General features: G+C 42.2%; 4 protein-coding genes, 2 long non-coding RNA genes, 2 other non-coding genes and 2 pseudogenes across 11 annotated transcripts; 5 read left to right on the forward strand and 5 right to left on the reverse strand.

Annotated features, from left to right (window-relative positions):
* Positions 1–15,395: 15,395 nt before the first annotated feature.
* On the reverse strand, positions 15,396–105,841 carry RASSF3 (Ras association domain family member 3). 2 transcript variants are annotated; one of them, XM_034935513.3, is made up of 5 exons: positions 102,115–105,841; positions 28,107–28,214; positions 24,551–24,788; positions 21,420–21,529; positions 15,396–18,267 (listed from the first exon to the last, which is right to left on the reverse strand). In XM_034935513.3, exons 1-5 carry the CDS (start codon positions 102,223–102,225, stop codon positions 18,118–18,120), a joined length of 717 nt encoding a protein of 238 aa, XP_034791404.1. In that variant the 5' UTR covers positions 102,226–105,841; the 3' UTR covers positions 15,396–18,117. The 2 variants fall into 2 exon arrangements, with proteins under 2 accessions (XP_034791404.1, XP_034791405.1); XM_034935514.2 differs by having other exon boundaries at positions 101,931–102,131.
* LOC134728471 (uncharacterized) lies at positions 103,392–113,734 on the forward strand. The gene is made up of 2 exons (XR_010108894.1): positions 103,392–103,513; positions 113,598–113,734. It is a non-coding gene; the product is annotated as an uncharacterized LOC134728471 (long non-coding RNA).
* Positions 113,735–137,024: 23,290 nt separating this feature from the next.
* On the reverse strand, positions 137,025–137,101 carry LOC112436788 (small nucleolar RNA SNORD83). Its single transcript, XR_003025480.1, has one exon. It is a non-coding gene; the product is annotated as a small nucleolar RNA SNORD83 (small nucleolar RNA).
* Positions 137,102–175,665: 38,564 nt separating this feature from the next.
* Positions 175,666–208,318, forward strand: LOC134728472 (uncharacterized). Its single transcript, XR_010108895.1, has 4 exons — positions 175,666–175,945; positions 177,575–177,786; positions 179,246–179,951; positions 203,622–208,318. It is a non-coding gene; the product is annotated as an uncharacterized LOC134728472 (long non-coding RNA).
* A 653-nt stretch (positions 208,319–208,971) lies between these two features.
* On the reverse strand, positions 208,972–259,607 carry TBK1 (TANK binding kinase 1). Its single transcript, XM_034935515.2, has 21 exons — positions 258,537–259,607; positions 255,195–255,312; positions 250,715–250,855; positions 246,605–246,734; positions 243,944–244,125; positions 236,649–236,809; positions 230,935–231,045; positions 229,036–229,215; positions 226,570–226,766; positions 225,557–225,615; positions 225,053–225,144; positions 222,475–222,576; positions 220,947–221,025; positions 215,473–215,594; positions 215,302–215,378; positions 214,674–214,713; positions 214,025–214,126; positions 213,816–213,912; positions 213,312–213,418; positions 213,027–213,098; positions 208,972–209,756 (listed from the first exon to the last, which is right to left on the reverse strand). The coding sequence occupies exons 2-21, from the start codon at positions 255,279–255,281 to the stop codon at positions 209,705–209,707; spliced, it is 2,190 nt and encodes a 729-aa protein (XP_034791406.2). The 5' UTR covers positions 255,282–255,312; positions 258,537–259,607; the 3' UTR covers positions 208,972–209,704.
* Positions 259,608–262,039: 2,432 nt separating this feature from the next.
* XPOT (exportin for tRNA) lies at positions 262,040–306,471 on the reverse strand. 2 transcript variants are annotated; one of them, XM_003824805.4, is made up of 25 exons: positions 305,978–306,471; positions 300,684–300,817; positions 295,808–295,890; positions 294,043–294,099; positions 292,681–292,750; positions 291,707–291,925; positions 290,548–290,732; positions 290,281–290,449; positions 289,331–289,567; positions 287,762–287,800; positions 287,561–287,623; positions 286,084–286,208; positions 285,625–285,769; positions 285,350–285,469; positions 284,898–284,992; positions 282,665–282,734; positions 280,498–280,736; positions 278,967–279,252; positions 277,153–277,342; positions 276,134–276,250; positions 275,848–275,963; positions 275,082–275,129; positions 271,440–271,511; positions 265,606–265,662; positions 262,040–262,619 (listed from the first exon to the last, which is right to left on the reverse strand). In XM_003824805.4, the coding sequence occupies exons 2-25, from the start codon at positions 300,741–300,743 to the stop codon at positions 262,593–262,595; spliced, it is 2,889 nt and encodes a 962-aa protein (XP_003824853.1). In that variant the 5' UTR covers positions 300,744–300,817; positions 305,978–306,471; the 3' UTR covers positions 262,040–262,592. The 2 variants fall into 2 exon arrangements, with proteins under 2 accessions (XP_003824853.1, XP_054952483.1); XM_055096508.1 differs by lacking the exon at positions 271,440–271,511.
* A 398-nt stretch (positions 306,472–306,869) lies between these two features.
* Positions 306,870–319,524, reverse strand: LOC100967609 (small ribosomal subunit protein uS17-like; annotated as a pseudogene).
* A 556-nt stretch (positions 319,525–320,080) lies between these two features.
* C10H12orf56 (chromosome 10 C12orf56 homolog) lies at positions 320,081–439,076 on the forward strand. Of its 2 annotated transcripts, XM_003824806.7 has the most exons (13): positions 320,081–320,526; positions 356,911–357,073; positions 378,843–378,915; positions 390,881–391,289; positions 397,087–397,160; positions 405,996–406,140; positions 417,670–417,776; positions 418,979–419,068; positions 425,913–426,036; positions 428,352–428,426; positions 428,749–428,823; positions 433,013–433,191; positions 436,405–439,076. In XM_003824806.7, the coding sequence occupies exons 1-13, from the start codon at positions 320,275–320,277 to the stop codon at positions 436,508–436,510; spliced, it is 1,872 nt and encodes a 623-aa protein (XP_003824854.2). In that variant the 5' UTR covers positions 320,081–320,274; the 3' UTR covers positions 436,511–439,076. The 2 variants fall into 2 exon arrangements, with proteins under 2 accessions (XP_003824854.2, XP_008976692.2); XM_008978444.5 differs by lacking the exon at positions 428,352–428,426 and having other exon boundaries at positions 320,162–320,526; positions 436,405–437,880.
* Positions 354,098–354,200, forward strand: LOC112436825 (small nucleolar RNA U13). The gene has a single exon (XR_003025512.2). It is a non-coding gene; the product is annotated as a small nucleolar RNA U13 (small nucleolar RNA).
* Positions 371,045–372,538, forward strand: LOC100991219 (V-type proton ATPase subunit E 1-like; annotated as a pseudogene).
* Positions 439,077–451,875: the final 12,799 nt, after the last annotated feature.

Here is a 451,875-nt window from a genome sequence, read left to right on the forward strand (position 1 = left end):
TTTGCCAACCCCAGAGCTTATAGGTTGCCTCATATCTTAGCAGTTCTGAAGACCACATAGAAAACAATGCTAGACACATAAAATTGCCAGATTACTATCAGAAAAACAGGTGATTTGGGCCAGGGGCAATGGTTCACGCCTTTAATCTCGGCATTTTGAGACCCCAGCAGGAGGATCACTCGAGCTCTGGAGTTGGAAGACCAGCCTGGGCAACATAGCGAGATTCTGTCACTATAAAAAATATTTAAATTGTAAAACTGAAAAATAATAGGGGATTTGGATATATCACAATTTTAAGGTCATTTATTAGGGTCTGGGATTTGTACCCTTCTTGCAAGCTAATTAAGTAGGTCTGTTATTTCATGAGACTCCTGGGATAAAGACAAAGGACTGTAGTACAGCACAGCAAGCAGTAAGAGCCTGTCAGTTCACACTTAACAAACACCCAAGTCCTACAGGTATGATGCAAAGGGCCCAGAGGGATGCCTGCACATGCAGTGGGTTTTGTTACAGGAAAAGAACATTAGGCTTGGGGAGGCTTCGTCCAGGCTGGAGTGCAGTGGCGCAGTCTTGGCTCATTGCAACCTCCGCCTCCTGAGTTCAAGCGATTCTCGTGCTTCAGCCTCCTGAGTAGCTGGGATTACAGGCACACACCACCACACCTGGCTAATTTTTGTATTTTAGTAAAGATAGGGTTTTGCCATGTTGGCCAGGCTGATCTCAAACTCCTGACCTCAGGTGATCCGCCCGCCTCGGCCTCCTAAAGTGCTGGGATTACAGGTGTGAGCCACCACACCCAGCTGAGCCTGCTGTTTTATAGCAAGCACTGAGCGAGGCTGCTCTTTGTTCCAGAAGGAGACATTAACTTATCCCTCAAACTGCTCACTACAGACAACCCTGAGGAATGGCCAGCATAAAAAGTGGTCAGCCTGGCCAACATGGTGAAATCTCGTCTCTACTAAAAATACAAAAATTAGCCGGGCGCAGTGATAGGCACCTATAATCCCAGCTACCTGGGAGGCTGAGGCAGGAGAATTTCTTGAACCCGGGAGGCGGAGGTTGCAGTGAGCCAAGATTGCACCACTGCACTTCAGCCTGGGTTACAAGAGTGGAACTCTATCTCAAAAAAACGGTCAGGACCTTGCGTTCTTGGCATATCCAGCAAGGAGGTGCAAGGATGCTTGGGGTTCATAGTGGATTGCCTCTCCCAACAGCTGTCAGCTGTTCAGTAGCAGGGGATCACCTGGCTGGATGTTTCTTCCCCCTCCAGAAGGGCTAGAATGCTAGATCAGGCCAAGAATAGCAATTGCAGACCTAAATGCTTAAGTGAGATTTTTTTTTTTTTTTACCTGGGACCTAAGGCCAAAAGAAACATGGGAAAGAGAAGTGGGTGCTGGCCTTCCATATTTCAAGACAAGACATCAAGACCTTGAAGTGATGAAAAGGGAAAGGATAACAAGGTTTAAGCATCGGGTCAGATTTACTGTTGAGAGCTACCTGGTCTGGCCTTTGTCTAAATACTAGAGAAAGGTGGCAGAGAAAGGAGAGCCCCTGTGATCACTGACCAAATACTAATAGAAACGCAAGATGGTACAGAGCACCCGTAAAGTCACTAAATTACCATCCTAAACATTGGAAATTTGATTGATTACATCACAGTCAAGCCATCAACAAGGAGGAAGAGAATCTTCACTTGCATAGACTTGGAATGAAGATAAATACAGACTCCATTAGATCCTTTTTTTTTTTTTTAACTTATCCCAGCTATTCCCACTGAAACTGGTGCCTGCCCTGTAGAACCAAATTCCCTACAGAAGTAGTGTTTGTTTCATCTTCCTCTACCACCAGTGGATTTATTTCTATTGAGACAGGGTCTCGCTCTGTTGCCCAGGCTCGATGCAGTGGACCTATGTTGGCACACCACAACCTCTGTCTCCCAGGCTCAACTGATCCTCCCATCTCAGCCTCCCAAGTAGCTGAGACTAAAGGCACACACGACCATGCCCAGCTAATTTTTGTATTTCTAATAGAGACGGGGTTTTGCCATGTTGCCCAGGCTGGTCTTGAACGCCTGGGCTCAAGAGAGCCACCTGCCTTGGCCTCCCAAAGTGCTGGGATAATGGACATGAACCACTGCACCCAGCCACCACCAGTGGATATAAAGGGCTGGTCATATGTCTACATGAAAGTCTGTTGAGGCAAGAGCTGACAACCAGAGAGCCCAAAGGATACAAGCTAAAAGCATCGTGCTGAGATCTCTATTGATGGCCTAGAATCACTGAATAAGACAAGATTTAGATGTGGGACATGGGAGCTAGCTCCTGGAGTATGGTAGAGTAGATGACAGTTCTAAATCTTTTTTTTTTTTTTTTTTTTTTTTTTTTTTGAGATGGAGTCTTGCTCTGTCGCCCAGGCTGGATTGCAATGGCGCAATCTCGGCTCACTGCAACCTCCGCCTCCCGGGTTCAAGCGATTCTCCTGCCTCAGCCTCCCGAATAGCTGAGATTACAGGCGCCTGCCACCATGCCAGGCTAATTTTTGTATTTTTAGTAGAGACGGGGTTTCACCATGTTGGCCAGGATGGTCTCCAACTCTTGACCTCGTGATCCGCCCGCCTCGGCCTCCCAAAGTGCTGGGATTACAGGCGTGAGCCACCGCGCCCAGCCTTAACAGTTCTAAATCTTAGTCTTTGAGAGGAAGATTTCATGATCACCTGCTGGTGAGACTGATATCCATATATGTCATCGTAACCTGCACCTCTAACTGATGATGATAGGTTCTCAAAGGATACAGAGATATAAAGATGCTTGTAATTATCATTTTAGGAAGATAAAACAGCTCCATAAGATAGATTTATTTCCCTCAGCTTAATTTATCGAAACTCACAAAGCTAATTCGTCAAAGAAGAGTCAGAATTTCAAAGATGTGGTTTTAAAGCCATCTTTCCATTAACTCTGCTGTCACCATGATCTGTGAGGCTGTGTCCCCACCTCATTATATATGTGAGTGCCTACTCTGCCTGATGGTGAGCTTAGTTACAAAAGGGAATTATTCTGTTCCTCCAGGACATTACTATGTAGACTGAAAAGAGAACTCGTCTCTCATACCTGTACTTACAGGGAAACTATGGTTTCAGACTAAGAGGAGAAGGTGCCACTGCCATTCAAGTGTCTTCTTGTCCTGCACTATAGCCTTGCTGTCAGAAAACAAGTAAAAAGAGGGCTCCTCTCTGTATGCCTCATTTAACTGTTTCCAGCATGGCTGTGGTAGCCAGCCTCCAAGATGGCACCTAATTATCCTTGTGCAGTTTCCTCCCACAATGCATCAGGGTTGGTCGATGTGACCAGTAGAAAAGGGCACCTGTGATGCTGTGTGACTTCCACAACTAGGTCCTAAAAGACATGGCCAGTTCTGCCTTGCTCTCTCTTGGATAACTCTGGGAGAAAACTATTGCCATATCAATGACACCAAAGTAGATCTTTGGTAAGGTCCATGTGGTGAGGATCTGAGGCTTCTTGAAAACAACCAGCCCCAACTTGCCAGGCATGTGAGAGAGCCACCTTGGAAGCAGATCCTCCAAGCCCCAGTCAAGACTTCAGATGACTGCAGCCCTAGCCATCGTCTTAACTGCAGCCTCGTGAGAGACCAAGCAAGGACCATCAAGCTAAGCTGCTACTAGACTCCTGACCCACAGAATATAATAACATGATCTAAAAAATGGTTTTTGTTTTTTGTTGTTTTTTTTTTGAGATGGAGTTTTGCTCTTGTTGGCCAGGCCGGAGTGCAATGGCACGATCTCGGCTCACGACAACCTCTGCCTCCCAGGTTCAAGCAATCCTCCTGCCTCAGCCTCCTAAGTAGCTGGGATTACAGGCATGCACCACCACGCCCGGCTAATTTTGTATTTTTAGTAGATACGGGGTTTCTCCATGTCGAGGCTGGTCTTGAACTCCTGACATCAGGTGATCTGCCCTCCTCGGCCTCCCAAAATCCTGGGATTACAGGCGTGAGCCACTGCGCCCAGCCTAAAAAATGTTTAATGCTGTCGTAAGCTGCTGGTTTGGGGGTAACTTGATATGCAGCAATATATAACTAATATAATGACCGAAGCTGGTTTACTGAGAGAAACTGGGCCAGCCTTTTGCCAAATCTATTAGGCGGGTGCAAAAGTTTTGCCAATGACAAAAAACCGCGATTACTTTTGCACCCACCGCACCCAACTGTAGGTACCTGTAGTGAAACCGTGCCCCAAAAAGTTAAAGAAAAATGACTAAATTCTTGGACTTACAGGATAGCAGATAAGAAAAGAACTTGCTAAAAAACTAAAACTGGCTGGGCATGGTGGCTCATGCCTGTAATACCAGCACTATGGGAGGCCAAGGCAGGTGGATCACCTGAGGTCAGGAGTTCGAGATCAGCCTGGGCAACATGGTGAAACCCCCGTCTCTACTAAAAATACAAAAATTAGCTGGGCGTGGTGGCAGGTACCTGTAATCCCAGCTACTCAGGAGGCTGAGGCAGGAGAATCACTTGAACCCAGGAGGTGGAGGTTGTAGTGAGCCAAGATCGCACCACTGCACTCCAGCCTGGGCAACAAGAGTGAAACTCCATCTCAAAAAAGTAAATAAATAAAAATAAAAAGCTAAAATTAAAATTGTGCCCCCAAAGGATTAAAAAACAGTAACAAAAATTCTTGAATTTACAGGATAGCAGATTTTAAAAGAAAACTAGCTAACTAGATTTTGCATAGAACGAGTCTGCTGACGTCACAGCCTGAATTTCCACTGCATATTTCACATGAACTCCCCAAATTTGCACCTTTGACCCATGAGTTTGCATAAAGAAATAACTACATGCACCCAAGGACTTTCCAGACTTCCCTTTTCCTTCCACCAAGCACCTGCTAATCCCAGTATCCACCCCCAAACTCCTTTATTTTTTTGTAGAGATGGGGCTCTATGTTTTGGGGGTTTTGCAGGGGCAGTTTGAGACATGGGCTTGCTATGTTGCCTAGACTGGAGTACAGTGTTGTGATCATGGCTCACCGCAGCCTCAACCACCCAGCCTCAAGCAATCCTCCTGCCTTAGCCTCCCGAGTCGCTGGGACACAGGCACATGGCACCACACCCAGCTAATTTTTTGTAGAAATGGAATGGGATCTCACTATGTTTCCCATGCTGTTCTTGAACTCCTGGCCTCAAGTGATCCTCCCACCTCAGTCTCCCAAAGTGCTGGGATTACAGGCATGAGCCATGGTGCCCGGCCTAAATCTTTTTTTTTCTTTTTTTGGAGACAGGGTTTCAGTCTGTCACCTAGGCTGGAGTGCAATGGCACCTGTGCTCAAATGATCCTCTTGCCTCAGCCTCCCAAGCAGCTGGGACTACAGGCATGCTACAGGCATGCTCCAGCATGCCTGTCAAATCTTTTCTAAGAAAATTACTGCCTGCCTTAAAGACAGCACAGGGAGAAATATTTGAGCTTGACACTCCTATCTCCTTGTGAGTCGACTTATATATAATATAAAGCTTTTCTCAAAAACAACAAAAAACCCAGTGTCGTGGTATCAGCTTCCGGTGCATCGAGCAGTGAGCCCTTTTTACTACAGGGTAGAGCAGAGCTGTCCAGCGGTAGAGGCCCAGATTGTCTCCAAAGTGGGGGAAAATATGTACATTACATACTGAAATAATAGAAATAAGCACTGGTTCCTAGCTATTGTTACTAAAACCAAGTGGAAGCTTCTTTGTTGGAATGGTTGCTAAAATGTTCTCAGCACATGTTGGAAAATATTTTAATGGACTCTTGGCTGGAAGGCTCCAGTCATGAGTCCAAAGTCTTCTCTCTAGTGGGTCTCTGTAACTTCCAAAAGCTGGTGTGAGGGAGAGTTGCAGCTTGGGGGAGCGGCCCCTCAGCAGCTGCAGCACGCCAAGATTCTGGCTGGGTTTCCGAGGCACCTGTTGTCCAAATCAAGACCATCAGTCACTTCTCCCTTCCTCCTCCCAACGATGGGAAAGTAGCTCAGATGCACAATTGATTCTGTTCCCACTTAAGTCCCTAAGAAAGGGGCTGCTTCGTGTACATTTCCTCCCAGTCTCTTTTACCCAGCGTCTCCCAGATTAGGTGAGCAGCACACTAATTAGGCCTGAGATCAACATGACAACTCGGGTTCTTTCCAGCAGTCTGGAGCAAGTGACTATTCACTTTGTCATCTATCAGGGCAGGCTTCAGCCTAAAGCTCAATGCCCATCAATGCTCCCACAGAGGATGAAGCCCATGATGCCACGTCTGGTCCTCTGCACAGCAGGGGATAACAACACTCTGGCCTGCAATCATCCTGGCCCCTCTCCTTCTTCCTGTAATGCCAACGAAGGTCCTGTTTAAGAGTTCAGCCAAAGATGAACACTGGCTGGATGAGGAGCAGCAGGAAGCTGCAGCTCCGGGTCTCTCTGTAGAGGGCTACCTTCCTGTCTCAAAGCTGCCCAACTGGCTGTTTCCAGACATGTCTATGAAATGTTTAGTCCCACAAATGCTGTGCCCTGCAGCTAGGAGAGATGCAAAGTGAACTGAAGATATGGTCCAGTCTCCAAGGAGATTACTATCTAGGGGAGAATTTACATGCATAAAAACATGGACTAGAAACAAAGGTCAAGGCCCCCGACTGCACCGACACACAGTCGTCTGGTTTGGATCATGCAACACCACTCTGTGCTTTATGTTGATATGAAAACCTGGGCATCCCCAGTCTCAGCTGCTCTGAGCATTTGGGCTCTATCTTGTCAAGGAAGAAAGAACACTTTGTGACTGTATTTTTAGGGAGCACAAGGCAAGGCACTAAACAGTCTGGCCTACCAATCACCCTAAGAATCTTGAATGTTTTGCTTTTAACTCTATTTCCTTCCCTTAGCATGAATTTTTATTTTATCTTATTTTATTTTTTGAGATGGAGTTTCGCTCTTGTTGCCCAGGCTGGAGTCCAATGGCGCAATCTTGGCTCACTGCAACCTCCGCCTTCCAGGTTCAAGCGATTCTCCTGCCTCAGCTTCCCGAGTAGCTGGGATTACAGGTGCTCGCCACCACGCCCAGCTAATTTTTGTATTTTTTTTAGTAGAGATGGGGTTTCACTATGTTGGCCAGGCTGGTCTCAAACTCCTGACCTCAGGCGATCCACCCACCTTGGCCTCCCAAAGTGCTGGGATTACAGGTGTGAGCCACCACGCCCGGCCATGAATTTTTAAAAGAAAACAAAACCCTTTCTGCTTGGAAAAATGTCCATCTTGGAAATTGGCACCTAGGATGCCTCTAGAATGAGAGATAAGCATCTATCATTGGCCCAGAATTGAAACAGCCACATTATTGTAGGAACAAATAGTTGGAAAATAATACCATCTCACGCTATACCAGGAATTACAATGCACAAGATACTTGCACATTCCCAATCTTATTTGGTCCTCACAGCAGCCCTGTGAGGTAGGCAAACAAGTGATATCCTCTCCATTTTACAAGGGGAAAAAATATGTTTGAGCCAGAGCAATTGCCACTGTAAATTTTTCTGGGGGGAGGGCGGGGGGGACAGAGTCCTACTCTGTCACCCAAGCTGGAGTGCAGTGATGCGATCTCAGCTCACAGCAACCTCCATCTCCCTGGTTCAAGCAATTCTCCTGCCTCAGTCTCCCAAGTAGCTGAGAGTTGGGCGCCACCATGCCCAGCTAGGTGCATGCTGGCCAGGCTGGTCTAGAACTCCTGACCTCAGGTGATCCTCCCGCCTCAGCCTCCCAAAGTGCTGGGATTACAGGCGGGAGCCACCGCGCCTGGCCTGCCATTGTTAATTTTAACTCCACCCTTGCCAAAGATGAACTCTTAACATGAGGAGAATTATTTAGGCCTAAAGTTCTTTGCTTATAATATTATAGGTTGGTACAAAAGTAATTGAGGTTTTTGCCATGGGGAGGCGGCGAACCGGCAAGAGTAATCCCGATAAAACACACTGTCAAAAAGAAAGACCTCAGACACCAGTCCCCACCGTGCAGAACATGTTCATGTAAGTTATTCTTCTAGGTAACCCCTCCTCCTCCTCCTCAAGATCTCAGCTCTAAATCACTTTCTCAAGGACGCCTTCTCTGTCCTCCTGTTATACACTCATAGTACACTGAATTTTATCTCTATGACACTTAACAGTTTACACTACACATGGACTCTGATTTTCATAACAGAGTTCATGATGTTCTCACTCATCATAATCTACCCAGTTCTAGTTCTAGGGGGTGGGTCATGGGACCAGGCAGTGCGGACTTGAAAAAATAAAAATAAAAACAGGCCAGGTGTGGCGGCTCATGCCTGTAATCCCAGTACTTTGGGAGGCCGAGGTAGGCAGATCACCTGAGGTCGGGAGTTCGAGATCAGCCTGACCAACATGGAGAAACCCCCATCTCTACTAAAAATACAAAATTAGCCAGGCGTGGTGTTGTATGCCTGTAATCCCAGCTACTTGGGAGGCTGAGACAGGAGAATCACTTGAATGCAGGAGGCGGAGGTTGCAGTGAGCCGAGATGGTGCCATTGCACTCCAGCCTGGGCAAAAAGAGCGAAACTCCATCTCAATTAAAAAATAAATAGGCCGGGATGGTGCCTCACACCTGTAATCCCAGCATTTTGGGAGGCCGAGGCGGGCAGATCACAAGGTCAGGAGATCGAGACCATCCTGGCTAACATAGTGAAACCCTGTCTCTACTAAAAAAATACAAAAAAATTAGCTGGGCGTGGTGGCGGGCGCCTGTAGTCCCAGCTACTCAGGAGGCTGAGGCAAGAGAATGGCATAAACCCAGGAGGCAGAGCTTGCAGTGAGCCAAGATTGTGTCACTGCACTCCAGCCTGGGCGACAGAGCAAGACTCCATCTCAAAAAAAAAAAAAAAAAGAGTACAGATATCACAGGATACAAGGACATTAAATAAGATAGAAAGGAGGGAGGGAAAGAGGGAAAGAAGAGACCACATGTAGACCCGACTGTGTTTCCAATAATGTGGAAGCTTAAATGTTAGGTTAGAATATTATAGATCATATGCATTAAAGCTTCATACTGCAGACACTTGTAAACAGTAAATTCCTGAAAGACCTATGAAGTTGGTTGCAGCAGCAATATCAGCACTTGTCATCTCGCAAGCTTCTTTGAAGCTAGCCAATAGATAATAGAGGTCACTATATACATACATATATATATGTATGTATACATATGCATACATATATATATATATGGAGAGAGAGAGAGAGAACAGAATAAGAGTAACAAGAGTAATTTTTTTTTTTTTTTTTTTTTTTTTTGAGAGGGAGTCCCACTCTGTCACCCAGGCTGGAGTACAGTGACAAAATCTCGGCTCACTGCAACCTCTGCCTCCTAGGTTCAAGAGATTCTCCTGTCTCAGTCTCCCAAGTAGCTGGCCACAAGTTTCGTTATGGCCGGGCACGGTGGCTCATGCATGTAATCCCAGCACTTTGGGAGGCCGAGGCGAGCAGATCACCTGAGGCCAGGAGTTTGAGACCAGGCTGGCCAACATGGCGAAACGCCATCCCTACTAAAAAAAAAAAAAAAAAAGAAATCTGCCAGGTGTGGTGGTGGGCACCTGTAATCTCAGCTAATTGGGAGGGTAAGGCCCAAGAATCACTTGAACCCGGGAGGTGGAGGTGGAGGTGGAGGCTGCAGTGAGCCAAGATCATGCCACTGCACACCAGCCTGGGCAACAGAGCGAGACTCTGTCTCTAAATAAATAAATAAATAAACAAATAAAATTTTGAGAAAATCTAGTTGATCAATGGCCTTTCAGCAGAGGTCTAAGATCCAATTAGCCATGGTCCAGGGGAACAGGGTATATAGAATTGTCCTTTCCAGGGCTAAGTGAGGCAGGTCAGAAAGCCTCTTTGCAGGCTAGTCATTACTCTCAATTTGGAAGTAATTTATTTAAAATTTCAAAACAAGGGGTATGAGGGAAATACTCTTTGCACAATGATGTATCCCTTCAGCCCCAGAAACCCTCTGTAGAGCTCTAGGATTTGCAGTCAGCATTTGAAAAAATAGGGGGCACTTATTAAAATGGCAGATTCTCAGGGGCCAGTACCAGAGATTCAGATTAAGTAGCTTCAGAGTCAGAGAACAGAAAAATCTGCCTTTAAAAAATCAGCCTGGGCAGTGGCTTACACCTATAATCCTAGTGTCTTGAGAGGTCAAGACAAAAAGATCATGAGGCCAGGAATTCAAGACCAGCCTGGGCAACATAGCCAGACCTCATCTCTACAAAAAAATTAAAAAATTTGCTGGGCATGGTGGCATGTCCCTCTAGTCCCAGCTACTTGGGAGGCTGAGGTGGGATGATTGCTTGAGCCTAGAAACTAGAGGCTTCAGTGAGCTATGATCATGCTACTGTGTAACAGAGCAAGACCTACCTCGAAAAAACAAAATTCAGCACCTTCCACAGTTCCGAAGGCAGTCTGTGAAGAAATAGTGTGGTAACCTCATTTTATCTTGAAATATCTTCTGACAGATCCTAAACGTTGCCTTTTCCTAACTACCACCTTCGTAACAAATAACTTTCCATGATAAAGGGGACATTATTTCTGGCCTCCCCAACACCACTACACCCTTAAAGCCCACTTCCTTCCCCAGCACACACAAACTCCTATACAAACTGTATCTAGAGCGATAGAACTGGAAGTTTTCTGATGGCTGGGCACAGTGGCTCACCTCTGTAATCGCAGCACTTTGGGAGGCCGAGGCGGGTGGATCACCTGAAGTTAGCAGTTCAAGACCAGCCTGGCCAACATGGTGAAACCCTGTCTCTACTAAAAATACAAAAATTAGCTGGGCGTGGTGGTGGGTGCCTGTAATCCCAGCTACTCGGGAGGTTGAGTCAGGAGAATTGCTTGAACTTGGGAGGCGCAGGCTGCAGTGAGCCAAGACCGAGCCACTGCACTCCAGCCTGGGCGCCAGAGTGAGACTCTATCTCAGAAAAAAAAAAAAAAAAAAAGAACTGGAAGTTTTCTGAAAGCTGGTCTTTTTGTTCCTGTTTCTATGGTTGGCCTTACCTGCTCAGTCAAGCATCTTTTATTAATAAGGCCTCGAAATGCTCAATCTGACCTAAACAAAATTGACTATGAATGTTTTCCTTGCAAAGATCACATATGCAAGAAAAATATTTGAAATGTTCACCATCTTTAAAAGAATCTGAAGACACCATTTATAGTTCTGAGTAAAAGGTTTGAATTTAAGCTGTTGCCTCCCTGCCTGCAACAGCAGTAATTCAAGAATTCTAAGTTTTGGCAAGGCACTAAAGTTTGCTGCTTCAGAATTTTTAGAATTTAAACAAATTTTATTGCACCTGTAAATGGAAAAACCCTGTAGAGCAGAGCCTCCCTAGAAAGCCACTTCAGAGACAGGAACCACAGAGGGCTTAATGAATCCCACGTGTCCACAAAGCATGGCTCAACAGCCGGCAGTACATATGCCAGCAAACACAAACCAGATAGATGCCCTTAATGACCCAGGCCCATTGTAATCGGAACTCCTCGTTTAGAAAGAGAAAAAAATGAACTCTCCTGATTGAAATAAACAAAGTCCCCAAACAAAGTCTCTCCCTCCCCAAAACAAAGTCAAATCCCAATTTCTTTTGAGGTTTACAAAGAGCCCTGATGTTTTGTTGTTTGTGCGTAAATAATACTTAAAGGTGCTCACATTTCTCAGAAACAAGAAGAAGAGAGGAGCTTTCAGAGTTCACTTGATGCCAAATGCAGCCTCAGCCAGACACGTGAGAACCACAACCATCCTTTGGAAACACTATTTAAGATCAAAGGGGTCTATCCTGTACCCTGCTATTCTCATCTCCTAGAATAGGGAAAGACTTGACAAAAAACAAAACAAAATGAAACCAAAACCAACAGGCAAAAAAACCCCAAAAGACAAAAAACAAAAACCCAAACCCAGATCCAAGCCTGAAGGTGGAATAAATGATTTAGCTTCAGAGTTGTTGGTATATAACCCAGCTAGTCCCCACTCCCTCCTATTCCAGCCTTCACCACACCTGCCCCCCCACCTTTATCCTTATATAAAACTTCTTTCTTGAACATTCAATTAAGCAAGTAGTGATGCACACCACACAAGCGTATGCTTTAGACTTTGAATACTTACCTCCTAGTGTCTCTTGGCAGAGGATGAGCCTTGTTTGGGGGAATGGTTCCATGAGTCAAACCTTCGCACGAGTTTTGTGGCTCCTATAGCACTCTGTAGTACTGAAGCTGTTCTTCTGGTGGTTCCAGGAGAACTGTCTTACCAACTGCAGTGAGACCACTAAGTTTGGTTACCTGCCGTGTTATTTCCCCCATGCAACAGAACCTCTAAATGAAAATACAGGTCTGGGCTGGGCATGGTGGTTGTAATCCCAGCCCTTTAGGAGGCCAAAGCAGGAGGATCACTTAAGCCCAGGAGTTTGAGACCAGCGTGGGTAATATAGCCTGACTCCATCTTTACAAAAATGAAAAAAAATTAGCTGGATGTGGTGGCAGGCACCTGTAGTCCCAGCTACTTGAGAGGCTGAGATGGGAGGATCTCTTAAGCCCAGGAGGTTAAGGCTGCAGTGAGCTGTAATCACGCCACTACACTCCAGCCTGGATGACAAGGTGAAACCCCATCCGAAAAAATAAAAAGAAAGCACAGGTCAGCATTTCATTCTATGTGACTTAGTATAATCACCTAAATGAAATGATAAATGAACCAAAATGGATGAGAACACACTGATATCAACAAACCCCAATGGCACCAAAACAGTTACGCTTCTGGGCGAACTGTCCATTACGGCAATTTAACAGACTTTTGCTCCTTTACTCAATAGGCAATTTAACGGAGAAACTAGAGAGCACTTACAGGAAAAGATGGTAGAGAAACGGGGCAGTGCCCGGCTCTGCCACTCACTCACACAGTGGCCTTGAGCAAGCTGCTAAACCTCAACATGTCCATTTCCACATTTGTGAAAAAAGGGATATGACGAAATAGTGTGATAACGTCACGGGAGAGTCAATGAGTTAATACATATTAAGCATTTCAGAAGAATGCCTAGCACATGGTAAGCACTTTGTTGGCATTGGCTACTATAGTGTAGACCTTCACCACCACCCTCATTTTTTTTTTTTTTTTTTTGAGATAGAGTCTTGCTCTGTTGCCCAGGCTGGAGTACAGTGGCGCAATCATGGCTCACTGCAGTACTCACGGCTCACTGGAGTACAGTGGCGCAATCACGGGGCTTGAACCCCACCTCCCGGGTTCAAGCAATTCTCCTGCCTCAGCCTCTTGAGTAGTTGAGACAGCAGTCGTGTGCCACCACGCCTGGCTAATTTTTATATTTTTAGCAGAGAAGAGGTTTTGCCATGTTGGCCAACCTGGTCTTGAACTCCGGGCCTCAAGAGATCAGCCCGCCTTGGCCTCCCAGAGTGCTGGGATTACAGGCGTAAGCCACTGTGCCTGGCCCCTCTTCTTTTTTTTTTTTTTTTTTTTTTTTTGAGACGGAGTTTCACTTTGTCGCCCAGGCTAAGTGCAATGGGGCGATCTCGGCTCACTGCAACCTCCGCCTCCCTGGCTCAAGCAATTCTCCTGCCTCAGCCTCCTGAGTAGCTGGGATTACAGGTGTGCGCCACCACGCCCAGCTAATTTTTGTATTTTTAGTAGAGACGGGGTTTCACCATGTTTGGTCAGGCTGGTCTCAAACTCCTGACCTCATGATCTGCCCGCCTCGGCCTCCCAAAATGCTGGGATTACAGGCATGAGCCACCGCGCCCAGCCCCCTTCTTTCAATAAAACAAAATACCTAATTAGCGTTATCTGACAGTGTCTCCGAATTTGTCACCAACTGATAACTGTTGTTTCAATAAATATTCATGTGAGCCAGGCACGGTGGCTCACACCTGTAATCCCAGCACTCTGGGAGGCCAAGGCCGGCAGACCACCTGAGGTCAGGAGTTTGAGACCACCTTGGCCAAGAGGGTGAAACCCCATCTTTACTAAAAATACAAAAATTAGCCAGGTGTGGTGGCACACGCCTGTAATCCCATCTACTCTGGAGGCTGAGGCAGGAGAATCGCTTGAACCTAGGAGGTAGAGGTTGCAGTGAGCCCAGATCGTGCCACTGCACTCCAGCCTGGGAGACAGAGTGAAATTCTATCTCAAAAAAAAAAAAAAATTTTTTTTTTAGTAATAAAAATTGACTTAAAAAAAAAAAGTCCTACCTGTAATCCCAGCACTTTGGGAGGCTGAGGTGTGTTGGTCACTTGAGGTCAGGAGTTTGAGACCAGCCTAGCCAACGTGGAGAAACCCCGTCGCTACTAAAAATACAAAAAAAAAATTAGTCGGGTATGGTGGCAGGCACCTGTAATCCCAGCTACTAGGGAGGCTGAGGCAGGAGAATCGCTTGAACCTGGGAGGTGGAGGTTACAGTGAGCCAAGATCATGCCACTGCACTCTAGCCTGGGTGACACATTGAGACTCCATCTCCAAAAAAAATAAAGGATAAAAATATAAAAATTCCCAGATACTCTCCACGCACCTTGGGTAGTAACCCAAGTAGAACCCCCAAACCTGATTCCTCTGAATATTTCAGTAGAAAAGCAAAATTATACAGAGCCATAATTTTCTATTACAGTATTTTTATTTAGGGAGCAGCTATGGTACGTGAAAGGCCTCTACCACCTGGTGCCAGCCTTGCTCCTTTCATCAGCCCCTCCAGGGGGCAGTGTAGTAGTAAAAACACTCCCAACAGCAGGCATGGAAGCTGAAACCATGGCACAAAGCTGAGGTGCAGGTGCGCACAGGGTGGAACTCCATCGTCCCTGTGGTTCCCCAGACACTATCCATCCCATCTGTGTAAGGCAGTCATGGTGACCAAAAAAATACAAATACTCACTTTATGTTGAAGTGGTATGTTTCAGGGGTAGGAGACCTCAGGGCAAGAACAGGGGTGGAGGGAGAGAGTTCTAAAGAACTGACAAGGTTCTATTTTGGTAATGGTCATGGGGTGTCCATTTTATATAATAATCCTTTAAGCTGTTCGCATGCTTTTTTATTTTTATTTTTTCACTCTCGGCCTCGCTCCTCTTTTGCATGCTTTATATATTTTAAATGTGCATATTTCAAAAATTAAAACAATTGTTTTAAATACATTGGAATATGCTGTGTGAGCTTAGGGTTATTTTTCCTCAGAGGATAAGGCAAAGAGAAAATGATATCTGGGAGAACAAATATGACCCACGCAAACCTAGTAAAGTTGTTGCATTCCAGCATGTGTCCCTGTGTATGTGCAAAAGCAGCTCAGCCCACTCCTGTGACCTTTTTAAATCTAGCATATTATCATAAATAAACACGCATAAACAACTAATAACTTCAATTTTTAATAATGGAAACAATTTTGCCATTCTAGAAACTATTTTAGGGGAGAAAAATCTTCCCTACAAAAATAAACTTAAACCCATCAAAATTATAAATATTATAACTTTTTACTTCTGCCATTTAAAATGCTCTCCTGCAATACTACCCCTTCATTTAACATCCTTCCTGTACCATCACATATTGAAGAGAAAACAGTATTACAGCAAAGCTTAGATAGTTTAACATAATGATTTGTACAATGATTCTTAAAAAATCTTTGGCCTTAGTGGCCTTTTTTCTTCACTTACACATTAAAAATGCTGCTGCAGTAACCAGTGTTTGGGAAAGGACATCAGTCTTTAAGAACCATAAACTGACAGAATTTCAATACAGTAGGTTTCCAAATTGCAATTTGTAGTGCACATGACAGTAAGCGAGGTTTCGGGTAAATATAGATGAAGATGCCTATTCAGACAATCTACTTCAAGTAAAAAAAAAAAAAAAAAAAAAATTCACAGATACCCATCAGCTACTACTTTAGGTTCTAACAGTGTCTTAATCTGAGAAACAAATGCTTCACAAAATATAAGTTTACTGGGATGAATAATTAAAAAACCAGGTGGTAATAACAATATACTCAAATCCAGGCCATAGTCTGAATAATAAAACCAGTACAAAAAATCACGAAGGCATTCCCTGAACAATAAAGGTAAAGTGTTGGATGACAATGTCACTAAAACCTCATCAATGTACTAAAGAGAAGTTACATGCAAAATTAAACAAGATGTGCCATACATATTTTATAGCTGCTAATTCTATTTTTTTCAACTTTCCTTAAATGCTTAGGAAGATATGATTGTCTCAGTAAATTGTGTGGCACAGCATAACAACTTAAGTCTGCCTCCAACAAGATGGGTATTCTCCAAAAAGTCAGAAGAGCCACCAAGAGACTAACAGAAATGCAATAAAAGGCACAGTTCACTTGGGCAAAGAACTGAAGCACCTTGGAATTTCAAAAAGAATCCATTAGGTGTCACCAAAGTGTTAACAATTCCTTGGGAATTTATAAACAAAAAATATCTAGACTAAAAATAGAATATAAGGCCCCTCTGGAACCACTGCACACCTTTCCCTCTGTTCTCAGATTAAACTGCTGCATAAAATGAGGTTATTTAGCCTGTTTTTAAGGAAGGCTTCTATTGCACATGCATCTCTTTGGTTGGTAATAACATGTACTTTTGTTAAAATATTTCCATAATGAAGCCCTGTTGTGTGGTTAGCTGGGTGTGGACTTTCCTCCCTTTCTTGGGGGCCCTCCTACTCACAGTCAAGTTGCCCTTTAGAACTAAAGATCTGGTAGGATTGGGTCTTTATTCAATAGCCCTGTTCTCTATTATGTAAGAACAGATTTCAATGTAGAAAAGAAAGAGAGAGGGAGGGAAGGAGGGAGGGAGTGAGGGAGGGAGGGAGTGAGGGAGGGAGGGAGTGAGGGAGGGAGGGAGTGAGGGAGGGAGGGAGTGAGAGAGGGAGGGAGGGAAGGGGGGAGGGAGGAAAAGAACAAGGTAGGGTGGGAGACAGCAGGGAAGGAAAGAAAAAAGGGAAGAAAGGAAAAGGAAAGGAGGAATAAAAGGGAAGAGAGTGATTGTCACCAAAGTTTACTTGATAAATATCCTAGCTAACAATCAAGGGAAAAACAGCTGCCCCTACCCAAATTCCGTCTCAACTTTGAAAACCACCTGTGGGGGGAAAGCTATACACTATGTAACTTAACAAGAGTTAGTGAACGGTCACTGTCCTGCCTATGCAGAGCAGCTACACCAATCAGACCTTCCACTCCAAAAGGGCAGAATTAGAGGGTCGGATCCAGCTGCGTGAGGCCCACCTCTGCCCAGGTCAGTAGGCTACACCTGCCTGATTCTCTGATTGGTCAGCTGCAGAGTTCATGGGTCCCTCCTTTTGGTTTAGCTCCTGCCTCTTGCTCTGTTCCCATATTCTACCCACCAGGAAACCAAGCGATCCTAAAATGGGTTTAACACCTCCACACTGAATGCTTTTAACTCGTTTACAAGCAACTACCCCTTTCTCCACTACCCCTAAGTGAAAAGCCAAGTCACCTTCCATAGCCCGCAGCGCTCGCCACCACCGCACATGCCTTCTTCCAAACTTACACTTTCCTTTCTCTGTCAACCCCCTAACAAAATCCTTCACAATAAATTCCTCAGAGTTCCTAGATTCCTGTGCCTTTCGATTCACATGGATAGATTCCTCTGACATTAAAAAAAGAAAACAAAACCAAACAAAAAACCAGACAGGTAGTTTCAAAATAGGACAAGTATTCAGAAAGATTCCTAGTTAAGCTTTTTAAAAAATCAACTGCATATCCGTAAGCTTAACAGCATCATCACATAATTAAAATAACCAAAAAAAAAAACAAAACACCCCCAGAGTTCATGCTTCCAAGCACCCTCGAATGCTCCTGATGAGGCGACAGGTTCACAGCTTGCCAAGAGGTAACACTGCGGTGCTGAACAACAAGCTTGCAGAGTCCCTTACATGGGACGCTAAGGTGCAGGATGCTGTGTGACCAGGTTTGGGGAACAAAATCTACAGATAGAAAGGCGAAGACCCTAGCATAGTGGGGCAAGACAGCAGCCCTCTGAGAAGAGAGGCACTTGCTGCTGTTTTGTACATCGGTCCTGCACCGGGCCTCACGGGCAGGGAGCCCCGCTTTAATCAGGCTTCCACACCTCACGGAGGGCTTCTTCCAGCTTCTGTCTGTAGGCTGTGTAGCGCCTCTTCAGGTTCTGCAGCTGCTCATCTTCTTCCTTGTCCAAGATGCGCAAGAAATTCTGTAGTTCTGGAAGGCTGAAGGCTTCCCACTGTCAGGAAACACAGAAAGAAAAATGCCAGATGTTTAATACTCAGTTAGACTTAGGAATGCTGACCAGGAGCTCCCAGAGGTGCGGCTGCCCTCCCCTCCCAGCCCCCTGCCGCAGAAGGTGTGGTCTGCAAGAGCTGGGGTGTTGCCAGCCTAAGGGCTCCCTCCACTCCCACTCCCACCTCAGCTCACACCAATCACCTTCCTACCCTCTCCTCCCACTGTTCTTCAAGACGATCTCCCTAAAAGCCAGAGACCTCCATATCCCTAAGTCTATTGGACACTTTCATTCCTTACCTGATTTGACCCCCAACAGCATTAAAAACAATTCGACAGTCCTTTCCTCTTAACCTCGAGTCCTCATTGTAACTGACTTTCTTACCTCGCATAATCAGTCTTATCACCCCCAAACAGTTCTCCATTCAGCCTTTTCTCCCTCGGTACGGCCCCTTGGTGCTAGCTACTATCATCTATTCCTGCATCGCTGGAACAGCTTCCTACCTGGCCTCCTCACTCGGCTCTTATGCTCCCCCATCTGTTCCCCAAACAGAACATCCTTTGTAAAATGCTCATCTGGCCAAGACTCTCCCCTGCTTAGAACCATCCAGTGGCTTCCCTTAGTTGCTGAGGCTGTCTGAAAGACTCTAAACTCTCCGGCCCCATCTCTCTCTCACCGAGCTTCACTCTCTACCCAAGTGGCAGGCATTCTCCCCTCCTCCACTTTGCCTGGCTATGAACTACTCATCCTCCCCATCTCAGCTTAAATGCCACTTTCTCTAAGCAGCTTTCCACAACTTGCTCCCCTCTCTTCCCACCCAAGACTAAGTGTATCAAAAGCCTTCACAGAGCCCCTGATCACAACCAAGATTTTTAAATTACAATTATTTGCTTAATATCTATCTCACCTGCACGTTACCTACACCACAGCTGCCGTACTTCTCGCTATTTGAAGTTTATCTCTTGCCTTGAGGCTCTGAGCCTTATTTCCCTAACAGCTCCTAGTACTTATTTAGCAGGCACAAAATAAGTTTTTAGGCTGGGCATTGTGGCTCATGCCTATAATCCTAGCACTGTGGAATGCTTAGGCAGGAGGATCATTTGAGCCCAGAAGTTCAAGACCAGAAGTTTGAGACCAGCCTGGGCAATATAGTGACACCAGGTCTCTACAAAAAATTTAAAAATTATCTGGCTGTGGCAGTACATTCCTGTAGTCCCAGTTACTTGGGAGGCTGAGGTAGGAGGATTGCTTGAGCCCAGGAGATTGAGGCTGCAGTGAGCCATGATTGCGCCACTGTACTCCAGCCTGGGTGACAGTGCAAGACCTAGTCTCTTTAAAAAGAAAAAAAAAAATTAAAACAGATTTTAAAAAATAGAAGCAGTGAATGTCAAGGAGGGTATCTAGCATCATCTAGGAGGTTTTTTCCAAACACATCCTCCTCTCCCAAAGGGGGCCCTGGATCCTGGTGGAGAACTGCTGTCTGATGGTGTAGAGAAAAGATTCAAGATAACCAAATACAAACAAATAGTGAAAAATAAATAAATCCACCAAATGGGCTCAGTGGTAGAAGAATTCCTGGAGATCAGTTTAGGCTGGTTATTTAAAAAAAAAAAAAAAAAAAAGAGCAACATGGAGTAGGAGAGCAAAACTTCTACGTTAGAATATTCTGTTAATTTTTAAAATTTTAACAGATTATCTTTCACCTATGTTGAAGTCTCCAAAATAAAGACATCATATAAATATCCCTCCCACCCCCTAACAGCTATGGAAATTTCTTCCTCAGTTCAGTTTTCCTTAAATAACTGAGAAATAAGAACACCATACAGAGGTCCAGTACAGCAGTCTGGAACAATAAAACCCAATGTCAAGTCAATTTCAAAACTAAGCTAAGGCCAGGTGCAGTGGCTCATGCCTGTAATCCCAGCACTTTGGGAGGCTGAGGTGGGAGGATTGCTTGAGCCCAGGAGTTTGAGACCAGCTTGGGCAATGTAGTGAGACCCTATCTCTAATTATAATTAAAATACAATAAAATAACCAAGTTAATAAAATTCTTGCCCAATGTAGTTCTAGTTGCTACTTAAAACACTAAGTACAAGAAAAATAAAACACTGAGTAGACTATGCTAATATGTCTGGCTTAAGCTGGCAGAGGGAATGGTCACCAACTGCAAAGCCAAGTCAGATTTCTGCACCCTGCCTTCTCCCCAAAATGAGTCTGAATGTCTTGAAAAGCTTCAAAACACCAGAATCAAAAGAAACTTCAAAAACATCTAAAACCACTGTCTTCCTAAAACTCCCTTCACTTACATGTATACATTTCTAATTGTGACTCAAAGCCCACCTTGTAAAGTGTTTAGTCCCACTTAACAGATTTTAAAACTGAAGGCTAAAAGATTAGAAGATTTATCCAAGGTCATGCTACTAATCTAACAAACAGTAGGAAACAGAGCCGTTTCCTAACTTTTAACCTATAAACCCTATTCTCAATTGCACCATGTAGGACATTTCATACCATTTCCTGTTCCAGACAGAAGACTGGGACAGGAGCTTGGGATTTGCTCAAGTGTCATTTAAAGCTGACACTTGATCTAGAGGGCAGGCTCAAGTGCTTTTTTTCTTCTACTGAACTGGCTAAATACAATCCTCCCTGGAGACAACATGGCAAATGATGCACATGGAAACATAATTTCTTAATCAGTTGACTGGGCAAGGGGGAAAAAAAAGATGCTAGAAAGCTAAATGCCTTCCATGGTAAAGAGATCGAATTTCCTTTTATATCCCTTTAGAAGGGAATTAGCCTGGAGACTTTTGTTAGTAGCAAACACATGGTGAGTGTCAACTTTCAAAGTTCAGCTGGACTGGAGTATTCTGGAGGTGGGAAGGGGTGAAAATGACTCTCTGAATGGAGATCAAGTAAAAAAACTTTATTTTCTCCCACCTCTGAAAATGACAGACTAATAATATAAGGTTGTGAGAGAATGACATCATAGGCTAACTTTGGGTTCATTTCTGACAATTCAAAATCTCTCTCCCTCTCCCTGCCCTCCAACTCTCTTCTCTTCCCATCCCCCATCAATAGCCAAGTCACTAGGCTACTGCAATAAAATAGGGCCAGCTGTTCTGTATAGTTTAAAGCAATAGTGAACAATAACTTACCTCTCCAATTTCATGTTCACGAAGAACAAAACTAAGTGTGTCTGTTCTGGGCCCTGCTACCAAACGCAGGTAGAGTGGATGTTCCCGGTCTGAGAGCTTGCAGGCGTAGACTGGGTAAAGAAACAAGCAGCATGTTACAGAGTATTCAGCCATTCCTGAGACCACTTCCCCATTGTGATCCCCTCCTCCAGATCAAGGTAACCATCCAAGTTACCCCAGCCTCTAAGTCGCCAGTCGGCTCATCTTATTATTTAATACCAGTAGCCCACAGTGGAATAAAATCTATTCTGTTTCTGTTCAAATATAAACTGTGCCTTGATTAAGAAGGAAATTATTTTCAAGAATAAATTTTAATAGGTATTAGTCCCAAAATATGCTTATAGTTAGCTCTGCTCTTCCTTTTAGAAAACAAGGTAAGAGCCAGGCATGGTGGCTCATGCCTGTAATCCCAATACTTTGGGAGGCCGAGGTGGGCGGGTCACCTGAGGCCAGCAGTTTGAGACCAGCCTGGCCAACATGGCGAAACCCTGTCTCTACTAAAAATACAAAAAATCAGCCGGGCGTGGTGGCGGGCACCTGTAATCCCAGCTACTTGGGAGGCTGAGGCAGGAGAATCGCTCGAACCTGGGAGGTGGAGGTTGGAGTAAGCCGAGATCGTGCCATTGCGCTCCTGCCTGGGCAACAAGAGTGAAACTCTGTCTCAAAAAATAAATAAATTTTTTTTAAATGAAAAAAAAAAAAGGCAAGATAAGAAACCTAAAAAAGGGTCCACTACTCCTTTAAAAACAATAAAAATAGGCCAGGCATAGTGGCTCACACCCATAATCCCAACACTTAAAGGCTGAGGCAGGAGGATCACTTGAGGCCTGGAGTTCGAGACCAGCCAGGGCAACATAGCAGGACCCTGGTCTCCAAAAAAAAAATTTTTTTTTCTAACTAGCCAGGCATAATGGTGCCCGCCTATAGTCCTAGCTACTTAGGAGGCTGAGGCAAGAGCATCACTTGAGCCCAGGAGTTCAAGGTTACAATGAGCTATGATCATGCCATGGTACTCCAGCCTAGGTGACAGAGTAAGACGCTGTCTCAAAAACCAAGGCCAGGCGTGGTGGCTCATACCTGTAATCCCAGCACTTTGGGAGGTCGAGACAGGTAGATTGCCTGGGGTCAGGAGTTTGAGACCAGCCTGGCCACCAACATGGTGAAACTCTGTCTCTACTAAAAATACAAAAGTTAGCTGGGCATGGTGGTGGGCACTTGTAATTGCAGCTACTTGGGAGGCTGAGGCAGGAGAATCACTGGAACCCAGGAGGCGGAGGTTGCAGTGAGCCAAGATTGTGCCACTGCACTCTAGCCTGGGCAACAGAGCAAGACTCTGTCTCAAACAAACAAACAAAAAACAAATTTTAAAAAAAATGTATATACCATCCAAAGAACATAAAAACAAGAGTTCTAAAAGCAAATCTCTCTACAGATTAATTAAGAATTAGCGAGGCCAGGCGCGGTGGCTCACACCTGCAATCCCAGCACTTTGGGAGGCTGAGGCGGGCGGATCACAAGGTCAGGAGATCGAGACCATCCTAGCTAACACAGTGAAATCCCGTCTCTACTAAAAATACAAAAAAAATTAGCCAGACGTGGTGGCGGGCGCCTGTAAGTCCCAGCTACTCGGGAGGCTGAGGCAGGAGAATGGCGTAAACCCGGGAGGTGGAGCTTGCAGTGAGCCGAGATTGCGCCACTGCACCTCCAGCCTGGGCGACAGAATGAGACTCCGTCTCAAAAAAAAAAAAAAAAGAATTAGCGAATTAGCAGCTACAAACCAAGCAATCAGAATATAAGCTCCGGTAGCTTCAAGCACAGCTATATATGTCTCATGCTAGACACACACATACAGTGACATTGCCAATCATGTTAAAGGATTTGCCAGCCATGGGGGTAATATTTCAACAAGTCACGATTACTTTCAGATTGTACAGCTAAAGTCCAGGTGAGCAGGCAAAGAAACTGGCAGATAAAAATGCCATCGAGCTTCTCTACATTATTGTGGCACTTCCAGATGCACTGCATCGCAGGTGCCAATTTCCCTATAGATATAAGCCCCCACAATACTAAGCTTGTGACCTCTGAAGGTAGGAACCCTGGCCTGTTCATCTTTGTATTCCACAGGGTCTAGCCCCATGGTTTGTTTTTAAAAAGATGTATGCATACTCAGCAATGAGCTGGGTTTCATCCTGTGTAACTGAAGAACATTACTATCATGTCAAGGTTAATATATTTTCTTCTATAGCTACATTAGGCTTTACCGAGAAAAACCAAAGAAAGCTTAAATAGTTTATTGTACACACACACACACACACACACACACACCCCGATTTCAAATCGCATGTAGTGAGTCACTGAATCACTGCTGTCCACCAATGTTATCAATTTCTGGTCACTGCCTGACCTGGAATATCTCATTCTGTTTCATGCAGTAATTTAATATTTAATGTTCTCTTTCTATCCCCTGAATGTGGATATGAAGTTTTAGTCAGACCCTAGATCAAAATGTTATTCACTCATTTTATGAGCCTCTGGGGGACAGTGTACCAAAATGTCCCGGTGTAACACCAAGTGAGACAAGCTAAGGAAACAGGAGAGCCCAGGGCTGGGCCGTTTCCATCAGTACGCTGAAATGTGCTGTGATGCACATGTGCCTCCCCAGTCGCAAGATCTCAGCACACGTCCACCAAACCACTCCACGTACCGATGCACATCAAATGTGGAATGTGCTATTGAAAACTTCAAACATAGAGGCACTCTTTTGTGTCCTAAAGAAAACTAAAATCAAAGCCACTCCTAACAACCACCAAAAACAGCCCCCGCCCCATCCCCCCACCAACAACACAAAATACTCGTAACTGCCAATCACATATGGATGCTTCCAAGCTCCTCAGACCCTCAACTGTCCAACTCAAAAATATGGACAGCCAGGAAGCACTAAGTGCATGCTAAGATCACCATGGCTTCCAGCATCGGACTCCAGGCTCTGACACAATTGACATGGATGAGACCCACCAGTCTTCCCTCTGCTAATGAGAACAGCAGATGCAAGTAGAAGCACAGACCATTTTCCTTTTAAGCTGGCAGCGTACCTTGGTCTTCCCTGTGACAACGCTTATAAAGTGCAAACTTGGCAGGGCTCTCAGTCACGAGAAACTTTTTGAGCAGGGCCTCGATCACTTCCCCGACAGTGTTTGTGCTGCTGATATGAAGTGTATTCATACAGCCATTGCTACTGGGAGAGAGTTTTCCAGAATTTGGAGAAGTCTGTGGAGGTTTGCAGAGTTCCATCTGTACTTTAATGAAGCCAGTGTAAATCCCATTTGAATTCTGAAGCAGGGAGAGAAGCACACACTTAGCTGGGTGGATGGTGGCACTTTAGGGAAGAAGCATATCAAAACAAAACAGGAAGGTGAAACACTCCTTTGTTCTCTTCTCTTGAGGTTTGTGGCAGAACTTCACTAAAGATTGCCCCCAAAGGAATGACCTCAGAGGGCGGTTAACACACCAGGCAAAGTGCTTCCAGAGGCAAGGTCTGCAGGGCAGATGTGGACACTGAAGAAGCCTCCTGATGCTGTGGCTGACTGCCGGCCCCAGACTCATGCCTCTGAAGCTACTGGCAAAAGGTCAGGGTCCATTTGCGAGGTTACAATCCAACGGAGCAGATGCTAGCCGAACCACAAAACTTATTAAAGCTTGGGGGATATGTCTAGGCTACAGGCTCAAAGGAAACAACATCCTCAACTGGTGACTATTATACACAAAAGGAAGGTCACAATTAGGGCTCTGAAATACTGAAGTCAACAACAAGGGGACAGTAAGAAAACAGGCTATTTTCATTCCTAGTGGCTATATTCATATGCACTGAATTACTAACTCTGCTTAAACTTTTTAATGCAGCATATATGCCATACAGCATAGAATGCATTTCGGGTCTCTTAAGCAGCATTTTTAAAAAAAATTCAATCGCTTGAAACCAGAAGGTGGAGGTTGCAGTGAGCCAAGATCACGCCATTGCACTCCAGCCTGGGCGACAGAGCAAGATTCTGTCTCAAAAAAAAAACAAAAAACAAAAAAAAAACAAAAAAAAAAAATTCAAACCACTATACTTCACAGTACAGATCTTAAAAACAACTACCTTCACTGATGGTAGAATTACTATTTCTTAGTTGCCAAAAACAGTAATAACAGTTTGGTCTTCACTTTTTATTTTTATTTTTGTATTCAGTATATTTGGGGCCAGGCGCAGTGGCTCATGTCTGTAATCTCAGCACTTTGGGAGGCCGAGGCGAGCAGACCACTGGAGGTCAGGAGTTCGAGACCAGCCTGGCCAACAGGGTGAAATCCCGTCTCTACTAAAAATACAAAAAAAAAAAAAAATTAGCTGGGTGTGGTGGCAGGTGCCTATAATCCCAGCTACTCGGGAGGCTGAGGCAGGAGAATCTCTTGAACCCAGAGGTGGAGGTTGCAGTGAGCCGAGATTACGCCATTACACTTCAGCCTGGGCGACAGAGACTGCATCTCAAAAACAAACAAAAACAGTATATTTAGAAAAGATTTATTGTACTGTTTTATTAAAACAAACTGTCAAGTGTTACATATAAATGCCACAGTTAAAGTAGAACATTTAAAACTATCTTTATGGTGTGTTATTTTTCTTCCTTCCCACAAGATCAATTTTCAATCCTAATTCTCTAGTTTGTTCTTTTTTGAGACAGGGTCCCACTCTCTCACCCAGGCTGGAGTGCAGTGGCACGAACACAGCTCACTGCAGCCTCAACTTCCTGAGTTCAAGTGATCCTCCTGCCTCAGCCTCCTGAGTAGCTGGGACTGCAGGCACCCGCCACCATGCCTGGCTAATTTTTCTATTTTTAGGAGAGATGGGGTTTTGCCATGTTGACTAGGCTGGCCTTGAACTCTTTTTTTTGAGATGGAGTCTTGCTCTGTCGCCTAGGCTGGAGTGCAGTGGCACGATCTTGGCTCACTGCAAGCTCTGCCTCCTGGGTTCACGCCATTCTTCTGCCTCAGCCTCCTGCGTAGCTGGGACTACAGGCGCCCGCCACCACGCCTGGCTAATTTTTGTATTTTTAGTAGAGACAGGGTTTCACTGTGTTAGCCAGGATGGTCTCGATCTCCTGACCTCGTGATCTGCCCACCTCGGCCTCCCAAAGTGCTGGGATTACAGGCGTGAGCCATCGTTGAACTCTTGACTTCAAGTGATCCACCCGCCTCAGCCTCCCAAAATGCTGAGATTACAGGTGTGAGCCACTGTGCCCAGCCTAAAATTTTTATCTTTAAAATGACATGGATAATTTGTATCTGTTTTAGTCTCTATCAGGAAAGGAAAAAAAAAAACATAGCAAGTGGATTTCTCCTTTGATGAAAAAAATGTGTTTGAAAAAGAAATCTTGCTGCTGGAATGATGAAGAGTTATCTTGGGATTCCCTGCTCCTCTCCCCTCTTTTTGGAGGAGTTCTACCAGGGAGGGGTCCTTTACCACAAGGGTTTCTATCTGAAAGCTCCTCCCCAAGAATCACCGATTCGGTAGGGCCTGTTTTAAACCAATCACCTTGTCCTTTACCAAACTCTGTCAGTTCACAGTAAACAGACTGAGAGACGGGGATCCAAGTGCCCTGGAAACTGGCGCCAAGGGCTGACAAGTGCCATGAAGAAGGCGGGCCACCCAATGGGTAGGCGAGACCTAGATGCCAGCTAAGTTTAGAGGAACATGAATACTCTAGCTCCGCTGTCAGCTCGTTTCCCTGTCACCAGGCCCTGAGGCTTCTCCCTCCTGTACGCCGACTCCCTGCATGCTTCAAACAGTGTGGTACAATGCTGTGGAAGCCTGCGACAGCGACGTGGAAGAAACTGAGTATTAATTACCTTGTCTTACACTAACGACCGGCAGAGAAAACTATCCTATTATATACCTCTATATTCCAATCCATGGGCTCAAAATCCTTTCCCTGACACTTCCATATTTATTTTGTACAAGACAAAAACTTAGGGGCTTCTGATACCTGTAATCCCAGCACTTTGGGAGGCCAAGCTAGGCAGATCCCTTGAGCCAAGGAATTTGAGATGAGCCTGGGTGATATGGCAAAACCCCGTCTCTACAAAAAATACAAAAATTAGCTGGGCATGGTGGCAAGCACCTGTGGTCCCAGCTACTCGGGAGGCTGAGGTGGGAGGATTACTTGAGCCCGGAGGTCGAGGCTGCAGTGAACGGTGATCGTGCCACTGCTCTCCAGCCCAGATGACAGAGCAAAACCTTGTTTCAAAACAAAACAAAACAAAAAACCTTACCTGAGGTCTTCTTAGAATCTGAGTCACCATTTCTGTGTGTTAGGCAATGATGCTAAAAATCCTTTGAGGAGGGAGGGGTGGGTCACAAAATCTTTTAAAATAAAATTATAAGTGTTTCACTTTTTTAAGGTTAACCCAGCAACTGATTTTTGAGACAAAGCTACTTCACAATACAGATTTAAATGGAAAGCCACAGAAATATTCCACTTTCCTGTTCTGTATACCTTGACTACTACACTTCTACAAATGTTATTCAGATATTTAGAACTATAGATTGTAGTACCAACAATTTATATTTGTCTTTTGACAGGTGTCAACCTAAATAGTATTTTGAGTACTTACCAAGGTCATCTTCAACTTGTCTGTGACTGCTAAGTTGTATTTATGAACTTTCTCTTTGATCTCCTCTTTGCTGAGGTAACTGTGGGTTTCCTTCTCTTTCTCAACATCCTAGAAGAAAAACAAGACATGTCACATGTGAGCAATCATAAAAAAAAGTGCGGATAGGCCGGGCGCAGTGGCTCACACCTGTAATCCCAGCACTTTGGGAGGCTGAGGTGGGCGGATCACCTGAGGTTGGGAGTTCAATACCACCCTGACCAAAATGGAGAAACCCTGTCTCTACTAAAAATACGAAATTAGCTGGGCATGGTGGTGCACGCTTGTAAACCCAGCTACTTGGGAGGCTGAGGCAGGAGAATCACTTTGAAAGTGAGAGGCAGAGGTTGTGGTAAGCTGAGATCACGCCATTGCACTCCAGCCTGGGCAACAAGAGCAAAACTCTGTCTCAAAAAAAAAACAAAAACAAAAACAAAAAACGGATAAGTCGGGATTTTTTTAAAATTCCACACAAGGGCCGGGCGCGGTGGCGGAAGCCTGCAATCCCAGGACTTTGAGAGGCCAAGGACGGCAGAGCTTAAGCCCTGGAGATTGTGACCAGGCTGGGCAACATGAGGAAACTCTCTCTCTACAAAAAATACAAATATTAGCTGGGCGCAGTGGTGCACACCTGTAGTCGCAGCTAGTTAGGAGGCTGAGGTGGGAGGATCACCTCAGCCCAGAGGTCGAGGCTGTAGTGAGCCATAATTATGCCACTATGCTCTAGCCTGGGTGACAGAGTGCGACCCTGTCTCAAAAAAAAAAAAATTACAACCACACAAGAAGAACCTTATTGTTCTTGCATGTTACCTTGAAACACACACACACACACACACACACACACACACTCTGTCTCTCTCTCCTTCTCTCCCTCGCTGCTTCTCTTTCTCTCTTACCTTCAAACTCTCCAGGCTCATCCACCAATTACGGTTCTCATTCTTTCATACTACAGTCTTCCTAGGGGATATATTTTTTAAGAAAACTAATTTGTCAGCAGCTACAAGTAACACTTCATTACCAATATATTCTGCAAAACTGTCATTGCTAAATTTCCCTTCTGCGAAAACATCATTTCCTCAGCATGCCTGCTAGATTGGCCATTTCTATTTTAAACAACATTTAAAGACATTTACCACAAGTTTCTCTTTAGCAACTTGTATTAACTCTGTTGTCTTTATAGCTTTACAATATTTATTGGCAAAAAGTACAGCAGTTAATCAGTATTAACTGGCACTATTCACGGACTCATACTAATCACTGACCTGTAAACTGTACACAACTACCAGAGGATAATTCATCTTCCAAACAAATCCCCAGGCCAAGATACAAGTAGCCAGACTTCTCCTTCCCACCCTTCCAGTCTCACCCACTTCTCTACCTCCCCACACTCTAGAGGGAGAAATATCGGTTAAATCCTCTTCTCACTGTGAAGAATTTACCAATAATTAGCTGTCTAAAGAGTCCCACCAGTGCGTGACATTATGCAGTAGCAGACATGATCACAAATGACCAAATGACAGCATTTTGTCACCCTGATGAAGTATACCAGGCACCAAACTTGTATCGCCTTTACTTCTCCCAACAACCTCATCAAGGAGGCATTATTATGCCAGTTTCAGTAAATTAAACTGCTGAAAAAAAATGTGGAAGCAAATGAAAGCCTGCTAATCCTCCCTAACTCCAACCTTTACTGGGAGCTCTAAGTACTTCCACAGGGGTGTTCTCATTTAATCCTCCCAACAATGAGCTAATTAATGCTAATTAGCACCCCTACGTTACAGATAAGGACAGAAGATTTACAGAGGTCAAGCAGTTTTTCCAAGGACAACCCATCTAGTTGAGAGACCAAGTTCCACTTTAATCCAGGTCTTCTAGGGTGCTCCCACTATATCCAATCAGTCCCCAAAGGTCTGGTGTGGGTAAACATTTAAAAACTTACAGAAAAGCTGCATAATCAGATTCAACACAAAGAGAGGAAGAACAGTTAAAATCCAATGATTTACGCCTGCAAAATAAAGCCTTTGTAAGCACGCCTCTTTCTGCCAGACACATCACACCATTCTCACAGCTGGATAGTCTCCAGGCAGGCACTGGTTTCCATCTGCCCACTGGAAGCTAGTGTCGTAAATACACCAGGAGGGGCTACTACAGAACTTGCGTCAATACCACGTAGAGTAAGAAAAGGCTCTTGATCCATTGAAGCCTCAAGATCTTTGACTTTAGACCCTAAGAGGGGTGTGCTGACTACAAATTATCTCGGTGACTTTTCTTTTTTTTTTTTTTTTTTGAGATGGAGTCTTGCTCTGTCATCCAGGCTGGAGTGCAGTGGCCGGATCTGGGCTCACTGCAACCTCCGCCTCCTGGGTTCACGCCATTCTCCTGCCTCAGCCTCCCGAGTAGCTGGGACTACAGGCACCCGCCACCACGCTCGGCTAATTTTTTGTATTTTTAGTAGAGACGGGGTTTCACCGTGTTAGCCAGGATGGTCTCGATTGCCTGACCTCATGATCCGCCCACCTGGGCCTCCCAAAGTGCTGGGATTACAGGTGTGAGCCACCTATCTCGTGGCGCCCGGCCTATCTCCGTGACTTTTCAATGTCAGCACCATCCTGGTGAAGTCTAATGGGTCAGTATATTGGGTAATACTGGATAAATACCAGCACAAGATAATGTGTTCATTCCCTAGCTTCAGGGGTAGGCTTCAAAGTCCCTTGGGAGCATCCTATTTGCCAAGGTAAAACCCCAAAGTAATCTTATTTTTGCTATTAGTGTTTGGTGGGGGAAAAGCTGTGGATTAAAATAAACTTTCAAAAGCTCCAGTGACTACTTCCAAGAAAGTGTTTTGTTTTGTTTGAGACAGGGTCTCACTTTATCACCCAGGCTAGTGTTTAGGGGCGTGATCACGGCTCACTGCAGCCTTGACTTCCTGAGTTCAAACATTCCTCCCACCTCAGTCTCCTGAATAGCTGGGACTACAGACAAGCACCACTGCGCCTAGCTAATTTTTTGTACAGATGAGGTCTGGCTATGTTGCCCAGGCTGCTCTCGAACTCCTGGGCTCAAGCAGTCCTCCCACCTTAGTCTCCTAAAGTGCTGAGATTACAGGTATGAGCCACTGCACTGAGCCCCAATGAAGTTTTAAACATGTATCATATCTCTGATTGTCTTGCTCTTACCAATCCACAATTAGCTGGGTACCAGTCATAGCTGAAGAAGAAAATGAGGTAGTCTTGGCTTGTACATTCAGTTTTAACTGTCCAAAGACTCTTCAAAGCATATACTAAAAAGTGTACAATAAGGGACTTAAAATCTCATGGATGTGGGATGGGAAGTTGGCAGGGCAAAGGGGTGTTGCAGAAAGTGCACCACACCTGCAAGACTTGGGCTCCAGTCCTGGGTCTGTCACCAACTAACCCTGTGCCTTGGGCTTAACCTTTCTGAGCCTGTTCCCTCATTTTCTACCAAACAAGGAACTAGAGTCAATCACCTCCTCTAAGGTGCTTCCTGGCCTAGGCTGATCTGATTGCAAAGATGTGGAGGTGCTTTCACAAGTGTGACCAAGGGCAAAAGGGTTCCATGTGAGGAATCACCAAAGGTTCACCATTAAATACACAGGAAATGGCTAAGCACATACACAGCAGCATACATACATCCTAGGGGCTTACTACCACTCACGTGAGAATTCTAAGAATGAGGAGAAGGAAAAGGGGTAATGGGAGTTAAGTAAAGCTGGTTAACCCTAAATTACAGGTTTTGCTCATGCTATGGGACTTAACACCCAGCCTTAGGCCCCTTCGCACAGGCAGACTGAGAAGCTTGAGGAAAATCCAAAGAGTAAGCCAGTCTGGAAAGAGAAATTTTCCCTGGATCATCCACACATAGATAACTGAGACATCCTTATGTAACAATTATCTTTCCTTCTCAGAGATTAAAAACTAAGGAAACTGGCTGGGCTTGGTGGCTCACACCTGTAATCCCAGCACTTTGGGAGGCCGAGGTGGGCGGATCACCTGAGGTCAGGAGTTTGAGACCAGCCTGGCCAACATGGTGGCCCTGTCTCTACTAAAAATACAAAAATTAGCTGGGCATGGCGGCAAACACCTGTAGTCCCAGCTACTTGGGAGGCTGAGGTAGGAGAATCGCTTGAAACCGGGAGGCGGAGGTTGCAGTAAGCCGAGATCACGCCATTGCACTCCAGCCTGGGCGACAGAGCGAGACTCTGTCTCAAAAACAAAAAAAAAAAAAACAAAGATCAGCTGGAAAGTATATCCCAGAAAAGCAGGTAAAACCCAAAGGGCCCTGATGCTGTACTTTTTAAGCCAAAAATGTAGCAATCATACACCAAGGCCTCATCATTCAGCAAATATTTGCTGAGCTTCTGCCATGTGCCAGGTACTTGCCTAAGTGTGGGGCAGTCAGGCTCAGCAGCAGACACCACGCCCGTCCTCACGGGGCGTGGTGTCTGCACAAGTGGAGTGGGGAAGGTCAAAGGACAAACTGCTTCCAAAATGGCCACCAAGCACTGTTTCTCTGGGTCTCATAGCAAAGAAGACACAAGCTCAGGCCTTGGAACAGAGGACAGTGGTTTCATTTAGCATCAGAGAAAGACCCTTAACTCTAAAAACTTCCCAGTTGTTTACCCCTTTAAAAAAGACCCTCCCGTCCCCTCACAGAGTAGAATCCTGCCCCTTCCTCCACATACACTGATTATGAATCAGAACCACAATTTCTAGGAACGCAGCTGTATGCCCAGGAAAAAGGAAGAGAAGAAAACGAAACCCAGGAGGGGCATAGTAGCTCCAACAGGTAAAGGGGTGAGAGCAAGAAAGAAGGGTTAAAAGAAAATGGTGCAGCGGACGTGGAATAGATACAATATCAAGTGTCAACCCTGGTCTTTCATTGTGATGGCAGGAGAGCAAATGGCATGGGGCGCAGCCGTCTGTGGATAATGTGTCAGTTATTGTTCTTGGCAGCCAGTGAGGGCATCATGCCACGCCTGAGAGCGTCTGCTTGGTGAGTTACAAGTCATCTTTTCATAAGTCAGTTTTGTTTTGTATTCCCCAAACCCTCCAGCAGTTTCTCAGAGGAAGAGTTCTTCCACAAAAAAATATTTCATAAATCCTAGACTCTTCCCTCATTGTTTCCAGCCAGCAAGCCCTGGAGAGCTGCTCTCAGGCTCACTTCAGTTCCTGGGTGGGGTTACGTCACTGTTTTTCAGCAGCGAACTTTCTCAGATGGGACACACCCAACCTCACAGGCACCCAGGAGTTCTCGGGTAGCATGACCCAGGCTCTACTCAAGAAGTGCGGCCCAATCCCACAGGCTCGCAACTCAGACTTTCTAAGAATATGTCCCAACAAATCTCAGTAAAGGGTCTGAGAATTGTTTATACTCTTTTGGTTAATTTTTCTATAACTGTGTAATTATATCAAAATTAAAAACATAAAAACATAACAAAATGCCCAAATAAACAGTGCAATTAAGAGTGACTGTTCAGGCTGGGAGCGGTGGCTCACGCCCGTAATCCCAACACTTTGGGAGGCCAAGGTGGGTGGATCACGAGGTCAGGAGTTCGAGACCAACCTGGCCAACATGGTGAAACCCCATCTCTACAAAAAATACAAAAATTAGCTGGGTGTGGTGGCACACCTGTAATCCTAGCTACTCAGCAGGCTGAGGCAGGAGAATCACTTGAACCTGGGAGGCAGAGGTTGCAGTGAGCTGAGATCGTGCCATTGCGCTCCAGTCTGGACAACACAGCAACTCTGTCCCCACCCCCGCTTCAAAAAACAAGTGACTGTTCAAAAGAGAGAAAGTGAATGTGGCCCTATCATTTCCTCTACTTTAGCTTAGTGACGGCCTGTGGACTATGATTTAGACATACTTAGGTCTAAAATCACACAGCTCTGCCACATTCTAGCTGTGTGACCAGAGGCAAGTTACTTAACCTCTCTGGGCCTCAGTTTTCTCATTACTGTAAAATGTGCAAAAGAATATCTACACAACTGTTATGAAGATATAATATAAGCCATTATTCAACAACTATTTATTGAGTGCCTATTGGTGCCAAGCACTTAAAGCTGTGAGAGACAGTTGTGGACCCCACCTTTCTGCCTTTGCTTGGCTGACAGCCTAGTTTACCTTACTCCCCACCCCAGCCCCACAAGAGGTTTTTGGGTTTTTGTTTGTTTTTTGTTTTGTTTTGTTTTGTTTTGTTTTGGTATTACGGATCTCTTTAAAAAATAAAGACCTTTTACCAAAAACAAACAAACAAACAAAAAAGAGCAAATATTAATAGCACAGATGCTCTGATTGAGTGGGGGACAATATATGCACAGTGCCTGATGCCAGTGGCATGACACTCAGTAAGTGGTACCATCACACTGCCACTAGGAGGTCCCAGAGCTCTCACAGGTGCTCTGACACCTGGTCAGGTGTGGGGTCCAGCCTGTGTCAGCAGAAAAGGGTGAACTTCCCAGGCCAACAGGTGCTTTCTCCAAGTGAGGCTAGATTCTGAAATCATGAATTCCTACTTTTCATCTCATCGTATCTTTTGGCAATAGGCAGTCACCTGCTGATGACCAACAGACTGCAATACCCAGTGCAATAACAGACAGAACAGGTTCTAGCCTAGGAATTGCATAGAGCAAAACATCAAGCACCTTTCACATGTAAAACATCACATTTATTGGAGCAGTGGGCCCATCCCATGTTGCAAATGGAATTCAAGCCTAGCTCAAACTGAACTGAGTCTAGGTCTTGACTCCTCTAGATGTCTTCTAATAAGGACATCAAATAAAGTACCATGGACCAGACCTAAAGAGAAAAACATTCTCTGGGAGAGACATTTCCACTGAATTCATGGAGGGACTTATAAGCAAACCAAAGCAGGTTTGCAATGAAGCATGGTATGAAGTAAGTGATTTCCATGAGCTACAGAGCAAGCAGTGTGGGGGTTTCAAAGGAAATTTCAAAAGAAAATTTCAGCATGTGAAGTTAGATGCTCCTAAACTAGATTTTAAAGTATGACTAATAGGGAAAAATACTGTTCTCAGAAGTCTTTTAGGTATACAAAGTGGAGACCGCCCTGTGATGAATACAAAGAGAACTGTCACACAGAGCTAAACCTACAAAGCCCTAGGAGGGTCTTCCAGGTGGGGAGCATGTCCTGCTCAACCCTAGTGAAATGTATGAGAAGAGCCACCTGGGACAGTTTTGTATTTACGTTTGATGTCTGTCCAATGTTCTTCACTTTCAGTACCAAAACTTCTAAGATATTAAAGTAGGCAGAGTCACCAAGCATGGTGTCTCATGCCTATAATCCCAGCACTTTGGGAAGCTGAGGCGGAAGGGTCACCTGAGCCCAGGAGTTCAAGGCCAGCCTGGGCAACACAGCACACCCTGTCTCTAAAAAAAACAAACAAAAAAAATAGAAATAGCTGGGTATGGTGGTATGCACCTACAAAAAATTGTTTTAAAATAATAAAGTAGGCAGAGGTATTAAGGGAGCCCAGAAAGTTTTCTCAAATAATGATCAGCATTGTTGATATACATCAGGGCTATCCAGCAGTATTTTCTGCAGTGGAGGAAATGTCCTGTGACCGTGCTGTCCATCAGAGCAGCCATGAGCAACATGTGGCTTCTGAGCCCTGGAAATGAGAACTGAATTTTAAGCTCCATCTAATTACTGTAGTAAACACTGCAAATACAGACTATAATAGACAGAGGTGTAAATGAAGAATGAGGAAGGAAAAACCCCACATAAAACGATGTGAAACAGGATGTTCTAGAGCAATACTCCAGGCCAGGCACAGTGGCTCATTCCTGTAATCCCAGCACTTTAGGAGGCCAAGGCAGGTGGATCCTTCAAGCCCAGGAGTTCAATACCAGCCTGGGCAACACAGGGAGACCTCGTCTCTACTAAAAATAGAAAATTAGCTGGGCATCGTGGTGTGCGCTTGTAGTCCCAGCTACTCGGGAGGCTGAGGCAGGAGGATCACTTGAGCCCAGGAGATGGAGGTTACAGTGAGCCAAGATCGTGCCACTGCACTCCAGCCTGGGCAACACAGCAAGACCCTGTCTAAAAAAAAAAAAAGTGGCCAGGCGCAATGGCTCACGCCTGTAATCCCAGCATTTTGGGAGCCCAAGGTGGATAGATCACCTGCAGTCAGGAGTTTGAGACCAGCCTGGCCAACATGGTGAAACCCCATCTCTATTGAAAATACAAAATTAGCCAGGTGTGGTGACGCGAGCCTGTAATCCTAGCTACTTGTGAGTCTGAGGCAGGAGAATCACTTGAACCCAGGAGGCAGAGGTTGCAGTGAGCCAAAATTGTGCCACTGCACTCAAGCCTGGGCGACAGAGCAAGATTCCATCAAAAAAAAAAAAAAAAGCTGGGCACAGTGGCTGACACCTGTAATCTCAGCACTTTGGGAGGCCAAGGCAGGTGGATCACCTGAGGTCAAGAGTTCAAGACCAGCCTGACCAACATGGAGAAACCCTGTTTCTACTGAAAATACAAAAAATTAGCCCGGTGTGGTGGCACATGCCTGTAGTCCCTCAGACCTGTAAGCTACTCAGGAGGCTGAGGCAGGAGAATCGCTTGAACCCTGGAGGTGGAGGTTACGCCACTGCACTCCAGCCTGGGCAACAAGAGCGAAACTCCGTCTCAAAAAAAAAAAAAAAATTCTACTCCTGAAGGAAAGAATCAGAACAGTTGTTTTTGGGGTGTTTGGTGCTGCTGTTCTTGTCCTTAGAAGTACAGTGTGCTGCTTGCTGCAGTGTTCTCACGGCACCAGTGTTGATAATCTGCCATGGTGCCACATCTAGAGACTCAATGCTTATCTTGGTGTATGGCCCTGGCATGCTGATTCATCCTGGCCACTCTAGGGCTGGGATTTTTTTCCCCCTGCCAGATGAGAGGATTTTTTTTTTTTTTTAATGGCAGGATACAGGGTGGGGCTCTATTTCCGTTTATGTGAGGATTCAGGAGTTCATCTTGCCTGAATTCAGCTTGTAAGCAGGCAACTTTTTTAGTGCAGCCATATAAGATGTTCACTTTGTTCATGCTTTGAACAGCAGGAAAAGGTTAGAGAGGGACTTAACAGCCTCTCCCCATCCCCTAATCCTCCTTGTAGCAATAGATGCATCACTGTTATCTCAGGGTAGGAAAAGTAAGTGGAAAAACAGAGGGCAACTGGAATGAACAAGGGCAAGGCACACAGCTTTGCAGAACAGCGGGGGGCCATGCTTTCCAAAGAGTGTTCCATGGAACACCAATCCTCCAAAATGTGCTGTGGACAGAAAAGGCCCTCCTGTTCTTCCTCCTCCTTCATTCCTCTTAGAGATTCCCAGTGTTCCTTAGAAAGTTAAAGACTCTAAGAAATCCTGCAGTTAAGAAACCAGGCCGGGCACAGTGGCTCATGCCTGTAATCCTAGCACTTTGGGAGGCCGAGATGGGAGGATCGCTTGAGCCCAGGAGTTCGAGACCAACCTGGGCAACATTGCGAAACCCCATCTCTATTTAAAATTTTAAAAATTAAAAAATAAACCAGTTAAAGGACATAGCAAGAAAACCTTAAGCGACTTTTAATCTTATGTGATATTCATTAACTATGAGCAAATGAGTACATTATAAAGGAACAAATATTTCTTTTTTCTTATTTTTCATTGAAGTGAGCAGATTCTATTCATTAGAGGATTATTAGCACACGCAATCCCCATTTGTTGAACTTGAAACTTTAACCTCTTTCTTGGTCCTTGAGGTTACTTGTTAAGCAAGAAGCAGGGGGGAGTCTAGGTGGGTATTTTAGACAACTTCTAACACATGGTCTAGAAAAATAAAATGAAGCGGCAACCTTACAAGGCTGGAGTACTATACTAGCCTTCCTTAAACATATTTGTAAGAAAGAAAAACAAGAGAGCAAGAGAGAAAGAGTGCACACAGAAAACCGAAGTGTACCACCCGCTGCTACTATACTCCCCCAACTTTACCTCTCACTACGTACTGCCCTACCCAGTCAGCACAAGCTAAGAGCACCACTTGCACCCCATCCTGCTCCTCACCTGCGTTCAAGGCCCACCCCACCCAGGAAGCCGTCCTAACCACAACAGCCCTCAGTTACCTCCCTGCCCTCAGAACCCCCATGCTACCCTCATCAATTCAGGTTTAGGATCCACAACACCTATGCCTTGTTGTTTCCTGTGCATACTTTTGCTTCCCAAATACACAACAGTGCTTTTACACTTTTGTTTGTTTGAGACAGGGTCTCACTCTGTCGCCCAGGCTGAGGTGCAGTGGGGCCACATCGGCTCACTGCAACCTCCGCCTCCCAGGCTCAAGCGATCCTCCTACCTCGGCCTCCCAAAGTGTTGGGATTACAGGCATAAGCCACTGTGCCTGGCTGCTTTTTTACATCTTTCACTCCCAGAATACTGTGCTGCAACTACCTTAGTGTTGGATATAGAAGAGGGCTCCATTCCTGTTCAGCTGATTCTGATCTGGTCATAGAGCTCACTGCTGCAAGACTGCATTTGCAATCCACCCTCTTTTGTACATCTTATCAGTTGGCATGAAGCTTTTTGCTCTCTTCTCAAAACTGAATGAATCTACAGAGGCACACAAAAGCCCTTTTAATGCCAGATACAAAGTCTGATGTACTTCTGTTATCCATGTGCATCATCAAAGAACAAGAATCCTTCAAAGCATGCCCCCTAAATACTCTCACACACCCGGGGCAGCGAAAGCAGGAACAGGCCCAGCATGTTAATAAGATTAATTGCAGTTGTGATACACATTAAAAGAGCTTCATCTGGGCCTTCCATGACCTCACTTTTTAAACCCCCTGGTTACCAGCCCTCCATACCCTATATGGTTGTACTTTTAAAACTGGGTAGTGTGCCAACAGTCAAACAGCCACTCATTTGTTTGGAGCCAGAAAACAAACTTGGAGGTGGACCAGTCTCCTCTGAGTGCCCCAGCATGAGGTCCCCACCTCAAGGCATACCAGATTACACTCAGAAATCCCAGTTTGATGTGTTTTCAAAGGGAATCAATTAAGATGCTGTTCATTTCTGAAACGTGATATATTTCACAACTGGTTTAATTTTCTTCAAATTCTAGGTGAGCTATGTAAGAAAGGAAAGATTATTAGAGGCCTCCGAGCCACGCACATCCAAATCCACTAATCAGCTTTGACAATTAGAAAAGGAATGCGGCTGCATGGGAGTCAGCACTCTTGCTGCAGCCGTCCTCTCGGAGATCTCTGTGGGGTCTGTCTCAACAGAAAAAGCAGTGGATTCTTAGGTTTTCAAAGGCAGGCGTGTCTTCATGGACTCAGTTTTCCCTGATTATTAAAAGAGGCCACTGGACTACGGTCCCTTTCAACAGTAAGTTTTCAAATATTAATACCATCTACAACACTACCCCAAACAATAAATACAAAGTTCACTGGATAGTAAGAAAATTGAAAACATTAATAAAGACGATTGCCAAGAAGCCAGGAGGGAAGTGAGACTGACAACATAATTCCGAGTGGTGACACAAGCACCACCCCAAATTCAAGATTATATATAACATCTCACTGTTCAAGGCGTCACCCAGCAGCCATACATCTCCTTCAGCTAACAGCAATTAAAAGCCATAGTCCACTCATTCAGGTTGGCTGGGTTTAAAAAACCAGTTTTTATTAAGGTCAAAGTTTGGAGGTCAAGTCTCAAGACTGCCATATCCTTTATGGAACTTTTGAACCTCAGTGATAAGGACAGTTTCCGGAGAAAGGAAATGAACAGGCTCATTTGGAGGCGAGCCAGACAGGAAGCACGAAGCAATGAATGCTGCAGCAACCGAGGAGGAGGCAGGTGGAGCCCATCTGGGAAACTCAGCCGGCTCCACCAGCAGCAGGAATCTGAACATCAAGGGCAGAGGCTTGCAAACAAATGGAGTAGCCACTCTGCCAGATGAAACCTAATTTGAAGGGAGAACAAAGTCTGAAGAAAATTAGACATTTCTGTAGACCAGGCTAGCCATAGTGGTTCATACCTGTAATCTCAGCACTTTGGAAGGCGGAGGGAGGAGGATCGCTTGAGCCCAGGAGTTCAGGATCAGCTTGGGCAACACAGCAAGAGCCTCCCCACCGTCTGAACAAAAAATAAAAATATTAGCCAGGAGTGGCGGCTGTGCACCTGTGGTTCCAGCTACTTGGGAAGCTGAGGTGGGAGGATTGCCTGAGCCCAGAAGGTAGAGTATACAGTGAGCATGACTCAGCCTGGGCAACAGAGCAAGATCCTATCTCTCAAAAATAAATAATAGGCTGGGTGCGATAGCTCACACCTGTAATCCCAGCACTTTGGGAGGCCGAGGTGGGTGGATCATCTGAGGTTAGGAGTTCAAGATCAGCCTGGCCAACATGGTGAAACCCCATTTCTACTAAAAATACAATAATTAGCTGGGCATGGTGGCACCGGCCTGTAATCCCAGCTACACAGGAGGCTGAGGCAGGAGAATCGCTTGAACTCAGGAGGCGGGGGTTCCAGTGAGCTGAGATCGTGCCACTGCACTCCAGCCCAGGTGACAGAGCAAGACTCTGTCTCAAAATAAATAAATAAATAAATAAATAAGATAATAAAGTAACTAAAAGAATATATATGGATTGTTTGTAATACAAATGATAAATGCTTGGGGTGATATTACTCTGATATGATTATTATATTATATGCCTGTATCAAAAAATCTTATGTACCCCATAAATATATACACCTACGTACCCACAAAAGTTAAAAATTTTTAAATAAATAAAAATAGACAAATGTAAAAGTCTGAAGAGGGCCACAGGGGGTTAAACTGTTTTATATCACTCTTGTTCCCATTAATTCCATCCACTTTCTTGTCCTGTATTCTCCCTTCCGCCCTACAGGCCACTCAAGATGGCTCTTTGATAACTCTGTTCACAGCCCTTAAAAGGCATGGCTGAAATCCCAAGTGTACAAGTATTCATTCTGCCTCAGGCAATAAATGATGAAGAATGAAGAAAGATACCCCTCTGCTGCCGTCAATTCAGGACGCTGGTACAGGCACGGCATGGGCCCATGGAGAACACCTACACATCCAGCCCTACCTGAGCAGCAATTTCCTTCAGAAGTGCAGCTTTAGGTTTTGGTTTTATCTGAGGAATCACCTTCCTCCTCCTGCCAAGGAAGTAAAAAGTCCTCCGGAGTTATTAAATGATAAGTCAGAGCAATTCAAATAAAAGTTAGGTGATTAGCACCTCAAAGAACCTCACAAAAGCAATTTCTAGAGGTACTCTTTGCTGCAGAAGTCCGCTCCGTCCTCCTGCTTGGTTGCAGATAGGGTGTGAAACACTTACATCACCAAAAGAATGCCAGGAACACAGGCTGGTCAGAGTCAGAAGGCTCAGAGTGAGTAAGGAGTGAACATGCAAAGAAGATCACAAGAGGCGAGGCCAGGGAGGCAGATCCCCCTGCAGGGAGAAAGCCGAGGGTCCAGTGCCCCTGGCCCACTTCACTGAACCCTGCTGGGGTGACCCAGGACCAGCCCCGATCAGTCTTCGAGGGTTCACGTACTGCCTGAAACAAATACTTGCAGAGGGAAAAAGAAGGTTTTTCTCAAAAACACCTCCCCTATCCTGCCTCCCTTTCTTTCCTGGTCCCTCATCCAAAACCAGACAGGGCAGGATTAGCCAACCCAAATTCTTGGGATGGGGCAAAGGGAGAGTCCCCAGCACAGAGGTGGCAGCAGCTCCCCTTAGGGAACTGTATCATCACCCATTCCAGACACCATGCCACACCCTTCACAACTTGCCTCTGAATTCTTACAATAACCCTGGAATTGGGTAATACTACCATCCCTATTTTGCATATAGGAAATAGAGGCTTAGGGAGATTTATTTTGCCGGAGGACACAAAGTTAGTGGAGGGGCTAGGTGAGGTTCCTACCCGGGTCTATCTGATTCAAAGCCAATGAAGCCAAGCAAGTGAAAGAAAGGAGGAAAGCTGAGACCCTAACGTTTGCCCACTGCTGGTTTCTGACGACTTAGCCATTTTGATACAGAAGGTCAATATGGATTTTGGAGGGTGGGGTACTAGCACAACTGGCAACTTAGTAGGGAATTAGTAATCTGGCCAGGGCCACTGACAATTTAAAAAGAAGAAAACTACATGTGCAGCACTCCAGAAATGGCGAAACACCTTCATCTCCTAAGGACCATGCAAGTGCTGTTAAGATACCTACAGAAGAGTTTTTTAATGAAAAGATCCCCCCCACAAAAAAAAAAAAAGAGAGAGAGAAACCGTATCCAGTATGACAAATAGTTTCTGCCTGATTGGTGAGATTTGGGATGGGCCCCCACTTTGTTTCTCTTTCTGCATAAAAATTTCAACATTTTTACAAAATTTTCAAAAACTTCTCCTCAGTCTGTACATCTTTGTTAATCAGGAAAAAAAAACAGTAAAATCTAGGAGGGAAAAAGGCTTTCATGTGTAAAAAATAAAATAACCTTGGAAATAAAAATAAACACAATGCAATTCAGCACTTGGCCAGCATAACTGAACACCACTTTGATGTGCTGCTCCTGGGGCAGCCACCCCCAAATAAATAGCTTTAGACACAAAACAGAGGCACCAACGCCACAAGGCTGTCCGTCCTCCTTAATGCAGGCACCAACTGCACATACAGAGATGACACGTGGAAGCTGCTAGATAGAGCGAACCTGAGCTCCCTCAGGTAAAGATATGCAGTTATAATCTGTAAAATAAAAAAGCTTCTCTATCCATTAAAAAAAAAAAACTGATACTGCCAAGAAGTGCCAGAAGTAAAGGTGGTTTTTAAACATTACTCAATCAGCTGACCAATGTATAAATAAAAGCTACCCTCCATCTGCCCTGGAAAGCAGATTGCCAGCAATTTTTTTTTTTTTTTTGTGGTAATTTACAGCAATTTACATTTTCTTTGTTGCATAGAAGTGCTGCTTGTATAACCTGAGGGTTCACACGCCCTCCAGCTCCTTTTCCTCCTCAGTGGCTTGCACAGGAAGCCCGAGGCTGGGAGGAAAGGGCCTCCCGCTCCACCTTTCCTCAGCACTGCGGTCAGTGGCCCAGCCGGACTCCCAACCCTGGCCGTGGTCTGCTGCTTGCAAAGGGACAGGTCAAGGAGAACAGCAGCCCAGCTACCAAGGCTGGACTGGAAACCTGCTAAAGTACAAGGCTGATGTGAAGCAGAGAAAAGAAAAAGAGAAACTAAATTTAACATAATGAACGCCTTAGCATTACAAGTCTAGGACTTCACAGCTGTACTTCACTCAAAACTAAAGACCTAGGCAGGAAACAAGTGGCAGACACTGTAAAAGAAGAGTCAACACAGTCTTAAACACAGGATATGCCCTGCCTAGAGCCACATCCTTATCTCCACGTGTGACAGGGGGAACTGTTTCATCCAGAACATCTGAGGAAAAAACGAAGCCAAGAAGGACTACATCAAATTTCACACATTCTGGGACAATCCCTTACACAATAATGTGAAGGTTTCACCTTTTTCACCCTTTCATCTAAGTCACCAATTTCCTCCCCTAGGAACTTGTTCATATAGAGTCCTCTAATGTGCCTAACAAAACAGAAACTTAAACAAGCACCTAAAGAATGTCCCAGAGAAGAAATGAGAATGTTTAGAATGGAAAGCCATTTGCTCCTCGAGGTTAAACAGGACACATAGTTCAACGCCCTACTTCAAAATCAATCCCAGGTGTAACCCAAGTTTTTCTAGGGTGTGTGTAATATATGAAAGTCTTTCAATTTAGGACTTGACTTCCTTAGGAACAATTTTTTTTCCTCCTAAAAAATCAAAATTGGGCTGGGTGCGGTAGCTCACACCTGTAATCTCAGCACTTTGGGAGGCCGAGGCGGGCAGATCACGAGGTCAGGAGATCGAGACCATGGTGAAACCCCATCTCTACTAAAAATACAAAAAATTAGCTGGGTGCGGTGGCAGGCGCCTGTAGTCCCAGCTACTCACAAGGCTGAGGCAGGAGAATGGCGTGAACCCGGAAGGCAGAGCTTGCAGTGAGCCGAGATCGCGCCACTGCACTCCAGCCGGGGCGACAGAGCGAGACTCTGTTTCAAAAAAAAAAAAAAAAATCAAAATTAAAACAGTCAACATCCAAGTCCCACCCTGCTGAAAGCTAAACTCCAATCACTATGTTTTCTGAGGTGCCAAGCCAGGGTGATTAAAAGAAAGAACGAGGCTGGACATGGTGGCTCACACCTGTAATCCCAGCATTTTCGAAGCCTAAGTCAGGCAGATCGCTTTGAGCTCAGGAGTTTGAGACCAGCCTAGGCAACATGGTGAAAACCCATCTCTACAAAAAATACAAAAACTAGCCAGGTGTGATGGCACGTGCCTATAGCTACTTGGAGGCTAAGGCTGGAGAATTGATTGAGCCTGTGAAGTGGAGGCTACAGTGAACGGAGATTGTGCCACATTCCACCTCAGCCAGGGCAAGACAGTGAGACCCTGTTTCAATTGAAGAAAAAAAAAAAAAGAAGAAGAAGAAGAAGAAAAGGATTGGTAAGGTTTGATAGAGGAAAGTGCCCCAGGCTGGCTGAGTGATATTTACATTGCTGATTCTGAGTGCAAAGCACTGGTTCAGGTCATTCAACAGTTACACCTTATGTAACCCTCCCAGGAATCCCGAGGGTAGAAATTTTAACCCCATGGTATAGATGCAGAAATGAAAGCTAAGAGCACAGAAGCAGAATGTGGTGAACACAAGGCCTGGCCAACCCCATAACCATGCCCTTTCTACTCAGACCAAAGGCCTCTAGAGCCCAGGAGAAAAACCTGTTGCCAGCTATCTGTGTGACCTTGGGAAAGTACATCTTTCCAGGTGTTACTTTCTTACCTCTTAATTCGGAAGGAAAACAGGCTCAGTGAATCTAGAAGAAGGGAGTGAGCATGCATGCGTAGCCAGTCCTGCCCTCTGTCCTCTTTTGAGGGCAACATTCTGCTGCACAGCTCTGGAGATGAGCCTCAGGAAGGCCACTTGCCCGCAGAGATAAGCCATGTACTGCATAGCAGCTCTAACCCTGATCAGCATAAAGGTAAATTTTGGTCTCCAACAATTGAAGACTGGCTGAATTGAAGACCACCTTACTCCTGTCTTTCTTCTCAGCTGATTCCAGGACACAGGCAGGGAAAGAGGATGAAATTTGGTCCTCTTTGAACACTTGTAAAATGGGAAAATTTCTAAGACAGAACTTCTGTTCATTTAGAATAGGAGCTACGACCATCTTTCCCGCAAGGGACTTGTAATAGAAAGAAAATAGGCCGGGCGCAGTGGCTCACACCTGTAATCCCAGTACTTTGGGAGGCTGAGGCGGGAGAATCGCTTGAACCTGGGAGGCAGAGGCTACAGTAAGCCGAGATGGCGCCACTGCACTCCAGCCTGGGCGACAGAGCGAGACTCTGTCTCAAAAAGAAAGAAAGAAAGAAAATACACACACACATTCCAAGTAACCAAAACACTATTCCAGAAATTAATAAATGCAAACTATTAACTAGGTACACCTACTTTCACAAAATAAATGTGTTCCCCTTGCAGCAGAGAAACCATATTTTTGAAAGTACAGATATTGTTTTAAAAACAAAAACACACCTTAGAAATTCCCAGTGCAGAGAAAAACTCTGGTAACGGCTGGTAACCTTCTCCACACCCCCCCATTTCTTGCAGACCTGCCCCCAGCCCAGCTGAGCCTCCGTATCTGGCTCCCCTACCCATTAACGGGCTTCTACCACACCCTGCACTGGTCAACATTCCTGAGCCACTGTGGATCTCAATTACTTTTGCTCCCACTTTCTTGCTTTTCTGTCCCCACTTCTCAATTTTCATGGGAAAAGACAAATCTCTTTGCAGACACTGCCAACAAAAAATATTTTCCTTTCTTTCTGCTTAGTAAATGAACCAATTTTGGCATTCAATAAATATTTGTTCAGCACCTAAATACTGTGCAAATAGTTGTGTCAGGCACTAGAATACAACAGTGAACAGAGCACAGGTTCTGCCCTTCAAGGCCTAGGTGGGACATGTGGGACAGTGGCGGGATAAGGAAGGGAGCACTGCCAAGGAAACACCTTGGGAAGGTTCCCTGTAGGAGGAAGTATCTAAGCTGGAAACTGCTTTGTAAAGTATTCTGTTAGAAAGTAAAGCCATTCCTGGCTTTACCTTTTAACACCCATCAAACATGTTATCCAGAAAGATAACAAAGTACACCAGAATAAGAAGTCACCTAATGGAAGGCTTTGGAAAACAAGAGTACACTGCTCAAATCTGCTCAAATCTGCTAATTTTAGACAAACAGAAAATACTTCAGTGAGCATGCTACCAAAGGGTATTTTTAGAGTCTGTTTCAGTTAACCACTCTGAACTCCTCAGTAGGTCAAACAAAAAAAAAAGCAAAAGAAAGAAAACTATTTCAAATCTATAGCAAGTAAAAAATTATCTTCCTTCTTCATGCCTAATTTCTTTCATCCTACATAGAAAATAAACAATCAGCATTCCATAGCTAATTCCATTCTACACCTAACCACCTTATTTATTTAGTACTTGGGGAAGAAAGTTGACTACAGCTGTTACTTCTCATTGCTTATCTTGAGAAAACACTGAACAATGTAAAACACATATGAGCAATAGGCAATAAATTAAGCACAAAAAAGCATGGCTCCATAAAAAAGTGATCATTTAACTAACTTTTTCCTTTCATTACTTTCTAAATCTCAGTCTCATTAAGCCTCAGTTTCTTGTCAGCAAAAAGAACATAAAAATACCTGCCCTTTGAGGGCCCTTGTTCAGAGTAACTGAGATAACACATAGAACACTTCACTATATCTGGCTGGCTACCATCATCATTACTATTACTACTGCTATTGATGAAGGGCAGGCAAGCTCCCAAACTGGGGCTCAGCCCAGGAAGATTCTCAACTGCACTTAGGAAAGAGCTGAAGAGCGACCCTGCGGTAGAAGGAAACTGCTTTACTGACATGGCAGTGTTAAGCTCTGTGACTGCTCCATAACAGCAGCTCAAGGGCAGTTCTGCAGTCATATTTATGCCCATTTTTAATTACATGCAAATTAAGGGGGCAGGTTAATCAGAAACCTCTAGAAAAAGGGTAGTAACTTCCAGGTTGTTGCCATGGAAAGGGGTGGTAATTTCCAGGTGTTACCATGGCAATGGTAAACTGACATGGCACTGGTGGGCGTGTCTTATGGAGAGGTGCTTTCACCTCTTCCCTGTTTCAGTCAGTCTTCAATCTGGTCTGGAGTCAAGTTCCACCTCCTACCTCACTAATAGTATTTATTATCAAACTTGGTGTTTAATAATAAGTTAAAAATCTAACAGTAAAAATTAATGTGTATCAATTAAGCAATATGACTGGAGACTTTCAAAATCAATATTAAAAGTGAATAAACTCTGACTGGTGCCAAGTCAACCATTTAATTTTAGCATCTACATTATGTTAGACACACATACTAATCCACTTTGTCACATGAACCTTGCAAAATAATAATTATTTCACAAAAGAGAAAATGGAAATGGAGGGACTAATCTGCCCACATTTTAAACAATTGGTTGTAAGAGGCACTGAGATTCTAACCCAGATCCATGCAACTCCTAGAACCTTCCACTGCGCTGTCTTTCTGATTTTAGACAATGATTTAGCCCACAAAATACTATGACCAACAGAGGACTTCATACCTTTTCATCCTGAACTGACTTTTTAGAGGTGGAAGGGTACAATTCTAATATTTTTCAACAGAGACCTATTATTTAAATGACTTAGTAAGCACTATTAAACTGAGGTACGAATACTATATAGAGAACTGAAATAATTAGTAATAGCCTTCAATAGTTTTAGAAGTATAATTTTTAATACCAATAACAGGATCCATATTCCTTAAACTAAAAAGCAAGGCTAGCAGCCAAAGACCAATGCTTGTACTGAGGCAACCAGAGATGACCCCCCAAAATCAGAGCTGTCTTCTATAACTATTGAGTAATTTTGTGATTTGGCTTCATTTTTGTTTTTTGGAAAGTGCCGGTGCTTGGTCTTATACATTTAAATTTAATTTTTTAAACAAAAAAAGCCAGGTGGTGGGGGAAGGGGAGATTGGGAAAGAATTTCCCTTTTTACTTTGTGAGCCCTGAAACTGATTTTATTTTTCATAACTGAGAGATTGCTTCTGTAGTACACAATAACATGATGTTGAAACAGAAACTATGAGACTTAAGGAGAACTGGTTGACTTAAAACATATACCAGGGCCAGGCGTGGTGGCTCACGCCTGTAATCCCAGCACTTAGGGAGGCCGAGATGGGTGGCCTATGCAGGTGTAAACTGCATAGAATAAGCTTGCATCCCTGATATGTATATTTTTCCCAAACTCAAATTTTGTCACTAACCTAGAAGTATTTATGGTACGCTTTCTTAAAAATTATTAGGGTAAATACTTCTGAAATGCAGCATTTTTTTAAGCTTTGTTATTTCTATTATGATTTTTCATGGTGAAATTTTGGTACTGAGATGGGCATTCTCTGTACCTTGACAGTACCACTCCAAAGGCAAAGAACCATGATTGACAACAGTCAAGTTGTGGATGAAATGACCAGGAACGGAGAATGAAGTATGTAAATCCCAGCTTCACAGGAACTCTTCTCATATTGCTTTTCTGACTAAAATTGCTGTTTACCAGGTCTCTGAATGTTAATGCCTGACTAATTAAGTCATTGCCCAAATCAGCTTTCCCTTTGCCCCATCAATATGTTCTCTTGCATATATTGGCGTGCTGCCATAGAAAGTAAAAATTTGGAGATATTCTATATTTTATATATAGGTTTATGTATTGTTGGGATGTTTTTGTTGTGCTCTTTTGGACATAATAAAGAATTCTCTGTTGAGGCCAAAAAAAAAAAAAAAAAGCAAGGCTAAAACGTAGTAAGAAATTGCAGGATGGCCGGGGGCGGTGGCTCACACCTGTAATCCCAGCACTTTGAGAGGCCGAGGTGGGCAGATCACCTGAGGTCAGGAGTTCAAGGCCAGCCTGGCTAACATGGTGAAACCCCATCTCTAGTAAAAATACAAAAATTAGCCGGGCATGGTGGCATGTGCCTGTAGTCCCAGCTACTCGGGAGGCTGAGGTGGGAGGATCACTGGAACCTGGGAAGCGGAGATTACACCACTGCACTCCAGCCTGGGTGACAGAGCGAGACTTCATCTCAAAAAAAAAAAATAACAATTGCAGGTGTAAACTGCATAGAATAAGCTTGCATCCCTGATATGTATATTTTTCCCAAACTCAAATTTTGTCACCAACCTAGATATGGTCAGAGTTTGGGAAATCATTATATTATTTTTTTGTCTTCCCCATCAATTAGCATGCACCACACCTTTACTAGATTTCTTACCCTTTTCCCCCTTATCTAAGTACATTTTAAGGAATCTGACCATGCTTTGAGAATGTGTTTCTTCCTTTTGCCTACTGATCCACTAGACAGTAACACAAGAAGGCCTTTGTTACGTAACACATCCAAGGTTCCCGCCTTAAAATGTATTCCTCCAAAATGGCCTAAGGGAATGAAAGGGTGAGGGGTAGAGAGAGATCAACATTATGTGCATGCTCCAAATTTGGCACTTACATAATTATTAATACATAATTACTGCTTCTAACACTGAACATTTTTTCCAAGAACGTGGCCCTTCTAGTTTCTATTTAAAGCTCTGCGTTTTATAACAAAAGGCACAGTACATTATATGTGTTAATATAATAGCTAAAATTTATTGAATGCTTAGCACTATTCTAAGCACTCTTCATGTATATCCAAAGACATCTCCCCCTGAGCCCCTTAAAACACACACACTCTTTCCCCTTCAAACCCTAAGCCTTGCTGCTGGAGCCCTCATTCCCAGCCAGGCAAGATCCAGAATACACCTTCTTCCACAGACACCGTGCCCCAGAAACAACCAGGGAGTCCCATTTCAACACGGGATAGGGTCTGGCCCCCAGCAGGAGCTTAAAGACACATTTCACACGGAAACAAGATGCAGCTACAATCACTCATTATTCCCAATATTCCTTCTCAACACACATACACACACGCAGAGACCATGGAAGCTTTATTTACTTCTTGGCACTGACCACTAATCTAACGTATATCTAGGCATTTATCTTGTTTTTGTTTCTTTGTTTGAGACAGGGTATCAATCTGTCACCCAGGCTGGAGTGCAATGGTACAATCACAGCTCACAGCAGCCTCAACCTCTTAGGCTCAAATGATCCTCCCACCTTACCCTCCTGAGTAGCTGGGACTACAGGCAAGCGCCACCACACCTGGCTAATTTTTTTTTTTTTTTTTTTTTTTTTGTAGATACGGGGTTTCACCATGTTGCCCAGGCTGGTCTCAAATTCCTAGACTCAAGAAATCCATCTGCCTCTGCCTCCCAAAGTGCCAGGATTACAGGTGTTAGCCACCACACCCAGCATTTATCTTATTACCTACTTCCCCAACAAGAATCTGAGCTCCACAAAGGCAGGGATTTTTTTCTCTCTCTCTCTCCATTTTTGTCTCCAGCATCTAGAGCAAGGCTTGGCACACAGCTGGTGCTTAATACACTTTTTTTTTTTTTAAGAGATGGGGGCTGGGCATGGTGGCTCATGCCTGTAATTCCAGTACTTTGGGAGGCCGAGGTGGGCAGATCACCTGAGGTCAAGAGTTCGAGACCAGCCTGGCCAACAGGGTGAAGCCCTATCTCTACTAAAAATATAAAAATTAGCCAGGCGTGGTGGTAGCACCTGTAATCCCAGCAACTCAGGAGGCTGAGGCAGGAAAATTGTTTGAACCCAGGAGGTGGAGGCTGCAGTGGGCCAAGATCAAGCCACTGCACTCCAGCCTGAGCAACACATGAGACCCTGTCTCAAAAAAAAAAAAGAAAAAAGAAAAAGAAAAAGAAAAAGAGAGATGGGGTCTTGTTATGTTACCCAGGCTGCACTTAAACACCTGGGTTCAAATGATCCTCCCATCTCAGCCTCCCAAGCAGCTAGCTAGGACTTCAATATACATTTTTGAATGAAAGGAACAAACAGGGTTGTGTGAGCATCACATTCATGGAAAGAAGCCCCCGCGCCCCTTTTTTTTTAGAGACAGGGTCTCACTTTGTCGCCCAAGCTGGAGTGCAGTGGCAATCACAGCTTATAGCTGCCTCAAATTCCTGGGCTCAAGTGATCCTCCCATCTCAGCCTCCTGAATAGCTAGGACTACAGGCGCCACACTGTGCCCAGCTAGTTTTTTAATTTTTTGTAGAGACAGCCTGGTCTCAAACTTTTGGGCTCAAGTGATCCTCCCGCCTTGGCCTCCCAAAGTACTGGGATTACAGGCATCAGCCACCATGCCCAGCCCAAGAACCTGCTATGTACCAGGTAAATCAGATCATTGTATCTAAGCATTGTTATTACCACTTACATACGAGCAAGCCGAGTTTAACTTACTCACGGCTACGGCTACCATTTGACTGAGGCCAGGATCTGAACCCAATGCCTCCGGCACTAGGGCTCTTTCCTTCCACAAAACACCTTCTGACGTGTCAAGCCTCAACTTGGAAACAAACCCTGAGAGCACACGTTCACAAGAAAGGGGTGTTCTATTATATTAACATGAACCACTGAGCTCAAGTCTCACAGATTCGGAGGAAAGCTCGCGTGCTCCAGTGGGAAGATGGGAAGTTGATGGGGAGAGAGGGCCATGTGACTCCCCGCCAAATCCTCCAAATTCAAGGGATCACAAGAGGAGGCAGGAAAGGACTACTAAGCACGAGACAAGTCAGCAGAACAAAGCTTGCTTCTGACTCAAAGCAAAACCAACAGTCATCCTGAAAGAAATTTTTTTTCAAAAGCTCCTCCATTTTTTCCAATTTCCAAGTCTTCTGCATTGAGTATACATTATTTTAGCCATTGGGAAAAAATATGTTAAAAAGAAATGTCCCTGCTTTTACAGAGAAAAAGCAAATGATAGTCACTACCTTTTTTTAAAGAAAGATTTTGTGACCTTCTCCTTAAAGGCCAAGAAATTAGAACTATGTCAAAGTATTAATCTTCCTTATGAAACACAAAGTTGTATTTGTCCCTCATAGCACCAAGCCAGGTGCAAGCAGCAGCTTTCTCATAAATACTGGGCAATACAGACTTCTCAGTGTACACACCCTTACATACAATGAGACAGCTCTTTAAAGGTGCCTTTAGAGTGCCTAGTATAGTGGCTCCTGAATGTAAATGGTTAATGATGATGGAATTGTGAGAAAGTAAAAAGAAATACCACTTTCAGTACCATTATTATCTACTTTTTCTCTTCTTGAAAAAACAAAGAATTTGTTTCCAGCAACATTAGGTTAATAATTATTAGCATTTAGGATGGGCACAGTAGCTCACACTTGTAATCCTAGCACTTTTTGAGGCAGAGGCAGGCGGATCACTTGAGCCCATGAGTTTGAGATCAGCCTGGGCAACATAGTGCGTGCCATATGTGTGTGTGTGTGTATATATACATACATACACACACACATATATATATACATACACACACATATATATACATACACACACATATATATACACATACACACACACATATATATACACGCACACATATATATACACATACACACACACACACATATTAGATGAAGTCTCGCTTTGTCACCCAGGCTGGAGTGTAGTGGCGCAATCTCAGCTCACTGCAACCTCCGCTTCCCAGGTTCGAGTGATTCTCCTGCCTCAGCCTCCCGACTAGCTGGGATTACAGGCATGCACCACCACATCCAGCTAATTTTTGTATTATTAGTAGAGATGGGGTTTCACCATGTTGGCCAGGATGGTCTCAAACTCCTGATCTCAAGAGATCTGCCCACCTCGGCCTCCCAAAGTGCTGGGATTACAGGCATGAGCCACCATGCCCAGCAATATTATTATTATTAGCATTTGATTTTTCTACATTTCCTTTCAAATTATGCTATATTCTATTAATAGACTGTTGCAAACCTCCCCCTCCCCTCCCTCAGCAATAGGAAAACAAAGACTCTGATTTATTGTAAAATTCACAGACAACCCTTGAACCAAAATTAAGCAGTCCACAAAAATGGACCCCTCTGTATCCTAAAGCCAACTTTTTGGAGTATGCTCAGACCGCCTCGGAATTCACCACCAGGGCTAGGAACCCTGTTCTTCCAGGTTTGTCGGTTTGCTCTGACCTTGTCATTAGTAAGAGAATGAGGACAGTACAGGTTCCATTTAGGAGAATAATCATCTTATCAGGAAATTACTTTATATCTCAAACTGTGCTAAAAATATCACATCCTTATCCCCACACTTCACCTCTGACTCCACCTCTCTCTCACCTCCTCCCACCAAGTAAAGAATTTATTTAACAGATGAAGGCTGCCTCTGAGAATGATCTGTCTAAAAACCCAGGCAGGACCATGGAATGTGTATGTTTGAAACTAGAGTCTCTGGGCTCTTGGTCACTGACCCACTGGACTTTAACACGTCTCTTCCACAATTTGTTCTTTTTTCTGTTGCTCAGGCTGGAGTGCAGTGGCACAATCATGGTTCACTGCAGCCTTAATAAACTCTTGGGCTCAAGATATCCTCCTGCCTCTGCTTCCTGAGTAGCTGGGACTACAGGTGTACATCACCATGCCTGGCTAATTTTTTATTTTCTGTAGAGACAGGGGTCTCGCTATGTTGCCCAAGCTGGTCTTAAATTCCTTGAGCTCAAGTGATCCTCCTGCCTCAGCCTCCCAAAGTGTTGGGATTACAGGCGTGAGCCATCATGCCCAGCATAATTCATTCTTCTTTTTGAGATAGAGTTTCACTTTCAGTTCACTGCAACCTCCACTTCCTGGGTTCAAGCAATTCCCATGCCTCAGCCTCCCAAGTGGCTAGGGCTACAGGTGTATGCCACCACACTTGGATAATTTTGTATTTTTAGTAGAGACAGGGTTTCACTATGTTGTCCAGGCTGGTCTTGAACTCTCAGCCTCAAGCGATCCGCCCGCCTGAGCCTTCCAAAGTGCTGGGGTTACAGGCATGAGCCACTGTGCCTGCCGTAATTCCTTCTTATTAAATTTACTTTCACTAGTTTAGACAGTGCTCCATAAGCATGCTTACAAAGCACAAAAACATTGTGTTTGTATTTGAGTCTCTTCCATGGCTGGCCCATCAATTCCTTAAGGCCTTGACTATGTCTCTTAAGTTGCCTTGGGAAACCGTAGTCAGCAGAAAACCTCATGCTGATGGGCTCCTCACCAAAAGCACACAGTTCCTTTGGCACCAGGAGGATCTTCATTCCATGAAGAATTTTTAGGCTATAAACAAGTCTCATTCTTTTAGAGACACTCTGGCTTTAAAAAAAAAAATATGTCTGTGGGTATCAAGTCTCACCCACGTGTTGATTTTACTACTTTAAATTAGGTTTCCAGACATCTGACGGGCACTCTCCAAGTACTACCTAAATAACACCACCCACACTTCTACCACAGGGGAGCATAACGCAACCTGACAATTTATTTATTTTTTAGAGACAGGGTCTCGCTCTGTCACCCAGGCTGGAGTGCAGTGGCACAATCAACGCTCACTGCAGCCTCAACTTCCTGGGCTAAAATGATCCTCCCACCTCAGCCGGCACCACCATGTCTGGCTAATTTTTTTTGAAGTTTTGTAGAGATGAGGTCTCGCCCAGGCTGGTCTTGAACTCGTTGAGCTCAAGTGATCCTCCTGCCTCAGCCTCCCAAAGTACTGGGAAGTGCTAGGATTACAGGTGTGAACCAACACACCCGGCCCTGACAATATTTTTCAAGCAAATGTATCTTTGCCAACCTTCCTCTGGATTAAAAGTGCCTTGGGGGCATAGTTTTATCCTGCTCCTGTGCCAAGGCACTGGCATTTCTGAAACACAAGAGATGCTCCATGGGTGACTGGTGGAAGGACCAGAACAAAGGGAGCAGGCAGAGACCTGCCCTGGGCATCCTCATCATCCTCCTCACACTCAGAAGGCAGGCACAGAGGCAAGACCACTGAAAAGGGTGCCTGGCCTGGTAGACAATCCAAATACCGTGGTCCCACCCTTTCTTTTCATCAAAGTGATTTTACTACTCTTACTTTTTAAAAATTTACTTTATTGTGATTAAACACAACATAAAATTTACCATTTGAATCATTTTTCAGTATATAGTTCTTTGACACTGAGTTCATTCACAATATTGTGGAACCATCACTACCATCCATCTCCAGAACTTTTTCACCTTCCCCAGCTGAAACTCTGTATCGCCCAGCATGGTGGCTCACCCCTGTAATCCCAGCACTTTGCGGGTGGGCAGATCACTTGAGGTCAGGAGTTCGAGACCATCCTGGCCCACATGGCGAAACCCCAACTCTACTAAGAATACAAAAATTAGCCAGACGTGGTGGCGTGGGCCTGTAGTCCCAGCTACAAGGGAGGTTGAGGCAGGAGAAAATCGCTTGAACCTGGTTGATGGAGGCTGTAGTGAGCCAAGATAGCACCACTGCACTCCAGCCTGGGCGACAGAGTAAGACTCTGTCTGAAAAAAAAAAAAAAAGAAACTATACTATTAAACACTGACTCCCTATTTCCCTGTGACTACCTTTCTACTTTGTCTCTATGAATGTGGCTACTCTAGGCACTTCATGCAATTGTGATCATACAATATTTGTCCTTTTAGTGACTGGCTTATTTCATGTAATGTCCTCAAGATTCATCCACATTATTACATGTCAGAATTTTTCTCTTACTTTAGACTGCTACTTTAATGACAGCCTAAAATGGTCCACAAATTAAGGGACCAACATCAGGAAATCCCAGATATTCCATCAGACGAGCAGGCCCATTTCTCTGGTAGGTTTTTGCCTGATGGGGCTTCGGCCTGGTGTGATTTTTTTTATCTCTGAGTTTATAGACTCAGGCTTGTGTAAACAACTTTCACTGCACAAAGTCAGGGCCACTCAGCATTTCCCCACCACCAGAAGATAAGAGTGTTTGATGTTCTTTATCTTTCACTGCAACTGCTTTGGGAGATCTGGAGAACAGAAAAAGGTAGAGAATCACAACTTTGGAATCTTTTCAGCACTGCAAATTCATTAACAGCATTTTTTAAGCATCACTGAGATATAACTCACATAACATAAAATTCACCCATAAGTATACAATTAGATGGTTTTACTATATTCACAAAGTTGCACAACCATCTCTATTTTCATCAACCCACAAAGAAACCCCAGGCCCACTAGTAGTCACAGCCCCATAGCCCACTCCTGCCCAATAATATGATTTTAAGCTTTATAATCTAGCTGACAAATATTCATATACTCCTACATGTCCCACAGTACATAGCAAGTACTTAAGAGTCCAATAAACACATCCACTACTATCAAATGCATATATACATATATCACAAATAATCTAAAAAATAATTCTTTCTAGTAAACCTCATGTTCAGAAATTTTGTTATTAGGCATATCCCAATTAACCTGAGATCCAAGTTAGGGGAAAAAAAAGGATTTATAATTTTTTTTTTTTTTTTTTTTCTGAGACAAAGTCTCACTCTGTTGCCCAAGCTGGAGTACAGTGGCACTGTGTCAGCTCACTGCAACCTCCATCTCCTGGGTTTAAACAATTTTCCTGCCTTAGCCTCCCAGGTAGCCAGGATTACAGGCACCCACCATCACGCCCGGCTAATTTTCATATTTTTAGTAAAGACAGGGTTTCACCATGTTAGCCAGGCTGGTCTCCAACTCCTGACCTCACGTGATCCGCCCCCCTCGGCCTCCCAAAGTGCTGGAATTACAGGCGTGAGCTACCGCATCCGGCCCAAATTTATGATATTTTTAAGACTAGATGTATGCTCCTGAAATGGTAGCATTTTTTTTGTTTGTTTTGGTTTTTATCTTATACAATTAAAACAATTTAAAAGAAGTAACAGTGACTAAGACATGCATTTCAAGACCAGGCATGGTGGTTCACACCTGTAATCCCAATAATTTGGGAGGCCGAGGCAGGAGGATCACTTAAGGCCAGGAGTTTGAGACAGCCTGGGCAACATACTGAGACCCTATCTCTATTTTTTGAAAAAAAGGAAAAAATATATATATATATATATGATATGCATTTCAGGAGAGGGCTCTCCTTTAGGACATCAGGGCTCTTCTTGCTGTCTCGTGGGCAAACTATGTCTGTACACCTGCTTTACGCAGATTCCTGCCTCTCTCTTATCAAAGAAACCATGTACAGACAATTACACAACACTTCGTTATGTGTATTTTTGAAAATCCTGATGTTGCATCCTCTTAAATGAAGCAATGAAGACACAGTATATCACAGGCCTTCAAAAAGGTAAATTATTTACTTACCATCACAGACAGCTAAATACTAAACTAAAAACTGATGAGCATTACATGGATGTGAAAACCTCTACAGATCTATAACAGTGCAGCTTAGAAGAAAACCTGTACTTCCTCCATAAAGCAGTTTTGAATTAAAGCTCTCCCCTTGCACTCACTCCACTTTGGAGCTGATTTGTCTTGGGATACGTACTGGTGTAATGAGTTCTTGATAGTCAGTAAATCACAGCATACATGCAAGGAACAAAGGAGAAAATGAAATCATTTACTTGGAGATGAGAGAAGTCAACTTTATCAGTGAATTCATTCTATTTTATTTTATTTTACATTTTATTTTATTTTATTTATTTTATTTATTTTATTTTGACAGAGTCTCGTTCCGTCAACCCAGGATGGAGTGCAGTGGCGTGATCTCGGCTCACTGCAACTTCTGCCTCCCAGGTTCAAGGGATCCTCATGCCAAGGCCTCCTGAGTAGCTGGGATTACAGGTGTGTGCCACCACATGTGGCTAATTTTTGTATTTTTAGTAGAGATGAGGTTTCACCATGTTGGCCAGGCTGGCTTTTTTTCCCCCCCCAAAGAAACACGGTCTCACTATATTGCCCAAGCTGGTCTCAAACCCCTGGGTTCAAGCGATCCACCCACCTCAGCCTCCCAAAATGCTGAGATTACAGGCAGAAGCCACCGTGCCCAGCCACGGTGAATTAGTTCTAAGTGGAATACAGAGTTTTAACTAAAATTTGTCAGATTATGGGGCCGGGGCAGTGGTTCATGCCTTTAATCCTAGCACTTTGGGAGGCCAAGGCGGGCGGATCACTTGAGGTCAGGAGTTCGAGACCAGCCTGGACAACATGGCGAAACCCCGTCTGTACTAAAAATAGCAACAACAAAAAAAATTAGCTGGGCGTGGTGGTGCATGCCTGTAATCCCAGCTACTCAGGAGGCTGAGGCAGAAGAATCACTTGAACCTAGGAGACAGAGGTTGCAGTGAGCCGAGATCGCACCACTGCATTCCAGCCTGGGTGACACAGCGAGACTCTGTCTCAAAAAAATAAAAATAAAAATTAGTCAGATTATGGGCAAGATTACTGTGCCAAAGTAGAAATGACTCTTCTCAGTGCTACCAAATTAATTCTAGTCAGAATCAGAGTGGGGAGAACAGAGGAAAAACTGGCAAACTGACACTGAAGCAACATCATCCTTTTCCAAACCGGACTTGCCTGTGCCCCATGGAGAAGGGGATCCACTAACAGCCCACCACCAACCCGGTGATTCTTGAGGGCCAGCCTCCAAGCTGGGACCCATGGTCACCATCCCGCAGGCAGTGCTCTCTAGATACACTACTGGAGAGCTGTTAAAGACACCGTTAAGGGCTGAGCGCAGTGGCCCACGCTGTAATCCCAGCACTTTGGGAGGCCAAGGCAGGAGAATTGCTAAAGCCCAAGAATTCAAGACCAGCCTAAGCAACACGGTAAGATTCCATCTCTACAGAAAATTTTAATTGACATGGGAGTGCCAGCTACTAGGGAAGCTGAGGCAGGAGGATCACTTGGGCCCAGGAGGTCGAGGCTGCTCCAATGAGCCATGTTTGCGCCAATGCACTCCAGCCTGGGTAACAAGGCAAGACTCGGTCTCAAAAAAAAAAAAAAAATACTGCTGAATATTGATTTGTGTCCTCCCAAAAATCATATGTTGAAGTCCTAACTCCCAATAACTCAGAATGTGACCTTCTCTGGAGACAGGGTCTTTATAGAGGTCATCAAGTTAAAATGTTAAGGCTATCAGCACGGTTCCTAATGCAATATAACTGATGTCCCTATGAAAAGGGGAAATTAGGCCGGGTGTGATGGGTCGGTCATGCCTGTAATCCCAGCATTTTGGGAGGCTGAAGTGGGAGGATTACTTGAGGTCAGGAATTTGAGACCAGCCAGGGCAATACAGTGAGATCCCCATCTCCACAAAAATTTTAAAACATAAAAAAATTAGCAAGGCCTGGTGGCACATGCCTATAGTCCCAGCTACCTCAGGAGGCTGAGGCAGGAAGATCAGTTGAGCCTGGAAGATCAAGGCTGCAACGATTCATGATCACACCACTGTACTCCAACCTGGGTGACACAGTGAGACCCTATCTCAAAAGAGAAGGGGAAATTTGGACACAGACATGTACAGAGAGAAGATGACGTAAAGATACTGGGTGAAGACAATCATGTATAAACCAGTGAGAGAGGCCTGGGACAGATCCTTCCCTCCTAGCCCTCAGAACGAAGCCACCCTGCCAACATCTTAATCCAGAACTTCTAGCCCCCAGAGCTGTGAGACAATACATTTCTGTTGTTTAAGCCGCCTTGTTTGTGGTGCTTTGTCAAGGCAGCCAAGGCAAACTAATACAGACAAGACTTTACATGTAAATAGAATTATACTGCAAATCATATACTGAAACAAAATCAACATTTCCCAAGTTCCACATAATTAGAAAATAATAAGAGTGTGATTACTGCAGTAACCACTACATAATTCCATCATATATTCAAGGAACTCTCTTAGAAGCAAGATGAAGCAAAAAACAACACTGAATTAAGAGCAAGAATCCTCATTCATCTCTGGATTGGACACTCCCAGAGTGTGCTCAAGCACCAGCTGAACAATTAAATTAACCCATCTGTTTCCTCTACAGGATGGAAACAATGTCTACAAAATCACAGTCCTTGAGCCAAGCCTGGTCCAAGCTACTCAGGAGGCTGAGGCATGAGGCTCTCTGGAGTTTGAGGTCAGCCTGGACAACAACAGTCTAAGTAAGAAAGAGGAGGGGGGAGGGGGAGGGGGAGAAAAAAACACCTTTGCAGTCCTCAGACGTGTTTAAAAAAAAAGCCCAAACACCTGTGATGGCCATGAAGAAAGCACTGTGCTACAGAACACACTGAAAGATACAGAAAGTTTATCAATGAACATTGTCTTTCAAGCAAAATTAAGTATAATATCTATTAAGAAGATTACATTATTCAAGCAATGTAAAACTACAATGTTAATTTTGCCATTAGAACCTCAGCCCTCTAATTTAGAGCCAAAATACCATCCTTCCTCATCTCTATTCAACAAGGAAATAACCAATATATTGCAAAATATGGTAATCTATTATAATACCTTAACACCAACCAGTCTGTTGTAAATTTCAAAATTATTGCCTTAGCACGTCTAATAATTCCAAATAAGAATATCTAGTAATTAATACATAAGAGTCACCAAGCCTACAATTAAACATTAAATGGAGCTGGGCGAGGTGGCTCATGTCTGTTATCCCAGCACTTTGGGAGGCCAAGGCAGGAGGACTGCTTGAGCCCAGTCTGAGAACAGCCTGGGCAACATGGTGAAACCCCATGTCTACAGAAAAATGCAAGAATTAGCCAGGTGTGGTGGCGTGCACCTGTGGTCCCAGCTACTCAGGAGATTAAGGGTGAAGGATCACCTGAGCCTGGGAAGTCGAGGTTGCAGTGAGCTGTGACTGCACCCCTGCACTCCATCCTGGGTAACAGTGAGACCATGTCTCAACAAACAAAAACAACAACAACCAGCCAGGCACGGTGGCTTATGCCTGTAATCCCAGCACTCTGGGAGGCCGAGGAGGGTGAATCACTTGAGGTCAGGAGTTCAAGACCAGCCTGGCCAACATGGCGAAACACTGCCTCTACTAAAAATTCAAAAATCACCCGGGTGTGGTGGCAGGCGCCTGCCTGTAATCCCAGCTACATGGGAGGCTGAGGCAAGAGAATCACTTGAACCCGGGAGGTTGGAGGTTGCAGTGAGCCAGTATCAAGCCACTGCACTCCAGTCTGGGCAACAGAGTGAGACTTCATCTCAAAAATAAAAACAAAAACATTAAGTGGGCAACCTTAAAAATAACTTCTTAACATATGTTAACATACGCATCTCCAGGCACCATGGTCATTATCATTTTTATTGTCTCTCCACATATCTTGGGCCTTAAACTAGGTAAGCTACAAAATTTCCTGACATTTAGTTGTAACTAAATTTTTTTTTAAAAGAGGGGACACGAGAGAGGCACAGCCCATTAAGACACTGATTTTTCTATTACTAGATGTGTCTGAAATGCAATGACATATCCTTAGTAAGTCAGCTCTGTATATGATCATATGGCACTTTCAAACACTAATCTCAAATCTATTTATATCAAATGCAGCAAAGCACACACAGCAAACAGATCTTGGAAACCACTTTACAAGCCTGTAAGAAATCAGTGTTAGTCACAGTAGAGGCAAAAGGCAAAGAGCCAGCCATACAATCGCACATGCACAAGTCATAAAGTTTACAGCAAAGTGTGACTAAAAGTAAATACTCGGTGCAAGGGTTTTCCAATGAGGATGATATAGCTTAAGCAAAAATGTGTAAGATTCAACACGAAACATCTAAGACAGCAATTCCCTTTAGTGAAACCATTGTTTAAGGTACAGGAAAAGACTTTTTTTAAGACTCCTAAAAATCCTTTAGAAATAAACAACTCGGCCAGGTGCGGTGGCTCACGCCTGTAATCCCAGCATTTTGGAAGGCCAAGGCGGGCAGATCACAAGGTCAGGAGTTCGAGACCAGTCTGGCCAACATAGTGAAACCCCGTCTCTACTAAAAATACAAAAAATTAGCTGGGTGTGGTGGCGCGCACCTGTAATCCCAGCTACTCAGAAGGCTGAGGCAGAAGAATCCCGTGAACCTGGGAGACAGAGGTTGCAGTGAGCCCAGACTTGCACCATTGCACTCCAGCCCAGGTAACAGTGCAAGACTCTGTCTCAAAAAAAAAAAAAAAAAAAAAAGAAAGAAAGAAAAAAAAAGAAACACCTCCTGGCTGAGGACAACTATCACTGAGGTCATCACTGAGCACAGCACAAAGGTCCTATCAAGGACCTGTCAAGGTCCTGTCATGGCAGCGCTGCTTCAGGCTTGCCTTGAGGCACTGCTTCCTCTTTGGCATGGAGATAATCGAATTTGTTTATCAAATTGGCCAATGACATCTGGGAGGGTAAGCCAGATCACAGGCTCAAATAGGGTGAATCCAAGATAGAATTAAAGGCACATTTAAAGTTTATACTGGGGATCCCCTGTCCCTGCCCCTGCAAATACATGCGTGTATCATCTACATGACAAGGGAGAAATAAATGGTCCCACTAAACAATGCTGGTGCGTAAATTTGGGGTTGCCTTATTTGAAAAGCAATACTGGCAAAGAGCAACAGTTCAGAGGGAATCATAACAAAGGCTCTGAAAACTACACAAGAGCATACTGGGGATGTTAGTGTGGGAAAAAGGAAAACTGGGAGAAACAGTAAAAAGTGTCTTTATAATCGTAAAGAATATCATGTATAGGGTGGGCTGGCCTTGTGCTCCCTGCAAGGCCCACACTGTGAAAGCTATTCAGGGAGACCGTTTAGTTTATTTCACCAAAGAGCTTTTCTGATCCTCAAAATTGCCCACAAATGGCTTGCCCAAAGAAGTTGGCACACTCTTTGTTTTGGAAGTGTTAAGCATGACGACTTTGGAAACAAGATCTTTTCGAGACATTTGACACTGATAACTTGGCTATCGAGATGGCATGATTTTTCCTGAGTTCCCTGAGAACTCAGAGATATGACTATGTCCTAACCGGGTACCCTAGGACCATTTTCCTCACTGCTTCTTACCTGCAGAGCGGGCAGAGAATATGCACTAGAAGCCAAGGTGCTTTTAAAAATCCAGATGGCTGGCCAGGCGCAGTGGCTCATGCCTGTAATGCCAACACTTTCGGAGGCCAAGGCAGACGGATCACAAGGTCAGGAGATTGAGACCATCCTGGCTAACACGGTGAAACCCTGTCTCTACTAAAAATACGAAAAATTAGCCGGGTGTGGTGGCGGGCACCTGTAGTCCCAGCTACTCCAGAGGCTGAGGCAGGAGAATGGAGTGAACCCGGGAGGCGGAGCTTGCAGTGAGCCGAGATCGCGCCACTGCACTCCAGCCTGGGCGACAGAGCAAGACTCCATCCCAAAAAAAGAAAAAAAAAAACCCAGATGGCTGCTGAGACCCCAAGAACACCAATTAGAAGCTCCAGGGTCAGACCAAGCCAGAGGGTTTTCAAGAGCTGTATGAGTAGCTGGACTCATTCCTTTACTTTAATCCCAGCACCCTGAGAGGCCAAGGCAGGAGGATCGCTTGAGGCCATGAGTTTGAGACCAGCTGGGCAACATAATGAGACCCTGTCTCTACAAAACATTTTTTAAATCATTAGCCGGGCATGGTGGCACACACCTATAGTCCTAGCTACTCAGTAGGCTGAGGGGTGAGGATCACCTGAGTCCAGAAGTTGGAGGTTACAGTAAGCCAACTGTAACCTGTGTACTACTGCACTCCAGCCTGGGTAACAGATTGAGCCCCTATCTCTAAAAAAAAAAAAAAAAAAAAAAAAATTCAATGTAAAAACAAGAAGCTTGGCCGGGCGTGGTGGCTCATCCTTGTAATCCCAGCACTTTGGGAGGTCGAGGCAGGCGGATCACAAGGTCAAGAGATCGAGACCATCCTGGCTAACATGATGAAACCCCGTCTCTACTAAAAATACAAAAATTAGCTGGGCGTTGTGGTGCATGCCTGTAGTCCCAGCTACTTGGGAGGCTGAGGCAGGAGAATCGCTTGAACCCGGGAGGTGGAGGTTGCAGTGAGCCAGGAACGTGCTCCATCTCAAAAAAAAAAAAAGCTTTATGAGTGATTCTGACACCACACCCACCGCTGGTTAACCCACTATGCCCTAGAGCTCTAGCCGGGAGACTCTGTCTATTCCCATAGCTCCTACAACCAGTTTTGTGAGTCCCATGTCCATTTTCTCCAGCCCAGATCTACCTCCCAGCTAGCCTTCAGTTCCACATGATGGACATCCTACTGCAAGTTCTCCATCAGCCTCTCCACCTCCACATGCTGCCACACCACTGCCCAACTAATCGTCCAGCGGGAAATGCCTCAAAAGGCCACAAGGCCTGACATTCAAGAGTCTCCCTGACCTGGTCCAAATCTGGGGCCACCTACTCACTAAGTTTATGCCTGTCACACATGCACCCACCAAACAGAAGTATCTGCAATTTGAGGCACAAATTCTATCTCCACCCACTGGCCCAACTCCTAGTGTTCACATGTCTATGATCCAGCCACTTTGCAAAGCACAGCTCAAATATCTTCTGCTACACAAAGGCTGGTACCACCAACAGCCCCAGCACTTCCTCAGAACCTGTCCTCTGTACTTTCCATAGATGTCATGGCTGAACATATGCATTTCTAATCTTGGGTGCTATACACAGTGCTCTTGAAGGTTGGACCTATTTCTCATTTATTCTATTTTATTCGCCTCAAAGGGCCTAAAAACAACCTTGGGAGGCTGGGGACAGTGGCTCATGCCTGTAACCCCAGCACTTTGGGAGGCTGAGATGGGAGGACTGCTTGAGCCCAGGAGTTGGAGACCATCCTGGGCAACAGGGCAAAACCCTGTCTCTATAAAAAAAAAATACAAGGCCGGGGCCGGGCGCGGTGGTTCATGCCTGTAATCCCAGCACTTTGGGAGGCCGAGGCGGGCAAATCATGAGGTCAGGAATTCGAGACCAGCCTGGCCACCATGGTGAAACCCCGTCTCTACTAAAAAATACAAAAAATTAGCCAGGTGTGGTGGCGGATGCCTGTAATCCCAGCTACTCTGGAGACTGAGACAGGAGAATCACTTGAAATGGGGAGGCGGAGGTTGCAGTGAGCCAAGATCATGCCATTGCACTCCAGCCTGGGCAACATGCAAGACCCCGTCTCACCAAAAAAAAACAAGAAAAAAGAATTAGCCGAGCATGGTGGTGTGTGCCTGCAATCCCAGCTGCTCAGGAAGATCACTTGAGCCTGGGAGGCTGAGCCTGCAGTGAGCCATGATCGTGCCACGGCACTCCAGTCTTGGTGACAGAGTGAGGCTCTGTCTTAAAAAAAAAATAAATAAATAAATAAATAAATAAAACCCTTGCTGAGAAAAACAACTATGGGTTTCATTTATCTTTTACCAGAACCGGGGTGCCAGGAGGTGGAGGGATTCTCAGTTTAAAAGATAAAAGAAATCGGGTTAGTAAATCCTAACTACATAGAGATCATTTTTATTAATAATCATAAGAAAGGGGCCTAATTCCATCCTTTGTAGTTAGACAGACCTAGATTAAAATTCTAGCTTCTGCACTTACTAGCTAGATAAACTTGGGCAAATTACTTAACCTCTCAAAGCTTTAGCTTCTTCATCTATAAAATGGGGATAGCAAAGATACATATACTTTATTGGGTCATGATAGAAAGTAAATGAACTAAGGAATACAAATCACTTCTCACAGAGCCTGACCCAGAGGAGGCCCTCAGTAACCGCTACAGTTGTTATTATTACCAGATCTGCAAAATGTACACACAGGCATATTCTTCCTGGGTCTTTCACTCTATTTCAACAGAAAAAAAAAAAAAATGGAGAGAGAAACCAAACACTGATCCCTTTTGAAGTATGAGGTTTTCCATAGGAATTTGCAGTGATTTTTTAATATTTCAGCATGAATATAAGAGGGGAGAAGAAGAACATAAGCATAATTAGACTAGAATTTGGACAATGTTAACTTACAGTAGATGGGTAGGGAGGGTCCATTCAGAAATTCTTTTTGGTTGTCATTGAAATAAATACTACATCTGAATAAGATGCTGAGCAAAGCTTTAGGCTATGTATTGGTTATTCATCTTCATCCCACCCAACTTGCACTAATCAGAAACTTCCTTGGGAGTTCCTTTCTCCTGTAAGTGAGGGTGCTTCCTACTTGAAGACACAATTAAAAATGGAACAACTAAAGAGACTGTTAGCAAGGATGTGGAGAAGACAGAACTCTCATCCATTGCTAGTGGGCATGTACGTCAGTCTAACACAGTTAGAAAACTGGTAATATCTACTAAAGCCAATGATACACCTACTCTACAATGCAGTAATTCCACTCTTAGGTATATATATATATAGCCAAGAAAAATGAAGGGTTATGTCCACCAAAGGACACGTTCTACAAGAATGATCAAAGCAGCTGATCAACAATCCAAATGTTCATCAAGAGAATGGATAAATAATGATATATTCAAACAATGTAATATTTTACAACAATGAAGAATTACTGATATATGCAATAACATGGATGAATCTCAATGTGTGGCACTGACTTGGGCAAAAGATGTCAGCTGCAAAAGAGTGCATACTGCATGATTTTACTTATATGAAGTTCAAGATGCGGCAACATTAACTCAGGGTGATAAAAGTCAGACTAGTGGTTCTAGCCAAGGGCTGGGGAGATTACTGATTGTGAACAGTCACATAGGAACCTTCCTGGGTAACAGAAATGTACTGCATTTCTACATCTGGGTGGTAGTTAAACATAGAGACTCATTAGATTGTACAATTAAGATTTGTGCATTTTATTGTATATAAGTGATACCCCAATTTTTAAAAATTCAAATAAATATCTACACAAATAAACATTGATACAACATGCCCCATTCTTAACCTCAGGAGTAAAACTATTTTTCTTTTTCTCTTTTTTTGGTAAGGATGGGAAGACAGGACAGAAGGCTAGTAATACAAAGTTTGGCTTAATGAAACAGAATATACACCTAAAGCACACAAACTTCTCAAAATAAAAAAAAATTCTTTATTTTTAAAATTTTATAATTTAAAAAGATAGAGACGGGGTCTCACTATGTTGCCCAGGCTGGTCTCAAACTCATGGCTTCAAACCATCCTCCCACCTCAGCCTCCCAAAGTGCCATGCCTCGCCAAAATGAAAATATGAGCTGCCATGCCTCACCAAAGTGAAAATATTTCTTAAGGATAAATTCATCTCTCATGTACTTTATCCTATAAATGAGGGTGATAATAGAACCTCCCTCATAGAGTTACTGTGATGATACACATATTCAATACATATTCATCACTTAATACATTAATTAATGAATACAATACATATTCATTACTTAATAATGGTTTGCCAAAATTATTTGTTCATTTCCTTCAGTCCTTTTGATCCACTCCACAAAAATTCACAACCTGGCAGGTGTTCAATATTTGTTGAAAAAATTCAGAAAATCTCTCTCAGCATGCAAACCATAAATAATTCCCACCTTAATCCATAAGAAAGTCCTCAGGCTGTCACCAAGGCTGGAGTGCAGTGGCGTGATCATGGCTCACTGCAGCCTCAACCTCCCAGGCTCAAGTGATTCTCCACAGTAGCTGGGACTACTGGCACACGGCACCATGCTAAGCTAATTTTTTTATTTTTTATTTTGTAGAGACAGGTTTTGCTGTCTCTACACAAAAATGTGTTAAGGCTTCTCACACTAACATAGACACAAACCTCTGGGTATTCCCAGGTATCCTGGAAGTAACAGGATAAACATGGCATACGTATCTGAGGAAATCCTACTTAAAAATTGACAGGAAAACCACACATATACAAACATATTATATATATTTTTGTTTGTTTGTTCGTTTTTGGTTGGAGACAGGGTCTCTGCTGCCCAGGCTGGAGTGTAGTGATGCAAACACAGCTCACTGCAGCCTCAACCTCCTGGGCTCAGGTGATCTTCCCACCTTAGCCTCCTGTAGCCTCCTTAGCTGGAACTACAGGCATGTGCAACCACGCCCAGCTAATTTTTGTATTTTTTTGCGGAGATGGGGTTTCTCCATGTTGCCCAGGCTGGTCTCCAACTCCTGGGCTTAAGTGATCTGCCCGTCTCGGCCTCCTAAAGTTCTGGGATTATAGGCATGAGCCACCCTGCCTGGCCAGAAAACATATTGATAAGTAAACAGATACTATTAAGAAGACTACAAATTTGCCTAAGATAATACAGGACACTCCAGAGAAACCTCTGCTGCTCAATTCAAGCTACGCTCTAGGCCATCACTCTTCCTGAGCTCCTCAGGTACTCTTTCCCTCTCTATATATTTCAGGAACAGTTTTGACAGGTTAGGCATAGGATATTTAGAATATTTCTGGTTCTCTACCTTAAACAACTCTAATCAATGTGCTTCAGGTTTTTTAATGCAATTTAAACTGATGACAAAGTTTAAGCTATTTCCTCAAATTATAAATACCACTCCATCTGGCTTACTATCCCTGCAAAGCAAAATATTTATTTTCAGCAATGTTGACATGCAAAAGCAAAAGAACAGGAAACTGTGTTTAAGAAAAACAAAATACCACAATAAGATTAACAATCTACATACAAGTTTACACTTACCTTTAGGAAGTTGTCTTTGTATGAAAAGTATATTTTCGATTCAATTGCATACACACAACAATGAAGCTTTACTTTGTTAAAATAATTAGTCAATCACTGGGAAACAAATGAAACTCTGAGATAAAGTGAAAAAAACAAATTGCCCTTTTTAGAATTAACCTGCCAGTAATCTCTAGGTGCTTTTACCCAAAGACCCCAGTCTAAAATTCAGATGCAAAACATTTTTTTCAGTTATAAAACAGAAGAGTTGTAGGAGAGAAAAAACACAGAAGCCAAAAGAGATTGTCCTATCACCCAGAGTAGATCATTCCAGTTTTTTTTTTCCTATTCTTATATTTAATGATACATTATACATGCTGTTTTGTTGGGGTTTTTGGTTTATTTTTGTTTTGGGGTTTTATTTTTTTTAAGAGACGGGGTCTCACTAGGTTGCCCAGGTTGGAATGCAGTGGCTATTCACAAGAACAATCATCCCATACTACAGCCCCAAACTCCTTCCTTGGCTCAAGCGGTCGTTCTGCCTTAGTCTCCCATGCAGCTGGACTACAGGTGCTTGCCACCTCACCGGCTTCTATACATGCTGTTTTAAAAATTCTTTTCCATTTGAAAAATGTTGTGAGTATCTGTGCATCTAACACTTTAACAGTAACAATAGCTAAATCTTTATGGAGCTTTACTATGGACCAGACATGTTCTAAGCATTTTACAAGGTATTAATAACTTCTTTCATACTCAAAATAATCCAAGGACAGCTGTTAAGCTACAATTAACAATTGCATTAAGAAACTTGCCCGGGCCAGGCGTGATGGCTCACACCTGTAATCCCAGCACTTTGGGAGGGTGAGGCGGGGGGGGGTGGTGGGGGGAATCACCTGAGCTCAGGAGTTCAAGACCACCCTGGGCAACATGGTGAAGCCCTGTCTCTACTAAAATACATTAGCCAGGTGTGGTGCCATGTGCCTGTAGTCCCAGCTGAGGCTGAGGCTGAGGCACGAGAATCACTTGAACCCCAGAGGCGGAGGTTGCAGTGAGCTGAGATCGTACCACTGCATTCCAGCTTGGGCAACAGAGTGAGACTCCATCTCAAGAAAAAAAAAAAAAGAAAGAAAGAAACTTGCCCAAAGTCATAAAGTTCTAAGTGGCAGCACAACTATCAGAATTCACTTAGTCTGAATCCAGAAGCTATACTTTTAAACCACTGCACTCTACAAATAATTTTAAATAATTGAATATCTACTGTTTCCAAACTTCTCACTATTACAAAGTTAAAACTTTGTATTAATTACAAAACTTTGTATTAATTTGTATTAATTAACTTTGTATTAATTAATTACAAAACTCTGTATTAATTACAAAGTTTTGATGAATCTTTTTTTTTTTTTTTTTTTGAGATGGAGTCTCGTTCTGTCGCCCAGGCTGGAGTGCAGTGGCATGATCTTGGCTTACTGCAACCTCTGCTTCCAGGATTCAAGCGATTCTCCTGCCTCAGCCTCCTGAGTAGCTGAGACTACAGGCACCCGCCACCATGCCCAGCTAATTTCTGTATTTTTAGTAGAGACAGGGTTTCACCATTTTGGCCAGGCTTGTCTTGAACTCCTGACCTTAGGTGATCTGCCTGCCTCGGCCTCCCAAAGTGCTGGGATTACAGGCATGAGAAACCGGGCCCGGCCCTTGATGAACCTTCTCATAAGAAATATTTGCATACATCCTTGACTTTTTTCCTTAAGATAATTTTTTAGAAGTACGATTGCTAAGCCAGAAGATAAAGCAAACAATTTAAATAACCAGGTGAGCTGTCAACCAGAACATTTTAATCAGCCCATAAGGAAACTTAATGCAGTAGAAAAGATAATTTGCAACAAATAATTATAATTAGATGGCTCCATATATAGAAATAAGAATCACAGGCCGAGCACGGTGGCTCACGCCTGTAATCTCAGCACTTTGGGAGGCCAAGATAGGCGGATCACCTGAGGTCAGGAGTTCGAGACCAGCCTGACCAACATGGAGAAACCCCGTCTCTACTAAAGATACAAAATTAGCCGGGCGTGGTGGCACATGCCTGTTATCCCAGCTACTCGGGAGGCTGAGGCAAAAGAATCACTTGAACCCGGGAGGCAGAGGTTGCAGTGAGCCGAGATCACACCACTGCACTCTAGCCTGGGCAACAAGGGCGAAACTCCATCCAAAAAAAAAAAATCACTAGGTACTTTAAAGTCACAAGGGAGGTGCTAAATAGCTAAAGAAATGCTGATATTCAACCGCTTAAACGCCCCCTAGGAGTCAGTAACTTAAAAAAAAAAAAAAAAAAGAGAGAGATGGGGTCTCACCATATTGCCTGGCTGGTCTCAAACTCCTGAGCTCAAGTAATCCTCCTGGCCTTGGCCCCCCAAAGTGCTGGGATTACAGGCATGAGCCACCACACCCAGCTGGAGTCAGTTACTTTCTCAAAACCAGGCTTGACAACTGTACAGGTCTAGTCCCCCACGTCCATAGGGTTTCCCATTTGTTTTCAACGCGTGTGTGTGTGTGTGTGTGTGTGTGTGTGTGTGTGCGCGTGCCTGTGAGATGGGGTCTCACTCTGTCACCCAGGCTGGAAGGCAGTGGTACGGTCTCGGCTCACTGCAACCTCCGCCTCTTGGGCTCAAGAGATCCTCCCACCTCAGCCTCCTGAGTTGCTGCGATTACAGGCACACACCACCACGCCCAGCTAGTTTTTGTATCTTTAGTGGAGACAGGGTTTCATCATGTTGCCCAGGCTGGTCTCCAACTCCTGAGCTCAAGGGATCTGCCTCCCTCAGCCTCCCAAAGTGCTGGGATTACAGGCCTTTATTTTCAACTGTAACATCACCTGTTTTAAAGCTCTAAGTCACATGGAAACAATCCAAACGATGATTGACGTTAAATAAGTATATCTTATTTAATGTCATGAAATAAGACTATTAAAAATGCAATGTATATATACATTAGAATATTATTTCACCTTTAAAAAGAAAATCCTAGGCTGAGTGAGGGAGTGAGGCTCATCCTAGGCTGGGAGTGAGACCTCCCAGCACTTTGGGAGGTCGAGGCGGGAGGACTGCTTGAACCCAGGAGTTCGAGACCAGCCTGAGCAACATAGTGAGGACCCTGTCTCTACAAATAATAATAATTAGCTGGGAATAGTGGCACATGCCTCTAGTCCCAGCTATTCAGGAGGCTGAGGTGGGAGGATCAGTTGGGCCCGGGAGGTTGAGGCTGCAGTGAGCCATGACTGCACCACTGCACTCCAGCATGGGTAACAGAGTGAGACCCTGTCTCAAAAAATAAAGTAAAATGAAAAGGAAATCCTACCATTTGCAACAACATGGATGAACCTTGAGGACAATATTCTAAGTGAAATAAATCAGTCACAGAAGGACAAATACTGCATAATTCTACTTTTATGTGGTTTATCTAAAATAATCCAACTTATAAAAGCTGAAAATAGAAAGGTAGTTGCCAGGGGATAGGTAGAGAGGGAAATGAGAAGTTGTTTAATGGGAATAAAGTTATAGTTACACAAGATGAATAAGCCCTCGAGATCTGTGTACAACATAACGCCTATAGTTAATGATATAGTACTGTACACTTTTGTGTTGAGAGGGTCAATCTCATGTTAAGTGTTCTTACCACAAAAAAAAGTGACACAGGAAAATTTGGAGGCAATAGATGTTTATGACCTTGAGTGTGGTGATATCACTGGTGTGTACATATGTCCAAACTCATCAAACTGTATATATTAAATATGTACAGGTTTCTGGTATATCAATTATACTCAATAAAGCCTTAAAAAAATCAACTGATTAAAATACAAGTAACATGGTCCACTGGGGAGAAAAGGTTTGACTTAGGTCAAACTAGCTGGAAAGTAGAGAATATAAAAGACCTTCTGAGGCCTCACATGAATTAAACAGGTCAGTTATCTACCTACATTAAATCTGCATAAATGCAGTTTACCTTTAATTTCTTCATCATAGAATGTCAAGATCTTTCATGTTGCATTTCCTCAAAAGATCTCTGCAATATAACGACACATCACAGACCTTGTGGCCAAGATCCACCAGAAGTGGCTCTCTTATTGATTCCTCCCAGTAGGTAGAGTAAGTGTTTGGAGAAGCAACTATACCATAATAGGAAAATTGTTTTAGAGCCTTATTGAAGAATGCAGTTACATAAAATTTCTAAAAACAATGTGAAAAAAATATGAAGGAACCAATATTATCAGCCTAAAGCCAGTCCAACAGGTATCTTGGAAACCACAAACTACACCTGGGCAACTTGAGCAGGAAGAATACGATAAGAAAACAGAACCTTCTTTCACCCAAAGGGAGCATTCCAGGTGACTTCAAAAAGACCTTGTCATGATTTATGCCATTCTTCGTAATTAAGGCACCTGATCCTTTCTACTTGATCACTTTGAGACATGATGGTTTAAAAAGAGTTTCAAATAAATTATAGAAATTTTAAAGGCCACACAAAAATGTTATCACCTGTTCAAAAGTCTCCCCTGCCCAACTAAGCCACATTCACTGTAAGTCAAATTACAGGTGGGCACAGATATACAAAAAAAAAAAAAATACAGTTTAGGAATTTCTTTTTTACAGAGTCTCTCATTGTGGTCCTAGGTATTACTATGCAGCCAGTATTATTATTTATTATTTAAATTAGATGGAACTTTACATAAGTCACAAGTTATGAACCATTAACACAGTAAATATTTCCTATTGTGTATATTCCATTTACCCCCTAAACCACAAGTATGCAAAGCGCCATTACAGCTTCAAAAAAAATCAGCATACAGGTTTAAAAAAATAATTTCTTAATCCTCAGAGCTTCCCATTTCAAAGAGAGAACTGAAGAATCTGCGTATGGCAGTAGCCTATGAACATGAAGACACAGCCCCTTCCCTATGACTAAGCAGTTCCAGGCCTTGGATTATAACTACACAATGTCTCTCACACATGCAAAAGGAGATCCATAAAGATGTTTATTGCAGTATCATTCACAATAGAGAAAAATGGGAGGAAAGAACAATTAAATGTCCATCAACAGTAAAATGGGCACACTATGGCGTGTTCAGCAGCTCAGAAGAAGGAACTAGAACAAAAGTCAATCTCAAAATCAAGGTTCAACAACAGAAACAACCTATAGAAGAAAACACACAATATGACACCACACATCCTTAATAAAAGTATAAAGTAGATGGATGGCAATGATCAAAATGAACTGGGGGAAACGACAGGGAAAAGAACAAATGGGGCCAGCAATTGAGACCCAAGGGCTTCAACTATGATGCAATGTTTTCTTTTAAACTGGATGGTGACTAAAAGGTATTCATATTACTTTTTTTTTTTTTTTTTTGAGACGGAGTCTCACTCTGTCGCCCAGGCTGTAGTGCAGTGGCGCGATCTCGGCTCACCGCAAGCTCCGCCTCCTGGGTTCACACCATTCTCCTGCCTCAGCCTCCCGAGTAGCTGGGACTACAAGTGCCCGCCACCACGCCCGGCTAATTGTTTGTATTTTTAGTAGAGACGGGGTTTCACCGTATTAGCCAAGATGGTCTCGATCTCCTGACCTTGTGATCCGCCCGCCTCGGCCTCCCGAAGTGCTGGGATTACAGGCATGAGCCACGGCGCCCGGCCCATACTACTTTTATAGAATTACCGTATGCCTGAATTACTTTAATAGTAAAAAGAATCCTTTCCTAGCATTTGACCTACTTCAATAAATTAATATTTATAACATAATAGTTCAAAAATAATTCCTTTCTATTATAATCTTGCATTCTTCAGTAGAGATATATGATAACTAGGCTGGGGGCGTAGGCTCATGCCTATAATCCCAACACTTTGGGCGGCTGAGGTGGGCAGATCACGAGGTCAAGAGATGGAGACCATCCTGGCCAACATGGTGAAACCTCATCTCTACTAAAAATACAAAAATTAGCTGGGCGTGGTGGCACATGCCTGTAATCCCAGCTACTCCGGAGGCTGAGGCAGGAGAATCACTTGAACCCAGGAGGCGGAGGTTGCAGTCAGCCGAGATTGTGACACTGCACTCCAGCCTGGCGACAGAGCAAGACTGTCTTTAAAAAAAAAAAAAAAATCTGATAACTATAGAAAAAGGGCACAAAGCAACGTCCTAATTTTAGAACCAGCCCAGTCACATATACACACTTTGGAGTGTTTCTAGAAAGGAACTACTCAAGGGGCTGGGCATGGTGGCTCATGTCTGTAATCCCAGCACTTTGGGAGGCTGAGGTGGGTGGATCGCTTGAGGCCAGCAGCTCAAGACCAGCCTGGCCAACAAGGTGAAACCCTGTCTCCACTAAAAATATAAAAACTAGCCAGGCATGGTGGCACACGCCTGCCATCCCAGCCACTCGGGAGGCTGAGGCATGAGAATTGCTGGAACCCAGCAGTCAGAGGTTGCAGTGAGCCGAGATCACGCCACTGCACTCCAGCCTGGGCCTGGGCAACAGAGCAAGAATCTGTCTCAAAAAAAAAAAAAAAAAAAAAGAAAGAAACTACTCATACTACCCACCTATCTCTGGAGACAATCCCTAGAAGTCTATAAAACTATATGCTTTTGAGACAATCTAAACTTTTCAAACACACACCAATGCTTTTTCTACAGAAAAATAAAAGACACCCACTCAGTCAGTTTGAACTTCTATCATTTCAAAACCCAAATCCAAGCTTCTCCTACCTTCAGGAGGTATGCCCTTTTCTATTCAGCCCCCAAGGCGCCTGCTGCTCAACAACAGTTGCACAAAAGAATAAATCAAGGTATCACTGTGGGCCTCCTTAAATGTATTTATTTTAACCTCTTCTGGATTGCTCTATACTCATTTACACAGCTGTTACTGTTTGCAAATTGCATCATATTATATTGGTCTCCCCATATAAACTTAGGAATATATGTAGGGAGGAAGCAAGACTCTCATGGAATAACCTAACTGTATCTAGTACAAAGTTCTGTGCATTGTCCATACTCAATAATACTGCAAGCATTTAAGGAATCCCAGTGTGCCAGTAAGGGTGTGTGTAACTTACTTTTTTTTTTTCTTTTTTTTTTTTTGAGACGGAGTTTTGCTGTTGTTGCCCAAGCTGGAGTGCAATGGCGCGATTTCGCTCACTGCAACCTCCACCTCCCAGGTTCAAATGATTCTCCTGCCTCACCCTCCCAAGTGGCTGGGATTACAGGCATGCACCACCATGCCCGGCTAATTTTGTATTTTTAGTAGAGACAGGGGTTTCGCCATGTTGGCCAGGATGGTTTCGAACCCCTGACCTCAGGTGATCCACCCACCTCGGCCTCCCAAAGTACTGGGATTACAGGCGTGAGCCACCGCGCCCGCTACTTTAATTTTTGGAACTCACCCAGGTCCTTTACATTTTCTTTGTGATCTGAGAGGAAAACAAGCATGCAGCAATATACAACCACTTTCTAGAACTCCTTCCTTACCACTCCCTGAAACAAATTTCCGAAGCCTACTAATAACAGACTGCTTTTTAAATTATAATAAACTGGCCAGGTGCAGTGGCTCATGCCTGTAATCCCAGCACTTTGGGAGGCCAAGGTGGACAGATAGCCTGAGGTCGGGAATCCAAGACCAGCCTGGCAACATGGCAAAACCCTGTCTCTAATAAAAATATAAAAATTAGCCAGGCATGGTGGTGCATGCTTGCAATGGGAGCCTTGGGAGGCTGAGCGGGGAGGATTGCTTGAACCTGGCAAGCAGGGGTTGAAGTGAGCAGAGATCGCACCACTGCACTCTAACCTGGGCAACAGAGTGAGACTCCATATCAGAAAAAAAAAAAACCGTAAGTTATAATAAACCCACAGAAACCCCCAACTTCTTTGGAATTGTGAGCCACTCTCATTACAATCATTATCATTTCCACCCATATTGTACATGCATATTTTTAAATAACAATGAATGTAATCAGTATGTTCATAAGAAATATAGTTTCGGAATTTCAGGGTAACACTTGACATAAAAAAGAGATACTGCCTATTTTCATAATCTGGTTCCCATCCCCCTCTCTATCCTCACCTTCTACTATTTGACTTCAAACTAGTCCGTCTAGGCTTACTTTAACCATAACCTTTTAATGTCCCTTCCCATTGTCCCTTGACCCTCACAGCCCAGGCTCCACACACATGCACAAAGTCCTCATCCCCTCATGTTCAATAACACAACAGTCACCCTAACTAGGTTGCAGCTTCCCCTCTTCTTACCACTTTTTAAAAGCCTGTGCTCTCGCACCAGACCACCCAGTTTCTAATGTTGGTTAATCTAATTACCAGCTACTATTTAACCTCTCTGTGCCTCTTCTAATAACTGTACCACATCACAGAGTTGGTGTGAGAATGAGATGAATCAGTATGGGTAAAAGGTATTGCAAGTGTACCATAAATGTGAGCCATCCTTATCAACAGCAGCGTGCTCTTCACTGCCCTTACACAGACATTGACAGTAGTCATTAAATGGCTCTTAATGACTTTCCACTAGCCCATGTGCTAGAAGGCAGAGCTACTAGCTTACTCCTCTTTGAATTCCCAGAGAAAACCACAGCAATGGGTATTAGACAGGCACATAATAAATGTGTGATACTATAAAACAGGAATACAGATACGAGGGGTCATCAAAAATTTCAAGGAAAATGAATATTATGAAAAAACTATGGCCAGGCATGGTGGCTCATGCCTGTAATCCCAGCATTTTGGGAGGCTGAAGCAGATGGATTGCTTGAACTCAGGAGCTTGAGACCAGCCTTGGAAACATGTCAAAACCCTATCTCTCCAAAAAATACAAAAATTAGCCAGGTGTAGTGGTATGTACCTGTAGTCCTAGCTACTCAGGAGGCTGAGGTGGGAAAAGGGTGACAGAGGTTGCAGTGAGCCAAGACTGCACCACTGTATTTCAGCCTGGATGACAGAGATAGACCTTGTCTCAAAAAAAAAAAAAAAAGAAAAGAAAAGAAAAAGAAGAAACTATGCATGGATTTGAAAAATTTTTTGCACCAAAATAAACTTGTACTAACTTGTCATAACATGTCTGAGCAAAACCTAGTTTGAGGCACTAAGAAGGATAAACATCAGTTTGAAAAGAGCCCCTATCAGAGCAACATAAATTCATAAATTCTGCTAATTTTTTTTTTTTTTTTTTTTTTTTTTTTTTTTTTAATGAGATGGTGTCTTGCTGTGTCGTGCAGGCTGGAGTGCAATGGTGCCATCTCGGCTCACTGCAACCTTTGCCTGCCAAATTCAAGCGATTCTCATGCTTCAGCCTCCGGAGTAGCCGAGAATACAGGTGCCTGTCACCACGCAGGGCTAGAATTCTGCTAAAATTGAAGCAAAAACAAACATCAAATTTATGGTGAAGCTTGGGCAGAATGGTGAAATCACTGTTGCTTTTTGAAAAGTTTATGGGGACAATGCCCCCCAAAAATCAGCAGTTTTCAAGTGGATAACCCTTCAAGAAGTGCCGGGTACAGTGGCTCACACATGTAATCCCAGTTGGGAGGCTGAGGAGGATCACTTGAGCTCAGGAGTTCAAGACCAGCCTGGATAACATAGTAAGAACTCATTTCTATGAAAAAATGAATTTTTTTTTCAAAGTAGGAAAAAAAAAAGGACAAGACGATGTTGAAGATAAAGCTCACAGCAGCAGACCCTCTGTGTCAATTTGCAAGAAAAAGGTTAACCTTGTTCATCTCCTAGTTTAAGAGGACTAATGATTAACAGCAGAAACAATAGCCAACACCATAGACATCTCAACTAGTTGAGTTCACACAATTCTTGTTTGTTTGCTTGATACAGGGTCTGGCTGTCACCCAGGCTGGAGTGCAGTGACTCATACTGGCTCACTGCAAACTCTGCCTCCCAGGCTCAAGCCATCTTCCCACCTCAGCCTCCCCAGTAGCTGGGACTACAGGCACATGTCACCATGCCCAGCTAATTTTTGTATTTTTTGTAGAGATACAGTTTTGCCACATTGTCCAGGGTGGTCTCAAACTCCTGAGCTCAAGCAATCCTCCCACCTCAGCCTCCCAAAGTGCTGACTACAGGCGTGAGCCACCCCACTTGGTCCATATTTCTATCAGCATTTTGGTCAAATTTAATCAGTCTCTAAGAAGTTCCAAAACTTTCCCTTGTCTTCCTGTGTTCTTCTGACCCCTCCAAACTCTTCTAATCTCTGCCTATTACCCAGTTCCAAAGCCAGTTCCACATTTTCAGGTATCTTTATTGCGATGCCCCTCTCCTGGTACCAATTTTCTGTGTTTGTCTTTTCTTCATTGCTATAAAGGAGTATCTGAGGCTAGGTAATTTATAAAGAAAAGAGGTTTATTTTGGCTCACAGTTCTATCGGCTGCGCAGGAAACATGGCACCAGCATCTGCTCCTGGTGAGGACCTCAGGAGGCTTCCAATCATGTTGAAAGGAAAAGGGGAAGCAGGTGTGTCACATGTCAGGAGAGGGAACAAGAGAGAGAGGAGGAGGTGCCAGGCTCTTTTTAAACAACCAGCTCTCACATGAACAGAGTAAGAACTCACATATCACCAAGGAGGTGGTACTAAGCCATTCATGAGGGATCCATCCCCATAATCCAATACCTCCCACTAGGCCCCAACTCCAACATTGTGGATCACGTTTCAACATAAGATTTGAAGGCAACACACATCCAAACCGTATCAGTATCCACTGGTGTCAAAACCAGAGAATAATTAATGCAATGTCACCACACTCAAAACATATGTTTCATCTTCAAAGACTTTTCAAAAACATAACCAGCTAGTCCCTGTCAGTCCTCTGAAGTCTCTTATCAAAAGGAATAAACAAAATGATTGAAGAAACAGATTTTAACCTGATAGGAAAAAAAACAAATAGAGCCAGATCAAGATAACAGCATTTCTATTGAAACTGCTTAGATTTATTTTCTAGTTTATTCTAGATGTGCTAATTTTGAGCTATTTGTGGAGCACCACCACATTCTGGTCTTCAAAGACTTTTTTTCTAAGAAAGTTAAAAATACACTCAAACGGTCTGTGAAGTTTACTCTTCCAGTCCATATCCACATCAAGATTTATTTTTCTCTTGTTATTTCAAATAAATCTCAACCACTTCCAATTCAAGGATGATGATCTCATGCTTCCATGAGATCTGAGGTCTGTCCTGAGCTTCAGACCCCTAATTCTGGCTTCAGCTGGATGCTACACAAATGTTGCGTATAGGCCCTAAAACCGAGTTGTTCCCCTACCTCACTAAACCTGTTCCTCTTCCTCCCATGCTCCCCGTTCCACAGTGGCATGGCCATCCTCCCACCCAGCCACCTTCCATACCTCCTTCTTTTCTCTCGTCTCCTTCCTTGCCTCCCCTCACCCTGGTCGATCAGGTGCCAAAGTGACAACTCAACTTCTGGAGTCCTTCTCTCTCCCACTGCAACTATCCTATTTCTAGCCCTAATTACCTTCACCCAGGTTACCGCAATCACCTTCCAAACAATATCCCTACCTCTCTTGCCCTCTAAACTCTGCTGTCAGTTTTAAAATCATAGGTCTGACCACTTTATTTCTCCCTAAGTGGCTCCTCCTTACTCACAAAATATTCAATCTTCAGGCTGGCAAGCACGGCCTTTCAGAGCCTGCCAACGCTCCCTCCTTTCCAGCTTAGTTTTTCACCACACCTTTGGCGTGGCAACCTTTGCTGCAGCCATACCACCAGTTGGTCCCAAATACCCCAGCACTCCCCTCTTCTGGCCCGGTGCCTGCCTGTGTGGGCTTCTCTTCATGCACCACTCCCACATGTGCATACCCACCTCCTCCATCAATATCCACCTGCCACCAACTGAAAGGCCTAGTCACCTCCTCTTGTATTATATACACATTTCTAGATTGAACTTCTCCTCCACTCAACCATGGGAGAGACATCTTCTTTCTAAGCAGCCTTCTACTTAGAATCCAAATATCATCCTTTCCAGTGCGAAGGTAGGCATCTCTTTCAATGATCCTCACTCCCCTGACACTCAGTCTTCTTTCCATTCAAGTCCTCTCATCTAAAAATAAATAAAAAACAGGCCGGGTATGGTGGCTCTCCCCTGTAATCCCAGCACTTTGGGAGGCCGAGGTGGGCGGATAACCTGAGGTCAGGAGGTTGAGACGAGACCAGCCTGGCCAACATGGCAAAACTCCATCTCTACTAAAAATACAAAAATTAACTGGGTGTGGTAGCAGGCGCCTGTAATCCCAGCTACTTGGGAGGCTGAGGCAGGAGAATCTTGAACCCGGGAGACAGAGGTTGCAGTGAGCAGAGATTGCACCACTGCACTCCAGCCTGGGCGACAGAGCAAGACTATGTCTCAAAATACATACATACATACATACATACATACATTACATACGATGACAACACCCTTACCACTTCCCTCGCCCTTGTGGGCTCCTCATTTTACTACACCATCCTCTCCTTGCCAGACAAGCCTCACGGAAGAGCACCTCCACTCACTCTCCTGCTTCCTCTGCAAATTCACTCACCACCCACTGCAGTGTGACTGTGCGCCTCCAGTTCACTGGAGTGGCTCTCCTCAAGGTCTCCAGAGACTGCCACACAGTTCCACCCCAGGCCTTCTTGGCTTTTCTGCAGCACTTGTCCCATGGCCAAGCCCTTGTTCTTGAGGTGGTCCCAACCTCCGATCCCAGGACAACCACCCTTTTCTTTTTCTCCAGCTTCTCTGACCACTCCTTGGTTCCTCCATGGACATGCCCTTCTCTGCCCACTTCTTACCTGCTGGTGCCCCCATGCTTCTGTGGTATCCTCCATGCTTCTGTCTAAAGACACCTTTTTTGCTTTACACACATAGTTCATCTAAGCCCATGACTTCAACAAATCCTGAAGCTCTCTCTGCAGACCAGGTCTACCTTCTTGATAAGAAACTCCAGAAACTTTGATAGCCCACAGACATCTCAAAACACACATGCCCAGATTTACTCACTCAAAATTTATTGACTGCCTGGTGTATGCCATATATTGATTGCCTGAATGTGTCTTCCCTCCTAAACCTGATCTTTCTTCTTACTTCATTTCTTGGTGAGTGGCTGCTTGCTAGCACCATCTTCCAAGGCTCCCAAACCAGAAACCTACAACTCTTCCTTGACTCCTCTTTCTCACCACCTCTCTGCCCACATTCAGTGTTACTAATGCCTCCCAATTAACCAGTATCTCCAACCCAGCCCCTCCTCTACTTCATCCCCACATTCATGCCTTCATTCCATTTTAATAACCAAACATCTACTGAGAACTAGCTATAACTTACTCCTGAGTAGGCATATGATCACATGTCCTGGGAGTAAAAAGAACAGTTCAGGATTTCTAAGCACCCTTTTTTTTAATTTCGTTTTGTTTTTGAGATAGGGTCTGTCTCTGTCATTCAGGCTACAGTGCAGTGGTGTGACCATAGCTCACTGCAGCCTCAAACTGCTAAGCTCAAGCAAACCTCTTGCCTCAGCCTCCCAAATAGCCGGGACTACAGGCACAAACCACCATATTTGGATAATTTCTCTTTTTTCAGTAAAGACAATGTCTCGCTCTGTTGCCCAGTCTGGTCTCAAACTCCTGGGCTTAAACAATCCTCCTGCCTCAGCCTCCCAAAGTGCTGGGATTACAGGCATGACCCACCATGGCCTGGCTAATTTTTAACTTTATATCTCTTTTTTGGATGACAAAAATTATACATATGGCAGCCCACATTTTCCCTTTTGATGAATGAAAAATCTTAAAATCAATGAGTGCTTACATGAGTGGAATGCCTATGTGTAAATTCAGAGGTACTTCAAATATTTCATAACTGAAACATTTAGGATCTGGGAATTTGGTGCTGTTATTTGCCACAAAATGCAAACAACCTTTTAGTTCACATAAACCATTTTTCTTTCTTGTTCTTTTTTTTTTTTTTGAGATGGAGTCTTGCTCTGTCACCCAGGCTGGAGTAGTGGCACGATCTCAGCTCACTGCAACCTCCACCTCCCAGGTTCAAGTGATTCTCCTGCCTCAGCCACCCGAGTAGCTGGGATTACAGGTGCACACACCATGCCCAGCTAATTTTTGTATTTTTAGTAGAGATGGGGTTTCATCACGTTGGCCAGGCTGGTCTCAAACTCCTGACCTCAGGTGATCCACCCACCTCGGCCTCCCAAAGTGCTGGGATTACAGGCATGAGCCACCGCGCCTGGTCCACATAAACCATTTTTATACAACACTCATTTTTATACGCCAACTTTTCCAATTAAAACAAACATAATATGTGAGCAGCTACCAAAATCAGCTATTTCTTCATATTATCACATTACATATAAAAATCCACCACAGAATTTCAGGAATACTAGGATCTGTTTAATGAAAAGGGCAGGAGTTGCTAGAAAAATAATTTTTTATGATTTTCATAACAAATCAAAAGGTTGTATAATTATGCATTTAAGTATAGTCCTTCTAGCTGGAAGAATAGCAGGGGGACGGGCGCAGTGGCTCATGCCTATAATCCCAGCACTTTGGGAGGTCAAGGCAGACAGATGGCTTGAGCCCAGGAGTTTGAGACCAGCCTGGGCAATGCTGTGAAACCCCATCTCTACAAAAAAAAAATACGAAAAATTAGCTGGATGTGGTGGCAAGTACCTGTAGTCCTAGCTACTCGGGAGGCTGAGGTGGGAGGATTGCTTGAACCCATAGGCAGAGGTTGCAGTGAGCCAAAGTCACGCCACTGTACTCCAGCCTGGACGACAGAGTGAGACCTTGTCTTAAAAAAAAAAAAAGAAAATTAGCCGGGTGTGGTGGTCTGCACCTGTGATCCCAGCTACTAAGGAGGCTGAACTGGAACGATCACTTGAGCCTGGGAGGTGAAGGCTGTGGTGAGCTGTGTTCACGCCACTGCACTCCAGCCTGGGTGACAAAGCAAGACCCTGTCTCAAAAAAATAATAATAATAAAATAAAATAAAAAGTAGACAACTGACTCTGGCATTTTATAATAGGATTTAACTTGCTGAAAGTTTCCTAGGAATATTTACCTCTATGTGTAGGCTGGAATAAAGGAGACACTTGAAGCAAGTAAAAGAAATTAATCAGGCCAGGTGTAGTGGCTCACACCTGTAATCCCAGCACTTTGGGAGGCCAAGGCAGGCGGATCACCTTAGGTCACGAGTTCAAGACCAGCATGGCCAACATGGCAGAACCCCATCTTTACTAATAATACAAAAATTAGGCGAGTGTGGTGGTGCATGCCTGTAATCCCAGCTACTCGGGAGGCTGAGGCAGGCAGAATTGCTTGAACCTGGGAGGTGGAGGTTGCAGTGAGCCAAGATCGTGCCACTGCACTCCAGCCTGGGCGACAGAGCGAGACTCCATGTCAAAAAAAAGGAAAAAATTAATCTTCCAAAGGAAATGAACATACTCCTTCAATCCCAAAAAGCTACAGCAACCCTCAAGTACTGATTCTTCCAGGAAGTATAGTGGCTAAACTATCCCTTCTGTCCTACCATTCTCAGTAAGAAGATGATTCCATACATTCATCCTGTCCTGGTTTTGAGGAACGTGGAACTGCTGGTGGGCTCTTATTAAATAGTTCTTGATATTATATTTATAACTCCTGCAATATATAGAAGTTCAGAACAATCAAGTGTTCTTTTGGCTTACATGAAATCCATTCTTAGAAAAAAGAAAAGAAAGAAACAAACTTGTTCTTGTTGGCACTAGATAGGGGATGAATCAAAGATATCACCCAGGTTCCCTTTGATTTCTTTCCCAAGACATTCCCTCTTTTGGAAAAGAAATAATTCTACATATTCTATTCATTTCTCAAACACCCATGACTCAACTCACTTGGGTTCTCCCTATCCAAGCAGATATGACCTAATATAGCTGTTTCTAAACTAATTCATTTGGCATCTCAAAACATTTGTGAAGCCCTCTCAAGTCCTATTGCTGTTACTTTCCCTCCAATCAGTAATTCTGCTCCAGAATAAACTAACCATTTGCCACACAGCTGGACAGGGCCTTTGAGGAAGAAACTGAAGCCAAAAATGGTTAAGTAACTCTCCCAAAGTTATCTCTGCTATTTAATAAAGGACCAGTCCTAGGAGCTAGATCTCCATACCCCTGGCCCAATGTACTTTTCACCTAAATGTCCTATTTCCACATGAATACATAAGCTATTACTGTTGTTTTATTATTACTCCCTCTGAAACCAAAGAAACTCATTTTAGTGCCTTTGCCCAACTTTTCCTTGATTATAATTCTGACACAAGTCTGATCAGATGAAAACCAGGTGGTCAATTAACAAATATAATTGGGACTCCCTCTGTCCTCTGTGCCAGGCACCAAGATAGCACTGAAAATATCATGGTGAAAACTAGAGATGTGGTCTGCCCTTGTGAAGCTCATAGGCAGGATAATCTGGAAGGCTTAAAGCTAAATTAACTCAAGTTCCCTGATGCATCCAACAGTAAGCTAAAATGTCATCTTCCCCCAAATCACCAGTGCTTCATAAACACAATCATCAATTCATAAAGCAATTTAAAGTTCATGCTTAGCTTTCAATTGTTCAAGTCCCCAAACACAAATCACGACTTTGCAGATAAAAACAGACAGAGAAGAGATGGAGAATAAATTCATTTTCAAAAACTGTTTATCAAGTGTCAATACTACAGTCGACTGAGAATGTGTCATTAATTTACATCAGACAAGATTAAAAGTAAGAGAAAACCATTTTTTAGTAGTCTCTAAACACACCTGTGATTGCTACCACACTTACAATTATGTAATAATCTATAATCTAGGAATACATTCCACATACATTATCTGATTTAACCCCTCTATAATGTTTTAAAGATCAAGAAACTGTTACTCAAGGAACTTAAGTAAGGAACCTGCTCAAGCTCCCAGAGCTAGTAAATAACAGATCCAAAATTAAAATAGTCTCCCAATTCTGGATCCCCAAACCTTTCTACTGAACATACTGCCTTCATAAAATCTCCTACCAAATTATTTTAATTAAGAATGCTGGATGAGCATGGTGGCATACACCTGTAATCCTAACACTTTGGGAGGCCAAGGCAGGAGGATCACTTGAGCCCAGGAGTTCCAGACCAGCCTGGGCAACACAGCAAGACCCCATTTCTACAAAAACATTTTTTAAAATTAGCCAGGCATGGTAGAATGCACCTCTAGTCCCAGCTACTCAGGAGGTTGAGGTGGGAGGATCACTTGAGTCCAGGAGTTCAAGGCTAGCTACAGTGAGGCATGATCCCACCACTGCACTCCAGCCTGGGTGACACAGCGAGACCCTGTCTCAAAAACAAAAAATAAAATAAAACAATTCTAATACCATTAGAAATACTGTTAATCTTTTTCTTTTTTTTCTTTTTTTTCTTTTTTTTGAGACAAGAGTCTCACTCTGTTGCCCAGGCTGGAGTGCAGTGATATGATGTCGGCTCACTGCAACCTCCGCCTCCTAAGTTCAAGCAAGCACATCAGGCTAATTTTTGTATTTTTAGTAAAGACAGGGTTTCACCATGTTGGCCCAGGTTGGTCTCAAACTCCTGACCTCAAGTGATCTGCCCGCCTCGGCCTCCCAAAGTGTTGGGATTACAGGCGTGAGCCACCACACCCGGCAGAAATAAGTTAATCTTTACTAAACATGTACTTATATGCCAGGTATAGTTCCAAGCCCTTTATATGAATTAACTTGTTAATAATAACATTTATACAAAAATATATCAATAACACTACAGCTCAGCCAATTAAAAATTTTAAAGGCTATTAAAAATCTTCACAGTGGCATTTGGAATTATTACAAAGCCAGTTTCCAACAACCAATTCATTGTGAGAAACATACAACCAAAGGAAGGGGAGGTTGGGGGTGGAAAGATAATATGAAAACTCAGAAGGCGCATCCGGCCTGTAGGACTAGGAAGAGGTTTCCCACCGGGTTCCAAGACTCATACTAATTTTACTGAGTACAAACGAACTCTGAAGAGTCGGCCAAGCAGATCACATGACTCATTGAGCTTTAATGCCTGCACTGGAGCATAAGCAGGCCTATTTCCTAAATGTGGAAGCATCCAGTATCGCTGAAACCCTCAGAGCCGAGACAGTCACTCTGTGGAGAGAGAACAGAGGGCTGGGAACCCAGCCACGGCCAGGGAACTGGACTCTAAGGACAGCAGCAGAGTCTGCCTTTGCAGCACGTTATACAGTTTGCACGTATTACCTTATTTGATTTGATCTCATGAAAACCAGAAAGACGACAGTGACTAAGTTCCTAAACCATGAGCACAAGACTTTCTGGAGGAAAAAGGAAAGCCCCAGGAAGAAGCGGAATTTGTCACCAGGTCAAGCGAGCTGCCCTGAGCAAAACTAACCAGGATCCCGTGATCAGAGGCAGATAAGAGAGAAAGAGGACATTTAAAAAAAAAAAAAAAGTGTACAATGTGTTAACTTATACATAAACTCTTGGGCAAACAAAACCACACTTTCATATGTCTAATCATTCTCTTTCAACTGGAGTGGCTTGCTTTAAAGGAAAAAGAAGTTGGGAAAGACTTCTGATTAGGTGCCCCCAGGCTTGGTCAGCAGGCAACAGCTCCATTCCAAAAACAAAGGCACCACAGTGATATGGTATGCAGCTAAAAAATAATAATAATAATAATAATAAATTAATCCTCCAGGAATGACTGGAGCTCCTTCCTGATCAATTACATTGAGATTCCCAATTCATTTTGGTTAATAAAGCCAATGAGACAGACCTAATTCCCAATTTCCTGCCATTTTTCGCTCTTTGGCTGGACTATTAGTTCCCTTCAAATCTCTCAACCACTGTCAGTTCTCCATATGGTCTACTACCCTCAAATGAAAAGGGGCATATAATCACATGTAGGAGGATCTTTTAAAAATAACTATTGCTGGCCAGGCGAGGTGGCTCACGCCTGTAATCCCAGCACTTTGGGAGGCCGAGGCGGGCAGATCACGAAGTCAGGAGATCGAGACCATCCTGGCTAACACAGTCAAACCCCATCTCTACTAAAAATACAAAAAAAAAAAAAAAAAAATTACCCTGGGGTGGTGGCAGGCGCCTGTAGTTCCAGCTACTCGGGATGCTGAGGCAGGAGAATGGCATAACCCAGGAGGCAGAGCTTGCAGTGAGCCTAGATCGCGCCACTGCACTCCAGCCTGGGCGACAGAGCAAGACTCCGTCTCAAGAAATAATAACTATTGCTAACATTTATTAATGCTTATGAACTTCCAGGCATCCTACTAGTTTACACATGAGGAAACTGAGGCTCAAAGAGGTACAACGATTTGCCAGGCGTGATGGCCCATACCTGTAATACCAGCGCTTTGGGAGGCCAAGGCAGGAGGATCACTTGAGCCCAGGAGTTCAAGACCAATCTGAGCAACATAGTGAGACCCTGTCTCTTAAAAATGTAAAAAATAAAAATAAATTAAAAAAACAAAGAGGTACAATGACTTGCTCAAGATAATACAGCTAGCACTGATTTAAACACAGGGTGCCCTACATAGCTGCTTGCAATTAATCAATTAATAACACACACCCTTTTAGCCTATAGTTCTCCCTCTTTTTCATTACTGAGTTTTAAGCCCTCACCTCAAACAAGCAAGATGCATTGTAATGTTAATTTTAAAACTGTAACAGAGCTTCCTCCTTTAGGAATGGATTGTAAGTGGATTTGTTGATATCGGTGCTAGGTTTGCCTTTATGAAACGTACTCGTTCCGCTACACAATAAGCCCAAATTCTCTTCCCCCAAATTTCACAAATACTAATTTGGATACAGAGACCATCAACATGACAGCCAAGGATCAAACCCCTGCATGGCAGCAGCACCTCATTCATGCTAATTGACAGTTTCACGTGACCAAATCTGGTCAGAGGAAAAGCAAGAAAGCAATTCTAAAACAGAAATATGGCCGGACATGGTGGCTCACCCCTGTAATCCCAACACTTTGGGAGGCAGAGGCGGGCAGATCGGTTGAGGCCACAAGTTTGAGGCCAGTCTGGCCAACACGGTGAAACTCTCTCTCTACTAAAAAAATAAAAATAAAAATTAGCCAGGCATGGTGGCGGGTGCTGGCAATCCCAGCTACTCGGGAAGCTGAGGCATGAGAATTTCTTGAACCTGGGAAGCAGAAGCTGCAGTGAGCCGAGATCGTGCCACTGCACTCCAGCCTGGGTGACAGAGTGAGACTCCATCTCAAAAAAATAAAAGAAAATAAAATTCTGAAATATCTGAAAGGGCTGTACCTTCCACCTAAAGGAACACTGGCAAGAAAAGCAATCCACAAGCCTGTCTGAACAAACAGAAACAGACCTTAAATGGACAAACGTAATATTGTTTCTTTATACCATCTACATAATATTTACATTTTCCCATAGCTGGGAAATTACTCACTACAGTCAAGTACCCCTAAATTTACCTCTGGCACGTCATGAAACCTGCATCTGCTTAAGGCCTAAATGGATAAACGTGCTAGTTAAATTTCTCATCTCAGAGTTCCTCTGAAATTAAAGTCCAATAAAATCAACTGAATTTTAATTCCCTTGGAATGCTCTGTTAACTGTAAAACACTAAGAAATGCTAAAGTTAATTTTGATACTGGTACTTTTCCTCCTACGTGATATATTTAACTATGTTGTTTTCTATTTTCATTTAAAAAAATTTTGCTCCTATGACTTTGCTGGCAAAATATCAAAAAAGATTCCTCGAAACAAGCATTTGTAGAAAATTTTCACAGTGGCCGGGCGCGGTGGCTCATGCTTGTAATCTCAGCACTCAGGGAGGCCGAGGCAGGCGGATCACCTGAGGTCAGGGGTTCGAGACCAGCCTGACCAACATGGTGAAACCCCGTCTCTACTAAAAATACAAAAATTAGCTGGGCATGGTGGTATGCGCCTGTATTCCCAGCTACTGGGGAGGCTGAGACTGAAGAATCACTTGAACTCAGGAGATGGAGGTTGCAGTGAGCCAAGATCGTGCCACTGTACTACAGCCTGGGAAACAGAGCAAGACTCCATCTCAAAAAAAAAAAGAAAGAAAAAAGAAAATTTTCACAGTAAGCTTGTTTGAATTAAGAAATTGGGGATTAAGGAGGGCTCATAATCTATCAATCATAAAGTCAGAAGTAACTCTTCACATCTTTTTAAAAGATTCACTTGATAAAAAGATTCTGAAAGAAGAAAAAATTTAAAGTAGGAGTTAATCAGAATAAAAGAGATTAAGCAACAATTTTCTACTTAGGCTTCAACAAGCCTGAAAGTATTAAGTTGGTGCAAAAGTAATTGAGATTTTTGCTACTGAAAGTAATGGCAAAAACCGCAATTACTTTTGCACCAACCTAATAGATGCCAATGCCGATTCCTTTCTCATCGCAATTTTTCAACAAAAGACAGTAAGCCTATAAGTAAACAGTATAAATTATCTTTGGTGGTAAGGTTTCCAGCAGTTTGTCCTACCATCCTTTTTTCAATACCGAGTATACTTACAAAATAAGTTAGGACTGGCCAGGCACGGTGGCTCACACCTGTAATCCCAACACTTTGGGAGGCCGAGGCAGGCGGATAACGAGCTCAGGAGTTTGACACCAGCCTGACCAACATGGTGAAACCCTGACTCTACTAAAAATACAAAAAAAAAAAAAAAATAGCTGGACATGGTGGTGCATGCCTGTAATCCCAGCTACTCAGGAGGCTGAGGCAGGAAAATAGCTTGAACCTGGGAGGCAGAGATTGCAGTGAGCCAAGATCACGCCACTGCACTCCAGCCTGGTGACAGAGCAAGACTGTCAAAAAGATAAAAATAAATAAGTTAGGTTCTTCTAAATTCTACCAGAGTGGTTGGAAAACAAGCCCTAAATTTATTGAAATTCAAAGATAAACAGGAACTTCTAGTCACCCTTTTAAAACACATGGTTAGTAGAAAACACATCACCCAACTCCCCACCTCTGAATCCCACGGGTTTATTTATGGTGATGCTTTCTTAGCAATGCCTTTCCCATGTTGTAACTACAGGAGTAATAAGTATTTTTCTGAGTTTCAGTGATGTCAGCCTGAAACACATTCTGAAGTATTTCAAAATGCCTGGGCCGGGCACGGTGGCTCACGCCTATAATCCCAGCACTTTGGGAGGCCCAGGCGGGTAGATTACCGGAGATCAGGAGTTCGAGACCATCCAGCCTGATCAATCCTGTCTCTACTAAAAATACAAAAATTAGCCGCACATAGTGGCTCATGCCCATAATCCCAGCTACTTGGGAGGATGAAGCAGGAGAATCACTTGAACCTGGGAGGCGGAGGTTGCAGTGAGCCAAGTTCACACCATTGCTCTCCAGCCTGGGCAACATGACCGAAACTCCATCTTAAAAAAATGAAAGCCTGAATATGTAATATCCTTTTGGTACAAACAGTGTAAGTCAAAAAAAACCCTGAAGTTCAGCTGACCTCAAAAAAGCAGAACCATCTACCAAGCTAAAAATGCACAGACTCAAGCAGTGCTCTCTCAAGATTTTGCCTACCTAATAGACAAATGGGCAAAGGTCATGCATGGACAATTCTCACACAAGGGAGATTTACTCAGAAGTATTTAAAAAGTATTAAATTCACAGTTAATTAAAGGAATGTGCCGGGCGCAGTGCCTCACGTCTGTAATCTCAGCACTTTGGGAGGCTGAGGTGGGTGGATCACCTGAGGTCAGGAGTTCGAGACCAGCCTGGCCAACATGGTGAAACCCATCTCTACTAAAAATACAAAAATTAGCAGGGCGTAGTGGCGGGCGCCTGTAATCCCAGCTACTTGGGAGGCTGAGGCAGGAGAATCTCTTGAACCTGGGAGGCGGAGGTTGCAGTAAGCCAAGATCGCGCCATTACACTCCAGCCTGGGTGACGAGTAAAACTCCGCCTCAAAAAATAATAATTTAAAAAATAATAATAAAGGAATGTAAATTAAATAGCAATAAGGTGCCTTTAGTTATTGAAGTTTTTTTCTCTATTTTAATGACTATATCCAATGGAAGTAAGGGTGTAATGAAACTTAAAAATAGACATAAATTGGCAATATATAACTAGAATCATAAAAAGTCACACCCTCATAATCAGTAAAATTCCATTTTTGTACAACTATCCTATAAAATTAATCCATAATGGAAAAGGTTTCATGCTCAAGGTATTTATTAGTGCTATTTACAGTAGCAAAAATTAGAAACCTCCACATTTTCCAATATTTGGGAATAATGCCAATTCAATAAAATACAATGTAGACAACAAAATGACAGCTGAAATCAAGCAGCAGTATTCCATAATCCTGGGTTTAAATAAGGATTCAAATTTGTCAGTATAGTATTCCTCAAAAAATTAAAAACAGAATTACCATATGATTCTACAGCAACTGTTACTTATGGGTATATATCGCAAAAAGTTTTAAGAGGGGTCTTTAAGAGATATTTGTACACCCCTGTTCACAGCATCATTATTCACAAGAGCCAAAAGGTGGAAGCAATCCTAATGTCTACGGAAGAATCAATGGATAAACAAAAAGTGATATATACATACAATGGATATATTATTCAGCCTTTAAAAGGAAGGAAATTCTGACACATACTCCAACATGAATAAATCTTGAGGACATCAAGCTAAGTAAACTAAGCCAGTTACAAAAAAACAATTACTACACAAATTCACTTATCTAGACTAGTCAGACGAACCTATATACGCCCCCCATGAAGGCAGGTTTCAATCTGTTTCGTTCACCACCAAATCTCTAGCACTTAGTCTAGCATCATTGTGAATATTCAATACTTGAAAAATGAATTTAGAAAACTACACACACACACACACACACACACACACACAGTCAACCTGCACTAATTTCTTTTTTTTTTTTTTTTTTTTTGATATAAAGTCTCACTCTGTTGCCCAAGCTGGAGTGCAGTGGCGCAATTTCGGCTCACCACAACCTCCACCTCCCAGGTTCAAGCGATTCTCCTGTCTCAGCCTACCGAGTAGCTGGGAGTACAGGCATGCACCACCATGCCTGCCTAATTTTTGTATTTTTAGTAGAGACGGGGTTTCACTATATTGGCCAGGCTAGTCTTGAACTCCCGACCTCGTGATCCGCCCGCCTTGGCCTCCCAATGTGCTGGGATTACAGGCATGAGCCACCACGCCTGGCAACCTGCACTAATTTTAAGTGAACTCTTTGCTGACTATATTCTAAGTCTGTTAACTCCAAGATCTTCTAAATCTATCCTTCTGGTCTCCAATTCCCAAACTCACCCTTCTTCCTCCTCTAATTATCTCACTTTGTTTAGCATCTGGAAAAAGAACCGAGTGAGGCAATATATAATTAGTAAATTATTCTTAGCTGACTGAATCATGTAGCAGCAGTTAGCAATTACAGTCCACAAAATGCAAAATATTAAGCTTGCTCCTTTAATACTCTATGAAACATGAGCCCTCTTCTCTCCTTAAACTGAAGGCAGAGTTGCACCGAGAATGCCATTAGGTCAGTTTTATCTTATTGGCTCATGTGGAAAAAAAAAAGGGAAGTTCCCCACACAAAAGTTTCACAACCCCAAAATGCTGGTATGTGTGTCCCTGGATAGGCTGAGAAGAAACTATCCCCAACAGTAAAGGGCAAGTTCCCCTTCACAAAGAAAAATCTTCCCAACACACCAGGCTGGTACCCCCACATCCATCCATCTGCAGCCACCAAGACAATGGAGATTCAAACCTCTGGCAAGGGCTGCCAGCCCTGCTTCAGCAAACAGCATTGTTCAACAAAAATATCATGCGAGCCACATGCATAATTTTAAGTTTTCCGTAGCCATGCTAAAAAATAAGTAACATTAAATTTACTTAACTCAAATATTATCGAATATTATCATTTCAACATGTAATTGCAATTTTTTAATTATCATAATATATTTTACATTCTTTCTTTTTTTTTATTATTATACTTTAAGTTTTAGGGTACATTTCTAATCTTCAAAATCCAGTGTGTATTTTTCACAGCAATCTCAATTCAGACTAGCCATGTTTCGAGTGCTCAAAAACTACATGTAGCTAGTGACTACTGTATTGTACAGCACAGTTTTAGAATGGTCACTTCTATCTCAGAATATATTTTCTGATTTGTTACTTAAGTTTTTACATATATTTCAAATACTCATCATTTTTTATGGGTTCTGACATCCTTCCTAGAGCATTATCTGGCCCTCTCCATTTAAAAAAAAAACAAAAACAAAAACAAAAGGCCAGGTGTGGTGGCTCACGCCTGTAATCCCAGCACTTTGGGAGGCCAAGGAGGGCAGATCATGAGGTCAGGAGTTTGAGACCAGTCTGGCCAACATGGTATAACCCCGTCTCTACTTTAAAAATACAAAAATTAGCCGGGGATGGTGGCATGCCCCTGTAATCCCAGCTACTTGGGAGGCTGAGGCAGGAGAATTGCTTGAACCCAGGAGGTGGAGGTTGCAGTGAGCCGAGATCACGCCACTGCACTCCAGCCTGGGCAACAGATCAAGACTTGTCTCAAAAAAAATAAAAATAGAATTAAGCAAACAAAAGCTATTTGACAACACTACTGATAGCCAAACCAGAACTACCTGTTTAAACTATTAAGAAAAACCTGGAATACTCAGGAGGCTAAGGCAGGAGGATCATGTGGGCCCAGGAGTTAGAGGCTATAGGGCACTATTATCATGCCTGTGAATAACAATTGCATTTTAGCTTGGGCAACATAGCAAGATCCCATCTCTTTAAAAATGAAAAAAGAAAAGAAAAAAAAGACCTGGAAAATAAACCAAATTTGGTTGATTTATTTGGTTAATTTTGGTTAACATTTTGGTGAATTAACCAGTTTGGTTAACTCTGGTTGAAGTTATTTTAAAAACATTTTCTAACCTTGAAGATGATTACGTTTCTGTTGGAAGACAGTCATCAATAAGGAAATGTGATTGTTTTACACAGGGACGTAAAACAGGAAGTGATACACTTCCACGTCAACATTCCCATCTAAACAGATGTATAGGGCCGGGCACGGTAGCTCATTCCTGTAATCCCAGCACTTTGGGAGGCCGAGGCGGGCAGATCACAAGGTCAGGAGTTCAAGACCAGCCTGGCCAATATGGTGAAACCCCATCCCTACTAAAAATATAAAAAATTAGCCGCATGTGGTGGCACGCACCTGTAATCCCAGCTACTGGGGAGGCTGAGGCAGGGGAATTGCTTGAACCCAGGAGGCAGAGGTTGCGGTGAGTGGAGATCGCATCATTGTACTCCAGCCTGGGTGACAGAGCAAGACTCCGTCTCAACCAATCAATCAATCAATGTATAGCTTTACCACACTACAAAATAGGTGTGTTCCTGAAAAACTACATTTCAAAGTTTCCTCAAATACACTAAAGGAGCAAGCTCTTTAGGGAAAAATTAGAGAGATATTTTCATTTGCCTATTGGGTAAGTTAAAAACATTGCCAAAAGAGGCCAGGGACTGTGTATTGTTCACCACCCTAACCCCAGAGGTTAGAACAGTATCTGGCACATAGTAGGCACACAATAAATTGTCAACTAAATATATTAATGAATAAATGATGAGTTTTCTTAAAACAAGGGGAAAGTATATAAAGTGAGTTATGCCTAACCAGTAATCACAGATATTACCAATATCATCCTATTTTAAATCACTACTACCTGTAAGATACTGTGAAGGCTTATGGTCTAGTTTGGAATGGGGGAGACATTGTGTACATTTGTGTATAAAGGAAAACTAACAGTACCAAATACTGGGACATCCATCCAAAATGAGCAGGCTTTCATTTGTTCAAGCACCTTAAGTGCCAAGCATTTATATTATGTAGTAGGTAAAAAATGCTAGTCTCTGTCCTCATTAAACAAAATATAATGACAAATTATAATTTTTGCTATGAAGGGAAAGAACAGAGGGCTTTAAGACTTTTCTGAGTCGACATGTTAAGGAGAATGGAGGGCGGCAACTCCAGGCCATGGTTCCGAGATGGCGATGGGGCCTGAAAGGAATTAAAGAGAAGGCTAATATTGCTAGAGTCCTAAAAGCTCTTACATCACAGGGTGAACAATAAGCGGGGCCTTGTAATAGAGGTAATGCCTGCTTGCCATGAGAATAAAAACTTCCTACAAGGCAAATGTGTGTAGCTCTTCAAACAGAGGAAGATGCAAAGAGGCTAAGTTAGCCAAGACTTGTCATATAGAAGAGAAGCTCCTTTGCATGCATTTATCATATATCCTACTGTCTTTTCACCATCCCCTCTGAAGAGGGACTGCTAGCCAATGGCCTTTGGCCAAATTAGGAGTGAAATACACGTTTCAAACTGGGGCCTTTATTGAAAGACAGCTACTTATGCTTGGAGACTTGGGGGTGGAAAATGCGAGGGCTAATGCCCAGGGCTAAGAGTTGGTGATCAGGCCACACTAGAAAGTATTTGGTCAGACTCAGTTTTTTTTTCTCCCAGAAAAAGAATGTTAACAGTATGACATGCACTGACTGCCAAAGGAAGTCTAAAAAGAATAACCACATTATTGGATATTTTTAGCCTTTCTTTTCAAAAATGTTTTGTGTCACTGCTTTCCAAATAATTCCAAATCTTGTGAGTTGGCCAGAAGAAGAAATGGGATAAGGAGTATACTACTCAAATATGAGGCTTTATAGGACTGGAAACTTTTTCTTTTGAAATTCATTTAAAGGAATATGCCTTTGTGAATCTTGCTCACACAAACACAAAATTCCAATGGATTAATATCGTGTAAGAACAGAACATATCAGACATGCAGAAAAGATGTGTAAATCACCTTGCCCTAGGCAAAATGTCTGGTGAAAATGTTTATGCCCCATAATACGGGAATGAAAAATTAGCATTTAAAAAGCTAGTATAGGCCAGGAGTGGTGGCTCACACCTGTAATCCTAGCACTGTGGGAGGCCGAGGTGGGTGGATCACCTGAGGTCAGGAGTTTGAGACCAGTTTGCCCAACATGGTGAAAGCCCGTCTCTACTAAAAATACAAAAAATTAGCCGGGCATTGTGGCGGGAGCCTGTAATCCCAGCTACTCAGGAGGCTGAGGCAGGAGAATCATTTGAACCCAGGAGGCAGATGTTGCAGAGCCGAGATCACACCACTGCACTCCAGCCTGGGTGACAAAAGCGAAACTCCGTCTCAAAAAAAAAAAAGAAAAAGGCTAGTGGAGTCAAAATACCTATTATGTCATAAACCACTATTCTTTTACCCCAGTGATCTAGCTCTAAAACTTCTAATGGAAACACTAATAAAAGAGTGCAGCTCATTACTGTTGATTCTAGCAATAAGACACAACCAAATAATTGAGGCACAAAAATATTTGAATAAGAAAGAGAAAACCGAAAGGGTGAAGTTGAGGCCTGCTATGTGGAGTCTAATAGGCTTACTTACTGAAGTAAAATTCTTCAGCGCAATTTTTTTTAAAGTGTGGGTTGTTCAGAAGACAATTTCACGTTTCTCAAGACTTCTTGACTACCCTACTTCTAAAGCAAAAATACTGTCTCATTTCTTTATTCCCATGAACTACCAAAGGCTCAGGAGGAGAGGTAGCTTAGCTAAGAGGTAAGACACACTCCGACAGATTATAACTTTAGACCATTTCTATTCTTTGGAAATCTGAATGTGTCCTGTATTTACAGGTAGTTTGATTTTGGTGGGAAATCAAGAAGGCAAATAATAAATTACACAACTGTCCACATTTTTGGTTTTGCTGAAAACAATGATTAGGTGGATCCTTTGAAACACAGCGAATCCACAAATACGTGAATCCACAAATACAAATTATAAACACTGTCATGACTATATGCAGGTCAGGGAGTTGAAATTTTAAGAAACAGCCAGGCGCGGTGGCTCATGCCTATAATCCCAGCACTTTGGGAGGCCGAGGAGGGCAGATCACTTAAGGTCAGAAGTTCAAGACCAGCCTGGCCAACATGGCAAAACCCCATCTAGACTAAAATACAAAAAAAAAAGCCAGGCCTGGCAGCGGGTGCCTGTAATCCCAACTACTCAGGAGGCTGAGGTATGAGAATCAATTGATCCTGGGAGATGGAGGTTGCAGTGAGCCAAGATCCTGCCACTGCACTCCAGCCTGGGTGACACAGTAAGAATCTATCTCAAAAAAAAAAGAAAAGAGATTTTAAGAAACTCTTAAATTTTAGGTGTCCTTATTTGCAAAGGGACTATGGAACTGTAAAATTATTTTTATAGCTAAAAAGTAACAAAACAGAGAGTGTAATTTGAGTCAGAAAACCTGAGTTCCAGCCTTCTTGCTATCTAGGTGTGGGCCTTATACAATCACTAAATAATACCTCCCCCTTTCATTAAGTTAATGTTTCATACAGTTTTTGGGAGCACCATAAGATACAGTACATTTGAAAATGGTAAAGATCAGGGGCCAGGTGCGGTGGCTCACGCCTGTAATCCCAGCACTTTGGGAGGCCGAGGCGGGCAGATCACCTGAGGTCAGGAATTCAAGACCAGCCTGGCCAACATGGTGAGACCCCGTCTCTACTACAAAATTTAGCTGGATATGGTGGCAGGTGCCTGTGATCCCAGCTACTCGGGAGGCTGAGGCAGGAGAATCGTTTGCACGCGGGAGACGGAGGTTGCAGTGAGCCGAGATCACGCCATTGCACTCCAGCCTGGGCAACAAGAGTGAAACTCCATCTCAAAAAAAAAAAAAAAGAAATGGTAAAGACCCAGTTATTATCAAATCAGGAAAACATTCATTCATTCAGCTTGCATTCACTGAGCAACTACTGTATATCAGGTACTGATCCAGACCCTGGGGATACAATAAACATGACATTCAAACTGCCACAAAACGTCATATGTTCGTTCCCTTTATATCTTTTAGACAGTTTTGTTTTTGAGACAGGGTCTCGCTCTGTTGCCCAGGCTGGAGTGCAGTGGTGCGATCACAGCTCACTGCAACCTCTGCCTCCCGGCCTTAAGCAATGCTCCCACCTCAGTCTCCCGAGTAGCTGGGACTACAGGCGGGCACCACTATGCCTGACTAATTTTTGCATTTTTTTTGTAGAGACAGGGTTTCACCATGTTGTCCAGGCTGGTCTCAAACTCCTGGGCTCAAGCAATCCTCCCATCTCAGCCTCCCAAAGTGCTGGAATTACAGGCATGAGCTACCACACGTGGCCTAGACAGGTTTTTTAACCCTTTTCCATTTTTGTTGCTGTTCTTGTTGTTAAGAATGGGGTTTAAAGTAAGAAAAAAAATGAAAACATTTTCTTTATAAGGTTTTTGTTACTGTTGGGGATAGAAAGAAGTTGCACTATGTTCCCTTGCCTGGCAAGAGAAGAAAGAAATTTCCAGTCCACCCGCTCCCTCACCCCTTTCTCCCCATTCTGCATTTACCACAAACATCTTGTTTTCTCCGGATATTTTCAAGAAATCTAGAAACCTCATTTTTCTCACTTTTCCACCAGGTGGTACAGCATCCAAAAAAAAAAAAAAAATCACTGTATCTCTAATAGATCCTTCTAGCAATACCTCTCTTTCCATCTCTCTAGAGAAAGGATAAATTTCACTACTATGATGTATGTCAGAAGTGCTTATCTTATTCTTATAATCATCAGCATGAAAATGAAGAAAAAGGCTTATCTAACCTTAGATAAAAGAAACGTTCTACATTAAGAGGGCTTCGCTTTATATTTATGATGTTTTACTTCCCTAATTCACCAATCTTACCAGGAATTTAAAACATTCATATCACTTCTTTAAATAAACCACAATGCTCACTAAAATTCGTAGTTTAGAACACTTTCTCTGCCTGGCAAATAACTTCTACAACTCAGCACCTTACATGTGTTATGTTAGAAGGGAAAAATATGCAGGCAATAAAGCTTCAAATACACATATGAAGCTCTTCAACCACGAACTATGTCTTCCTGTCCTGATTTCCAACACGATATTTCAAAATACATATTAATGTTAGACTAATTCTAAATGCTAAATAATACTACCCTGAGTATAATATATATGCTAGATGATACATAAATGATTGCATACAACATAGAAACAATAAATGTGCCGGGGGCGGTGGCTCACATCTGTAATCCCTGCACTTTGGGAGGCCAAGGCGGGCAGATTACCTGAGGCCAGGAGTTCGAGACCAGCCTGGCCAACATGGTTAAATCCCATCTTTACTAAAAATACAAAAATTAGCCAGATGTGGTGGTGCATGCCTGTAATCTCAGCTACTCAGGAAGCTGAGGCAAGGGAATCGCTTGAACCAGGGAAGCTGAGGTTGCAGTGAGATCACACGACTGCACTCCAGCCTGGGTAACACAGTGAGACTCCATCTCAAAAAAAAAAAAAAAGAAACGCTAAATGCATATAAACCTAGAAAAAAACTGATGTCTTTACTCTTTAAAGCACTAAAGGATTCTCATACAATTCAAACCTGAATACTTTGGCCCTTGTGGCATCTCACCCCTGGAGAATCCAAGAACCAGCCAGTTTTCAGATTAGCAGACACCTCTGGAATAAACTTCAAATTACCATGAGTTCCTTTTCATGTCAAGTGGTGAAAGCAACATAAATGAAAGGAGAAAATGCAAAACGGAGAAGGGGAAGAGAGAGGCCAAGAAAGAGAAAGCAAAAATGGAAAAAGCATAAGCAAATGCAATTTTTCTATAACCCAGGGAGGGTGGGCATGGGGGAGGAGAGGGCGTTTCCAACTTCCAAACTTCACAGCAATCTCATGCTCTCAGAACACACTCTGCTGAAAGTAAGAGATCCCACTCAAAGTGACTCGTAAATAGTGGGGCCTTAAGCCTTAGAAACAATACAAGACGGACAACTATGGCACCGGGACTTGAGATTAACTGCGGTTACTGAATAAGGGCACTTGACTTCAGCTTACCCTTCACCGTCTCCTCTCCTCCTCCTGGTTTGGGACTTAAGAGCCTGAAAAGACTAGAACTTCCGAATTTTAGAAAGAATTTTACTTCAGAAAGTGGCTAAACTTAAGAGGTCTGGCAAGACCACCCTGACAGATTGCACCCTCCCACATCCATCAAAAGAAGTTATCATCCGGCCCCTGAACGATTCTTCTTGCTTCTAGTCTCTAGGTCTCAGTCCGGTATTAATAGAAATGTTTGGCGAACGCCTGTTTTCTAAAAGCAACAAATTTGTGCCATTACAATCTTCTGTAATCTGATGTGAGCGTGGCCGGGTTGGCCCGGCTCCCCTGGTGCGGCTCCTAGTGCCAGGAGGCCGCGGGTTCTAGCACCGGGCTCCTCAGTCCAGCCGACGTGCCCCGTTTCGGGAAGGCCTCCCAAAAAACACGGCTACGGCTGGCGAAACTGGCACAAGTTCCCTTCCCATCTTTTCCCAACTCGTGCTTCCCACGGCGTGCTGCCTCCAAAAAAGGAAGAAACCGGCGAAAAGGTTAGCTGTCGCTGGCTAGTATTTAGCATAGGAGCTTGTTTGCAAAACATCTGGGCACCAAAAAACCTAGCTTTACAGAAAACGCACAACCCTGAGTCCCGCAACCGAGATTTAGTGAGCGCCTATGGTGGCGAGGCCCACGGTGCCCTTGGACCCCCACTCCACCAGGGCGCCCGGGCCAGGAAGAGGGGAGGTCAGGTTACCCGGCCACCCCTAGCTATTACACGTTGACCCAAGCCACTCTGGGGGCCACAGATGAGTAAGCTGACTAACAGGAAGGACAGGCGCGCGAACCGGACCGTCGACCCAGCGGGGACGCGAAGGGGAAACATGGGGGAGTGGCCCGGGGACGCCTGCTGGCTCCGGGGCTGCTCCCCGCAGGCGGCAGCCCGAGGCGGAGCTGCAGAGGCCATCTGGCGCGGAAGGCAGAAGCCGGCCCTCAGCCTCCCCGCCCTTCCTCCGCCTTCCCTCGCCTACATGCACAAGCTCCAGGCACGTTCCCGGGATCCGAAAAGGCAGAAGCCACCACTCGGCCCGCTCCTCCTTCCCGGCGAGCATCCCCCGAGCGCCCCGCAGAGACACGTGGAGTCAGGGGGCGCGGGCTGGCGGGTTCCCCGGAACTCTGGGGCGCGGGCTGCAGCGCCCGCCGCGCGCCACTCACTTGCTGGCCGGAGCGGGGCTTGCCCTGGGGCACTCTCCTAAAGAAGGAGGTCCTGGCGGTGAAGAAGAAGTCCTCGGCGTCCTCCTCCAGGCTGCTGTAGCCGCTGCTCATGCTGCCGGTCCCGTCGCGCGCGGGCGGCCTCCCCGGGGCGCAGGCGGCCAGGGAGGGGGTGCGGCGCCCGCCAGCCCCGCGAGGTTCCCGGCGCGCGGCCCCGGGCAGTCCTTATGCAGCTGCGGCCGCCGCTCAATCAGGCTGTCCCGGCCCCTCCTGCCGCCTCCCCGCCAGGCTCCAGGCGCGGCTCGGCCCCGGTGCGCCCGCGACCCCGCCTCCCTGGGCCCCGCCCCGGACGGGCGACAGGCCGAGCCCCACCCCGCGCGGCCGCGACCCTCCCCGCCCGCCCGCAGGTGGGGGGAGCCCGGCCCGCCCCTTCCAGGCGCGCGGGTTTCTCCCGACAGCGTCGCGGAACCCGGAAAGCCGGGCGTTAGAGCTGCGTCTGCTGGGGCTGTGCTCGGGTCGCTTCCTCAACCTCCCGGAAACTGCAAATTCCTCTGCGAGCCGTCCGCCCGCCCCCAGCCTCGCTGGCTCGAGTTTCGGAGTGGGCGGGAGCAGAGCGGGGAACTTTCTCTGCGTCCACTCCCTGCTCGCCCCCGCACCAGGGTCCTGTAGGGGTGGGTGGGGGTTGCCCGGCCGAGGGACCCCCCAGGTCCCACGGCTTCCAGCAGCCGCAACGCCCAGTCCTGAACCCCAGCAGCTCGCCCCTCCAGGAGGATTTCAAGTTGGCAGAGATGGGTGGGGAGGTCAACAACTGGGTTGAGTTTATTCGAATGAAAACATCCTTTCTGGTCATTCATTTGAGCTTCGGTCTTACCCTTTTCCCCTTCTTTCTAGCGAGGGCTCACTTCCAAATAAGATCGTTATCTTAGGCGCACTCAGTGCAACTGAAAGGTGAACTAGTTCTATAGTTACAGAACAATCGAGTGCTTATTAATTAAATGTGCTTTGTAAATGTCCCCGCCACAATCAGCCTTCCACGGTCACCCACAAGGCATGGTTTAAGTGGTGGGGATAAGGAGATCAGGGAATTCCATCCATCCACGTACAAAAAAAGTTTCCATGTTTTCTAAAACTCTTCAGTCAGCTAATCCTCTTAAAGCCACCAGTGGGTAACAGTCTTTTACACCTTGGTGTTACTGCACTGATTTAAATCATACTAATTTCAAGATCTTGACTGAAAGGTTCTTTTGAAGCTGCAAGCCCTGCTATAGTTAGCGAGCTTCAGAAGAGGTTTCATTAGGAGGGGAAGAGAGACGTTAGAAAAGAGAAAATGTCCATCCATCATAGCCAAACTAGCCAAACTCTCTTACATTATCTCCTTCAATACTCCGAGCAACTCTGCAAGGTACGTAGTGCTATTTTATGCCGGTTTTACACCTAGAGCAGCAGCTGAGGCTTAAAGAAAGGAAAGTGGCTGTAGGAGGCAGTACTCGGACCGTTCTGCTTTGCGTTCTGTTGATCTGAACGTGGTCACATACCCTACTGGGTTCTCTGCTTGGTCTCGGTCAGCCGTGCTCTTTTGTGGACTACAGGAGGAAGAGTTGGACCCGAAATGACGGGAAGGAGAGAAGAATTGACTCATGAGTCATCCTACTGTCCCTAGGCTGAAAGAAGGCTTGCAAACCTGCTCCACCTTCGGGCATACACATCCATCTTGTAAACTAGTTTATATTACCCCACGTGATTCACAACAACTCCAGAAGGAGGGCCTTTGAGTTACAGCCCATTTTAAAGGTCCTACAACATTAAAGTCTTCTTCTCGGCCACACAGCTACGGAATGATAGGAAGCCAGGAATTCTAACTCCATATAGTTTCACCCAGCTTAAGCTGGTCCGTGTGTGTGCCATGCACATAATCTAATGTAGGAGAATAGGGCTTTATGACAAATTTTTCTTATTTGGTTTCTCTTATTTCATTATTCAGATATAATATTAGCGCAGCTCTTATTAAATATTCCAAGGTAAGAATAATGTGTAGGTTAAGGACTTAAATTACTCATTTTATTGTGGGTAGAAAGGGGAAAATAATTTTACCTAGAACAAGTTGAAGTTTATGAATACTTTGAGGAAAAATGCATTAAAATGCTTTATTGGCCGGGCGCGATGGCTCACGCCTGAGGAGGCAGAGGCGGGTGGATCACTTGAGGTCAGGAGTTGGAAACCAGCCTGGCCAACGTGGTGAAACCCCGCCTCTACTAAAACTACAAAAATTAGTTGGGCGTGGTAGCGTGCGCCAGCTACTCGGGAGGCTGAGGCAGGAGAATCGCTTGAACCCGGAGTGGCGTAGGTTGCAGTGACCCGAGGTGGCGCCATTGCACTCCAGTCTGGGCGACAAGAGCAAAACTTCGTCTCAATAAATAAATAAACTTTATGATGCACCACACCATAAAAATGATTTTTTTCATTGTATTATTTTTAAGCTCCAAAGGACTGGATTAATTTGTATATCTGTCAGCATACCATCAGAATCAGTTATAATAAAAAGGCATGATTGAGTGGGGCACAGGGGGAAACTGAGGTGGAGGATCACTTGAACTCAGGAGTTCCTATCCAGCCTGACCAACATAGTGAGACCTTTTCTCTAAAAAAAAATGATTTTTTTATAAAGGCATGATTGGGCCAGGCATGGTGGTTTACGCCTGTAATCCCAGCACTTTGGAAGGCCGAGGTGGGAGGATTGCTTGAAGCCAGGAGTTCAAGACCAGCCTAGGCAACAAAATGAGACCCTGTCTCTACAAAAACAAAAACAAAAAACAAAAAAAAATTAGCCAATGTGGTGTCACATGCTAGTGGTCCCAGCTACTCAGGAGGCTAGGTGGAAGGATCACTTGAGCCCAGAAGTTTGAGGCTGTAATGAACTATGATCTTACCACTGCACTCTAGCCTGGGTAACAGAGTAAGAGTCTGTCTCTTAAAAAAATAAATAAATAAAATAATTTTAAAAGCCATGATCAAATAATGAAATGGAAGCACTGCTTTTAAGCAACAAAAAAAACATAAATAAAGGAAAGGGCCGAGTGAGGTGGCTCACGCCTGTAATGCCAGCATTTTGGGAGGCTGAGGCCAGCAGATCACTTGAGGTCAGGAGTTCAAGACCAGCCTGACCAACATGGTGAAACCCCCATCTCTACTGAAAATATATAAAAAATTAGCTGGGCATGATGGCACATGCCTGTTGTCCCAGCTATTCGGGAGGCTGAGGCAGGACAGTCACCTGAACCCTGGAGGCAGAGGTTGCAGTGAGCCAAGATCACGCCACTGCACTCTATCCTGGGCGACACAGGGAGACTCTGCCTCAGAAAATAAATAAATAAATAAATAAAGGAAGGAAGAATTGTGATTTTGTTTCCTAAAAGCAGCATAATGATATTTGTATATTTTTCTGGTAGCTTTTTTTTTTTTGAGACAGGGTCTCACTTTGTTGCTGGAGTGCAGTGGTGCCATGTTGGCTCACTGCAGCCTCGACCTCCCAAGCTCAAGCAATCCTCCCACCTCAGCCTCCCGAGTAGCTGGGACTACAGGCATATGCCACCAGGCCTGGCTAATTTTTATATTTTTTTTTTTGTAGAGACAAGATCTCACTATGTTGCCCAGGCTGGTCTTGATGAACTCTTAGGCTCAAGTGATCCTCCCACCTTGGCCTCCAAAAAGGCTGGGATTACAGGTGTGAGCCACCATGCCTAGCCTGGTAGCATTTTTAATTAAAATATTGTGAATTTAAAATTTAGCTCATGAAAATTGTATCTGTAAAAATTCAAAATGTCATGTTAAGCAACTAGACATTTTTAACATTTCAAATGCAGGGAAGGGGGTGGAATAAATAAAATTAAATGTATGCAACCAAGTTCAAGTTTTGTTTTGTTTTTTTGAGACACAGTCTCACTCTGTCACCCAGGCTGGAGTGCAGTGCTACAATCTCAGCTCACTGCAACCTCTGCCTCCCGGGTTCAAGCAATCCTCCCGCCTCAGCCTCCTGAGTAGCTAGGATTACAGGCACGCACCACCTCACCCGGCCAATTTTTGTATTTTTAGTAGAGACAGGGTTTCACCATGTTGGCCAGGCTGGTCTCAAACTCCTGACCTCAGGTGATCTGCCTGCCTTGGCTATCACTGACTCTTATGTGACCTTTAACAATTTAATTAACTTCTCTATGCCTCAGGTTCATCGGCAGCAAAATGGGGATGACAATGTCCTCATTTTATTTTCTTTGGTTTACTGTAAGGATTAAGTGAAAGAATCCAGGCAAAGTCCTTGGCATAGAATAGGATCAAGCAAATATTCATCTTTCTTGCCCCAAATATTAGACCTTATTGCATACTTAACATTCATCACTCACTTCTTTCTTGTTAACTAAACAAGGACTTTAATTCAAGAATCCCCTCAGGAAAAGAAGTCCAATCTCAGCTCAGGGGTAAGGCCTGACGTGCAGAGTCAGTCGTGGTGGTCCCATTCCCCTTGCCAGGGATTGCTTTAGGCATGGACAGGTCTCACAGACCTGACCACTGAGACCAGAAGGAAAGCTGGCTTGGTGCCTTTTAGGAAGATGTTCCTCACTTTTAAAAGAAACCTACAAAAAAAGACTATGTCTTCTTCCTCTGGATCTTGCATGCTTGCATATGGTACCTAGGAATTCTGTACCCATATTGTGGACAAAACAGACACCATGTTAAAGCAGAACAATACAAAGACTTCATAGCTCTTTGATTAACCAGGTTTGACGCCACCCTAATTAGGACTTCTTGTTATGTGACATAAGATATTATCTCGCTGCTTTTTTTTTTTTTTTTTCGAGACGGAGTTTCGCTCTTTTTGCCAGGCTGGAGTGCAATGGTGCAATCTCGGCTCACCGCAACCTCCACCTCCCGGGTTCAAGCGATTCTCCTGCCTCAGCCTCCCGAGTAGCTAGGATTACAGGCATGCGCCACTACCCTGGCTAATTTTGTATTTTTAGTAGAGATGGGGTTTCTCCATGTTGGTCAGGCTGGTCTTGAACTCCCAACCTCAGTTGATCCACCCGCCTCAGCCTCCCAAAGTGCTGGAATTACAGGCGTGAGCCACCACGCCCGGCCTAGATACTGCCTTGTTTAAGCCAGTTGAGTTGACCTGTTATCATCCTATATTCCCATCATTTTGTTCCTGCTGGAATAGTCATATCTCTCATAATATTTCTGCCACGTTCTGTTCTCCTCCATCGACATTGGTAGAATCAGTAGAGACAGATAGAAAAAGAAGTAAGAGTTTTTAAATGATTGCTAAGTTGTTCCCCTGAAGATAATTTAGAAAGTTCATTTTCTTACCTTAAAAAAAAAAGCAACCCATAGCAGAGGTATTTAAATTGGCTTTAAAAAGGAAAAAAATATGTTCTAAAATTTCTCTCAAAAATTCTGACAGGCTGGGTGTTGTGGCTCACACCTGTAATCCCAGCACTTTGGGAGGCTGAGGCAGGCAGATCAACTGAGGTCAGGAGTTCAAGACCAGCCCGGCCAACATGGTGATACCCCATCTCTACTAAAAAAATACAAAAATTAGCTGAATGTGGTGGGTGCCTGCAATCCCAGCTACTCAGGAGGCTGAGGCAGAAGAATCACTTGAACCAGGGAAGTGGAGGTTGCAGTGAGCCGAGATGGCACCACTGTACTACAGCCTGGGCAACAGAGCAAGGCTCTGCCTAAAAAAAAAATAAAAATAAAATTAAATTAAATTAAAAAAAATATATGACAAACTCAAAGATGATAAGAGTTGGTTACATGGCCAGGCACGGTGGCTCACGCCTGTAATCCCGGCACTTGGGGAGGCCGAGGCAGGCGGATCACGAGGTCAGGAGATCGAGACCACGGTGAAACCCCATCTGTACTAAAAATACAAAAAATTAGCTGGGCACGGTGGCGGGCGCCTGTAGTCCCAGCTACTCGGGAGGCTGAGGCAGGAGAATGACGTGAACCCGGGAGGCGGAGCTTGCAGTGAGCCGAGATCGCGCCACTGCACTCCAGCCTGGGCGACACAGCAAGACTCCATCTCAAAAAAAAAAAAAAAAAAAGAGTTGGTTACATCAGCCTGGTAGCTGGAGGACAGGCTCTTAATAGTTGAACCGATACAATCAGCGGCTGTTCTCTTTGGTCAGTGCCTATTGGCTGCAACTATCACCCTGGTTGCTTCCATTTTGTTCATGGCAATGACAGGAATAAATGGTATAATAACTGAAAGGCAATGTGTTTGGTTGTTAAGTATGTGGGGTGAGAAATCAGCCTGGGCTGGGCACAGTGGCTCACACCTGTAATCCTACCATTTGGAGAGGCTGAGGCAGGCAGATAGCTTGAACGCAGGAGTTGGAGACCAGCCTGGACAACATCACGAAACCCTGTCTCTACAAAAGATACAAAAATTAGCCGGGCATGGTGGTGTATGCCTGTAGTCCCAGCTACTCAAGAGGCTGAGGTGGGAGGATTGCTTGAGCCTGGGAGGTCAAGGCTACAGTGAGCCATGATCAGGCCACTGCACTCCAGCCCGGGCAACGGAGTCAAACCCTGTCTAAAAAAAAAGAAAACCTGTAATCCGAGCACTTTGGGAGGCTGAGGTGGGCAGATCATGAGGTCAGGAGATCGAGACCATCCTGGCCCACATGGTGAAACCCCATCTCTACTAAAAATACAAAAATGAGCTGGGCGTGGTGGCGTATGCCTATAGTCCCAGCTACTCGGGAGGCTGAGGCAGGAGAATCGCTTGAACCCAGGAGGCAGACATTGCAGTGAGCCAAGATTGTGCCACTGCACTCCAGCCTGGCGACAGAGCAAGACTCCATCTCAAAAAAGAAAAAGAAAAAGAAAAGGAAATCAGACTGCCTGTGTTCAAATGTGGGCTCAGATGGTGTGACCCACTGCATATTATCTAAACTGGTTAAACCTCAGTTCTACATCTGGAAAGGGAGGGTAATAAAATCTTACCTTATAGGATTCTTAAAGGGATTAAGTAAACTAAGACATGCAAAACATTGTGCCTGGCACATAATAAAAGCTCATGATGTTAGCTAATATGATTACGTATAAGGATAGTATTTCCATGTTTGGGCACATCCTCAATAATCAAGGAAAGGATGTGTTACCTGTGAGCCTGGAGGTAACCCCGGTTTATAGGACAAGGTGGGGGAGAAAAGCAAATGGCTTTTCCATCACTAGATTTGTCCATCCAACATATCTAGGACCTAATGAGCTGAAATATTTTGTGCAAAGGGCACTACCTGGTACGAGGACTGCAAGATAAACCCCATAGTTTGGTATCTGTGTCCAAGTGAATTTCATCATAGGCTTCTGCATTTCCTCATTACTGTGATAAGAACTGGCCAAGGGAAAGCATATACCTGATGAAAAAATCCTTGATCATCATAATCATGTTACCTTGTATCTCAGCCCCTCAAAGCCCTTGACATTAATGCTTACTCTGACCAAGTCATAATTACCTTTCTCCTTTGAAAGATAAAGAAACAAACAACAACAACAAAAAAAAAAGTTAAAGAAACCAAACAGATAAATTGAAGAGCTACACTCCCAACTCTTTTTTTTTCTTTTTTTTTGAGACAGAGTTTTGCTCTGTCACCCAGACTGAAGTGCAGCAGTACGATCTCAGTCCACTGCAACCTCCGCCTCCCAGGTTCAAGCGATTCTCCTGCCTCAGCTTCCCAAGTAGCTGGGATTACAGGTGCCTGCCACCACGCCCAGCTAATTTTTGTATTTTTAGTAGAGATGTGGTTTCACCATGTTGGCGAGGCTGGTCTCAAACTCCTGACCTTGTGATCCACCCACCTTGGCCTCCCAAGTGCTGGGATTACAGGTGTGAGCCACCACGCCTGGCCTACACCCTGAATTTGGGAGAGTAAAGAGTATAGGGAGAAATCCTTCTTTAGTTGTGAGGCTTTCTGTTTTCTCTTTCTTTCTTTCTTTTTTTCATTTTTAGAGATTGGATCTCACTATGCTGCCCAGGCTGGCCTCGAACTCCTGGGCTCAGCGTGGTGTATAGCTGGGACCACAGATCGTGTGTGCCACTGCTCCAAGCTGACTTTTTTTTCCTTTTTTTTTTTTTTTTGAGATGGAGTCTTGCTCTGGCACCAGGCTGGAGTGTAGTGGCGTGATCTTAGCTCACTGCAACCTCCGCCTCCCGGGTTCAAGCGATTCCCCTGTCTCAGCCTCCAGAGTAGCTGGGACTACAGGTGTGCACCACCATGCCCAGCTAATTTTTTTTGTATTTTAGTAGAGATGGGGTTTCACCATGTTGGCCAGGATGGTCTCGATCTCCTGACCTCATGATTCACCCGCCTCAGCCTCCCAAAGTGCTGGGATTACAGGCGTGAGCCACCACGCCTGGCCCTGTTATAATATTTAAAAAAAAAAAATAGAGATGAGGTCTCACTATGTTGCCCAGGCTAGTCTCAAACTCCTGAGCTCAACCAATCCTCCCACCTCGACCTCCCAAAGTGCCAGGATTATAGACGTGAGCCACCACACCTGGCCTATGCATGGAATATTTCTTAATTTTTTTTTTTTTTTTTTTTTCTGAGACGAAGTCACTGTCACCCAGGCTGGAGTGCAGTGACATGATCTCGGCTCACTGCAAGCTCTGACTCCCAGGTTCACGCCATTCTCCTGCCTCAGCCTCCCGAGTAGTTGGGACCACAGGCGCCCGCCACCACGCCCGGCTAATTTTTTGTATTTTTAGTAGAGACGGGGTTTCACCTTGTTAGCCAGGATGGTCTTGATCTCCTGACCTCGTGATCTGCCCGCCTCGGCCTCCCAAAGTGCGGGGATTACAGGCAGGAGCCACTGCGCCCGGCCTTATATTTCTTAATTATTTTTAAGAGACGGAGTCTTGCTCTCTTGCCCAGGCTGGAGTGCAATGGCCTGATCACAGCTCACTGAAGCTTCCCCCTCCCAGGGTCAAGCGATCTTCCCACCTCGGCCTCCTGAGTAGCTGGGACTACAGGCACGCACCATCACGCCAGCTAATTTTTTGTAGAGACGGGGTCCCTCCATGTTGCCCAGGCTGGTCTCAAATTCCTGGGCTCTAGCAATCCACCCACCTCAGCCTCCCATAGTGCTGGGGTTACAGGCCAAGCCCAGTCATATTCTTAATTTTATAGTAAAATAAACTGAAAGGCAGATGGTAATTGAAATTTTTTAAACAACTACATTTTAATACTATGAGGATCTTCATCCATAGATGATGGCGTTAGAGCAGGGCCTCAGACCTAAAACTTCTGAAAACTTAAGTCATGGTAGTAAAGCAGACTCTCACGAACAATTTTGTGGAAAATATTTTGTTTTGAAATAGCAATAACTACTAGAATGGTTTCTATTTTTTAAATTTTTTATTACATATTTTTAAAGACAAGGTCTCACTCTGTCACCTAGGCTGAGTGCAGTGGCAGGATCACGGCTCACTATAGCTTCAACCTCCCAGGTTCAATTGATCCTTCTGCTTCAGCCTCCCGAGTAGCTGGGACTACAGGCGTGTGTCACCATGCCCAGCTGATTTATTTATTTATTTATTGAGGCATGGTCTGCCTGTGTTGCCCAGGCTGGTCTCAAGCTACTGAGTTCCAGCAGTCCTCCTACTGTGGCCTCCCAAAGTGTTTGGAGTACAGACATGAGCCACTGCACCCAGCCTAAAATAGTTTAAATAAGGCCTAGATGGATAAAAATAGAATATGACCCTGTTTTGGGCACTATGGAAGGTTACAATGGCATTAAGAGAAGACTGAAGAAAGGAGAAAGCAGTATAGCACCTCTATATCTAAAAATTGATTTCCCATAGTAATCGAAACAGAAAAAGACAGAAATCAATTTAAGCCTGAGAAACCAAATATAGTAACAATGTTTTAAAACTTTAAGTTATAGCTTCATAAATAAAAAATTCTAAAACCACACAAAACCACTGGGGTCTAAGATGTCTGTTGGTAATTTCCACTTACTATTATTACGTACATATAGGTCACAGTTAAAAATTTTTGTTAATTCTTTCAGTCACGCTACAAAGATGATGCATATATGGTGAATGGAAGCAGTGGAGAATTCTAGCTTCCCTCAAATGAGAAAGAAAAAAAACAAAATCCAAACTTCAACATTTGGATCTTTTTGGCAAAGATATAGGACTCCCAAAGGGCATTTGAAACTAAAAATTAATTAGGCAGGTTGTTCCTCAAATAGTTGGGAAATTTACCGAGTAAACACACATACTGTTTGCTCAGTATGTTTAATGAGTTTGCTCATTAAAGTACGAGTTTATTCATGTCCAATGAAAGAAAGCCCACAGGGGGGACAAAAACCTGAAGAGCAGTTGGTGGTGATGTGTGTGCGTATGTCTGTGTGTGTTTGTGTGTGTTTTGAGATGGATTTCCCATGCTGCCCAGCCTGGTCTGGAACTCCTGGACTTAAGCAATCCTGCCTCTACCTCCAAAGGTGCTGGGATTACAGATGCATGCCACTGTGCCTGGCTAGTTGTTTGTTTGTTTGTTTTTTTAACTTCTGAGATATTTTTTCTAGAAAAGACCCCTCAGATAAGGAAAAAAGATTAATTCATTGAACATTTTTTGACCTCTTACTGTGTATCAGGCACTATTCTTTTTTTTTTTTTTTTTGAGATGGAGTCTCTCTCTCTCTCTCGCCCAGGCTGGGGTGCAGTGGCGCGATCTTGGCTCACCGCAAGCTCCGCCTCCTGGGTTCACGCCATTCGCCTTCCTCAGCCTCCCGAGGAGCTGGGACTACAGGCGCCCGCCACCACGCCCTGCTAATTTTTTGTATTTTTAGTAGAGACGGGGTTTCACCGTGTTAGCCAGGATGGTCTCGATCTCCTGACCTCCTGATTCACCCGCCTCAGCCTCCCAAAGTGCTGGGATTACAGGCGTGAGCCACCGTGCCCGGCTTATCAGGCAGTATTTTGAGCGCTCCTAAACTCATTTAATCCTCCTAACACTTCTCATCTTCCCCTGGAAGCGTGGCATAGACTTTACAACGGCAAGCGGCAAGGCAGCCTGAGCTCCCACGTTCACCCTCCTGATCACTACACTACACAACCTTCGGGCTCAGCCAACCTAGGGTGAGAGGAGTGTCAGACAGCTTCAGAGGAAACCACAAGGGTTTCCAGCCACAAATGATTTGCAGTGAATTGATTTGAAATGTGTTATTAGAGAGTGTCTTTGTGTGACAGAGATTGTATTCGAGGTTTTTAAATGAGAGAAAAGATTATTTTTATTCAATTGTCTGGGACATTGATTTTGATCAGTCCTTGCAATTAATTTCTGTTCCCTACCCCCACGCTTCTGCTAAGGGCTTTTAGCCATCTATCCCTTAGTTTGAATACAGGTAGGGAGATCCTGAACTTTTTTTGCCATGAGGCATTGACCATGATTATGACCCATCCATAGTGATATTATGTCTTACAGGGGCTTCTAGAAGCAGAGCTAAGGCTGGGAGATTAATGCTGTCCTCAAAGTGAAGAGTCACCACTACTTGTCAAGTCATGTCATCTCTGCAGCCACGTGCATTTGGTCAACTGGGAAGAATAAACAGACATTTCTGACATTTTTGCTTGAGATTTAACCTCAGCGCGTCAAGAGATAGAGAGGGGAACAGAAATAAATAAAATGTGGCTAAATAGGGACTGTTTATCACAAACACAAGGCAGAGATCTGGTGACCATATCTGACTTTGAAATCTGTGTCTCCAGGAAGGGGAACATCACACACCAGGGCCTGTTGTGGGGTGGGGGGAGGGGGGAGGGATAGCATTAGGAGATATACCTAATGTAAATGACGAGTTAATGGGTGCAGCACACCAACATGGTACATGTATACATATGTAACAAACCTGCACGTTGTGCACATGTACCCTAGAACTTAAAGTATAATTAAAAAAAAAAAAAGAAATCTGTGTCTCATGACAACAGCTTTAGGAAAATAGAAATGCTTTTTTGTTCAAGAAAGGCATTCCAGGGAGAAATTGAGCCTTCTTAATAAATACAAATAAGAGACCTAACAGTGCCCTCAGAATTTCTGTGGAGGCCTTAGTGGTAGCCTAAGCTGGGCTGCATAAATTGTCCATATCAAAGGAAAATTGCTGATGGAGATAATTCCGCAATTGTTCTCCCTTGTTCCCTGCTGTGCTATATCCGTGCCATAGCTATAGCTACATCCACTCTTTCACTACCTTAAGTACTGAGATCTTATTATATGCATAGCACCATGGAAACTGGGTAAGACATAAAAGAAGAGTTAGATAGATTTCTGGCCTTCAAAACCTTATAAACTAGTTAATGAAAAAAAATATTCCCATAGAACAATTATGTAATGATAACAGACTGATTACCCAATCAATAAACCTGTGAAGAATGTGTCAAAATATAAGACAAAGGTCAGAAGAATGTGATAAGATTTGGTCAAGGGCCGGGCAAGGTGGCTCACGCCTATAATCCCAGCACTTTGAGAGGCCAAAGTGGGCAAGTCACTTGAGGTCAGGAGTTCTAGGTCAGCTTGGCCAACATGGTGAAACCCCATCTCTACTAAAAATACAAAAAAATTAGCTGGGCATGGTGGCTTGTGCCTGTAATCCCAGCTACTCGGGAGGTGTGGAAGGAGAATTGCTTGAACCCGGGAGGCAGAGGTTGCAGTAAACTGAGATTGCACCACTGCACTCCAGCCTGGGTGACAGAGTGAGACTCTGTCTCAAAACAAAATAAATAAAAGATTTGGTCAGGAAGCCTTCAAAGGAGGTGGGATTTAGTTTGATTCTTAAAGGAGAAGGATACGTAAGAGGAATAGAATAGGAAGTTCAGGGAGAAGACCGGTCACTAGCAAAAACTTAAGCACAATCTAGTTGCCTGCTGAATCAAACACTCAAAATAGGCTAGGTGTGGTTGGCGCATGCCTGTAATCCCGGCACTTTGGGAGGCTAAGGTGGGTGGATCACCTGAGGTCAGGAGTTCGAGACCAGCCTGGCCAACATGGTGAAACCCCATCTCTACTAAAAATACAAAAATTAGCCAGGCGTGGTGGTGCACGACTGTAAATCCCAGCTACTAGGAAGACTGAGGCAGGAGAATCACTTGAACCTGGGAGGGAAAGGTTGCAGTAAGCTGAGATTGTGACACTGCACTCCAGCCTGGGCAATAGAGCGAGACTCTGTCTCAAAATAAAAATAAAAATAAAAATAAAATAAATAAATAAAATAGGCCGGGTGCCATGGCTCATGCCTGTAATCCCAACAACATTTTGGGAGAGTGAGGCGGGTGGATCACGAGGTCAGGAAATCGAGACCAGCCTGGCCAACATGGTGAAACTCTGTCTCTACTAAAAATACAAAAATTAGCTGGGTACGGTGGCGCATGCCTGCAATCCCAGCTACTCGAGGGGCTGAGGAAGGAGAACTGCTTGAACCCAGGAGGTGGAGGTTGCAGTGAGCGAAGATCGAGCCACTGCACTCCAGTCTGGGCGACAGAGCAAGGCTCCATCTCAGGAAAAAAATTAAAAAATAAAATAAAATGGAGAAAAATTGACCAGATATGTGAAGGCCAACGTGTTAAAAAAAAATACACTGAGGCCGGGTGCGGTGGCTCACGCTTGTAATCCTAGCATTGTAGGAGGCCGAGGTGGGCGGATCACCTGAGGTTGAGAGTTCGAGATCAGCCTGACCAACATGGAGAAAACCCATCTCTACTAAAAATACAAAATTAACCGGGTGTGGTGGCACATGCCTGTAATCCCAGCTACTTGGGAGGCTGAAGCAGGAGAATCACTTGAGCCTGGGAGGTAGAGGTTGCGGTGAGCTGAGATCACGCCATTGCACTCCAGCCTGGGCAACAAGAGCAAAACTCCGTCTCAAAAAAATATATATATATACTGAAGAGTTAAAATTTTATCTGCAGGGAATTTGGGAACTAGTGGAGTCAGGGCATGACATGAAGAAAAGAGTGTTGGGGCATGGGGTGAGGGTGGAGGGCTGTGTTGTAACACCAACTGGGAAGGATCAGACAAACAAGCTCTGACCATAGTTTGTGAAACTTCCTGTCATCTAGTGAGGGACACATGCAGTGCACAGGATGAGCACTTGTTGGGCACTGGGAAATTTAACTCCAAATCCTTGAACATCACTGGTGCCATGCTTGTACAGCCTGCAGAACTGTGAGCCAAATAAACCTCTTTTCTTTACAAATTTTGCAATTTCAGGTTTCCTTTATAGCAACACAAAACAGACTAACACAGGAGCCAAGGGAGAGCTTTCCCCTTGTCCCTCTGAAGGTTTGCCAAAAAATCAACTAGCATAAGGTAGATTAACTGAAGAAAAGGCAAACAAATTTATTTAACGTGTATACACGAGAGCCTTCAGAATGAAGACTCAAAAGTACAGGGGAAAATGTCCATTTTATGCTTGGGTTCAACAAAGCACAGAGAGCCATGTAAAAATATAATTGGACAAAAAGGGTCTGATCAAATGCTAGTAGACTGAGTGGGGAAACCCAGCAAGGCCTGTCTGCCTAGATTCTTCCTGGCCTCTCTGAGCATGCATTCCTTCCTTCTGGGTTTGGGGCAGGACCCTTGTTGACCTACAGTCAAACAAGTTAGGTCAGGTGATTTCTTTATGGATAGCTTTTACAAAGAAAGGGGGAGGGAAAGTCTGGGTAATATTTTTAGGTTTTATGGCTGGCTTTGGAGAAAAGGGGTTCTGGTTTCTATGACCTGCCTTGGGGAAGAGAGATTCTAGTTTCGATGACTAGACTTGAGGGAGAGTGGGATTGAGAGAAAGGAGGACAGGAAAAGGTCAGAGAAAAACTTTTGCTTCTTAGGCTGCTTCTGAAACCCTCATTTTGGGGTATTGTTTTATGAGCCCTAATAGTTCAAAAACAATCAAACAAATTTCAGTCTTCCACTAAGCTTGCAAGGTTCCTGTGATGTGGGTAGTGTAGAAGAAGAAACTTTTCCCTGCATCCTCTTAGGTTCTGTACATGGAGGCCTACAAATTAGATTGACAAAAAACAAATTAACAGGAGAAAAAGATGTATTACATACGCATATGGGAACTTCACAGAAAAAGGAATGAAAGCACAAAGATGCAAATATTCCCCAGGGTTTATATATCATTTAATAAGTCCTGGAGAAGGTGATTTTGGACTTCCAGGTGCAGCGGGAAGTAGGTTTGGGGAAGATGACTAGGAAATGTGTGGTGTATAAGAGTTGTTTTGTAAGATTTGTTATGAAGAAGCTGGGTGCAGTGACTCATGCCTGTAATCCCAGCACTTTGGGAGGCCGAGGCGGGCTGATCACTTGAGGTCAGGACTTCGAGACCAGCCTGGCCAACATGGTGAAACCCCTTCTCTACTAAAAATACAAAAATTAGCCTGGCGTGGTGGCACACAACTATAGTCCTAGCTACTCAGGAGGCTGAGGCAGGAGAATCACTTGAACTGGGGAGGCGGAAGTAGCTGTGAGCCAAGACTGCACCACTGCACCCCAGCCTGGGCGACAGAGCAAGACTGTCTCAAAAAAAAAAAAAAAAAAAAGATTTCATATGAAAAGTCATCTCAGATGGTAAGAGTTGTGTTGGTGTGTATGTAGTGTGCATGTGTGTGTGTGTCTGTGTGTGTGTCTGTGTCTTTGGAGTCATTCTCCTCTTCCTGGTAGAGAAGAGGACATCTTCACAAACAGAAATTTCTGCCAAACACGGTGGTACCTGCCTATAGTCCCAGCTAATTGGGAGGCTAAGGTGGGATGATCGTTTGAGCCCAAGAGTTCAAGACCGGAAGACCAGCTTGGGTAACATAGCAAAACCCACCACCGTACCACCCCCAGCTCAAAAAAAGAAAGAAATTTCCTTTACAAATGTAAATTTTCTTTGCAAAAGGGAAGGGTATGCTGTGTTTTTAGAGTTTTCCCTGAGTCTGCTGTTTCTCTATTGCCTTCAGCGCAAAATAATCGCTATACCAAAGTGGCATATTTTGGAGTGGTATATTTTGATTTCCTTATAGCAGCATGTTGGAAATAGCAAGAGTATCAAAAGTCTTTTGAGGCTACCTCAAAATTACCTAATTGCTTTCATTACCTTTTAAGTAAAGGTTATACATTCAAATTTATAAAAATAAATTTATAGTAATAAAACATTGTTTTTGTTTATTCAGTGAGATTCCACACAAGATTAAAAACTTTATTGATGGGAGGAGAGGAAAGGGTTCTGCTAAAAAGGTTTGAAAGTACTAGGCTACTACATGCCCCACACCCCACCCCTTTTTTTTCTGAGACAGAATCTTGCTCTGTCACCCAGGCTGGAGTGCAGGGGTGCAATCATAGCTCACTGCAGCCTTGACCTCCTGGGCTCAAGCAATCCTTCCACCTCAGCTTCCTGAGTAGCTGGGACTACAGGTGCATGCCACCATGCCTGGCTAATTTTAAAAATTTTTTGTAGAGATGGGGTCTCACTACATTGCCCAGGCTGGTTTTGAACTCCTGGGCTTGAACAATCCTCCCACCTCGGCCTCCCAAAGTGTTATGATCACAGGTGTGAGCTACCACGCCCAGCCATGGCCCTCCCCTGCTTTTTTTTTTTTTTTTTTTTTTTTTTTTTGAGACAGAGTCTAACCCTGTCGCCCAGGCTGGAGTGCTGTAGTGTGATCTAGGCTCACTGCAACTTCTGTCTCCCGGGTTCAAGTGATTCTCCTGCCTCAGCCTCCTGAGTAGCTGGGATTACAGGCACCTGACACCACACCTGACTAATTTTTGTATTTTTAGTAGAGATGGGCTTTCACCATGTTGGCCAGGCTGGTCTTGAACTCCTGACCTCAGGTGATCTGCCTGCGTGCCCCATGACCCTTCAAATAAAAAGGAGCAATCCTATTCAGCTTTGCTACAGGATTTCAAAATTTTATCTTAGAGGTTCCTTTAACAGAAAGAAGTTAATTTATACTAGTTATAATAATGTGTCCTCATATCCCCAGCTAGAATATACATTAGGCCTATATAATCTGTTTGTTTAAAACACAGAAGAGAATTATGAGATATTTGTTGAAAGAACCTGTTTACATTAAGTCATGGATGTAGCAGCTAAAAAAACACAACTTCAGGCAGGCACGGCTCATGCCTGTAATCCCAGCACTTTGGGAGGCTGAGGTGGGCAGATAATTTCAGGCCAGGAGTTCAAGACCAGCTGGGCAACATGGCAAAACCCTGTCTCTACTAAAAATACAAAAATTAGCCAGGCATGGTGTTATGTATCTATAGTCCCAGCTACTTGGGAGGCTGAGGCAGGAGAATTGCTTGAACCCCAGAAGCGGAGGTTGCAGTGAGCTGAGATAGCTCCACTGCACTCCAGTCTGGGTAACAGAGTGTGAGACTCTGTCTCCAAAGCAAAGCACAACTTCATGGCAAAATAGAATGCAATAAGCAGAGTCCAAAGGCAAATGACAGGAACTAATCTTGACTGTGGTCATGGTGGGTTACACAATTATATACATATACTTCTTGCACTGTGCTCTAAAAAGTGTGAATGTAATGTGTTTGTAAATTATACTTCTACCTTAATTTTTTTAATGAGGTAATTCTAATTAACAAATGAGGAAAAGGTACTTGCAAATTTTTTCATAAACAGCAAATATCTATAATCTGTAGAACATTCCCAAACATCAAGAAGAGCAAACGCCAGTCGTGCACAGTGGCTCATGCCTGTAATCTCACTACTTTGGGAGGAGGAAGGAGGATCACTTGAAGCCAGGAGTTCAATACTGGCAAGACCTTGTCTCTACAAAAAAATTAAAATAAAATAAAATAAGATAAAAATTAGCCAGACATCTTGGCATGCACCTGTAGTCCTAGTTATTTGAAAGGCTAAGGCAGGAGAATCCCTTGAGCCCAGGAGTTCAAGGCTGCAGTGAGCTATGATTGTACCACTGTACTTCAGCCTGGGCAACAGAGCAAGACCCTATCTCAAAACAGAAAAAACTTGGTAAAAATACAAAAGTTAGACAACTTCCTTACTAAGGTTGCAGAAAAACAGGCATTCTCACATACAGTTGTTTGGAATGCAAAATGGTACAATTCCAAGACAGGCTAATCCCATAGTATCCAGCAAAATTACATATGCATTTCCTCTTGTAGGAAACAATATCAAAGACACACTGAAAAAAATATAAATGCCTCATTGTCAAAGTTAAGACTGTACCATTATTTATAGTAACAAAAAAAGGAAACAACCTAAATATCCATCAATTAGGCAAATTGGCTAATGGAATATTATGTAGCTATTAAAAAGAAATCAGGACTCTCTCAGTACACTGATATGGAATAACCTCCAGGATAAATCATTTAAAAAGAATAGTGCAGAACAGTGTTCATAGTATGCTGGCTATTTAGAAAATATTTTTTTAAAAGAAGCAACAGAATAGCTGATGCGGTGGCTCATGCCTGTAATGCCAGCACTTTGGGAAACTAAGGTGGGCAAATCACTTGAGCCTAGGAGTTCAAGACCAGCCTGGGCAACATGGTGAAACCTCCTCTTTACAAAAATTAGCCAGGCATGTGGCATACGCCTGTAGTCCCAGCTACTCAGGAGGCTGAGGTGGGAGGATCTCTTGGGTCTGGGAAACAGAGGTTGCAATGAGCCAAGATCGTGCCACTGCACTCTAGCCTAGGGGACACAGTAAAACCCTGTCTCAAAAAAAAAAAAAAACAGCAACCGAAGGAATAATAAAAATTAGTTATTTGTAGGGGGATAGAGGGAAACAGATGAGAACACATAATGGAAGCACAACTGATGTGACTATATCTAGGTTTATAGTTCTGATTTTGAAATTCTATGAATGTTTACATAACTAAAAATCTAAGTTTAACCAAAAGTGGGAAAAAGCAACTCCTAAATTGAAAACAAAATAAATGAACCTACTGAATATTTAGAGGCACGCACACAAAAATTGCTCAAAAATAAAAAAGGAAATATATCTTGAAATATGTATTGATGAAATGACATGATGTCTGGGGTTTGCTTGAGTAAAAGGAAGAAAAAAAGAATGGACAAAACAAGTGTGGCAAAATCTTGACAACTGCTAAATGCACATGATTGGTTTGTGGGGGTTTGTTATATCATTCTCTCTCAGGTTGACTTTTTTTTTTTTTTAGATGGAGTCTCATGCTGTGGCCCAGGCCTGGAGTGCAGTGGCGGGATCTCGGCTCACTGCAACCTCTGCCTCCCAGGTTCATGCAATTCTCCTGCCTCAGCCTCCTGAGTAGCTGGGATTACTGGTGCACACCACCACATCTGGCTAATTTTTTGTATTTTTAGTAGAGATGGCGTTTCACTATGTTGGCCAGACTGGTCTCAAACTCCTGACCTTGTGATCCGCCTGCCTTGGCCTCCCAAAGTGCTGGGATTACAGGTGTGAGCCACTGCGCCCGGCCAGGTTGACTTCTATAATAAGAGGTTTTAAAAGAAGCAGCTGCCCACTTTTAATAACTCCACCAGAACACAATCACCATCCCTCATATCATTTAGCACAAAATCAGGTGGGACCAGAATTAATGTGAAGAAACCTCTTAGCATCCTTTCATCTTCAAAGCTCTACAAAAACTCTCAAAGATAAGGTTTCGCTGTGTCATTGAGAGGTATTTCAGTTAATAGCTGTATTTCTACATGGAGAAATTAGATAACCGGAGTACAATAATAATAGTTTGCTGTGTCTTGGTTGATGCTCTTTTAAATGCTCACAGCACTTTCTCACCTAGTTATCCCACTGTTACCTAAAGGGTCTGTAATTACTGCCACTTCACAGATGAGAAACTGAGTCTTGGTGAAGTTAAGTGATGGGTCCATGCTCACAGCTGACCTACTACTGAGACCAGGGTTTCCTATCAGCCAACTGGCTATCAGGTACTAGTGGATAGTTGGTAGTCAGCTACCAACTATCATATACAGACCACAGAGGAAGTTAACATCAAGAGATGAGATTAGAATTCATATTTTAGCTTTTACTCCAGCACTCTGGTTAAATAGTAGACATATTAGAAAGATCACCTTTAAACCCTAAATTTCACATGTAATAAATAGTCTAAAACTACTTAAAAATGTTTGCGTGCACATATGTGTGCTGTGTGTATATGTGTTCATCTCTCTCCCTTGTCAACACTACAATAAAATGAAGGGTGTCTCTTCCCCTTTATTTGAAAGTCAGGTTCATGGGCTCATGTCTACAAAGTAAACATGGTAGAACACAGTGGTTATTGAATGTTTTTACTGTTTACTGTCTTGGCCTCATTCCTTCCTATAGAGAAGGATTGAGCTTATAAGTTAATGTTCATTTAATAGTTACAGAACACATTGTTACAGGGCAAGCCTAAGTCTTGAACACCATTTTTTTTTTTTTGACAGGGTCTTTTGTCACCCAGGCCAGAGTGCAGTGGCTCCATCTCAGCTCATTACAGCCTTGACCTCCCAGGCTCAAGCGATCCTCCTACCTGAACCTCCAGAATAGCTGAGACTACAGGTGCACACCATCATACTTGGCTAATTTTTTTTTTTTTTTTTTTTTTTGAGATAAGAGTTCTGCCACTTTGCTCATGCTGGTCTCAGACTCTTTTTTTTTTTTTCTGAGACTGGGTCTTGCTCTGTCACCCAGGCTGGAGTACAGTGGCATGATCTTGGCTCACTGCAACCTCCATCTTCTGGGTTCAAGCCATTCTTCTGCCTCAGCATCCCCAGTAGCTGGGGTTACAGGCACGTGCCACCATGCTCAGCTAATTTTAGTATTTTAGTAGAGATGGGGTTTCACCATGTTGGCCAGGCTGGTCTCAAACTCCTGACCTCAAGTGATCCACTCATCTTGGCCTCCCAAAGTGCTAGGATTACAGGCATGAGCTACCACACCCAGCCAGGTCTCAAACTCAAGCTCAAGTGATCTTCCTGCCTTGGCCTCAAAGGTACTGGGATTACAGGTATGAGCCACTGCACTTGGCCAAACACCTTTTCTTTATGGAAAAAAAAAAAAGTTGTTGATTTTGAACAGCACAGCTAAGTGCTTTAAAATTATGCTCAAGCTTGTGGAAGCAATACTGGCATGTGGAGGGCTATCTTTAGTCTTTAATTGTGGATTGTCATCTTTAACTATTTGATTATGCTGACATTTTTATCTTATTTTATTTTATTTTTTGAGACAGGGTCTCACTCTGTTGCCCAGGCTGGAGTGCGGTGGCACAATCTTGGCTCACTGCAGCCTCCGCCTCTGAATTTCAAGCAGTTCTCCTGCCTCAGCCTCCCCAGTAGCTGGGATTACAGGCATGTGCCACCACACCCGGCTAATTTTTGTATTTTTAGTAGAGATGGGGTTTCACCATGTTGGCCAGACTGGTCTCGAACTCCTGACCTCAAGTAATCTACCCGCCTCAGCCTCCCAAAGTGCTGGGATTACAGGCGTGAGCCACTGCGCCTGGCCTATGCTGACATTTTTTTCTTATGCTGACATTTTTAATGTGAAAAAGAGAGTTGGCTTCCACATTAAATTCCCAGGTGGCTCTTGTTCTTTGATTTATGTAGCATATTTGGTGTTATTTGAATACTTTGTTTTATTTTTCAAAAGGCAGTGTTTCCTTCAGGTTTTCTTATAATTTGGGTCATGACAGCTTTTGCGAATCAGAAACAAAAAGAAGTCACGTGAAAAATTATAGGAATTAGAAGATATGCATTTTGACTCCGTTAAAAAGATTCAATCACATTAAAAGTTACATAAAGAGGGTCTTTATGTGTTTCTATTATATAGACATTAAAGTCATCTTTAAAAAAAATTCCCACTCAAATGGATGGAAAAAGTCATCTTACTTAAAACCACGGAGAAATGCTCATTATTTAATATTAAGTCAAAAAGTAGAATATAAAACTAAATATACAGAGTGATTCCAATTTTATTTAAAGATAACTAATGCAAAGAGAAAAGGCCAGATGGAAATATACCATATTGTTTATGAATATAATTTTAGCCTAGTGGGAGTATGTGTTGTTTAAACATTTAAAAAATGCTTTCCTACATTTAATGAATTTTTAATAATAGATATATTTTATTTATTATATACATTTATCATAAGAAAAAAGATATCTTTTTTTTTCCTTTTTGTGCAGAACAAAGTCTTGCTATATTCCCCAGGTGGGTCTGGCTTAAGCTATCCTCCTGCTTCTGCCTCTGTAAATGCTGGGATTACAGGCGTGAGCCACCACGCCCAGCAGAAAAAAAGGTATTTTAAAGGCTTCTATGCCAGTTTTTAATCTGTAATAATGAATATTATTAATAGTGTTTTTGTATAGCCCTCAGCAATTCTGTATCATGCAGAAATGGCCTACAAAATGTACAGTTGACTAGACAATTCAAGAATTCACTTTTCTAATCTTTCATTCATCCCCACAGCAAAAGGCAAAATGTATTACTCAGGAGGCTGAGGTGGGAGGATGGCTTAAGCCAAGTAGGTGGAGATTGCAATGAGCTGAGATGGTGCCACTGCACTCCAGCCTGGGTGACAGAGACCATGTCTCAAAAAAAAAGGTTGTGGGGGGATGTAAAGAATGATTCCCTATGATACTATTCCTTCTTATTCTCAGTAACCATTTGAGCGAAACTTGGAATAACTCGCTCTTTCCTGATAAACTAACTTAGTACATAAATGTACTTTGGTAAATATAGAAACTTAAAGATGCAGCTGGGGGGTGGTGTTCATTTAGTTAATACCATGGAACTACCAAATGGTATAATCTTGGAAAAAATCGTGGGTTGAGATATCATTGTCTGTGTTGCAGTATTTTAAACTAGGACAAAAATAGAAGTCCTACAGTTTCTATTTTCTTCAAACAGTTACTCGCTGGAAGTGGTGGGAATCATAAAAAACAACCAGGACCTTGCATCCTAGTATAGAAGCCACAACTGTGGAAGCTTAACAGCCGGGCAAATGCCCACAAAACACCACCCTCTGCATTGGACGCATATGTCCCTGACCTCGCAAGTGAAAAAGAGAGGAAGACGGCGACACCTCCAGGCTTCAGACTCATTAATCCTGTAAATCGTGACTCACTCTTAAAACCAAGGTCTTTTAAATTAAATGATGTATTTTACATTCCACTTGGAAATACTCTGGCCAGGCAGCATAACAGTCTTGTAGATGAAACAGCCAAATTAGGTTGTTCTCAAACTCTTAGCTTTTTTTCTTAGGGAAAAGAAAAATTTAAGAACCACATACACATGCAACTACTACCACTTCACAAATTAAAAAGTGAGGAGAGGAGGCCGGGCACGGTGGCTCACGCCTGTAATCCCAGCACTTTGGGAGGCTGAGGCAGGTGGATTGCCTGAGGTTGGGAGTTCAAGACCAGCCTGACCAACATGGAGAAACTCTGTCTCTATTTCAAAAATACAAAAATTAGCCGGGCATGGTGGTGCATGCCTGTAATCCCAGCTACTCGGGAGGCTGAGACAGGAGAATCGCTTGAACCCAGGAGGAGGAGGTTGCAGTGAGCCAAGATCGCACCATTGCACTCCAGCCTGGGCAACAAGAGCGAAACTCTGTCTCAAAAAAAAAAAAAAAAAAAAAGTGAGGCGAGGAATATGGAAAATAGATTTTAAAGAACATATCAACTTGGAGATAGAGCATTTGACTTATGAGCTGAGTAGTTTGGGGTAAATTATTTTACTTTTCTTTTTTCTTTTTTTTGAGATGGAGTTTTGCTCTGTTGCCCAAGCTGGAGTGCAGTGCCATGATCTCCGCTTACTGCAACCTCCACCTCCCGGGTTCAAGCGATTCTCCTGCCTCAGCCTCCCAAGTAGCTGAGATTACAGGCACATGCCACCACATCCAGCTAAATTTTGTATTTTTAGTAGGGAAGGGGTTTCACCATGTTGGCCAGGCTGGTCTTGTACTCCTGACCTCAAGTGATCTGCCTGCCTCGGCCTCCCAAAGTGCTGGGATTACAGGCGTGAGCCATAATGCCTGGCCTATTTTACTTTTCTTGATCTTACTTTTCTCATCTGCAAAATGAGGATAATAATAATAATACTTGCAATATAAATCAGTGACTATCTCTGGAGAATGAATTTATGGGAGATTTTTACTTTTTAGTCTTTTTTTTTTTTTTTTTCTGAGAAGGAGTCTTGCTCTGTTGCTTGGGCTGGAGTGCAGTGGCACAATCTCAGTTCACTGCAACCTCTGCCTCCCAGGTTTAAGCGATTCTCGTGTGTCAACCTCCTGAGTAGCTGGGACTACGGGTGCATACCACCATGCCCAGCTAATTTTTTTTTTTTTTTTTTTTTGACACAGAGTCTCACACTGTCGCCCAGGCTGGAGTGCAGAGGTGCAATCTCGGCTCACTGCCGCCTCCGCCTCCTGGGTTCAAGCAATTCTCCTGCCTCAGCCTCCCAAGTAGCTGGGATTACAGGCGCCCGCCACCATGCCCAGCTAATTTTTGTATTTTTAGTGAGACAGGGTTTCGCCATGTTGGCCAGGCTGGTCTCAAACTCCTGACTTCAGGTGATCCACCCGCCTCCCCCTCCCAAAGTGCTGGGATTACAGGCGTGAGCCACTGTGCCTGGCCCACCACGCATGGTCTCCTTTCTAGTTTTTTAAGAGAATGAAAATGCTTAGTTCAGGAGATTCTAAAGAGAACCAAGTGACACTATGAATGTAAATGTTTTTGTAGAGACTCTCTACTATAACAATTGTTAAAAGACTTGGCCAGGTGCACCGGCTCATGCATATAATCCCAGTACTTTGGGAGGCTGAGGCGGGAGGATCGCTTGAGCCCAGGAGTTTGACACCAGCCTGGACAACGTGGTGAGACCTTGTCTCTACAAAAAAATTAAACAATTAACCAGGCTTGCTGGCACATGCCTATAGTCCCAGCAACTTGGGAAGCTGAGGTAGGAGGATTGTGTGAGCCTGGGAGATCAAGGCTGGAATGAGCCGTGATTATGCCACTGCACTGTAGCCTGGGTGACAGAACAAGACCCTGTCTCAAAAAAAAAAAAAAAAAAAAAAAAAGGACTTGCCTAGCAAAATGCAGTAAGAGTGTAGATGAACCAGTGGGGAAAGAAACTTCTCATTTTCCCCCCTCTTCACTCATTGGCATCTGAGTTAGGAGCTATTGTGTCAAATCATAGTGCTGGAAACAATGTACTATATTCCCAAAGTTCTCTCCCTAGCCTGGTGCCCAGTCAGGGAGAGAAATCTTTATGGTCTTGGATTTTTCAATGATTGCCCAAGAAATCCCCTTTGGTGTCCCTAGGTCGTCAGCCTCCCTCCTGCTGGAGAGTCTCAGTTCCAAGAATCCTTCTGGGCCAGGTGTGGTGGCTAGATCGTGAGGGCCTTCTAAGGCTTGGTAAAGCATGTGGATTTTATTTTAGGGAAGTAGGGATTTTAACATCAGATGTAATCTGGTTCACATTTAAGAAAATATTCTGGCCGGGTGCGGTGGCTCATGCCTGTAATCCCAGCACTCTGGGAGGCCGAGGCAGGCAGATCATGAGGTCAAGAGATTGAGACCATCCTGGCCAACATGGTGAAACCCTGTCTCTACTAAAAATACAAATATTAGCCGGGTGAAACATCTGTAGTCCCAGCTACTCAGGAGGCTGAGGCAGGAGAATCACTTGAACCTGGGAGGTGGATGTTGCAGTGAGCCAAGATCATGCCACGGCACTCCAGCCTGGTGACAGAGCAAAAAACTCTGTCTCAAAAAAAAAAAAAAAAAAAGAATCCTTCTGTGCTTTTCCAGGGTGATCCTGAGAACAACACTGAACAGGTATAATGTGAGTTGCTGCACTTCAGCCAATCAAACCTCCCTCTCCCCCGAAATTTGCTAAGGGTTGGATGCTTCCCATCAGAAATCTATTCTCTGTGAGGCCTCTCCCTAACCACTCCTCACCTCCACCTCCTAAGGGTGACCGTTATGTCTTTCTTAGACACTTTGGCTGAATGTATTTGTTTGCGTGCATTTCCTTTGGGATTCCTAGGAAAGGACACAGTCATGAAGATGTAGGATATCTGAAGGGAGAGAAAGGAGATCAGAAATAGAGGAGTTCAGAAATAGAGCACTGACTTTCTTTAGCTTTTTTTTTTTTTTTTTTTTTTTTTTTCTTAGCCTGGACCTCTTTTGTAGAAGGCAGCAAGACCTTTAAGGGTATAAAAAGTGGATGAGAGAGACAAAGAGGGAGGTATGGAAAACAAGGGTGATAGGAGATCTCCAGGACAAACTACCTCATTGTTTTGCCTGACTCTGGCTCCGTAAATGAAAGGTCCCTCTTCCCCTCTGGGCAAAAGAGAGAATCAGCATAATTAAATGTTCAAGGTTTGTTAGATGTTAGGTGCCTGCATTTCAGCTGAGGAAGGAGCTGTTCCATAAAGTGGAGATTTCTCTGTTTAGAACTGCCCTGCAGAAATCAAGCTGGCATCAAAGCCTGGTCTTTTTAATTCTGTTTCTTTCTGAGTTTTGCTGCAGCTCATAAGTTATAATCAGAGGAAGGAAACGCCTGAGAGATCTGAAGGTTTTAATTGTTGTTGAGTGCAGATGGTTTGGATTACCGCACAGGAATGGAGCTCAAGGTCAGTGTCTGTAATCAGCTGCCTGAATGTATGATTTTAGTTGGACGGCACCATTTCTGGGTAAGAGCTGTGCAGCTACATTTAAGCAGCATTAGTGCCTGGAACACTGGCTGACAGATTAAAATGTACGTTTATCAGAAATTGATAGCACAGATAAACCGAACATATTTGTCACGTAAAATAAGATCTTGTCAGTGAGCTTTAAAAGAAAACAGGAAGTGGACGTGATTGGAGGACAAGAAGTCAAGCAACTTCCACCACCAAGATCCTTGGTTTCTTTTAGTTGAATACAGTAAGGATTGTTAGGGTGGAGGAGTTGGATGGAAACCGAGGCAGAGAGGTTGCAATGTGTGCCTGGTGCCAGCAAAAATCATGTGGATGACTGAAACGCTGGTGTTTTGTTTTGTTTTGTTTTGTTTTGTTTTTGAGACGGAGTCTCACTCTGTCATCCAGGCTGGAGTGCAATGGCGCAATCTTGGCTCACTATAACCTCTGCCTCCCGGGTTCAAGCAATTCTCCTGCCTTAGCCTCCCAAGTAGCTGGAACTACAGGCGCACGCTACCATGCCTGGCTAATTTTTGTATTTTTAGTAGAGATGGAGTTTTACCATGTTGGCCAGGCTGGTCTCCAACTCCTGATTTCAGGTGATCCACCCCCATTGGCCTCCCAAAGTGCTGGGATTGCAGGCGTGAGCCACTGACTTTGCTTTTGTATGAAACACAAATCTGATTTCCCCTGTGTGACATGGAACACTTGAGCTTTTCACCCCATTAACAGTGAGTAAAAAGGGAGATTCTTTTTAATTTCAGAAAGAGCCTAAACAAAGCAGCTGCATTAACTGCCTCAGAGGGTAGAGATCATTTTGTTCCTATTCTGGAACACAGACTCAGTACTTTGTGTCATGTGAAGGGTCCTCAGGTACCTCCCATTGCCTTGAGTAGAAAGTGGGGCGGAGGTGGGGTAGAGGAGATCTCTCCGGGGGAGAGAACTGCTTGTCTTGCAAGAGAACAAAAGGTACAGGGCTCTCTTTGAAATATGCACTTCCAGGTCCAGGGTTTATGCTGCTATGCACAAAGATTGATCAAGCACTTCAAAATGAGTAAGTAGTGTCTCGAAGATCTTTCTACACTTCCAGCCTGCTCATGTGAGAAATGAGAAAATAAATGGACATACACGCTGGCCAAAAGTGTGGGAAAATCAATAGTAGTGCCAAATCAGAAGGCTGGCTCAACCTTCAGTGTCTTTCTTGAAGTAGAAAGCCCCAAACAGTTAGAAGCTATGAAAGACTCCAGGTCTGATTCTTCCCTCTAAGAAGCACACCGCAGGGTACTTGTTCCTAAGCCAGCTCAAGGGTGGGTGTTGAGAGGGAGATGGCTTCAGAATGAATCTTTTTCTAACTCCACAACTTCTTTCCTTCATTCTGAGGTGCACTCCTCACCTACCCCTCAAAGTCCCATATCCAGGAATCTCTGTGCCAAAATGGATTGTAACTGACGAGACTTTGTTTCCAATCTGAATGTCTTGAAGACAGAAAAAGATTCAGTTACCTAAAGTGTCCTTCAGGCTCTAAATTATCGTCTATGAAGAAAATAGTAAAGCTTTTCAAAGTAAAATAGGCACAATGATTTATGAAATTACCTAAAGAAAAATGAGTGTAGTTAATCTTTTTGGCAGGAGGCATTTTCACTAGCTGAGCAGGCTGGTGCTGTCAGCAAAGTTTCTGAGTAGACAAGGAAAACTTGGCACATTTCAGAGAGCTGGGCAGGGTGGTGGCAACGTGCTGAAAGATCTACAAGGGAAAGCGTTCATGATTTTACAATAGACCCTAATCTTTTGGTTAGGGGATCTTTGACCTAGTTCATTTTTCTGTCTCCTACAATAAAAAATGTCATCGTCAGCTGGGCACAGTGGCTCTCTCCTGTAATCCCAGAACTTTGGGAGGCCGAGGCGAGAGGATCACTTGTGCCCAGGAATTTGAGACCCCCACCTGGACAACTGCATCTCTATAAAAAATACAAAAATTGGCCGAGTGTGGTGGGGCATGCCTGTAGTCCCAGCTACTCAGGAGACTGAGGTGGAAGGATCTGTTTGAGCCTGGAAGGTCAAGGCTGAAGGGAGCCAAGATCGTGCCACTGCACTCCAGCCTGAACACCAGAGCGAGACCTTGTCTCAAAAAATGAAAAGAAAAACAAAAAAAAAGGTCAATCTCTTTTGAAAGGTTTTCAGATTTAAAAAGAAGAAACATCCTTCTTTGGGCTTTGGCAATGAGGTCTTCATTATATGTAACCCCTCAAATTTGCCTATAACTTTAAAAACATTCTAATTTTCATCACTACTTTTTCCCCAGGCTCAAGCAAACCTCCCACCTCATCCTCCCTAGTAGCTGGAACCACAGGCATACACCACCATACCTGGCTAATTTTTATTTCTTTTTATTTTTTTGTAGAGACGGGGTTTCACCATTTTACCCAATCTGGTCTCAAACTCCTGGCTCAAGTGAGCTGCCTGCCTTGGCCTCCCAAAGGGCTGGGCTTACAGGCTTGAATAGCATGACTACTTTCAAGTTGTATTATATTTTGTTTCAAAAGAGCACTTTACCTGTAACCACTGCTGCTAAAAACTAACCTGATGTTTTAAGTCGCTCAGCTAGGTCCCTTATAAGCTGCATATAGAGTTCTAATAAATTCTTCTCTGATAGCCCTGCCAACAGTCAGAATTGTCCAAACCCTGGGGAATCTACAGAGATAGTCACCTGTCAGTGGGCTCAGTGTAGGCAGAACTACTATCGTCAAGTTATTACCAAAAGAAATGAAGAACTGGATGAGTGCTTAGCTTAAATCAGTGTTTATAAGCTCTCTCTCTCTTTTTTTTTACCACAGTAATATTAAACACATTTTTGCACTGTGATTCAATACATAGGTTTTACATATATATGTAAATATATATGATGTATAAATGTGTAAGTAGATACATGGAAATATATATATATATATATATATATGTTACAGGTTGAATGAGTTGAATCCCTACCCCCAAAAGATATGAAGTCTTAACCCCTGGTACCTGTGGTTGTGACTTATTTGGAAACAGGATCTTTGCAGATATAAACAAGTTAAGATGAGGTCAGTAGGATGGACTCTAATCTAGTACAACTGATATCCTTATAGGAATAGGGAAGTTTGGACACAGACACACACAGACAAGAGAATACCATGTGACAAAGGCAGAGATTGGAATGATACAGCTGCAAGCCAGGGATGCCAAGGATTGCAGGTGAAGAGTCAAGGAAGGATTCTACCCAGAGTTGCACGGCCTTATTGACACCTTGATTTGGGCTTCTAGACTCCAGAATCATGACAGAATAAATTTATCTGTGTGGATGTGTGTGCGTGTGTGTGTGTGTTTTCCTAAAAAAGAGACAAGGTCTCATTGTATTCCCCAGGATGGAGTGCAGTGTCATGATCATAGCTCACTGCAGCCTCGATCTCCTGGACTCAAAGCATCTTCCCACCCCAGCCTCCCAGGAAGCTGGGACTACAGGTGTGAACCACTGTGCTGGCTCTGTTGATTTAAGCCACTGAGTTTGTGGAACTTTGTTATGGCAGTTCTAGAAAATGAATATAATAATTAAAACGAAAGTTTTGCTAACTGCTACCTTTACATTTACCATGTGCAATTTTATTTTATTCTTTTTTTAAGCTTCTTATAACTCAGTTCACTGGTTTCATAATCTACTAATGGGTTGTAATCCAAAGTGTGAATAATATACCAGAAATACCCTTGAAAGTTCTTTCCAAACTTGAGAGTTTGTGATTCTATGGGACCTAAGTGGGGCACAGATCAGAAGAATCAAAACACAAAAAAGGCTGCGCGCAGTGGCTCATGCCTATAATCCCAGCGCTTCAGGAGGCCAAGGTGGGCAGATCACTTGAAGTCAGGAGTTCAAGACCAGCCTGGCCAACATGGTGAAACCCCATCTCTACTGAAAAAACAAAAATTAGCCAGGCATGGTGGCGCATGCCTGTAATCCCAGCTACTAGGGAGGCTGAGGCAGGAGAATCTCTTGAACCCAGAAGGCAGAGGTTGCAGTGAGCCAAGATTGTGCCACTGCATTCCACTCCAGCCTGGGCAACAGAGCGATACTCTGTCTTAAAAAAAAAACAAAAAAACAAAAAAACACCTAGTTTTGTACCCTACTCAGCATAGTCAATCTTCACCCTATAATCTCTTATAGTTTCTGGAAAAAGACAGAAATATTTTAATATTAGACAACACAAAGCAATAGCATTAATAAAAAGTTGTTTATTAAAGAATTTGGCTATTGCTGGCCGGGTGCGGTGGCTCACGCCTGTAATCCCAGCACTTTGGGAGGCCAAGGCAGGCGGATCACAAGGTCAGGAGATTGAGACCATCCTGGCTAATACGGTGAAACCCAGTCTCTACTAAAAATACAAAAAAATAGCCAGGCGTGTTGGCAGGCACCTGTAGCCCCAACTACTGGAGAAACTGAGGCAGGAGAATTGCTTGAACCAGGAGGCGGAGGTGGCAGTGAGCTGAGATCGCGCCACTGCACTCCAGCCTGGGCGACAGACAGAGAGAGACTCCATCTCAAAAAAAAAAAAAAAAAAAAAAAAGAACTTGGCTATTGCTAATAATTCCCTTCCCCCAAATAATAGATATTAAAACATTTAATTATAACTTAAATATGATTATTTCCATGCCTTGATTACTTGACAATTCCCACTCTATTAGAAACTCTTTTGAAGCTGAAAAAAGGTGCAGATTTTCTAACACGGTTGTGTCATTAGTAGGTTCAGCTGGTACCCCATCAAAAAGGCATTTTTTTTTTTTTTTTTTGAGACAGAGTTTTGCTCTTGTTGCCCAGGCTGGAGTGCAATGGCTCAATCTCGGCTCACTGCAACCTCTGCCTCCTGGGTTCAAGCGATTCTCCTGCCTCAGCCTCCCAAGTAGCTGGGATTACAGGCATGCGCCACCACACCCAGCTAATTTTTTTGTATTTAGTAGAGACAAGGTTTCACCTTGTTGGTCAGGCCATGCTGGAACTCCTGACCTCAGGTGATCCACCCACCTCGGCTTCCTAAAGTGCTGGGATTACAGGCATGAGCCACCACGCCCAGCCAAAAAGGCATGATTTTATAGAGTTTATGAATTGCAAGCTGGCTGACGGAGGCAGTTGCTTCCCAGTGTGGCTGATGCCTGGGCAGCAGTGTAGGCGAGTAGTCAAGAGCATTGGCTTTCCTGCCAGGCAGCCCTTCAGGGTCAGGTGGATTTAGTTTCACAACCTTGGGTATTTATTTAGCCTCTCTTGCCATCAATTTAATTATCTATTGCTCTCTTTTTTTCTTTTTTTTGTAAAGACAGGGATCTCACTATGTTGCCTGGGCTGGTCTCAAACTCTTGGCCTCAAGCAATCCTCCCACCTCAGTGTCCAGAGGAGCAGGGACTCCAGGCTTGCCCTATCATGCCTGACTAAATTAATTTTTTCATTTTTTGTAGAGACAGGGTCTTGCTATATTGCTTAGGCTGGTCTTGAACTCCTGGCCTCAAGCAGTCCTCCCGCCTTGGCCTTCCAAAGCACTAGGATTACAGGCAGGAGCCACCACACCTGGCCTAATTATCTCTTAAAATGATAACAATAACCTCTGCCTCCCTGGGGGTGTCGTTGGAATTAAATAAATTAACTTACATAAAGCATTTAGCATAGTTCCTGTCACATTGTAAACCCTCAGTAAATTTTAGGTTTTTGTTTTTTTTTCTTTGTGATGGAGTCTCACTCTGTTGCCCAGGCTGGAGTGCAGTGGTGTGATCTTGGCTCACTGCAACCTTTGCCTCCCAGGTTCAAGTTATTCTCCTGCCTCAGCCTCCCGAGTAGCTGGGACGGATTACAGGCATCCGTCACCATGCCCAGCTAATTTTTGTATTTTTAGTAGAGATGGGGTTTCACCAAGTTGGCCAGGCTGGTCTCAAACTCCTGACCTCAAGTAATCTGCCCACCTCGGCCTCCCAAAGTGCTGGGATTACAGGCATGAGCCATCACACCTGGCAATTTTAGGTATTTTTATCATTACCCTACTGTAAGTTCCTTGAAGGCAGAAACCATGATTGAGACATCTTCGCATATAATCATAACTCTGAAAAAGTCTCTTGTCCACAACAGGTGCCCAATAACAAATGTTGGTTGCAGGAATTCAATGTCTGACAACATAACAGCACTCCTACTGTTTTTTGTTTTTGTTTTTGATTTTGTTTTGAGACAGAGTCTTGCTCTGTTACCCAGGCTGAAGTGCAGTGCCGTGATCTTGGCTCGCTGCCACCCCTGCCTCCTGGGTTCAAGAGATTCTTGTGCCTCAGCCTCCTCAGTAGTTGAGACTAGAGGAGCCTGCCACTACACCCAGCTAATTTTTGTATTTCTAGTAGAGACGGGGATTCCCCCATGTTGGCCAGGCTGGTCTCCAACTCCTGACCCCAGGTGATCCACCTGCCTTGGCCTACCAAAGTGCTGGGATTATAGGCATGAGCCACCAAACCCAACCACTCCTACTGTTTATCTTCTTCACAGACAACACTGATTTCTCAAGGAAAGCCAATCACCTGAACATCCTGGGCTGTAAATGCACCTCATTAATTTTTAAAACATTGTAGCGCTAAATGGCAGCAGCAAGTGGAATTTCTCCCTGCCTCAAAGATGGGGAAAGCTTAAAGGGCATGCATGAGTTTCATCATCAGTCTGTCAACAGGGCTAGAAATAGAAGCCAGAATTCCTGCCATCACAACCCTTATGGGGCAGGCTAATCTTTTAAGAACCTCAGCCGAGTAGCGTTTAACAACCTGTAATACATTTTTGGAAAAAATAGGATTTCTCAAAGAAAAGAAAGTCATTCCCTTCTTTCTTAGTTTATCATTCATAGAAAGACTATGCAACAATTTTGGGAATCATTTTGAGAAAACTTGCTACCCTAGACAACTATTTTTTATTTTTTGCAAAACACCCTTTGGTCCTTGGCCTGATGCACTCATATTTTCCATAGTTGTTATTATAGCATGCATGCCACTGTGCCTCCTGCTTCCTTTACTTTGTATAATATCATACTCTTCCATGTTCCCATACTTCATCATCAAGTTTTTTTTTTTTTTTTTTGAGACAGGGTCTCACTCCATTGCCCAGGCTGGAGTGCAGTGGCCCAGTCATGGCTCACTACAGCCTCAACCTCCCAGGCTCAGGCTCCCATCCCACCTCAGCCTCCTGGGTAGCTGGGCCTACAGGCATGTGCCACCATACCCTGATAATTTTTGTATTTTTTGAAGGGCAACAGTTCTCCACATTGCCCAGGCTGGTCTCAAACTCCTGGGCTCAACTGACCTGCCCTCCTCGGCTGCCCAAAGTGCTGGGATAACAAAAACAGGTGGCCAGATTTGACCTGAGGGCTGTAGTTTGCCAATCCCTGGTCTATGTATCAGTTACTTCCTTTGTAATTAGTGGTTTTTGTGTCCTGTTTAATAAATCTTTTCCTACCCCCAAGATCTTAGAGATATTCTCTTGTGATATCCTCTAGAATCTTTATTGTTTTAGTTTTCACATTTAGATTTACATATAATTCAATTGGAGTTGATTTTTTATGTATACAGTAAGATAAGGGTCAAGATTCTTCCTTCCTTCCATAGATATTCAACCGTTCCAGAAGGATTTATTAAAAAGACCATTCAAGGGCACCACGTTTGTCATAAATTAAGCATCCATAAATGTGTCAGTCTGTTTCTAGGCCCTCAGTTCTGTTCCTTTGGTTTATTTGTTTATTTTTGAGCCAAAATCACAGTCTTAATTATACTGGTTTAATTTTTCTGTGAAAAAAATCCTCCCATTTTTGTCTTCTCCAAGATTGCTTTAACTATTCTTGCTTTAACATGGAGAAACCCTGTCTCTACTAAAAATATAAAATTAGCCGGGCATGGTGGTGCATGCCTGCAATCCCAGCTACTCGGGAGGCTGAGGTAGGAGAATTGCTTGAACCTGGGAGGGGGAGGTTGTGGTGAGCCGAGATCGCGCTATTGCACTCTAGCCTGGGCAACAAGAGCAAAACTCCGTCTCAAAAAGAAAAAAAAAAAAAAAAATCTGTCGAGAATTTTCAGAATGTACCAAGGAGATAAATTTGGGGACAATTGACATATTTACAATTCACAATCGAATATTGACATATGGAGTCTTCCAATCAGGAATATGATGTAACTCCTGTTTTTTTTTTCTTTTTCCAAGGCCATCAATCATGAGTGACAGATTATAAATCATCCTTACACTGAAGTGCACCAGAGTCAAATAAGCATCATTTGGCTTTCTCTCTCTTTTAAAAAAATCTTTAGTTTTTCATAATAGTCTTCTATATGGAGATGTTAAAAATCTTTCATTTGTTTTATTCCTAGATATTTGATTGAAAAAACAAACAGAGGTGAGGTTGCCCGGGCTGGAGTGCAGTGGCCATCCTCAGGCACGCTTATACTGCATTACAGCCTTGAACTCCTGGTGTTAAGTGATCCTCCTACCTCAGCCTCCCGAGTAGCTGGGACTACAGGTGTCCACCACCACGCCTGGCTAATTTTTTGTATTTTTAGTAGAGACGGGGTTTGACTGTGTTAGCCAGGATGGTTTCAATCTGACCTCGTGATCTGCCTGCCTTGGCCTCCCAAAGCGCTGGGATTATAGGCATGAGCCACCACGCCCAGCCAGACGTTATATTTTAAACATTTCAGTTTACAATTATTTTTGTTACTGGTATATAGAACATACAATTGGTTTATGTGTGTTGATTTGAATTCAGTGACCTAGATAAAATTCCAAAACTTGATCTGAAGGTTCTTTAGGATTTGCTATGTACATAAATGACAGCTTTCTTTCTTTTTTTATCCTTATTTCTGTTATTTCTTTTTCTTGCCTTATTGCATTGGCTAAGGTATCCATTCAAGGTCAAATAGAAGTGGTAGCAGGCAAACTTAGCAAGTTTCCAGTTTCAGAGGAAAGCTTTTAGCATTTCATCATTAAGTTGATACTTGCTGAGGTATTTTTGTAGATAACCTGTATCAATTAGCTTTTGTTGGATAACAAAAGAACCACAAAGCCAGTGATATATAACAATAGATACTTATGTCTTACACATATGTGGCAATCAGGTGATCTGGGCTATGCTTAGCTAGATCACTCTGCTGGTCTTGGCTGAGCTCATGCATGCATCTGCAGCTCAGCTAGGAGCTCTGTTCTCAGCTGGGCTTGACTGAGTACCTTAGCTGGAGAACTCATGTTCTACACACTTCATATCTTCTTCCTGGAACCAGAAGGAGCAGCTTAGGCAGGTTCTTTTCATGGTAAAGAGTAGAAGAACAAAAAAGCAAACCCCAGTAGGCAAGCTCATTTCAAATTTTTACTTGCATCACATCTGCCAATATCCCACTGGCCAAAGCAAGTCATATGCCTGAGTCCAGAGTCAAGGGTAACTTTGCCCATGATTGAGGGCATTGCAAAATTATATAGCAAAAGGTGTGAAACAGGAGGGGCAAAGAAGTGCAATCTACTATATGTTATTTTATATCTTATTTCCAGAATAAGAACAATTGCTCCCATTTCTAGTTTGCTAAGGATTTTTATCATCAGTGGATATTAAATTTTATCAAATTTTTTTTTTTTTTTTTTTTTTTAAGACAGAGTCTCGCTCTGTCGCCCAGGCTGGAGTGCAACAGCATAATCTTGGCTCACTGCAACCTCCGTCTCCCAGGTTCAAGCCATTCTCCTGCCTCAGGCTCCCGAGTAGCTGGGACTACAAGCCCCAGCCATCACACCCGGCTAATTTTTGTATTTTTTTTTTTTTAGTAGAGGCAGGCTTTCACCATGTTGGCCAGGTTGGTCTTGAACTCCTGACCTCAAGTGATCCGCCCACCTTGGCCTCCCAAACTGCTAGGATTACAGGAGTAAGCCACTGTGCCTGGCCCAAATATTTTTTTAATCTATTGAGGTGATCATATTTTTCTCCTTTGTACTATTAATATGACACATTACATAGATTGATTTTGAATTATTAAAGTAACCTTGCTGTGGTGGGCAGCCTGTGGGGTGATCTGTGATCCCTGACTCCTGCTGTTGACACCCTGTCTAATCCTTACTTTTGAGTGGAGGCTGGATCTAGTGACTTGCTTCTAATGAATAGAAAATGGCCATGGTGATATGAAAAGTCATTGCTGAGGTTAGGTTACAAAGATTTAAACTTCAATCTTTCTCAGCCCTTCCTCCAGGGAAAGCAAGCTGCCATGTTGTGAAGGCTGCTTTGGAGAGGCCCAAATAGCAAGGAACTGTCTCTGTCCATCAGCCAATGGGACCTGAGTCCAATAAATACACATGACTGAGTTTGGAAGTGAATCCTTCCCTAGTCAAGCCTGGGGCATTAAATGAATTTATAAATGGAGGTAAAACATGTAGAACAATTGTGGCACCTAGTAAAAGCTTAATACAATTTAGCAACACTACCTCTGAGTTTGCCTTTCCATATTTGTTAAATGGGGATAATATGATCTATTCCATTGGATTGTTGTAAACATGAAATAAAATATTAGTAAGCACTTAATGAATAATCACTACTGTTTATCTTAACTGCCTAAACTGCTGTTTAGATGAAAGGTGTTTTTGTTTGTTTGTTTTTAAGACAGGGTCTCACTCTGTCACCCAGGCTGGAGTGCAGTGGTGTGATAACAGCTCACTGCAGCCTTGACCTCCCAGGCTCTAGTGATCCTCCCACCTCAGCCTCAACTAGGACTACAGAGGCATGACACCATGCCCAGCAACTGGGTCTCACTAAGTTGCTCAAACTGGTCTCAAGTGATCCTCCCACCTCATCCTTCCAAAGTGGTAAAATTACAGGCACGAGCCACCATACCTGGCAAGAAGAAAGCTTTTTAAAAATAGGAATTGCATTTTGGGCTGGGTGCAGTGGTTCATGCTTATAATCCCAGTGCTTTGGGAGGCCGAGGCAAGAGGATCACTTGAGGTCAGGAGTTTGAGACCAGCCTAGGTGACAGAAGGAAACACTGTCCCTTGAAAAAATTTTAAAAAGAAATTGCATTTTATCGACCTTTGAATTCTCTAACATAACAAAAATAGATGTTCAATTAATGGTTTGGAATTGACACATTCAATCTGTCTTTATATATGTGAAACAAAAAAACAAGCTTCATAGACTTGGACAAGTTGGAAATGTAACCTCTGTTTCTTCATCTATTAAGTGAAGACACTAGACTTACTTTCTGTGATTTCTTCAAGCTTCGTTCATACATTTATTCACTCTTTCATTCATTTAGTAAATATTTATTGGGCCCTATCATATGCCGAGCTCTGTGCTTGGTGCTGGGGTTCAGTGATGTGCAGAACAGATGTGGCTTGTGTTCTCATAAAGTTTACTGTCTGTATTCATCTGCTCAGGCTGCCATAACAAAATACCATACACTGGTGGCTTAAACAACAGAAAGTTATTGTCTCCCAGCTCTGTAGGCTGAAAGTCCAAGATCAGGGTACCAGCATGGTCAAGTTCTGGTGAGGACTTTCCTCCTGGCTTGCAGAAGGCTACCTTCTCACTGTGTCTTTATATGGCAGACAAAGAGGGAGACAGAGCATGCCAGTGACAGCAAGCTCTCTGGTGTCTCATCTTACAAGGGCACTAATCCTATCATGAAGGTCCCCAGCCTCATGGGCTCATCTGAATCGAATTGTCTCCCAAAGATTTATCTCCCGAATTATCTACATTAGGTGTTAGGGTTTCAACATATAAATTTTGGGGGAACACGATTCAGCTCATAGCATAGTCTAATAAGAAGACATAAATAATCACACACACACACACAAGTCTACAATTACAAACTGTGATCAGTGCCATGAAGGCAAAGTTCATGAAGCCATGGGAGGAATTAACCAGGTAACTAGGTCTAATCCCAGGTAAGGAGTAGCTTATGAATGTCATAACCTATGAATTCTAGGATTGGTGGAAGGCCCTTTGTCCTCCAGCTATCAGAAAGAAGAGAATAAAGCAAGTGATTCTGGCACCAGCAGAATCCCAAAATCACTGCTTGTCCCCACTGTCTATACCAGCAAGCCTTACTTTGTGTATGCAGCAACTCATAGCTGGGCATGGCCAAGCACTTGGGAACCTGGGAAGAGAGAGGAGACACCATATGGACAGAATTTGTTCCCCATTTAAATGTATGCATTGGAACAGCACAAAAAAAAAGTGTCACGAATCTCTCTGCAGAACTTTTACGATAGGGAGATAATTGCTGGAAATTACTGTATGGTGCTGTTAACACCAGATCAGAAGAGGCTGCCAAGCTTGGCTTCCTCCCACCCCCATGGAAGCCAAAAAACACAGGTGTCTTAAAGAAAAAAAAGTACAAAGGAGAATGCTGAATGATCAGGAAGCTTATGTGTGCTGAAGCCTCAGCCCAGCCCAGCACATCTCCAGACAGATGTCACTGAACCCACTTTCTCCTTTGCTGCCGGGTCATAACAAGGCTTCCTGATTGTGCTCACTGGTGTGGGTTTGAGGATCATGTTCTCGTTTCCTGTGGCCAGGTAGCCTCATGATTCTCTGAAGTCCATGTCCTGAAAAAGCGACAGCCCGTCTTCTTTGTCTAAGGATCGCAGGGCCTGGCATCTGCAGTGTGTCATTATAATGCACCAACCTGGGCAAGCTTGGAGACAAACTATCATTCTTTTATTTTTGTTTTTATTTTTATTTTTATTTTTTTGAGATGGAGTTTTGCTCTTGTTGCCCAGGTTGGAGTGCAATGGCACGATCTCAGCTCTCTGTAACCTCCACCTCCCAAGCAATTCTCCTGCCTCAGCCTCCCAAGTAGCTGGATTACAAGCGCCCGCGACCACACCCGGCTGATTTTTGTATTTTTAGTAGAGATGGGGTTTCACCCTGTTGGCCAGGCTAGTCTTGAACTCCTGACCTCAGGTGGTCCACCCATCTCGGCCTCCCAAAGTTCTAGGCATGAGCCACTGCGTCTGGCCTCTAGACACTTTTTATCAAAAAATCTGGCTTGCCAGATGACTTGAGTCCCCCAAGGTTAAGAAGTGTCTCCAGTTCGTCCTCTGGAGCAGGGTAGGACACTTCACGGAGCCACGCTGAGATGACAGAACCCTCACGTTTTCAGTGCTACCCAAAAAGCTCGTGAGAAATGCTGCAACTGACATTAATCCAAAAGCAGCTTCGATTCTTGTGGGTATTGTTCATATACGATAGGAGGGATGGGGTGGGGGAAACGCAGGCAGCTAAACAGCTCTTAGAAAGACAATTTTTCCCTTTGTTTTTGGCTGCTGGATAGAAGTATATTTCAATTTTCTAGTCAGCAAGTTAAGCCAGCTGCACACACAGTGGCTTGACAAAGAAGGAGGCTAGTATGAAAAAATATTAAAATGCAAAACACATTTCAGAGGCAGCCTTCTCCTCAAACTGCGTGGTCACAGGGAGAATTCATAAATCAGAAATGAGGTCAAGTGTTGGTGTTGAGTTCAGCTCTGTTTGTCCCTTGATATTATTATTATGATGCCCAGATGAGAAATATAAAGGAGAGAAGGCCAAGCGAAAACATCTGTCCTCCTAATCCATCAGCTGCAAAACATCAGTTTTAGGACAGCACCAAAATAAGCATTCCAAGAGAAGAAATCTGTATAATCAGCATCGGCCCATTTTTTAATTAAATCAGTCATTTACAAAGACACACCCTTGGTTTGGGGTTCAGGTTTCAAAAGAAAATAGTACATCCAGAAATCTATGCTCTAAAGCTTGTGAACTTTATAGGCCAAAGTCTGAGTGAGCCAAGGTCAAATCTGAAACAGCCAAGGCGGAAGGTAGAGTGAGCCACAGTTGTTCACAAGCTTAAGGGGTGAGGAGAAGAAAGTCAAATACATTATAGGCAGACCCGATATTTTTAGCGGGCTGTTTGTCCCCTAAAGATGTTTTTGTTGTTGTTGTTGTTTTGAGACAGAGTTTCACTCTTGCTGCCCAGGCTGGAGTGCAGTGGCACGGTCTCGGCTCACTGCAATCTCCGCCTCCCCGGTTCAAGCAATTCTCCTGCCTCAGCCTCCCAAGTAGCTGGGATTACAGGCATGCGCCACCATGCCTGGCTAATTTTGTATTTTTAGTAGAAACAGGGTTTCTTCATGTTGGTCAGGCTGATCTTGAACTCCCAATCTCAGGTGATCTGCCCGCCCCGGCCTCCCAAAGTGCTGGGATTACAGGCGTGAGCCACTGCGCCCAGCCTAAAGATGTATTTTTAAGTTGCTTACTTGAAAACACCTAGGAATACATTTCCTCATAAGAACAATGACTTTAAGATACTTGTATTCTTGGATCAGCCCACAGAATTCCATTAGGGACAGTGTAACTAAAAATCACCTCTGGTCACCCTAACATCCCCAAGGGCGACAGTGATGAGATGGAGCTGGGAGGAACTGGTTGTAACTCATGGCAACGTTCGGGAGAGATTTTAGCAGCCAGCTGGGAAGGGGCCAACACCACAGGTGTGGAGTTTGTGCACTGCACAAAGCAGCTGGCTGGAGGCCAAGAAGAGGCTGAAATCCAGCCTGCCCTCTACCAGCCAAGCTGAGGCTGCAGTGTAGGGCTGTGTCAGCTGGAGCAGGGGCTTTTTTCTAACTTGTGCAAAGAGCTCTGGCCCAGATAAGCTCTAGAGGTTCCAATAGTTACAGCAAAGCATGGCTTTTCTAGAAGAGAGTATCAGTCCGGGAGAGGCAAGAGAGAAGCTGCCATTTACACACACATTTGTATGTCTGGGTCACTGAGCACTTGAGTGGGTTTACACTTGGCCCAGCCAAAACCTCTTCTTGCAGCCAAGCTTAGTCCTCTCCAAATTTTCTCATACTACTTTGAGACTCCCTAGTTGACCTGGCTACTTCAGTGAGAGGATGGCAATTAAAAGTGAACTCATGGCTGGGCACAGTGGCTCACGCCTGTAATCCCAACACTTTGGGAGGCCGAGGCAGGTGGATCACAAGGTCAGGAGTTCGAGACCAGCCTGGCTAACATGGTGAAACCCTGTCTCTACTAAAATAATACAAAAATTAGCTGGGCATGATGGCTTGTGCCTGTAATCTCTGTTACTTGGGAGGCTGAGGCAGGAGAATTGCTTGAACCAGGGAGGCGGAGGTTGCAGTGAGCCAAGATCATGCCACTGCACTCTAGCCTGGGTGACAGAGCGAGACTCTGTCTCAAAAAAAAAAAAAAAAAAAAGGGAACTCAGAAAAGGCTTATTACACCTTAGGGCTGGGGTTGGTGGGTGAATGAGAAGAAGATACCTCTGGAAATTTTCAGTAGAACTGAACCCCACCAAACAGACTGGGGAGTGCCTGACTGCAGCTCCTGCTATGGTGGAATCCAGAAACTGTTCGGAGACAGAGGAAGGGGAAGAAGGAATTGCCGCCACATGGTGTGTTGGGGCCGTGAGGAAAGGGAGCTGCAGGAAATGGCCCCACCCAACTTGAATGAGGATGAATGATCCATATCAAGGCCTCTGTTGTAATAGAAGAAAGGCAAGCAAATGGTTCAAATAAACAATTTTCTGATATATATATGTTTTACCACACACTCTCACAAGTTTAAAAAACCAAACAAGCGGCCAGGCATGATGGCTCACGCCTGTAATCCCATCTCTTTGGGAGGCCAAGGCAGGTGGATCATCTGAGGTCAGGAGTTCAAGACTAGCCTGGCCAACATGGTGAAACCCATGTCTCTACTAAAAATACAAAAATTAGCTGGGTATGGTGGCCCACGCCTGTAATCCCAGCTTCTCAGGAGGCTGAGGCGGGAAAATCACTTGAAGCCAGGAGGCAGAGGTTGCAGTGAGCCAAGATCGTGCCACTGCACTCCAGCCTGGGCAACAGAGCGAGACTCCATCTCAAAAAAACAAAAAACAAACAAATAAAAACCAAACAAGCAAACACAGACACCACGGACACATGCATGCCTCAGGATGTGAGGAGAAAGATGTGGGGGTCTATGTAAACACTCTCTTCTATCCAGCCTCCAACTCGAGTTAGAGCAAGAGCAGTAGCTTCACCCTGCCCGATGGAAAGGCTGTGTCTCCCATTACGCCTGCCTGGGCAGCAGGGACAGATGTGGACACCCCACAGCCCAGCAGTGCACGCTCTGCAGAGGCAGCTCTGGTGTGTGGAGCCACATCTCCCAGGCCAGTAGCTCCATCAGTGCGACTTGTGAGACTCTATCAGGGAACAGGACGTTAGCAGTTGCAGTTCCAAAGTGTATTATTCAGGGCATGTCAACTGTTGTAGGGAATCCCAAAATCCTAGTCTTCATGCTGTAGCCCACAGTGGCTGAGCCGTCACTCAGGGCCAGGCTCCTTCCACCTCATGGCTGTGTCACTGTTAGTTTCCCAAAGATGTCTCTGTTCGGTCAGGGGAGAGGAGAGAGAATAACGATTGTGCACGAGAGGTTTGAGGGGCCAGGGCTGAGAGTGGCCAGCAGCATTTCCACTCACATTTCATTGGCTGGAACACAGTTACTGGCCACACTTAACACAAGGGAGGCTGGGGAAGAGAATGTAGCTGTGTGCCCAGGAACCAGAGGAGATGATGGGTATGGTATTTGTTTGTGATCCCCAGGTAGGAGATTCCTTCCATTTCTTTGTATCTGCACTTGTTCAGGTAAGAGAGTTGCTGCTGTGACTGTGACTGATAAAGGCAGGGCCAGGAACCAGGGTGTAACTATCATCCTCTTATGTTCAGGCAAAATGTCACCCAGGGCCTCCCATGGGGCATTGGTGTGGTCACCCACGCCTTTGTCTCCCAGCCTGGCTCCTGCAACAGGTTTCCTCTAACCAGGCCTCTTTTGAAATTGATCTGCCCCAACAGTTGCAAACCCCAGCTGCTCCTTTACTTCCTCCACCAGTAGCAAGAGAATCAATTATCCCTGCCCTCAGTGAACCACCGCCGTTTGCTGATCTGCCAAAGGATAGGATTCAAGGTCTCAGCCTTGCCCATAAAGCTATACTTAATCTGGACCTAATCGCTTCAACAATTGTTTTTTGCCCTTGGTCCCCACCTGGCAACAACAAAAACACCACCTCAGAGTTTTAGGAATCTAGAAACCCTACCCCTCAGGGGAGACAGGGACAGGCATGCATAATAACTTCCATTTGTGTAGAATGGTGAGGAAAGTAAATGCTCACCATCTTTAAGGCTGAGTCTCACTGTGGGCTTCTCACAGTGATAGCCTGTGGTTGCTTCGTCTCTAGCTATGAAAATTCCCGAGCATCTCTGTGTGGAGCCCTCAGTTCATATTCATTTTAGACTTCTCAGTGTTGCCATTTTAGGATTTATTCATTACCGTCTCTATCCTCTACTTTTTCACCTCTACTCTTGGTAATTTTGACAATGAGCCTCATGACTGAGCAGAACTGAGGCTCTGTCTCTCCTTTCAGGACCTTTTCAGGCATCCAGGTCTGTTTGATATACTTGCCGAGTTCCTACCAGGTGCAAGGCCCGACTGGACACTAAATTTTGAGGCCAGTGGCCTTGCTTCCAATGAGTTCTGCTTTGGAATGTGTTTTTCAAATGCTTTGTAACAGTGCCATGTAAATGGATTCAATGGTAAAATTAAAAAATGTAAAACAAGATGGTTTGCATTCCTTGGTGAATAAAAGCAGAAATGTCTAGGATGGCAAGCATTCTTAGAAAACCTTCTCTCCTCTCTTATTCTAAATAGAGTTCTGTCAGCAAGACTTTTTTTTGAGACAGAGTCTCACTCTGTCTCCCAGGCTGGGGTGCAGTGGCACAATCTCGGCTCACTGCAACCTCTGCCTCCCGGGTCCAAACGATTCTCCTGCCTCAGTTTCTGAGTAGCTGGGACTATAGGTGCCTGCCACCACACCCAGCTCATTTTTGTATTTTTAGTAGAGATGGTGTTTCACCATGTTGGCCAGGCTGGTCTCGAACTCCCAAACTCAGGTGATCCACCCACCTTGGCTTCCCAAAGTGCTGTGATTATAGGCGTGAGCCACCACGCCCGGCTGCAAGACTCTTCTATCCTTTTTTGGTTTTGTTTTTTTTTTTTGAGACGAAGTCTCGCTCTGTTGCCCAGGCTGGAGGGCAGTGGCGAGATCTCGCTTCAGTGCAACCTCCGCCTCCAGGTAAAAGCAGTTCTCCTGCCTCAGCACCCCCTAGTAGCTGGGATTATAGGCTCATGCCACCACATCCAGCTAATTGTTTTTGTTTGTTTTTTTGAGATGGAGTCTTGCTCTTGTCCCCCAGGCTGGAGTGCAATGGCGTGATCTTGGCTCACTGCAACCTCCGCCTCCCAGGTTCAGCAATTTTTCTGCCTCAGAAACCCCTAGTAGCTGGGATTACAGGCGCACGCCACTGCAGCCCTCTAATTTTTTTATTTTTAGTAGAGACGGGGTTTCGCCATGTTGGCCGGGCTAGTCTCAAACTCCTGACCTCAGGTGATCCACCTCCCTCGGTCTCCCAAAGTGCTGGGATTACAGGCATGAGCCACCGCACCTGGCCTAATTTTTGTATTTTTAGTAGAGATGAGTTTTTGCCCTGTTGGCAAGCCTGGTCTTGAACTCCTGATCTCAGGTGATACACCCGCCTCAGCCTCTCTAAGTGCTGGGATTACAGGCATGAGCCACCACGCCTGGCCAGCTCTTTTATCCTTTAGGTATCAGTAATTGGTGCAAAAAGACACCCTCCCCTCAGTGCCCTCCTAACAGTCTCCAAGTCGGACAGAAATTTTTCTCTATTCATGGACCAGGCTTTTTTTTTTTTTCTGATTCTCAAGATATTTGTAGTTTACCTTCTACTACTTAAGTGTGCCAGTTTAGTTTGAGGTTGTTAAAAATATACCCAAAAAGTAGGCCAGGTGTGGTGGCTCACACCTGTAATCTTAGCATTTTGGGAGGCTGAGGCAGGCAGATCACCTGAGGTCAGGAGTTCGAGACCATCCTGGCCAACATGGTAAAACCCTGTCTGTACTAAAAATACAAACACTAGCTGGGCATGGTGATGCATGCCTGTTGTCCCAGCTACTTGGGAGGCTAAGGCAGGAGAATCACTTGAACCCAGGAGCTGGAGGTTGCAGTGAGCCGAGATTGCACCATTGCACTCCAGCCTGGGCAACAGAGCGAGACTCCCTCTCAAAAAACAAAAACAAAAACAAAAAACACCTAAAAAGTGTTGAGCTATAACTACATTGTTGTCTTCAATAACGCTTTTCTCTGTTGGAGATGGCAGCTTGTAGAAATGTGTTAGGGAGGGCTGGGCGCAGTGGCTCACGCCTGTAATCCCAGTGCTTTGGGAGGCCAAGGCAGGCAGATCACCTGAGGTCAGAAGTTTGAGACCAGCCTGACCAACATGGAGGAACCCCGTCTCTACTAAAAATACAAAATTAGCCGGGCATGGTGGCGCATACCTGTAATCCCAGCTACTTGGAAGGCTGAGGCAGGAGAATAGCTTGAACCTGGGAGGCGGAGGTTGTGGTGAGCTGAGATCATGCCATTGCACTCCAGCCTGGACAACAAGAGTGAAACTCCATTTCAAAAAAAAAAAGAAAGAAAAGAAATGTGTTAGGGAGAAGAGGCCTTTACTGAATTTAGGGGGCTAACAAAGAAGAATCAGTCCCCAATCCAATAAAGTTAGTACAGTAGTTTTCAGAGGGCAAGGGCCCCTTGGCTTCTTGTTTATAAAGATTCTCTTTAGAAATTATGCAGACTCCATTGTCAAACAGCAAATATTGTCTGTCAGTTGACAGTTGAAGTCAATACTTACAACTGACAGTGTACAGAACAACAAACCCCAACATTTGGGATACTGTATATTGAAAGCCAAAAGATTGATGTCAATGATCAAAATCCGCAATGACATTAGCTATAAGGGGACCATGTACATCAAAGGTACTATTCATTCATGTAACACACACGTTGTTGAGAACCCACTCCATGCCCAGCTGGGGTGGGTGCTAGGGATGCAGCCATGAGCAAAACAGACAGAGCCCCTTCGCTGATGAAACTTACATTCTAGATGGGGGAGAGAAGAAATAAATAGAATGATGTTGCATAGTGGTAAGTCGTATGAAGAAACTAACAGAGTATGTAATATGTTAGAGGATGTGGTAGTGTGGAGGCTGCTTTAGTTTGGGTGGTCAAGGAAGGCCTCATTGAGAGATGACATTTGAACTGAGACCTGAATCAAGGAGCCAGTTGAGAGAGGATGTGAGAGAATATTCCAGGCAGAATGAACAGCAATGGACCTCAGGACTGAGCTTGGTGTATATGGACAGAGCAAGAGTCAGCAGAGCTGGCGGTGTATAGTGATTGAGCAGGGCAGGGGCATGAGCCAAGATCAGCAAGGTAGGCAGGGGCTAGATCATGAGGGCCTTCTAAGGCTTGGTAAAGCATGTGGATTTTACTTTAGGGAAGTAGGGATTTTAACATCAGATGTAATCTGATTTACATTTAAGAAAATATTCTGGCCAGGTGGCCATATTACAGGTGGCTCATGCCTGTAATCCCAGCACTTTGGGAAGCTGAGGTGGGCGGATCACCTGAGGTCAGGAGATCGAGACCAGCCTGGCCATCATGGTGAAACCCCATCTCTACTACAAATACAAAAAAATTTAGCCGGGCCTGGTGGCAGGGGCCTGTAATCCCAGCTACTTGGGAGGCTGAGGCAGGATAATCGCTTGAACCTGGGAGGCGGAGGTTGTAGTAAGCCGAGATCACGCAATTGCACTCCAGCCTGGGCAACAAGAACGAAGCTCCATCTCAAAAAAATAAAATAAAATAAAAATAAATAAAAGACAGAAAAAAAGAAAAAAATATTATGTGGCTGCTATATTGTAAAGGAAGCAGAGAACAAAGATAGGAGTCTGTTATATTGGTATGAGTGAGATGATGGTGGCTTTGACATGCAGTAGCTGTGGGCATAGAGAGAAGTAGACGGACATTGGTTAGATTTTGGAGACAGAGACAATTGAATTTGCTCATGGATTGGATTTGGGGTGTAAGAAAAAGAGAAGAATTGGGTTGAGCACAGTGGCTCATGCCTATAATCCCAGCACTTTGTGAGGCAAGGGTAGGAGGATCACTTGAGCCCAGGAGTTCAAGACCAGCATGGGGAACAAAGTGAGACCCTGTCTCTACAAAATATATTTTTAAAAAACTTTAGCCAGGTGTGGTGGCATACACCTGTAGTCCTAGCTACTTGGGAGGCTGATGTGGGGGGATGACTTGAGCCCAGGAGGTCGAGGCTGCAGTGAGCCCGTGATCAAGCCATTGCACTCCAGCCTGAGCAACAGAGAAAGACCCTGCCTCAAAAATAAAATAAAATAAAATAAATAAAATTTAAACACCCAGGAGAATAGAGGAAGTTTCCCCAGTTTTTAGCTTGAACAACTAGCTGCAGAGGAGCATCATTTATTTAGAAGAGAAAGATGGGGGTAGAGACATGGAAGAGCAGTTTCGGAAAGGATGGAAAAGCAATGGTTTGATGCTGAAGTGCATTTCATTCACTCATATGAAGATACTAGGAAGGCAATTTGAACTATGACCAAATTGCCTACCATGGGTCTCCTAACCAGGATGTCTAAGGAGCTTATATATGCAAGATAAATGCTGTGGGTACTCAGGTGCAGTGCCTCACACCTGTAATCCCAGCACTTTGGGAGGCCGAGGCGGGCGGATAACTTGAGGTCAGGAGTTTGAGACCAGGCTGGCCAACATGGCGAAACTCTGTCTCTACCAAAAATACTAAAATTAGCCGGGTGCGGTGGTGCACGCCTGTAGTCCCAGCTACCCAGGAGGCTGAGGCAGAAGAATCTCTTGAACCAGGGAGGCAGAGGTTGCAGTGAGTCAAGATCGCACCACTGCATTCCAGCCTGGGCAACCACTGCATTCCAGCCTGGGCAACAGAGCAAGACTCTGTCTCAAAACAAACAAAAATAAATAAATAAATAAATAAATACTATGGGCCATGCACAGTGGCTCATGCCTGTAATCCCAGCAATTTGGGAGGCTGAGGTGGGTGGATCACTCGAGGTCAAGACTTTGAGACCAACCTGGCCAACATTATATTTGTATACAAATACAAAAATTAGCCAGGCGTGGTGGTGCTCGCCTGTAATCCCAGCTACTCGGGAGGCTGAGACACAAGAATCGTTTGAACCCAGGAGGTGGAGGTTGCGGTGAGCTGAGATCATGACGTAGTGAGACTCCATCTCAAAAAAAAAAAAAAGATAAATGCTAAAGAGGTGCAGAGTACCCTCTGAAGCAGGAATGATTGTGACTCCCTGAGGCATTTTTTGTTTTAGTGGCTCTCTTGATGTTATGGAAGTGCATTATACAGGGGTCTTGTTTGGATATTCATTTTGACTCTGAGATCAATGAGCTGTTCAGTGGTACTACTTGGGAATTTATTGCCTCCAGGGAGCTTTTAGAAATGAGGTGGTGGGGGAGCAATTTTGTTTGTCATGATGCAGGAGGTCAGGGAGAATACTGGCATCTAGTCCCTGGGGCCAGAAATGCCAAATGTGTGGCAATGCGTGGAATATCTTCACACAAAATAAAATGGTCCAATCTGAAATGCATGTGCCTTGGGAAAGTTTATTTTAAATTTTAAAGTTTCTCTTCTTTCATCATTAAAATGAAGACATCACGTGAAATCATCTCTGAGGTTAGATCTGGCTTCCTTATACTATGACTCACAAGATACACAAACAATAGTGATATAAGTAGCCTTCAAGGGACCTGGTGGGAGGCTGTGGCCATGAAAATGCATCCCTCAGCTCTCCGGCTGCAGGGAGCATAATTGACTAATGGCCACAGCTGCAGACCTCTGGACCCACCCCCATCTCATTTACAGAACGCCCTTTCTACAAGCTGCTGCTAGGCAATGACTGAGCAAGCAGGGCACAACTAATACAGACTCATTCTGTACTAATACAGACTCATTCTTTACTAATACAGACTCATTCTTTACTAATACAGACTCATTCTTTACTAATACAGACTCATTCTTTACTAATACAGACTCATTCTTTACTAATACAGACTCTTTTCATGATGGACTTTGGCTCAAGGATGCCCCATCAACCAGGCTGAGCAGCTTTTGTGACTGCAGCCTGAGAGTCTCCTATCAGATCCTCCTTCCTTCCCCGTCTCTCACAGAGGTCAGACCTGCTTTGCGTCTGAAGGCTCTTCTTGCCTATTTCCGCTCCTGTCCTTTATCCCGCACAAGTATTCCCTAAGGAGTTTCCTGCACATCCAATCCCATCTTAGCTTCTGCTTCTCAAAGAACTCAGACTAACCCAAGTAATGTCAGCAGTGGTCTGAGAAAACAAGAGTAAGATGGGGTTTGGAGACTGGCTCCCTCATTGCCCAGTAGGCTAAGAGGATGCTACCCTGAATGATATATGGGGCGTGGATAGTTCCTCGCACAAGGTGGTGGTGCAACTGCTAAAGATTTCATCAGTGGTGATTTGGGAAGATGTCCTGGTGGAGGAGAATGCAGCGCAGGTGCAGAGATCCAGGCATTGGAGAGCTATGGTTGTGGGGGAACGATAGCTACAGGGAGAGCAGAGTTGACTGATTACTGCTAAGTTGTATTGACATCTGACCAAGTGATAACAAGCAATAGAGACTGTGAGAGCTAGAGAACCTGTTTGGTAGCTTAAAAAAGGGTCCTCCTCTCCTGCAGTGGAACAACTGCCACAGCTGAGCAACAGACTGAGGCTCTGATAGTCCTAGAGCTCTAGAGATGCCTAAATGCTCAGCTAAAGCAAGTCAGTTAAGCTAAGGTCAGGGCCCTGTTTGGAGGAATCTGGGACTCTGAAACATGGGATGGGGGCATCTGAATGCATGCCTCTCAGGATGTTGACTTGGCAGAGCCCTCTGAACCCTCCAGGTCTGCCGGGCTGGCCCATCATTTCATAGTAAGAACTACCACTTTCACAGGCTGGCTTCAGGAGACCTGGTGGGAGGTTGTGGCCATGAAAATGCATCCCTCTCCAGCAAGGCAACAGGTTGCCCTCTCAGGAGCTGCCCCCAATTCCTCTACTGTCTCCCAAGCCAATAAACAAATGCAGTATAATCAAGACAGGGAAGGGCTGGGCCTGATAGGGAAAAAAGAGATTATATATCAAAGGACCTATAAGAATTAGCGAGCAGGAACCAGTGGAAAACTTTGGAATCAGATTTGGGAGTACTTGTTCAAGGAGACTAGAAAATAAGACTAGAAAAGCAAGACTTCCTTGACTAGGGGACAATTTTGGGGGGGACACAGGCCCCTGATAAGGACCCCAGAGGATGAGTGAAACTCACTGCTAAAGTGGCTCTTAGAAGCCTGCTGCAATATTAGGCCATGCTGAGCAAAGCGGAAATGCTTGAGTTGCCCTGGCAGGTGGCAGAGAAAAGAATAAAGAAGCTAAGGAAAATGGACCCACAAGGGGCCAGGCGCGGTGGCTCACACCTGTAATCCCAGCACTTTGGGAGGCCGAGGTGGGCAGATCACGAGGTCAGGAGATCGAGACCATCCTAGCTAACACGGTGAAACCCCATCTCTACTAAAAATACAACAACAACAACAACAACAACAACAAAAAACAATTAGCCAGGTTTGGTGGCAGGCACCTGTAGTCCCAGCTACTCGGGAGGCTGAGGCAGGAGAATGGCATGAACCCGGGAGGTGGAGGTTGCAGTGAACCGAGATTGCGCCACTGCACTCCAGCCTGGACGACAGTGTGAGACTCCGCCTCAAAAAAAGAAAAAAAAAAGAAAAAAAGAAGAAAAGAAAATAGACCCACAGGACCCAGAGGACACGCCGTTCACCAGTGCCTTCAGGACTTGAGAGGGGCACCAGTATCACTAAGCAGTGGTGGCCCTCCTCTGCAGGTCAGCACCGATGGCAGAAGTGACAGTAGCAGAGCTGGACTCATTAATATCCATGGGAATATGAGGCTCCAGAGTGTCAGGAGCCAGGCAGCCACAATCACCAGTATGACTAGCAAGGTCAGGCTGCAGCCAGAGGGCTGGACCTGAAGGGAGCTGTGAGACAGTAGAGCACGGTGTCCCTAGGGGTAAAAGTGATGGGGAGCCAAGAGGGTGCAGCATCATGTTGACACTAGAAAAAGGCAGGAAAGGAGGGGCAGGAGGCTGAGGGAGATCACTCCAGTCAGAAGCCACATCCCTTCAACGTTCCCACACTTGATCCAGTTTTCAGATCTGCAACCCATTGACTGAAGGGGTGGCCGGGTCCCTAGGGAGAAGGAGCCTGCCATACCACAGCAAATATCTACTGTAATAATCCTTACAGCCACTCCTCAGAAAGACCTCTGGCCATTTACTCAGGTGATTATAAAATAGAGAAAGGGGAATCCTCAGTCATTTCAAGGATTATTGGACATAGGGTTTAAATTGACTTGATTCCTTGAGTTACGCCAGCCCTTTTCTCACATTTTACCGGGCTCTGATAAAGAGAATGCTTGACTATGGTTATAAGTAACCACACCCCCAGAACTGCCCACTATGAACTGGCTTCTGTCAGATCCACCAAGGCATAAAGTAGGAATAGAGGCATGTGGCTGGACATATAGGAATGGCCATGGAGTATGAAAATTTTTGTGTCACATATTAACAACCACAAGAAAGCATCTCCCATGGAAAAGGTACCGATCAACCAAGTAGGCAAAATGACTTATCCAGGTGACATAGCTAATCTTCATCATCAGCCACTCCACAACAGGCACCATGGGCACATGAATGGAGCAGCTATGGTGGCGTAAATGGAGCCCAGGCATCATCCCAATGCGTGAACTCTCACATATCAAGGCTGATTTAGCTACTGCTGACTTTGAATGTCCAACTGTCAGCAAAACAGACTAACAACAGGCCCTCAGTATGGCACTATTCCTTGAGCAAGAGAACTGGTCACTTTTTGGCAAGCCTACTATATTGGGCACCCTCCATCCTGGAGGGCCAGTGGTTGATCCTTAAAGGGATAGATATATATTCTGAGTATGTGTTTGGTTTTCTGCCCAAAAAGCCTCAGCGAGCATGACTGTCTGGGGTCTTATACAATGCCTGATCCATAGGTATGAAATCACTTATGACGTAGCATCTGACCAGGGGACCCAATTATAATACAGGAGGTGCAGGAGTGGACCCATGACCATGGGATCCACTGGTCATATCGTGCATTATACCATCCAGAAGCAGCTGGATGCAATAGCATGGCTTCTAAAGATAACTAAAGTACCAGCTCAGAGGCAACACCATGCAAATATCGAGTGCCATCTTCAGGATGAGGAATATGCATTAAATCAGAGATGTCTCTGTGGTGCTGTGTTCCCCATAGAAAGAATAAATGGATCTGGGAACCAAGGGATGGAAGCAGGAGCAGCCTTACCTACCATCACTCCCAGTGACCCACTGGGAGACTCCGTGCTTCCCATCCCTACAACTCTAGGCTCTGCAGAATTGGAGGTCCAAAGGGGGTACACTTTTGCCAGGGAACACTGAATTGCAAGCTGCAGTTATTGCCAGGGTACTATGAACTCCTGTGAGACCAGCAGGTGAGAAGAGTCACCATTGTGGCAGGAGTAATTGACTCTAGTCAATTACCAGCAGGAAGAGGTAGGGCTGTGCTTATACATGGGGTCAGGGAAGAATTTATGTGGAACCCATGTGACCCAGTTGGGCACCTCCCGGTACTTCCTTGCCCCACTGTAACTGTGTATGGTCATACAGAGCAACCCCCAGTCTCAAAACAGCATGATTGCCAGGAACTCAGGCTCTTAGGAGTGACAGTTTGGGTCACATAACAAGGTAAGCACTGAGAACTGCCAAGGTGAGAGCCTAAGGTTAAGGGAATTTAAGATGGGCGGGGAAAGCTGGGCACGGTGGCTCATACCTGTAATCCTAGCACTTTGGGAGGCCGAGGTGGGCGGATCACCTGAGGTCAGGAGGTCGAGATCAGCCTGGCCAACATGGGGAAACCCTGTCTGTACTAAAAATACAAAAATTAGCCAGGCATGGTGGTGCACGCCTGTAATCCCAGCTACTTGGGAGGCTGAGGCAGGAGAATCGCTTGAACCCAGGAAGCAGAGGTTGCAGTGAGCTGAGATGGCACCACTGCACTTCAGCCTGGGCGACGGAGCAAGACTTGTCTCAAAAAAAAAAAAAAAAAAGGGGGTAGGGGGCAGGGATGGAAGGAAGAAATGAATACCAATTGTGCCCCTGAGACCAACTGCAGCTATAGGGCTTTCCCCTCGGGAAGAGAAGAGGAGCTGCTCCCCAATCTGCACGGAAAAGTAGATCTGGGATACAGGGGTGAACTGTGGTAGCTGTGAGTCCCCACTGCTCAGCTCTTCTGCTGTGGCGAGCATAACTGACTGATGGCCCCGGCTGCAGACCCCTGGACTCATTTTCTTGAAGACCACACTTCCTACAGGCTGCCCCCAGCCTGACGGAGCAAGGAGAAGGTACTCACGTAGGCCGATTCCTGCAAAAGGCAGGACTCCTTTAACAGGCAGGGGCAGGCTCTTTTATAGAAGAACTCCCCACTTGGCCAGATGCAGGATTACACCCCTGTAATCCCAGCACTTTGAGAGGCCAAGGTGGGAGGATCTCTTGAGCCCAGGAATTCGAGACCAGCCTGGGCAACATGGCAAGACCCCAACTCTACAAAAAAAATACCAAAAAATTAGCTGGGTGTGGTGTGCATGCCTGCAGTCCCAGGTACTGAAGAGGCTGAGGTGGGACCTGAGCACCAGAGGCTGAGGCTGCAGTGAGCCATGATCACGGCCACTGCACTCCAGCCTGGGTGACAGAGTGAGATCCTTTCCACTCCCCACTCAAGGACTTTTTAGAACTGTGCTGCACCCTCAGACTCTTCCCACCCAATCTCTCACCTTCCCCTCTCTCTTCACAGGTGTCAGCTGTGTGTTGCTGTGGGAAGGCTTTTCTCTTTCTCTGGCTCCCTCCCCTTTATCCATCACAGACATTCCCACGGTAAATCTCTCTCATGTGCAATCCCATCTTGGCTTCTGCTTCTTTGATGACCCAACCTATGCAGAGGTGTATCCTGAAGCCTCATTAATCTATTTTAAGGGGGAGACTTTTTCTTTTTCTTTTTTTTTAATAGATCTCTTTATGTTGCCCAGGCTGGTCTCAAACTCCTGCTTCAAGTGATCCTCCTACCTTGGCCTCCCAAAGTTCTAGGATTACAGGCATGAGCCATGACACCTGGCCAAGGTAGAGGCTTTTTTTTTTTTTTGAGATAGAGTCTTGCTCTGTTGCCCAGGCTGGAGTGCAGTGGTGCGATCTCAGCTCACTGCAAGCTCCGCCTCCTGGCTTTACACCATTCTCCTGCCTCAGCCTCCCGAGTAGCTGGGACTATAAGCGCCCACCACCATACCTGGCTAATTTTTTGCATTTTTAGTAGAGACAGGGTTTCACCGTGTTAGCCAGGATGGTCTCGATCTCCTGACCTCATGATCCGCCTGCCTCGGCCTCCCAAAGTCCTGGGATTACAGGCGTGAGCCACCGTGCCCGGCCGGTAGAGGCTTTCTATGGTAAAACAAAAATACTGTTCCATCAGAGTTTCTTAAGAGGTATACATTTCTTGTTTAAGACATTAAGATTCTAGCTGGGCACAGTGGTGTATACCCATAGTCATAACTACTCAGAAGGCTGGGGTGAGAGGATCCCTTAAGCCCAGGAGTTCAAGTCCAGCCTGGACAACATAGCAAGACTACCTTTCTAGAATCAAATTTTTTTTTTTGACAGAGTCTGACTCTGTCACCCACTGGAGTGCAGTGGTGCGATCTTGGCTCACTGTAACCTCCGTCTCCCGGGTTCAAGCGATTCCCCCACCTCAGCCTCCCGAGTAGCTGGGATTACAGGTGTGCACCACCACACCCGGCTGGTTTTTGTATTTTTATTAAGGACGGGGTTTCACCATGTTGGCCAGGCTGGTCTTGGACTCCTGACCTCAGGTGATCCGCCCACCTTGGCCTCCCAAAGTGCTGGGATTACAGGCATGAGCCACCATAAGTGGCCTAAAAAAATTTTTTTCAAACAATAAAACTGTAAGATCCAGAATCTTCCAGTTTTCAAAATGCATTATTCATTTATCCAACAAATATTAATTGAGCCTCCACTATGTGCCAGGGACTGAGAATACAATGGTGAAGGCGGCAAAGTCCTGCTGCCAGAGCTTATATTCTAGTGGGAGAAGATAGACAATAAACAAGTAAAAAATACACAAAAGTAATTTCAAACATGTTGTAATTGTCTTGGGAGTTGGGTTCACTGTCATCCCATTTCTAGTTCCCCTTGGGAGCAAAATTCCTTGAAAGAATTGTCTGTACTCTCAGTCTCTGATTCTTTTCCCCTTTCTATTTAAAACACATTTTGGGCCAGGCACCGTGGCTCATGCCTGTAATCCCAGCAGTTTAGGAAGCCAAGGTGGGTGGATCACCTGAGTTCAGGAGTTCGAGACCAGCCTGGCCAACATGGCGAAACCCTGTCTCTACTAAAAATACAAAAATTAGCCAGGCGTGGTGGTGCGTGCTTATGATCCCAGCTACTCAGGAGGCTGACGCAGGAGAATCTCTTGAACCTAGGAGGCAAAGGTTGCAGTGAGCCAAGATCGCGCCACTGCACTCCAGCCTGGGCGACAAGAGTGAAACTCCATCTCAAAAACAAACAAATGAAAAAACCACACACACATTTCAATCTACTGAATTTGCTCTTGTCAGGATTAATCCCTCCATTTGCTAAGCCCAGTGCTCATCTGAATTTCGACAGCATTGACCCTGAACCTTTGCTTTCGTCACATTTTATGAGGGACAGTGACCCAGAGAAGAGAAAGATAGTCATAGGTCTGAAAAGAGAAGAATGTGTTCTGTTGTGTTCTTCAAATCAGAAACTGGGCCAATGGGGTAAAACTACAGGGAGACAAATGCATTCTTAATCCAAAAGTGCATAGTCCTAACCATGCCCCAGACAACTTTTTTTTTTTTTTTTTGAGACAAGATCTCACTCTGTCACCCAGGCTGGAATGCAGTAGCGTAATCACAGCTCACTTCAGCCTTGGCCTCCCGGGCTCAGGGAATCCTCCCACCTCAGCCTCTCAAGTTGCTAAGATTACAAGTACATGCCACCATGCCTGGCTAATTTTTGTATTTCTTGTAGAGACAGGTTTTTGCCATGTTGGCCAGGTTGGTCTTGAACTCCTGGGCTCAAGTGATTCACCCACCTCCACCTCCCAAAGTGCTGGGATTACAGGTGTGAGCCACTGCACTCAGTCCAGACAACTTCTTAAATTAAGAAACTTCCCTTCTGGAGAAATGCTTACGTAGAGGCTGGATGGTCACCTGTTGGATTATAAGCCTGATTGGAAAGGAAGTCAGGTTGCCTGACATCCAAGGTCTCGTCTCCTTCTGAGATTTGGTGATTTCTGTGACCTGGACAGAGCATCAGATGTTTTTTGACCCCATATGGCATACTTCTCTTTGCAAATGACATATTATCCTGAAGCATCTATCTTCTTATAATTCTTAATAACACTTCCAAATTTCTTTGCGGTAGTTTACCAGTACCACAATTGGCAAACTTTCAACTCTCCCTGGCCCAATGTCAGGAATATTTAACCCCCCGGTCCACCCTCACTTGTCAGCAGTTCTGCACTTAGACATATAGCTGTTTGCTTCCTATTTAAACTGAACCTAGTGTAATTATTGAACTGGATTTCTAATAATGATATTAACAAAGTTACCGAAAAGGAAAAGCTAACAACTTGCAGACCTCTAAAGTTGGTACTGAGCATATAAAATATCATGTGATATCAAAAAGAGATTGTGTGGAAAGTGCTGCAGGATGAGGGCAGACAGAAAACGTTTATAGACTCACAGGCCTTTGGTGTGTGGCACCACACCCGGCTAATTTTTGTATTTTTAGTGGAGATGGGGTTTTGCCATGTCGGCCAGGCTGGTCTCGATCTCCTGACCTCGTGATCCACCCACCTTGGCCTCCCAAAGTACTGGGATTATAGGTGTGAGCCACCGAGCCCGGCCCCAAGTTGCTATTTTTGAAAATAAGGACGGAGGCCGGTGAGCAGAGATTGCGCCATTGCACTCCAGCCTGGGTAACAAGAGCGAAACTCCATCTCAAAAAAAAGAAAGAAAAAGAAAATGAGGATGGAATCAACCCAAATGCCCACCAATGATAGACTGGATAAAGGAAATGTGGTACATACACACTATGGAATACTATGCAGCCATATAAAGGAACGAGATCATGTCCTTTGCAGGGACATGGATGGAGCTGGAAGTCATTTTTCTCAGCAAACTAACTCGGGAACAGAAAACCAAACACCACATGTTCTCACTTATAAGTGGGAGCTGAACAATGAGAACACATGGACACAGGGAGGGGAAAAACACACACTGGGGCCTGTCAGGAGGTGGGGTAGCGGGAGGGAGAGCCTTAGGAAAAATAGTTAGTGGATGTTGGGCTTAATACCTAGGTGATGGGTTGATAGGTGCAGCAAACTGCCATGGCACACATCTACCTACGTAACAAATCTGCACGTCCTGCACATGTACCCCAGAACTAAAAATAAAAATTAAATTTATCCTGCACATGTACCCCAGAACTAAAAATAAAATTAAAAAAAAGAAAATAAGGGCAGTGGAACCCAGGGTTCAAATCTCTTGCCCGAGTTCTCCTGGGTCTCAGGTCTCAGCTTTCCTTCTACCCTTTCCTTTCTCTCTTTCCTCCTTCCCTTTCTAGCCAAGCGCCCTGGCTCCCCAAAGTAAATTTTCCCATGTCCTTAAAAAACAAAGCACAAAGAAAATGTTGCTTGCTCAGAGTCACATTACAATATTTAAATAAAACTAACTCTAAGGCCCCCCTAAATTTAGGGTCTGGGTGTGACTGCATTGTTTCTGTTCTTGGACCAACAAACCCCAGGGGTTTTCTGATGGCTGTTGGAAAGCTGTTTGCTCTTGTGTAAGGCGGGTGGACGTTGCTGTGCACATCTCGTAACCTATTTGAAGATAATATCTCTCAGTCTCACAGAAAAACTGAAAATATTTTGGAAAACATTTCATAGTTGTAAAACTAGCTGTGGACCTTTGGCAAGTTGGTTCGCCTCTCTTTAATTGAAGACTGCTGTTAACCACAAACACGCTTACAAACCATGTGTCTATGCCAAGTTCTAGGCTAAATGGACAAATACGATTGTTGTGAGTATTAAAGAAAACAATAATATTAGTTAACATTAATTGAAGTTTCCCACCAAACACCAGGCTAAGTACTTTTCTATGCATTGCCTAATTAAATCTCCACAGCAATGCTAAGTAGTAGACGTGATTACATTTACTACATGCATATTTTTTTTGAGACAGGGTCTTACTCTGTCTCCCAGATTGGAGTGCAGTGGCATGATCATGGCTCACTGCAGCCTCAACCTCCCAGGTTCAAGTGATCGTCCCACCTCAGCCTCCTAAGTAGCTGGGACTACAGGCGCGCACCACCATGCCCGGCTAATTTTTGGCATTTTTTGTAGAGCCAGGGTTTTGCCATGTTGCCCAGCCTGGTCTCAAACTCCTGGGCTCAAGTGATCCACTCGCCTCAGCCTCCCAAAGTGCTGGGATTACAGGAGTGAGCCTATTAAATACATTTTGCGTGTTATAGTGCCCGCCTATTACATACATTTTAGGGATGAGATTAAGTGACTTAACTAAGTCCATCCAGCAAATATGCGGCTGTATACCTTGACCCTCCTTGCTCTTAATCTGTGCATAGGTACTTTGTACATGTCTGGTACTGTAAAGTGCTGTAGAAGTAAGTCTAGTGGCCATCTTTGGGGGTTATGGATATTCCTAACATCTTCCTCTGGTCTCTGCCCCTACTTCTGAATTTGAATAAGGGTGAAACCAAGATCAAACAGCCATCTCGGGCAAGCTTGAGGAGGGAAAAGGAGTCATAGAAACAGTAGCCTAAGGAATGTGTGGGTGGAGGTGGGGTGCTGTGGGTTGAAGTATTCCCTTAGCAGTGAGCCGGCAGGATTGGAACATTTTCGGGCTTTATGGACATGAGCATCAGCTCTTTCTCTCTTTTTTTTTTTTCTTTCTTTCTTTCTTTTTTTTTTTTTTTGAGATGGAGTCCCTCTCCCTCTCTCAGGCTGGACTGCAGTGGCTAGATCCTGGCTCACTGCAGCCTCCTCCTGGGCTCACGCAATTCTCCCACTTCAGCCTTCCAAGTAGCTGGGGTTACAGGCACCCACCACCACTCCTGGCCTCCTTTTTCTTTTCGTTTTTTGGAGACGGAGTCTTGCTCTGTTGCCCAAGCTGGAGTGCTGTGCCACAATCTTGGCTCACTGCAACCTCGCCTCCCGGGTTCAAGCGAATCTCCTACCTCAGCCTCTGGGATTACAGGTGTGCACCACCACACCTGGCTAATTTTTGTATTTTTAGTAGAGATAGGGTTTCGCCATGTTGGCCAGGCTGGTCTCGAACTCCTGACCTCAGGTGATCCACCCACCTCGGCCTCCCAAAGTGCTAGGATTACAGGCGTGGGGCACTGTGCCTGGCTATTTCTCTTTTCTTTTCTTTCTCTTCTCTTCTCCTTTTCTTTCTCCTCTCCTCTCCTCCCCTCCCCTCTTCTCTCCTCTTCTCTCTTCTCCCTTTCTTTCCCCCTCTCGTTTCCTTTCCCTTTCTTGTTTTCCCCTTACATTTTAAATATATTGAAGAATAATTTACACAAAATAAAACGCAATTCTTCTTTGTTTCCTTAGTTTTAAAGCAAGATTTATCTCCTTTAGATTCCCAGTAGGAAAAGAGAAAAGAGAGGGCAGGAAGGAGAAATTTAATGGAGGTGGGAAGGGGGTGGGGGGCGCTGAGACTGTAGATAAAATCTCTGTGTTATTTCTTCTTTTGTAAAATCACTTAATTTCTGTAAAACTTAATCGCCTCCCTCATCAATCAAAGTGAGAATAATAATATCTTGATAGACTTGTGGTAAGCATGAAAGAATATCTGACAGACACAAAGAAGCTTAATTCATGTTAACAATGAAATGATATTGATATGATTGTGTCTAAACCTTAGGACTGTGCAAGGAGTGCTCAAAAACACAAGCAATCATTAGATATTTATTGTTTTTCTTTGAATCCGTGGCACACAGACAAACATATAGGAGTCAATGCTAGAGCTCCCTCTGGTGGCTTTGCTGGCACAAACACACCAACTACTGTATCCCTACCTCCGCTTATGGGGCTCAGGAGAGAGAGGCTGTGCTGGCTGCTGGCCGCCATGTCAACACCCCCCACAGGAGGGGAGCTTCGTAGAGGCCTTGCTACAGCTGCTTTCATCAGAAAGTTTTACCATTGACTCCTAATGATTAAGAATAATTAATTCCCCAGGTGTAAAATTGAACTGTGTGAAATTAGCTGGTATTGAATCTTTACTGACAGAAATGGTAACTTTATGTCATTGAATCTAGTAATTGCTGCTATAATTAAAAATCTGAGTGTGTAAAGTGGTAAATCAGTTACAAAGGAAACAAACATACAACAAAGGAAGCAAAGTGCACAATGACTTTAAGAATGACTTTGTGGCCTCTGATTAGCTTTCAACATTTAAAAATTCTTTTTAGAGATAGGGTCTCACTATGTTGTCCAGGCAGTTCTCAAATTTCTGGGCTCAAGTGATCCCCCCAAAGTGTTGGGATTATAGGCCGGAACCACTGCACCCGGTCTTCTGTAGGATCTACAACTGGCAGAAGAACAGTCTGTCTCTCCACATTTAGTCAAACCCCTCAGGGATTTTAATAACTAGGACTGTTTTCCTTATTTCCAGTATCTCTTCTAACACCTTCACCCTTATGTCCCCACCTTACCCCAATTAGAAATTCAAGTGTTGTTGGGCTATCGTACCCCACTTTTCTGGGAGTTCACTCAGACCTTCCCTTTCCTTTCCCACTTGGGAAAGGATCCACTCTCAGGGCCTTGAAGACAATTGATTGTGAAGTCCACATCCTCTGAGAAAGACCAGATCAAGGGCTTACAAAAATTACTAACCTCTGAGTCTTAACTTCACTAATGACAATTTGAAAATTGGAACAGATCAAACCACTGGATCATTCCCTCACCCTGCCCACCAAATCTTAAGGTACTAAGCCCTTTAAAATTGAATTTTAAAATGGATTTAAAATTTAAAGATTTTAGGTGGAATACATTACTCAGGAGACTATGGATGAATTTATAGTGAGCTAAGTTTGTTTGTGAACTGCTGGAAAGGGTATAAACTGGTATGAAGTTCCTATTAAAGAAGTTGGCAGTATGTATCAAGGGCTATTAAAACTCTTGACTGATAAATCCTCCTTCAGAATCTGTATTAAGGAAACAAGAAGAAATGTAGGAAAAGATTTTCATACAAAGATATTGTTGCAGCTTCATGTTCAACAGTAAGAAATGCACCAAAAGAAGTAAAATTGTTGGCCAGGTGCTGTGGCTCATGCCTATAATCCTGGCACTTTGGGAGGCCAAGGCAGGAGGATAGCTTGAGCCCAGGAGTTCGAGACCAGCCTGACCAAGATGGTGAGACCTCTTCTCTACAAAAAAAATAAATAAATAAAAATAAAAAAAACTAGCTGGGCATGATGGTGCCTGCCCATGGTCCCAGCTACTTGGGAGGCTGAGGATCCCTTGAGCCCAGGAGATCAAGACTGCAGTGAGCTGTGATTGCGCCACTGCACTCCAGCCTGGGTGACAGAGTGAGACCCTGTCTCAAAATAAATAAATAAAATACAATAAAAAATTTAAAAAGATAAGAAGTAGAATTGTTAAATCAATATGAAAGATTCATAAATATTACACCTTAGAGCTCACTTTTTCAGAGAATATAGAGCGGCAGGAAACATGGTCACATTGTAAGGAAAGGTGAAAACATATCTATGTCTGTATCTATCCAAATACTGATTTCCAGTTTTACGAAGAAATACATATAGACAATGGACACTGAAAAAAGAGAGGAATGAAGGACACTAAAATACTAAGGGCAATTATATCTCTCTGGGTGGTGGGATTATAGGCAATTTTAACGTTTTTCTTAACCTTTTTACATTTTCCACAGTTTCTTTAATAATCATGCATTGTTTTTATAATCACAAAAATATATGCAATACAACAGGAATTTGATCCTGAATCAAGGTTGTGGGGGGGAAGCAATTTGATTTGAAAAATCGATCAAAGTTGAGTTTCATCTTCTTCATGGTATTGAATTTAGAAACTGAATACCAGGTTTCATCAAACTCTAAAGCTGACAAATAACTAAATATGTTTTAAAATATTTTATAGTTGAAAAGTTCCTTCCTTCCTTCCTTCCTTCCGTCCTTCCTTCCCTTCCTTTTTCTTTCTCTTTTTTTTGAGACGGAGTCTCACTCTGTTGCCAGGCTGGAATGCAGTGACGTGATCTCCGCTCACTGCAACCTCCGCCTCCCGGGTTCAAGCGATTCTCCTGCCTCAGCCTCCTGAGTATCTGGGACTACAGGTGTGTCCCACCACGCCCAGTTAATTTTTGTATTTTTAGTAGAGATGGGGGTTTCATTATGTTGGCCAGGATGGTCTCAATCTCTTGACCTTGTGATCCGCCTGCCTCAGCCTCCCAAAGTGCTGGGATTACAGGCGTGAGTCACCGTGCCTGGCTTTTTTTTTTTTTAGACCAAGTCTCGCTCTGTCACACAGACTGGAGTACACTGGTGTGATCTCGGCTCACTGCAACTTCCACCTCCTGGGTTCAAGCAATTCTCGTGCCTCAGTCTCCTGAGTAGCAGGGATTACAGGTGTGTGCCACCACACTTGGCTCATTTTTTAATATTTAGTAGAGACGGGGTTCACCATGTTGGCCAGGCTGGTCTTGAATTCCCAGGCTCAAGCAATCCACATGCCTCGGCTTCCCAAATGTTGGGATTACAGGTGTGAGCCACCATGCCTGGCCCCAACAATCTTTCAATGTCCTCTCCATATCAAAAAGTGGGAGCAAAATAAGAATGAAGGAATGGTTTTTGTGGTTCTTGGCCAAATTCTATAGCTTCTAGGAGTTTCTGCTTAAATAGTTCTTTTCAAGGACCAAATTGAAACCTTTCTGAAGTTTATCGCTCTATCAGTGCTTGAAGCCAACAACACTGGGGATTATAATTGGGTTGAGAGATCTCCTACATAATCAGCTGACACACATATCCAAAAGGCTAAAATCCTGGGTCTTGAGATATTGACAAGATTTAGAATTCTGTTAATGACTTGAGAACCATTGCATTTATCATTCATCACCTTTAAAGCCAATAAGAAAAAAAGTTAAGTGCAGTATCAAATCAATTCACAAGAGTAGATTGATTGATAGACTATTAAAACAATATATTGGCCAGGTGCAGTGGCTCACGCCTTTTATCCCAGCACTTTGGGAAGCCTAGGCGGGCGTATCACGAGGTCAGGAGATCGAGACCATCCTGGCTAACACGGTGAAACCCCGTCTCTACTAAAAATACAAAAAACTAGCTGGGCGTGGTGGCAGGCGCCTGTAGTCCCAGTTACTTGGGAGACTGAGGCAGGAGAATGGCATGAACCCGGGAGGCGGAGCTTGCAGTGAGCCAAGATCGCGCCACTGCACTTCAGCCTGGGCAACAGAGCGAGACTCCGTCTAAAAAATAAATAAATAAATAAATAAAACAATGTATTACAGCACCACACTTTGGGTATGCAAAAGTATTTGGGAAATAATCTAATACTTATGATGCCTTATGAAGTACGTATCATTATCACCTGCGTGTATATACAGAAAATTATGTGCTAGAGTGGCATTCTTTGGCATTTTTTTTTTTTTTTTTTTTTTTTTGAGACGGAGTCTTGCTCTGTCGCGGAGGCTGGAGCGCATTAGCGTAATCTCAGCTCACTGCAAGCTTCGCCTCCCTGGTTCACGCCATTCCCCTGCCTCAGCCTCCAGAGTAGCTGGGACTACAAGCGCCTGCTGCCACGTCCCGCTAATTTCTTTGTATTTTTAGTAGAGACGGGGTTTCACCGTGTTAGCCAGGATGGTCTCTCTCTTTTTTCTTCTTTTTTTTTTGAGGCAGGGTCTCACTCTGTCACCCAGGCAGGAATGTAGTGGTGTGATCATGGCTCACTGCAGCCTCAACCTGCAGGGCTCAAGCGATCTTCCTGCCTCATTTTAAATTTTTTTGTAGAGATGAGGTCTCACTACATTGCGAGACTGGTCTCGAACTCCTGGGCTCCAGGGATCTTCCTGGCTTGGCCTCCCGAAGTGCTGGGATTACAGGCATGAGCCATTGCGGCCCGCCAAGAGGAGCTTTCTTAAATGAGGGGATTCTCACCCTAATCTAGAATAATTTTATGCTCAACCCATTGGGAAGCCGCCTTTCATGTGATCTTTATAAACCCGTCTATCAAATCAAATCTGGCGCTCTCTAAGACATCAACTTCTGAATCTTAAATTCTGTAATTTTATAAGAATTCAACTAAAATAAATTAAATATCAAAATACTTTATCATTTTCTAAAATTTTTAGAGCCACATCAGAGAGCTCAGTATTACTTTTTCAAAATCAATATAAGAAAACAATGCGAGTTACTCAAGTATCAGTAGTTCAGGTACCTTTTGAGAAACTTCGCAAAGCATTTGTTTAAACCTTACACTTGAACTCCACATTTTTTTCCAAGCCAAACAAGCATATATTTATTCTCCCTAGAGCTGCTCATAATACCTCTATTATCCTCGCTGCTGTCTCCCAAGTCATCCTATTAAATTACAAGCTGCATCCCCAATCCAAGCTTTTTTTCTGACATGAAGGCATTTTCTTAATTTAAAGGCTAGTACAACTTTGCAGAAACTCCAATCGGCTCCAGTTGTAAACTTCACATCAGATACTACATAAAACGAAGCCATCAATCTGCCAGAAAAGCTATTGTTCATGCCCTTTACAGATTCCCCATTAGCTTTCTGTGTCCCTGCCAAGTGTAATTGAGTTGAATGGGAATTTAGCATATGTAAACCACACACGCTGAACACACTCTTCTAAACAGCTATTACTGTTCTGATCAAGAGTTAACTTTGTTAGGGAAAAACAAGTGGCAAACTCATGTATTTGGTCTTTTGTACTCAGCATTGGTCAGGGGGCAGTGGAGAATCAGCCTCTTGGCCTAAACTGAAAATTAGTTTCATTACCATATGCAGGAAGGATAAATATTGCTGCCTAGTTTCAGTAATTCTATCCAGACATGCCTGTGAGCTCCCAGAAACTGACAAGACACTCAGATAATTTAATGCAAGTGCCCCCAAACCGTTGAAAAAATAGCCTTTTTTTTTTTTTTGAGACAGGGTCTCACTCTGTTGCCCAGGCTTAAGGGCAGTGGTGCGGGTCCCAGCTCACTGCAGCCTTAACCTTGCCAGCTTAAGTGATCCTCCCACCTCAGCCTCCCAGGTAGTTGGGACCACAGGCGTGCACCACTGTGTCTGGAATTGGTGGGTTCTTGGTCTCAGGGACTTCAAGAATGAACCCGCGGACCCTCCCGGTGAGTATTACAGTTCTTGAAAGCAGCATGTCTGGAGTTTGTTCCTTCTGATGTGTTAGAAGTTTCTTCCTTCTGGTTGGTTCGTGGTCTCGCTAGCACAGTACTGAAGCTGCAGACCTTCGAAGTGAGTGTGACAGCTCTTAAGGCGGTGCGTCTGGAGTTGTTCATTCCTCCCGGTGGGTTCGTGGTCTCGATGGCTTCAGGAGTGAAGCTGCAGACCTTCGCGGTGAGCATTTCACGGTGGGCGTTACAGCTCATAAATGCAGTGTGGACCCAAAGAGTGAGCAGTACCAGGATTTATTGCAAACACTGAAAGAACTGTGCGGGACGGGACCCCACCGAGTTGCCAAGGCGTGCTCTGGCAGCCTGCTTTATTCTCTTATCTGGCCCCACCCACATCCTGCGGATTGGTCCATTTTACAGAGAGCCGATTGGTCTGTTTTACAGAGAGCCGATTGGTCTGTTTTACAGAGAGCTGATTGGTCCGTTTTGACAGGCTGCTGATTGGTGCATTTACAATCCCTGAGATAGACACAAAAGTTCTCCACGTCCCCACTAGATTAGCTAGATACAGAGTGCTGATTGGTGTATTTACAAAGCCTGAGCTAGACCCAGAGTGCTGATTGGTGCATTTACAAACCTTGAGCTAGATACTGAGAGCCAATTAGTGTATTCACAATCCCTTAGCTAGACATAAAGGTTCTCCAAGTCCTCACTAGACTCAGGAGCCCAGCAGGCTTCACCCAGTGGATCCCACACCAGGGGCGCAGGCGGAGCCACCTGCCAGTCCGGCGCCGTGCACCCGCACTCCTCAGCCCTTGGGCAGTGGATGGGACCGAGTGCCATGGAACAGGGGGTGGGGCTTGTCGGGGAGGCTCGGGCAGTGCAGGAGCCCACGGCGGGGGGCGGGAGGGGAGTTGGGGAGCAGGGTGGGAGGGGAGGGGGGCGGGGGAGAGCGGGGGGCAGCGGGGGGAGGGTGTGGGGGAGCGGGGGGGGCGGGCGGGAGGGGAGCGGGGGGCGGGCGGGAGGGGAGCGGGGGGGCGGGCGGGAGGGGAGCGGGGGGCGGGCGGGTGAGTGGGGGGGGCGGGCGGGAGGGGAGCGGGGGGGCGGGCGGGAGGGGAGCGGGGGGGCGGGCGGGAGGGGAGCGGGGGGGCGGGCGGGAGGGGAGCGGGGGGGCGGGCGGGAGGGGAGCGGGGGGGCGGGCGGGAGGGGAGCGGGGGGGCGGGCGGGAGGGGAGCGGGGGGGCGGGCGGGAGGGGAGCGGGGCGGGAAACTCAGGCATGGCTGGCTGCAGGTCCCGAGCCCTGCCCCGTGGGGAGGCAGCTAAGGCCCAGCGAGAAATCGAGCGCAGCGCTGGTGGGCCGGCACTGCTGTGGGACCCAGCGCACCCTCCGCAGCTGCTAGCCCGGGTGCTAAGCCCCTCACTGCCCGGGCGGGCGGCACCGGCCGGCCACTCCAAGTGCGGGGCCCGCCACTCCAAGTGCGGGGCCCCGCCAAGCCCACGCCCACCCGGAACTCTAGCTGGCGCGCAGCCCCGGTTCCCGCCCATGCCTCTCCCTCCACACCTCCCTGCAGACTGAGGGAGCCGCCTCCGGCCTCGGCCATCCCAGGAAGGGGCTCCCACAGTGCAGCGGCTGGCTGAAGGGCTCCTCAAGTGTGGCCAGAGTGGGTGCCGAGGCCGAGGAGGCGCCAAGAGCGAGCGAGGGCTGCCAGCATGCTGTCACCTCTCGCCACCATGCCCTATTAATTTTTGTAGTTTTTGTAGAGATGAGGTTTTGCCATGTTGCCCAGGCTGGTCTTGAATTCCTGGCCTTAAGCAATCCACCCACCTCGGCCTCCCAAAGTGTTGGGATTACAGGCATGAGTCACTGTGCTTGGCCGAAAAAATAGCCTTTTAAGAAGAACCTTGATGTGTCAGGAGAGGGGATGCTATAGTTGAGTCTGCAGAGGAGCAGGCATCACTGCCAGCTGTACCCCTTCCCTTCTGGTCTCTCAGCAAACCAGGAGAACAGAGTGAGAATGGATGTGTCGCTGAAACCAGGTTGAGGATCTACTAGTTCTACTAGTTGAAGATCTTTGCTTTAACCAGTAAAACCTGACAGATTTCCCCAGCACAGTGTTCATGCTCAGGTTCTTTTGTTTTGTTTTGTTTTGTTTTTTTGAGGTGGGATCTTACTCTGTCACTTAGGCTGGATGGAGTACAGTGGCAGAATCTCAGCTTAATGCAACCTCCACCTCTGGGGCTTATGTGATCCTCCTGCCTCAGCCTCTTGAGTGGCTGGGTGAGTAGCTGGGACCACAGGCACATGCCACCACACCCAGCTAATTTATTTATATTTTTATTTTTTGTAGAGATGCGGGTCTCACCATGTTGCCCAGGTTGGTCTCAAACTCACGCTGAGGCTCTTCATCGGATTAAAAAAAAGTCAACACACATTTACAGTTCATGTCCTATTTTCCGCAGCAGGAAGTATGTCTGTTAACAAGATTGCATCCTGAATGTGGCAAGTAATCAAGCAGATGAAAGCCTCATATCTTATGACAAATCTGTTGGATAAAACTACTGATATACTCTATCTTATTGTTTCTAAAATTATAACCCAAGATTAAGCTTCAGATGCAACAGGCGGCAAGGAGAGAAGCAATGGCAATGAATGAACCTGAGCTCGATCCTCTGAAGATACATACGTAAGCCATGGAGATAAAAAGACCATTCTATGGGGTATGAGTGATGGGAGTGACCGAAACGCACGATGTCCACAAGCACCAATAGTGCCTACCTGACTGTTCTTTTTGCTTGAATATCTTACTTCAGAAGTCGGCATGCAGCTTGATACTTTCCCATTTTGTGGATAATCAAGATGTACCAGGTCTCGGCAGTGAGCATGACATATATATTTACCCTCTGAAAGAGAAAGCACGTTAAGTTCCCAGTTAGGTCTGTGTCGTTCTCTGTTCATCCAACAGGCCAAGGGAAATTGAACCCCCTCCCCTGCTCAAAAAGCCAGCATTCAACCTGGAATAATAAAAATGAGTTTGTGTGGGGCCCATCTGTTCACAAGGCAGAGCCATTTAACCTAGACTATCTTGGCCTACTCTGAAATTCAATCACACTATCACTGAATATCTTTCACAAAGACAGGAGATTAGGCTACGATACATTTTTTTTCTTTTTGCAAGGTTTAAATTAAGACAACATTGGCCGGGCGCTGTGGCTCATGCCTGTAATCCCAGCACTTTGGGAGGGCAAGGCGGGTGGATCTATTGAGCCCAGGAGTTCAAGACCAGCCTGGGCAACATGGCGAAACCCCATCTCTGTTAAAAATACAAAAATCAGCCAGATGTGGTGGTGGGTGCCTATAGTCCCAGCTACTTGGGAGGCTGAGGCAGGAGAATCCCTTGAACCTGGGAGGTGGAGGTTCCCAAGTGTAATCCCAAAGTGCTAGGATTACAGGCATGAGCCACCACACTGGCCTTACTTAGAAAAAAAATTCCAGCCTGGGCAACGTGGCAAGACCCTATCTCTACAAAAAAAATAGAAAAATTTGCCAGGTGTGGTGGCACACACCTGTAGTCCCAGCTACTTGGGAGGTTGAGTTGAGAGGATTGCTTGAGCCCAGAAGGTCGAGGCTGCAGTGAGCTTTGTTCAACCACTGCACTCCAGCCTGGGCAACAGACTGAGACCCTGTCACCAAACACAGTGATGCAATCATAGCTTACTGCAACCTCGACCTCCTAGGCTCAAGCGATCCTCCTGACTTGGCCTCCCAAAGTGTTGAGATTACAGGCATAAGCCACCAGCACAGCCTCACCTACCAAATATTCAAAATTCATACATGTTGTAGCATATAGCAGTTCTTCATTTCTTTTTACAGCTGAATAATATTCCTTTATATGAATGTAACACATTTTGTTTATTCTTTCATCTGTTGATGGCCATTTAGGCTGTTTCCCCTCTTTGGCTGTTATAAATAATAGCCAAACATTCATGGACAAGTTTTCGTGTGTACATAATGTTTTCCATTTTCTTGGATATATACCTTGGAGTAGGATTGCTGGGTCATATAGTAATTCTAAGTTTAACTTTTTGAGGAACTATCAAACTGTTTTCAAAGTAAGTATTTTTAAAACATTTACCTTAGCCACATTAAGACACATAAATAAGAGCTGCCACAATTTTATTCACCAGCAAATAGATTTCTCTCATCAAGAGTCTGGTAATGTAACCCACTGAAGACAGGTCTAACATAATGAAATTTTTAAGGAGCCGTCTTAAGAAAGAACTCCAGTTGGCTTCAGTTGTAAACTTCACATCAGATACTACTTAAAATGAAGCCATTAGCCTGCCAACTATCTCATTGTTTCTAAAATTATAACACAGGGTTAAGCTTCAGATAAAACAGGCAGTAAGGAGAGAAGCAATGGCAATGAATGAATCTGAACTCAGTTCTCTGAAGATACGTATGTAAGCCATCGAGATAAAAAGACCATTCTATGGGCTATGAGTGATGGGACTGCCTGAAACCCACATGTCCACAATATTCTATCATACAGATAGACTATATTAACAGATTTAATAATAAATTATATTAACTGATTTAATAATAAGTTTAATTGGTCTATCTGTATGATGGAATATTGTGATCAGTAAATAATGTTGGAGAATAATAATATTTAATGGTATGAGAAATTTTTTTTTTCTTTTGAGACAAGGTCTCACTCTATTGCCCAGGGTGGAGTGCAGTGGGCGATCACAGCTCGCTGCAGCCTCAACCATCTGGGTTTAAGCAGTCCTCCCACCTCAGCCTCTGAAGTAGCTGTGACTACAGGCATATACTACCATGCTTGCCTAATTTTTGTATTTTTTGTAGAGATGGGGTTTCACCATGTTGCCTAGGCTGGTCTTGAACTCCTGGGCTCAAGTGATCCGCCCCCTTGGCCTCCCAAGGTGCTGGGACTACAGATATAAGCCACCGCACCCAGGCAAGAAATTGTTCATGAGAACAATCAAATTACAAAAGAGAAGATATGTTATGATTCTGCTATGGTTTGAATGTGTCCCCCAAATTTCATGTGTTGGAAACTTAATTCCCAAATTCATGTGTTGATAGTATTTGAAGGTAAGGCCTTTGGGAATTAATTAGGATTAGATGAGGCCATCAGGGTAGGGCCCCCATGATGAGACCGGTGGCTTTATAAGAAGAGTAAGAGACACCTGAGCTCACACACATGCTCCTGCCCCCTTGCCATGTGATGCCCTCTGCCATGTTATGATGCAGCAAGAAGGGCTTCACCAGATGCCCCTTGACCTAGAACTTACCAGCTTGAAGAACTGTAAGAAATAAATTCCTTTTATTTTTAAATTACTCTTTCTGTGGTATTCTGTTATAGCAATGCAAAACATACTAAGACAATTCCAATTTTTATTTTTATTGAGATGGAGTCTCGTTCTGTCACCCAGGCTGGAGTGCAGTGGCATGATGTCGGCTCACTGCAACCTCCACCTCCCAGGTTCAAGTGATTCTCCTGACTCAGCCTCTTGAGTAGCAGGGATTATAGGCATGCACCACCAGGCCTGGCTAATTTTTTGGTATTTTTTAGTAGAGATGGAGTTTCACCGTTGGCCCAGGCTGGTCTCAAACTCCTGACTTCAAGTGATCCTCCCGTCTCAGCCTCCCAAAGTGCTAGGATTACAGGCATGAGCCATGGCACCCGGCCCCAATTTTTAAAAATATATACATAGAAAAAAGATAAGGATATATGCCAATGATCAATTCTGTTTGGTTGTTGAGATTACAGAGATTTTATGTTTTATTTGTGTTTTTTTGTGTGTTTTCTACAGAGCTCATGTAATTATTTTATAATCAGAACAATATTATTTATAAAGCATAATAGTCATGATGGTGAGAATATTATAATTGTAAGAAATGGCACAGTTCTCAACTAAAAGGGTGGCAATTAGAGCTGAAGATGGAAAGTCAAATTTGAAAGATGCCTAAAAACTAGTGTTATGGGCTGAGTCGTGTGCCTCCAAATTTCAGATGTTGAAGTCCTAACCACTCGTACATCAACATGTGACTGTATTTGGAGACAGGGCATTTAAAGAGGTAGTTAAGATGTAATGAGGTCATGTGGATGGGCCCTAATCCAATATAACTAGTGCTCTTACAGGAAGAGGAAACTAAGGCCAGCCACAGCGGCTCATGCCTGCAATCTCAACCCTGTGGGAAGCTGACATGGGAGAATGGCTTGAGGCCAGGAGTTTGAGACCAGCCTGGGCAACATAGGGAGGGATCCCATCTCTACAAAAAATAGAAAAATATTAGCTTAGCATGAGGTCACGCACCTGTAGTCCCAGCTACTTGGGAGGCTGAGGTGGGAGGATTGCTTGAGCCTGGGAGATTGAGGCTGCTGTGAGCTGTGATTATGCCACTGTACTCCAGCCTGGGTGACGGAGTGATCTTGTCTCAAAAAAAAAAAGAGGAGGCGAGTAGGACATAGACGACACACAGGCCAAGACGAAGAGGAGGCCGTGTGAGGATGCAGCAAGAAGGTGGCCATCTGTAAGCCAAGAGGAAAGGTCTCAGAAGACACCAAACCTGCAGACATGTTGATTTAGGATTTCCAGACTCCAGAACTAGGAGAAGATGATTTTCTGTTGTTTAAACAACTCAGTCTGTGGTATTTTGTTATGGCAGCCTTAGAAAACAAAGACAGCTAGTATTGTCAGGATTTTGATATGGGAAGAGAGGACTCTAAAATGACTTCCAGGTCACCTTTCTCAAGGTAAAGACACTGATTGAGTTCTGGGTAAAGATTGAGTTCTGGGCAGTTTAAGCTTCAGATGCCAGTGGAACTGAGCAGAGATGTTGAGTAAGAAGTTGGACGTGTGAGTCTTCAGGAGGGAGAGCTGAGATGGGGTTGGGAGATTGGGAGTCGTTTCGCTTATTAAGTTGTATGACAAGTCAAGGGTGTGACTGAGAGCAGTCTGAGAGAGGGTGACCTATTTTTGGAAAGAGCACAGTTTGTGTGTCAGACACACTGGCTTTGAATTCTGTCTCTACCTCTTTTTAGCTGTGAGACTTTGCACCCATTACTATCCTACTCAGAACCTCAACTTACTGTTTGTGAGACAGAGGGGATAGCAGGGGCCTCACGGGGTCTTAGGAGCTTTAAATGATGTACCACGTTAAGTTCTAGAATGTTCCAGAGTTGGAGTTTACACAAAGTGGCAGCTATTTCTATTTTAGTAAGAACTAGGGCAAGGAGAGAATACTGCTTCTGAAGAGGTGCTCAGAGGAAGGTGAGCATTGAGGGAGACTGAGAAGGAAAAGTCAGAGAGATAGGGGGAGAAATAGGCAAGAGTGTAGGGTAAGGAAGTCAAAATCCAAGAAGGCTTCAAGAAAACAATTGGTCAGCAATGTGATGTGCCGTAGAGAAGTCAAGAAGATGAGCACGGAATCCAGCACAGGAGATCTGGCCGTCAGGAAGTCTAGGGGCAAAGAGACCTCGCCTTGAAGTAAATGAGGGGTAAGGGAGTGGGTTTGTAGGCATAGGCCATTTCTTCAAGAAGTTTAACTCTGTTCTGCCAGGCAGTGGATGGAGTAATAGGACTGGATCTTGCCTGCAAAGAACAGAGATGTGACCACCAGCTATGTATTTTATTATTCAGTAAAACATAGACATGATATTGAAGGGAAAAGGGCACTGAATCCCTCACCTGCCTGCTCATCTTCTGTTTTCTACCCAAAATGGAGCTAGAACTGAAATCCTATATAATTCCTTATTTAAATTCAAAATACAATGGGATATATGATTCATTTCAATTCCTCATTCCATGTGCTTCTCCTTTGAAGACTATGCACCATTTTTTTTTTAAGTTCCAAGGCTCTCCTTTCTTATTTGAGAAATAGAATAAAGTTATTATGTTATTATTTATGTGTGTCTATGTGGTAATAAAACCAACACAGACAAATTGAATTAGAGAGCTGTGTGCTGGTCAACAGTATTCTAAGAGGGAATTCACTAACAACACAGTAAACATTTATTCTTTTGATGCATTTTTGTTTCTCCATCATAATTATTTTTAACTTTTATCTCTACAATATCAGCCTACAGCAGACCCACTATTTTCTTCCATTAAAAACCTACTTTAAAAAAGTGAAAACAGGCTGGGCACGGTGGTTCATGCCTGTAATCCCAGCACTTTGGGAGGCCGAGGCGGGCAGATCACAAGGTCAGGAGATCGAGACCATCCTGGCTAATAAGTCGCTACTAAGGTGAAACCCCGTCTCTACTAAAAATACAAAAAAGTTAGCTGGGCATGGTGGTGGGCGCCTATAGTCCCAGCTACTCGGGTGGCTGAGGCAGGGGAATGGCGTGAACCCAGGAGGCGGAGCTTGCAGTGAGCTGAGATTGCGCCACTGCACTCCAGCCTGGACAACAGAGTGAGACTCCGTCTCAAAAAAAAAAAAAAAAGTGAAAACAGGCTGGGTGCGGTGGTTCACGCCTGTAATCCCAGCACTTTAGGAGGCCAGGGTGGGCTGATCACCTGAAGCAGGGAGTTTGAGACCAGCTTGACCAACATGGAGAAACCCTGTCTCTACTAAAAATACAAAATTAGGTGGGTGTGGTGGTGCATGCCTGTAATCCCAGCTACTCAGGAGGCTGGGGCAGGAGAATTACTGGAACCCGGAAGGCAAAGGTTGCAGTGACCCAAGATCATGCCATTGCACTCCAGCCTCGGCAATAAGAGCAAAAATCCGTCTAAAAAAAAAAAAAAAGTGAAAACAAAACCTATGCATGTCCAGACACAGTGGCTCATGCCTGTAATCCCAGCACTTTGGGAGGTCAAGGTGAGAGGATTGCTTGAGCCCAGGAGTTCGAGACCAGCCTGGGCATCATGGAGGGACCCTGTCTCTACAAAAAAATACAAAAAATTAGCTGATGTGGTGGCGTGTGCCTGTAGTTTCAGCTACTCAGGAGGCTGAGGTGGGAGGATCACTTGAGCCTGGGAAGTTGAGGCTGCAGTGTGCCATGATTGCACCATTGCACTCCAGCCTGGGCAACACAGCAAGACTGTGTCTCCAAAAAAGAAAAAAGGGGAGCTATTTATCCCTTATTGTAAATGTTGTTTATTTTGTTTTTTTTTTTTTTTAGAGACAGAGTCTCACTCCATCAACTAAGCTGGAGTGCAGTGGCATGATTGCAGCCCTGAACTCCTGGCATGAGCCACAGTGCTTGGCCATAAATGTAATTTTAATAGAATGGAATGCTCTTATATGGACCACCGATTTACAGGATTAGCACTGACTTATAAGACTCAAAGGAACTTTGGACTGCCATCTATTGAATTTCATCTATATTAAAAGGTACTTTTCTTTTTTTTTTTTTTCATGTAAACGTCTCTGAAATGAACATACATTTTATCATCAATGACACGGCATGCTGAAATTGACAGCATTTTCCTTAGTGGTACATAAAATGACGGTGTACGTCACAATAGACGGTGCCTTAGAGATGAGGAAATATGGTAATGCTGTGCCTTACTACCAGGCAAGCTATTCTAGAAATACAACTACTTACTGGTGTTGTAAGAGCCTCTAGATAATGGTAGTAAGATGGTCACGTGGCAAACACACAGCCTGGCAACATTTTCCATAGCTTAGCATGAAGACAGGCATCTCGCTATCCACAAACAAGCAGGTCATGGCTTAAGATCAGGTAGAATTCCTCTCCAAGTCCATTCCACCCCTTCCCACCCTAAAAATACACATTGTCTCTCTCTGTCTCTCTATTCTCTCTTTCTCTCTCATACACACACATATACCTGCTCCTTGTGAGCTTCCTCCTTCCTACTACCAGCCTTGCAGAGGTCCTTACTAGCCTTGGGGTTGCTCATTTATCAGCCAGTGGTGAGAGTAAAGTGGGAAATCCCCTCTTTTACTTAATATTTGATTTATTTTCTTTTATTATTCTATTTTATTTTTGAGACAGTATCTCACTCTGTTACCCAGGCTAGAGTGCAGTGGCACAATCATAGCTCACGGCAGCCTCAAATTCCTGGGCTCAAGCGATCTTCTCACCTCAGCCTCCCGAGTAGCTGGGACCTTAAGCACACACCACCATGACTGGCTAGTTTTTTGTTATTGTTGTTAATGTCGTTGTTGTAGAAATGGGGTCTCCCTATGTTGCCCAGGCTGTCTTTTCTTTTATATTTTTAGAGACAGAGTTTTGCTCTGTTGCCCAGGCTGGTTGTGCAGTGGTGCAATGATAGCTCACCACAATCTTGAACTCCTGGGCTCAAACAATCTTCCTGCCTCAGTCTTCCAAGTGGCTGAGACTACAGGTGCCCACCACCACACCCAGCTAATTAAAACAAAATTTTTTTAGAGATGGGGTCTTGCTATGTTCCCCAGGCTGGTCTCAAACTCCTGGGCTCAAGCAATCCTCCTACCTTGGCCTCCCAAAGTGCTAGGATTACAGGCATGAGCCACATTGCCCCGCCTTGATATTTAATTTCTGTTAAAGCTTTACTTAGATTTTGTTAATAATAAAGATCTACCCATTTCCCGAAGCCGCAGGAAGCCCCAAGCTCTACCAAGCATTTTATAGGTGCACTGCTGTTACCTGGGCACCTCCCACAATTCTCCTTCCAGGACTGCAAGCCCGCATGCATTTTCTGTTGCTTCCTGAGAAAGACCTGGGAGCCATGGCTTTAGCCTGAAAGTTCTTGAGTCTTTTTAGGAAGAATCTGAACTGCAAAACACTTGTCCTTTATATTTATAACTGGTCAAAATAACGCTGGAGTTAATGTTACATCTGTTACAGAAAATGAAACCTCCTGAGCTGTCCGGTAATAGAAAGAAGCTGCAGAACCCTGTTGTCTTCATCTTTTGTTTAACTCATGCAACATTTGAAAGCACGTTTGCCTACAAGAAATAAAACTTAACTTGTGAAATGGCTTATTAATGAACTCAGATGACAAGAAACCAAAACAGCGGGCCTGGCTGAAGGATTCATCCCTAGCCCTGAAAGCCAGCGGGGTCTTTCTGTAACATCAAAGGCACAAACAATTGAACCGACATGGGGACTTATTCTGTCCAGCAGCCCTGGTGGCCTCAGACCATCCGAAGCAAGGGTAACCTACCAGGTATGTGAGTTTTCTTCACCTGAAAGTTGATTTTGCCCGAGAGCTTATAAATCGCAGTTCCCATCTTCGAGCCCGGCCCTGCTGTGCAGCAGAGTACAGAGAGACAGCTGATGGTAACAGGCTGAGCCGGCCAGGCCTGGCTGACCTGCGTGACTCAGAGCCCACCAGGGAGCAGGCTCTCGGCCTCTCTTCACTCCCTGGCTTCATGTATTTTTCCAAGTGGTCACCAGCATGCTCAGCAGCTCTGCTCACAGGGACCGTCAAGTGTTCACACCCGTGTCTGTAAGTCAAATTAGAAGAGGCTGAGGGAGCGTCTCTGAGACGGCAGTGTTGATTGGAGGTGCCTGTGGAGGTGGTTAAGGCCTCTGGACCCAGACACTTTAGGTGAGCTGTGTGACCTTTGGCAATGTATTTAACCTCTCTGTGCTTCCATTTCTTCTCTAAAATGAGGAAAATAATAGTTCCCATCTCACTGAGTTTGCTGATGCTGTTGTTTTTGAGATAGGGTCTCCCTCTGTTGCCCAGGCTGGAGTACAGTGGCATGACTCGGCTCACTGCAATCTTGATCTCCTAGCTAAAGCACTCCTCCTACCTCAGCCTCCCAAGTAGCTGGGAACATAGGCAAGTGTCGCCACGCCTGCCTAATTTAAAAAAAAATTTTTTTTTTTTTGGTAGAAATCGGGTCTCCCTATGTTGCCCAGGCTGGTCTTGAACCCCTGGACTTAAGCAGTCCTCCCACCTCGGCCTCCCATAGTGCTGGAATTACAGACATGAGCCACCACATCTAGCCCTCACTGAGTTGCGATAAGTATGAAAAGTGCTTAGAATGTTACTCAGCACCATAGTAAGTGTTCTGAAAGGGTGAGCCATTGAAAGAATCTCTGGATGTTTCTTGTTCAGAAAATTTGCATTTATGAGCAGGACTGCTGATTGATTAGGGTACTGCTTTCTAAATATTTCCAAGAATACTAGGAAACTCCACTTCACATGATAGGTTAGATCACAATTCCCAGTGTTTGGAGGGAAAGGCCCACTATAATAATAGTCAAGAATTAAGAGGAGAGGAGAGGCTGCTCAGCAGCATTCTTCAACCAGGCCTGTAAATAGGGCTGTTTTCTATTTGAACTGGCAGTCGGCAATCCATCCTGAGAGGGGGCAGAGCTGCTCAGTGTTGCCGTTGACTTGTGCTCAAGCTCTTTTGAAGCGCTCTCTCCCAAATGGCTGCCTTTTTAATGGTTAGAAATCTGCGGGTAGCTGTCCTTTTCTCTCCCTGATCTCCCACTTTTGTTGACTATGAGGCATTTTTACCCCTTGGTGAAACCCTCTAAGGAAGATTGCATTACTTTACTTTTCTGGTGTCCTGAGGCAGAGGAGAGTTGATTTCACCAAAGCCAGATCACGTAGAGAGGAGGCCGTCAGGATTGGGTGCAAACCCTTCAGCAGCCCAAAAATAGCATTTCTTATTTCTCAGCTGGCTCTGTCACTTACCAGCCCTGTGATCTGGGTTCTCACTTTTCACATCTCTAAAACAAAGGGGCGTTCCTAGAAGACCTCTAAGGTCCCTGTAAATTCTCTGCTTTCTTTTGAGGTTCTGAAATGGGTGTTTACACACCCGAGGGAAGGAGGGAAGCCGTGGAATCACACAAAGCTACAGGCTAAACATAGCTCATCTTTCTAGAAAGGCAACATTATTTTTTATATTAAAACAAAACTGGGAGTTATTATGGAATACAATTCAAAGTTCCCAAGATTTTTAAAGAAAAAAGTGAGGTTAAAAAAATGTTCATTTTGGAAAAAATAGTGATGGTTGCACAACACTGTGATTAACATTAATGCCACTGAATTGTAAAATTAAGAGTGGCTAACATGGCAAATTTTATGTTATATATATTTTTTGCCATAATAAAAAAATTAAAAAGCAATGTTCAGGTAGACTAGAGAGTTCAGAAATAAACTCACACATACTTGGTCAACTGATTTTCAATAAAGGTAAAAAGGTACTTCAGTGGAAAAAGGACAATCCCCTGAAAAATGGTGCTGGGACAATTAGATATTCATATCTTTTTTGCATATTATTTAATCAACTTTGATCCATACCTTGCACCATATATAAGAATTAATTCAAAGTAGATCGTAAGTCTAAATGTAAAACCTAAAGCTATACAATTTCTAGAAGAAAACATAGGAGGGAATCATTGTGACTTTGGGTTAGGGAAAGATTTTCCAGGTAAGATGACAAAAGCACAATTCATAGAAGAAAAAATTGATAAGCTTGACTTCATCAAAATTAGGAACTACTCATCAAAAGATACAATTAAGAGAAGGAAAAGACGAGAGACTGAAAGTAAATATTTGCAAATCACATGTCTGATATAGGAATATATAAAGAATCTAAAAACTTAATTAGAAACCAAGTAACCTACTTAACAAATGGGCAAAATACATAAACAGACTTCACAAAAAAAGACCTACAGATGGCAAACAAGTACATGAAAAGATGCTCAATATTATTAGTCACTAGAGAAATGCAAATTCAAACCACAGTGAGATGCTACCACACACCTATTGGAATGGCTGAAATGAAGATGTGACAATACCACATTTTGGTGAGGATGTGGAGCAACTGGAACTTTTTCTTACAGGCTGCGGGTGAGAATGTAAAGTGATACAACTACTTTGGAAAAACGGTTTGTTAAAAAGTTAAATATACATCTACCATATGACACAGCCATTCTACTCCTACATATTTAACCAAGAGAATGGAAAGCATATGCCCATACAAAGACTTGTACACAAATATTTATAGTAGCTTTATTTTCAATAACCTAAAAGTGGAAACAACTCAAATGTCCATCAACAGGAAAATAGATAAATTGTTGTGCAATGGGCCAGGTACGGTGGCTCACATATGTAATCGCAGCACTTTGGGAGGCTGAGGCGGGTGGATTGCTTGAGCCCAGGAGTTCAAGACCAGCCTAGGCAGCATGGTGAGACCATGTCTCTATGGAAAAAAAAAAAAAATTGTTGTGCACTGGAATACTATTCAGCAATTAAAAATGAATTATTGATGCACATGCAATATGGATAATTATACTGAGTGAAAGAAGCCAGACAAAAAAGAATATATATTGTATCATTCCATTTATATAATGCCCCAAAAGATGCAAACTAATCTATAATGACAGAAAGCAGATCAGAGGTTACTTAGAGGTGAGAGGGATGGAGGAGTGAACAAGAAGGATTACAAAGGGACCTGGGGACACTTTTGGAGTGATGGATTTGTTCATTATCTTCATGTGATGACTTCCGGGGTTACAAAGTCAAGCTCTTCTGAGATGGGAGTAGGTTGGTAGAAAAGTTTGCAGGGTCTCAGTTAGCAGAATAAAAGCATAGTACTAGCAAGAAAATCTCTCACCAAGCTCGATTGTCACAAAATCTGATGACTGAGTCCTCTGAAACCTCTCTCTTCTGTTTGTCATAACAAACATGTTCACTTTGGGTGAACAACATGTTGGTTAAGTTTCTCTGTATTTTTCCAAAAATATTTTCCAAATCATATTGCCTATTTTATTGATGAGAGTATTTTGATTGTAAGTAATAAGAAATCTATCTCAATAGATAAGCCAATAAGGGAATTTATTGGCTCACATACCGATAAGTATAGTGATAGACTACATTCAGGTATGGCTGGGTCCAGGAACTCAAACAAGTTCATCGATTCTTGATCTATTTACATCTTTCTGCTCTCCTTTCCTCTTGACGGCACCATTGCCAGGAAAGTCTTCTCTCATGGTTGCAGGATGGCTCTCAGCAGCTCTAGGCTCACAGCTAGAAGACAGAGTGCTTACTTTCCTAAGAGTCCAGGATTGGCTCTGATTGAATGGACTTACAGCAAATGTCTATGTCTAGGTGTTAGAAAATGCTGATTGGTCAGGTTTGGGTATGTGTCCACTCATGGATCAGCTGCAAGTAAGGCATAAATGTCTCTCCAAGGAAAATCAGATATCTACTACATCTTCAATATTAAACCCTTAAAAAACAGTAATAATTAGCTTAATGTGGTGCTCAGTTTTATTTCCTGAAGACTTGACTTTTGGAAAGTAATTGCATTTATATTAAAGATACTTAGAATTGTGGACTCACATGATTAGAAAAGACATTTAAGGTCTAAGTATTCAGTTTAACAAGTTTCCTATCTCCTAATACATTGAAGCTGTGGTTAAAAGCTACTTGCATTTCATGGCATATGATCATTCAATCTAGGGAAGTGCACCATGAAGTAAAAATAAAAGCTACCTCTGTTGTATTAAGCATTTTCTCTAGTTAGTACTTAATTTTTTCAGCAACCTGTGAGGATGTTACAGATGAGGGAACTGAGGTTCCGAAAGGCTGAGTAACCTGCCCAAGGTCAAGTTTGCGAGTGGTGAGGAGGGTTAGAACCCAGGCCCATCTGACGCTAAAGCTTGTGCTCCCAGCTGCTGTCATCCTTGGCAGACTCCTGTCTCCAGCATCATCAGTCACTGCGAGTCACAGCTGAGGGGGGCCTGGCACGTGGCACTGCTAGGGCTGGGCCTCTTCAGCGTCACCTGCCCTGTGCACCGTTATCCAGCACCCACCCTGGGGCTGGAAGGGGTGAAATGAGGTGAACCTATGCTTTCAACGTCCTCTTCTGCTTAATGCTAAAGGGAGGTTTCCTTTGTAGCCTATTTAATACATAAGGTTTCTTTCAGTTTCCTAATGTCAGGCTAACAAAAGGATGTTCCTTTTTCAGTACTTTCCAATGTGCCTTTGAAGACCGCTGTAAAACCAGCAGGTGGATGTGGAATAAAGAGCCCTGGCCTAGTTAGAAAGAAATCTGAATTCCTGTATTTCTGGCTTTTCCAGCAACTCCCTGCATGACCTTTGAAAATCCACTTAACCACTGTAAGCGTCAGTTGCCGGAACTGAAGTTGGATGAGATCAATGTTTCCTGACAGTGGTTGACATACTCTGGTGGTACCTAAAATCAACATTTTGAAATTTTAGTAGTTATGTATCGATTTCTTTTTTAAAATTCTTTTTTGAGACAGGGTCTTGTGTTCTGTCTCCCAGGCTGGTATGCAGTGGTGGGATCATGGCTCACTGCAGTCTCCACCTCCTGGGCTCAAGTGATCCTCTCACTTCAGCTTCCCAAGTAGCTGGGACTACAGGTGTGCACCACCATGCCCCACTAATTTTTTTAAACATTTTGTGTGTGTGTGTTTAGAGACAAGATCTCACTATGCTGCCTAGAGTGGTCTCAAACTCCTGCATGCGAGCGGTTCTCCTGCCTTGGCCTCCCAAATTGCTGGGATTACAGGCGTGAGCCACCACACCTGGCCTGTATCAAGTTTTTAAAATTTAAATTTATTTATTTATTTTTTGAGACAGAGTGTCGCTTTGTCACCCAGGCTGGAGTGCAGTGGCTTGATCTCAGCTCATTGTAACCTCTGCCTCCCAGGTTCAAGCAATACTTGTGCCTCAGCCTCCCAAGTAGCTGGGATTACAGCCATGTGCCACCATGCTCAGCTAATATTTATATTTTTAGCATAGATGGGATTTCACCATGTTGGCCAGGCTGGTCTCAAACTCCTGGCTTCAAGTGATCTGCCCACCTTGGCCTCCCAAAATGCTGGGATTACAGGCATGAGCCACCACACCCAGTTGCTGGTATCAATTTTAATGTTTTAAAAATGTAATCGTATATCAAATAATTCCCCAGGCATCACTTTTTAGGATGATGCTAAAAAAAGGGGGTAAGGTACTTAGTAAAAATACTAGTAGGGAGTTATGCATGTATGGCAAAAATTGTGAAGATAGCCTGTGAATGACATTTGGGAAACACTGGATTGGGCAGGAAATGAGAGCTATCATTTATTGTGCACTTACTGTGTGCCATATTAGTGTACTTTATATGCATTAATTTATTTAATTCTTAAAACATCCCCAAGGAATAGGTACTGTCGTTATCTTCTGTTTTTTATAGAAGAGGACACTGGGGTACTGAAGGGTTAAGCTGCTTTCTTACAGTCATCTGCCAACACATGGCAGGACCAGGTTCACCTCAAGCCCTGTTCTTAGTCCGGTTCTCTGCTGGAGACCTTGATTGATTGTGAAGGACTCACTGGGACTCAATGATATGATTCTGCAATTCAGCAGTTCTCAGAGGAGGACAGCATGAGCTTCAGCTGGGTAACTTGTTAAACTGCAGATTCACTGAATCCCCACGTTCATTGCACCACCATTCACAGTAGCCAAGATAATCAACTTAGCTGTCCACGGACAGATGAATTAATCAAGAACATGTGGTATATGTACATGGTGGAACACTATTCAGCCTTTTAAAAAAAGGATTCTGCCATTTGTGATTGTGTAGATAAATGTGGAGAAGTTCAGTGCAATAAGCCAGGCACAGAAAGACAATTACCACATGTTCTCACTTCTATGTGGAATTTAACAAAGTTGAACTCAGGGCCAGGTGCAGTGGCTCACGCCTGTAATCCTAGCACTTTGGGAGGCTAAGGCAAGAGGATCACTTGAGGCCAGGAGTTCAAGACCAGCCTGTGCAACATAGTGAGACTCTGTCTCTACGAAAAGTTTTAAAAAGTTATCCAAGCAACATGGCATGTGCCTATAGTCCCAGTTACTCAGTAGGCTGAGGTGGGAGAATTGCTTGAGCCCAGGAGTTTGAGGCTGCAGTGAGCTATGATCACACCACTACACTACAGCTTGGGCGACAAAGCAAGACCCTGTCTTTAAAAAATTTTTAAAAAAAACAACTCATTTTTTAAAAAGTTTTGTACTCACAGAGGTAGAAAGTAGAATAGTGGTTACCAAAGGCTGGGGGTTGGGAGGGGTTGGGGAGATATTGGTCAAAGGACACAAAATTTCATCTAGACAGAAGGAATAAGTTTGAGAGCTCTATTGTACAACATAGAGACTATAGTTAGTAACAATGTATCCTATACTTGAAAATTGCCAAGTAGATTTTAAGTGTTCTCACCACAAAAAAATAAGTATATGAGATAATGCATATATTAATGAGGTTGATTTAGCCATTCCGCAATAAGTACATATTTCAAAACATCATGCTGTATACCATAAATACATATGTATATAATTTTTATCTGTCAATTAAAAATAAGAAGTAAATAAAAATGTAGATACATAGTCCCTTCTCCAGAAATCCTGGCCCTTACATTGTCCGGGTGTGGGAAAGCAGTATGAATAATCACCCCAGATAGTTCTGAGGTGGGTGGACCTGCAGTCTCATAGTGAGAAATGAAGGCAATTCTAGGAATCGTTAGAATAATGAGTTCTATTTGGGAGATGAGCTCACTACAGACATCTCTCCCTGTTCACCTGGCTTGTCACTCCCACTTGAGACTCTTTGCAGCCTTTGGGACGGAGGTAACGTGCTGATGATATGCCTCTTTCAATACTGTCTTTCACACGCATCACAGTAGCAGTGAGGAATCAAATGGCCTTTATTCTCGTCTATTCTGACAGTAGATCTATATGCTTCTGATCACACTACGGTAATATAAGAAACTCCAAAGCAGAGAGCAAGAAAAAAAGTAGACTTTGAAAATGAAATGTTGAAGCAAACACATTCTGGGTCTGCAGGAATTTCGCCCACGCTCACCACTGCCACCTGCCAGCCCATTTTCCCATTCCGCAGCCAAGGCTCATTATGATCTTAAGTAGGCCAATGAGATGGAACTGCAAAAGGCTGAAAATGAAGTGGGAGAATGCGTATGACTGTTCATATGAGACAATGAGGAGAAGAGCTGCCTGACCCAGGCATGGCTTTGCCAGTCAGGCCTGCTAAAAGGAGATGGGGGGAAAACAAAAGGAAAAATAAGTGAGGATGCTTTCATAGCATCTAAAAAGAAGGAAGCAGTCTTCTAGTTATAGTCCCCCTCAGACCCACAATCTTGAAACCAGATTTTAAGACATTCACAAATATCTGCAATTCAGAGTAGAAAATGGCAATGAGCATCACAAAAGTAGTTCAAATATTTTCTTTTTTATTTTTCTTGACACGGAGTCTCACTCTATCGCCCAGATGGAGTACAATGGTGCAATCTTGGCTCACTGCAACCGCGGCTTCCCAGGTTCAAGTGATTCTCCTGCCTCAGTCTCCCGAGTAGCTGGGGTGACAGGCACACGCCACCATGCCTGGCTAATTTTTGTATTTGTAGTAGAGATGGGGTTTCACCATGTTGGCTATGCTGGTCTCAAACTCCTGACCTCGGGTGATCCACCTGCCTCGGCCTCCCAAAGTGCTGGGAGTACAGGTGTGAGCCACTGTGTCCAGCCACTACAAATATTTTCAAAGAGGTGTAGAGCAAGTTTGATGAGCAAATGAAAGAAAATATTTTCGCAACTCTAAGACCTGATGCCTAACAACTGGATAAAGAGGATGAAACTGGAACATGAACTCTTCAGCTTGCCATAGTTCTCACCATTTCTGATTTTTCTTTTACTCAACTCCTTTTATTCATAAGGACAAGCATAAGAGTTTGCAGTCCTTGGTTCCAAGCATGATATGGATGCTAATGCAGTTGCTGCAGAGGATGTGATGAGACTGGCCATGTGGGCCAGACTGGCATGGGCCTTGAATCTATGCAAAGGAGTTTGCACATTAAAAGTCAGTGGTTCTCAACTGGAAGGTGGGCCCCTTTTTTTTAGATCTGGGCACCTTGACATCACTGAGTATAATAAGAGGTCTTCTTCTGGGGGTGTGTCGTACGTGAGAATGTTGTGGAGGTAGAACAACAGCTGAGAATCAAAGCTGTAGGCAGTAGGGAGCCACAAAACAGTGTGACTTGGGAATGACGTGAGCACACTTGAACTTTAGAAACACCACTCTGGGGAAGCTTGGAGGACAGAGGGAAGAGGGATGATTAAGAGCAAGTACAGGCTGGGCGTGGTGGCTCATGCCTATAATCCTAGCACTTTGGGAGGCCAAGACGGGTGGATCACTTGTGGTCAGGAGTTCGAGATCAGCCTGGCCAACATGGTGAAATCCTGATTCTACAAAAAAAAAAAAAAAATTGCCGGGCATGGTGGCACACCTCTGTAGTCCCAGCTACTTGGGAGGCTGAGGCAGAAGAATCACTTGAACCCAGGAAGAGGAGGCTGCAGTGAGCCGAGATTGTGCCACTGCACTCCAGCCTGGGCAACAGAGCAAGATTCTCTCAAAAAAAAAAAAAAAAAAAAGAGCAAGTACAGCTAGCAAGTGGTGATGGCAGTCTGGGTGGGATTTGGGAGCCTTCTCTCTACCACCAGCTTCCCCATTCCTCTCTGAATTAGTCACCCCGATGAGCTCAGGAACTGGGCTGTGGAGCAGGAGATCAAACTGAGGTGATGAAGTCCTCTTTACTGAAAACATTTGTCCCTTGGCGGGTGCAGTGGCGTGTTCTTGTAATCCCAGCTACTCGGGAAGCTGAGGTGGGGGGATTGCTTGAGCCCAGAAATGTGAGGCCGCAAGGCACTGTGATCACACCTGTGAATAGCCACTGCACCCCAGCCTGGGCAACATAGCAAGACTCTGTCTCAAAAAAAAAAATTAAATTGAAAACATTTGTTCCTCTTGCATTTTTTTGCCCTTTTCCTCCAGTTACAGGAGGAGGAAGGGTAGGACAAAGGGTTTAAAGAGTCCTGGTTTCTGGTCTTAGTCTGCAAATGACTCTGGATCATATGCAAATTCGGGAGCTGGTCTTCACAGAGAGCTCCCACTGAAGGCTGCTCGACCTGAAGGGGTCAGGAGGGAGCTTTTTGGAACCTCAGGTGACATCTTTATCCACAAAGCAATGCCTGTACAAAGAAGCTTATTTTTTCTTTTTTATTTTATTTTATCTTTTTGAGACAGAGTCTTACTCTGTCGCCCAGGCTGGAGTGCAGTGGCGTGATCTTGGCTCACTGCAACCTCCACCTCCCGGATTCAAGAGATTCTCCTGTCTCAGCCTCCCAAGTAGGTGGGATTACAGGTGCCCAACACCATGCCCGGCTATTTTTTGTATTTTTCATAGAGATGGGGTTTCGCCATGTTGGCCAGGCTGGTCTTGAACTCCTGACCTCAGGCGATCTGCCTGCCTCAGTCTCCCAAAGTGCTGGGATTACAGGCTTGAGCCACCGTGCCTGGCCAGAAGCTTATTTTTTCGAGCAAATCAACAGAGAAAGCATTCCAGAAAAAGAACAGGGCAGCAGTTTTAAAAAATATGGGCATCTTCTTTTGCGCTGGCATGAGTCAGCACTCTTCCCCACCCCTCCGGCCCTGGGCCTGATGACTTGGGCTTGGGCGATGTAGTTGGTGGAGAAGCAACAGTCTTTTTCTGGATTTCCAAAGGGTCCCAGCAGCCCGGAGGAGTGGGACATACACTTTTCCCCACCTTTCCCCCAGGAGCCTATTAGTTCTATATATGTTTTGTTGCATCTTAACCTCCTACTGGGACAGAGAAATTTCTGTCCTCCCAGCCTCTTTAGCTGAAACCAAGTAGCTGAATGGCTATGACAATAGCCAAAAGGATAATTTAGGTGGGTGAGACTTCCAGTTTTTTTTATTTCTTGCGTTGAGACTCCTGGCACACAAGTTTCATAGTCCTTATATGAATCAACTCTCAATCCTCTTAGTAAAAAAATCTAAGGCGGCAGATCATTCAGACAATCTGGTAGCTGCAATCCTAAAATGGCTTTTGACAAGAGACTTGGTAGGTGCTTGTGTTTATGTGTGGGTAACATTCGTGGTCCTTTGTGCACGTGCTGGGCTGAGTGGGAGGGGGAGGGAGGATAGGACAAAGGGTTAAACGTTTTTAACCACATATTTCATCATCAGCATTGGGCATGCCCTAGCATGCTAAAGGACAGTGAAAAGGGGTCCCTGCTGATTTCTCCCCACATCCCCCCAGCAGGAGCTGGGAGGAAAATAATAGATTTGACAGCTGGAGAACAGAAGTTCTGTTGCAATTTCTGTTTTTTTATTTTATATGCCCTCAAAAAAAAAGAAAGAAATGAATAGTTTTGAGCCTGGAGAAGATCCACCCTGTAACATAGACTTTTTGATATTTTCAAAGATGTTCATTCTTCTTTGACTGGGCTTCCCAGATCTGTCTGGAAAACCATGTCATAGAAAACAGTTCATTTCCAAAAGCATCTGCTTTCATGCTTCATGGTGTTCCAAAAAAGTTTACCGTGCCTAAAGAACTTCAAGTGTGAAACTCAAAATTTGAAGCTTCACAAGTTGAGCGTTGTATAATTTCACAGACTCCCTTCTCCAATTGAGATGAATCAACCAAGCCAGCAGAAGGGCTGTGTTCCCAGCATTTGGGAGAAGGGACCCCAGAGGGTTCTGAAGGTGGGAGGAGAGCTCAGACTCAGGCATTGCTGAAACTAAAATTTACTTCTTCTGCCTATGCCTCTTTAAAGCTGTGTGACCTGGGCAAATTATTTACCCTCTTTGAGCTCCTGAAACCTCTCCTTTGGTCAAAATAAAGAGGGGTGGGGAGTAATAATACAATGTTTCAGTGTAGAATACAGACATAGAGCAGCCATCCAATAAATGGCACTGACGGGCACGATGGAGCTTTGGAAAACAGCGACATAGACGCATGGAAGAAGGGCAACATTACCAACAATCCTGATACCTGTGGAAATGATTCTTTCTTCCTTGTGCATAGGTGATACAATCCACGTGTCATTTTCAGCGTCAGATTATCCAGTGAGGACTTTCGAAATTAAAAGACAGACTTCTCTGACTTTAGTTTTGGCCCAGGGAGATTTACCTACTTTTAGAGTTGATGTCTTCTTGGTGTCTTTGACACCAAGGACATACTCATGAAGGGATGTGGTCCAGAGCAGGAGGGGATGAAAGAACAGAAACTCTGACATTGGGATCTTAATCTCAGCCTCACAAGAGGAACTTTGGGCCTCTTTCTCCTGCCACTGCCCAAGGAGTGGGGATGGATTTCTCCATCAAAGGATATCACCTACCTGTCCACTTTAGGAGCACACCTGCTACAGGGGCACAACTGGACATCACTACAGGGAAGGGCTGAGGAGGGTAGTCCCAAACATCAGAGGCATTGCTTGGGTGGGTCAGCTGGGGGAGCGGCACTGGGCCCAGGTCTGGGTGAGTGGGGTCACAAGTCTCTGCACCCTTTCAGACCACAACAGGGAGCTTGTGCACTAGTTGAGGTACCCCAGTCTCCACATCCTTCTACAGATGACCCGACAACCATTTCCAGCTCAGTGCCGTAAATGTGGCTTAGTCCATTCACCTTCTCTCTCTGTAGATCTCTTTCATCAGAAGGCTACATCTGGAGCCCTTCGGGATGCTGTTTAGCCACTTGCCATCACTTTCAGTTACTCTAAAGAAAGGTCATCTCTAGCTCCTTTGGGGTCCTAGATGTTTAAAATCCATCTATTTTAAGACTTTAATGTAGACTCCCCAGGGGCTGTACCAACACCTCTAATTTCAATCGGTCATCTTGGTTTTTTGGTCCTTCTCTTTTTTTTCCAATGTCCTTCTTTGCATTATGACCGCAATACTTTTTTTTAGCTAGCAAGAATAGTAACAGAAATCCAAAGAACTGAAACACTAAATTCATATTTAATACATATTTCTAGGTTTCCAGTCTGGGAACCTACAACATATATGTGCATATATATATATATGTATGTGTGTATCTGTGTGTGTATACACACACATATGCACGCACACTCACACACACAAATATATATATATTTGCTTTAAAGAATCAGAAATTAGCCAGCGCAGTGGCTCACGCCTGTAATCCCAGCACTTTGGGAGGCCAAGGCGGGCGGATCATGAGGTCAGGAGCTTGAGACCAGCCTGGCCAACATAATAAAACCCCATCTCTACTAAAAATACAAAAATTAGCCGGGCATGGCGGCGTGTGCCTGTAGTCCCAGCTACTTGGGAGGCAGAAGAATCGCTTGAATCCAAGAGGCGAAAGTTGGGGTGAGCTGAGATCGCACCACTGCACTCCAGCCTGGGCAACAGAGCGAGACTCCATCTCAAAAAAAAAAAAAAAAAAAAGTCAGAAATGAGCAGATGTCTTGAATGCACCATTATGGCTAGATTTAGAGGCTACCATCTATTGAGTACTTATTGTGTGCCAGGTTTCAATCTAAATGCATGATCTCTATCAACCCACTTAATCTTCATGGAGGAAGCCTGCAACAGTAGTACTATTATTATCCCCATTTGACAGACAGGGTGAGGAACTTGATCAAAGTCACGTACACAGAAGGCAGGGGGAGGGACTGGGATTATGGACCTAGGGAGTTTTGTTCTAGAGCCTATACTTTTAGCCACAATGCTACTCTGCCTCTTAAATCTCTTCAGAGCTTATATATATAAATACATACACATATATACACGCACACACATATATGCGCTTATAAACACATATATATGTGTTTATATACATAAACACTTTATTGAGATATGATTGCTTAGGTAATTAATCTTTTAAGTATAGTCATAAAAAGAATAGGGAGTAGAAGGAAGTTTCCCCATTTTTCCCTGTCCCAACTTCAGGTTGGGACAAGTGAATGTATGTATATATATATTCACTTAGATTCATTTCCTTAAGGTAGAGTTTACATACAATAAAATGCACAGATTTCCAGTTGGGTCAATTTTGATGCACAGGTAAATCACATCCCAATAAAATGTAAAGTAATGACATATCAACCCTCATGATGGCCCTTCCCAGTCTGTCCTCCTCTCCTCTGTCCAGGCAACCTCTGATCTGATTTCTATCATCCTAAAAGTGTATATATATATATATATATATACATATTTGAGACGGTCTTGCTCTGTCACCCAGGCTGGAGTGCAGTGGCACGATCTTGGCTCACTGCAACCACCACTCACCGTGCTCAAGAGATTCTTGTGCCTCAGTCTCCCAAGTAGCAAGTAGCTGGGACCACAGGTGTGCACCACCGTGCCCAGCTAACTTTTCTATTTTTAGTAGAGATGGGGTCTCTCCATGTAGCCCAGGCTGGTCTTGAACTCCTGGACTCAAGCTATCCTCCTGCCTCAGCTTCCCAAAGTGCTAGGATTAGAGGTATGAGCCACCGCACCAGCCCAGAGCTAATATATGTTTGACAATAATATGAGGGAGGTGGGAGAAAGGACTTCAAATCATATACCCATGCACAATCAATCATGTGACTTCTTGGGGTTTTGAGCTCTAGTCATAGAATAAAAGTAATGAACCTGCCAGTATTTCCCAAAATGTGTTCCCTGTTGATTATATGTTTGGTAATACAGGTATCCCCATCACACTGTTTTGTCTGTTATCTTTCAGGGTCCTCTCCCTTTGGACCATATCTCTCTTTGAATATCTCTCTTTGAATTTAGGAGGTATACAAATGAGACAGAGACAACAAGAGCAGTAGATATGCTGAGGCCAAAATTACATTCGAATAAGTCTGGAAACAATGGTTCAACAAAGTTAAACATTTTTTTTTTAACTGCAGAACAAAATAAGTGTGCTAATTTATGTTGGGTGTCTCCGAGGAGGAAATCAAGTATACAATGCTTCTCAGACTCATCTGGCCGCAAGATCCTTTATGATGGTAATATGGCTTGCATGTTTGTCCCCTTCAAATCTCACATTGAAATGTAATCCCCAATGTGGGGATGGATCCCTCATGCATGGCTTGGTGCCATCCTTGCGGTAATAAGTGAGTTCTCACTCTTCATGTGAGATCTGGTTGTTTAAAAGAGTTTGGAACTTCCTTCTGTCTTTCTTGCTCCCTCTTGCCATGTGATACACTGTCTTCTTCTTTGCCTTCCACCATGACTGGAAGCTTCCTGGCCTTCACAGGAGCAGATGTCAGCACCATGCTTCCTATACAGTCTGTAGAACCATGGGCCCATATAGCTCTTTTTTCTTTAAACATCACCCAGCCTCAGGTATTTTCTTTATAGCAATGCAAAAAATGGACTAACAGATGGAGTATATGAAAGAGCAGTGAGCGTTCTGCCAGCCATAGAATGTGATGAATTGAAATTCATCCTGCAAAAGATTTTGCTTCCTTCTTTGTTTTTTGTTCTCATTAACTATGAATGATTAATTTTTTATTTTATCTTTTTGATTATTTTTTATTTTAAAAACAGTTTATTGAGTTACGATTGCCTAGTCTTTTAAGTATAGTCATAAAAATAACAGAGAGTAAAAGGAAGTTTCCCATTTTTCCCTGTCCCAACTTCAACCCCACTTCCCAGAGTAACCAATGTCTAGAAGTCTGGTGTAAACTTTATAACTATATAAAGTGAGTGTGCAGCTGGATGCGGTGGCTCATGCCTGTAATCCCAGCACTTTGGGGGCCAAAGTAGGAGGATCACTTGAGCCCAGGAGTTCAAGACCAGCCTGGGCAACATAGCGAGACCCCATCTCTACAAAAAGTACAAAAATTAGCTGGGCATGCTGGTGTGTGCCTGTAGTCCTAGCTACTAGGGAGGCTGAGGTGGGAGGATTGCTTGAGCCCAGGAGGTTGAAGCTGCAGTGGGCCATGATTGTGCTACTGTACCCCAGCCCGGGTGACAGAACAAGACCCTGTGTCAAAAAAAAAAAAAAAAGTGTGTGTGTATGTATGTATATACAGTATACCTACTTTTCTGTGTGCAAGTGGCATCATACTTACATCTTGCCCTGCAACCTGTTCTCTCTCTTATCCTTCCATAGCCATACATTAGTAACTCCAGGTCTATTGCATTCTTTTTAGCAGCTTTGTAATATATTTTGATATCTGGTAGGGTTAGTATCTTCTTTCAAACTCTTCCATGTTTATTCTTCCAGATGAAATTTAGGACATTTTATTTTGTTTCCCCCAAAATATTTTTTGAATTTTAATTGTGACCACATCAAGATTATAGCTTAATGGGGGGGGGGGAGGAATTAATATCAATACAATATTGAATCCTTTCATTAAGAACAAAGGATACCTTTCTATGTAAATCATATTTTATGTTCCTAAGATGAATTTTTAAGTATTTCTCTGATAGGCCTTATACATGTCTTGTTAGGTTTATTTTTTAGGTATTTTGTTACTTCACTGATATTACAAGTTTGTTTTTTTGTTATTCTTGGTTATTATTTTTGTAAAGAAAAACTATTAGTTATGGTATACTAGTTTTACAAATAGATACCTTATAGGATTCCTTCTTTTCTTTCTCTTTCTTTTTTTTTTTTTTTTTTTTTTTGAGACAGATTTTCACTTTCTCACCCAGGCTGGAGTGCAATGGTGCGATTTCAACTCACTGCAACCTCTGCCTCCCAGGTTCAATTGATTCTCCTGCCTCAGCCTCCGGAGTAGCTGGGATTACAGGCATGCGCCACCACGCCCTGCTAATTTTGTCTTTTAAGTAGAGATGGGGTTTCACCATGTTGGTCAGGCTGGTCTCTCACTCCTGACCTCAGATGGTCCACCCGCCTCGGCCTCCCAAAGTGCTAGGATTGCAGGTGTGAGCTACTGCACCCGGCCAGGATTTCTTATTTTCAGTTAATTAATTTTTTTTAGTTTTCCTGATATATAATCATGTTGGGAGTAAATAATGCCAGTGGTATCTTTTCCTTTCCAAAAATTTTCAGTCACATTATATCCCACTGGGTTTTTGCATCTTATGGTATATTTAGAACAATATTACCTATTAGTGGTAATAGTGGAAATTCTTGCTTATTCCTGACTTTAATGGCAATATATCAGACATTGATGTTGGGTTTTAGTTTGTAGGACGTATAAAAATCATGTCAAGAAAATCTATTTCCATTCATTTCTATTTACTAAGATTAAAAAATACTCAGAAATATATGGTGAATTTTATTATATGCCTTTACAACATATATTGAAAATACCATACAACATATATTGAAAATATCATAAAATATTTTCCATTTTTTAAATCCATTGATAGGTGAATTACATTAATAGCTTCTTAATACTGAACCATATATGCACTACTGAAATGAACATTGAAGGTAATTAATAATGCAAGAAAATTTCCCATAACTGAAAGACATGTGTTTCTAGCTTGAAAGGTCCTAGTGAGTGTCTAGTTAAATAAGTACTTTTTAAGCCAGGTGCGGTGGCTCTTGCTTGTAATCCCAGCTACTCAGGGGGCTAAAGTGGGAGGATTGCTTAAGCCCAGGAGTTCGTGACCTTGCTGGGCAACATAACGAGTCCCCCATCCTTAAACAAACAAACAAATAAATAATTTTAAAAGCCCACTCCAAAGCACTTTATAGGGAAATTTCTGAATATTAGACACAAAATGCCTTTCACATACCCATTTTACAGAAAGCTGCTAGATGTTCCCCACTACAGTGAAGGATTAAACAAAGAATGAAGAAGAAGTAGGACTCAAGAAGTAAATGATCCAACTCAAGAAAGAGGTAAAGGGAATTCTCAGGATAAAGACCAGGCCTGGAAAACAAACTGTCCACATTGGAACAAGAGAAAGGAGGGAATCAAGGGAAAAAAAGGGATCTGGGGTGGAGGTGGGGGTGTAAAAGTGCTCAGCTATCTAAAATGTTTAATTAGGCCAGGCGTGGTGGCTCATGCCTGTAATCATGCCTTTGGGAGGCAGAGGCAGATGGATCACCTGAGGTCAGGAGTTCGAGATCAGCCTGGCCAACATGGTGAAATCCTGACTCTACCAAAAATACAAAAATTAGCTGGGTGTGGTGGTGGACGCCTATAATCCCAGCTACTCGGGAGGCTGAGGCAGGAGAATCGCTTGAACCCGGGAGGCGGAGGTTGCAGTGAGCAGAGATTGCAGCATTGCACTCCATCCTGGGTGAAACAGAAAGACTTTGTCTCAAAGAAAAAAATAAATAAAAATAAATAAATGATAAATAAATAAATAAAATAAATAAAATGTTTTATTATATGAAAAATTGTATTGGGAAGCTATTGGAAAACATGGAAAGAATTAGAGATAAAGAAAACAAAAATTTTTTTAAAATGCAATAACTAACAAGGTAGTACAAATTAGTTTGGACAGAGAAAGTTCAACTCTTTCCTACTGTTCATCAGATCGGGAAGATAGAGACAGATAATGCTAATGTTTCTTTCTCTCAGGGACACACGGCAGCTATAAAGTGTCATAATGATTCCCTAAGAAATCCCTAAAGCCATGCACTATGAGAAACTTTGCTAATTGAAATAAACATCAGCAGGAATGAAACATCCCACTCTTGCCTGGAAGATCTAAGTCACTCTGACACAAAAAAAGGCAGCCTTGATTTACACCCCAGGTGCAGAACTTCAGATACGAATTTTGTGTGATTTCTAAGGAAATAGGAGCCTGGGTCCCCCTCTGCAGTCCAGACCTGATGTTAATCTCTTCCCACACAGCCCTGCTTTGCACCTATCGAAACACTACTTCATTTAAATTTAACCTAAATTCTGGCCGGGCACGGTGGCTCACGCCTGTAATCTCAGCACTTTGGGAAGCCGAGGTGGACAGATCACAAGGTCAAGAGATCGGGACCATCCTGGCCAACATGGTGAAACCCTGCCTCTACTAAAAATACATAAATTAGCTCGGCGTAGTGGCACGTGCCTGTAGTCCCAGCTACTCGGGAGGCTGAGGCAGGAGAATCGCTTGAACCTGGGAGGTGGAGTGAGCCGAGATCATGCCGAGATTATGAGTAAGATTATGAGGAAGATTATGAGAAAGATTGCTCATTAGAGCAGTGCCTCAGAATAAAAGGGGCTAGATTGTCTGCCTTAAGCAGAGAGAATGTTATTTAATGTAGGAGACCCCTCTCCATCCTTTGCTTGTGTATTTCAGGGACTAATAACTATTGATTTTTTTTGTATTACAATGGCTTGATAATATTGTCAAGGATCTGAGTTATCGTTAAACCATTAGTAAGAACTCTGTGCATGAAAATATTTTTTCTCCATCTAAACTTTCTCCTCTCTCCTTGCAGAGGAAAAATAAGTAGCCTTTTACAGTGATAGTTTCTTATTTGTTTCAAGCTGTCTCCCTCTCAGAGACAGAGAAAATCTGCCTTTTTTTTTCAGAGATGGGGCCCTCACCATGTTGCTCAGGCTGGACTTGAACTTCTGGCCTCAAGTGACCCTTCTGCCTCCTGGGTAGTTAGGACTAAAGGCATGCGCCACTGTGCCCGGCTGGTCATTTATTTGCTTTTATAGGTCACTAAATATAGAACAGATTTTGTGATGTCATCTTGTCCATCAGCCTATTGCCCCACTGATGCACAGAGAGTACATTCTACTAGGAGGTTACACCCTACCCTCCAACAGACAAGACACCAGAGCATCCATGCTAGAGTGTTCCTCTGCCAGTTCTTCCATGGCGGTTCTCTCTCTCAGGGCTTCTGATCTACATAGGTGTCCTTGAGAAAGCCATACAATGCTGGAGACAAGTGGGGTGCTGTCTAATAAGCAGCCCCCCTCCTTTCTCTTCTTCCCTGTGGTGAGAGGTGGGTTTCTGTGTTGTCCAGATGTGCTTACATCTGCCTCCTTACAAGAAGCAATAGACTTTCATTCAGTCATCAGATCTCATTAACCGATAAAACATGGGGCAGGAAGGGGTGAAAGGGAGAACCAGAGAAGATTGTTAGTGTAAAGAGACTGTCTGAAAACAGCTAGGTCTTCTAGCTCTGATTTTTTGACCATCCTGAGAGTTTGGTTATCTTATAAGTCATGATGAAAAGGAGCTGAAAAAATATTTTAAAAAATAAATTAATACGATAGGCTTTTATCTTCAAGGGGGTGTCCTGGAAACAATATTTGATTGGGCATTAGTAATGATTTGGAAAAGAAATGAAGAGGTAGGCTGTGAAAGTGATGTCCTTACCACAGAAATTAAATGACCAGGATGACTGCTGGGAACCCCAAAGTGCCCTGGAGCAGGTTACACAGAAAAGGAGGCCAGTTTCCATAAGCAGGAGCCTAAAACTTAGGGCTCATCCTATATATGGAGAGTCTAGATCTCAAATTTGCTTTGTTTTGTTTTGTTTTTGAGACAGAGTCTTGCTCTATTGCCCAGGCTGGAGTGCGGTGGCGTGGTCTCGGCTCACTGCAGCCTCCACCTCCCGGGTTCCAGCAATTCTCCTGCCTCAGCCTCCAGGGTAGCTGGGATTACAGGTGCACACCACCACGCCCGCTTAATTTTTATATTTTTAGTAGAGACGGGGTTTCACCAGATCTCATATTTGTTTCTAAAAAAGAGCATGTATGCATTTGGTATGTAAACTCCTTAAACAGGGTTTTACATAAGGTCTCAGATATTATGACAATTAACAATGCCAGTCCTGTTTCTGCAGATGAAGGACATGGTGACATACTATCTGACATCAAGAAACTTTCCTCCATGCTGCTCTTCAGCAACTCTGCTGCCACTTTTATTATTGTATCTTAGTTTCACAGCATTTATGAAACTGGAAGGAACCTTTAAGATCAAGTTCAATCTCCACATTTTACAGACAAGAAAGCTCACATCAGAGAGATCTAAGTGACTTGCTCAAAGTCACACAGCTCTCAGTAGCACAAGCCAGGTCTGACTCTGAAGTCCCACAAGCTCTCAAAGTAGCACAGCTCTCAGTAGCCAGGTCTGACTCTGAAGTCCCTTGATCTTCCCAGCAGCCTACAATGCTCTTGAGCTCTGTTTTTTATATATAGCTTGGGTTCCTCAACTAGATTAGAAATGGCTCCAGGCCATGGAATGTGGGCTTTTCTCATACACCCCTCCCCATTCTCCTCCTTCAAGACCATAGTGTAAAATATGTACTGAATTCAGATTTACGACTTTCCTTCTATATTTCTTCCTAAATCATGCCTTGATGTAACTTATTGTCTTCTAGGGGGAGATAGAGGAGAGCTGCAGGAGAGTCAGCTAAATTGTGCTGTTACAGGGAGTAAAGCCATTTGGGAGCCTTAATTAATACTAAAATATCATGCACTGGTTTTGCCCTGAGGCCATTTATGTTTTCAAGTGGGTTGATCGGGATGAAGGTACTTAGGGAAACTTTGACATATTTCTGCCAACCTTTAGATGACTCTAGGATATTTATGAGTGACAGAGAGTTTAATCCTAAAGAGACAATCTGATGGTGATGGTTGCCACAATCCATTAATCTACACAGAAGGGTGGAGCAAGGATCCCCAGGCATTAGCAGATTTCTAAGAATACATTCATTCTTTTTTAACTCAAAATTCCATAGGGCTGTCTTCATAAGTCAATTCAGTAAAGCAAATAGTTATTGACTGCCCACATACAAAACACTATGTTAAACACTGGAGATAGAAGAAAAGATAGTTCTTGCTCTGGAGGGGATATAATCCTATAAAGCATATATTTAAATAATCTCATTATGATAGAGTAATATTTCAACAGAAATTTTTTTTTTTTTTTGAGATGGAGTTTCACTCTGTCGCCCAGGCTGCATGCAGTGTAGTGGTGCGATCTCAGCTCACTGCAACCTCTGCCTCCCAGTTTCAAGCAATTCTCCTGCCTCAGTCTCCTGAGTAGCTGGGATTACAGGTGGTTGCCATCATGCCTGGCTAATTTTTGCATTTTTAGTAGAGATGGGGTTTCACCGCGGTGGCCAGGCTGGTCTTGAACTCCTGACCTCAAGCGATCCGCCCGCCTTGGCCTCGCAAAGTTCTGGGATCACAGGCATGAGCCACTGCGCTTGGCCTCAACAAAAATCTTTCTTTCATAATATTGTGTATAAGTAAAAACATTGTTGGAATCAGGCTATCAATCTCCAAACTAATGAGAAAACTAATAAGCTTTACTTTGGAAAAACAGATAATCAAACTTTCTAGGTATAGATTATCTATTGATGAAGGCTATAAGTAAAATATTCAGTGAGGGCTCGTATGTTCACATTCTGTTACTTACTCACCATTGCTCTGTGGTGTGATAAAAAGAGCAGCAGACCAAGAATTAGATAATCTGGGATAAAGCTCTGGTTCTGCCTATGTAATAGTTTTGGGAGGTTAAGGTATCTAACCTTCTGGAGGCAGTTTGCTCATCTTATTTTTATTTTTTGAGGCTGAGTCTTGCTCTGTTGCCCAGGCTGGGGTGCAGTGGTTCCATCTTAGCTCACTGCAACCTCCACCTCCTGGGCTCAAGCGATGCTTCTGGCTCAGCCTCCCAAGTAGCTGGGATTATAGGCACCCACCACCACACCTGGCTAATTTTTGTATTTTTAGTAGAGACAGGGATTCGCCATGTTGGTCAGGCTGGTCTCAAACTCCTGACCTCAAGTGATCCACCCACCTTGGCCTCCCAAAGTGCTGGGATTACAAGCATGAGCCACCGCCCCCGGCCTTTTTGCTTATCTTTAAAATGAAGCAATTGGTGAAGATGATTTTTCTTAAGTTCTTTTGGGGCTCTAACATCCCAAATTATGTTAATCCATATCTGAAGAATGGTACATATAAACAGAGACTTAAACGATTAAGTTAAATTCTCCCTATTTTGACAGTGAGAATGAAAAAAAATTAAAGAAAAAATGGAAGATTGAAATGTCCTAGGCCTTATATTTTATAAATTTCTTTTTTTTTTAATGAATTGCATGGTTTTGTTTTTGTTTTTGTTTTTTGAGATGGAGTTTCATTCTTGTTGCCTAGGCTGGAGTGCAATGGCACAATCTCGGCTCACCGCAACCTCCACCTCCTGGGTTTTCGAGCAATTCTCCTGCTTCCGCCTCCCGAGTAGCTGGGATTACAGGCATGTGCTACCACACCCAGCTAATTTTGTATTTTTAGTAGAGACAGGGTTTCTCCATGTTGGTCAGGCTGGTCTTGAACTCCCGACCTCAGGTGATCTGCCCGCCTCGGCCTCCCAAAGTGCTGGGATTACAGGCATGAGCCGCCGCGCCCGGTCTGCATGCTTTTAAATAAATGTCTTAATCATATACCTGCCTTGGTGATTATAGATCATAGTCACTTCTGTTTTTTGTTTTTTTTGAGACGAAGTTTAGCTCTTGTTGCCCAGGCTGGAGTACGATGGCATGATCTTGGTTCACTGCAACCTTCGCCTCCCAGGTTCAAGTGATTCTCCTGCCTCAGTATCCTGAGTAGCTGGGATTACAGGCACCAGCCACCATGCCCGGCTAATTTTTGTATTTTTAGTAGAGACGGGTTTTCACCATGTTGGCCAGGCTGCTCTCGAACTCCTCACCTCAGGTAATGCATCTGCCTCGGCCTCCCAAAGTGCTGAGATTACAGGTGTGAGCCACGGTGCCCAGTCGTCACTTGTTTTTAAAGGAGGATCTGGCACTGGATAATCTAGCACATCATCAGATTATGTTTGATAATGTATCAAACACATAATACATCTTAAGTAATTGTTAAGCACTTACATAAAATTCTGAGCTACATGGGTGTGAAAGAAACATAATGAGAATTTTGATTCAGTTGCAAGATGAAACATTATGAAGTGAGAGAATTGGCTTACAGTAGTGTGAGTAGTACAACCAGTGCTGCAGAGTATGAAGGTGAAAGCTGGGCTCCTGCAGGAACTTCAGATACCAGACTTGGAGGGGTCATCTACTCCCTTTAACCCCCTCTCCTCTGACCCTTGCATATTCCAGTCAGGCAGGACTGGACAGAAAAGGCAGGGCTTTATATGGTAGCAAATATAAGGTGCTTTAAATTCTCACATCAATAAACACCTGACTAAAATATGATGCATAAACTGACCCAAATAAAAGAGATTTAAGGCCCACTGACCTTTTTAGTTTTCTATGGAAAGGAGGGGAACTCACTGTGACTTGTTTTTTGTGTTCTGTTTATTCTAAGATGTTTTAGTACTAAGACAAGTTAAGAGTCCCTGAGAATAAGAGCTGTTTTTGTTGTTTTTAAATACTAAACATTCTCCATCTCTCTTTAGTCAACTTTTCGGAATCGAAATGCCTAAAAAGCATACAATTGGATTGTAACAATGTTCATGGCTTCTAATACTTCAGCCTCAAAATGCTTAATTTTATTTTCTCTCAATTTTCCCTCCAGATGACCAAGTGGAATACCCTTTAAAGGCTTCAAGACTTTTCTTTCCCACTCCTCCCTGCCCACTCGAGGGAGGCTCCATTTTAAAATGTAACAGAAAAAAAAACGGATTTGAAATAAGGCATTAGCCTGAGGTAACTTACCCCCACCTTGGCTCCAGAGCAGCTTGGATTTCCGATTCTTTGAGCAGGTCAGTGATTTGGGGAACCAGTAAAAGAGCCGGGCTATTCTTCTGAAGGTCTCATGAAAGTCACTTCTTATGGCCATAGCGAGAACCAGGAGCGTTCCAGAATGACTCGCTACAGAGAGCATGGATGAGGAGCACAGTAACACCCACATATGACACTTTAGCTGTGAACTGCCTTTCAGCCAATATGTCTGGGGACCACCTGTTAGCCCTAAATCCCCTTCCTCTGTCATTCTTTTGGCTTGTCCTTTAGACCTTGGCCCTCATAACTAGAAACTGTATTAATAGATGTTCTTTCTAAAGAAAGAGTTTTAAGCTTTCTTAAGAGAAGCTCTAACCTAATGCAACACTTGGTAATTTTCAAGCATGGACCTCCTGACCTCGTTCATAAAAACACAATTTTTTCATAGAGGAGTGAAAAAAAACAGGATCCACTAACTCAACTTCCAACAGAATTGTCAGTGGTAATTTGCAGGACTTAGTGGTGATGGACAAGCAACCTCCTAAAGCCATAGCCTTGATCCCATTTGTTTTGTGCATTTTTACTGGAAAAATGAAACCTATTTGAAACTTTAGCAGGAATTTATCCCAGAAAAAAAAAATTAGTTCTTATGAGTCAAAAAATGTGTAAAAGGGCCAGGCACAGGGGCTCACACCTGTAATCCCAGCACTCTGGGAGGCTGAGGTGGGAGGATTGCTTGAGCCCAGGAGTTCAAGACCAGCCTAGCCAACAAAGCGAAATGCTGTCTCTAGAAAAAGGAAAAAAAAAGCTGGGCATGGTGGCACGTACCTATAGTCCCAGCTACTCAGGAGGCTGAGGTGGGAGGACTGCTAGAATCCAGAAGATGGAAGCTGCAGTGAGCTATGATAGCACTACTGCACTCCAGCCTGGGTGACAGAGCGAGACTCTTCAAAAAAAAAAAAAAGATGCAAAAGACCATTTTCCCCCAGGGTCCTATTTTGATCTTTAACCATTTATTGAACAATTCTCTAGAACTTCTAACATTGTAACATTACTGAATCCATTTCAGCATTTCAGCAGACATCAATGCCTAGTTGTCTACCACGCAGCTTGTACTGAGGTTCCCATCATCACTCCTAAGACTATGTCTAACAGTTGGTCCTTGTGCATTCTGTTTATGTCAAAAGAAATAAACTTATTCATATATTCATTTAGGAGCTAAGTCGATTAAACAGCCTGATGTAATATTTGGGCTTGCTTTTTATATGCCACAGCAAATTTTTGGAGCCGATTTACTCTCTAAAGAGAAACAACGGATATTATTATATTGCCAGTTTTTGTTTCCAGATCAGATGTTTTTGTTTCCTATTCCATTTTCAGTATTTCTTAGGAATTTGGACTTTGATTCTTCTTACAAGTGACAAGTGGGGAGCAAGTCTAACTAAAACAACAGTGTAAGAGTTTTTCAGGTCTTCTTAAAAGTGGGATGTGGGGTGGAGAATCCAGCTAAAATAGTAAAGATTTCTTTCAATGTTTTTCCCTTCAACTATGTGTGTCTGCCCCAGCACTTCTCAGTTTCAAAAATTTGTTTGAGTAATTATAAATTTTCTGCAGCACTTCCTCAAAGACAAAGCACAACATATAAAACACATCTGAGTGAGGTGAAATTAGAAACAAAAGACTAGCTCTTGGCCGGGTGCGGTGGCTCATGCCTGTAATCCCAGCACTTTGGGAGGCTGAGGCAGGCGGATAACCTGAGGTCAGGAGTTTGAGACCAGCCTGACCAACATGGTGAAACCCCGTCTCTAATAAAAATACAAAAATTAGCCGGGCATGCTGGTGGGCATCTGTAATTTCAGTTACTTGGGAGGCTGAGGCAGGAGAATCACTTGAACCTGGGAGGTGGAGGTTGCAGTGAGCTGAGACTGCGCCATTGCACTCCAGCCTGGGCAACAAGAGTGAAACTCCATTTCAAAAAAAAAAAAAAAAAGACTAGCCCTGGTGGTGGCTGGGTGGCTGTTCTGAAAGGGGAATAAATTGTTGACATTTCAGTTGAGAGTCCTTATTCCTACTGATAGTCCCTTTCTTAATTCTAAACAATGTATCTCTTACTTTTAACACAGATCACCACAAAAGGTAAACACTATTGCAAAAAACAAAAACCAAAGAAAAACAATCTAAACCAAAACAATCATAAAAAGTTCAGGATTATTGTAATTTTTTTCTGGATAATTTATGGATAAAGACACTACATTTGTAAAGAAATGTTGATTTTTTTTTAATATCTAAGAAGCATTTCTTTTGACATGGTATAATCAGGTCTATAAGCCAATAATTTGGTAACCTCCAAAATAATGGCATCTGGATTTTTTTTTTTTTTTTTTTTGAGATGGAGTCTCACTCCGTTGCCCAGGCGCGATCTCAGCTCACTGCAACCTCCGCCTCCTGGGTTCAAGTGATTCTCCTGCCTCAGCCTCCCAAGTAGCTGGGACTACAGGTGCATGCCACTACACCCAGCTAATTATTTATTTATTTTTATTATTTTTTTTTTTGAGATGGAGTCTTGCTGTGTTGACAGGCTGGAGTGCGGTTGGCATAATCTCACCTCACTGCAACTCTGCCTCCCAGGTTCAAGCAATTCTCCTGCCTCAGCCTCCCAAGTAGCTGGGACTACAGGTGCATACCACCACGCCCGGCTAATTTTTGTATTTTTAGTAGAGAAGGGGTTTCACCATGTTGGTCAGGATGGTCTTGATCTGTTGACCTCGTGATCCACCCGCCTCAGCCTCCCAAAGTGCTGGGATTACAGGCGTGAGCCACTGCGCTCGGCCTAATTTTTTATTTTTAGTAGAGACGGGGTTTCACCATGTTGGCCAGGCTGGTCTCGAACTCCTGATCTCAGGTGATCGGCCCGCCTCAGCCTCCCAAAGTGCTAGGATTACAGGCATGAGCCACCGTGCCCCGCCGGCAGCTCGAATTTTAGGAGACTTACTTAATGGGATTATTTTTCCCATTTCTTTCCTAACCTTACATTCCTGTTTATTTACTTGAAGTTATCCCTTATTTTTTTATTTTTTATTTTTGAGACAAAGTCTCACTCTTGTTGTCCAGGCTGGAGTGCAGTGGCGCAATCTTGGCTCACTGCAACCTCCGCCTCCCAGGTCCAAGCTTTTCTCTTGCCTCAGCCTCCCGAGTAGCTGGGATTACAGGCGCCTGCCACCATGCCCAGCTAATTTTTGTATTTTCAGTAGAGACAGGGTTTCACCATGTTGGCCAGGCTGGTCTTGAACTCCTGACCTCAGGTGATCCGCCCGCCTTGGCCTCCCAAAGTGCTGGGATTACAGGCGTGAGCCACCGCGCCCGGCCAAAGCTCTCTTTTGATATACTTTATATTCACATATTTCACTTTTATTTTTTCTGCTGTCAGTACTATAACTTGTTTTATGCTAAGAGTTACATCTACTAACGCTTCTTTTTTTTTTTAAATTTTTTGAGACAGGGTCTCTCTCTGCCACCCAGGCTGGCAATCATAGCTCACTGTAACCTTTAACTCCTGGACTGAAGCAGTCTTCGCAGCACAGCCTCTGAGTAGCTGGGACTGTGGCACATGCCACCATGCCTGGCCAATTAAAAAAAATTTTTTTTTTTTTTTTTTGTAGAGACAGGGCTCTTGCTATGTTGCCCAGGCTGGTCTAGAATTCCTGATCTCAAGTGATATCCCTGCCTCAGCCTCCCAAAGCGCTGAGATTACAGACATGAGGCATCACACCTGTCTTCTATTTGTTATATATACTATTTTTATACCATTAATTGCTATCTTTTCAAAACATTATATTTTTAAAAAGCTACTAAAGTGAAGATACAACTTATTTTAAAGCTAATTTCATTTAAATAGTCACTGAACATTAGCAGACTGGTATCATGCATTTATTTATTTAAAATGTTTTGAAAAATAAATGTTTTGAATGAGGATGCATTTTTGAGGGTAAAATACTGAAAGCAAGAATGCTTCTCTTCCATGTCACTGTAAGGGGGAAATAAAAGAGTAAATCTTAAAAAATACTACTGTGGAATAGATATATTCCTATCAATACTATTAGTAAAAATACAATCTCCACATAAAGGTTCTATTTATTGGTGTTGTTTGCTAGAGGTGCTGAAATAAAAACTAAATTGGCAAATATATCAAATAATCACATAATTTGAGTAAAATTTTACCTAATATTCAGTGATATAAGCTTTTAAACTATACAAGATACCCATATTAGACGGTCAAATGGAAAATTAAAATAAAGAGGGATTAAATACTTCCTTGCCCCACACACTCTCAAACTAAACAGGTAACTGACAGTGGATAACTGTATTATTTAAATAAAGGCATTCACCCTTGCATTTATTTGTTATGTGTACATATGAGGCTTAAAATTCTCCACTACAATAATGCATCATAATCTCACTTAAGATCCTAATCATTTCTTAAAACTGATGAAGTTACTGATGTTCTTGGTAGACAAATTTATTTCTCTTTAGGATATGTTATTTTTATGATATGCGGGTTTTATGTAATCACACTTCACCAGTCTGAAAAGCCACAAACCAAAACCAAAAGAAAGAAAAGTCCTGTTGGATGAAATAATTTCTTGCTGAGCACAATCCCTTAGTCTAGAACTCTGGGTATATTTTTCAGAGAAAATGTTCCTTTTCGGCTGGGCGTGGTGACTCACCCCTCTAATCCCAGCACTTTGGGAAGCTGAGGCGGGCAGATCACTTGAGGCCAGGAATTTGAGACCAGCCTGACCAACATGGTGAAACCTCATCACTACTAAAAATACAAAAATTAGCCAGGCGTGGTGGTGCACACCTGTAATCCCAGCTACTTGGGAGGCTGAGGCAGGAGAATTGCTTGAACCTCGGAGGCCGAGGTTGCAGTGAGCAGAGATCACACCACTGTACTCCAGCCTGAGCAACAGAGCGAGACTCTTGTCTCAAAAAAAAAAAAAAAAGGAAATGTTCCTTTTCAATTTGTATAATAGCCTAAGTATATGAAAGAACTTCATACTAAATTTAGAATTAGTGGGTTTAGAAGAGACACAAAATTGTCCCTAGATCCAATATTCTGAGCAGTTTATGATTATCATCTATATTGTTACTTTCAAAAGGTAACTTTTGTTTCACAAACTGGATACAAAGAAACACATGAACTCTTTACATTAAAATTGAGAAATTTATTTTTTTCCATGAAATAGTAAGCAGAATTAAAGAAATATACAGCTTAAAACAGTTGAAATGACCTTAGAATTTTAATGACAATTACACATTTATGGCCAAAGGAAAAAAATGAATAGTTTTTAATAATGAATTCACTTTAAAATGTTTGCTTAATAATTCATCTGAAATTACATGGATACAAGGATAACTGGGATCTGGGCACCTTGTAAAATAAAATAATGCCACTTTATCCTTCTCAAAAAAATTGTTATCCCAGTATAACAGTGGTGCGGTTCTGCTCCCCACTCACAGTAGCCACCGTTCTACCATTTACAAACGTGTCAAGTCAGTCTTCCTGATTTGTAAGGATGCCTATTTTGGTTCCACTTAAAAATATTTCCAGTAGGCAGTCAGAGAAAATAACTTATTTAGCCCCACTCAGAGTAGAGGATCAGTATGTCAACATATTGGTCGGTCATGGCTTTCTTCTCGTGCTCACTGAGGTCAAATTTCCTCATATAATTATAAATGTTAAAAGATAAAATTACATCTTCACAGCAGCCAAAAATTTATATATTTTTTATGTATTTACAATATTGTACATATTTACACGACCACATCAAATACTGAATTGTAGAAACAAGTGACTATCTATAAAGGCATTCATTTAATGCCCAAGCGTTATTTTTTTGTGCAAACGGAAACTTTTCTTAAACTTCTATTAGAAAGCTAAAGACAGTCAACGTTGCGAAGGCCACCATCCACGGTTAAAGAGCCAAACCTAAAACACACACACAAAGAAAAAAAGGTAATCTCAAAAGTTGCATTTATGTATAAAGGCCCCCAACCTTAAAATACTTTTCAGAGGAATAAATAGCTATTTATTTTTAAAGAGTTTAGGTAACTATGATTTGTTCTATTTCTTACTGGAACAGCATGGTATTATCATAAATACATGAAAAACCGATGTAATGATGTAATTAAGAAACTGTCAGTAAGAACTGAATAATTTCTTTCTGGTGGGGTGGGATTTATAAACTAAGATAGAATTGGGGCAGGGCACAGTGGCTCATGCCTGTAATCCCAGCACTTTGGGAGGCCGAGGCAGGCAGATCACTTGAGGTCACGAGTTTGAGACCAGCCTGGCCAATATGGCAAAACTCCTTCTCTACTAAAAATACAAAAATTAGCTGGGTGTGGTAGCGTGTGCCTATAGTCCCAGCTACTCGGGAGGCTGAGGCAGGAGAATTGCTTGAACCCGGGAGGCAGAGGTTGCAGTGAGCCGAGATCATGCCACCGCACTCTAGCCTGGGTGACAGAGTGAGACTTTGTCTCAAAAAAAAAAAAAAAAAAAAAGATACCGAGTTGGGAGTGTGACATACCCAAGGGAAGTTGAGAAATGAGACCTTGCTAGAACACAATGTTATTTTGGGGAGCAGTGGGAAGTAAAGTTGGGTGAACAGGCTGGAACCAGACTATTATACTCTTTGAATCGAAGTATAAATTTAGACTTGACTTTTTAGGTAACAGGAGTTTAGAAACTTTTGAGCCAAAGAAGTCATACGATTACATCAGTATTCTGAAAGATGATTTTGGCTGTAATACCCATGACAGATGGGAAGAGCTTGGGGTTAAGAAAAAAAATAGGTTATTACCATATATCACATATGAAAGGGAAAGGAGATCTGAATGAGGGTGACGAGGGGAAATATGGGAGCCAAACTTGTTGAGAGGGTATAAAGAAGATTAAGTGTCTAAAATAATTTATGTTTAAGGGAGTAGGAGAAAGGTGGTACCTTCGAACAGGATAAGGAGGGTAGAGAGAAAACTGAGTTGGGACAGATGATTTTAGATTCAAAAAAAATTTTGAAGTGATAGTGGGTTATCCACATGGAGACAGAGTAGTATAATACTCTGAACAAAATCTGGCTTCCATTACTAGTTTTGTCACTTAACATTTACGTTAAGATTATGCCATGTTATATCACCTATATATTGTCAAGAAACCTGCAAATAAAACACAGGAGGAACTGACTTACTAAATGTGGTTTAGGAAGTTGGGATTTTATTCCACAAGGCATAAGTAGTTAAATATAAAAGTTAAAAGCACATCTTTGGCTGGGCACGGTGGCTCACGCCTGTAGTCCCAGCACTTAAGAAGGCCGAGGCAGGTGGATCACGAGGTCAAGAGATTGAGACCATCCTGGCCAACATGGTGAAACCTTGTCTCTACTAAAAATACAAAAATTAGCTGGGCATGGTGGCGTGCACCTGTAGTCCCAGCTACTCGGGAGGCTGAGGCAGGAGAAACGCTTGAACTCAGGAGGTGGAGGTTGCAGTGAGCCAAGATCGCGCCACTGCACTCCCCCGCCTGGTGACACAGCGAGACTCCATCTCAAAAAAAAAAAAAAAAAAGCACATCTTTATAGTCTCTTCTACTTGGTGATCTTTAAGCCTAAAAGGATTTAGCTAAAGTTCTGAAGAAACTGTAAACTGGATACTATAAAAGTTAGATAATTACTATAAACAAGAAAAATATTTTTTAAAGTTAATGAGTAACTCCCCCAAAAATGAAAATTGAACAAACATATTAAACGATGTTTGACATCACTATAAACCACAGAAATATAAATTAAAATAAGATCTCGGTTTTTACTAAACAAATTGGCGAATGTTTAAAAGATGTTATACATTCAATGTTGCCAAATGCATAGGTTTTATCTGCTTAGGACTATAACATGCACCCTTTTAAAGAACAAAATTGGCCGGGTGCGGTGGCTCATGCCTGTAATCCCAGCACTTTGGGAGGCTGAGGCAAGTGGATCACCTGAGGTCAGGAGTTCAAGACCAGCATGGCCAACATGGTGAAACCCCAGCTCTACTAAAAATACAAAAAACTAGCTGGGTGTGGTGGTGGGCGCCTGTAATCCCAGCTACTCAGGAGGCTGAGGCAGGAGAATCACTTGAACCCGGGAGGCAGAGGTTACAGTGAGCTGAGATCACGCCATTGGACTCCAGCCTGGGCAACAGCGAAACTCCGTCTCGGGGGGGGGGGAAAAAAAAAAAAAGAATAAAATTAGTAAAACCCAACAAAATTGAAATTGACATACTCTCTGACCCAAAAATTCCATATCCTTTTTTTTTTTTGAAACAGGGTCTCACTCTGTCACCCAGGCTGGAGTGCAGTGGTGTGATCTCGGCTGACTGCAACCTCCATCTCCCAGATTCAGGTGATTCTCATGCCTCAGCCTCCCCAGTAGCTGGGATTACAGGTGTGCACCACCATGCCCGGCTAATTTTTGTATTTTTGGTAGAGACAGGGTTTTGCCATGTTGCCTAGGCTGGTCTTGAACTCCTGAGCTCAGGCAATCTGCCTGCCTTGGCTTCCCAAAGTGCTAGGATTACAGGTGTGAGCCACCGTGCCCGGCCAAATGTGAAATATTTTTATTAGCATTACAAGCGTTTGAGAACCTATAGAGGAGAACCTAAGGGCTTGAAAAAGAAAAGGTTCTATTACAGAGCCAAATATGACTTAATTTCTCTGAGGAATCAGGATAAGGAAAACTGCCATCCAAAAATTGCTTTATTGCCTCTGCAGGCTTTCAAATCAAGGCCTTATCTATTAGGATTTTGCAGATAATAAGCAGACACCTAACTCCTCAAAGTACTGCATTTACCTATGGCTTTCACCTGCAAGGAGGTGTGCAGAGGACCCTGTAAGCTACTCAGCACCAAAGTGCTGGTATCTTAAAAAGCAACTCTGATTCACCAAATTGAAAATTATGATTCCAATGAATTAAGTTATAAAAATAATGTAAATAGAGTTTGATCTTTACAAACTGATTCAAATAAGTAATTCGATTAACCAGTGCTTCTATAAAATGGAACTAATCAACCATTAAAAGGCATCACAGATAAACGATCATAGAGAGAAAAACATGAGTTCTGACTTTATGACCCTTTACCACTGCTGAATCTATTGATACAGGAAGATATAATGAATGAACTCAATTGCACAGAAAATCACAGTAATTATTTTTGCATTACTCACCTTTCTAAAATGTGGTTATTTTCAGCAAGTTCTTTAACCACCCCTTCCATCTCTTCCTTTAATTTCTTCATACTATTAAAATAAACAAGCACCTTTGCTCAAAAACAGTATGCAAATGTTTTAGAATGATGTTTATGTTTTATTTTCTTTTAACTGGTCAATAAATAACCTTATTAAACATTGTATTACAACAAACATAAAAAATTTCAAAATGTAAGAGCAAAAGCTCAAAATGCAATGAAAGCAAATGGAAACACTACAGTTTCCAAATGATGAGTTTCTTACCCAAGAGTCATTTCTACTAATGTGTTAGAACTTGGATAAATTGGGGTCATGGTATGTTTGATTCCACTGGAAGCTGTAAACATTTTCTGAGGCAGAGTTTCTTGTAACTGAAACATCAAAAAAAAAAAAAAAAAAAAAAGAAAACAACAACCCCACATTAATCACAGAACAAAAGTACTTACTACAGATCTGACATCAAGTGTTACAGCTTTTAATAAGTCCTTTAAAAAAACTTTAAATTTTGATTTCAAAACTATCAATGATACAATACTTAAATCAACACCCTTTTAAGAAAGAAACTTTTCTTACAGTTGATAAAAGGATGGTTTATCAGCTGTTTTTAGTTGTAAAACATCTACATTCTTAAAACTTGGCTCAAAATACATATTAAAAATTGGTGGGTGGAACTGAATGTAGGCACATTCTATCCCATTTCTCCCGTGTCAATCACTATCAGTTATAAACTGAGAAGAATTTTAATTTTTCCTTGACAGCTGTACCTACCTCATTAGTATATTCTTGATATTTTGATACTTCTTCTTCAATATCAAAACACTGATTAGTCAGAGATAATAACTGTTTCCTAAGATGAAGCATCTTTCTGAAAACCAAAAAGAATCAATTGATATGCAGTCTAGTGAAGCATTCTTACTTCAAATGTACATTTATATTGTGCAGTCAACCACTAATCACTCCAAAAGAAGTTTACTCACCTTATCCATTCTTCTGACTTATTCAAAAACGCCTCATACTTTTTAACACATTCATCTGTAAAGTGCGTCATAGCTTTTGTAGCATGGTAATACAGTTTTTGCCTGTAATTTAGAAATAATCAGAGGCTTAAACCAATGTCACTGTTTCTACTTTCAATATTTAGAAATTTTCAAATATATGAAATGTATCTTTCCTATAATGATTGTTGTGGCTTTAGAATATTTACAGGAGAAAGTAAACGTTTCTAAGATAGACATTATAGCAGCAAGAAGATAAAGAGAAGGTTCAAAATGGATGTAAAAAAAAATGCCTATTGAATGAGGTTAAAATTAAGATGGTAGTTAAGTCTGCCCTTGCCTAAGTGCTGTATTATCTGTACTTCTGTAATCAGAGCATATGAGGCAGAAGCTGACTGACTGAAATGGTAATCTTTCTCCCCCCTCCTTCTCCCATCATGGTAACTTCCCAATTAGGGAGCAGATGTGTGAACCTCAAAAATGTCTACATATTGTAACAATCCTGTAAAATCAAGATTAAAATGTATTTTTAAATTGTAATTAATTTCAACTTTAAGAAGAATCATATTAATAAAGATAACCAAAATAGCACCAAAAATAACTAACTATTAAACATAATCTGGATACTTACTTATCAAATTTGTGGATTTGTTCTTCATTATAAGCTAATCCTAGAAATAGGAAAATATATTACTGTTGTTAATATAGAATCATAATATTATACACAATGTATTTTCTTTTGAGATTATTGCTTCAAAAAGGCTAAGAGTCTGAAGCAGATGTCATAGATTTGTGGCTCATGGGTTACTTATGGCCCACAGATGCTTTTATTTGGTCTGTAAATAACAATGTAAAAAACAATTAACAGTTAACATTTAAAAATCAAGGTATTTCTAACAAATTCTGTATTTCTAGCTTTTTTTGAGAAATGGGAAGACTGGGCAATACCTTTGGTGAATATGAGTAGTGGCTCTCCCCTGTAGATGAGTCCCCACTGGCCAATCTCATTCCTTTCTGTTACCTGCCTGGCCTTTAGAGGTTCTGGTGTTCATGACCCTGATTTAAAGTATTCAAAAGGTTGATTTTAAGGATAGTTTTTTTTTTTTTTAACACAATCAACCTTTTTCCTGACAGAATCACATCTCTGAAAAAAACAGCTTAAGAAGCTACCCTTACAGATATACCAAATTAATTTAACTGAATTATAACTAATTACTAAGAGGGATTTATTAAATTAACAAATAGCAAATTTTACTTACTACGTTCTGCTTTGTCTTTTTTGAACTGATAGTAAATCTCTGTCATGCAATTTAACAGGACTTGTAGTTTTTCTACACTATTTAAGGAAGAAAAACTCAAATAAATTAACTGAGTCAATGTGAAAAAGGACATTAATAAGAGCAGAAACTACGCATAAAGCTATAACCTACTTTCTGTCTTTCGGATGAGTGCCTTCTTGATGTGCCCATCCGTCTGCCAGCGATCCACCTGGAGATAATCTGCTGTCGATATCCTGAAGACTGGTTTCTATTGTTCCCTGAGAACTGGAAAGCTAAATAAAACCAAAGGTTCAGATCCAGATTGCCAAAAGCCAGAAATGATCATCACAGTCCCATCAAAGTCTAAAGTCTGGACCACATTTCTTTTGTAGATTACTTCAATTCAAAGGCACAGTAATTATTTCCATTTTTAAATACAAAAGAGTTTCTTAGGTTGATTTCTACCAGGGGTACAGTATGATAATAAAACATGAGACCAGCAATAATACATCTTATAAAACATTTCATTCAGTAAACACCCTTCTAAAACCACATGTAAAATACTTCTAATCTTGTTTCCTTATCTGTAAAAAGTGGTTAATTCTCCATTTCATAACCCTGTTTTGAAAATTAAATAGAACCACTAGAATAGTTCCAAATATCACCTGTGTAGGCAGCAAGATTTGTGCTCTTCTTGTTTAGAGGCCAAACCAAAGCAACTCCTCTTAAAAACAGAAAATGAAAAGAAACCTCATCTAAGATTCTGTTCATTTTAAGCTTAGTAAGTTTATCACTTACCTACCACAGAAATGCATACAGTATTTGTAAAACTTATGAAGAAAGGATGAAGGTTAGACTTAAAGGATAAATATGTCCATATATTTTAAAGGTCCTGATACACACTATTGCCTTTCAAATAATGTTGTCAGTAGTAGCTGACATTGCCACTAGCAACAAACAAGGATGCCCTTTAAACCACACTCTTGTCAGCACTGGCATTATAATTTTTTAAGCCTTGATAATCTGAAAGACAAAAATAGTATCTTACTGTTATGCAATTTTTTCTTACTATTGGATTTGAGCATTTTTTCAAGAGTGTTTTCACCAGATATATTTTCTTCATTTATAAATTGTCTCTAAATGTTCTGTGCTCATCTATTTTTTGCAGATTGACTATTTTCCTTATCAATTTATATGAGTTATTTTTATAAAAAACCCTTTATCACATTTTCCCAACTTATTTGCATTCTAACATTTTTTAAACACGTACAGATCTTAAATTTTTATTTTATTTTTGAAACAGAGTCTCATTCTGTCGCCTAGGCTGGAGTGCAGTGGTGCAATCTCAGCTCCCGCAACCTCTGCCTCCTGAGTTCAAGCCATCCTCTCACCTTAAGCCTCCTGAGTAGATGAGATTACAAGTGCGTGCTATTGCGTCTTGCTAATTTTTTCTTTTTTTTCTTTTTTTTTTTTTGGTAGAGTTGGGGTTTCACCATGTTCCCAGGCTGGTCTTGAACCCCTGAGCTCAACCAGTCTACCCCCACCTTGGCCTCCCAAAGTGCTGGGATTACAGGTATGAGCCACTGTGCCCAGCTTAAATTTTTATATGATCAAATATATATCTCGGTTTTTATGCTTTATGTCTGTTTTAACATTAATGTTTAGAATGTGTTAAATTATACATCCAATATATGGAAAATAGTTTATGGAAAAAGTCATTTCTTACAGCATTACATAGAAGAGTGAAAAGCAAACTAAAGGACCAACAGTAGAGCAATAATAAGTAAGACTGTAATAAATCCACCGGCTGCAACATCATATCATTAAGAAAATGGTGTTACCAAAAAAACCTGGGAAATGCCTACACTATAATGGTATCCAAAAAGTAAAAATAACAACCATATGTTTGTAGAGTAACAGTCATTTAATAATACATATAAAAGAAAATGAAAACAGTGATTACCCAAATTTTAGCAGCATGAGAATCACCTGGAAGGCTTATTAAAAAGGGCCTTTGCTGGGTTCTGCCAGTGAGTTGCTGACTCAACACATCCGAGGTGGGGTCCCAAAATGTGCATTTCTAGTAAGTTCCCTTGTGAGGCTGAAGCTGCTGGCCCAGGAGCCACTCTTCTTTACTTTTTTTTTATTTTTTGAGACAAGGTCTCTGTCGCCCAGGCTGGAGGACAGTGGCATGATCTCGGCTCACAGCAACCTCCATCTCCCAGGTTCAAGTGATTCTCTTGCCTCAGCCTCCCCAGTAGCTGGGATTACAAGCGTCTGCCACTACGCCCGGCTAATTTTTGTATTTTTATTAGAGACAGGGTTTCACCATGTTGGCCAGGCTGGTCTCGAACTCCTGGCCTCAAGTGATCCGCCTACCTCAGCCTCCCAAAGTTCTGGGATTACAGGTGTGAACCACTGCGACCTGTGGCCCAGGAGCCACTCTGAGAAGCACTGCTGCAGGGCAATGGACAAAACTTTTAAGCATCATTTTTTGGGTGCATAATATATGTGGTATTTTTTCTACTTATAAATTTTACTTTTGTGGTGGGAAAAATGTCTGTAAAGTCTCCACTAGGAAGCCGGGCGCAGTGGCTCATGCCTGTAATCCCAGCACTTTGGGAGGCCGAGGTGGGCAGATCATGAGGTCAGGAGATTGAGACCATCCTGGCTAACACGGTGAAACCCCGTCTCTACTAAAAATGCAAAAAATTAGCCGGGCCTGGTGGTGGAAGCCTGTAGTCCCAGCTACTCGGGAGGCTGAGGCAGGAGAATGGCGTGAACCCAGGAGGCGGAGCTTGTGGTGAGCCGAGACTGTACCACTGCACTCCAGCCTGGGCAAAAGAGCAACTTCGTCTCCAAAAAAAAAAAAAAAAAAAAAAAAATTAGCTAGACGTGGTGGCGGGCGCCTGAAGTCCCAGCTCTCAGGAGGCTGAGGCAGGAGAATCACTTGAACCCAGGAGGTGGAGGTAGCAGTGAGCCGAGATTGCGTCATTGCACTCCAACCTGGCGAAAGAGTGAGACTCCATCTCAAAAAAAAAAGAAAAAGAGAAAAAATGATATCTACGGAAAAGTAATTGGCTTGAAGTGAGAAGTCCTGATGTCATAAGACTCCATTACCTCAAGCTATTTAGTCATCTATGCTTTCTCATAAGAAATCTTAATCTTGGCTGGGCAAGGTGGCTCATGCCTGTAATCCCAGCACTTTGGGAGGCCAAGGCGGGCGGATCACCTGAGGTTGGGAGTTCCAGACCAGCCTGACCAACATGGAGAAACCACTTCTCTACTAAAAATACAAAATTAGCTGGGCGTGGTGGCACATGCCTGTAATCCCAGCTACTAGGGAGGCTGAGGCAGGAGAATTGCTTGAACCCAGGAGGCGGAGGCTGCAGTGAGCCAAGGTCGCGCCACTGCACTCCAGCCTGGGCAACAAGAGGGAAACTCTGTTTAAAAATAAATAAATAAATAAAAAGAAATCTTAATCTCACAGGAATGTCATAAAAATGAGAAACATTTTGAGATCCCCAAAAGAAAATATATTAATTTTGATTTAAAGTGCTCAAACGATGCTGGCCCTGGAAATAAATGTCCACTAGGCCTATCAGCAGGTAAACCATGTTCTAAGGTGAAAACAGAGAAGAATATAAAACACTGACAGCAATATGGCTGCCTATATTTAAATGCAGACAAATACTGGGGAAGACTATTTTGTGCTTTCTGACTTTTAATCACCTTATTCTATAGCTATGGTTTTCAAACTTTCCTGACCACAACTCATAGTAAGAAACTCACTGTTTTAACTCAGTAACATTTAAAGTGTGTATATACCTGAATCCAAAGTTTCATAAACAATGATTTCCTTATTATATGTGACACATTCTGAGATTTTCTATTCTGTTCCACTGAAAAATACATTGCTGATTACAGGCACCCAACTTCATAACCTACTAGTTGTTCATTACTCATATTTTGAAAACCACTGTTTGAGATCTAAAACTGAGGAAAAGAAACAAACATCAGCCTAAGCTGGAAAGTGAAAAGGATATTGTATCAAGTTCCTTTCACTTTTAATTTAACATCCATTTTATGAAAGAATACTTCGAATACTAAAAGCTTGCAAGATTACAATATATTTATTTATTTGAGACAGTCTCAGCTCTGTCACCCAGGCTGGAGTGCAAGTGGCACGATCTCGGCTCACTGTAACGTTCGCCTCCTCGGTTCAAGTGATCCTCCTGTCTCAGCCTCCCAAGTAGCTGGGACCACAGGCATGCACCACCATGCCTGGCTAATTTTTTTGTATTTTTTGTAGAGATGGGGTTTCATCATGTTGCCCAGGCTGGTCTTGAATTCCCGGACTCAAGTGATCCATCCAACTCAGCCTCCCAAAGTGCTGGGATTAGAGGTGTGAGCCACCACACCCAGCCAAGAGTACAGTATTTTTATTTATCTCATTTAATTAGTACAACAACCCATAAGACGGGCAGGGTAAGAAATTGCTGATTTTAGAGAAAAAGAAACCAAGGATGCAAAGAACTAAAAGGCCTTGCTTAAGTAGCCAGTCATGAGTAGGCAGGTAAATGGGGCAGGTCTGGGAGTAGTAATCAGCTCTCACTGATTACTAATATATAAACCTGTGCACTTTTATAATACATTTTAATAAGAGATTCAGAGACTCCCAGAAATTCTATTGTATTTTTCAGCAGAGTAGAGACTTGTGTCCTAATTTCTTTTTCTAGCTATAGAAGTGATTACTGCCTTGAAGACCTCAAATCTTTCTTTCCTTTTTTATTTTAGAAAAAAATCTGATAATATTTTTCTAATTTAAATCTTTTTTTTTTTGAGATGGAGTTTCACTCTTGTCACCCAGGATGGAATGCAATGGTGTGATCTCGACTCACTACAACCTCCGCTTCCTGGGTTCAAGCAATTCTCCTGCCTCAGCCTCCCAAGTAGCTGGGATTACAGGTGCCCACCACCACACGCAGCTAATGACACGGGGTTTCACCATGTTGGCCAGGCTGGTCTCAAACTCCCGACCTCAGGTGATCCACCTGCCTTGGCTTCCCAAAGTGCTGGAATTACAGGCATGAGCCACCGCGCCCAGCCTAATTTAAATCTATTTCTAAACAAGCTCAAGCACTTTACATTCAACTGCATGTGAAATTACATTTATGAACTTGCTTTAACTGCCACAGCAAGAACACAAGAGCATTATGGATTTAAACACCGAGAGAGAGAGAGGCAGCGAGAGAGGTTTAAATTACAGTAGTCATTTGAATATGTTACAAAAAATTTCAAGGCAGTAAGATTATTTAATATTGTAAAGAAGTTTCTAAAGATGGGAAAAATTCTTTCTCTGCAGTGAGAAATATCATCTCTATAAGAAAGTTTATTTATTTAAATTATTTATTTTACAGACAAGATTTCGTGCAGTTGCCCAGGCTAGGGTGCAGTGGCACCATCATAACTCGTTGCAGCCTTTAATGCCTCAGCTCAAGTGATCCTCCTGCCTCCGCCTCCTGAGTAGTTGCGACTCTAGGTGTGTACTACCATGCCTAGCTCCTAAGAAAGTTTAAATCTAATAGTGCCAGCAAAGGAATAGGTTATGAGCTTACAAATTTCATAATTTTGTAAACACTTACTCTCAACAATTTGGTGTGTATGTCTGAAATTTCACCTAACTCTGCCGCTTCCAGGTTGATCTTCATCAACTTTTCATATCTGTATGAAAAGTCAAAAGAGAAAATTAAATGAGTATAATCAATACATAGTTTTAAAAAGATGTTTTATAAATAATAATTTGAGCTTTCATCATAACCATTTAAAAATAAAAAATTGATTCAAAGTCTATAAGCCAGCAGATTGTTAAAAAAAAAACCTGATGCCGGCCAGGTGCAGTGGCTCACGCCTGTAATTCCAGCACCTTGGGAGGTCAAGGTGGGAAGATCACGAAGTTAGGAGAGGGAGACCATCCTGGCTAACATGGTAAAACCCCATTTCTACTAAAAATACAAAAAAAAAAATAAGCCGGGCGTGGTGGCATGCACCTGTAGTCCCAGTTACTTGGGAGGCTGAGGCAGGAGAATCGCTTGAACCTGGGAGGCGGAGGTTGCAGTGAGCAGAGATTGCGTCACTGCACTCCAGCCTAGATGACAGAGTGAGACTCTCTCTCAAAAAAAAAAAAACCAAAAAAACAAAAAAACCTGATGCCTTCCTGAAGAAGGAATTTTATCTGCTTCTATTTTAAATTTGCAGATTAAGGGATGGATAAAACAGAAAAGACAAATTAATTTCAAATAATCTTATGTGAGGATAATAGTAAAAATACATTTCAGAATTAATGAAGGTCAATAGTGAATACTGATTTCATTTATTGTATTTCCTCTGCAGTACAAATAGTATATTCTAGAAAGAGGGCAGTTAAAAATATCATTCTGTTTCAAAACGTGTTCTCAGGAATAAGATTAACAAGTAAAAATAAACTAAAAGTAATTCCTATAATTCTAAAAATACTACTAAAAGGCTGTTCTAGAATACCTCTTCCTATTTCCTTTGTTGATTACAAGTTTCATATTTTCTTATTCACAGTTTCTGTTTTACAAGATAGAAATGAGATGTTTTTCCCACTACCTTTTCCTACCCAATGGCTGGGAGGAAATGCCACTAAGAGATGGTGTTCACTTCTTACCAAGAAAACTGGCATTTTTGCCTTTGTGATGATAAAGTAATCACTAATCTAAGGCTGATCTTTATTTTATTTTGTTGTTTGAGATGGAGTCTCACTCTGTCACCAGGCTGGAGTGCAGTGGCATGATCTCAGCTCACTGCAACCTCTGCCTTCTGGGTTCAAGCGATTCTCCTGCCTCAGCCTCCCGAGTTGCTGGGACTACAGGCGTGCGCCAGCACGCCCAGCTAATGTTTGTATTTTTAGTAGAGACGGAGTTTCACCATGTTGGCTAGGATGGTCTCCATTTCTTGACCTCGTGATCCACCTGCCTTGGCTTCCCAAAGTGCTGGGATTACAGGCATGAGCCACCGTGCCAGGCCGCTGATCTTTAATAGAAACCCTAGCATAGCATGCCATATTGTGCCAAGGATAACTAAGTCATTTAAACAGAAATGGAACATTTAATAATTTAACCCCTATTAGTAAGGAAGTAGTCTACTCACACTTTCACAGTTTTTTCAATGTTTCTGATACAGAAATCCAATGTGATCACAACTTCTGTCTTTTTGTGAACAGTTTCATTGTAATCATCTTTAATTAATTCACTAAAAAAAGAAAATTATTCTAATTAGTTTATCTAAGGAGTTATTTTTTCTTATCTATCACTAATTATACTGCAGTACTACAGTTCAAAAACATTTTATAACAATATTCATGATATTCGTCAATTCACACTTTTTGAAACATTATTATTATAAGCATTTCTGTGATCCTGATGTATTAGGGAACTCATATTTTCACAAACCATTACTACTTAGGTTAACAGTTTAAAAACCTAAGGTATTAAAATTACATTAAGGAGTAAAAACTAATCTACAATTACACAAATAGTTTGTAGAGCATTACAGTTTATACCACCAGAATTAATTTTTACTACTCAGAGTAGACTACTGTCTGATTTATACTTTAAAACAATTACAGGTTGACTATCTCTTATCTGAAATGCTTGGGACCAGAAGTGTTTTTCAGATTTTGGATTTTGGGATATTTGCATATATACATACTGGTTAAGCATCCCTAATCTGAGAATCCAAAATGTTCCAATGAGTATTTCCTTTGAGCATAAACTTTGAGCAAAAAGATTTGACTTTTGGAATATTTTTTATTAGGGATGCTCAACTTGTGATGTCATCTGAAGAAGGATGACACAGTAAGAAATATATAATTGAAGGGCTTTTGATCTACATCAGGGATCAACAAACTAAGACTTGAGGCCTGCTTTTTGTATGGCCCATGAGCTAACATTACACTTTTAAAGATTGTAAAAACAAAGAAGAGACCATATGCAGCTCACAAAGTCTAAAATATTAGACTGATCCTTTAAAGAAAATGTTTGCCAACAGTGGTTTACATTAAAACTATTTTCTCATGACTTATTGGACTATAAACTAATAAATAAAAGGAATAAAAGCTTCATGGATCAGCAATGACGATAGATAAGAGAAAATAAAAACTGTTAGTACACAGAGATTTTTCCAGAAACCAGTAAAAACAAGGAAGCTTCTTAGTGGAAACAGAAAAGCATAGGCTTAGGAACTAAGATATGTGAACACAGTGAAAAAGATAAACACAAATTTATGGGTTTCATATAATGCTAACAGAAAAAAAAAGGAGCCTAAAAAGAGTGATGAAATGCTTCATACACACTTTTGCAAGACGGGGTGGGTATGAGGTAGGCATACATAAACTGTCAAAAGCATTACAGTCCAAGGGCACATACATAGTGACATGAGTGCAGAAAACAAACTTCTTAACATCTGTCGGCCACAAGGCCATCATGATGTGTACGCAAAATTCAAAAGCTTTGAATGTGTAGAAACAAGCATAATTTCCAAAAGAGATAATGTATTTTCCATTTTTTTCAGATGGAAAGATGACATCTATAAATCATGAAAGTAAAAAACAGGTAAAAATTACATCCATCTTACATTTCTTAGAGTCACTTTCAGGAAGAAACTACTTAAACTAGATGACCAGTTATTCTGAACTAGAATAACTATATTAAGCGATCTAGTTTTAAAAAATTAGCTTTTAAATTGCTTGTTAGATTATATATTCATATTGTGTAATTTCATTTATATGAAATGTCTGGAACAGGCAAACAGTATATTAGTGGTTGCCTAGGGCAGGGCTGTTTAGGCGGAAATGGAGAGTGAATACTAATGGATGCAGAGATACTTTCTGGGGTGATGAAAATGTTCTAAAATTAGTGATGATGGCTGCACAACTCTGAACATAATAAAAACCATTAAACTGTATGCTTAAATGCATGAGTTATATAGTATATGAATTATATCTCAATGTTGTGAAGGCTGGGTGTGGCTCATGCCTATAATCCCAGCTGAGGCGGGCTGATTGCCTGAGCCCAAGAGTTTGAGACCAGCCTGGGCAACATAACTAGACCCCCATCACTAAAAAAAAAAAAAAAAAAAAAAAATTAGCTGGGTGTGGTGGGGCATGCCTGTAGTCCCAGGTACTTGGGAAGGTGAGGTGGTAGGATCACTTGAGGCCAGGAGTTTCAGGCTGCAGTGATCTGTGATTGTGCCACTGCACTCCAGCCTGGGTGACAGCGAGACCCTGTCTCAAAAAGAAAAAAAAAAAATACTGTGTGATAAAAAAGGACTGTGTACTTCATTTGGGAAAATGGTAGGAAATTAAGGAAGACTTTGAGGACTTAAATGCTAGAAAGTACAGATTGTACTGAATTCTAACAAGCCAAAGACTTCTAACATAGTTAAATGACAACCAACTACTCAAGGTCCTAGGAAAAGAAATGCATTTGCCGTCACATCCTATAGCGTGGTGTAAGTTTTAAAATTCAGATACTATTTGTTCTGTCTCACAAGGTCATTGTAGGACTCATGAAAAATGAGCTGCTAAATGTTTTATAAACTAAATGTGAAACAAATGTATTATAATAAAAATCAAGCACCTAACCTAACTAGTTTGAAGAGAGAAAATATCAATGATGGGGCAAGGTCTACATGAAAATCAATTTCAAAATTTCAATCTATTACTTACATCAGCCATCGTATCCCCTTTCGCATTAATTCCTGATAAAGCAGTAAGGTACTGGCAATTCTGCAGGCATAACACACAACCCCTGTTATTGCCTAATAAAGAAATAAAATGTCAATATTTGGTGCTAATTGTGGTATAGGGTAAGAAAAACTTTTACACAAAATTATTCAAGCTTACACATTTTTATCAGGTTAATTAAAAACACAATAAACCACCAATTTCTAAGAGTTAAAAATAGATATAAATATAATAAATATGTTATCCTTAACATTATCTAAACATGCACTATCTCAATGGAGAGAATTTTCTTATATAATGAATTCAAGAAAGGATAAAAAGTAAAAAAGAAAGACCACAAAATAACTTGGAAAGGGTATCAATTTAAGTGAATAATTTCCTAAGTCATATAGACATACATGAAGACACAATACATGTTATTGCTTCCACTATTGATAGGATACATTAAATTCAGATGTTTACATAGTAATTAAATTAAATACTAACCTTAGCCATGCTAGCATCCCCGTCTAAATCATAACGTGGATGTACTTTAGGGAGGGAAACTGAAATATGAAGTAAAATAAAATGAGAAAGAAAACTTTTTGAAAAAATCACTTTATCCTTTATAGAGCAAACACAATGTCTAAATTAAACATTAGTGGCAAAATCTGTAATGTAGTTTTCGTGATTAAAAAAACACTACTTCAAACAATAATGCTCATTCTCTAACAAATTACCTCAAATATTTCTAAGGAGTTTCATTTTTTCCTTAAATATACACCAACACAATGAGTCCAATGCTTCTCTTTAAATCTACATCAAATCCCAACCTTCAAATAAAACTGTAAAATTCTGGGTGATCCATTTTTTTTTCTACCAGTAGAATGAGTAATTTAAAAGATTCTAAAAATGCAGATCTAATTTTTCTTAGACTCTAAAGCTTGGCACAATGTTCTACACATACTGCACACAAAAAATATTGGCTGAAATTTATGATATAAAAGGTAATTTTGAGTGTTAGCAAAACACTTTTTAAAGAGAGTTACAGTGAAACGTATGACAAATGATTTTATCGTTTTAGGAAACAAAATATTTGAAGTCAAATCATGTCTACAAGGCTTTTTCAATTTTACAATTACTCTCTTTCAACTATAGTAATTTATAAAATTTTAATATTTATGAAAGCTCTACACTAATATTATCATCAGCTTTATAAGGATGACAATCATTTCTACAATGACAGACTTTGTGGATTTTTTTGTTTTTGAGACAGGGTCCCACACTGTCTCCCAGGCTGGAGTGCAGTGGTGCAATCTCGGCTTACTGCAACCTCTGCCTCTTGGGCTCAAGCGATCCTCCTACCTCAGCCTCCCATGCAGCTGGGACTACAGGTGCAAGCCACCATGCCCCACTAATTTTTGTTTTATTTTTTGTAGAGACAAGGTCTCACTATGTTGCCCAGGCTGGCTGTATTTTTCTAATGGCTAGTAAGAACGACAAGAAAAATCCCAACTTACTTTTTTCATATATTAATCCTATGGTATTCAGAGGTTCCCGGCTTACTACAAATATAGGGTTTTCCTCAGTAGTTTTAGGGAAATGTTGTGCCAGCCTTCCAGGTTCTAAGACTAAGCGTCGCCCTTCATAGATAAGTTCTTGATTTGAAGAAATAATTTTGGTTTGTTTATATACCAGTTCATGAAATATAGTAGCACTGTGTGAGAAAAATTCAAAAGGACACTATAACTGGGGATAAAGTGAGAGGCAAAATATTTTAAATGAGTGCAACAACATCCATTTCTAACTCATATCCCTAATATCATAACCAGTCCATATAAACTTGCTTTGTTAATGTGGATACTACAAACTCCATTCCATATAACCTGTCCATACAGTAAGCAATTCTAAAGTATTTTTATGTTTGGATACCTGTGTAATATACAGGATTCTTAATATTTTCTTTCCTCTGTGTGTGTGTGTGTGTGTGTGTGTTTATGTGAGACAGAGTTTCGCTCTGTTGCCCAGGATGGAGTGCAGTGGCATGATCTTGGCTCACTGCAGCCTCCGCCTCCTGGATTCAAGCGATTCTCGTGCCTCAGCCTCCTGAGTAGCTGGGATTACAAGCATGCACCACCACACGCAGCTGATTTTTGTATTTTTAATAGAGACAGGGTTACGCCATGCTGGCCAGGCTGGTTTCGAACTCCTGGCCTCAAGTGATGCACCTGCCTCGGCCTCCCAAAGTGCTGGGATTACAGGTGTGAGCCACTGTGCCTGGCCAAGATTATTAATATTTTCAAATAGAGAACCAACATAGCAGAGCGGTTTAGAGCACTGACTTGAATCAGATACATGGGTTCAAATCTCAGCTCTTCCACTAACTTCCTATAAAACCGTAAGTGACTTAACTCCTCTGCACTGTTTCCTCATCAGTAAAATGGAAATAATAACAGTACCCACTTCACAGAATTGTTGTGAGGATTAAATGGCTTAAATATGTAAAGAACCAAGAACAGCACTTGTTATGTGACTATATGTTTGTTAAATACATTAATAAAACTAGGTATTTTCAAAATGATGCTTTGGGGGAAAAGACAGCTTCCCCATGAATAGATCAATGACATCAAAAGAAATGTTTCAGCAGCAATATTGTAATTTGGCTCTACAAGCCTCCACTGTGTGACCTTTTAAAAATTTTTTGTTTTTAATTTTTGTGTGTACATAGGAAATGTATATATTTATGAGGTACATGAGATGTTTTGTTACAGACATGCAATACATAATAATCACACCATGGAGAATGGGGTATCCATCCAGTCAAGCATTTATCTTTTGTGTTACAGAAAATCAAATTATATTTTTTTAGCTATTTTAAAATGTACAATTAAGTTATTATTAACTATAATCACACTGGGTGAGCTTTTTACAAAACATTGACATCACTGTAGATTCACATGCAGTTCTAAGAAATGATGAAGAGAGACACCATATATTCTTCTCCCAGCTTCCCCCAATGGTGACATCCTGCATATAGCAAAGCATCACAACCAGCTATTAACATTGATACACTCAACTTACTCAAATTTCCCCAGTTTTACATGCAAGTATATGTATGTGTACAGTCATGCATTGCTTAATGATGGGAATAGTTCTAAAAACTGCATCATTGTGTGGACATCATAGAGTATATTTACAGAAAACTACATGGTATAGCCTTCTACACACCTAGGCTATATAGGGTAGCTAGCCTACTGCTCCTAGGCTACAAACCTGTACAGCATGCTACTGTACTTAATACTGCAGGCAGCTGTAACATAATTAGAAACAGTATTTGTATATCTGAACATGTCTAAACATAGAAAAGGTACAGTAAAAATATGATATTATAATCTTACGGAACCAGTGTTGTATATATGGTCCATCATTGACCAAAACTTTATATGCAGTTTTATCACATGGGTAGTTTTTTTTAATCACATGGGTGTAATGTGTTTTTGTTTACATAAAACAAACACTGATTATTTTTCCGGAGCCAGGTGCTTTAACCATTATTATGGTTAATAGTAACCATATTATCTGCATAGGGTTATCATAGGCAAATAACCATGCTAACGATGAAGACTTAGGCTTTGATATTTTAACATGGCAGGATAGTACACTTAGCAAAACCTGGCTCGTTTATTGGTAGATGCCATTTGTGGTTATGTGATTATGTAACTTGAAAGAAGGCACAGCAATGAAAGTACTTTTGTAAAACTTACAGTTTAAGAAACAAGCTAATTTAACTATAAATTTTAGAATTATCAATCCTTTTACTCCAAAAATAAGTGAAAAGGAATTTACTAAGCACTTAAATATAATTTTCCATGTGGGAAATGGGTACTTTTGGTGAAGCTGAGGCATCTTTTCTATTTCTTTTCCTAACTTAGGAAAATATTATATAACAGAACATGTTGATATAAGAAGAAAATAGAGATACTTACGTATTATAGCTATGAATATAAATCTTATGAGCTGTCATTTGTTGTAGCGAAAAAATATGAATTACCATTCGGTGAAGTATATCACTAGTTTCTGCAAAAAACTGGTCAAAACCCCAACACTTTTCCTGATCTGCTTCAAGGATGTTTGCAAGAACAGGGGTAAGTAGAACCTGAAGACCCCTAAAATAGTATTGAAAAGTTACTTGAAGAGTGAATATATCATATTCTGTCTAGGTTAAAAAATCATAGTATTTACCAGCAAATCAAAGGAACTGTCATTATTACTATATTAGATTAATTTAAAAAATTTAAAATCTGTCAACTTTTCAGAAAGCTAGGTAACCTTCATTTAATGCCACTCATCAATGAATAAGGAATTATAGCTTTTTTTCTTCTAGAAATGGGGTCTTGTTATGTTGCCCAGGTTGAAGTGCAGCAGCTATTCACAGATGCTTTATGCATTGCAGTCTCAAACTCTGGGGCTCAAGTATCCTGTCTCAGCTTCCTGAGCAGGTGGGATTATAGGTGTATGCCACCGTGCCAAGACCCATTACATTTCTGGTAGTTGTTTTCACGGCTGATTTGTAGTACTTAGAGTTCTTACTATTTAAAACAAGAAAATTATATAATATACTTTCTGGCATCTAAGCAATTTTTCTCAAAGAATTTATAACTTGGTATGCTAAAGACTGATTCGATAGATAATGCCTGTTACCCTCCAGAAATACGCTGCAGTTCAGATCATCAGATTTTTTTGATTCTGAGTTTTGGCAATATAATTATTTACCAGCAAGTGTTCATTTTCTGAGCCCTTTACACTTTATCAGTTTTGCCTGAGATCCCCAAAATGAGTATTTCCTAAATAAAAATTTAACACAAATCACAGTTATAATATTAAATTTCTACTCTCCAACACAATGAATTTCTCTTAGTAATCTAGTTACATGACAATTTCATTTTGGAAACTTTTTAAAATAACACACACACAAAACTGTTAACAATAGTGGTTTTTGAAAATGATTTCAGCATTGGAACTCTTGGTTTAAATGAATTTTCACAGAACCCAACATATAAAATGATAAGTGATATTTTATTAGCTTGTTATATATATTTATTTATTTAAAGTCATACAAAAAGCACCCACAACTTAAAACAGGTGTTAAGCCACTAATTCATAACTTGTGTCCAATTAAGGATTATATAACTACCACACTCAAGAAAAATGGAAGCTAATTCAGTAATCACAGATACTAAATACCGATGCATGTCTTGGCTTTGTTTCCAGAGTGAAATACAAAATAATTTACTTTCTACTTTTAATTTCTTTTACCTTAATTCTTTCTTTGTGGTAACAGGATTCTTAAATGACAATATAATTTTTTTGATTTCTGTCTGTGACATTAAACAAGACCCATATGAACATTTGAAATGCTAAAAAGTACAAAAAACTATTATTTCTCACCCTTTGAATAATTTGAATTTTTTAAAATGAAGATAATACTAAATCTCTTCATTGTTTGCTTTTTACAACTCCAGTTGAGAAATTTACTCATATCTAATCCACTATTTGTTATCCATCAATATGGAGGTCATTACAAAAGATACTAAGGTCCTGAGCATGATCCCTACACTGGGAAGAATTCCAAGACCAGTGATTACCAATCTCAAAAATGTATGCCCTGTGTCCTAATGAAGATCTGGGGAAATTATTCATATAGCAGAGAATAAATCTTTTCACCACCACAAAGACAAAAATCATTTATCAAAGCACATGCTTTGACAATATCTAATTAAAATAAAATCAAACTACACTTCAGTATTTGAGTATCTGTGGTTTTAGGCAACAAAGATTTCAAACACCAAAGTGCAAAAGATGAGAATTAGGTACACCATACTTACCGAGAAAGACTGCAAGAAACAGGCATGTCTCCACTCCAGTCAATTGGTCCATTTTCTGCTTTCTGTACTCCAGATATTGCACCAGAAGGCTTTCCTGTAATTATTTTATACCTTGGGAGGAACAAAAGCAGAATAAAATAAGCAGTTCATTTTTGCATGACTTATTAATGGGCTTTGCAAAAGTATTTCCTCAATTGCACCTACAATTATCTACTAGATGAAACTTTGTGATTGATGCTCACAGGATCCATAAAACAATCAAAATATTTTGAATCTGACTGACTGAAGTACAATAGTGGTTGTATGGTTATTTATATATGCCATAATTAATTTTCATTTGAGATCTCACAGTGCTTTATAACAGCATCTTGATGTTCACAACAAAAATATTAATTTTTCCATCTGAAAAAACTGAGCAAACACAAAATAAGTTGTGTCACAGAATGTCTCTAGACCATGAAAAAAAGCATATAATCCATCTTACCCATATTATCCAAAGGCACAACTAAAGTTTCTGCAGAATGAATAGTATTCTTTAAAACAAAAAAGATTATACTATATAGAGCACAGTATCAGATTCTTTGCACATTGGAAAACACACATTTGCACATTTTGGAAAAAGCACATTTGTTTAACATTAAAGTAAATGTGCTTTGAGCAAATTAATTATTTTTTTAAAAAACAGAACAAACCACCACAACTGATTTAGACCATTTGCTGCTTCCTCAGCAGTGGCAGCCAGGATTTCTGCCTTAAGAGATTTTTCAAAGAGGAAATTAATGTGAAAAATAAGGTGTGTTCATGTGACAACTATCTAAGAAGTAAGTGCACATGTGTGGGATTAATGCAAAAGAGAAGTGAATAGAATAAATGGCAAAAGTCTTAAGGGAATGCTTACAAGTTTTAAAAAAGTTTAATTTTGATAAGATCCACATATAAGTACATTCATAACATGCAAATGAGATGCTGAGGAATCAGCACTACTATAATGTTGGATGAATATATCTTTCATTAGTAAAGTAAAACAATTATTATTACTGAGTACTTCAATCACCTCTGAACATTCTTTAGCATCAATGTTCATAAAAAGTTGAGTTTCTGTGCTAATAAAATAAAATTCTTCTAATGGTATATCTGCCCACAAGGGTGTCAGATAAAATCATCAGGTATTCCTAGCTGCTTATGAGTCACACGTTTCCTTTATTAGTGAGCAGCACACACTTTTATTTAAACCATTTTTAGGGCAGCAAGAAATGCTGACATTGCTTTAAAGGCTGATACTATCTAGGATGAAAAAAGTATGATTAACTGTTAGGCACAATTTATGTGTAATGAGAAAAACACAAATTATCAGTTTTTATTAATGAAGAGATTTCATTAAAAGGGCAATGACATAAAGCAGGCTCAATAGGATGCTATGCCAAAATCATCAGTACAGTTAAATAGGTGTCTTTTTCCCATAAATATGTACACTGTCCTTGCTGGAAAACACTTAAATACCCAAGTTATAGAAAAAGTAATTGTACCATCTGAATTTGTTTTACTTCCTCCAACCAACAAAAGGAAAAACATGCTTCTCCCTCAATTTTTTGAGAAGAGATTAGATAATTATATTTTTACAGTTGTGATTATTACTTTAAGTCAGGTTTGCTTCATAAAAGATAGGGCCAGGCTGGGTGCGGTGGCTCATGCCTGTAATGCCAGCACTTTGGGAGACCAAGGCGGGGGGCAGATCACTTGAGGCCAGGAGTTCAAGACCAGCCTAGGCAACGTGGTGAAACCCATCTCTACTAAAAATACAAAAATTAGCCGGGCATGGTGGTGGGTGCCTGTAATCCCAGCTATTCGGGAGGCTGAGGCAGGAGGATTGCTTGAACCTGGGAGGTACAGGTTGCAGTGAGCTGAGATCAGGCCATCGCACTCCTGCATGGGCAACAGAGTGAGACTGTCTCAAAAAAACAAAACAAACAAAACAAAAGATAGGGCCAAATATATAAAGGTCTGAGAAATATGTTAAGACCTAAAAGAATGGTTGGACAGGTTAGGCTGTCAGTGGTTGTTATCCATTCACTAAACTCAATATTCTTCACATCATAGTTTTATGTGTATGTGGTCTGGCCTTCTCATGAAACAAGGTTATTCACTAATGTCTTTTAAAATAAAAAGAAGTGTGGTCAATTATGGATTATTTTTATAATTAATTTCACATCTAGAAATCCATCTCTTCCTTGGCTTACAAAAAATGACTTTATACACAGTAATTATTTCATAATAATTATGGCAATACATACTAGGCATAGAAGGAACATATCTCAAAATAATAAGAGCCATCTATGACAAACCAATAGCCAACATCATTCTGAATGGGCAATTCCCCTTAAGAACTGAGACAAGACAAGGATGCCCACTCTTACCACTCCTACTCAACATAGTACTAGAAGTCTCAGCCAGAGCAATCAGGTAAGACAAAAATAAAAGGCATTCAAATAGGAAAACAGGTAGTCAAATTATCTCTCTTCACTGACAATATGATTCTAAACCTAGAAAACCCTAAAGATTTTGCCAAAAGACTCCTAGACCTGATAAATAATTTCAGCCAAATCTCAGGACACAAAATAAATGTAGAACAATCAGTAGCATTTCTATACACGGACAAAGCTGAGACTTTATCAAGAACGCAATCCCATTTATCATAGCCACACACAGACACAAAAATACCTAGGAATACACTTAACTGAGGAGTTGAAAGATGACTACAAGAACTAACACTGCTGAAAGAAATCATAAATGACACAACAAATGGAAAAGCATTCCATGCGCATGGGTTGGAAGAATCAATATCATTAAAATATCCATACTGCGCAGAGCGATCTACAGAATCAATGTTATTCTTATCAAATTATCAGTTATTTTTCACAGAATTAGAAAAAACTATTCTAAATTCATATGGAACAAAAACAGAGCCTGAATAGCCAAGGCAATCTTAAGCAAAAAGAACAAAGCTGAAGGCATCATATTACCTGACTTCAAACTATACTGCAGAGCTACGGTAACCAAAACAGCATGGTACTGGTACAAAAACAGATACACAGACTGATGGAACAGAATAGAGACTCCTAAAATAAAGCCATACATCTACAACCAACATATCTTTGACAAAGTTGACAAAAATAAACAATGGGGGAAAGGATACCCTATTCGATAAATGGTGCTGGGAAAACTAGCTAACCACATGCAGAATAAAACTAGACCCCTACCTCTTACCATATACAAAAATTAACTCAAGATGAATTAAAGACTTAAATGTAAGACCTCAAACTACAAAAATTCTAGAAGAAAATATAGGACATACTCTTCTATACATTGTGTTAGGCAAATAATTCATGATGAATACCCCAAAATCAAATGCAACAAAATAAAAAATAGACAAAGGAGACTTAATTAAACTAAAGAGCTTTGGCACAGCAAAAAGAACTCTCAACAGAATAAACAGACAACCTATAGAATGGGAGAAATTATTTGTAAACTATGCATTTGACAAAGGACTAACATCCAGAATCTATAAGGAACTTAAACAATCAAAAAGAAAAAAACAAACATTCCCATTAAAAAGTGAGCAAAGGACATGAATACACTCTCCTCAAAAGAAGACTATGCGCCGGGTGTGGTGGCTCACGCTTGTAATCCTAGCACTTTGGGAGGCCGAGGCGGGTGGATCACGAGGTCAGGAGATCGAGACCATCCTTGCTAACATGGTGAAACCCCGTCTCTACTAAAAAATACAAAAAATTAGCCGGGTGTGGTGGCACGTGCCTGTAGTCTCAGCTACTCAGGAGGCTGAGGCAGGAGAATAGCGTGAACCCGGGAGGTGGAGCTTGCAGTGAGCTGAGATTGCACCACTGCACTCCAGCCTGGGCAACAGAGCGAGACTCCATCTCAAAAAAAAAAAAAAAAAAAGACTACGCAAGCTGCCAACAAACATGAAAAAACCACTAATCATCAAAGAGATGCAAATCAAAACTGCAATGAGATACCATCTCACGCCAGTCAGAATGGCTATAAAAAAATAAAAAAAAGTAACAGATGCTGGTGAGGTTGTGGAGAAAAGGAAATAATTATACACTATTGGTGGGAATGCAAATTAGTTCAGCCCCTATGAAAAGCAGCTTGGAGTTCTCAAATAACTAAAAATAGAACTATCATTTGACCCAGCAATCCCATTGCTGGGTATATAACCAAAGAAAAATAAATCATCCTACCTAAAAAGACATGCGCTTGTATGTTTATCCCAGCAGTATTCACGATAGCAAACACATAGAATCAATCTAGGTTCCCATCAATGGCAGACTGGATAACAAAAATGTGGTACATATACACTGTAGAATACTATGCAGCCATAAAAAAGAATGAAATCATATCCTTTGCAGCAACATGGATGCAGCTGGAGACCTTTATCCTAAGTGAACTAATGCAGAAACAAAAAACCAAATACTGTTATGTTCTCACTTATAAATGAGAGCTAAATCTTGCGTTCACAACTTTTCCATCTGTGCTGTGGAGCCCATCATATTGTCTCACCAATCCCAGAAATCAATTCTTGTAATTATCCCACTTATTTAATGCATCAAAGATGGACACAAAGATGGAAACAACAGACACTGAGGACTCCAAAAGTAGGGAGGGAGGGAGACAAGGGCTGAACACTTCTTATTCGGTACCACGTTCACTATCTGGGTGATAGGATCAATAAAAGTCCAAACCTCAGCACTACACAATATACCCTTTTAACTAAACCTTCACACATACCCTCTGAATCTAAAATAAAAATGGAAATTAAAAAAAAATTGTGACAATACATAAATGTGTATACATTATACTAGTAAAACATATCAAGTGTCTGGCCCAAATCTGCAACACTGGAAAAAAAAGTTTAATGTTACATTACTGCCAAAATGTTATTTTTAATTTTCTTTCATTTATTTATTTAGAGACAGGGTCTCACTCTGTCGCCCAGGCTGGAGTGCCGTGGTGCAATCACAGTTCACAGCAGCCTCAATCTCCCGGGATCAGGTGATCCTACCACCTCAGCCTCCTGAGTAGCTGGGACTATGGGAGCATACCACCACCCCTGGCTAATGTTTGTATTTTTTTGTAGAGACAGGGTCTCACTGTTGCTCAGGCTAGTCTTGGAACTCCTAGGCTCAAGCTATCCTCCTCCCTCAGCCTCCCAAAGTGCTGGGATTACAGGCGTGAGCCACCGCGCCTGGCCCAAAATGTTGTTTTTTAAATGGTAAAAGGAATCAGTTCACTTTAGGGTAAGACTGATGTTTGTTTTAGATCTGGTAATGATTCTAATACTCCACAGAGCTATGTATTTTTTTTCAGTTGTATGGGAGGAAAGTGCTGACAAGTATGCAGAGTGAAATAAACAGTGTGCTGAAATAAAGTCTAGAAAGCAGTACATTTTTAATGATGGGCCAAAGACTGAATACCATTTATACTGTGTATATAAGATATTTAAACATAAATATCTTAAACATAAAATTATGCAAACTTTTATAAGGCTGCATTCTTTTTAAAAACCAGGTAGCTTAAAATATCAGAAATGATTGTTAAATCAATTTTTATTAGCATAAACCACTAACAATAAGATGAACCAAGACAGAAATCATTTTTTAAATGCTTCTCTGATTTTAGATCGGGAAACCACTTACATCACTTCTTTATTCCTACGAGGCCCTTCAAAGGGTCTAAATGGCAGTGATCCAGTAGCTGCATGGTAAAATGTTACCCCAATGCTCCAAAGATCAACTGTTGCTCCATATTTCTTCTGATGATCTTTTCTTAGCACTGCTCTCTCATACATATCAGGGTGCTAAGATTAAAAAAAAAAGAAAAAAATCATGAACCTGTGACCCATTTCATTATACAAACAAATGGATACTCAATAATGCTTAGAAATTCTATTTTGTTTTCCTAATAACTTCACTTTCCCAATCTGAAAAGACTATTTCACATCTTCCCCTCCCTCCTCAAACCTCCACCACCACCTCCTTTGATCCTCAATTTTGATGACCCTGCTTCATAATTTAATGTGGAAATGGAAGGAATCAGACCAGCACTCCCTTATGCCCTTTACCAAATACAACCTACCTGAATCTGTGTCCGTTTTATTTTTTTCTCTTTTTTTTGAGATGGGGTGGAGTGCAGTGGCTTGATCTCGGCTCACTGCAACCTCTGCTTCCCGGGTTCGAGCGATTCTCCTGCATCAGCCTCCTGAGTAGCTGGGACTACAAGTGCTTGCCATGATGCCTAGCTAATTTTTGTATTTTTAGTAGAGACAGGGTTTCACCATGTTGGCCAGGCTGGTCTTGAACTCCTGATCTCAAGTGATCCTTGAGGACCTTAAGAGCCTTGGCCTTTCAAAGTACTGGGATTACAGGCATGAGCCACTGCACCTGGCCAATCTGTGTCCATTTTCCAGGCCTACTTTCCAGTCACAATGGAACTGCGCCTATACATGGCCAACTTTTCCATCTGTGCTGTAGAGCCTATCATATCATCTTGCCAATTCCAGAAATCAATTCTTGTAATTATCCCACTTATTTAATGCAGCAATGTTTCCCTCTGTTCTGATTCATTACTTTCTGCTTACAAACATGCTTTAATATCTCCCATTTTAAAAGATCTCTAAATTGACCACAAAACTCCTTTCAACAATTACCCAATTCTCTGCTTCCCACCACAGCAAAACTTCTCAGTACAGCTGTCCATGCTTATTATAACTGCCTTACTCCCTCATCTCCCATTCAGACCTAATGTATTTATCATATGTATGCTTTAACTTCCAAAACTACCTTGGGCCCTGAGCTTCAGATTCATATATCCTACTGTTCTCTCGATATCTAAAAGGCAGCTCAAACTTAACATATCCAAAATTGACTCTTGGTCTTCCCACTTAAACTTGTTTCCTCCTAAACTTTAAGTAAACAATACCACCACATATCTAGCTGCTCACACCCGAAACCTATCAGGCAGCCTTAATTTCTTTGCCTTATCCCTCAAATGCAATCTGTCAGGGTAAGCGCATTTAATTTAATGAAATTAAATTCTCTAGAATCAATTCAGAGGACTAACTTGACTGGGTTCACTGGGGATCTACTGACATTAAAAACACGTCCTTACACATAGGACATATTACACCAAGCTTGTCCAACCTGCAGCCTGTGGGCCACATGTAGCCCAGGACAGCTTTGAATGTGGCCCAACACAAATTCATAAACTTTCTTAAAACATTGAGGTTTTTTGTGATTTTTTAAAATAGCTCATCAGCTATCATTATTTTATGTGTGGCCCAAGATAATCTATCATATTTTATATGTGGCCCAAGACAATTCTTCCAGTGTAGCCCAGGGAAGCCAAAAGATTGGACACTCTGCACTATACCATAGTCACTGAGAACAGATGGAGCTTCTAAGAAATTGTTTAGGAGCTCACAGAACCTAACAGATATTCTGATGGACATTTTGTTCTGCAGAGAATAACCAGTGGTCACACACAGCATGGCCTCCTGCCATCTGCCTTCATGAAAGTTATACACTGGCAACTTGAAGATTTTTGGAAGATAAATCTTGAAAAGTGTACGTATGGACCAAAGTAGAGTTACCACCTAAATGATCCCAAACCAAAACAATTCCTTATGACATTGTAGGATTTAGCTATGGCCCAGGGAACTGGGAACCAGTGTAGGAAATGCTGCTGGGAGGGGCTTCTAAATGATGCAATCTGTGACTCTCACTCCCAAAGGATCACAATCTCTGATTTCTGAGGGTCGGGGTGGTGGGGGGTGCTGGAGATGGGGGTGGGAAAAAGACTCTTTTGAGAAATACATTTTAATGAGAAATCAGAATGCAGACAAGTATAAGACCTGGGTATTGACGTGAGTGTCCAAACATATGCCTACTAGATATATGGGATCTCAGTGGCTTTGCTGGTTCTGTAGCACAGCACATAAAGTGATTATTGTCCAAAGAAGTGATTGCCAAACCTTTGACCTAGCAGCTGGTACTTAGTGTGTAAATAGTGTCATGCCAAAAGTACCTGGATATGTCTGATGCCTTCTGGAATATAAAGCCTCCTGGGAAGAGGGGACACAGTGATTCCAGAAGGAGACAAAGACGGACCTCCTCACACGGTGCAATAATATACTGCCTAATTGGTACAGCTGGAAGCTATTCCCTGGGAGTGATTAACTTGGGGTGGCTTGACACATGCTGGTCTGACACATTTGTGCCCACTGGCTCTGTCCCGATGTGTTACTGGCTTGGTGTTACTGGGCCTGGGCTATTGCATCTGGAAGAAGAGCATAAGGATAAAGCTACTCCAAGGTTTTCAGGATTATATTACTGAGATGATATCCATCATATTAAAAACAGTAGAAGAGACAGGGTGTGGTGGCTCACATCCTGTAATCCCAGCACTTTGGGAGGCCAAGGTGGGTGGATCGCTTGAGGTCAGGAGTTTGAGACTAGCCTGGCCAACATGGTGAAACCTCATCTCTACTAAAAATACAAAAATTAGCTGGGTGTAGTGGCACACACCTGTAATCCCAGCTACTTGGGAAGCTGAGGCAGGAGAATTGCTTGAATCCAGGAGGTGGAGGTTGCAGTGAGCTAGGATGGCACCACTACACTCCAGCCTGGGCAACAGAGTGAGACTCTGTCTCAAAAGTATACATATATATATATAGACACAAAAATATTAGCCAGGTGTGGTGGTGTGCACCTGTAACCCCAGCTATCTAGGAGGCTGGCACATAAGAATCACCTGAACCTGGGAGGTGGAGCTTGAGTGAGCTGAGATTATGCCACTGCACTCCAGCCTGGGCAACAGATTGAGACTCTGTCACAATAACAACAACAAAAACAAAAAACAGTAGAAGAATGTTTTCTTTGGACTTTAACATACAAAAGAGAGAGAATTTAACATCTGGGTTGTAGTTCCTGGGTGCTTCAAAATGAGGGAAGTTTCCAGTTAAATGTAGAATATAGCTAGGCTGCTGAGCCTTAGACTATTATTTATCTCATTCTGGTGCACTGTATTTGAATATTTCCCATTCTGAAATAGGAAATAAATAGAATGGAGTTAAATTTCAGCCTAGAGTACAGCACAGACTTGGAATTAATTTATTTAATGTTTTGCTCTTCCTGTTAAAAGTCTTAGAGGCAAAAGCTAAACTGTGTTCCCAGGAGGTTACATGAAAGATTAATAGTTGGTATTGGGGGAGCAACCTCATGAAGGCTGGTACAGGACTGCTGTTTGCTTGTTACAGTGATTATCATGATTGGAAAAGGTGGAGACCAGACACTGAAGGACATACTGCAGTATATGTGACAGTTCTGAAAAATGATCCTCCTATATATAGCCTGAATGACTTTGGAATATTCTGCCAGATACTTGTGCAAGTGAGAAACCTATTTCGAACTCCATTTTATATATAACAAAGTATTTTTGCACAGCTTTTCCAAGAATGTAACTATATTTAAATTTACTTTGTTTAGTTAGAAACTTTACCAAAAATTGTTCACTACTTTGGAAAATCATGTCAATAACAATACTACCATTTGTGATGTGATTCACTAATACAACATGAGTTATCACTGCACTTGTATTCAAAGTAGTATTACATATAGCTGCAAGCATATATCACTACTTAATTTGTTTGCTCATGAAGCTGTTTCTAAATTTTTACATATTAAATATCTATTATTTTATTATAAAATATGTTCCTTTACATTATTAAGATATGCTATTTTAATTAGGTGTGCAGGTTTATAATATTATCTAGGAATTTCATTTCAAGATACTGAAGGGAACACTACAAAATATTTATTATAAAAAGGGGGTATTGGTCTGACAGGGTTTAAACTACTAGCCTGTCTGATCTGGCTAGCCCCCTGATCACTTCTTCAATTCTAAGTCCTTCCACTTGCCTCTTTACTCACTAAATTCCAGTAAAACTGCCATCTTTTCTGTTTCTCCAACTCCTGAGGTCATTCTTGTCTCCAGGCCTTTACAGCTGCTATTTTCTCTGGGCCTGATGGAACCAGACTGAAGCCCAAGAACATTCTTAGAGCAGTAAACCTTGGCAAGCAGTGCCCTCCTGGGAACGGTAGTGTCCTGAGCATTCATCTACTGTGGCTTTGGCTATGACAGGTGTGGGCTCCAGAGACAAGGAGCTGGGCCTGGTGAACTAGCTTTTAGAAATAGGCTGTTCTTACAGAAAGTGGGGTTGGGGAAAAAAAAAAGTACTGGGTGAGAGAAAGAGAAAGAGAGAAATTGAATTTTTGAACAAGTTATCTAATCATTGAATTTGAAGGACACGGGCTTGAGCTTGCTACTGGAAAGGAGGCAGTCTGGAAGAACATGGCCTTGAGCTATTTATTGGAGGCTCACTGCTCTAAGAGAAAAGACAAGGGGAATGTCTGAACTGGGGAAAGTGAAGGAATCAGGAAGTTGCCTTGTACCAAAGCTCTGGTGTGAATTCAGCAGTGTTGCTTCTAGAAGCAGAAAGCATGGTCTAGCCAAATATAACTGAGAAGACCACCAACAGAGAAATGAGAATGAAGATGTGTGTTGACTCAGTCACATGTTGAGGCCCAGGAAGAGACAAAAGGATAATAGCAAAAGCACAAATGTCATGTAGGACGGAGAAAGGAGCAGGAAGGGGGTGATTTCTTCTTGTCTAATTCTGCTTGGTGTTCTCGGCAGGCTAAGATGAAAGTCCCTGGTTTTGTGGAGCTTACATTCACGTGGAGAATTCAGGATATGAAGCCTGATTCCACTCGCCAGAAACGTCTGAGTCCTGCCTCTGTTCCAGCCAAGAGTCTCAGGAAGCTTGAAGGTGAATTCATTACAACTGTACTTCCCTCTGCTATCTAGGTTCTATGACACATTCTCCAGATCCACAATGACAGGGAGTTCACTGTCACAAAGCAGCTCATACATCACAACTCAGACAGCCAGAGGACCCCATAGGCATCCTGGGCCCTCAACAACACAGGTTGTAGGGGAGAGGAGGCTAGACTGATGCAGTAGGGTTCAGACTGATGTAGTAGGCTAGACTGATGCAGTAGGTTCTCAGCAAGCAGAGATGGAGGGAACTGCCGAGGAGTATGAGGACTGGTGGTTGAGTTTCTTTTCTGCAGGGTGAGGTCGCTTTCACAGGGCCAGGGAACGGCCACAGAACAGCAGTCAGAACGGTGTGCCTGGCTTGCTTCTTTTTATCATTTCAGTGTCAGTTCATTTAGTCCTCAAAGGAGGCTTTCCCAGGCTATCTTTCTCCTGCTAGTCACTCTTTATCTTATTACCTTAATTTATTGTCTTTGCTAAACTTTAATGATCTGAATTTACTTTACTTACTTGTTAATTGTCTTTTTTCCCTACCAGAATGTGGGCTCCATAAGAGCAGGAATACTGTGTATCTAGTTCACCATAGAAGTCTGAGCACCTAGAACAGTATCTGGTATATAGTAGGCACTTCATAAATATTTGTGCAATGAATGAATAAAATCCATTTTTAGGTACTTTTTTTTTTTTTTTTCTGAGACGGAGTCTCGCTCTGTCACCCAGGCTGGAGTGCAGTGGCACGATCTCGGCTCACTGAAACCTCCACCTCCCAGGTTCAGACAATTCTGCCTCAACCTCCCAAAGTAGCTGAGATTACAGGCACACGCCACCACACCCAGCTAATTTTTGTATTTTTAGTAGAGATGGGGTTTCACCATGTTGCTCAGGCTGGTCTCAAACTCCTGAACTTGTGATCTGCCCACCTCGGCCTCCCAAAGTGCCGGGATTACAGGCATGAGCCACCATGCCTGGGCCAGGTACCTTTTTTTAAAAAATTAAGAGACAGAGTCTTGCTTTATAGCCCAGGCCAGACTGCAGTGGTGCAATCATAGCTCACTGTTGCCTCAAATTCCTGGGCTCAAGGGATCCTTCTGCCTCAGCCTCCTGAGTAGCTGGGTGTACAGATGTGAGCCACCATGCCTGGCTAATTTTGTAATTTTTTGCAGAGATGGGGTCTTGTCATTGTGCCCAGACTGGTCTTGAACTCCTGGGCTCAAGCAATCCTCAGCCTCCCAAAGTGTTGGAATTAAAGGCATGAGCCACTGTGTCTGACCCATTCTTAGGTACTCTTATCTAAAAGATCATCACATATATCTACAGATCAATTTGAGGTTACCAATTGTTAGGATAACAATTTAAGACATTTAGTTCATGCCAGACTTAGAATAATCTGAATAAAGCTACAGGGTGTGGTAGATATCTTTCATCTTATAAAATTACAACAGCACAATCCAAATGCAAAAAAGCCATTGATTCTATGACTTTTAAGACAAAACCCAGAGCCATGAATAATCAGTGAGCTATATATATTAAACTTCCTGATTACATGTTAAAAGTATTTACTTTTAAGTATATTTTCTTAAGTATTTCAAGTATTTACTGACTTTACAAAAACACACCTACATAAACTTTTTGAACTACAGAGCTTTTCTAGCTTTCTAAAATTTCAAGTTAGATCTCAGGGGCATTTTGTGTGTGTGTGTTTCTAACAATGGTCCTTTTCGTCATTCAATAACCAACTCCCCCAAATAGAATTATCTGTTTCATAAATATAATGAATATATAAAAAACAGTATTATAACAAGCTTGTAATATATTGACTGCTCATCAAAAAACAGACCCTTTTAATTTAGATCCATAGCATCAGTAAAACTAAAGAATTTAAGGGTGCTACAAAACTTCCAAGAATTTTTAACAGAAAAATAACAGCACCCTTGGAAGCGAGTACCTAATTCCCATGTTGCACATATTCATTAGAATAGAAAATTTAATTTTTGTCATAAAAATGACATTTTATAGTGAATTGGCTGACCAATTACCCAATTATAATTACAATATATCAAGCTTCTTTAAATGAAAATATTAGTGATACATGACTTACCAAATATTCTTCTGTGCCATACAGAGAAACAAACTGCTCATCATCTTCTAATTCTCTAGCTGCACCAAAATCTGTGAGTTTGTACACAGACTGTCCATCTTCCCCTATAACACGCATGATATTTCCTGGCTTGATATCACGGTGCACTATACCATTCTCTCGTAGATGATTCATTCCACCCACTTCAACAATATAAAACAAAAGAAGTCCTAATGTAGATATTTACGTGTATGTGTGCATGTCTCAAATTCATTGATATAGTCACCCAAACTTAATATAAATTTTTCCATAATTTGGCTCAAAGTAATTTTACTCAAAGAATAGATAATAAATATATATATAAAAGATCTTATGTTTTAGTTATAAGAAGTTTTAGAATGATAAAAATTAATGTGGTCTAAGGAAGAATCCAGTGTCTCTTAAGTACTACCAGGAAAATGTAACAAAACAGTCTTAAGCATATGATTTCTTGAATTACTTTGGTTATATATATGTGGGTGATCTATTTAAACATAAAAATAATAAAGATTCCCAAAAAAGATATCAATCTTTCACCAGAGTTTTACATTTCTTTATCTTGGGAAAAAAAATTCCCTAAAAGTAATCTGGACTCAATATGTAAAACAGCAAAAAAGAAACAGAAAAACAGCAAAGTGTCAAACTTGTTTCCATAAAAATGTATTCTCATATGCTTGGCACTATTCCAAAAAGCCCATTTTTTCTTCTTTTTTCTTAAGGGCAAAGTTGTCTACTTTGCTGAAATTAAGCTATTTTGTCTAACTGACAGTGTCACTCAGTGATAACTTTATACATTTGCTTGAGGGCTGATAGATGAATGTTCAAATTCAAAATATGTAAAAGGTTTAGGGGTATCAATGTATAATTATTAAAACTCAGGACTACCAATACACTTAGGAAGACATCATATCTATAATTTCTATTTGATTAAACAGGCTGTAGCATACTAGTAATATTGTTTCTCTCTCATTGTATCCTCACCTAAATAATCACTCTGCTTCCAGTGACAAGTTGAAGAATTCCCACCAACCTTTTACCTTCTTTATCACTTGACTTTTTCCCATTCCTCAAATATTTGATTCATTTCTCTTAAGATGTTATTTCCTTTGATTGCAGTATTTTTTTTTAAATACTGCACTGAGGTTCACTGAGATATAATTCACACATAACATTCATCTTTTTAAAGTGTACAATTCAGTCATTTTTAGTATGGTCACAGAGTTATACAACCATCACCACTGATTTCAGAATACTTTTGTCACACCAAAAAGACAACTCATACCCAACTCCATCTTCTCCTGATCCCCCAGAAGCCACTAATCTGTTTTCTGTCTCTATGGATTTGCCTATTCTTGATATTTCATATAAATGGAATCATATAATATTGCAGCCTTTGTGTCTGGCTTCTTTCACTTAGCATAATGTTTTCAAGTTCATCCATGTTGTAGCATATATAACTACTTCATATCTTTTTGTAAACAAACAATATTCCATTGTATAGACACACCACATTTTTGTTTATCTATTCATCAGTTGATGGACATTTGGGCTGTTTTCATCTTTTTTTTTTTTTTGCTATTATGAATAATGCTGCTAAGTACACTGGAGTACAAGTTTTTATATGGATATAAAACTTTATCTTAATTAATTAGTTAATTAGTTAATTCTTTGGGGTATATACGTAGCAGTGGAACTGCTGGGTCATTTGGTCAAAAGTTAAGTAATTCTATATTTAACTTTTTGAGGAACTCCTAGACTGTTTTCTAGAATGGCTGTATCATTTTATAATCCCACCAGCAATGTATCAGGGTTCCAATTCTCCATATTCTTGCCAACACTTGTTTTTTTTTTTTTTTTTTTTTGAGATAGTCTTGCTTTGTTGCCCAGGCTGAAGTGCAGTGGCACAATCAAGGCTCACAGCAGCCTCAATCTCCTGGGCTCAAGTGATCCTCCCACCAGAGCCTCCTGAGTAGCTGGGACTACAAGTGCATGCCACCATGCTTGGCTATTTTTTATTTTATTTTTTGTAGAGACAGGGGCTCACTGTGTTGCTCAGGCTGATCTTGAACTCCTGGACTCAAGCAATCTGCCGGCCTCCACTTCCCAAAGTGCTGGGATTACAGGCGTGAGCCACCATGGTTGGCCCTGTTTGTCTTTTTGATATTAGTCATTTTCATTGGTATAAAGTGGTATTTCATTGTGGTTTTGATGAGCATTTCCCTAATAACCAATGATGTCGGTTATTAGTTAATTAATGTTGAGCTTTTTTTTATGTACTTGTTAGCCACTTGTGTATCTTCTTTGGAGAAATGTCTATGTGAATCCTTTGCCCATTTTTAAATTGGGTTATTTGGCTTTTTATTGTTGAGTTGTCTGGATAAAAATTCCTTGTCAGGTGTATGATTTACAAACATTTTTTTTTCATTCTATGGGCTGTCTTTTCACTTACCTGATGTCCTTTGAGGCACAAAAATGTTTAATGCTGATGAAGTCCAATTTATGTATTTCTGGTATTTGTGCTTTTGGTGTCATATCTAATGAAGCATTGCATAAAGGTCTTCAGTTTTGAATGGAAGATATTTTTTAAAAATTCTGTTATTAAATTTTATATACAAATGATATCATATAAATAAACAAACATACCCACATCTCGCAAAACAATTAAGAATTCAGATTCTGGTAGTCCATAGGCATTAGAAGGTTCTTCTAAAACAGTGTATAAACTCCCACATGGACAAAATTCCATAACAAGTACTTTATGTCTTGTTGTTGTCTGAAAAAAAAAAATCATTGATTGGGAATCAACATAAAAAATAAATTTTGATTATATGCCAGTACTTATCTGATTTCATTTAAATGCAGGATTTGCTACAATGATGAAGGCACTTTGCTTCACCTGAGATTCAGTATCTGTTGACCATACACATATAAGAATTAATATCTTCCGGCCAGGTGTGGTGGCTCACACCTGTAAACCCAGCACTTTGGGAGGCTGAGGTGGGCGGATCACGAGGTCAAGAGATTGAGACTATCCTGGCCAACATGCTGAAACCCGGTCTCTACTAAAAATACAAAAATTAGCTGAGTGTGATGGCACATGCCTCTAGTCCCAGCTACTCAGGAGACTGAGGCAGGAGAATCACTTGAACCTGGGAGGCAGAAGTTGCAGTGAGCCGAGATGGCACTACTGCAGTCCAGCCTGGTGACAGAGCGAGACTCCATCTCAAAAAAAAAAAAAAAAAAAAAAAAAAAACTAACATTTTCCAAATTCCTATTAGGTGAAGAAGTTGGATTTGTTTTTGAAGACAAACCACAGTAAAAAGTAGCTAAATCTGAACTACAAAATCATTGGTACAATGTTACAATGGTTTTGTTAAAATTATCTTAAATTCTTTTCCTTTTTTTTTTTTTTTTTGAGACAGAGTCTTGCTCTGTCACCCAGACTGGAGTGCAATGGTACGATCTTGGCTCACTGCAACCTCCACCTCCAAGGTTCAAGTGATTCTCCTGCCTCAGCTCCCAAGTAGCTGGGATTACAGGCATGCTCCACCATGCCTGGCTAATTTTTCTATTATTTTGTAGAGACGGGGTCTCACTATGTTGCCCAGGCTAGTCTCGAACTTCTGGGCTCAAGCAATCTGCCTGCCTCAACCTTCCAAAGTGCTGGGATTGCAAGCATGAGCTACCACACCTAGTCACTTGAATTTCTTTCTTTCCTTCTTTTTTTTCTTGAGACAAAGTCTCGCTTTGTCACCCAGGCTGGAGTGCAGTGGCGCGATCTCGGCTCACCGGAAGCTCCGCCTCCCGGGTTCACGCCACTCTCCATTCTCCTGCCTCAGCCTCCTGAATAGATGGGACTACAGACGAGTGCCACCACACCCGGCTAATTTTTTTGTATTTTTAGTAGAGACGGGGTTTCACCATGTTAGCCAGGATGGTCTCGATCTCCTGACCTCGTGATCCGCCCGCCTCAGCCTCCCAAAGTGCTGGGATTACAGGCGTGAGTCACCACACCAGTGTTGAATTTCTTATGTATAACAGTACATTTAGTACAACAGCTTTTCTAACCTCTTAAAATGAAATTTTTCTTGTGATGACTACTGTTACTTCAAGGAATGGAGTCCTATCCTTAAAAATAAATGGGTAGCAGAACAGCTGAGTGGTCCCTCTTGTAGCAAAGCTCCAGTCTGCTCATTTGCATCTGAGATGCTGATTTGTTTTAAACCTTAATTTTAATGTACCATTGATTATAATGCTTCATCAATTTAATAACAGCATTACGGGGAAAAAGAAATACCATCAAATTACATATACACAATGATTATAAGATGCATGAGAATTTCAGAATCTGAAAATCTGAATGAGTCTTAAAATCTAATATTCATCTCCAACTTTTTATCCTTTGTTTCTTTTCTAATTTTTTTCTACATATCTCCAAAAGACTTTTATAAAATATTTTAAATTACTCTCTGGCAGTCATTTCAAAAAAGAGAGAGAAATAATTGTAACAGAAAAAAAAATTGTTGCTTTTAAATGATAATGTATGTTGATTGTTGAAAATTTGGGAAGTATACATAATTCCATTACCTGGAGATAATGAATTAATATTTTGGCATATTTTCTTTCAGTCTTTTTTCTATGGATGAAATAATGTCATAGATACATAATGCTGTTTGCATATTACACTGTATATATTAAGATCATACTACATATATATTTTTAATCCTGATTCTTCTCACATAACATCATATATAAGGTATTCCAAGAAGATTAAAATTTTGGTAAATATCTCTTTTCATTACCACTTAACTATTGTGTGGTAAAAAATTAATTTTACCCAAAGAGAAGTCAGGCTTTGCCCTTGGCTACTGGAAAGTGATCTCTGGCCCCTAAAATGTCCTATCTGAAAGAACAAGACTTCTGTCTTTGTTCCTCTGGGGGCTTTGGCCACTGGAGAGTCCAACAGCATGATTTAGGATGGGGGCTTAATGGAGACTAAAGGAATTACCCCAAACCTCTGGAAGGAGCTGGGGACTAAAGGTCAGCAATACAGGCAATAAGTGATCCAGCCTCAGTAAAAACCCTGGACACCAAAGGCTTGGGTGAGCTTCCCTGACTGGCAATAATTCATGCATACTGTCATACATCAATGCTGAGAGAGTAATGTGTCCCTCAGGACAAAGAAGCTTCAAGATTGGAACCCTCCCACATTCCACGCTTTGTGTCTCTCCCTCTGGCTGGTTCTAATTTCTATCTTTTTGCTACAATAAAACTGTAATTATAAGTATAGCACTCTCCTCAGTTTTGTGAGTCATTCTACATTCCAGCAAATTACCAAATCTGAGTGTCATGGGCAACCCCCACATTTGTAGCCGGCTGGGATGATGTGAGGGTAGTCTTGTGGGAACTGTTCTCTCTGTGCAGTTTGCCAAACTCCTTTGCAATTGGTATCAGAAGTCCTGAGCAGACTTGGCAGTGTGGAAGGCTATGCTCTTAATCTTGAGTTTGGCTAATTCCAGGTAACTATCTGCCACACATTCTAATTTATTCAACTTATTTAACCATTCTTTATTATAAACAGGATGCCAATTAACATCTTCATGCATAAAATTATATTTCTGATTACTTCCTAAGAAATAATCACTAAAAATAAAATCACTCGGATAAAGAGTATAAACTACATTTTTCCCAAAGATTTTATTGATTGCTCATGTTTAAAGGGATTAAAATAATTTCTATTTCCATTATTTCTAGATTACTTTTCCTAATGACATTCTTAATTCCACTATTTCCCCTTAAAAAAATCAATTCTTTTATAATTGGACTTCATCTTAAACTGTAGGACTCTTGAAATTTTTATTCACAAAATATAAAATTTTTATTTTTTTAAAGTTCGATTTTTTCTTTTTATAATTATTAGATTTAACTTGTTACCTTTCTTTTTCTAGTAATAATACTGGTAACCATATTCAATACCCTTTTATTTCCTTCTTTCTTTTTTTTTTTTGAGACAGGGTCTCACTCCATCACCCATGCTAGAGTACAGTGGCACAATATGGTTCACCATAGCCTTGACCTCTCAGGCTCAGGTGATCCTCCCACTTCAGCCTCCTGAGTAGCTGGAACTACAGGCGTACACCTCCATGCATGGCAAATTTTTGTATTTTTTACAGAGACAGGGTTTTGCCATGTTGCCCAGGCTGTTCTTGAATTCCTGAGCTCAAATGATCCTTTCTTTTTTTTTTTTTTTGAGATGGAGTCTCCCTCTGTTGCCAGGCTGGAGTGCAGCGGTGCGATCTCAGCTCACTGCGACCTCTGCCTCCTGGGTTCAAGCAATTCTCCTGTCTCAGCCTCCCAAGTAGGTGGAACTACAGGTGCGCACCACCACCCTCAGTTAATTTTTGTATTTTTAGTAGAGACGGGGTTTCACCACATTGGCCAGGCTGGTCTCAATCTCTTGACCTCGTGACCTACCTGCCTCGGTCTCCCAAAGTGCTGGGATTATAGGTGTGAGCCACTGCACCCAGCCGCAGCCGGCTGCCCCCTTTTATTTCTTACACTACTGTTTCTGATTCCATTTTTATGATATTTTATTTCTATTGTTCTATCTATTCAAGAATCCTTTAGGATAAAGTATTTGGTTGTACAAACCCTAATTTTCAACAGTTTTTTAAAAAATCCATTTTTTAATATTAGGTTCTATCTCTTGACTCATAACTACAATAAATATAAGATTAAAGTTTTACTACTTACCTCCTCTTCAATAGCAAATAATTTGACAATATTTTTGTGATTGAGTTTTTTCAACACTTCAAATTCTCTCATTTGAACATCCACTGGACGAAGGAAGCTTATGTTATTAAATACTTTGATAGCAAATAAATCACCAGTTTTCTTTAAAAAAAAGAGAGAAATGTTTTATTTATTCATAATATTGTAAAAGAGATTAAAAGGTAGCATTAGAACTCGCTATTGCAACTTATTTTCTTACAGAACATCATGCATCTTTTAGGCACAGGGAATCTGTATGAGGACTCTTGACTTTTCTAAAAAGTTAAAATGAATCAATTAACTGCTCAACATTTCTTTCAAATTACACCTTTTGGAATTCAGAAATGGATATTTTCTTTCATATTATAAATAAACCTTTCATGAGGATACAGTGGGGGCAAAAATAGTCACACATCAGAAGATAAAAGCCATAACAGTATCAAAAGCAAAATCATCTTTTAAAGACGAAATAGAAAGTGAAACTCATAAGGGCTTCTCCAAGGCCTAATAATTTTAAACTAATCAAAGCAGGAGAGAGAGACTGAACACTATATTCCACCTATGAGATTTTTATTAAGAATATCAAAGTAATACAGTTAACTTTTCAGAATTATTTTGTAGCTAGGACAATGTAGGGGAGGGGAGTGGGGAAAGCAGGAGTTGCAGAGCGAGGCTAAAGTAGACTTCCTGGTTGGTTTCTGCCCCTGCTGCCCTGGGTTACTTTCTGCAACTCTACCTAGATGACCAGGGCAGGCTGTTCCTTCACAGACCCTCTCTAGAGGAGTAAAGGCATTTATTTCTTCTTCTCTACTGATGTACCACAGCATCCCACTCTCACTCCTTCATGACCTAGATCACACACAAAATTACAAAGCACAGCTGTAGTTGGGAGGGAATCTTAGAGGTTCAAAACACATGCTTACATTTCAGGTAAACATCATATTCATATGTTCTTCTTATTAACCTTCCTTTAAGATTGTCTTTCAGACCCTCTCACTTCCTTCCAATCACTCTAATGAGCAAGCCTCTCCCTCGTGGCCAGTCCAGATCTTGAGTTTAGCCTTACGTTTTCCCCCATTTATCCAAGGTTGAACTTCCCTAGAGCAAGCAGGAAAATCCTTTTCTCTTTGAGCTTGGGGTTCAAGCACATTTCATGGCTAAAGACATTTCATGGCTCTCTGTCAGGACCTCTGTACTGTTCCTGCTTTGGAGCCCTCTTTATACTTTCCTCAGATTCACCACTTAGAGCCATCACCCTCCTCTCTCACTCCAGAATCGCATGATCCTTTTCTTAAGGCCATTTAACTGCTTCATAATCCTATGTGATTCCCCTCACCCTGGTCATGCAAAATACACAAATTGATATATATTCTTTCTAGAGGAAAATGAAAGATCAAAGAGCCAATGACCATTTTCACACATATGAAAAGAGAAGAATTTAAGTACAGTTCAGTTTCACTGTTTTTCCCTCAGTTCAGCAAGGGCTAAGACACTGCCAAATCTATGCATCAACCAACAGAGTGATTTTTCTTAAGCTGAGACAGGCCTCAAACTCAGTCTAAAACCAGGAGAATCCTAACAGAGGAGCAAGCAGGGAAAATAATACAATTTTGCAATATACCCACTGACCTCATGGTCATTATTTTCCAAACTTGTGTAGACTACATCATGCCTGTGAGATTATCGGGATCCAGGTGGAAACGTACTATTTTCCCTTTATTCACCTACACAGTCATCTATTATTCACTAAGTCAAAGTGTATACAAATAATAGAGATCCACATATATATATATATGTATGTATATATATCCATATGTGCAGATCAACACATCCTTCAAGTCTCTTCCCTTCAACTTCACCATGGTAATCACACACATATACACACACCCACACTCATACATTAGTAACTAAAAGCAATTTAATAAAAAACAGATTAAGTAGGTAATATACTTTGAATAACAAGTAATAAATGTAAGAATTTGGTCATTCTAAGAAATAATATAAAAGGGCTAATATCATGGTAAAAATCCTTTAAATAATTAAAGGGAAGCAGGATTTTTTGTAGGATATAGTCCTGAACAGTTGAAACTGCCATCATTAAGAACAAACATGGTTTCTCAAAGCACATCCCTAGGAAAACTGTTGGGGACTAAATACTAGACTGGGCCTTGGCAATCTTTTTCGTGTGTGTGTCTGTGTGTCTGTGTGTGTGTGTGTGTGTTTAGTAGAGACAGGGTTTTGTCATGTTGCCCAGGGCCTTGGCAATCTTTTTCGTGTGTGTGTGTGTGTGTGTGTGTGTGTGTGTGTGTGTGTGTGTGTGTGTTTAGTAGAGACAGGGTTTTGTCATGTTGCCCAGGCTGGTCTCAAAACTCCTGGACACAAGCAACCTACCTGCCTTGGCCTCCGAAAGTGCTGGGATTACAGGCGTGAGCCACCACGCTCAACTTCACAATCTTTTAATTAATTCTTATACTTCTGAAATTCTCATTTTAGATTTCCACACTATAATGGGTAAAGTACATATTTGTTTCCTTTGGAGAACTTTAGGTTGTCTTGGGGTAGTCTAATCAGTCCTCATTCATTCACTTATTCTTTCATTCAGCAAACATTTACAGAGTGCATACTATGTGTAGTCACTTACATGAAGGACACTGAGTATCTAAGTAAGGAAAGAGGAGCAGGATATGTGACGTATCTTCTAGTGCCAGGCCCTTTCAATATGTCTCATCCAGTCTCTATCACTATTGACTATCTCTCATCCCATCAGCTTCCACTTTACTTCCTTTCTAATCAATCTTGCTACTAAACTCGAAACTGTGTCCAGTTAATGTGCAGTATAGCTAACCGCACATTAGCTATAGTAATATTCACTAGGTCTGCCATAGTGCCTGACACATACCAAGTGATTATTAAAAGTTTGTTAATTTGGACTACAGGAAGATAAGATGATCAGACGTGTTCTCGATGCTAAATTCTGAGGCACTAGTCATTTTCTCCTTGGCATAAAACAAAAGCAATTTCTAGGACGGAGTACCCAGGATTGATCACAAGTAATCTGAATAAGAATCCAGAGCTTGTGGATAATTCTAGATACAGGGGGAGGAAAGCTAAAAGTTGTCTGTATGGTACTTCTGATTCATTCTCTATGAGCCATAAAGGGTGTTTATAGTCAATATTCTCTCCCCAGAGGAAACAGCCCCTCCCCCATGTACGCTTATCTCATCGTCACTGACAGAACTGACTGGTAGTCTCAAGAATACAGGAAAAGAGGAAGCAATTCCTCTCTACCAAAACGTCTAGGGCCCTATTTCTGAAAATAAGGATTTAGGAAGCTCCAAACATCATTTAGTTCGAAACAAATTCATAGCACTGAAAAATTAGTTATTATTTGTATTGTAAATGAACTTTGTACTCCATTTTTCCAGCTTCTTTCTCAGAATAGACTCCATTTTTCCAGCTTTTTCCCAGAATAGGAAGTTTAATTATCTTCAATTTCTTAATTTTAAATTATTTTAACTATTTTTAATTTCATCCTCCACATTGAATCTAACACAAAATCCTTTTTTTTTTTTTTTTTTAATTGAGTCTCGCTCTGTCACCCAGGCTGGAGTGCGGTGGTGCTATCTTGGCTCACTGCAGCCTCCGCCTCCTGGGCTCACACCATTCTCCTGCCTCAGCCTCCCGAGTAGCTGGGACTACAGGCGCCCGCCACCATGCCTGGCTAATTTTTTTTGTATTTTTAGTAGAGATGGGGTTTCACCGTGTTAGCCAGGATGGTCTCGATCTCCTGACCTCGTGATCCGCCCGCCTCGGCCTCCCAAAGTGCTGGGATTACAGGCATAAGCCACCGCGCCCGGCCCCTTTTTGGTTCTTGAAGTGCCTCTGGGAATAATCTTTTTATTTTATTCCCACTTCCACTACCAGGTTCTGATTACCTTATACCAAAATATGGTCTTTTCAACCTGGGCTCCTTGTTGAGAATCTCATTTTACTCCAATCTACTTTGTAGGATGCTGTTTTAGTGGGGGCACTTACCCTTACCAGAGCCTATCAGAAACACCTGTGAGTTCCTCTCCCACTACACATCTGCCTCCCTACCAACCAAAATGCCACATCAAATGCTACCTCAACTCATTACACTGAACTTCTGTCAGTGAAATCACTCTCTACCATTGGGGAGCTGGGCTGGGGAAAGCATCAAAAGGCACAACACTAATCTTTCCCAGTCCATTTTCAACCAATCTGTTTTCCTCTACTCACTAACACTTAACCTGTGCCACCACTGGGTAGATATGTTCACTGCCTGACACAGCTATGCCTTAAATGACCACAAAAATCATTAAAACAATTTCTTTAGACAAAGGGATCAAAATCACCAAGTCACACACTTTAGTGTCAACATGCATCTTAGAACAAAATACATACAGTGATAAAAGGTCTTCAAAGTTTTCTCTGTACCAACCTTATGTCTTCCACGAAAGACATTTGCAGTAGCTCCTTGGCCTAAAATATCAGATAAAAGCCACAGATGATTAGAAGTGCTCTGCATCTTGGCTGGATCAGGCAATCCTCTTGTTATACTAAGAGAAAAAAAAATTTGCAACTATGTTTTAAGGGAGTAACACAGCTAAGAAACAAATGTTAGCTGTTTTTAGTCTCAAGTAAGATCACCCATTATCTGTTACTGACATGAAGTGTACAAACAGTTCAATATAAATATCTTAAGTTTCAAAGTATTTTCAAGTCATAAGTTGCTAATTGATATGGTATGAACAAATCAAAATATGAACCATTATGATTCAAGTTAGATTTTCCTCTGGAGAGACGGATCTGAATGTTCAGTTCTAGCCAATGTAGATTTTTACTTTCAACTTTTTAATCAATATCACTTTCTGTGCTTAACTCTTTGGTGTTACCTTGTCTGTTTTCATTCGTCTAAAATTCTGCAGGGATGACTAAAATTTGACATAATGGTATAAATGGATTATTAAGAGTAACTTTAAGTTGAAGATTAAAGCAAGATGCCATTTTCCCCATGACCTTCATTTTGTTTACATTTTTTCCCTGTAAGTTAGTATACACTACACATACTATAATAAAATACAATAATATGACCAAAAAAATCTAAGTTTCAGCTGGGAGCAGTGGCTCATGCCTGTAATCTCAGCGCTTTGGGAGGCCGAGGCAGGCAGATCACCTGAAGCCAGGAGTTTGAGACCACCTTGGCTAACATGGCAAAACCCCGTCTCCACAAAAAATACAAAAATTAGCCGGGTATGGTGGCAGATGCCTGTATCCCAGCTACTCGGGAGGCTGCAACAGGCGAATAACTTCAACCCGGAAGCAGAGGCTGCAGTGAGCCGAAATCGTGCCACCCCATTCCAGCCTGGGTGACAGAGCAAGACTCCATCGCAAAAAAAAAAAAAGAAAAAAAAAATTTGGCCGGGCGCGGTGGCTCACGCCTGTAATCCCAGCACTTTGGGAGGCCGAGGCGGGCGGATCACGAGGTCAGGAGATTGAGACCATCCTGGATAACATGGTGAAACCCCGTCTCTACTAAAAATACAAAAAAATTAGCTGGGCATGGTGGCGGGCGCCTGTAGTCCCAGCTACTCGGGAGGCGGAGGCAGAAGAATTGCTTGAAACCGGGAGGCAGAGGTTGCAGTGAGCTGAGATCGCGCCACTGCACTCCAGCCAGGGTGACAGAGCGAGACTCCATCTCAAAAAGAAACAAAAACAAACAAAAACAACACCTATTTCTCTTCTAATTTTGTCTTTGTTGATGAGAGTGATACTGTTACCTCCTTCAAATGTTTTGAAAGATTAATTTATGACATAATTTAAGGTGTTTTAAAATAAAGAAAAGTAACAATGTAAAATATAACAAATATAGAAAAAATTACTTTGTTTCCTTCAGAGCAGAGAAACACTAATGAAAACAAATGTTGTCATTGCATAATATTCCCATAAGCTAAAATTTTATCTACACAATCTACACAGAACCTGACAAACATAAAGGAAAGGTGCAAAAATTATTATTCCTGAAAAGTTACGAACTCTTCTGAAATTAATTTAAGGATAGTTTCTCCAACCTCCAAGTATAAATATATAAACGTACCAAGTGGCCTGTATTATCAAGTCTTTAATACTGAAAAGCTATGGATCTATCAAGGCATACAAAGTATCCAAGCTCCACATTGGACTAAAATTGATGTATGCTAACATAACATAAACACTAGTCCCACCATGCCCCCTTAAACCTGCTGTACTGTCATTAAAACATGGATTTTAATATCCCTCCACAGTAAGTTAAAGCAAAAAGTAGTATGCTAGACTAGGTATTCTGTGATGAATTAATGACCACCAATATCCCCAAGTTGGGTTAGGAAAATGCAGAATGGTCAGGGGTCTCAATTTTACCAATCACTGATATAGTAGGATATTTTTATATAATTTTACTACCCATCTAATTTAGATAAACTTTATATACGACTATAGGAAATAAGCAATAAAAATAAGATTCCCTTTTCACAAATCAGGAATACACATTTGTCAGTCATTACATTTCACTCACGATACAATAACACACGTCTCAACTATCTAACGAAAAACCTTCCCTAACCAATGTAACTGTAAATGGCAAATAGTACCATTAGGTACCTATATGTATGTACCTTCAGGATAATAAGAAAAATATTTATCAGCTAAGATATCTGTTCTCTATGCAAATACAAAACTATGGTTTCTATTTAACAGTAACCACAATAGTGGTCAGGGGAAATGTCTTTTGAAATTATCTTCCAATAACTCCACAATAACATGCTAAAACATGACTCAGCACACCCACAACGTGCTTGCCATATAAATCTTCCCAAATTTTTGACAATCATATAAGCAGGCACTCAACAACTATGTTGCTGATGATGCCGTCTTCAGCCTACTTCCTTATACCGTCCAAAACGAAAGTTACTATTTGTTGAGGGATGAAAACAGGTTTGACGACATGGCCTATGGACAAAGTTCCAGGATTTCTAAACTCTATCCCTGTGTGATTCATACACTGGGGGTTTCAGAGTGGAAAAGACCAGTCTTTGGTTATACATTTGGCAATTACTTGGGAGTTGTTTTGAGGCCACCTACTAAGAATACTTGGGATAGAGATTACAAATTAAACCCATAAGCCAGGTAGACGAGGAGCAAGGAAATGTCTGGGAATTCGTATTTCATCGGCATATATTTAAAACATCTTATGCTTCTAGTTTCCGGTGTGAGTCAACCTCTGCGGACTGAACATCACTAAAACTCTAAGGAAACGTCTCTTTTTAATCCTCTGAAAAATCAATACATTTAAAAACTGCCCGTTGTGTCGACGCTCGGAAAGAGGGTAGAAAACAGCGAATCTAACTCCAAGGGAAAGAGGTGCCCCTGCCTCCCCAGGCAGCCAGGGCCCAGGCCCGGTAACGGAGTTGTCCTCTTTATGCCCAAAGCCGCCGGACGGGATGCAGGTCGAGGACCGGCCGCGCGGCGCGGAGCGGGGATGCAGGGAACAGGGCCCGCGCGACCATTCCACCGGCTACGGCCACCCCTGACACACACCCCAGAGGCAGTGTCCACGCAGCCGGGGTCCTGGATGGCTTGGCCTCGGGTCGTCCGGGGCTTCTCGGTGCGCCCGCCCCCGCCCCCGCTCTGACTCAGCATCCCAGCCTCCCACAGGGGGCGGGAGCGCTCCCCGCCGGGCGGCGCAGGCCTGACCGACCGCGCCCCGCGCCGCCTTGGCCCCTCAGCCCGCGGCCGTCTCACTTACCCAGCCGGGTCTCCGCCGCGCCACCGCCGGCGGGCTCCCGCGGCCTCCTCGAGACCCAGGACACTTCCGGCTTCGCAAGCCCTGGCCGGGGCCCACGTGACCGACGGCCGGCGCGCCGGTGCGGGTGCGCGTGCGCACGCCTATGGCCCGTCTGGTAGCCACCACAGCCGCGGCGGCAACTGCCGAGTCGGCTTCCGCGGCCACGGTAATGAGGGGGATGTCTGGAGACACCCCGTCCACTGTTGCCCTCGCCCTTTACTCTAAAGGGGAAGTGAGGAGCCCTGAGCAGCGAACACAGTAATTGGGATTCCCGCAACTGCAAATCCCGCCCCTACCCCGAGCGCTGGCCGACAGTAGGGCGGACCGACGCTGAGCAAGGGATTACATCCCAAGATTTACAGGTGTGCAGAACGTGGGACACGTGGGGGGCAGGCACAGACGGCCGGCAGAGCTGGGAGGGATGGATTCTATGTTTTAAGGGCCCACTTTGGCTGCAGTGGAGCCAGATTATCGTCTCGCAGTAATTCAGACTTTACATTTTTTTTTCATTTTCCCATCACCCAGAAAGACGTTAAATTCTTAATGTAAAAATGTTCATTTAATTCCCTCTCGCTATTTTGGAAAACGGCCGTATTGGAGTATCTAACTCTAAACTTAAGAATTTAAGAACTAAAACTTAAATACTAAAATTAGGTCCTGCAATATTCGTGCAGTCAAAATCTCAAGCCGCTATTCCCAATAAGGAATAGCTTTCTGAAGGGGTCCCTTCTGCCCACGGACAGCAAAACAGGCCTTTCTCAACATGAGGGAGCAGAGACCGCTGCTAATCTAGGGCTAAATTTCTGAGTGGAGGGGAAGAAGATGGTGTTTCCCAGAGTAGCAGCAGCAAACACGAATGAATGGGAAGTCATGCGGAGTGGCTCAGAGGCTTTTGAATGTAACAGACCTAGGGTTGCTGTCTCGGCTGCCAATTACTGACTTAAAAGCTAGTCTCTTACCTCTCTAAGCCTCAGTTTTATCAAATGCACAATGGAGATAACAAAAGTCCACTCTAATGAGTTCTTACAAAGCAAGTTACTTTATTAGCATTTTAAACAATGTATAAGTGATGGAATCATTCTAACAACACATCTATTCACTGCTTACAATTCCAACTAATTTCAGTTCTTTGATATCTAATGACAAGAGCGAAGACCTGTTAAAGTTCCTTCCACCAGTAAAACTCACAGCTCAAAGTTGTGGGAGTGATTAACTGAGCCACAGGCCTTCATTCACATGTTTACCACATTAAAATACCACACAGTGTTTTCTTATAAGGTCAACCACCTGGGAAGCAATTAACATTAGCATTAAGATTTAAACTGTTAGGCACAGGGCTAAATCAGGCATTATATAAAACCTTGTGGTTCCCTAGTCAAGTCAAACAAATCCCCAAATATTTCAGCTTGTAACAGTTTTGTCCTTCCTCTTTTGAGACAATTATTTGGGTACTTGCTTTTGGAAATAAGGTAATTCATGATGGAAGCTTCCTAGCCGTGATGGTGCTCTAGGCAACTTCAGAGAATGAAGATAGAAGTTATGCATGATTATATAACATGAAGAGTTTAATTTTTATTACACACTCAATTTCCATGCCCTGATTTCTCTTAGCTCTATAAACACATGTAAATCTTCTGCAGAGCTTTAAAGAGCTCTGAAAGGGAAAACACCTTTCCATATATGGAATTGATAGCATAGTAAGGCCGTGTGCAGTGGCTTATACCTGTAATCCCAACATTGTGAGGCCAGTGGGAGGATTGCTTGAGGCCGGGAGTTTGAGACCAGACTGGGTAACATAGCGAGACCCTGTCTCTACCAAAAAAAAAAAAGTAGCTGGGTGTGGTGGTGCACACCTGTAATCACAGCTAGTCCGGATGCTGAGGCAGGAGGATTGGTAGAGTATGGGAGAAGTTACAGTGAGCTATGATGTCACCACTGCACTCCAGCCTGGGTGATAGACTGACCTCTATTCAAAAAAAAAAAAAAAAAAGAAAAAAAAAGTAGAGTGATACACTATTAATTCCATATATGCTAATATGATAGCATCCATATAAACTACTATCAAGTCTTTATGTGCCAGCTACTGTAATAAGTCTTTTCAAGTTTAACTCATTGAATTCATAATGAGGTTTGAGGTAGCTACCATTATTTCCCCCTTTTTACAAATAGGGAAACTGAGGCTGGGAGACATTCTTTAACTTGCCCAAGGTTCTAAAACCAGTTACTGGCAGAACTGGTATTTGAACCTACTTAATCTGATTCTACAGCCTGTGCTATATAAACTCTTACCCACTATGCTATGCTATTCATTAGTATCCGTTTAACAATTACTACTATTGCAATAGCTGCAATTATCACTCCTATAGTACAGGGGAACCTATCAAAGAAACACTCAGCTTTCACTTATCTATTTCTGAAAACATTTTTTATTAAAGTATAAGGTACATTTCACTGATTTATTTTTATAACTGTCAATATAGTTAAGTATTTTTATTATATGGTGTAAGAAAAATGTTTGAAATGTCTTCTGGAATTAACCGGAACAAAATAAATGTACAAAATTTAGAACAGAATTTTACAGAGTTTATAAGCCACTGAAGCCCATTCATGAAACCCATTCATGAGGCCAAAGGGCAAAACCAACCCTCCCTGAACATCTCAATTGGGCTTTTAGAATTTAAACGTAAATGTCTATACGAATTCTGCTGCTCAGTTTTGTCCCTCCTCTCTTCTTTCCAGTGATACTACTGATAACTATTATTTTTTCCTTTTGCTTTCTCAAGTAGCCATGAATAAAAATGGAGGAAGGCAGGGGTAAGTACTTCTAATAATTAAATGTCAGTTACCATTTACAAACATAATAAACACATAGGTATACTATAGGTATACTGTGTTCTAAATACATCCAATAAAAGAGTTAGAAAATAAATTGAGATTTTAAATTCTTTTTTTTTTTTTTTTTGAGAGAGAGTCTTACTCTCTTGCCCAGGCTGGCGTGCAGTGGCACAATCTCAGCTCACTGCAACCTCTGCCTTCCGGGTTCAAGCGATTCTTCTGCCTCAGCCTCCTGAGTAGCTGGGATTACGAGCGTGCACCATCACACCTGGCTGTTGTATTTTTAGTAGAGATGGGGTTTCACCATGTTGGCCAGGCTAGTCTCGAACTCCTGACCTCAAGTGATCCACCTGCCTTGGCCTCCCAAAGTGCTGGGATTACAGTCGTGAGCCACCACACCCGGCCTGGAATTTTAAATTCTATCAACAGATTCACATAGGCTTTTTCCAGTACATTGAAAAAAAAAGACTCTCATATAACAGAACTAAGTTGCATGTTACCTTTGAGGAGTGAGGTTAAATGAATTAAAGCATCCACACACTCATATTTGTAAACCTTTAAATGGGAAATTATGGAGAGATTAAGATGAGAAAATAAAACTATTTATAATAACTCCAGAAAAGACTTGGTAGATTTCACTACGTAAAATTTATTTTTATATATATATATAAAAAAAAGTATAACACTGGAGCCTAAAACCATTCTCTTTTGTAGAATACATATTGGCATTGAAACAGTTTAAAGAAATGAAATGGCTATCTACAAAAAGTTTTGATTGCTGTCTTCCCCCATACTTTGTGTCTTCACACATAAAGAAAATTTTCAAACATTTTATATTCAGCAATTTTTTAAAAAGTACACTGTTTTCCACTGCTATGGTCTTTATAAAGGACTTGACTTAAAATTTCAAATAAAAAAGAATTAAGGTTCTAGGATAACTCTTGTGTCTTTTAAGAGCATCTTTATACAGAACAATTTGGACCGGCATGCAGGCAACTTCTTTTGTTGTTACATACCTGTATTAGGAAAATTACACCCATTTTACAGAAAAATCCCAAAACATATACTGCAATAAGCTCAAAACAATGTGAAAAAGACCAGTGTGAATGGCACACAAAAATCGCCTCTTTATAAATTAACTGGAATTCATGATCATGAAGTAGGCACAGGGAAATCCAGTCCTCAGGGCTTTGCTCTCTGGAAGAACACCTGTAAATAAAGTATTAATGCAATCAATACTAATGTCAGAAGATATCACTTTCACCTGAAGAATGGCTCCAAGTATCTGAGTGCTAGCAATGTTCTTCTGTAACATTAGAACATTTTGCATGCCTTATATATCCATATGTAATCCAAGCTAAGAACTTTCTGTTCTGGAGAATTTGATAAGTGTAGATATAACTTATGCTGACATCACCCAACTGGGGAAGTAGTGAATATATGGTGTTATCTCTATGCTATGGAAATCAAGTGGTCAGAAGAAAACAAGCTCTTGACACCTTTTTACTGATTGGTACTACTTCCAAATTAACACTGGTAAATTAAATATTGAGGACGGGCACAGTGGCTCACGTCTGTAATCCCAGCACTTTGGGAGGCCGAGGCCTGAAGTCAGGAGTTTGAGATCAGCCTGACCAACATGGAGAAACCCAGTCTCTACTCAAAATAGAAAAAATTAGCCGGGTGTGGTGGCGCATGCCTGTAATCCCAGCTATTCGGGAGGCTGAGGCAGGAGAATCACTTGAACCTGGGAGGCAGAGGTTATGGTGAGCCGAGATCGTGCCATTGCACTCCAGCCTGGGCAACAACAGTGAAACTCCGTCTCAAAAAAAAAAAAAAATTAAATATTGAGGAGGAAACAAGTCAAAGCTAAACATAGCAGTTCTAACTCTGTAAGGAATTTACTATTTATTTGATGATTCAAAAGTACTTCCAAGTCAAAATTTGAGACTACAAAGGAGTTGGCTAGAGGCTGTGCTAGGCATGGCCTAGTACTACATGCTGCCATCCATAGCAGGTCAGGTGAGCACCAGACATAATTCAGTGTTCTCAGTAAGGACAATGATATGGTTTGACCCTGTGTCCCCACGCAGGTCTCATCTTGTAGCTCCTATAATTCCTATGTGTTGTGGGAAGGACCGGGTGGGAGATGATTGAATCATGGGGGCAGGTCTTTCCCATGTTGTTTTCCTGATAGTAAATGGGTCTCACAAGATCTGATGGTTTTAAAAATGGGAGTCTCCCTGCACAAGCTCTCTCTTTGCCTGCTGCCATCCACGTAAGATGTGACCTGCTCCTCCTTGCCTTCCGACATGATTGTGAAGCCTCCCCTGCCATGTGGAACTGTAAATCCAATAAAGCTATTTTGTAAATTGCCCAGTCTCAGGTATGTCTTTATCAGCAGCGTGAAAATGGACTAATACAGACAAGAACAGTATTGTTAGTGCTCTAGTACCTAGGAGATTCATTTAATAGATAATCTACTATGTGCAGGGGAAAGAATGATCACTATATAGGCAAAAGAAAACCTTACAAGGAGGCTGTGCTTAAGGCAAACCTAGAGAAATGGGTACAGTTCATACAGAAGTTGGGCTGCTAGTAAGGCAGGATTTTTGAAGAACTACAAGAACAGTAAAGACCATTTCTGCAAGAAAAAACAGAAAGGTAGTCTCAGGGCAGAATATGAAAAAAAAAAAAAATTAAGTGCCAAACTGAGAAACATGAATTTGTTCAGGAAGGTTATGAGGAAGGCGAATAAATATCAAAGGACTGTTTGAAGTTTTCAAACACATCAGCCTGGCTAGAACAAGAGAAGAGAGATCAGAGTAAGATAACATTAGCCTACACCAGAGCAGCAGAGACAGAAGAGAGAGAAGATGAGGAAAGAATCTGCAAGATCTGAGGATCAATCAGATATGAAGGGAGGAGTGAACACAAAAGAATGAAATTCATTTTTTCCAACTAGAATAATAATGCTAACACTGAGAATTATGATCACTAAGATAATGTCATCACTGAAGAGAAGTTGGGCCCAGAAGGAAGACTTTTTATAAATGCTATGCAGATAAATAACCACATCTGGAGAACAAGCCTTCTATAGGGTACCTAGATCTACTGTTACAGACACCTCTAACAGATAGTGAGGATTGAGTCCTTAAATTCAGTTTGACTGATCAGTTATTTAACAGGGGTTACTCCTGTAGGCACTTTGCTTTTTTATGGGAGGACGGCGAAGGGGAGGGTTCCCAATGATAAACAAAAACAAGCCCTCAATATTCTTCCACAAAAACTCTCTGAGATGTTTAAGCTGACAAACTACAACTAAGAAAAACCTGACAAGGGAAGATGTTAGAACCACAGTCAAAGGATGGCACACTTAAATTATTTACTGCGCAAAGCCCTTTGACTTACAAATTCTACTGAATGTCTTTGCCAAAAGAACCAGGTGATACACTAAGTTACCTGCTACTGAATTTAATACAGTGCTTTGTCTTCAAATTATTTGAGTAAAGATAATAAAAAATAATTCATCTTGTCATACTGTAACTTTATTTCTAGATCATGAGCTCCTTATGGGGAGGGAAAATTACTCATAGTTGTATTTGCAGCCATTACTGTAGTACTTGGTACATAAAAAGCAGTCATTATGTATGAAATGAATGACTACCTAGGTAAGACCAAGACAGTTTCATCTCATGAACTCAATTATGACTATGAATACCAAATAAACACGTGACACTTTTTGTTGATTTACAGAGTTAAAAAAAAAAATCGGTAATTTTGTAAATGTAAAAGGAGGCTTGATGGCCCAAATCTGAGGATTCTCCTTTTTGTCTGTTTTACAGTTCAAATGTTTCAAAATAGGATATAAGCAAATATCTCATCCTTCTGTTTTTATATTTTTAGCCCCTTCTTTTCAACTTAATTTGGACAACTGTTCTTGAACATTTCTTATTCTCCTAATCCCTCTAGTTTCTATTTAATTACATCATGAAACTAAAAGAAAACTGGCATTTTCTCACCAATATACTCAAAGATGTACACATTCAGTGTGCTTACCTAACTTATGCTCTTTTTCAAGAGCTTAGTTAAAAGGGACTTCACATAAACATCTATAATTGCAGGTATGTATTCTCTCTTGGCTCTCAAACATTACCTAATTGTATGAAGATATGTGAGCTTCACAAATACCTACCTTTAAGTAATTTTTAAAAACTTTAGCATCAGGCTGCTGAAGCGCTTGACAAAACTCCTGGGGGGTGGGGAAAAGAGGGAGAAAAAGAACAAATGTATTTGTATTAAATCCATTGTAATTCGTATCCAGTTTTTTTTTTTAAATTTTTTTTTTTAAGAGATGGTCTTGCTCTGTCATCTAGGCTGGAGTACAGTGGTGTGATCATAGCTCACTGTAGCCTCCAACTCCTAGGCTCAAGGGACACTCCCACCTCAGCCTCCCAAGAAGCTGGAATTACAGGCATAAGTCACTGTGCCCAGCTCTTTTTTTAAAAAAGCTGTAGTTAAAAACACTTAAAACTTATCACCTTAACCACTTTTACATGTACAGTACAGTAAGCATTAACTACATGCACACTGTTGTACAACAGGTTTCTAGAACTTTTGCATCTTGCAAAACAAGCTTGCTTTTTGCCTCTTAACTGAAGAACTCCCCATTTTCCCCTACTCCAGCCCCTGGCAACCACCACTTTCTGCTTTGGTGAGTCTACTTTAGATATCTCAAACAAATGGAATCATATAGCATTGTCTTTTAATAACTGCCTTATTTCATTTAGCATAATGTCCTCTAGGTTCATCCACATTATAGCATATGACAGGATTATTTTATAAATCAGGCTTAATATTCTATTGTATGTATATACCATATTTTGTTTATCCATTTATCTGTCAAAGGAATTTAAGGTTGCTTCAAATTCATGGTATTTAACTTATCAAGATTAATTCAAACAGTATCTCACCACAAGAGGTTTATAGCATTTTCAAATGTTAGTACTTGTCAAACAGGCTGCTTTCACTTTTGAGAACATAGCTCTCCTACACAAGGTGGATTCATGCCTGAGAGGAGTGAATGGGACAAAAACTACATTGCTACGGCTGCTCACATCTAGTAAGAGGGATAACCAAACAGAGCTAGACCAAAAGAAAAGAGAATTCTAATAGAGAATATTGTGCAAAATGTGTTGTCAGACATAAGGCATATGAAAAAGGGAAAACTGAGGTTCCTTATCTTTCATAATGAATTACTAAATAGAAAAATAATTTTATTTCATTTAGCAATTTGGAAGATTAGCTGTAAACTGAATGGTCTAAGTTCTACTTTTGATGAGCACTAAGATCACAAGAATAGTAATTTATTATTTTCATTAAAATATGAGTTTATTTACATATCAAATGATAACCAAGAAAGTCATTAATATCTCTAAAGGTGGTATACTGTGAAATAAGAGATCACAAATTCATTAAAAATGAGTTAAATTCATTTTTTAAACTCATGTGAGATCTACTTTATTTTTGAAAAAAACAGCATTATAAAAACTTCAAAAAAACACCATTGAGGCTGGGCACAGTGGCTCATGCCTGTAATCCCAGCACTTTGGGAGGTCAAAGTGGCCAGATCACTTGAGGTCTGGAGTTCAAGACCAGCCTGGCCAACATGGTGGAACCCCATCTCTGCCAAAAATACAAAAATTAGCCAGGTGTGGTGGCATGCGCCTGTAGTCCCAGCTACTTGGGAGGTTGAGGTGGAAGAATTGCTTAAACCCGGGAGGCAGAGGTTGCAGTGAGCCAAGATCACACCACCACTGCACACTAGCCTGGGCGACAGTGATGACCCTGTCTCAAAATAAAAACAAAAAACAAAAAAACACCATTGAAAGCTGTGTTCATGGACTGAAGACTTAATATTGTTAAAATGTCCTCGCTACCCAAAGCAATCTGCCGAGAAGTGATGTCTGCTGTTCTCTTACCTCTCTTTGGTGTTTGACTGCCACCACCTATGAAGGGGCCCTTACCCTTCTGCAATACACAGACCAGGGTGATGTAGTAGTGTTCAGGGACTTGGTGAAGGTCATAAGAGTGAATTATAACACACATGGGGAGCTGGGTCACAGTGGCAGGAAATTTGTATTTTTCAACATACCTCAAATCCAAAAAAAAAAAAAAAACCTTGGATGGGGCACGGTGGCTCACGCCTGTAATCCCAGCACTTTGGGAAGCCGAGGTGGGTGGATCACGAGGTCAGGAGTTCGAGACTAGCCTGGCCAAGATGGTGAAACCCCGTCTCTACTAAAAATACAAAAATTAGCTAGGTGCAGTGGCGGGTGCCTGTAATCCCAGCTACTCGGGAGGCTGAGGCAGGAGAATCGCTTGAATCCGGGAGGCGGAGGTTGCAATGAGCCGAGATCGCGCCACTGCACTCTAGCCTGGGCGACAGAGCAAGACTAGAGCAAGACTCCATCTCAAACAAACAAACAAAAAACCCTTGGATGCAGATCATGATGTTTAAGAACACAATACCATTACCCTTCCTACAATTCTATTTATATTATGAAGAGCAGGTCCTGGTGGATATAGAGATCAAGATGAATAAGGAGATTATGGAACACATCAAAAAAATCGTGGGGAAGAATGAGGACACAAGAAAGGAGAGCAGGAGAAAAAGCAGCTCTCTCACCCAGCTCATTTTGGCCTTCAAAGTAGTTCTGATGGGAATCTACCTGTGAAGTTAAAGAGCAGGTGCCCTATCCAGGCCTAATGGCATTAGGAGAAGACAGGGAAGTACAAAGCAACACTGAAAGCCAGTGCCTAGCAGTAAGGTCCAAGGACACTATGGGCTAGGGTAATTGATATGGGGTTACCTTGGTCACAGAAAAGCCCCTGGTTCTGGACAGGTGTGGTGGCTCACGCCTGTAATCCCAGCACTTTGGGAGGCCGAGGCCAGCGGATAACTTGAGGTCAGGAGTTGAAGACCAGCCTGGCCAATGTGGTGACCCCGTCTCTACTAAAAATACAAAAATTAGGCGTGGTGGTGGGCACCTGTAATCCTAACTACTTGGGAGGCTGAGGCCGGAGAAGTGCTTGAACCCGGAGAATTGCTTGAACCCGGAGAATTGCTTGAACCCGGGAGGCGGAGGTTACAGTGAGCAGAGATTGTGCCATTGCACTCCAGCCTGGGTGACAGAGCAAGACTGTCTCAAAAAGAAAGAAAAACATGACGACTCTGGAAATGTCTTTGCAATAAAAGGGTCCCCCCCCCAACTTTACACATTATGTAAAATGACACAGGGGAAAGAGTATATAAAACTGAGCTGCTAAATGAATATCCCTGTTCCATCAGGTCAACAAAATGCTTCTTAATGGCCAGGCAAGGTGGCTCATGCCCGTAATCCTGGGACTTTAGGAGGCCAAGGTGGGAAGATCACTGAGGTTAGGAGTTTGAGACCAGCCTGGTCTCTACTAAAAAAAAAAGCAAAAACAAAAATTAGCTAGGCATGGTGGTGCCTGCCTGTAATCCCAGCTACTCAGGAAGCTGAGCCACCAGAATCACTTGAACCTGGGAGGCGGAGGTTGCATGCAATGAGCCAAGATCGTGCCTCTGCACTCCAGCCTGGGCACTAAAGCGAGACTCCATCTCAAAAAAAATAAAAATAAATTTAAAAAATTTTTAAAAGCTTCTTAATCATTCCAAAAATAAAAAACAAAGTGACGTACAGATTCAAGGCAATCCGTATAAAAGTTCCAAGAGCATATTTTATAGAAATAGAAAAAACAAAACTAGAATTTACATGGAATCACAAAAGGCCCTGAATAGCCAAAACAATCCAGAGAAAGAGCAAAGCTGGATGTACCACACTTCCAGATTTCAAAATATATTTTAATATTACAGTGTGAAAACAGTATGGTACTAGCAAAAGACAGACAGATATCCTAGCTACTTGGGAGGCAGAGGCAGAAGGATTCTTTGAATCCAGGAGTTTGTGGTTGCTGTGAACTATGATGGTGCCACTGCACTTGAGTCTGGACAACAGAGTGAGACCCTCTCTCTTTTAAGACAGACATATAAACCAATGGAACAAAATAGAATTTGAAAATCAACTCCTGTATACAGTCAACTGATCTTCAACAAGGGTACTAAGAATACACAATGGGGAACAATAATCTCTTCAATAATGGTGCTGGTAAAGCTGGATATCTACGTGCAAAAGAAAACGAGACCCTTATCTTACACAAAAATCAACTCAATGTATTAAAGATTTTATATGTAAGTCTCCAAACTGCAAAACTAGAAGAAAACATAGGAGAAAAGCTTCAAGATGCTGGTCTTTGAAATGATTTCATTGATATCATGAAAAGCTACATTAGTCGGGCTACATTGAATTAAGAAGCTTCTGCACCATAAAGTAAACAATCAACAGAGCAGAAAGGCAACCTCTGGAATAGCTAAAGAATAGCAGAAAATATTTGCAAACCATTTATCTGATAAGGGGTTAATTTCTAACATATAAAAAAACTCCTCTAATTCAATAGCAAAAAACTTAATAACTTGATTAGAAAATGGGGTAAAGACTTGAATAGACTTCTCCAAATACAAATGGTTAACAGGTGTATGAAAAAACACTCAAACATCACTAATCATAAGGGAAATGCAAATCAAAACCACAATGAGATATCACCTCACACCTGTTAGAATGGCTATTACAAAAAAACGAAAGACAGCAAGTGTTGGTGACATTGTGGAAAAACTGGAACCCTGCTACACAACTGATGGAAATGCAAAATGGTGTATAGCCACTGTAGAAAATAGTAAGATGTTTCTTCAAAAAATTAAAAATAGGACTACCATATAATCCAGCAATCCCACTTCTGGGTATTTATCTAAAAGAATTGGAATCAGCATCTCAAAGACATATTAGCACTCCCATGTTAACTGTAGCACTTACAATGTGAAAATAGCCCAAATGAATCTATCAGTGGATTAATGCATACAGAAAATGTGATATATACATACAGTGGCATGTTATTCAGCCTTAAAAAATTGCGAAATCCTGCCATATGTAACAACATGGATGAACCTAAAGGACATTGTGTGAAACAGCCAGTCACAAAAAGAGAGATAACTGTATGATTCCACTTATATTAGGTATCTAAAGTAGTCAAATTCACAGAATCAGAGAGTAGAATGGTAGTTTCTAGGAGATGGGGGCTGTGGGAAATGGGAATTGGGTATAAAGTCTTAGTTATGCAAGATGAGTATGTTCTAGAGATCCACCTGTATTTTATAGGCACATCACTGTCCCTATAATTAATAATACTGTGTTGTGCACGTAAAAATTGTTAAGATGGTATATATCTCATGTAAGTGTTCTTACAATAAAATAAAAACACTATTGATGAAGAAACAAATTTTGGAATCTACATAAGAGATTGTAATTCTAGTTTTAATCAAGTTTGATACTTCATTAACTCCATGTACTACTGGACAAGAAATCTGGAAAATTATATGCCAAGAAACAATATTATACAAATGACTTCTTAAAAGTATAAGGTAACTTTCCAGACACTTTCCTTAAAATAGTTTCAGATTTACAGATTAAGCATTGATAAGCTTGGTGTACACACAATGAACTACCTGGTACAAAGCTTCAGAACTCTGCTGTGGTCCCCTTCAGCAGTCTAGAAAAGCCTATTAGGCTCCTTTAGAATGTTTTTTTAAAAAAATGCATAAAACATAATACATGGGATTACGATAGAAGCCAATTATACTGAATAATGGTTATCAAACTAAAGTATGCTAGAACAGTAAGGACTTATTAACTTGTTGGGTAACAAGGTGTAGTGATATTACTTAGTAACTCATAATTTCAAAATGGTGATAAGCATAAACAGTATTTTGAGATACTGGCAACAACTTATGTAATATGAAAATATTTTTCATTTCTGCTAGCGACAATGTCACAGGCAATGCTGCTACTACTGTGATCTCTCGCCTACACAATGGTAAGAAATAGCTCTTACCTGAATTATTTCTGGAGCTACTTGCAAGGAGGGCAGGTATTCTTGTTGAAGATACTGAACACATTCTGGGCCCTGAAGATTAAAAGATACTTACAACTATTTTCTTGCTTGACATTAATAAGCTTAAAAAGAATCGGAACAATACATGTACACTTTAAAGGCAATATAGTATTGTGCTTAAGAACACAGACTCGAGAGCCAGACTGCCTTGGTTTGAAGCCTGGCTCTGGCACGTTTTTTTAAAATTATACTTTAAGTTCTGGGTTACATGTGCAGAACGTGCAGTTTTGTTACATAGGTATACATGTGCCCTGGTGGTTTGCTGCACTTGGGCAAGTTACTTAACCTCTCTAAGCCTCGGTTTCTCCATCTGAAAAATAAGGTTCTTGGCTGGGTGCAGTGGCTCATGCCTGTAATCCCAGCACTTTGGGAGGAGGAGATGGGTGATCACTTGAGGTCAAGAGTTCGAGACCAGTGTGGCCAACATGGTGAAACCCTGTTTCTACCAAAAATACAAAAAAATTAGCTGGGCATCATGGCGCATGCCTGTAATCCCAGCTACTCGGGAGGCTGAGGTAGGAGAATCACTTGAAACTGGCAGGCGCAGGCTGCAGTGAGCCGAGATTATGCCACTGCACTCCAGCCTGGGTGACACAGTGAGACTCTGTCTCAAAAAAAAAAAAAAAAAATCAATGTATCTCTCCTCGATGTACTCTCTTCCTTGCACTACCACCTGGAATTCCTGTTTAATATTAGTGCTTCTGAATCAAAGGATTTATGTTTCCTCCTTCACCTTGGATCTAAGTCCCAGTTTAATAACCCATCAGAGGAAACCTGTCTGTAACTGAGAGGCAGTAACCCTTCACTGTTTCCCAGATCCCTCCTACTTTCCTTCTCATCTTTTTCTTATGTCTACCCTGTCTGTACTTGCTTCCTATGCAATGTTCATCACTTTGTAACCTCACTGTTATCACTTTAAAAGAGTGTAGTTTTGTTTGTTTTGAATCAGGGAAAGTAAACTTATACCTCAAGTCAGTCAAAAGATGAGAAAAAAGAACAATGAAGCAAAAACTTTTTTTTGTTTTCTGAAGCAAAACACTTTAAAATATTGTTTGACTCAATTCTGTATGTTTAAATTAAGACTTCTATGGATAAAACAAATACTTCTGAAGTAGAAATACCATCCTTACTGTTTCCTTTCATCCTTCATCCACATCCACCTTGACTGTTTAGCATCCAAACAACGCCATCCAATCTCCTCTCTTGAGACTGTCTTCTCTTATCTTTCATAATGCTCCTACCTCTGGTTCTGCTTTTTCATTTTGTTTTTGTTTTTTGAGACAGAGTCTCGCTCTGTTGCCCAGGCTGGAGTGCAGTGTCACGATCTCAGCTCACTGCAACCTCACTTCCTGGGTTCAAGCAATTCTTGTGCCTCAGCCTGCCAAGTAGTTGGGATTACAGGCGTGCACCACCACACCTGACTATCTGGTTCTACTTCTACCTTTCTGTTGACTCTTGCTTGAGCCAAAGTTCTTTCTGTTCTGGTCTTAGAAAGTCTCAGTCATTCCTATGGCTTTACTTTGACTGACTTACACTGAGGACTCCAAAATCAGTATTTAATCCTAACTGCTTCAGACCCATTGTTCCGAACACTTTCCCTCCTAAATTACAAACCCACTGCCTACTGACTTCCTGACTTTACACATGTAACACAAGGCTTTTATCTAGTCTCATCTTATTTTTTAGCTATCACTTCTGCCTCTATACTTTAGCTAAACAGAATTAAGTCTATAACTTCCCACCAAATCCACCATGCGACATCTAATCTAATCTGTCTTTGTACACCTACTTAACTTTGCCCAGAATGCCAGCTCCCTATTACTCCCATCAATCTACATTTAAGGGCCATCAAAAATATCACCTCTTTCCTAGAGCTTGCTTAGATTGCCCCTCAGGCAAAATTGCCCATTCAGCTTTAGTTCCACAATATTTTATATATCTCCACTAAAGTACTTAACCCACTGGAGTTTTTTATGTGTTGGTCTCCCTTGATTCTGAGTTCCCGAGTATCGGGGGATGCCTTATTTACCTTTATACAGTTCCCCTGCTGTCCCTAAACACACACCTACCCCACCCTAGCAGGTAGCAAGTATAGAAGAAATGCTGCTGAATTGAAAACACTTCTAAGTCTCTATCAGAATCAAAAAATCAAGTTCAAATGAGTGCACAGCTGAATGGAGACCACTGAGCAAAAGCTCATGTTCTTTTTAGGGGGTGAGGGCAACTACTGCTCTTTAGCTGGCTGTAGCTATGTGGCAATAACAGTCCTGTGCTGGCATTCTATGGCTTTGAGAGAGGCTGGAGGGAAGAATTTTTGGTTAAAAAAAAGTATTTGAGATTTTTAAATGTTGGCAACCAATTCCAGTTATTTACAAATACCCAGAATCAGCTGGGCATGGTGTAATACCAGCATTTTGGGAAGCCAAGGCAGGAGGAATGTTTGAGCCCAGGAGTTCAAGACCAGTCTAGGCACAATGGTGAGACCTGGTCTCTATAAAAACCACAAAAATTAGCCAGGTGTGGTGGCGTGCGCCTGTACTCCCAGCTATTCAGGAGGCTGAAGTGGGAAGAGTACTTGAGCCTGGGAGGTGGGGTCTGCAATGAGCTGAGATCATGCCACTGCACTCCAGCCTGGGTAACACAGGGAGAACCTACCACAAAAAATAAAGTAAAATATATATTAAAAAAATAACCAAGGCTGGGCACAGTGGCTCATGCCTATTATCTCAGCACTTTTGGATGCCATGGTGAGCAGATCAACTTGAGGTCAGGAGTTCAATACCAGCCTGGCCAACATGGTGAAACCCCATCTCTACAAAAAATATAAAAATTAGCCAGGTGTGGTAGCATGCATCTGTGTGGTCCCAGCTACTCTGGAGACTGAGATGGGAGGATCAGTTGAGACTCCAGGAGGTGGAGGCTGCAGTGACCCCAGATTGCACCACTGCATTCCAACCTGAGTGACAGAGTGAGACCCTGTAAATAAATAAAAAATAGGCCAGGCGCAGTGGCTCACGCCTGTAATCCCAGCACTTTGGGAGGCCAAGCAAGGCAGGCGGATCACTTGAGGTCAGGAGTTCGAGACCACCCTGGCCAACATGGTGAAACCCTGTTTCTACTAACAATATAAAAATTAGCCGGGCATGGTGGCGGGTGCCTGTAATCCCAGCTACTCAGGAGGCTGAGGCAGGAGAATTGCTTGAATCTGGGAGGCAGGGGTCGCAGTGAGCCGAGATCATGCCACTGCACTCCAGCCTGGGCAACAAAAGCGAAACTCAGTCTCAAAAAAATAAATAAAAATAAAAATAAAATAAAAAATCTGGTAGTGAAGAAGCCTACAAGATCGTGAAAACTGAATCTTGAAATTCTGGCTAAGATTTTTCACATCCTTAGTCAAACCAAAACATGTTACCCAAAACATGAAGGACAATAAATGGATACTGCTACTTTCATTCATCCCCTTTCCCCACATCCAAAAAGTCAAAACAAAAGTTAAATTTTACACAAGATACATCTTTCAAGAACAAGATAATAATACCACATGTGAGATGAAAATGAAGGGGCATGGACTAAAAGGCTTACCCGTTTGAGATGAATTGTTTTCAGTGTCACTGCACACTCAGATAAAGCCTGTGAAAAACAAGTTTAAGAATTTCTATATATTCAATTCTTGTTTAGTGATCCAGCTCTTCTCTTTACTACCCTGGCCACTGCCAGGGAAATTCAAATAAATATTTCCAGAGAAATATTTAACTCCAGAGAAGGGATAGAGGAAGGAAAGGTAACAGGCAGATGGACTAAGTGGGTTGAAGTAAAAAAAGAAAAAAAACAGAAAAATACAAACTGTTGTTTTAACGTAGTAAATTACAATTATGAAATCTAGCTTTTACCAGGTTGTGGGAAAGTGAGAAAGCGGAAATTGACATTAAGTATTGTGAAAATTAGATTTGGGGAAACTATCATACAAGGAGGATCAAGTTGCCATTTCATGCTCTTAATGATTAGGGAAAACCACTAGGTACAAGTTTTAGAATTAAAGTAGTAGTAGGAAACTAATACTCAAGCTTGAAAGAATGTTTGTGACATATGCCCTTTCATGGTCCTAGAAAAAGTCAGGTGTTAAAGTCGAAGGAGTAGAATTTGTAAAATTCAGCAGTAGCATTGGGATTCAATAATAATTCATAAAAACTCCAGAAGGTATCATAAATCTTTAAAAAAAGAACCCTGATCTGAAATCACTAAATTAAAAAAAAAAATCAATGAAACATAATATAATCAACCTGGCATTAAAGAAGAAATTGGGAATATATGAGCTACACAAGGTAAACAAAGATTCCTAGGTGCTTACCAATACTGTTTGTGCATCTGCCAGGTCAAAGGTTTGTTTTAAAGGTGCTAGGAAACATGCGGGGACAATGTGCTTATAAACAAAATCAGCAAATCCCACTGGTCCATCTTTACCTCCTGTCAAGAGAATTCAAATTTTCATCTTATATATAAAAGTAAGTCAATTAATTCATCACCAGGGAAAACCAACTCCCAGTTTCTCTCTCTGTTAGGGCTATGTTCCATTATGTCTAAGAGTTTTATGAAAGAGTTTGGGAAATGAAGGTTAAGAAATAAAATTATCTTACCCCAGAGTTCTACCAACTTTGAGAGGATGATAAAACATGTTTTCTGTGCAATTGGATCTGGATATTCAACTGCTCCTTGGATAACAGTAACCAACACTCTTTCTACATTCTCTGCACCTGAGGAGAAAAACTTTAGTTTAAGCAATTTCCAAAATTAACTAGGAAAGCAACCTGAAGTTCTCTTTTCATATACATTAACAAGTCAAAAATCATTTACAGGTGGAATGGGAAAAATGAAGGGGGAAAAGAGCATTTACAGAGTTGCCAAAATCCCTTGGTTTTTATTAACTGGGCACCTAAAGTTTAAACATTAAACACTGAAAAATCAGCTGGGCGCGGTGGCTCCTGTCTGTAATTCCAGCCCTTTGTAAGGCCGAGGAAGACTGCTTGAGCCCAGGAGTTTAACCAGCCTGGGCACCATGGTGAGATCCCATCTCTACAAAAAATAAGCCCAGCATTGTGGCAACTGCCAATGGTCCTGGCTACTCAGGAGGTAGAGATGGGAGGATAGCCCAGGAGGTGGAGGTTGCAATGAGTCGTGATGACACCACTGCACTCCAGCCTGGGCAAGAGAGTGAGACCCTATCTCACAAATCAAATCAAATTAAAAAATAAAACAATGAAAAATCAGTTTGCCCCTGGTATCTTGTTCCCTAAATTTCCTATACAGAATTCTCTACACAAATCTGTACAGCTCCATTTATTTTATATTTCAAAATGGCAAATTTGCCATAAAGACTCAATTGTCAGGTCAATTCTGGTAAGTAACCATGTTATTTATATTGCTAAAGAACCAAATTAAAAAAATATTGCAGAAAGAAAAAGGAACAGAATACAAATTAATTTTAGGTGCTTTACATAAAAGTGATCGATTCCCACCCTGAAAACAATAAACTGTCTTCCCATGGGATAGCAAACTTCAAAATTTCTGTATTTACTTCAGTTTGCTCTTGGTCATATAGATGTACAACAGTGACACAGACTTAAGCAGACAAATTAGATATGGCATGTGTCCCCACCTTGATTTGCTATAACTTCGCTCATCCCACTGCCTGTGACTGTTTGCAGGAAAGCAAAGTAACTCCTCCGCAACATCTGCTTCTCTAAAGCAGCAGACTGGTCATTTTCTTCTGCTGGCCGGAGCAGCACTTCAAAAATTGCATGAAGCAGGGGCATGAACATTTGTTGTAAAAACGGAGATACCTGTATCTGAAGATAAACAATCATTACTTCAGAAATTAGTAACAATATTAATATACAACTTAGAAAAAACTATTTTACATAAAGCCTTTCTTTTCTATTTAGGATGCATGCGTACATAATTCAGTTAGCAAATATCAATTTTAAGATAAAATCTATATAACATAAACATTACTAGGCCAGACGCAGTGGCTCACACCTGTAATCCCAGCACTTTGGGAGGCTAAGGCGGGTGAATCACCTGAGGTCAGGAGTTCAAGGCCAGTCTGCCCAACATGGTGAAACCCCATCTCTACTAAAAATACAAAAATTAGCTGGGTGTAGTGGCGCACACCTGTAGTCCCAGTCCAAGCTACTCAGGAGGCTGACGCAGGGGAACTGCTTGAACCTGAGAGGTGGAGGTTACAGTGAGTCAAGATCATACCACTGCACTCCAGCCTGGGCAACACAGCAAGACTCCATTTCAAGGGGGGTGGGGGAAACCTTAAAAAATATTACTAAAAGACTCAAGATCATTAAATTTAAACCCTTTCCTACAGCTTAAGATTTAGGTTAAAATAATAGTCAGACATATTTCACAATATTGCCATGGAATATTTTCAAAATTAAATTCTCAAAAAATGAATTGTTTTGCTAAACTACAAATCAGTTTATATGATTAAACTCTTAGGGTTTTTCTTGTTTTTGAACAAAGGTAAAAAACACTGTTTAATAGCATGTTCTCAATACTTGCTTACAAATGAACTCCTGAGTTTTATGAACTCTTGGGCAAATCCCTTCACTTCTCCATGCCTCAGTTTCCTCAACTATAACATATAATCCCTGTCTTCTAGGGTAGGTATGAAGATCAAATGAGTAAATGTACAAAAAATGCTTAGAACAGATTTTGAACATAGAAAGTACTATGTAAGTGGCCAGGTTTATGCCTGTAATCCTAGCACTTATGGAGGCCGAGGCAGGAGGATCACTTGAGGTCAGGAGTTCGAGATTAACCTGGTCAACATGGGGAAACGCTGTCTACTAAAAGTACAAAATATGAGCCTGGTGTGGTGCATGCACCTATAGTTCCAGCTACTCAGGAGGCTGAGGCACAACAATCGCTTGAACCTGGGAGGTGGAGGTTGCAGTGAGTTGTGACCGCGCCACTGCACTCCAGCCTATGTGACAGAGTGAGACTATCTCCATTTAAAAAAAAAAAAAAGAAAGAAAAAAGGAAAAAAGAGGTACTATGTAAGTATTAACCACTTTTATTAGCCAGCTTAAATGTCCTACAGAAAACTGACTTTAATACATTGAATTACTTTTAACTCTTGCTTGGGTACCCAAATTATGGTGCTTATTTAGTACTCAGTTTACTGGTTTTATATGCTCTTCTAAAACAGCAGACTAGTTTTCTTTTGCTACACAAAGCGGTTAGGGTCTGTTTATATTCAAACATCTATTAAGCATGACCTATGTATCAGGCAGTGTGCCAGACACCACAGATGATAAAAATACATATGATCCATGAGGCTCTTAAGTAATTCATTAAAAGCAAAAAAAAAAGAAACCCAAGGGCAAAATCCGAAACATGTCTGAAGATAAATACATCTGATCTTCAAGAGATTTTCAGAGCTCTGAAAGTTTGAGGTACCTTGAATTTGGCCGTAATCTGGTTGATAAGAGGAATGAACTCCTGGAGATCTTTTGCTTCACAATCTTTGAGCATATGTTCTGAAGCAGATGGAATGAACGGAAGAACTTCTTCCTCCAGGCAAATAATCATTCGATGAAGGAAAGTACGGACTCCACTTCTGAGAATATCCTTTTGTAAGGGACAACTGAGGGCTGGCAAGAATGTCTGTAAACAGTCCAGATAAACTTCGGAACAGCCACATTGTTTCACAGTCTGTTTGTTGCTGAAAGCTTTACTGGTTCGACTATATAAGCAAAAATCAGGCAATCAGATGCAACTTTATTCTTTAAAAGTGTTATGGAGTATTCAAAAGCAATGCACAACAAATTACAAAATTAACAAAACTAAATAACCAGACCTTTATTTTCCACATCACAATTACTTCCATCTTTAGCTAATATGGCTATTTGTAAACTACTGCTTCCAATGATCTTTCCAGAACAAAAGAGCTCAAATTAACTTAAATGAATGACATGTAGTTAATATAATCCTTCTAATGTGAGTCTACCTAAATGTTTTATTAAAATCCTATTGACTGGGCTGGGTATTGTGGCTCATGCTTCTAATTCCAGCACTTTGGGAGGCTGAGGCAGGCAAATCACTTGAGGCCAGGAGTTCAAGACCAGTCTGGACAACATGGTGAAAACCCGTCTTTACTAAAAATAGAAAAATTAGCTGGGTGTGGTAGCACATGCCTGCAATCCCAGCTACTTGGAGGCTGAGGCACAAGAATTGCTTGAGCCTGGGAGGCGGAGGTTGCACTGAGCTGAGATCACAACACTGCACTCCAGCCTGAGTGACAAAGCAAGACTGTGTCTCCCCCACAAAAAAAAGAAAAAAGAAAAAAAAGAGAAAAATCCTACTGACAAAGTGGACAGAAAAGAGAAAATAAATTCACTTATTATGACTAGGCCTGTACTAGGTAACCTGCAAACCACCCATTTAAATTTAGAAAACCATCTTCAGAATTCTTTATACAACCTCTCTAATATCTAGCTCTTGTTCTTAAATATATTATAGAACAATTTAACTTCTAAATTAGCAATCTTTACAACTTTCATGCTGTTGTTTGTCAACAAAAAGTATGGCTAGAGGCGGAAAAAACAGCTGCTTGGGTGATCTTCAGGACACAATACAACTGAAGAGAAACCTCACGCTCTTAAGGTAACCAAGACTAACCAAAGATGTCCCGTCCCAATATATATTTGGTATATTAACACTTCAGCTGATCCTCTTAAACACACAACCCATTTATATCAAAGAAGTCAGAGGAGTTAAAAGATTTACAGTTGTCAAGGCAAAAATGTAAATGGTATGTAACCTATCCCCTTCTTCAACCAAATCTAACTGACTGGATTTGGAGGACAAAGATTTAGACAATTCTCTGGATTATCCAACTGTGGAAACACAAATGTGTGTGCCCACCAAACAAGTGGTTCTGTCTGTGTAGATACATGCACTTTATAATTTTAACTGTGATCACGCTTACCTTGCAAATCCAACAGCATGGTTAAGACAGTCTGCTAGAGAGGCTTGCCTTTCTTCATCTTGTGCCAGCATCAACTTTTCTAACAGAATTTTAAACTTCTCCATTAGTGGAGTCAACAGATTCCTCATTAAGGCTTGTTTCCTTTCAGCCGGGTATTCACTATTAACAATCAGCACTCCAGCTGTCTCATAAATAAAAAGTTGATCATCGCTGCTCAGTAAGGACTGGTGGCCATTCTCCTAGAATGAAATTCAGTCTTATTAAAGCTTTTATTTTTTGAGTTCCCTTCATTTAATGAGAAAAAGTGCATTAGGAACAGGAAATGTAATCTATCACACCAACTCATATGTCAAATACTTATAAAGACAAATTTTCTCCCAGGACCATAGAATGAAAAGAAAACTAAATTAGAGGTCAACAGATCATGGTTCTAATTCCAGCCCTGACAAGACTCTATAAATGATCATGTAAGATAATTATTAAAGTTAGCTTTCTAACTTGTTTTCTTTTGTAAAGATCTTATTTATATAAGATTGTTATGAGGCTAGGCTGCACGTGGTGGTTCATGCCTGTAATCCTAGCACTTTGGGAGGCCGAGGCCGGCAGATCACTTGAGGTCAGGAGTTCGTGACCAGCCTGGCCAACATGGTGAAACCCTGTCTCTACTAAAAATACAAAAATTAGCTGGGTGTGGTGGCGCACCTGTAGTCCCAGCTACGCGGGAGGCTGAGGCAGGAGAACTGCTTGAACCTGACAGGTGGAGTTGTAGTGAGCCAAGACCATGCCACTGCACTCCAGCCTGGGTGACAGAGCCAAGACTCTGTCTCGAAAAAAAAAAAAAAAAAGTACTAGAGTGCTATACTTCTTTTAAATAATTAAGTAACAACACACAGTAAAGCATTATTTTGCATGTGTCTATGAGGGTGTTTCCAGGAAAGATTAGTCAGTCCAAGTAGACTATGTGGGGAAGACCTGCCCTCAGTGTTGGCAGGCACCATCCAATTGACCAGGGGCTCTGAGAGAACAAATACGTAAGGCAAATTGGTCTCTCTCTGAAAGCTGGACAGACTTTTCTTCTGCTGCCTTGAACATCAGAAATTTGACTCTGCAAAAGTACATTACACACAGCATTAACTGTGTGTGTAAACACTGCATGTACACAAGAAAGGTCCTTTCTGTACATCTGCATCTGTGAAACATAAAATTTCTTGTGATCTCAGTTCTTTGGGTGACTGCATATGTTGTAGTGACCCATTGCCGTTTTTTATCAATTTCCTCAAGACTTAGGTTGTCTGTCATGGTTATTTCAGATGAGCGCAGTTATAAAGCAGAGTGGCACACAACTACTAACCATAGTGACATGCACTTACACATTTTGCTTTCTGATTTATGAATACAGTTTGTCTGCTCCTGTTTTACACATGTAACTGTCATTTTTATAACTGTTTATGCTTGCAAAAGCATGTTATTATTGCCTATTTTATTGTGTAAAGTGGCCTATGAAGTGCTGTCATGTTTTTACATGTTTCTCAAATACATTCCCTTTTAAAAATGTAAAGTAGTATCTTTCAAATAATTTTTTAAAATTACTTTTTCCAGGATTATATTTTTAAGATTTTGATCTTTTAGAATTGTGGTTTTTAGGATTTCAGGATTTTAACACTTGGGATTATGGCCCAATCCCAACACCAAAATATTCAGATCGATTAGCACTTAATTTTTTTTTTTACCCTAAGCCTGAATGACAGGGAAAACCTTCGATCTAACAGTAGCAGCTGCTAAGAATGGCTAATACAATTATAGGATTAAATAGAATAATTTAGAAGTTGAATTTTTTTAATTTTTATTTTCTTTTGGTTTTTAAAATTTTTAATATACTTTTCATTTTAACAGCAAGCTCATCTTTAATGAATTTTTTCTTCTTCATAAAATGCTTCAACATTTTAACAATATACCCCATGCTGCCAAATTGATCTGTCAACTCTTGATTCCTATTACTATGTTTTGTTTACTATGTCAACAGAATTTTGGTAAATAGAACTAATCTTTGCACATACACTTCCCTCCACCACCAGTTTTTTTTTTAAATGTCCACAAAGGCAAGGCTAATGGCACATGTGGCTTCAATGAATTCTGGGTAAAATATCTTAAAGAGACAGATACTTACAGGTGGAGAAAGCTCTAATAAATCTTGTATTCTATTCAAAATATCCTCAATGAAAGGATTCATTTGCTTACTGAAAAATAGAAAAAGGAAATCACAATTAATAACAGTGCTCAAAACAGTGCTAAAATACCAAATTCCCCCTTTAAGACAGAACTAAAAAAAAGTTCAGTTGTAGGCTAGTCACTTCTGATTAAGATTAGCTATGGTTAATTTTTAAAAATTACCTTTATCTGCTCTGTAGTGATAAGATTGTCAAAATGACTTAGAATTTTATAAACCTAATACGGAGTAGTTTTCATTCCCAAAAAATGGTACTAGTAAAGAATAATACAGGCCAAGTGCAGTGGCTCATTTCTGTAATCCCAACACGTTGGGAGGCCGAGGTGGGAAGACTGAGCTGAAGAATTTGAGACCAGGCTGGGCAATGTGGTGAGACTGATTCTACAAAAAATACAAAAATTAGCCGGCCATCGTCACACGCCTGTAGTCCCAGGTGCTCAGGGGGCTGAGGTGGGAAGATCACCTGAGCCTGAGGAGGTTGAGGTTGCAGTGAACTGGGATCCAGCCACTATACTCCAGCCTAGGCGACAGCATGAGACCCCGTCTCAAAAAAATAACAACAAAAAACAATGAAAACTTTTACTATTGAACTAAGTACTTGGCTGATGAGCAGGAAAGGAAGTGGCAACATAAAACGGGGGCTGGGCGCGGTGGCTCATGCCTGTAATACCAGCACTTTGGGAGGCTGAAGAGGGTGGATCATCTCAGGTCAGGAGTTCAAGGCCAGCCTGACCAACATGGTGAAGCCCCATCTCTACTAAAAATACAAAAAATTAGCCGGGTGTGGTGATGGACACCTGTAATCCTGGCTACTCAGTAGGCTGAGGCAGGAGAATCGCTTCAACCCAGGAGGCAGGGGTTGCAGTGAGTCAAGATCATGCCATTGTACTCCAGCCTGGGCAACAAGAACGAAAATCCGTCTCGAAAAAAAAAAAAAAAAAAAAAAGGTCGGGGGTACATCTACCTGACCTGACAAAGCATGACTTGACTTAAACAGGAAGAACCAAATCTACCATAGGCTCTTGGAAAATAATTTATGTCTACTTTTTTTTTATTTCCATCTTCATTTTATTTTTTTGAGACAGAGTTTCATTCTTGTCACCCAGGCTAGAGTGCAATGGCACGATCTCTGCTCACTGCAAATTCTGCCTCCTGGGTTCAAGTGATTCTCCTGCCTCAGCCTCCTCCAGAAGCTGCCTCAGTCTTCTGTTAGCTGGGATTACAGGTGCCCACCACCACGCCCGGCTAATTTTCTGTATTTTTAGTAGAGACCGGGTTTCATCATGTTGGCCAGGCTAGTCTCAAACTCCTGATCTTAGGTGATCCACCCGCCTCAGCCTCCCAAAGTGCTGGGATTACAGGCATGGGCCACCGCGCCAGGCCTCCATCTTCATTTTAAATTCAGGGGGTACATATGGAGGTTACACGGGTATATCATGGGATGCTGAGGTTTGCACTTCTATTGATCCAATCCCATTGCTCAGATATTGAACACAGTACCCAACAGGAAGTTTTTCAGCACTTGCCCCACTCCCTCATTTTGGAGTCCCAAGTGTCTTTTGTTCCCAGCTTCATATCTGTGTGTACCCAAGATTTAGCTCTCACTTATAAGTGAGAACATGTGGCATTTGTTTTTTTGTTTCTGCATTAATTTGCTTAGATTAAAGGCCTCCAGCTGCATCCATGTTGCTGTAAAGGACATGATTTTGTTCTTTGTTATGGCTGTTTAGTATTTCATGATGTATGTGTACTACATTTTCTTTTTCTTTCTTTTTTTTTTTTTTGAGACTGAGTCTCACCCTGTCCCCCAGGCTGGAGTGTGATCTTGGCTCACTGCAACCTCCACCTCCCAGGTTCAAGCGATTCTCCTGCCTCAGCCTCCTGAGTAGGTGGGATTACAGGAACCCGCCACCACGCCTAGCTAATTTTTTGTATCTTTAGTAGAGATGGGGTTTCACCATGTTGGCCAGGCTGGTCTCCAACTCCTGACCTTGTGATCGGCCTCCCAGAGTGTTGGGATTATAGGCATGAGCCACCATACCTGGCCTACATTTTCTTTATCTAATCCACCACTGATGGGCACCTAGGTTGATTCCATGTCTTTACTATTGTTTTACATCTATCCAGTAACTTAAAAAATAACTAAACATAATAGCTGCAATTTTATACTTACTTGAGAGATTTGACAAATCTAGAAAACAGGTAAGCCGTCCTGCTCCGAACTTTTGCACTGGAATGCCGCAGACCTCTGTGATCTAAGAAAGCCATCTAAAGAAGGAGACACTTTTACTATTTCTGCATTTTTTCAAGGGTTTTGTTGATATTGTCCTGCTACATTTTTGTTCACACCAAATTTTACTTCTTAGCTCCTAAAAGGCAGGGACTAGGAATATACAAGTAATTCTAAACTACACACAAACAGTCCCTTGAGAACTTGTTTTAGTTGACTAATTGGGCACAAACTATCCATTTAAAAGAAATGGAGGAGGGGTTACTTTCAGTGTGTGCCAAGCATTTCTGAGAGGTTTTGATTCTGAGAAAAGTTATAGACAGAAAAATACAATACTATACTATCAAGTCATTAGCTGAAACCCATGGAAAGTAACAAAAATCCAGAGTACTTACTAGTACACATGGAATGTGCTGAGGTTCAACTGTGAAAAACTTTTCATATCTAACAACAGTTTCGAAGAACTCCAACGTCACAGATGTATGCTGATAGGAACTGACTCCTGATGTTACCAGCTAGATCAGGAAAAAGTTAGGAAACCTCTTCTTATTTATTGCAACATCAAAATGCCCCGGTATTAACATATACTAAGCTCTAACAATTAAGGAACTCCCATTAGCTTATACTGAAAACAGAAATTTATGGTCAAAATTATCTCCAGTATACTTACAGTTCGCATCATATCCTGCAAAGCACTAGCTTTTGAAACATCACCTGAGAAGTGAGCACCATGAGATACTGGAAGAGCTTCTGCCAACATATACAGCAATCTTATTGCTACTTCAACTTCCATAAACCGTGTAGTCTGCCAATTCCTACCAAGGTATAATATGTCAGTGAGATTTAAAGATAAATTTTTCATACAGTAAATTATGCACAGGGTAAGACACCAACAAAAGCCTTTTTAATTATTAAAAAGTCATAGCAATTGTTAACTTTCCCAGGCAATACATCACAAAGGTAGAAAGGATCAAGATAAATCAAGAAGACAAGTGCATTGTTTCCAGAGATACACATAAGATCTCAATAAGTAACATGGATTAATAAGTCATATGAATCATTTATTTTGACCCATATCAAAGAGCAAAAGAAAGAAGTAGGCTTGTTACAAAAGTAATGACAAACTTACTGCAGTGTAGAACTAAAAACTCTGCGAACAGAGGCCAGTAGTAACTCTGGTGAAACTTGAGCAAGCCTGTCCAACAGTAACTTCAGTTGTTTTCTATATTCTACAAACATGGCTTCATCTTCACCCTATGATACAGGTTAAAATCCTTATTCAAAAAACTTATGGGTTGATCGGCGCAGCAAACCACCATGGCACATGTATACCTATGTAACAAACCTGCACGTTCTGCACATGTACCCCAAAACTTAAAGTATAATAATAAAAATTAAAAACTTAAAAGACCTTAAAATTCATGTAAATATCCAGTTCTCCTGTATTTTTCCGCATTTACACATTTCGTACTTTTATTTTTGTCACTATTTATATAGAAAAACTTATTATGCTTAATAACTTCTTCCCTCCAGCTCACAAATAAGTATTTCTGCACAAAGCTGTAGACCTCAAAAGCCTAGAGCCAGAAATAGTCTAAGAAGGTTAAAGACAATACTCTAGCACTAGAATGGGCTTTGAATTCTTTGCACCTTATTTATTCTTGTAAGTCAATATCCACTGTAAAAAGTGGTAATAATATGGTATAACTGGAGATATTCAATCTTAGGAGCCTGGCACATCCCAGGTGCACAGTGTGTTGGTCAGCACCACTATTATCCTTTTACAACCCTAAGTTTTTGAATGCCTGAGGTGGGGGAATACAACACTTTAGAACAAAGCTTAGCAGCAAATACCATGACTGAATACCTAGAAAGCACCAATGGCCCTTGTTTGATGGGAAGCTGACCCACTCACAATCTTGAAAAAGACCTTTAACTGGAACAAGTCTAGAGCGCCTCATTTCCACTCTGCCAATACAGTCTTGTGACTGGATTTCATCATTCTTACAAAATATAAAGTGAAATATGATCACCAATAATATTATCAATATTTTACTATGTTCAGTGCTACAGAGTATTTGTAAAAGGGCTGTTAATGGGACAGGTGCAGTGGCTCACACCTATAATCCCAACACTTTGGGAGGCTGAGGCAGGCAGATCACTTGAGGCCAGGAGTTCAAGACCAACTTGGCCAACACAGCGAAACCCCATCTCTACTAAAAATACAAGAATTAGCCGGGCATGGTGGCACATGCCTGTAATCCCAGCTACTAAGGTGGCTGAGGCACAAGAATCACTTGAACCCAGGAGGCAGAGGATGCAGTGAGCTGAGATGGCACCACTGCACTCCAGCCTGGGTGACAGAGTGAGACTCTGTCTCAAAGCAAAAAAAAAGGAGGGGGGGGGTGGTTGTTAATGGATAAAATATCAAAAAGGAAGGATTAAGAGGCTTCTATTAATTTCACCCAAGGTTTGTGTCAATATAAACAGACTAATTTTTCAAGAACTTCATGTTTTAAAGGGCCCCGAAACAATAAGAACTTGAAATATTAATTTGATATAATAAAATTAAAACTCCTTTCTCCTCAACAAAAAAAAATTCTTACCTCATTTTCAAAGTTATATTCTTCATCATAAGTCAATTTTTTCATAACGGCCAACATGATTGCCTAAGAATAAAATTGAGAATAAAAGAGTTTTTGTCAGTCTCCTTCTAATTTGATATAATTTGAAATTAAGCTACATTTCAAGGCAAATTACAGACTAAAAATCTATCATTGGTTTAAAAGAAGCATAAAGTCAATTACCTCTACATTAGCTTTTTGCTGATCCGAGAGCACTGTAAGCTGTTAAAAAGTAAGCAATAACTTATTAGGTTTTCTAAAGTTATACCTGCATATCAGAACATTTTTCGAATCAATTAAGACCTGGTTTTTTTTTTTTTTGAGACAAGGTCTTGCTCTGTTGCCCAGGCTGGAGTACAGCGGCGCAGTCATGGCTCACTGCAACCCCCAACTCCCTGGCTCAAGAGATCCTCCCACCTCACCCTCCCAAGTTAGCTGGGACCACAGGCATGTGCCACCACACTTGGCTAGTTTTCTTTTTATTATTTATAGAAATGGAGTCTTCCTGTGTTGCCCAGGCTGGTCTCAAACTCCTGGCCTCAAACAATCCTCCCGCCTCAGCCTTACCAAGTGCTGGGATTACAGGTGACAGCCATTATGCCTGGCCTCTAATCAATTAAGATCTTTGAAAACATGCACACAACTTTTTTGGAGGGCAGTTTAGCAGCAGCTGCCTATATTTAAAATATACCTAACCTAAGATCAAGTAATGCCACTTCTAGTAAGTAACTTGACACGTAGACAAAGACACCTACAACATATTCTGCAAAGGTTTTTAAACAAAGCAAAACAAGCCTACAAAACCATTAAGAGATATACAATGGAATTACCAATAGTGATCATACCTTTCCACACTGCATAAAATTTCTTAAAGTATACATAAAGATACATGTTATGTTTACTACAATAAAACAGAAACTAAAGTCATTTGGGAACGTATTTTAAGTTTGACTTGACTCAATTAATTCAAAGTAAATATACAGAAATGGCTTTCATCTAATATCATATTGATAAGTTACTAATTATTTTAATTGCTAAATGCTATAATATGGAGACTACCACCACCTACAAGTTCTTTCTGGAAGTGGGGGAAACTTTAATTGTAAAAAATTGTTGCTGGGCGTGGTGGCTCACACCTGTAATCCCAGCACTTTGGGAGGCTGTGGTGGGCAGATCACCTGAGGTAGGGAGTTCAAGACCAGCCTGACCAACATGGAGAAACCCTGTCTACTAAAAGTACAAAACCAGCTGGACGTGGTGGTGCATGCCTGTAATCCCAGGTACTTGGAAGGTTGAGGCAGGAAAATCGCTTGAACCTGGGAGGTGGAGGTTGTGGTGACCTGAGATCACGCCACTGCACTCCAGCCTGGGCAACAACAGCAAAACTCCGTCTCAAAAAAGAAAAAAAAAATTGTTTATGAGAAATGAATGATGTATATGTAAATTAAAATAAGAAACCATGCTTATGAAAATTTCAACTGTATTCACAAATAAAGACAGGTTCAAAATAAAAAAAAAACCTAAACCTATAACTACCTCTGAAGCTGGTTAGTCTACTGAATTTAGAACCTGAAACTATTTTCTGGCCAATTCTTTTTTTTTTAAGATGGAAATACATTAGTATTTAACAGTAAATATCTTTAGGTAGTAGAATTATGGGTATTTTCTCATTTTTAATTTTTCCATATTTTCCACTTCTCCATGGCTCCTTTGTATTATGTATTGAGCAAAAAGAATAAAACAAAAACTTACCTGTTTCAAAATATGAAGATAATCGTAACAAAATCCAATAATATTAGAAGAAATATCATCATCCTCATGAATTAGTAGCTGCAACATCAGTGCCACTTTTGTTTCAATAGCTTGTAGTGCCTCTTGAGCATTCTTAATATCCCCATTCTTAATTAATTTACTCCAACTAACTATCAATGACTGTCCCATTCCATTTACCAACTTAGAAAATCTGGCCAGGAAGTCAACATCTTCTTCCTATAAGCAATCAAGACACATCTCTGTTTAAAACTGCCTGCCCAAGCTAAGAGGAAAAACTGAACTTTAATATGAATCAAGTGCTAATTACAGGATTCAATTTTAAAATGACATCATATATTTAACAATTCCAGGCCGGGCACGGTGGCTTATGCCTATAATCCCAGCACTCTGGAAGGCCGAAGTGGGTGGATTACCTGAGGTCAAGAGTTCGAGACAAGCCTGGCCAACATGGTGAAAACCCGTCTCTACCAAAAAGGTAAAAAATTTGCCGGGTGTAGTGGCATGCGCCTGTAATCTCAGCTACTCGGAAGGCTGAGACAGGAGAATCACTTGAACCCGGGAGGCGGAGGTTGCAGTGAGCCGAGACTGTGCCACTGCACTCCAGCCTGGGCAACAGAGTGAGACTCCATCTCAAAAAACAAAACAAAACAAAAAATCTCAATTCCACTATGAACAAGTTGTGTCAGCATCTCCCGAGAGTTTGTGAGAAATGTGCAATTACAGGCTTTCAGGTTTAAGAACTGGTATAACCCATTCTCCAAGGAGAATGCTACTGAGAACATTTTGGCTGGATGCAGTGGTTTATATTATAATCTCAAGGGGAGTTTATAACATTTAGAAGAAAAAAAGCTATTATTATATTTAACTTAGTACCTATCCCAGTTTGTTCTAACAACTTTACATACAATGTTTTATATAAATTTACCAACCTGGTCAATGCTGAAAAACCCAGCAGACTGTAATACTTGACACAAAGATTCCACTAGTTTCATTTTATCAACAGGGTCCATTCCTTTATTTACAACTTCAAATAAACAGTCACATGCTTCTTCCCGTAGAACTTCTATTGACATATGACCTAGCAGCATATTTATAAACCTGGTAATGGGACAATAAAATTGTTACATTTTCAAAGTCATGAGTTTTAGATACTGTATTTTACAAGTTTATACTATAAAAATAATAGGCATACTTACCTATCATTGGCTATAAGGGATAAGTCTATCCAAGAGACATAAGCCCCAACTACTTCAAGGCACTGACACGTCACTTCAGAATTAGTAAACTGATAATTTTGTAATATTTGGTACCATGATTCCACCAGATTTGGAATGCACTGTTCCCTCATGGTATCTTTTATGAGAGTATTCCTACGAGCCTCCTAAAATACAAAACGCCAAATGCAAAGTAGATTACCTTACAAAATAATGTTTGATATCTGAATATACTTGCAGAGAGTAAACTTTCAGACTTGTTAACACATTCCCTACCAGTATTTCCTATTTACCAGCTCTAAGATCATATCCTGTGATTCCTTGTATTTCCTCTTTCTGTTCTACTCCTCAGTGTCAGAGTTAATTTCTTAGTAAATACAAACTATAAAAAGCATTGCTTAGAAATCTTAAGCATATTTTAAGTTATTTCTCAATATAGTAACATAGTACTTACACTATGTGATGAAGAATACAGAAGTAGCAACACTGACAACTCCTAAGCAATGCTTCTTCCTTGCTCAGGGACTATATAGCAGTATTAAATTGAGACTACCTTTCTCAACAGATTCATAAAAGAAAATCAACTCGTGTATGTCACTACAGTATTTGCCTAGTTAAAAAAAATTTAGGCTGGGCGCAGTGGCTCATGCCTGTAATCCCCACACTTTGGGAGGGCAAGGCGGGCGGATCACCTGAAGTCAGGAGTTCGAGCACAGCCTGGCGAAACCCAATCTCTACAAAAAATACAAAAATTAGCCAGGCGTGGTGGCATGTGCCTATAATCCCAGCTACTAGGGAGGCTGAGGTGGGAGAATCGCTTGAACCAAGGAGGCGGAGGTTGCAGTCAGCCAAGACTGCGCCACTGCACTCCAGCCTGGGGAACAGAGCAAGACTCCATCTCAAAAAAGTAAAAAAATAAAAACTGTAACGTAATACTTTAATTTCAATATATCTCTGGAAAAAAAAAACCAAGTTTGAGTTCCTTCATAAAATAAAATCCAAAACATCAGGTAAATTTATAATTATATAACTTAAGAAAGTTTACCTCAAGAAAGAAAACTTTCCTGCTCTTTTTATTATGTGCCCATTATCACCTACAAAACTTACATTAAATATAAAAAATTCATGGTTAGTTACTTGCCTCTGATGTATGCACCACATCACGATCCACCAACTCTGAATCAATAGCCATGAGGATTCGCAGGTAGAGATCTACTCCCCTTGGATTTAGGTCCACTACTGAGAGAATGTCAAAAAAAAACTTGGGCCACTTAGTGAGATACTCTGTAACAAAAAGCAAGGCGAAGACTTGGGCGGCTTTATTTCGTATAAAGGTCTTCTCTGGTTGGGGATTCAGCATCTGACAAACAGAGAAACAGTCCATAAAATTAAATGTAAATTGAAAAGACCCAGAAACACCAGTTGTCTTATTAAAAGGCAAAGTTTCATCAAATGTCAATGGCCCAGATAAACTATGCAACAAATACTCTTCAAAATTATTTTGATAATTATGATTATCAAAATTATCAAAAGTATTTAAGTGATTGACCAGATGAAGAACAATTAAATGAATCATTAAAGGCTGTAATGATTATTCCTCATTCTTACACTTTGACAGAAAAGTTTCATGTGCAGAGTTTTAATAGTTCCTATAATTTCTTCTAAGAAGAAAAAAAATTTTTCCTCTACTTGCTCTTTAAGGAAAATAAAAACTCTAGCACACAACTGCTTTATGTGTTAAGATTAGCTAAAATTAACTGAAAAGAACTCAACTGGCCCTTTATAGGGCTCTGGTGGAGAGGCTGTCCAGGAGGGCTCACCTTTAAGAGCCAAACAGAAAGCAGCGTTTGTCAAGTAGTTAAAAACAACTACATTTTAAAACCAAAGTTTCCACAATGTGTCATGGAAACTATGACCATTTCAGTCATTGATATAATATTAAATTATTGCTAAACTACCACTTCCATGATCTTTAAAACCAGCACCTTTTAAAAAAGCTAGGAAATCAAATGGAGGAACACTGATGAAAATCTTTGAGGTAAAGTTCCAAACTCTTGCAAAAAATAAGTTTAAATATCTAATAATTTGAGGTACTGAATGAAATTATGATTTTACCTGAGCTTGCAGCCATGATATGAGCGTCTCCCTAATTAGCTGTTGTTGAACAGTGGTTAGTTCTGAGTATCTGTTCAAAATAGAGAAGAAAAAGAATAATGGCTATATTTGGTGTCTATGGTTGGAAAAAATAACAGCCTCATATATTTGAAAGGGAAAATTTGTATAGCTCTCAATTATCTGAAGTTCCCTAACATAAACTGATAATGCCACTCATCATTGCTTTAAAGATAAGGACAAGAGTGGCAGGTAGGGCATCAATATCAATCTTTAATTTGTGATTCTGTTCACATTGAAACAAATGATGGCTACACAATTTTTCGAATGAAAATGTTTTGTGGTCTGTGATCTACAGAATAAACCAATAGGTGAACTAGGAATCCTCTCAGTAGTGATTTGTTATTTTGCTTAATTAGTAAGTCAGAGATTCTGAACACAAGTGCCCATGCAGCTACTTAACTCTAAGAGAGTTGTCACGTAGAAAAACAGGCCTGGTGTTACCAGATATTCTGACTTTTCCAGAAAAGCTGGAAATCTAGATTTTTCTGTGAAATGTCTGGATTTTCTTTTCTTTTTTTTTTTTTTTTGAGACAAGGTCTTGCTGTATTGCCCAGGCTGAAGTACAGTGGCACCATCATGGCTCACTGGAGCCTCAACCTCCTGGCCTCAGCTTCCCCAGTAGCTGGGAATACAGAAGCGCGCAATCATGCCTGGCTAATTTTTTTAAAAAATTTTTGTAGAGATGAGGTCTCACTATGTTGCCTAGGCTGGTCTCAAACTCCTGAGCTCAAACAATCCTCTTGCCTTGGCCTCCCAAAGTGCTGAGATCATAGGCATGGGCCACTGCGCCCAGCCTTGGATTTTTATGTGTAACCAACAAACTCAGCACTTTTTTTATTTTTGAGACGGAGTCTCGCTGTCACCCAGTCTGGAGTGCAGTGGTGTGATCCCGGCTCACTGCAACCTCTGCCTCCCAGGTTCAAGCAATTCTCGTGCCTCAGTCTCCTGAGTAGCTGGGATTACAGGTGCATGCCACCACATCTGACTAGTTTCTGTATTTTTTGTAGAGACGGGGTTTCACCATGTTGGCCAGGCTGGTTAGTCTCAAACTCCTGACTTCAAGTGATCTACCGGCCTCAGCCTCCCAAAGTGCTCAGATTACAGGCGAGAGCCACCGCACCTGGCCAACTCAGCACTTTTAAAACACTTTGGGGTACATCAAAACGTATCTATAACCTGGATATAACATATACACTGTGAATTTACAACCTGTATTATGGTTTCCTTATGGAAGAAAAACATTAAATTAAAAAAATGACCTCTCCCCGTAAATCTGAGTCAAAACAGTAAGAAAAGCCTTACTTGTATTTAACTTGATGTTCCAGTACTTGAAAGCAGAAAAACTTCACATGATCATCACTGAAAAAGAAAAAAAGAAAATGAGATAAGCAGAATATGAACTGAGGAAAACAAATCAAAGGCAAAATAGTAATGAGTAATACAGCAGAAAAGTTTCTCAAACTAGACCTTTGGCTTGTTTCATACTTACCGGTCTCATTTTATGATGTTAAAATCCATTTACTTAAAAAGCTATGAGAACTCGAAATATTACACAATATTTAAAATTTCCATTAAATCTGACAAGCAAAATAACCAAAATATTAAGATGCACCTTGAATACAATGCTTTGTAAGCAGCAAACCATCCCCCTAAATTCCAGATATTAAGATTCCTGGAACAGTCCCTTCATTTTACAATAACAGGTTAGGTGTAAAATTACAAATAGCGGAACAGCCAGAGTCTGAGCGAAAGTAGAGATGGTCGTCCAAGTCCTGCTTAAAATTCAACCCCAGTAGTTCTATTGTAGCCAAATCCAAAACAAGCAGGGCCACATGGACTGTCAGTCCAGCTTCAAAGTTTCATACAGGACACTAAATTACAAATATGGTACCCTTGCTTATATAAGATGGGGGCAAAAGTCAACACACCAATTACCCACTTCCAACTGTCTTTCTAGGGGAGTGGCAGAGTTGCAGTTAGCCAGCTATAAACACTGACAAAGATCCTCTAGAGACCAACAATCTGCCAATGAAGTGAGTATAAGAGAGTTTCTATTTCTGTAAAAAGTTAGTTGAATGCTTTAGAAAGATTTCATAGAAAGCCACACTGCAGAAGGAAAAAATCTTGTACATATTTGACATGGCCTATATAACCAGAAGACTTGAGAGGCGGGGACAAATATCTTAAAAATCTATGGATCGTCACTCATTGTACAGAGACCCATGCTAGAAATTGTAGAGGATGGGTTACAGGTGTGACCAACCTACGAATAAAGTGAATGCTAGTTAGTATACAAAGATAAAGACTGTGGTCCAATATTAAAAGATTGGTCACCGAATGATTATATACCTTAAGTTAAAATTAAAAATTAAGATATAGGCCGGGTACGGTGGCTCACGCCTGTAATCCCAGCACTTTGGAAGGCCGAGACGGGCGGATCACAAGGTCAGGAGATCGAGACCATCCTGGCCAACACAGTGAAACCCTGTCTCCACCAAAAAGAAATACAAAAAAATTAGCCGGGCATGGTGGTGGGCGCCTGTAGTCCCAGCTACTCAGGAGGCTGAGGCAGGAGAATGGCGAGAACCCAGGAGGCGAAGCTTGCAGTGAGCCTAGATTGCGCCACTGCACTTCAGCCTGGGCGACAAAGCGAGACTCCATCTCAAGAAAATAATAATAATAATAAAAATAAAATAAATAATTTAAAAAATTAAGATATATATCATTGACAATCACCGTCTTTACCAAAGTTTTAGGAAAGCAGTTATCACTCTCAATCATAAGATAAGGAAGTTTTTACTGCACTTTATTCCAGCTGGGATCTGGTGACAGGTACACAATATATACCAAAGGATGGTTTTACTGAAAAGTTAATTCTGAAATGGCCAAACTGGGTTTACTACTTTTCTCATTTCTACATGGAATGACTATATGTTAATGGCTTTGCAAAAAAAAAAAAAAGTCATAAAATGTTTTTATGAAAACACTTTCCAAATACAGGTAAATTTCACAGTCCTGTCATGTCCACAGAAATTTAAATTGTCATGCAAATTTTGTTTTTAATTACCTGTATGTCCTCTGGGCTAGAGCTTCTGCACACACCTGCCAGGCATCTGGGGAAATTTTTAACTGCTCAAAATAGGCCAGGGCCTATAAGATTGCAAAACAAAAAAATGCATTTAGAATAAACAATCTCAATGCCCTGCTAATATAAACAAAATATTCTGAGAGTTGCAAACCTATAACAAATCAGTAAACTTAATAGAAAAACAGCTAAAACATTAAATGCAGGCTTCCGAATATATGCAACTTGGGGTCATTCCTAAAAATAGGTTAAATAAAGATAAATTCCATCAGTTAGACAATCAAACCTGTTTTCTTACAGCAGCAACAACACAAAAATGCCCCGCAGCCTTCATGGGGTTATTATGAAGAATGAGAGCAAGTGCTTTGTCAAGTGCCATACTACTGAGAAATTGCAGAGGATAAGTTAAGGGTGTGATCATTTTATAATATGCAATTATAAAATGGCATGTGAAGGGCACTTTTCCTATTTAATAGCACATCTGCTATTAAAGCGGTGATTATAAAAGATAAAACATACTGTGTACCTTATCTGATCTACTGTTACACAGGAGAGTATTTCAGGTCTTTAATTATATCATGTAAGTTCCCTAAAGAGATTAAAATTGGAGTACAAGTGCATGATATGAATTTTGAAAAATATTAAGTAACTGAAAAGGTCAAAGCTCGAGAAAGTTTTTTATCTCTAAGTTTATGAATTCAGGGCCTTGTAATCACAAGTAACAGTGCCAACAAGGAGCAAGAGTACTCTAGAATGGATGCAGCACCAAGTCCATATGCTCTCTACCAAACTGTTGGGAAAATGGGAGTTACTTCAGGCACTCTTCCCATCAGCATGTTGCACCAGATGCAGGTTTCACACATGGCAATGGACAAATAGTAGTGAACATCTTGTGACAAGTATCTCCAATAGACAAGAAAATTGCACATCAACTGGAAGCACTGCTAGATGATTTGACAGCAATTATGTATGAAACAAAAGCTGACATGAGGTAAAAGAAACATTAGCCTTAGAGAAACCTAATTTCAATTGGTAAATATTTTTAAAACGGTGGTGTCTCCCACTAGTGATGAAATCAGTTTATGGGTCCTGAACAATAATTTTTAAAAATGAAATAGAGAATATTAGATATTCTGTACTGTACCCTAGCAAGAATATTACTTTCTGTAACTTGTTTTAGTTATTTATGTGCATATGTACCTATAAATATATACACACACACTGGGTCATCGAGATGTAAAGTTATTTTTTTCTTTGGGTTACAGATCAAAGCCACTGTATTTATATTTAGGTGATAGTTTCCTATACTATGTAACTGTATGAATGAGGGAATGGGTTTTCATACATGGTCTCAATGGCTGCTCCCACTGACAGAAGACCAGGTAAATGAAGGTGATTATGTGAAGATCACCAAATATAATATTAAATATGTGGTATAACGAAAAAATACATTTGGGCTTTGCAGCCAGTTGCTGGCTCAGAGCTCTTAAAACTCTTGGAAAATTTCCTGAGCGACAGGACCATCTTTTGTTATTTATAATGAGTCCTTTGGGCCAGGCACAGCAGTTCACACCTATAATCCCAACACTCTGGGGGGCCAAGGTAGGAAGATCACTTGAGGCCGGAAGATCACTTGAGGCCAGCAGTTCAAGGCTAGCCTGGGCAACATAGTGGGACCCTGTCTCTACAAAAAATTTAAAAATTAGCCAGAAGTGGTGACGTGCACCTACAGTCCCAACTACTTGGGAGGCTAAGGTGGAAGGATCACTAGAGACTTCGGGGTCAACAGAGTTTATGTTAATGAGGTAACTTGGTGTGGGAACCCTAGACAGCCTCAGGATACAGCTGGTTACCAGAAAGATCAATTGATTAGAGTGTTGAAACTTTTAGCCCTAACCACCAACCTCTGGGAAGGGGAGAAGGGACTCAAGATTCAGCTCTATAAAAACTCTTGAACTTCCAGGTTGGCAAACACATCGAGATGCTGAGAGGGTGGTGTTCCTAGAGAGGGCACAAGAGCTCTGTGCCCCTTCCCCTATACTTTGCCCTATGCATCGCTTCCATGTGGCTGCTCATGAGGTGGATCCTTCATCAGCACAAGAAAGTCAACTGTTTTTCTAAGTTCTGTAGGCTACTCCATCATCAGAAATATGAGAGGTTCTGGACTCAATTAGTGTCTTAAGTGGGGGCGGTTTGTAAGACCGAGCCCATAACTTGTGGGATGTGATGCTAATCCTGGTAGTGTCAGAATTGAATTGATTTGTAGGACACCCAGTTGGTGTCCACAGAAATCAAGAGAGTTGGTTGTTGGTATTGGAAAACAGCCCAGAGTAAATAATGTCTCTCTTTAGAAGTTAAGACTATAAGAGCACAGGCAGCTATAAAAGATAGTACTAGCTTAATTGTTTCTAACAGCAGTCCATGAAACATAGGGTATTCTTTAGGAATATCTCAGAGGCCAGAGGACAAGGTAGAAGTTAATCATGTATGTTGCATTACCACCTAATATTTCACTTACAAAAGAGGGGAGAGGTGGTTTCAGCTGCTAGAAATGTCATGACATACCATTTCCTTTAAATAATAACAGGTTTTAAGCCAAAGACGAGTGTTTTATTTTTTAAAAAGGAGGAGGCTGGGCGCGGTGAGTCATGCCTGTAATCGCAGCACTTTGGGAGGCTGAGGCGGGGAGATCACAAGGTCAGGAGTTCGAGACCAGCCTGACCAACATGGTGAAACCCCGTCTCCACCAAACATACAGAAATTAGCTAGGCGTGGTGGTGTGTGCTTCTAATCCTAGCTACTCTAATCCCAGCTGAGGCAGGAGACTCTCTTGAACCCGGGAGTTGGAGGTTGCTGTGAGCCAAGATGGTGCCATTCCACTCCAGGCTGGGCAACAGAGTGAGACTCTGTCTCAAAAAAAAAAAGGGCGGGGGGTGGGGCAGGGGTGAGGGGAAGGAGAGGAGAGATAACCTGGAAGTTTTTAGTTTTTAAACAAAGCCTTTGTATTCTGAATCTATGCATTACTAACAATTAAAAAAACAAAATTCTACAACACTGACAAACAAGTCCTAGCTTTCACCACCTAGTTCTACCCCATACCTTTTTTCTAATGGTTGACTGACTCTATGTGACAAGAGTCAGTTCAACTTTTATTGCCCATGTAAAAAACAGAGAATTACAGATAGACAACTGAGCAATTGGGGTTGGCAGACAGTCATTCTTCTCACCACCAAACTGAATTAAGTTTCCACTACTCCCGAACTGCAACAAAAGGGCTTTCAGAATTCACTTTAAGATTTCTTCCCTTTCATCCTAATAAATTGTTATTCAGATTGGCTAAATGGATACTGAATTATGCCTGGACCTGGATGCTTAAAACACGTATGTGACAGAACCCATTTTTATTGACAAAAAGCAGAGCTTCTGTATTAAAACCACTAATAATGTATTGGTTTTAATTTTCTGAAAAAGAAATCATGGCACATTTTAAAAAATTGGATGCTGGAACTTAAGAGGCAAAGAAAATGCCTCTTTCATCCAAAAATTGGATGCTGGAACTTAAGAAATGAAAGATTTCAAGAGGCACATAAAAATAACAGTAAAGGCCATTTAATAACTAAACATACAGTCAAAGGCTTTTAATTACAAGCATGCAATACCAAGCTAGACTAAAGGTAAAGATCTATGATACTTCAACTATGTTTGAAGGTAGGTAGCATAAAACCCTATGACAAGAAAGATTTGTTTACACACAGAAGACATGGATTTTAAATGTCTTTTGATGTCCTAACTTGTTTGATAGGTATCTTGTAATTAGCCAGATACTTAAATCTCAATTCCTATTATTTTCCTGTATCTGAAGGGCTCGTTACTTATTTAGTAGCAGAGACATGCACATGGTACTGTATTAGAAACTAGTTGGGATTGTTTTTTACTGCTTTAAAAGATTTTTTTCTTAAAATAAGAATAAAAACTGCTATAATTTTTAGTGAGATTGTTAACCTCATTTAGCTCATTTATAAAAAGTATTCTTTGCTATGAAAAGTAAAAAGAAAATGCCTCTTTCCTTTCCACTTACCCTATAGTTCCGAATGCCCACGTCTTTAAAAAAATTAATTATAGGCTCATTCTTTATATTTTTCTATCATTCAGCTATAGTCATGATTATAGTTGTAGGCTACATTATATTTAATTGTTTACATTTATCCAACTATCCCAGCACTTTATAATGGATTCTTGTCATGTAACCATTTTACTTAAGACATAGCCTATCATAACTGCTTATTTATGTCTGCCTAGACCAAATAACAAGAAAGTTAAATATCACTAATGTGGCCACGCAGGGTGGCTCATGCCTATAATCCTAGCATTTTAGGAGACTGAGGTGGGCAGATCGCTTGAGCTCAGGAGTTCGAGACCAGCCTGGGCAAGATGGTGAAACCCTATCTCTAGAAAAAAATTAAAATAAAAAAAAAAATCATTAAGGTAAGTGTTAAAACAGCTTGTATAGATCAAGCCGAGCAAAGAGAAAATAAAATACACATGTCTGCTGCTATGGAAAGTCTCTTAAACGAATCCTTTGCATTACAATTTTTAAATAATTAGAAATAATGACTGATGTTGCATAAAGATCTGCCTTGAATCATATGAGATTTTAATACTTTTGTTTGGCCAAGTAAACAAAATAAATCACAACACTCACTGTTTCTATATTCAAAATATATTCAAATACCTCAAATTTTTTTGTTTCTGTTCATTTCTACCCAAAGTAAACTTTTGCCAGGTGCATTTTTATTCAAGTCCTCTAATGCCAATCTGTGGTGACATGATTAAAAAATGATTCAGCAGAGTAACTTACCCTTTGTCTAAAGTCTGAATCAGCATTTGGATTTAGCCCTAATAGAGCCTGTTCATCCATCCTCGCTGTTATACTTGGAGTTTTCTGGTTGTAATAGGCGTGCCCTCTGATCCCACAGAAGAATTTATAAACATCTGCCACAAAAAACAAAGTTGAAAGAAAACATTACTTGATAAACAAATAGATGCTTATCCTGAATAACGTAAATGGATAAAATCATGCAAAGAAGCTTAAATGTTTAAAAACTTATTTTGGAACTTATCTAAATTACAACTAAAAGTTAGAACCTAATTCTCAGAAAAATGGGCTCTGCTAACTACTCCACTAATGTGTAATTCCTAAAAATCTGTTTTTTTTTTTTTTGAGACGGAGTCTCACTCTGTTGCCCAGGCTGGAGTGCAGTGGCACCGTATCAGCTCACTGCAAGCTCCGTGTCCCAGGTTCACGCCATTCTCCTGCCTCACCCTCCCGAGTAGCTGGGACTACAGGCGCCCGCCACCGTGCTGGGCTAATTTTTTGTATTTTTAGTAGAGTCAGGGTTTCACCGTGTTAGCCAGGATGGTCTTGATCTCCTGACCTCGTGATCCGCCCGCCTTGGCCTCCCAAAGTGCTGGGATTACAGGCATGAGCCACCCCACCTGGCCCCTAAAAATCTTAAAGTATGCCATTAAGGTCCTCAAGCTTTCTTAGTCTTCAAGATCTTCTTAATAAGGTATAGAAAGTAATCATTTTCTACTTTAAATAGTAGAAGTACCTAATTTATGCAGTGTTTTACTTATCTCTAGTACTTAAAAATGCAATTGTGCAACTGCAGTTAAGTATAAAAATGACAAATGCAGACTATTACAGTAATTATAATAATTTGTCTACTTCCAGATACAAATATCACAAACCTTCTTTAAAACATTAGAATGGCTGACCTCAGAGTTCAATATCCTTTGGAGTGTTTACTAAGTACTACGACAGAAGTCTAATGAAAGGAACAGGATAATGAAAAACCAGTCATTTAGCTTTTGAGCAATGGACTTAGTTTTGCATTTTACAGATCTCTGCTCTTGCCAGCCAATTCTAAAAATTTCAAAAAAAAAAAAAGTTTTTCAATAGTAGATACAAAAACCCACAAACCAGCCAGGTACAGTGGCTCACACCGGTAATCTGAGAACTTTGGGAGGCCGAGGTGCGCAGATCACTTAAGGTCAGGAGTTCAAGCCAGCCTGACCAATACGGTGAAACTCTGTTTCTACTAAAAAGACAAAAATCAGCCAGGCTTGGTGGCACATGCCAGTAATCCCAGCTACTCGGGTGACTGAGGCACAAGAATCGCTTGAACCCAGGAGGCAGAGGTTGTAGTGAGCCAAGATTGCGCCACTGCACTCCAGCCTGGAGAACAGAGTGAGATTCCATCTCAAAAAAAACAAAACAAAACAAAACAATCCACAAATGACTTAACACTGACTACTCTTATTTAAGGATTTTTTTTAATCTCTGAGAGGTAATCCACTTCTTCACAATATAGGTTCCAACATTCTCAAATAATAAGCTGCAAAAGGCATCCTAGTTTTTGATAGAATGCATATTCATTTGAGCAAACATGGAACAAACTCTAAATGATGTGAAAAATGATATTATTCTCTCAAGACCTATAAGGTAGGGACACCAAGTCTTACTACTTCCATTAAACGCTGTGGGGGGCCAGGCGTGCTGGCTCATGCCTGTAATCCCAGCACTTTGGGAGGCCGAGGCAGGTGGATCACTTGAGATCAGGAGTTCAAGACCAGCCTGGCCAACATGGTAAAATCCCCTACTAAAAATACAAAAAAATTAGTGGAGCATGGTGGCACACACCTGTAATCCCAGTTACTTGGGAGGCTAAGGCAGGAGAATCGCTTGAACCCAGGAGGTGGAGGTTGCAGTGAGCTGGGATCACGCCACTGCACTCCAGCCTGGGTGACAGAACGAGACTCTGTCTCAAAAAAAACAAAAAAAGGCTGTGGGGCTTTTTGTTTCAATTACCGTAACCAAAGACGCCAAAAAACTAATTGGATTGGGGGTAGGGGAGAAAAACCTTTTGGGAATAGCAGGGGTAGGGGAGAAAGGCCTTTTGGGAATAGCAAAACCAGGCTCAGGTCCAGGTTACAGGATACCTACAATAGGCTTTTCTGTTTTCCTCTGAGCCTGCCTGAATCAAATAACTCAGGATATGGACTGAGAGCTTTGAAGACAGCTCAGCCCTTTCTCTTATGGTTCATAACGTACTTGCAGACTTCAAGGCAGTGTAACTCCCTACTGCCCTCAGATTACGATCCAAACACTTTTGAATAACTCCTCACTATTCTGCACACCAGGTCAGCAAGGCCAGTGCTAGTGAACCATATGGCAGTTCTCCAGTGGTATTCTACCTTTCATCTTTGCACACTGCTCTTTCTTCTTGTTAGTAGGTTAACCCCTGCTGTCCTTTGAAATTCAACTTAGAAGCCATCTCTTTCAAGAACACTTCTTTGACCTCTATTGTCCAACTCTCCCAAATTGGATTACATGCCCCATCCTAAGCACTGCTATGCTGTCACTGCCAGCTTACTAGTTTTCTCTCATTAATCTTTTTTTTTTTTTTTTGAGACAGTCTCACTCTGTTGCCCAGGGTGGAGTGCAGTGACATGATCTCGGCTCACTGCAGCCTCTGGCTCCTGGGTTCAAGTGATTCTTCTGCCTCAGCCTCCCAAATAGCTGAGATTACAGGGGTGAGCCACCACACCCGGCTAATTTTTGTATTTTTTAGTAGAGATGGGGTTTCACCATGTTGCCCAGGCTGGTCTCGAACCCCTAATCTCAGGTGATCTGCCAGCCTCGGCCTCCCAAAGTGCTGGGATTACAGGTGTGAGCCACCCGGCCATTTCTCACAATCTTAAAGGGCAAGGACTGTCTTGACTATCCATCACTATGTCCCTAGGACATAGTAGAGCATAGGTTTTGGATTTCAAAGACCTGGGTTTGTATCCCCATCTTGTCATTTTTTAATTGGGGCCACTTGGACAACTTACAAAACCTGAGAGAACCCTTTCTATGACATGGGAAAAAGACCATATGCCTCATAAAGTTGTAAAGGCTTCAAAGAGATAAGGTAGGCAGAGCATGGCTGGCACATAGTGAGCCCTCAATACGTTGTTTATAGTCAGAGGCAGGAACATGGGGAATGGAAACGACTTGGGGCATTCTTATACCAGATCAGCATTTTTAAAAGACAGAAAAACACAAAGAAAGGCACTGGTTCCCTTCGCCCCCTAAATGTTAAGAAAATCTGATGTCCATTCCCCTGAAAAATGCCCACAGAGAGAAAAAACGATTTCGGAGTTTCTAAGAATCCCTGATTGAGAAGTCCAATAAAAGCTTCCTTGAATTTGCTATGGCTTTTTAAAAAAAATGCTGGCCAGGCAGGGTGGCTCACGCCTATAATCCCAGCACTAAGGAAGGCCGAGGGGAGGGGGGCGCAGATCAACTGAGGTCGGGAGTTCAAGACCAGCCTGACCAACATGGAGAAACCCCGTCTCTACTAAAAATACAAAAATTAGCCGGGTGTGGTGGCGCATGCCTGCAATCCCAGCTATTCGGGAGGCTGAGGCAGGAGAATTGCTTGAACCCGGGAGGCGGAGGTTGCAGTGAGCTGAGATGGCGCCACCGCACTCCAGCCTGGTCAACGAGAGCGAAACTCCATCTAAAAAAAATTGCTGGCTGGGCACGGTGGCTCACGCCTGTAATCCCAGCATTTTGGGAGGCCGAGGTGGGCGGATCACGAGGTCAGGAGTTCGAGACCAGCCTGACCAACACGGTGAAACGCCGTCTCTACTAAAAATACAAAAATTAGCTGGGCATGGTGGCCTGCGCCTGTAATCCCAGCTACTCAGGAGGCTGAGGCAGAAGACTCGCATGAACCCGGGAGGGGGAGGTTGCAGTGAGCGGAGATCGTGTCATTGCACTCCCGCCTGGGCGACAGAGTGAGACACTGTGTCAAAAAAAAAAAAAAAAAAGTGCTTAAGCTTGGTCAAGTCACTCTGAAGCTATCGGGAGAAAAATTAAGTGGCCCTAAGGAAAACATAGCCAATAAACCCAAGGAAACAAACTAGTTAACAGTTGTCACTACAGAAAGAATCCCCCACATAGAAGGCATTTGGACGATCAATATGCAGTGGAAGGCCTGGCGCGGTGGCTCACGCCTGTAATCCCAGCACTTTGGGAGGCCGAGGAGGATGGATCACGAGGTCAAGAGATCGAGACCATCCTGGCTAACACGGTGAAACTCCATCTCTACGAAAAATACAAAAAGTAGCCAGGTGTGGCGGGGCGCACCTGTAATATAGCTACTCGGGAGGCTGAGGCTGTAGAATCACTTGAACCTGGGAGGCAGAGGTTGCAGTGAGCCGAGATGGCACCACTGCACTGCAGCCTGGGCGACCGAGAGAGACTCCGTCTCAAAACAACAACAAAACCCCAAAAAATGTTTCAATACGGTAAACAATTATGCATCTTGCAAAGGTTCTGGGGGGAAGGCAAGCAACATACTTAAAATATTAAGCCTTAACTTTTCCTGGATAGCCATTAAGAATCAAACAATTTGGAAAAATTCCTCTACACCTACTTAAGACTGTTTCAAATACTACGACTGAATCTTTCCAGCCTTTTAACACCACGCTGACAAGTCGGTTTAATAAAACGTAACTCTCCCCCAACCCCCGCCCGCCACAACTAATTAGCACTTTCAAAAAGTACTCGTTTTTCTGGTTACAGGGAAACCTCATGCTTCTCTAGTCCTGCAGGATGGTGAGGAAGGTTTGAGAAGAAATGGAGCGTCCGTGCTGGCCAATTACTGCACAGAAATAACACTTTTCCTTTTTGTCCAGGGGTGGGGAGAGAATCAAGTTTGAGGTCTCCACAGTTGATAACGCTACAACGATGACTAACGGGCTTCGGAACCACAGGCGATGCCGACCCTCCTCTGCTAGCCTTGCTCCCATCCCTCCCCCGATCCCTCCCCTAAAGGAAGCCTCGTGGCAATTCGGGTGATGAAACACCAAGCAACGGCCGGCCACGCACTCGGGACGCGCTCCTCGGCGGCGGCCCCGGCTCGTATCCACCCCCACCCGGTCCGCCCAGCCAGGGGGTGCACCGCCATAGAGGGTCCCAAGCCTGCACCCTCCCTGGCGTCGGGACTCCCCCGGGCCGGTCCGCCCCGGCCAACTTCCTCGAAGCCTCACGCGGACCAAACCTGGTCCCGGTCCCGCTGCCCCCGAGCCCCGAGTCACCTTCCCTATCACTCCATCCCGCCTCCCAGCCTGCACTCCAGATGGTCAGCCAGCGGAGCGGCGCGGCACGCAGAGAGCTGGGGGAGCGGCCCTCGTCCTTGTCGCCGTAGTCCTCCGCCACGGCCGCAGCTACAACGCCAGAGACGGAGCTGGCCGGGACCGCGCGCCTCTAGTCGCTCCGCGTCCCCTGGCACCTTCTCTTGCGTGGCGCCGGGCAGGCAGGCAGGCAGGCAAGCAAGCAAGCAAGCAAGCGGGCGGGGTCGGCGCCCCAGGAAGGGAAAGAGCGCGAGGGCCGGCTAACGCCGCCGCCGCCGCCGCAGCCGCCGCCGCCGCTGAGTCAGCGCGAAGCGCGCTCCCCGCGTCGGTGCCGCGCGGGCGGGCGCCGGCGCCAGCAGTCTCTTGGAGAGTGCGGGCGGCAGCCCGCGGGCTGACGCCGGAGGCCTACAACTCCCAGCATGCAGCGAGCGGGCGGCGCTTCCGGGCGGCGAGGCGCACACGCGCTCCCTGGCGCTCGCCGGAAGGCGTGGTCGCCGGGGCTTGAGGTGCATGCCGGGATGAGGCATCCGGCCCAGGAGTACCTACCCAGCTCCTAAATCCCCGGCTGTGTCTGCGTGGTGTCAGAGCTCAAGCGTCAGGTTCGCCCCGTGCATTCCACAAAGGGCTTCTAGTAGTTGAGAGTACGGATTCACGAATCAGGATGACGTGGTTCTAACCACGTGTGAGTCAATTTAATTGCTTGTCTACGGCCCCAAGTGTCCCGAGTACAGCAGTGTAAAGCTCTGATGAGTGCTGACAGGTTTTCAAAATTTATTTATTTATTTATTTATTTATTTATTCTTTGAGACGGAGTCTCGCTCTGTCGCCCAGGATGGGGTGCAATGGCGAGATCTTGGCTCACTGCAACCTCCGCCTCCGGGGTTCAAGCAGTTCTCCTGCATCAGCCTCCTGAGTAGCTGGGATGACAGGCGCGCGCCACCATGCCCAGCTAATTTTTGTATTTTTCGTAGAGACAGGGTTGCACCATGTTGGACAGGCTGATCTCGAACTCCTGACCTCAAGTGATCACCTGCCTCGGCCTCCCAAAGTACTGGGATTACAGGCGTGAGCCACGGTGTCCGGTCCAAAATTTATTTTAAACAGACTAAAATTTTGTCCATGAAAAGAAGGAGAGCATTCTTAGGAAGTCCTACTCACGGGATCTTTCCATGCTACTAAATGTCACTTCATTTATTTGGTCACAGATTTATTAATTTATTAATGCAACATAGAGGCAGTGTAGGCTTAGGCTGCCTCGACTTGACTGCCACTCCGCCTCCTCACTAGTTGACCTCAGGCACTTTAGTCTATCCGTGCTTCAGTTTACTCGTATGTAAAATGGGGATTGTTAATAGTACCGACCTCAAAGGGTTTCTGTGAGGTTTGAGTTAATACATCTGTTTGACACACAATGTGCTCAATATTTACATTTCATTGTTGATTATTCAATATGTACTAAATACAGACTAGGTTGCTGCCACAGACTACAAACAAAACTTGGAGAGGGAGGAATGGTAAGAGCATAGAATAAAACTAATGTTTTAACAGCTACCTTTATTTAGCTGTCCAAGACACTACACCAGGCATTTCCTATATAAAATACCTTGAATCACTCTTGCATCATGTTTCTAATTTATGTGTTTAAAATGTCAGGCTAGTGGCTACAAGATGTCGCTAAAGGAGAACTGGGTTTTAATTTTTTCTTGTTTTTAGAGAAAGGGTCTCGCTCTGTTACCCAGTCTGGAGTAGAGTGGTCATAGCTCACTGCAGCCTTGACCTCCTGGGCTCAAGCAATCCTCCTGCCTCAGCCGCCCAAGGAGCTGGGACTACAGGTGCATACCATCATACCTGGCTATTTTTGTTTGTTTTTGTAGAGATGGGGACTTGCTCTGTTGCCCAGGCTGATCTCTAACTCCCAGGCTCAAATGAACCTCCCACCTCAGCCTCCCAAAGTGTTGGAATTACGAGTGTGAGTCCCTGTGTCAGGCCTTAATTTTCTTCACGCTGCTCTCAGTTGGCTTCCCAACGAAATAGGTTCTTTGTTGTTCTGGCATACAAATTTTCTTTTGATTGTAATCCTTGCATGCATTATGTTTCTACTATTCAAATTATTAATTATTCAAATTAATTATAAACAAGAAGTATCTCTTGTTTTACTTCTGAGAAAACCAAAGTCATGGTACTCTCAAGACTAGAGATAATTCAACAAAGCCTGTGAATCTCCCTCATTTGGAATCTCTCTGGGCCCAATCTGTTTTCCACTGCTAGGGCGCTGCTGCTAAAGCTATATCATATGAAACCACCCTCCCTAAAAGCTCAGGGACCATCTCCAAATAGGAGGGCGAGTGAAACTGTAAGAGCTGGATGGATGGGTGGAATCTGGAAGCTAAAGTAACTCCATCTTTGGTACTAATCTGCCATGTTGGTTTCTGATTAACCCTGTTCCCGGAAGGCCTCTAAGATTTCAGGTTGTGTGAGAGCACATACTGTAAATTCTGCCCTTATGTCAAAACAGCCTTGATGTTATTGTACTTCAGTTGTCTACACATCCTGATGTGGTTTGGCTGTGTCTCCACCCAAATCTCATCTTGAATTGTAATTCCCATAATCCCCTCATGTCATGGGCGGGATCAGGTGGATATAATTGAATCATGGGGTTGGTTTCCCCCACCCTGTTCTCGTAATAGTGAGTTTTCATGAGATCCGATGGTTTTATAAGGGGCTTCCCCCTTTGCTGGGCACTCATTCTTCTCTCCCCTGCCGCCATGTGAAGAATGATGTGTTTGCTTCCCCTTCTGCCATGATTGTAAGTTTCCTGAGGCCTCCTCAGCCCTGAGGTACTGTGAGTCAATTAAATCTCTTTCCTTTATAAATTACCCAGTCCCAGGCATTCCTTTATAGCAGTGTGAGAACAGACATAATACACATCCCTTCTGAATTACATATACCCTTTCCATATGGGGGTTAATGGTGAGGGGATCCACCATCTTGTTTCACTGCTGCTGGAGACACAGACATGGCTTTTTTCACAAGTTGCTATTGAATGTTTCTTTCTAAGAAAAAAAATCTCAGGCTAGGATTTCTGCCCTACCTATTTCAGTATATCTTTCGAGTCTAGCACAGTGCCAGCCTGCTAGTTTCAACTCAATAACTGAATCATTGCATGAATTCTTATATTAGCTGTGATGATCAACTGTGGAGTATGAAGGCCCAATACTAATCTTGGGCTGAGTGCCTCTGCAATCTGTATGTTCAGCATATTCCAGCCTCATCCTAAAGAATATGGCAATTCAATCTATCGTATTATAGATGTCTTTACTTGCTGTTTTGTTTGTAAATTCATTTTATGGCTACTTCTTATGTTGAATGTCATACAAAGCCTATCTTCAGTTTATCTAGTAACATTAGCTCTTTCATTTATGGTAGTTGAAATACCTAGAATTGTAGAAATCTCTTTCAACTTTGTAAACTCATATTATTTCAGAACAAATAAAGAGGCTAGGCGCGGTGGCTCATGCCTGTAATCCCGGCACTTTGGGAGGCTGAGGCAGATGGATCACAAGGTCAAGAGATCGAGACCAGCCTGGCCAACACAGTAAAATCACGTCTCTACTAAAAATACAAAAAAAAAAATTAGCCGGGCATGGTGGCACATGCCTGTAGTCCCAGTTACTTGGGAAGCTGAGGCAGGAGAATTGCATGAACCTGGGAGGTTGCAGTGAGCCGAGATCACGCCACTGCACTCCAGCTTGGGCAACACAGTGAGACTCCATCTCAAAAAAAAAAGCCGGGTGTGGTGATGCATGCCTGTAATCCCAGCACCTTGGGAGGCCGAGGTGGGTGGTTCAGGAGGTCAGGCGTTCAAGACCAGCTTGGCCAACATAGTGAAACCCTGCCTCTACTAAAAATACAAACATTAGCAGGACGTGGTGGCACATGCCTGTAGTCCCAGCTACTCGGGAGGCTGAGGCAGGAGAATTGCTTGAACCGGGAGGTGGAGGTTGCAGTGAGCTGAGATCGCACCACTGCACTCCAGCTTGGGCAACAGAGTGAGACTTCATCTCAACAACCACAACAACAACGACAACAAAAAGAACAAATAAAGAAGCACTTGGTGGAATCCAACTGAAGAGGACCTGAGAGAGGTATTACATTTGACCATTCCATATTCTGCCTCCTCCGTCCATGAAGGGATGGGCAGTTTCTCATCTCAGATGAAAATGTTAGTCATCAACATGTTGACCAATAACACTATCATTTTGTAACTGCCCAAAAGGCTCCTTTTGTAACTGCCCAATAGGTTCCCTGCTGCCTAGACAGACCCAATTTATCAAGATAGGGGAATCTCAATAGAGAAAGAGTAATTCACATAGAGCTCCCTGTATGGGAGACTGAGTTTTATTATTATTCAAACCAGTCTCCCTGAGCATTCAGGGATCAGAGTGTTTAAGGCTGATTTGATGGATGAGGGAAGGTCAGTGAATTGAGAGTGCTGATTGGTTGGATCAGAGATGAAATCATAGAGAGTTGAAGCTGTCCTCCTGCGCACTGAGTCAGTTCCTGGGTGGCGGCCACAAGATCAGATGACCCAGTTTTTTGATCTGAGTGGTGCCAGCTGATCTATCAAGTACAGGGTCTGCAAAATATCTCAAGCACTGATCGTAGGTTTTACAATAGTGGTGTTATCCCCAGGAACAATTCGGGGAGGATCAGAATCTTGTAGCCTCCAGCTGCATGACTCCTAAACAATAATTTCTAATCTTATGGCTAATTTGTTAGTCCTACAAAGGTAGTCTAGTCCCCAGGTAAGAAGGGTGTTTTGGGAAGAGGCTGTTATTGTCTTTGTTTTAAACTATAAACTCTAAACTAAGATCCTTCCAAAGTTAGTTCAGCCTATGCCCAGGAATGAACAAGGACAGCTTGGAGTTTAGAAGCAAAATGGAGTTGGTCAGATCAGATCTCTTTCACTGTCTTGGTTATAATTTTGTAATGGTAGTTTCAATTTTAACATAAAGCATGTATGCTTGCATATGACAATGCTTTTATGTATTAATTGCCAACATTTTTGAGCATGTTTGCCAAACAGTTTTTTTTGTTTTTTGTGTTTTTGTTTTTGTTTTTGAGACAGAGTTTCACTCTTGTTGCCCAGGCTGGAGTGCAATGGCGCGATCTCGGCTTACCGCAACCTCTGCCTCCCAGGTTCAAGCGATTCTCCTGCCTCAACCTCCCGAGTAGCTAGGACTACAGGGATGTGCCACCACACCCGGCTAATTTTGTATTTGTAGTAAAGACGGGATTTCTCCGTGTTGGTCAGGCTGATCTCGAACTTCTGACCTCAAGTGATCTGCCAGCCTTGGCCTCCTAAAGTGCTGGGATTACAGGCATGAGCCACTGCGCCTGGCCGTCAAACACAGTTTTAAAGTGTTTATACATCGATCCTCACAACAACTCTACGGAGATAGATACTATTATTATCCCCATTTTATAGACAAGGAAACTGGAGTGCATAGAAATTAAGTAGCTGAACTGGGATTCATTTGTAGTCATTGAAATACAAATAAAAAAATAAAAAAAAGAGCTGGGATTGAAACACATATAGTCTGACTCTAGAGTGTGTGCCACTAACCTATCTCTCAAATGAAGGTCCATTAGGATTGATGACAGTGTAGGACTATAGTACTGAGTCTGTTCTTCCTATAAATATGCTCAGAAGGCCCTTTCTTATAATGACAAAACTTTATTTGTACCTGTCCCATGTCTCCCTTTTCTTTCAATTGCTGAAGTACTTGAAAGAATTATGATAGATAACATTTGTATATGTGGTCCCTTATGGTTTTCACCGTGCCTCCATGTATCTTCTAATTTGTTCCTCTAACATTGTAGGGATGGAGCAGGTATCATCATCACCATTTTAAATTTACAGATGAGGAAACTAAGGTAGATCTATTTTAAGGAACGTATCCCGAGTTACATAACTGGTAAATGGTAGACTAGAACCTTGGATTCTTGATTCAAGATTTCTTGCCTCCAGTACATCACATTCGTTTCCTGTGCGTACTCTTCCTTTCCTTCACTTTTTGTAATCTGTTTTTTCACTCCCAAGTCACTCAACTAAAACTCCTACAAATTTTCCAGTCGTGGGACCATTTTTATTCATTTATTCTTTTCTTTCAACTTCTCTGTTGACTATTTCCTTCCTCTTCAGAATTCTCTTCTCTTTTGACTTCTGACCCTATATTATTATTAAACTCCTTTTACTTTTTTGACCATTCCTCTTTGTCTTCCTCACCATATCCTTTTGCTCCCTTAACATGTTTTCTTCCCCAGGCCTTTGTTCTTAGCCATCTGGTTTTCCTTTGCCTACACCTGCTCCCTTAGTAAATTATCTGTTTCTGCAGTTTCAACACGCAATTCTATGAAGATGACTTCCAGTTCTGTACTTCTGGTCCTAATATTCTGTACTGCCAACTTGCATTCACAGATGCCTGCATGTCTCACCAGCACCTCAACTCTAACATGTCTGCAATGGACTAAATGTGTGTGTCTCCCAAAATTTATATGTTGAAACCCTAACTCACTGTATGGTATCTGGAGGTGAGGCCTTTGAGAGAGAATCAGGTCATGAGAGTGGAGCCCTCATGAATAGGATTAGTGCCCTTGTAAGAGGAGCTAGAGAGCTCTCTTTCCACCATGTGAGGATACAAGAAGACAGACAGCCATCTTCAAACCAGAAATTAGGCCCTCACAAGACACTGGATCTGTCAGCATCTTGATCATGGGCTTCCAGACATTTCTTTTCTATAAGTTTTTGGATTTTTAAAAATTCTCAGCTGAGTGTGGTGGCTCATGCCTGTAATCCCAGCACTTTGGGAGGCTGAGGCGAGTGGATCACGAGGTCAGGAATTCAAGACTAGCCTGGCCAAGATGGTGAAACCCCGTCACTACTAAAAATACAAAAATTAGCTGCGCGTGGTGGCGGGTGCCTGTAATCCTGGCTACTCGGGAGGCTGAGGCAGAGAATTGCTTGAACCCAAGAGGTGGAGGTTGCAGAGAGCTGAGATCATGCCACTGCACTCCAGTCCGAGTGACAGAGGGAGCCTCCATCTCAAAAAAAAAAAAAATTCTGTACAGTGACCATGTACTACTTTGATAATCAGAAAATTAAAAAAAGAAAAACAAACTTTTTTTTTTGCTTTGTCACCCAGGCTGGAGTGCAGTGGTCCAATCTCTGCTCATTGCAACCTCTGCCTCCTGGGCTCAAGCAATCCTCCCTCCTCAGCCTCTGGAGTAGCTGGGACTACAGGTGGGCACCACCATGCCCAGCTAACTTTTTTTAGTAAAGATGAGGTCTCACTATGTTGCCCAGGCTGGTCTTGAACTCCTGAGCTCAAGCTATCCACCTGCCTTGGCCTCCCAAAGTGTTGGGATTACAGGTGTTAGCCACTACAACTGGCCAAAAAATTTAAAAACTGCCTATAATAAAAGGTAAAAAAGAAATTATTTCATTCACTCTTTGAGCATTTATCGAATTTACCTCCCTCATGAGGTCTTTCCAGATGTCCTCAACCAGGCTTGTGCTTGATCATATCTTTGACACAGCTTGCTAGTTTTTTTTTTAAATCTCTAATTGCATTAATATGTTTTAATATGTTTTTGTTGTGTATTAAGTTTGTGTGGTTATCTTACCTATTAGTCATTTTTTGTGTGTATGAATGAGAAAATAACTATTTTATTTTGGGGAGCAGGCAGACATTCAGCCTCAGAACTTCTGGAATTGCTTCTTGATGTCTGCGACCTTGGTGACCTTGAGCACATTGAAGTACTCCGTCTTGTTCAGGGACCGGCACTTATCCAGCGTGACAATGTCGCTGATCTGGACATCCTGAAGCAGGGGAACAGGTGCATGGACATGTTCTTGTGGTACTTCTCGAAGCAATTGTACTTGCGGATGTAGTGGAGATAGTTTCTCTGGATGACAGTGGTCCTCTGCATCTCCATCTTGGTCACCATGCCATACAGGATCTGCCCTCAGATGGAGACGTTACCAGTGAACAGGCATTCCTTGTCAATGTAGGTGCCCTCAATAGTCTCTTTGGACCTCTTGAAGCCTAGATCGATGTTCTTGTAAGTACCATAGGAGCTGCTTCTTGCCAGTTTCCTTTAGCAGGACCCTCTTCTTGCTTTGAATGATGGTCAGCTGCTTGTGGTAGGCATGCTTAGTCTCAATCCACCATCTTCTTGGCTGCCTGAGAAAAAACTAGACAATTATTGTTATTATTATTATTTTGAGATGGAGTTTCGCTCTGTCACCAGGCTGGAGTGTGGTGGTGCGATCTTGGCTCACGGCAACCTCCACCTTCTGGTTCAAGCAGTTCTCCTGCCTCGGCCTCCTGAGTAGCTGGGACTACAGGTGCACCACCACGCCCAGCTAATTTTTGTATTTTTAATAGAGATGGAGTTTCACCATGTTGGCCAAGATGGTCTCAATCTCTTGACCTCATGATCCACCTGTCTCGGCCTCCCAAGGTGTTGAGATTACAGGTGTGAGCCACCATGCCCGGCCAAAACTAGACAATTTGTAAAGATTGAAAGTAAGTGTTATCCTGATTCTGTTTATGGCTAATAAATATTTCTCAGTAAATATTTGTGAAATGTATTGAGTTGAACCAAAAAGAACATAATTACGAGCTGATAGCTACTGAGTTCTGTGTCAGATTCTCTGTGTGTTTCATCTCATTGTTCTTAAAGCCGAATGCCATTGTCACTAAAAGCTTATGCATAATGGGCTTCTTGGCAGAGAAAGAAGTTGGAAAACAGGTCAGGAATGCTGCCTTTATTGGTCCTATTCCAACCATTAGTTCCTCTTACAGGAAGTACATGTGCAGCAGGAAGCCTGAGAGGCAAAATAGAGCATTGGAGTATTATTCAGTGAAAGAAAACATTAATCCAAATCATTTTTCTGGTTTTTATAACAATGACATCTTTCCTTTGTATGTCATCTAATTACTAATAGTAGATTACTAATAGTAGATATTTAAATGATCAGTATCCATTAATAATAAGTATAGGGCTGGGCGTGGTGGCTCACGCCTGTAATCCTAGCACTTTGGGGGCCAAGGCAGGTGGATCACCTGAGGTGGGGAGTTCAAGACCAGCCTGACCAACATGGAGAAACCCCGTCTCTACTAAAACTACAAAAATTAGCTAGGTGTGGTGGTGCATGCTTGTAATCCCAGCTACTTGTGCGGCTGAGGCAGGAGAATTGCTTGAACCTGGGAGGCAGAGGTTGCGGTGAGCCAGAGGTTGCAGTGAGCGAAGATCACACCATTGCACTCCAGCCTGGGCAACAAGAGCGAAACTCTGTCTCAAACAAAACAAAACAAAACAACAACAACAACAAAAAAAAACAAGCAACAACAACAACAACAAAAAAAACAACTAAGTTGAAGCACTAAGAGATTCCTAAATGAGACACCTTTAAAAAGTCAGGTTTAGGGCTGGGTGTGGCGGCTCATGCCTGTAATCCCAGCACTTTGGGAGGCTAAGGCAGGCGGATCACCTGAGGTCAGGAGTTCGAGACCAGCCTCAACATGGAGAAACCCCGTCTCTACTAAAAATACAAAATTAGCCGGGCATGGTGGTGCATGCCTGTAATCCCAGCTACTTGGGAGGCTGAGGCAGGAGAATTGCTTGAACCCGGGAGGTGGAGGTTGCAGTGAGCCGAGATTGCGCCACTGCACTCCAGCCTGGGTGATAGAGTGAAACTCCTTCTCAAGAAAAAAAAAAAAAAAGGTCAGGTTCTATTTATAGGCCACATATTCTAAATATCTTACTGTGTGTACTGTCTGTCTTTAGTTTCAAGTGGGGGGAATGGGAATACTTGGGATCCCTAGAACCATTGAAGAGTACTTCTAGTTTGGAATCCTTACATGGTTCTCATGGCCTAACCTACTGGTCTCTTCTCCACTAAAAATGTGACCCCAAAAAGGTAACATTTGCCTTGGGTCAATCTCAGAAAGTTAGACTTGTATCCAATCAGAAGAATTTAATATTACCTTGTAGATAGGGAGCAGAACGACCACATATGTAACAGGAAATCACATACTTGTTGAACTTTTTCTTTCTTTCTTTCTTTCTTTCTTTCTTTCTTTCTTTCTTTCTTTCTTTCTTTCTTCCTTCCTTCCTTTCTTTTTTAAGACAGAGTCTCACTCTGTTGCCCAGGCTGGAGTGCAGTGGTGCCATCTCGGCTCACTGCAACCTCTGCCTCCCGGGTTCAAGTGATTCTCGTGCCTCAGCCTCCCAGGTAGCTGGGACTACAGGTGCCCGCCACCACACTGGCTAATTTTTGTATTTTTTGGTAGAGATGGGGTTTCACCATGCTGTCCAGGCTGGTCTCGAACTCCTGACCTCATGTGATCCACCCACCTGGGCCTCCCAGAGTGCCGGGATTACAGGTGTGAGCCACCATGCCCAGTCAACTTGTTCTTTAGACGCTTATATAGTATTTACTCCAGTCCAGGTTCCTGTTCTAGGTACTATTGAAACTTTTTAAATCCTCGTAATAACCCTTTGGGGGTTGGTACTATTATCCCCATTTCATAGATGGGGAAACTGAGGCATAGGTCATTCAGCTACTGAATAGGAGAGCTGGAATTTGAACCCAGGTCATCTGGCTCTACAGTTCTATGCTCATAACTACTGTGCTTCGAATTATTTAAATTGACCATCCCTGCACTTAAGACCACTGTTCTGATGAAATTCAAGGAGACTGCATTTGAGGATTAGTCCAGGTAAGTAATGTCCCATTCCTTTTGATAATTTTATCAAGAAACATCTATTAAGTGCTTGATTGCAGGAGTTCCTTTGCCAAATGTTTCTTGAGTTTGGATGAACTTACAAGATAAGGAGGGGGTACCTATCTTTGGCGCGTTTGGGTTAACCATGTAAAACAGGGGTATCCAGGCTTTTGACTTCCCTGGGCCACATTGGAAGAAGAAGAATTGTCTTGGGCCACATATAAAATATACTAACACTAATGATAGCTGATGAGCTAAAAAAAAAAAAAATCGCAAAGAAATCTCATAATGTTTTAAGACGTTTATGAATTTGTGTTGGGCCACATTTAAAGCCTTCCTGGGCTGCATGTGGCCTATGGGCCATGGATTGATGTAAAGCTTACCAAAAGATAAGGGAATGTGAATGCTTCATATGTCTATGGTGCTCATAGAGTCTATAATTCATCACATTTGATCCTCACATTTTATAGATGATGAAACTGAGGCTCGGAAAGGTTGTGACTTTCCAAAAGTCTGATAGATAACAGAGTTAGTGCCCTTATCTAGTTCTCCTGACTCCAAATCTAGTGATCTTTCCTATATATTTAAATCCGTTTCCTGCAATAGAAATTTTGCTGTTACCTTGGCAACACTGCTGTACAGTGCCTGGAAACCATTGTATTGCCTTCTCTGTGTGCCACGAAGTTAAAAGTTTAACTGAAGTCACCTTGACCACCAATCTCCCAGTCAAATTCCCTTCTTTCTGTGCTTCATTTTATTTATTTATTTATTTTTTAATTTTAGATACGGAGTCTTGCTCTGTCGCCCAGGCCAGAGTGGAGTAGGGCAATCTCAGCTCACTGCAACCTCCACCTCCTGGGTTCAAGCAATTCTCCTGCCTCAGCCTCCCGAGTAGCCAGGATTACAGGCATGTGTCACCACACCCAACTAATTTTTTGTAATTTTAGTAGAGATGGGGTTTCACCATGTTGGCCAGGTTGGTCTCAAACTCCTGACCTCAACTGATCCACCTGCCTCGGCCTCCCAAAGTGCTGGGATTACAGGCGTGAGCCACCACACCCAGCCTGTGCTTCATTTTAATGTTTGCTAAGCTTAGTGCACTTGTCACCAAAAGCTTATTCAAGATGGGCTTCTTGGCAGATATATCAAGTATGCTGTCTTTTTTGGTCCTGGTCCAGTCATTCTGTTTATCTTAGTCCTGGGAAGTAGGTATGAAGTAGGAAGCCTGAGAGACACAAAATAGTAGACTAAGGTAAGGCCTTTCCCTTATGTGGGCCTCACTTTCCACCTCTGATATTGTAGTCATTCATCTTTCAACTGCTTTTGTGAGGTGTGGCTATTCAGCAGAGGTGAAGCGCCTTTGCCTTTCTGTTGGTTTGAAGCAACAAACTCTATTTAGAGTGGTTTAGATAATGAGTAGTCTTTATTTTGGAGGAAATAACCATGCGGCATCTTTTATCAATAAAGGTTGCTATGGATGGTGTAGTTCATTCATTTTTCATCCATTTATGAAGTTAGGAAGGCTCAGATGTGTGATGAGATCCTAAGAAAACTTTAACTACTAGGTCATTTAAGATTTTGCCAGCAGGTGGCACTTCTCTTTACTCACTTGAGTTCCTTAACATGATCTTAGACTTAAGTCTAGCCAGACCCTTACATGGCGGTGGTTCGTGCCTGTATTCCCAGCACTTTGGGAGGTCAAGGCAGGCAGATCACTTGAAGTCAGGAGACAAGCCATGGCCAAGATGGTGAAATCCTGTCTCTACTAAAAATACACACAGAAAAAAAATTAGCCAGGCATGGTGGTGCACACCTGTAGTCCAAGCTACTTGGGAGGCTGTGGCAGGAGAATGGCTTGAACCCAGGAGGCAGAGGCTGCAGTGAGCCGATATCATGCCACTGCACTCCAGCCTGGGTGACAGAGGGAGACTCTGTCTCAAAAAAAAAAAAAAAAAAAAAGTTTAGCCAGACCAAAACATTTCTCTTTCCCTTTGTACCAGTGTAGTCTACAATATCTGTTTATGGATTGTAATATATTTATACCTTCTTTCCACAAGGGATTTGAAGTTGCTTATAACATACAGTATACAATAATAAAATATGTAGAAAGGGAGAATATAAGGAATATATCTAATTTGATTCAGGGTTGCTGGCAGCCACAGCAATGAACGATATGGTTTCATTATCAGGTTTTTGGGTCAATGGGGAGGGGAAGAGAATAACTTTTCTAGGATTCGAAATAAAAAATGGAACTTCTGACTTAGAGCATTTCTGTTGTGCCCTTCTCATTTCTCTAACCTAATTAATAAGTTATTCTTGGCCTGTAAAAACTAAGGAATACTTACTCCTCTGCAGCCTCAGGGTATGTAATCCGCATTCTTCAGTCTATCAGCTTCAACTTTTCAAGATGCCAGCATCACCCATTCATTCTTCCTGCATAGATTGTCCTGGGCATTGGAAACAAAACCATGTGCCTTAGGTTGGTTTGGGTGTGCTCACATCAATTCATGTGAAGAATCCCTTTCTCAAAGGCTGGGCGAGGTGACTTAACGCCTGTAATCCCAGCACTTTGGGAGGCCGAGGTGGGCGGATTACCTGAGGTCGGGAGTTGGAGATCAGCTTGACCAACATGGAGAAACCCCGTTTTTACTAAAATATACAAAATTAGCTGGGCGTGGTGGCGCATGCCTGTAATTCCAGCTACTCAGGAGGCTGAGGTAGGAGAATCGCTTGAACCCGGGAGGGGGAGGTTGCGGTGAGCCGAGATCGCGCCATTGCACTCCAGCCTGGGCAACAAGAGCAAAGCTGCGTCTCAAAAAAAAAAAGAAAAGAAAAGAAAAAAAAAAATCCCTTTCTCACTGGTTGGAGAAAGAAGACCTATGTTTACACTCCGACAATATCAGAAAGCTGTGCCAGGCCATGTTATAACCAAAAGCTAAATCTGTGTGATTGGGTTTAATAGGTTTCTAGGGTTGTTAAAAATAAATCGGTAAATTAAACTCTTTCAAGTTTCTAACAGGAAACCAGATTGAAGCTGGCTTCCATTACCAATAAAGTTTGTATCGGATGGTGTGATCCGCAACAGAGTACGCAGTGGTGGGGACTGGCATGAGGGGTGGGCGGGAGAGACCCTAAAAATCCACCGCCCTTTGGCCGCAGGGGACTTCACGGTGATGAGCCCGAGGTGCCCATCAACTCGGGCCTGAAGGACCAGCGTCTTGCCCCGCCCATCGCCGTCTGAGGTTAGGACAAAGATCGAGAGGCTGGACAGGGCTGGGGAGGGCGCTCCAGGGAAGCCGACCTAGCGTCGATTCCTGCAGTTGCGGCCCGGGTCCCCGCGCCTGGGAGAGGAGGCGACGCGTGGCCGGCGGCTTTGTGGCGCGCGGGTTCCAGCGCGGGGGCGGGGAGAGAGGGCGAGCTGAGGGCCTCGAGTCCCAGCACTCCGCCCCGCTGCGGGCGCCGGGCATGGCCAGCCCCTTGCCGTCCGGCTTCCCCGCGCGCAGGAACAGCCGCCTGGATGTGTTCCTGCGGCGGCATCTGCCGCCGGAGGTCTACGACGCGGTCCGCGCCTACGAGCCATGCATCGTGGTGTCCAACTCTGAGAACCACATCCTCAAGTATGTGGTGCTAAGCGACCGGCTCGTCTACCTAACCGAGTACCCGCCCAAGTCCATCCGGCGGGTAGTGGCTCTGCGGGACGTCGTGGCCATTGACCTGGTGAGCGGCGCGGGTGGGCAGGCGGGCTCGGGAGCGCAGTGAGAACTCCCGGCTGGGGCCCCCAAACCCAGCCCTCCTGCGCGGGGAAGGCTGCCCCATCCTGCCCTCGACTCCCCTCCTCTTATTTGAGAACGAGGAACACAGGGAAGCTGTGGATTGCTGTGAGCACTCCTAATACAAACACGTCTCCCATTCTCCTCGTGTCTGCCTGTTCACCCATTCTCCCGCCTCCCCTACCCCACGTAGGGCTACAGGTTTGAGAACCGAGCTCCCTATCAAAAATACGTTTTAAAGTCATTCCTTTGTTAACAAAGCACCTAGTCAGTGTCAGGCACTGTGCTAGACTGGGAGGATGCAAAAACAAAAGAGGGCCCCTACCTAGAAGCAGTCGCTGGAGGGCTAGAAAGCCAACACCCGTGCAAATAAATGCTGTGTGTTAAGTGTTGTTATATCTCATTTACTTTTTTGCCCCCGATGCTTAGAGCATGTTAGGTGCTCAATAAGAATAAATGCATAAGGCCGGGTGCCGTGGATCACGCCTATAATCCTTACACTTTGGGAGGCCAAGGTGGATAGATCACCGGGGGTCAGGAGTTCGAGACCAGGCTGGCCAACATGGTGAAACGCCGTCTCCACCAAAAGTACAAAAATTACCCAGGCGTGGTGGTGTGCACCTGTAATCCCAACTACTTGGGAGGCTGAGGCACAAGAATCGCTTGAACCTGGGAGGCGGAGGTTGCAGTGAGCCGAGATCGCCCCACCTGCACTCCAGCCTGAGCTACAGAATGAGTGAGACACCGTTCCCCTCCACCCCCTCCCCCGCAAAAGAATAAATGCATGAATAAGCAGATGCGTTAATGAGATGCGCACAGGAAGCTTGGCAATCTCAGGCGGCTCACTTGATCCAAACTGGGCGCAGGGCCTGCTGGGAAACGTCTTGGAAGGAGGGACGTCGACGCTAGGAGCTGGGCCTGAAAGACGTCGGGCCTGCCACAGCCTGTCCCCGGTTTTCGGGTGCTGTTCCTGTACCCCTTTCGTCCAGGAATAGATTTACCTTGTAAACCAGCAACAGACTGGAAGCACGGTCTCCTCTCCAATTACTGTTTTCCCCGCCTGGCTCCCTTTGTCTGAGCTGCTCTCCAGGTGTGTTCTTGGTTTTTCCGTTGGGGACAGGTGTCTAGCCTCGTTTTTTCATTCCCTTGACTGAGCCCCAAGGGAGAGGTTGGCGAGACGCTTGATGGAGCTGTTTTGCTGAGGAGTCATGGCTTGTTTTGAACGAGTCTGTAAGAAAAGAATAAAATTAAATGAAAAAAAAGTTTTTTTTCTACTCGGAATACCTTTGTGAACTAATATAACTGTGCCAAGTTATTTTCTTTGTTGAGGAAAAGTTCGGGATACAACATTGCTTTTCCTCACTACCATTGTTTCCATTCTCTTGAACTAAAACAATTTTTTTGGAGACAGTCTCACTCTGTCATCCAGGCTGGAGTGCAGTGGCACCATCACGGCTCACTGCCGCCTCAGCCTCCAGGGCTCAAGCGATCCTCCCACATCAGCCTCCCAAGTAGCTGGGACTACAGGCTCATGCCATCACAGCTGGCTAATTAAAAAATTGTTTTTTGTAGAGACAGGATCTTGCAGTGTTGCCCAAGCTAGTCTCAAACTCCTGGGCTCAAGTGTTCCACTACAGACAAGAGCCACAGCACCTGGCCTTGAACTAAATTTTTTTTAAATTTAAATTTCCTTTACTAAGTGTTTTTTAAAACTTTAGACTGGGTAAGGTGGCTCATGCCTGTAATCCCAGCATTTTGGGAGGCCAACGCAGGGGAATCACATGAGCCTAGGAGTTGGAGACTTAGGTAACCTAGCAAGACACCGTCTCTACAAAAATAAAAATAAATAGCTGTGTATGGTGGTGCATGCCGGTGGTACAAGCTACTTCATAGGCTGAAGTGGGAGGATACTTTGAGTTAAGGAGTTTGAGGCTGCAGTAAGCCATGATCTCACCACTGCACTTCAGTCTGGGTGACACAGCTAGACTGTCTCTAAACAAACAAACAAAACACTTTAAAAGGGGCCAGGCATGGTGGCTCACGCCTGTAATCCCAGCACTTTGGGAGGCTGAGGCAGGCGGATCACCTGAGGTCAGGAGTTCGAGACCAGCCTGGCCAATGCGCCACTGGGTGTGGTGGCACATGCCTGTTATCTCAGCTGCTCGGGAGGCTGAGGCAGGAGGATCACTTGAGCCAGGGAGACAGAGGTTGCAGTGAGCTGAGATGGCGCCGTTGCACTCCAGACTGGGCAACAGGAGCAAAACTCTATCTCAAAAACAAAAAACTTTGAATGCTCAGCTTTTTCTATTGTCTCCAGTGTAAACATTTATTGTTTTGACACAAAAGTAATGATTTTAGGATATTGTTACTCTCCTCCAAAAGAGACATTTATTTATGTCAATAGTGTTATATATCTCTTGTTTTTTTGTTTTGTTTTGTTTTGTTTTGTTTGGAGACAGGGCCTTGCTCTGTTGCCCAGGCTGGAGTGCAGTGGCCCGATCTCAGTTCACTGCAACCTCTGCCTCCCTGGCTCAAGTGATTCTCCCACCTCACCCTTCTGAGTAGCTGGGACTACAGGCACGTGCCACCATGCCTGGCTAGTTTTTGTATTTTTTGTAGAGACAGGGTTTTGCCATGTTGCCCAGGCTGCTGGGCTTAAACGATCCACCCACCTTGGCCTCCCAAAGTGTTGGCATTACATTACAAGCATGAGCCACTGTGCCTGGCTTGTTTTTTTGTTTTGTTTTGTTTTGTTTTACCTGTGAGCATCTAAAAAGTACTGTAAAGCTCCTTTGGCCCTGAGCCAAGAATCCTACAAAAAAGGATACCAATTTATTTATTCATGCTTTGTGGACAAGGTTTACCTTTCAGGCATAAAGAATGTGTAATGGCTATAAATGTACTGAACAAATCTAAGTTTTCAACATTGTTGGTAGCTTGAATGTCCATCTTGCACAATATAGTTCAACTTTGGAAGTTGCGATAGGCAGAATAATTAAGCCCCAAAGATAAGCACACACTAAATCCCTGGAACCTGTGAATATATTACATGGAAAAGGAGAATTAAGGTTGCAGATGGAATTAAAGTTGCTAATCATTTGTCCTTAAAATAGGGAAATTAATCTGGAGTATCTGGGTGGGCTCAATGTGAACACATCTTTTTTTTTTTTTTTTTTTTTTTTTTGAGATAGAGTCTCGCTCTGTTACCCAGGCTGGAGTGCAGTGGTGCAATCTTGGCTTGCTGAACCTCTGCCTCCTGGGTTCAAGCAATTCTCCCACCTCAGCCTCCTAAGTAGCTGGGACTACAGGCACGCACCACCATGCCTGGCTAATTTTTGTAGTTTTAGTAGAGACAGGGTGTCGCCATGTTGGCCAGGCTGGTCTCAAACTCCTGACTACCTGGCCTCTTACACTTTTAAAGATGTGTTTATGGCTGGGCGCAGTGGGTCACACCTGTAATCCCAGCACTTTGAGAGGCCCAGGCGGGCAGATCACCTGAGGTCAGGAGTTTGAGATCAGCCTGGCCAACGTGGTGAAGACCCATCTCTACTAAAAATATAAAAATTGGCCAGGTACGGTGGCTCACTCCTGTAATCCCAGCACTTTGGGAAGCCGAGATGGGCGGATCACCTGAGGTTGGGAGTTCGAGACCAGCCTGACCAACATGGAGACACCCCATCTCTACTAAAAATACAAAATCAGCCAAGCATGGTGGCACATGCCTATAATGCCAGCTATTCGGGAGGCTGAGGCAGGAGAATAGCTTGAACCCGGGAGGCGGTGGTTGCGGTGAGCCAAGATTGCGCCATTGCACTCCAGCCTGTGCAACAAGAGTGAAACTCCGTCTCAAAAAAAAAAAATATATATATATGTATATATATATATATATAAAAATTAGCCAGCAGTGGTAGCACACACCTGTAAGCCCAGCTACTCAGGAGGCTGAGGTGGGAGAATCGCTTGAAGCCGGGAGGCGGAAGTTGCAGTGAGCCAAGATTGCGCCATTGCACTCCAGCCTGGGCAACAGAGTGAGACTCTGTCTCAAAAAAATAAAAATTAAAAATTACAAAAAAAGTGGAAGAGAGGGGCAGAAGAAGAGTCGGTGGCCAACTGATGCAGCATGAGAAAGACTCGACTAGTCATTGCTAGTTTTGAAGGTGGAAGAAGGCCTTAGCCAAGGAATGTAGGGGGCCTGTAGAAGCTAGAAAAGGCAAGGAAATGGATTTTCCCCTAAAGCTTCCAGAAGGTCCTGCCAACACATTAATTTAATTTATTTATAGAGATGGGGTCTTGCCATGTTTCCCAGGCTGGTCTCAAACTCCTGTCCTCAAATGATCCTCCCACCTCGGGAGGATTCTAAAGTTGTAACTGCCCAATGGATTCACCTTGCCTGCTGCCTAGACAGAGCCAGTTTATCAAGACAGGGGAATCACAATAGAGAAAGAGTAATTTATGCAGAGCAGGCTGTGCAGGAGACTGGAGTTTTATTATTACTCGGATCAGGCACCCTGAGCATTCGGGGATCAGAGTTTTTAAGGACAACTTGTTGGTGGGGGGAAGCCAGGGAGTCAGGAGTGGTGATTGGTTAGGCAGGAGATGAAATCATAGGGTATGGAAGCTGTCCTCTTGTACTGAGTCAGTTCCTGGGTGGGGGCCACAAGATCAGATGAGCCAGTTAATCGATCTGGGTGGTGCCAGCGATTCATCAGGTTCAGGATCTGCAAAATATCTCAAGCACTGATCTTAGGAACAAATAAAGTCCTTTATGCCTCTGAGCCTCAGCTCTCCTTGTTAAATGTTAGGCCAGATTAACTCTAGTTCCTGACATATGTCACATTTATCTCAGGAGAAAAAAAGCCCTTACAAATAATACAGATAAAATTCTATTCCCTTCACAAAGGAAAAAAAATTAAAGGTAACAGCAACAAAATTTAGACAGTTAGACCAGAGTCTACACATGTTTGTTTTGAAGAAGGGTACAAGTGAGATTTCCCTTCCAGCAAAAATGAGCTTAAAGTGCACTTCACGATCTCAGTACGTGTTTGATGTGGTTTATTTTCTCAAAGAAAGGGTTTCCAAGTTACTTGGGCGGATATTTTATAAAAGGCTGACATTTCCTTAAAAGTTACTTTTGAAAGAATTCTCTAGAGTTCTGCTCTTGGGTGCATCAAAATACTACTTAAGCCCTTCTAAGGTTAGACACTTTTTTTTTTGTTTTTGAGCAGGAGTCTCGCTCTGTTGCCCAGGCTGGAGTGCGGTGGCGAGACCTGGGCTCACTGCAACTTCCACCTCCTGAGTTCAAGTGATTGTCTTGCCTCAGCCTCTCGGGTAGCTGGGATTACAGGCTCGCACCACCACACCTGGTTAATTTTTGTGTTTTTGGTAGAGACGGGGTTTCACCATGTTGGCCAGGCCAGTCTCGAAATCCTAACCTGAGGCGATCTGCCCACCTCGGCCTCCCAAAGTGCTGGGATTACAGGCATGAGCCACCGTGCCCATCTGGTTACATTTTTAAGTGTGAGAACAAATACGCAGAGCAGTCTATGAATTTCCTACAGATCACTGTCCTTCAAATCCATCTCATCACCTACGGGAAAGAAAATCTGTCAACTCCAGCAGCCCTTGCCTCTCTTTCTCCTAGTCCTTTCACCCCTTTTGTGAATATCTGCTCTCTAGGTATCCTGGGCTCCATGAGGCCTCTTGAACAAGAACAAATACACCTTTTACAGCCTGGCCTGCTTGCTTGCCATGAACAGTTTGTCCTCCTTCAAGGTGGTTGAAATAATCACATTTTTAATCACTAGTTTTATCCTTGGTGACATTATTGAACACCTACTACTTGCTATGCAGTCTAAAAAAGAATAATACATTCCTTTTCTAAAGGAGACAGTCACTGGAACACAATAGTTCAAAACAGTAGAATTTCCAATAGAGGTATTCCTAGGATGCTATGATACCACAAAATACTGTCTTCTGATTTTGCATGGAAAGAGGAAGGGGAGGTAAACAGAATAGATTAAGGAGGTGGAATAGTGTAAGTACCTAAGATCACAGGCTCTGAAGTCAGAATGCTTGTCTTCAAATCCAAGTCCTGCCACAACCTTAAAAAAAACTGCTTAGCTTCTCTCTGCCTCAGTTCCTTCATCTATGAAATGGAGAAAATAATAAGAACTACCTCTTAAGGTTGTTATGAAGATCAGTTGAGATCATTCATGTGATACATTTAGCACAGCGAATAGGTCAGAACAAGCAATCAATGCTAGTTGTTATTACTTTGCAGAAATATGAAGGACTCTTGAAGGATGAATGCTATTTTTCCAGGCATGCATTGTGAACCTATGTCTATTATAGCAGTTAGCTCACTGCCTTATAATTAGCTGGATTCATTTTTGTCTCCACACAATATCTTAGTCATCTTTGTAAACCAGGCCTGGCAAATATCAGTTCAATGTGTACTGGTTGAATGGGTAAACGTATAACAAAGGACAAAGCTCATATTTGGTTGATTTATAGTTGTGGACTTCTTTCTTTAACCAATTTTTTTTTTTACATTGTATCAGCACATTTACCTATATTATGAAGGGGGGGAAGGGAAATGTTGGGCCCAGCGTGGTGGCTCATGCCTGTAATCCCAGCACTTGGGGAGGCTGAGGTGGGTGGATCATGAGGTCAGGAGTTTAAGACCAGCCTGGCCAACATGGTGAAACCCCGTTTCTATGACAAATACAAAAATTAGCTGGATGTGGTGGCATGCGTCTGTAGTCCCAGCTACTCAGAGGGCTGAGACAGGAGAATTGCTTGAACCCGGGAGGTAGAGGTTGCAGTGAGCCAAGATCGCGCCACTGCACTCCAGCCTGGGCAACAAACAAGACTCTGTCTCAAAAAAAAATTGGTTCTCTCATTTGTAATCAGGAAAATCCAATTAAACAAAAGAGGTACTATTTGGTTTTTCTTGGTTTTTTTTTTGAGACTTTGTTGCCCAGGCTGGATTGCACTGGTGACACCTCTGCTCACTGCAACCTAGACCTCCCAGGCTCAAGTGATCTTCCCACCTCAGCCTCCTTAGTAGCTGGGATTACAGGCACACTCCACCATGCTCGGCTATTTTTTGTAATTTTTGTAGAGACAGAGTTTTGCTATGTTTCCTAGGCTGGTCTCAAACTCCTGGACTCCAGTGATCTGCCTGCCTCAGCCTCCCAAAGTGCTGGGATTACAGGTGTGAGCCACTGCACCCGGCCAGAGACCAAAGTTTCAAAGTTTAACTATAAACTAGGCTCCTCCCAAAATTAGTTTCATGGATGCCCAGGAATGAACAAGGATTGCTTGGAAGTTAGAAGCCAGATGGAGTTGGTTAGGTCGGATCTCTTTCACTCTTTCAGTTATAATTTTTTTTTTTTTTTTTTTGAAACGGAGTCTCACTCAGTCACCCAGGCTGGAGTGCAGTGGCACGGTCTTGGCTAACTGCACTCCGCCTCCCGGGTTCACACCATTCGCCTGCCCCAGCCTCCTGAGTAGCTAGGACTACAGGCACCTGCCACCACGCCCAGCTAATTTTTGTATTTTTAGTAGAGATGGGGTTTCACCGTGTTAGCCAGGATGGTCTCGATCTCCTGACCTTGTGATCCACCCGCCTCGGCCTCCTGAAGTGCTGGGATTACAGGTGTGAGCCACCGTGCCCGGCCGTCAGTTATAATTTTATAAGGGCAGTTTTACTTATAGAGTTGTTGGCTTAAACTGATTAATAAATTAAATATACTTAAAAGAGTGCTTAGAACATGGTAAGACCTATGTATGCATTAGTTATTATTAATAACCTTTATTCACATATATTAAGTCTATTAAGGCACACTATGAATCTGTAAGATTGATATCGTCCCTTTTTCAAATTAGGGCACCTGGCTTTAGGAAATTTAGCAAATTTGGAAAGAAAATAATTGTTTTTTTTTGAGTACTGATTATGTATTAGGTGTTTTTAAATGTTGTCTCATTTATTCTTTTTTTTTTTTTTGAGACAAGAGTCTGGTTCTGTGGCCCAGGCTGGAGTGCAGTGGTGCAATCTCAGCTCACCACAAACTCCGCCTCCCGGTTCAAGCGATTCTTGTGCCTCAGCCTCCCAAGTAGCTGAGGTTACAGGGGCACACCACCATGCCTGGCTAATTTTTGTATTTTTTAGTAGAGATGGGGTTTCACCATGTTGGCCAGGCTGGTCTTGAACTCCTGACCTCAGGTGATCCACCCGCCTTGACCTCCCAAAGTGCTGGGATTACAGGCGTGAGCCACCGCACCCTGCTGAGTTTATTCTTCCTAAAAATTCTGCCTGGTAGGTATATCAAGTTCAATGTGTTCAAAAACACAATTGCTCATTTCCACCCCCAGATCCATTCCTCCTTGGTTTTCCCTATTTTACCAAATGACGTCATCTTCCATCATCCTTGATTCAGTCTTTAACTTGCCAGATCCAACTCGTCAGTTGGTTCTTTTGACTTGTTTTCCAAAATATATTCATGAACTTTCTGACCCTATTTTCTGTTGCTACCTGTCCAGTTTCTTAACTAGACTTTTGAAATTGCCTCCAAACTCATTCCTTCCCATATAGCAGTTGGTGGAACTACCATTGCAAAATTATAACTGAGACAGTGAAAGAGATTTGACCTAACTGACTCCATTTTGCTTCTAACCTTCAAACTATCCTAGTTCATTTCTGGGCATAGGCTGAGCTAACTTTTGGAGGAACTTAGTTTATAGTTTATAGTTTAAAACAAAGATAATAACAGCCCTTTCCCAAAACAAACACGCTTCTTGCCTAAGAACTAGACTGCCATTGTAGGACTAACAAATTAACCACAAGATTAGAAATTATGGTTTAGGAGACATGCAGCTGGAGGCTACAAGATTCTGACTCTCCTCAAATTGCTCCAGGGGATAACATCACTATTGTAAAATCTAAGATCAGTGCTTGAGATATTTTGCAGACTCTGCACTTGATGAATCGGCTGGCACCACGCAGACAGGATAAACTGAGTTGTCTGATCTTATTGCCCCCACCCAGGAACTGACTCAGGGTAAAAGAATAGCTTTGGCTCCCTATGATTTCGTCTCTGACCCAATTAATCAACACTCCTGACTCACTGCCCCCACCCAAAATTATCCTTAAAAACTCTAATCCCCAAATTCTCAGGGAGACTATTTTGAGTAATAATAAAACTCTAGTCTCCCATACAGCTGGCCCTGCATGAATTACTCTTTCTCTATTGCAATTCCCCTGTCTTGATAAATTGGCCTTGTCTAGGCAGCAGGCAACATGAACCTGTTGGGTGGTTACATTGTGGTTATCTTTGAAACATAAATCATAAATTAAATTATAACATGCTTCTGATTCAAAATCTCCATGAGCCTCCAAACTCCTTATTGCTTACAAAAGCCTGCATGATTTAACCCTGCTGTTTCTTTGACTCATCTCCTACCACTCTTCCCCACGTTCTTTATGCCCTTCTATACCTCAGGGCCTTTGTACTTGCCTTTCTACCTAGAACACTCGAGATCCTTAGGGGTTGGTTCTTTTGTGTAAGTCATATTTCAGCCCAAACTCAGCATCACTTCCATGAGGATGCCTCTCTGACCACTCAAACTAAAATACCATTCCCCCATCACACTTACCCATCTGTTTGTTTCAAAGTAGTTATCACTATTTGCATTTTATAAGATTAACTTGTTTAACAATTTGCTGTTCTCTATCTCCCATGGTAAATGTAAGCTGCTACATGGGAGTAGGACCTTGCCTGTCTTGTTCATCCCTGTGTCACTGTGCCTCACATTCCCTGACACTTAGTAGACGGTCAATAACTATTTGCTGATTAGAAGAATGAATGAGTTAATTAATTAATGCTCAGATCTATCATATAGCTTATCTCTTAGAGAAGGAGTTGATATTTCCTTATATCCAAGTGTTGAGGGATCCCAGAAATTGACCGCTTATCACACTGGCCGTTACTCAGGCAGTGGGTGGCAGAGCCTGGATAAAATCTTATAGGTCTCATGATGCTCATGTTTAGCTCTCTACACGCTTCTTTGTGCATATTGTGAGATGATCCCTGTGTTGTTTAGCTGTATCGTGAGTTTTTTTTATTTTGTTTTGTTTTTGTTTTTTTTTTTTTTGAGACGGAGTCTTGCTCTGTCGCCCAGGCTGGAGTGCAGTGGCACGATCTCGGCTCACTGCAAGCTCCGCCTCCCGGGTTCACGCCATTCTCCTGCCTCAGCCTCCGGAGTAGCTGGGACTACAGGCGCCCGCCACCACGCCCGGAGACTTTTTTTTTTTTTTTTTTTTTAAATTTTTAGTGGAGACGGGGTTTCACCGTGTTAGCCAGGATGGTCTGGATCTCCTGACCTTGTGATCCGCCCACCTCGGCCTCCCAAAGTGTTGGGATTACAGGCGTGAGCCACTGCGCCCAGCCTATATCGTGCGTTTTGACAGGTATTAAGAGTTACGTAAGCTGAGGCCATATTATAGATGCTTCTTTTCTTTTCCAGCTTTCTTCTTTATTTTGACTACTTTATAGCATTTTAAGGCTCTCACTGTGGGAGACAGCAGGAAGTGGTAAACTCACATCAGTCAATTTGTCTTTTTCTAAATTATTTGTTTGAATAGAATAGTATGAAAATTGCATTCAGGCCGGGCGCGGTGGCTCACACCTGTAATCCCAGCACTTTGGGAGGCCGAGGTGGGCGGATCACAAGGTCAGGAGATTGAGACCATCCTGGATAACACCGTGAAATCCCGTCTCTACTAAAAAAATACAAAAAAATAGCCGGGCATGGTGGTGGGCGCCTGTGGTCCCAGCTACGCAGGAGGCTGAGGCAGGAGAATTGTGTGAACCGGGGAGGCGGAGCTTGCAGTGAGCAGAGATGCGCCACTGCACTCCAGCCTGGGAGACAGATCAAGACTCCGTCTCAAAAAAAAAAAAAAAAAAAAATGAAATTGCATTCAAGTCTTAAGAAGCTTCATGAAGGCAGGCATCTTGTCAATTTGATTCACTACTATATTTCCAGTGATTGTAAGGACTGTATTGGTCAGATTAAGCTGCACTAACAAATAGCCCCAAAGTCTCAATGCTTCAACACAACAGAAGTTTAGGTCTGATTCAGGATTCAAGCTACTTATTTATCACAGATTAGCAAGGGGTTCTGTTCACTTTTTTTTTTTTTTTTTTTGAGACAGGGTTTCATTCCTGTCACCCAGGCTGGAGTGCAGTGGCATAATCTTGGCTTACTGCAACCTCTGCCTCCTGGGTTCAAGTGATTCTCCTGCCTCAGCCTCCTGAGTAGCTGGGACTACAGGCACGCACCACCACACCCGGCTAATGTTTGTATTTTTAACTGAGACGGGATTTCACTATGGTGGCCAGACTGGTCTCAAACTCCTGGCCTCAAGTGATCCACCTGCCTCAGCCTCCCAAAGTGCTGGGATTACAGGCGTGAGCCACCACGCCCAGCCAGGTTCTGTTCATTTTTAAAAGTCCCAATATATGGGCTGGGTGTGGTGGCCCACGCCTGTAATCACAGCAATTTGGGAGGCCAACGTGGGCAGATCCTTTGAGGCCAGGAGTTTGAGACCAGCCTGGCCAACATGGTGAAACCCTGTCTCTACTAAAAGATACAAAAATTAGCTGGGTGTCTTGGCACATGCCTGTAGTCCCAGTTACTTGGGAGGCTGAGGCACGAGAATCTCTTGAACCTGGGAGGCAGAGGTTGCAGTGAGCTGAGATTGTGCCACTGTACTCCAGCTTGGGAGACAGTAGGACTCCATCTCAAAAAAAAAAAGTCCCAAGATATGGGATATTTAGTCACACATCTTAGTATAAGAGGTTTCATCTCATCCATCTCAGCACATGTTTGCTTATTCAACATGACAGGGAGAAATTAACTTAGTAAATTTATGTACCGGTTTTTAAGCTTCTACCTAGAACTGATACATGCCACTTTTCACATTTTATTAGCCAGAGTCAGGCACATTGCCATGCCTAACTTAAAAGGGGACAGGAAAATGTGATCCAACCATGTGTGCATTCCACATGTCTGGAAGAAAGGAAAACAGTAATATTTGTGAGCAGTACTTAATGACTATCTCAAATAGTTGACATTTATTGAGTGCTTACTATATGCCAGTTAGATGCTGTTCTAAGTGCTTAGCTTGGAACTTCATCCTCATAACAACTCAGATAATATTCTTAGCTCAGTTTTACAGACAAGAAACCTGGATTACAGAGAATTTAAGCAATTTGCCCAAGGTTGTCCATTAAGTGGCAGAACCAGAATTTGAATTTAGATCATCTGGCTCCAGAGTCAGTGCTCTAATCTCTAGGCTACAGCTCCTTTGGTACCTAGTAGATCACAAAAAAAAATTTTTTTTGGTTGCCTGAATTCCCGCAAGACTTTAAACCTTTTGAAAACAGAAACCCATCTTACATTTTGTATGTTTCAGTTTTGGCCTTTGTAGTAAGAGCTCAAAAATACTTATGGTGAATTGAACTGAATAAATCAGAAACTAGATAATCAACTGCTGAAAGCTTAGGGGTCTTTTTTTCTCTGAAATTAAAAGCTGATAAAAGAAATATGAATCAAGGCTATGAAAGCAAGAATAACGGATAAGATAAATATAGATTTATTCACAAAATATGGGAAACCAAGAAATAAGAGGTACTCCTTTGCATTTTGAAAGTAACATTTTAAAATTTACAAAGAAATCACAAACATATTAAAAAGTGGGCCAAGAGGCCGGGTGCAGTGGCTCACGCCTGTAATCCTAGCACTTTGAGAGACTGAGGTGGGCAGATTACTTGAGGTCAGGAGTTCCAGACCAGCCTGGCCAATATGATGAAACCCTGCCTCTACTAAAAATAAAGAAATTAGCTGGGGGTGGTGCATTTGCCTGTAATCCCAGCTCCTCAGGAGGCTGAGGCTGAGAATCGTTTGAATCCAGGAGGTGGAGGTTGCAGTGAGCCGAGATCACACCACTGCACTCCAGCCTGGGCAACATAGCGAGACTCCTCAAAAAAAAAAAAAAAGTGGGCAAAGGACATGAACAGATACTTCTCAAAAGAAGATATACATGCGGCCAACAAATATGTGAAAAAAGTTCAACATCACCAATCACTAGAGAATGCAAATCCAAACCAAAGTGAGATACTATCTCACACCAGTCAGAATGGTGATTATTAAAAAGTCAAAAACAACAGATGCTGGTGAGATTGTGGAGAAAAAGGAACCCTTTTACAATGTTGGTGGTAGTGTAAATTAATTGAATCATTGTGGAAGACAGTGTGGCAATTCCTCAAAGACCTAGAGGCAGAACTACCTGGCCGCTGCACTCCAGCCAGGACAACAGAGCAAGACTCCATCTAAAGAAAAAAAAAAAAGAAAATGTGGTACATATACACCATGGAATACTATGCAAGCATCACAAGGAATGAGATCATGTCCTTTGCAGAGTCATGGATGGAGCTGGAAGCCATTATCCTCAGCAAATTAATGCAGGAACAGAAAACTAAATACCACGTGTTCTCACTTATAAGTGGGAGCTAAATGATGAGAACACATGGACACATAGTGGGGAATGACAGACACTGCGGCCTGTCAGAGGGCGGGGGTGGGAGAAGGGAGAAGGGAGAGGATCAGAAAGAATAGCTAGTGGATGCTGGGCTTAACACCTGGGTGATGGAATGATCTGTGCAGGAAATCACCATGGCACAGATTTATCTATGTATTAGATTGGTGCAAAAGTAATTGCTGTTTCGGACCGTGGATTTTAAATCATTATAACTAGGCTCAAACACATCTTTATTCATTAAGATAGTAACCATTACAATCAATACATTTTTGCCAACAAGAAATAAGTTTGTTAATTCCTATAGCTTAAAAATCCATGCTTTGGGGCTCAACGAACTCTTGGAAAGCATTTTCTGCATCCTGCTGGTTGTGGAAGCATTTTCCCTGCCAAAAGTTGTCAAGACGCTTGAAGAAGTGGTAGTCAGTTGGCAAGAGGTCAGGTGAATCTGACGGATGAGGCAGAATTTCGTAGCCCAATCTTTCAACTTCTGAAGTGTTGGTTGTGTGATATGCAGTCGGACATTGTGGAAAAGAATTGGGCCTTTCCTATTGACCAATGCTGGCTGCAGGCGTTGCAGTTTTTGGTGCATCTCATCTATTTGCTGAGCATAATTCTCAGATGTAATGGGTTTGCTGGGATTCAGAAAGCTGTAGTAGATCAGACCGGCAGCAGATCACCACACAAGGTGACCATGACCTTTTTTTCAGTGCAGGTTGGCTTTGGGAAATGCTTTGGAGCTTCTTCTCAGTCCCACTACTGAGCTGGTTGTCGCCGATTGTAGTATAAAATCCACTTTTCATCACACATCACAATCCAATTGGAAAAACTGTTCGTTGTTGTTGCATAAAATAAGAGAAGATGACACTTTAAAACGATGATTTTTTAAATTTTCGCTCAACTCATGAGACATGCATTTATCAAGCTTTTTCACATTTCTAATTTGCTTCAGATGCTGAATGACCATAGAATGGTTGATGTTGAGTTCTTCCGAAACTTTTTGTGTAGTTGTAAGAGGATCAGCTTCGATGATTGCTCTCAATTTGTTATTGTCAGCTTCCAATGGCCAGCCTCTATGCTCCTCATCTTCAAGGCTCTGGTCTTCTTTGCAGAACTTCTTGAACCACCACTACACTGTACACTTGTTAGCAGTTCCTGGGTCAAATGCATTGTTGATGTTGCGAGTTGTCTCCACTGCTTTATGACCCATTTTGAACTTGAATAAGAAAATTGCTCAAAAAGACAAAAATAATTTCCTTTTCCTCTAACCTCATTTCCATACTCTAAAATAAATATAAAATATGGGCTTGGCATGGTGGCTCATGCCTGTAATCCCAGCACTTTGGGAGGCTGAAGCAGGTGAATCACTTGAGGCCAGGAGTTCAAGACCAGCCTGGCCAACATGGTGAAACTGTCTCTACTAAAAATACAAAATTAGCTGGGCATGGTGGCACGGGCCTGTACTGTCAGCTACTCAGGAGGCTGAGGCAGGAGAATTGCTTGAACCTGGGAGGCGGAGGTTGCAGTGAACCATGGTCACACCACTGTACTCCAGAGTGAGACTCCCTCTCAAAAAATAAATAAATAAATAAAATAAATATAAAATAAACAGCAAGTAATAAGTCATTAGCAAAAAAAGCAAGAAACATGCATTAAAACAATGTATAACATAACCACATTTATTTAAGAACGTATTCCAATATCAAACAGCAAATTTCAACAATGCAAAAACCGCAATTATGTTTGCACCAACCTAATAGCAAACCTGCACATTCTGCACATGTACCCCTGAACTTAAAAGTTGAAAATAAAGACTGGGGATGGTGGCTCACACCTGTAATCCCAGCACTTTGGGAAGCCAAGGTGGGCAGATCACCTGAGGTCAGGAGTTTGAGACTAGTCTGGCCAACATGGTGAAATCCTGTCTCTAATAAAAATTAAAAAATTAGCCGGGCATGGTGGTGGGCACCTGTAATCCCAGCTACTCAGGAGGCTGAGGCAGGAGAATCACTGGAACCTGGGAGGCGAAGTTTGCAGTGAGCCGAGATCTCGCCACTGCACTCCAGCCTAGGTGACAGCGAGACTCCATCTCGGAAAAAAAAGAAAAAAAAAGTTGGAAAAAAAAGTAATGTTTTGATAAAAGTAAGATAAATTAATATCAGTTGCAAATATAAATATGGTGAAAAATGATGTAGATACATTTGTGAGTGATATATTATTCTTAGAGACCCCACGACTCTCCATTCAAGATTGTCATCCTTCAAAGCCCAGACTGGTGTCTTTGCTGTTGTTGATGAGGTTCAAGGACTAGTTTAGCTGAAAAGGCCCAGGTGGGATGTAGCATCCTTTTCCTAGGGCCAGGATTTGAAAGATTTTTACTTTTAGTCTTTCTTGGCTGTGTATCCAGACCCTGAGGCAATGATTTTTCAAGCCTAACACTGAAATAATTTTCAATATTATGATGAGGCACTGCCTAATTCTCAAAACTGGTAATTCTTTTGGGAATTTGTAGATGGATCATTCATGCCAGCAATATTCATAGATTCTAAAAATAGCTCATCTACCCAGACTTCCTTAGGGATTGGTACACTAAAGCCCAGGTAGAATATAATGGAAAAAAAGACCACCTGGTGGAGATGGCAATGAGGTTTTTAATTATGAAAATGAGAGGGTTTGCCAAGTTCCAAATGGAAAAATAGTTTCTACTTAAGACTAAGCTTATGTACAATGTGAAGGTAATTGCTAATGTGGTTTAATTTGGGGAAAAGCTACTCAGAATGTTTTCATATATTGGCCACTGTGTTAGTAGATTTTCATGAGAGAACATGAACGAGAAGATTAAAAAAACATATAAATAAATTTTAACCCCCTAAAAAAATTTATCAGTAGATTCAATCCTTTGGGTTTACCATTGGTCCTCTTTTAGATTCTTTGAAATACTCTCAGATCAGGTGACTCATCAAATTACAACAAATAATTTGTTACTTGCTTTCCTTCCTTTAGTGGAGATTGGAGAGTTAGAGTTTGCTGTGCAGAGAAGTTGGGTCCTGAAAGGACCATGGAAGCTGAAAGATGTCTCACAATTTAGCACTTGCTGGGTCTTACACTGATTTCAAAACTGTGGCCCAGTTGATCTCCAAACTTTTCTCTACATTGTGCACTTCCATTACATGGATATCAGGTTTTGTTTTCTTTATTTTTTTTCAAGACAGGGTCTTGCACTGTTGCCCACGCTAGGGTGCAGTGGTACAATCTCAGCTCACTGCAACCTCTGCCTTCTGGGCTCAAGCAGTCCTCCCACCTCAGCCTGTGCAAGGACTACAAGTACATGCCACCACACCCAGCTAATTTTTCATATTTTTTGTAGAGACAGGGTTTCACCATATTGCCCAGGCTGGTCTCAAACTTCTGAGCTCGAGTAATCTGCTTGCCTCAATATTAGATTTCATATGGAGTATTCCATAAATGTTTTGAACTACCAGGAACCAAAAACATAAAAGTGAATAAAAAATGGTACCTGTTTTTGAGTAACTCATAACTTAGGGAAGGAGGCAAGCAAATGAGGAAGAAGGAAAACAGTTATAAACAGATAATGATAATGAAATGTGAAAACAGATATAATAAGCAGAATATTGTAGGAAACCAGAAGAGTGATATATTCTGTCGAGGGCATGACGCAGGTAAAGTTTCATCGAGGAAGTAAAAAGCTTAGTCTTAGAGAATGATTAGAAGTTTCTAGGCAGAGAAAAATGGCTAGTGTGTTCCAAAAGGAGGGAAAAGCATGTGCTTGATCAGGTTTCTACAATGTATCTAAACTCAAATAGGGACTTAGTAGAGCCTGGCCAGGCATGGTGGCTCATGCCTGTAATCCCAGCACTTTGGGAGGCTGAGGTGGGCGGATCACCTGAGGTCAGGAGTTTGAGACCCAGCCTGGCCAACATGGTGAAACTTCGTCTCTACTGAAAATACAAAAATTAGCTGGACATATTGGTGCGTGCCTGTAATCCCAGCTACTCAGGAAGCTGAGGGAGGAGAATCGCTTGAACCTGGAGGCAGTGGTTGCAGTGAGCCAAGATCGTGCCATTGCACTCCAGCCTGGACAACAGAGCAAGACTCTGTCTCAAGGAAAAGAAAAGCAAAACCTAAAAAAAATTACTAAAAGCCTCAAGATCATTAAATTCAAACCATTTCCTACAGCTTAAGATTTAGGTTAAAATAATAGGTAGTCAGACATAGTTCGCAATAAAATATTGCCATGGAATACTTTCAAATTTAAATGATCAAAAAATGAATTGTTTTGCTAAACTACAAATCAGTTTATATGATTAAACTCTTAGGGTTTTTTTTGAACAAAGGTAAAAAACATCGTTTAATAGCATGTTCTCAATACTTGCTTACAAATGAACTCTTGGGTTTTATGAACCTTTGGGCAAATCCCTTAACTTCCTCCATGCCTCAGTTTCCTCAACTATAACATATAATATCTATCTTCTAGGGTAGGTATGAAGATCAAATAAGTAAATGTACAAAAAATGCTTAGAACAGATTTTGAACAGAGAAAGTACTATGTAAGTGGCTAGGTGCATTGGCTCATGCCTGTAATCCTAGGACTTATGGAGGCCGAGGAGGGAGGGTCACTTGAGGTCAGTAGTTTGAGACCAGCCTGGCCACCATAGTGAAGCTCTGTCTCTACTAAAATACAAAAATTAGCTGTGTGTGGTGGTGCATGCAAAAAAAAAAAAGAAAAAAAAGAAATCATTGCCATGACCAATATCATGACACTTTCCCCCTGTATTTTCTTTTTATTATTATTATGTTTTTATTTGAGACAGAGTCCCACTCTGTCACCCAGGCTGGAGTGCAATGGCATGATCTCAGCTCACTGCAACCTCTACCTCCTGGATTCAAGCAATTCTCCTGCCTCGGCCTCCCAAGTAGTTGGGATTACAGGTGTGCACCACCATGCCCAGCTAATTTTTGTATTTTTCTTAGAGCCGGGTTTCACCATGTTAGCCGGGCTGGTCTCAAACTCCTGACCTCAGATGATCCACCTGCCTCGGCCTCCCAAAGTGCTGGGATTACAGATGTGAACCACCACATCTGGTCACCCCCTAGATTTTCTTATAAGGAGTTTTACAATTTCAGTTCTTAACATTTAAGTCTTTAATCCATTTTGAGTTGATTTTTTTATAGTATAAGATATTCTGATATAATTCTTTTGCATGTGGATATCCAGTGTTTTTGGTTTTGTTTTTTTGAGACAGGGTCTCACTCTGTCACCCAGGCTGGTGCACAGGAGTGCCATTACGGCTCACTGCAATCTCTGCCTCTTGGGTTCAAGTGATTGTCACACCTCAGTAGCTAGGATTACGCGTGTGTGCCACCACTCCCAGCTAATGTTTTTTTGTAATGTTTTTGGTAGAGACAGTTTTGCTGTGTTAGCCAGGCTGGTCTCAAACTCCTGACCTCAGATGATCCACCAGCCTCGGCCTCCCAAAGTGCTCGGATTACAGTTGTGAGCCACCGTGTCTGGCTGATACCCAGTTTTTCCAACATATCCTTGTTGTGTATTTTTGGCATTCATGTGGAAGATCAGTTGACCATATATGTGTGGGTTTATTTCTGGGTTCTCTATTCTTTTGTTTTTGTTTTTTAGAGATGGGGTCTCACTCTATGGCCCAGTGTGGAGTGTAGTGGTGCAATGGTAGCTCACTGCAGCCTTGAACTCCTGGGCTCAAGCAATCTTCCCAAGTAGTTGGGATTACAGGTGTGAGCCGCCATGCCTGGCTCTGGGCTCTCTATTCTCTTCCAATGGTCTATATGTCTGTTTTCACATTAGTACCTTACAGTTTTAATTACTAGAGCTTTATAATATATTTTAAATCAGGAAATGTGATGCCTTCAGCATTTTTCTTCTTTCTCAAGATTGTTTCAGTTATTCAAGTTTTTTTCTTCTGGTTTCAATTTTAAACTTGGTGCAATTAGCATCTTTTTATCTTTCTTTTTTTTTTGAGACACAGTCTGTTGCCCAGGCTGGAATGCAGTGGCGCAATTTCAGCTCACTGCAACCTCTGCCTCCTGGGCTCAAGCGATTCTCATGCCTCAGCCTCCCAAGTAGCTGGGACTACAGGTGTGTGCCACCACACCCAGCTAATTTTTGTATTTTTGGTAGAGATGTGGTTTTGCTCTGTTGGTCAGGCTGGTCTCAAACTCCTGACCTCAAATGATCCTCCTGCCTCGGCCTCTGAAATTGCTGGGATTATAGGCATGAGTCACCGCAACCAGCCTATCTTTTTTTTGGGGGGGGCGCATGGGCAGAGTCTCACTCTGTCACCCAGGCTGGAGTATAGTGGCACAATCTTGGCTCATTGCAACCTCCGCCTCCTGGGTTCAAGCCATTCTCCAGCCTCAGCCTCCCAAGTAGCTGGGATTACAGGTGCCTGCCACCACACCTGACTAATTTTTGTATTTTTTGTGGAGACAGGGTTTTGCTATGTTGGCCAGGCTGGTCTGAAACTCCTGACCTCAAGTGATCCACTTGCCTCTGCCTCCAAAAGTGCTGAAATTACAAGTGTAATTACACTTGTAATTTCAGCCACCATGCCTGGCCAGCATCTTATTTGTAACACTCTAGTTTGGATTATTATCAGCTTGATTTTTTTTTTTTTTTTTTTGACAGAGTCTTGCGCTATCTCCCAGGCTGGAGTGCGGTGGCACGATCTCAGCTCACTGCAACCTCCACCTCCTGGGTTCAAGCAATTCCCCTGCCTCAGCCTCCCGAGTAGCTGGGATTATAGGCATGCATCACCATGCCCAGCTAATTTTTTTGTATTTTAGTAGAGACGGGGTTTCACCATGTTGGCCAGGCTGGTCTCGAACTCTTGACCTCCTGATCCACCAGCCTTGGCCTCCCAAAGTGCTGGGATTACAGGCGTGAGCCACCACGTCTGGCCTATCAGCTTGATTTTAATAGTATATAAAAATGTTGCTTCCATAGAGCTCTGTTCTCTTCCCCTCCTTTGTGCTATTACTGTCATACAGATTACATTTTATACATTGTGTTCCCATCAACACAGATTTATAAGTACTGCTTTATGCAGTGGTCTTTGAATTAGATAGGAGATAAAAAGAGTTACAAACAAAAAATACATTTTAAGGCCAGGCACAGTGGCTCTCGCCTGTAATCCTAGCACTTTGGGAGGCTGAGGCTGGCAGATCGCTTGTGGTCAGGAGTTCAAGACCAGCCCGGCCAATATGGCGAAACCCTGTCTCTACTAAAAATACAAAAATTAGCCGGGCGTGGTGGCACATGCCTGTAATCCCAGCTATTTGGGAGGCTGAGGCAGGAGAATCATTTGAACCAGGGAGGCAGAGGTTTCAGTGAGCCAAGATTGTGCCACTGCACTCCAGCCTGGGCAACAGAATGAAACTCCGTCTAAAAAAAAAGACATTTAACTGTCTTTTATTTTTACCTAAGTATTCCTTTTTTTTTTTTTTTTTTGTAGAGAGATGGGATCTCACTATGGTGCCCAGGTTGGTTTTGACTTCTTGGCCTCAAGCGATCCTCCTTCCTCAGCTTCCTAGAGTGCTGGGATCACAGGCATAAACCATGATGCTGAGCCCTATGTAGTTATCTTTAAGAGATTTCTTGATTTGCATTCAAGTTACTCCCTAAGTTCTTTTATTTCAGCCTGAAGGACTCTGTTTAGTTAGTATTTCTTGTAGGTTTGCTAGTGCCAGTATCTTTCACAAAGCAGAAGAGACCTTAAACCTATTCTGTATTTCTCGTTTTACACATGAGGAAATCAATGTCAAAAGAGGTTAAGTGACTTGACTGAAGTCACACTGCTAGTTAGTAGTGGAGGCCACACTAGAAATCAGATTTCCTGACTGCTAGTTTATAGTTTTCCCCACCATTCCAAATTTTTGTCAAGATGTCTACTGTGATTAGCCAGTTTGGCGATGATGTACTTAATAATAGGGCACAAAAGAATGAATTGGCCCATAAGAATTTAATTAGAATAATGTATTTCTGGTAATGAGATTGCTGTCTGCCTGAAGGCTTTCCTTCAGAACACTTTAATATGGTCCACTCAGAATCTTGATTTCTAAGTGATTTTAATCCTGACCTGTGTACATTATTTTGTGTTAAATTCATTTTTTAGGCTTTCATAGTCTGAGGTTCTTTCATGTTTCAATCTCTCTTTGATGTCAGGCCTTTGATAAGAAACCCCATAGGTGGACGATTCATGAGAATGCATGAGAAATGAAGAAATTTGCCACCACACAAGCAGAATGAGTCAATGCAGTAATTAGGAAATTTGGAATTTTTGAGGGTTTTGTGACATTTGTTACAGTAATCATGTTTGTGTAGTACAGTATCTCTCCTTAGGCTGGGCATGGTGGCTCACGCCTATAATTGCAGCACTTTGGGATGCTGAGGTGGGAGTATTACTTGAGCCAAGCAGGTTGAGGCTGCAGTTGCCATGATTGTGCTACTGCATGCACCCCAGCCTGAACAAAAGAGCAAGACCTGGTCTCAAAAAAACAAGGCCAGGCGAGGCGGCTCACACCTCTAATCCCAGCACTTTGGGAGGCTGAGGCGGGTGGATCAACTGAGGTCAGGAGTTTGAGACCAGCCTGGCCAACTTGGTGAAATCCCGTCTCTACTAAAAATACAAAAATTAGCTGGGCGTGGTGGCATGCACCTGTAATCCCAGCTACTCCGGAGGCTGAGGCAGGAGAATCACTTGAACCCGGGAGGTGGAGGTTGCAGTGAGCTGAGATTGTGCCACTGCACTCCAGCCTGGGTGACAGAGCAAGACTCCATTTCAAAAAAAAAAAAAAAAAGAGTGCCTGGCACGGTGGCTCACACCTGTAATCCCAGCACTTTGGGAGGCTGCGGCAGGTGGATCGCTTGGGGTCAAGAGTTCAAGGCCAGCCTGGCCAACATGGTGAAATCCCATCTCTACTAAATACAAAAATTAGCTGGGTGTGGTGGTGGGTGCCTGTAATTTCAGCTACTCGGGAGGCTGAGGCAGGAGAATCGCTTGAACCCAGGAGGAATAGGTTGCAGTGAGCCAAGATCATGCCACTGCACTCTAGCCTGGGGGACAGAGCAAGACTCTGTCTCAAAAAAAAAAAGAGTATCTCTCCTTAAACATTTCTCATAGTGAGAATACAAAAATCTACTTTGTTGTAACGTTGTCCTATCTCACAATAGAAGCAATTTTATTTTTAGACCCATAGTATTTTAGTTTCTTTATATTTGTATATATAAACTAAACTATATATAATATAATATAATATATAAACTGTATATTATATAAAATATATAAACTATATATTATATATAATATATAAACTATATATTATATATAATATATAAACTATATCTTATACAAGCTATATATTATATATAATATATAAACTATATATTATACAAGCTATATATTATATATAATATATAAACTATATATTATATAAACTATATATTGTATATAATATATAAACTATATATTATATAAACTGTATATTATATATAATATATAAACTATATAATACATAAACTATATATAATATATAATACATAAACTATATATAATATATAATACATAAACTATATATTATCTATAATACATAAACTATATATTATCTATAATACATAAACTATATATTATCTATAATACATAAACTATATATTATCTATAATACATAAACTATATATTATCTATAATACATAAACTATATATTATCTATAATACATAAACTATATATTATCTATAATACATAAACTATATTATCTATAATACATAAACTATATATTATCTATAATACATAAACTATATATTATCTATAATACATAAACTATATATTATCTATAATATATAAACTATATATTATATTCTATAATACATAAACTATATATTATATTCTATAATACATAAACTATATATTATATTCTATAATACATAAACTATATATTATATAATACATAAACTATATATTATATAATACATAAACCATATATATTATATAATACATAAACCATATATATTATATAATACATAAACTATATATTATATTATATAATAGAATATATTATATTATACATACCTGAGCCTCCCAAAGTGCTGATATTACAGGCATGAGCCACCATGCCCTGCTGTTTTGTATTTTGTGTGTCAGTTTGTGTAAGTTGAGAGCATAGGCTTCATTTTGAATCTCTGGTCTGCCACTCATTAGCAGTGGCAATTTGGGCAAGTAACTTAGTTCTCTGAGCCTTAGGTTCCTTGTATTCCCTTATAAAATGGGAATAGCGGCCAGGCGTGGTGGCTCATGCCTGTAATCCCAGTACTTTGGGAGACTGAGGAGGGCAGATCACGAGGTCAGGAGTTCGAGAGCAGCCTGGCCAACATAGTGAAACCCCATCTCTACTAAAAATACAAAAAAATTAGCCGAGCTTGCTGGCGGGCACCTGTAGTCCCAGTTACTCGGGAGGCTGAAGCAGGAGAATCACTTGAAACCGGAAGGTGGAGGTTGCAGTGAGCCGAGATCGCGCCACTGCACTCCAGCTGGGACAACAAGAGTGAAATTCCATCTAAAAAAAAAAAAATGGAATAGTTTTAACAGCTAATGAAGTTGTCTGTGGATTAAATGATATAACACCTATAAAGCACATAAAAGATCATGTAATGAGTGTTCAATGAATGTTAGTTCTTATATTCTATGTGACATTCTTTCAATATTTCATTTATTTTCCTTTCCCCATCTTCATGCTGGAGAGGATCTGGCCACAAGGATAGAATTTTTATGAATCCTTTAAAGAGGAAGGATGGGGCAGTGGGCTGACTTCTCTCTGACTTCTAGGCCTGGGGTAGGACAAAGCCATGCAGTGCCCAAAGGAGGCGGAGTGAGAGTGGTCTAGGCAGCCAATGGCTCATGCCTGGGTATGGTTATCTCACTGTGTAGGGGGCTCCCAAGTCTGCCATACGGCTTGATGATTCACTGAAAGGACTCACAGGATTCAGAAACGCTTTTATATTCACAGCTACATTTATTACAGCAAAAAGATACAGATTAAAGTTAGTAAAGGGAAAAGGTGCATGGGACGAAATCTAAGAGAAACTAGGTACAAACTGCCAGTGTCCTTTTTCAGTGGAGCAGCATAGACCTGCTTACTTCTCCCAGCAACATGCGACAACATGTACAAAGTGTTGCCAACCAGGGAAGCTCACCTTAGCCTTGGTGTTCCATTAGTCCCATAGGCATGCAAGGCCTGCATGAGTGACTGAGTGACTTCAGTTACTCAGACGCCAGCACCCCCAATGCCTCTTCACTGCTCCCTACCCTTGAGCAAAAACAGGTGTTTACAATAAATCACATTGTCAGGATAAACCTATCTGGTCCAACTGGTACAGCATGGTCCAAGGTTTCAGACATGCAAAAACACTTTTTTTTTTTAATTTAAGAAATTTTTGTTTGTTTTGTTTTTTGAGGCAGGGTCTCACTCTCATTGCCCAGGCTGGAGTGCAGTAGCTCAGTCTCGGCTCACTGCAACCTCGACCTCCCACAAGTAACTGGGACTACAGGCACATGCCATCACACCCGCCTAATTTTTGTATTTTTAGTAGACACAGAGTTTCCCCATGTTGCCCAGGCCGGTCTGGAACTCCTGGGTTCAAGTGATCTGCCCACATCGGCCTCCCAAAGTTCTGGGATTACAGGCGTGAGCCACCGTGCCTGGCCCAACACTCTTTTAAAAAAAAAAAAAAAAAAAAAAAAAAACGGAAATGAATTTTAATACAGCAAATGAAAACAGCATTTTGCAAATTTATTGCTCAAAGGAGTTATCTATTTGAGGAAATCATCATGTTACACTTTGATAGATGAAATGTTACAGCTTGTACACCAAAAGTAAAAAATGAAATTAAAAAATGAAATGGCTACCAAGGTAATGCAGGTCAGGGGATTAAAGGTGAAGGGTCACACATTATTAAAAAGATCCAAAAGGACGACCGCATCATGATCTGTTATCAGTGTTCCAATGGTGGCCTCGTGCTAAACTCGAACATTTAGGCACACATTCAAGCACCTTTTTCCGCAAAAAGATTTGTACGTGACTACTCTGGCTATTCCCATGATCATCTATAGGTGGCACGGCATTGAGAACATAGTAGGTGCTGGTTCCAAAGAATACAATTCAAGAAACTCTCCTCTGGCAACCATTTCCCCTCTTCCTCCTCCTCGCAAAGGGGCCCCTAGAGTGTGCCCCAAAACACTTTTATGGAGCAGAATATTCCAAGGCTTCGAGATGATCTCCCCCTCGTGGGTCAAAGGCCAGTCCTGATTCAAGCCTTTCTTTGGAATGTACAGTGTTTAAACAACCCAACCCTGCTGAGTTAACCCTTTCCTGCACACTTACCTATCCTTTTAGCCTCACAGATTGAGAGAAGGTGCACCTGGCTAGGGAGCTAGCATGTTTGTTTTCCTTCAGCAGGTAACATGGTTGTTTTAGAGTTTTCTCAGTGCCCAGATTTTATTTCAAGAATAGTAGCTGGTGCATCACTTGGTTCCAAACCACTTGAGGGTTATACATTCAGCACTGTCAGAGGTTTTTAAACTAGAACAATTCCACCTTGAATAGGAGCTGCGTAAAATGAGGCTGCGACCTACTGGGCCACATTCCCAGGAGGTTAAGGCATTCTAAGTCACAGGATGAGACAGGAGGTTAGCACAAGACACAGGTCTTACCATAAAGACCTTGCTGATAAAACAGGTTGCAATAAAGAAGTCAGCCTAAACCCACCAAAACCAAGATGGTGATGAGGTGACCTCTGGTTGTCCTCACTGCTACACTCCACCAGTGACATGACAGTTTACGAATGCCATGGCAACCTCAGGAAGTTACCCTATATAGTCTAAAAAGGGGAGAAACCCTCAGTTCCAGGAATTTCCCACCCCTTTCCCAGAAAACTCATGAATAATCCACCCTCTGTTTAGCATATAATCAAGAAATAAATTGGCTATTTTTTTATGGAGTAGCCTGTGGAGTAGCCATTCTTATTGCTTTACTTTCTTTTTCTTTTTTGAGATGGAGTCTTGTTCTGTCACCCAGGCTGGAGTGCAATGGCACGATCTTGGCTCACTGCAACCTCTGCCCCCCAGGTTGAACTGATTCTCCTGCCTCAGCCTCCTGAATAGCTGAGATTACAGGCACCCAAAACCACGCCTTGCTAGTTTTTATGTTTTTAGTAGAGATGGGGTTTCACCATATTGGCCAGGCTGGTCTTGAACTCCTGACCTCAGGTGATCCACCCCCTTCACCCTCCCAAAGTGCTAGGATTACAGGTGTGAGCCACCGCGCCCGGCCTCGTTTACTTTGTTAATAAAGTTGCTTTCACTTTGCAGTGTGGACTCACCCTGAATTCTTTCTTGTGCCTGATCCATGAACCCTCTCTTGGGTTCTGTATCGAGACCACTTTCCGGTAACAGCTCCTTCCAAAGCAAGTCTTAGGCCAAATATTACAAAATGCTATAATTTATGACAGGGAGTGAGAACTTAGGAGACCATTTGCAACTAACTCCAACTTCCCCAGCCCCAGTTTCTAAGGAGAAAAGACAGCTAGTTGCTGTTACTGGAAAGGGGTCCCGATCCAGACCCCAAAAAGGGTTCTTGGATGTTGTGTAAGAAAGAATTCGAGGCGAGTCCATAAAGTGAAAGCAAATTTATTAAGAAAGTAAAGGAGTAGGCCAGGCAAGGTGGCTCATGCCTGTAATCCCAGCACTTGGGACGCCGAGGTGGGCAGATGACCTGAGGTCAAGAGTTTGAGACCAGCCTGACCAACATGGAGAAACCCCGTCTCTATTAAAAATACAAAATTAGCTGGGCGTGGTGGCGCATGCCTGTAATCCCAGATACTCGGGAGGCTGAGGCAGGAGAATTGCTTGAACCCAGGAGGAGGAGGTTGCGGTGAGCCGAGATTGTGCCATTGCACTCCAGCCTGGGCAACAAGAGCGAAACTCCATCTCAAAAAAAAAAAAAAAAAGTAAAGGAAGAAGAGAATGGCTACTCCATAGGCAGAGCAACCCCAAAGGCTGCTGGTTGCCCATTTTTATGGTTATTTCTTGATTATATGCTAAACAAAAGGTGGATTTTCCATTCCTCCCCTTTTAAGACTATATAGGGTAACTTTCTGAGGTTGGCATGGCATTTGTAAACTGTCGTGGCACTGGTGGGAATGTAGCAGTGAGGACAACCAGAGGTCACTCTCATCACCATCTTGGTTTTGGTGGGTTTTAGCTGACTTCTTTACTGCAAGCTGTTTTATCAGCAAGGTCTTTATGACCTGTATCTTGTGCTGAGCTCCTGTCTCATCCTGTGACTTATTATAGGATGCCTTAACCTCCTGGGAATGTGGCCCAGCAAGTCTCAGCCTCATTTTACGCAGCCCTTATTCAAGATGGAGTTGCTCTGGTTCCATTACCTCTAACATTACCATTTATATTGGTGGGGCATACAAATACAGTGCTGTTTCAATAATAATTGTTTTTTTATTTTATTTTTCTGAGATGGAGTCTCACTTTGTCTCCAGGCTGGAGTGCAGTGGCTCAATCTCAGTTCACTGCAGTCTCTGCCTCCCAGGTTCAAGCGATTCTCCTGCCTCAGCCTCCTGAGTAGATGGGATTACAGGTGCACGCCACCACACCTGGCTCATTTTTGTATTTTTAGTAGAGACCAGTTTCACCACATTGGCCAGGCTGGTCTCAAACTCCCGACTTCAAGTGATCCGCCCATCTTGGCCTCCCAAAGTTCTGGGATTACAGGCATGACACCACATCTGTCCCAATAATAATTTTATGCAATTACACTTAAAAGAGTTGATTTATCAAATGTATATAAATGGTGTGATATATTGTTATACCAAAGGTTTTTTGTTGGCAATTCTTAGGAAAAAAAAACTGTGTTTCCTGATTTAGACTTTTAAAATTATTTTCAGGTATATATTACTTAGATATTATTGCCTGTGCTAAAAAGGGTCTGGATAAAAGCACTTCTTTCAACTTTCATAAACAGTCCTAAAAACAAATTCAATGTTATATGAAACATGAAAAATCTTAACTTATTTTCAACCTAAATAAGCTAAATAGCCATGCAAAATAGAATTTTACTCACTGTACTTTGAGCTTATTTTAGGACAGTTAGAAAATTTTAAAATTATTTTATAGGATCATTACAATATCCTGTCTATCTATCTATCATCTATCTATCTATCATCTATCTATCATCTATCTACCTACCTACCTATTATCTATATGTTTTCACATTTTGGGGTTAAATGGAAGCTCTGGCTTTTGAATTTTCTTTTTTATTTTTTGAGATGGAGTCTTGCTCTGTCGCCCAGGCTAGGGTGCAATGGCATGATCTTGGCTCACTGCAACCTCCGCCTCCCGGGTTCAAGCGATTCTCCTGCCTCAGCCTCCCGAGTAGCTGGGATTACAGGCACCTGCCACCACGCCCAGCTAATTTTTGTATTTTTAGTAGAGACGGGGTTTCGCCATGTTGGCCAGGCTGGTCTTGAACTCCTGGCCTCATGCAATCGCTGGCCTCAGCCTCCCAAAGTGCTGGGATTACAGGTGTGAGCCACCGCACCCAGCCAGTTTTTGAATTTTGTAAAAATGTCTCTGATGTAAAGCAAAAAAATATTTCTTTCAAATAATACCATGTTTAAACTAAATTGCTAACAAGGGATTGAATTCAGCTTTGTCCCTTTTAAGAACTTCTTCTCGCTGGGCGCAGTGGCTCACTCCTGTAATCCCAGCACTTTGGGAGGCCAAGGCGGGCGGATCACTTAAGGTCAGGAGTTCAAGACCAGCCTGGCCAACATGGTGAAACCCCGTCTTTACTAAAACTACAAAAATTAGCCAGACATGTTGATGGGTGCCTGTAATCCCAGCTACTCAGGAGGCTGAGGCAGGGAGAATTGCTTGAACCCAGGAAGAGGAGGTTGCAGTGAGCCAAGATCATGCCACTCTACTCCAGCCTGGGTGACAGAGCAAGACTCCGTCTTTAAAAAAAAAAAAAAAAAAAAAAAGAGCTTCTTTTCTTTATACAGGCACTGAGAGCATGTTCTTTGGATTAAGCTTTCCTGCCCTGTTCAGTGCTCACAGTGGAAAAGCTTTTAGAAAACTCTTTACCCCCGCATAGATGTGTAAATTAGGCTTGCTTAGCTCCTGAGTGGTCCTCTCTGGCTTCACAAACACGCTGTGATCTTTAGAAAGAGACATTTTTTAAACAGAGATTTTTATTTTTGAATTTTTTTTTAATTTTTAAAAGTATAAAGGAGGAAATACATCTTTTCCTTCTACCCATCTTAGGTTCGTTGGCTTGGGGCCCTGGTAACAAAAGATAGATTAACAAGAGAAAAACATACACATTTATTTTTTATGTGACATGGGAGCCTTTGTAAGGAAAGGAAGATCTGAAGAAGTGGTTAAACCTGAATGTTTTTATGCTTGGTTTGATGAAGAGAGGAAAGTCATGGAGAAATATAATAGGACAAAGAAAAAGTATGAGCTCAGTGTAACAAATTGGAGAAAGTTAGGCCTAAACAGGCCTAACTGTTCACATACTTTATCCTTTCCTCTGGATATAGGGAGGGCATCTTTCGCATGAGGGTTTTATGACCTGCATCAAAAGAAGGTTAGAAAATTATTCCTAGATTTTATGACCTGCTTCAGAGAAAGGTCAAAAAGTGCTTCCTGTACATGTCATTCCTCAAGTTCCTTCAGCTTAAAATAATCTGGTGAAGCGCCCTATTTTGGAGTAGTATGTCCTGAACTCCATTATAAGCAAATAAGAAAAAGAAGAAGAAACCACCTTCCTTTCTCTAACACTTTGCCCTCTTTACTTAAGTCCAAGTTGAATTAAATGTTTCTGTTAGAGTTTTGTTCTGTCTATGATTTTGTGACCATAAGTTTTGCAACTGAGATTATTATTATTTTTTTTTGGAGATGGAGTCTCACTGTGTCGCCCAGGCTGGAGTGCAGTGGCGTGATCTTGGCTCACTGCAACCTCTCCCTCCTGGGTTCAAGTGATTCTCCTGCCTCAGCCTCCCGAGTAGCTGGGATTACAGGTGTGCACCACCATGCCAGGCTAATTTTTGTATTTTTAGTAGAGAGAGAGTTTCAACACGTTGGCCAGGCTGGTCTCGAACTCCTGACCTCAGGTGATGCACCTGCCTCAGCCTCCCAAAGTGCTGCAATCACAGGCTTGAGCCATCATGCCTGGCCAAGATGATTATTATTATTATTATTACTTTTGAGACAGAGTCTTACTGTGTTGCCCAGGCTGGATTGCAGTGGCATGATCTCAGCTCATTGCAATCTCCACCTCCTGGGTTCCAGCAATTCTCCTGCCTCAGTCTCCTGAGTAGCTGGGATTACAGGCGCATGCCACCACACCTGGCTAATTTTTGTATTTTTAGTATAGACGGAGTTTCACCATGTTGGCCAGGCTGGTCTCGAACTCCTGACCTCGTGATCCGCCCACCTCGGCCTCCCAAAGTGTTGGGATTACAGGTATGAGCCACTGCGCCCAGCCGAGATTATGATTTCTAAGTGAATCAATAAGAGAGAAAGGGGGAAATGAGAAATCATAGTACTTTTGGTATGTAATCTTTTGGTACTAGCACTATTCATAGTTTCTTTTTATCACACCTGTCATCATCCCTCCTTTTACATACACAAATATGTCCCCTTGTTTGTGTGACAACCATCAATGTAATCACATATCACCTTACAGTGATGGAGGCTTTGTAGGGTATGTAGAAGTGGCTTTGTTTTCTTTATTTCTTTTTCTTTTTTTTTTTTTTTTGAGATGGAGTCTCCCTCTGTCACCCAGGCTGGAGAGCAGTGGAGCAATCTTGGCTCACTGCAGCCTCTGTCTCCAGGTTCAAGCGATTCTTCTGCCTCAGCCTCCTGAGTAGCTGGGATTACAGGCACATGCCACTAAGCCTGGCTAATGTTTGCATTTTTAGTAGAGATTGGGGGGGGTCTCACTATGTTGGCCAGGGTGGCCTCGAACTCCTGATCTCAAATGATCCACCTGCCTTGGCCTCCGAAACTGTTGGGATTACAGGCGTGAGCCACCTCACCTGGCCCGAGATCTCATCTCTACAAAAAAAATAAAAATAATTAGCCTAGCCTGGTGGCATGTGCCTGTAGTCTCAGCTACTCAGGAAGCTGAGGTGGGAGGATCACTTAAGCCTGGGAGGCAGAGGTTGCAGTGACCTGAGATTGTACGACTGCACTCCAGCCTTGGCTACAGAGCTCAACCCTGTCTCAAAAAAAGAAAAAAAAAAGGAAAAATTATGATTGCTAACACATATTTCAGTTGTCTAATATAATAAGGCAAAGCACCCCCAAGACTGATACATAGGCAATAAAAGCATTGACAAATCTCCCATAAAACAATTTCTGAAATATTTATGTTATACAACTTACTTAAGAACTTACCTATACAAATTTAAGCTAAGGAACACTGAACATCTCTTCGGACTTGACAATTCTTCCCGTGAAACAGTAGTAAATAGACCAAATTATTTCCAGCCTCCTCTTTTCATAAGTTGAAAGACCACATTTTTGTGTGTGTGTTTTTTTTTTTAGGAGGCTGCTGATAAATCTCGAAGATGTTTTAGGTATAAAATATATCCTGAGATTTTAATATATTTCTTTCTTATAATTAGAATCTTATTTGGGGAAGGCAAAAATCAAGTGTTTATTAAAGGAGATTTTGACTTTTGGTTAAGAGAGAATCATGGGTGCCTGAGAAACAATGCCTGACTCACCTAGTGAGTCAAAGTGACAATAAAACATTAAATAATAGACATGGAAAGCAACATGCTTGAAAAGAGTGTTAGATATAGTGAACTCCAAGCTTCTCTTCAAAGAATCAGTATGTCAGTATGTTCAGCTCTCTTATTCTCTGTTCTCCATTTTAAAGTTTAACTTCTTGGTTCTCTTCACCCCCTTGCCTCTAGTTTCAGTAAACAACTTTCCTACTAGTTCTAATCAGTAGTTCACATCTGTTCCCCTGGTCACCTGCTTTGACCTGAGTCACCCCTGGTCACCTGCTCCGTCCTGACTTACCTGTTCTGTAACCATCCTTCCTGCCAAACTACTCACCCCACCACTCTGACTTGTACTCCTGCTCTCTTTAAATTAGCCAATTGGAATTAGCTTAGACTGTGCGGTCCAACCCTAGCCAACAGGGGAATGACACAGCAGTAGGGGCTACCTGCATCAGGAATAAGAACCCCTTCCCCTCCCTTGTTCAGGTGTGCTCTTGCCATTGCTCCATCCACGGGTTGCACCCTTCTATGGAAGTAAAAATTGCCTTGCTGAGAAAATTCTTTATCTGAGCACTAGTTCTTTTCAGCACTGAGGAACAAGCATTTGTTTCTAACAAGAACCTCTTTCACAGCATGGAAACTTTGTAAATGAGCACATTCATTAACATGACCAAAATATATAACCTCTCTGTAAAATATAAAAATAAGCTTAAATGTATGGTTTTTTTTTTTTTTTTTTTTTTTTTGTTTTTTTTTTTTTTTGAGATGGAGTCTTGCTCCTGGGCAACAGGCCCAGGCTGAAGTGTAATGGCACGATCTTGGCTCACTGCAACCTCCACCTCCCTGGTTCAAGCGGTTCTCCTGCCTCAGCCTCCCAAGTAGCTGGGATTACAGGTGCACATCACCACACCTGGCTAATTTTTTGTATCTTTAGTGGAGATGGGGTTTCACCATGTTGGCCATGCTGGTCTCAAACTCCTGACCTTGTGATCTGCCCAGCTCGGCCACCCAAAGTGCTGGAATTGCAGGTGTGAACCACCGTGCCCAGGCAAGTTTATGTATTTTTTATCCATTTGAAGTTCATAAGCATGGTGTTGAGTTTTCACACTCATGTGTGAGATGTACCACCCTTAAAGCTAGTTATGATGTAGGCACATTACCCATCTGACATGAGAAGAAGAAAAAACAAAACTATATGTATATACACTTAAAATAATGCTCAAGTAGCCAATGTTTCAGTATTCTCTCTTACTTAGGAATTATCTTGGTGTCTGATGATTATCTATTAAGTCAATTTAATATCTGCCCAAGGCTTTAAGTTACCTAAGGATCTTGGAAATTATCTTCAGTCTGAGATATTATAAAACATAAAGTTGAAATAAAAATCTATCAGAATAATGATTTCATTATATTGAGCACAAATTTACACTTTTTCTAATTTTTTGACACCGTCTCAAAAAAAATTAAAATTAAATTACTGTTCAAATCATAAAAATAAATAAGACTAATGGAATTAAAATTGTTTAGCCTAAATCAGAGAAAGTTGAGTGGTGATTTCAGGTACAAATTCATTAACTGGTTTGAATTACTCTACCTATTTGAAAATAATTTTTAAAAATTGAATTTGAGTAGATACTGTTAGCTTTTTATTAATTCATCTTCCTATCTTCAATTACTTTGATTTAGATTTTATAAATTGTATTACTTGATATTTCTTTCTTATATTTGTGAAAAGAAAAATGAAACTGCATGATCACAGGAAACATTTGTATCTAAATTCTAGGTACTCTCAAAAAGCCTATACAGGAATTCTGCCTGACCCGCACCTCTTTTTTTTTTTTTTGAGATGGAGTCTCACTTTGTTGCCCAGGCTGGAGCGCAGTGGCGCAATCTCAGCTCACTGCAACCTCCACCTCCAGGGTTCAAGCGATTCTCCTGCCTCAGCCTGCTGAGTAGCTGTGACTACAGGCATGCACCACCACACCCGGCTAATTTTTGTATTTTAGTAGAGACACGGTTTCACCATGTTGGTCAGGCTGGTCTCGATCTCCTGACTTCAGGTGATCCACTGGCCTCGGCCTCCCAAAGCTCTGGGATTACAGGTGTAAGCCACTGCACCTGGAAACCCCATCTCTTTTTTAAAAGGTGGGAGTAGACCAGGTGCGGTGGCTCAAGCCTGTAATCCCAGCACTTTGGGAGGCCGAGGTGGATGGATCACCTGAGGTCCTGAGGTTAGGAGTTCGAGACCAGCCTGGCCAACATGGTGAAACCCCATCTCTACGAAAAATACAAAAAATTAGCCAGGCGTGGTGGCAGGCGCTTGTAATCCCAGATACTCCGGAGGCTGAGGCAGGAGAATCGCTTGTACCTGGGAGGCGAAGGTTGCAGTGAGCTGAGATCGTGTCATTGCACTCCAGCATGGGCAACAAGAGCAAGACTCCATCTCAAAATAAAAATAAAAAAAAGAGATGGGATCTTGCTATGTTGCCCAGAGTGGGTTATAGTGGTCACAGACAAGTGCACTGCACAGATCATGGCACACTACAGCCTCAACTCCTGGGCTCCAGTGATTCCCCTGCCTCTGCCTCCAGAGTAGCTGAGACCACAGGTGGGCACCATTATGCCTGTCTCACTCTTAGCTTTTCAATCAAATGTTATTGCTGCTTGTCATAGAAAGTGAAGTAGGCTGTTGCAGAGAAGATCTAAATGTCCTATCTATTTATTGAGACCTTTTCCCTTTTTTATCCAGAATAGAGAACAGAGCACGTTGGAGAGAAGGACATTTCCAGTAGTTCAAACCTAGATGTTTGTCTTCCCAGAATCTCTATGAGCTGTTACCTATAAATGGACATTGTCTCCTGCACAGAAAAATCTTAGTGTAAAATCAATTAATTATACATTTTTGAGACTTTTATGAAAAAATTATTTTTAAAATGGAAGTGGACCAGGCATGGTGGCTCATGCCTATAATCCCAGCACTTTGGGAGGCCGAGGCAGGTGGATCACCTTAAGTCAGGAGTTCAAGACCAGCCTGTCCCACATGGTGAAACCCCATCTCTACAAAAATACAAAAATTAGCTGGGCGTGATCGCAGGTGCCTGTAACTCCAGTTACTTGGGAGACTGAGGCACAAGAATTGCTTGAACCCAGGAGGTGGAGGTTGTAGTGAGCGGAGATTGTGCCATTGCACTCCAGGCTGGGCGACAGAGAGAGACTCCATCTCAACAACAAAAAATAAATAAAATAAAATAAAATAAAATGGAAGTGGAGAGGGATGTGTTTTAACAAATACTGTAACAAAACACTGTTAGTGTTTATGTAGCAATTCTATAGTGTAAGTAGTTTCTTGGGTTCTGTTGTTGAGCACATTTTTGGTAAGGACTAAAACAAATAGAGAAATAATTGGGAAACCTAACAACAAGAAAAGGAAGATGTCCCAGTGGATAAAATGAAGGGGGGAAAAAAAAAGAACTCAGTTTAAACTTTGTGGTGGCTCATGCCTGTAATCCCAGCACTTTGGAAGGCCGAGGTGGGCGATCACTTAGGGTCAGGAGTTCGAGACCAGCCTGGCCAACATGGTGAAACCCCGTATCTACTAAAAATACAAAAATTAGCCAGGTGTGGTGGCTCATGTCTGTAATCCCAGCTACTCAGGAGGCTGAGGCAGGAGAATCGCTGGAACCCAGGAGGTGGAGGTTGCAATGAGTTGAGATCGCACCACTGCACTCTAGCCTGGGTGTCAGGGTGAGACTCCGTTTTGAAAAATATATATATATGTAGAAAAAAAAAAAACTTGCCGTTGGCTTTGGGAGATTTATTATACCAAAATAGATAAGCAGTTGTATTTGTCTTCAATGAGGTGAATTAATTTTTTTTCCAGATTGATGATTACCCGGAATTTTTGAGTTCGCCAGACAGAGAAATCAGCCAACACATTCGTATCATCTATTCTTCAACCTTTTTGAAAAAAGAGTGTAAAAAGTCAAACGGTGTCAGGAAATTCCTATTTCCATTTCATCATACTAAAGCTATCAACAAAAAAGGTAGGTACTTCCGATCTGTCTCTGGATCTAAGGCAAAAAAAAAAAGTATATATACATTTCTTAAAATTGATGCAGGATATTTTGCTTCTTAGTTCAGTTAAAAATCCAGGTTCTTATCACGCAGCCAGGAAAATTTAGGCATGGGGACACATTGAAAGATGTGGAGAGTGGGATTTATTAAAAGAAAGCTCTCAGTGAAAAAAAGGGGTCTGGCCAACTGGCTCTCACCTCACAGATTGAATATCAGTCTGCCACACGCAAGAGCTGAAGAGGCGAGGCTCATCCTCCTGCACAAGGCTCTAATTCCTGGTGGCTCTAACCCTACTCTCCCAGTGCACATGTGGGCACCCCCATCCATTGCGGGCACACCCAGACAAGACCCTGGGCAGGTTCCCTTATCTTCCTCCTGCGTCTATCTTTCCCCTGTCTAAAGAAGTACATCTAGCTGCCATTAGAATAAGAATAAGGGTAAGAACGAAGAATGATCTTAACTGCTTCCAGCTGACAGGGGGCGCTGTTTTGGGAAAATGGCAGTCAGATCTCCCTCAGAGGCCTGTCTCAGGGTTCCCCATAGAAGGGGCCATCCTCTGGGCCTCTGGTTGCATGACCATTTGGAGTTTGGTGGCCTGAAAGTGAGAAGAGACAAACTGGTGTATTAGAAAACATGTATCAAAATGAAACAAGGGTGGTGGGTAAGGATAGCTCAAAGATCCTGAGGTCTTTTACTGGTTTGCCCAGGGAGAGGGGAGCCAAAAGCCTGACTGGTAAAAAAACAAAACAAAACAAAAAAACCTTTTACTCTTTTGCTGGCATGTTGAGCTTCTGGGCTCCCTTCCCCTGAGCCCAATCTTAAGCCAACCAGTTTAAGGTTTGGGAAATTAACTTTTCCCAGTTTGAAGGATGTATCCGAAGGGAGTATCCTGTAGTACAGAGATACAATTTCCTATCTGTGAAGCGAGGACAGAGAAGGAAAGAGGAAAGAAAATGGCTTTTTTTTTTTTTCCAAAGGAGTCCCAGGGTTTCTGGTTGCATTTGAAAGGGGTACAGCTTGAAGATGAATGGCTACTCCTCTGTTAATAGAAGGAGGGGAGTGAGACATCATCCCACATTCCCATCTCTTCCTAGCGAATACCCAGTATACATGAGGGAGAGAAAGTGAGGCATCCCTCTTTCTTTCTTCCATCCTTATATCCCTGAGTCTCAGGGACCACATCAGGGTGCCATCCATGGGTATCAAAGTGGCTTTTACTGACATTAACAGGGGGGACTAGGGGCTGGGAATATATGCTCTTACTCATGTACACCCTATATCCCCTGCTGTCAGTAGCCGTCGACCCTTCATTTATGCCATGGATATCAGGATGACCTTTATCCATGAATTGCGAAGCTTGGCTTAATTGGCAGGAATCAGTCACGCTCACCTGTGCTGTGCCTTTTAACTTCTGTTATTGCCTGCACCTGGATCCTTCAGATCCTGCTTTCTTTCCTAGGGCTTTGACCCAAAGCTTGGAATTGAGTTTGGGACAAAAATGTGTCTGCAGGGGAGGGGGTTGCATAGACTCCTTATCATAAGCTGTTTACTAAGGTGTAACTGTGGAATTGAGTCCTCCTCTAACAAGGGAGAGAAAAGGATGTCTTGTGACATGCCCAGATGAATGGTGGCTATATTTATGCTTGCTAAGATTTGGGTGCATGGGGCTTGGCTTTGGTTAACTCCCTTGGCCTTATTTTCCCAAATGGCAGGATGTGTGGGATAGTTTCTCAGAACTAGAATATTGATCCAGATTTTTACATTACCCATCCACTTTTGTTCCTTATGAGCTATGGCCAGAGATTGCTGGTTGGTTCACAGGAATAAACAGGGTTAGTCTAAAATGTAGGCAAAAACTTAAAAACAGCTTGTCTAAAAAGTCTAGAATTTAATGACAAATGTATAAGTTTTGAAATATAATTTCTTTCTCCCCAGTCCTCATTTTTTGTTAAAAACAAATCATGATAGGAATGAGTTGTTTGCAAAACAGACTTTAGTCTTATATTTGGCCTGATTATTTGCATAAAGTGCAGCAAAGATAATTATTTTTACATAGGCTTTTTAGATTGGTTTTGATAAAACTCTGTTCCACAAGGAATCTCAGATAAGACTTTCTAAAACTGAGCCCAGCCAGGGGCTTTTACCCTCAAATACCTGTAAGTTGAGTAAACTCCTCTCCTTTTGAGGTCCCAAGAGCATGGGATTCCTGGATCTGTTAGAAAGTGATATTCTTTACTCGCCACAAATTAGGAACCCTGTATGGGGACTGTATAGACAATGTATCAGGCCAGTTTTCCCAAGAGGCTTTTATCAGCTCTGCAAGTCAAGCTTGACTCCTTAAAGGGAAGCATACTCTTCCAGTCAAAGCCTTGGTAAAACAACCAGTTTCTCCAGTTGCATCCTATTGCAAAGAAAATAGATTTTTTTTTTTAGCCACTCTGTGGTACGTTATTACTGCAGCCCTATCAAACTAATGCAATGACGTATTCAAACTTGAATTTCATTTTTCTTTATTTTTTCCATAGGTTATTGGGGTACAGGTCATATTTTGTTACATGAGTAAGCTCTTTAGTGGTCATATTTGGTTATATGAGTAAGTTCTTTAGTGGTAATTTGTGAGATTTTGGTGCACCCATCACCCAAGCAGTATACACTGCATCTAATTTGTAGTCTTTTATTCCTCACCTCCCTCCTACCCTTCCCCCAAAGTTCCCAAAGTCCATTGTATCATTCTTTTTTTTTTTTTTTTTCTGAGACCGAGTCTTGCTCTGTCACCCAGGCTGGAGTGCAATGGTATGATCTTGGCTCACTGCAACCTCCACCTCCTGGGTTCAAGCAATTATCCTGCCTCAGCCTCCTGAGTAGCTGAGATTTATAGGCACCCACCACCATGCCTGAGTAATTTTTGTATTTTTAGTACAGACAGGGTTTCCCCATGTTGGCCAGGCTGGTCTCGAACTCCTGACCTTGTGATATGCCTGCCTTGGCCTCCCAAAGTGTCAGGATTACAGGTTTGAGCCACCGTTCCTAGCCCATTATATCATTCTTATGCCTTTGTATCCTCATAGGTTAGCTACCACAAATCAGTGAAAATGTACAACGTTTGATTTTCCATTCCTGAGTTACTTCACTTAGAATAATAGTCTCCAATCTCATCCAGGTCACTGTGAATGCTTTTTATGGGTGAGTAGTATTCCACAGTTTCTTTATCCACTCATTGATTGATGGGCATTTGGGTTGGTTCTGCAATTTTGCAATTGTGAATTGTATCACTATAAACATGCGTGTGCAAATATCTTTTTCATATAAAGACTTTTATTCCACTGGGTAGATGTCCAGCAGTGGGATTGCTGGATCTAATGGTAGTTCTATTTTTAGTTCTTTAAGGAATCTCCACAGTTTTCCATAGTTGCTGTACAAGTTTACATTCCCACCAGCAGTGTAAAAGTGTTCCCTGATCACTGCATCCATGCCAGCATCTATTGTTTTTTGATTTTTTGATTATGGCCATTCTTGCAGAAGTAAAGTGGTATTGCATTGTGGTTTTGTTTTGCTTTCCCTTGATCATTAGTGATCTTGAGCATTTTTTCGTATGTTTGTTGGCCATTTGTGTATCTTCTTTTGAGAATTGTTTATTCATATCCTTAGCCCACTTTATGATAGGATTGTTTTATTCTTGCTAATTCATTTGAGTTCGTAGTAGATTCTGGATATTAGTCCTTTGTCAGATGTATAGATTGTGAAGGCAGGAGAATCATTTGAACCTGGGAGGCAGAGGTTGCAGTCAGCTGAGATCACACCATTGCACTCCAGCCTGTGCAGCAGAGTGAGACTCTGTCTCAAAAAAGAAAAAAATAATTACTTCAGTTTTCCATTAGTTCAGTCCATTCAGTTAACTCTTGTTTTGCTTGATATTTGTGGACAATTCAGCTCTTCATGAGTCCTTACGTTTTTCTTTTATTCCAATGTCATAATCTCAAAAGTTATCAGAAACCTGAATTTGAGAGCACCTGTCAAAGTTCTATAGCTGATTATAAACCATCCTTTGAAGAGGATCAAGACAAGACAAAAAACTTAACATAACAACCTTAATTGTGATTGATAGCCTATACTCAGACATTAGAATTTTAGAAATCCCATAAATTTTGGAACATATATTAATATTATTCCCTAAAATATAACCTGAGGAAGATTAAACATACCCATGTACCTAAACATATCAGGTAATCCTGTTTACCTCTCTTCTGTATGCCCCAGGGGCCCTCTGTAGCATCCAAAAGCTAGCCATCAAGAAAGACAATTTTGAAACTGAAGTTTGATTTGGGGAAGACTGTTAAATATGTTAGAGTGTTAAAGCACTTGATGTTATGAAATAGAATACCAGATTACCTTAAGTTATTTATTTTGCCAAAATGATGACTTGGACATTTTTTAAAAAGCAAAAACCTTTTACAATCCTTTATAAATTTTGCTAAAGAGCAGATTAGTGCCTTAAGAGTACCTTGTTGTGCTTTTATTTTAATTCTCAATTTGCAGAAAAACCATATAATACCCCCCTACCCCTGCTTTTTTTTCATATGGAGTCTTCCTCTGTTGCCTAGGCTGGAGTGCAACAGCATGATCTCAGCTCACTGCAACTTCTGCCTCCCAGGTTCAAGCAATTCTCCTGCTTCAGCCTCCTGAGTAGCTTGGATTACAGGCATATACCACCACACCTGGCTCATATTTTATTTTTAGTAGAGATGGGGTTTTGCCATGTTGACCAGGCTGATCTCAAACCCCTGTCTTCAGGTGATCTGCTTGCCTTGGCCTCCCAAAGTACTAGGATTACAGGCATGAGCCACCATGCCCAGTCCATGTAATAGCCTTTTGAATTTAGTTAATCTGTTCACACACAGAATTTCTTTCACAAGATTAATTCTTACAATCATTCCACAACTTGTTCAAATTTTTAGGTTTATCTTATCTAATTCAAAACAATCCTTTAATGCTAGGCAAAAATTTATATTTTGATGACATCTGCATTTTGCCAATAATCTTTAAGACTGTTTTTATTTCTCAAATATTAAAGTTACATAAACTAAAAGGTACCACAGCTTTTGTCTTCCCTTTAAAACGTATTTGATCCAAGTGCTTATCCTTCCTTAGGTCAATTAATTAGATCTCTTTTTATAGACATCACACACTCAACACATATATAACTAGAGAGACAGGTAGAAGAAGATCCAGCCTGGGGGACAGAGTGAGACCCTGTCTCTAAAAAACAGGGAAGTTAGGCTGGGTACAGCAGCTCAAGCCTGTAATCCCAGCACTTTGGAAGGCCAAGGATCATGAAGTCAGGAGTTCGAGACTGGCCTGACCAATATGGTGAAACTCTGTCTCTACTAAAAATACAAAAATTAGCCAGGCGTGGTGGCGTGCACCTGTAATCCCAGCTACTCAGGAGACTGAGGTAGGAGAATTGCTTGAACCCAGGAGGTTGAGGTTGCAGTGAGCCGAGATCATGCCACTGTGCTCCAGCCTGGGCGACAGAGCAAGACTCTGTCTCAAAAAAAAAAAAAAAAAAAAAGTTGCTAGGCTGGTCATGGTGGCTCACACCTGTAATCTCAGCACTTTGGGAGGCTGAGGTGGGTAGATCACTTGAGGTCAGGAGTTCAAGACCAGACTGGCCAACATGGTAAAACCCCGTCTCTACCAAAAATACAAAAAAATTAGTTGGGTGTGGTGGCACACACCTGTAGTCCCAGCTCCTTGGGAGGCTGAGGCAGGAGAATCACTTGAACCCAGGGGGTGGAGGCTGCAGTGAGCTGAGATCGTGCCACTGCACTCCAGCCTGGGCAAGACAGAGCGAGACTCCATCTCAAAAAAAAAATGTAACTAGATAGATAGATATAGATAGATATATATATAGATATAGATATTTTCTTTTTCAGACAGTGTCTAATTTGTTGCCCAGACTGGAGTGCAGTGGTCCTTGTGCCTAGTTCCTCACACAGAGCTTCTGAAACATTTAGAATTTCCTGAGTGATAAGAACATTGTTTGTTATTCATAACAAGCTCCTTTCAACAATAGAACAAATGCTAATGAGATGACACTTGGTGGGCCTCTAGATAGCTTCAGGATGGGGCTGGTTGCCAGAGGAACCAATCATGTGATTAGAGAGTTAGAACTTTCACTCCTCCTCTACTGCCACCCACATCTCTAACCTCCTGGGATGGAGAGGGACTAGAAATTGAGATGACCACCAGTGACCCATGATTTAATAATTCATGCCTACTTAATGAAACCTCCATAAAAATTTTTAAATGGGTTGGGCACTATGATGATTAATACTGAGTGTCAACTTGATTGAATTGAAGGATGCAAAGTTTTGATCCTGGGTATGTGTGTGAAGGTGTTGTCAAAGGAGATTAACATTTGAGTCAGTGGGCTGGGGAAGGCAGACCCACCCTTTATCTGGGTGGGCATAATCTAATCAGCTGCCAGTGAGGTTAGAATATAAGCAGGCAGAAAAATGTGAAAAGAGAGACTCGCCTAGCCTCCCAGCCTACATCTTTCTCCTGTGCTGGATGCTTCCTGCCCTCGAACGTCGGGCTCCAGGTTCTTCAGTTTTGAACTCGGTCTGACTCTCTTTGCTCCTCAGCCTATGGACAGCCTAGTGTGGGACCTTGTGATCATGTGAGTTAATACTTACCCCCCTTTGTATATGTATATATTCCATTAGTTCTGTCCCTCTAGAGAACCCTGACTAATACAAATTTTGGTACCAGGAGTGGTTCTAGAGGAACTGAATATTAAGGATGGAGTTCTTTCATTGGTTTTGGGGTTTCTGGAGTTGACTGCTTTATATGATTAGACCAAAAAATGCTAAGGACTCTACTTCTAATAGTATGGAGAGCACTGATAGTCCTCGGCATAAACTGTTTAGAGAGTGCAAAATAAATGCATTTGACATTCTTGATTCATCGCTCATGAGAGACAAGGAGTTTAGTGACTCTATACATACTACATTTGTATGGAGTATTATGTAGACAACCAAGGAACGTAATGAAGCTGGTTGGTTGCTCCTAAATTCTGCAGACAAAGTGATGAAAGAAAATGATGAACTCAGGGATTCTATCTACCAGCGTCAGAAGCAGATACTGAACCTCAAGTCTGCTTAGATTGCCCTGAGTGAGAGTCTTATCTCCTATAGTGAAAGAGCTACAATTGTGGAAAAACAGACACAAGCTCTTATCATGCAAGTCGCTGACCTGCAATGGAAGATACATGCACAGCCTCACCAGGTGTCTACTGTTAAAGTTAGGGCATTGACTGGAAAAGAAAGGGACCCTGCAACTTGGAATGGGAATGTGTGGGAGGACCCTGATGAAGTTGGGGACACTGAGTTTGTAAACTCTGATGAACTTTTTTTTGCCAGAAGAAACAGCTTCCCTAGCCCCAGTAATGGCAACATCCCATCCCTGATCCATGCTGCCATCAGTCTTTCCACCTTTGCCTGAGGAGATAAATCCTGCACTGCCTGAGGCAACAGTGATGGCCTCCCCTGAGGCAGTTGCCAGGCAAAATAATGTTGACTCTCCTCAGGACCCACCCCGCAATGTTCCTGTTTGCTTGTAGACCTATAACTAAAGTCCCCGTAGGACCCTGGAGGTTGAGAGTATGACCCCATAAGGAGGTGTGCTGCATTCGAAAAGAACCTCATGAGTTTTCTAATTTTTTTAAACAACAATCTGGAGAACAGACATGGGAATGGATATTAAGGGTGTGAGATAATGGTGGAAGGAACATAGAGTTGGATCAGGCTGAATTTATTGATTTGGCCCCACTAAGTAGGGACTCTGCGTTTAATGTTGCAGCTCAGGGAGTTAAAAAAGGTTCTAATAGTTTATTTGCTTGGTTAGCTGAAATATGGATTAAACGATGGCCCACTGTGAGTGAGCCAGAAATGCCTGATCTCCCTTGGTTTAATGTAGGGGAAGGGATCCAAAGGCTTAGGGAGTTTGGGATGGTGGAGTGGATTAGTCATTTTAGACCTACTCATCCCAGCTGGGAGGGTCCAGAAGATATACCCTTGACCAATGCCTTGTGAAATAGATGTGTTAGGGCAGCACCTGCATCTTTGAAGAGCCCTGTAATTGCTCTTCTCTGTATGTCAGATCTAACGGTGGGAACTGCAGTCACTCAACTACGAAATTTAAATACAAGGGGAATAATTGGATCCCGAGGTGGCAGTGGCCAAGTGGCAGCACTCAACTGTCAAAGGCAAGGTGGGCATAGTTACCGTAATGGACAGCAGAGGCAGAACAACAATCAGAATAGTCTGACTCACATAGAGTTGTGGCATTGGCTAATTAATCACAGTGTTCTTAGAAATGAAATTGATAGGAAGCCTACTGCATTCCTACTTAATTTATATAAGCAGAAAACTTCTAGGTCGAATGGACAAAAGACTAATTTGAATTATGAAAACAGAGGATCATGGCCTCTTAATCAGTTTCCAGATTTGAGCCAGTTTACCCCTTGAATGAAGGGGAGGTCATGTCCCCTTAAGGAAGGACCCCACTACATTACCAACAATTTATGCAGTGAATCTTTCTCCCATCCTTCCCCCAGGAGACCTGTGACCTTTTAGCAGGGTAACTGTGCATTTGGAAAAGGGAAATGATCAGACATTTAGGGGACTACTGGACAATGGCTCTGAGCTGACATTGATTCCAGGGGACCCAAAACATCATTGTGGTCCTCCAGTTAAAGTAGGGGCTTATGGAGGTCAGGTAATTAATGGAGTTTTAGCTCATCTTCGAGTTACAGTGGGTCCAGTGGGTCCCTGGACTCATCGTGTGGTCATTTCCCCAGTGCCAGAATGCATAATCGGCATAGACATACTTAGCAGCTGGCAGAACCCCCACATTGGCTGGTAGATTGAGGGCTATTATGGTGGGAAAGGCCAAATGGAAGCCATTAGAGCTGCCTCTATCTAGAAAAATAGTAAATCAAAAACAATATTGTGTCCCTGGAGGGATCATGGAAATTAGTGCTACCATCAAGGACTTGAAAGACGCAGGGGTGGTGATTCTCACCACATCCCTGTTCATCTGTCTCCCATTTGGCCCGTGCAGAAGACAGATGGATCCTGGAGAATGACAGTGGATTATTGTAAGCTTAACCAAGTGGTGACTCCAAGTGCAGCTGCTGTACCCGATGTGTTTTCATTGCTTGAGCAAATTAACACATCTCCTGGTACCTGGTATGCAGCCATTGACTTGGCAAATGCCTTTTTCTCCATTCCTATCCATAGGCCCACCAGAAGTAATTTGTCTTCAGCTAGCTAGGCCAGCAATATACCTTTATTGTCCTACCTCAGGGGTATAGCAACTCTCCAGCTTTGTGTCATAATCTTATTCAGAGAGACCTTGATCGCTTTTTGCTTCTGCAAGATATCACACTGGTCCATTACATTGATGACATTATGCTGATTGGATCTAGTGAGCAAGAAGTAGCAAACACACTGGACTTATTGGTGAGACATTTGTGTGCTAGAGGATAGGAAAAAAATCCAACTAAAATTCAGGGACCTTCTACCTCAGTAAAATTTCTAGGGATCCAGTGATGTGGGGCCTGTCGAGATATTCCTTCTAAGGTGAAGGATAAGTTGCTTCATTTGGCCCTCTCTACAACCAAGAAAGAGCCACAATACCTAGTGGGCCTATTTGAATTTTGGAGGCAAGACATTCCTCATTTGGGTGTGTTACTCTGGCTCATTTATCAAGTGGCCTGAAAGGCCACCAGTTTTTAGTGGGGTCCAGAACAGGAGAAGGCTCTGCAACAGGTCCAGGCTGCTGCGCAAGTGGCTGTGCCAGTTGGGCAATGTGACCCAGCAGATCCAATGGTGCTTGAGGTATCAGTGGCAGATAGGAATGCTGTTTAGAGCCTTTGGCAGGCCCCCATAGGTGAATTACAGAGGAGGCTTCTAGGATTTTGGAGCAAGGCCCTGCCTTCTGCAAATAACTACTCTCCTTTTGAGAAACAGCTCTTGGCCTGTTACTGGGCTTTGGTGGAAACTGAGCATTTGACCATGGGTCACCAAGTCACCATGTGACCTGAACTGCCTATCATGAACTGGATGCTTTCTGACACATCTAGCCATAAAGTGGATCATGCACAGCAGCATTCCATCACCAAATGGAAGTGGTATATATGTGAACGGGCTCAAGCAGGTCCTGAAGGCATAAGTAAGTTACATGAGGAAGTGGCTCAAATGCCCATGGTTTCTGCCACCCTGCCTTCTCTCCCCTAGCCTGTATCACTGGCCTCATGGGGAGTTCCCTATGATCAAGGAGGAAGAGAAGACTAGGGCCTGGTTCACAGACAGTTCTGCATGATATGCAGGCACCACCCGAAAGTGGACAGCTGCAGCACTACGGCCTCTTTCTCGGACAACCCTGAAGCACAGTGGTGAAGGGAAATCTTCCCATTGGGCAGAACTTCGAGCAGTGCACCCGGATGTGCACTTTGCATGGAAGGAGAAATGGCCAGATGTACGATTGCATACTGATTCATGGGCTGTAGCCAATGGTTTGGTGGATGGTCAGGGACTGCCAGAAGAAGCTTCCAGAAGAAGCATTATTGGAAAATTGGTGACAAAGAAATCTGGGGAAGAGGTATGTGGATGGACTTCTTTGTGTGGTCAAAAACTGGGAAGATATTTGTATCCCATGTGAGTGCTCACCAACGGGTGGCCTCAGCAAAGGAGGATTTTGATAATCAAGTGGATAGGATGACCCGTTCTGTGGACACCATTAAGCCTCTTTCCCCAGCCAACCCTGTCATCACCCAATGGGCCCATGAACAAAGTGGCCATAGTGGCAGGGATGGAGGTTATGCATGGGCTCAGCAACACGGACTTCCACTCACCAAAGCTGATCTTGCTATGACTACTGCTGAGTGCCCAATTTGCCAGCAGAAGAGACCAACACTGAGCCCTCAATATGGCACCATTCCTCGGGGTGATCAGCCAGCTACCTGGTGGCAGGTTGATTATATTAGGCCTTTTCCATCATGGAAAGGGCAGAGGTTTGTCCTCATCGGAATAGACACTTACTCCGGATATGGGTTTGCCTATCCTGCACTCAATGCTTCTGCCAAGACTACCATCTGTGGACTCACGGAATGCCTTACCCACCGTCATGGTATTCCACACAGCATTGCCTCTGACCAAGGCACTCACTTTACGGCTAAAGAAGTGCGATGTGGGCTCATGCTCATGGAATTCACTGGTCTTACCATGTTCCTCATCATCCTGAAGCAGCTGGATTGATAGAATGGTGGGATGGCCTTTTGAAGTTACAATTACAAGGCCAACTAGGTGACAATACTTCGCAGAGCTGGGGCAGAGGTCTCCAGAAGGCCATGTATGCTCTGAATCAGCATCCAATATGGTGCTGTTTCTCCCATAGCCAGGATTCATGGGTCCAGGAATCAAGGGGTGGAAGTGGAAGTGGCACCACTCACCATCACCCCTAGAGATCCACTAGCAAAATTTTTGCTTCCTGTTCCCATGACATTACATTCTGCTAGCCTAGAGGTCTCAGTTCCAGAGGGAGGAATGCTGCCACCAGGAGACACAACAACGATTTCATTAAACTGGAAGTTATCATATCCACCTGGACACATTGGGCTCCTCCTACCTTTAAGTCAACAGGCCAAGAAGGTAGCTACAGTGTTGGCTGGGGTGATTGACCCAGACTATCAAGATGAAATCAATCTACTACTCCACAATGGAATTAAGAAAGAGTATGCATGGAATACAGGAGATCCATTAGGGTGTCTCTTAGTGTTACTATGCCCTTTGATTAAAGTCAGTGAGAAACTACAACAGCCCAGTTCAGGCAGGACTACAAATGACCCAGACCCTTCATGAATGAAGGTTTGGGTCACTCCACCAGGAAAAAAACCATGACCTGCTGAGGTGCTTGCTGAAGGCAAAAATAATACAGAATGGGTAGTAGAAGAAGGTAGTCATCAATACCAGCTATGACGACGTGACCAGCTGCAGAAACAAGGACTGTAATTGTCATGAGTATTTCCTCCTTCTTTAGTTAAAAACATGTTTGTGCATGTATACACTTGTACTAAGAAAATATCTTCATTTTATTTCCTTTTTCCTTTAGCATGTGACATAAGATTTATTGACTTTACACCAGCATTTAAATATTGTTAACTTTATGGAATAGTATTTGGGTTGGGGATTGTTGCATTTCTGGTTGTACAAAGGATAGTTGTATTATGCTAGGCATAATTATGACCTTATTATTGTCTTTATTTGAAGATTATGTATGATCTCAGGGGATGTATATGGGTTTAAGTTGACAAGGAGTGGACTTGTGATGGTTAATACTGAGTGTCCACTTCATTGGATTGAAGGACAGAAAGTATTGATCCTGGGTGTATCTGTGAGGATGTTGCCAGAGGAAATTAACATTTGAGTCAGTGGGCTGGGGAAGGCAAACCCACCCTTATTCTGGGTGGGCACAATCTTATCATCTGCCAGCACAGCTAGAATATAAGCAGGCAGAAAAATGTGAAAACAGAGACCGGTCTAGCCTCCCAACCTACATCTTTCTCCTGTGCTGGATGCTTCCTTCCCTCAAACATTAGACTCCAAGTTCTTCAGTTTTGGAACTTGGACTGGCTCTCCTTGTTCTTCAGCCTGTAGACAGCCTATTGTGGGACCTTGTGATCGTTTGAGTTAATACTTAATAAACTCCCATATATATATGGGAGTTCTCTACCCATTCTGTATAAACGTCCATATATATAAATATATGGAAGTTATCATATATATATAACTGGAAGTTATCATATCCACCTGGACACATTGGGCTCTATATATTTATTCCATTAATTCTGTCCCTCTAGAGAACACTGACTAATACAGACATGGTGGCTCACACTTGTAATTCCAGCACTTTGAGAGGCTAAGTTGGGACAATTGCTTAAGGCAGGAGTTTGAGACCAGCCTGGGAAACATGGCAAAACCCTGTCTCTTCAAAAAACACAAAAAGTAGCTGGGTGTGGTGGTGCACGCCTGTAGTCCCAGCTACTCAGGAGGCTGAGGTGGGAGAGTCACTTGAGCCTGGGAGGTTGAGGCTATACTGAGCCATGATCGCACCACTGCACTGAAGTCTGGGTGACAGAGAAAGACCCTGTCTGAAAAACAAACAAATAAAAACTTTAAAAAACCCTGAAATGACAGGGTTTAGAGAGCTCCCAAGTTGGTGACCACATCAAGTTCTTGGGACAGTGGTGCACCAGGAGAGGGCATGGAGGCTTTGCACCCCTCCCCTGATACCCTGCTCAATGCATCTCTTCCACTTGGCTATTGCTGAATATAATCCTTTATAATAAACTGGTAATAGGAAATGAAGCACTTTCCTGAGTTCTGTGAGCTGTTCTTGCAAATTATTAAACCTGAGGAGATGCTTGTGGTAAAGGGGAGGAAAGACTTTTCCCCTACCTTCTTAGGTTTTGTGGCTGTTCCTGAGGATTAAGCTGAGAAAAGGCAGGTTAACAGGAGATAAGGATACACATTTTATTTGACGTTAACATTTTTACATGGCAGGGGAAACTTCATAGAAGAGAAATGAAGACCCAAAGAAGCTGACAGGCCTGAGTGCTTATATACCATGTTAACAAAGAATGATAAATTGTAGAGTTGTGACAAGACAAGGCAAAGGGGCTTAGGCTACGCATAGTGAACTGTGGGAAAATGACTAGGAAATACATGGTGAAAATTAATGGAAGATAAGATTTATTTTAGTATTTGTACAGATTCATCTCAGTGTCCATGCCTCACCTCTATTGATAAAAATGTTCTCAAAAAGTAAAGGAAACCAAGGTCTGCACAGGGGTTTCCTCTGCCCATTCCTCCCACCTCACCCTTCAAACCTAAACTTGAGCCTGCTGCTCACCAGCCTAGCTTTGCTCTCACCATGGCTCTCAGCAATGCTGACATGCAAAAGCAGATAAAGCATATGATGGCTTTCATTGAACAAGAAGCCAATGAGAAAGCAAAAGGAATAGATGCAAAGGCAGAAGAAGAGTTCAACATAGAGAAAGGTCAGTTTGTGCAAACCCAAAGACTAAAGATTATGGAATATTATGAGAAGAAAGAGAAACAGATTGAGCAGCAGAAGAAAATTCAGATGTCCAATTTGATGAATCAAGCAAGACTCAAAGTCCTCAGAGTGAGAGATGACCTTATCACAGGTTTGTACCAGTTGCTGGAGCCCTGAATGATTGTTTGTTGCAGGAAATAAGATTTCCCTCTGGTAAAGTCTGCGGTGCAAAAGGAAATCCCTATGTACAAAATTGCCACCAAAAACGATGTTGATGTCCAAATTGACCACGAGGTCCCCATTATATATCTCAACTCCCCCAGCTATGTCTACCTGCCAGAGGACATAGCTGGTGGAGTTGAGATATATAATGGGGATCATAACATAAAGGTTTCCAATACCCTGGAAAGCCAGCTGGATCTCATAGTCCAGCAGATGATGCCAGAAGTCGGGGGGGCTTGTTCAGGGCAAATGCCAACAGGAAGTTTTTGGACTAAGCCTTCGGGAGGTGGAGCTCGTTCTCAGCTCTCCTGCTGTGATGTGGAAGCTTCTGATATTTGAAGAAACACAAATGTCTCTGTAGCTTCCTCTTTACTGCCCCAGTATTGCTCTGTATTTATCAGTGATGCCCCTCTGTCACTAATGCCTTGCCTAATTGTTCACAATGGTGGAAAGCTTCATGTAATATGATCAGGACTCACCTCCAGTTCATCTAAAAGTAAAAGAAAAAAGAATGTTCTCCTCTTCCTGGTATAAAGAGGTTGCCTTTCTCATGGGAAATTTATGTCCTGGTGTTTTTTTTGTTTTTTTTTTTTTTGACAGAATTTTGCTCTGTCACCCAGGCTGGAGTGCAGTGGTGTGATCTCAGCTCACTGCAACCTCCACCCCTCAGGTTCAAGTGATTCTTGTGCCTCAGCCTCCTGAGCAGCTGGGATTACAGGCATGCACTACCACACGTGACTAATTTTTGTATTTTTAGTAGAGTTGGGTTTTTGCCATGTTGGCCAGGCTGGTCTCAAACTGCTGGCCTCAAATGATCCACCTGCCTCAGCCTTCCAAAGTGCTGGGATTACAGGCATGAGCCACTGTGCCTGGTCTATGTCCCGTTTTAAGGTAGATAGGTGTAGATCAGAGAGCCCTTCCTACATCTGCTGTCTCTCAAGCACCTTCAGGTTAAAATAACCAATATGCCAAAGTGGTATATTTTGGGTGGCATGTTCTGGTTCACTTCATGGGGAGCTCCTGATTTATAGCTGGTTGGTCAGAAATACAGGTGGAAACCTGGGAGTTGCAACTGGCATCTGAAGTTAGGGCAGTCTTGTGGGACTGAGCCCTTAACCTGTGGGGTCTGTGCTACTGCCAAGTAGTGAATGGCAGAATGGAATTGAATTGTAGTACTCCCAGTTGGTAACTAGAGAATCAGAGAATCGGCTTTGGGTGAAAGAGAAAAAAAATTACACACTTGGTGTCTGAAGTGAGCAAAAACAACTCAGACATATCTGTATATCTATATCTATATAGATATGTTGATATATGAGCCTTTTTAAGGTATCTGTCCCTGTAATTGAGAGTTGGTGAAAAGCACAGAAAAAGAACATGGACTTTGCATTTCACTAAGCCCAGGTTTGAATCCTGTTTCTCACATTTCCTGGATGTGTGACCTTAAGCAAGTCACTTAACCTTTCTGAGTCTCAGTTTCCTCATCTCCATCACTAGCTTCACAGAGTTGTTGTATTACATGAAATAAGGTGGACAGGGCAGGGTACACAGCTGGGGTGGCTGACTTAATGAAGTCGGCCCTTAAGATTGAATCTTTAGCATAGAGGGAGAAGGGAAGGATGAAGGTCCGAGGAGCTGGATAGGCCCTTCTACTTCTGGCATCCAGCTTGTGTAGCTAGGCCAGCACATTCAGCCCATTCATTGTCCACTAGACTTTATTCCAAGTCGGACTCAGAGCTACAATGTGTGAGAAAACTGTGTGGTGCTTTGACACTTTCATGGATGAGCACCTTTCCATGCTGACACACTGTGGCATGGAAACTGTTTGTAGAAGTTGTAATTGGCAGGTTTATCAAATCCCTGGTTGCTCACCAGGTCTCCTGTCACACTAATTAGGGTATCTAATTGGTGTTGGTTGCCTTAAATGCATATTTATCCTTGTCCACAAGCATAATTATTCTTGGCTTTTTTTTTCCTTCAACGTGTATAGGAAAATAAAAACACATACGAAAATAATGTAGTAAAACAGATCGAAGTTTGATGACATTTAAATTCCTAGAAACTTTGCAAGTGATATTAAAATTAGTGAAGAGTTTGTCCTGTGCTGATGTGCAGGGCTATTCATAGAATAACACTTGCCCCCACCTGCTCTCTACTTTCATTCCCAAAAGTACCATCTGACACTTGGGCGTGGGGGCTTTTGACAACACAAAACTGCCACTGTCACAAGGAGCCCCAGCTACATTACAAGATAGAAAACACTCCCCTTTTCCATTATGCCAACAGTAATTCTGTATGTTTTCTGTTCTTCCAGCTGCTTGTTCCCTGAGTCAGGTATTGCTATATATCTAGGGCCCCAGTGGTTCACCTCAGAGACATTCTGCAATATGTGTCCTAAAGCAAGAGACAGGCCCAAACCTACTCGACCATCTATTTGACAATAGTCATTGCTAGAATCTTTAATATGTTAATAATGATGATGTCATGCATAGAGCAGCAGCACACAATAACTGCTGAGCACTTAAATAAAGGTAATTATTAGGACTAACTCCAAACCTCTTGGGTAAAAAAGCCTAGGGGATATTATTGTCATGTGATACAGGTGCCCATGGTCCAATCAACTCGGTCATCTGAACAAAGCAAGCTCAACACTGGAAATCATTTCTAGTAAAAACACTTAGTTTAAATTATCACATTTTTAACAGGATTCCTAATTAGACCCAACTTTTTTGAATATATAGAGGAAAAGATGCTTTTCTTTTTAGTATACATATGTTCTTACATGGGTCACAATTAGCACTTTGAATTGCCAAGGCTGATCTCAAACTTCTGGCCTCGAGCAATCCTCCTGCCTCAGCCTCGTGAAGTGCTTGGATTACAGGTGTGATGCAACATGCCATACCTGAATTGTACTTTTTATATTTAGATGAAAGAGGATGGTTATTAAACTCTAAATGAACAATGCAGATGGGAACAGAGTGACAGGATTGAACTGTATTAGTAGCAAAAGCTCTTTTTTTTGAGATGAAGTCTCACTCTGTCACCCAGGCTGGAGTGCAGTGGTGTGATCTTGGCTCATAGCAACCTCTGCCTCCCAGGTTCAAGCAATTCTCCCTGCCTCAGCCTCCCAAGTAGCTGGGATTACAGACGCCTGCCACCATACCTGGCTAATTTTTGTGTTTTAGTAGAGATGCGGTTTCTCTATGTTGGCCAGGCTGGTCACGAACTCCTGACTTCAGGTGATCCGCCCACCTCGGCCTCCCAAAGTGCTGGGATTATAGGCATAAGCCACCATGCCTGGCCACAAAACTCTTGAATGGATTGGGTTATTAACCACTTAGTTTCAGTTTCAGGTACATTCTAGAACAGCATTACCCAACAGAACTTTTGGCAATGATGGAGATGTTCTATATCTTGTCTAATCATGTCTAATACAGTAGCCATTGGCTACCTGTGGCCATTGGGCTTTTCAAATGTGGCTAGTGCTGCTGCATAACTGAATTTAAGTTTACATTTAAATAGACACAGGTAACTAGTGTTTTCAAATATTCACTGCAGCTCTAGAAAAACAGAAAAGACCTTACAGGCTTTAGTGGTATATTTTGAAATATTGGCATAAAATTAAATAGACGAATCCCCAACTAGATTGAAACATAGTTTAATGAAATCTAAACTGAACCAAAGTTTAGTAATACGACAAAAGCCTTTAAGGTCTTTTCTGTTATTCTAGAGCTGCAGTGAATATTGGCTCTCTATAGTCGTGAGCTCCACATTCATAGATTCAGCCAACAGAAGATTGAAATCATACTAAAAAAAAATTGAATCTGTGCTGTACACGTACAGACTTTTTTCTTGTCGTTATTCCCTAAACAATACAGTATAACTATTTACATGACATTTTTTGTTATAGTTAGTATTATAAATAACCTAGAGATTATTTAAAGTATATGGGAGGGTATGCATAGCTTATATGAAAATACTATACCATTTTCTATCAGGCACTTGAGCATACTCAGATTTTGGTTTCCAAGGGAGATCCTAGAACTGATTTTCCATGGATACTGAGGGACAACTGTATGTGTGTGTGTGTAATTTTTAAAAATAAACGTAAAACCTAGATATTTTCTAAAACCAATGATATGGGGCAAAAGTAAAAGCACAAGAAACTGATGAGTCTCTCAGGTTTCATGGATAGTTTTTACATATGGAAGCCTGACCATCTTCCCCACAGGAATGGGACTTTATGAATATAACTGAACCCCTTGCAATAGAGAAAGCAGATGTATTATTTTTGTAGTGTCCCTTCTAAAAATGTTCTTCAGCTGGCCCGTACTACCAAGCATTCCATCAGATATACATTGTGCTAAATGACTGAAGGAATTCATATCCAAGCCACTGAAGAAGCATGTCAACTGCTACATGCACACTAGAGAATACAGCAGCAGATGACACTGCACTCAGGCTCTTTTGTCATTATTGCCTTACACCTGCCAGACTCTGGTCCTTGGTGTCCAGGAGACCAGACTTTCCACCAAGTGCAGAAACAGATTGAACTGTACTTTATTTCTGAGTGGAGAGCACAGATGATCCTGATTCTCCAGACCATTATTACAAAGTGAAATTTAAAGCTAACATAGGCTGGGCATGGTGGCTCACACCTGGAATCCCGGCACGTTGGGAGGCCAAGGTGGGCGGATCACTTGAGATCAGGAGTTTGAGACCAGCCTGGCCAAAGTGGTGAAACCCCGTCTCTACTAAAAATACAAAAATTAGCTGGGCATGGTGGCAAGCGCCTGTAATCCCAGCTACTCAGGAGGCTGAGGTGGGAGGATTGCTTGTGCCCGGGAGGCGGAGGCTGCAGTGAGCCGAGATTGTGCCACTGCACTCCAGCCTGGGCGACAGAGTGAGACTCTTCTCAAAAAATAAAAAAAAATTAAAAATAAATAAAATAAAGCTAACATAGGAAGAGGCAGGGACGTGAACATTAAAGTTGTTTTCTTTTCCAACTTTTTAATGACCTCGCACAAAAAAGAGAGAATTCAAGTTTGGTTAGTGAATTTGGATGGAATGAGGTTTAACAGACAACTTAAAACTGTTACAGGATGATTGTGCAAGTAACACTAACATCCTGACAAATAAGCCTCAGTAATCTCGTCCTCCTTTCCAGCATGCCAGCAGTGATGTGCTCTATATTTCCTGTTTTCTTCCAAGCTGCTTGCTCCTTGGGTTGGTATTGCTGTATCACCAGGACCAAGTGGTTTACCTCCTAGACATTCTGTAATCTGTGATCTGAAGCAGGAGATGGGCTCAAACCTGTCTGATTGATGAGTCATAAGTGCTTCCACCTAATTCCAGCAATATACAAAGGCATTATTTGCATCACATTTAGTACCATTATTTGTGAAATGCCTACTTTTACAAGTGATTGTGATGATTGGGGTCTTAAAGTTTCTTAAATTCCAAATAGAAAAAATTGATTCTGCCTATCTTAATGTCAAGGGGAATTTGTTGGAAGATTTTGGAGTCTCCTAGGGAATCAAAAGGAAAGCAAAAGAGCCAAATAGTGAAAGACCAGGAGCCCAGGTGCCTGTTCTGGGGCCTAAGCCGCTTGGCCAGGACCTCCTCCTAGGGTCCAGCTAGCTCCAAAGACTTCTAGCCCTGTCTCTCAAGAACAAATGTCACAAATCCAGGGCAAGACATTGATTGGCCCAGACTGGGTCAGCAGTCCACCTCTAGACCCATCAGCTATGGCTAGGGCAGGAGCGGATCTAGGTTTTATGGGGACTGAAACTCATACAATTTGGAGAGCCCCCCTTGAAATAACTAAGACGTCTGTTTTACACTGTACAAATACAATGCCCGCAGCACTCCAAAGAAATCAGGACAGAAGAAATCACAAACACAAAGTGCCTACAGCCACTCTCAAGAGAGGAAGTGAGACAGAAGAAAAATTGAAGTGCGAAGAAGAGCCTGTGCTCTTAAATTATTGTGGTTGAAGAGGTGGATTATTCTCTTTGCAATTCTTATAAAAACATTTGGCCATGTGAACACATTTTTAGGGTCTCTCCTAAGACTTTGGAAGGAACCCATGCACTGAGGGGGGCTGAAACTTTTTTTTTTTTTTTGAGATGGAGTCTCCCTCTTTCACCCAGGCTGAAGTGCAGTGGTACAATCTTGGCTCACTGCAACCTCTGCCTCCTAGTTCAAGAGATTCTCCTGCCTCAGCCTCCCGAGTAGCTGGGACTACAGGCCCACACTACCACGCCTAGCTATTTTTGTGTTTTTAGTAGAAACTGGGTTTCACCATGTTGGCCAGGCTGGTCTCGAACTCCTGGCCTCCAGTGATCCATCTGCTTCAGCCTCCCAGAGTGCTGTAATTACAAGTGTGAGTCACCGCACCTGGCCAGGGGCACTAAAACTTAAGCATCATTCATTTCATGGAAGGAGCAAAGTCTTTTTTTTCTTCTTCTTCTTTTTTAATTTAAGGATAAGAATCCTCATGGTAACTATAGGAAGAGAGCAATTCTTCAAAAAAGGGAGAGGCTGAAAAGACAGAATAACAGCAGACCACTGTCTTATCCTGCACCTGCTGCTATAACAAAATACCTTAGACTAGGTAATTTATAAACAACAGAAATTTGTTTCTCACAGTTCTGGAGGCTGGAAGTCCAAGATCTAGTCACCAGCAGACTCAGTGTCTGGTGAGGGCTGCCCTCTGCTTCAGAGATGGCAACTTCTTGCTGCATGCTCACATGGCAGGAGGAACAAATCCTATGTCCTCACGTAGTGGGAGGGGCAGTGGGACTAGGGCACTCCCGTCAACCTTTTATAAGGGTACTAATCCCATTTATGAGGGCAGAGCCCTAGTGACTTAATCACTTCCAAAAAGGCCCTACTTTTTAAATTTTATTTTTATTTTTTATTTTTGAGACAGAGTCTTGCTCTGTTACCCAGGCTGGAGTGCAGTGGTGTGATCATAGCTCACTGCATCCTCAACCACCTAGGCTCAAGCAATCCTCCATCCTCAGCCTCCCAGGTAGCTGGGGCTACAGATGCACACCACCACACTCAGCTAATATTTCTATTTTTTGTGGAGATGACATCTCATTATGTTGCCCTGGTTGGTCTTGAACTTGTGAGCTCAAGTGATCCTCCCACTTCAGCCTCCTAAAATGTTGGGATTACAGGTGTGAGCCACCATGCTTGGCCGAGGACATGTTTATGTCAAAGTCAAAGTTCTTTTTGCTCCATCATGCTACCCAGCTTACAATTTTGGACTTACAATTTTTGTGAGGATTTATGAACAGTCATTTAATCAGTACATGAGACTAGGTCTTCTTCATAATCTCAATCAAATTATTTAATTAATGACCAAATAACTATATATTTTTTTTTAAGTCAAGGAAGAAAAGAATGGCCTTGCCTTTTGGAGAAGCAAAGAGTCCAGAAGTCTGAATGAATCTCCTCTCAGGTGAGATTGTTGTTTGGAGTATGTGTTTAACTTGCTAACCAAAACATTTTTACATTGCAACTTGTTTTTCTTATTTTTTTTTCTCTACTAATGGCTTTGGACTGAGTTCTATTAATCTTATATAGGCAATAAGGAAGAAGGTATTTTTGAGAGAACTTTTTCTCAATTCAAATCAGTTAAATAGTATAGTTTTTCTAATTTTCTATATATTACTGAACATATAGATGTCACAATATAGATAAATAATTCATTAAAATTAAATTCAAAGACATCTGTTGAACTCTGGTTCTGCGTAGGGCACTATGTTAGGCCCTATGATGGATACAAAGATGAGTACTCATAAATCCTGTCCTTGAGAAGCTGATTCTAACCAAGATATACAGCATTTGCACAAATAAAGAAAATACACAGTCCACATGCTAAGTGTCCTGAATGAGTCTGAGCAATTTTCAAAGAGATTTAAAGAGGGGACAGATGATATTCAGTTGTGGGGAGAAGTCAAGATGCCTGGTGACAGTTGGTAAAGGAATAGGGCGCCTGGAGATGGGGACACTGCAGTTGGAGGAATAGTGGGAGAGGAGATCCAGGCAGAAAAGAAATGGAACATGTGTTAGTTAGCCCCATGGGATTGAAAATAGGACCTGAAAGTGAAATGGATCCTACACTTTGGAGGGTCTTAAAAGTCCAGATGAAGACTTTACATTTCATTTCACAGGATATGAAAAAACCATGGAAAGTTTTGACCATGAGAATGATATAGAAACCATTACAACAGGTGCTGGAGAGGATGTGGAGAAATAGGAACACTTTTACACTGTTGGTGGAACTGTAAACTAGTTCAACCATTGTGGAAGTCAGTGTGGCAATTCCTCAGGGATCTAGAACTGGAAATACCATTTGACCCAGCCGTCCCATTACTGGGTATATACCCAAAGGACTATAAATCATGCTGCTATAAAGACACATGCACACGTATGTTTATTGCGGCATTATTCATGATAACAAAGACTTGGAACCAACCCAAATGTCCAACAATGATAGACTGGATTAAGAAAATGTGGCACATATACACCATGGAATACTATGCAGCCATAAAAAATGATGAGTTCATGTCCTTTGTAGGGACATGGATGAAATTGGAAATCATCATTCTCAGTAAACTATCGCAAGAACAAAAAACCAAACACCGCATATTCTCACTCATAGGTGGGAATTGAACAATGAGATCACATGGACACAGGAAGGGGAACATCACACTCTGGGGACTGTTGTGGGGTGGGGGGAGGGGGGAGGGATAGCATTGGGAGATATACCTAATGCTAGATGACGAGTTAGTGGGTGCAGCGCACCAGCATGGCACATGTATACATATGTAACTAACCTGCACAATATGCACATGTACCCTAAAACTTAAAGTATAATAATAATAAATAAATAAATAAATAAACCATTACTACAGAAAAATAATCCGACGATTGTGCTTAAAATGGATTGAAGTAGGGAAAGACCTGAGATTGGTGGAAAGTCATTAGAATGTGAACTGAGGTAGTGGTAGCAAGAATAAAGAAAAAGGGACGGATGGAAGAGATATTTCATAGGCAGAATCCACAATACTAACATTTAATTGAAATAGGAGAGATGGAAAGAGAAACTACTGTGGTTTCCAGCTGGGGTGACTGAATAGCAATGCCCTTCAAACAAATAAGGATGTCAGAAGGGATCACGCTCAAGTACTGGTTTAAATAGGTTAAGCTTGAGGTTCTAGTGGGCTCATCTGGTGTATAAGTTCATCCGACAGTTGAAATTTCAGTCTGGAAGGAGGGAAAGAAGTCTGGGTAAATTTAAAAAGGAGAAAAAGGAGTTTCTTTTTTTTTTTTGAGACTGAGTCTCGCTCTGTCACCCAGGCTGGAGTGCAGTGGTGTGATCTCTGCTCACTGCAACCTCTGCCTCCCAGGTTCAAGCGACTTTCCTGCTTCAGCTTCCTGAGTAGCTGGAATCACAGGTGCCCACCACCACCCCTGTCTAATTTTTTGTATTTTTAGTAGAGATGGGGTTTTGCCATGTTGACCGGGCTGATCTCAAACTCTTGACCTCAAGTGATCTGCTCACCTCAGCCTCCCAGTGTTGGGATTACAGTCGTGAGCCACTGCACCTGGACAAAAAAAAAAAGTTGTTTCTTAAGTTGCATAAGTTAAAGTGTGATACTATATATATATATTTTTTTTTTTTTTTTTTTTTTTTGAGGTGGAGTCCTGCACTGTCGCCCAGGCTGGAGTGCAGTGGCTCGATTTTGGCTCACTGCAACCTCCGCCTGCTGGGTTCAAGTGATTCTCCTGCCTCAGTCTCCCGAGTAGCTGGGATTACAGGTGCCCGCCACCATGCCCAGCTAATTTTTTGTATTTTAAGTAGAGATGGAGTTTCACCATGTTGGCCAGGCAGGTCTCGAACTCCTGACCTCATGATTTGTCTGCCTCGGCCTCCCAAAGTGCTTGGATTACAGGCATGAGCCACTGTGTCTGGCCAAAGTGTGATACTGTTACACACTTTCTCTATTTAGATATTAGAAGGAAGAGGGGAGTGTAGGATTCTGGGAGCTGCCACTCAAGGGATATAGAGGCATAGGGAAAATTAATAAAAATTGGATCCTAGAAAGACAGGTCATAGCAAGGGGAAATATCCAGATTAGAAAAGCATTGCAAAATGCTGTTCAGAAAAAGTGAAATCCTAACTGGGGATATTCACAAACCCATGGTGGCCCATGCTGTGTTGCTTAGCTTGCTGGGGAGGGGACTTTTCTCACTGCACTTTCTGTCATTCTCACCCTCTCTCACAGTTTGAACAAGAGGACCTATGAGGTCTCTTCCAAACCTAAATTTCATTATTATTATAACTTTCTTTCTTGCCAAAAAAAAAAAAAAATGGCTTAGGAAGTTTATTTTTCCTAAACACATTACCAACTTGCTTTGTAGAATTTTAACCTTAGGGCCAATTATTCTGGATAAGAAAATTGTTGGACAGTGGCTGCAGTACCTAATATTCTTAAAGGTGCTTAAGTAAGTTCAAGGTTAAGGAGTTCATGTGTTCCTGTCAGAGTTCTCAAGGCTTTGGAGGTTTTGATTACATTTGAAGCCAAACATCAAAAAAACTAAGATAGAATTGTCTAATGTGTTCTATTTAGCATGGCAAACCATAGCTTAAAATGCGCATTGAGACCCCTTTAAAATGCTGGCATTGGAGAAGGAACCAACAGCCTGTGTAGCTAAATTCCTTTCACCAGATTTCTCAAGGGGTGCTACTGGCATTTGTGTGGTACCATTTGTACTTGTGCAGAATGGGGCCACACATTGTGAAACTTCATCTTCCCTGGCTTTTGTCCACTAAGTGCCAATAATGCTCCCCATTTATTGTGGCAACTAAGAAACACCACTACACATTTTCTTTTTTAAAAATTTTATTTTATTTATGTTAAGTTCTGAGATACATATGCAGGACGTGCAGATTTGTTACATAGGTAAATATGAGCCATGGTTACCATGCATTGTCATGGAACTACCCTGGCTACTTCCAGCTCTCAACACACTTGTCAAATGGTCAAGATTTGTTTCCATTTCTCCCATTCTGTGCTCTTTCTCCCTTCTCTGTGCTGTCCTCTCTCTAGCCTTCCCTGGTATCTCAGTCTGTTTTCTGTTGCATATCACAGAATACCTGAAACTGGCTAATTTATAAGGAAAAAAATGTATTTCTTATAGTTATGGAGGCTGAGAAGGCCAAGGTCAAGGAGTTGTATCTGCTGAGAGCGTTCTTGCTGGTGGGGACACTCAGCGGAGTTCCTAGGCTGTGCAGGACATCACATGGCAAGAGGACTGGGCATGCAAGCTCAAGTCTGTCTTCCTCTTCTTATAAAGCCAGTTCCATTCCCATGATAACACATTAACATATTAACCCACTTATCCATGAATTGATTAATCCATTTATGAGGGCAGAGCCCTCACTACCCAGTCACCTCTTAAAGGTCTCACCTCTCAATACTGCCATACTGGGGATTAAATTTCAATGTAAGTTTTGGAGGGGACAAATATTCAAACCATACCACCTAGCAAGTATCCTTGTTCTTCCTGTAAATTTTATGTTTGGGTTTTTACTGATACCACATTGTGATAATTTCTTTCTTTCTTTTTTTTTTTTGAGACAGAGTCTAGCTCCGTCGCCCAGGCTGGAATGCAGTGGCTCAATCTTGGCTCACTGCAACCTCCGCCTCCTGGGTTCCCTAAGTGATTCTTCTGCCTTAGCCTCCTGAGTAACTGAGATTGCAGGTACCCGCCACCACACCCAGCTAATTTTTTTGTCTTTTTAGTAGGGACAGGGTTTCACCATGTTTGTCAGGCTGGTCTCGAACTCCCAGTCTTGTAATCCACTCACCTCGGCTGGCGGTGGTCCCAAGTACTGGGATTATAGGCGTGAGCCACTGTGCCCAGAACATTGTGATAATTTAATGATACAGATTTAAAATGGTTATTCCTTTGGTGGGATTTCCATTTTAGCAGGCATGAAAGCCAGCAGCTCCAGGAAAGAAGTTCTATTTGTAGAATTTTGTTGTAACAGCTTTACTGAGGTATGATTGACACACAATAAACTGTGCATGTATGTTTTATCATATATATCTCCCCATGAAACCATTACCACAATCAGTATGTACCACCCCCCTCCTCTCTACCCTGTGCCCTGGAGACTTTTTCAAGGCAGTAAACTGGGACAATCATTAGGTCTCACCTTGATTATTTCCCATCTACCAGGGCTCATTGTCTTTTATTGCCTGGTGTCTAGTGTCTTGAAATCTATTTTTGCATATATTTTGTCCAATTTTTGGTTGTTTCAGGTAGAAGGGTATACATGGTCCCTATTACTCCATCTTGGCTAGAGGCAGAAAAAAACTAGTAGAATTTTAGGTTTACACCCATATATATAGAAGAGGATTTGGACTGGTGTTAGATCCTTCCTGGAGTCAGTGATGGTCCTGGAATTTCTATAAAAAAGATCTTTGGGGCAGCAATAGGGGAGATTAGGGAATTCATTTACCTAGACTGTATGTTTATGTGGGGTAGATTGAAATTCTTTTTTCCTTAGCAGGCACAGATACATTGTTTTTATGTGGCATAGATATTTATTTGTGGTGGCTCACTCAGGGGAAGACTATTGGAGATGCTAGGGAGTTGGGGCACTCAAGTCTCCCCTTCTTTTGGCTTCTGCCTTTGGGAGCCTGCTGTTTCAGGCCAACTTGTCAATTTCAGTTCCACTCTATATTAATGAAGATAATCCCAAAGCTCAGAAGGACCTAGATTATCAAAGATTCATGTATGTGTACTATTCTGCCTTTTACAAAAAGATAAAACCACACACTTTTAGAGAAGTCAATTGAATATGAGATCTCATTTTCCCCCAGTAGTCCTTCTGTGTAAAGTTAAATAGACTGTAGGGGCTTGAATTTATTTATCAGAAAGTTAGAATCTGGGACACTCATTGCTGCTGCTTCTTTTCTTCTTCTTCTTCTTCTTTTCTTTTCTTTTCTTTTTTTTTTTTTTTAGACAGGGTCTTGCTCTGTTGCCTGGGCCAAGTACAGTGGTGTGATTATGGCTCACTAAAGCCTCGACCTCCTAGGTAGCTGGGATTACAGGCATGCCCAGCTCCACTGCTGCTGCTTAATGTGGTGTTACTGCTTTGAGATTAGTCTACACTAACACATGCTGACTGGGCAATGTGAGGACTTAGCCTAGTTCTTCTGGGGTGTGGAAATAAAGCTGACCTGGAATAATGGCAAAAGTCCATGTTTATTTCAATCTTGGTCATGTATAAGAATCTCCCAAGGGCTCGTGGAGAGTACAGACTCCTAGTCTCTACTCCAGGCTATGGAATCCTCAGCTTTAGGGACAGTGTTCAGTTGTCTGTTTTTGGTAGCTACCTAGATGATTCTGTTAGCTAGCTACCAAGGTTTGAGAATTGCTGGCCTAAATAATCTACAATGACATCAATCTTCCCCTGGATTATTGGAACTCCTGAGTTCATAATATGTCTCTAACTCACCCATCAACTTCTATCTCCACTGCCAAAACTCCATTATCATCTCTCATCACTTCTGCAACACCTCTAACTATGCTCTCCACCTCCATTCTCAGTACCTGTCTGCCTCTGCCTGAATCCATTATCCACCTTAAAGCCAAAATGATACTTTCCAAATGTCCCTTTCTTGCTTAAAACCTTTCAGTGGTATTCCATTGCACAGCAAATAAACCTTTTACCACGTCTAGACATCCCTGCAAGAACTGGCCGTTGCCTACCGCTCCAGCTTCACTTCTTACTTCTCTTGTTCATCTCAATAGTTGGAGCACTGCAAACTCTTTCCAGCTCAGACCTTTGAACTTCTTACCCCTCTTAACATTGCTTTTCACATGGCTCACTCTTTCTCATCCTTCAGATCTTAGCTTAAATGTCCTCATCCCAGAGAGTTCTTGCTTGATCACCTAGTTTGAAGTATGCCACCCGTCAACAAACACACACAAGTTTTCTTTATCAGACTGCTTTGTTGATTTCAATTGTACTTTCGTAAGTTATAACTACATGTTCATTGCTTATTGTCTGTCTTCCCACTAGACTGCAAGCTCCATGAGAGCTGGGACCTAGATATTCTTGTGCACTGATATATTTCTAGTGTTGGCCCAGTGCTTGGTACATACTAGGTGCTTAATATTTGTTGAATGAATAATCATATTCTTTACAACCTAGCCTGGCTTGCAGTAATATTGGCTTGTGGGAGTGTGATTTGCTCTAAATCCATGTAATAATAAACCATGTTTGGACAGAGTTGATGTATTTCCATTATTGCCCTGAAGAATGTGACTTATGAGCTTCTGCGGGGAGGGCTCTGCCTTGTAGCAGGGCACTGAGTGAAATTCTTAACATGGTCTTTGTAATTGGAAGGAGTGAGGGAGGGGCAGTTCTAGGAATAGGCATCCACATGCTCCCATAGTCAAGTCTTCATTTCAGCATGTAATTCCCCACATTTCTGGGATACTTTGAGAGTTCCATTGTTTTTCTCCAATTTAGAAAAATAAAAGAGGTTTTTAGTTAATGTTTGCAGCTGGGCATGATGGCTCACGCCTGTAATACCAGCACTTTGGGAGGCCAAGGTGGGTAGATTGTTTGAGCCCAGGAGTTTCAGACCAGCCTGGGCAACATGGTGAAACCCCATCTCTTAAACAAACAAACAAAAAAGCAAAAATTAGCTGGGCTGGTGGCATGTCCCTCTAGTCCAAGCTACTCACACCACTGCATTCCAGCCTGGGTGACAGAGTAAGACCCTGTCTTGGCAAAAAAAAAAAAAAAAAGTAAATGTTTGCAGTAGTTGTTTTAGGTTACTGTGGAGGTTAAAACTCTGTTAAAAGTGACAGAAATGCATTTTAGGTTTAAAAAGGGAATTTATTGGAATTACTGCGTCAACTCATGAAATTCAGTATTCATTCAACAGATATATTTAGAAATGGAAATATATAAAGATATAGATACAGACAGAGATCTCTCTGTCAGTCTAATCTGGCATATTCGAATTGCTGGGCTCTGTGTTCTATTTTAAATTTATGAATACAATGGTGAGCAAACTCAGTAAAGCTTAGAAATGGAATCCTGGGAACGTAGGAATGGTAAGAATGGAATTTAGACACAGCTGGAACTGGGGGCTTGAGTGTCCCAGGACTCAGTCCCTGTCTCCTCCTCTGATGTTTGTGTGTCAATTGCATCTTCTCTCCCTGAACACCACATCCTCCATGGGGCAGCACACGAGTCACTGACTGTCTTAAATTCACATTTTACAGCTTCCACCACCAGACAAAGGCTAAGTCACACACTTACTTGTATTGAATTTTTAAATCCTGAAGAAAGTCTCTGATTGCCCAGCTTGAATAAATGACACACTGCTGAAAAATATTCACCACAGCCGACAAATCAGGGTCTTTAAAAACATGGCAGCTTCTGTGTGCTCTGTTTGTAGAGGAGAGGAGTAGTTTCCAAAAAAAGAGGGTGAAGAGGGAGCTGGGTCTACTGTCCCATAGTTTTTTAGCACTGTCATCTCCATAATTAAACATTTGAGTTAGAAGCCTAAACAAAAGGCAGGGTGGGATAGAAAACACTAAGTAGAGGACTAAAGGATGTTATCATGTACAGAGATTTGAAACACCTCCTAGCTGCCATGTTTTAGGCCTAATGATGAGAAGCTGCAGGCCACAAGAAGGATGTTGTTATCAGAAATGGGGCCTCGCTATATTGGCCAGGTTGGTCTTGAACTCCTGGGCCTCAAGTGATCCTCCCACCTCGGCCTCCCAAAGTGCTGGGATTACAGGCATGAGCCACTATGCCTGGCTCAACCAAAGACTTTAAGGCAACTATTATAACCATGCTCTAAGAAGTCAGTATGAACCCCTTTGAAGCAAATGGAAAGACAGAAAGTCTCAGCAGAGAAATAGAAGACATAAAAAAGGGACCAAATGGAAAGTTTAGAATGAAAAACATACTATAATAACTGAAATTTTAAAAATTCACTGAATGGCTCAATAGCTGGAATGGAGATGACAGAGGAAAGTCACTGAATTTGAAGATAGATGAATAGAAATTATCTAGTCCGAACAAAAGAGAATAAAGATTGAAGGAAAAGACAAACAGAATCTCAGGGTACTGTGTGGCAGTATAAAAAGATCTAGTATTCATGTCTTCAGAGTCTTAGAAGGAGAGGAGAAAAAGTATAGTGCAGAAAAATAGCCAGGCACAATGGCTCATGCCTGTAATCCTAGCACTTTGGGAGGCCTAGGCAAGAGGATCGCTTGAGCCCAGGTGTTCAAAACCAGCATGGGTAACATAGTGAGACTCTGTCTCTAAAAATAATAATAATAATAATAAATTAAATAAATGTAAAAAAAAATTAATGAAAAGAAAAAGTATTTGGAGGAATAATGACAGAAAATTCTCCAAATTTGGTAAAAGATATACACTTACAGGTTCAAGAAACTCAGTGAACCCCCAAAAAGATAAACTCAAAAAAATTCCACACCCAAACACATCATGATCAAACTGCTGAAAATAATAAAGGAAATTAAAAGATACTTAGAACTTAATGCCAATACATACCAAAGTGCATGCAACTGAGCTAAAGCAGACTTTAGAGGTCTGCTCTAAAGCTGTATTTACAGCTTTTACTGTATTCACCAAGAAATAAGAGAGTTTAAAAAAATAAATGAGTTAAACATTCCACTTAAGAAATTGTAGGCTGGGGCAGGGTGCAGTGGCTCACACCTGTAATCCTAGCACTTTGGGAGGCTGAGACAGGTGGATTGCTTGAACCCAGGAGTTTGAGACCAGCCCTGGCAACATAGTGAGACCCCATCTCTACAAAAAATTTTTAAGTTTGTAAAAATAAAAGAGAGATTTCAAGCTGGGAACAGTGTCTCATGCCTGTAACCCCAGCAATATGGGAGACTGAGGCAGGAGGATCACTTGAGGGCAGGAGTTTAAGACCAGCCTGGGCAATGTAGTGAGACCCCCATCTCTACAAAACAAAGTAGTTTTCCACTATCATGGAGGTTCTAATCTTATGGGAGAGAGAAGATAACTTAATGTAAAAGATAAACTTCCCCCCAAAATTATTGAAATAAAAAAAAGATAAACCATCAACTGAAGGCAATATAGGGTAATAGTAATAGCTTGCACATATTGTTTCCAGTTTTGCAAACTCATTGCATGTATCCTCACATAAACCTTATGAGATGGGTACTATTATTGTGTCTATTTTAAAATTAGGAAATGAAGTCCTAGGTCCACTAAGATGTCAAAAGACAAAATAAGCATAGATTTAGTTTTATTTGTGATTCTAGAAGTGGGAGAAGTGGTCTGAAAAGCTGAGCAGAGGAGGTTGACTTTATAGGCAGAGAAAGGCTGAAGTAAGCTGAAATGAGACACAAATTGGATTGCTTGTTTCAAAGTTACTGTTCTTATGGGGTTAAAACAGAGGACACTACTTCATTATTGACTGAGGTTGAGTGGAATCTGTTCTTCTGGAAAACTGGTCAGTTTCCAAGTTCAGTTTGATTACTGGTACTAAGCACAAGGGACTCCCTTCTGTTTTGGTCCGTTCTGCTGGGGCCTCATGCAGGAGGCTAGCTGAAAACAATGGCCTCTCATAAACTTTGTTTAACAAAGGTCACATAACCATTAAGTGGCAGAGCCAGGATTGGAATTTAGGTCTCACCATACTCTGCAACTTCTTAGTTTCTCCAACTTGTTTTCGTGTGCAGCAAAGTAAAGAAAGGTCATGGTGAGCTGGAGAGAATAGGGAAAGTAAAGGACACAGCATTGATTCTGAAAAAAGTGCTGATGCTATTGGGAAAATCAGAAGAGTATTAGCAGGAGGGGAATTAAAGAAAACATCATTTAAAAAATCTCAGGCCAGGCACAGTGGCACAGGCCTGTAATCCCAGCACTTTGGGAGGTGGAGGCAGAGGTGGGCAGATCACTTGAGCCCAGGAGTTTGAGACCAGCCTGGGCAACATAGTGACTTCCCATTGTCACCGGGTGTCCTTGCTCCCAGAGCTTCCAAGATGGTGGCAGGCTGCTTCCAAGATGGCGGCAAGCCTTGTGTTCTCTGACCTGGGGTTCTTGGCCTCATGGATTCCAAGGAATGGAATCTCGGGCTATGTGGTGAGTGTTATAGCTCTATTAGAAGCCGTGGGTCACGGAAGAGAACCACGTAACCCAGTAACTAGTGTTCAGCTCGATTAGGACGAACCCAGGCACTTAGCCGTGCAGGAACAATGGCAAGCCTTTAGCCCGTTCGGGAGCGGCACTGGGCGTCTCACTGGATCAGGAGCACAGCGGACACCCTGCCGGATCCGGAGGGATGGAAGTCAGCGGCGGGTCTGCCAAGGCGGCAAACAGGAGTGGTGGACGGTGAGCGAAAGCTCAGCTCGAGCCGTAACAGACACAGACACAAAGAGAGTGCAGTTGCAAGATTTAATAGAGTGAAAACAGAGCTCCCATAAAAGGGAGGGGACCCAAAGAGGGTAGCTGTTGCTGGCTCAAATGCCTGGGTTTATATCCCGATCATTGTCCCTCCCACTGTGCTCTCAGGCGATAGATGATTGGCTATTTCTTTACCTCCTGTTTTTGCCTAATTAGCATTTTAATGAGCTCTCTTTACTACTGATCGGTTGGGTGTGAGCTAAGTTGCAAGCTTAGCTTGTTTAAAGGTGGAAGTGGTCACCTTCCCAGCTAGGCTTAGGGATTCTTAGTCGGCCTAGGAAATCCAGCTAGTCCTGTGTCTCACCATCACTACAAAAAAATACAAAAATTAGCTGGGCATAGTGGCACATGCCTGTAGTCCCAGCTACTCAGGAGGCTGAGGTGGGAGGATCACTTGAGCCTGGGAGGTGGAGGTTACAGACAGCCCAGATGGCACCACTGTACTCCAACCTGGGTGACAGAGTGAGACCCTGTCTCAAACAAACAAACAAACAAAACCCCTGTCTTCATATCCCTATTTGAATTGTTTTTTCTTTATAGGATCCATTAGCAATGTGCAATTAAAGGATAATCAAGTTTCAAAACTTAAAAAGTCCTTTCAGTGGAAATATCAGGGCTCCATGAAGGACAGGCACAATGCTTTCAATATATACAGTGCTTCATTCTGTGAAATAAAATGTATTTCCGAAATACAGTTTATTTCTGAAAACAGAAAAGTATACTAAAAGATTGCAGTATCAAATCTCCTCTAGTCAATGGGTTATTACCAGCGAGGTTCAATGACTTCCTTGTTTTAACAAACATTCCTTTTGTGAGAAAACATTTGTGTTCAGTCTTAAACTACCGGTTCTCTTTGTTGCTTACTGTGAAATTCTGCATGTCATGTTTAACACTAAATTCTACCTGACAGGGACCAGCAGGAAAGCAGTACACCATCCAAGGACTCAACTCTCTGTCCTCGTCCAGGCCTCAAAAAGCTGTCCCTTCATGGCCAAGGTGCCTTTCGACCCCTACCTTCCCCCTCCAGGAGGAGCTCTCAGTCTGCACCAACAACTGGCAAGGCTGTCAGCGAGCCATCTTGCACAACAAACACAAAAGAACCCCAGGGACTTCCAGATCACAACAACTCCATAAGTGAAATTCCTTTCAAGTGCAATGGGAACGGAAATGAGTTTTACTTAGGAAATTCCCTCCTAGATTCCCCTTCACAGAGCAACTCAAATTTAGAGAAAAAGGAGTCAGAACTTCATTTGTATGTTATTTCCACAACCTCATCAATATTTCTGCACTTAAAAAGTTCATGGAACAATTATATTATAGTAAGTGTCCTCCTAAGTTAACCTTAACCTGAATTTTTATATTTTTATGTTTTAGAGCAAACAAGCCCTCCTCCCTCCTTTACCTCCCATTTTGGAAATTTAGCCTTGGAATTTAATAATATTGTGAAAAACAAAATGTACTGAACAATTAAGGAGATGATTTTATTTAGGCGATTGCAATAGGGAAAAATGCTCATTAATGAGCAGTTTCTGGACGGGCATGGTGGCTCATTCCTGTAATCCCAGCACTTTGGGAGGCCGAGGTGGACGGATCACTTGAGGTCAGAAATTCGAGACCAGCCTGGCCAAGATGGTGAAACCCTTGTTGCTACTAAAAAATACAAAAATTAGCTGGATGTGGTGGTGCGCGCCTGTAATCCCAGCTATTTGGGAGGCTGAGGCATGAGAATCAATTAAACTCCAGAGGCGGAGTTTAATTGCAGTGAGCTGAGATTGCACCACTGCACTCCAGGGCGACAGAGGAAGACTCCATCTCAAAACAAACAAACAAACAAAAAAACACCTGGGGTTTTGTAGAGGGAGGTAAGGTGAGTCATGGAAGTCATGAAGAAGGAGGGAGACAGGTCTTATCCTGGAATATGTGTGAGCAGGTGGTCTTTTGCAGTTGCTGGGGTGACAGAGACCTCAGGTAAGGTTCAACGTTATCAGTATGATTCTGTGTTGCTTAGCTGTGCTATTGAAAGTGGGTTGATGGGGGAGACCTTGTTATAGGATCAGATAAATTTGTCTAGAAATCACTAGGTTAAGTCCTTATTTTATAAATGAGGAAACTGAAACACAATCTTTTCTTTTTTCTTTTGAGATGGAGTTTCGCTCTTGTCACCCAGGCTGGAGTGCAGTGGTGTGATCTCGGCTCACTGCAACCTCTACCTCCTGGGTTCAAGCAATTCTCCTGCCTCAGCCTCCTGAGTAGCTGGGATTACAGTTGCCCACCACCACGCCCGGCTAATTTTTGTATTTTTGGTAGAGACAGGGTTTTGCCATGTTGGGCAGGCTGGTCTCGAACTCCTGACCTCAGGTCATCCGCCCACCTCGGCCTCCCAAAGGCTGGGATTACAGGCGTGAGCCACCACGCCTGGCCGAAACACAAAATTTTTAAGTGATTTACTCAAGATTATATAACTTTAGGGACAGAGTCAGAACTCCCATTTAGGGACCTTTTTGTTAGAATTCATTTAAAAAATAAGTAATTATTAAAAGAGTAATACAATCCCTTTATCTTCAGTAGTACATAATTTTTATTATTGATCTTTCAACATAATAATAATAATTATAAAGGGCTATTTCAGATAGAAGAAACTAGGAAGCCAGGGTTTTATAAACGGCTAAAAATTATGAAAGATTACAGGACAACCCTTAATTTTTTTCTCATACCACTGTTTGGAAGACTTCAAACATTTAAAATTCCTTTCTAAATTTTTAAATGGCTTTCTTTAAATTAAAAATGTAAACAAATTACAAATAGAGGAAAACTCTGGTGTATTAAAAAAAGATCTCATATATTCTAATAGAAAAGCCAAAACTTACCTGACTTTAAAAAATCTATGTGAATACTTCAAAATAACTGTTTATGCTTCCCTGAATTGCCCAGCTTCAGGTTTTAGCAATACTTTTAAATTATGCAGCAGATGCATGGTTGGAGCATTCAGATTGGCGGACTCATTACCTGCTAAGCTATAAATAGTCTATGCAATAACAATAACTAATATCTATTGTTAATTTCCTACTAGAAAATAACAATAGAACAGAGCCTGATGCTTCATGGATATTAACTTATTTAATTTTTACAACAACCCTATGAGGTAAGACTGTTATTCCCATTTTATAGATGAGGAAATTGAGGCACAGAGAAATTAAATGATATGTGCAAAGTCACATAGCTAGTGTAGAGCTGGGATTTGAATCTAGGTAGTCTGATTTTTTTTTCTATGACCATTGAAATAAATGTGGGTGGAGGAAGACTATCTTTATGAGTTGGTAGATACTATCATTGAAAATAACGTTCTCTTAGCCAGGTGTGGTGTAGTAGCACCTATAGTAGTAGTTACTCCAGAGGCTGAGACAGGAGGATCGTTTGAGCCCAGGAGTTAGAAGCTCTGCTCCACACTACTGCACTCCATCCTGGGCAATAAGCAAGACTCCATCTCTAAAATAAAAAGTAAGGGCAGGCGTGGTGCCTCATGCCCATAATCCCAGCACTTTCGGAGGCTGAAGTGGGTGGATCACCTGAGCTCAGGAATTAGAGACCAGCCTGGACAACAGAGATGGGTGAAATCCCATCTCTACAAAAAATACAAAAAAATTAGCCAGGAACATGGCCTGCATGTACTCGGGAGGCTGAGATGAGGATTACTTAAGCCTGGGAGGCGGAGGTTGCAGTGAGCCAAGATTGTGCCACTTGCACTCCAGCCTGTGTAATACAGTGAGACTCTGTCTGAAAAAATATATATAAAATAAAATTTAAAAAATGAATAAGTTTAAAAAATTACAATAATGTTCTATCTCTTCCTTGAAAGATGGAAAATGAATAACCAAATATTTCACACGTAAGTGAGAAATCGGGTTAGAATTCATTCTACTAACAATAAGCTACTAGTTCAATATAAACACTTTTTTTTTTTTTTTGAGATGGAGTTTCGCTCTTGTTGCCCAGGCTGGCTTGCAATGGTGCGATCTTGGCTCACTGCAACCTCTGCCTCCCGGGTTCAATTGATTCTCCTGCCTCAGCCTCTCGAGTAGCTGGGATTACAAGCATGTGCCACCGTCCTCTTCTAATTTTTGTATTTTAGTAGAGACAGGGTTTCGCCATGTTGGCCAGGCTGTTCTTGAACTCCTGACCTCAGGTGATCTGCCTGCCTCGGCCTCCCAAAGTGCTAGGATTACAGGGGTGAGCCACTGTGCCCGGCCACATTAGACATTTTAACTTTCTCTGTACTTTTAGATAAAATTAACCCAAACCATCTAATTAGAAATTATCAGCACTCATCCTGATTTTAAGAGTTTCCAAAGAGTTGAGCCTCCTTCAGTAATCCATTTTATATGTAACTTTCACCAAAAATAGTTACACGTAGGTTGTTTAGCGCCTTAAATTCTGTAAAGATGAAATGTGGTAATTCCTTGCCTTGTATACATTGTGAAGATAGCTGCTACAAAGCTAAATATGGGATACCCCAAATTAAAATTCTGGATTTAAGGAAAACGTAAATATTTGGAGAGGGAAGAAAGGCTGCTTTAAAAAAAAAACAAACGTAGAACAATGACAAAAGTAGTAAGAAAAAGCACATATCTCCCTTGCCACCATCCACCCACTACACCACTCTGATATTAAGCACAAGACAGGTTGGGTGGCTGAGGCAGGTGGATCACCTGAGGTCAGGAGTTTGAGACCAGCCCGGCCAACATGGTGAAACCCCGTCTCTACTAATAATACAAAAATTAGCTGGCTGTGGTGGTGGGCGCCTGTAATTCCAGTTACTCAGGAAGCTGAGGCAGGAGAATTGCTTGAACCTGGGAGACGGAGGTTGCAGTTAGCCAAGATCGTGCCATTGCACTCCAGCCTGGGCAACAAGAGCTAAACTCCGTCTCAAAAAAAAAAAAAAAAAAAGCTGGCCGGATGCGGTGGCTCACTCCTGTGATCCCAGCACTTTGGGAGGCCGAGGCGGGCAGATCACGAGGTCAGGAGATCGAGATCTTCCTGGCTAACACGGTGAAACCCCGTCTCTACTAAAAAATAGAAAAAATTAGCCGGGCGTGGTGGCGGGCGCCTATAGTCCCAGCTACTCGGGAGACAGAGGCAGGAGAATCGCTTGAACCTGGGAGGCGGATGTTGCCGTGAGCCGAGATCGCGCTACTGCACTCCAGACTGACAGAGCGAGACTCCGTCTCAAAAAAAAAAAGAAGCTTGTCTGCAGTGTCAAATCAACAACATTTGAGAAATTCCTTCTGACCTGTCTTCAGCCTCAACATAAATAAAAGATTATTTAGAGAAATTGCTGAACACTGTATGACTATTTTGAGGACCCAGAATAAATGAGAAATGGCAACACTAAAGGTTTAAGGAAAAATAACTCCATTAATAAGGAAATAGTTAACAAAAGTGTTGTATATCTATGCTATGGAATACTAAATAATCATTAAAAGAATTGATATTGGTTGGATGCAGTGGCTTATGCCTGTAATCCTAGCACTTTGGGAGGTTCAGAGGGGAGGATCGCTTGAGGCCAGGAGTTCAAGACCAGCCTGGTCAACATAGCAAGACGCCATCACTACTAAAAAATAAAAAGTCAAAAATTGGCCTGGCAAGGTAGAACATGTCTGTAGTCCTAGCTATTCAGGAGGCTGAGGCAGGAGGACTGCTTGAGCTCAGGAGTTTGAGGCTGCAGTGAGGTATGATCATGCCACTGTACTCCAACCTGGGTGACAGAGTGAGACCCTGTCTCATAAGAAAAAAAAAAAAATTGAAGTAAATCGGTAAATCTTTTTTTTTTTTTTTTTTTGAGACAGAGTTTTGCTCTTGTTGCCCAGGCTGGAGTGCAATGGTGTGATCTTGGCTCACGGCAACCTCTGCCTCCCAGGTTCAAGCGATTCTCCTGCCTCAGCCTCCCGAGTAGCTGGGATTACAGGCATGTGCCACCATGCCTGGCTAATTTTTGTATTATTAGTAGAGATGGGGTTTCACCATGTTGGCCAGGCTTGTCTCGAACTCCTGACCTCGTGATCCGCCCACCTTGGCCTCCCAAAATGCTGGAATTACAGGTGTGAGCCACTGGGCCGGGCTGTAAATCGGTAAATCTATATACACAGACATGAAAAACCATCCACCATATATTAAGTTAAATCAAGTTCCAGATTAATATATGCGATATAATTTAGGATTAAATATATATTATAAAAATATATAAATACTATAAATTTATGTGTTTATAATTCATATGTCTTTATATGCCTGGAAGGACCTAAACCAAACAGATGATAGATACTTTTAAAAATTTTAGACACAAGGTCTTGCTCTGTTGCCCAGGCTGGAGTGTAGTGGCACAATCATAGCTCACTGCAGCCTCCAACTCCTGGACTCTTTCGATCCACCTGCCTCAGCCTCCGAAGTAGCTGAGACTACAGGTACAAGCCATGGTACCTGGCTTCATGATCAGACACTTTGCATAGTGGGATGGAAGGGGTAGGGAAAAACAGAGAATTTTATATTTTACTTTATCTAAACTGTGTGATTTTGATAAATAATTTCTTTCTTTCTTTTTTTTTTTTTTTTGAGACAGAGTCTCGCTCTGTTGCAGAGGCTGGAGTGCAGTGGTGTGATCTCTGCTCACTGCAAGCTCCGCCCCCCGGGTTCATGCCATTCTCCTGCCTCAGCCTCCCGAGTAGCTGGGACTACAGGCAACTGCCACCATGCCCGGCTAATTTTTTTTTGTATTTTTAGTAGAGATGGGGTTTCACAGTGTTAGCCAGGATGGTCTCAATCTCCTGACCTCGTGATCTGCCTGCCTCGGCCTCCCAAAGTGCTGGGATTACAGGCATGAGCCACCGCACCCGGCCTAAATAATTTCATTTTATAATGAGCAAGTGTTATATTTAAAACTTTTTAAAAACTGGATAAGAAAAAAATTCCCTGTGGTATTACTAAACACTAGAATGAGTTTTATAAACAAATCGTGTACTATAGGAGGGCTTAAAGAATAGATACATAACATTGACTAAAGGTAGGGGGAATTGATCTTCAGTAAATAAAAATTCTAACAATTTCTACTTTTTCCTTTTTCAGAAAGCTACTCTTTTACAAGATCCCTTCTATGCTAGTGAGTTCAGTCCTGCTATTGGAAGTCAAAAGCCATATAGGTAAGAAGTGATGATGTATGATAGAGTTGCATGGGGGATTTTTCTCTCCTCTTTGCCTCTCCTTATTTTGAAACTGAGTCTCACTCTGTTTCCCAGGCTGGAGTGCAGGGGCACAGTCTTGGCTCACTGCAACCTCTACCTCCTGGGCTCAAGAGATTCTCCTACCTCAGCCTCCTAAGTAGCTAGTACTCCAGGCGCCCGCCACCAAACCTGGCTAATTTTTGTATTTTTTAGTGGAGACAGGAGTTTCGCCATGTTGGCCAGGTCGGTTAGATTGGACTGACCTCAGGTGATCCTCCTGCCTTGGCCTCCCAAAGTGCTGGGATTGCATGTGCGAGCCACCGCGCCCGGCCCTCTTTGCCTCCCCTAACTCTGTGTTGTATGTGTGGCTATCACAGCTATACCTTTACCTCATCTGCCTGCCCTGACGGTTAAGTCTGCAAACACAGGTATCCACTGGACATCTTTTGTATGTCTCATAGGAACGTTAAAGTCAACATATTAAAAGAGAACTCAGCATCTTCCCTCTGCAACCTGACTTTCCTCTTGTGCTTCCTAACACAGGGAATGATGTCATTATCCCTAGATCATCTAAGCCAGAGTCCTAGAAATCACCCTTGCCTCCTCTCTCCCCTTCATCATTTCCAGCATCCAGCCAGTCATCGCATGCCTTATTTATTGCGCCTTTACTATCTCTGGATAACATCCACTTCTTTCCATGGTCACTCGCTCATGCCCAGTTATCTCAGTTCTGAGCTCCTACAGTGTTTTCCTAGCTGGTCTCTCTGCCTTCACTCTTGCTCCTCTCCAGCCCATTCTCCATTACAACAGAGGAATCTTTCGGAAGCACAAATCTGATCATGTAATTCCTCCCGGGAAGCCTTTGAATGGCTTCCCATTGCCCTTAGGTGAAAGTCTAAACAGCGTACAAAAAATATGTATGACATCTCTTTTTATTTTTCTGTCCTCAAGCATTGTGTCCATCCTCACTCTTGCCCTAAGCTCCTGCTCCAAATGAACTTCTCACAATTCTCAGGAAGCTCCCTGTTCTCTTCCCTCTGGGGCCTATCATGATGGCCCCTCTTCTGGAACACTACTGTACTCTTCTTCCTCTTCCTGAATAACTTCAACTCATCAAGTCTCAGCTTATTTATCATTTTCTCTAAAAATCTTTCTTGACACTCCAGAACTAAGTTAGAAGGGACTCCTCCATAACATCCTGTGTTCACACTTTTTTTTTCTTTCTGTTTTTGTTTTTTTTTTTTTTGAGACAAAGTCTTGCTCTGTCGCCCAGGCTGGAATGCAGTGGAGCGATCTTGGCTCACTGTAACCTCTGCCTCCCAGGTTCAAGCAGTTCCCCTGCATCAGCCTCCCGAGTAGCCATGCCCAGCTAATTTTTTTATTTTTAGTAGAGACTGGGTTTCACCATGTTGGCCAGGCTGGTCTCAAACTCCTGACCTTGTGATCCTCTCCCCTCAGCCTCCCAAAGTGCTGGGATTACAGGCATGAGCCACCACGCCTGGCAATAGCAAAGACTTGGAACCAACCCAAATGTCCAACAATGATAGACTGGATTAAGAAAATGTGGCACATATACACCATGGAATACTATGCAGCCATAAAAAATGATGAGTTCATGTCCTTTGTAGGGACATGGATGAAGCTGGAAACCATCATTCTGAGCAAACTATCGCAGGGACGAGAAACCAAACACTCATAGGTGGGAATTGAACAATGAGAACACTTGGACACAGGAAGGGGGACATCACACACCAGGGCCTGTTGTGGGGTGGGGGAAGGGGGGAGGGATAGCATTAGGAAATATACCTAATGTAAATGACGAGTTAATGGGTGCAGCACACCAACATGGCACATGTATACATATGTAACAAACCTGCACGTTTGCACATGTACCCTAGAACTTAAAGTATAATAAAAAAATATAAAGAAAGAAGAAGAAAAAAATAAGAAATGAGATGACTGAAACATAATGAATATATAAAAATTCAGAAGTGTATAATGATGCATGATAGAGAGAGGGCCCTCCCTCCCCACCTGCAAGGAAATAAAACACATGTAACATTAGAAAAAAATAGGGCACCAATTCATTACTCTGCAAATCATCAAACAAATGGAAAAAATTTAATATATTCTTCCTTTCCTCCATGAACCGTAACGAGTTCAGGATAACCAAGTAGCCCTAGACGATGAGTGCAAATTTCATTTTATAGAATTCCAGCTAGTGAATGCGGAAGGCTTAATAGAATTAGAAAATTACAATTTATGTAGCCTGTAATGAAATGACAGATTCATTTAACAATCTTCAGTGGATGAAATCATTAGACAGAGAGGTGAAGTGGGGCCAGGTATGGTGGCTCATGCCTGTAATCCCAGCACTTTGGGAGACCAAAGTGGGAGGATCGCTTGAGCCCAGGAGTTTGAGACCAGCCTAGGCAACATAGTGAGACCTCATCTCTACAAAAATATTTTAAAATGCCGGGTGTGCCTGTGGTCCCAGCTACTTGAGAGACTGAGGTAGGAGGATCACTTGAGCCTGGGAGGTGGAGGCTGTAATAAGCTGCGATTGCACTGCCGCACTCCAGCCTGAGTGACAGAGAGAGACCGTTTCTAAAAGAAAGAGATTAAAAAAAAAAAAAAAAAAGGTGAAGTGGAACTTCAAAATGGAGGGATCATGTTGTAAATAACTAAATCCATTGATTTGTCTTAGTATCACTTCAGTGAGACAGCCAGACTTTGTGTGCCTCATTATTTGATGTAATATAAAATACACAGCACCACCTATGAAGTATTTTTGTTAAAACGGTTAAACCTGAATCTGACTCAAAAGTGTGAGTATGATAAGCCAGGTGCAGTGGCTCACACCTATAATCCCAGCACTTTGGGAGGCCGAGGAGGGAGGATCACTTGAGGCCAGGAGTTTGAGACCAGCCTGGCCAATAGGGTGAAACCCTGTCTCTACTAAAGATACAAAAATTAGCCTGGTGTGGTGGCACATGCCTGTAATCCCAGCTACTTGGGAGGCTGAGGTATGAGAATCACTTGAACCCGGGAGGCAGAGGCTGCAGTGAGGTGAGATGGCACCACTGCACCACAGCCTGGGCAACAGAGTGAGACTCCATCTCAAAAACAAACAAACAAACAAACAAACAAACAAAAAAACAGTGTGAGTATGCTAGTCTTAAAAAGGAAGTAAATTCTGCTACTACCACATGGATGAACCTTGAAGACATCATGCTAGGTGAAATAAGCCAGATACAAAAGGGCAAATATATGATTTCACTTATGTGAGGTACCTAAAATAGGCAAATTTATAGAGACAGAAAATAGAATAGAGGTCTCCGGGGTTGGGGAGAGTGGTGAAGGGAGAGTTACTGTTTAATGGGTATAGAATTTCTGTTTGGAAAGATGAAAAAGTTCTGGAAATGGATAGTGGTGATACTTGTAGAACATTGTGAATTCACTTAATGCCACTGAATTGTACACCTAAAAATGGATATGATTGGAAACTTTGTTATATAATTTTAGTTCAATTTTTTAAAAAAGTATATATGTGTGTATGTGTATGTAAGAGAACAGATAAAACAAGATTGGCAAAATATTGAAAATTATTAGAGCAAGGTGATGGGTACATGGGATTTCTTCTTTCTTTCCTTCTTTCTTTTCTTTTCTTTCTTTTCTTTTCTTTTCTTTCTTTTTCTTTCTTTCTTCCTTTCTTCCTTTCTTTTTCTTTCTTTCTTTTTTTTTTTGAGATGGAGTCTTGCTCTGTTGCCCAAGGTGGAGTGTAATGGCACCATCTTGGCTCACTGCAACCTCCACCACCCGGGTTCAAGCAATTCTCCTGCCTTAGCCTCCTGAGTAGCTAGGATTACAGGCATGCACCACCACGCCCTGCTAATTTTTGTGTTTTTAATAGAGAAAGGGTTTCACCATGTTGGCCAGGCTGGTCTCGAATGCCTGACCTCAGGTGATCTGCCTGCCTTGGCCTCCCACAGTGCTGGGATTACAGGCATGAGCCACCACCCAGCTGGGTACATGGGATTTCTTATAAAATTTTCTCCATTTTGATGTATGTTTGAAAATTTCCATAATAAAAAATTTTATTGCTTGATGATGTGATATAGAAAAAAATTTTTTGAAAGACTTAAGAAACATAACAAGCAAATATAAGAAGTATCTTATTTAGTCTTGATTTTAACAAACCAAAACTAAGAAAACATTTTTATGTTTTATTTATGTATTTATGTATGTATGTATGTATGTATTTATTGAGACAGGGTCTTCCACTATCGCTCAGGCTGTAGTACAGTGGCATGATCTTGGCTCACTGCAATTTCCACCTCCCAGGCTCAAGTAATTCTCATGCCTCAGCCTGCTGAGTAGCTGGGACTACAGATGTGCACCAGCATGCCTGGCTAATTTTGTGTAGTTTTTTAGTAGAGACTGGGTTTTGCCATGTTGCCCAGGCTGGTCTCGAACTCCTAAGCTCAGGCAATCCACCTGCCTGGGCCTCCCAAAGTGCTAGGATTACAGGCATGAGCCACCGCGCCCAGCCGTTTATATTTTATTTACTTTTGAGAGAGGGTCTTACTCTGTCACCAAGGCTGGAGTGAAGTGGCTTGATCACAGCTCACTGCAGCCTCGACCTCCTGGGCTCAAGCAATCCTTCCACCTCAGCCTCCTGAGTAGCTGGGACTACAGGTGCACACTACCATGGCTGGCTTATTTATTTATTTATTTATTTATTTATTTATTGAGATGGGGTCTGGTTATATTGCCCAGGCTGGTCTGGAACTCCTGGGTTTAAACGATCCTCCCACCTTGGCCTCCCAAAGTGCTGGGATTTGCACCCCTGGGCCACCACGCCCAGCTGTAAAAACACATTTTTAAGTCAGTAGAACAATTTGAAAATGGTCTGAGTCTGGCCGGGCGCGGTGGCTCATGCCTGTAATCCCAGCACTTTGGGAGGCTGAGGCGGGCAGATCATTTGAGGTCAGGAGTTCAAGACCAGCCTGGCCAACATGGTGAAACCCTGTCTCTACAAAAATACAAAAATTAGACAGGCATGGTGGTGTGTGCCTGTAATCCCAGCTACTCGGGAGGCTGAGGCAGGAGAATTGCTTGAACCTGGGAGGTGGAAGTTGCAGTGAGCCGAGATTGTGCCACGGCACTCCAGCCTGGGTGACAGAGCAAGACTCCGTCTCAAACAAAAAAAAAAAAAAAAAGGGACTGAGTATCAGCAATACCAAAGAGTGTTTGATAATTTTGTAGGGTGTGATAATCATTTTGTAAGAAAGTATTCATTTTATTTAGAGATATATTCTGAGGTATGTAAGAGTTAAGTGACATAATATTTGGGATTTCTTTTTTAAAAAGTTATATGGATAGCTTAAAATTTCTATAGGTTTTCATATGTTTACTCTAAAAAAAGCATCAGTTTTCATTCTGATATTTTATTTAAAGTGATTTTAAAGCTAATTGTATAATAAAACAGACTCAAATTCTGTGTGTGTGTGGCTTGAAATTTATTCCTGAAGGCAAGAAGGATGAGTTCTACCACTCTCTTGGCTCAGGAAAATCATATTTCTTACTAAGTTAATTCCTGAAGGCAACATACTTAAAATGCCATGATGTCAAATGCACTGTGAAAGATGCAGTGATACACAAGAAATAGCCCCTACCTGCAAGGCATCTTCAGTTTAAAAGGAATAAACATCCTTTAGGTTTTCAATTTAGAACTGTGTCACAGATGGGATGGTTCTGCAAGCTGACCACTGTGAAAATCATACACAGTGCTTTTGAGATAATATAGGAAGAGCTTTTCCAGTGCTTTACAAATGTGAGGTATTATTTATAGTAAATGTCTGGAAAGATGAAAAAATACAGGAAAAATAGAGCTTATTATTAGATTAAGAATCCTTCCTGCGGCTGGGCGTAGTGGCTCACGCCTGTAATCCCAGCACTTTCAGAGGCCGAGGTGGGCGGATTACTTGAGGTCAGGAGTTTGAGACCAGCCTGACCAACATGGCAAAACTTTGTCTCTACTAAAAGTACAAAAATTAACCGGGTGTGGTGGTACACACTTGTAGTCCCAGCTACTCTCAGGAGGCACGAGAATCGCTTGAACCCAGCCTGGGTGACAGAACAAGACTCTGTCTTAAAAAAAAAAACAAAAAAACAAAAACCTTCCTGCAACATTATTTTGCTGAATTTATGTTTTCTACCTGATGAAAATAGAGTATCTGTTAACATTAGTATAGATTTTCCTCTTATTCCTAAGTTGAATAATGGAGTCTCCTGGCATTTGGCTTTTTCTTATTTCTTCAGTCAAATGAAGTTTGTCATCTATGTATAAGCTAATATTTTCTGAATCCTCAAAGAAATTATTATTCATAACTTTTCTGCAGTAATATAGAATATGTACTCTAACTTGAATTTATGATGTATATGAGACCTCCATTTATGTATGAATTGATTTTTAGTCTGAAGAGATTAGTATGCTGTTTTCTGTGAAAAATTTTTTTGGCCATTAAAAAAAATTAGTTTGGCATTACAATCTATTATCCTAGTTGGCAAAGGATTAAAAACAGTTTATTTTTATTGCGGATCTTAGCAAATTGCTGACTCCAAATGAAAAAACAGGAAAATCAATTTCAAAATAATTCTGCTGATATTGTATCTTATCTGAGCTTTTGCTTTTCTAAGCTCTTTTGTTTGTAAAAACTACATTTCTGTTGTTGGAGTTCTCAGAGAATAGAGGGATTTCATAGTTACTTTTTAAATGAAATATGGTGGTAATTAGAAGTGGATAGGGAAGCAGGATCTCAAACTTATTCCTGTTTTATTTAGAGACCGTTTATCAAACACTTAGTGTGTATGAAGACATGCATTAACTAAAATATCAAAATAGCACATTTGGCCGGGCGTAGTGGCTCACACCTGTAATCCCAGCACTTTGGGAGGCCGAGGTGGGTGGATTGCCTGAGGTAAGGAGTTTGAGACCAGCCCAGCCAACATGGTGAAACCTCATCTCTACTAAAAATACAAAAAATTAGCTGGGTATGGTGGTGCTCGCCTGTAATCCCAGCTACCCAGGAGACTGAGGCAGGAGAATCGCTTGAACTCAGGAGGCAGAGGTTGCGGTGAGCCAAGATCACGCCACTGCACTCCAGCCTGGGTGACAGAGTGAGACACTGTCTCAAAACAAACAAACAAACAAAAAACCCAGCACATTTGGATAGGTACTATCATTATTCCTATTTTACACATGAGGAAATTGAAGCCCAAAGAAGCTATGTAACTTGCCCATGATAATGACCTAACTGAGTAGGGGTAGATCTAGGATTCTGACCTCAGTCTTCATGCTCATAATCATTATGCTCCTCTGCCGCTCTGCTATTATTGAATTCATAATGATCAGTTTCCCTCCAGCATCTCCACTAGAAAAGAGACCATTTTTTTTTCAGAAGTCTTAATTTTCAGGTTAATAAGAGCGACTCATTGATTGGACAAGGGAGAACATCTTAGATGTTTTTTAAATAAAGGGGGAGGTAGTAGGCAAGTACCAACATTCCATGCAGTAGCTAGTATTGGGATAAACGGGTGGTACAGGTTACTGGAGTAAGTGGTAAAAAATGTTTTTACTTCAAGTCAGAAATTTTAAGATTCCATCAATCTACATAGAACATGAACTATCTTTCCTACTGTTACCTTGCACCCTGGCTCTCTGAATCACTGGTTGTGTGAGCTTGGACAGGTTACTTAAACCCCCCCACAACTTCCTGTAAAATGCGTTAGTAATTCCCAGCTCGGTCCCCACAGTGGAGCCAGCTCAGTCCAAGAACGAGTCTACGGAAAGCACTCAGGCCAGAGCCGGCCACCTCGTCAGCGCCCAGTTAAGCGCAAGTTGTTATTACTGAGCACAGTGGGAGGGGGAAACAATATTTAACCCGGTGACATTTTTTCCAAGTTGCTAAAAGTCAGCTGAGGGGATAGGATAGGTACACGAGTAACTAACTACAATGAGTGAAATGGGATTAATGTGATACTAGGAGTGTGAAAAAACTGCAGTGGGAGAGGGGCTGCATATGTTGGTGGAATTAGGGAAAGATCTGAGGAGGTTTTTCTGCTAAGCCAGCTTTTCCTTAGGTGTGGAAGACACGTGGTTCAGTAATGGGAGATGATTCCAGGTGGTACTCTGACATGGCATGAAACAACTTTGAATTCCATGGTGGAAATATGTGATTCCTTTTTCCAGCTAGGCTGATCTCATCAGGGAGAACCTCTCAGCTTGGGGCCACTAGTGATAGTTCTTGAACACATGCTCATCTGCCCTTTCCTCACAGAGAAGCCAGCTACAGGCTCAGAACATGCAGCATTTACTTAGAATTTATGTTGCTTTCATGCCATTTACACCAAGTGATACTGGTTTTCCCTGGAAAGTGACACAACATTTTCTTTATAAACTTCTTTAAAAAAAAAGCTAGTTGATTGAAAGAAAAATATTACATAAAGGCTCATGGATTATGGTAAATGAAAGAGGGACAGAAATTTACCAGGGACAGCGAGAGTATTCCTGGTATAGGAACAGCTTGAGTTAAGGGGCATGGGCAAAAAAGTATGTTTGGAGCATAATAAACAGTTCAATTTGTGGGGAGCAAGTTTCACTACTGATGAGTATTAAGGCTAGGAGAATAAAACTATATTAAAATCCCATTACTAACAAAGTTTAACAAACCTGCCAGTAATCATTGATATTCCTAAACTGCTATGTCTTACCATTTTTTTTAAGTGGAAAATTTTCTTCTGTTTCTGTAGGTCTGAGGAGAAAATTAAGCACTTCAGTCAACTTAAATCTGAACTTTTTCTTAAAGACAATTCTTTGAGGAGGATACTTTCTTTACTTATGGAACTTAAAGTAGCAGCCCAGAAAAACTTCATTCTGAAAAGGCTTTTCTGGAAGGTAAGTGTTTTGTTTTATTTTTAATCTTTAAAGTTTGTGTTTCCTGTTTACCAAATACAAACATACATTAAAATATAAATAAGAGTTGTCTTGTATTCTGATGCTGTATTTTTAAATGTTGATAAAATTTAATGTAGTCATGTCTTAATGGTGGATACTTTGTGATGTAATCAGTAATGTATATGTGTGTGTGGAGGGGAGATGGGAAGAGAAGGGAGTGGTAGCAAAAAGTAGCTGCCATGCATTGGGTTGGCAGAGCCAACGGAGAGATGTTAGGAGGAACATTTTTGGCATACAAGATATATAGACAGTGAGATGGGAAAGTAGATTTTAAGAAATTTTTGTTTATTTTTTATTTTTTTGAGACAGTCTTGCTCTTGTCGCCCAAGCTGGAGTGCAATGGCACGATCTCAGCTCACTGCAACCTCTGCCTCCCAGGTATAAGCCATTCTCTTACCTCAGCCTCCCAAGTAGCTGGGATTACAGGCGCCCACTACCACGCCCAGCTAATTTTTTGTATTCTTAGTAGAGATGGGGTTTCACCATGTTGGCCAGGTTGGTCTTGAACTCCTGACCTCAGGTGATCCACCCGTCTTGGCCTCCCAAAATGCTGGAGTTACAGGTGTGAACCACTGCGCCCTGCCTGTTTGTTTATTTTTTAAATAGAGACAGGGTCTCACTCTGTTGCCCAGTCTGGTCTCAAACTCCTGGGCTCAAGTGATCCTCCTGCCTTGGCTTCCTAAAGTGCTGTGATTATGGGCATGAGCCACTGTACATGGCTGATTTCAAGATGTTTTATTGTGCAGTTTCCCCTACTGTAAGAATATAATTTAAAAAAGTATTTTTGAGTATAAGACTGGTATTTTTAAAAATGTGAGTCCTGGGGAGGCAAGGCAACCTCATTCTCACTCAGTAAATTACAGACACCTTATTTTCATGTTCAGGTGAAAGTGTTAAGAAGCCCAGGTGAGTGACCTGGTGTGGTGCTAATGAGGCCTCCGTGAGAGGGTGAGCCCTGCCTAGGGCTGTGTTCATGTTGATTGCTATATATTTTATCCTAATTCTGGCCATTGGTCACATAAGTAGCTGCCATCATTTTACTGAGCAATTGTAAAGCATGTGAACTCCCAGCCATACAAGACAGTCCTGGCTATTTATTAGCTTCTAGGTCCTTGATATGTAGGGTGACCAACCATTTTGGTTTGCCCAGATTAGGGTGACCAACTATTCCAGTTTTCCTGGGACTAAGGAAATTCCTGCAATATTGGAAAGCTAGAACAGTTCCAAGCAAATCAGTACAGTGAAGGCAGATTAGCTGTAGAGAATAATATGCCAAATGTCCCACAACATTGAGACATTGAGACTCAGGTAAGGATGATGTAGTGCTGCGTAGTCTAAAATGGTTGGTACTGGATAGATCCTGTGAGGAATACACCATCCAAGTTTTGACTCTAGAACTTTAGAAGATTGTGGAAAATATGACCAACCAAGTTGATTATGAAGATGAAATGGAATTCATGTGGAAAGGGTAAATAAATTAGGATTATCTTCTTCCCAAATAAACCTCTCCAGTCCATCCCACACACAGTATCAATTTAATCTACAACCCTGATTGTATGGGATTGCTTGTTCAAAAGTTTCTTGTGACTTTCCTTGCTAGTAAAGACTTTGGCTTCAGCATTTAAGGCTCTCCACTAATCACAGATTTCAAATTTGGACAGGTATGGCCTTTATTTTAGTAGGCTGGGGTTATCAGGAAAGGGCTGTGTATTAGTCCATTCTCACACTACTGTAAAAATGCTACCTGAGACTGGGTAATTTATAAAGAAAGAAGGTTTAGTTGACTTGTTCCTGGACCAAACCAAGGGTCGGGCTGCTTATTCTTTGGCCCAATAACGAGATACAGATGAACTGGGAAAGAAGGGAAAGGCCTGGAAATTATCGCCAGACCAATTCAAAATTACAAAGTTTTCCAGAGCTTACATACCTTCTAAGCTATATGTCTACATGTAAGTGCATTCATCTAAAGACAAAAGTGATTAACTTCTTTTAATCTATAACTAAGATTAGATCAGGACCTAAGGAAGGTCCTGAAGACCTTCCTCTGGGGCCTCAGTAAATTTACTCAATCTAAATGGGTTCAGGTCCTGGGGTGATTACCCTTATCTTGCCTCCTGCTAAATCATGGAGCTTTGGGGAGTTCCTTCAGACCGCCAATAAACTTGTTTGTGGCATCCTGGGGAGTTTCTTCAGACCCCCAGTAAAACTTGTTTAATTCTAAACAGGTCCTGTTAAGAATTCCTTCATTATCTTGTCATGCTTCAAGGCCCAGGAAAGGCCTAGGCAAAACTCTTGGTGGGTTTTTGTTACATCCCAGCCTTTGTGTAAGGACACTGGCTCTATCAGCTTTTAATATTTAACATAACCACTCAGTCAGTACAGGAACAGTTGTTATGGAGGCCTGTCTGTTCAGCTGTTATGAAGACCTGGCCTGCCACAGACTTACAGTTCCACATGGCTGGGAGGCCTCAGGAAACTTACAATCATGACAGAAGCCGAAGGGGAAGCAAGGCATGTCTTACATGGCAACAGGAGAGAGAGAGAGATAATGTGCAGGGGAAACTGCCACTTTTAAACCATCAGATCTCATGAGGACTCCCTCACCATCGTGAAAACAGCATGCATGATCCAGTCACCTCCCACCAGGACCCTCCCTCGACAGTGGGGATTACAATTTAAGATGAGATTTGGGTGGGAACACAGAACCAGACCATATCAGGCTACCTACCATCTGGATAAGGTGGGCACTGGGAAAATGAATCCAGATGTAGATGCTCATGGAAAAGGCACAGTGCCCAAAGGTGAGAGTGATCTCTACATAAGAGTGAGCAAAAATGAAATATCAGGATTTTTAGCATGTGGGTGAATTACAACTGGATGTCTGCACAAACATTTGGCACCAGGAAGATCTGCTTGTTTAGGATGTGGGAACAGGGTTTTATGGAGTGTGAGGACATAAAGATTGTCAAGAGTAAAGCCATCAGTTAGGAGAGGACTGGGAAAGGACTTAGGACAGTGCTCAAAGGGGAAGTCCACCCAGATACACTGGACACAATCAGGGACTGGATTTAAAGTGCATGTCTAGGTAGGAGAACTGAAGTACCATTTAAGGGTTAGATTAAGAAGGATGTTGATGTGTATTCCTAATGGGATCAGCACCAGTGTTAGTCTGGAGGTCATTTAAGCATCTTCAGTTTAAAAACAGGCCTGATACCTGTGGCCTAGGCTGTGAAACAAAAAAAGAATGGAGAGAAAGAGAGTAAGGTTAGGACCCACAGACCTGACCCGCCACTTCATCTTCTCTCTCACCTCTGTCTTCTACAAGATCGAGCCATGTAGGATAACTTGGACACTTGTTCTCCTTAGCTCTCCTTTCTCCCTGCTGTTTGCTTTCTCTAGAATACTCTTCTTCTAATTTCTCTTGTTAAAAATCATACCCATTCATCAAGGCTCAGCTCAAATGCCATTTTCTGCCTTTCCTGTCATGCCGGATGGGGAACTTTAGTACCTTCCTCCTTTTGATCTTCTCTGTCAATTCCATGCCATAGAACTTTCTTTGAAGTTTTATAATCTGCATTGTTCAATACAACAGACACTAGCCACATGTGGCTATTAAGCACTTGAATGTGGCTAGTGACTAAAAAAGCAAAACGTTAATTTTATTAAATTTAAATTAATTTAAATAGACACTTGTGGCCAGTAGCTACCGAGTTGAACAATGTAGTTCTATGACATCTTTCATAGCACTTCCTGTTTAACAATTAACAGACAGGTTTCATGCCTAATCTGTGTGAGGCTTGGTGATAGGTATTAGAAATATAGCATGATTATGATACAGTTTCTACCATCGAGAATTAGCACAGATATCCTCCCTTTTACTATAGTGATTGGCACATTTTTCTTATTTATCTTAATATGCCAAAAGCTTCTTTAGGACAAGTATATGTCTTACTTATCTTTGTATTCTCCCTCAGGCCAAAACACAATGCATGCATATTCCAGGTGCTGTAAGCTATTCATATTGAATTGCAAATCTGTTCTCTTGTGAAATATTAACCTAATCCAATGTCTAAAAATGAAGCTTTCATGATCTGTTTTATACTTGAAAACACTGCAGCCATTATTTAATATAATGTTCTTACCTGGGCTAAAACAGATCTTCTAATTCAGTTATCAAAAATGAAAGGCCAAAGTGAATGGAGAAGGAAATAATTCAAATAGGAAAAGGGGAAGTCAAATTGTCTCTGTTCACAGATGACATGATTGTATATTTAGAAAACCTCACCGTCTCAGCCCAAATCTCCTTAAGCTTATCAAAGCAACTTCAGCAAAGTCTCAGGATACGAAATCAATGCACAAAAATCACAAGCATTCCTATACACCAATAACAGACAAACAGAGAGCCAAATCATGAGTGAACTCCCATTCACAATTGCTACTAAGAGAATAAAATACCTAGGAATACAACTTACAAGGAATGTGAAGGACCTCTTCAAGGAGAACTACAAACCACTGCTCAAGGAAATAAGGGAGGACACAAACAAATGGAAAAACATTCCATGCTCATGGATAGGAAGAATCAATATCGTGAAAATGGCCATAACTGCCCAAAGTAATTTATACATTCAATGCTATCCCCATCAAGCTACCTATTGACTTTCTCCACAGAATTGGAAAAAACTACTTTAAAGTTCATATGGAACCAAAAAAGAGCCTGCATAGCCAAGACAATCCTAAGCATAAAGAACAAAGCTGGAGGCATCACACTACCTGACTTCAAACTATACTACAAGGCTACAGTAACCAAAACAGCATGGTACTGGTACCAAAACAGACATATAGACCAATGGAACAGAACAGAGCCCTCAGAAATAACACCACACATCTACAACCATCTGATCTTTGACAAACCTGACACAAACAAGCAATGGGGAAAGGATTCCCTATTTAATAAATGGTGTTGGGAAAACTGGCTAGCCATATGCAGAAAACGGAAACTGGACCCCTTCCTTACACCTTATACAAAAATTAACTCAAGGTGGATTAAAGACTTAAACGTAAGACCTAAAACCATAAAAGTCCTAGAAGAAAACCTAGGCAATACCATTCAGGACATAGGCATGGGCAAAGACTTCATGTCTAAAACACCAAAAGCAATGGCAACAAAAGCCAAAATTGACAAATGGGATCTAATTAAACTAAAGAGCTTCTGCACAGCAGAAGAAACTATCATCAGAGTGAACAGACAACCTACAGAATGAGAGAAAATTTTTGCAATCTATCCATCTGACAAAGGGCTAATATCCAGAATCTACAAAGGACGTAAACAAATTTACAAGCAAAAAACAACCCCATCAAAAAGAGGGCAAAGGATATGAACAGACGCTTCTCAAAAGAAGACATTTATGCAGCCAACAAACATATGAAAAAAAGCTCATCATCACTGGTCATTAGAGAAATGCAAATCAAAACCACAATGAGATACCATCTCATGCCAGTTAGAATGCTGATCATTAAAAAGTCAGGAAACAACAGATGCTGGAGAGGATGTGGAGAAATAGGAATGCTTTTACACTGTTGGTGGGAGTGTAAATTAGTTCAACCATTGTGGAAGGCAGTGTGGTGATTCCTCAAGGACCTAGAACTAGAAATACCATTTAACTCAGCAATCCCATTACTGTGTATATACCCAAAGGATTATAAATCATGTTGCTATAAAGACACATGCACATGTATGTTTATTGCGGCACTATTCACAATAGCAAAGACTTGGAACCAACCCAGATGTCCATCAGTGATAGATTGGATTAAGAAAATGTGGCACATATACACCATGGAATACTATGCAGCCATAAAAAGATGAGTTCATGTCCTTTTCAGGGACATGGATGAAGCTGGAAACCATCATTCTCAGCAAACTAACACAAGAACAGAAAACCAAACATGTTCTGCATGTTCTCATTCATAAGTGGGAGTTGAACAATGAGAACACATGGACACAGGGAGGGGAACATCACACACTGGGGCCTGTCGGCAGACGTGGGGATAGGGGAGGGATAGCATTAAAAGAAATACCTAATGTAGCTGACGGGTTGATGGGTGCAGCAAACCACCATGGCACGTGTATAACAAAACTGCACATTCTGCACATGTACCCCAGAAATTAAAGTATAATAAAAAAAAGAAAAAAAAGTAAATGGGTAGTCTCTCTATTTGGGGTCTCTCTACACTTCAGTGGAGTCCCCCTTGGCCCTATCCCCAACCATGCCATCAAACCCAGTAGCCTTATGTTCTTCTGTCTAATCCACAGCCAAAATCTATCCTCAGATTTGTTTTCACAAAATTAGCATATATGGCTAATAAAAGTCAACATCCTTTAAGATTTTTTTATTTAAATCGTTATCATAGCCTTAAGCTAAAGCAGTGGTTTTTCAACTTTATGCTATATTTCTTGGAAAACATACGTTCTGTGAAGCTCCCTTAGAAACCCTTACTGGGGTGGAGAGATTAGGGCCATTGTCTTAGTCTGTTTTGTGTTGCTATAACAGAGTATCACAAACTTGGTAATTTATAAGAATATGAATGTATTTCTGACAGCTCTGGAGGCAGGGAAGTCCAGTATCAAGGTGCTGGCATCTTGTGAGGGTCTTCTTGTTGTGTCATCCCATGAGAAGGCAGAGGGCAAAAGAGCATGCACAAAAAAAAGGGTGGAAGGGGGCCAAACTCATCTTTTTATCAGAAACCCACTCCCACAATAATGACATTAATCCATTTATGAGGTCAGAAGCCTCATGACCCAATCAACCTCTTAAAGGTCTCACCTCTCAACACTGTTGCATTGGAGATTAGTTTCTAAAACATGAACTTTGGGGGACACATTCACACTACAGCATTCTGCTCTTGGCCCCAAAAATTCATGTCTTTTTTACATACAAAATACATTTATTCCATCCCAATAGCTCCAAAAATCTTAATTCATTCCAGCATCAACTCATAAGTCCAAATTACCAGTTGTCATCTAAATCAGGTATGGGTGACACTCGAGGCAGGATTCATCTTGAGGCAAATTCCTCTCTAGTTGTCAGCCTGTAAATCAAGACAGGTTATCTACTTACAAAATACAGTGGTGGGATGTGTGGAGGATAGACATTCCCATTCCAAAAGGAAGATATAAGCAAGAGGAAAGGGTCAAGTAAGTCCAAAACCCAACAGGGAAAATAACAGTGTCTTAAAGCTGGAGAATAATCTTTCACTCTTTCACTTAAGAAATGTCTAAGAAGTTTCAGACTTTCCCTACAGCTGTCCTCTTTCTCTGAGCCCCAACCAGCATCACCTTTAATCCTCCAATTATTGCAATCTAGGCTTTTTCTAGGTTGCTCCTCCAAATTCTTCGAGCCTCTATCCGTTAACCAATTCCAAAGTCACTTCCACATTTTTAGGTATTCCTTATAGCAACAATTCCACTTCTGGTACCAAAATCTGTATTAGAATTCTCCAGAGAGACAGAACCACTCAGTTCTCCAACTCACATGCCAGTCTCCTCTGGAAATACCTTCACAGACATAACAGAAATAATGCTTTACCAGTTCTCTAGGTACTCCTAATTTAGCCAAGTTTACACCTAAAATTAACCATCACAGGCATCTCTAATTTTTGGTTCCTGTAATAGGATGGAAAATTATACACATATATAACGTACATATTATGGATATAAAATTATAGATACACTATAATATAGAGTGATATATATTATAGATATAAATATATATATTATATATAGTTTTCTCCCTCCCTTTTAAAATGAACTTTATTGAGGCATACTTTTTTCTTTTAAGTGGTCTTTATTTTTTAATTTTCTTGAAGGTAAAATTTAAATTATGAGAATAGGTTTTCTTTTTTTTTTGAGATGGAGTCTCACTCTGTCACCTACGCTGAAGTGCAGTGGCACCATCTCGGCTCACTGCAATCTCCGCCTCTGGGCTCAAGTAGCTGAGTAGCTGAGTACTTCCCGAGTAGCTGAGTACTTCCCAAGTAGCTGAGTACTTCCCAAGTAGCTGAGACTACAGGCAAATGCTACCATGCTGGGCTAATTTTTGTATTTTTTGTAGGAAAGGCGTTTCACCATGTTGCCCAGGCTGGTCTTGGACTCAAGTGATCTGCCTGCCTCGGCCTCCCAAAGTGCTGGAATTACAGGTGTGAGATTACACAGGCTGAGAACACTTTTTCATAGATTGACTAAACTCCAAGTTTTAGAAGAACAGACACATGTCTGTCTGTTTCGCTCAACATGTTATCTCATTATCTAGCATACCTGCCACATAGCTGGCAATCAATAAGTATGCATTCAGTGAATGAACAAATGAGTAGATAAAATAGTTCTCTATGTTCTTTTTCTCGTTTAAATTTTTTCCACTGGCACGGTGGCTCATGCCTATAATCCCAGCACATTGGGAGGCCAAGGCGAGTGGCTCACCTGAGGTCAGGAGTTCAAGACCAGCCTGGCCAGCATGGTGAAACCCCGTCTTTACTAAAAATACAAAAATTAGCCAGGCGTGGTGGCATGCACCTGTAATCCCAGACAGGAAATCGCTTGAAACCAGGATGTGGAGGTTGCAGTGAGCCAAGATCATGCCACTGCACTCCAGGGCGACAGAGCAAGACTCCATCTCAAAAAAAAAAAAAAAATTTTTTTTTCTTCATATGATTTTTTTTTCATTTTTAAAAATTGTGGCAAAATATACATAACACAAAATTTACTTCCTTAATCATTTTTGAGCATACATTTCAGTGGCATCAAGTTTATTCACAATCAGCCATCAAAACCATCATCTCCAGAACACTTTTCATCTTACAAAACTGAAACTCTCTACCCATTAAGCAACAACTTTCCATTTCTTTCCCCCATCCCACCCCCGCAACCCACAGCCCCTGGAAACCACCATTCTACTTTCTGTCTCTGATTTTGACTATTCTAAATACCTCATATAGTTGGAATGATATAGTACTTGTCTTTTTGTGACTGAGATTTCACCTAGCATAATGTTCTCAAGTTTAATCCATGTTGTAGCATGTATCACAATTTCCTTTTTTTTAAGGCTGGATAATATTCCATTGTATGTATATACCACATTTTCCTTATCTATTCATCTGTCAATGGGTTGCTTCCATGTTTTAGATGTTGTGAGTAATGCAGCTATGAACATTGGTGTGCAAGATATCTCTTTAAGACGGTGCTTTCAATTCTTTTGGGTATATACTCAGAAATGGAATTGCTAGATTAGATGGTAATTCTATATTTAAAGTTTTGAGGAACCACCATACTGGTTTCCAGTGTCTGTGCTATTTTCTACTCCCACCAACAGTATATAAGGGTTTTGATTCCTCTATGTCCTTGCTAACACTTGCTATTTTGTGTTTTTTTTTTAATAGTAGCTATCCTAATGGGTGTGGGATAATATCTCATTGTACTTTTGAGTTGCATTTCCCTAGTGATTAGTGATGTTGAACATTTTTCATGTGCTTATTGGCCATTCATCTATCTTCTTTGAAGAAATTATTGCAGTATAATTTACATGAAATAAAATGCACCCATATTTAAAGATACAGTTTGAAGAGTCTTGACAAATGTCTCTATTCATGTAACTATTAACACTACTTCAATCAAGATTTAGAGCGTCTCTGTCACTCCAGAATGTCATCTTGTGCCCTTTGGCCACAGTTCTCTCACACTCCTGGCCTTGTGCAACTATTGATGTGCTTTCTGTCACTGTAGATTCATTTTGCCTCTCTTAGCACTGCACTTACATGGAATTCTGCACTAAGTACTCTTTTGCATTTGGCTTCTTTTGGCATAATATTTTTGAGATTCTTCCATGTTGTTTCAGGTAGATGCATGATATTTTATAAGTGAAAATTCATGAATCAGTGAGCAGGTGGGAGGTCATAATAACAGTGATACTTATTAGACACTTGTTATGTGCTATGTGTTATGTGCTAAGCACTGTTGAAGCTTTATAAATACATACTATCTTATTTAAACTTACATTTAAATCAACCCCATGAAGTGATATTATTAACCCATTTGAAAGACAAAGAAACTGAGCGACAGGGAGTATAAGTAATTTGCCAAATGTCACACAACTGCCCAGTGGCAGAGCTGGGATTTGAGCTCAAAGAATATAACTCCAGGGTCAGTTTGTAAAACTGCCACACTATGCTAATTTATCAGGCACTGGGTAAGCCCAAGCACTTCTTCTTCTTCTTCTTCTTCTTTTTTTTTTTTTTTTGATGGAGTCTCACTCACTCTTGCCCAGTCTGGAGTGCAGTGGCGCAATCCCAGCTCACTGCAACCTCCACCTCCCAGGTTCAAGTGATTCTCCTGCCTCACCCTCCCAAGTAGCTGGGATTAGGGATTACAGGAGCATGCTACCAAACCCAGCTAATTTTTGTATTTTTAGTAGAGACGGGGTTTTGCCACGTTGGCCAGGCTGATTTCGAACTCCTGACCTCAAGTGATCTGCCCACCTCGGCCTCCCAAAGTGCTGGGCTGACAGGCATGAGCCACCACGTCTGGCCAAGTCCTTCCTTCTTTCAAAGCCCAAGCACTTCTGAGAGTATCCGGTAAACATCCTGCTTCTGTTCCTCTTTTTCCTTTCTCTGGCATTCCCAGCTGGCATTCCCAGCCTCTTCTCATGCCATATCACCTGAATAAGGGGACACATACACTTTCTAAACAAAAAGCCTAAATTGTCACTAGTAAACCAAAATCCTGGGGAAAAAACGAACAATAGAGGAATAGAAAAGAAAAGCAATTACATTACATTTCTCATTAATGCCAACTTGCCTAATTTCATGGGCCAGCGCTTATTTTCATGCTTGATTTCTCATGAGACTGGACAGGAACACTAAAACATGGGTTCCCCAGCTCTAAGTCAGTGTTTATTTTGACAGAAATGGCAATCTACATTTCCACTGTATTACCAGAAGAATCAATATTGTTCTGCACCATTTCCATAAGCTAGCCTAGTGCTGTACATTTGTTTTTGAGTTAGTAAACATTTTAAAACGAGAACTTGCTTATTCATTATTCATTATATCCTCACAAAGGCCAGATTACTTTGGAAAGGCAGAAATTATAGGAGCCCCATTTTTCAAGGTGACTGGATGAGTTGCCTGAGATTACACAACTACTTCTGGATGATCTTCAAGGTTAATGGTCAAGCCAGGCCTAACTGGCATCTCCCAACATCACCCCCTAGCCCTTGCTCTGGTCGCCAGGACAGTGGTCTCTTGGTTGTAAGTAAGAAGTATGTTTCCAGTTTGGGTTATGCTAGTATCAGTGGGAGATATTGTAATCCACTTCTCTAATCAAAGAACAAATTATTTCTTCATATTTTTAGTACATGAGAGTAGAGAATTTTAACAACAGATACCTTAATTACTGTCTTTTTTTCCAACTTGCTTTCACAGACCAGTGACCTTTTCTATTTCCTAGTAAACAAACTTCATGAGTACTTGCCGGAGTCTAGGGATAAGAATGCACTACAAAATCAAAGCCAAAGGGTTGATGAGCTGGTGTAAGTACTAACTAGATAATCATCGATTTTTTTTTTTTTTGCTAGGGTGTTAAAAGATAAATGGAAGACACTGGACAAAATATATGCTGGGTTAATGATTAATGGCACTGCAAGGTTTTCTTCCTGTGGATTTTATTTTTATTTTTATTTATTTATTTATTTTCTCTTGAGACAGAGTCTCGCTCTGTTGCCCAGGCTGGAGTGCAGTGGCACGATCTTTGCTCACTGCAACTTCTGCCTCATGGGTTCAAGCAATTCTCATGCTTCAGCTTCCGGAGCAACTGGGATTACAAGCTTACGCCACCACGCCTGGCTAATTTTTGTATTTTTAGTAGAAACGGGTTTTCACCATATTGGCCAGGCTGGTCTCGAACTCCTGACCTCAGGTGATCCATCCACCTCAGCCTTCCAAAGTGCTGGGATTACAGACGTGAGCCACCATGCCTGGTCTCTTCTTGTGGATTTTAAGAAATAGAACTCATTTTGTTCTAATTTTAATGGAAGGATGCACAAGAAACTAGTAATATTTGTTGTCTCAAAGTGGGAAAAATGGGTATCTGGAGGAGAGACAGCTTTCACTGTATTCTCTTTTTTACCATTGACATTTTGAGCCAAATATTACCTCTCTGAAAATATTAAAAATTTAAACAATAATTTTAAAGCAGTGTCTGATTATCCTAAAAACTTTGGAAAAGAGATACATATAAAATGATTTAGTACTGACATCCAGCTATTCATTCATTCAACAATTTTTTTTCTTTTTTTTTTTTTAGAAAAGTTCTCACTCTGTCCCTCAGAGGGAGTGCATTGGTGTGATCATGGCTCACTGCAGCCTTGACCTCCTGAGCTCCACACTCAGCTAATTTTTGTAAAGATGGGGTTTTGCCATGTTGCCCAGGCTGGTCTCAAACTCCTGGGCTCAGGCCATTCGCCCACCTGGGCCTCCCAAAGTGCTGGGATTACAGCATGAGTAATATGTTAGCTACCCCGCCCCACCAGCAAATGTTTTTGAGTGTTTACTGTGTAGCAGTCAGAGTAGGCACTTAACCAATGTTAGCAATTTGATGTACAAAATTTATTTCCTGTACTTTTTTCTGTATGGATATCTGGAAGCAGTTTTAGCAAAAATTACTACTTTTGTGGAATTCTGAGCTTCTAATGAAATCATGCCATTTCTTTGCCTTTTATCGTTTATTTTCTAGGGCATGCATTGAAATTATACAGACCCTAGTATTGATGTTCAGAGAAACAGAAACTGAGTCATCACGCCTGAACACATTGGCAGCTAAGAAGTAAGGTCTTTTAGAAGACATTGGGACCTTGTAGTTGCAACCCATTAACTATTCTTATTAAGTGTCTTCCAAAGCACATAATTCTCCAACTTCCCTGTTCAACACCCTTCCAAGTATATTTCACTCTTTTGTTTTTCTCCTTCCTTCCATGATGAACAGGTTAATTGGCACAGGCCGAGTTCTCTCTGTCTCTCTGGATTATTAAGGGTACAAAGATTTTCTCAGCATAATTTTTTTTTGTCCTAGTCTGGTGAACTTGAAAAAGACCAAATGACCCATCATACATTAAAAGCCGGGGGATCTCCGCCAGAATTTCCCATAGTGTCCTTATATCCACACAACAGAAAAACTGCAAAATCAGGTGTTATAGTAGCCTCATTTACAATATAATCGTGTGACCTTAGAGTAAATGACTTTGGAGAGTTTATTAATATCTAGGGTGAGCTGCTGTAATAAAGACACTCTAGGCCAGGCACGGTGGCTCACGCCTGTAATCCCAGCACTTTGGGAAACCAAGGCGGGTGGATCACCTGAGGTCAGGAGTTTGTGACCAGCCTGACCAACATGGTGAAACCCTGTCTCTACTAAAAACACAAAAATTAGCCGGGCATGGTGGTACGCGCTTGTAATCCCAGCTACTCGGGAGGCTGAGGCACGAGAATGGCTTGAACCTGGGAGGTGGAGGTTGCAGTGAGCTGAGATCACACCATTGCACTCTAGCCTGGGCAACCCCATCTCAAAAAAAAAAAAAAATAGATACTCTAAAATATGTGGCCCAAAGAAGATCTTAATTGAAATCTTTCTTACACAACAGTTCAGAGTAAATATTCAGGCTTTCAAACACAAGGTGAGCCAGGGACCTAGGTTTTTTCCCCTTTGTTACTCTGTTGCCTGCTATCATGTTGTCTTTGTCCTTATAGTGTAAGCTGGCTGACCTTGATGACTTCATTATACCCTGTGGGAAGCAGAAAGAGAAATAGAGGGCATTCCAGTTAAAAAAGAAAAAAAAAAAAAAAAGAGAGAGAAGCAGAGGGCAAACAAGCTTCCTTTTTAAGCAAGGCATGTAACACTTCTACTCACATTCTCCTGGTGAGAACTTCAGGCACATGGCCACACCTAGCTGCAGGAGAGGCTGGAAATGTGTCTGTAGTTGGACAGCTATGTGCCTAACTTCGTTTTGAATGGTAATGGGGACATCTGTTATTAAAAGAAAGAATGGATGAATGTATAGGGGGGGACAGTAGCATTCTTTGTCTTTTGATTTTGATTTGCAGTTTTGCATACTGTCTGCTTGATTTTTTATTTTATTTTATTTTTTTGATACAGAGTTTTGCTCTTGTCACCCAGGCTGGGGTGCAATGGCACGATTTCAGCTCACTGCACCCTCTGCTTCCTGGGTTCAAGTGATTCTCCTGACTCAGCCTCCCAAGTAGCTGGGATTACAGGCATGAGCCACCATGCCTGGCCCTAATTTCATTAATTAATATTTATTTTTCTTTCTTTCTTTTTTCTTTTTTTTCGAGACAGAGATTCACTCTTGTTGTCCAGGCTGGAGTGCAATGGCACAATCTTGGCTCATGGCACTCTCTGCCTCCCAGGTTCAAGTGGTTCTCCTGCCTCAGCCTCCCAAGTAGCTGGGATTACAGGCGTGCACCACCATGCCCGGCTAATTTTGTATTTTTAGTAGAGATGGCATTTCACCATGTTGGTCAGGCTGGTCTCAAACCCCGACCTCAGGTGATCTGCCTGCTTCGGCCTCCCAAAGTGCTGGGATTACAGGTGTGAGCCACCACGCCCGGCCTCATTAATTAATATTTCTTAAGTACACTTGCTATGTGCCAGGGACTATGGGCATACTATGCTTTTTTCTTTTTTCTTTTTTTTAGATAGGGTTTCACTCTCATCCAGGCTGGAGTGCAGTGACACGATCTTAGCTCACTGCAGCCTCGACCTCCCTGGGGCTCAGGTGATCCTCACCTCCCCAGTAGCTGGGACCACAGGTACGTGCCATCATGCCCTGCTAATTTTTTTGTATTTTTCATAGAGATGGGGTTTTTCCATGTTGTCCAGGCTGGTCTCAAACTCCTGGGCTCAAGTGATCTGCCCCCCTCTTACCCCCAAAGTGCTAGGATTACAGGCATGAGCCACTGTGCCAAGCCGGCATATTATGTTGTGTAGCAGGAGTGGGCAAACATTTCTGTAAAAGGTCATACAGAAAATAGTTTTGGCTTATCACGTCATACAATCTGTGCTGCATCTACTCAGTTCTGCCATTGTAGCACAAAAGCAGCCATAAACAGTACATGAACGAATGGACACAGTTGTGTTCTGATAAACTTTATTCACAGAAACAGGCTGTAGGCTGGATTTGGCCTGCAGGCCATAGTTTGCTGAGCTCTGCTTTACAGCAAACAAGAAAATACACCATGCCAAGCTAGTTCTTATTTTTTAATTTTTTTGTAGAGACAAGGTCTCACTTTGTTGTCGGGGCTGGTCTCAAACTCTTGGACTTAACTGATCTTCCCGCCTTGGCCTCCCAAAGTGCTGAGATTACTGGCATGAACCACTGCGCCCAGCTTGAATACTTCTTTATGCGATTGGTAGTACTGCCGTTTCCCTAATCTCCAAGATGGAGGTTCAACATTATTTTTGATATTTCTGTCTTCTCCCACATTAAAATTATCACTAAATCTGGTTATCCTTTTTCTCCACCTTTTGGTCTCTACCTTTCTGTTTCCAAGTTGAAAAAAATCATCCTTAGTCACCTCTGTTGTAAAGTATTGTTTTTATGGGGTTTTCTTTGTTCTTTTTCTTTAAAAGCATTGCCTTTAATTGTTTTGTTTTAACTTGGTTTGATCACATCAGCAGTCCTATATCAAGCCTCTTTCCTGATATTACCAATTCTTTTCATGTCCTTCAATACATATATTACATTGCTATAGTAGAGTCTGGTTGTAATATTAACTTTTCTCAGCCAGTTTTTATATCCCTAGGGTCAAATCATGTGCCCCATAGTATTACGTAGCCCAGTAAATATCTAATAAAACTGTATTCATTTTCTTTTTTCTTTTATTTTTTTTGAGATGGAGTCTCACTCTGTCACCCAGGCTGGAGTGCAATGGCATGATCTTGGCTCACTGCAACCTCTACCTCCATGGTTCAAGCAATTCCCCTGCCTCAGCCTCTCAAGTAGCTGGGGATACAGGTGTGTGCCACCACGCTCGGCTGATTTTTTTTATGTTTTTAGTTAAGATGGTTTCACCATGTTGGCCAGACTGGTCTCGAACTTCTGACCTCAGGCAATCCACCCGCCTCGGCCTCCCAAAGTGCTAGGATTATAGGCATGAGCCACCGCACCCGGGCTCTTTTTTCTTTTTTTGAGACGGAGTTTTGCTCTGTCGCCAGGGCTGGAGTGCAATGGTGCGATCTTGGCTGACTGTAATCTCCGCCCCCTGGGTTCAAGCAATTCTTGTGCCTCAGCCTCCTGAATAGCTGGGATTACAGGCATGCACCACCACACCCTGCTAATTTTGTATTTTTAGTAGAGACGGGGTTTCACCATGTTAGTCAGGCTGGTCTTGAACTCCTGACCTCAGGTGATCCACCCCCCTTGGCCTCCCAAAGTGCTGGGATTACAAGTATGAGCCACCGTGCCCAGCCAAAATTGTATTAGTTTTCTATTGCCATATAACAAATTATCACAAACTTAGTGGCTTAAAACAACATGTATTTCTTATCTCACAGTGTCCGTGGATCAGAAATCTGGGCACAGCTTAACTGGATCCTTTGCCCAGGGTCTCACGAGGTTTCAGTTGAGGTGTTGGCCAGGCCATAGTCTCATCTGAGGCTTGGGACTCTTCCTAGCTCATTTGGGTGGTTGCTGGCAGACTAAATTTCCTTACAGCTGTGGGACTCAGGTGGCTTGTTTCTTTGCAGGAGAGTATCTCTTTTTCGGGGCTCACCTGATTAGAGCAAGCCTACTCTGGATAATCTTCTTTTGATTAACTCAACAGTCAGCCAATTAGGGCCTTTATTATATTCTCAGAATCCCTTCACCTTTCCCATTTCATGTAACATAATCACAAGAGTGACAGACAAACATATTCAGAGCTATTGCCCATACTTAAGGGGAAGGAATTTGATAGGGTTTGTACCAGCAGGCTGGGAATTTTGGAAGCCACTTTAGATTTCTGCCCACCACAATAACATGGACTGACTTAGGAGACTATCGATGTGGCCTTCAAAGTCTGTATTTTTAAAGATATTGTAGTACATTCAAAATTCATACATTAGAAATAATAACAACCTAAACAATAAAGTATTAAACTGTTGGGACTGTTTTTAAGGCTGTGATGTCAATCCTCTAAGTTATCTCTATTTTCAGGAACTACTATTTTGATTAAAATTTCTTCTATCTATTATTGTCCTAGTGGATTTTAAATTGAATTGGCAGAAGGGGTGGATTTCAAATTAAATTCCATTTGGGTAAATAAAAAAGCGGTTAATCATTTCAGCATTTTCCTCTTTATTATTTTCATGAGTGGAGATTTCATTAGTTCAACATACTTTGCTGTAACTTTCTTGAAATGTGCCATATTTTTTCATATCCTAGTATTGTTAGGGTTGAATTCATATGTTATCATAGCAAGTGACCCATAATTTGAGAGTTCTTTTTCTTTGCTTTGGATGTATGATACTTTGAAAATAAGCTGTTACTGAAAATAAAGGACTGTAATTAAATATAACAGTGAATGGAATGCCAATTCAAACAATATCAAGAAACACTTCTAAAGGGAGTGTTCTGTTGATTTTAAAAGGGTCTTCTGAAAGTAAGATTGGCCATTTTAAATAGCTTGAATAAAACATTATTAAATACCCTGTAGGGTATATCCTGCTTTTGTGAGAAATGTACTAACTGACATGATTCTTCTTTCCAAATATAAGAACTAGACTTGCTTTTTGACTTGGAGAAAGGAAGAGCATTGTATTTTTACTAGAGTGTAGGTTAATCATGAGCTTCTAATCATGGTGACGATTTAAATGATTCTAAGAAGATTAGAAAGCCTCAGATCCTACTAAACAAGGGTATTTATACTCACCCTCCTTTTTTCCATTATGAAAGGAATGCTTATGGTTATGTAGAACTTTTGTATAGTACTATCTTTGAATTATTTTACTACTCCTACCCCTCAAATCTACTCTGACATTGTCTTCAATTAGGCAACTGAGTTTTTAGCAGTCTGCCTTCAGCTGCTTTTCAACCATACAGGGGTTATACTACCCAATAGGAGGAGATAGCGTTATTAACCCAGCTCATCAGGATGCACATGTAACATTTAAGTGAGTTATCAATGGACAAGTACCCCACACTGGAAAGTAAAATATCTGAGGTTTTTTGGGATCAAATAAGCATTTTACGAAATGGTGGAGTTGGGTGCGGAGGCTCATGCCTGTCATCCAAGCACTTTGAGAGGCTGAAGTGGGCAGATTGCTTTAGGCCAGGGGTTCAAGTCCAGCCTGGGCAACAAAGCAAGACCCCATCTTTATGTTTAAAATTTTTTATATTTAAAAAAAAGAAATGCTGTACATTATTAACAAAAACCAAGAAAAGGAAGCAAACTTAGTGTCCAGCAATGGGTGAATGGATAAAGAAAATGTGGTACATATACACAATGGAATATTATTCAGCCATAAAAATGAAGTCTTGTTATTTGTGACAACATGGATGAAACTGGAGGATATTAGGCTAAGTGAAATAAGCCAGGCACAGAAAGACAAATACGAGTTTGACTTTTGAGTTCATGCATGATCTCACTTACATATGGAATCTAAAAAAGCCAAACTCATAAAAACAGAGAGTGTAGAATGGTGGTTGTCAGAGGCTTAGGGGCGGGGTGGAATTGGGAGATGTTGGTCAAAGGGTACAAAACTTCAGTTAGACAGGAGGAAGAAGTTCCAGAGATCAATCATACAAATATGGTGACCATAGTTAATAGCAATGTCCTGTATACTTGAAAATTGCTGACAATAGATTTTGTGTTCTCACTATATAAAAATAAGCATGTGAGGTAATGCATATGTCAATTCGCTTGATTTATAAAATATGTACACATTCTACAGTATATACATATTTCAAAACATCATGTTGTATACCATAAATATATACAATTTTTATTATCAATTAAAAAAAGTAAAAACTGAAAGTGGTGGCTCAAGCCTGTAATCTCAGCTACTTGGCTGAGGCAGGGGATCACTTGAGTCCAGGAGTTCAAGACCAGCCCGGGCAACATCATGAGATCCTGTGCCAAAAATAACCCAAGCAAACAAACCTAAAAAAAGAAAAAAGAAGAGCTGCATACTGTTGCTTTGTCCCAGAGATACACAGTGCATATTAGCATATAAAGCCTCTGAGAAGTCCTGTAGTAAACACATCTGATGAACTTGGTTTAACCAAGTATTTCCCCTATCTCCTTTGACCACAGAATCTATTTTAACTATAATATTGTCTGGAATTAGCAATCCATAAAAAGTCCTTTGGAAAATAATGCTATAATTGAAATTACCCAAATCTCCCTTAAATCCAGATTTTCTAGTCTTTCTAAGCTATGTGGACTTCTAGAACTACACTCGCTCTGAGCCAGAAGACCAAGAAATTATATTTTCATTTAAATTTTTTATCTCTAGATATTCATTTGCGTGTCTAAGGATCCAAAACTTCAGTCAAGGATGGTCTGCAATGCTTCATTCTTTTAAACATAATTATATCCAGTGTTTGAAACTTGGCTTCACCATTTTTCCTCTCAACACTTTGCTCACTAATTGCCTTTTATTTATTTTTTTCCAGGGGAGCACTATTTAATCTCTTGGTAATTTTAATTAGTGAGCCTCAGATTCCAAAATCTTGTCCTGTGTTTGATATCCAGTTGGTGGCTGATTCAGCTTTAGTCAGAATGTCTTTTGACGCTGAGGTGAGATGAGAATTTGGGGGGTAAACTATTATATATATATATATAGGGGCCCTGGCTTCTTTTAATGTGGACCATGACACCGTAGAATACAGAAACATAATTAAACCAAAGAGTAGATCTTTTGTCATTAACCTCAAAACTCAGATAACTAGTCAGTCTAAAGTAGATTTAGAGATTTAGAGGGTCAAGAAAAAGGAAAAAATAACTATTCAGTCAATATTAATATAGCCCTTTTATATGTCTTAAGGTATGTATATTAAGGAAAGTAATTAGCATTCTTTATAAATTTGATAAATCTGTTTATGTCTGTCTGTGTACAAAATATGATGGATATGTAATTCCATAGCAGGGGTCTAATGGGTGAAAAATCACTGTCTTAGAGATTTTAGGGTTAACTCTTATACTTTATCATTTTCCTACCTATATGAACAGTATAAATTCTCAGCAAGAGTTACTTGTTTTTCTAAGGTTGTACCAAGACATTAGAAATATCAAACTGCCTAGAAGGCATACCTTCTGAGAGAATAAACCAACTTATTATTAGTTTATTTTGAGCCAGGTTAACAGATTTTTTTTTAAAGGATGAAACATGATTTGATAGTTCTTAAATATATGGTCAGAATTATGTTTTAGAAAACTCATTCAGTCATTCACTCAGTAATTTTTTTTTTTTTTTTTTTTTTTTTTTAAGAAAGGGTTTCACTCTGTTGCCCAGGCTGGAGTGCAGTGGCACAATCTCGGCTCACTGCAGACTTGACCTCCCAGGCTCAAGTAATGCTCTCACTTCAGACTCCCGAGTAGCTAGGACTACAGGCATGAGCCACCACGCCTGGCTAATTTTTGTATTTTTTGTAGAGATGGGGTCTTGCCATGTTACCCAGGTTGGTTTCAAATCCCTGAGCTCAAGCGATTTGCCTGTCTTGGCCTCCCAAAATGCTAGGATTACAGGCATGAGCCACCACACCCAGCCACAGTCAGTAAATATTTATTGAGCATCTATTACGAGCAAACAGTGTGCTAGGCAGTAAGGTCAAAACAGTAAGCAAAACAGACACGACCCCTGCCTTCATTAGTTTCTACGCTGCTGGGAGAGACAGACATTATTCAAATATATCCATGAATATATAATTACAGACTGTATATAGAGAGTCTCCAATACCACTTTCAGTGGTGGATTAGGGATTAAAGAGTGGGGTGGAACCAAGACTCAGATAGGCAGGGCTATTAAGAAGCTAGTGCCATAATCTAGGTAAGGAATGATATGGGCCAGAGGGAAGCATTCCTTGACCACCAAATGAGACTAGTCCTCCTTTATAGAGTTCCCTTAACTTCCTGTACATTTCTTTCATAGCCCTTGTCTCAGTTTATAATTAGGCATTTGTGTATTTGATCGCTTGATGTTTGTTCCCCAACCAGATTGTATGTTCCATGAGGGCAGGTCTCATGTCTGTGTTGTTCTCCCTTGCGTCCCCAACACCTAGCATGGTGTCTGATGCATATTTGTTGAGTAAATAAATGAAGAAAAGAAGAAAAGGGATAGTAATTGTAAAGAGGAGTTTGGAATTCTTGAGAGGAATGAAGTATCTCTAAACCCTCTATTTATCCATCCCACAGAAGGAATCTTAATTTGGGAATAAGCCTAAATTCCCCAGAGAATCTCTCACCTCAACTCGCGGGGGGGAGGGGCGTGTATTTCTACATTCTTGAAAGGAAGTAGGGTTGTTGATCTGATTGATTTTGCAAATCAAGTATGCAATTTTTTGTCTTAGTATTCTGTGGGCCAGCCAGGGATAATGGCTTGCATCTGAATCCCAGCTACTCAGGAGGCAGAGGTGGGAGAATCGCTTGAGGCCAAGAGTTCCATACCAGCCTGGGCAACAAGCGAGACCCTGTCTCTACAAAAATAAAAAATCAAAAATTACCTGGGCATGGTGGCACATACCTGTAGTCCTAGCTACTGGGGAGACTGAGGTGAAAGGATTGGTTGGGCTCAGGAATTTGAGACCAGCCTGGGCAATATAGTGAGACCTCATCTCTACAAAAAATTAAAGAAATAAGATTAGCCAGCATGGTAGCTTGTACCTGTAGTCCCAGCTACACAGAAAGCAGAGGTGAGAGGAATGGCTTGTGCCCAGGAGTTTGAGGCTGCACAGACCCATGACCACAGCACTGTACTCCCACCTGGGTGGCAGCATGAGACCTTGTCTCAAAAGAAAGAGAAAGTTTATTGTATAAGTACCTAAAGGGAACCATGGGAAATTATCGTTTTCTGAATTGGCTTATGACATTGCATTGATTATTCTTGAAAATTCTAGTTACAGAAGCTTATTCTGGAGTATACAAATACTGCTACAGCACTTTTATATGAGATACTTCTTGTCTTTCAGCAGGTACAATTGTTAAAAATTATATTTTTACATATTTTATGTAACTATAAATTACATGACTATTACATATTATGATATAAGTATATTATGTGATTATGTTATATGATTAATAATATATCAAAAATGCTTGTATTTGAGATGGTCTCCAAAACTGGTTGATTTCAATGATATGAACTTTGCTCTTAAGTGCTCATCTAGTTTATTTTCCAAAACTGATTTTAAGGATTCGATTAATCAGGATAAAAATGTATTTAAGAATGAGTATCCTTTTATATACAACTTGAACTTTATGAATATAACTTGTTTATTTCCTTGAGTCTTTTAGGGAAATCTCGGATTGGGATCCACAAAGTTTGCTATTAGCTGGATAATGTCCTTTCTACAAAGCTGTCCTCCCATCGTAAGTATCTAGAAGTCAAAACGAAATCACCCCCAAGCCTAATTAAACAGATACTCCTGTGCTTAATTAATAAAACACATATTTTCCCTGTGACGTAATCAAGTTTATCAACTAGAAGCAAAGTGTAAATCTGACAGTTTATTATTTAATTGATAAATTGTTTTTACATTTTGGACCTGAATGTTTAAGGTACTGAAATTATATCTTAAATGGGAATGTTATTTCATGAAAAACTCTAAGATACGTGTAGAAAACAGAATATTAAATTATTAGCTGTATAATTAGGTAAAAAGATAAACATTTACCTTAAGTAGTGAGCATGAATCTAACACTTGGGATCATTTGTGTGCTCTGTCCCACAGACACCATCCTAGTTCCTATTATCACCATTTCTTTCCTTGATGCTACAATCACATCTCAATGGTCTGTCCCTGTCTTCCTACCAGATTACAGGCTGAGGGATCCATTTGAAATAAAAATCTGATTGTCATCCCTTGCTTCAAATCTCTCAATAACTCTTCCTTCTGAATGAAGACTAAACTCCTTAACATGGCCTACAGGGCCCTGCGTGCTATGGCCGACAGCTTCCTCTGGTCCTTCAGCCTCCCTGCTGTGTGGGTCTCTTGCTCACCATCCCTCTCCCCACCACCACCCCCCTCCCTGCAGCTGCATCACAGGACCTGTACCATTGCATCTGTCTCTCCATTGGAAATGCTTTTCCCTCCCTTTTTCACTTGGTCAACTTCTACTCATCCCTCAGGCCTCAGGGCCCCTTCCTGGGGTGTGGCAGTGGAGGACGCTTCTCTGCCCCCCGTGACAGGGGAGATTCCCTCATTAGAGGCACAAACAGTGCATGGCATGGTGTCCTCTTCCTCTGCTTTACAGGCCTCGTCACTGTTGCAGTTTGCATTTGTTTGTGTTATTATTTGCTTCTGCCGTGTCACAGCCATTAGTGCCCACTCATATTCTGTCTCTTCCTCCTTCTGGGCACATGGTGGGACTGCACTTCCCTCTCCATGTGAAACTGTGGGGTGGAGGCGGTCTCTGTGGCTGCTTTGGCTAATGAAATGTGATCAGAAGTGGCCTATGTCACTTCTGGGCAGAAGCTTTAAGAGCCAGTATGTGCCACCTGGCATTCTCTTTTCCTTCGGCATAGCACCCACAAGGTGGCTGCTCTGCCTGCAGATGGCCAAGAGTAACCACAGTGAGCAGAGCCCTGCAGACCCCTCTGGGACATGCAGTGTGAATGAGTAATCAACCTTTGCTGTTTCAAGCAAAGCATTGGTATTTTGGGAGGTTTATTACCACAGCATAATCTAGTCCATCACGACTGATAAAATATCTTTCTCTTCCAACAGACTGCCAGTGCCGTGAGGGTAGAAGCTATGTCTGTTGTGCTAGGCACACCATAAATGTTCAGTAAAATATCTGCTGAATTAATTGTAGTAGAGGCTTTATCCCTTAATCTCTTCCCACCTCCTCAAACTTATGCATTCAGTCAACAAACACTTAATTGGAAATCTCTTCAAAAGAGTAATCTAAACTAAATTTCCATTGCTGATGGACACGAGGTAATATGTTCTTTTTTTTTTGAGACAGAGTCTTGCTCTGTTGCCCAGGCTGGAGTGCAGTAGTGCTGCGATCTCAGCTCACTGCAACCTCCACCTCCCAGATTCAAGCAATTCTCCTGCCTCAGCCTCCCAAGTAGCTGGGATTACAGGCGCCTGCCACCATGCCCGGCTAAATTTTGTATTTTTTAGTACAGACGGGGTTTCGCCATGTTGCCCAGGCTGGTCTGGAACTCCTGACCTCAGGTGATCATCCACCTTGGCCTCCCAAATTGCTATTACAGGCATGAGCCACTGTGCCCGGCCTGTTCTCTTTCCATATATGGACACGCATCTGTTGGACCGTCAGTGGTCCCCTGCTGTTTCTCTAGAGTGATGTTGGGTCTGTTCTATGGGATCTAGACTCTCTTGTCAGATCCCTATGACATATGTTTACACAAAGCTGGCTGGGGCCAGAGGGTACATTTGTCAGTAGAACAGCCAGCTGCCTTCTACAGAAGTTGAGCCCATGAACTTGTCTTCCTCAGTAGCACACAGGCCCCAACCAATCTCAGACCATTTCACAGAATGTTTGAAAGTTATAGTCATTCACAGCAATGGAAGCTCATATGTGCAAGATGCAAGACCCCTTTGTTTTCTGTGTGGTGGCTGCAGACCCTATTACATGGACTGATGTGTGGAAATCTGGGTTTTACAGACTCCACATAACAGGGAAGTTTCTTTTTATTTATTTTTTTATTTTTATTTTTTTACTTTTATTTCCCATGTAAGCCTTCCTGCATGGTTTTATTTATTTATTTATTTATTTATTTATTTATTTATTGGAGACAGAGTCTCCCTTTGTCACCCAGGCTGGAGTGCAGTGGCACGATCTCGGCTCACTGCAACCTTCACCTCCTGGGTTCAAGTGATCCTCCTGCCTTGGTCTCCCAAGTAGCTGGGATTACAGGCACCCGCCACCACGACCGGCTAATTTTTGTATTTTTAGTAGAGACAGGGTTTTGCCATGTTAGCCACGCTGGTCTCAAACTCCTCACCTCAGGTGATCCTCCCACTTCAGCCTCTTAAAGTGCTGGGATTAAGGCTGTGAGCCACCATGCCTGGCCGCATTTATTTATTTTAAAAATTTTTAAAAAATGAGATGGGGTCTTGCTATGTTTCCCAGGCTGGTCTCAAACTCCTGGGCTCAAGCAATCCTCCTGCCTCAGCCTCCTAAGTAGCTGGGAATACAGGCATGTGCCACTGCACTCCGGCTAAAAGGAAGTTTCTTTACCAGCCTCTAAAGTTGGTTCACCAAAGGAATTGGGTTGAGTATGAGGCTAGTCTGTGACCATGAAGCATGTAAGGATGAAGGGTTGGCAAAAGAAAGCTTCAATATTAACCCAGTTATAAACAGTATGGGCAGAAACAAATCATTCAAGAGACATTTGCAAGCAAAGAAACTGGGATCATTGCTATGCACCTGCATGTCAGTCAGCTCTCATTATCTTACTTGGTTAGAGAAAGGTGCTAGAAAAGTTAAAAACTTAATTTCTAAATAGGCTAATTAACATTGTTCTGTTCTACTGCCTCAGACTCTCTCAGCTCAAGCTGTGTTTGCCAGGCAATATACGTTTAATCAATATATATATAATGTTTTGTCAACGTATGTAAATGGTCTGGAATGGGAAAAATCCACTTCCACCTACTTGCCCTACCTGTAGGGAAGGGCCAGTCGCAACATATTACAATAGAAAAGGCAACACATTTTTACTGATACTAATTTAATGGGTGCGTAGTGTGACCTGTTGGTTAGAGCTTGAAAAGGCACTAGCGTTCTTTTCTGCTTTTCACACAAGCCTACGTTTATGGATTGTAATTACACAGAAGAGTAACTACTTGCACTCGCCCAGGCTGGAGTGCAGTGGTGCGATCTTGGCTCACTGCAACCTCTGCCTCTGCATTCAAGCAGTTCTTGTGCCTCAGCCTCCCAAGTAGCTGGGATTACAGACATGTGACACCGTGCCTGGCAAATTTTTGTATTTTTAGTAGAGACGGGGTTTTGCCATGTTAACCAGGCTGTCTAGAACTCCCTGCCTCAAGTGATCTACCCGCCTCAGCCTCCCAAAGTGCTGGGATTACAGATGAGCCACAGTGCCCGACCTGGCCTCCTATACTTTTTTTTTTTTTTTTGAGATGGAATCTTGCTCTGTTGCCCAGGCTGGAGTGCAGTGACATGATCTCGGTTCACTGCAACCTCTGCCTCCTGAATTAAGCGACTTTCCTGCCTCAGCCTCCTGAGTAGCTGGATTACAGGCATGCACCACCACACCTGACTGATTTTTGTATTTTTAGTAGAGATGGGGTTTCACCATGTTGGTCAGGCTGATCTCGAACTCCTGACCTCGTGATCCACCTGCCTTGGTCTCCCAAAGTGCTGGGATTACAGGCGTGAGCCACCACGCCCAGCCTCCTCCTATACTTTTTATTTGACATTGGATACCATTTCAATAAGGAACATTGCAACAGTGGTGTTAGGGTAGTGAGGGCTTCAGTCTAGATTTGTAGTTGAAGCTCCAGCTGAAATAGTTGCTTTTGTGGGTGGCACACAGCCTACATGTGACTGTATTTTCCTTGTCTAGATTACTTTTGTGGCCAGTATTGTGAAACAAGTGGTGAGGGGTCTTTCAGCTTCATTTCAGCTGCTAAGTCCCTGCCAAGCAGTTCTGTTGTACCAGCAATTTTACATCCTCAAGAGCTGTCTGCGGCACAGCAGGACTCTAGCTGAGTATATTAGGAATAACTACAGCGAAGAATTCAGGTAAGAAAAAATGTCTGAATCTAATCTGCAGTAAGATTTCACTCATTTCTGAGTTCATGCAAACCTGCAACATAGTCCAATATTTAGAAGATTAGGTATTTATTGGGAATTCTTTTTTGTTTGTTTGTTCTTTTTGAGATGGAGTCTTGCTCTGTCACCCAAGCTGGAATACAGTGGTGCAATCCTGGCTCACTGCAACCTCTGCCTCCCAGATTCAAGCAATTCTCCTGCCTCAGCCTCCTGAGTAGCTGGGATTACAGGCGCCCGCCACCATGCCTGGCTAACTTTTTTTTTTTTTTTTTTGTATTTTTAGTAGAGACAGGGTTTCACCATGTTGGTCAGGCTGATCTCGAACCCCTAACCTGATGATCCACCCACCTCAGCCTCCCAAAGTGCTGGGATTACAGGTGTGAGCCATCGCACCTGGCCTATTTTTGTTTTTAATAATATTTCACTTTGATCTGTGAAAATGGTAGGATTTTGGGGACCTCTAAGAACCATTGCCATTTGAAGTATATTCCCAGGCCAGAAAAGACTAGTGAAACATCAAACTCTCTTTGAAGAACGGTTTGTCACTCATTGTCTTTATTGTAGCTGCATCTCACGGAAGTAGTAATAATTTTAACCTGCTATGAGTAATTAAGAGTAATAAACTTGGCTGGGCACGGCGGCTCACGCCTGTAATCCTAGCACTGTGGGAGGCTGAGGCGGGCAGATTACTTGAGGTCAGGAGTTTGAGACCAGGCTGAGCAACATGGTGAAACCCCGTCTCTACTAAAAATACAAAAATAAGCTGAGCCTGGTGGTGCACGCCTGTAATCCCAGCTATTTGGGAGGCTGAGGCAGGAGAATCACTTGAACCCAGGAGGCGGAGGTTGCAGTGAGCTGAGATCATGCCAACACACTCCAGCCTGGGCAACGGAGGGATATTCTGCCTCAAAAAAAAAAAGTGTAATAAACTTCACTGAAGAGGATAATAAATTATGGATTGTGACTTACAATTGAGTTATTGGACAGAAGCAATTGATAAAGGAGTAACAATTAATGAACACGGTTATCAGGGGTTTTGTTTGTTTGACTTACCCCTCTCAGTAACAGAACAGTAAGAAAGAGCAGTAGCCAGCATTGGCTTCATCTGCCAGCCTGTTCTCCTGCACCTCAGGGGTTCCATTTCTATTTATAGGCTGCCAAAGCCAAGTGCACTTAGCAGTGCAGCCCTGCATAGCACCTATTAAGGAGAAAACCCAGGTTGTCTCTGACTTAAGATGAAAAGGGTACAGCGGACACAGCTTTGTCATTTGTTTGGATGAAGACGTAAAAGGATGTGGAGACATAAATTACAGCCTTAGATTGTCTTTTTAAAAAAAAAAAAAAAACTACAGTCCAATTTATAGACTTTTTTTTTTTTTGACACAGGGTCTCACTCTGTCACCCAGGCTGGAGTGTAGTGCTGTGATCTCGGCTTATCACAATCTCTGCCTCCTGGGCTCAAGCAATGCCCCCTCCCACTTCAGCCTCCTGAGTAGTTGGGACTACAGGCATGCACCATCACGCCTAGCTAATTTTTTTATTTTTAGTAGAGATGGAGTTTTGTCATGTTGGCCAGGCTGGTCTTGAACTCCTGGCCTCAAGTGATTCACCTGCCTCGGCCTCCTAAAGTGCTAGGATTACAGGTGTGAGCCACCACACTCAGCCATGGACTTTTTGTCTTCCATGAGGTGTTCCATTCTGACTCCCATAAAAGGGATTTGTTTGGCTCTGAGCTGGTCCAAACAACCCAATTCCCATCTCTTCCCTCCTGCACCTCCTCACTTAAAAAAATATATATATTAAGGTAAATTTCACATAGTATGAAATTTACCATTTTAAAATATACAATTCCATAGTTTTTAAATTCACCATATTTTGCAACTGTCATAACTATCTAATTGCACACCATTTTCATCACCTCAAAAGAAACTCAGTATCCATTAAGCAATCACACCACATATTCTCCTCCTCCCAACCCCTGGAAACCACTAATTTACTTTCTGTTGTGATGGATTTGCCTATTCTGGACATTCTATATAAATGGAGCATATAATATGTGATCTTTTGTGTCTGACTTCTTTCACTGAGCTTAATGTTTTCAAGGTTCATCCACATTGTAGCATGTATCATACAACTCAATTTTTAAAACTTAGATACAAACATCTGAAAATCAGGACAACTGGCAAAGTGGTGTCACACTTGTGAGATGACAACAGTTAGGCAGAACTCCTGCAGCTACCCCCTTAGGTGCATCATGTACTGTTTAGTCTGCCACCATCTCCTCTCTCTCTTGCTTACTCTTACCCCCTAAATTACATTGCTGGTAGCCATTTAGGTTTGGATTCTTGTTTTAAACTAGTGTTTTCAACTCACATTGCATTGGAATTATCTGAGCAACTACAGGTTGAGCATCCCTAAACCAAAAATCCAAAATTTGCAATGCTCCAAAATCCGAAATCATTTGAACACCAACATGATGCTCAAAGTAAATGCTCATTGTAGCATTTCAGATTTTACATGTTCATATTAGGGATGCTCAACCATTAAGTATAATGCAGATACTCCAAAATCTGAAAAAATCTGAAATCCGAAACACATCTGATTGCAATCATTTTGGATAGGAGATACTCAACCTATTAAAAAAATACTGATAACCAGGTGTCACACGTAGAAATTCTGTTTCCATTTGTCTGGCGTGGTACCAGGGCTGTGAGATTTTAAAGATAAAGCTCTCCAGGTGATTCCAATGTGCACTCAGGGTTGAGAACCATTCTTTTAAGTCATCCAAGGGGATGGTTGAAGTCTTTCTCATTTTTGCCTCTTCCTCTGGCCTTTCCTAGGCTTTTACTGAGGCCGTGGGGGATGAGTTCTACTCTTCCCTCTTGACTTGGCCCTAGTAGTCACCACAGCTTGACCCTTTCATTTCAACTCCTCACTGCGCATTGCCTGATAAACCAAGAAGCAGGAGCCTCTGCTCATACTGTGGTGAGGACGGTCCACATGTCAGAGATTTTCTAGGTCACAAATGGGGGAGATTGGAGGGCTGAAAATGCTGACCAAGTCTTGTAGCTTAGATTCCCACACCCAACAACCCTAGCCAGTGAGTGTGAATGTACTCAAGTGACCAATGTGAAAATTCTTGTTTTTAAAACTCTCTATTTTGTTTCTTTTTATGATTTGCAGGTACTTTATTCACATGCCAGCCTTGCAGAAAAGGCTCCCATTGTGTTACCCCATCACTCAACCTACCACTCAACTTTTTCATGAAGTTCTGAAATTGGTTGAATAGAAACAAACAATGTACGCAATGTTAATAAGAGTATAAAATGTTAATCAAGAGTCAACTTGATATTCACGAGAAACATTTTTTTATTTGTTTAATATCTGGCTATCTCTGAGTCCTATAAATAAAGATTTTAATTGAATGTTCCATCAATACCTCTCTATGAGAAGTTTAAAATTTTTAAAAATAAATTTGCTTTATTATAAGTGTGCAAAGATCTTTATGCCATTGGGCAAAAGAGCCATTTCTTTATTAGAGTAGTTCTTCAAACTCACTCTTGCCACAAAATAAACGACTATCCATCAAGACACAGGAAAAAGGAATGCAGGGATTTAGGAAAGCTGTACTCACTTCTCTTCAACCTTAGCAGCAAAAGCAAGAAGGTTCTCAAAATTCTCCTGATAATAGTTCTGTTGCCTTAAGCAATAGGATGCCGGGGAGTGTGGGGGCCTGAGGCATGGGCATTCAAGTTCTTCTCAAGGTGTTTTATCTTCTCAGCTTGGGCACAGTGTTCTCGGTGAAACCATGCCAGGCACAGGAGCATGCTCTTCACCCGATTCTGTACTCAGAGCCATCCAAAAACCATTATTTCGACTAGGTTCTTGGAGTCCACTATGTCCACCACCAGCAGGGCCTGGCGCATCCACGCCACTTCTGGAATTACAGCTTGGTCTGGGCCTAAGGTCACTCACTCAAGATCTCATCCGCCAGCCACGCCTCCAGGTAGAACACCTGGTAGAACAAAGGGTCTCTCAGTTTCTGCACCAGAAACCACCAGGGCCAGAGGCCAGAGTTTTAAAATCTGCTACAAAGAAACCTACATCCATTCTGACATACATAAAGTGGTGCTAAACATTAGCGTTTCTCCAGAAAAAAAGGTTCTAAGACAAAAATCTATCAAGGGAACAGAAGCCTATGGAGAGTGAACACAGAAAATATAATCTGGTGAGTTTCACTGGTGTAATAATGGTGAGTGGTGTGAAGCCACGAAACATCCTGAGATAAACTGTTGTGGGGAGTATAAGCTACAGAGTGATTATTTGGGAAATGCTGAGCAATAGGATGACACCCTCCTCCTCCAGCTATACAAATTCTAGTGACAAAAGTATTCCTGGAAGAATGAGCAGAACACAGGCATAGCTGTATAGAATGTCACTTCCTCTTTTATCATAGAGAAAGAAGCTTGGACTTCAACAAAATTAAGTGCATGGTGCCACTCTGTTTCAGGCATCTGTGGGCTAATTTGTGTAGTCCCATAGAGTCTCTATGAAAGACAAATTGTCTACGAGCAGTTATGGCTCTCCCACAACCATTTAAAAACTTGTCTTTACTATATTTTATGCCATAAACTAATTTAATTCCACAAATACTTAGCTTTGGCATCACCGTGAGGTGTTGAATTTGGACTTCTAAGAACATAGGAACTGGACTCTCCATTCAACTTATTATGACTTGAGGGAGGATCAGAGAAAAATCTACTTCCAAAGAAAGAGTTCCTAAGCCAGATTCGCCTGTGTTGGGCAGTGGAGATAATTAGTAGGACATTTTATTCCAGGTTCTGACAGAGTCAAATGACCAGCTATTTGACTTCAAGCAAGTCAGGCCCCCTTTCCAGGCCACATCTGTTTCTTCCTGGGCTTCCTCTGCTAGGTGGAAGGGTGGGACTAGATGTTCTCCAAGTTCTCTTCCAGCTCTTACATTCTCTGCCTGTGACAAGACATTTAACACTCTGAAATGGAGTAGTGTGTTTCTCTGCTGTCTCGGCTCAGTGGATGATTTTGCACTAACTTCAAGTAATCCTCCTTTCTTTTTACCCAAAGTTTCCCTTTCAGCTGTCACCAGCCATCACCCCATAAAGTGTCCAAGTCTTTTCCTTCATTACCCAATGAGGAGTCCACATTTTCTACCCTCAATTTTGGGGGCAGAGAGAGAGGAGCAAAATGGTGTTTTTGAGTGTCCTGGCTGTTAGATGGGGGATTATTTTCAAGAGACGGTCAATCAAAGGAATATGAAAAGATTCTTGGAACACAGGCAAGTATTACCTCAAACCGGACAAAGAATGTACTGGTGAACCCGCAGGATGACAACGAGAGGATCAACTCAGCTCTGCCTTAGCTTCTCCGCAGTGCCCTGGATCTGGGCTAGTAGTCGTGCAGGCTCTGGTGAGGGCTTGGGGTTTCTCTCCCACACGATTTCTGCATGCCTCTCCCACTCCTCTCTTTGCCCTGGGATCTTACTTTAATCTCTGGGAGCAAAATCTCTGTCAAAATATATCTGAATCTTTTCATGTGGGGCTAAAGTCAGTGGTTTTTTGGAGAGTTAATGGTTGAATATTTGTCACCCTGATTTTCTTCAGTCTACTCTGTATAACTCATGTCTATTCATTTGCACAGTCTGGGACCAGAAACTAATAATTCGAAGGATTATCCAACCACTATTCTTCTCTGCTGTGTGGTTTTTGTTTGCATTGTTGTCAAAGGCAAGAAAAATCACAGAATAATCCATCTCTATTAGTGCTCAGACACATTTAACATTTTAACTAAATATTGACCTCACCTACAAAATAATTATTTTTCAGGAAATCTGATTGTAGAAAAATTTGACTATGAAGATCACATAAATAACTTTTTAAGAATCCAAAGGCTTGCCAAAAAGACAAGTACACATGGACAGTTTTCCAGCCAGGGTCAAGATTCTAAACCCTTTGGCCATCTTAATAATACAAGCACTGCCATTTACCACCATTACCTACCCCCGCAGTCATCAGCTCTCCATTTGAAAGTATAGGTAGGTCGGGCACTGTGGCTCACGTCTGTAATCCTAGCACTTTGGGAGGCCAAGGTGAGTGGATCATGAGGTCAGGATTTCGAGACCAGCCTTGCCAGCATGGTGAAATCCCGTCTCTACTAAAAATACAAAAATTAGCCGGGCGTGTTGGCATGCGCCTGTAGTCCCAGCTACTCAGGAGGCTGAGGCAGGAGAATCGCTTGAACCCCGGAGGCAGAGGTTGCAGTGAGCCGAGATTGCACCACTGCACTCCAGCCTGGGTGACCGAGCAAGATTCTGTCTCAAAAAATAAATAAATAAATAAATAAATAAATAAATAATATATGTAAATAGGCTGTGCACAGTGGCTCATGCCTGCAATCCCAACACTTTGGGAGGCCAAGGTAGGTGGATTGCCCGAGCAACGGAGTTCAAGACCACGAACATGGTGGTAACATGGTGAAACCCTGTCTCTAGTAAAATAAAAAATTAGCTGGGCGTGGTGGCGCACACCTGTAGTCCCAGCTAATCGGGGTAGGCTGAGGCACGAGACTCACTTGAACCCGGGAGGCGGAGGTTGCAGTGAGCCGAGATCTCACCACTGCACTCCAGCTTGGGTTACAGAGTGAGACTCCATCTCAAAAAATAAATAAAAATATAAAAATTAAAAAATTAAAAATATATATGTAAATAATATATAGAGATTATATGTAATTATATACAATTATAATTTTAAATTTTCATCTATATATAATGCGAGTAAGAACACTGGTTTTGGAGCCAAAATGGTTTAAATTCCAGTTCTGCACTTGTTTTGGACCTTAGGAAGTTACAAATATTTGTAAGCTGCAGTTAAAGCAAAGATAATATAACCTACTGCAAAGGGTGTTAGGAGATTTAAATGAAAACATAAATGCTTTAGCACACAGAACGGTATCTGACATGCAGTAAAGACTTGGGGTATATATTGTTAAAGTTAACAAAGCTGGGTGAGAATTTAGACACTAATAAATATTGCCTTATTTTTTTAACCAATCTGAGGACCAGCCGCTGTACTCATAGAACCCCTGGTCTATAGAGCATTGGAGAACAGATTCATTTGATTTTTTTTTTTTTTTTTGAGACTGAGTTTCACTCTACTTGCCCAGGCTGGAGTGCAATGGCACAACCTTGGCTAACTGCAACCTCTGCCTCCCGGGTTCAAGCGATTCTGCTGCCTCATCCTCCCAAGTAGCTGGGATTACAGGCTCCCACCACCACGCCTGGCAATTTTTTTGTATTTTTAGTAGAGACGGGGTTTCACCATGTTGGCCAGGCTGGTCTCGAACTTCTGACCTCAGGTGATCCACCGGCCTCAGCCTCCCAAAGTGCTGGGATTACAAGCGTGAGCCACCATGCCCGGCCTGACAAGTGACTATTTTCACTGCTTACCACCAGGAAAGAGTGTTGGCTCTAATTAGCGCCATCAATGGAAGATCTACGTGGAAAACACTCTTTCCAAGGGTGGACAGAAAGCTTTTTAGTTCCTAAACTTTTTTCAGCCTTTGACTTGAACAGGTAATTGCTAAGTGACCAAATTGAAATAGCCATTCTTTACTTACAGAGTTCCAAATGGATTTACAGGTAGTGTTAGAGGAGATACATGAAGAATTTCTTTTCTTTTTTTTTTTTTTTTTTTTGAGTTTCACTCTTGCCCCCCAGGCTGGAGTGCAATGGCACGATCTTGGCTCACTGCAGCCCCACCTCCTGGGCTCAAGCAATTCTCCTGCCTCAGCATCCCGAGTAGTTGGGATTACAGGCATGTGCCACCACACCCAGCTAATTTTGTATTTTTAGTAGAGATGGTTTCACTATGTTGGCCAGGCTGGTCTCGAACTCCTGACGTCAAGTGATCTGCCCGCCTCGGCCTTCCAAAGTGCTAGGATTACAGGGATGAGCCACCGTGTCCGGCCAAATTTTTTGAGTTTTACTGAAATTTAGATACTCTAGCTACTGTGCAAAGAGGGAAAAGCCTGAAGTTCCTATAACTGATAGCATGTTTTACATAATTTCATATTGAATCTCACTCACTGGCGGTACCACTTTTAATTTTGCATGAAGATGCTTGAGAGTACATTAATAAATGTTCTATAAGGCAGCTGATAAGCATAGTGAAAGCTTTTTGGCTGCTAAGCTTCAACCTGTGCCATTATATTTTTTCTGAGGCTACAACCACTTGTTTTATATTTCACATATTTGCATATTAGAGAGGTTCAGTGATAAATATGGAAGAGAAGCTGAAAATTCTTGACGAGATAAATTTGATTTTTTTTTCTTGAGATGGGGTCTCGCTATATTGGCCAGGCTGCAGTGCAACGGCTACTCACAGGTGAGATCACAGCACACCACAGCCTCAAACTCCTGGGCTCAGGCAATCCTCCTGCCTCAGCCTCTCGAGTAGCTGAGACTGCAGGTACATGCCAGCATGCCAGGTTCATGGTGGGAATTTTTGAACAACTCTTAATAGTGTTAAATTACTGTCTGATTGCTCTTTGTTCATTGGATTTGCTTCTAAAATGCAGTACAGGCCAGGCGTGGTGGCTCACACCTGTAATCCCAACACTTTGGGAGGCCGAGGTGGGCAGATCACTTGAGGTCAGGAGTTCGGGCCCAGCCTGGCCAGTATGGTGAAGCCCTGTCTCCACTAAAAATACACAAATTAGCTGGGCATGGTGGCAGGTGCCTGTAATCCCAGCTACTCGGGAGGCTGAGGCAGGAGAATCACTTGAACCCAGGAGGCAGAGGTTGCAGGGAGCCGAGATTGCACAACTGCACTCCACCCTGGGCAACAGAGCAAGACTCTGTCTCAAAAAATAAATAAAAAAATAAAATAAAATAAAATAAAATAAATGCAGTGCAGGCTTGTAAGGTCAACTTGAATTTGGGTATCTATAGTGGGGAGACAGCCATTCTCCATGCCGTCAGACCAAGCACTTCTCTGTATTTCTGTGCCTTGTGGATCTGAAGCTTTTGTCATTTTGGGGAAGGCAACATGATTCCTTGGCTAGAAATCTGGGTAGTGTAACTTTTGGGATAAGATGCTATGTCAGACCTTGTTCTTACTTGTCATCAGACTTTTGGCAGGTTATTTTAAATCTTCCAGAACCTTTATTTTGTGAACTATAAGATAGTAAGAAGCCTACCTTAAGGGTTTTGGTGACTATGTGAATATTAATTAATTTGTATATAAACATCTAATTCTATGGTTACTATATATTAGGATGACCCATATAGCATTGCCATTTTCAAGTCCGAAAATGTTGGGATCTGCAATTCCATATGGTTCAAACAAACAGCCAGCCCTCAATAAACGGTAGCTATTATCTTAACAGAAATACTCACTTGCTTAGTGACCTTGTACTTTAAATATACAGTATATGGTTTATTCTCATTTCCCAAGTAGTTTGACACTTTGTTATAGCATGGCTTATTCTTGCACAGATTTGCATAAACCATACATCAAGTCATAGAATTCACTTACAAATTATTGTGTGGTTATAACATACCTAAACATTTTCAGAATGGAATTAATTTTCTTGATTGCCTTATGTGACAGTAAAAGTCTGTTCTTCCACTAGTCTCTCCCTCTAAGTGAATGGCACTCCATTCACTCCACTACTCAAAAGAGAAACCTGAGGGATCTGTTTCCTCCCTTCTCTTTATTCCCCAAATGTAACCCATCAGCAGTGCTTACTGGCAATTTCTTCAAGATATATTCCTGATCTACTGACTTCTCATAATCATGGCTATTACCCTAGTTTGAATCTCCAGCACCTATTGTAATAGCCTATTTAGTCACTTTTGACCCCTACAATCCATTTTTTAAAGGGACGGTGGTATTTTGAACATGGAAATCAATATAACTTCTGAGTTAATGAATTTAAATCTTTTTTTTTCTTTTAGAGACAGAGTTTCACCCTTGTTGCCCAGGCTGGAATGCAATAGTGCAATCTCGGTTCACTGCAACCTCCACCTCCTGAGTTAAAGTGATTCTCCTGCCTCAGCCTCTCGAGTAACTGGGATTACAGGCACCCACCACCATGCCCAGCTAATTTTTGTATTTTTAGTAGAGACGGGGTTTCACCATGTTGGCCAGGCTGGTCTCGAACTCCTGACCTCAGGTAATCTGCCCTCCTTGACCTCCCAAAGTGCTGGGATTACAGGCGTGAGCCACCGTACCCGGCCAGTGAATTTAAATCTTTGCACTGCTTTCCATTATCGAGGAGTAAATTCCACGTCCTTACCATGGCCTTCAAGGCCCTTAATGACCTCACCCATGATTACCTCTGTGACCTAATCCAAATCATTCTCCTCCTCATTTGCTACTCCCCAAACACATTGGCCTTTGTGCTATTCCTTCGAATAAACACCCCAAGCTCTTTCAGGCCCTGGAAATTTGTACTAGTAAATGTTTTTTCCCTGATCTTCAGCTTCTTTGATCACTCTACGGTAGAGTCTCACCCACCTACATTACCTTTTAACGTATTTGTTTACTTGCTTATTCTTTGCAATGTGAGAATTTCAGGATGTAAGCTCCACGAGGGTTTGACCCTTCTTTGTCTTGTTCAATACTTTATCCTCAGCACCCAGAATAGTGCCTGGCACAAAGTGTTTCATCTATGTTGAAGGAATAAATGGACTAAGAAAACACAAATTAGATGAGGATTAATTACTGGCTTAAGATTTCAGTATGGTTTGTTTGTTTGTTTCTTTTTTTGAGACGGAGTCTCACTCTGTTGCCCAGGCTAGAGTGCAGTGGCGCAATCTCAGCTTACTGCAACCTCTGCCTCCCAGGTTCAAGCAATTCTCCTGCCTCAGCCTCCTGAGTAGCTGGGATTATAGGTGCGCACCGCCATGCCTGGCTAATATTCTTTTTATATTTTTAGTAGAGACAGGGCTTCACCATGTTGGCCAGGCTGGTCTCGAACTCCTGACCTCAAGTGATCTGCCCGCCTCGGCCTCTCAAAGTGCTGAGATTACAGGTGTGAGCCACCACATCCAGCATCAGTATGGTTTTCAAAAAAGTCAAAGTGATAGCTGATCTCCAAGCATGTTCCAAACCATACCATCCCTCCCTATATTTGCATGTTACTCCTCCCATCAAGAGGTGAAGTTTGTCCAGGTGCAGTGGCTCGCACCTATAATCCCAGCACTTTGGGAGGCTGAGGTGGGCGGATCACCTGAGATCAGGAGTTTGAGATCACCTGGGCAACATGACAAAACCCTGTCTCTACCAAAAATACAAAAATTAGCCAGGCATGGTGGTGCACGCCTGTAGTCCCAGCTACTTAGGAGGCTGAAGCAAGAGAAACGTTTGAACCTGGGAGGCGGAGGTTGCAGTGAGCCCAGATCATGCCACTGCACTCCAGCCTGGGGTGACAGGAATGAAACCCTGTCTCAAAAAAAAAAAAAAAAAAAAAAAGAGGTGAAGTTTGTGTCTCTTCTGCTCTCATCTGGGCTGAGCCTGTGCTATTCTGAGCAGAAGAATGTGGAGGAAGTAAAGTTCTAGGATTTCAGACCCCAGACTTTAAGACGGTCTGGGTCTGGCAGCTTCTGTTTCCAAGCCACCACGTAGAGAGGCCTTGGAGGATGACATCATAGGCACGGAGAGACCACACAGAAGAGCACCAGCTGCCCTTTCCCAGCAAACTCGTGGGAAGCCCAGGTGAGACCTGTAGAAGAACTGCCCATCCAATCCACAGAATTGTGAGATACAATAAAGGGTTGTGTTAAGCCTCTTTTAAGTTTTTAAGTTTTGCATTTTGACAATATAAAACAGTCAATAATATTTTCATTTATCATTATACAAAATTATGCATTATACCAATGTTTGCATAATTCCAAATTATTCTTTTTTTTTTTTTTTTTTTTTTTTTTGAGACAGGGTCTCGCTTTGTCACTCAGACTGGAGTGCATGGAGTGCATGGAGTGCATGGAGTGTAGTGGCACGATCTCAGCTCACCACAGCCTTGAATTTCTGGGCTCAAGCAATCCTCCCATCTCAGCCCCCTGAGTAGCTAGGACTACAGGCATGTGCCACCATGCCCAGATAATATTTACTTTTTTTTTTTTGTAGAGACAGGGTTTCACCATGTTGCCCAGGCTGGTCTCAAACTCCTAGAATCAAGTGATCTGCCCACCTCAGCTTCCCAAAGTCCTGGGATTTCAAGTGTTAGCTGCTGCACCCGGCCGGTAATTCCAAATTAAATAATGCACCAACATCAGGTCATTCTAAACAATCCAAGTGTTTTTGTCTATATGCTCTTCCAGCTCTTTTTTCCTATATCACTAAAACCATAATATAGATTTTTTTCCTCTTGTCATTTTGAGTGGATTTGATAATATTCCACAGTTTTCTAGTTCCTTAGAAATAGGATTTAGTGAGCTATGATGGCACCATTGCACTCTATCCTGGCAGACAGACTGAGACCGTCTAACCAACCAACCAAATAACAACAACAAAAAAAATGTGTTTACATACAGCAGGGTCCATGTCATTCTTGTCCCTTCCGGGGGAGAGGCCCTGGGAATCATACAGCACAAACAATAGTTGAGCACACAAGAAAATCAAGCATTGGGCCAGGTGTGGCGGCTCAGGCCTGTAATCCCAGCACTTTGGAAGGTTGAGGCGGGTGGATCACTTGAGGTCAGGAGTTTGAGACCAGCCTGGCCAACATGGTGAAACCCCGTCTCTACTAAAAATACAAAAATTAGCCGGGCGTGGCATCGCGTGCTTGTAATCCGAGCTACTCGGGAGGCTGAGACAGGAGAATCACTTGAACCCGGAAGGCGGAGGTTGCAGTGAGCCAAGGTCATGCCACTGCACTCCAGCCTGGGTGACAAAGTGAGACTCTATCTCAAAAAAAAAAAAAAAAAAAAAAGACAATCGAGCATTAATGGAATATGATGTACACCAACTAGACTGGGATTGTTCCATCCCTCATCCCTTCCTTCTTCCAGCCAGCCCCTAGAAGGGACTGGGGGAAAGTTTTATAAAGCTGGGAAAAGACAAAGTCTTCGGAGGTTTATTGGTTATACATCGTAGAGATTTCCAGGTATGAGTAGACCTTGGGTGGAAGAGGTTTTTCTTTTTTTTCCATTTTATTTTTCCTGGTCTTCTTTTTCTTTTTTGTTGCCTTCTACTTAGAAGGTGATTTTGACTCTGGAGACTCTGGTGACTTTGACTTTGGAATTACTGGCCTGGCACAGTGGCTAACATTTGTAATCCCAGCACTTTGGGAAGCCGAGGCAGGTGGATTGCTTGAATTCAGGAGCTCAAGAGCAGCCTGGGCAACATGGTGAAGCCCTGGAGAGCTAAGGACTATAGGTTGAGCAAGAGAAAAGAATGCAAGGTCTTCTTTTTTTTTTTTTTTTTTTTTTTTTTTTTTTTTTTTTTGAGACGGAGTCTCGCATTGTTGCTGGAGCGCAGTGGTGCGATCCCCGCTCACTGCAAGCTCCGCCTCCCGGGTTCACGCCATTCTCCTGCCTCAGCCTCCCGAGTAGCTGGGACTACAGGCGCCAAACACCACGCCCGGCTCATTTTTTGAATGCAAGGTCTTCTTAACATTTGCCCTAAGATTCTGAAAGAGGCAAAGAGGACGTTTAAGTTTCTAGGTGGTCCACTCCTTTGAAGGCCGCAGGATGGGTGTGGGGTTTCAGGACAGAAAGTGTGCCTATAAATAAAGCTGTTAAATTTGGCGGAAGCACGAATCCTCTTCCCTTCTCTTTCCTCTTTCTACTTCTGATGGTGATGGGGACAGAGTAGACTGTGGATATGGGATTTTTCATTTGTTTCACCAACAAGGAGGGTGGGCCGGAAGAAGGAGGGTGTAAATCAAGTGATAGAGGGCTACTCTCAATACTGTTTCAAGTAAGATTTATATGGGTTTTGGTGGGTTGTCCTGCAACATCTGCCATTATTTACAACTTTGTTTCTACAGGGAAATTATTCTGTCTTCCACACAGCTGACCTACAAAATGAATTTGGAAAGGATACAAAGGAGTAGTTATTTTACTTCTGTTAGCAACTATGACCACCAGAGGGCATAGTTGGATTAGGAAGAGAAAGAAGGCAAAACTTTGGTCTAACCTATGGAATATTGATTTTTTTTAATTGTGAAAAATTCATATTGAGATGTACCCTCTTAACAAAATTTTAAGTGTACATGATTGTTACCTATATGCACATTGTTGTACAGCATATCTCTAGAAATGTCTCATCTAGCATGACTGAAATCCTATACCCATCAATCTGCAACTAACTTTCCCCTCTCCAAAAACACCATTTTAGTTTGTATGAGTTTGACTCCTTCAGATGCCTCATGTAAGAAGAATCAGGCAGTGTTGTTGTTGTTTTTGAGATGGGCTTATTTCACTTAGCATAATGTCTTCCAAATTCTTGTCGCAGCATGTGACAGGATTTCCTTCTCTTTTTAACACCTTCATTTATAGGTTAGCTATGTGGAAGACAGAATAATTTCCCCGTAGAAATAAATAATGGCAGATATTGCAGGACAGCTCCGCTGAATAATATTCCATTGTGTGTATATACCACATTTTCTTTATCCATTCATCCACTGACGGACATTCAGGTTTTTTCTACCTCTTGGCTATTGTGAATAATACAGCAATGAACATGGGAGTACAAATATCTTTTCAAGATCCTGTTTTCAATTCTTTTGAATAGATACCAGAAGTGGTATTGCTAGATCATACAACACTTCAATTTTTAATTTTTTGGAGAAACTTTCATATTGTTTTCCATATGGCTGCAGCATTTTACATTCCCACCAATAGTGTACACATGTTGAAATTTCTCCATATCCTCAACGCTTATTTTATGTATTTTTGGTAATGGCCATGCTAACAAGTGTGAGGTGGTATCTCACTGTAGTTTTGACTTTCATTTCCCTGATGATTAGTGACACTGGGCATCATGTGTGTATGTGTGTGTATGTGTATTTGAGATACAGTCTTGCTTTGTCACCCATGCTGGAGCATGGCCCACTGCAGTCTTGACCTCCTGAGCTCAAGCAATCCACCTCAGCCTCCCGAGTAGCTGGACTACATGTGTGTGCCACTACAACCTAATTTTAAAAAAGTTTTTGTTTTGTAGAGACGATGTCTCACTATGTTGCTCAGGCTGGTCTTGAACTTCTGGGCTCAAGCGATCTGCCTGCCTCAGCCTCCCAAGTGTTGGGATTACAGGCATGAACCACCATGACCGGCTCTGGGCATCTTTTTATAAACCTGTTGGCTATTTGTATGTCTACTTTGGAGGAATGTCTATTCAGGTCCTTTGCCCATTTTCAAATCAGGTTATTGGTATTTTTGCTATTAAATTCAATGAGTTTCTTACATATTTTGGATATTAACCCCTTATCTGATTCATGGTTTGCAAACATTTTCTCTCATTCCATAGGTTGCCTTTTCACTCTGTTGGTTATTTCTTTTGCTGCATGGAAGCTTTTTAGTTTGATGTAGTCTCGTGTCTATTTTTCCTTTTATTACTTATGCTTTCGGTGTTGTATCAGCACTGATTCTTATACTTTAAAAATTCCTTCAGGCTGGGCGTGGTGGCTCATGCCTGTAATCCCAGCACTTTGGGAGGCTGAGGTGGCAGGATCACCTGAGCCCAGGAGTCTGAGACCAGCCTGCGCATCATAGTGAGACCCCACATCTATAAAACAAATAAAAAATAAAAATTTCTGCAAACCTTCAAAATTAAATCATTTTTGCTGTCATGCTTCTATAATACATACTAACATAAATGTACATGTAAGAAAACTTATTGTATTCTTATAAAATCAACAAATTTATAATCTAAAAGTTTATTAAATTAATGCAAATTAATATCAATATGATGCATGATGTTTTCCTGAAAATACATTTCTTTTTGCAAAGTGAATATAGTAAAATGCTACAATACACTCTTGAATTCAGCATCCTTCTGTGATCATGTTCCACTTTTCTCTTTCTGAAACACTACAAGTCTTTATTTACAGGCCATGCATCTTTCTGTGTTTCACTTGGCTTGAACATTTCACTATGGTAAAGTCTACCTCTGTTCTCTCTTTGACCGGAGACAAAGTTCTCCCACTTAGGGACAAACATTGGATCAATGTAAATAATGCAAACACAGGCACTTTAAATCACAAGCATTTTATTGAAATGAAAATAAAACTTTAAATTATCCAATAAACCCCACAGACTTTCTTTTTTAAAAAATTATTATTTATTTAAAAAATATATAGAGACGAGGTCTCACTATGTTGCCCAGGCTGGTCTTGAACTTCTGAGCTCAAGCGATCCACCTGCCTCAGCCTCCTAAAGTGCTCGGATTACAGGTGTGAGCCACCATTCCTAGCCACCTCACAGACTTTCAAGTTGAAATCTAGGCCAGGCATGGTGGCTCACACTTGTAAACCCAGCACTTCAGGAGGCTGAAGTGGGAGGATCGCTTGAGCCAGAAGTTTGAGACCAGCCTGGACAACATGGCAAAATCCAAGAAAACAAAAAAACAGCCAGATATGGTGGCATATGTCTGCAGTCCCAGCTACTTGGGTTGGGCGCTGAGGTGGGAGGATCACTTGAGCCTGGGAGGTAGAGGCTGCAGTGAGCCATGTTTGTGCCACTGCAGTCCAGCCTGGGTGAACAGAACAAGACCTTATCCCAACAACAACAACAACAATGAAAAAAAAAAAAAAGAAAAAAAGAAATCTAGAGACCCCAACTTAACCTCTGCTAATAGAGGATAAGAGGCTCAAAGTGTTTTAGGTATGTTGACCTGACAGCATGGTTTGCCTGTGTGGGCCCTGGCTTATGTCTTTTACCCCCAGCACCCACTTTCAGTTTCAAAAGTGTCCTCATTTGGACATAAAGACATACAGAGTGATCTAATGGACTTTGGGGATGGGGTGGGGGGGTGGTTGGACGGGGGGAGGGATAAAAGACTACATATTGAGTACAATGTACACTGTTTGGGGGACAGGTACACTAAAATCTCAAAATTCACCACTAAGGAACTCATCCATGTAACCAAAAACCACCTGTACCCCCAAACTATTGAAATGTTAAAATGTGTCCTTATTTGGACAATAAAATATAAGGTTATACACCCTGGTTACAGCCATCCTGGCCTAGGGTTTTAAGATCAGTAAAGAACCTGTGCCTTAACAGTAGGAGTTAGGAAACAAAAGGGTCAATGTCATTTACAGAACTTTTAGAGACTTCTCTCAGGAAGCATATCTAGTCCAATATGAGTGAAGCTTTGAGGGCCCAACTGAACTTCAGATATCTTGTTCAGATCTCCTTTTGTGACTCAGACCTCAGTAGTTCCCCTACTCCCCACACCCCTAAAACACCACCTCAAAACACAGGCTATAAGAAAGGAAATAAAGAGAAAGATTTCATCACAATTAGGATCCCCTGAGATACGAGAGCATATAAGGTCATTTTAGGATAGGAAGAACGAAGCTTCTCAAAGAGTCAAATTTACTCAGAAAAGCTGGAAGACAGGACAGCAGTTTTGCAACCACATGACATAATTTGGCTGATGTTGTGAATAGGGATTGCTACACAACAAAATGATTCCTCAATGACAAGTCTCAAGATGAAATCCAGTTGCCAACGTGACCCCAAATGGTTTAGTGTTAACAATGATGAAAAGGTGGAACGAAATAATGATTTTTAAGGAGATTGAGAAATATTTTCTCTAAAAAATATATAAAGTGTTTTGAGAGAAAGTGTGTGTACGTGTGTGTGTGTGTTGGACCATATCCAAGAACGAAAGTGGCACACAAACTGAAATATGCTGAGATTGGTATGTTGGAGCAAAAAAGATCATCTTGGCAATCTCAAGTCCTCATTCCTTCAGAGGATGACTATTATTAGCACTACTTAATATCTATTAAGCCCCAGCTGGGGCAACTTGTCAAAATGGGCAAGGAAGGAAGAGGGGAAAATGTATAATTTGTCCCAGGCATGGGCGCTCAGTGTGGGGAAAATGTCTTTTAAGATATTTTAAGTTATCTGTCAGAAGGTTTAGGAGGTTTCATATGATTTTCAGAGATCTCTCTGCCCCAGAGAGAAACTGATTCAATAAGCATCTATTCTGAGTTTGTTTGATGCTTAGGGTATAGAAAAATAAATAAAACTGGGTCTCTGTTGTCAAGAATTTACATTCTTTTCTAAATTATTTGAATACAACCTTCAAAATATTTCCCATATCATCTGTATAATAGTACTCAATACAGATTTACTCAATGTTTTTCTCAATATTTTCCTAATATTACTCAATAATTTCCCAATATGTGTACCTACCTCAGCCTTGTCATAAAGAATACCTGGGAAATCACAGATTTGGTGTTCTAGGTATATAGTTTTAAATTACCTGTGTGTGCTTTTTTTTTTTTTTTTTGAGGCGGAGTCTTGCTTTGTCACCCAGGCTGGGGTACAGTGACACAATCTTGGCTCACTGCAACCTCTGCCTCCTGGGTTCAAGTGATTCTCATGCCTCAGCCTCCTGAGTAGCTGGGATTACAGGCCTGTGCCACCACACCTGGCTA

The sequence above is a fragment of the Pan paniscus genome, chromosome 10 (genome assembly GCF_029289425.2).
Source record: "Pan paniscus chromosome 10, NHGRI_mPanPan1-v2.0_pri, whole genome shotgun sequence".
NCBI classification, from domain to species: Eukaryota; Metazoa; Chordata; class Mammalia; order Primates; family Hominidae; genus Pan; species Pan paniscus.

Excerpts from the sequence above, each read along its gene's own strand:
- RASSF3 (XM_034935513.3), bottom strand. The coding sequence starts at position 102,225 with ATGAGCAGCGGCTACAGCAGCCTGGAGGAGGACGCCGAGGACTTCTTC. Across the intron at positions 21,530-24,550 it reads TTGTCACAGGGAAGACCAAG|TCTACGCCTGCAAGCTCTCA; the intron begins GTACGCTGCCAG and ends TTCTTTACCCAG. Across the intron at positions 18,268-21,419 it reads GTGAACATGAAATTGGAGAG|TGGGAAGCCTTCAGCCTTCC; the intron begins GTAAGTTATTGT and ends GTTTCCTGACAG.
- TBK1 (XM_034935515.2), bottom strand. The coding sequence starts at position 255,281 with ATGCAGAGCACTTCTAATCATCTGTGGCTTTTATCTGATATTTTAGGC. Across the intron at positions 215,379-215,472 it reads ACTCATCCGAAAGACAGAAA|TGTAGAAAAACTACAAGTCC; the intron begins GTAGGTTATAGC and ends TTCCTTAAATAG. Across the intron at positions 213,913-214,024 it reads AAGTCAGAAGAATGGATAAG|AAAGATGCTTCATCTTAGGA; the intron begins GTGAGTAAACTT and ends TTTGGTTTTCAG.
- XPOT (XM_003824805.4), bottom strand. The coding sequence starts at position 300,743 with ATGGATGAACAGGCTCTATTAGGGCTAAATCCAAATGCTGATTCAGAC. Across the intron at positions 287,624-287,761 it reads AGCAAAAAGCTAATGTAGAG|GCAATCATGTTGGCCGTTAT; the intron begins GTAATTGACTTT and ends TTTTATTCTTAG. Across the intron at positions 275,130-275,847 it reads CAGATGCACAAACAGTATTG|GCTTTATCTGAGTGTGCAGT; the intron begins GTAAGCACCTAG and ends TGTTTTTCACAG.
- C10H12orf56 (XM_003824806.7), top strand. The coding sequence starts at position 320,275 with ATGGCCAGCCCCTTGCCGTCCGGCTTCCCCGCGCGCAGGAACAGCCGC. Across the intron at positions 417,777-418,978 it reads CAAAGGGTTGATGAGCTGGT|GGCATGCATTGAAATTATAC; the intron begins GTAAGTACTAAC and ends TTTATTTTCTAG. Across the intron at positions 426,037-428,351 it reads GAATGTCTTTTGACGCTGAG|TTACAGAAGCTTATTCTGGA; the intron begins GTGAGATGAGAA and ends TGAAAATTCTAG.